Below are 576716 nucleotides of genomic sequence, written 5' to 3'. Positions count from 1 at the left end.
ACTGTCCAGTTTTCCCAGCACCACTTATTGAAGAGGTTGTTTTTTCTCCATTGTATATTCTTGCCCTCTTTGTCAAAGATAAGATGCCCATAGGTGCATGGGTTTATCACTGGGCTTTCTATCTTGTTCCATTGATCTATATTTCCATTTTTGTTCCAGTAACATACTGTCTTGATGACTGTAGCTTTGTAATATAGTCTGAAGTCAAGAACAGAGCTTTTTAAGTCCACATACTGAGGCTAGATTGATTTAAAAATGTAACCTGTATTACTATAAATTTGGCAATTAGTAGCCACAAGCATAATTTAACTACAATAGCCCAAATAGGCCAAACACAAGTTTCTGTTATGATGCTGTGGCTAAAAATATGGTGGCTGGGAAAAGAGAAACTCTAGCTAATTGGAGAAGCAGAGAAGTTAACCACAGAAAGACATATTAATACAAATTGTACCTGTGTAGCCAAGAACAAACCTGATTCTGTATATGATCTATTTCTTTAGCTCTGACCCTTGTGCTCTATTGCCTGTGCTTAGTCATGCTGACCCTACACTTTTTAAAAAGACATTGCCTATAGCCTGATATATACAATATAGCCCATTCTCAAGCCTCTGACCTTTAAAGGTCCATTCATATAGATATTGAAAGTTGATTTTTTTTAAGTTGCAGAGAAGAAAGTTAAAAAAAAAATTTTTGGAGGCTTTTTTTGTTGTAGGTTTTTGGTTTTGTTGCTGTTGTTTGTTTTTCTTGTTGGAGGTTTATAAGAACATTGTGACCTAACCTATGTAGAGAGCTAAAATAACAAAGGATTCTGATACCAAGAAGTATGCAACAACCAGCCATATCCCCTTCTTTTAGTATAAAAGAAGCCTGAGTTCTAACTCAGTTAAGATGGTTCTCTGAGACAGTAGTCTACCATCTTTTCTGTCAGTCGGCTTTCTGAATAAAGTTGCCTTTCCTTGCCTCAGAAATTCGTCTCTCTATCTGTTGGCCTGTGGTGCTGTGAGCAGTACAAGCTTGGATTCAGTAACACTGCCTGAGGCCCATTGTGAAACTAGCACCACCATTCTCCTCCCAACTTTACTTTTATTTTCCTCATGTAAAATGCATCAAGAGAAATCTTATTCAACGACTCAACTATATTAATAGAATAATATAAAATATATGTCAACATGGTTTATGTCTGGAAGATTACTATAATATTAAAATTAGTGTCAATCTATGATTTTCATATGTGTTAGAGACAGGAAACTAAGTAGGGAAAAAAGAAAAAGTGTTCTGATCCTGAGGTCAATGAATCTAATTTCAATTCTACATAGAAAACGGCCGTGACAGCAACTAACCCTCTTCCTCTAGGCTACACATAATGTCCTGTGACAGGAGATGGGGAAAAATCAATTAACATTTTATCATTTAAATGATGATTGATGATGTATTAAAATATTCATGAAGGAAGAGCATGCTTTGAAAACTGTTCAAAGCATCCAAAGTATGGGTGATGTAAGTCCATTAACTGCCTTTTGGAGAATGTATGCATTACAGATGCCATTTACCGAAAATAAGACACCATGTATATAGTGAACTTTGAAGTAATTTCTCCAACAGAATATATACCAGCTAGACACTTAAACAAATATGTGTGATGCACTGTGATGAAAGGATCTATCATTTTATCTATGCCACACCCCCACATCTTGCTTGATATCATCTTTAGGCTTTTTTAATTCCCTCAGGAAAACATACTCTGACCCTCACGTCTGCATGAAGCATCCCTACATGTCCTTCCATCATATAGAAACCCGCACTTATATCACAGCTCCTCTCTCCATGCATGCTAATTCCTGTTTACTATGTAGAAGCTCCACTGGCCAATGCACTTTGGAAGTTGGGGGCCATGCTAAGCTCACTTCCTTTTCTATCCTTAGCATCTCCCAAAATGCCTGGCACTCAGTAGGTACTGCATAAACACTTAAGTGAAATCTGTCTCAATGGGTCCAGAGTCACATTTTAATGATTAACCTATGATTATCAACTAAATAATTTTTGTTGGATCAAACTTGTTAAAAATTTAAGAGTCATTCATATATACCAGCATGTCTTTGGGTCATTTCTTTACAACATTTTTATTGCCATTAGGATAGCCATGGTGATTTTAAGACAAATAACAAATGGTAAGTAAGATAAAATCTACTGCCAAAAGAAAACTTGTAACTAGCCTCCATCCTACCTGAAACCTAGTTTTCTCATTGCTACAACTCAAGTCCCTCAGTTCCAGTCATGCATGACTCTCTGATATGCAATTCAGCCTAATTAGCTTCTACAACATCTTATGGGATAACACCACCACGACCAAAGGCCAGCATGATTACACCTCTCAGATTTCTCATAGTCTGAAACATAACTTATATCACTGAAATGCAATATGACATTATAAATGATATTTTTTAAAGGAGGCATAGTATTATGAAAGACAGAAATAGAGAGCCAGAAGTGATTACATCTGTCTATGGCAGTCTTGGAAGAAAAGTTATGACCAACCTAGATAGCATATTGAAAAGCAGAGACATTACTTTGCCAACAAAGGTCCGTCTAGTCAAAGCTATGGTTTTTCCTGTGGTCATGTATGGATGTGAGAGTTGGACTATGAAGAAGGCTGAGAGCTGAATAATTGATGCTTTTGAACTGTGGTGTTGGAGAAGACTCTTGAGAGTCCCTTGGACTACAAGGAGATCCAACCAGTCCATTCTGAAGGAGATCAGCCCTGGGATTTCTTTGGAAGGAATGATGCTAAAGCTGAAACTCCAGTACATTGGTCACCTCATGCGAAGAGTTGACTCATTGGAAAAGACTCTGATGCTGGGAGGGATTGGGGGCAGGAGGAGAAGGCAACAACAGAGGATAAGATGGCTGGATGGCATCACTGACTCGATGGACGTGAGTCTGAGTGAACTCCGGGAGTTGGTGATGGACAGGGAGGCCTGGCATGCTGCAATTCATGGGGTTGCAAAGAGTGGGACATGACTGAGCAACTGAACTGAACTGAACTGATGGCAGTCAGGAAGTCTTCTGAAAAGAAATAATACTTGAGCAGTGTTTTTATCTAGGGGAAAATAGTGTTGACATTAACATATATATACACACATATGTGTGTGTGTACATATATACATATATATACATTGAATATCTATATAGACACATTGAATTGAAATGTATGTGTGTATATAGATCCTTCTGAGATGGTGCAGTGGTAAAGAATCCCCTTGCCAATGCAGAAGGGATTCCCTTCAGTAGGAAATGGGAACCATGCCAGTATTCTTGCCTGGAAAAACCCATAGACAGAGGAGCCTGGTGGGCTACAGTCTATGGGGTTGCAAAGAGTTAGACACAACTGAGTGACTAAACATGACGATGACGTCAGACTCATTCACCTAGCTCCCCAGGTAGGTATTATCATCCCCAAGAAAAGGAAATGCAAAAAGGCAAAATAGTTGTCTGAGGAGGCCTTACAAATAGCTGAGTAAAGAAGAGAAGCAAAAGGCAAAGCAGAAAAGGAAAGATATTCCCATCTAAAGGCAGAGTTCCAAAGAATAGTAAGCAGAGCTAAGAAAGACTTCCTAAGTGAACAATGCAAAGAAATAAAGGAAAACAAGAGAAGGGGAAAGGCTAGAGATCTCGTCAAGAAAATTAGAGATACCAAGGGAACATTTTATGCAAAGATGGGCTCAATAAAGGACAGAAACAGTATGGACTTAACAGAAGCAGAAGATATTAAGAAGAGGTGGCAAGAATATTTGGCAAAACTAATACAATTATGTAAAGTTTAAAAAAATTTAAAAAATAATAATAAAATAAAATAAAGACTGTTACAAGAAGCAAAAAAAAAAAAAAGAACATACAGAACTGTATGAAAAAGGTCTTCATGACCCAGATAACCACAATGGTGTGATCACTCACCTAAAGTCAGACATCCTGGAATATGAAGTCAAGTGGGCCTTAGGAGACATCACGAACAAAGCTAGTGGACATGATGGAATTCCAGCTGAGCTATTTCAAATCCTAAAAGATGCTGCTGTGAAAGTGCTGTACTCAATATACCAGCAAATTTGGAAAACTCAGCAGTTGCCATAGGGCTGATAAGGTCAGTTTTCATTTCAGTCTCAAAGGACAATGCCAAAAATTGTTCAAACTACTGGACAATTGCACTCATCTCACACACTAGCAAAGTAATGCTCAAAATTCCCGAAGCTAGGCTTCAACAGTACATAAACCAAGAACTCCCAGATGTACAAGTTGGATTTAGTAAAGGCAGAGGGACCATAGATCAAATTGCCAACATCAATTCAATCATAGAGAAAGCGAGAGAATTCCAGAACATCTACTTCTGCTTCAATGGCTATGCCAAAGCCTTTGGATCACAACAAATTGTGGAAAATTCTTAAAGAGATGGGAATACCAGACCAACTTACCTGCCTCCTGAGAAACCTGTATGTAGAAACATACAGGAAGCAACAATTAGAACAGGACAGGGAACAACAGACTGGTTCCAAATTGGGAAAGGAGTACATCAAGGGCGTATGTTGTTACCCTGCTTTTTTAACTTATGCAGAGTACATCATGAGAAATGCTAGGCTGGAGGAAGCACAAGCTGGAATCAAGATTTCCAGGAGAAATATCAATAACCTCAGATATGCAGATGACACCACCCTTATGGCAGAAAGTGAAGAGGAACTAAAGAGCCTCTTCATGAAAGTGAAAGAGGAGAGTGAAAAAGTTGGCTTAAAACTCAACATTCAAAAAACTAAGACTATGGCATCCGGTCCCATCACTCCATGGCAAATAGAAGGGAAAACAATGGAAACGATGGCAGACTTTATTTTCTTGGGCTCCAAAATCACTGCAGATGGTGACTGCAGCCATGAAATTAAAGGACGCCTGATCCTTGAAAGAAAATCTATGACAAACCTAGACAGCACATTAAAAAGCAGAGACACTGCTTTGCTAACAAAAGTCCATCTAGTCAAAGCTATGGTTTTTCCAGTGGTTATGTATGGATGTGAGAGTTGGACTATAAAGAAAGCTGAGCACCAAAGAATTGACGCTTTTGAACTGTGGTGTTGGAGAAGACTCTTGAGAGTCCCTTGGACTACAAGGAGATCCAACCAGTCCATTCTACAGGAAATCAGTTCTGAATATTCATTGGAAGGACTGATCCCAAAGCTGAAACTCCAATACTTTGGTCACCTGATGCAAAGAACTGACTCATTAGAAAAGATCCTGATGCTGGGAAAGATTGTAGGCAGGAGGAGAAGGGGACGACAGAGTATGAGATCATTGGATGGCATCACTGACTCAATGGACATGAGTTTGAGCAAGCTCCAGGAGATGGTGAAGGACAGGGAAGACTGGCATGCTGCAGTCTATGGGGTTGCTAAGAGTCAGATACGACTGAGTGACTGAACAACAATATACATATTAAACAGGAAAAGGGGGAAATGCCAGAATATCCAGAGAAACAATAATATTCAAAAATAAAGTATGGGAGAGGATCCCAAGGGAGAGCCCAGGGAAGCAGCCAAGGCTTTGGATGCTGTCCTAAGTGCTGATACTTGTGTGTTGTAAGCAGAAAAGTAAAACCATTCCGCACTCTTTATCACCTTAGAAATAGCACTCTAGCTGACAGATCTATAGAATGGATTTGAGTGCTGTAAGGAGAGTCAGGGGGATCAATTAAGAAGCTGCTGCAAAAAAGCAGGCAGTGCTGATTGAACAGGATGGTACTTTTGTGTCATTGCTCTCCTCTAATCAGTAACAATTGTTAGAAGGGTCTCATATTCCATGCTTTTCTATGCCAAACTACAACTCCTAACCCTAGAAAGCTGCAGAAGTGGACTCCTCCCTCAAGGAACTGAAACCGGGTGGATTGCAAGGGAGGGCAGGACAGGACATTTTTTTTTCCTACAGAATTCTTTTTCCCCTGAGAGGTACCATTTGACATTATCTATAAGATGTCACTCTAAGGTACCAAATACTGTGTTCAAGGTAAGCTTATGAAATTCCCTCCATCTCCAAAACCTGCTTTCCTGGAGCACCTCTACATATGGCAAACCAAATAAGATGTTATTTTAATTAAATTGTTTCAATCAAAAGATCAAAACCTTGCTCAATCACTGAAGACAGTTCAACAAGGACTGATTTTAAAAGGGAGATCCAGTAAGGATTTTCATAATCTGCCTTGTACTGCCTGAGAATAAGAAGCCTGTTTTGGAAAAATCTGAAGTGACTTGTTCACATTTGTTGATTACGATGATGATAAATTAACATGAACTGTAACAGCTAATTCAGAACCGTCATATCTCACTCTTTAAGAAAAGCAACTGACTCACACAAATATAGTCACCTGATCATTGACAAAGGAATAAAGACAACATGGTGGAGAAAATATTGTCTTTTTAACAAATAGTTCTGAAACAACTGGACGTCTAGATGTAAGAGAAAGAGCTTAGACACAGACCGTACACCCCTCACAAAAATTAATTCAAAATGGATCATAAACCTAAATGTAAAAAAACAAAGATAAAACTCCTAGGAGAAAGCATAGCAAAAAACCTAAATGACCCTGGGTACGGCTGTAACTTTTTAGACGCAATACCAAAGTCATGATCCATAAAAGAAATGGTGGATAAATTGCATTTTATTTAAATTTAAAGTCCTGCTTGTCAAAAGACTATCTATTAAGACAATGAAAAGACAAGCCACAGAAAGGGAGAAAATATTTCAAAAGACATATCAATTAAAGGACTATTGTCTAAAATATGCAAAGAACTCTTTAAAACTCAGCAGTGAGAAAAGCAAGTGAAAGTGAAAGTCATTTAGTCATTGCTGACTCTTTGTGACCCCATGGACTGTATAGTCCATGTAATTCTCCAGACCAGAATACTGGAGTAGGTAGCCTTTCCCTTCTCCAGAGGATCTTCCTGACCCAGGAATCAAACCGGGGTCTCCTGCATTGCAGGCGAATTCTTTACCAACTGAGCTGAGGGAAGCTCAAACAACCAGATTAAAAGGTAGGCCAAAAACCTTAAACAGAAACCTCCCCAAAGAAGATATACAGATGACAAATAAACATATGAAAATACGCTCCACATCATATGTCATCAAGGAAATGCAAAGGGAAACAACAATGGGATACCACTACACACTTCTTAAAATGACCAAAATCCAGAACACTGACAACCAAATGCTGGTGAAGATGTGGAGCAACGAGAACTGAGACATTCATTGCTGATGGGAAGGTAGAATGGTTCAGTCACTTTTGAAGGCAGATTTGCGGTTTCTTATAAAACTAAACATACATTTAGCATACTATCCAGGGATCCCACTCCTTGGTTCCTACCCAAAGGAGTTGAAAACTTATGTTCACACAAAATCTGCATATGAATGTTTATAGCAACTTTATTCATTCATAACTACCAAAACTTGGAAGCAATCAAAATATCCTTAGGTAGGTGCATGGTTAAATCAATTGGACAGAGGAGTCTGGTGGGCTACAGTCCAGGGAGTTGCAAAGAGTCGGACATGACTGAGTGACTAACACATATTCACTATTTCCAGACAGTGGACAGTCATTCACTGCATAAAGGAAATGAGATATCAACCATGAAAAGACGTGGAAGAAACTTAAACGCACATTACTAAGTGAAAGGAAGCCAACATGGAAAGGTTACAGAGTGCATGCTTCCTACCATATGACATTCTGGAAAGTATAAAAACTGTGCAGATGGTAAAAAAGGTCACTGGTAGCCACGGACTGGGGAAAGTGAGTGAAGTGAAAGTTGCTCAGTCGTGTCTCACTCTTTGTGACCCCATGGACCATACAGTTCGTGGAATTCTCCAGGCCAGAATACTGGAATAGGTAGCCTTTCCCTTCTGCAGGGGATCTTCCCAACCCAAGAATCGAACCCAGGTCTCCCACACTGAAGGCAGATTCTTTACCAACTGAGCCACCAGGGAAGCCCAAGAATACTGGAGTGGGTAGCCTATCCCTTCTCCAAAGGATCCTCCCAAACCAGGAATTGAACCAAGGTCTTCTGCATTGCAGGCGGATTCTTTACCAACTGAGCTATCAGGGAAGCCCCACAGAAAGGGAGGGATAAACAGGTGAAGCAAAGAGGATTTTTAGGGCAACAAAATTAACACTGTGTGATACTACAGTGATGGATAAATGTCATAATATATTTGTCCAAACCCACAGAATATACAACACCAAGAATGAACCCTAATGTGAAACCCTAATGTCAAAAGAGCCAGCCTAAGACCTAAATATTAAAAAACTAAGGTCATGGCATCCAGCCCCATTCCTGCATGGCAAATAGAAGGAGGAAATGTGGAAGTAGTGACAGATTTCCTCTTCTTGGGCTCTAAAATCACTGCGGACAGTGACTGCAGTCATGAAATCAGAAGACGATTGCTTCTTGGCAGGAAAGCGATGACAATCCTAGACCATGTGTTGAAAAGCAGAGGCATTACTCTGCCATTTCAAAGGCTCGTATAGTTGAGGCTGTGGTCTTCCCAGTGGTCACATAGGGTTGCAAGAGCTGGACCGTAAAGAAGGCAGAATGCCAAAGAATTCATGCCTTCAAACTGTGGTGCTGGAGAAGACTCCTGCAAGTCCCTTGGACAGCAAGGAGATGAAACCAGTCAATGTTAAGGGAGGTCAACCCTGAACATTCACTGGAAGGACTGATGCTGAAGCTGAAGCTCCAGTATTTTGGTCATCTGATGTGAACAGATGACTCATTGGAAAAGTCCCTGATGCTGGGAAAGATTGAGGGCAGAAGGAGAAGAGGGTGTCAGAGGATGAGATGGTTGGATGGCATTACCGATGCAGTGAACGTGAACTTGGGCAAACTTTGGGAGGTGGTGAGAGACAAGGAGGCCTGGCGTGCTGCAGCCCATGGGGTCTCAAAGAGTTGGACACGACTGGGCGACTGAACAACAACAACAATGTTTATTCAATGGAATTATTATGCAATTAAAATATATTATACAATTAAAATATCATTATGTATTTTTTTAAATCCTACTGAAAACTTACATGTAATTTTATCAAATTGTTCATCATTTTAAAGTTGATTTGTTTGAAATTATTTTGCTTTTTTGTATTTGAGTAGCAGCTTTAAGGACACCCAAACTAACTTTCAATTAATCACCAATTATTAAGCACTATCGGGCACAGTGCTAAGAAATTTGAAGTCAATAAGACCTTTCTCTTTGCCTGGATAGCTTATGATATATTTGACAAACAAGGAAAGCAAACGTTAGAGTCAACCAATGTTGCTTAAATATTCATCTAAACCAAAAATGAGTTTAAAGACAACATATGATGAGCCACAATATATTGGATTGGCCAAAAAGACCATTCAGATTTTTACATAAGATGTTACAGAAATACTAAATGATTCATTTCCACAATGATAGAATTAGACAACAGTTGTGTTCAGAGAATGGGCAATAGGGACAGAGTGATTTATCCATAAGAACTGGTGTATAATAGGAAATTGAGTTGTCATTTCGATAACTCAAAATCATATGCCATGCTTCTTTAACACATGAAAATACAATTCTAATTTCCAGGTTCTGCCTAAAGGACCAGTAGCTGTTTTCAGTTTAGTGTTTGTGGCTCACAAGTAATATGTGTCCATCCCAGACCAAAGGAGGGTGAGCCTTCAACTAAATCCCATCATCCTGGCCACGTAAGGCCTCAGGCCACACTCGGGCCACATGCGCACTTTCTCTTTCCATCTTTGATTCCTCATACAGCAATTACAGCAACACATGGGCAAAAGCACTGATTGATCTTAATATCCCAATTCTAATCCCCAGAGCTAAAAACAATTTTAGTTAAAGCAATATGACCAAATGTCCCTACAAGAAGTAACAACCCAAAGGGACTGCATGCCTAGCAGAATCCTTTTCTAGCCCTGGTTGATGGATCACATCAATTAAGCAATGCTCCTCACAGTAAAATTAACGCACTTCATAAACACAGGAACTGCACACCAACTGCCATAGAATATTAGAGCCATGTTTTCATCTTGAGTTGTTTTCCCCGGTCTGTATTACCATATTGTTAACTCATATTTAGGCTCTCATAATTCTACTGCTTGCTATTTTCTTCCTCTTGGTCCTATTAGTTTTACAATTGTAATTACTTTATATGGCTTCTCTTTATTTCTTTCTTTCACTCTTCACTATGTAACTTCTATGCTTCAAAATGATAAAGAAATATCTTAATTCTCATGGGCATCCAACAATAAAAATATCACTTAAGCATCTATAATCTTTCTACCATTGGGTAATAGAAACTTCTATATACATTACTATCTTGCCTTCTGAAAATTTGCAACACAATTTTCAAAATTCTTGAATAAGCTCAACTATGATTGCTCCTGTATGTTCCCTAAATATACGGAAACCCTTTTTCCAAGGTGTCCCATATATCAAAACCAAAATCCATGGATCAGAGGTAACAATGATCTGTTCAAGCACTAAACTAGGAATTTTATATGCATTATCTCTTTTAATGTAGGTAACAACCCTGAAAGGTAGCTATTATTATTTCTATTTGTCAGTAATAAAATGGAGTATGAGGAAGCTAATGTTCCTCCTTCGTTCAAAGTGAAACTGAAAAGTGTTAGTCACTAAGTCGTGTTTGACTCTTTGTGACCCCAGGGGCTGTATCCTGCCAGGCTCCTCTGTCCATTGAACTCTCCAGGCAAGAATACTGGAGTGGGTAGCCGTTTCCTTCTCCAGGGGATCTTCCTGACCCAGGGATTGAACGCGAGTCTCCTACATTGCAGACAGATTCTTTACAATCTGAACCACTAGGGAAGCCCCAGGTCTCATGCAAAATTTTAATTGTTCTGCATCCATCACATGTCTCTCTGCTCCCAAATACACATTCTTCTTACACTACCACCACTAGGCTTCTCTCCCTCCTGCAAGGCGGCAGTGTGTCATCACACTGACATAGCAACTTGGCAATAAACTTTGCATTTTCCATGATATCTTAAAGTTTTTCCCTGAAAAATTTACTTAACAAATGCACATAATTGGGCAAGGAAGTCTAACAGAAAATCATGGAAAATGAAACAACCTCTCCAAATGAATATGTTTGAGAGTTTATGAAAATTCATTGATTTTGATCTTCTTAACTTTTGGTTCCTTTAGGATTTATGGAAGGCAGACTGCACAGTGTTCAGGGAAATCAAGTTACTGTCAGCTGTACCATCTTGGTCTCCATTCAAGTTCAGCCTCCCTCCCAACATGTGTACCCTAAGCAAGTAACAACAATTCAGAGCCTATTTTGTAGGCTATAAAATGACTAGTGCTGCCTTGAGGGCTGCATATAATAACAATCTCTGGGACATAGCAAGTGCACAATTGAAAAAAAAAAAATCCCTGATGATGCTTATCATGATTCCTGCAGCATGGAAATGCATCTTTATAAGTAGAAATATCACCATTGCCCTCACCTACCTAAATCTTTCAAGGTGAAGTTCTAATTTCGTAGTGCATCATGTAAGACCTGTCATGATGTAGCCACTGCTTCCTCATCAGCGCCATCGCTCAGCCTTCCAAACAGCGTCTTTTGCACCAATTTTGGGCCATGGACACAAGTTCCTTCTTATATTTGATCTCTTCTGCCCAGATCCCACACATCCTTCAGCCCCCGGGTCAAGCACTAACTCCTCCAGTATGGTTTTCTCAGCTCATGTTCTGGCTACACACCCCTCAATTCAGATTTGCTTTCCCTCCTCTTTTCCCATCATTCCCCTCGCAAGCCTGCAGCACAGCAATAGTTCTTCTGCTGGTGACTTGATTACTTCCTCTATTAAAATTAAGTTCAATGTTGAATGATTAAAAAGCACACTCTCCAGCATACAGGCAATTTCCCCCCAAAATTGAGACTGATATGACCAACTTTGCTTACACTTTGGCTACTAAGTAGACATTAGATTGTAAATACATTTAAAATGTAGTAATCCCTTGGCAATTCAGTTCAGTTCAGTTCAGTCGCTCAGTCATGTCTGACTCTTTGCAACCCCATGAATCATAGCACGCCAGGCCTCCCTGTCCATCACCAACTCCCGGAGTCTACTCAAACTCATGTCCATAGAGTTGGTGATGCCATCCAGCCATCTCATCCTCTGTCATCCCCTTCTCCTCCTGCCCTCAATCCCTCCCAGCATCAGGGTCTTTTCCAATGAGTCAACTCTTTGCATGAGGTGGCCAAAGTATTGGAATTTCAGCTTTAGCATCAGTCCTTCCAATGAACACCCAGGACTGATCTCCTTCAGAATGGACAGGTTGGATCTTGCAGTCCAAGGGACTCTCAAGAGTCTTCTCCAAACCACAGTTCAAAAGCATCAATTCTTCAGTGCTCAGCTTTCTTCACAGTTCAACTCTCACATCCATACATGACCACTGGAAAAACCATAGCCTTGACTAGACAGACCTTTGTTGGCAAAGTAATGTCTCTGCTTTTGAATATGTTATCTAGGTTGGTCATAACTTTCCTTCCAAGGAGTAAGCGTCTTTTAATTTCATGGCTGCAATCACCATTTGCAGTGATTTTGGAGCCCCCAAAAATAAAGTCTGACACTGTTTCCACTGTTTCCCCATCTATTTCCCATGAAGTGATGGGACCAGATGCCACCATCTTAGTTTTCTGAATGTTGAGCTTTAAGCCACCTTTTTCACTCTCCTCTTTCACTTTCATCAAGAGGCTTTTGAGTTCCTCTTCAGTTTCTGCCATAAGGGTGGGTGTCATCTGCATATCTGAGGTTATTCATATTTCTCCCAGAAATCTTGATTCCAGCTGGTGCTTCTTACAGCCCAGCGTTTCTCATGATGTACTCTGCATATAAGTTAAATAAGCAGGGTGACAATATACAGCCTTGACGTACTCCTTTTCCTATTTGGAACCAGTCTGTTCCATGTCCAGCTCTAACTGTTGCTTCCTGACCTGCATACAGGTTTCTCAAGAGGCAGGTCAGGTGGTCTGGTATTCCCATCCATGGCAATTACTGTATTTTAAATGCATTTACAATCTAATGTCTACTTAGTAGCCAAAGAGTAAGCAAAATTGGTGATATTAGTCTCAATTTCAGGGAGAAACTACCATGTGTAAAATAAATAGTTAGTGGGAAGCTGCTATAAGGCACAGGGAAATCAGTGCTGTGCTCTCTGATGACCTAGGGGGTGGAATAATGGGGAGTGGGAGAGAGGCTCACAAGGGAAGGGATATATATACATATAACTCATTTACTTTGTTTTATTGCAGAAACTAACGCAACACTGTAAAGCAATTATACTCCAATTTAAAAAAAAAGATAAACGTGTACTAAAATAACGCAGTAATTGCATTTATTCTTTAAAAATAAAATCTTCAGACATCAGATAGTAAGGAACCAATAAAAAAACAAATTTTGCATGACTATTATCAAGAAAGTTTTTTTACTGTTTTGTTTTCAACATAAAGTGTGAAAAAGTTCTAAAACTTTTTATTAATTGAAAGTGAGTTTGGGACACCAGAAGTAGCTCTAATTAAATAAATTCTAAGACATCTGTTTTGTCCTCTAAAGTACAGTTTCATGTTCATTTTTCCATTAACCACTGTGAATAAGAATACATTGTTCTTTCTAAAAATAGTTGCTGGCAATTTCCAAGGACATAATTTCTCGTAGGGTAATGAACTATGCATAGAGGTGGTATAATACTGGGCTCTAAGGTTTGTTCCTCAAGGACACTATTTTTTTTCAAGTCCTCTATCAGGTGAAATGGAAACTTTTAGAATATTTGATGAAATGGCTTAAATTCCACAGAAAGATCTATAATTGTTCCTTTTAATTACTTTCATTAATAACAAAAAAAGTTGACCACCAAAGTTTGGGGCAGTGAAAGGTACAAAGATTCATCAGTGAAGCAAGTCATTAAATTTGAGTGGAAAGGAAATTACATCTCTGCTAAATTTTAGCATTTTTCTCTTAAATACTCCAGGATATTTCTCTAGTGAGTAAGAGGTCTTCTTCTTGTGATGTGAATTTCTATGGAGCCTGTTGGATTTTTCCCAAGAAGTCTTTTCTCCACAAAGGAAATTAAATCTATTCCTTCTTATATTGAAAATGAGAATACATATCACAGCAGACAACTCTATATCAAAAAATCATTTAACAGTGATCATTCTGGTTAAATGTACATGGGTATTATATATGTATTTTATATAATTTTAGTCTATTAATATTACGAATATCAATACCACAGAGCAGATATAATATGTATTTTGAAATTTTACCTTCATTTAGGACAAGTCACACATGACTTATCAAAGCATTTCAAGTGAATCCTTAATTTTAAAAGCTACATATATTTTTTTCTTAATGTTTTGCCCAAGAGTGGCAAGGCTTGTGGGATCTTAGTTCCTGGACCAGGGATCAAACCCGTGCTCACTGCAGTGGAAGCAAGAAGTCTTAACCATTAAACCACTAGAGATGTCCCCAAGAGCTATATTTTCTTGAGCTTATCTTTTGTTTTAATTGGGGTATGTGAATGGATAGAGAGTATGTGTGAGAGAGATAGAAACAGAGACAGAGACATAGATATAATGGAATGTTATTCCATTATTATTCCATGAAAAAAGAAGGAAAAGAAGGGAATCCTGCCAATTGCAGCAACATGAATAGACATAAGGGCAATAGGCTAAGGGATATACATGAGACAAAGACAAATGCTGTATGTGATCTATTTAGACACATATCTGTGATCACAAATTCTGTATGTGATCTATTTAGACACATGTTTATGTGATCTAAAAAGGCCAAACTCATAGAAACAGAAAGTAGGGGCTTCCCTGGTGGCTCAATGGTAAAGAATCCACCTGCCAATGCAGGAGACACAGATTTGACCCCTGGTCTAGGAAGATCGCAAATGCCAAGGGACAACTACTGAGCCTGTGCTCTAGAGCCTAAGAACTGCTACTACTGAGTCCCATGCTGCAACTCCTGAGCCCACGTGCTAAAAACCCATGCTCCGCACCAAGAGAAGCCACCACAATGAGAAGTCCACGCATTGCATCCACAGAATAGCTTCTGCTTGCTGCAGCTAGAGAAAGCTGCAAAGAAGACCCAGCACAGCCAAAAATAAATACATAAGTAAAATCATAAAAACCGCTGATTGGGAAAAAAAACAAAAAGTAGTGGCCAGAGGCTGGAGATTGGGGAAACAGGAAGATTTTGGTTGAAGGGTAGAAACTTTCAGCTATAAGATTAATCCATTCTGAGGATCCAAGGTACAGTGTGCTGACTGTAATTAACAACAATGCTTTATATACTTGAAACATGTTTAGAGAGTAAATCTTAAATATCACATATGGGCTTCCCTGGTGGCTCTGATGGTAAAGAATCCGCCTGCAATGCAGGAGACCCAGGTTTGATCCCTGCATTGGAAAGATCCTCTGGAGAAGGGAACAGCAACCCACTCCAGTATTTTTACCTGGAGAATTCCATGGACAGAGGAGCCTGGCAGGCTACAATCCATGGGGTCACAAAGAGTTGGACACAAACAACCGAGGGAATAACATACACACACACATACATACATACAAAAATGTGACTGCATTAGGAGATGGAGGTGCTGCTGCTGCTGCTAAGGTGCTTCAGTCCTGTCCGACTCTGCGACCCCATAGACAGCAACCCACCAGACTCTGCCATCCCTGGGATTCCCCAGGCAAGAACACTGGAGTGGGTTGCCATTTCCTTCTCCAATGCATGAAAAGTGAAAATTGAACGTGAAGTCGCTCAGTCGTGTCCGACTCTATGCGACCCCGTAGACAGCAGCCTACCAGGCTCCTCCATCCATGGGATTTTCCAGGCAAGAGTACTGGAGTGGGTTGCCATTGCCTTCTCCGGATGGAGGTGCTAACTAACTTTATTGCCATAATCATTTTGCAACGTGTATATATGTGTGTGTGTGTGTGTATCAAATCATCACATTGTTATATGACATATAACTTACATATTGTATATCATTAATATCTCAATAAACCTGAGGGAGAAAATGTATTTTCTTGGGCATCACCTATCATGGCTTATAGTTTAGAAGTCAGAATGGAATCTAGAGCACATTGGCTCACTCTGCCCCATGAACCCTAATGCAACACAAGCATAGCAGGACCACTGTCAGAAAATAAGAAAACATGTCAGAAAGTCCCATGTAGAGCCAATACAACGATGGATGGCGCGAAAGAGTGCAGAGTGAACCTCAAACTGCGGAGAAAGTTATTGCATTTTCCAGGAGGGACACTTGGCGAATTTAATAGCAGATGCATTGGTGTCTGTGGTTCTAACCAAGAATGAAAAACGCTCAACACAGACCTAGCCCCGGATGTCACTCTTCCTGCCAAAAGGAACTGACTCCTGGGACTCCTTTCATCAAGACAGGAGGAGACAGCGGAGCTTGAAAGCAGAAAGTGGTTGGAGAGGAAGCCAAGGTGTGTTTCTAAGCAACTGCTTATCAACTGAGGCTTGATGTAAACCTGTCATTAAATCAATTTTGTAAGTTCAAACCATATTTCTTAATGAAATTGATGAGACTAGGATAGAAACATGAGTGAGTGCATTGCAGATCACAATGATGAAAATACTTTACCATGAAGTCACTTTTGTTTCATTAGTATATGTACACATGTTTGTGTAAGGAATAACAATGTAAAATGTGTTTCTTACTGTGAATCATAATGAAAACTGTTGCAAAAACACTGCCCTGGCAAACAAAGAAAGAACAAAAGCCATGAGTAATTACTGGCAGACATTTTAGAAAATGTTTCCTTACCAACAGCTCATATAATGACTTTAAAGTATTTAAAGTAAATTTGAATGCCTGAGTCCTGGTCAAAATTTAATTTACTATGTTAATTTTTTTTAAAAGCCATGTGTAAAACAGCAAGTGGCAAACTGCTATATAGCTCAAGGAGCTCTGATCAGTGGTGTGATGACCTAGAGAGGTGAGGTTGGGGGGAGGCTCACTAGCGAGAAGGTATATATATACATACAGCTGATTCATGTTGTTGTACAGCAGAAATTAACACAACATTATAAAGCACAACACTCCGGTTTTGTTTTTTTAAAGCACCTGGATTTTTAATACGGGTCTAAAAGCTGGTGTTATTACTATCATTGTGGTCTTGGCAATAATAATCATATCTGGGATCACTGCACTGTTTTTTCCAGAAAGAAGAGAATGGAAAAGTATGGGATGGCTGAGATAAAGGAGGTGTGAGGAATGCATACGGAACTCAGTGGATGACCACTGTAATTTTAGGAGTAACTACAGAAAGGAAACTTAGCACGTGGACTCAGATTACAAATGTGTCTGTGTGGGACAAAGCAAAGATCTTTGAGGATTACTATTTCATTAGTTAACATCATATATTTGTAATGGTGAACTTGTACTCAAAATAAAAATAGCTTTAAATTAGCTTTACCAACCTTTTTTCAAGATTTGTTTTTTGCAATTGAACATTGAGATCCAGTTTTAATGAGCTTTTAATTTCAAAAGCAATACATAAAAACACTGTAGTTTTTAAATGCCAATGAACACAACAAGTGTACAATATGAAAACAAAATCCTCCCTAAAATATACCAATCCCATCCCCCAAAATACACATCACACCTCCCTCCTCACTGGTAATAGCAGTTAACAAACCAAGAGTATTTTACAAATTTTTATCTATGCAACTACAAACATACATACACACACATGCGTAATGGAGGAGAGTGTTTTTTAAATAAATGTTTATTCTATATCTATTGTTCTATGGATGGTTTTTCTTCCTTTAACAGTTTGTCTCAGACATCATTCCAGGTCACTGTGTATAGACCAGAGGTTGCAAACTAGGAGCTCACAGTTTATAAATCTTTTTAAAAAATTTTATTTTTTTCATCATACAAAGTCATTATTTTCCTTTTTTTAGTGAAAATATCCAGCAACATTGTCCGATCATAAGCAGGAGGCCCTCTGATGCAATGCACACTCTCAGTACACCACAGACTCCTGCAGCCCCCAGCCCCACTTTCAGGCTGGCCCTTTAAATCTCCAAGTTTGCTACCCCTGTTTAGATATATTCATATTGCTCTTTCAAAATGTGCATTATATACAAGGATGTATGGTACAACACAGGGAATATAGCCAGTATTTTACAATAACTATAAATGGAATATTACCTCTAAAAATAGAATCACTGTGTCAGACACCTGTAACTCATGCAACATTGTGCAAAAACTATACTTCAATTTTTAAAATATCAAAAAATAAAATAAAAGTCTGCATTATATCCCATAAGAAATACCATATTATATCCCATAAATAAATACCATAATTTATTTAACCATTTCCTTATTTATATCACATTTTGAATGTTCTAGTTTCATGCTGTAGAGTAGAACTAAATCTCTCAGAATGAACTCCCCCCTTTTGGTTTTTATTTTTTCCTAGAGTTTGTAAAGATCCCAACTCCATAACTGGTAACGCCTTACAAAACTTTCCAAAATACAAAGGATTGTTGTAAAAAGCCTGTTGTCTATAACAGATAATGCCTTACAAAACTTTACAAAATACAAAAGGTTGTTCAATTTTTTCCCTTTGAAAAATGATAGTGTAACTGAAAAACCAGAGATCCAGGGATTCAGAGAGAACAAGGACATTCTAAAAGATAAAGAAAACTCAAGCAGAAGCTCATTAAGATGGGTTCTCTGTGCTATTTAGTTAAATCAAAGTTTTCCTCTTTTTGCAAAAATATGTCCCTGGCTGAAAAGTGACAAAGACCCACTGAATAATTAAGGTCTTCCTTAGTCTCTTTCGGCAGCTGTCTCTATTCTCATTCTCCTATTTCTTTTTTTATACCCCTGGCTCAAAAAAATCTCTAAGAGCATGTAAAGTTCCCATCACAGGGGTTTGCAATTGTGAAAATGGGACAGCAATCCTGAAGTTCAAAACTTCTTCCTCCAAACTGATGCTGTTCATATGAATAAAGCTGACAGCCTTCTAATAAGAGGCTCTAAATCACACCTACAGTTTAGTAACTATAGTATACACTGAGCCAAAAATCAAAGCTCTTTATTTGCAGGTTTGAGACTATCTATCTACTGAATCTCTTCTATGTGCGCATGTATAAAGAATAGTCATCTTTGATTATTTTTAACAGGAATAATTTTCAATAGAGAACAATCAGCATCTACAAGTCTTTATAGAATGCATCAAATATTGTTGAAACAAGCTATTTTAAATTAAAATTGCATGTCTGTTTTGAAACAACAAATCCATTTTTTTTTTTACTCCCTTTCTGCTTATGTGAGCTATTAATGGTATTGCCTAGGTAAAGTCAAAAGTTTAGGCTTTACATAAAAGGCGTCTTGCGCTCCTCACAGGAACTGAGAACAGACTGATCAGATGGCTCGGCCTCCACCACTGATTTAGAACATAGCAGGCTCGTCAAAAGAATTCCGGAAATGCTCACAGTTCCTTGCAATAGTCCCTTCCCCATCTTTTGAAGTTATACACAACCTAAAAGTCAGTACATCACGCCAGATTTAAAGAAATCCTCAAAACATCTGCTCCTTTCCTATGGTTAGTATCAAACAGGTATCAATAAGGATTGTTTTAAAACAACCACCCCTATGATTTCAATAATGGCAGAGAAAATTAGCCTCTAAAAATCAGTGTCTCAGAAGATGATGATGGGCTGCAGTCTACGGTGAAATACAGCAGAACTTGCAAAAATACTCAAGCCTTGCAGAACCTGTGCATCCTTGGTGCTCTGAGCTGACCTTCTGACCAATATCCAGAGAGGCTCAAGATTGATAACCTCATCACTGGAAGATCATGCAAATGCTGGTGCCTGTATGCACCAAGTACTGTGATAGAGACTTGAGGAAATTGGGTAATATTGTATATATACCTTGGGGGCAGACTGATGAAAATAGAATTCCACAGTATACATTGTAGCTAATACCAAAATGCAGTAATGCACAAGAGAGCATAAAGAAAGGACTAACTCTAATGAGGACCATTTTTTTAGTCTTCATTGAAGTTGTTAGAATACTGCTTCAGTTTTATGGTTTGGTTTGGTTTGGTTTGGTTTTTGTCTGTAAGACATGCCAGATCTTAGCCCCCCAACCAAGGATCAAACCCACACCTCTGCATTGGAAGGTGAAGTCCTAACCACTGAACTGCTGGGAAAGTCCTTGGCGTTACCGATCTTAACATTTGACTGCAAATGTCTTATATGTGCAGATTTAATATTTTTAAACCTGAACTTGGACTGCATCATTATAAATATTTATACATAATGTTGAAGAGTTTACATTAAATATGCTTCCGCAGGAAAGGTTGTTCCATCCACTTGTGATTGAAAACTGCCTACCTATTTACTTTGCATCCTATACACCTAAACTTTTTAGTGAACTATGAAATAAAACACTTTTAAATAAGAAGAAAAAAAGGAAAAGTGAAAGAGAAAAAGAAAGGACGGATGGAGGGAGGACAATAGAAAGAAAGAAAGAAACCATAAGCGGTTATAGACTAGGAACTGATTACTCGTCCCAACTTCCCTGAAAGTGCTCTAATACTAGGAAATGGCAACTTGGCTCAAAAATGGCACATGTCAGAAACTGTTTGGAACATAAGAAAAATTCAGAACAGGAAATAAAGAAATAATCGAAAACAGATTTGACTATATTGGCTAGAAGCTGGGGTACTGGGTTTAACATATTTTTAGGCATTGGGATTTAGAATCACACTGCAGTGGAAAAGGTGTGCTTAAATCAACTATATAAAGTTCTCATCCATTAATGAGCATCTGGGCATTCTCCACTAGACTTTTCTATCATCTCCATAAACTCCTCGGTTAAAAACATCCCTCATTCTACCACAAACTCCCCTCCCATCCAGGCTGCCACATATCATTGCGTATATTCATGGTTGAGTCCCTTCACCATTCTCCTGAAACTATCACAGCAGTGTTAATCAGCTCTACCCCAATACAAAATAAAAAGGTTTTTTAAATGTCCCTCCAAATATAGCCATAGTTAGAGAGCTAAAATAAAGAGATCCTTTCTAACTCTTGCAGTCAAAATTCAGATATCAGGGTAGACAAACAAGTGGTGAGCCCGTTACAGAAACTCTCCCTAGCCAGGCATATTTCTGCACAGATATGCTCCTCGAGTTACACATGCATGAAAACACAAGCAAATTTAATTTTCCACCTTTCGTAGGTCAGAAAATTCAACCAAAGTCAGGAAAATAAGTACTACACCTGTTTTATCACCATCATCTCAGAAGTCATGTTGATTCACACATCTTCAAAAGTGAAGTTTTGAAGTTCTAGAACTTTATGCTGTTCCCAAAACATTTCTTGATATCAGTCTGCCTTTATGTTCCATCTAACCACAATTTGAATGAATTGAGTTATCACTTTGCAGAACAGGCTTGAATTCTCACAGATAAGGCCCATAATACACCTTAGATTTTCACGTAGATTAGAACATCTACATGTACTGGCATCCTTCTAGGCAAGAAATTTTCTCTTAGCTGTGTTCTATACTTTCAAACTATTTAAAAATTAAGCCATAAATTTTGCCCTATCTTCTTATTTTCCAACAGATTTTGTGTGTCTACATGAAGCCAAAATGACTGTGAAATTCTGAGCGCTCAATCAAGACTTTACAAAGCTTTCATCTACAGATAACCCATAAACACACACATTTTTCAGAAGTGGGTCAGAGTTCTACACAATTAGAAAATTCAATTAAAAAAATGAGGATAAGGGGCAATTTAGCTTCATACAAAAAACTTAACTAAGCTAACTTTTTCAGCATGATTTTTATGGTATCTTACTGATAGAAGCTGTGTCTAACATTGATCATCCTCTTTGTATCTCACTGATAAAAGTACTTCTTTCTTTTTAATTTTATGTCATCCCTTGCTCAATAAATTTCACATTTCTAGAACTGCCTAGGTCACAAACAATTTTTACTTTTTCTTATTATCATTTTCCTTAACAGAACCTCTTCCTATACCATTTATACCTGGAAAACTAATAATGAACTGGAAATTTCCTGAGTAAAAGATTAGATTTATTTTTATATAGTCCATATAGCGCCCAATCCACTATCAGAAAATAGTGGATGCAAGAATAAATTAATTAATTGAAATGAACACTTTGAACTTAATAAATATAACTTCATTTTCCTGTAAACTCCTAAACACTCTGTAGAAAAATTTTCAGTTTTTTTCTCTCTAAAATCTATTGGATCTCTCGCATTGACTTTGGCTTACCAGACCACCAGTGATTCTGTCTCCCTTGCTCAGGATTGATGCTCATGATTTTAGTAAAGTTTCTATTATCTGTTCTGAGGAAGCAAAGCAAAGATATGACTATAACCAGAATACAAGTTCTGATTTTTAAAAGATTCACTTTTCTGAATTGCCTCCCTTGGGCTCATATTAAAATGTGTTTGCACTAACTTGAAAAAGAGTATTAAGGTAAGGTTCAAAGATGGATGGTGGCTTTTAGGGGAGAGGTCAATCCAGGATGGAAATTTACTTTCTATACTACTCAAAGTGAGAGAAAAAATTCACATAACTACATACTGAACGTCTAAATACCAAATATCACTTGCTTGCCCACCTTCAAAAACTCACCAGTTAATAGAGTCAGCAAGTTTGCATTTTTGCTGCAAATTAGCTGTCAGTAAATGTGGAAACACTGTTGGACACGTATTTTCACTGGGGCTACATGTCATAAACAGATTAGGTTCCTATCAGATGGTCCAGACTTCAAAAAGCCTTTGTTGCTTTTCTTTCTGTGTCCCTGTGGCATCACTATGATAAATGGTCTACATGATTATTCACGGTTAGGAGAATACTCTCGTTCAGTGAGGTCTGTAGATGAGGCAATGAAGCCAGTCTTTTACTAGACTTTCATGTGCCATCTCTTTCTCTTCATCAAAAGTTTACTTTATACTGTTATGTGCAAATTTATAGCCTCCATGAAGCAGCTTCTGTTTCAAAATCTTGGGTGAGAAATTTCAAAGCCTGTATAGTGAATATCACCTTTTGGTTGCAGAAAAGTAGCAAAGAAAGTTATTGTTAATTTTATTTATTACCTTGAAATTTTAAAAAATGTTAATGGACATTGAAAAAAATTTCATTATTTCAAAAAAAACCATTATGCTGCTGACAAGGAGAAAGCACAATAGATGTTTGTATTTACAAGTGAGTCAATAAAGCCCAGAAATTTTTGTGACCGTAAGCAATTTAGTAGCTAACTATAAAAATAGACCCAAAATGCAGAATAACCACTCTACTTCTTAATTTCCTTTTATAGAAAACTACTAGTAATAATTTTATTAAAAATATAATTTTATCTTAAAAATTTTTATCAAAGACTTTCCGTGTGTAAGAAACTTCTGAGATGCCACTTATTTATACCAAATGCAACTGAAAATTATGACTTTGCTTTAAAATTTTTATGTCTGGTCACAGACTATTTATAAACTATAGGTATGATTGACAATTATCATTATTCAGAATGCAGTACTAGTTAATGGCCACATTTTTTAAGGATTAAGTTAGGTAGTGTGCCTTTTGTTATTTGATCGCACTGAGCTCTGGGCAGATTTTCTATAATAAAAGAAAATTTGGCTTCAATAGTCTTCATTGTAATTAATTACTTAGTTAAGTAACTGATTCATTCATCCAGGTTTTGAAAATCCTTTGTATTACTGTTTTGTTTTGCATCATTGGAGCTAAGATTAAGCATTCGATTTGCCTTGAGTAAAGATTAGTATCTGATACACAAATAGTAAGTACCTAAACAATACGTGGTACTTAGAAAATGCTGTTGCTCTTTGTAGAATTTCTACAAATTCTAAGAATATTGTTACAATTATCTCAGCATGGGGAAAAGGAAAATGAGAGTCTTACCAAATATTCTGACTTTGAATAATTTGCTTTCAGCGTCTAATTTACTAAATATCGTCTCCCTTGACACAACGAAGCCACTGAGCCAATAGTATTTAGACGTCACTTCTCTGAACCAGTGCAAAGATACATCATTTTTATTTATGGTGGTAAATAATCAATTACTTCTAATAAATCAATCTTAGGGGAGATGAAACGACGAAGAGGAAATCTGCTTATGATGAACAGGAGGAAACACCCTCACAGGACAGAGCCCAGGAGGAAGAATGGCCTTACTGTTTTTGTAACACCAAAAACATTTTGTGATGAGGTATAGCTGATTAACAATGTTGTGGTAGTTTCAGGTGAACAGCAAAGGGACTCAGCCACACATATACGTGTATCCATTCTCCCCCAGACTCCCCTCCCATCCAGTCTGGCACGTAATATTGAGCAGAGCGCCATGCACTATACAACAGGTTTTGTTGGTTATCCATTTTAAACATAGCAGTGTGTACAAGAGCTACCCAAAGTCCCTAACTATACCTTCCCCTCAGCAACCATAAGTTCGTTTTCTAAGTCTGTGAATCTCTTTCTCTTTTGTAAGTTAATTTACATCATTTCTTTTTCAATTCCACATACAGAGGATGTCATATGGTATTTCTTCTGGCTTCCCTGGTGGCTCAGACAGTAAAGCATCTGCCTGCAATGTGGGAGACCTTGGTTTGATCCCTGGGTTAGAAGATCCCCTAGAGAAGGAATTGGCAACCCACTCCAGTATCTTGCCTGGAAAATCCCATGGACGGATGAGCCTGGTAGGCTATAGTCCACAGGGTCGCAAAGAGATAAAACTGAGTGACTTCGCTTTTCTGTCTGACTTATTTCACTTGGTGTGACACCCACTTGGTCTATGCATTTGCAGCAAATGGCATTATTTGATTCTTTTTAATGACTGAGTAATAAGAATGGCCTTATTTCATTGACGTGTCCTTCCTATTCAGACAATGGCCTGAGACCTGAGCCAGTTCTAGAGGCAACCCATGGCCAGGACCCTGGACAGAGACACTTCAGCCCAGGCATGCTTCGAGAGGAGCTACCTCCATCTCACCGAAATGCCATAAAACATGTGCTCAGCTGCTAAGTCATTTCTGACTCTTTACAACTGCAGCCCGCCAGGCTCCTCTGTCCATGGGATTTCCCAGGCAAGAACACTGGAGTGGGTTGCCGTTTCCTCCTCCAGGGGATTTTCCTGACCCAGGGATCAAACTTACGTCTCCTACATTGGCAGGCAGGTTCTTTACCACTGAGACACCAGAGAAGCCCATGGGTGTGTCTTGTCTTGAGGCAGGAGAGAAAGAAGAGAGAAACATGTTGGTTGATACCACTTATTTCTTTCCCCTTTCTACCCTATAATTTGGTTCTTAATCACCTTTATATTTATATATACATATATATATATATAAATAAATCTGAAAGGTCATTTCACATCCACCTGTAGGTGATTTTGGAGAAAAGTAAAATAAACCCCTTTCTTCTTTAGCTCATTGAAAAACCATCTAGAACTATCATCAAGATAAATGAATATTTTAAATGAGAAATCAAGTCAAATCCAGCATTATCATTATGAAAACAATGCAAAGTGGGTAACTCACAGATTCAGTTAATTATACAGTAAGAATTAAATGACTTAATTTGCATAGAGAAATAAATGCATAATAAGTGTGTGTAGTTAATATCAATAATACCGGTAAACATTTCTGTCACATATTATAGGAGATCCTCAAGCTTATCATCTCATTCACTCTTCATAGTAACTTTCAGAGATAGCTAGTACTTTCTACATTTTATGGATATAAAAAGCTTAGTTATCAGGTTAAATAACATAAATTCCATCATGTCACTCCCCATCACACACATTAAATTGCTTCATCTTTCATCTTTAGGATAAAGTTCAGTCTCTTTCCCTAGGGTAACTCCTGATGTGGTCCTACACACAAGCCACATCACTATCTTCCAATTCACCAACCCATTCATCTGGACAGGAATGAAGCACCTCCTCTCTAGGCTAACTCCTGGCCACCTGGCTGACTTTTACTTATTTATTAAGACTATGTTCAAGCCATGTTTTTCTCCGGATGGACCTAGAGATTGTCATACTGAGGGAAGGAAGTCAGGCAGAGAAGGAGAAATATCATATGACATCCCCTATATGCAGAATCTAAAAAGAAATGATGCAAATGAATTTATACATGAAGCAGAAACAGACTCACAGACTTAGAGAATGAACTTATGGTTCCCTGGGGGAAAAGATGGGAGGAAGGGATAAACAGAGAGTTTAAGATTGACATGTACACACTGCTATGTTTAAAATGGATAATCGGCAAGATCCTACTGTGTAGCACAGGGAACTCTGCTCAAGGTTATGTGGCAGCCTGGATGGGAGGGAAATTTGGGAGAGAATGGATCCATGTATGTGTATGGCTGGGTTCCTCTGCTGTGCACCTGAAATTATCACACTGTTAATCAGCTATATCCCAATGTAAAATAAAAAGTTAAATAAGATAGACTAGGTTTAAACATTGTACTGTACTTAGTCACTCAGTCATGTCTGACTCTTTGCGACCCCATGAGCTGTAGCCCACCAGGCTGCTCCGTCCAAGGGAATTTTCCAGGCAAGGACACTGGAGTGAACTGCCATGCCCTCCTCCAGGGGAAGGTCCCAACCCAGGGATCAAACCCAGGCATCCCACATTCCAGGTGCATTCTTTACCGTGTGAGCCACCAGGGAAGCAGGTTTATTTTAAGCATTATGCCTCCTAAAAGAAGTCAGCCTTGATTTTTCCTTTCCCACTTTCTCTAGATATAGGTTGCTTCCTGCTGTACTCACCTTTTCACAAATTTATCATATGACTTTAAACCTCGTCTGCCCCTACACCTCCATTTAGATGCTGAGGGAGCGCCCATAACCATTTCTTGCTTCTATATTCCTACCGTTTTGCACACTATCTGACATGGGACAGGTGCTCTATCTATGGAGATAGAATGAAAGGGAAAAAGGGAATGGGTAAATGAAATGTGCAGAGTGATAAACAGTAAACAGTACTTAAACCCAAGACTTCTCAATCTGAATTCTTTCATTAACGCATTGATAGAGTATCCCTACTGTCTTCTAAGTTTGCCACTAACACTGGAGACAGAGCTGAGAAGGGCATGATTAACACCCTGAAAGGCAAATATACATACCCTACTGTGCCTCCAGAAAGCCAATTATTATGAAACTAACAGTATTAGACATCTCATTTGAAATATTTTCTTCGTGGATATGTGAAATTGCTCAGAGTTCCAAACACACAGGAGGAGGAGGCAAAGGAGCGAGGCTTTGTTTTTCTTAGACGTTGAGCTGTACACCTGATGGTGATAACCTGAACTTTTCTTCACCTTAGCAAAACCATTAATGCCAAAAAAAAGTTGCAGTTTTCACAGAATACATAATTAGTCATCATTATTTCCAAGCTCTTTTGATATTGTAGAACTTGACTGCACAGGCAAAGACTTTGAGGTGATCCTGGATCTAAATTTTTAAGAAGTGCCATTTGGATAATCATCATAGAATAAAACAGTGTATGAAGTCACAGAAATTGATTGTGATTTCCAGCAACATTATTTATGTCGTTGGTCTAATCCAGCAACTGTTTAAATTTTTTGCATGACAAAAAAACATATTTTACATGAAGTCATTCACAAATTAAATGTAAAATACTGGAACCAAAAGCTGTTGAAAGAGAGCAAAACCGAACATACAAATTTTCCTCTTGCTGAACGTCAGTTTCAAAATTATGATTAATTCTGACAGAAACTCCACTCTGAGATTTGAAGCATGATTGAGTTCGAAGGGATCTTTTATGTCTAGGAGTGAAATATTTGCATATTCATAGGGAACATGCCTCCTCAGAGTAATGAGAAAGATGCCAGCAGGCCCGTCAGCTGAAAAATGCCTCTGTGCAAGTTGGCATGACAGTGCCTCCCTCCAGGTCTGAAATACTCACCACTGCAGTTTACCTTTCAAACAGGGAAACGAGCCCTTGGGAAGATGGTTGTCAAATGCACTTGGGTTAATTGAGGAGAGCTCTCTGGTGTTCTCTTATATAAAAGGGAATTAAAAGTCTGGAGAAATATAAGAAAGAAGGGGCTCACCAAGAAAGATTACAGAAAGAGAAGAAAAAGTATTTTCAATTTTATTAAAGGCTAGCCCTGCAACATAAAATAAATGCCATGTTTCTCCATCTTCTCTTGTAAGTGCCTTTAGAAATGGAGAATAATCTTCCATATGAGCTTATTTTTTTTCTTTTTTTTAATTTATTTTAATTGGAGGTTAATTTACTTTACAATATTGTATTGGTTTTGCCATACATCAACATGAATCCACCACAGGTGTACACGTGTTCCCCATCCTGAATCCCCCTCCCACTTCCCTCCCTGTACCATCTCTCTGGGTCATCCCAGTGCATATATAATATCGTATATGAAACAAATCACCAGTCCAGGTTCGATGCAGGATACAGGATGCTTGGGGCTGGTGCACTGGGATGAGCTTATTTTATATGCTTTTTTTTCTAGTTATAATAAATTTTACTTCTACTCAGTCTACACTACGTCATGAGAATATTGCATTTTTCCATATGTTGTCTTGCAAGTGTTTCAAGATCATGTTAATGATTTATATTAGTCCAGGGACCATGTCTAATTTTAATTGACATTAAGGGTCTGCAATGTATATAAGACACTGTCTGTTAGGAGCAGTGAAAAATATAAAGATCAACAATGGATAGGAGAGATTGAGGGAAGGAAGAAGATGAAAAAAGAACATTCACTTTGGGTTTGGGATGTGTATTAAGACTCTGTCCGACTCTTTGCAACCCCAAGTACTCTAGCCTGACAGGCTTCTCTGTCTATGGAATTCTCCAGGCAATTCTACTGGAGTGGGTAGCCATTCCCTTCCCACCCCAGGGATCAAACCCAGGTCTCCTATGTACTGCAGGAGGATTCTTTACCATCTGAGCCACCAGGGGCCTTTATGTGATACCCCACTTTATATATGTGATACTTCATTTTACATATATTTATACGATACCTCGCTTTATATATATATTTTATATGTGATACCCCACTTTATACCTCCTATCTGGTGAGACAAGTGCTATTATTATCCCATTTATATAAAGGAAAATTAATCTCAGAGAAATATGCTATTCACCCAACTTCTCACAGCTGGTCAATAGCTGAAGAGACTCTGAACCCAGGCAGAACCCATACATGCAAGCACTATATTACTCTCCCTTCAGAAAAACCATGTGTTATCTAATAATAATTTATATGTGCAGATTGGTTGACAATATTCAGGGCACCTTTACAAACATCATTGCCTTAGCCTTTTACAATGGCCTGAGAATTCTCACCATCATTTTCCAGTTGCGGTAACTGAGAGCCAAATGTTAAAGTTTCCAAAGCGAGAGAAGTTTGCATCAGTATGTATCCATCCAAACAGCAAACACATTCATTATTTCAACTGAAGGTGACTTGGAACGAGGAATTGCCTACCAAAGTGTCAAAAAGCCTAGAGGAGAGAAAAGGAGAAGATGATGAGTAATGGCACAGAACCACTATCATCATTAGAGCAGAATGAACAGAAAAGAAAGTGACGTTGTCCTGAGCCAATAGACTCTGCACTACTGAGAAATGCAGGACCCCAGGTGTCTCTTGACAGCTCTGCTGAAGCTTCTGACTGGTTGCTTTCACTGTTAATTTCCATAGTCACTTGCAACAGCTCCTGCAGCTGCTGAAGCCAGAAGCAGAAAAAAAAAAAAAAAAACAGCTGCTCTTTCTCTCATCTTAAGATCTTATACAAGGTGTTCCATTGAATAAGTCAAGAGCCTTTAGGAAATAATGTTTTTAGACTGCCAGGCATGTGCAATCCAGAGAATACAAAATGCCAAGTGTGATGCTAAGAGCCAGAAGACAGATAAGTGACACAGTGGCAGAAAGAGACCTGAACTCAGAGCTTCTGATTTAGAATCAGTCCTTTTCATTCAGTGTATATTTATGCAACTACTCAGGAGACCAGCACAGTGAGAGCTGCCAGAGGTTACCATTATGAACTAAGTCACAGCCTTGGGGGAATCACAGTGTTACAGAAATGAATATGGGAATTCTTTCCATAGTATCCCATCCTCTGGTCAGAGCTGAGTCCTCTTTTACAGGGGAAGACTTTGCTGAATTTTGCTATGTCGACTTGATTAATCTGGGAACACTGTGTTTAACAGTGTTTCCTAATACATGTATGTCTGAGTTAGAGTTGGATGAAAGAGGAACTTGCATGAGACTGGAAAACAGAAGCAAAACAAAACTATTAGAAGCCTTTGTGGTAAGCTACTATTAAGGACAGATGAGGTGCCTGGTGGGTCTCGACTCTCCTCCACTCTACCGCCATCCCAGGGGTTGGTTCTATCAGCCACCTAACATTTGGCTACACAGAAGCAGTAATTGCACAGCAGCTGCTTCTCATGGGTCATTCCCTGAACTGCCCCTTCACTCCAGTTCCACAGTTGGACGTGCTAGCTTTGCAGATTGCCCTATGATTCCTGTCTGTCCACGAATGCTGGTCCATCAGGCAGAATAATTAGTGATTCCTCCTCTAACCCCTAGGACTTTCACGTTCCATTTCCCCAATTGTGCATGGGCTAGTGTTAAAGAAATCTTTTATCTTGTAAACTCAAAGTGGCCCTACTCTCTTTTTTCCTAATTGGAGTGTAATTGCTTTGCAAAGTTGTGCTACTTTCTGGTATACAATGAAGTGAATCACCTATATGTATACAAATATCTCCTCTCTCTTTGATCTCCCTCCCACTCCCCCATCCCACCCCTCCCTATTATCTTAACTGATAAAGTTAGCATAGAGTCTCTCAGGTATTTTCAAAAACAAATTGTCTTTCAGAATCCTGGAAAGAATTGCTACATGTTATGTACAGTAAATCATTTCTTATGCCTGGTTCATGATGTTTTCTCACATGCCTAAGACCCATCCACCTCTCAATCAATTTCTCTCCCAACCATCATCATAGTATTCTGATATGGCTACAAAATATAAAGGCTAATTATATCTCTGACTTTAAATTAATAAATAATTCAGCAAGATGTTTCTGGTTGGTCTCCTAGGAGTACCAAGTGGCTAACCAAAAAGAGAACCAGAAGATGATTTGGCTTATTTCTTACCCTATGGCACCCCACTCCAGTACTCTTGCCTGGAAAATCCCATGGACGGAGGAGCCTGGTAGGCTGCAGCCCATCGGATCGCTAAGAGTCAGACACAACAGACCGACTTCACTTTCACTTTTCACTATCATGCATTGGAGAAGGAAATGGCAAGCCACTCCAGTGTTCTTGCCTGGAGAATCCCAGGGACGGGGGAGCCTGGTGGGCTGCCGTCTATAGAGTCACACAGAGTCAGACACAACTGAAGTGACTTAGCATAGCATAGCATAGCATAGCATTGCTACTGGTAGTTGAATTCTTTTAATTTTTTAATTGAGATTTATTTACATAGAGTGAAATGCATAGATCTTCAGTGTAAAATTTAATCATTTTTTACAAATACATGAACCTGTGTATAACCACCTCTACCAAGATCTAGAACATTCCTAATTTCCACCATCCCACCAAGTTAATCTGTCCCCCAGAAGCAACCCCAGACTAGTTCTAGAATGACATAAAAATGGAGTCATACAGTAGGTACTCTTTTGGACATTACTTATTTCACTCAGCATAATATTTTTGAGATTCAATTTTGTCTCCCTTCCCTGGTGTAATGTTTAATACCCTGCACTAAAATGCTAATATGATAAGTTTTCTCAACTTTCTTACAAGTAATTAATTGTTCTCTTGACTGTGTATTGGAAACAAAGAGTATCTACTACCTTTTCTTGGGGTGCCATGGTAACTGCCAAGGAAGATAACATAGATTTGGCAAAAGCCAACCAATCAATAAAAATCAGGGCATGACTTCCTGATCTTCAAGGAAAGGAAATAAGGGGTTTTGAAAAATAATCATAAGTTCTTTTTTGTGAGTCACTAAACCATTAACTGTAATGTTTTCTATGACTTCAGCAACATTGATAGAAAATATCATCATCCAAACTATTTGAAGTGCTGATCAATGAGGATAAAGCCAATACAACAGCACAGGAGAAGTTTTGAAATGCCACAAAAGCTTATACTCACGTTTAGTTAATTTCAGTGATGTACATTAACATAAAAGACAAATATTGGATGAACTAGGAGCTCTGGGGTGTTTGGATTGCCAGAAGCAAGGACTAAAGTCAGAATTCCAGAGAGTGAGGTGCAGCAGAGTACATCATGAGAAACGCTGGACTGGAAGAAACACAAGCTGGAATCAAGATTGCCGGGAGAAATATCAGTCACCTCAGATATGCAGATGACACCACCCTTATGGCAGAAAGTGAAGAGGAACTCAAAAGCCTCTTGATGAAAGTGAAAGTGGAGAGTGAAAAAGTTGGCTTAAAGCTCAACATTCAGAAAACTAAGATCATGGCATATGGTCCCACCACTTCACAGGAAATAGATGGGGAAACAGTGGAAACAGTGTCAGACTTTATTTTGGGGGGCTCCAAAATCACTGCAGATGGTGACTGCAGCCATGAAATTAAAAGACGCTTACTCCTTGGAAGGAAAGTCATGACCAACCTAGATAGCATATTGAAAAGCAGAGACATTACTTTGCCAACAAAGTTTCATCTAATCAAGGCTATGGTTTTTCCTGTGGTCATGTATGGATGTGAGAGTTGGACTGTGAAGAAGGCTGAGCGCCGAAGAATTGATGCTTTTGAAGTGTGGTGTTGGAGAAGACTCTTGAGAGTCCCTTGGACTGCAAGGAGATCCAACCAGTCCATTCTGAAGGAGATCAGCCCTGGGATTTCTTTGGAAGGAATGATGCTAAAGTTGAAACTCCAGTACTTTGGCCATGTCATGCAAAGAGTTGACTCATTGGAAAAGACTCTGATGCTGGGAGGTATTGGGGGCAGGAGGAGAAGGGGACGACAGAGGATGAGATGGCTGGATGGCATCACTGACTTGATGGACGTGAGTCTGAGTGAAGTCCGGGAGTTGGGTGATGTACAGGGAGGCCTGGCTTGCTATGATTCATGGAGTCCCAAAGAGTTGGACACAACTGAGCGACTGAACTGAACTGAACTGAATGGCTGTCTCATTGAAATCTCTATGCAACTGTTGGTCTGAAACCTCAAGAGCTTCCCAGGTGAAATCTAAAACTGGCCCTCATAAATGGAGGGCAAGGAAAATCCAAACAAAGAGGCAGCTCACTATAGATTGATATGCAGGAGGTTTAATAAGAAAGGGAACTTACATACAAGCCTTGTCTTGGGCAGCTGCATGACAAATAGATCACCACCCCTGCTTGTCAGAATCTTGAGAGTTTATCCAGAGACCTTAATAGGATTCAGTCACATATATACCCAGGTAAACTCAATAACACATTGTTCTCTCAAGGCTGTGTGGGACTGGCTCCCACTGTGGGAACAGTGTGTAGCATATACAGTTCAAGTCAGGGGCAGGGGTGAAGAGCCTCTGAGAGCCCCAGTCCAGCAAATGGGTCAACTGATGGTCACATCCTCTTCATGACCTCCTGCAACAATAACACTGGACAAATAAGACAGCATTTGGGGTTTACCATGGCAGAATGCGTTGGAGAGTAGGGGCAGAGAGGAAAAGAGATTCCACCCATGTTGCCAGAGTGCTCTTGTTCAAGGTGGCCTTGGTGTAGGATAGTTTGGAGAGAGGGGGACAGCCACAAACAAGAAGCAACAGCAGCAAGATGATGCCTTCAAGAGGCTCTAAAGAAAAACACGGAAAAGAAGCCAGAGAAGGAAAGGAAAAGAAGATGTAAGCACCTAAGAGCACATGAAAAGGGCAAGTGTTAGTCACTCAGTTGTGTCCGACTCTTTGCCACCCCTTGGACTGTAGGGGACTGTAGCCTGCCAGGCTCCTCTGTCCATGGAATTCTCCAGGCAAGGATACTAGAGTGAGTAGCCATTCCCTTCTCCAGGGGATCTAATCAACCCAGGGATCTGAACCCAGGTCTCCTGCATTGCAGGCAGATTCTTTACCATCTGAGCCACCAAGGAAGCCCATAAGAGCACATGCCCAGAAGCAATTATTGGACATGGTCTGCAGACCTTGAGATCTAAATGGAGAGATTTTTTTTGCAAGAAAGGAAAGCTTGAGGTGTCACAATAGTAGGGCGAGATGAAGTACATATTACATTTAATTCTCCCAAAATACTGTGAGGCAGTTCACAACAAAAGCAAAGATTATAAAAATCTTAAGTATTTAAAATACAACAAATGTCCTCTTGCTAAATTCTCCAACAACCCTTCCCCTACAAGCCTACCACTGTTCCTGGAACTTAGTAGGAACTCAAAAAATATTTGCTGAATTGAGTAATAAATAATGTAAATACCAAAATGTTTACCAAATCCAACATTTGAACTAGTCAGTTCAGTTCAGTTCAGTCACTCAGTCATGTCCGACTCTTTGCGACCCCATGAATTGCAGCACTCCAGGCCTCCCTGTCCATCACCAACTCTTGGAGTTCACCCAAACTCATGTCCATCGAGTAGGTGATGCCAACCAGCCCAACTCCAGAGGGTGACAGCCATCCTCTGTCATCCTTTCTCCTCCTGCCCCCAATCCCTCCCAGCATCAGAGTCTTTTCCAATGAGTCAACTCTTCACATGAGGTGGCCAAAGTATTGGAGTTTCAGCTTTAGTATCAGTCCTTCCAAAGAACACCCAGGACTGATCTCCTTTAGAATGGACTGGTTGGATCACCTTGCAGTCCAAGGGACTCTGAAGAGTCTTCTCCAACACCACAGTTCAAAAGCATCAATTCTTCAGTGCTCAGCTTTCTTCACAGTCCAACTCTCACATCCATACATGACCACAGGAAAAACCATAGCCTTGACTAGACGGACTGTTGTTGGCAAAGTAATGTCTCTGCTTTTTAATAGTAAATAACGTAAAAGCAAAAAGTAATGAATCAAAAAAAAATTAGAGAAATGCAAAAAGAAGGAAACAAAGAGGAGAGGGAAGGTTCAAGATGGCAACACGGGAAGATCTTGAACTCGTATCTTCCCAAGGATACAACAAATCTACAACAGCATGTGGCATAATTCCCTCTGAAGGAGACCTGAATACCAGATGAACAGAGTGTCCACATGAAGGGTAAAGGAACAGCACTGAGGATAGGAGAAGTAGATATCAGTCATGCCAAGGAAAAGATACACCCCATTCCCTAAAGAACCAAAATGATCTTGAGAAAGAACAAGCTGGAGTTACCATGCTCCCTGATCAAACTCTACTATAATCAAAAAGTTACAGTATTCAAAACAGCATGATACGGACAAAGACACACAGGTCAATGGAACTGAAGAGAGAAGAGAGCCCAGAAACAAACCTACAATTATTTTGTCAATTTACGACAAAGGAGGCAAAAAAAAAACAATGGGAAAAAAGGACAGCCTCTTTAATAAACAGTGTGGAAAAACTGGACACCCTCATGCAAAAGAGTGAAACTAGACCACTTTCTGACACTATACAAGCAATGAACTCTAAATGGATTAAAGACCCAAAACCATGAAATTCCTATGAGAAAACATACGTGGTGATTTCACTAACATCTGTCTTAGTGACACTTTAGTGGATCTAACTCCAAAGATAAGAAAAACAAAAGCAAAATTAATAAATGAGGCTACATCAAACTAAAGAGCTTCTGCACAGTAAAGGAAACCATCAAGAAATGAAAAGACAATCTACTGAGTGGGAGAAGATATTTACAAATCTTATATCCAATGAGGGGTTAATATCCAAAGTATATAAACAACACCTACAAGTCAGCAACAACAAAAACCTGAATCAATAATGGGCAGAGGCTCTGAATAAACACTTTTTTCCAGAGAAGACATACAGATGGCCAACAGGCACATGAAAAGATGCTCAATATCACTAATTATCAGGAAATGCAAATCAAAACCACAGTGACAAGACAAATTATAAAACTGATGCCAAAGTTAGAAAAAAAAGTGTTGTGAACATCTGAGAAGCTGTTCAGAATCCCAGTGCACGTGTAATGAAGGTGAGTGGTCAAGATTTGTAAAGACGAATGAGATCATACTTTGTATTCCTTCTATGGAGAGTGAATTAGAATAACTGATATAGCAAGAATTCACACTCATAGTAAGAACACAGTTTCAAGAGCACTTACATAAAATCTTCTCTGGACATGTTATTCATCTTTTTGTTAGCCAGCTACAGTTGAAAACCAGAAGAGTCTGTAAAGCTTTTCAATCTACAAATGGCCAGTTCCCCATCTCTAGAATGTGCCTGAATCCCAAGTCCCAAGCTAAGGAAGGCATCAGCCGCCAATCAGTCAGCTACTGTGGAGCAAGTAATAAGCTTCTAGAATGTCTATATGACATTCGGAAGTTACCTGGCACTGAACCATACACATGATTGAGGAATACCTGGTTAGAAGAAAAATAAAAGTTCAATTTTAGGAACTCTCTGACCCACAGGCTTCCTATCCTGCCTCAGAATATTTATCCTCAGCTGTTTATCCACAGACTTACCACCATCTAAGGTGTGTCAGCTGCCAGAGAAGGTTGTTAGACATTCTGCCTTAGTTGACAGAGCCATAGCTGATACAGACAACCCTACACAACATCATGTGTGTGCTAAGTTGCTTCAGTCATGTCCGACTCTTTGTGACCCCACAGACTGCAACCCATCAAGTTCCCTTGTCCGTGGCATTCTCCAGGGAAGAATACTGGAGTGGGTTGCCGTGCCCTCCTCCAGCGGATCTTCCCAACCCAGGGATCAAAGCCGTGTCTTTTATGTCTCCTACATGGGCAGGTGGGCGCTTTACCACTAGCACCTCCTGAGAAGCCCACACATCATCATATTCATCTCATTTTACAGTTTTTACTTTGCCTCATCCTTGACAGTCTAATCAGAGTGAGAGAGCTGCTTTAACATTCAGGCTCATCCCAACCTCGGCAGGCATCTGATCCAGGTTTAACAATACAAAGCAGCCTTTCTAGTCACCTAGCATGCACTGTCCCCCTACCAAAAACTTCATTAGAAAGCCCTATAATCTCTACTAGGAACCATATCATAAAACTCCAGGGATCACATTTGAGAACACACACATACACACACACACACACACACACACACACAGGCTTTTCGGATGTTAAGCTGTGCTTAATTGGGAGGGGCAAGTAAAAACTAATGAAGAAATGTCTTACAAAAAGCATCCATAGTGAATCAGGCTATCACCCCAGTGGTCCAGCTATACAGAATCTGCCTACAATGCAGGAAACGTGGCCATGGCTGAGCCTCAGGTTCAATCCCTGGATCAGGAAGATCCCCTGGAGAAGGAAACAACACCCCACTCCAGTATTCTTCCTTGGAAAATCCCATGGACAGAGGAGCCTGGCAGGCTACAGTCCATTGGGTCGCAAAGAATCAGACACAACTGAGTGAGCACTCACACAGCAAATCATAGTCTATTCCTTGGACTGTAAAAAGAATACTGACAACACAAAAGGCTTTTCTTCTCTCTGTACTTTCTGATTCTCCCTGTTACACCATTCTATTCTGAGAAGAGGAATTGGGGATCAAAGAAGCTATCACTTTTAGCCAGTGATCGGGAGCATCAATACAACAAATAATTAATAATACTGATCTCCTTGAGTTATTAACTTCATTATCTGATGAAAAAATCATGGAGAAGAAACCTAAGACCTAGAACATAAAATTAAGTTATTCTTCAGGTCAGTAGTAGGCAGAGCACATCAAGGACCCCCCAGGAAAGAAGCAAGGGGAACAGATTTGAGGAGGCAGCCAGTGTGTTTACTTCCCTGCCCTGTCAAATTTCAAGACAAAATTCTTTTTTATCGTTTCTGGAAACATTCAGAGCTGACAGGATCAGGGACTATGCAGCTGCTTGCCTTTTGTAACTTCACATAGAATGTGTCTCCAGTTCCTGATTTGCTAACTCTGACAGGGTTTGACAAGCCTGGTGAATACAACGCACCTGACCAATTTCCCGAAGTGGGAGAATTTAGAGACTATTTCAGTTAACATCTCAAGAAAAGGGGCTGCCGGGAGAAGTCAGCCAGCTCTGTGGGCCAAGAGCATACAGGAGTTGATGAGAATGAAATTGGATGGGCATGGGACTAAACACCAGGCTGCAGAAAGAGAAAATGAAAGAGATCACATTCAAGTTCTTTAAAAATGGGCAAATGGGAGGGGAGTCAACTGACTGAGTTTCTCAATTATGGGGAAAATCGGGTCGCTATGTATAAGAACTCAAATGAACGGCAAAAATGAATTCAAGCCAAGAAAGGTGGGAAATTAAGTCCAAGGAAAGACTGTTAGTAAAGTGATTTCCCACTGGGAAGTGAGTCCTGGCATTACACATTATGCTCTATGGGACCTCTAGCCTAACCCGAAAAGCTATTCAATTTTTCTCCAGATAAACAAGGGACGTTTGCAGTAGGACTTCTACTATTTTAAGGTTTTTTTGTTTTGTTTTGTTTCAATTAAAGCTGCATTTTTTTCTGGAGTGAGGGAATAAATGAGGTTCCCTGACCTTAAGGCATTGTGGATCCCAGGACTGGGGGTGCAAAGTTCCCTGCGCTGAAACGCCAGATGGAGATAACTCCAACCCTAACCAATTAGTTTCTTTTTATTAATTTACGTTTTCCAGGATATACCAAGCTAATGAAAAGCACTGGAGGGGACAGCAACAGAAAGAGAGGGAAATCGCCATTGGAAACTACAACCTCCCGTTCGTGGCTCAGGCGGTAAAGAATGTGCCTGCAATGCAGGAGACCTGGGTTCGATCCCACGTTGGGAAGATCCCCTGGAGGAGGGCATGGCAACCCACACCAGTATTCTTATCTGGAGAATCCCTATGGACAGAGGAGCCTGGAGGGTTACAGTCCACGGGGTTGCAAAGATTAGGACACAGCTGAGCGACTAAGTGCAGCACAGCACATTCCCAGAGCCATCTGCTAGCACTGTGTTCCCCTCAAATTCCCCACCCACGTGTCTGAGCAGCCCCAGCGGGAATCTGGAGAGAGGGCGGGGCATCCTCTCCTGCGATACACGCATTCTCCATTTCCTCTTAATCCGTGCTGCCTGCCCCAGAACGGTGTTGTTGGAGACATCTCTGCTACTCTGCTCACCAAAGTCAAGGTCACAACTGTGGATGCCCTCACACGCAAGCATACGCTACCCTCCCAGATGCTGGTGGTGCGAAGCTGCTAACCACGCTACCTCCTGGAGTCTTCATCCCTTCCAGGGCTAGCTGTGGTCACTGTAATGGTTCTATAAGTGGTGTCGATGCGGCAGATATTTTATTTCTGTTTCCTTTCCTTTTCACTGGAGCATAATTTGAGCTCTCTCACCCCAGATAGAGCTCAGCCCTAGGAGGCTGCAGACAGGGTGAAACCTGAATGATGGCATACACCATCATCAAAATCCTTCTTCCTCTCAGACACTAGTCCGCAGTCCTTTTGGCTAAATTTATGTCTTTATGTTGGGCTTCCCTGGTGGCTTAGCAGTAAAGAATCCTCCTGCAATGCAGGAAACCCAGGTTCGATCCCTAGGTGGGGAAGATTTCCTGGAGGAAGACATGGCATCCCACTCCAGTACTCTTGCCTGGAGAATCCCATGGACAGAAGAGCCTGGCGGGCTACAGTCCATAGGGTCACAAAGATTCTGTTGAGACAGCAGGCGCACATGTCTTGATGTTCCTCTTTCCTTTGCTTCATTTCTCTCCAAAGAGGTTTCTCTGTTCATATAGTGAGTGAGGCAGACATATCCCTCCAGTCCCGTAGACATGTGTCATCCTGTCTGAATCCAAGGCACTGCTGGGTCATCATAATTCATTCGTTTATTCGTTCAGCAAACATTTTTCAGTGCCTGTTTTTACCAGAGACTCTACTAAGTGTTAGACATGCAGTGGTGAAAGAGACCAATACAATCCCTGTCTTCATGAAGCTCTCATTGCATGAAGAAAGATGCAACAAAATAATCATAAAATAAACTGGGATACGAATTATATAATTGCAAGAGACTGACCATATAAACACATGAGGAAATTTTTGAATCTGTGCTTTGAAGAGAAGAAAATCAATTTGCCTGTTTATCCTGGAAGTAGGTCAACATAATAAAAGATTCCAATGATTTTGACCTTCTCAGAAAAGTTTTGGAGGAACAGTCAAAACTACCTGGATGTTGTCCAGCACAATCCTAGGAAATTGAATTATAGATCCCTCCCTAGGTAAAATTTTCACAATTATTTCCTTCTCTGTCTGTGATACAGGGCACTCAGGATAATTGGCCACAGTCAGCAGTCATAGATTTCAGAGCACAAATAGCCTACAGAGGTTCTGAACTGTCTTGGAAATAAGAAAACAGCATTGTCCCAACTCATTCGGAATCGCCTTTGAGGCTGGTCTTGCAGCTCTCTCCTAGAGTTAATTTGGCCAGGGGCTCTGCTAAATGTCCTGTGTAGAAAAAGCCCAAAGATAAAGGTATCTAAATATGCCCAAGAAACCATTGCAATTTTCACTTTTATTGCCACCACCATCACCATCTACCTGGTCATCCCCACTTTTATATTGGTATTCCAGGACAGGAGGCCTCTGGGAGATGGAAGACAGGGCTGTGGATGAGAAGGCAGTAGGTCCTCCTTGCTCCCTGGCCAGTGAGGTGGCAGGAATCTTGAAAAAAAAAAAATAATAAAGATTTTTAAAAGGAAAAAAAAAAATGAAGACCTAGTGCTTCTCAGACCCTAACAATTCCAACTGTCTGTGAGGGTGAAACAGAGCGGATCATAGCCCCAGGCCATGTTAGGCCAAAGCAGGTATTCATTCCCATCACCCTGGCTCACGTGCACAAAACCATTTGCAGCATCTTAGCTGCCATGGTCCAGGGCCCAGGCTGGTGAAAGGCCCAGAACCAGGCATGAAAGCAAGGGTGATGACCACAGAGATGGCAGCAGTGGCAGCCACAAGAGTGGAAATTGCTGTGAAAGCAGCATTGACCGTATGTCCCATGGGGAAAATGTTGGCAGGAGAGCAGCAGCACTCACGTTCGAGCAGCAGAGAGGCAGGGAGCAAAGGCAATGCATCACCTCCAAGAAGTCCTTGCACACTCTTCTTGGGAGCAGAAAACAGTGATGGGAACTGAGGCTTCCAGGAAGTTGACGTTGGCTGAGCGGGTCTTGTGACTCTATGAACCTGGTGCTGGAGAAACTCTTTTATGCTTGTAGAGATTAAGATGGTGATATTAGTGTCTGGAATCAGCAAGGAGTTCAGGGATGGATTAGTAGGAATAAAAACACCCACCACATGTCTGTTCTTTGAGACAAGCAAGATAATCCTCTCTATGTCTTCCACACTTCCATTTCTCATCCCCCATCCATAAATAACAGAGCCTCCCACCTTGTCCTCCCAAGATCCTCCTCCTGGGGTGATAGCTGATCGAAGTCCTCAGTCTCTATTCCTGAATCTCATCTCTCTCAGCCATCACCCCAGACACCTACCTGGCTTGTACCTTCTGCTCCTCCCCTGTCCTTTATCCCTCAGTTGGCGTGACTTCTTTCAGTCAAAAGCTTGTAATAGCTACTCAATATCTCCTACTGATTTTCTCTAGAAGCCCTGGCACATAGTGTGGAATTCAGATGATACTCAAGGTTATTGCACTCCCCCAACACACACACACACACAAATACTCATTTTTGTCTCATCATGTGAAAAATTGAACTTGCTATTAGAATGTCAGCATTGGGAACTTCTCTAGCTGTCCAGTGGTTAAGACTTCACTCTCCAACAAATGGATTCAAGTTATATCCCTGGTTGGGATGTCTCACAGCCAAAACAGCAAACAAAAAACCCATAAATGACAGAAACAATATTGTAACTAATTTTAAAAGACTTTAAAATGGTCCATATCAAAATAACTTTTTTTAAAAAGTCAAGATAATCAATTTGACCTTGCCTTTTATTATCTCTCACAATCACCTACAGAGTTCAAAATTCTCATATCACATGGTGTTTCAGTAGCTCAAGGTTATGGGTTTAGGAACTTACTAAAATAAATAAATTTACTATATGCATTGAGTTGGAACTTCTAACCATGCAATTCAATGCATATAGTAAATTTATTTATTTTAGACTGATGAGACATGAACTAGTCAAATATATTCCAATCTAAGAGGGGGGATATTTGTGGGCCTGTGACCAATGCAGTTCACAGTATCTCATGCTTACTTTAATCCTCTGTATCACTGTCTTGAAATTCTTAATAATTCTTGAACAAGGGGCCCCCATATTACCCTGGTCTCCACAAGTTAAGTGGTTGGTCCTACTTTTGTGGGTCATGATCACGTAGTCCTCACATTCACTCAAATCCCAATTCAGCAGAATTGGTGGGAAGCCTCCAAATAGAATTCAAATAAAACCAGAGAAGAAGATAGAAAACAGAGATCATCAGCTATAGAATTATCCTGAGAGAGTCTAAACAAGTAGAAGAATTAGGTAGCCAACCTATCTCACAAACAAGACAAAGTCTTCGCTGTTATAAACCCTTTCATCTGTTCTTACTTCATGCTTTCAACCTCTCGGATAATGAAGCTCTCAGAGTTTCCACAAAAGAAGGTCTATAGTAGTCAGGGAGAATGCCAAGGAAGAGTTAGGGTTTGACATCCTCTCTGTTTACATGGGTGAATGTGAAGTTTGTAGAGAGAATATGTTGATGTGGAGAATAAAGAAGTGTTTTCCAAGCCAGACAGTCAGAGTTGGGATTTCCCCAGTGCTCCAGTGGTTAAGAATCTGCTTGTCAATGCAGGGGACATGGGCTTGATCCCTGGTCAGGGAAGATTCCACGTGCTGCTGAGCAACCCAGCCCATGTGCCAAACTACTGAGTCCATGTGCCTGCAGCCCGTGCTCCAAATCAGGAGAAGCCACACAATGAGAAGCCCACGCACCACAACTCGAGCAGCCCCTGCTTGCCGCAACTAGAGAAAGCCTGCACACAGCAATGAAAATCAAGCATAACCAAAAAGAAACAAAAGAGACAGAGAGACAGAGAGCCAGAATTGGCACTGCATGTGCTAAAGTCAAGTGCAATACAAGGGTGTATATGAGGCCACAAGAAGAATGTGGTTGGATGGAGATTGAATGAAAGAGGCAAATTTGGGGGGACTTGAAAGCAGGACTTCAATGGATGAGTAATAAAAAAAAAATCTAGGCATATTTTTGAGCAAGAAAAACCTAACATGGTGACTTTCTCTGAAGGCTTGTTTGACCAATTTTTACCTTTTGGTCTTGGGCGAGAAAATATGAAGAAAAATAGCCAACTGGAAGAAGGCTGCAATCATCCACAACAGTGACAGTAAGCTTTGACATTAAAGGAAGAAAATTAAATGTGTTAAAAAAAAAAATAGTCTCCAGAATTTGGGGGATCAGTAGGGAATCCAAATTAAAACAGAAAGAGAAAAGAAGGGCTAATACAAAGCTCTGCACAAGACTTTCTCCTGCTGACAGTAAAGCAAAATTGCGGAGGTGATATTGGCAGTCTTCAGTTTCAAAGAAATAGCGACAGTTTTTTGTGATGGGCTACCTCTTGCAACAGATATATAAACAAGGAAGAGTTTCCTTGTTCATGATTTGTGAGACTTTCATTTTTTATGACAAACGTTGGGAATATTAAAAAAAAAAAAAACGTTGAAGAGTGAATGACGGTGATTCACTCTCTACATTATGAAGTCTGGATAGTCACCCATCCATGAATATCATTGGCATTGAATCTTGTTTGTTTAAAGCGTGAAAAGAAATGGATCTGTCTGTAAATTGGGCCACAGATACTGTGACTGCTAAAATCAGAATAGTGAAAGGGCAGAGCAAGAAGATAAAATAAAGCTAAAATTGTTGTTGTTGTTCAGTCATTAAGTTGTGTCTGACTCTTCGAGACTCCATGGAATATAGCAGGCCAGGTTTCCTGTCCTTCACTATCTCCTAAAGTTTGCTCAGATTCATGTCCATTGTGCATTGTGTTGGAGATGCTATTTAACCATCTCATCCTCTGCTGCTCCCTTCTCTTTTTGCCTTCAATCTTTCTCAGCATCAGGGTCTTTTCCAATAAGTCAGCTCTTCACATCACATGGCCAAACTATTAGAATGTCAGCTTCAGCATCAGTCCTTCCAATGAATATTCAGGACTGGTTTCCTTTGGGAGTGACTGGTTTGATCTCCTTGCAGTCCAAGGGACTCTCAAGAGTCTTCTCCAACACCACAGTTTAAAAGCATCAATTCTTTGGTGCTCAGCCTTCTTCTTGGTCCAACTCTCACATCCATACATGAGTACTGGAAAAACCTTAGCTTTGACTAGATGGACCTTTGTAGGCAAAGCCTTTTCTGTACTTTTTAATACAATCTCTAGGTTTGTCATGGGAGAAGGAAATGGCAACCTACTCCAGTATTCTTGCTGGGGGAATCCTGTGGGCAGAGGAGCCTGGTGGGCTGCCGTCTGTGGGGTCACACAGAGTCGGGCACGACTGAAGTAACTTAGCAGCAGCAGCAGGTTTGCCATAGCTTTTCTTCCAAGGAGCTAGCATCTTTTAATTTCATGACTGCAGTCACCATCTGCAGTGATTTTGGAACCCAAGAAAATAAAGTCTGTCACTGTTTCCATTTTTCCCCATCTATTTGCCATGAAGTGATGGGACTGGATGCCATACTCTTACTTTTACGAATGTTGAGTTTTAAGCCAGCTTTTTAACTCTGCTCTTTCGCTTTCATCAAGGGACTTTTTAGTTCCTCTTCACTTTCTGCCATTAAGATAGTATCATCTGAATACCTGAGGTTATTGATATTTCTCCCAGTGATCTTGATTCCAGCTTGTGAAGCTAAAGTTCAGTTCAGTTCAGTCGCTCAGTCATGTCTGACTCTTTGCTAAAGTATGTGCTTTGAATCTTTTTTAAAAAGTAACATTAAAAACATACTTTACAGGTGAGTTGAAAAATATGGGAAAGGCGAGAAAAATTAAGAATATGGGAGTGATTGAAGTTATTATGAGGAGGCAAAATATATTTTTAAAAAATGCTTTAGGGAAGGGATAATCTTCAGACGAAATAACAAAAAAAGAATAAAAGTGATCATCCAGAAAACTGCCACATTTTTCTTGTGTTTAATTTTCAAGATGTCACTACCAAAAATGTTAGTAGCTAAAAATTCAATTAGACAACACATCTGCAGCCATTGTGAGTGCTAGCTACACCAGCACAGTATGCAATGGTCATTGGAATACATGTAACACGGAAGTAAAGAGTACCTTGGGCAAAAAAAAAAAAAAAAAAAACAGGTGCAAAGTACAAAAGACTGAAGGACATCTCTCCAAGATACTATGAGGGGGGAAAACTCATAAAGTGTCCTGTAAATATTGGGGTGAATGCAATGAACTGTACATAGATGAGGATGAGATTTAAATTATGCTGGTGTCATGCTGGATAAACCGATTAAGGTACTTCATCTCTGTAACAAAAGCCCAAGGTTAACAGTGATAAACTTCCCCAACTGTTGCCCAGAAATCATGTGAAAAAAAGATGACTTTAGATAGAAACTGTACAGTGGTTACTCTCTGCACCTGGAGAAGTTCAGTAGAACCATATGAAAGAAATCAGATATAAACCTGTCCAAAGGAGAGGGAGGAAGCTTTTAGAAAGACAGATGGTATTTTTAAAATTATAATGAAACCAGCTTCAGGGAAAATCATTGACAGGGAAGTAAGGCAAGAAAATAAGCACCCATTAACATAATGGGTCTAAGAGTCCAGGTATCATGTAATGAGTGCAGAATGTACAGTAGATTTTAAAGTAATACTTTTAATACAGACTAATAATAGCCCCAATCCCCCAAGAAGTCTAGTCTCCCAGATTTGCCAAAAAAAAATAAGATTATCATTAATCTGCTTCCAAATGACTTCTTCAAGCCTACAAATTTCTCTGGAAAACTCTCAACCAGGAAATTAATCTCACTGCGCAAAGAGAACATTCCCTCCACCTAGACCTCAGCTTTAGGAAGAAATTGCCCCAGACAGATGCAGGTTGAGCAAAGAAAAAACACAGCATGCAATCAGCCTTTGACTCTCAAAGCACACTTACTTTAAGAGGAAAAAAAAAGTCTGATATTTATGCTATACCCACAAAGAAATGCATAGATATGGCAGAGAATAAGGAATATGCAGTGTCCCTTTCTGAGTCTGAGAGTTTTTTCATAAACTGTATAAACTGTAGAGACATCCTACTCTCACCAAGCATGGCCTCCTCCTAAAGCAACTCTAATCTCTGCATCTATTGTGTGTGGGTCTTATTGTGTGGGGTGGGGAGAGAGATAGAAAGAGAGACAAAGGGATAGGTCAACAGAGAGAGAGAGAGAGAGAAAGTCGAAGAGACAGGAAAGAGAAACAGCCAGCATACAGATGAAAGAAGGACGTACGGAGAGACAGCTCCTGAACATGAACTCTGTTCCCAAGGTCATGTCATTTCCTTCACATCCCAGATCAGCCTGTTCAATCACCTTGCCCACAGGAATTCTGGTTAATGGAGATCTGTGCTGGAATTCTAGGTCTGAGGAGAGATAGTCAAGCCAATTAGCTGCAAAGGTCAGAACAAACAGTAGCCTTTTTCAGGTGCCTGTTGTTGACAAAGAAAAATACACAATGTATGAGTTGTGAGTCTGTGTTATTCAGAGTCTTACTGAGGACTAGAGCCCAGGAGACAGCATCTCAGTTAGCACTGAGGAACTGCTCCCCAGGATATAGCTGCTGCTGCTGCTAACTCGCTTCAGTCATCTCCGACTCTGTGCGATCCCATAGACGGCAGCTCACCAGGCTCCCCCTTCCCTGGGATTCTCCAGACAAGAACACTGGAGTGGGTTGCCATTTCCTTCTCCAATGCATGAAAGTGAAAAGTGAAGTTGCTCAGTCGTGTCCGACTCTTAGAGGAGAGGCCAATTTCTATATGACATGTTTGTTTGGGGAAACATGGAGTCAAAAAGACACCTTGATAAACTGTTAATCACAAGGAACAATTAACAACAGTTAACAATTTTAATGCTTGTCTACGAATGGGAAGACACAATATTCTAGGGTCACTGAAATTCTTCTAGAGATTTGCATCTGACTATGTAAAAGCCTGTTTATCTAAAGCATAGAGTGACTCAGCGTATTTTTCATCCTGGATTCCTCCTGGTAGCACCGTGGGTGGGCAACTGCAGTGGATAATGACTTAATCCTTGTAGAATTGGTGGTGGGCAATGCTATCTTGTTCATCTTTGTTTATACTATCTTTCAATCTCGTTCTGATGTTTCCTATAGTAATAACAAAGAGAGCTAGTTTGAAAGATACTTCATTCTGAGTTCACTGCTAACTGTATTTATACTGCGAATAAAAAATAGTCTGTCATATCAGTAAACAAAGGATGTTGCAGCCACTGAGCCATCACATTACAGCTGTCCTGACGGTGAGCCCTGAAAGAAAGCAAGATGGAGTCAGAATGCCTCCCCACAGCTGGCAGTCAACTACTGTGGTCACCCACAAAGGTGCGCCTCAGGAGACTCAGGATGTGAAAATATGGGATACTGGCCCCAGAGAGCTGAAGTTCAGATCAAAGGAGCGATTTCTATGAACCCAGACTCTTGCATCTTCCCATGCACAGAAAAGTGCTAAATTTGTTAACTTGGGATATCTGGTTGTTCTTAATTAGCAGTAATCTTTTGATGTTCTGACTACCTGGTTTTTGTTGCAAAAACTCCTGCATATCCTGGCTCCCCTCCACCCCTTTGCCTCTTTGGAGCAGTCTCCCAGAGTTATCTGAGATACGGTGGCCTGGGCCTAAGTCCTCAGTTTTGTCCACTGAATGAAACATAATGCTCAACTTTTAGGTTGTGCGTTTTTTCAGTTGACACTACGTAGCTTGTATATAATTAATAAATCTTACACCCTGCCACTGTTCGCTTTCTTCTCCATCCAGCCACCTTTCATCTTCTTCTTCTTTGCACCTCAACAGTCCTTTCTTCCTTGCTTCTCTTTATCCCATGTTCTTTTTGCTCATTATTTTTTCTACTTTTCCTCTTCTCTCTCTTCACTTTTCTTTCTTTACTTTGAACTCCTTTTGCCAAATTCATTGGGCTTCCCTGGTGGTTCTGTTGGTAAAGAATCTGCCTGTAGTGCAGGAGACCCAGGTTCGACCCTTGGGTCAGGAAGCTTTCCTGGAGAAGGGCATGGCAACCTAGTCCAGTGTTCTTGCTTGGACAATTCCATGGACAGAGGAGCCTGGTGGGCTACAGTCCATGGGGTCACAAAGAGTCAGACACGACTAAGGGACTAAGCACATTCACTTCTTCGTTCAATCCTATCTTAACCTCCTTTCTACCTTCCCTCCAGCTCACCATATTGATTCCTGAAAGCTGTGATGTTTGAATTCAGGTTTTTTCATATAGTGAAATTTCTGTAATTCATCATAATCATGAGAGGGGAAAAAAAGATTATTTAACTTAGTGGAAACTTTGAGGAAGAGAACTTTTCCTAAAGGAACTAGGTTTCAAAACTTTCCAGGACAAAGCAATGAAACCACTGTCACAGAAAGGCGAGCTGTGAAAGCACTTCAACCGATAGTGTATTTATAATTAGCACATCCATTATTTGAATACAAATGCTTCAGCTGAAGATCTTCACTCTAAATCAGCATAAGATGTCCCTTGCTCACTCTATTAATTTACTTAGCGGCCCCTTGTTCATAGATGTAGGTTAAACAAAGATTCTGCCTAACAAATCTAGATGTCCTAGCAGATGGCCCATCGAAACAGCCTTGTTTGTCTAGTCAAAACAAATTTTGCACAGCAAACACTTGCTGTTCCATGGCCTTCTCATAATCACACTCCATGTCAGAGTCATTCTCCCCGGAGAAAAACGTGTAATTGGGTATTGTTTGCTATTTGTATTGTAAGCAGGCAGAGCTGGCCTTAGATATAAATATGAAAATAGTTCGTTTGTCTGCAAAGTCCTGCTTGCTCCTCTTCTCACCCTTCTCCCTGCTTCTATCCCATAATAAGCAAGTGATCTATTTCCCTGCCTTCTGCAAAACTGCCTTCCTTCTTCCAAGGATCAGTCCCCATTCCACTGGAAATGAGGAAAGGTGATGGGAGGTAAGAAAAGTTAGGTAAAAGGTGGTCTGGAAAAGCATAGCCACGCTACGTGGCTCTTTACAGGATGCATGTTCAGAAAATAGTGGTGTTAGGATGTTCTGAGGGTGGAGTTTTTGGCCCTCTGATGTCATATGGTCAGCCACTGGATGCTCATGCAAGTCCACTTGGAAAATGTATCACATTAATGAAGCTGTGAAAAAGAAAATCATTACCTGTCAAGAATCATTTCATTATTTTACCAATCAACACTGTTATTTGTAAAATTTAATGTATTTTTATTTTTAAGAAATTTATATCCTTTTTTGGATCAAAGACACATATTAGCTTTGAATCAGATCATGATGAGGTCTCAAAGCACTTACATTGTGAATGCTCCTTTCTATGAAATCTGCACTGCATCCACAACCCAGCCTGGACCCCCTTTTCAGAAGGTGCACCCTCCAGCTCCTGGTTGTGAAAGTGAGGATCAGCCTGATTAGGCTAACCAAAACTACCCTTGATGAGAAAAGACTCTGAGGCTGGGAAAGATTGAAGGCAGAAGGAGAAGCGGACGAGGGGACGACAGAGGACTAGATGGTTGGATGGCATCACCAACTCAATGGACATGAGTTTGAGCAAGCTCCAGGAGTTGGTGAAGGACAGGGAAGCCTGGTGTGCTGCAGTCCATGGAGTCACAAAGAGTTGGATACGACTGACAGACTGAACAATAACAAAACCTACCCTACCTCAACTAACTTCAACCAGCCTCCTAAGAGATATCACCTCTGATGCAGGGATGACTAGAGTAACTGTTGTTAAAATTGTTTTTCAGGAACTTGGAGCTAGTTCTTAGCCAGTTCAGACTGCTTGAGACCACCAACCTTTCAGCTGGATCTGCATGAGCATCCAATGGCTGACCATATGACATCACAGAGCCAACAACTCCATCCTCAGAACAGCCTAATGCCACCATTTTCTGAACACGCCTCCTAAAAAGTATCATGCAGCTTGGATATACTTTTCCAGACCACTTTTTATCCCACTTTTCTTACCTCAAATCACCTTTCCCCATGCCTCAGACCACCCTGCCTTTTAATCCCATTCAGTTCAGTTCAGTTCAGTTTAGTTGCTCACTCGTGTCTGACTCTTTGCGACCCCATGAATCGCAGCACGCCAGGCCTCCCTGTCCCTCACCAACTTCCGGAGTTCACTCAGACTCACGTCCATCAAGTCAGTGATGCCATCCAGCCATCTCATCCTCTGTTGTCCCCTTCTCCTCCTGCCCCCAATCCCTCCCAGCATCAGAGTCTTTTCCAATGAGTCAACTCTTCACATGAGGTGGCCAAAGTACTGGAGTTTCAGCTTTAGCATCATTCCTTCCAAAGAAATCCCAGGGCTGATCTCCTTCAGAATGGACTGGTTGGATCTCCTTGCAGTCCAAGGGACTCTCAAGAGTCTTCTCCAACACCACACTTCAAAAGCATCAATTCTTCGGTGCTCAGCTTTCTTCACAGTCCAACTCTCACATCCATACATGACCACAGGAAAAACTATAGCCTTGACTAGAAGGACCTTTGTTGGCAAAGTAATGTCTCTGCTTTTGAATATGCTATCTAGGTTGGTCATAACTTTCCTTCCAAGGAGTAAGCGTCTTTTAATTTCATGGCTGCAGTCACCATTTGCAGTGAATTTGGAGCCCAAAAAAATAAAGTCTGACACTGTTTCCACTGTTTCCCCTAACTATCCCTAAACCCATCTTAAAGAGATAGGAATACCAGACCACCTGATCTGCCTCTTGAGAAACCTGTATGCAGGTCAGGAAGCAACAGTTAGAACTGGACATGGAACAACAGACTGGTTCCAAATAGGAAAAGGAGTACATCAAGGCTGTATATTGTTACCCTACTTATTTAACTTGTATGCAGAGTACATCATGAGAAACGCTGGGCTGGATGAAGCACAAGCTGGAACCAAGACTGCCAGGAGAAATATCAATAACCTCAGATACGCAGATGACACGACCCTTATGGCAGAAAACAAAGAAGAACTAGAGAGCCTCTTGAAGAAAGTGAAAGAAGAGAGTGAAAAAGTTGGCTTAAAGCTCAACATTCAGAAAATGAAGATCATGGCATCCGGGCCCATCATTTCACGGCAAATAGATAGGGAAACAGTGGAAACAGTGGCTGACTTTATTTTTCTGGGCTCCAAAATCACTGCAGATGGTGACTGCAGCCATGAAATTAAAAGACACTTACTCCTTGGAAGGAAAGTTATGACCAACCTAGATAGCATATTAAAAAGCAGAGACATTACTTTGCCAACAAAGGTCCATCTAGTCAAGGCTATGTTTTTCCAGTAGTCATGTATGGATGTGAGAGTTGGACTGTGAAGAAAGCTGAGCACCAAAAAATTGATGCTTTTGAACTGTGGTGTTGGAGAAGACTCTTGAGAGTCCCTTGGACTGCAGGGAGATCCAACCAGTCCATCCTAAAGGAGATCAGTCCTGGGTGTTCATTGGAGCTGAAACTCCAGTACTTTGGCCACCTGATGCGAAGAGCTGATTCATTTGAAAAGACCCTGATGCTGGGAAAGATTGAGAGCAGGAGGAGAAGGGAATGACAGAGGATGAGATGGTTGGATGGCATCACTGACTCAATGGACATAGTTTTGGGTGGACTCCAGGAGTTGGTGATGCACAGGGAGGCCTGGCGTGCTGCAGTTCATGGGGTCGCAAAGAGTCAGACACGACTGAGTGACTGAACTAAACTGATCCATAAACCCTAAACTTGGGGAAGGCAGATCTGAAACTTGTTCTTCCATCTCCTCTCTTGACTGCCTGATGAATAAACCTTTTCTGTGCTGCAGACCTCAGTGCTCAGCATTTGCCTCGCTGTACATCAGTCAAACAAACCTAGTTCAGTAACAGTTGGGCAAGGACAACTTAACCAAAATGAGCCAATTTGTTCTCTTTCCAGAGGAACTGGAAATGGAACTGAGAGATTCCAGTCATCTGGAATCTAAGAGCCTATATGCTTGTTTTGGAATAATGATGATGTGTCTTCATTGCAAACAGATCTCGAATAAGTTGGCCATTTATATATTTACTGAAGGCAGAGACAAGGACATTTTAACAACATTTAGGTGAGTTAAATTTCTCACCACAGCTTGACAACAGAATCCAGAAACAGAATGGAACTGAGTCCTAGGACAAGAAATGCCTCTTCAAAAAATGTAACTTTATACCTGCTCATATAAAGACTTATAATACTTCTGACCAATCTCTATATCTTGAGTATCACACATTTCACTCATGCAAAGTCATTTCTATTGCCCTGTGTGCTAATTTCAAAACTGTCTAGGGCTTCCCTGGTAGCTCAGATGGTAAAGAATCTACCTACAATGCAGGAGGCCTGGGTTCAATCCCTGGGTTGGGAAGATCCCCTGGGGATGGAAATGGCTACCCACTCCAGTATTTTTGCCTGGAGAATTCCATGGACAGAGGAGCCTAGCGGGCTACAGTCCATAGAGTCACAAAGAGTCGGACACAACTGAGCAACTAACACACACAGAGCTAAGATGAAGTAAATATATTTGAAACTTGTAACTGTCTTCAGATTTCCATTTAAGTTCTTTCAAATGTTAACTAACTTGTGTAGGTAGTCAAATACTCCTGAAGAAGTACTTGACTTAGTATTTCAAAATTTAACTGGTCCCTGAAGAACAGATTAAGTATGTATGTACAAATGTGTGTATATACATACATACATACATATATGAGTGCATGTGTAATACATGAGTGTAGATAGATACACATAGATAAATACACAGACTATCTTCATTCAAGTGTGGCATTTGCTGGCAGAGCCTAAGTATCCAGCCTACAGGGAACTGGGTAAAACTTGTTCCCACAAGAAAGCAGATAGGGGACATCTGATGCTGCAAGGTGAGCACTCAAGACAGCTGCCTTCATATTTGGTCAATTTTGTCCTTCTGCTTTCAATATTGTATGAGACGTAGCTGTGCTTCCTGATTTGGGCTTGTACAAGATACCAATATCATTATATTCAATTTTCCCTTTTCCTTAAGTAATCTGAGTGGTACAAGTAAGTCCCCTATATACGAACCTTCAAGTTTCAAACTTTCAAAGACAGGACTGTACATTGGTATATCCAAGCAGGTAAATTAGTACATGTGTCTGGTGGATATTATCACATGTGCAACCTTGGCAAGTGGTTGTGCTTTTGTGTACTTTATAGTACAGTACTGTATAGAGTACAGTAGTCCAGGATCTTTATTTCAAGCCCAGGAAGCAAGCATAAAAGCAGCAGTGATGTAGCTAGTACTGCTGAGAAGTGCCTAGCAATAATGATGGAAACAATAGTGAAAATAATTGAGAGAGTGAAGTGAAGCAAAAAAAAAAGTGTGCTAAGTCACTTCAGTTGTGTCCAGGAGGGTTGTAACACACTCTGCCTCAGTCGACAGAGCCATAGGTAATACAGGCAATCCTAGACATCATCATGCGTATGCTAAGTCACTTATTCATGTCCAATTCTTTGTGACCCTATGGACTGTAGCCCTCCAGGCTCCTCTGTCCATGGGATTCACCAGACAAGAATACTGAAGTGGGTTGCCATGCCTTCCTCCACTATGAATGGGTTTGGAAGAATCTTTGCCCACAGTTTGTCCACAATTCTTGTGAATTTGAGATGGTGGGGAAAGAATCTAAAGAGGTCTTCAGCAACTAAGTGACCCTCAGTGAGAAGCTGAGCTAAATCTACAAGAATACATTATTGAACTCGTTGCTGTGCATCACAAGGGGCTTACTAATGAAGACCTGATGGAATTGGAGGTCCAGAGAAAGGACAGAGACAAGAGGAAGAAGTAACAGAAGAACTGAAGGGATTCATGATATAGGAACTGACAAGGGGACTTTCTTTCTTTAAGGAGGCTGTTAGTTTTGAAGCACAAGACCTGGATGTAGAACAGTACACGAAGGTCGCAGCAGCTATTCAGAATGCAATCCAGTGTTACCGTGTCATCCGGGACAAGAAAAAAAAAAGCCACTGGCCGAACATCACGGGATTGTTTTTTCAAGAGGGCAGACAGAATTGAGTCTAGCAAGGAACCAGAACCTGTGCTTTATTTTACGGTGGGAGTGAAACTGCAGCTCGCCCTCCATCTTCCATTGCTGACAATCCTTCAGCTCTGCCACCTCCCACCTCCTCTCCCTCCTCCAGTCGGTAACTCTTCTTGCCTGTTCACTCGAGGCCAGCCCCTGTGTGCAGCTGTTATACTGTACTACTGTAATTTTCAAGGTACTGTACTGTAAGATTAAAAATGTTTTCTTTATTTTTGTGTTTGTTTTATGCATATTATTTATGTGAAAAGTATTATAAACCTATTACAGTAGTACAGTACTATTTAGCCAATCATGCTACTTGGGTACCTAGACTAACTATGTTGGACTTATGACCAAATTGGACTTAGGAACACACTCTCTGAATAGGACTTGTTTGTATGCAGTGGATTTACTATATCCTGTTACTTTCTACAGAACAATACTAGACTAAGATTAATATTCTTCCTACAGAGTTATTTGCAAACAAAAACAAGAAAATTTGACATTTTAGTTAGTCTCATTATAGATAAATGTGTGATTTCCATTACGCCTCCTAAAATACTAGAAGTAGCTCAAGGACCCACATATGATCTTCATGGTCAAGAACCACTAAACAAAGGCGTAAATGCTCAAGTGTTTTCCTCTAAGTATTTCTAAATGTATGCTCATTTTAAAAGAAGATGACTCAGATGGTAAAGAATCCACCTGGCAATTCAGGAGACCAGGGTTCAATCCCTGGATTGGAAGGAGCCCCTGGAGAAGGGAATAGCAACCCACTCCAGTATTCCTGGAGAGAATTCTATAGAGGAGCCTGGTGGGCTACAGTCCATGGGGTTACAAACAGTCAACATTTATTGACTACCTGATATATATTTAGAAAACTGTCTTAAGTTTTACCATGTCTAAAAGTAGAGGGCAGCATTCTTAAGGAGGATAGAAATTCTTATTTGCATTCCAAAGGAGGATAGAAAAGCACACAACTGACTACAATGAAGGGTCGGAGAAGGTGGTAAATGTCATGAAAAGTATAAACTCTGAGGGGCGTGAAGGCAGGGGATGGATTTCTCAGCTCAAGTTCTCGAAGTCTTGGGTAGATACTGGGAGACTGGTGTAGTCTGCACAGACAGAGATGTAAGAAAGAAGGAAGGCCTCTCAGGCAAGAGAGACTGTAGGAAAGTATAGAGCCTGGAAGCCAGAGGACTTGTTCTGGAAACAGCAAGACTGTGATTTGGATGTTGTATAAAGTGCCTGAAGACATGATATGAAAGACTGAAAAGGCAAGTTGGAACCTGATTGGTGAAGACCCTGAATTACACACTGAGGTTTCTGAAAATGTATTCTATAGTCAGTGTGTGTATAGAGGGGAAGGAGGAGAGGTTAGAGAAGTAAAATGACATGACAAATTTGTACTGGAGAAAAGTACCTGTGGCCACAGGAGGTAGAGAGAGTGAGAAGATGGAGAGACTAGAGCTGTGAAGCCCGTTAGGAAGCTGTTCAAACCTCCAGCTGAGAGCTAATAGATGCTATTCTAGGGCAGGTGCAGTGAGAATGGAAATGAGGGATAAAGTAAAGAATCACTATAGACTTAAAGATGACAGGATACAAGGATGAACCATATAGGAAATCTGAGGGCTACAAAAAATGACTTTAAAAAGTTTCTTAACCATGGCAATTTGGTTTCATCTTCTTTAAAGGGGAGTTTGATATCTTCTCCCTCACAATATTTTGTGAGAATGAAGGGTATAGTGCATAGAAAAGTGAACACCTATCAAAAAGGGATTTATCAAGAGTGTAAAGAAAGGAGTTTTCTAAAAGCAATCTAGGAAGTCATTGCTAATAGGAAGTAACTTAGAGCCACAGACTTTGGCTGCCTCAACAAGACTTTTCGAAGTAAGGCCCACCCTAGGTCAGAGCCACACCTGATATGAGTTCTCAATTTTAGTATATTGTTGCTGCTGTTAAGTCACTTCAGTCATATCCAACTCTATGAGAGCCCATAGACAGCAGCCTACCAGGCTCTGCCATCCCTGGGATTCTCCAGGCAAGAACACCAGAATGGGTTGCCATTTCCTTCTCCAATGCATGAAAGTGAAAAGTGAAAGCGAAGTCGCTCAGTCTGTCCGACTCTTTGCGACTCCGTGTACTGCAGCCTACCAGGCTCCTCTATCCATGGGATTTTCCAGGCAAGAGTACTGTAGTGGGTTGCCATTGCCTTCTCCATAGTACATTGTTAGAAGGGAACAAAGATATGCCAAAGATGATCAACACTCACTGTTAGCCTCAAAGAGGTTGACTGGCAATAAAAAAAAAGAAGCAAGAAATTAACTAAAAATGACATCAAAGTACCGACTTGGCAGGTAACATGCTCCATTCCAGCCTTCAGGAGACTTAGAGATGAAGTGATGTTCAGATGTGCCCACTGGTGCAGTTCAAAAACGGATTCCATAACCATGTTGTAGCCACGTGGCAACATTCAAAATAGCTGTTCAGTGGGCATCACTGGTCCAGGGTGGACTTTTATAGCTGCCCCCAGCAAGTTCCATGAGATTATTAAATCCTACTGCTCTCCTAAGCCATTTATTGTATTTAATAAGTGAATGTCTCCATTTTGTATCTAACGTGTTGTCAATATGCTATCCTGGGGAGAATTAAGAATAAGCCGACATACTAAGTAGATCTGCTAACCTGAGAATATATTGCATGGAAAACACAAGGCATATGAAGGAAGTAAACCTGCAGAAGTTCCTGCTTTATTCCAATCTGTGTAATACCAGCATGCATTCTCAGTCACTCAGTTGTGTCTGACTCTTTGCAACCCCATGCACTGTAGCCCACCAGGCTCCTCTGTCCATGTGATTTCCCAGGCAAGAGCACTGGAGGGGGTTATCATGCCCTGCTCCAGGAGATCTTTCTGATCCAGGGACTGAATCTGAGTCTCCTGAGTCTCTTGCATTGGCAGGTGGATTCTTTACCACTGAGCCACCTGGGAACCTAGAGCTGTAGAAATTCAGTTAACAAAAATCTACAGTTAGTCTGAACTTTTAAACACTGTCGAGTTGCAGGCAGAAGCAAGGCAAAGGCAATCTCAGACAGGGCTGGCATGAGACCCAGACTTGTGAGGGACACTGCAGAGGATCAAGGGGTGAACCAAACAGGACTCCCAGTAAAACTAGGACCAAAATGGTTCCTGCAGATGCTGCTAGTGAACAGCTGGGAATAAATTTGTTTCCATAGTTAACACTTTAAGTATCAGTTCAGTTCAGTTCAGTCGCTCAGTCGTGTCCGACTCTTTGCGACCACATGAATCACAGCACACCAGGCCTCCCTGTCCATCACCAACTCCCGGAGTTCACTCAAACTCACATCCATCAAGTCGGTGTTGCCATCCAGCCATCTCATCCTCTATTATCCCCTTCTCCTTCTGCCCCCAATCCCTCCCAGCATCAGAATCTTTTCCAATGAGTCAACTCTTCGCATGAGGTGGCCAAAGTACTGGAGTTTCAGCTTTAGCATCATTCCTTCCAAAGAAATCCCAGGGCTGATCTCCTTCAGAATGGACTGGTTGGATCTCCTTGCAGTCCAAGGGACTCTCAAGAGTCTTCTCCAACACCACACTTCAAAAGCATCAATTCTTCGGCATTCAGCTTTCTTCACAGTCCAACTCTCACATCCATACATGACCACAGGAAAAACCATAGCCTTGACTAGATGGACCTTTGTTGGCAAAGTAATGTCTCTGCTTTTGAATATGCTATCTAGGTTGGTCATAACTTTCCTTCCAAGGAGTAAGCGTCTTTTAATTTCATGGCTGCAGTCACCATCTGCAGTGATTTTGGAGTATATGGCTCTTTATATAATATAAATTCTGGCAATTCATTTAAATTTTTCTGTTAAAAAAGCACTCCCCTTCCACCCCACCTCCTTTCAAGTAGTGTCAAGATGGATATTTGATACTTAACAACTGAATATAAAGTTCTGTGATCCTGAGTGGGTGAAGGAAGCAACTTCCATATGAAATCCTTCTTGTTAAGGCCCCCTGTCCATATATGTCCACTTCACAAAAACTAGTCTAGTCCCTTGTGTAGTACAGATGCCCAAACATTGTCCTGCTTTCTTTCTTAACTTTGAGATTCTTCCATCATTGTGTTCTTCACTACCCTGGAAAGTACTTCATTCACTCACTCAACAAATATTTATCAAGCCCCTCCAGGAAGCTAGTATGTGCTTTCTTGGCACACTACCACCAGCTCAGATTACCTGTTCTCTAAAAAGCACAACTTGCAAATCCATTTTCCCTTTAAACCTATCATCAGTATATTTTCTGCCAATATGCTTGACTTTCCTTCCTTTGTGCTCAGTAAATTAGGCTTCAAAAGAAAAGCAACTAAATGCCATGGTTCACAGAATAGACTTTACAGGCTCATCACCAGGTTTGATCTCCAACTCTGGCACTTATTAACTATGTGATCTTTGGTAAATTACTTCACTTCTCCCCATCTTATAAATGTCTCCTTGTTTATTTTTTTTAAAGAAGGACTGTATATTTTTAAAATGCTTTCAAGGAAAATACATCAAGGAAAGAATTATTTGCTTAATAAATTCAAAAATGACAGGCAATAGCATAAAATGCACATGAACATTATAATGTGCCCAATCATTACTAATTAAGGGTCTAATTATACCTATTTCATAGCTAATTTGCATTTTTTCTGGATTTTTAAAATTAATTTATTTTAATTGGAGGCTAATTACTTTACAATGCTGTGATGGTTTTTCCCATACATTGACATGAATCAGCCATGGGTGTACATGTGTCCCCATCCTGAAACCCCCTCCCACCTCCCCTCATCCCATTCCTCTGGGTTGTAACAGTGCACCAGCTTTGAGTGCCCTGTTTTATTCATCAAACTTGGACTGGTCATCTATTTTACATATGGTAATATACATGTTTCAGTGCTATTTTCTCAAATCATCCCACCCTCACCTTCTCCCACAGAGTCCAAAAAACTATTCTTTACATCTGTGTCTTTTTTGCTGTCTTGCATAGAGGGTCATCGTTACTGTCTTTCTAAATTCCATATGTATGCATTAATACACTATATTGGTGTTTTTCTTTCTGACTTATTTCATTCTGTATCATAGGTTCCAGTTTCATCCACCTCATTAGAACTGACTCAAATGCATTCTTTTTTATAGCTGAGTAATATTCCATCGTGTATATGTACAATTACTTTCTTATCCATTCATCTGCTGATGGACATCTAAGTTGCTTCATGTCCTAGCTATTGTAAACAGTACTGCAATGAACATTGGGGTGCATGTGTCTCTTTCAATTCTGATTTCCTTGGTGTGTATGCCCTGCAATGGGATTGTTGGGTCATATGGCAGTTCTATTTCCAGGTTTTCAAGGAATCTCCATCCTGTTCTCCATAGTGGCTGTACTAGTTTGCATTCCCACCAACAATGTAAGAGGGTTCCCTTTTCTCCACACCCTCTCCAGCTTTATTTATTTGTAGAATTTTTAAATTAATTTATTTATTTTAATTGGAGGCTAATTACTTTATAATATTGTAGTGGTTTTTACCATACATTGACATGAATCCGCCATGGGTGTACATGTGTTCCCCATCCTGAACCCCCCTCCCATTTCCCTCCCCATCCCATCCCTCAGGGCCATCCCAGTGCACCAGCCCTGAGCACCCTGTAGACTTTTTTTTTTTTAGTATGTAATAACAGAACACACATTCTGTCTATTTATTTTTTATTTTTTAATTTAAATTTATTTATTTTAATTGGAGGCTAATTACTTTACAATATTGTATTGGTTTTTGATGGAAGCCATTCTGACCGGTGTGAAATAGTACCTCATTGTGGTTTTGATTTGCATTTCTCTGACAATGAGTGATGTTGAGTATGTTTTCATATGTTTGTTAGCCATCTGTTTGTCTTCTTTGGAGAAATGTCTGTTTAGTTCTTTGGCCCATTTTTTGATTGGGTCATTTATTTTTCTGGTATTGAGCTGCATGAGATGCTTGCATATCTTGGAGATTAATTCTTTGTCAGTTGTTTCATTTGCTATTATTTTCTTCCATTCTGAAGGCTGCCTTTTCACCTTACTTACAGTTTCCTTCATCGTGCAAAAGCTTTTAAGTTTAATTAAGTCCAATTTGTTTATTTTTTGCTTTTATTTCCATTAGTCTAGGAGGTGGATCACAGAGGATCTTGCTGTGATTTATGTCAGAGAGTGGACTTCAGACTATACTACAAAGCTACAGTCATCAAGACAATATGGTACTGGCACAAAGACAGAAATATAGATCAATGAAACAAAATAGAAAGCCCAGAGATGAATCCACACACCTATGGACACCTTATTTTTGACAAAGGCAGCAAAAATATACAATGGAAAAAAGACAATCTCTTTAACAAGTGGTGCTGGGAAAACTGGTCAACCACCTGTAAAAGAATTAAACTAGAACACTTTCTAACACCATACACAAAAATAAACTCAAAATGGATTAAATGTCTTCTTGTTTACAAGATGGGGAGAATGATAGCTCCTATTGACCTGCTGGGGCTGTTGTGAAAATCAAAGAAGTTGATTTAGGTAAAGCACTTAGAAAGAAGTGTTCCAAACATATTAAGCAAGCACTACATAAAGTATCAGCTTTTATTATGTAAACTCCACTTTTTAAATATTTCACATGTTCAAGGATCCCTGACTGGTCAGTGCAACCTGGACTCTTCCTACCCCAGGTTACATCTGTGGGGCTCAAGCCCTTCAGACACAATACCCCATTTAATACAAATGTCTCATGGTCCTGAAATTAGCATCCATTGGTAATATAACCTACCTAAGAACATAATCTCAAAGTAATTCATATAATGCCCCAACTATAATAAATAGGAGATATAAAAAAAACCTTGGAAATAGTGAGAAGAGGGCAACAGAGGATGAGATGGTTGGATAGCACCACCAATTCAATGAACATGAACTTGGGCAAACTCCAGGAGATAGTGAGGGACAGGGATGCCTGGTGTGCTGAAGTCCATGGGGTCACAAAGAGTTATACATGATTTAACAACAACAAATAAAAAATTATAATAAAATACTATTAATTCCAGGACATAAATTCTTGGGCAAACTACAATAACATCCTCACATTAACGTTCGGGAGGAACTACACTGAATGAGAAAACAAAGTAGTCATCGTGTGCTTGTACTTAGGCTGCAAGGACCCCTGGTGTGCTGCAGTCCATGGGGTCTCAAAGAGTGGGACATGACGGAGTGACTGAACAAAAACAACAAACTGTACTTAGAGGTAGCCTTGTGAAGGCAAAGGCCAAAGAGCACATTAATGAGAGTGTGTTGTGTTGATGAATTAAATACTGTAGGTAGCAATTCTACTAGTAGTTTCCTGAAATGGAAAGAGCCAAACAAAACAGCTTTCCATCTTCCTCCAAATTATCCAGTAATTGTTTTTATAGAAAATTCAATGAATAGTGAAAACTATGGAAAAATTACTTTGTGGTTATAAGAAAACAGAACTAAGGTCCAGTCTCAGATAAGTAGAGACAGTTTTTTACCTATATGAATTTGGCGTTAACATTCAAAAGCAATGAAATACATGGGACAGTTCTTCACTGTGAAGGACAAAGTGCAAGATACTTACCTCCCCGACCCTGCCTGCTGAACCCGTTAGCTCCCAACTCTCTCAAACATCTGACAATCGAAGCAAACCCAGAAATTTCTGAAACAGCCCTTGGGGAGAATACTATCCAACCAAGAACCATTGGATTAAAGAATGACAGAGGGATAGAAGGAGGGGAGATACTTGTTAGGACACAGTTTCATTCCTAAGAGACCACAAGGCATTAACCCAATTGAAAAAGATCTAGTGGTAAGACTATCCTAACAATGGAGAGGATAGTCTCCTAAAATATTTAAAAGAAAGATTAAAATATTTCTTTCTAGATTTCTCTATATTTAAAAATAATCGGCAACATGAAACGCAATGAGCATACACTGAAATATAATGAAAATATTAAGAAATTAAAGGGAATTCTCAGAATCGAATATAATTTAACAAAGCTCAGATTATTGGAAAACTCCCCAAAATATAAAAGTCTCTTCACTTAGAAAATTGCAAGAAAGAGAGAGAAAAAAGGAAAGGATTTATAGATTCATAGGTTAAAGGAGACTAAAACAACATATCAATCCATTGCAATGTGTGGATCTTATAACATAATAAGAATTATAAACACTGGATATTTGATGATACTACAGAGGACAAGGGGACGACAGAGGATGAGATGGTTGGATGGCATCACTGACTAAATGGACATGAGTTTGAGCAAACTTCCGGAGATAGTGAAGTCAGGGAAGCTTGGCATGCTGCTGTCCATGGGGTTGCAAAGAGTTGGACATGACTGAGCATCTGAACAACAACAACAAGACTTATTGTTAATTTGGGGTTATATTTGAATTATGATTATTTTTATTTTCTTTTTTTTTAATTTTATTTTATTTTTAAACTTTACAATATTGTATTAGTTTTGCCAAATATCAAAATGAATCCGCCACAGGTATACCTGTGTCCCCCATCCTGAACCCTCCTCCCTCCTCCCTCCCCATACCCTCCCTCTGGGTCGTCCCAGTGCACCAGCCCCAAGCATCCAGTATCGTGCATTGAACCTGGACTGGCGACTCGTTTCATACATGATATTATACATGTTTCAATGCCATTCTCCCAAATCTCCCCACCCTCTCCCTCTCCCACAGAGTCCAAAAGACTGATCTATACATCAGTGTCTCTTTTGCTGTCTCGTACACAGGGTTATTGTTACCATCTTTCTAAATTCCATATATATGTGTTAGTATACTGTATTGGTGTTTTTCTTTCTGGCTTACTTCACTCTGTATAATAGGTTCCAGTTTCATCCATCTCATTTGAACTGATTCAAATGTATTCTTCTTAATGGCTGAGTAATACTCCATTGTGTATATGTACCACAGCTTTCTTATCCATTCATCTGCTGATGGACATCTAGGTTGCTTCCATGTCCTGGCTATTATAAACAGTGCTGTGATGAACATTGGGGTACACGTGTCTCTTCCCCTTCTGGTTTCCTCAGTGTGTATGCCCAGCAGTGGGATTGCTGGATCATAAGGCATTTCTATTTCCAGTTTTTTAAGGAATCTCCACACTGTTCTCCATAGTGGCTGTACTAGTTTGCATTCCCACCAACAGTGTAAGAGAGTTCCCTTTTCTCCACACCCTCTCCAGCATTTATTGCTTGTAGACTTTTGGAAGGCAGCCATTTCTGACTGGTGTGAAATGGTACCTCATAGTGGTTTTGATTTGCATTTCTCTGATAATGAGTGATGTTGAGCATCTTTTCATGTGTTTGTTAGCCATCTGTATGTCTTCTTTGGAGAAATGTCTATTTAGTTCTTTGGCCCATTTTTTGATTGGGTCATTTATTTTTCTGGAGTTGAGCTGTAGGAGTTGCTTGTATATTTTTGAGATTAGTTGTTTGTCAGTTGCTTCATTTGCTATTATTTTCTCCCATTCTGAAGGCTGTCTTTTCACCTTGCTAATAGTTTCCTTTGTTGTGCAGAAGCTTTTAAGTTTATTTAGGTCCCATTTGTTTATTTTTGCTTTTATTTCCAATATTCTGGGAGGTGGGTCATAGAGGATCCTGCTGTGATGTATGACAGAGAGTGTTTTGCCTATGTTCTCCTCTAGGAGTTTTATAGGTTCTGGTCTTACGTTTAGATCTTTAATCCATTTTGAGTTTATTTTTGTGTATGGTGTTAGAAAGTGTTCTAGTTTCATTCTTTTACAAGTGGTTGACCAGATTTCCCAGCACCACTTGTTAAAGAGATTGTCTTTAATCCATTGTATATTCTTGCCTTCTTTGTCAAAGATAAGGTGTCCATATGTGTGTGGATTTATCTCTGGGCTTTCTATTTTGTTCCATTGATCAATATTTCTGTCTTTGTGCCAGTACCATACTGTCTTGATAACTGTGGCTTTGTAATAGAGCCTGAAGTCAGGTAGGTTGATTCCTCCAGTTCCATTCTTCTTTCTCAAGATAGCTTTGGCTATTCGAGGTTTTTTGTATTTCCATACAAATTGTGAAATTATTTGTTCTAGCTCTGTGAAGAATACCGTTGGTAGCTTGATAGGGATTGCATTGAATCTATAAATTGCTTTGGGTAGTATACTCATTTTCACTATATTGATTCATCTAATCCATGAACATGGTATATTTCTCCATCTATTAGTGTCCTCTTTGATTTCTTTCACCAGTGTTTTATAGTTTTCTATATATAGGTCTTTAGTTTCTTTAGGTAGATATATTCCTAAGTATTTTATTCTTTCCGTTGCAATGGTGAATGGAATTGTTTCCTTAATTTCTCTTTCTGTTTTCTCATTATTAGTGTATAGGAATGCAAGGGATTTCTGTGTGTTGATTTTATATCCTGCAACTTTAATCATTGATTAGTTCTAGAAATTTTCTGGTGGAGTCTTTAGGGTTTTCTATGTAGAGGATCATGTCCTCTGCAAATAGTGAGAGTTTTACTTCTTCTTTTCCAATTTGGATTCCTTTTATTTCTTTTTCTGCTCTGATTGCTGTGGCCAAAACTTCCAAAACTATGTTGAATAGTAATGGTGAAAGTGGGCACCCTTGTCTTGTTCCTGACTTTGGAGGGAATTGCTTTCAATTTTTCACCATTGAGGATAATGTTTGCTGTGGGTTTGTCATATATAGCTTTTATTATGTTGAGGTATGTTCCTTCTATTCCTGCTTTCTGGAGAGTTCTTATCATAAATGGATGTTGAATTTTGTCAAAGGCTTTCTCTGCATCTATTGAGATAATCATATGATTTTTATTTTTGAATTATGATTATTTTTAAATGAGTTTATATGTTCTAGGAAAAAAGCTAAAATATTTATAAGTGAAAAACATGAGATTTTCTTGAAAATAATATTGGGAGCAGAGCAAGGCTGTGGAGACATAGCTGAAATGAGATTAGATAAAGTTATTCTCTTTTTGGATATGTTTCACATATTCCATAATTTTTTTTAATAAATAAGTTGTAAAAATGTGGTTATAGAAAAAGGAAGAATTGAGAAGTATCACAGTCTGATAATGTTCTAATTAATGCCGTGCTGAAAATGTGTTGTTGTTTTCCATTCACTCAGTCATGTCCCACTCTTTGTGACCCCATGGACTGCAACATGCCAGGCTTCCCCTGTCCTTCACTATCTCCCTCCCAGAGCTTACTCAAACTCATGTTAATTGAATCAGTGATGCCATCCAACCATTTCATCCTCTCTTGTCCCCTTCTCCGCCTGCCTTTAATCTTTCCCAGCATCAGGAGATGCTTTTCCAATGAGTCAGTTCTTCACATCAGGTGGCCAAAGTGTTGGAGTTTCAGCTTCAGTATCAGTTCTTCCAATAAATATTCAGTACTGATTTCCTTTAGGATTGATTGGTTTGATCTTCTTGCAGTCCAAAGGACTCTCAAGAGTCTTCTCCAACACCATAGCTCAAAAGCATCAATTCTTCAGTGCTCAGCTTTCTTTATAGTCCAACTGTCACATCCATACATGACCACTGGAAAAACCATAGCTTTGACTAGACAGATCTTTGTTGGCAAAATAATATCTCTGCTTTTTAATATGCTATCTAGGTTGGTCATAGCTTTTCTTCCAAGGAGCAAGTGTCTTTTAATTTCATGTCTCCAGTCACCATCTATAGTGATTTTGGAGCCCAAGAAAAATAGTCTGTCACTGTTTCCATTGTTTCCCCATCTATTTGCCATGAAGTGATGTGACAGGATGCCATGATTTTAGTTTTTTGAATGTTGAGTTTTAAGCCAACCTTTTCATCCTCCTCTTTCATCTGCACCGAGGCTTAAAACTTAAAAACACAAGAAGGGATACAGAAACATCCACAATTCCATCACAAAGTTTTATTTATTTTTTATTATCAGTTTTATTGTGATTTGGGATATAGCAGTAATACTTTTATTTATTATTTTCATCTATGGTCTCTTTTCCACTTTACAAAGCTTTTAAAAATAAATTTTCCCCAAATCTCAGCAGTGTTTCAGGGTCAGGAAAGGAGAGGAAAGGTATAAAGATGGATACAAAGTAAAGCCTCTGTAATGTCAACATTAATCCACTTGATGTTTACTCCATTGGTTACAGTCTTGTAGGACCCAAAAGTGTCCTACAGTGACACCAGAGTCAGGCAATGTCCTCTGGCTGAAGCCACTAAGACCAAGCACCATACATAAAACCAGGGCACAAGATGTGGATAAAACTTCCCCTGTCCCCACACAGGAGGGACTGGTGCTCTGGAACACTGCAGAGGGAGAGCACAAAGATGGCATTCACTGGGAAATTTTTTTTAAAGAGGAAAGAGGAAAAAAAGAAGGGGGGATTAGAGTTTTGGGGCTTTTAAATGGCATTTGCCCAATGATGGACTTCCCTGGTGGCTCAGTGGTAAAGAATCCTTTTGCAGTGTAGGAGAAACAGAAAATATGGAATCAGTCCTTGGGTTGGGAAGATCCCCTGGAGCAGATCATGGCAACCCACTCCAGTATTCTTGACTGGAGAATCCCATGGACGCAGGAGCCTGGTGGGCTACTGTCCCTAGGGTTGCAAAGAGTAGGACACGACTAAGCGACTTGGCACACAGGCATGATGGGCATAAAAGAAAGATGCAAAGATGGTGCCCACCAGTCTTAGTCCTGGGGAGCACCCAGCAGGAGTCACATGCATGACCTTCAGTCAAGGCTTTGGTGTTTATACATCGCAAAATCTGATGTGAGACTTGCTTTGCCTGTAACCTGCCTATCAGACATGGAGGTATGGTTAGGGGACACCTATAGCTGTCACCTATGTGAAAATAGATAACAGCTCTACCAATTAAGACTTATCCATTGATTGTATACAGCCCATTTGGCTTAGATCATTTTGCAACCCATGTGTCTCTGACATCTATCAGAATAGATCAGTCGCTCAGTTGTGTCCGACTCTTTGCAACCCCATAAATCGCAGCACGCCAGGCCTCCCTGTCCGTCACAAACTCCCGGAGTTCACTCAGACTCACATCCATTGAGTCAGTGATGCCATCCAGACATCTCATCCTCTGTCTTCCCCTTCTCCTCTTGCCCCCAATCCCTCCCAGCATCACAGTCTTTTCCAATGAGTCAACTCTTTGCATGAGGTGGCCAAAGTACTGGAGTTTCAGCTTTAGCATCATTCCTTCCAAAGAAATCCCAGGGCTGATCTCCTTCAGAATGGACTGGTTGGATCTCCTCGCAGTCCAAGGGACTCTCAAGAGTCTTCTCCAACACCACAGTTTAAAAGCATCAATTCTTCAGCGTTCAGCCTTCTTCACAGTCCAACTCTCACATCCATACATGACCACAGGAAAAACCATAGCCTTGACTAGCCGGACCTTTGTTGGCAAAGTAATGTCTCTGCTTTTGAATATGCTATCTAGGTTGGTCATAACTTTCCTTCCAAGGAGTAAGTGTCTTTTAATTTCATGGCTGCCATCACCATCTGTAGTGATTTTGGAGCCCAGAAAAATAAAGTCTGACACTGTTTCCACTGTTTCCCCATCTATTTCCCATGAAGTGATGGGACCGGATGCCATGATCTTCCTTTTCTGAATGTTGAGTTTTAAGCCAACTTTTTCACTCTCCACTTTCACTTTCATCAAGAGGCTTTTTAGTTCCTCTTCACTTTCTGCCATAAGGGTGGTGTCATCTGCATATCTGAGGCTATTGATATTTCTCCCGGCAATCTTGATTCCAGCTTGTATTTCTTCCAGTCCAGCGTTTCTCATGATGTACTCTGTATATAAGTTAAATAAACAGGGTGACAATACACGGCCTTGACGTACTCCTTTTCCTATTTGGAACCAGTCTGTTGTTCCATGTCCAGTTCTAACTGTTGCTTCCTGACCTACGTACAAATTTCTCAAGAGGCAGATCAGGTGGTCTGGTATTCCCATCTCTTTCAGAATTTTCCAGTTTATTGTGATCCACACAGTCAAAGGCTTTGGCATAGTCAATAAAGCAGAAATAGATGCTTTTCTGGAATTCTCTTACTTTTTCCATGATCCAGCGGATGTTGGCAATTTGATCTCTGGTTCCTCTGCCTTTTCTAAAACCAGCTTGAACATCTGGAAGTTCACGGTTCACATATTGCTGAAGCCTGGCTTGGAGAATTTTGAGCATTACTTTACTAGCGTGTGAGATGAGTGCAATTGTGTGCTAGTTTGAGCATTCTTTGGCATTGCCTTTCTTTGGGATTGGAATAAAAACTGACCTTTTCCAGTCCTGTGGCCACTGCTGAGTTTTCCAAATTTGCTGGCATATTGAGTGCAGCACTTTCACAGCATCATCTTTCAGGCTTTGGAATAGCTCAACTGGAATTCCATCACCTCCATAGCTTTGTTCGTAGTGATGCTATAATTATATACAAAATGTTTTTTCCTACAGCAACCTCGTTTCACAAGTATTTTAATATACATATGGCTATGTTCTTTACTGCTGCAATTAAACACATTTCTGTGCACATCATGACCCTGCAAACTGCTTCTCAAGGGTCAACTATGGCCTGCCACATTTTCTATGGCCTGTGAGCTCAAAATGGATTTTACAGTTTTAAACAGTTGGAAAAACTAGAAGAAAAATAATATTTATGACATGCAAAAATTACATGAGATTTCAACCTCAGTATCCCTAAATAAAGTTTTATTTGGTGGTGTGCCCAAGGTGCCAGAGTATGAAGACACTGAGCTCACTTCCCAAGGGAACGCCAGTTTTAGAGCTACTGACAACCATCTGTGACAAACCCCTGAAGACTAACAGAAAAGGTTTTCCACAACTAAATACATAAAGAAGAAACCACAAGAGGGGTAGGAAGGGCAGAGACATGATACAGTCGAGACCCACACTCCTGTAACCTACAAACAGGAGGATAATCACAATTACAAAGGTTCTCCCCAAAGAGCTAGGGTTCCAAGCCCCCACACTGGGCTCCCCAGCCCAGGGGTCCTTCACTGGGCAGATGAGCCTTCTAGAACATCTGGCTTTGAAGGCCAGCAGGGCCTATATACAGGAGGAGAGCTGGAGGGCTGTAGAAAACAGTGACTGTGCTCTTAAAGAGTACATACAAAATTTCACATGATCCAAGCTCCAGTGTAGAGAAAGTAATTTGAAAAGTACCTGATTTGGATCCACTTATTGACCTTGGAAAATCTCCCAGACAGGCAGAAGACAACTTGGAGTCCCCTTGACAACATTTACACTGATATGACAAACCTAGACAGCATATTAAAAAGCAGAGACATCATTTTGCCGACAAAGGTCCAGATAGTCAAAGCTATGGTTTTTCCAGTAGTCATGTATGGACTACTGAGAGTTGGACCATAAAGAAGGCTGAGTACCAAACAATTGATGCTTTTAAACTGTCGTGCTGGAGAAGACTCTTGATAGTCCCTTGGACAGCAAGGCTATCAAACCAGTCAATCATAAAGGAAATCAATCCTGAATATTCATTGGAAGGACTGATACTGAAGCTCCGATAACTTAGGCCACCTAATGCAAAGAACTGACTCATTGGAAAAGACCCTGATGCTGGCAAAGATTGAAGGCAGGAGGAGAAGGGGGCAACAAAGGATGAGACGGTTGGGTGGCATCATCAATTCAATGGACATGAGTTTAAGCAAACTCCAGGAGATAGTGAAGGTCAGGGGAGCCTGGCGTGTGGCAGTCCATGAGGTCACAGAGAACCAGATATGACTTAGCGACTGAATGGCAACAAGAGCACACTGGCAGCAGTCATTTTGGGGAGCACGTTCTACCATGAAGACACAGTGCTAGGAAGCATTACTGTGGAGTCCTTCCTATAGCCCAGTAGGATGAAGGGTTTATCTGCCCACCATCAAAATGGCACCAGTTCTGGGAACAACAGGGATCCACAGCCAACCACATGGGGACCCAGCCTCACCCACCAGCAGGTTCAGTTCAGTAGCTCAGTCGTGTCTGACTCTTCGTGACCAACCAAACTATTCCAAACTATTGAAGAGGAAGGAATGTTTCTGAACTCATTCTAAGAAGTCAGCATCACTCCCATACAAAAACCAGACAGAGATACCACAAAAAAAAAAAAAAAAAGAGAGAGAGAGAAAGAAAATTACTGACCAATATCACTGATGAACTGGTCAAGAATCTGCTTGCAATACAGGAGACTGCCAATGCAGGAGATGCGGGTTCAACCCCTAGGTCCAGAAGACCCCCCCAAAGAAGGAAATGGCAAACCACTTCTGTGGGAATGTATTCTTGCCTATATAATACTCCTGTATTCTTGCCTGGGAAATCCCATGGACAGAGGAGCATGGCAGACCACAGTCCATGGTGTCACAGAAGAGTCGGACACGACTTAGTGACGAAACAACAATTGCTGATGAACATAAATTCAAAAATCCTCAAAAAAATTAGCAAATCAGATTCATGGCTTCTAATATGCCTGCAAAGTCAAGTGCATTAATCAAATGCTGGGCTTAGAGCAATGAGTCAATGAAGTTTTTGATCAAGTTTTGAGGGTAAAAACAGCCAATTAAGGTGTGTATGCTGCTGCCTCTTAAGTCATTCTGGAGTGATTTGTCAACAAATTGGCCAAGCACTGAATTCAGCAGTTATTTTAAAACAGAAGAGGCAGATACATTTTAATATCCTAATCTACAGGTTTCTCTTGATTCTGTACCTCTTCTATTTAAGCTCAATAAGAATCTCGTCAAGCTAGACACAAACAACCTGTCAAAACAGTGGCTGAGAAAGAAGGTTCCAGCTCATTAGAACTGTGCTCATTACCACCTTAAGAGGCTCCTGGAAAAAAATGGAAAGTTAAGCAGGGCAATTGAGGTTCACGCACAATAAATCCAGTCAGGCAGATTCTTCTAATCTACTGCTCCTAATCTTCACAGACAAAGGCCACTCTGAGCATTTTGAACCACTGTTTAAAAAAAAAAAAAAAAAAAGTGGTAGAAGTGTGCATATTCACACATGAAGACAGCTCTTGATTTTCAAATTCAAAATCAGTTTTAAATCAAAGGGAAATTTCCAACCAAAGAGAGAAAGTTCAGAATATTGACATTAACATATGGAAAAAATCTGTGGATAAACTCAGATTGAGAAAAAGAAATCAAGGTTGTTTGATGGCCTGATTTTTAAATGTTTGCTTAAGAAAGTGTGAGAGAAGTGGGTGATAGTTTTTCTTAACCTCTCTGGAGTCTAGCAAAGGACTATGGTACATGCTGTTACTAATCTCATTAATGAAATCCCATTTTCAACATTTATTATCTAACTAATAATCCACTGACTTCACCAATGAATACCCATCTCCATCTTTCATTATGATACTATTTTAAAATCTGGTATTAATTGGAATTAAAGACTATTGAAGATTGCTGTATTTATCTCTGGACTGTGGCCTTTTAATTAAATGTTGACCATCCCCTTCTCCTTCTAGAGTATGTACTGAGACCAGGCAATTGGCCATAAATAGAGTGCAGCTCAAACTCACACAGGCAAACACACATACAAATACGTGTGCACACATATGGACCTATGCCCAAGTATTTTAAAGTAAGGTGCATTATCCTACGTAAAGTAAGATACAGACATTATTAAATTTTCACTAGAGAGTTGAAGTCACAAGCTTCACTCAGGACTTCTACTGACTAGGTGAGAGCCCAGCTTGTGATCAGAGGCTGGATTTAAATCATTGACTAGCTATGACTAACATTGATTACTTAAGGACTTCCTTGGCCTATAGCCTGCCTAAACCTCAGTTTCCTCATTTGCAAAATGATAACAGTACGAACATGACATGGATACTAGGTAAATATACTGAACAAAGTCATGCAATGTTTTTTCTTCTGGTTAGAGTGTTCTGGCTAAAATCTTCTGGCTGGTATCATTTTGAAAGCTGCTGAACCGGTAAGTCCATTTCGTTATCTCTATGTGCTTTGTGTCACTCTTTGCCAGCCCCTCTAGGACAAACGTCTATGTGTTTCATGCTCTGAACCCTTTGAGTCCTACAACAATTAAGCAGTCTTGTAAACTTCCTTTTTTGGTAATTGCTTATCAAGCTGACTGAGCACCTACCTGCTCCTGGAAAGTTTTGCTAACCAGTGCCTCTCTCTGTCTCCCTCTACCACCCTGAACTCTGTTATGAACACATATCTTTCCCACCCCTTCTGCTGGGCTTATAAACAATCTTTTTAAAAAATTGCACTTTGAAGGATGGGGAGTTTGGAATTAACAGTTGCAAACTATTACACATAGAATGGATAAACAACAAGATCCTACTTTATAGCACAGGGTTCTATATTCAATATCCTGTGATAAACCATAGTGGAAAAGAATATGAAAAAAGAATATATATATATATACATATACACATATATGTGTGTGTGTGTCTGTCATTTTGCTGTACATAAGAAATTAAATACACCATTGTAAATCAACTTCAATAAAATTTTCAAAAAATTATACTTTGACCCAGCTCACTGGATGAACTAATTCTCTCCCATATTTCACTGCTACAAAGAGAAGTCTCACTCACTGTCCCTTTTTTGCTACCCCATTACTGTATAACGCACTATAAGTGGATTCTGTCTCCACTGTGCTACTGACATGCTCCCGGGGTGGTGGCTTCCTCCCTATCACAGATCTCAGCACTTCCTCAGCCTCATAGTCTCTGTTCTCTTTGCATCTCCTGACCTTGCTGACCACCCACTCCATCTTGCTCTGTGTCAGGCCATGAGGGCTAGAGGAATTCAGCCATGGAAGATCTTTCAACAGCATCATTTAAACTGGTTTTAATGTCTATAAAATTCAAGTCACTGATGAAAACGCTATAGCTCTCAGAATGTGCATCATGGCTTCATATTGAAAGGAATATATGAAGCTTGCTGACATCAAATCATACCTTATTGCTTCTCTTAGTAGACATGACTGGTAATTATTTTGAAAATGATGTATTTTAAAATGCATGCAGGTCCCTTTTTCCACCAGAGGCCAAGGGAGCCCTGTAAAGTGGGAGGACGGTGCTGGAGGTCCTGGTGCTGCTGTCAGGGGATGCTACTGGGGAATAAGCCTAATACAACTGCTCCTCCCAGGAGCCCACCAACATTTCCATCCCAGACTTCACCATCAGGGCCGGAATGGAAATGACCTCAAGGCTGTCACACCATTACAAAACTGAGATGGGACCAGCCTGATGCCCCCTCACCTCCAGCTGCTCCCTGCACTCTGAGTCCAGCCTGTCCCTACGCCCCTGTTCTCGCAACCCAAGGACAGGGATGAGCAGAGCCACTGGCATTTGTGGGCAGCCTCAGTGAAGCTCTGTTGGCAGCTCTGCCCCAGTGTGGCAGTCAAAGATGTGCCTTGAGGTCAGAGAAGTATCCCAAGGATGATCCCAACCTGATGTGGTGGGCATGCCCAGAGCTCTTCATCCACTGCAGTACAGCTGTCAGGCACTGGGGGACAAGGGGCAGAGCCCAGGGTCTTTCTGGAAGACCCCTGAGGGTGCCCCTTCACCATCAAGTTCTGCAGCTGGCAGGATCAGGAAGGCAGCTGCAACTTCAGGGCCCCTATGGGGCCCCAACAACCCCAGCTGTTCTTGCCTCCTGGAGATGAACCTGGAGTTCCATCTCTAACAGTGTGAACAAGTCAGGTCTCCCCACTTCCAGTACAGGTAGGTGCACATTTATAGAGGAGCAGTATACACATGAGGCACATCTGGCCAGGAGCCACTATTATTATTGTGATTTAGTTGCTCAGTCATGTCCAACTCTTTGTGACCCCGTGGACTGTAGACTGCCAGGCTCCGCTGTCCATGGGATTCTCCAGGCAAGAGTACTGAAGTGGGGTGCCATTTCCTAAGGGGACCTGAAAGAGTTCCTGCCTGTAGCAGATGGCCAAGAACTTCCACAAGATTTACAACTTCCCAAGTGGCGCTCGTGGTAAAGAATCCTTCTGCAAATGCCGGAGACGTGAGAAACACAGGTTTGATCCCTGGGTCAGGAAGCTCCCCTGGAGGAGGCCATGGCCACCCACTCAAGTATTCTTGCCTGGAGAATCTGTAGGGTCGCAAAAGAGTCAGACACAACTGAAGCGACTTAGCACAGAGGCACTCATGGCCGAAAAGGACCAGGAGATGGCTTTCTTGTCCTCCTCAATGGGCAAGCACTCGGAGAAGGTTGACCAACTGGAAAAGAACCTAAACTTAGGTTTGATTGTCCTGGAGTGAAGCCAGAGGCAAACTCAGCGAGGACCTCAAGGAGTTCTGGAGGGAACTCTTCAATAGGCATATCCTGCATCAGTGTATCACTGAACATAGACATCCAAGGCTCCTGTGACCTTCAGCAGATCCTTAAGTGCAAAGGAAACTGCAGAGTCATCAGGGCGCTGTCTGGTGCCCCTATGTCTACTCCATGGGTGACCTCCTATAACAAGACACTTGTACCATGAGCAAGTGTCAGAAGATGCTGGGCTCTGACGGAATTGTGCCTGCACCCTGCATCAGGATGCAAGCTTGCATGGTAAGCAATGGTATGGTATGGCAGCTCAGTAGACTGTGCTATCACCTGAGGGACATCCAGAGCCTGTAGGAGAATACCTCCTGGGCCCAGACAAGCATTGTGCACACTGGCCTCATCACTCAGCATTCTCTTTAGCAGATCCATGAAGGCCATCGGGTCTGGGACATCATGGATGGGCACTGAGATGACCTTGAAGAAGCCATACGTGGGCCTCAATCACTAGGTGCAGGCCCTGGTGGCCACCCAGAACCATCTGTACCTGGAAGGCCACTCCTAACCAAATAGCCAAGATCTGGGATGTCTGGACACTCAACTGCATCCATGACCTGCAGACATTGGCAGAGGGGTCACCATGATGGATCACCAGTGACTGCCACACCAGAAGAACCTTATCCACATGTGTGACATCAAGTCCAAGCAGCAGGTGCAGATCTTGGAGGGCCACGTGAGCAGCGTGCCAGCTGAGGCATCTTGTCACCAGACCAGATCAGTCTCCAGCACATTCTATGGTCTCTCAAGGATAACACAATCAGTGCTGGGAAAGTTTGGACTTGCTCACAGAGAATCCAGGCCAGCTCTTGACTTCCTCTGGCCCCTTCCTAGGCCTGTCTGAACTGGACTGACCACACACGTGATCTCGGAGTCTCTGCTTACCCTGTGAGACAAGACAGCAGGCTAAACAGAGAAGCTCAGCCAGCTGGGCAGTTCCCTCCCACCCTATTCCCCACAAGCCTCTCTCTGCTTGGCCCTGCCATTGTTTGCCTCCAGGACAAAGCTTAGCACCCTCTCTCTGGGTACCAAGAAAAATGCTGGTCCAGCCCACCTTCTGTCCCCATTCCAGACAGACAGCAGGTCTCTTCACTTACTTTTTCTAGACCTTTTTAGATTGTATATAGTTTTAATCATTTCCTGATTGAAATAAAAGCTCACAGACTGTGAAAAAAATTAACTAAAACACATGCAGATTGAAATCTTTAGTTCAGTTCAGTAACTCAGTCGTGTCTGACTCCTTGCAACCGCATGAATCGCAGCCCGCCAGGCCTCCCTGTCCATCACCAACCCCTGGAGTTCACTCAGACTCACGTCCATTGAGTCAGTGATGCCATCCAGACATCTCATCCTCTGTCATCCCCTTCTCCTCCTGCCCCCAATCCCTCCCAGCATCAGAGTCTTTTCCAATGAGTCAACTCTTTGCATGAGGTGGCCAAAGTACTGGAGTTTCAGCTTTAGCATCATTCCTTCCAAAGAAATCCCAGGGCTGATCTCCTTCAGAATGGACTGGTTGGATCTCCTTGAAGTCCAAGGGACTCTCAAGAGTCTTCTCCAACACCACAGTTCAAAAGCATCAATTCTTCAGCGCTCAGCTTTCTTCACAGTACAACTTTCACATCCATACATGACCACAGGAAAAACCATAGCCTTGACTAGACGGACCTTTGTTGGCAAAGTAATGTCTCTGCTTTTGAATATGCTATCTAGGTTGGTCATAACTTTCCTTCCAAGGAGTAAGCGTCTTTTAATTTCATGGCTGCAGTCACCTACTGCAGTGACTTTGGAGCCCTCAAAAATGAACTCTGACACTGTTTCCACTGTTTCCCCATCTATTTCCCATGAAGTGATGGGACCAGATGCCATGATCTTCATTTTCTGAATGTTGAGCTTTAAGCCAACTTTTTCACTCTCCACTTTCACTTTCATCAAGAGGCTTTTAGTTCCTCTTCACTTTCTGCCATAAGGGTGATGTCATCTGCATATCTGAAGTTATTGATATTTCTCCCGGCAATCTTGATTCCAGCTTGTGCTTCTTCCAGCCCAGTGTTTCTCATGATGTACTCTGCATATAAGTTAAATAAACAGGGTGACAATATACAGCCTTGACGTACTCCTTTTCCTATTTGGAACTAGTCTGTTGTTCCATGTCCAGTTCTAACTGTTGCTTCCTGACCTGCATATAGGTTTCTCAAGAGGCAGGTCAGGTGGTCTGGTATTCCCATCTCTTTCAGAATTTCCCACAGTTTATTGTGATCCACACATTCAAAGGCTTTGGCATAGTCAATAAAGCAGAAATAGATGTTTTTTCTGGAATTCTCTTGCTTTTTCCATGATCCAGCAGATGTTGGCAATTTGATCTCTGGTTCCTCTGCCTTTTCTAAAACCAGCTTGAACATCTGGAAGTTCATGGTTCACGTATTGCTGAAACCTGGCTTGGAAAATTTTGAGCATTACTTTACTAGCGTGTGAGATGAGTGCAATTGTGCAGTAGTTTGAGCATTCTTTGGCATTGCCTTTCTTTGGGATTGGAATGGAAACTGACCTTTTCCAGTCCTGTGGCCACTGCTGAGTTTTCCAAATGTGCTGGCATATTGAGTGCAGCACTTTCACAGCATCATCTTTCAGGATTTGAAACAGCTCAACTGGAATTCTATCACCTCTGCTAGCTTTGTTTGTAGTGACGCTTTCTAAGGCCCACTTGACTTCACATTCCAGGATGTCTGGCTCTAGGTGAGTGATCACACCCTTGTGATTATCTGGGTCGTGAAGATCTTTTTTGTATAGTTCTTCTGTGTATTCTTGCCACCTCTTCTTAATATCTTTTGCCTCTGTTAGGTCCATACCATTTCTGTTCTTCATTGAGCCCATCTTCGCATGAAATGTTCCCTTGGTATCTCTAATTTTCTTGAAGAGATCTCTGCTGCTACTGCTAAGTCACTTCAGTCGTGTCCAACCCTGGGTGATCCCATAGACGGCAGCCCACAAGGCTCCCCTGTCCCTGGGATTCTTCAGTCAAGAGTACTGGAGTGGGGTGCCATTGCCTTCTCTGGAAGAGATCTCTAGTCTTTCCCATTCTGTTGTTTTCCTCTATTTCTTTGCATTGATCGTTGAAGAAGACTTTCTTAATTTGCCTTGCTATTCTTTGGAACTCTGCATTCAGATGCTTATATCTTTCCTTTTCTCCTTTGCTTTTCACTTCTCTTCTTTTGACAGCTATTTGTAAGGCCTCCTCAGACAGCCATTTTGCTTTTTTGCATTTCTTTTCCATGGGGATGGTCTTGATCCCTGTCTCCTGTACAATGTCATGAACCTCATTCCATAGTTCATCAGGCACTCTATCTATCAGATCTAGTCCCCTAAATCTATTTCTCACTTCTGCTGTATAATCATAAGGGATTTGATTTAGGTTATACCTGAATGGTCTAGTGGTTTTCCCTACTTTCTTCAATTTCAGTCTGAATTTGGCAATAAGGAGTTCATGATCTGAGCCACAGTCAGCTCCTGGTCTTGTTTTTGTTGACTGCATAGAGCTTCTCCATCTTTGGCTGCAAAGAATATAATCAATCTGATTTCAGTGTTGATCATCTGGTGATGTTCATGTGTAGAGTCTTCTCTTGTGTTGTTGGAAGAGGGTGTTTGCTATGACCAGAGCATTTTCCTGGCAAAACTCTATTAGTCTTTGCCCTGCTTCATTCCGTATTCCAAGGCCAAATTTGCCTATTACTCCAGGTGTTTCTTGACTTCCTACTTTTGCACTCCAGTCCCCTATAATGAAAAGTACCCCCTAAAATGAAAGTGGGCGGCTGCAACGGCACATAGAGCGCAGCGGAGAGGAGCTACCCCACGTCCGAGGTCAGGGGCAGAAGCCGGGAGGACCCCATGCCCAATGGGCGGTGGCCAAGAGGATCTACCCCACAGCCAAGGTCAGGGGCGGCAGCCAGGAGGAGCTACCCCATGCCCGAGGCCAGGGGCAGCGGCCAGGAGGAGCAACCCCAGGTCCAAGGAGCAGTGGCTTCACGGGCACAGGAGGGCCTAGAGGAGCTATTCCACATCAAGGTCAGGAGGGGCTGCGATGAGGAGATACCCTTCATCCAAGGTAAGGAGCAGCAGCTGCACTTTGCTAGAGCAGCCGTGAAGAGATACCCCACGTCCAAGGTAAGAGAAACCCAAGTAAGATGGTAGGTGTTGCAAGAGGGCATCAGAGGGCAGACACACTGAAACCATAATCACAGAAAACTAGTCAATCTAATCACACTAGAACCACAGCCTTGTCTAACTCAATGAAACTAAGCCATGCCCGTGGGGCAACCCAAGACGGGCGGGTCATGGTGGAGAGGTCTGACAGAATGTGGTCCACTGGAGAAGGGAATGGCAAACCACTTCAGTATTCTTGCCTTGAGAACCCCATGAACAGTATGAAAAGGCAAAATGATAGGATACTGAAAGAGGAACTCCCCAGGTCAGTAGGTACCCAATATGCTACTGGAGATCAGTGGAGAAATAACTCCAGAAAGAATGAAGGGATGGAGCCAAAGCAAAAACAATACCCAGTTGTAGATGCGACTGGTGATAGAAGCAAGGTCCGATGCTGTAAAGAGCTATATTGCATAGGAATCTGGAATGTTAGGTCCATGAATCAAGGCAAATTGGAAGTGGTCAAACAGGAGATGGCAAGAGTAAACGTTGACATTCTAGGAATCAGCAAACTAAAATGGACTGGAATGAGTGAATTTAACTCAGATGACCATTATATCTACTACTGAGGGCAGAAATCCCTCAGAAGAAATGGAGTAGCCATTATGGTCAACAGAAGAGTCTGAAATGCAGTACTTGGATGCAATCTCAAAAACGACAGAATGATCTCTGTTCATTTCCAAGGCAAACCATTCAATATCACAGTAATCCAAGTCTATGCTCCAACCAGTAACGCTGATGAAGCTGAAGTTCAACAATTCTATGAAGACCTACAAGACCTTTTAGAACTAACACCCGAAAAAGATGTCTTTTTCATTCACACCTTTAAAATACTTTAAAAGTCACCTGCTTTTCTAGTGTTCAGCTTAGAACTGTTTTTCCCAAGAAGAGACTAGTTCCATTTTCTGCCTTACTCTGTTTGTTACCAAGGACTTGCAGGGGGTAAGAAGGAGAGACAGGGAGCCCTGGGGAAAAGACTAGGCTGCTTGGTGTTCACAAGAGCACAGGGCCATCCGAGTCCTTCCACACCAGGATTCTTTGTCAGATCTCTGAGAAGATAACTAAGGTTGATGAGGATTCAAGGCAGACATCCCTGGAATATTGCTATCATTCACATCCTCTCTCAGCCTTACGATTCCCTCCCTCCATCCCTGTTCTGATGCAGCTTTTGTCAGATTCCATCTCCTGCTCCTCCCCTCACTATGTCCAAGGCAGCCCTTTTGGTTTAATCCTGACAGTCAACAGGAGCTGATCTGGGGGGATAAACCCAAAAGATAGGCACCCCCCTTAGATGACATTGCCATCTGTGCTCCCCTTGTGTTTCTGGATGTTTTATCCATCCTCCCTAATGTATACAAGGGAAGCTCTCTAAGCTACACAGTGTGACTCTTCTATTAACAAGAAAGGCACTTACTCAAGATGCCCAAAGGGCAGAGGAGGACACTGCATTTTTATCAGAGGTCACAGAACCTCTTCACCCCAGATCATGGATTTAATACCCATGGCGCTGTCTACCTGCCCCTCCTACTGATACAGGAAACGCTTTATCAGAAGTCCAGGCTATTGTCCAACTCATCTAAAAGAATTTGGGTGAGGAACACAAAGCACAAAGGAAAACACAAACGCACACAGAGGGGCAATGAGAACAAAGAAGCAAATTATTTAATCACTTTCACAGAAGCGAAAGTTACATACTCCGAGAAGAAGAGTGTGAGTGTCCTCAGAAGTGAGGGGCACACTGTAGGGTTGTTGATCTCCTCTCACTTTATTTTTACCCCTTTGAATGGGTGGAGGTCTTTTGATTAAAGGTGCGATATTCATTGAGTTGAGGCGGGGCCTGTATTGCACCAGTTTCCATCAGCCCCCGGTCTTGCCCATTTGTCTCCTGAAGTCATTGGACATTGGCTGTAAGAGTTGTTCTGCCTTAAATGTTCCCTTACTAGTCCAGCACCACATGTGGAAGGTCGTACAGCGATCATCAGCTTCCTATGCATTTTTTATCGCACAAGCTCCATAAAAACTCTTTCAGGGTCAGAGTTTCTTGCTCAGATGTTACAAAGTTTCTGTTTTAGATACCATTCCTCTGTTGTGTCATGGCCTCCCTAAGTGCAAAACAAGGAGGTGGCTTTGCTTTTCTGCCTAATGCCTGACCCTGTCCTTCCTGCTTCAGTAGGACTAGTCCCGTCTAGGAGTGGTTCAGCCACTCCTGGGTAGTCACTCATCCTGATGGTGATGGAAATACCTCAAGAATCCCCTTTGTCTGACCAAATTGAAGAGGCAAAGCAACCACATGAGCAAAAGGAAACCTAGAATCCTAAGTGGACAGTCATTCCTCTACCAAAGAAAAGAGGTGCAAGTTTCCTTCCAGAGATGGGAACTGCCCAGATTCCTATGATGCCACTCTATCCATGATGTCCAAATTAGTAGATGCAATGTGAAGGAAAAGACCAAGGCCAACAGTGGGCTTCAGATGTGACCCTATGTTTTCATCATCTTCTCTTTTTATTCAATATTGCTGTGACTTTGTGATTTATAAGAAAATGTACTTGATCTTCTTCCCTGTTTATGGCACAGAGCTCCCCCTTTAGAATTTCTTAAGTGTGCATAGTGAGAAGGGTGTCTTTGATTTTGTTAATGAGATGGCTTAGGACCCCATGTTAGGATGGAGGCTGATTGCCAGGGAGCCAACCATGAGATCATAGGGTGAGAATTCTCAGTCCCACTTCCCCTCTGGGGAGGGGATATGGGCTGGAAACTGAATTCAGTCACCAACGGTCAATGACTTAATCAACTGTGCCCACATAATGAAGCCTCCATTTGGTTTTTCAAGTCCAGAATAACAAGGTTCAAAGAGCTTCTGGGTTATCGAACATATAGAGATTTGGGGAGAGTGGTGTGTTCAGGGTATGGAGGCTCTGCATCCTTTCCCCAGACCTTGCCCTTCACATCTCTTCCATCTGACTGTTCCTGAGTTATATCCTATCATATGAAACCAGTAGTCTAGTGAGTAAAATACTTCTGAGCTGTGTGAGCCACTCAGCAAATTTGTGAAACCCAAGAAGGAGATCACTGTAGCCTTCAATCTATAGCCAGTTGGTCAGAAGCCCAGGTGACAACCTGGACTTGCAATTGGTAGAGCAGGACAGAACTGAACTTGTGGGTCAGACACTATCTCCAGATAAACAGGGACAGAGTTGAGATGAGTTATAGGACACCCATTGAGAAGGAAATGGCAACACACTCCAGTATTCCTGCCTGGAGAAACCCATGGACACAGGAGCCTAGCAGGCTACAGTCCATGGAGTCACAAAGAGTCAGACATGACTGACTGACTAAGCATAAATATGACACCCAGCTGGTAGCTATCCAAGAGTTGCTTGTTAGTGTGGGAGAAAATACCCCTACATGTACACATTCTGAAATGGGTGATCAGAATCCATTAGTTCTTAATTTTTCTGATGAGTATCAAGAGTGGCAGGAGAAAAATCAACAACCTCAGATATGCATATGATACCACTCTGATGGCAGAAAATGAAGAGGAATTAAAGAATCTCTTAAGGAGGGTGAAAGAGGAGACTGAAAAAAGCTGGCTTAAAGTTCAACGTGAAAAAAACAAAAATCATAGCATCTGGTCCCATCATGGCAAATAAAAAGGAAAAAGTGGAAGCAGGGACAGATTTTCTTCTCTTGGGCTCCAAAATCACTGAAGATGGTAACTACAGCCATGAAATTAAAAGATGCTTGCTCCTTGAAAGGAAAGCAATGGCAAATCTAGACAGCATATTAAAAAGCAGAGTCATTACTTTGCCAACAAAGGTCCATCTAGTCAAAACTATGGTTTTCCAGTAGTCATGTACAGATGTGAGAGTTGGACCATAAAGAAGGCTGAGTGCCAAAGAATTGATGCTTTTGAATTGTAGTGCTGGAGAAGACTCTTGAGAGTCCCTTGGACTGCAAGATCAAACCAGTCAATCCTAAAGGAAATCAACCTTGAGTATTCATTGGAAGAACTGATGCTGAAGCTGAAGCTCCAATACTTTGGCCACCTGATGCGAAGAGCTGACTCACTGTGAAAGATTGAAAGCAAAAGGGAAAGAGGGCAACAGAGGATGAGATGGTTAGATAGCATCACTGACTCAATGGACCTGAATTTGAGCAAACTCTGGGAGACAGTGAAGGACAGAGGAGCCTAGCATGTGACCTCCATGAGGTCCCAAAGAGTCAGACATGACTTACCAACTGAACAACAATAAAAAATCACTTACATGCTTAACACCTGCTTTCCTTCTAGAGGGAAACTAGTGAGGACCCAAGAAAAGAACATAGGCTTTGGAATTTAGATGCAGGATGAAAACCCTGCTTTACCTCTACTATTAATAGTATTCTTTCTGAGCTTCAATTTCCTCATCTATAAAGCAGAAATAAAAGTATCAATAGCATTTACCTCATAGAGGTGCTGAGAAGATGTCATCCATGAATATATAGCACCTAACAGACGGACCTAACAGAACCAGAAGATATTAAGAAGAGGTGGCAAGAATACACAGAAGAATTGTACAAAAAAGATCTTCACGACCAAGATAATCACAATGGTGTGATCAGTGACCTAGAGCCAGACATCCTGGAATGTGAAGTCAAGTGGGCCTTAGAAAGCATCACTATGAACAAAGCTAGTGGAGATGATGGAATTCCAGTGGAGCTATTTCAAATACTGAAAGATGGTGCTGTGAAAGTGCTGCATTCAATATGCCAGCACATTTTGAAAACTCAGCAGTGGCCACAGGACTGGAAAAGGTCAGTTTTCATTCCAATCCCTAAGAAAGGCAATGCCAAAGAATGCTCAAACTACCACACAATTGCACTCATCTCACACACTAGTAAAGTAATGTTCAAAATTCTCCAAGCCAGGCTTCAGCAATATGTGAACTATGAACTTCCAGATGTTCAAGCTGGTTTTAGAAAAGGCAGAGGAACCAGAGATCAAATTGCCAACATCCGCTAGATGATTGAAAAAGCAAGAGAGTTCCAGAAAAACATCTATTTCTGCTTTATTGAAAATGCCAAAGCCTTTGACTGTGTGGATCACAATAAACTGTGGGAAATTCTGAAAGAGATGGAAATACCAGACCACCTGACCTGCCTCTTGAGAAACCTATTTGCAGGTCAGGAAGCAACAGTTAGAGCTGGACATGGAACAACAGACTGGTTCCAAATAGGAAAAGGAGTACATCAAGGCTGTATATTGTCACCCTGTTTATTTAACTTATATGCAGAGTACATCATGAGAAACACTGGGCTGGAAGAAGCAGAAGCTGGAATCAAGATTGCCAGGAGAAATATCAATAACCTCAGATATGCAGATGACACCACCCTTATGGCAGAAAGTGAAGAACTAAAAAGCCTCTTGATGAAAGTGAAAGAGAAGAGTGGAAAAGTTGGCTTAAAGCTCAACAGTCAGAAAACGAAGATCATTATATCTGGTCCCATCACTTCATGGGAAATAGATGGGGAAACAGTGGAAACAGTGGCTGACTTTATTTTGGGGGGCTCCAAAATTACTGCAGATGGTGATTGCAGCCATGAAGTTAAAAGACACTTACTCCTTGGAAGGAAAGTTATGACCAACCTAGATAGCATATTGAAAAGCAGAGACATTACTTTGCCAACAAAGGTCCGTCTAGTCAAGGCTATGGTTTTTCCAGTGGTCATGTATGGATATGAAAGTTGTACTGTGAAGAAAGCTGAGCACCGTAGAATTGATGGTTTTGAACTGTGGTGTTGGAGAAGACTCTTGAGAGTCCCTTGGACTGCAAGATGATCCAACCAGTCCTGGTGGATCTCTCTCTAAAGGAAATCAGTCCTGGGATTTCTTTGGAAGGACTGATGCTAAAGCTGAAACTCCAATACTTTGGCCACCTCATGTGAAGAGTTGACTCATTGGAAAAGACTCTGATGCTGGGAGAGATTGGGGGCAGGAGAAGGGGACAACAGAGGATGAGATGGCTAGATGGCATCACCGACTCGATGGACATGAGTTTGGGTGAACTCCGGGAGTTGGTGATGGACAGGGAGGCCTGGCATGCTGCAATTCATGGGGTCGCAGAATCGGACACGACTGAGTGACTGAACTGAACTGAACTGAATGGAAAGCTTGACATGTAGTGCTCACAAACAATTATGTTGGTTGATTGATTAACAAATGGAAAAAGTTCTTTATAATACTGAATGATTCATTTTGGCAACCATTTCTCATTTCTACTGATTTCAGGTGAAGGAATATATACTGCCCTTTTCAGCCTACCTTGTACATTTTAAATACACCTCTGAAATTCTGCCAGCAAATAAAGGGGAACATTAATTTATTTAAGAATATATAATTATTATTGATGTTTAACCACCTTGAAGAAGTACTTCTGAATTAACAGTAACCCACAATTAAGAACAACAGTACTTATAGAAAGACCTGATGGTCTCAGAAAGCAATAATAATAATAATGAGTGTTCATCATTATTGTTTGCTTCCCAAATAGCAGATATCAATGTTAAGTTACCAATGTGAAAAAATTAATAAGGTACTACTGTCAAAAGAAACTTTTAAATATTTGTCATTGTAGTATAAATTCTATGCCTTCGTGATCGTATTTATTGCAACTGAGCAGGACCCAGTGAAGAATTCCCCAGGGACAGATCACACACACACACACACACACACACACACACTGTGTCCCTTGCCTCTTGTTTATAGAAAAGCTTTACCTTCCCAGGCCATCTCCGAGTTTCAAAGAGCAAATTTAATCAGAGAAGTAAAAATGCAAAAACAGAGGAAAACAGTCAAGTAAGACAAAATAATAATAGTTTAGCTATGGAACCAAGTCAAGGACTTTGAGTTCCTCTTCAAAGACTACAGATAATATTCTGAGTTATATCCTTGAGCTGTTTTGTAGATGTTGATACCTCTACCATGGGAAGAAGTTAACTGCATGTTAATCACCAGCACAAAGACCCTAGATAGGTTGGAGCTAGAAAATGGATAACTGAGATTCCCAAAACTTTATCCTTTACCTCACCATCAATCAATCAAAGATGTATGCAGAAGCTGATTAGCACCCTGCAACCCACACCCCTAACCAGACCTTCAAAAATCCCTTCCCTGAAAGCCATTGAAACTTTGGGTCATTTGAGCATGAGCTGCCACTTCTCTTTGCTTGTCCCCATGTTGTAATAAAGGCTGTACTTTCCTTCACTACAACCTATTTCAATAGATTGGTTTTACTGCAGGTGGGAAAGCAGACTCAAATTTGGTTCAGTAACAATATCATATAGGATATTTTTAAGAATGCAAAGTAGTCTATACCACATTTTCCTTTAACCAACATGTTTTATAAAGCAGGCTATTAAGTAGAATTTATTTTCAAAACTTAAAATTATTGCTTTTTATCCTAGAGAAAGAATACTGATGTTTCACAACAGGGTTAAAAACTAAGTATAACACAGGGATATACAGCAAACGAAGAAAGTATTTTGTTATCACCCATCAGCTTTCCAGCCCATAAAAATATACATTAGAAATACTTATATATGTAACTATTCAGAAGTAAGGGCTTCCCAGGTGGCACTAGTGGTAAAGAATCCCCGCCTCCCAATGCAGGAGATGCAAGAGACTTGGGTTAGATCCCTAGGTCAGGAAGATCCCTTGGAGAAGGAAATGGCACCCCACTCCAATATTCTTGCCTGGAAATTTCCATGGGCAGAGGATCCTGGCAGGCTGCAGTCCATGGGGTTACAAAGAGTCAGATATGACTGAGCAACTGAGCACACACACCCACATGTAAGTATGTTTCCATTCTAAGTCCTCAGATCATTTTTCCTGGATATGGTTATTTAAAGGCAGATTCATCTTTCATTGAGTTCATTTCTCATTTTCAGATGCACAATTTTGAGTAATATTCTACACTAATTTGATGATTCTAATTTTCTTTAGCTACCACCAAAATAATCTGTAGTTGAAGAGGAGAGCTGAAAACTTATTACCCTATTCTACCCTCTAGATACTCCCTCAAAATAAAATTAAAGGCATTTTTAAAGTATAAAGCCACAATAAACAGAATTAGAAAGGAGACAATAGTCATAAAACTTAAAAATTTTTGCAGTAGGTAAAGCAATTAGGTCATTTGAGCCAATTCTCCAGCTGAAGAAATATAGAAAAGCTGGATGCAATATAATAGCATCTGATGGAAGGGAACAGAGAACTAACAAATAATGAAGCAGAACAGAGATTTACAAGAGGTCAGAATCAAAACAAGTGAGCCTAGCTCTGGGGGCTGCTTTTGCCCCAAAGCATTTGCGATCTGTAAGAAACACAGAGGCTGAACGGGGCTTTGAAAATCTCTTGGTAGAAGCAGACAAAACTTGGAGTCCAGGTCATAGCAGAGCCCTGGTAAATTCTGAAGAGCTGCCTTCTAGAAACAAAGGTGAAACTAGGTGATCCATGCCTCCACCAATTACAGCCCAGCTCCTGTGTAGCCTAGAAAATCTCTAATTCAGAAATTTCATTACACTGATCTTGGATTGCTAGTAATTCCCAGTGCTGAGAAGAAGCAAAGGAAAATTCTCTCTGGAAGGAAATATCCTAGACTTCAAATTCTTTCTATAAAATTATTTTTTATATTTTAATAAACTTTTCATATTAGAATAAATTAGACTTACAGAAAACTTGTGAAAATATTAGAGTTCCCCTATACCCCTATATTATATACCCCTAATATTAATACCTTCTTTTACTACGGTACATTTGGTACGTTTAATGAACCAATATTGATACCTGAAACCCATTAACTGAAGCCCATACTTTTTTAAAATTTTCCTAGGGTTTGTTTTTCATTTTAATATCCGTTTTCTGTTCCAGGAACAGAAGACGTGTTCTGCTGTTCTGCTCCAGGACACCACATTGCATTCAGTCTCCATGTCTCCTTAGGCAAGTCCTGGCTGTGACAGTTTCTCAGACTTTTCCTATCTTTGATGATCGTGACAGTTGTTAAGGAGAAACTGTCAGGCACTTTGTAGAATGTCCTTCAACTGGGATTTGTCTAATTTTTTTTTCTCATGATAGGAGCAGGATTACAAGTTTTTTTGGAGGAAGACCACAGAGGTAAAGTCCATTCCCATCACACTGTATGAAGGTGGGTACTGTCAACATGCCATCAGTGTGACTATGCTGTCAACATGACTCTCTTGTTGAAACTGACCTTAATCAAACGAGATGTGCGTCAGGGTTCCCCACTGTTAAAGTTACTCTTTTCTTCCTCCTTTCCATATTGAACTCTTTGGAAGGAAGTCACAAGTCACACTTAAGGAGTGGGAATTATGCAGCACTTACTAAAGGGATGTTACCTACACAAATTATTTGGAACTGTTCCACATGGGATATTTGTCTATTCTCTCCTGTTCGTTTATTCCATAATTTATGTGTCACCATGGACTTGTGGGTATTTATTTTACACTTTATGTTATAATCCAAACTGCTTTATTCCTCAGATTGCTTCAGTCTGGGTCGTGGGGACCTCTCTTGGTTGGCTCCCGTGTCCCTTTGACATACGCCACCAGTGTTCAGCTTTTTGGCTCTTTTTTGTTTTGTTTGAGCACTTCCTTACTTTCTGGCACTACAAGATGCTCTAGGTTATCAAACTTCCTGCCCCGGTTTTAACATCAACCATTTTTCCAGGAGTCCTGATTTATTTCACTGAAAAACAGGAAGAACCAAGATCTGGGTGCTAAGTCTGCTCACTCCCGGGGTATCATAGCTTCTAGGCTCTTTCAGCTGTTGGAGAAAGAAAATATGTGTATACTAGCCAGTATGTATGCACAAGTCCATAAATGTTTAAATATATACAACAAACTAATTAATATTTGTATGGTATAAATTAATACAGCCATCTCCATTTACGTATAACTAAGCATGTGTTTATACTGATATCTCCAATTCTACTCTATTACCATATATGTTATTTTTGCCTCTTCCACTTGCTTGTCTCCAACCTCCACTCCAACAGTGAGAAATCTGACTCGCATCATTCATTTACTTAACTGTTCAGTTCCAGCATGCACACAGTTGTTTCAGAATTGTTAACTCATACCCTTCTGGGAAACAATTTTTTTCAACTAGAGTACACTGCCTAGGTACAGTTCCTTTTGCCTGTTGTCTGACAGACATTTCCAAAGTTATATAGGTCAGCTTTTCCCCCACCCTCTTCAGTGACGGTTTCAGACATTTTTAATAAAGTTGTTTAGTCACAGCCTGCACTGTCACAATTAGCATAGTTAGGTACTACCTGAAGGATTTGTTTTTAATTTACATGCTTTCAGATTCATTCCTCTGCTATAAAGTTCTATGGGTTTTGAAAAATGTATAATGTCATGCATTACAGTATTATACAGTAGTTTCATGCTCTAAAATCTATGTTCATCTATTCAAAGTAGTTTCATGCTCTAAAATCTATGTTCATCTATTCAAAGTACACATACCCCAAAATGCCTACAAATGTTTCACCTGTTTGTCCCATCCCAAGTGTCATAAAATGGGATGACATGGTATGCGTCTTTTCAGAATGGTTTCCTTAATGTAGCAATGTGAATTTAGGATTCATCTGTGTCTTTGCATGGCCCAGTTCATACCTATTACTAATAATATTCTCTTGTATGGGTAGGCACAGTTTGTTTATTACTCCATCTTCCAAAGAACATCTTGTTGCTTCTGGGTTTTGGTGATTATGAACAAAGCTTCTATAAATATTAAAGTGCAGGGTTTTGCATGGACCAACATTCTCAGTTCAATTGGGTGAATACCTAGGAGTGTGATTGTTGGGTTGTACGGTGAGACTGTTTAGCTTTTTTAAAAAATTGCCAAACTGTCTTCTAAACTGTGCTAACTTGCATTCCCACCAGTAATGAATGAGAATTCATCGTTGTTCCACATCTTTGCCAGCAATTGTAGCATTAATTTGTATTAAGTTACCCTAATAGGTATGTCAACATCCGCTGGATCATCCAAAAAGCAAGAGAGTTCCAGAAAAACATCTAATTCTGCTTTATTGACTATGCCAAAGCCTTTGACTTCATGGATCACAATAAACTGTGGGAAATTCTGAAAGAGATGGGAATACCAGACCACCTGACCTGCCTCTTGAGAAACCTATATGCAGGTCAGGAAGCAACAGTTAGAACTGGACATGGAACAACAGACTGGTTCCAAATAGGAGAAGGAGTATGTCAAGGCTGTATATTGTCACCCTGCTTATTTAACTTATATGCAGAGTACATCATGAGAAACGCTGGGCTGAAAGAAACACAAGCTGGAATCAAGATTGCCGGGAGAAATATCAATAACCTCAGATATGCAGATGACACCACCCTTATGGCAGAAAGTGAAGAGAAACTAAAAAGTCTCTTGATGAAAGCGAAAGAGGAGAGTGAAAAAACTGGCTTAAAGCTCAACATTCAGAAACCAAGATCATGGCATCTGGTCCCATCATTTCATGGGAAATAGATGGGGAAACAGTGGAAACAGTGTCAGACTTTATTTTGGGGGGCTCCAAAATCACTGCAGATGGTGATTGCAGCCATAAAATTAAAAGACACTTACTCCCTGGAAGGAAAGTTATGACCAACCTAGATAGCATATTCAAAAGCAGAGACATTACTTTGCCAACAAAGGTCTATCTAGTCAAGGCTATGGTTTTTCCATTGGTCATGTGTGGATGTGAGAGTTGGACTGTGAAGAAAGCTGAGCGCCGAAGAATTGATGCTTTTGAACTGTGGTGTTGGAGAAGACTCTTGAGAGTCCCTTGGACTGCAAGGAGATCCAACCAGTCCATCCTAAAGGAGATCAGTCCTGGGTGTTCATTGGAAGGACTGATGCTGAAGCTGAAACTCCAGTACTTTGGCTACCTCATGCGAAGAGTTGACTCATTGGAAAAGACTGTGATGCTGGGAGGGATTGGGGGCAGGAGGAGAAGGGGACGACAAAGGATGAGATGGCTGGATGGCATCACTGACTCAATGGACTTGAGTTTGGGTAAACTCCAGGAGTTGGTGATAGAGAGGGAGGCCTGGCGTGCTGCGATTCATGGGGTTGCAAAGAGTCGGACATGACTGAGCAACTGAACTGAACTGAACTGAATAGCTATGTAGTGATATTTCATTGATGTTTCAATTTGCATTTCTTAATGACAAATGACACTGAGCATCTTTTCATTTGATTATTTGACATCTGTACATCTTCTTTGGTGAAGTGTCTTGTTAAGACCTTTGGCTTATTTTTAATTGACTTGTTGTGTTTTCTTATTTTTGCTTATTTAAGCTTATTTAAGCTTTCTTCATATATTTTGGATACATGTCTTTTATCAGAAATGTGTTTTACATATATTATCTCCCCATTTGTGACAACTTTTAATTTTGTTTACAGTCTCTTTAGAAGGCCAGAAGTTTTTCACTTTAATAAAATCTAACTTACTCTTTTCTTTCATGGTTCATGCTTTCATATTCTGTTTAAGAATCTCATCATTAAGCCTGAGCTCAAGAAGATTTTCTTCTATATTTTTATAGAATTTTATATACATTTCTCACTTATGTGCATGATTCATTTTTACTTCATTTCTGGATAAAGTGTAATGTTTGTGTGTAGGTTCATTTTTTGTTTGTCTTTTATAGGATTTTTTGGTGATGAGGAGGATTCATATGGAAACATTTGTTGAAAAGACAATCCTTTTATCCGCTGAATTGTTTTTGTACCTTTGTCCAAAATCAGTCAACTGTATTCGTGTGAGCCCTTCTTGGCTCTTTATTCCGTTTCATTAATCTTTATGTCTTTTCTTTCACCAATACAATGCTATGTCTTGCTTATTGTACTATAACTCTTAAAATATAATTTTCATCATACAATAATAAAAGATAACCACTTGTACAAGGAGATGAGGTAATAATGAATCAGAAGAAGACAACAAACACAACACCCTGAGCCCCATAATTTGAAGTTATCAAACTATTCTTTCTATGTTCAATGAGATAAAGCACAAAATTAAAGATTTTAACACAGAGGCATAAACTATTTTTAACAAATAATGAAGCAGACTTGAAAAAGAAGTAACTTATCTTTCAATAAAAAGTAAATAAATTAAAAAAAAAAACTAAATGGATATCCAGAACAGAAAAATGCAGTAACTAAAATTAAAAACAGTAACTTATACCCAGCTGAAGAGATAACAGTGAAATAAAAGATGAGTCAATATAGTGAAAGTTAGAGGGAGGAAAAGGGTAGGGAAAACATGAGTACATGATATACACAGATTTTATGACAAAGGTGGAACTTCAAAACAATATGGAAAATGATTCTTTCAACAGAGGGTGGTGGGATAAGCAAAAGTACGCAGTGGTGCTTACAGATGTGTAGTTAAGCAGCAAAAACAAATAAGAAAAGCAAATAAGTGATCACCATAGAAATCAGAATTAGTGATTATAATTCATAGAGAATAAAGGTCTTTCTTTGTGAATAGGACCATGTATCCCTCTGGAGGGCTATTAATATTCCCTGGTTTTACTTGTATGTTACCAGGGTGTTCACTTCATAAAAATTTTATTGAGCTGAACATGTAGGTTGAAGCCAAGTTTTAAAATATGGATAAATGGCAGCAGACCTAGAAAGACTAATCTTAAACTGGCAGGAGAGAAAGCTCAGAAACAATCAAATTCACATATATATATATATATTTATATACAAATATTTGTATAAATTGTATATATTTGTATATATTACATATTTATATATATACAAATATATATATTTAGATATTTGGATATATCTAAATTTACATAATATATATAATATATATATATTCTTCCTAGTAGCTCAGCAGGTAAAGAATCTGCCAGTAAACAATCAGCAGGTAAACAATCAAATTTACATATATATATTTACATATATATATTTGTAAGTATATATATATTTGTATATATGTATACAAATATTTGTATACATATATATTATATATATAAATTGTATATATGTATACAAATATTTGTATACATATATATTATATATATATTGCATATATTTATATACAAATATATATTGCAAGTTTATATATGTAAAAATATATATACACAAAATATATATATTTGGATATTTGTATATATCCAAATTTACATATATATATATTCTTCCCTAGTACCTCAGCACATAAAGAATCTGCCTGAAATGCAGGAGACATGGTTTGATTCCTGAATCATAAAGATGCCTTGGAGGAGGGTGCAGCAACCCACTCCAGTATTCTTGCCAGGAGAATCCCATGGATAGAGGAGCCTGGTGGACCACAGTCCAAGGGGCTGCAAAGAGTTGGACATCACTGAGCCGCTAAGCACACATGCACTCATTAAATATAAATATATATACATACACATATATATATTTAAAGACATGCAGAGTACTTCTAGATATGTAGGTAACTTAACGGAAGATGACATTAAAAATAGAAGAATAAATTGAAGTAGCTAATAATCACCTAGATTTCCAACTCCCCTCCCCCATTCCATTATTTATATAACTGTCTTTTTGCCATCCAACAGAAGGATGAATGTTTATTTTCTGAACAGGGTAAAGCATTCTCTGGACTATTAAATATTTGGCAGATTTGAGAATAAAGGTACTTCTCTGAAAGCAAGAAGATTAAATTAAAATATATATTAAGACCCAAGTCCCAGACCTATTTCTTCACTCAGGTACTGATATATTGGGAGTTAGGCTATCTCCTAAAATCAAGAGATGAGTATAGTCTTTTCAGGAAGATCTGACCCCCTGGGGAGGAAATATTTAAAGATACTGACTTCAGATATTCTGGGAAAAGATTTGCCAAATGCAGCATAAAAATGTAGAATTCTCAGTTAAATTTGGATCTTAGACAAATAATTTCATAGTATGTCACATGTAATGCTTGTGACAAATTTATACTACTGCACTGAAGACCACAGTTCCCAGGTTCCAATATTATTCACAAAACTTTCAGTCAACTATATATAGACTTTAAAATAGGTGAGTGGTCAGCCAAGAATTATCAGATATTTGTGAAAAGCTTTGAATATGAGATCAAAAAAATTTAAATTCAGCTTGGATGAAACAGGCAACAAAAGAAAGTAATTTTTGAAAATGTTATTAATATCATTAAAGACGTAAAAGAATTTTTATCCTTGAAATCCTGAAACAGTATCTTATTAAAATTTTTTAAAAAGAAAAGAATTTAAGACAAAAACCACCAAAAACAATTCCCCAGAAATTATAAATGACATAAAAATTTAAGGTTAAAAGATTAAGTTAGAAAATGTTCTAGAAATGAGAGTAGAAAGAGTATGGGGGAAATAGAAGAAAGTGTGAATTTTAAAAGTCAGAGAATCAGTTCAAGAATGCCACCATCCGAATTATACGGGTGGGGAATCTACAGAAATCTCTAAGAACAATGTTGATCACAACACATGAGTTCAATACCTGTTAGTAATTATAGTATATTGCAGGCTCAGAGATAAGTAGCATGTATACAGTCACAATAACGTAAGACTGAATTTTCAATACACTGAAAATACAATAAGATTGAGGCAGGTGGAAGGATAGGACTAGAGTTTGTTTATGAGGGTGGGGAAGGATTGGGTGGGGTCAGGGGAGAAGGCGTTCTCAACATTCGTGATTTGACAATGCCTGAAAGTGAAAAACAAAAAGATTAGCAACAGAAGCCTACTATTTAGAGGTACTAATGAGACTACTAGAAGAACTAGCTTAAAGAATTAAAAGTGGTTGCTGTCCACGACAACATTGGCAGATGCCCGTGGGCACTTGCCATCTATCTCTACCACGATTAAATCATGTGCTGCTGCAGCTGCTGATCGTCAAAACTCTCTGCGAGGAGTTCAGGGTGGAGAGCCCCGGGGAGGCATGCTGTGCTGGGCGCAGGGGGACTGGCAGGACAGGTCTTCATAGTTAGGTGTTTTCAGGAGCCAAATTTATGAGCCAAATTCTTGTATCTTCTCAAATCTAGAAAAGCCCTAAAATCCTTCATGGTGATGACTGTCCCTCATGACCAGCAGAAAGCTTCCCCAGGCTAGCAGAAACCTTCTGGAAAAATATGTGCTTGGTGACATGTAGCCCCCCTTTCCTAAAATCTCAAATATATTGCCATTTCCCCCTGCTTCTTTGGAACAGTTTCTCAGAACTGTTTGAAGTGCTATCTCCTGGGTTGCAGTCCTCATTTTGCTGCAAATAAAACTAGCAACTCTCATGTGGGGTATTTTTTTAAGTCAACATTACCTTTGAATGCAGGTAGGTATGGTACCATTACTTTGCACAAATCTTGTAGAACTATTTGACTGTATACATTCTGCGAAAAAAAAAAAAAATTTAATTTAGATTGGACTTTAAAAGGTCATCTGTGTACTCACAGATGCCAGAAAGAACGCAGTAGTCAAAGCAGTTCAATTCTATGAGAATGGAGACAGTTTTGCTACCTCTGGAGACGAACATATCAAATAACCACATACTTCCATGGGCTCACAATTAAGTTCCTTCAATGGCTGATCCCGCACATGTCATTTTGGAAAACATTTGACCCTAACTGTCAGCCTTCTTCTGCGTTTGTCAGGACTTCCCTAGCTCTCTGTGTCCCTGTAATAGGTGAATAACTAAGGGAAAAAGCATTCCTTCTGTCTGTGGACACTTGTTTTTAATGGCATTTGGGGTCCTGGAGCTGGGCTGACAGATGCTCTTCCAGAAGGTTAATGAGATAAAGGTTCTCCAGCTGGTCCTTAAGCAGAGATTACACCTGAGGGGAAGATAAGGAGATTATTCCAGAAGCAGGCACTGCCTCCTGTTCTTCATAAATTGGCACCCTCACAAAGATAAGCCGAGAAGGTTATCCTCACTCAGTCAATTCAATATTTCATTATTTTTCGTATTTCTGTCATATTTTTTAATGTGAGTGTGGGCTGTTCTGTGACTATTATCAGAAGTATCAATGCACAAAAGCCAGAATGCATTTGGAAGCTGCAAGAGTTATTTTTTTCCTTTGGATTTTTCTTCAAGTTCAAGGAATCAAAGGTAAGTTAAATACTTCTTTATTTTTTTAACTGCTTATATATAAAATCTATTTACAAAGGTGAACAGTCAAAATCAAGAAAGTCACCACTGTATTTCTGAGGGCTCGTATACAGTAGGCCCTGAATTAATCATGACTGAATGATTGTCAGAAATGATTTTCACTTGATTTTTTTGAAATATTTATTTTATATTTACATTATATGTTTTTTATAGTTTCATGCCAAGTGAAACTTACATAAACAAGAGAGATGAATGCATCCTATTTGCTCTTTAAAAAAATGAACAATATTCATAATACTAATGTTAATAGCATTAGTAGGTCCACAAAAAACATGAAATTAATACTTTGTCACTTATGATCAGACAAAAAAAATATTCGTTACTTTCTCATAGTTAAATCATGAGCTGCTTTCCCTTAGAAAATAGCAAATGTGCTTCATCTTCAGAGTCCATGATGAAGACCAACTCAGAAACTTGGCTGCTTGTTAGGCTATACGCATAAAAGAACTAGGCCCTGAAAGTTTTTATGGCAAATCTTAAAGTGAATCTAAAGAAAGTCACAAAAATAGGTATATTTCAGAAAAATAGTGTACTAAAAAATAACCTGTTGAAGAAAACTTCACTTTTTTAAGTATAAGACTGATCATTATAACATACTTGATCTTCTTAAGACATCTGAAATCAGTAATGTTCAGTTCTGTAAGAATGACATAACTTTACACAATCAACCTTTTAACTGAAGCACTGATTTTAAAATGCCTGTGGAAAAGTAAAACACATACTTGATTGCATTTCTTAAGTCACAAAAAAAACAGATTCCAACAGTTATTTTATATGTAACGTCTTAGTCATTGCATTTGGAGGGAAGAGAAAATTTATGGAAAAATCATATAAAAACTCCCTTTATGTTTTGCTACCTATAAATGATAAAGGATGGAGACAAAGTTTACTTACCTTTCAGTTGTCAATTTTATATAAATGTTTACATTTATAAAAACATTTTAATTAGAAACAAATGATGAGATTTCAGTATATTCTGAGCTTACTCTGCTGAAGCAAACTAATTTGTCACTTTCCAAAACCTGACCCATCAAATCAGCTTTGGTTTTATTTGTTTAATTAATTGCTAACTAATGTAGCTATTTTTTCTATTTTCATATATTATATATCAGATACTACAATTTCAAATAGCATAATTACATATAGAAAGTTAAGTGAAAGAAGCTTACCAAAAGAACTGCTATTTGTTATATGCCGATGTCTAGGAAATAAAGTACTATAACTGCATAATAAAAGATCTTACATGGTTACTTGTTTGGGGCTTTTTATTCCGTAAGAGTCTCCGATCTGTGAATTTCTGTTTATCTTCATTAGCGAGGTTTACCTTAATTAGAGTTTATATACTTTAGCCAGATTGGTTTCTCATTTATGGCTAATTAGGCATTATGACTGGTTTCCCATTTATGGCTAATTAACCATTTACATAGAAAATGCTTCTGGTAGACAGAGGAGTTCAACTCAATAAAACTAGCTTTTGAGTTTAAAAGCTGGGAATTTAAAGTCAATCAGTAAGCCACTTTAGTCCTTACTCATGTCTGACTTCTGACTCTTTGTGACCCCATGGACTGCAGCACACCAGGGTTCCCCGTCCTTCACCAACTCCCAGAGCTTGCTCAAACTCATGTCCATCGAGTCAGTGATGCCATCCAACCATCTCATCCTCTGTCGTCCCCTTCTTCTGCCTTCATTCTTTCCCAGTTTCAGGGTCTTTTCCAATGAGCCAGTTCTTCGCATCAGGTGGCCAAAGTATTGCAGTTTCAGCTTCAGTATTAGTCCTTCCAATGAGTATTCAGGAATGATTTCCTTAACCACAGAATGGTTTGATCTCCTCACAGTCCAAGGGACTTACAAGAATCTTCTCCAACACCGCAGTTTTGGCACTCAGCTTTCTTTAGGGTCCAACTCTCACATCCATACATGACTACTGGAAAATCCATAACTTTGACTACACAGACCTTTGTCAGCAAAGTAATGTCTCTGTTTTTTGATACGCTGTCTAGGTTGGTCATAGGTTTTCTTCCAAGGAGCAAGCATCTTTTAATTTCATGGCTGCAGCCACCATCTGCAGTGATTTTGGAGCCCAAAAAAATAAAGTCTGTCACTGTTTCCATTGTTTCCCCATCTATTTGCCAGAAAGTGATGGGACCAGAAGCCATGATCTTAGTTTTCTGAATGTTGAGCTTTAAGCCAACTTTTTCACTCTCCTCTTTCACTTTCATCAAGAGGCTCTTTAATTCTTCTTCACTTTCTGCCATAAAGGTGGTGTCATCTGCATATCTGGGGTTATTTCTATTTCTCCCAGAAATCTTGATTCCAGCTTAAGCATCATCTAGCCTGGCATTTTGCATGATGTACTCTGCATTTAAGCTAAATAAGCACGGTGCCAATATATAACCTTGATGTACTCCTTTTCCTATTTGGAACCAGTCCATTGTTCCATGTTGGGTTCTAACTGTTGCTTCCTGACCAGCATACATATTTCTCAGGAGACAGGTAAGGTGGTCTGGTATTCCCATTTCTTGAAGAATTTTCAACAGTTTGTTATGATCCACACACTCACAGGCTTTGGCACAGTCAATAAAGCAGAAGTAAATATTTTCCTGGAACTCTCTTGCTTTTTCTATGATCCATAGATGTTGGCTATTTGATCTCTAGTTCTTCTGCCTTTTTTAAATCCAGCTTGAATAGTTGTAAAAAGTTATAGATTATTTTTTAAAAGGTATGGAAAATTACCCATAGTACACCTATCCAAACACAACCTATGCTGGCATCTTCATATGTTTCCTCAGTCTTTTTTCTATGCTTATTTAATATTTAAATGGTTGCAGTTCTACCATGCACACAATTTTACATAGAGCTTTTTACACAAGTTTTCTGTTAGATCTACATTGGTCTCCATTGTTATCTTGCTTTGACAATCATCATTCTATTGGCTGCATATTGTTCCTTTCAGTTGTTACACCATAATTTGCTTTATCTAAATACACAACAAAAAGAAAGAACTGTTTCTAATTGTTTTGTTATGATGAGTAACGTTACAATAAATATCTTTGTGCATAAGCCTCTCTCAGTATTTAAGATTCCTAGCATAAATTCACTAAAGTAAAATTATTGGGTCAAAGCAATATCAACAGTTTCATGGTATTTTATTCATATTGCCAAATTGCTCCTCAAAAGTTTTCCTATACTCTTAGGTAATTTTTCCCAATTTGAGTCCACAAGTAGAGTATTTCCTATTCATTAGAGTATATGTACCCAGCACAGATTATTAAGAGATTCAGAGACACGGCAACATTTCAAAAAGTTTCCTTTAAGCTTTGCAGATTCCAAATGTAGTTTTTCCATTGATACATGAAAATGAAATGGTTTTGATTAAATAAAACTGTTTAGGGCAACAAGACCGTTCAATAGTTTCAAAGAACAATTACTTCATCAAGATACAAAGGGGCCTGTCTTCAATTTTCAAATGAGGATGCTAGTTACATCTGGTGTGTACAGCACAGCTTTATGCTCTTAGCTTTCCAGTTCACATAAGTAATTTCATCTAATTGCTTGTAACATTCCTATGTGTGGAAGAAAGAGAAGAGAGATAACCCAGCCTTAGCAAGCCCTAAAATGGAAATGGTGTTTATCAGAGTCTGTGCTTTTTGTATTATATTTGGTTATACTAAATGAAACCTTTAGCTAAGTTATTATTAGTTCCCCAAGGTAAAGTAACTATTTTAGCAACTGTGAAATGTGAGGAAATTTGCATTTGAAGACTCTCCAGTTCTTGCTAATCCTTTACTACTGGGATATGTTCTCATTTCATAAAATTACCCAGGAAGGTATTTTCCTTTATTGTGGCTCCAAGAACAGAGAACAAAGCTTCATTTATATCCCTAAGATACCTGCCCAATGACAATCACATTAACTTTGTGACTCCTCTATTTTTTCATCTCGGCTACAGTTTCAGAACAGTGTAATTCAAAAGGCTGAAGGCAGATATCCTGAAACTATACCTGAAAAGATGTCCTTAAAATCGAAGTCATATGAATTGAAGACACTTTGTGTCCAACTTAACAAACCATGGCAGCACACCTCAGACCATTTATTAGATTATATACTTTAAAAAGAAAAAGTGACTGCTGCCTTGTGACCCTCCCACACTTATTTTGAGGATCACTGCTGCTGATGCTGCTGCTGCTGAGTCGCTTCAGTCGTGTCCGACTCTGTGCGACCCTATAGAAGGCAGCCCACCAGGCTCCCCGTCCCTGGGATTCTCCAGGCAAGAACACTAGAGTGGGTTGCCATTTCCTTCTCCAATGCATGAAAGTGAAAAGTGAAAATGAAGTCGCTCAGTCGTGTCCGACTCTTAGCGACCTCATGGACTGCAGCCTACCAGGCTCCTCCGTCCATGGGATTTTCCAGGCAAGAGTACTGGAGTGGGGTGCCATTGCCTTCTCCTTTGAGGATCACACTTAAGGACTATTGTATGTGTGAACTAATTAGACAGCATTGGCATGATCTATTACTTTCTTGGCCACTTCCCTCATTCGTGAGCAAACCACTACCTTAAATACCAGCTGTATTTGCACACTAAGCCTGTCTGCCAATTCAGATCCTATAAACTTTTGGTGCCTCAGTCACATTAACATGTTTTATGCTATTTTAAAATAATCCATCTAAGGCAATCAAGTTCGTTTTTCACAATCATCTATAAGTTTATAATTAAGTAGATATGTGGAAGTGACCATAATAAAAGTCTGGTTTTCAGCAACCACGGTGTCTGAGTTCCCTGAGAGTGAGAGACAGTGTCACTGGGAGTCAACCTCACAAATGAAGAGCACCAGTCAGATGAAATTATTTTAATAAGGGAAATGGATGTACTTTTTGTTCTGAGTCCAAAGCAAGCTGCATGCCACAGCTTATCCTATACTGAGTTGATGTGGTTGACTGGCAAAGCTGTGGTAATGAGAATTCATATATGGAAATGCCACTGTAAAGTCTGAACGGCAGCGTGCATTACTATGATTTTTTATTGAGAATGTACTCCCATTGCAGCCCCTTTCCTCTGGCCATAGTGAATGTGGAAAGAATATGAAAGAGCTACGAAACAGTGATAAACACTTCTAAGCATGTGGCTGTATTCAGTAGATAAATATTCTCCCATTTACATTCAGGCATTCTTGAGGAGGGCTTCCCTGGTGACTCAGACAGTAAAAAACTGCCTGTCAACACAGAAGACCCATGTTCAATCGCTGGGTTGGGAAGATTCCCTGGAGGAAGAAATGGCAATCCCCTCTAACATTCTTTTATTTTTTTAATTGAAAAATAATTGCTTTACAGAATTTGTTATTTTCTGTCAAACCTCAACATGAATCAGCCATAGGTATACACATATCCCCTCTCTTTTGAACTTCCCTCCCACCTCCCTCCCCATCCCACCCCTCTAGATTGATGCAGAGCCCCTGTTTGAGTTCCTTGAGCCATACAGCAAATTCCTGTTGGCTATCTATTTTACACATGATAATGTAAGTTTCCATGTTACCCTTTCCATACATCTCACCCTCTCCTCCCCTCTCCCCACGTCCATATGTTTATTCTCTGTTTCTCCACCGTTGCCCTGTAAATTCTTCAGTACCATTTTTCTAGATTCTGTATATATGTGTTGTTTTCAATATTTATCTTTCTCTTTCTGACTTACTTCACTCTGTATAATAGGTTCTAGGTTCATCCACCTCATTAGAACTGACTCAAAGGCATTCCTTTTTATGGCTGAGTAATATTCCATTGTGTATATGTACCACAACTTCTTTATCCATTCATCTGCTGATGGACATCTAGGTTGCTTCCATGTTCTAGCTATTATAAATAGTGCTTCAATGAACAATAGGATACATGTGTCTTTTTCAATATTGCTTTCCTCAGTGAACATGCCTAGGAAAGGGATTGCTGGGTCATACGGTAGTTTTACTCATATTTTTTAAGAAATCTCCATACCATCTTCCATAGTGGCTGTATTAATTTACATTCCACCAACAGTGTGAGAATGTTCCCTTTTCTCCACACCCTCTCCAGCATTTATTGTTTGTAGACCTTTTGATGATGGCCATTCTGACTGGTATGAGGTGATCTCTCATTGTGGCTTTGATTTGCATTTCTCTAATAATGAGTGATGTTGAGCATCTTTTCACATGTTTCTTAGCCATCTATATGTCTTCTTTGGAGAAATGTCTGTTTGGGTATTTTCCCCACTTTTTGATTGGGTTGTTTGTTTTTCTGGCATTGAGTTATATGAGCTGCTTGTATATTTTAGAAATTAATCCTTTGTCAGTTGTTTCATTTGCTATTATTTTCTCCCATTCTGAGGGTTGTCTTTTCACCTTACTTATAGTTTCCTTTGCTGTGCAAAAACTTTTAAGTTTAGTCAGGTCCCACTTGTTTACTTTTGTTTTTTATTTCCATTACTCTAGGAGGTGGGTCATAGAGGATCTTGCTTTATGTCATTAAATGTTCTGCCTATGTTTTCCTCTAAGAGTTTTATAGTTTCTGGTCTTACATTTAGGTCTTTAGTCCATTTTGAGTTTATCTTTGTGTATGGTGTTAGGCAGTGTTCTAATTTCATTTTTTTATGTGTAGCTGTCCAGTTTTCCCAGTATCATTTATTGAAGAGGCTGTCTTTTCCCCATTGTATATTCTTGCCTCTTCTGTCAAAAATAAGGTACCCATAGGTGCATAGGTTTATTTCTTGGCTTTCTATCTTGTTCCATTGGTCTATATTCCTGTTTTTGTGCCAGTACCATGCTGTCTTTATGACTGTAGCTTTGTAGTATAATCTGAAGTCAGGAAGGTTGATTCCTCCAATTCCATTCTTCTTTCTCAAGGCTGCTTTGGCTCTTCAGGGTCTTTTGTGTTTCCATGAGGAAATCAGTCCTGAATTTTTGTTGGAAGGACTGATGTTGAAGCTGAAACTCCAATACTTTGGCCACCTGATGCAAAGAGCTGACTCATTTGAAAAGACCTTGATGCTGGGAAAGATTGAAAGCAAGAGGAGAAGGGGACAACAAAGGATGAGATGATTGGATGGCATCACTGACTCAGTGGACATGAGTTTGAGTAAACTCTGGAAGTTGGTAATGGACAGGGAGGCCTGGCATGCTATAGTCCATGGGGTCACAAAGAGCTGGACATGACTGAGCAACTGAACTGACTGACTGATGAATTGTGAAACTTTTTTCTTCTAGTTCTGTGAAAAATGTCATTGGTAATTTGATAGGGATCACATTGAATCTGTAGATTATATTTGGTAGTATAGTCATTTTCACAATATTGATTCTTCCTACCCAGGACCATGGAATATCTCTCCATCTGTTTATGTCATCTTTGATTTCTTTCATCAGTGTCTTATAATTTTCTCTGTACAGTTCTTCTGTCTCCTTAGGTAAGTTTATTCCTAGATATTTAATTATTTTTGTTGCAATGATTAATGGCATTGATTCCTTAATTTCCCTTTCTGATTTTTCATTGTTACTATATAGAAATGCAAGTGATTTCTGTGTATTAATTTTGTATCCTGCAACTTTTCTAAATTCACTGATTAGCTCTAGTAATTTTCTGAAACTATCTTTAGGGTTCTCTATGTACAGTACCATGTCATCTACAAACAGTAAAAGCTTTACTTTTTCTTTTCCAATTTGGATTTCTTTTCTTTTTTTTTTTTCTTCTCTGACTTCTGTACCTAGGACTTCCAGAGCTATGTTGAATAATAGTGGTGAAAGTGGACACCCTTGTCTTGTTCCTGATCTTAGGGGGAATGCTTTCAGTTTTTCACCATTGAGAACAATGTTTGCTCTAGGCTTATCATATATGGCCTTTACTATGTTGAGGTAGATTCCTTCTATGTCGATTTTTTGAAGAGTTTTAATTATAAATGGGTGCTGAATTTTGTCAAATGCTTTTTCTGCATCTATTGAGATTTTCATATGATATTTATCTTTCAATTTTTTAATATGGTGTGTCCCATTGATTGATTTGCATATATTGAAGAATCCTTGCATCCCTGGAATAAACCCAACTTTATCATGGTGTATGAGCTTTTTGATGTGTTGCTGAATTCTGTTTGATAAAATTTTGTTGAGGACTTTTGCATCTATGGTCATTGTGTTGTCTTTGTCTGATTTGGGTATCAGGGTGATGGTGGCCTCATAGAACGAGTTTGAAAGTGTTCCTTCCTCTGAAATTTTTGGAAAGAGTTTTAGAAAGATAGGCATTAGCTCTTCTCTAAATGTTTGATAGAATTCTCCTTTGAAGCCATCTGGTCCTGGGCTTTTGTTCTTTGGGAGATTTTTGGTCACAGCTTCAATTTCAGTGCTTGTAATTGGGTTGTTCATAATTTCTACTTCTTCCTGGTTCAGTCTTGGAAGATTGAACTTTTTCTAAGAACCTGTCCATTTCTCCCAGGTTATCCATTTTATTGCCATATAGTTGTTCATAATAGTTTCCTGCATTGTCTGTTGTAACCTCTCCTTTTTCATTTCTAATCTTGTTGATTTTATTCTTCTCTCTTTTTTTCTTGATGAGTCTTGTGAAAGTTTTGTCAATTTTTTTAATCTTGTCAAAGAACCAGCTTTTAGTTTTATTAACCTTTATTATTGTTTCTTTCATTTCTTTTTCATTTATTTTTGCTCAGATCTTTATGATTTTTTCCTTCTATTAATTCTGGGGGTTTTTTGGTTCTTCTTTTTCCAGTTGTTTTAGGTATAAAGTTAGGTTGTCTATTTGATGTTTTTATTGTTTCTTGGGTAGGATTGTATTGCTATAAACTTCCCTCTTAGAATGGCTTTTGCTGCATCCCATGGGTTTTGAGTTGTCATGTTTTCATTGTCATTTGTTTCTAGAAATTTTTTGATTTTCCTTTTGATTTCTTCAGTAACCTGTTGGTTATTTAGAAACGTGTTGTTTAATCTCCATGTGTTTGTGTTTCTTACAGTTTTTTTCTTGTAATTTATACCTAGTCTCATAGTGTTGTGGTCGGAGAAGATGCTTGATATGATTTCAATTTTCTTACATTTACTGAGGTTTGGTTTGTGACAAGATGTGGTCTATCTTGGAGAATGTTCCATGTGTACTTGAGAAGAAGGTGTGTTCTTCTGCATTCGGATGGAATGTCCTGAAGATATGAGATCCATGTCATCTAATGTATCATTTAAGACTTGTGTTTCCTTATTAACTTTCTGTTTTGATGATCTGTCCATTGGTGTGAGTGGGGTGTTAAAATCTCCTACTATTATTGTGCTACTGTAAATTTATCTTTTTATGTCTGTTAGTGTTTGTCTTATGTACTGAGGTGCTCCTATGTTGGGTGCATAGATATGTCCAATTGTTATGTCTTCCTCTTGGATTGATCCCTTGATCATTATGTAGTGTCTTTCCTTACCTCTTATAATCTTCTTTATTTTAAGGTCAATTCTGTCTGATATGAAGATTGCTACTCCAGCTTTCTTTTGCTTCCCATTTGCATGGAATATACTTTTCCATCTTCTCACTTTCAGTCTATATGTGCCTTTAGGTCTGAAGTAGATTTCTTGTAGACAGCATATATATGGGTCTTGTTTTTTGTATCCATTCAGCCAGTCTGTGGCTTTTGGTTGGAGCATATAATCCACTTACATTTAAAGTAATTATTAATGTATATGTTCCTGTTGCCATTTTCTTAGTTGTTTAGGGTTGATTTTGTAGATCTTTTTTCTTCTCTTAAATGTCTTGACTATATAAGACCCTTTAACGTTTGTTTTAAAGCTGTTTTGGTGGTACTGAAGTCTCTTAACTTTTGCTTGTCTGAAAAGCTTTTTATTTCTTCATCAGTTTTGAATGAGATCCTTGTTTGGTACAGTAATCTTGGTTGTAGATTTTTCCCTTTCAGTACTTTAAATATATCCTGCCATTCCCTTCTGGCTTGCAGAGTTTCTGCTGAAAGATCAGCTGTTAAGTGTATGGGGTTTCCCTTGTATGTTAATTGTTGCTTCTTCTTTGCTGCTTTTAATATTCTTTCTTTGTGTTTAGTCTTTGTCAGTTTCATTAGTGTGTGTCCTGGCGTATTTCTCCTTGGGTTTATCCTTTCTGGGATTCTATATGCCTCTTGGATTTGATTGATTATTTCCTTTTTCATGTTGGGGAAGTTTTCAACTATAATCTCCAGAAATTTTCTCATACCCTCTCTTTTTCTCTGATTCTTCTGGGACCCCTTTAATTCAAATGTTGGTGCATTTGATATTGTCCTAGAGGTCTCTGAGACTATCCTCAGTTCTTTTCATTCTTTTTACTTTATTCTGCTCTTCAGAAGTTATTTCCACCATTTTATTTTCCAGCTCACTGATTTGTTCTTCTGCTTCAGACATTCTGCTATTATTCCTTCTAAAGTATTTTTAATTTCAGTATTTGTGTTGTTTGTCTCTGCATGTTTATTCTTTAATTCTTCTAGGTCTTCATTAATTGATTCTTGCATTTTCTCCATCTTGTTTTCAAGGTTTTTGATCATCTTTACTATCATTATTCTGAATTCTTTTTCAGGTAGTTTGCCTTTTCCTCTTCATTTATTTGGACTTCTCTGTTTCTAGTTTGTTCCTTCATTTGTGTAGTATTTCTCTGCCTTTTCATTATTTTTTTTTAACTTATTGTGTTTGAGGTCTCCTTTTCCCAGGCTTCAAATCTGAATTCTTTCTTCCTTTTGCTTTCTTCCCTCCTAAGGTTGGTCCAGTGGTTTGTATAAGTTTCTTATAGGGTGAGATTTGTGCTGAGTTTTTGTTTGTTTTTCCTCTGATAGGTAAGGCTGAGTGACATGGTAATCCTGTCTACTGATGGCTGGATTTGTATTTTTGTTTTGTTTGTTACTTAGATGAGGCGTCCTGCACAGGCTGCTACCTGGGTGGTACCAGGTCCTTTATTCAAGTGGTTTTCTTGGTGTGAGTTCTCAAAATTTCATACCCCTAGGGTTGGTTCTTTGGTAGTCTAGGGTAGTCTTGGGACTTCCCTTGTAGCTCAGCTGGCAAAGAATCTGCCTGCAATTGGGACACCTGGGTTTGATCCCTGGGTTGGGAAGATTCCCTGGAGAAGGAAATGGCAACCCACTCCAGTATTCTGACCTGGAGAATTCCATGGACTGTATAATCCATGGGGTTGCAAAGAGCTGGACACGACTGAGCTACTTTCACTTTCATTTCTAGGGTCTTAGAGCCGGTGCTCCCACTCCAAAGGCTCGGGGCTTGATTTCTCAATAGTTGCCAGTCCAACAAGCAAAACTAACCAGTTGCTCCAAAACAGGGGCCAGAAGGACTCCAGAGAACTTGGCATCTCAATCAGGACTTATATCCCCTCCTTCTCGTTCTCACACAGAGCAACAGGGTAGCCGAGAAGGACCAAACTTAAGATGCACAGTAGCGTGTCTGACGTCTGACATAGGCCTTCCTGCCACAGAGCATTTTGGGAGGAGCAGCAAAACACGAAGCGGGCACTCCTCTGAAGAAGAAACAAAGTCCAAGGACGACTAGAGGTGACTGCCCAGTGCCTGTTGCAAGTAGGGTTACCCAGGTTTTGTGGAAACAGCATTGCCCACGTGGAGCAGGAACCACCCCCAGTCCTCTGGAGTCCCAGTGAGATGCACAGTGACCCTCTCTAGTATTCTTGCCTGGAGAATTCCATGGACAGAGGAGCCTGGCAGGCTACAGTCCATAGGATCACAACAAGTTGGACAGGACTGAAGCAACTGAGCACACACACAGCACATTCTTGGGGAAAGTGTCTTTCTGGGTGCCTTTGTAAAGGCATCTTCTTTCATCCCAACTTGGGTTCCTTCATCCAACCATCTTTCATCCCCTCACACACCACTGCTGGAGGAGGAAATTGCAACCAACTCCAGTATCCTTACCTGGAGAATCCCATAGACAAAGGAGCCTGACAGGCTACAGTCCATAGGGTTGCAAAGAGTTGGACGTGACTGAAGCGACTTAGCAGGCATGCATGAAACCCAGGGGCACTATTTTTAAACAACCGTAGTCAATTCAGAGTTGATCACAATGCTTTGTAGCTAGCAATCATATTAACAATAAAAATATTATATTTTTATTGTAAAAGCTCAACCAAATTTTAATTAACTCATTTCTTAAGATTTCACTGCTTGGTAGACAAAGTGCTCATTTCTGGTCAGGAATCTATGGCAGAGAAGGCTAAGTAATGTTCCTAAAATCATTTGAGGTTGGAAGGTTAGGACCAAACCTGAGATTTCAGCTGTATCCAGTCCCATTTTACATCTACTTGGTCTAGTAATCAATTCAGTATAATATAATGAGTACAATTAATATGATTTTTATTAGTCATTCAAAAGCCAACTTTCCTCTGGTAGCAGCACCAGATGATGGCTAGTTCTGGACCATCTCCAACATTTATTTGCATGACTGATCTCAGGGTGGCTGGCCACACCCTTCAGCTCTACCTTAAAAATGGAAGCATCAATTTTAAAAGTTCTATTACTCATTAAGAAAGTGTGACACTCTGAACTCTTCAAAGAAATAGAGTTGTTTTTTCACGGTGTTGTTTCAAATGCCCAATATTATGGTCTAAGTTTAGTGGCAACACCCTGATGCTGGGAAAGATTGAAGGCAAAAGGAGAGGGGATGGCAGAGGATGAGATGGTTGGACAGCATCACCAACTCAATGGACTTGGGCAAACTTTGGGAGATAGTGAGGAACAGGGAGGCCTGGCATGCTGCAGTCCATGAGGTCGCAAGGAGTCAGATACAACTGAGCGACTGAACAACAACATTAGTGGCAAGTGACTTATTAAGAGAACTGTGGTTTTGGAGAAGACTCTTGAGAGTCCCTTGGACTGCAAGGAGATCCAACCAGTCCATTCTGAAGGAGATCAGCCCTGGGGTTTCTTTGGAAGGAATGATGCTAAAGCTGAAACTCCAGTACTTTGGCTACCTCATGCGAAGAGTTGACTCATTGGAAAAGACTCTGATGCTGGGAGGGATCAGGGGCAGGAGGAGAAGGGGATGACAGAGGATGAGATGGCTGGATGGCATCACTGACTCCATGGACGTGAGTCTGAGTGAAGTCCGGGAGTTGGTGATGGACAGGGAGGCCTGGCATGCTGCGATTCATGGGGTCGCAAAGAGTCGGACAGGACTGAGCGACTGAACTGAACTGAACTGATGTATCTAAAGGTAGTACCTGACCAAATGGGTGAAGTCAGACACAGCAGGAAAGCCTCTCCTGAACCAAAAATACCCCTCTATCAAAATGCTGAAACTTCACCTACAGGTCTGTAATATTTCCAGATTCGAGATACACAATTCTGAAACACCTCTTTCTAATAATCTCTCCTTCTTGCCTTTGTGGAATATAATTTTCACTATCAGCAAAACACCCCAATCCCTCTGTGTGTTGTGTGCCAAGTCACCTCAATCATGTCCAACCCTTTGCAACCCCATGGACCGTAGCCCACCAGGCTCCTTTGTCCATGGGATTCTTCCCGCAAGAATATTGAAGTGGATTGTCATGCCCTTCTTCAGGGGAACTTCCCAACCCAGGGATCCAACGTGCATCTCTTATGTCTCCTGAATCGGCAGGCGAGTTCTTTACCACTAGCACTGTCTGGGAGGCCTCTCTCAATTTCTCCAGTTCTTCAACCTATCCAGCCCTCAGAATCCTTCATATTAACCCTTGGTACTGGGATCCACTTCTGAACCTCTCTCAAAAGTCTTCTTATTAGTACATTAGAAACCTTAGACCTTGACCTTCTGCTCCATTTGCTTTGATTAACCCCATTTTGGGTAACTAGCTTTAGAGAATCTCTTTAGAAAATGTCAGACAAAATGCTTGATCAACAAATTCATGCCCCAAACCCTTAATTGGGCCCTCCACAGTCAAACTTATCTCTGATTCCCTGATCTAGTCCAAAGCTGATTTTCAAAGCTTCTCTTTCTCTTTGAACCTACAGTCTGATTCTTCCTCATTTCCATGATGGCACAGTTAAAAGCCAAGGCTTTCAGGTTTGCACAGCAGTGCATTCAACACAGCTCAGTGGTGTCTGACTCTCTGTGGTCCCATGGACTGTAGCCTGCCAGGCTTGTTTATCCATGAAATTTTCCAAGTAAGAATACTGGAATGGTTTGCCACCTCCCACTCCCAGGGATCTTCCCGACCCAGGAATCGAACCTGAGTCTTTTGCATCTCCTGCATTGGCAGGCAGATTCTTTACCACTAGCACCACGTGAGAAGTCCCCAATACAGCACACAGATACATAAAGAATTCTGTCACTTATGAACTGTGTGACCTTAGCAAATTTCTGGGTCCCACACATCTCTCCATCTTATGGCTTCTAATCAATAAAATGGGAAAAAATAATAGCAGAATCTGCTTCATAGGGCTGTAATGAAGATTAGTGAAGCATTTAATACTATTGTAGAAACTTTTGCTCAATAAACACCAGCTCCTAAATGACAATGATGATCATCACGGTTACTATTACCACCTCCTACACTGGACTGGAAGAAGCACAAGCTGGAATCAAGATTGCCGGGAGAAATATAGATAACCTCAGATATGCAGATGACACCACCCTTATGGCAGAAAGTGAAGAGGAACTCAAAAGCCTCTTGATGAAAGTGAAAGTGGAGAGTGACAAAGTTGGCTTAAAGCTCAACATTCAGAAAACAAAGATCATGGCATCGGGTCCCACCACTTCATGGGAAATAGATGGGGAAACAGTAGAAACAGTGTCAGACTTTATTTTTCTGGGCTCCAAAATCACTGCAGATGGTGACTGCAGCCATGAAATTAAAAGATGCTTACTCCTTGGAAGGGAGGTTATGACCAATCTAGATAGCATATTCAAAAGCAGAGACATTACTTTGCCAACAAAGGTCCGTCTAGTCAAGGCTATGGTTTTTCCTGTGGTCATGTATGGATGTGAGAGTTGGACTGTGAAGAAGGCTGAGTGCTGAAGAATTGATGCTTTTGAACTGTGGTGTTGGAGAAGACTCTTGAGAGTCCCTTGGACTGCAAGGAGATCCAACCAGTCCATTCTGAAGGAGATCAGCCCTGGGATTTCTTTGGAAGGACTGATGCTAAAGCTGAAACTCCAGTACTTTGGCTACCTCATGCGAAGAGTTGACTCATTGGAAAAGACTCTGATGCTGGGAGGGATTGGGGGCAGGAGGAGAAGGGGATGACAGAGGATGAGATGGCTGGATGGCATCACTGACTCGATGGACGTGAGTCTGAGTGAACTCCAGGAGTTGGTGATGGACAGGGAGGCCTGGCGTGCTGCGATTCATGGGGTCGCAAAGAGTCGGACACGACTGAGTGACTGATCTGATCTGATCTGATGTGTGTGAAGCAGGAAAATGGTTTCTTTAAAAATATATATATATATGGATCATCAATTGTTTCAGCACTATTCAATGGATAGTTTCTTCTTCTCTCTCTGGTCTGTGATGCCTTTTCTGTCATGAACATGGGTTTGTTTGTTTGCTTGTTTTAATTTATTTATTTTTAAATTGAAGGATAATTGTTTTACAGAATTTTGTTGTTTTCTATCAAGCCTCGACATGAATCAGCCATAGGTATACATATATCCCCTCCCTCTTGAAACTCTCTCCCATCTCCCTCCCCATCCCACCCCTCTAAGTTGATACAGAGCCGCTGTTTGAATTCCCTGAGACATACAGCAAATTCCCATTGGCTGTCTATTTTACATATGGTAATGTAAGTTTCCATGTTACTCTCTCCATACATCTCAGCTTCACCTCCTCTCTCCCCATGTTCTGAACATGGGTTTGTTAATTTTATTACACCTGAGCTGGTACCACATTGCTTTAGTTATTACAAATTTATAATAATCTTGAAATCTTGTAACCATGCTTGCCTGGCATTGTTCTCTTTCTACAGGAATGTCTAAGCTATTCTTGATCCTCCACTCTTCTATAATATGTCTAAAATTAGATCACTAAGTACCACTGAGATTGGATTGGAGTTGTGTTGAATATGTAGATCAATTTGGGGAAAAATTGACACCCTTATAATGTTAAGTCTTTCTATCCAGAAACATGGACTATCTCTCCTGTTATTAGTACTTTATAATAAAGTTGCATAATTATATTGTAAAGGGCTTCCACACCGTGGACTTATCCCTAGTTACTTGGTATTAACTGTAATCTTGTAAATAGCTCTCTTATTGAAGTTTTTGTGTAGAAAAGTAATTGGCTTTATATCCCTTAGCTTTGCTGAACAATCTTAATTCTGAAAATTCACTAGCAATTCTTTGGAGTTTTCTGCTTAAAAATTATACCATTTTTGAATAACAAAAACTAAAGATCTCCCTTTTCAGTTTTTGTATCTTCTTCTTTATATTTTCTTACTGCCTTCCATAGGCCATCCACTATTGCCTATGTTTATTTCCTTTATATTCTATATAAAGAGAGATGGTGATTGCATACACCATATACTTTGATATCGCATATAACCTTGATACTGATCTGGAAGGGGATGCTTTCATAGTTCACCATTAAGAATGGTGTTTGTTTTAGATTCTGTGCTTGTTTTGTTTTTGAAAATCTGCTACATCAAGTTTTAAAAAGTTCCTTTCTAGTCCTAAGAGTTTTAATCATGGATAAATAGATATATATCATGAACTTCTTTTGTACCTACTGAGATTATCAAGTGGTTTTTCCTTTTAATTCATTGTGAAAAACTACTTTAATCAATTTCAAATATTAAACCCACCTGATATTCCTGAGATAACTTGGTCGTCATCTTTTTTCACACTCTGCTGGATTCCATTTGCTAATATTTTATTTCACATTATTACATTCATATTCATAAGTGAGATTGGACCATGATATTTTTCTCATACTTTCCTCATCAGGTTTTTAAGAGTTTGTATGAAAATAAAGTTATTCTTTCCATGAATGTTTGATAGAACTCTTAGGTGAAGAGTTATATTTATGAAAAGATATTTGGCTACTGACTCAGTTTTTTAAAGATTATAATAACTCTTCTGTCTCTGCTTACATTCGTTTTGTATAATAAATTTGTAATTTACATATTTCTAGAATTTATCCATTTCATCAAAATTTCAAATTTATCAACAAAACATTGTTAAGTTTCTCATGCCATTAGGAAGTATAGTGATGTCTTCCTTTTCAATCTTGATAGTAATTAATTGTACCTTCTCTTTCTCATGTTTTTTGTTTTTGTTATTAGTATTTTCAAAGGAAAAATGTTTTGCTTTTATATGGCTTTTTCTTCTCTGTTTTGTTATCTTTTCTTTTATATTTTATTAATCTCTACTTATCTTTATTCTTGCACTTTTTTGAATTTATTTTGTTTTCTTTTATTAAATTCTTGAGATAGATGCTTAGATCATTAATATTTAGCTTTTTTCTTTTTCTAAAAATAAGCATTTTAATGAGCTAAATTTACCTTTCAAGTGGTGATTTAGCTATATCCCACAAGTTTTATTATGTAAAGTTTTAATCATTTGATAAAGATATTTTTAATATCCAGCATGATTTCTTCATTAACTCATAGGTTAATTTTTTTACTTATATGTTATTTATAAGAATTTTTTTTTCAGTTTTCAAACATAGGGATTTTCTATTTGTTTTTTAAAACTGATTTTTAACTCATCCAAAAAGGAGGGTTTATATGTATGCATATAGCTGATTCACTAAGATGTACAGCAGAAACTAACACAACATTGTAACATTGAGAACATAACGTACATGCATTACAGTCCAATATATAGTCAGTATTCATATAGTTGCATATGTTCTCCCTAAGCTTGAAAAGAAGGTTTATTTTTATAATGTTCCATATATGTCCATTGGTTAAGTTTACTTATGTTCTCAATCCTCTATCTTTATTGATTTTTAATCTGCCAGCTCTATTAATTACCATGGAGAAGGCAATGGCACCCCACTCCAGTACTCTTGCCTGGAAAATCCTATGGGCAGAGGAGCCTGATAGGCTTCAGTCCATGAGGTCACTAAGAGTCAGACACAAGTGAGCGACTTCACTTTCACTTTTCACTTTCATGCATTGGAGAAGGAAATGGCAACCCACTCTAGTGTTCTTGCCTGGAGAATCCCAGGGATGGGGGAGCCTGGTGGGCTGCCATCTATGGGGTCGCACAGAGTCGGACACAACTGAAGTGACTTAGCAGCAGCAGCATCAATTACCAAGAAAGATCTCTTAAAATCCACCTATTATTATTGTTGATTTTACATTCTTTATTGTTCTTTAAACTTTTGCTTTATATATTTCAAGGTTATATTATTTAGTATATAAAATTATAATTTGCTACATCTTTCTGACGACTTTTAAACTTTTATCTTTATGTTGTAACCATCTTCATCTTTGTAATGCTTTCTGCCAAGGAAGGAACTTTGTCCATGGGTGTGCTGGAACTGGCCCACAATGATTTACAGGCACTAATTGTTCACATCTCTCTGGGTTCTGTGACTTGAAATCAGTCATGGAGGAGTACATGTATCTTATAACACATAAAAACTGGCAAATGCTACAAATCAGGCCTTCTCAACCAGCCCCAAGGCCTGAGGGGTTACCAACAGGCCTCTGATCTAATATGATATTAACATAGCTAAACCAAGTTTCCTTTGATTACTGTTTGCATAATGTAACTTTTTTCATCCTTTTAATTTCAACTTCCCTGTATCTTTTTTTTAAGTGTGTCTGTTAAAAGTATATAGTGGGGTTTTTTTTAAATGTAGTCTGACCATCTTTGTCTTTTAACAGAATCTTTTTTGTCCTTTTATACTTAATGTGTCCCAAATATACAAATGTGTCCTAAAAAATAATAATAATAATTACATAGTTGTTTATTGGAAATTCAAGTTTGACTGGTGTCTTATATTTTATTTGCTAAATCAGGCTATCCTATTCCTAGCCTTAAACTTCAAAATAGAATAACAGCCAACACTAGGTCAGGCCTTCTGCAAAATCCTAACATCTAGTTTCTCATTTGATCTTCAAAACAAAACAGAACTATATAATATGCAAACATTAAACGATGGGTTTTTTTTAGGCTGGACCCATGATTTAACTTACACTGATCAATTTCAACATGGACTGTTTTGGGGGTTTTTTGTTTGTTTGTTTTTTGTTTTTTTCAGTTTTGCGTTTTTAAATAAAGCATCATTAATGTATATCGCAGGGTTTTGCCAAACAGCCCAAGCTGTATACATTACAATCATTAAAAGCTCTTATTTAAAAAAAAAAATGCAAACATTAATACAAAACTATGGTGGGATTATAGTTATACCTTTTGTTGGTTAGAAAGTTAAAGCATGTAGAGATTATTTGCCCAAGTTCGGGAAACAACTTAGGAAAGCAGAGCTATCTTACTGCAACTTCAGCCCCCCAGGTACTCAAACTGCAATTGACCTTTCTTCTCTACAAGAACTGTGATAGGTTCTTAAGCACAAGAAAGGTAGAGATGGATGGGATGGGGTGGTTGGAGGCAGATCCGAAAAGGAGGTTTGCATATAGCTGATTCACTTCATTGTACAGCAGAAACTAACACAACATTGTAAAGCAATTATATTCCAATTGAAAATTTTTAAAAAATAAAAAAAAATGGATTACACAACACAAATTTTTTTAAAAAAAGAAAGGCACAGATTTATAGCTGTTTAAACTGTTTAATTTGTCTCCAACTCTCCTTAAGTAGCTACAGTATCACTCTTTTATGGCAATATATGCAAGAACACTTTACATGCAAGACTATTTACTCAGAACTCCCAATATACTCTAAGATCAGGCTTACATGAGAGCACTAAAATTTAAGAGGAATTGTTTCATAGTTTGCAATATTAGAATCACAAGTAACAAAAAGATTCAGAAAACAAAGATGCTAGGCTAAATTAGGGATATTTCCGTTATGAGTACTTCAGGCATGGTTAGACTCTACTGAGATAAATATGCCCCAATAGATAGCAGCCCTAGGGATCACGGGGAGAAACACACCAATACAGCTGGAACCAGAAGAAAGTGGGTATTTTGCACATGTCATTAATGTGTCCCCTAAGCAAATCTGTATTCCTGCCTGTGATATATTTCCTCAGTGCACTCCCAGCTTCTGAAATTAGCTTCTTCCTAATTTGGGGGGATTTTTTTTATAGACTCTTGGTAGGTCTTCATGATTTGCTACTTGTCTTGTGAATGACCTTGTATAGTTTCAGCAAAATCCTTTGGTCTCTGTATCATTCAAACTTCTGTCCAGCCAGGCTAGAAAAATGCTCCGAATACTGTCACATCCCATAAACATTTGTGAGATACAATTGCAACTCATCATGCACAGATCTCAGATTAACTTGTAAAATTCCATTCTGATTCTCTTATTCATAACCTATGTGTTTGTTTAACCTCCACATTCCGAAACCTATGGAGATGGTGCCCTAAAAGTTTTCGTGATGGGTCAGTGCCTGGGAAGAAGTAAGAGTTTGTGATGGTGGTTTAGCTGCTAAATCGTGTTCAACTATTGCGACCCCATGGATTGTAGCCCGCTAGGCTCCTCTACCCACAGGATTTTCCAAACATGAATCCAGGCAAAAATCCAGCCATTTCCTTCTCCAGGGGAATCTTCCTGACCCAGGGATCAACCCCAGTCTCCTGCATTGCAGGCAGATTCTTTACCAACTAACATACCAGGGAAGCCAGGAGAAGTTAATGTAAGAAAAAGATGATCGTTGTTCAGTCGCATCCAACTCTTTGTGACCCCATGGACTGCAGCACATCAGGCTTCCCTGTCCTTCACCATATCCCAGAGCTTGCTCAAATTCATGCCCATTGAATCAGTGATGCCATCCAACCATCAGGTGACCAGAACAACATCCTCTATAATCCCTTTCTCGAGGGGCTTAACAGGGTTAGTCCTATATGGATACGCAGAAGGTACCTGTCTACCCAGGGTGATTTGAGGGGTTGTTAAACATCTAGCTGGGGAAAACACTGGTTTCTTTTTGTCAGCACCTGAAAAGAAGCCTTAACCAGGCGGACCAGCAACTTCAACATAATCGTTCTCACCTCAGTTTCACATCCCGTTTACTTCAATCTGACCTCAGCACTAATCCAACTTCACTCAACATTTTCCAAGGAAATACACTTTACAGTTAATCACGGCTTATAGAAATACCCAACTTGTCTGAGGGAGAAAGAATTTTGCTGACTTCGCTTGTGTATTCATGTGAAAATCGTTTACAGTTCTTAACATTTTCAACTTTTCTCCTAAAATGCTCAAGTAAATTTAGTACCACAGGAAGAAGCTAAGTGTTGATCCCGTGGCTTCTCACGACCTCTGACACACTACTGCAACCCTTGAGGGCACTTGAGAGTTAAGGGCACCCCGTGGTCCTGAACTGCAGCAGAAACAGTGCCTCTGGACCTGGCAGGTGGCTGGGAATGGGCCTTGGTCAAGAGGCTCCGTTGTGAAGCTTAGATGAAGGCAGCATGAGCGATCTCCAAGCTACGCAGTGACGAGCACCTCAGCTGTGTCGCTCGACTATCTCAGGACACACAAGGCCAGTCCTTTCTGAGAATGCTCCTTCCCCTCGAAACATCATCCTCGAAGGAAGTGGGGAGCAAGCACTCGTTTCTGTTCAGGGTACAGTGAAGGACGCTGCCCTCCTGGACTCCTGTGTCTTCACTCCCTGAAAAAGGCGAAAGTTACTCATTTAGTCGCGTCTGACTCTTGTTGACCCCATGGATATTAGCCCACCAGGCTCCTCTGTCCATGGGATACCCTAGGCAAGACTACTGGAGTGGGTTGCCATTTCCTTCTCCAGGGGATCTTCCCCACCCAGGGATCAAACTCGGGTCTCCCACATTGCAGGCAAATTCTTTACTGTCTGAGCTACCTACCAGACATGAAGAGCTCAGGACCCCAGCTGGTCACAGGGCATCCCCCTCCCAGGACACAAAAGACACTACTCCATTCCTCTTTTCTTATTTTTTTAATCCGTAATTAACATTTTTACAGATCTTTTCCGATTCTTCCAAGTATATGAATACATAATTATTTTGTAAAAATCGGATCAGCAAAATATATTTTCAAACCATCATTTTTAATGTTTGCCCAGAAGTCAAATGAACTCTCCTTTTTTTAACTTGGTAGGCATTTTTATTTTATTTATTTAGCTTATTTTTTTACTGAAGTAGAGTTGATTTGAAATATTGTGTTATTTTCTGCTGTACAGTAAAGTGATTCAGTTATACATATATACATACTTTTACAAATTCTTTTTCATTATGATTTATAACAGATTATTGAATATAGTTCCCTGAACTATCCAGCAGGGATTCTGTTGTTCACCCCTCTCTTTTCTACTTCTCCCTTCAATTTCAGTTCTGTTTCTGCCCTGTTACCAAGCTGTATATGTCCTCAGCAAAATTTCCCAGCATCTCACTTATAGATCCTGTCCTTTCTCTTTTTTTTTTTTTCCTCAGTTCAGTGAGATGGAAGAGGAGCTCAATACAGATGTATCCATATGAATATACAAGAGAATAGAAGATAGCAACTGTTGTTTCTTGTAATGGTTTTCCCAGGTCCTAATCCGTTCCTCCTGATGTAGCAAAAGCAGTGGCCAAACCTGGTTTTTGCATTGTGAAGAAAAATAATGCATCTGCTCTGATTCTTTGAGAGAAGCAAGCATTGGCTTTCACCCTCAGCAGGGAAAAGTGGAGCTGAACAAGGCTAGTGCTGGAGGCAAGGAAGGCTGCGATAGCATCCAGCTTCCAAAGCTTCTGAGAGGACAATGGTGTGGCACCCACCAGCTGCATCACCGATAATCACCGTGCATGCGGACTCTCAAGGGCTTCCCCTGTGGCTCAGTCGGTAAAGAATATGCCTGCAATACAGGAAACTTGGGTTAGATCGCTGGGTCGGGAAGATCCCCTAGAGTAGGAAATGGCAACCCACTCCAGTGTTCTTGCCTGGAAAATTTCATTGACAGAGGATCCTGGTGGGCTACAGTCCCTGGAGTCGCAAAGAGTCACATACAACTGAGCGACTGAGCACATGTTTATTCCCTTCATTTTCCCCTAAAAAAAAAATCACTGGAATTGCCCTTAATCCCTATGGTTCTTTTTTCTATCACTTATTCCAACACACTCGCACTGGGGCTGTCACGGTGGAAGTTCAGTAGGAACTACGCATAAGATGGGAAAGCAGAAGTAGGAGCTTTTGCGATCTCTGCTTGATCATACAGAAGACAGTGTGCTTAAAATCCATGCCACTTTCTGGAACAGCATTGAAGGTGTTCAGTACCTCTGCGTAATTTTTGAGGCGTGTTCAGGTATGTTAAGCATGATGTACATTTAGTTGCCCTTAATCTTTGAAGAAAAACAATTTCAAGTGGGTAACTGAGCATTTCCTCTAATGGAGTGGGGAGGACTGGGATATAACAGATCACAAGCAAGCTGAGCGTTTGCAGAAAGGCCACAGCTGCTTATTCTTTTTTGTTAAGGTCTGTCTGGAAAGCACATGTGAAATTAAATTATTATTTTTTAAGACTTCCAGTCATTGATTTGGTCCTGGAGTGTTATCTACTTTCTCTCTGTGGAGTCCTGTTCTTCAAATGGAGATTTTTATTCTGTAGGATTCCAGTAACTTCCATCTCCACTCCTGTTAATTCATTCATTAGCCACTGAAACGCTTTCCCTTAGGAAAACATAATGGGTTCACTAAGTGCTTTTACCAGCCCAGCCACTGCTACTCTCATAACAATAACGCCACAAAAACCCCATTCTCCTCTTCCTATAGTCTATTACTGTCACTATACACGTACGGTAATCCTGGATTATAAACCTGCAATGTTAGATGGTGAGAAAATATTTCTCTAGAAAAGAGTGTCTGGTCTGAACAGGTTAGTAAAGATCCACGTGAATACATAACCTAGAAAGAAGCAGATTCAAGGGCAAGGCTGAGCCCTGAAATGGAAAACTTGTAAGCAATCTGTGTGTGTGTGTGTGTGTGTGTGTCTACTAAATTGTGCCCAACTCTTTGTGACCGCCCCCCCATGGACTCTACCCTGCCAGGCTCTTCTGTCCATGGGGACTCTCCAGGCAAGAATACTGGAATGGGTTGCCATGCCTTCCTCCAAGGGATCTTCCCGACCCGGGATCGAACCCACATCTGCGGCATGTCCTGCATTGACAGGCAGATTCTTTACCTCTGAGTCACCTGGGAATCCCAAGTAATCTATGACTAGCAGCCAACTTTAGTACATGAAGGAAAAAAATAAACTCTTCAGTAATATGATAGGGAGATGGTTTCCAGGATGCCAGTCAGTATCAAAGAACCAACCTAGAGCCTAGAATGGAAAAGATACTTTTGACTGAAGGGCTAACATTCACAAGAACTAGAGGGCATGTTTAGGCGGTGCCCAGACAATATAATTTTGACACGATAAATGAAGGGTCAAAAGCCCAGTATTTCAGAGCAGCCTCTCTACCCCAGCCAGATTTGACTTTTCCTTTGGGTAATATAATGTTGGGATTCAGTGTTTGAATCTAATGGTTGTTTCATTGATTTCCCTTTCTGTACATTTAGACATTTCCAAACTTGTCATTGCTACCCTGGGTGGCACAATCTGGGTCAGCCCCAGGATTGAGTGTTGCAGTTCAGTTCAGTTCACTCACTCAGTTGTGTCTGACTCTTTGTGACCCCATGGACTGCAGCACGCCAGGCCCCCCTGTCCATCACCAACTCCCAGAGTCTACCCAAACTCATGTCCATTGAGTCGGTGATGCCATCAAACCATCTCATCCTCTGTCATCCCCTTCTCCTCCTGCCCTCAATCTTTCCCAGCATCAGAGTCTTTTCCAATGAGTCAGCTCTTTGCATGAGGTGGCCAAATTACTGGAGTTTCAGCTTCAACATCAGTCCCTCCAATGAACACCCAGGACTGATCTCCTTTATGATGGATTGGTTGGATCTCCTTGCAGTCCAAGGGACTCTCAAGAGTCTTCTCCAGGACCACAGTTCAAAAGCATCAATTCTTCGGTGCTCAGCTTTCTTCACAGTCCAACCCTCACATCCATACATGATTACTGGAAAAACCATAGCTTTGACTACACAGACCTTTGTTGGCAAAGTAATGTCTCTGCTTTTTAATATGCTGCTTAGGTGGTCATAACTTTCCTTCCAAGGAGTAAGTGTCTTTTAATTTCACGGCTGCAGTCACCATGTGCAATGATTTTGGAGCCAAAAAAAATAAAGTCAGCCACTGTTCCACCATTTCCCCATCTATTTGGCATGAAGTGATGGGACTGGATGTCATGATCTTAGTTTTCTGAATGTTGAGCTTTAAGCCAACTTTTTCGCTCTCCTCTTTCACTTTCATCAAGAGGCTCTTTAGTTCTTCTTTGCTTTCTGCCATAAGGGTGGTGATATTTGCATATCTGAGGTTATTGATATTTCTCCTGGCAATCTTGATTCCAGCTTGTGCTTCATCCAGCCTAGCATTTTTCATGATGTATTCTGCATAAAAGTTAAATAAGCAGGGTAACAATATACAGCCTTGATGTACTCCTGTTCCTATTTGGAACCAGTCTGTTGTTCCATGTCCAGTTCTAACTGTTGCTTCCTGAACTGCATACAGATTTCTCAAGAGGTAGGTCAGATGGTCTGGTATTCCCTTCTCTTTCAGAATTTTCCACAGTTTATTGTGATCCACACAGTCAAAGGCTTTGGCATAGTCAATAAAGCAGAAATAGATGTTTTTCTGGAACTCTCTTGCTTTTTCCATGATGTTGGCAATTTGATCTCTGGTTCCTCTGCCTTTTCTGAAACCAGCTTAAACATCAGGAAGTTCAAGGTTCACATATCGCTGAAGCCTGGCTTGGAGAATTTCGAGGATTACTTTGCTATCATGTGAGATGAATGCAATTGTGTGGCAGTTTGAGCATTCTTTGGCATTGCCTTTATTAGGGATTGGAATGAAAACTGACCTTTTCCAGTCCTGTGGCCACTGCTGAGTTTTCCAAATGTGCTGGCATATTGAGTGCAGCACTTTCACAGCATCATCTTTTATGATTTGAAATAGCTCAACTGGAATTCCATCACCTCCACTAGCTTTGTTTGTAGTAATGCTTCCTACGGCCCACTTGACTTCACATTCCAGGATGTCTGGCTCTAAAACATAATTTAATCCCCAACTTAAAACATCGGTGTCATGTCAACCACCGTCTTCAGTCTGCTGAAAGATGCCTCCTGTGGACTTGTGGTCCTCCTTCCCACCACCTAAATATTTCACATCTGGCAGGCCTTTCAGGAGTACCTCCCAGCTCAGTGGGAGTCCATTTCAGCATATTAAGTCTCAGCCCTTCCTCAAATAGTCTGCTTTTCTGCAAAATCACAACCCTCACCATCACCTCCATCAACACATGTCAGTGTTCAACAGGTACAATCCCAAAGTCAAAGAACTGATTATTTCATTATCCAGTGGGCAGCTTTCATTATATTATGTGTTGCATAGCGACACCTACTGGTGAAGTAACGCAATAACATGTTGAATACAACGGGCTCTATGAGCATGCTAGGGCTTCTTCCCTGATAGTTCAGCTGGTAAAGAATCCGTCAGCAATGCAGGAGACCCCAGTTCGATCCCTGGGTCCGGAAGATCCCCTGGAGAAGGGATAGGCTACCCACTCCAGTATTCTTGGGCTTCCCTGCTATCTCAGACAGTAAAGAATACACCTGCAATGTGGGAGACCTGGGTTCCATCCCTGGGTTGGGAAGATCCCCTGGAAAAGGGAATGGCTACCCACTCCAGTATTCTTGCCTGGAGAATTCCATGGACCGAGGAGCCTGGCAGGCTACAGCTCATGGGGTCACAAAGAGTCAGACACAACTGAGCAATTTTTGCCTTCCCTTTTTCACTTATGAGCACATTGCAAACAAAAATTTTTTAAATAAAAAAGTAAAAAGAAGGAAAGGGAAAAGAGGAGGGAAATGTCGATAGCTTTGCACATGATGTCACAGAAATCCTCCCTTACTCATGTGAACCTTGCTTTTGTCAGGAAAGGAAGTAAAAACAGATCTTTCCAAGAGTTTTGCTGAAAGCGCAAATAGAAAAATGTAGGGAAAGTGATATTAAGAAAGAATCTTTTAAGTAGAAGGAGAAAATAATAGAATGTCTACAGGCTAAAAAGAATGATCCAGTAGAAAGAGAAAAAAAATGATCCAGTAGGTGAACAAGGAGCATTTCTGGAAGAATATCCTTGAGAGGTGAAAAGTCTGGGATCCAGAGCGTAAGTAAAGGAACTGGCCTTAGACAGGAGCACAGATCAGTCATCAGACACAGAAGAGAAAGTGTGAGTATTTGAGGTCAGATACAGCCAGTGAGGTGATGCAGTGCTAGAAATCCAAGGAGTTATCTTCTGGCTCCTTCTGCTCTCAAAAAAAAAAAAAAAAAAATGTGAAGCAAGGTCATCAGCTGAGACTGAGAATTGGCAAGAAGTGCAGGAAATTTGAGATAAGTTGTGCATAGTTGTCCAAGAGAGAGAAACTCAATGGACCAGAGAAATGTAGTGTGATATTATTTAAGGATCATAAATTTAAAGTGAGTCCTAATGGTTGTTTTTCTCCAGCCGAGTTCAGCTACAAGGGTGCAAGTGAGGAGAAGGCAAAGAGCAGGGTTTAACCCTGGCTATGGTTTTGCCTATCAAGTACAATAATTGGGGGGGTAAGAGAGTGGAGGGCTTGTCCTCCTAAAGAGCCAGGCAATATTAATTTCCTTTCCTATTACACTCATGTTTTTAATGACTCAGTTTCCTGTTCGTTTGTTTACTCTTGGATAAATTGAAAGATTGTGGGGATGATGATTTTACTAAATTATAATTTGTGTATAAGCCATTTCTTTTCTGTTCTTTTGGTTTTCTTTCACAAAGGATTTTTTATTTGTCTTTTCACTTAGGATATTATCTTTAATAAGATGACTGTATCCAAAACCTCTGATATTCAACACTGTGGAAAGGAGTAGATGTTTCAAAGGAAGATTGCAATAGTGTAGGTTGACAGGACATATGAAGCTATTTTTCATAGTCTAATGGCTTATAAAACAAATTAACTCATGCCCATATATAAAAGACTCACTTCTCTTAATGGCTATGTATTGCATATCTGTTGTGTACAAAACACTGTACTAGGCAAGCACTGAGGTGACTTGGGGAGAGGGTAGGATTATAACACACAGGAATTCGCTGTCTAAAAGTTCTAGGTATTTGCAAACCCAAAGGTATTTGCAGTCTAAAATCATATATTTACAACAAATTATTGTGCAAGGCAGGACAAAGCAAGCACTACACACAAGGTCCATGACAGTCGTTCACCTAATTTACCTTTACCTACCACAGTGGGCCTGAAACAGTAGAAACCTAGTGAATACAGTAAATCAGTAAATGTAAAAAAGATCTGAGCCAGGCTAGAGGGGCTGGAGGAACCCACACGTGAATTCTGCACGTGAGATCTGAGAAAACTTAAGAGAGAAGGAGAGCCGGACCTTGAAGTAAAAAGAGGAGCCCAACAAAAAAAGGGGGAAGAAAAGAGCCCTTCTCTACGAAGACACAAGCCTGAGATATACAAGCAGCATGGAAGCGCAGGGATGCATGGGGCATGCGCAGTCTAGTCCGTGGACCGCGATGCAGTACCGTGCAAGAGAGTCAGCAAGGAAGGGCGATGCGGTACGCGAAATCTGTGATCAATCAGATGAGTTTTTATCGAGCACTTACCACTGTGCCCAACACCGTAGCTCTTCTAATATCACAGAAACCCTGTAAGATAGCCACCAAGTCTCCATTTTACAGTGGAGAAATTTAGACAGAGAGGTCAATTTTATACCTCTTATACAGCTGGTCAGTCACAGAGCCAGGGCCGCGGGCACCGCTGGTACTATTAATTAAAACACTTTGAATAGTGGAGTGACATGTGGTTTGCGTTGCTGCTACATTTTTCTTTCACAAATAACGGACATATTCAAGTTAAATTTAAAAGTTAAGCGCCATAAATATTAGCTGTTACTCCTCCCTGGCCGCTCAGCGGTAAAGAATCCACTTGGGACGCAGGAGACACAGGTCTGATCCCTGTGTTGGGAAGATCCCCTGGAGAAGGGAATGGCAACCCACTCCAGTATCCTTGCCTGGAAAATCCCATGCACAGAGGAGCCTGGTGGGCTACAGTCCATGGTTGCAAGAGTCCCACACCGCTTGGCAACTAAATCACCACCACCACCTCTGTACTTAGAAGTTCTGAATAGACAAATGTATTAATTTCCTCTTTCCTTCATCCAATGATATGACTATTTCCCAAAACTACTGGCTTATGGATTGTTTTCTTTATGATTAATCTACAATATAATATAACTCAACTGCACTGTTATCCAAATGCATATTTAACTAAATTTTTCTAATACTATGAAAAATATAGTTTCTTTTTTAATGAAATCACTTTGTCTTTCTCTTTGTAACTTTGAACTTCATCCAGAGACAGTTGTTGATGACACCCAATTCATCATCATACAGGTTATACTTATGTTTTATCACTATCTTACAGAAATATTTTCTGCCTCAAAAAATTTTCCAATCTATTAAATGCACTCCTTTTTTATAGCAAGTCTTTCAACTCTCAACTCATTCTCATTAAACTTTTACCCCATACCTTCCAAATACTTATATAAACTAAAACTATCAGCTCATAAAAATGTATCCTGAGAATCGGAGTTCAGTTCAACATCAACATTACAATTTATGCAACACTGAAGGACAGTATCTAATGTGATCTAATTATTTTACCCAAGAGTGCTTTCATTAGCTCTAATAAATATCAGCTCTTTTTACCTCCTCTAAATTTGTAACATTACATGTTTCAATTCTTTACATTACATATATTTTGTTTTTACTTGAAATCCTTGGGAAAGAGACAGATTTCATCAATGTAGCCTGTCTTGTAAATATTCTTGAGCCCAGGTAACCTTAAGCCTCTCTTCTCAAAAATCTTGCCCACATTTTCTCTAGAGATGACAGGGGATGGGGGCACCCTGCTCAAATGAAAGTATTATCAGAGTGGGTCCCCTGTGGTTGGCTTCATATGATCTGAAGAAACACAGAAGGCTGGGGAATCTGATACTTAGGTCATGCAAGAAACCAAAGAAAGGTAGAGGATGTTTATCCTAAAGTAAAAAAGTGCCTAATATAAAGAAAATACAAGGAACTGCTTGTAGAAGCATATGTAACTTGGTCTTTGCTAGACCAGAGGGCAGAAGTAGAACTAATGTGTGGAAGCTACTGGAAAATAATTTTCAGCTCAAAGGAAAGAATTATCTAGGTAGACATTCAAAAATGGAACTCGGTGTTTCCTTGAGGAGGGAGGCAGCCGTTTGCAGAGTACCTGCATTAGGTCTCCTTCCACAGGAGATCTGAAAAACTGGTGACTGTATTATTTATTTTCCAAGTAGGGACACATTGAGAATGAAAGGACAGAAGCAAGAAATCAGGAGACCCAAAGCCCACCAAGTCCCACACCCTCCTAGTTCACCTCCTTGTTGACCACTAGCGACGTGGACTTATGGACACGTGGAGGTTTGTGAAATATCAGCCCTGGTAGGGAAAGGGAATAGCTCAGATCCCATGAGAATGCAGGGAAACAGGGAAATCTGTGACCTTCTCATCTCTCCTTCTGTTCCCACTCTGATAAGATGAAGTCCAAAGTCATAGATCTAGCAGGATCTCTGTGAGCGAGCCTGGGTATCAGCAAAGTGTTAAGATCCAAAGGGATCTGATTGGGAAAAATTCCAGGATGGGGGCTTTGTTCCCAGAGCCAGGGTGGAAATACTATTCCCAAACCAAGCCATTCAGAGAGTTCTACCAGAGCATAACAAGCAAGTAAGAACAGACCAACCCCAAAGGACCAAATACTCTGGAGGTGGCTCAGGCGAGAGCAAGACCAGCCTAAGAGCAGGGCCCCACCCTGCAGCCAGGTGCCATGGCAAGGACGGAGAGTGCAGGAGTGTGGAAACACGAGCTCCCCCAGTGGGGTCTGTGCTCACCAAACCAGAGAGGCTTAGAATTATCCGATGACGCACATTTTTTCTCTTCCGTTCTTCATGGCGATTGAAATACGATTACAAAACTTTGTGAATGTTGCAAAGAGTTTATTAGAAATTAACATTCCTAAACTAAAATTCCCGTCTTACCAACTGCAGTGGCCACTCATGGCTGTGGATTCAGCTTCTAGACTCCCCCTTGGGCAGCTTTGGCCCTGACGTGGAATGGGCACCTTCCACTCTGCCGTGCAGCCCACCTGACAGAGGGAAGGCTGACCCCCACCTCCAGTTAGAATGAGCCACTCAGGATCATCCCAATTCCCTGCCCAGGACCACTCAGCTCAAGCTAATAGCGCCAGCGTATCCCCATTGGCAGCTGGTATTCATCTAAGCACGTGGCGTGGATCAGCCAGACTGTAGGGAAAGGCTATTTTTCAACACGAACAGGGCAAGCGCATTTAATTTGGTGGAAGCTGGCCTACAAATAAAGTCCCACGTGAGGGGATGGAGCAGAGAAAATGAGAGTAGTAGAAAGGCAAGCAGGGTTTCATTGCAGCAGGCAGTTCTTACCTTTTAGCTTTCTTTCATATGCAGTAATAACTCCCTTATTGTTTAAGCCAATGAGAAGAGGGTTCTCCTGACTCTTCAGCTGAAGGTCTCCTTACAGATCCACAAAACAGTGGTTCCCAAACCTGTCCACATCTTGGAATCACCTGGAGACCTTCAGAAGCTGCTGACCCCTGTGTTCCAATCAGAGATTTCACGTTATTGCTCTGTTGCATGCCTGACGAGTCTCTAAGAATGGGTCACTCCCCAAGACTGGCAGTGTCCTTTGAGCCTCCTCAATGTGACAGAGAATGTGTTCCTACCCAGACTCCATCAGCCCACTCACCCCACCCCCAGTGAAGGAGGGGTTTATATGCTTTGTGGCAAGGTTTGAATTGCTCTGCAGCTGCTGCTGCTGCTGCTAAGTCACTTCAGTCGTGTCCGACTCTGTGCGACCCCATAGACGGCAGCCCACCAGGTTCCGCCGTCCCTGGGATTCTCCAGGCAAGAACACTGGAGTGGGTTGCCATTTCCTTCTCCAATGCATGAAAGTGAAAAGTGAAAGTGAAGTCGCTCAGTCATGTCTGACTCTTAGCGACCCCATGGACTGCAGCCTGCCAGGCTCCTCCATCCATGGGATTTTCCAGGCAAGAGTACTGGAGTGGGGTGCCATTGCCTTCTCCGGGCTCTGCAGCTACATGCTTACATTTCTGCTTGATCCCCTCATCTGGACAGTATTTCAGAAGCTAAAGGGTGGAGTGCCTTCTTTAGTAAAGTGACAGCATCAGTCTTTGTAATCCACATGCTGGTGGTCTCCAGGGGCCAGAGTAAGTGGTCCCAGGTCATCAGTAATTCATCCCTTAAACAGTAGACTGGCTAAAAGGAAGGAGGTGGAATGGGAGGGGAGGAATGGAGATGTGACCACACTGTTAACATGCTCTGACAGCTCTGGACCCCAGTACCCAACTGGGTGGTAAATGGAGATATAAAATAGTATCTGTTTCATCTATATAGTGGAGTTTCCCCAGTGGCTCAGTGCTAAAGAATCTGCCTGCAGTGCAGGAGGTACGGGAGACATGGGTTCAGTCCCTAGGTTGGGAAGATCCCCTGGAGAAGGGCATGGCAACCCACTCCAGTATTCTTGCCTGGAGAATCCCATGGACAGAGGAGCCCGGTGGACTGTTGTCCATAGGATCGCAAAGAGCCTGACAGACTGAAGTGACTTAGCATGCATACGCATCTATATAGTACAGCTTTTGTGACAATGATAGGAAATAATATATATAGAAGAAAACTCAAAATAAAATAGTGCTCTGTGAATGTAAGGTATTTTTATGAAAGGTCCACAAAGTTACAAATGAAATCCAGACCTCACCCTACCAGACACCACGGTGGCGGCCAGATGAATGGCTCCAGGAGTTTAATCCTCTGCCAACACCCTCTCTTTGGCCTGTCTTCCACTCCTTCTCTCATCATCCTTCATAAAATATCAAGCATGCTCTGTAAATGAAATTCTAACTCCTCAAATCACTTTCAAGCACACTGCCACCCCCAGAGCCCTGCCCACACAGAAATCCTAGGGCTGCGACTAATGGGCAGGGAGGTTGTTTGGCTGCATTTTTTTCCCCTTGGTTTTTAGAAGCACTCCACTTCCTCATCAAGAGCACACCTCTGGGTACCACAGTGCTATATCATTCCCTACTTGAATTATAATGTCTATCAAAAGAGGCATCTCTCGGGAGGCTTGAGTGCTAAGTGGGGAGTGATTTTTAGAGAGATGTGTGGGAAATCGTTTCAATATTTGGCAGTTCCTAAAGGCAAGATGATTCGAGACTTTTTTTAAAAATACACTTGATCGGCTCATTCTGCTATTCCCTGATTTCTGAAAATGCTTTATCATTGGAATTTGACATTTGCATTAAAATAAAACTTCCATAAGCCACAGGACCAGTTTTTCATTTTCTCTAATCATTTATCGTATGCTTCACCTATAACACACAAATGTATATGTTCACCAGGAAATCAATCTTTTTTTAAATCGAAATATAGTTGATTTACAGTGCTTCAGGTATACAGCAAAGTGATTCTGTTATGCACATATATATATTCTTTTTCAGATTTTTTTCCATTATAGGTTATTCAGTTCAGTTCAGTCGCTCAGTCGTGTCTGATTCTTTGCGACCCCATGGATCGCAGCACGCCAGGCCTCCCTGTCCCTCACCAACTCCCAGAGTTCACTCAGACTCACGTCCATCGAGTCAGTGATGCCATCCAGCCATCTCATCCTCTGTTGTCCCCTTCTCCTTCTGCCCCTAATCCCTCCCAGCATCAGAGTCTTTTCCAATGAGTCAACTCTTTGCATGAGGTGGCCAAAATACTGGAGTTTCAGCTTTAGCATCATTCCTTCCAAAGAACACCCAGGGCTGATCTCCTTCAGAATGGACTGGTTGGATCTCCTTGCAGTCCAAGGGACTCTCAAGGGTCTTCTCCAACACCACAGTTCAAAAGCATCAATTCTATGGCACTCAGCTTTCTTCACAGTCCAACTCTCACATCCATACATGACTACTGGAAAAACCATAGCCTTGACTAGACAGACCTTTGTTGGCAAAGTAATGTCTCTGCTTTTCAATAGGTTATTATAAGATATTAAATATAGCTCCCTATGTTATATAGCGGGCTTCCCTGGTGGCTCAGATGGTAAAGAATCCACCTACAATGCAGGAGACCTGAGTTTGATCCCTGAGTTGGGAAGATCCCCTGGAGGAAGGCATGACAACCCACTCTGGTGTTCCTGCCTAGAGAATTCCCATGGACAAAGGAGCCTGGCAGGCAACAGTCCATGGGGTCGTGAAGAGTCACACATGACTGAGTGACTAAGCACATGTTATATAGGAGACCTTGTTGTTTATCTATTTTATATGTAGTAGTGTGTATCTGTTAATCCCAGGTTTCCTATTTATTCCTCCTCCCTCCTTTCCCCTTTGGTAACCATAAATTTGTTTTCTCTGTCTGTGAGTATGTTTCTGTTTTGTAAATAAATTCATCTGTATCATTTTCTTTAGATTCCACATACAAGCAATATCATATGATGTTTGTCTCCGTCTGACTTACTTCACTTAGTGTGATAATTTCTAGGTCCATCCATGTTGGTGCAAATAGCACTATTTTTTTTTTTTTTTTTTTATGGCTGAGTACTATCACCAGGAAATCAATCTTTCTTTTACAGATCTCTCCATTAAAATATACGGTTCTGAAATTAAAGACATAGATAATGCCCCAAGAATTGAAGCAACCAAAAATACCGCAAAAACGTACAAAGTGTCAACCATGAGACGAATATTCGATTTGGCAAAGCATCGAACCAAAAGATCAGCATTTTTCCCAACTGGGGTTAAAGTCTGTCCACAGGAATCCATGGAACAGATTTTAGCCAGTCTCCAAGCTTATTATAGATTGAGAGGTAAGGAAAGAGATGTAGCCTGTTCAGACTTCCCCTCTTTTTGTCTCTTCTCTTTCTTCCATACCTAGATTGTCTTCAGCCCAGGACTTCCAGTTTCTGCTTCAGTCACAAGAGTTATACAAAATAGCCAACTGAACTGAGAGTTGTGAATAATAAACCTTTGAAACTATGGTAGATCTGTGTTTGTCTGTCTTAAAGCCATGTCCTCTGCAACACAGAACCATTAGGGCATTTAACAAGCCACCCACCCTGTGGCGGATTCATGTTGATGTATGGCAAAACCAATACAATATTGTAAAGTAATTAGCCTTTAATTAAAATAAATAAATTTAAATTAAAAAAAAAAAAAAAGCCACCAGAAAGCCTTCGCCTATGGGTTTCACCTCTTTGTTTTATTTCTGCCAAAGCCCAGTACTGAATTTGAATATTGTTATTATGAAGAAGCACAAGAATGATTGCGACATCAGGGAACTAAGCAAATTGATTTATGACTTAAGATCTCACTTTTCAAAAACCACGTTACAATCCTGATCCTCCCTTCCTTCTTGGTAAGTTTGCTGATTCAGCAAAAAGGCCTGACGCTGGAAAACCTAGAGGCACAAATTAGCAGTGGTTACCAAGATAAATGCATAGGTGTTAAGGGGATTTACAACACAATTACCGTGGCTTCCAGCAGAGTTACAGCACAGGTTTTACCCCGAGCCAGCATCACAGGACTCTTACAGCATTCCCGGAAGTCATGACGGAGTTCAATCACACCACAGCTGTCAGCGGCTGTCCTTGCCATTCACTTACAATGGATGAAAAAAATTCCCATGGCTTACTTAAACAGAAGAAAGAATCTTTGGTAGCTTCTGTTACATCCCCAGGACCTCCCTGCTGGCTCAGTGGTAAAGAATCTGCCTGCCAATGCAGGAGACTCAAGTTGGATCCCTAGGTCAGGAAGATTCCCTGGAGAAGGAAATGGCAACCCACCCCAGTATTCTTGTCTGGGACATCCCATGGACTGAGGAGCCTGGCGGTCTAAAGTGCCCAGAGTCACAGAGTCAGACACAACTTAGGGACTGTTAACAATTACATCCCCAGGTAGTCCCATATTATGCAAAGAGTCTTGCTGGCTGAATTCTAAACTCAGCTCACCTTCCCTGTGAGTGCTGAGGAGGGTTACTGATTACAGCCTTGATCATAATAGACATTTGCTTCTATTCCAAACAGCGCAGTCACCTGGCTCCAGACTTACTGACCAGAGCAAGCTGGTGCAATTCCAGCCTTGATGTGTTACACGTTATGACCACTGAACAGTATGTCTTCACACTAACATCTCACCAAATTCTTAAGTATTTACATCTATAAGATGTGCAAGGATTGAAATTAATGTGGGGCATTCTTATGGACTTGGAAAGCATCATTAACTAACAGTATCAAAAATACCAAGCCTTGTGTTCCTTGTATGCCTCATTTTATGTGGAAGTAAAGAGAGAACTTGCTTTTTGACAGAAGCCACACCTGCAGAGAAATGACAGGTACTGGATCAGAGTCAGAAGGAGGACTCTAATGATAGAAAATCAAGTGCACTATATTAATATTCTTTATTAATATAATATTTAGCCCAGCACCTCTGTGTAGCGGTTTCTCAGTAAATGCTTGTTGATAGATGCAGGAAGTCATTGGAAGTACAAAGAAAAGACAGTGCTGCTTATAAAGCATTCATTTGAATGTGACGACACAGTGGTCAGCTAATGACACTGGTAAATTTCATGTTATTATTTAATAGATAGAAAAATAAATGCATAATATATGCATCGCACTGACCATGAACACAGCTATTGCTGACTATTTTCATGTAGCTTCTAATCTTTTATGACATTCACAAACAGGATTCATCACAGGAATTTGCAGACTAGACTACTCATTGCTGCAACCGAATTCTTTGCTCTGAATTTTATTCATAGCTCTTTATCCTTGATTAGGTTTGCCTCTTTCATTCTTGCTTCCCTGGATGAAACAAGCCACTGTTTTCTCCCCACAGCAATGACAGCCCATTATCTTTATGGCTGCCCCTGGGTGATATGAAATTTTACTATTCATCAGCATAATGTTTTTAAGTCTAACAAATTGGTTCACAAAGAAACTAGAACTAAGACCCAGCTATAAAGTGGCATTTCTCAGACAGAGTAACCCACTTATTGTTCTCATAGCTGCTTTTACAAAATTATCTTTCTAATTTAGGAGAGACAGCATCCACACTCCTCAAATCAAATGGAATATTGAGCTATTTCTTTTCCCAGTCCTAAAACAACACAAGGGAAAATGTTCTGTGCTTCCTGATGGAATCACAGGCATGCTCATCAGAAAGCACAGACACAGGAGCCAAGGTCATTTCTGGTAGCTTCCCAGGTAGGACCCTGTGCGCCCACCTAGATGACTGCTGGGGCTGCATCCCTTCAACATCCTCTGTGAGTCCTTTGAGAAGCCACTCTCCCCATGTCTTCCCCCTTCTCTCCCTTCCTCTGTCTTCACTCTCTCTCCCAACCCCAATATTAAAAGTTAGATAGAAGTTAGATCTTTGTTTCATGTTACTGTGTGACCCAGAGAAAGCTAAGATGGAGGGAACCCTGGTTCTTGCTGCTCAAAATGCTGTCCACAAACAGGCGGTATCATCATCAGCTGGAAACCACCTAGAGATGCTGGTACTCAGACTCCACAACAGACCTACTTCATAACCTGCATTTTAATAATTTGCCCAGATAATCCTGCTCTTTGGCCTGCCACCCTTTCTTACACCTTGGGGACACAGAAAGCCCTTGTCCCCATTAAAACTTTTCACCAATGTTCTGAGAGAACATTCTCCCTGAAGCACAAATGGCTGAAGCTGCTTGAAGAATTATTTCCCTAAAGCATTGTAGTTTCTAGAGATCAAAATGTTAGGATGTATCTAGGAGCCAGTGTCTTTTCTTTAGACTAATTTGAGGGACAAAAAAAATTTTTTTTTGGTGACTCCTCTGATGTCATTTTTTTGCCCTCCTGGAAGCTCAGCACAAACCAGGAGAAAGAATCCTTTTGTGATCAGGAAAACAGGGGCACCAGCCCATGACTCACCGGGATAGTCATCCATCCTTATTGAAGGCATAACAAATAAAAACCTTGTAAGCCGAGGTATCAAAAGATCTCAGGGGCTGGGAGGCATCTGGAATTTTCTAACACTTTGTTATACCACTCTGCACCATCCTTGTCTGAACTGGTTGTGAAGGATTGTCACAAGAATTTTGGAGAAATCAGAGCCTTGAGTCCCCAGTCTCCTCACCGTTACTTGAGATCTGACCACAGGACCTCAGCCTTCCTGCTGAATGTCTCAACCTAGGCTGTTTGGTGATGTAGGAAGAACTCCAGGGAACACACACTTCATAGGTGGACAACTTAAATGGCTCATTCCAAGTGGTGGGAGCTGCACCCACCCCCAGCTCTATGGCTTCTGGTCACATTGCTGATGATAAATGACCTGAGCTTCTGTTGGTCTGGAATTCTCTTTGTTTCTCAAAACAGAAAGCTAAGAGAAACCCAGATGCGGACCAGATGGGGAGTGTGGGAGGGTAAATCATAGGAATAAAAGTCTCCTAACTAGGTTTCTCATACCTCATTCCTCCCCACGACTCACAATCCTTTTTCTCTGCCTGGCAGTCAGAGGGTTTCTTTAGAAAGTCAGATGACGTCAACTTCTGTTCCAAAGCCTCCACTTGCTCCCCATCCCTCCAGAGGGCAAAATCAATATATTGCAATTGCTTATGACTGAAATCATCTAACTTTTTAAAAAATCTAACTTAATCCCCTAAAATAATTTGTAAATTCAATGCCCCCTTGCATGCCATCACTTCATGGCATGTAGTTGTAGAGGTGACTGCAGCCATGAAATTAAAAGACGTTTGCTCCTTGGAAGAAAAGCTATGACCAACCTAGACAGAATATTAAAAAGCAGAGACATTATTTTGCCAACAAATGTCCATCTAGTCAAAGCTATGGTTTTTCCAGTGGTCATGTATGGATGTGAGAGCTGGACCATAAAGAGAGCTGAACGCCGAAGAATTGATGCTTCTGAACTCTGGTGTTGGAGAAGACCCTTGAGAGTCCCTTGGACTGCAAGGAGATCCAACCAGTCCATCCTAAAGGAGATCAGTCCTAAATATTCATTGGAAAGATTGATGCTGAAGCTGAAGCTCCAATACTTTGGTACTTTCACATCAATATCTGATTCAAAGAACTGACTCATTGGAAAAGACCCTGATCCTGGGGAAGATGGAAGACAGGAGAAGAAGGGGACAACAAAGGATGAGATGGTTTGATGGCATCACTGACTCCATGGACATGAGTTTGAGCAAACTCCAGAAGCTGGTGATGGACAGGGAAGCCTGGTGTGCTGCAGTCCATGGGGCTGCAAAGAGTCAGACACGACTGAGTGACTGAACTGACTGACTGCATTCTTCTTCTAAAGTTTTCATTATAAGCTTAAATAATTGGATACGGTGTAAGTTTGGTGAGCTGTAAATATCGATATTGAAAATAAAACAGGAGTTAGATCATTCTCCCGTATACAGTGGAATCTACCACAGGCTCAATACTTATCATCAAACACTCTTTACAAATGCATGAACACCTCTTCCTAACAGCAGGCAATGTCACATGGTCCCTCTCTCTCCACACACCCACATTTCCATCCCACTTCTCGCTGCAGAGTCTTATCTTAATGTGATTTATATCATACTTTAAAGTCTGTTATGGGGTGCTTGAAGATATTCCTCAGTAACAAAATATACATAAATTGAAGTTAATTATTTTAACTTATTTCCTAAGTAAATAACTTATTTTACTTATTTTCAGAAATCTCTTCTGGATTCAGTTACAATTATTTTTAATATAGGATTGATTACAGTAAGTAGATGTAAATTTGACAAAAGTTTTTATTTTTTGTACTGACAGATGCATGTAAGCTCAGATGTTCGGTTTTGGGTAACTAATGTTTATGAATACAAAGTTAGGAACAAGGCTTTGAAAAGAGCCAATTTAAATGAAGAGCCTGTAGCTTAAGCTCTCCTAACCTCTGCCCTGGAGACATGGGATTGCTTTGGTGCTGTTCCTTTCCTCTGTTAATTCATGTGCCATTATTTGTTATTTCTATTATGCGTTGCGAACATTAGACAGAACTTAACATCAATTTGATCTCTATTCTTTTCCTTAGTTTCGCTTAACTGCTAGGAAAACGTGAAACATAAATAAGTAGACAGGAACAGATGGAGTTTTGTTATAGTGATATTCTTATTCTTTAAGTTCCTCTGGCATGTTAGGCTAACAATCACACCATGATCTGATCATTATTTTTAATGATGTATCAGCTGTTGACTCCATTAGGACTTCTAACGCAAAGAATCACAAACTGCCCTACTTGCAAAAACTGTGTGCTATCCGTCAACCAAGTTCCCTCCCTGTCTTAACCTCAAACACAATTATTTCAAACACCCTTTGTGTGGCAGCCCAGGGGCACCATGCCACAGAAAGATCAGGGATGGGGGAGTCGGGCAAGGATGCTGGCCAAGGGGGAGATGAGGAAGGAAAAGTCGTGTCCTTAGGGAAATTTAGGAAAGCATGCTAGGAAAGCTGAGATCTAGACACTGAGTGTTTAAATATATGTGTGACTGTTTACCCCTTGGAAAATCTGCAGATCCAGCCAGGTACCCGAGGCCCAGCAGAAGACGACTGGGCTACAAGTCCTGTACCCTCTGTGTGCCTCTCACCACAGCCTTCTATGTTCCACCTCTGTGACTCTCAGCCTTGCTCTGGCCACAGCTGACCTGCTTGCTAGTCTTTCAATGCACTCCCTGTTCTTCAGCCTTGGGGCCTCTTTCCAAGCTGTTCAAAAGTCACCTTGATCATGAGGACTTCTTCAACCACCTTATTATAAATAGCAGTCACCCACACATACACATTCCTATCTCCCTTCTTTTATTTTTCTCCCTGGTGATATATATACACCTGGGAGTATTTCTCCCAGGTATATATTTCTCCCTGCTCCATATATACTTGTTGAATGCGTTAATCTCTATGGGCTGTAAGCTAGTGTGTCAACATCAGCCATGACAGAGCTCTCCATGTTTAGGACTGTGTTTGGGTTGGGAGAAGGGCATCTTCTAAGGATGTGGCATCTTCTAAGGCATGCTGCCTTCCAGTGTGCCAGGAGGCGGTGTGGGAAGCCTACCGGATCTTTCTGGATCGCCTCCCTGAGCCGGGGGAATACCAGGACTGGGTCAGCGTCTGCCAGCAGGAGACCTTCTGCCTCTTTGACATCGGGAAAAATTTCAGCAACTCCCAGGAGCACCTGGATCTTCTTCAGCAGGTCAGTTCAAAGACGGTATGTAAGTTAGTCCAAAGTAGCTCCCAGGCCTCCAGCCCTGTCCCCTTTAGAATTAGTTTCCCCAGGGTATGGGTTGGTTGAAGAAATGCTTGGAAAGATCTGAGAAGGCCAACGGTAAATTCATTTCTGCAAAATAACATTGCACAGGCAGGTTGAAGTAAAGTTAAAGAGAAAGAGGAATGAAAATAGACTCTGGCTCTTCGGTTGGCATTATCTCTTGGTAAAATGACTTTTTATCTTTCTGCAGAGAATGAAACAGAGAAACTTCCTTGAGAGGTAAGTACCCAAAATAGAGTGCAGCATGCTCTTGACTTTTGAAGGATCACACGATGGAGCTATTATGCCTTTATATTATTTCAGCTACTGAGATCTGAGTAGGTGATTCTGACAGACAATTTGTGCATGTATTTTGCTGAAGATAAATGAGTATATAAAAGGGAAAATGGATAGACCTTATAGACTGAGATAGATGTTTGCACTACATTTGCAGATGAAAATGAATGCAATACCAGGTGACAATTACCTAATATGGTTTTTTTACTTATAAGACATAGAGCAATTAAAATAGTTGTTTTTAGAACTGTTGAAAAATATTAGTTACATCGGAAACATATTTAATGCAATCAGAGAGCAACCTGAATTTTGAACTCTCATTTGGTATTCTATAAAGTGTTAGTATTTCTCAAACTAAATTACTGAAGCACTGAGCTATGCCTTCAACAAGAACTGAATATCAAATAAGAAAATCGAAATGCAAAAAAAAAAGCAAAGGAAAAGTACATTCGATAAAATGATTAAAGAAGAGACATGCTGTTACCAAACTCTAAACTCACAAATCACACACATTATATAACATTTAGAAATCTAAATCTGAAGATAATAATGCTGCAGAGAGAGACACAAATTGGGCTATAGAGATTACTGACAATGCTTTTCACATTTGTTCCTTCATTTCTGCTCCCTTTGCCGCCACCTGGTCCAGGACCTTTTTAATTTACATGGTGAAAAAAGTCAAATCTGGTCTCCCTAACAGGTTTTTCTGCCTCTAACCTCTTCCCCTGCTTACCTGGCATAACTTCCGCTGGATTTATATGTCTGAGATAGGCCCTTTTTTGCACTGAACTTTGTTCAAAGGCTTTTGAAAATATTCCCGCATCTTCCTCTGGCTCTTGGGATTTTCCCCTCCCCACCCATCTCCACCTGCTCTGTGCCAAGGGTTGAGCGGGAATGATTGCCTCACTCACCTCCCCTGGCCTCTGACTTCTGAGAAGGACCAGCCAGTGGGGGGCAGGAGACCAGAGGGCAGAGCAGAGTGAGGTGAACGAATGCATCACCTCCTGCACCCGCCGCCTGCAAAGTCTTCCGGACGGCTGGCCTCCTTCAGCCTCCGCCCAGCCCCTGTCAGGCAGCCCTCTCTTCCCACGGAGCCTCCAGGTCTCTGGTTGACATCACCGCTCCATCTCCTCAACCCTCCTGGATGAAGGGAGCTTTCAGCCCCTCGCTGTTACCAGCCGTGGGTTCTGCACTCACCCTTGTGGTTGCTCTCACACTTGTCCCATGACTTAGCAAGGCCTTTATTACACTCTGAGTGAGCTATCTGTTCCCTGTTAGGACCTCCACTGAGGGAGAGACCAAATTAATTAATCAAAGCTTTCACCCCCGGACCTTTCCAGCCTTGTCTCCACAAACCGTGACCCCACCACAGTCACCATGACACTTCCCCACCGTGTCCAGCCCACACCCTGCTCATCCTGGGCTCTGACTGCGGTCTTCCTCTCTGTCTGGAGAACCTGCCTTCTCCTCTCCACACATCCAAATCCTGCTCTCCTTTCAAGCCCCCTGGAGAGTCCCACCTCTCCATGACCCTACAACAGAGGACCTCGCTGTGACTTCTGGTCTGCCGTCAGCATGAGCTACTGTTTGGATCAAACAGTCCATCATGGCTATGTTGCACAAACTCAGACACCATCCTTTGAGACCTGATAGCTTACAGTAAGAAATCATTCAGTACGCTTCAATAGATATCACTACTGCTACCCCTTTCTAAATAAAGCTTGCTAGAATGGGCTAACATTATATGCAGACAGCCCTATAACCATGACCTTGGGTTTGCCCTTGGATATCATCCACACTCACAGTCCCTGGCACTGCAAGCCTACCCACAAGTCCCCAGCAGGTCACCATGGTGGGCAATGATTATGTCCAGAATAGGGATTTAATACACCTGCATTATCCAAAAATCTATCCCTCTCTCATTATCGTAACCACAAGAGTTACTTTATCAGATAAACTTAATGACTCTCTGAGTTTGCAGGTTTGAGGGTCTGAGATTTTAGAAAAACTGTTTCAGTCATAGTTCATGTGACCAATTGTCTTTGATGTCAAGGACACAGTTGCAGCATAGTGGAACTATAAAGTTTCAAGCCCCCCAAACATTTGTCTACCATGAAAATGCTCCCCAGGACTACAAAAAGCCAAGGTGCTCAGGAAAAACCCTGGAGTCAAAAATAATTTTTTTGGAAGTTGTTTGAATTTTTCTTCAATGAAAATGTATTACAAGATTACTTTTGTGATTAAAAGAATAGGTAAACCTAGTTTTAAAGTATACTTTCTCTCTAATTTTTAGGTCTAAATACAAGAAAATGTGTTAAATGTGTTTCTTCTGTTGTCATCAAGCTCCTTTTCACCACCTGTTTTTTATTTTCTATTGTGCTAATAGAAAAGATGAAGTAGTCACAAAGGAGACCTTAGGAGAGCTTGGTCAAACCCCTGTGTCTTCAACAGGTAAGCTTGGATGTCCTCATTTCATCTGCTTCTGAACCTTAATTCACATCATCATGAAAGCCTGTTATTTGAAAAGCAATCCTTAATTGATGTTGACACAGTTTATAATGCACTGCTTCAAAACTGACTATATTTCTAACTTTATAATTTAAACTCATAGCATGAATCTTAGAAAATATAGGAAAAAATAAATGGAAAACCAAATCACCCATTATCCTACCACTTGGAGGCAATCATTACCAATATTTTCCAACAAACAAATTCAAGATAAGATATCTTTGTGACCTTAATATAATCACAAAAAGAAAAATTAACCAGACCTCATTCGGCAAAAACCACTTAACTAACACGTCTAGGGAAGCACCAAGCTTGGGTCTTGGAAAGGATAATGAGGAATTTAAGTGGGATCAAGAGTATGAGTTATATTTTGCCCAAGAACACATATATGTGATCTTGAAAGAAAATGAGTTCTGATATCTGTAATTTTCAGAGTGACAGGAAAAGCATGTGACATCGTGACCTTGTTCTACTTTAAACTCCTCCAGTCTCAACGTTGTTCTTTTTAAAATTTCCACAGACGTTGCCAGTGTCTCACCCGGGCCCTTGCCTCTCCCTACCGACGACACACTGCTCAACAAAATCCTCAACTACACCCTCCCGGACACCAGAGTGCCTACAAGAGTAAGACGTTCTCAGACTCAATCTAGCTCTTCACATGTCTGTTTGGTTTTATTAGTAAAACAGGGATGGGCTGGCCATTCGCTGTCATCAGTGCTACCCCTTTCTAATTATTAAAGCTTACTAGAATGGGCCAACATTATATGCAGACAGCCCTTTAAACATGACCTTGACTAACAGGACTTTCACTTAGCGTTAGAGTGAATAAATGATGGGTGAATGAATGAATGCGTCTCTCAACTCATCAACAAAGTCCTTTCCCCACCAAAGTGTGATCCCACCCTGACAGCAAGGACAGAGGCTTTTTTCTCAGTCATGTCCAGCTCAAATAGTCCAGAAAAATATCCAAATGGCTGAAATCCTGCATGTCAAGATGGGGAAAAATTAAAACAGTGTTTTCTGGCAAAAAGCAACTCTGGCCACCACCCTGTTTGAGTGAAAAGGCATTCAGGATGAGAGGATTGTTAGGGAATTGAATGTTGGTTATCACTAAAGGGGGACTTTTTAATTGACTACCTGATTTGGGCTTCTCAAGTGGCTCCGTGGTTAAAGAATTCACCTGCAATGCAGGAGATGCAGGAGACACAGGTTCAACCCCTGGGTCAAGAAGATCCCCTGGAGGAGAGCATGGCAACCCACTCCAGTATTCTTGCCTGGAGAATCCCACGGACAGAGGAGCCTGGCAGGCTATGGTCCATGGGGTTGCAACGTGTCAGACACGACAGAGGTGACTGAGCACGCACGCACAGTCGATTTGCATTGTTGTGTTAGTTTCAGGTTTACAATATAGTGGTTCAATATTTTTATACACTCCATTTAAAGGTACTACAAAATAATGGCTATATTCCCTGTGCTGTATGATAAATCCTTGTTACTTATTTATTTGATACATAGCAGTTTGCATCTCCTAATCCAAAGGAGGAGGAGGGCATGGCAACCCACTCTAGTATTCTTGCCTGGAGAATCCCCTGGACAGAGAAGCCTGGTGGACTACAGTCCACGGGATCACAATGAGTTAGATGTGACTGAGCAACTAAACAACAGCAATCAAAGGAGGATATTTTCAACCCCTCCAAAAGGCTTTGGGCCCAGACAGTGCAGAAGCAGGCAAATCTCGCTCCCTTTGTTCCAGTGGTAGAGTTGTGGAAGCGCCAGGCAGGCAGCAGACCCAGAAGAAGGCAGTAATATAAGGCTCTTGTGCCCTTTGTCCAACTCAGCCGAGTCCAACTCCTGGTGACCCCATGGACTGTAGCCCACCAGGCTCTTCTGTACATGGAATTTTCCAGACAAGAATACTGGAGTGGGTCACCATTTCCTACTCTGGGGGGATCTTCCCAACCCAAGGAGCAAACATGCATCTCTGGAGTCTCCAGCATTTTTGGGCAGATTCTTTACCCCTGGGCTGTCTGGGAAGCCTCAGTAACGTAAGGTTGTTGTTGTTCTGTCACTCACTTGTGTCCAACCCTTCATGGTCCTCAGGCTTCTCTGTCCCTCACTATCTCCTACAGTTTGCTCAAACTCATGTCCATTGAGTCAGTGATGCCAACCAACCATCTCGCCATCTGCCACCTCCTTCTCCTCCTGTCTTCAATCTTTCCCAGCATCTGGGTCTTTTCCAATGAGTCAGTTCTTCACATCAGGTGGCCAAAATATTGGAGCTTCAGCTTCAGTATCAGTCCTTCCAATGAATATTCAGGACTGATTTCCTTTAGGATTGACCAGTTGGATCTCCCTGCAGTCCAAGGGACTCTCAAGAGGTTTCTCCAACACCACAGTTTAAAAGCATCAATTCTTCAGCAATCAGCCTTCTTTATGGTCCAACTCTCACATCTATACATGACTACTGGAAAAACCATAGCTTTGACTATATGGAATTCTGTTGGAAAAGCGATGTCTCTACTTTTTAATACGCTCTCTAGGTTGGTCATAGCTTTCCTCCAAGGAGGAAGTGTCTTTTAATTTCATGGCTGCAGTCACCATCTACAGTGATTTTGAAGTGAAGTGAAGTGAAATCACTTAGTTGTGTCCAACTCTTTGCAACCCCATGGACTGTAGCCTATCAGGCTCCTCCATCCATGAGATTTTTCAGGCAAGAGTGCTGGAGTGGATTGCCCTTTCCTTCTCCAGGGGATCTTCCCAACCCAGGAATCGAACCCAGGTCTCTCGGATTCCAGGCAGACGCTTTACCGTCTGAGCCACCAGGGAAGCTGTAGTGATTTTGGAGCCCAAGAAAATAAAGTCTCTCAGCGTTTCCATTTTCTTCTCCATCTGTTTGCCATGAAGTGATGGGACTGGATGCTATGATCTTTAGTTTTTGAAAGTTAAGTTTTAAGCCAACTTTTTCACTCTCCTCTTTCATCTTCATCAAGAGGTTCTTTAGTTTCTCTTCACTTTCTGCCATTAGAGTGGTATTATCTGCATATCTAAGGTTATTGATATTTCTCCCAGCAATCTTGATTCCTTCTTGAGCTTCATCCAGCCTGGCATTTTGCGTGATGTACTCTGCATATGGGCTTTCCCAATAGCTCAGCTGGTAAAGAATCTGCCTGCAATGCAGGAAACCCCGGTTCGATCCCTGGGTTGGGACAGTCCCCTGGAAAAGGGAAAGGCTACCCACCCCAGTATAGTTCATGGGGTCACAAAGAGTCGGACATGACTGAGCAACTTTCACTTTCACTCTGCATATAAGTTAAATAAGCAGGATGACGTAAGTAATGTAAGGAAAGGGCCCCAAATCAGAACCTGGATTTTATCCTTATGCTGCCACTGTGATAGGTCTACCATTCTCTGCAGTCTGTGAGGCTTCTCGGGCCCTTTCCTTTTCCTCTGACCCTCCCTCCAAAGCACAGGTCAAAGTCAGGAGGTAAGGACAGGAAGTTCAGTCTCATCAGTTCCACATGGAAACAGAGATAAGAACCCTGCAGACCATTCTTTCTGGGTTTTAGGCTGGACGACTGTAGACCTGATGGAACTATTGCCATGAACAACAAATTTCAATGCTTTGTTTTTCTCAGAAATACTGGTTTACCAACAGTGAAATCTGCCATTGGAAAAAATTAATGAGATTAAGGATATTCACTACAAAATTTCTGAAAACTCCAGTTTGCCTTCTCTTTTCTCATATTAACAGTGTTTCATCTCCTTCAGAGTCTGATATAGGTCCCTCCTTCTGCAGTAAATATGCTCCGAAGGTTTTATTCCACATTCATCACATCCTCCTCTTAACATCCTTTTTCCCACCTACATCTAATTCTTTCATTCAGCAAACATTGGGCTGTACATAAAGATACTAAGATGAGCAAGACTTAGTCCCTGCCTTCAAAGAATTTATAGTGCGCATAAGGACAAAAAATAAGTACTGTGACTGAAGATGAAATCAATAAGCCAAGACAGGTTACTGAGGATGTGACCTGCCCCGTCATATATATTTCCCAAGAGTTTTGTACAGAAATGGTCTCACGTTTTTTGCTGTGGGGGACTCAGTGAAGTGTGAGAATCACACTGGATTCAAGGGGATTATTTGTGGGATGACAAGATTACCATTAAACAAAACCTCTATATAAGTATATCAAAGGTACCAAATGAGCGATTCAGATGTTATTCACCAGTACAAAGGTTCAGAGAAGGCGAAGATTTCCACCCTAGATGATAGAGGAGATATTATTTTAAATGAACCAAAGGATATAAAAAGTAAAAAGTAAACAAGTGTGTGTGTGTATGTTTGTAAATGCTTCCACAAGAGCATGCAGTCATAAAATGACAATGTTCTTGAAGACTCTACGTAATTAACTCATTACAGCTCTGATACTTTGTCTCTCAGTGAAATTCAGAGGCCAATTCTAGTTAATAGGACTTACTCTAAAAGCACTTAATGCTTCATAACCCTCTTCTTGAGACAATAGCAATGCATACATATTATATGATGTAACCATTTGCTTATGCTTTACAGTAATAGAACCACTTCTCTTTTTTCTAACTCTAACACAGGAAAGAAAAATAGAATTCACTGATGCTGCTGAGGATGCACTGGAGCAGAAAGTAGAGCTAAGTATCTCTCTGGCAAACCAGAAGTTCAAGTCAGAGCTGGATAACTCCCAGTCCCCGTATTACCAGGAGGTCGCAGCCAAGTCTCAGCTTCAGGTGAGCAAACCCACCCCACACAACCAGAGCCCAAGGTGTGACTTAGATCTGGGAGCCCATAAATCCCTTCTACTCTTCTTCTGGCGATCAAGCATTCTTTTTACTCTTATTTATTTATTTTACTTTTTGACCGCTTTCACCCATTTCTGCTCCCCTCCACCCAGCTCTGCCTCTGACAGTCACCAGTCTGTTTTTTGTATCTATGAGCCTGGTTTGGGTTTTTTTTAGGTTCCACATATGCGTGGGTTCACTCAGTATTTGTCTTTCTCTAATTTATCTCACTTAGCATAATGCCTTCAAGATCCGTCCATGTTGTTGGAAATAGCAAGATTTCATTCTTTTCATAGCTGAATAATATTCCATTGTGTGTGATATATTCCATCTTCTTTATTCATTCATACATTGGTGGCACTCAGGTTATCTCCATATCTTGGTTATCATAAATAATACTACAGTGAATATGAAGGTGCATATATCTTTTCAAATTAGTGTCTTAATTTTCTTCAGATAAACCCCAGAACTGGAATGAAGTGGAATTGCTAGATCATATGGTAGTTCAATTTTTTAATTTTTTGATGAATCTCCATACTGCTTCCATAGTGGCTGCACCATTTACACTCCCACCAACTGGGCACAAAGGTTCCCTTTTCTCGACATCCTCTCCAACACTTGTTATTTTTAAAAGGCATTTTCCAGGGTGATAAGGGGAAGAAGTGATACGGTCCCCATCAAGGTGCTCTCCCGAGATGTCTCTTCTATCTCTGACCATCATCATAGCTGCCTGTTTCTGATTAAATTAAAAGCTCTTCAAACGTCAGTGCTAAACTTGGCATCTATGTACTATGATAAGCCTCCTGCCTTCCTTTCCAGCCTCCTCTTAACACCAGTTCCTCACATCCCCCTTTAGACTCCACAGAAATGAAACTGCTTGCAAATCTTTTATCACCATTAGTCTTTACACGCACTGCATCCTCTCTCTAGAATGCCCTTCCCTGAGTCGCATTGTACAGACTTCATCATGAAGTGTTCTCAATGCCTCTTCTCTGGGCTAACACCCAGGGCTCCCTGTCGTCACAGCACTGATCACCCTGTCTTGAGATTGTCTACTTACACATCTGTGGCTTTCGTGGTCTCCACTCCTCTCTGCTTCTCAGACGCCCTCACCAGCACCAGAGCATAAGCTTCCCCTTGAGGTCAGGAACTGCTTCTTTCATCTCTGCCACTTACCTCCAAATACAGAGCTTTGCAGGCAGTTAACTACTCAGTAATTGTCTGCAGAAATGCAACTGAAAATAGAAGCACCTGTGAGATTAGGTAACCATGAATTACATTTCTGAACCACCTGGGTGTACAAGCATCTTACTCAACATAGTCAGGGAACCACCGGTATCCACTTCTCATACTTGGAGAATTCAGTGCTCCCCTCCTCTCAGCTGGTGAGGAGATAAATAACGAAATACATTCTTAGCCTCCAATCTCTTACTGCATCAGCATTCAGTCAACAAAATGGTAAAGAATCCTTTCTACAGATTTCAAAGAGAAAGCATCAGTGTATTTATGGACCAGAGAAGTACTGAGGCATGGATTAGTAGATAGCATGAATTAAAGAATAGTCTGTGAACTTTTCCATTTGCTCTTTGAAATATTCTTTTCAGCAAATCCTCAGGAGAGTCAGAATATTTTAAAATTGGATAATTGGCCATAGACTGTCTTCATCGACCTGTTGTTAATTCTCTAAGCACCTAAAACCACCTGATGTAGAATAATGCAGATAAATTATAGTTTTTTCAAGTCTTAGTTTTAATCTTTGTTTCTGCCCACAAGGTAGTCATGAGAATTTGGGGATCACTTCCCTGACCTTGGATCCCTCATTTAGAAACTAAAGATGACCTTGAAGTCCCTTTCCAAGTCTAAAATGCTCTGTATCAAAATAGTAGCACTGTTCTTAGTGTTTTATATATATATATAAACGCATTTCATTTCTCACATGATTCTATACTTAAAGTAAAATCATTTCTCTTTTTGACAAGTGAAGATACTGAGGTGCAGGAGGATTAATTAATTCACCCAACTGACAGAGTCAAGTTTCAGACCCAGACAGCCTGACTCCAGAACTCCTGCTCTTAACCACTATGCTATACTCTCTATTTTTCCCAAATAACTAAGTGTGGGAAAGGATTTTGCATCATCAGCAAATGCACATGCCTCTTCTAGCCTCTGAAAAATTTGTCCACCAAAGAAGAGTATGTATTGCTGAGTCTTGTCCCAAAGACCATCGCACCAGTCCTCTGGTTCCACTTCCACGGTCAGGGGACTGCTTCTGCTCAGCCTTCTGTTCCCCTTCCAGGCACCCCAGCAGTTTGACCTCCCAGCAGCTACCCTGAGAGAACCAGCCAGCCTCACCACAGCCCAGCACTCACATTAGCGCAGCCATCCAGGCCTAATCAGGAATTAATGGCCAGTCCTCTGCAGTAATTTAATTTCCACAATAAACTTAATGACCAGTTTAATACAAATGTCAGAAGGATCGCTTAGTTGTTGTCTGCATGCTTTCTCTCGTGCAAACATTCGGGAGAACTCCACACAGCTGCCTTTTTACAGCCCCGTTAACATACATCCCAGCAGAATCAGGAAGGCCCCTGTGCATTTCATATTATTAATAAGGTTAACTGGGCACTTAATTAGCAATTTAGTGGTTAGCGCTCCATGATCAGAAGGTCCCCAGAAGATAATTTAGCAGAATTAACTGAAGGCCTTTGTCATCGCCTCCCTGGATGCCTTCTGCACCCTCCTAAGCAACGTTGATTCTTAATCCATTACAGGCAGGTTCACAAAGAGGACAGGGACACGAGCAATCAATCCAGTCCCCCAGAGCCAGGGCTGCAGGGATGCTCTCCCCACAAGGCTCACTGCTGCCCACATTGCAGCCAGGGCTTCTCCAGAAATGATTCTGTGTGTGATACATTGTTTTCAGATGCGTAACAGCGTCCCTGGTATCCCGAACCAGAAAGAAGGATGAGTCAGGGTCCGAGTCTTTAGCTACAGATTCTGTAGCTCACACTTGAACCTTCCCTGGACTGTAACCCACCAGGCTCTTCTGTCCATGGGACTTCCCAGGCAAGCATACTGGAGTGGGTTGCCATTCCCTTCTCCAGGAGATCTTCCTAACCCAGGGATCGAACCCGAGTCTCCTGAGTTGCAGCCAGATTCTTTACCATCTGAGCCACCAGGCTGTCACTGGACTGGCATGACAATTGCTTTGTGGCCCCAAAGCCATTTGTTGTAGGGCTTTTGTCACTGAGCTTTCCCACCTGCCCCCAAATAAAGACGGGCCCTTCAAAACCTTGCCTCCTTGCTCGCCTCTATCAAGCTCATGGTGAGGCACATGAGTGGAGGCATGGAAACTTATTCCCCAGGCCTCCTGCCCTCGGCTCTATGGGGACTGTCATCCTGTCCTTCCTCCCCCCACGGTGGTGGTTTAGTCACCAAGTCGTGTCCAACTCTTGCGACCCCATGGACTGTAGTCTGCCAGGCTCCTCTGTCCAGGGGATTCTCCAGGCAAGAATACTGGAGTGAGTTGCCATTTCCTGCTCCATCCTCCCCCCATCAGTTCAGTTCAGTTCAGTCGCTCAGTCCTGTCCGACTCTTTGCGACCCCATGAATCGCAGCACGCCAGGCCTCCCTGTCCATCACCAACTCCCGGAGTTCACTTAAACTCATGTCCATCGAGTCAGTGATGCCATCCAGCCGTCTCATCCTCTGCCATCCCCTTCTCCTCCTGCCCCCAATCCCTCCCACCATCAGTCTTTTCCAATGAGTCAACTCTTCGCATGAGGTGGCCAAAGTACTGGAGTTTCAGCTTTAGCATCATTCCTTCCAAAGACATCCCAGGGCTGATCTCCTTCAGAATGGACTGGTTGGATCTCCTTGCATAAGTCTGTCTAAAACAACTGACTGAAGGCTTGCCCTGCCCTCCCCAGACTCTGTGCTATGTGGACACTGAAGAAATAACAGGAAATTGGGCTTTTAAGGTGCTAGGAATCCAGTAGGAGAGGCAGAGATTAAGTAAATAAATAATATAGCATCACCAACTCTCTTCCCAGGTGGCACTAGTAATAAAGAAGCCGCCTGCCAAAGCAGGTAGATGAATGAGACGCAGGCTTGATCCCTGGGGTCGGAAGATCCCCTGGAGGAGGGCATGGCAACCCACTCCAGTATTCTTGGCTGGAGAATCCCATGGAGAGAGGAGCCTGGAGGGCTAAGGTCCATGGAGTTGCAAGAGTTGGACACAACTGAAGTGATTTAGCACACACACACAGCAACCTTACGCTATATGAATTGTTATCTTATGCCGGCTAAGAAGACAGAGGTCCAGAGAGATTAAGCAATAAACTCAAGGGCTTGCAGCTAGAAAGTAGCAGAACCAAGGTTTAAACTCAGGTGTACACAGCTATCTCCTCCTCACCCAAAAGCTGAGCTACCTTCATCACTGCAGTTGTCACACACTCGGGGTGGGGGGTGGGGAGGGACTATTTATAACACTGGTACAATAAAATATAATTTAGATGGTAAATCAGTCTGCTGGAAAAAAGAAAATCCACGATGCACTCCAAAGCCCAGTGTAAGTGACTTGGGGTTATCTGTGCATGACTGCTCTAGTCCTTGGTGTAGATAGCATAGCATCAGCAGTAATTTTAGATACCGTGACAAGGCAGGCATGAGGATGAATTTAGAGAATGAAAAGATGCACTCAACTCGATTAAGCAAAATTTGCTGAGTTCCTACTATAAGTCCCTACTATAAGACTGGGAGGGAGGGAGAGAGATAAAGTAGAATAAATTTGACCTAAGCCCGAAGTCCAAGAAGCACAGTTTCAGTGAGGGAGGCAGCATTCCCCTCATGGACTATCTTGTGGGATATATGGCAATAAGTTCTAGAACAGTAGAGAGAAGATATAATGGAGCCTGACTTTGGGGAGTTACAAATGCTTTTCAATAGAGAAGATGTTTGAGCTGCCTTTGAATGATGGGGGGTGGGGAAGACAGTCAATGAACAGAAGGTAGAAGTTGCCTCTTAGGCCAAAGGGAAGAACAGTCACAGAAGTCGGGAAAAAGGACAAGTTGTATTTAGGGAGACACAGGGGTTAGTTTAGTGTGACTTGAGGACAGGATATTTGCCAAGGGAATAAGGATGGCAGGAAGAGCAATGGAAAGATACTGGGGGGTGGACAGGGTAAATAAATTGTGGAGGGTCTTAAATGCCATTCTAAAGAATTGGACTCTTTTTTCTCTTTTTCCTTTCTCTTTTTTTTTTCCTTTTTCCTTTTTTCTTTCAACCTCAGCCAGGATGATTTTATTTTTTCTTGGAGTATAGCTCTTTTACAATGTTGTGTTAGTTTCTACTGTACAGCAAAGTGACTCAGCTATCCATATGCATATACCCCCTCTTTTGGGGGCTTTTTTTCCCATTTAGGTCACCACAGAGCACTACACTGAGTTCCCTGCGCGATACAGTGGGTTCTCCTCAGTTATCTATTTATACAGTATCGACAGTGTATATATGGACCTTATTCGATACACAGTGCCGCCTATCACAGGATTTTTATCGAAGAGCCACAGATATGAAACAATAAACTTAGTTAAAAAAAAAAAGAAGTGTAGTTAGGAGATGTCTTCCTTCTCCCCACCCCAACACACCCCCAAAACCCTTCCTTTCCCCTACACATCATCCAGAAAAGCCATTTCAGCAGACAGGGAGGGTGTGCCTGCCATGGGAATAAGGAAAACTTGGTGGCATCGAAAGGCATGGGGGATTTGGATGAGCATGTGTTGGTGACTGGACGGGAGGGAAGGTGTGCAGGGACCGCTGGGCTCTCTGGATGGAAGCTGGTGAGTATCCGTGACTCTGACTGATACAGGGTGCCTGGGGAAGGCAGGCAGATCGGGAAGGATGAGGCTGACTCTGGTTCAGACATATTTAGTTAGTGGCAAAGTTGGGATCTGCAGGTGAAGGACTCGAAGCTGTTTCTTAAGTGATCATAGAAGCCGTGGGAGCAAACCAGATCCCCCATGAGAGGTAGAGGGGAGTGGGCACGGAGGATGGCAGACAGGGCAGGTCCCGCTCACCTCTCCAGCCCTCCTTTGGCCCTCCTCTCCCTCCCACGCCTGGATACAAACTGTTATCACTTCCTCGTGGTCTCTGTTGCCTCCCTGCTTTCCCACTAGTGAGCTGCCCAGGGCACATCTGCACGGTGATGCGTCCCAAGAGCCTAGCACAGAGCGCAGGGCGAACTTTCTGCCTAAATGGGAACATGAGTGCAACGCGAGGCTGAGGATGCGGACCTGCAGAATCCTAGTAGTTAAAGGAGTGGGTGAAGCCAGAAATATTAATAGGATGGAGCAAAGGCGACTGAGAAAGTGGCCAGAGGAGTGGAAAAAGAACCCAAGAAAAGCAGGGACTCAGTGGAGAAGGGATGGAGAATGCTGCTGAGTTTGGCGAGGACCATCTCATGGCGACCCACTCCAGTACTCTTGCCTGGAAAATCCCATGGACGGAGAAGCCTGGTAGGCTGCAGTGCATAGGGTCGCTAAGAGTCAGACACAACTGAGCGACTTCATTTTCACTTCTCACTTTCATGCATTGAAGAAGGAAATGGCAACCCACTCCCGTGTTCTTGCCTGGAGAATCCCAGGGACAGGGGAGCCTGATAGGCTGCCGTCTATGGGGTCGAACAGGGTCAGACACGACTGAAGCGACTTAGCAGCAGCAGCATCCCTCCTGGGGGAACCCAGAGACAGAAGGCTGCCGTGGGTCAGGGAGTCACTGAGTACTGCAATTGTAAAACATTCTGATCATATGCCTCATTAACAAGGTCAAATGAAGAAAATGTAAAGTCCGTGTAAATCTAAGAGTGAATCTAATAAGATTAGAAGCTGCTGTTACCGTTTTTCTACTCATTCTTTTTTATTCTTTCAATTGAAGTATAGTTGCTATACACTATTATTTGTTACAGGTGGACAGTATAGTGATCCACAATTTTTAAAGGTGCCATTCCATTTATCATTATTATAAAACATTGGCTATATTCCCTGCATTGTACAGTGTATCCTTGTAACTTATGTTATAGACAATATTTTATACTTAACCCCATCCTCCTATCTTGCCCCTCCTCCTTTCTTCTCCCCACTGGTAATCTCTAGTTTGCTGTCTCTAGCCATCTGTGTCTTTTTTGTTATATTCACTAATCTACTATATGCTTCTACTATTTTATTTAGGTACAGCAGCCAGTCTGACTTTAACAATCCTTTAAGCATCACAGAATCTTCCCAATCATATGATACAATGGACTTGAGTTGGGGCAAACCCTGGGAGATGGTGACAGACAGGGAGGCCTGGCCTGATGCAGTTCATGGGGTCACAGAGGGTCAGACATAACTTGGCGACTGAACAACACCAACAGTAATGTGTGCGTTAGTTGCTCAGTCGTGTCTGACTCTTTGCAACCGCATGAACTGTAGCCCACCAGGCTCCTCTGTCCATGGAACTCTCCAGGCAAGAATATTGGAGTGGGTTGCCATTTCCTTCTCCCACACTGTGGGTAGATTCTTTACCATCTGAGCCACCGCCAGAGAAGACCAAGTGAAAGTAATTCAGTCATCCCAACTCTTTGCGACCCATGGACTATACAGTCCATGGAGTTCTCCAGGCCAGAATACTGGAGTGGCTAGCCATTCCCTTCTCCAGGGGATTTTCCCAACCCAGGGATCAAACCCAGGTCTCCTGCATTGCAGGCAGGTTCCTTACCAGCTGAGGGAAGCCCTGGGTGCTAGTTGCTCAGAAAATATGATCATTACTCAGTGTGTGGGATTCCCTCATAACTCAGTCAGTAATGACACTGCATGCAATGCAGGAGACCTGGGTTCGATTTCTGGGTGGGAAAAATCCCCTGGAGGAGGAAATAGCAACCCACTCCAATATTCTCACCTGGAGAATCCTATGGACAGAGAAGCCTGGCGGGCTATGGGGTTGGAAGAGTTGAACACGACTTAGAGACTAAACCACCACCCAGTGCGTATAACTAAAAGTACTGTAGCCTTCTTCCATATAATACTACCTTAAATTATTTCATATTTTATATAAGGTAACCAGTAAAGCAGCTCAGAACTACCCCCCAATTATTAGCTTTTCAATGAATAGCAAAGCACTTTCCTCTGGGTTTCAGAAATAACTGAGAACAAAGAGTTTGGCCTCAATCGTTCGTTCAATTTTCATTTTTTTTCCATTAATTCATCAAAAGTGTTTAGGCTTTTTCAGTTAGGTAAGATCTGACCCAGTAGAACCAAAGAGGGTTTCATAACTGTTTTTCTCTCTGCAGATGCAAAAGATATTTAAGAAACTTCCAGGATTCAAAGAGATCCATGTGTCAGGATTTAGGTAAGAAAATGGGACTCTTTGCAATTTTTAAATTTACTATCTCTTTATCCTCTTTTAAAAGCGATGTCATGAGGATTTTAAGGTCCCTTATGCCCCAGTTGTTTAACTCTACCAAATCCTGAAATCTAAATACATTTCAGATAAAGGACTTGTCTAATTAGAACATGACTCTAGGTGATTTTTAAGGCATAACAGAGGAGCTGCTCCTTCCTCCCTCTGGAGTCAGAAACATGGCTTCCTGCAAAGAGTTTGTCCTCTGTCCTTGGCAATGTCACTACAGAACCTTTTAGGAAAATCCCTCAGCAAAGACAGACCCAAAAAAGTAGCAGTTAGTTACCTTGTTCTCTGATTGACTGTTCTCCTATCCAGTGCTAAATACCATCATTGTTTAAGCAAATCAGTTTGACCCTGGGGAGACCGGGGAAACTAATAGAGTGGTACCCAAGGGGTAAGAGAATTGGGTGGACAGGGGTGGGGAGGCAAGTACCTTTTTATCATTCTGATGTCTGACCGTACTTTTACATCTTTCAGATGTCTGAACCATAGTAATGTATTACCATGCAAAATTTAAAAAATTGAAATTTTAAATAGAAGACATGAAATAAAATAGTGCCACACTGAAGCAGAATTCCATCATGTTCGTAGGGTTTGCTGTCAAGCAGGCATCTCAACAGTCTGATGTGGGTTCAGGATTTGGGGCAAGAATTTTTTTGCATCTTTAAGTTCTCGTCATTCAAAACATTTACAAGTGGAATCATAATATGGTATTTTTTTTTAAAACCATGCCACAGGGCATACAACAGCCCTGGTGTGAGCAGAATGAGATCCCTTGCATGGAGGGGGATGTATAAAATGGGAGGACAGACCTCACTCAAAGTCCTTCCCAGCCCGTCATCATCTGATGTCTTAAAGCAAGAAGGTCCGTAGGGCGGGTCCCACACTCACAGAGAAGAGCTTCAGTGGCGGATGAGGTGTGGGGCTGTCCATCCATTTATTTCTCGCGAGCTATCAGGCACCTCTGGTTTGTGTAATTCCAAAGGAAGGAACTGTTGATGTGAACCAACATTTACCAAAGCAAACTGGTTTTTTCCCTTAATTTTAAGATGCTGCTCCACAGTACTCCATGTGAAATCAGATGGATTGGAGGGGAATAAAAGGTGATAGGAGGGTACTAGTGTAGACGCAAGGTCTTCTGGATAGATCACTGCAGTGAAAGAACAAATTTTTAATTTAAACCTGACGGAAATGATAGGAATTCTCTTGATGAATGCTCACATACTCATTATCCCCACCCTTCAAATAAACTGAAAAACTAATAATAAAAAAAAATAACTGTTTACGAAGAAGACCAAAATGTCAGGTGATGAAATTTTGCACGGTAAAAATTGTAAAGACATATCCCTTGAAAATGCATCTTTCCCATGTGTTTTTCTCTGTAAGAATTTATTCTTATTTCTGTCGAGGATGCTTATAATGTAAATTTGATCACATTTTGTCAATGATTTCCATTATGTTGCATAGAATTAGGCTCCCAGAAAATATTTTGAACTCTGAATACAATAAATAATATGCTTATGAGTGTGGCAAACTTTTAACCATGAAAACAATGCTCAGAATATTGTAAAGCAAACTTATTAGGAAGGAAATTGCTTTCCATGGAGCCAGATCCTCCTACAGAAGACCTAAAACTGCAGGAGCCTCAAAGTACCCTCTTTTTGTGAGCTCAATTGTAGAAAACCTGATCTACAATTGAACAAGTACATTTAGATCAGTGACCTCATTTGATTCTTTCAACACAACTGGGAAGTAATTAGAACACCTATTATTACCATAATTATAAGGAGGAGCAGTAAAAGTTCCACTTTAAATATTGCTGTAACAATCATTCAGTCTAGTTAGAAAATGCTGTACCTAGTCGCTCGGTCGTGTCCAACTCTTTGCGACCCCATGGACTGCAGCCCACTAGGCTCCTCTTTCCATGGGGATCCTCCAGGCAAGAACATTGGAGGGGGCTGCCATGCCCCTCTCCAGGGGATCTTCCCAACACAGAGATCAAACCCAGGTCTACACGCATTGCAGGCAGATTCTTTACTGTCTGAGCCACTAGGGAAGCCCAAGATCACTCTGAGTGGGTAGCCTACCCCTTCTCCAGGGGATCTTCCCAACCCAGGAATTGAACCGGCGTCTCCTGCATTATAAGTGGATCCTTTACCAGCTGAGCTACCAGGGAAGCCCAGTTAGAGGGTATACTCCTTCAAAAACTTACTCCTTCAAAAACTTACACACAAATACCCACAGCAGCTTAATTGTATTAGCCAAGAACTGGAAACAACCCCAATGTCCTTCAACAGAGCCGTAGATAAACAAACTGTGATATATTCTTATCACAGACTTCTACTTAGCAAAGGAACAAACTATTGGAATGTACAACATGGATTTATTTCAAAATAATTGTGTTGAGTGAAAGATGCCAGAAAAAAAAAAAAAAGGGAGTGTGGTATACTTCCATTTGCATTTAACTCTAGATAATGAAAAGCAGGGCTTCCCAGGTGGCACTAGTGGTAAAGAGCTTGCCTGCCAGAGCAGGAGACTGAAGAGACTCGGATTCCATCCCTGAGTTGAGGAGAGCCCCTGAAGGAGGGCCTGGCAACCCACTCCAGTATTCTTGCCTGGAGAATCCCACAGAGAGAGGAGCCTGGCCAGCTACAGTCCATAGGGTCGCACAGAGTTGGACGTGACAGGATTGACTTAGCATGCAAGCACACACAATGCAAACTAGTCTACAGTGAGAGAAAGCAGCTCAGTTATTCCTTAAGGAGGGGGAGACAGACAGGGATTATAAACAGGGGAAGAAGGGGAAGATTATAAACAGCCATCAGTAAACTTTTGGGGTATGAATTTGATTGTAGTGATGGTTTCATGGGTGTATATATGAAATTTATCAGACTGTACATGTGCAACATGTGTAGTTTGTTTTATGACAATTGCGTCTCAACAAAACAATTCTGTGAAGTTAATAGGATTAGGGTCTTGGCCCAGGAAGCTCGGTCTTTCTCCAGAGCTTCACGGATTGAAAACTATTGCTGAAAACAAGCAAGAGACAAGCCCTGAATAAATGTCTAGCAGTAGAAGCAGAGGCCGTTTCAGTCATGTTACATCAAAGAATGACAGTGAATGACTTTGTGATCCAGGCAGAAAGAGCAGCAATGCAAATCCCATCACGTGTGTAGAGTGTCTTTGTCAGCAACTAGCGAGTGAGACTGGAGAAGGCGATGGACCCCACTCCAGTACTCTTGCCTGGAAAATCCCATGGACGGAGGAGCCTGGTGGGCTGCAGTCCATGGGATCGCAAAGAGTCAGACACGACTGAGCAACTTCACTTTCACTTTTCACTTTCATGCATTGGAGAAGGAAATGGCAACCCACTCCAGTATTCTTGCCTGGAGAATCCCAGGGACGGGGGAGCCTGGTGGGCTGCCATCTATAGGGTCGCACAGAGTCGGACATTACTGAAGTGACTTAGCAGCAGCAGCAGGGACTTGAGACATAAAGTGGGAAAACTGAATGTAGCTTCTGAACTAAATTCACATATATGCCCAGAGAAGTCCAGAATGTTTTTTTCAATCTGGTGACCAAATGACCTTTCTGGCACAAACATTGCAAAATGAACCCAGATTTATGGCCAGGGTTTGAATACCAGTTCTGCCACTTTCCAAATGATAGCTTTCCCTCTCTCTGCATCTTCCCTTACTTATGAAATAGGAGTTGCTGTTGCAAAGATTAAATGAGGATGCTCCTAAACTGCCTCCAACAAACCACCCTCTCTGTAAACAGGTATTTGTTTTTCCTGCACCCTGTTGCATGGTAGATTGTACCATCCCCCTTAAGTCTTACTGATGAAACCAATTCAAAAAACAATCAGTCAACAAAACTCCAGTTCCAGTGTCAAGTCTCAAATAAATTATCTTCGGGAATAAACTAACAATATAATGCCATACAGAGGATGAGAAATCCATTTACAAAATATTTTTTAAAAAAAAACTTCCTGGTACTAGTAGCCCTGAAAACCTCAGAGCTATAGAATATATTTGCAACCTCTATAAAAGGAATATAAGGAAATCAAAGAGTTTAAGGATGCATAATCTTTGAATTAGGGCTCAAATTCTAATAAGAGGCATCATAGAATAATGTTTACTTCCTGAGATTCATATGATTCTCAAAATTTCCATCCAGATTCTGACGGCAGTTTATATATTTCCTTCAAAGCTCTGAACCAACATGAGAGACAATGTAATATGTATATGAATTGATTCATTGAATGCCTCAGTAAATTTCTCGAAAATTCTTTCTCCTTTCCATGTTTCCATTGTGCATGATGAAATGAAGACCAAAGAAAGAAAGAGACGGGTAATTTGAACTTTTTTTCCTACTGTTTTGAAATATAGTACATCCCCCACATAGACACATTTATATGTTAATCTCTTAGAGATCACTTTACATATAAAATCTGGATAAGTCATTGACTATTGGTGACTTAGTCTAATGGGAGTAACTGATCAATTGGTCAGTAGTAAAAAAGAATTCTTGAATCAAGATCACTACATGAGATACACAGGTAAAAGGTGACTTTATCAGTGGAAGTGTCTTCTATAAAACTCAAAAGCTTTTCAAAAGAAAAACATAAAAACACCTATCTGCAATGCAAGTATGTCTCAACAATTTCCTAAATGTCATTTGTGATGGGAAGTTGTCAGTCTGGTTGCACACTCATGCATGCAACATATTTAGGTCTGGAATAAAGCAGAGAAACTGATTTGCCCCTTGGCTCCAAGGTCAGCGTGACTGGGCAAAGGGCCCACTATACCTTAGAGAGCTCAGTAATAGGCATCCAGCTTGGCTCCTGTAATTGGTGAAATAACCAAATGTAGACTTTGACTAATCATGTGGCCTGAAGAACTGCTGAGAATACACATTATTGGCTCCTGTGGCCTTTAAAACATTTTTGTATCCCTCTGTGTGAATTTATGGCATAAACAAAGAGATGAAATCTGGTCCTAGACAACAGAGGTAGAGAGAATCCTATTTCATTTATAAATGCATAAGGGCATTGAATCAATAAATATGAGAATAAATACAGTTAATCATGAACTACTTCCCTTTCTCTTTTCTCACATCTTCCTTCCAAGATGTTATTTTAAAAGCAACTTGAGGGAAGACAAAATTATGTTTAATATAGAGTTGTATTTTTTTAATTAAAAAATGCTTCTTGAAAAAAACAGGAAGGAAATAGCCTTGAGAACCGAAGCTTTGACTTGGTTACAACACTTAAACATTATTGCCCTATTGCTCTATCCTACTTCTATTTCACAGACCTTCCTAAAGGAGGCTACTTGTAGAGAAAAAAGACAATTCATCCTTCCTACTGACTGGCCATGAAAAACACTGATCAACACCAGCAACTCTTGGCAGTTAACACTTTTTCACAAAGACCTGACATGAAAATCTATGGCCCCTTGATCCAGTTAGCAGTCCCTCTTCAAGCTGGATTTAAGTCTTATCATAACAATCTATTTCAGAGCTAAAATACACATTAATTCTTTCCTACCTTTCAAATACGGTAGGATAAACACTTATCAGTGTTCCTGATAAACACTGAAATTAGTTTCAAGTGTGATATTCATTAAGAGCCCATCAGGAAAGAGGTTGAATCTGTCCTGAAGCTTTGTAGCAGCATAGTGATTCTCTTTACAAGGCATGTAACAATGGCTTTGGATGCAATGTGTCCCCTGCTGTCTACAGGACAAGCTCCACAGAGATGCAACTTACAGCCATCTTTAAGAAAGGCAAGGCAGAAGCAAAAAGCCCTGCCAGTGACCCTCTGTCACTTGATTCCAACAAAATTGAAAGTGAAGGAGACCCTCGTGGAACGACGGAGGAAGAGAAGCAAAGAGAACTCTATCCCACAGCTTCAGAGCTCAGGAAGCTGATCAGCAGAGCCCTGGAGGAAGACCAGTCCTTGGATGTGGGGACAATTCAGTTCACTGACGGTCAGTGGGTGATTTCATAGCTCTGGGATTATCCTCATTCTGATAGAGATAAGGAGGCATGAATGTCTCCTGGTCACTGATATTTTAATGGGTCCTGTAGAGTCGATCATTTCTGTGACTTTCATTGCTTTTTTGTTTTGTTGTTTTGCTATTTTCAGTTGCTAAGTCATGCCCAACTCTTTGCGACCCCATGGATAACAGCACACCAGGCCTCCCTGTCCCCCACTATTTCCCAGAGTCTTCCCAAGTTTGTGTCCATTGCGTCAGTGATGCCATCCCACCATCTCATCCTCTGTCATCCTCTTCTCCTTTTGCCTTCAATCTTTCCCAGCATCAGGGTCTTTTCCAATGAGTCAGCTGTTCGCATCAGGTAGCCAAAGTATTGGAGCTTCAGCATCAGTCCTTCCAATGAGTATTCAGGGTTGATTTCCTTTAGGATTCACTGGTTTGATCTCCTTGCTGTCCAAGGGACTCTGAAGAGTCTTCTCCCACACCATAGTTTGAAGGCATCAATTCTGCGCTCTGCCTTCCTTACGGTCCAACTGTGACTCTGGAAGGTATCATTTCTGTCTTTCCTCACTGTCCCCAGGGTCTCAATTGATAAAGCTTTCGTGACCACTTCATGCCATAAATAGCTCTAGGGAAGCCGACAGCTGTAGCTCCATCCAGCTCAACATGTCACCCACCAAGTCCAGGTGGAGAGAAGAACCTGGGTTGTATTCCCCTGGCACAACCCAGATTCCCTCATCTAGTAAATTGGTCAGGGTCCAGGAGGAAACAGATGGCACATTCAAATTAGAATAATTTGAGAAGGGTTTGATAAAGGGACTATTTATAAAGGTTTCCCTAATGCCCAGAGGTAGAAAAGGAAATGGCAACCCTCTCCAGTATTCTTGCCTGGAAAATTCCATGGACAAGAGGAGCCTGATGGGTTACAGTCCACAGGGTCACAAAGAGTCAGACACGACTGGACATGCACTCTATGCCCAGAGGACTAGAACAGTTCCCTGGGGCTGGAAGCAGTAAGGCCCCGCCACTACCTCTAGGCCTGATCTAACCAGCAGTCCCCAACCTTTTGGGCACCAGGGACCAGTTTTATGGAAGACAGATGAAGGGGAAAGGGAATGATTCAGCAGTAATGCAGCGGTGGGGAGCCATGCGAGAATGGCAAATGAAGCTTTGCTCCTTCACCCACCATTCACCTTCTGCTGTGCGGCCCAGTCCCTATCAGGCCTTGGACTGGTATGGGCCTGAGGATTGAGGACCCCTCATCTAAGCCATCCCAAAGACAGGGAGCAAGGAACCACTGATATGGTTCATATAAGTCAACTTCCCAGGGCGGAGAGTTGTGGAGAGAGAAGAGTGTATAAATCTAAAGAATTCAGCAGAGAAGCAGGACCCTCAGAGGGTGCCTGGAGGGACCCAGGAGCCTGCAACTCTTCACAATTCCCAGTGCTCCAGGCATAATAGATGAGCACTGGAAATGTCATTTTAGTGTGACCTGGCGCGAAACTGGCATTCTCTGTCAGTTCTGTTTCTGTAATTTAGATAGTCAAACTCAACTCTGGAAAACTTTACAAAGATCTCTTGGGATTAGATAGAGGGCATGTCAGTAAAGATGTCAGCAAGCATTAAAGTCCTCTTGGTTCACTTTTGAATTTCTAGTTCAGTGAAAAACTTCAGGTTCATCTCCAAGGCCACCTGATACTCTGGGTTGGTCTCTTGGTTAAATCCTTCGGGATAATCTGAAAATCCAGCTTCAGGGTGGAAGCAAGCAAGGACTCACAAATGGTCCTTGGTTCCAGTATTTTTTCTAGACATTCCTGTCTTTGTCAGCTTAGCAATATTTTTGTTCCCACTGGCCTAGCCAGTGAGCCTGCCTGCTTGGTCCAAATGTGTACAACTAAAGACCTTAAAAACCACCTTAATAACTGTTCTATCACATAGACTTGCACAGTGCACTTCCTGCAACCGTCCTTCGGTAGCTCCTAAAGGATCAATGACCACCAATGCATCTGATGCTGATTTCTTGATCACTTGTTGTACCCTCCTTAAGCTCTGACTTTTGCCACATTTTACAACCCTCACTGTTTTACTGCCCCAACGACAAAAAAAAAAAAAAAAAAAAAAATGGGCAGGGGGGACGTTGAACCCTTGTGATATTTTTTTCACCCACAGAAATTGTTGGGTCATTGCCAAGCCTGGATCCTGACACCCAGTTGGTGCTGCCCACTCTCCTCACTGATATCACAAAGGTGAGTTTGTTATCCTTTGTCCTTCAAATAGGAACAAAGCCTCCAAACTTCCATCAGAAAAAAACAGCCTAAGGACTAAACAGAGCAAGATCCCCTCTGCAGTGCCAATTGAATCTAAAAAAGAATGAATACATGTATATATATAACTGAGTCATTTAGTACACCTGAAACTAACACAACATTTTAAATCGCTATACTCCAATAAAAATAATCCAATAAATATAATTATTTTCTGTGTTTTACAGGTAGTACTTGCTTACCCACTTTCAGTGTCTGTATTAATAAGACGTAATACAACTTGCATTTCAAATATCGTTAAATTCAAAGTTTTCTTCAACGTAGTTAGAGCTTTGTTCCAATTAGAATCAGAATTTGCCTTTTTTGATAAAACAAATTATGTGTTCGTGAAGTGAAAAAGAATACTTACAGTAGAATGTATATTTGACTTTGACTTTCTGACACAAATACAAGCATAAAAATGCATTTGTTCTTAAGTCTTAAGGTCTCTATATATTTATGGGGGGGTTGCAAGCATAAATTAATGTCTTTGGAAGTACAAAGTTATGAATTCAGTAATAATTTTTGTATTTCATTTAAAGGTGTGTTCATTTAATTTACGCTAAAAGTTGTCACTGGGGGTGCATAACTCAAAGTGCTGACTAAGCTCTATTCCCTTTTTTAATGAAAGAATTCATAAGTTGAAACGTGATTGACGCATGTTTCAAAGTATTTCAGTTATAAGTCAACCCTACACAGGCAGACTCAGTTAGCCGAGAGATTGTATTTTGCTACTGTATCAATGCATCTTTTCCTTTCAGGACTTGTTTCTGTATCAGAACCTATATCAGAATCCACAGTAGATTCAAGTCAACTACAAAATGATTTGTTTAAATTTAATTGAAAAGAAAAAATACAGAGCATAGCCCTTCTCAGATACAGAGCAATGTCCCTTGTCAACAGCTGTCTCTAAATCCTTCTTCAGGATGCTACTCTGAGTCCAGAACTTCCTCTTGGTCAACCGAGGCTGGAGACAGTGGACAGAGCAGGACACAGTCCACCTGGTGAGTAGAGTCTATGTTCTGGAGTCATAGACCCTTCCCGTAGGGTCTACGTTAGAGGACAACATCCTCTCCGAGGAATATATCTACGGCACTGCTTCAAAGTCCAGTGATTAAAGTCCTCCTCAGCCCAGGAGAGGGTTAGGTCCCCACAGCATTTCCAAGAGGAGAGCCATCCACTGAACTCCTTCTTCTGATGAGGCGATCACCCTCAGCCTCCTTTCCTCAGCTCTCGGCCCCAGTCCCACAGAGAACACTGAAAGCCCTTTCCCGACGGATCTGGTGAAAGAAGCTGAAACCAAAGCAGCACCAACTGCCCACACAGAACAGCTGTCTCTGCTGGGCTTCAAAGCTGAGAGCTTGTCAGGACAAGGTAGGTCCTAAAGCCCGCATCCACGGCAAAGCGCTGTGGCGGCAGAGGACGGGGCCCTTACAATCAGTGTTTATATTCCTGTTCACCATATGCAGGTTGCCATGGATACTGTCTGTTCCTCCATGTGTGTTTCTTCGCTGCCAGTTACCACATGTGTAACTGGTCTATAAGGATGTCAGTAAATACTGAAATCCTCCTGGTTCACTTTTTTTAATATTTTTTACTTTTTCAGTAATTTTTCTTAAATTGAAGTACAGTTGATTTGCCATGTTGTGTTAATTTCTGCTATATAAGAAAGTGATTCAGTCATACATATGTACACATGTTTTTCAGATTTTTTCCATTATGGTTTCTCACAGGATATTGAATATAGTTCCCTGTGCTATACAGTAGGGATCTTATTGTTTATTCATCCTGTATATAAGGGTTTGCATGTGCTAAACTCGAGTTCCCAACCCTCCCTGAACACCCACCCTCTTGGCAACCATGAGTCTGTTCTCTATATTTGTGGGTCTATTTCTGTTTTATAGGTGTTTCATTTGTGTCTTATTTTAGAGTCCACATATAAGTGATATCATATGGTACTTGTCTTTCTCTTTCTGACTAACTTCAATTAGTATGATAATCTCTAGTTCCATTCATGCTGCTGAAAGTGGTATTGTTTCATTCTGTTCTATAGCTGAGTAGTGTTCCATCGTTTATCTATACCACGTCTTTATCCATTCATCTGTCAACACGTTTAGGTTGTTTCCATGTCTTGGCTATTGTGAACAGTGATGCTATGAACATTGAGATGCCCGTATCTTTTTGAATTACAGTTTTGTCTGGACATATGCCCAGGATTAGGATTGCTAGATCATATAGTAATTCTATCTTTAGTTTTTTGAAGCTTCGAGTTCACGTCTGAATTTTCAAGAATGTTTAATTTTGAGGCAATGGGGTCAGGTTTTCTCATAATTTAAGAGGAAATCTTTATCAATATATGAAGACCTTAGGAAAACAAAAACCAATATTCTGCAGAAGAGTCCTTTTTTAGTGCAAAAAATAGTGGATATAATGGCTTTGAAAGTGAAACTTAGTCACTCAGTCTTGTCTGATTCTTTGTGACCCCATGGACTGTAGCCCAAGAGTCTCCTCTGTCCATGGGATTCTCCAGGCAAGAATACTGGAGTGGGTTGCCATTCCTTCTCCAGGGGATCTTCCCGACCCGGGACCGAACCCAGGTCTCCTGCATTGCAGGCAGACTCTTTTACCAACTGAGCCCCCAGGGAAGCCTCTTAGGAATCTCTATGCTTCCCACTTTATACAGCTCTCTGGTGAAGCTCTAAATAAAAATGCCTTTAAGGAAACATGGAACCTCAGAATATGAGGCTGATAAGTATGATCTGTGATTCTAAGTGAAAATGCCAGGGAAGATTGTCATTGTTGATATGTTTACAGGAGTTTTACTGTTGTAGTTAGGGCTCTTTACAAACTTCTACAGGTTTGAGTGGTCTATCTCATTTCTATTTTCCTCATAAACCTTGTGTGAAATTAGTATGTAATTTTATTGTATACAAAGTTTTACCCAAAAACATATATACCATGATTGCAGAACCACCTATACAGATCATATTTGGTTTACATGATTACCAGTGAATGCATGTTAACCACATGATACAGTTATCTATTTCTGCATTATAAATCACCCCTGAAGTTAGTGTCTTAAATTAACAACCATTTATTTTGCCCATAACTCTGAAATTTGGGCAGGAATCAGTAGGGACAGCTCTTCTCTGCCCCATGTTGTATCAGCTAGACTATCTCAACTGGTGTTGAAGATCTCTTTTCAAGAGGGCTCACTCCCATGGCTAGCAAGTCGGTGCTCAGCCAGAGCTACTGGCTGGAGTCCTCGTTTCTTCTCTGTGTACCCTCTTCGAGGGGCTGCTTGAGCTTCCTCCCAGCATGACATCTGGTTTCAAAGAGTCATTACCACAAGAGAAAAAAAGTTGAAGGTGCCAATCTCCTCAGGGCCCAGAAACAGTGTCACTTCCTCACATACCGATGGTTAGGCAGCCATTTTGTTTAAAGAGGAGGGAACATAGATCTTGTCTCTTGATGGAAAAAGTAACAAAGCATTTATGGCTATTGATAATCAGCCACAATCCACATCAACCACTACTTTGACTTTTGAATTACTTAAAAGTTGGTTGGATAAAACAAACCAAATTTTGATGACATGAGGGATATAAAGTTCTCACTGAATCCCTTTCCTTCATTATGATATAAAAAAAGCTTTATTATAAGATCAGCATTTCAGATATATTAACTAAAATGATAGTATATCTATGAGGAAAGTATTATTGTATTTTCAGAATTGCATTACCGTTTTCATTTTATTATACATTCCTTCCATTCATAAATATATCATAGAACACTAAAGCTGGAAGGACTCTTAGACATAGTCCAGTTAAACTTTATGTTTCACAGTAAGAAAACCAAAGCTAGAGATGGGAAGTGCCTTGCTCAAGGTCATATCATGCTGCTGCTGCTGCTGCTGCTAAGTCGCTTCAGTCACATCATAGCTGGTCACAAAGCCAGGACCATCCATATGCTTGGCTTAAGTAGCCCCATCATTTAAAATACTATGTCCTTTCAATCTTGTTTGCCCTCCACTCATAGCCTTTTCTTTTTCTATTTCACTACACTGTCATTGTTTTAGTAGTCTAGGCTTGTAAGTCTTCACCTCCTAATCTTACCTCCTAATCACCACAGTTTTCACAAGGTTTCACACATTACAGGGACACAATTTTCACAAAAATCACAGATTTTGTTTTCAATTTAGCAGCTTCATTTCCATCTTCATTTTACTTGACGCTGCTGGCTTGAGTTCCTGCTGATGCTGCCTTCTTGAAACTCCTTCATTCGTCTTCCACAAATGAGTCATTCTTGTTTCTTAGGTTTTATCAATAATCTTTTAATTAAAATGCTGCATCATTCCCCAAAAAAGATAATGATTGTTTACAGACATATATGAAACACAGTAAGGTTTTGTTTTTAAAGAATTGAAAGAAAATGGAAGAAAAGATGAAACAATGCTAGGTCAGATGATACTTTTACAGTAGTAAAATGTTTGAGAACAAGACAGAGGTGATGGTTACACTATATTGTGAATTTTCCTCACAATTACTGAATCATTTATTTTTTTAAGTCATAAGATATTTATAACTAACGAATAATTTTAGAATAACAGAATTAAGACAATATTTAGCTGAATAGCATCATCCAGCCTTTTGTATATTTGACATTTTACAATTTGAACCATTTTTTTTAATTTTATTTTATTGAAGTATAGTTGATTTACAGGACTGTGTTAATTTCTGCTGTATAGCAAAATGGTCAGTTATACACATATTTGCATTCTTTTCCATACTCTTTTCCATTATGATGTATCATAGAATATTGAATACAGTTCCCTGTGCTATACAGTACAACCTTACAGTTTATCCACTCTGTATATAATAGTTTGCACCTGCCAATCTCAATACTTCCCTCCCCCACCCCTTCCCCCTTGACAAACACAAGTCTGTCGTCTGTGTTTGTGAATCTGTTTCTGTTTTTTAGATGATCTCATTTGTTGAAACATCCACTTTAAAATGTCAAGCTTCATGCTGTTTCACCTCAATAATATTTTTTTTTAAGTCACATGATTCTGTAGGGAAAATTGTATGCAAAATAAACATCAGAAAGGTCTTTGTGTGCTTTAGGTGGTTCATGAATTTGGCTTTGAGATTCTTGGCAGACTGTACAGTGAGGACAATGCAATTACACACAATTTGGAATCTGTGTGCTTACAGCATGGTAATTGCTTAGCAGAAAAACTTTCTCCTACAGGTCCTTTTAAGGAGGAGCGTCTGGGTTACAGTGAACCGTGTCCTGTCTGCATCAGCTTCCCTACAGCATAAACTTGCTGTCAGATATTTCCTAGAAAGTGCTCACTTTCTAGGAGAGGCGTAGCCAATTCCCGAGCCCAGTTCACGACAGCAGTTCCATGAGAGGTCAGGTGCTGACCGACTGCCCTAACTCAAGGATTGATTTTAGAATATCCATAGGAATGACTATACTACATAACCTTCAGCCAATGTTCTATAAAATAAAATAAAATAAATTATGCTCAAAACTGAGCTTTTGATTAGTATTGACCAAGAAGCACTATATTTGCTGGCCTGGGCTTAGACAACAAATATGCTGTGTTGCCAATGAATGGGAGATCCATACACTTTCAAAATGAGCCCAACCAGGGATAGAAAAGACATATTTCAATGACCAATGAAGACCCCAATTAGAAAACCTCCCTGATAAAAAAGGACATTTATGTAGAACAGAGCTGGTCGTGGAACAAAGAGCACCTCTAGGCAGGATCAAGGCTTCCCTTCCTCATAAAATTCTGGCTCTTTCCCCAGCACAGGTAGCTGACAGCCAGACTCCACAGCCCTGCACATTGGCATCACTAAGATAAATCCAGCCTGGAAAATGTTTAAGGTCAGTGTCACCAAACACCCACTAAGCTATTAAAATTTCAGTCAAGTACTCATAGAAAGCTCTCAACTGAAGTAGTTTAATATAATGGTTAATCCTTTGAGATAAAGTACTTGCAAAATGTGCCTCTGGAGCTCTAAATAAATTGGTATCTATTTGCCTGAAATTCTGCGGTCTTCTATTTTTACTTTTTTAGGGTATCCCTTTCTTTCTTGCAGGGCCAGTTGTCTGTTAAGATCACACCTACTTCATAAATATAAGTCATACACCTATAGAATAAACTCAACATACTCTTCTCCATATAACATACATCTAACACATTCAAAAGTAGTATCAAATCATTAGGATAAAAATTGTGTGTGTTTTGCTTTGGTTTGGGTTTGGTTTGGTGTAGGGGTGTGTAGGCAGCAATACATTTTCCTTTTCACTCATTAGAATGATGACCTCAACTATCAGAAAAGAAGCTCTTTAGTGTTCTCCCAAATACCAGAGTTTTTCACTTGCTAGAATGACTTTTAAGATGAAAGCCAAATCTCTCAATAATTTGCAATATTTTAAAGGTGAAAAAGAAAACTTTAGGCAGAGCTATTTTATATTGGACATTGTTTTGCCTTTTATTGCCTTATATTAGACTGGATTCTCCAGAGAAACAGAACCAATAGGGGATTGAGTGAGTGAAGTTGCTCAGTTCAGTTCAGTTCAGTCGCTCAGTCGTGTCCGACTCTTTCTGACCCCATGAATCACAGCATGCCAGGCCTCCCTGTCCATCACCCAACTCCCAGAGTTCACCCAGACTCACGGCCATCGAGTCAGTGTTGCCATCCAGCCATCTCATCCTTTGTCGTCCCCTTGTCCTCCTGCCCCAATCCCTCCCCAAATCAGAGTCTTTTCCAATGAGTCAACTCTTCACATGAAGTGGCCAAAGTACTGGAGTTTCAGCTTCAGCATCATTCCTTCCAAAGAAATACCAGGGCTAATCTCCTTCAGAATGGACTGGTTGGATCTCCTTGCAATCCAAGGGACTCTCAAGAGTCTTCTCCAACACCACAGTTCAAAAGCATCAATTCTACGGTGCTCAGCTTTCTTCACAGTCCAACTCTCACATCCATATATGACCACAGGAAAAACCATAGCCTTGACTAGACGAACCTTTGTTGGAAAAGTAATGTCTCTGCTTTCGAATATGCTATCTAGGTTGGTCATAACTTTCCTTCCAAAGAGTAAGCATCTTTTAATTTCATGGCTGCAGTCACCATCTGCAGTGATTTTGGAGCCCAGAAAAATAAAGTCTGACACTGTTTCCCCATCTATTTCCCATCAAGTGCTGGGACCGGATGCCATGATCTTCGTTTTCTGAATGTTGTGCTTTAAGCCAACTTTTTCACTCTCCACTTTCACTTTCATCAGGAGGCTTTTTAGTTCCTCTTCACTTTCTGCCATAAGGGTGGTGTCATCTGCATATCTGAGGTTATTGATATTTCTCCCGGCAATCTTGATTCCAGCTTGTGCTTCATCCAGCCCAGCGTTTCTCATGATGTGCTCTGCATATAAGTTAAATAAGCAGGGTGACAATATACAGCCTTGACGTACTCCTTTTCCTATTTGGAACCAGTCTGTTGTTCCATGTCCAGTTCTAACTGTTGCTTCCTGACCTGCATATAGGTTTCTCAAAGGCAGGTCAGGTGGTCTGGTATTCCCATCTCTTTCAGAATTGTCCACAGTTTATTGTGATCCACACAGTCAAAGGCTTTGGCATAGTCAATAAAGCAGAAATAGATGTTTTTCTGGAACTCTCTTGCTTTTTCCATGATCCAGTGGATGTTGGCAATTTGATCTCTGGTTCCTCTGCCTTTTCTAAAACCAGCTTGAACATCAGGAAGTTCACGGTTCACATATTGCTGAAGCCTGGCTTGGAGAATTTTGAGCATTACTTTACTAGCGTGTGAGATGAGTGCAATTGTGTGGTAGTTTGAGCATTCTTTGCTATTGCCTTTCTTTGGGATTGGAATGAAAACTGACCTTTTCCAGTCCTGTGGCCACTGCTGACTTTTCCAAATTTGCTGGCATATTGAGTGCAGCACTTTCACAGCATCATCTTTCAGGATTTGAAAGAGCTCAACTGGAATTCCATCACCTCCACTAGCTTTGTTCATAGTGATGCTTTCTAAGGCCCACTTGACTTCACATTACAGGATGTCTGGCTCTAGGTCAGTGATCACACCATCATGATTATCTGTGACGTGAAGATCTTTTTTGTACAGTTCTTCTGTGTGTTCTTGCCATCTCTTCTTAATATCTTCTGCTTCTGTTAGGTCCATACCATTTCTGTCCTTTATTGAGCCCATCTTTGCATGAAATGTTCCCTTGGTATCTCTAATTTTCTTGAAGACATCTCTAGTCTTTCCCATTCTATTGTTTTCCTCTATTTCTTTGCATTGATCACTGAAGAAGGCTTTCTTATCTCTTCTCACTATTCTTGGGAACTCTGCATTCAGATGCTTATATCTTTCCTTTTCTCCTTTGCTTTTCACTTCTCTTCTTTTCACAGCTATTTGTCAGCTCCCCAGACAGCCATTTTGCTTTTTTGCATTTCTTTTCCATGGGGATAGTCTTGATCCCTGTCTCCTGTACAATGTCACGAACCTCATTCCATAGTTCATCAGGCACTCTATCTATCAGATCTAGGCCCTTAAATCTATTTCTCACTGTAAGAGGAACTCCCCAGGTCAGTAGGTGCCCAATATGCTACTGGAAATCAGTGGAGAAATAACTCCAGAAAGAATGAAGGGATGGAGCCAAAGCAAAAACAATACCCAGCTGTGGATGTGACTGGTGATAGAAGCAAGATCTGATGCTGTAAAGAGCAATATTGCATAGGACCCTGGAATGTCAGGTCCATGAATCAAGGCAAATTGGAAGTGGTCAAACAAGAGATGGCAAGAGTGAATGTCGACATTCTAGGAATCAGCAAACTCAAATGGACTGGAATGGGTGAATTTAACTCAGATGACCATTATATCTACTACTGTGGGCAGAAATCCCTCAGAAGAAATGCAGTAGCCATCATGGTCAACAAAAGAGTCCGAAATGCAGTACTTGGATGCAATCTCAAAAACGATGTTCGTTTCCAAGGCAAACCATTCAATATCACAGTAATCCAAGTCTATGCCCCAACCAGTAACCCTGAAGAAGCTGAAGTTGAACGGTTCTATGAAGACCTGCAAGACCTTTTAGAACTAACACCCAAAAAAGATGTCCTTTTCATTATAGGGGACTGGAATGCAAAAGTAGGAAGTCAAGAAACACCTGGAGTAAGAGGCAAATTTGGCCTTGGAATACGGAATGAAGCAGGGCAAAGACTAGTAGAGTTTTGCCAAGAAAATGTACTGATCATAACAAACACCCTCTTCCAACAACACAAGAGAAGACTCTACACATGGACATCACCAGATGGTCAACACTGAAATCAGATTGATTATATTCTTTGCAACCAAAGATGGAGAAGCTCTATACAGTCAGCAAAAACAAGACCAGGAGCTGACTGTGGCTCAGATCATGAACTCCTTATTGCCAAATTCAGACTTAAATTGAATAAAGTAGGGAAAACCACTAGACCATTCAGGTATGACCTAAATCAAATCCCTTATGATTATACAGTGGAAGTGAGAAATAGATTTAAGGGCCTAGATCTGATAGATAGAGTGCCTGATGAACTATGGAATGAGTTGCTCAGTTGTGTCCAACTCTTTGTGACCTCATGAACTGTAGCCTGCCAGGCTCCTCTGTCCATGGGATTTTCCAGGCAAGAACACTGGACTGGGTTGCCATTTCCTTCTCCAGGGGATCTTCCAAACCCAGGTCTCCCACACTGTAGGCAAACTCTTTACCATCTGAGTTACCAGGGAAGCCCAATAGGGGATTCGATATAGAGAAAGAGATAGAGAAAGATAGAGATGATAGTGACAGAGGGAGAGATAGAGAGATGATTGAGATACAGACAGAGATAGAGAAAGAGCCCACCTGAGCTTCCCAGGTGGTGCTAGTGATAAAGAATCCACTTGCCAAAGCAGGAGATATAAGAGACGTGGGTTTGATCCCTAGGTCAGGAAGATCCCCTGGGGGAGGGCACAGCAATCCACTCCAGTATGCTTTCCTGGAGAATCCCACGAACAGAGGAGTGTGGCAGGCTGTCCACAGGGTAGCACAGAGTTGGATATGACTGAAGCAACTTAGCACACAGAGAGATGATAGAAACAGGGAAAGAGAGAAGGAGAAAGAAATAGAGATAGGTTTACTATAAGGAATTAGTTCATATGGTTATAGAGGCTGGTGACATCCCAGATTTAAAGTCAGTAAGCTGGAGACCCAGGAGCATCAGTGGTGTAAGTCCCAGGATGAGTCCAAGTCCAAAAGCAAAACAAGACCAGGATTCCGGCTCAAAGACAGGGAGAGAGAGTGAACTCTACCTTACTTCACCTTTTGTCCTATTCAGGCCTCCAACAGACTGGGTGAGGCCCACCCACATTAGGGAATAAGCTGCTTTACTCAGCCTGCTAATTCACATCTTAATTCCACCCTGAAACACCCTCACAGACATGCCCAATGCCAATAGTGTTTATCCAAATATATGGACATCCCATGGCCCAGTCAAATTAGCCATCACAGCCCTTATCTGGGTAATAGGTCAAAACACCATGGGTTTCTGGTTTTTCTTAATCTTGCCTCAGCCTTTGACTCCAGTGAAAGGAATCACTGAGATGAGCTAAACTGAACGAACCCGTTAGAGAACTGGCTGCTCATGTTCCATGAGGTCAAGGACTTGGTCTGTCTCTATTTATTGCAGGATCTTCAATGTGAAGCCAGATGCTTAGAAAATCTAAACAGGTAATTAACCCACGTTAAATGAGTTGAAGGAGTTAATGGACAAATTTATAGCATAATACCTCCGTGAAATTCAGAATTGAGGGGTTAATTTGATTATTTCCCTTTTTGAAAGAGGAAGTGAAGTGAAAGTGTTAGTCGCTCAGTCTCTTTGCGATCCCATGGTCTGTCCACAGGATTCTCCAGGCAAGAATACTGGAGTGGATTGCCATACCCTTCTCCAGGGGATCTTCCCAACCCAGGGATCAAACCCAGGTCTCCTGCATTGCAGGCAGATGCTTTACCATCTGAGAAGCTCAGAGAGAGCCAATTAAGTGGTCCAGAATGAGGTGTCTTCTGGTTGGATTGCACACCATTCCCACAATATGCCATCCATATTCACACTTTTGTGGGTCTGCACAAATTATTTTCTGATGTGCTTATAATACCCATCCATCCTTCTAGCCTGAAGACCTCCTACTGACACTTTAAGTTCCAGCTTATGTGCCATCTCCTCTGTGAAGCTTTTCCCCAAGTGCTACCTGAAAAGACTCAGTTCAGTTCAGTCGCTCAGTTGTGTCCGACTCTTTGCGACCCCATGAATTGCATCACGCCAGGCCTCCCTGTCCATCACCAACTCCCAGAGTTCACCCAAACTCACGCCCATCGAGTCGGTGATGCCATCCAGCCATCTCATCCTCTGTCGTCCCCTTCTCCTCCTGCCCCCAATCCCTCCCAGCATCAGAATCTTTTCCAATGAGTCAACTCTTCACATGAGGTGGCCAAAGTACTGGAGTTTCAGCTTCAGCATCATTCCTTCCAAAGAACACACCCAGGACCGATCCCCTTTAGAATGGACTGGTTGGATCTCCTTGCAGTCCAAGGGACTCTCAAGAGTCTTCTCCAACACCACAGTTCAAAATCATCAATTCTTTGGTTCTCAGCTTTCTTCACAGTCCAACTCTCACATCCATACATGACCACTGGGAAAAACCATAGCCTTGACTAGACGAAACTTTGTTGGCAAAGTAATGTCTCTGCTTTCGAATATGCTATCTAGGTTGGTCATAACTTTCCTTCCAAGGAGTAAGCGTCATTTAATTTCATGGCTGCAGTCACCATCTGAAGTGATTTTGGAGCCCAGAAATATAAAGTCTGACACTGTTTCCACTGTTTCCCCATCTATTTCCCATGAAGTGATGGGACCAGACACCATGATCTTTGTTTTCTGAATGTTGAGCTTTAAGCCAACTTTTTCACTCTCCTCTTTCACTTTCATCAAGAGGCTTTTTACTTCCTCTTCACTTTCTGCCATAAGGGTGGTGTCATCTGCACATCTGAGGTTATTGATATTTCTCCCGGCAATCTTGATTCCAGCTTGTGCTTCATCCAGCCCAGCGTTTCTCATGATGTGCTCTGCATATAAGTTAAATAAGCAGGGTGACAATATACAGCCTTGACGTACTCCTTTTCCTATTTGGAACCAGTCTGTTGTTCCATGTCCAGTTCTAACTGTTGCTTCCTGACCTGCATATAGGTTTCTCAAGAGGAAGGTCAGGTGGTCTGGTATTCCCATCTCTTTCAGAATTTTCCAGTTTATTGTGATCCACACAGTCAAAGGCTTTGGCATAGTCAATAAAGCAGAAATAGATGTTTTTCTGGAACTCTCTTGCTTTTTCCATGATCCAGAGGATGTTGGCAATTTGATCTCTGGTTCCTCTGCCTTTTCTAAAACCAGCTTGAACATCTGGAAGTTCAAGGTTCATGTATTGCTGAAGCCTGGTTTGGAGAATTTTGAGCATCAACGGCAACCCACTCCAGTATTCATGCCTGGAAAATCCTATGGACCGAGGAGCCTGGTGGGCTACAATCCAGGGGGTCGCAAAGAGTCAGACACGACTGAGCGACTTCTGTGTGTGTTCTGTGTTACTAGCGTGTGAGATGAGTGCAATTGTGCAGTAGTGTGAGCATTCTTTGGCATTGCCTTGAAAAGACTCATAATTGCCTAACTCTAAAAAGTACATATACCTTCATCAAGTATTTACCACTCGGTACTAACATGATTGCTATGCATATCTGGGGTCCCTCCAAGAGTGACTTGCTGAAGTAAAAAAATGTTATTCACTTATTCCTTTAAAAAAAAAAAAAAATCCTGTACTGAGCACAGTCTCTGACACATGCTTGGGGTTTCATAATTCTTTGTTACCATTGTCCACTTCATTGACATCAGTGTTTCTGGAGGATACATCTTCTCCTGTTTCAGTCCTCTTGCATCTCCAGAGATAGCCTCATATGAAAGGTGATATTCTACATTGGCAAATACTTTTGTCAAAATGAGCTTACTGAACAACTTTAATCATTGCCCTCACATGGGATGCATTAATATCACACTGACTCATGTGTAGGCCTGAAGTGGAGGAAATAGGCAATAAGCCCCTCTCCCAGCCAAAACATTTTATATCCTAACTCTCAACCAGAAGGGCCTGGTCAAGATGTTATTTAAATTGCTCCACTTCAAGATGAAAAGATAATGATTAAGACTTGGAAAAGTCTGTAAGAAAACCTCAATTGAACATAATGACTACTGTGGTCAATATGTTTGCCTTTTCTTCCTTGTCCTTCTAAATCAAGGACCAAACAGTAACTTTTCCCAGACAGAATATGGCATTTACAAATATAGTTCAGTGAAGTCCATGGGGAAAATCTCATCTCAAAGAAGGAAGGGATGGCCACTTAGCAGAAGCTTGCAATTGCACTCCATCCCTAGATAATGTCTTCTCAATGCCTGGAGAAAGTAGAAACATAAAGGCTCTCCAACTCTTCAATTGAGTCAAAGCTGAGACTGTACTGTTACCAAATTTTATATTTGGGAAATTCAATGCCTTGCCCCAAATTGTGGCATTTCCCAAGAAAACGTGCGTTCTGACTTTCTGCCCCCAACTGAACGGATCTGACACCTTCTCCCTGATGCAGGGCTGTTCAGTCCTCATTTTCTCAAATCTCCCTTCAATGTCCACCCTTTTTCTAGGCTCTTCCCAATTCCGTCCTCAAGTTATGACCCATTTTTTTTAATGCAGAGTAGCTATCCCTTTAATCTCTTTTCAGCATTGTAGTGAACAGAGACCATATGTTTCTAAGATAAATTCTGCCGCTTCTGCAAGAGCAAAAGCAAGTAGAAGTGATCATCATTAGAGATTGCCTCTCTCTCTCCCTTCCGTGCTCACAGTCCTTCTCGTGAATACGCTCACAAACACAGCAGATGGCGCCTTGTAGACGGTGGTTTCCAGTAACTTTGGCCACTTCATCTCACCTTAGGGCCCCATTTCTCCTTTCCTGCTTTCTCAGGCGAGCTCTCTTTTTCCTCCACTGTATCATGTATAATCTCCTGGTTTTACCCCATATGGCACTAGTATATATGGATTTCCCCAGTGGTTCCCTGTAACTTCTCCACACATCTTCAGATACGAGACCAGTTGCCATCTTGGTGAATTCCAGGGACACGATAGACTACAGAGTCAAGCAAACTCTTCGTGTGCCAGTAAGCCACAGAGTAAAAAGGATTTCAACTAGCTCACTTAACTGGTAGTGGGATGCTGGGAGGCTATGCTCATTTATTTACTTATTCAACAAATATTTATGTTATGCTTGTTAGATAATGGAGATGAAATAGTGGACAAACTAAGGACACTCCATGACTATTGTGGTTTGAGTTTCCCTAAAAACGGGCCCTGAGACCAGGATTTGCTTAAAAGGAGTTTGTTTCAGAGATGAACCCAGGAAACCCAGTAAAGGAACAGGCAACAGAAACACGGAAGGGAAGGAAACTGATCCAGCCAGCTAACCCAGTTACCCTGTGACCACCAGAACTCATTGGTGATGATAAATATTTAACAACCAATCTCAAAAAAATCTGGGATATATATGCATATAGCCGTTTATCATAAAAAGTTTCTGATGCAAAGGATATGTAGCAAATAATAATAATCTATAAATAATAAAATATACATATCCTTTATTATTGATTCTGTATAGCCAGTTAAATCTCCTGAGGAAGTTATTCAAACTGAAATCAGAATGACAAGAGCAAAAGTAGCAATGGTGGGGGGAGAGTTTTGCGCAGAGAGGAGTAGGTGAAGCTGGAAGTAGATGGCGCATTGAAGGAGAGAGCCAGTGTCACGGGAGCACAAAGGAGTTAGAAAGCAATGGAACTCCAGAAACATCTAGCTTTATGAGCCCTGTTAAGAACATCGAAAGAGTCTTGAGCATGGGAATGACACATCAAATTTGAGTTTAAATAGATCTTTTGGCTGCATTGTGGAAAATTGACTGGAGGTGGGCAGATGCAAGCAATCAATTAGAAAAGTGTTAACAGCAATCCAAGCTGAAAATGTTGCTGGCCTGGACTTGGGCTACTACTGCCCAAGGGGAAATGGACAAAAATGAACTGATCTGAGTGATCTTTAAGAGGTGAAATCGTTATGCAGAATTTTGAAGCTGTGAATGGCCTGGCCTGATTAATATGTGAGTGAGCTGGTCAGAGCCATGCTCACAGATGTCCAAATATTCCATTCCGGTTACCGCTTTATGGTCACATGACCAGTGAGCACAACCTAGGAGGTGCTAGCCTTCCCTGGTTCTCAGATGCTTGGCATGGTTGCTTTTCATCACTCTCATCCATTTTTTCTGGTTCATATTTACGTAAGGAGGAAGATTGATAAGTGTCCATTATTAGCAATGCTTTCGATTAATCTGTCAAGTATTTTACAGAGAGGAGAAAAGGAGAGGTCGATGGGTACAGAAAACTGTGCCACATAAATGCGTCAAGATAATTATTTCCAGTGACTCAGGATGTCTCTTTAGGGCCCACTTTAGGAAACTGTCTCCAAGATCACTTCACATCTGTAGAGCTCACAGCCCCTGTGAGCACTTGATCCTCCAACACAGACTGACTTAGAGGTTCCATTCTAACCACCCAGGGGCTTTCATTTGGTTTGGTTTTTTATTTCAATTTTTGGCATCTATCATATTTTTCACTTTGGGTTTAGCATCTGCATCCTATCCTCTTGCTTCTTGGAGTGGCTGCTGACACACCCCAGGAGTTGTTTTTGTATCTTCCTCACTGTAGCTACAGGGCCAGCATCTCAGCAGCACTGGAGAACCAGCTCTGTGGGACATGTGCCCCACACCACAGGCTCTGTGGTCCCTCCTGGGGCATCGGGCATCAGCTCAGTTCTGTCTCCTTTCACACATGGTGGCACTGAGGCAATTAGAATAAACCTGGTGAACTCAAGTCCCAGAATCAAACCTCAGTGCAAAGCAGCTCTAACGACCAGGCCAGTGTCTCTGCGTGCATTCACCTTTAAATGCATCCCAAAAGCAAGCTTTTATGAGAATCTTAACAGAACTCTTATCACATGTAGAGAATTGAGAACATTTTCAGGAAAAATATAAAAAGGTAAGACAAAAGGAAGAAACTAATGTGACATTGAACAGGAAAAATACTGAAGGAAATCTATCTTTAAGATATGAATGCACTGTCACATATGTCTGTGATGTTTTCAAGGCCTAGATTTAGAGGAAAATTAAAATTTCATGTTGAAGGGGCCACCCTGGTGGCTCAGATAGTAAGGAATCTGCCTACAATGCAGGAGACCCAGGTTCAGTCCCTGGGTTGAGATCCCCTGGGGAACGAAATGGCTACCCACTCCAGTACTCTTGTTTCATGTTAGAGATCTCAATTATGATAATGCTACAAATTTGGCTCTGGAAAGGGAGGTGAGTTCATATCGGACCACAGTGTGCTTCCCCTCTGCTCCCTTTATTCAAGACCTATACACAAGAAATAGAACAATGTAAGATTTTTATGTATAAAGACTAAAAATTTTTTTCTGGACTAAACATATGTATGTATACAATTGTTTTAGGTTACAGGGACGTGTATTAGTGAAAAGCAGAAGCACCAAAGAAGGCATATGTGAGATGTAAGTGGCCCCAAGGAGGCACAGAGGCAGAGGTTGGGGATTCAGGATAGAAGACAGAAAAATAAGTAGGAAGAGGGCAAATATCAAGCAAGACTTTGAAAATCAGGAAAAAAAAGTTTGTTCCAACTTTTCAGGAAATCAAGGGGAATGGTGAAGATGGGACTTGGGAAAGTTGGTCTGGCCACAGCTTGATGGATGAAAAGTAGGACAGTGAGATTTTGTCACACATGTAGTATGAAGCTTTAGGGGCAAGGGAAAGGGTAGGAGCAGAGGAAGAGGGGAGGAAGAAGAAACACAAAAGATTTTATTTAAAACTAGAATAGAATTAAAATAAAAAATAAAACAGGGCTAGTGGTAAGTGGAGGAGAAGTATGAGCATGATCACAAGGTTGAACAGTTCCGTGGTCAACCATATTATACATGAGACATCAAATTTCTTCTTACCCTGAAACATAATGGAGTATAATGATCAACATATTCCCTCTTTCTCTTTCTTTCCCTCCTCAGCCTCTCTCTCTTTCTTTGAAAAACCAGTACAGGTCAGAGAATAGGGATTTGAATATGTATGAGAAAGGCCCCCTTAAGTAGTTAGAATTTCACCCAGAGGTGAGTTGAATGTTCAATGCATGTATTAGTCGGGCTTCCCTGTGGCTCAGGTGGTAAAGAATCTGACTGCAAATGTATTAGTCAGGGTTCTCCAAAGAAGAACTAGTAGGGTGTGTGTGTGTGTGTGTCTGGAGAGAAACTGATTGACTTTAAGGACTTGACTCTCTGGCAGACCAGAGACCCAGGGAAAGAATCTGCTGACAGAATTTCCAACTCCTATGGGGAGGTCAGGTTCATTTCTTTTTTTTAACTGAGGCCTTCAACTGATTGAATAAGGACCTTCCACACTATAGAGGTCATTTGTTTCACACAAAGTTAACAATTTGAATCTTAACCTCATCTAAAAATACTTTCACAGAACCGGCTATCTGGTTGACCAAATATCTGGGTACCATGGCCTAGCCAACGTGACACATAAAATTAACCATACTCAGTTCAGTTTGGTCGCTCAGTTGTGTCTGACTCTTTGCGACCCCATGAACCGCAGCACTCCAGGCTTCCCTGTCCATCACCAACTCCCGGAGTCCACCCAAACGCATGTCCATTGAGTTAGTGATACCATCCAACCATCTCATCCTCTGTCATCCCCTTCTCCTCCTGCCCTCAATCTTTCCCAGCATCAGGGCCTTTTCCAGTGAGTCAGTTCTTCACGTCAGGTGGCCAAAGGATTGGAGTTTCAGCTTCAACATCAGTCCTTCCAATGAACACCCAGGACTGATCTCCTTTAAGATGGACTGGTTGGATCTCGTTGCAGTCCAAGGGACTCTCAAGAGTCTTCTCCAACACCACAGTTCAAAAGCATCAATTCTTCAGTGCTCAGCTTACTTTATAGTCCAACTCTCACATCCATACATGACTACTGGAAAAACCATAGCCTTGAGTAGATGGACCTTTGTTGACAAAGTAATGTCTCTACTTTTTAATATGCTGTCTAGGTTGGTCATGACTTTCCTTCCATGGATCAAGTGTCTTTTAATTTCATGGCTGCAGTCACCATCTGCCAGTGATTTTGGAGCCCCAAAAAATAAAGTCAGTGACTGTTTCCACTGTTTCCCCATCTGTCTGCCATGAAGTGATGGGACCAGATGCCATGATCTTCGTTTTCTGAATGTTGAGCTTTAAGCCAACTTTTTCACTCTCCTCTTTCACTTTCATCAAGAGGCTCTTTAGTTCTTCTTCACTTTCTGCCATAAGGGTGGTATCATCTGCATATCTGAGGTTATTGATATTTCTCCAGCGAATCTTAATTCCAGCTTGTGCTTCCTCCAGCCCAGTGTTTCTCATGATGTACTCTGAATATAAGTTAAATAAGCAGGGTGACAATATACAGCCTTGACGTACTCCTTTTCCTATTTGGAACCAGTCTGTTGATCCATGTCCAGTTCTAACTGTTGCTGGTATGTCTTTAATGAGCTCAAAATAGTAGGTTAAAAAAAAAAAAAAAAACAACAGGTGCTTTATACCTTATTTCAGCAGGAAAAGAGGCAAAGTCAGGACTAGAATAAACAGAATCAGGTAGTAATTTGACAATTCATCTGATGCAAACAGAAAGCAGGGTGGCCTGATGGAATGCCCTTAATCTTCGTGTGCATATGTTTGTCATCAGTGATAATAGGAGGTCAGTATTTGTGCCATTTGGAAGAGGAACCCATGGTAGAAAGAGGGGCAGGAAACACACAGTAGAAAGAGCATTGCCCAGAAGAGAGCCATGGAGAGAGAGGCACCAGCGTGACAGAGGCCAGACAGATGTCCAAGAGACATCTAACCAATTCTCTAGTCATGCATTCCCACCTGAGTCACTTCTCGAGGGACTGGGCATATCCATAGGTACAGGACTGCTGTCTCGTGTGTTATCTTGACCCATATGTGGTAACATCAGAATTACGGTGGAAAGGAAAATGTTTCTGACCCTCTTTTTCCCATTTTTACAGAGTGTGAGCCTCTGGTTGTACAAATGGTTTGAGGCCAGAGAGTAGTAACCTGGAGCAGGCAAGGTCACCTTTGAGACTGGGGAATGATTGTCCCCTGGGTCCTGCTGTGGAGAACTGCAGGTTTACAACAGGATCAGCACTGTAATCAAAGAAGCAACTCTTCCATTGAGGGACAGTGACATTTTAGCAATCTTCAGATAGAAATAGCAAGAGGATCTACAATGGAATTCTATCCATTTACATGGACAGAAATTCCCATGAATGTTTCCTTTAATTTTTTAGTTATAAGATGAAACTGCATTTCTAAAGGCATCAAGAGACTACAAGTTGCATGCTGTGGTCAGTTTCTAGAAGGAAGTCTACACAGGCGACTGAGCAAATGGGTCATTGACATGCCCTTCTGCTCGAAGAGATAGGTCACATCATCCATCTGACCTTAAAAATGTAAGTGTCAGAAAACAGGACCTTCATCTTTAGATTCTATCATCACAGAGAGAATTTAATCTCTTTTGACCACTGAATAAGCCAAAAGATAAGAGGATTTTTCAATTTCGTCCACCTCTCTTATTTTTTCTTTTCTGCTTGGCAATGAATGAGATAGAAGAATAACAACTCTCCCATGCTACTTGGCAAGTTCTCTGTACTCTCAGATTAGGTAAAATCCTTGCCAGAGCATGTGTATTAGCTTTATGCTATTTGAAATGTTAATACAAGTGCTAATTCACAGAATTTTAATAAAACGCTCACAAAATAGCATCCAAAGGCAGTACTGACAAAACTTACCAAGCTATATTTATGGAGAGGACAATTGAAAGCATTGACAAGAGGTAAATGAATACTTCTATTTGCATCTATTTGTTTGTTTGCTTTGAATGAGCATGTCTGAAATTTAAGAAAGTGTCTCTCTTAAGGTTTTCAATCCAGGCCTTCATTCTGTAGGATGACAAACTGCCCATTGATTTGAGTCTTTCCAGGAGAGTTTGCCATCACTTTAGTCGAGCCCTCAGTTGTATATTTGACACTCTTCATTTTTTTTAATTTATTTTTAATTGGAGGATAATTGCTTTACAATGTTGTGTTGGTTTCTGCCATGCATCAACATGAATCTACCATAGGTATACACACGTCCCCTCCCTCTGGAACCTCCCTCCCACCTCCCACCCCATCCCACCCCTCTAGGTTGTGTGACATTCTTGTAAATTTCTTCAACTTTGAAAGCTAGAGTGACTTGAGGGTAGTAAGCAAATGAGGTGTACCACTGTCTGCTTTAAGTATTTTTTGTATGATAATTTTAAGTAGAGATAGTTGGACATGAAACTGAGAAGAAATATTCAAGAAACAGAACAGGAAATATTACAGCTGAGAGAACTGGGCAGTGGAGAGAAAGAGGAAAGATGGAAGAAGGGAAATAAGACAGAATACAAACCACAATAGCTTAAGGGCCTTTTAATTGTGGAAAATGGACTTCCGTGGTGGTTCATCAGTAAAGAATCTGCCTGCAATGCAAAGGGACTGTGGTTCCATCCCTGGCTTGGGAAGATTCCCTGAAGAAAATGGCAACCCACTCCAGTATGCTTAGCTGAAAATCCCTGAAATGGATTTTCATTTCATTTCATTTCAGCTGAAAATGGACAGAGGAGCCTGCCTGGTGGGCTACAGTCTATGGGGTCACAAGAGTGAGACACAACTTGGTGACTAAACCACCACCAATTGTGGGAAATACTCGTTTTAATCATGGGATCTAGAGGGCTGCCAGTGATAGAGACCTTGGGAACAGAACAGCGGCGGTGGCGAGAGGTACCATGCAAGAGGGGGGTCTTATCAGCTGGGGGGAAAGAGGCTTCTGGAAAGGGAGCTGGGGATGGAACTGGAGCTGATTAAGTCCCTGGAGAGCCAGTTCAAAGGAGTAAAGGTTGATCAAGAACCAGGGAAAGGAGAAAAGCTGAACTGATTTGAGGGGGCAGTTCAGTTCAGCTCAGTCGCTCAGTCTTATCTGATTCTTTGTGACCTCGTGGACTGCAGCACGCCAGGCCTCCCTGTCCATCACGAACTCCTGGAGTTTACTCAAACTCATGTCCAATGAATCAGTGATGCCATCCAGCCATCTCATCCTCTGTCATCCCCTTCTCCTCCTTCTTTCAATCTTTCCCAGCATCAGAGTCTTTTCAAATGAGTCAGCTCTTCACCATCAGGTGGCCAAAGTATTGGAGTTTCAGCTTCAGCATCAGTCCTTCCAGTGAACACCCAGGACTGATCTCCTTTAGGATGGGTCAGAGTCGCCCTTTGAGTGGACAAAGCCACACCACTACGGGGTTGGGTACCTGCAATTAGCTAACTCACAAACTTTACACAGGATTTTCACAGGGCTCTAAGGAACTGGATATTTTGAATAACTGTCATGCACATAAGGGTGAGAATATGCGGCAAGACATTAGTGTCTGACAGAAATTGAGCAAGAGGACCTCCCCATCTTCCTGCAAAGAGGGCTGGGGGAAGACCCTTTTCCACTTCACCCCAGGTGAATCCCTCTGCTGAGGTTCTTCCCAGTGAGGCTGCTGCTTCTGAGGCTCAGAGGATGCTAAGCAGAAGCAAAGAAATTGGAGAAGGAAATGGCAACCCACTCCAGTGTTTTTGCCTGGAGAGTCCCAGGGACGGGGAAGCCTGGTGAGCGGCAATCCATGGGGTCACACAGCGTCGGACACGACTGAAGCGACTTGGCAGCAGCAGCAGCAGTGCTGCCGTACCAGGCCCCAACTGCCTTAAGACTCCCTTCGGAAAATGGAGCCTGCCAGCTGGCATCGCTGATCACTATGCTGTGCTCAGTCACTTCCGTCGCGTCAGACTCTGCAACTCTATGGACTGTATTCCTCAGGCTCCTCTGTCCATGGAATTCTCCAGGCAAGAACCCTGGAGTGGGTAGCCATTTCCATCTCCAGGGGATCTTCCTGACTAAGTAATGGAACCCGAATCTCCTGTGTCTGCTGCATTGCAGGCAGATTCTTTATCCCTGAGCCACCAGGAAGGCCCATTCACTGATTCATGGGTGCCCTTAATTCCTGCATGAAAAAGAAAACCAAAAAAATACTGTGAAACTTTCCTGAGATTGCATACTACAGTAGAAGGCTCATTTCTGGGGACTTCCCTGGCCAGCCAACAGTGAGGACTCCACCCTTCCACTGTAGGAGCCTAGAACTCCATCTCTGGTTGGGGAACTAAGATCCCACATATCTGCACAGAACAACGCTCCCCACCCTACCCCACCCCCCCCCAAAAAAAAAAGAAAATATCAGAAGGCTCATTTCTGGAGCAATTTTATCTGTTGTTTCATCATATATGAGAGATATGAAACTCTCCTGTTTTCATGAAACTGATCTGAGGGGGTTTGTTGGTTTGTAGGCTTGTTTTGTGTTTGTTTTTCAAGTTTGCAACCTCCACACACAAATTAGTGAATTTCTCAGTTCATTTTTCCCCGGGAAATTCTCATTTTCTCTCCTGTTAGGAAGCACAGGCTGGACTAGAGATCCAATCTGACATATCATATTTATTGCTGATAGCAATAAATCTGCAATGAAATCCTCTAGTCCTCTCAAGGCAGGTTCTATTACAGATGTCATTCTCTTCTGTTGTAAGGCCATTTTCCCAATTTCAAGTTTTCTTGGGAAACCTATGATAAACAATAAAGTATCTTTATCCTGATCCCCATCCAGATCTGTGTCTTCAGGGTGCCCACCACCTGGCAAATATAAAGTCAATTTGCCCAGGACTCAGTGGACCTGGTTTTTCTTCCTCAGACTTTATTATAGGAATTCTTAGGACCTCGAATTCACACTGGAATATTTTTTCTTGGTTCCTTCATGAACTCCTGAACAGACATTCGGCCCTTTCTCTTGCTTCTCTCAACCTAATCTTAGCATGCCTTCAGTGCAGGTGTGACAAGTAGCACCCCAGCAGAACCGGGTTTAGTGAGGCACAGATTTAAGGGCGATCCAACAGACTCAGTCATCAAGATAATACTGAAATGTAAGATTTCAAAAAAAATCAAGATTAATGCAGGGAGATTAGGATTGACTTATATACACTCAGTTCAGTTCAGTTGCTCAGTCGTGTCTGATTCTGCGACCCTATGGACTGCAGCACGCCAGGCCTCTCTGTCCATCACCAACTTCTGGAGTTTACGCACTCATATACACTACCATGTGTAAAATAGCTAGCTAGTGGGAAGCTGCTGTAGAGTACAGAGAACTCAACTCTGTGCTCTGTGATGACCTAGAAGGGTGGGATGTGTGGAGTGGAAGGGAGGCTCAAGAAAGAAGGGATGTATGTATAAATATAGCTGACTCACTTTGTTGTACAAGAGAAAGTAACACAACATTGTAAAACAATTATACTCCAATTAAAAAATAATGCAAAAACTCATGAGGAACAAAATATCAAAATTTTAAACAAAGATAGCTGTTGTTGGTTCTACAATCCTGTATTACCATATGAAAGTGACAGGCATTTCCAATGTGTGCAGCTTTTGTGCCCCTTCAGACAGATTTCTGGGGGTTGACATTGGTGCAAATGACTGAATAACATAGTGTTTCACAGAGAGTTATGGTTTGACTTGGTTTGGGGGGTTTTTTGGTAGTGCTTTTGCTAATTTTTCCTAACTGTATACAGGGGCACACATTTTTCCTTTTGCCTCAGGACCCAGGAGGCCCAGGGTACATAGAACTAAGTCTTGCTAACTTTGTGTTCTATGAGCAGTACTCCCCTCCAAGCTTTGTACAGCAACCCGGTGCCAGGTCACGGAATAGCAGGGTTGCAATAGACCAGATAACAATGTAAACAGTACAGACGGGGGTATTTACAAGGATGGCAAAAAGGTTTGTTGTAAGTCACTAAAGCATTCTTTGGGATGAGGAAATGTATTCATTTTTCTAGGCAGTCACTGAAATATGCTTTTCAGAAGGGTTCAGAATTAATTTTTAAATTTTTCTTCCCTAATGACCCACCCCATCAGTGTAAGATTATCACCTTGGATCTGGTCCACCTGGAAAATGTTGGCTGCCTTAACATGTTCCCTGGACTGGCCAGCCAAATCTTCTGCCCTCTGCCTCCTCCCGATCCCAACACTGTGTACTGGGCCCCTGTGCTCTCTGCGCTCTGAGTTCCCCTCTGCCAGGGCCAGCATTTTTTTTTTAATTGGAGTAGAGTTGATTTACAATGTGGTGTCAGGATCAGCATTTTAAAGTCCCTTTTTGGTGGAAAGAATTCCTTCCTTAGTTGACCTGTAAGAGTCAGAATTTAACCAGGAAAAAAAAAAAAACAGAAACTCTTTCAGGCATGAGGTTGCCCTTTTTTTAGGTCAAAAGTCAAACATGAGCAATTTTATAATGATTTAAAGTATTATTTACAAGAAAGTGAATTTAATGCAAGGAATCTGTTAGTTAACAGAGGAACTGAGAAGCCAGACAGGAGAGAGGCTGCCCATAGATGCAGAAGACCAGTGCTTCTACCCCACTCCCACCCCAGGCTAGAGAAACAAAGGTTGGAGGGGGCATTCCTGCAATTCATTGCTCATCCACACCCAACACAGAGCTCTGCTATCCAGCCATTTCATTTCCAGTATTGTAGGAACACACAGGCCATTGCACTTCGAAACTGTCCCCTTATTATTTGCACTTAATTAAAAACAGGTGACTGTCTCCCAATGTATCAAGTAATTTTTTAATATGTTTTATTTTATGTTGGGGTTATAGTTAATTTACAATGCTGTGTTAGTTTCAGATGCTTAGTAAAGTGGTTTGGTTATAGACTATATATATATATATATATATATATATATATATATCCATTATTTTTTTCAGATTCTTTTCCCATACAGGTTTTTGCAGAATTATGTACAGTTTCCTATGCTGTACAGTAGGTCCTGGTTAATGATTGGACCAGAACCTGGTGGTCCAGAGTTGACAATAAGAAAGTAAAGGAGAGAGAAAGAGGCTGATATTCCTTGGTTTATGCAGAAAACCAATAAAATCCCTGACACAGGGGTTGCTCTGTTCACGAAGGCCTCAGGCGCCCTCTTGATGGGGTGAAGGCGCAGAGCGCCTTCTTGAGAGGGTCTTAGAAGTCTGGCAGGAAAGTGAACTCAGAGAGCCTCTGCGATCCAGGGGATCAGCCTGAAAAAGAGAGACAGAGAAAGAGAGAGGGAAAGAGAGAGAGACACAGGGACCAAAGCTCTGATGGAGCAAAGGTGTTTTATTCAACACTGTGTGAGTATTTATACTGTCTTGCTGCTGCGGCTAAGTCACTTTAGTCGTGTCTGACTCTGTGCAACCCCATAGACGGCAGCCCACCAGGCTCCTCCATCCCAGGGATTCTCCAGGCAAGAAAACTGGAGTGAGTTGCCATTTCCTTCTCCAGTGCATGAAAGTGAAAAGTGAAAGTGAAGTCGTTCAGTCATGCCCGACTCTTAGCGACCCCATGGACTGCAGCCTACCAGGCTCCTCTGTCCATGGGATTTTCCAGGCAAGAGTACTGGTGTGGGTTGCCATTGCCTTCTCCGTTATACTGTCTTACAAGGTAGCTATTTTCAGTAGAGATAAAATTAAAACTTACAAGTTATCAAGGAAACATGAAGTCATCCATATGAAAGAGAGAGGGTTGTAAATAATCACTTTTACCCTATGGTTCATAAAAAGGAAGAGCGTCGTAAATAGCTGCTTATCACTGTATGGAAATGCATGCATACTTCAGCCCCCAGGAGTAGCTTGCTGCTCCACTTAATTCCTGAATATTCAGGAATTAATAAGGGACAGAGGATTCATGACAGATCCAAAACAACACACAGGAAGCCTCCTGTTACATGCTTCCTGACAAATGATCTAGTATACATATTGTAGTATGTATATGTTAGTCTCAAACTCCTAATTTATCCCTCCCCTCTCTGGGCTTCCCTCCCCTCTCTGGGCTTCCCTCATAGCTCAGTTGGTAAAGAATCCACCTGCAGTGTGGGAGACCCCGGTTCAATTCCTGGATCGGGAAGATCCCCTGGAGAAGGGACAGGCTACCCACTCCAGTACTCTTGGGCTTCCCTTGTGGCTCAGCTGGTAAAGAATCTGCCTGCAATGCGGGAGACCTGGGTTCAACCCCTGGGTTGGGGGGATCCCCTGGAGAAGGGAAAAGCTACCCACTCCAGTATTCTGACCTGGAGAATTCCATGAACTGTATAGTCCTTGGGCTCCAAAGGGTCGGACACAACTGAGCGACTTTCACTTCTTCCACCTTTCCCCTTTGGTAACTGTAAGTTTGTTTCCAAAGTCTGTGAGTCTGTTTCTGTTTGTGCTAAATAATTTTAAAATTGCAACAGAACTGCTTATTTTCCCAGGTAAATAGCTCCTTGTGTACCCAAACCTATCAGGTTCTACAAAGTAGTACACATCATGATCACCTGGTGTAGTCCTCATTGTTACTGACATCTTCCTGATGTAGTTATCCACCTTAGTTGTACTTGAATTGAAGCAATTTCACTCCATCTTTGGACACCGGCTCTTACCATTATCTTGTTTGCCTCTCTAGACACACTCTAGGTGAATAGATGGATGAAGGGGTGGAGGAGTGGGTGATGGAAAATGGATGGATGTTAATGACAATGATGATGTCCCTGGATTTTAAATAAGGGGATAGTCTCAGCCTTTCTTTTGGGGGCTGCAGGTTGATACACACAAGTGCCACAGTTGATTCAAGGTCATAGATGTAAAATGTGAACCTCATCAGTGTAACACTTTATTTTCTGTCCGTAGTTAAAATGTTAAATTAAAAGTAGAAAGAGATGATTTTCTCTGAAAGATATTAATGATGCAAGAATTCCTCCCAGCAGATGTGGAGCATTTGAATGTATTTTCTTAATTCAGGTAATAAATAAACTGTTGCCTGAGTTATTCAGATTCTCTTCTTAATGTTCACATTCTCTGTACATTCAGCCTTTGCAGAATGCTGTAAATCTTCCCTGCACCCCACCACCTACAATGTCCTATGGAGCTGAATTTTTATTACTTAATGCTAATATATGATTAGGCTATTATTTCTTCAAATACTGTTTATTACTTTTAATAAATCTTGCAAATTATTCAAAATCCATTATAAAATAAAAGCAGATGAAATATATTTTAGGTATGACTGTCAATACCAAGAGCATGAAATTAGCCAGGTATCTGAAAGACTAAAGGCAATTTAAGTGATCTTTATAGATCACTTGAGGCTGAGTGGTGCCTCGAGTTTGAAATTAAGACTATTAAGATAACCCCCTCGGAGAAGGCAATGGCACCCCACTCCAGTACTTTTGCCTAGAAAATCCCATGGACGAGGGAGCCTGGTAGGCTGCAGTCCATGGGGTCGCGAAGAGTGGGAACACGACTGAGCGACTTCACTTTCACTTTTCACTTTCATGCATTGGAGAAGGAAATGGCAACCCACTCCAGTGTTCTTGCCTGGAGAATCCCAGGGACGGGGAAGCCTGATGGGCTGCCGTCTATGGGGTTGCACAGAGTTGGACACGACTGAAGCGACTTAGCAGCAGCAGCAGCAGCAGCAAGATATCCCCCCAGAAGTTCTTGCTTCTAAACTATCTTTGAAAAACAGAAATTTAGAGCCAGTCTCTTGCATTCTTCCCTCCTTTGCACATAAGGATTCCCTCAAGCTGATAAAATGTGGTGTACTCTAGTAATATCTTCAAAATATGTATTTACAAAACCAACTTACAAAATGCATTGAGGCAAGATGTTATGGTTTTAATCAGCTGATATACAAATGTCTTCTGCAACTGTAACTTGACAAAAACCACTAAAAACTGTCATACCAGCTCTCTTTCCCAGGAGGATTTATATTCCATTAAGAAGTAAGCAAAGAAAGATCCTACCCAGCTTGTATTGACAACATCCTGGGAATTCAAACATACTTTTAACATATATTTGCTTTTTAGCAAGTTCTATAGATATATGGCAGGAAACATTAATTTTTTTCCCAAAATGACTTTCACGGATATAAAAAGCATTTTATATGTCAAATGGAAGAATGTTTCTGAAAGAACTTCAATGTGATCTTATTATAGCTTTCTTACTTTTAGAGTACAAAGCTGCTGTCTAAAGTTGAATTTTCTTGTCTTTAATAAATTAATTCTAAAGAAGAGTTCCCTCACAGATTTTGGTATTTAACATAAATGTTCATGTAACCCTTCTGGACCCAAGTATTTACCAGTAAACTATAATAAAGGGGCACTGGTGGACGAAACAGGGATTCCAAGGATTGAGGGCTGAAGAACAATGTTGCTTTACATCCCCCTCAGGGGCAGATCGGCTGGGATGCCTGCATCGCTGTGATCTCGGAGAGGCAGCAGTGAGCAGTAGTGTGTTTCTAGATGTTAGTTCCCTGCCCAGGAATTGAACCTGGGTAGCCTGGATGAATCCCTGGTGGCTCAGCTGGTAAAGAATCTGCCTGCAATGTGGGAGACCTGGGTTCAATCCCTGGGTTGGGAAGATCCCATGGAGGAGGGCATGGCAATCTACCTCCGTATTTTGGCCTGGAGAATCCCCACGGACAGAGGAGCCTGGAGAGTTACAGTCCATGCGGTTGCAAAGAGTTGAACACGACTGAGTGACTAAGCACACACACACGGTCTGGATGAAAACCAGGAATCCTGAGCACCAGACCAGCAGAGGCTAGAGGCTAAAAGCTATCTTTCCCTGGCTCTTGACTCCAGTGACAAATGCATTTTTCTCATGGAGGAAAAAAACTTTATCGTTTAGTATAGTATACAGCAGGTACAGAGTTTATCATTAGAGGCGTAGCACAACAACTGGGAGAGCACACAGAGAAACCTTTTGTTTAGTTAAGACAGAAGCAAGGCAGAGATGCACACCCAGAGAGAAAGGGTGTGGGCCTCCTCCCTCAGGAGGAGGAGCACAGTAAAGAGGCAGTTAAATGTAGGACAGTTCTTCTGGGTCTTTGTTTACCTTTGGCCAGTTATTTGGTTTCTTTTTCTACACCTGACCTGCCCTAGGACCCTCCCCAACGTGAGTGTGCAAGTTTTTTCAAGATAGATTCCGATGCAAAGGTGTCTGGGAGGAGCAAGACTCATAATGGCTTGGCATCCCCTGAATTCTGAACCCCAAGAAGCCTTTCTAGACATATGTAGTGTCTCCCTTGTCCCATGGAGGAGAAATATGTGATCTCTTGATCCTTTACTCAACCAAAGTTTAGCCCCTCTCTGTGCCTGCGAGGACTGTTTTCTTAAGGTGTCCACAGGAGGCAAAGCCTGGCTATTTACCCTGTTCCTGTTGTTACTTCCATTTCAGAAAGGAAACAGGAGGCTGATTATAAATGCCTAACCTGGAGCCCATCTATCTCCGGTTTCAGGAAATGCAAACAAGAGGCTAGTTGTAAATGCCTAGCATGGAGCCCACCTATCTCCTGCCTCAACTGTACTTTAACCACTGTACATTTTCCCATAATAAATTGTAGACATCTCTTCTACAGTGTTCATAAACTTTTCCATGAATCAGAATCCCTGGAGATCTTGTTAAGACACAGATTGCTGGGCCCTTCCCCTGGAGTTTCTGATTCAGTAGGTGTGAAGTGGGGCAAATTAGCATTTCTAACAAATTCCCAGGGGCTCAGGTGCTGCTGGGGGCCTGGAGCACATTTAGAGAAACTCCACTCCATAGGAATAGCTATTGGGCTTTATTTGACATCTTCAAAGCTCTCCCATGCCTTTGCATTGAATTAATTAATTTCTAAACTTTGCCATAAGATGCACAGAGTAGCTCTTCTCCTTTCCATTTTAGATTATAAATGAAAAACACTGAAGTTTCCCTCCCACTTCCCACCCCCCAACCCCTACCCCACCCCACCCCCATACCCCTCCCTCCCACTCCAAGTATTTCCTGTCTCAGTGACTACGCTCAGAATGTAAAGAATCTGTCTGCAGTACGAAGAGCTGGGTTCCATCCCTGGGTTGGGAAGACCCCCCGGAGAAGCAAATGGCAACTCACTCCACTATTCTTGCCTGGGAAATCCCACGGACAGAGGAACCTGGAGGGCCCCAGTCCTTGGGGTCACAAGAGTTGGACACGACTTAGTATCTAAACCAGTGACTACAACCACCATCAGTGAAAGTGCCCGAGCGGGAAACCTAGCAGTGCCCCAGGCCCTCTGCTCTCCGCGCCCGCACGTGCAGCACCACAGTGCCTCCACGTCACGCTGCCCTCAGTCCCGCCTGCTGAGCGTCCTGCTCCCTTCCGTGTCTGTGCCTTTGTACATACTGTTTCTCTTCCTGATAAACCATCAACAGAAAAAAATACACAACCTAAAAGTTGAGATTTATGTTTTATTCAGCAGACCACATGGAGGACTGAAGCTCGGGGCCAAGCCTCTCAGATAACTCTGAGAGACTGCTCTAAAGAGGCAAGGGGGTGGGGAGGAGCCAGGATATACAGGCGTTTTTGCAACGAAGACCAGGTAGTTGGACTATCAAAAGATTACTGTTAATTAAAGAAAATCGTATATCTCAAGTTTAAAAATTTGGTACTTTTCTATGTATAGGATAATGCAGGGGGCTGGGCTCACTGAAACTATTCCTTTTATATGAACCTCAATTCTCTGGGGCCAGTATCCTGCGTTTTCTCATCCTGAGTCTGCTCTGGGTGCACCACCGGGGGTGACTGCAGTGCTGGGCGGTGGGGTGGGGGGCTTGGGAGGCAGCATCCGCCCTCCATCCTGAGTTCCCTCAGGGCTCAGGGTGGCTGTAATGTGATGGCTTCACAGCTGCTACATGCTTTTACTGTTATGGCATTTTTTATTCACAATACCTTGATACTTTTAAGTTTTTCTGCAAAATGTTTCTTAATATTTGATATATAATATTGAAACAGTATGAGTTAACCTTTGATACAGATCTAGTACATTTTGTCCCCTTCTTAGCATTCATGAACCCAGTTTCTCCGTCATGCTGGTTAATTTTGTGGTACATTTTGTTTTTAAAATTCAGCATTCCCCAAGTGTGTGACTGGGTCTGAAACAATCTTGCTTGAAACACATGAGGCATGCGTGGCGAGACCTCTTCAGTTGGGAACTGGAGTAGCTAATCGCATAATTCCCTATGGAATCTGAGTCCCATTTCTCCAGCTTCATTCAACCTGCTTCTTCGCCCTCACAAGTGTTCTGACTCAGAAGTCTTCCCCTTCTTCTCCTGGGCTCATTAATTTCAGCGGAGCCTCATCAAGACCTGAGGTTGAATGGGGAGAGCTGCTCTCCTGAGAAAAAGTGTACACTAATATTGATAAATACAATTACCCTTTTATTGTGAAACTTTATGAGGAATATAAACAACCATGTTGCTAAACTGTCAGACTCAAAATCATTAAAAAATATAGCTGCTGTAATTTTCCTTAACTTGAAATTTCTGAAGTCTGTATTTTCATTGAAAGAAAGTCTCTCTAGACTCCTTGTTTAATGCTCCCTCAAATCTCAGCTCCTGGACCCTCCCCCCTAAACAAAATGGGGAGGAGGTGGTGAATACTGTTCTCAGTAGACCTGCCTGTCCCAGTTCCCGAAGACAGTTGAACTACCTGGAAAATAGGACTTAAGCAGTTTAGAGATTCATTATTGAAAAGTAAAAAACTAACCTTTTGTTTTACATCATGCGACCCACCCACTCTAGTATTCTTACCTGGGAAAATCCTATGGACGGAGGAACCTGGCAGGCTATAGTCCATGGGGTCGCAGAGAGTCTGACACGACTGAGCGACTTCAATCAATCAATCACGTGTTAGTAAACCCACATGCCCCCTGATTGTCATGCCCCTGATTGTTCTCTGTTGTAAGTAGCTTGTAATTCACAAAGATTCACCAGAGCCACTTCTTTGGGTGTCCCCACATCCACCCACCCGCCTACCCACCTCTTTTTCTTCCAGTTCTTCATAACGTATATTAGATCCAGCACCTCGTTAAACTACTGGTTGTTCCTGGAGACGATGGGTCTCCCATGTACTTAACACCAGCCTTATTAAGTACACACTGCTGATTCTATTAAGAGTTTATTTATCTGTCTAATTGTCTATATCTCAATTTCTTTATCTGCACCTTATAACTTAGATGTGACTTTTAGATACATACATAAATACATAGAAGGTGCTCAATAAATAGAGTCATTGCCATATTTTGGCCACTATAAGCATTGACAGAGAAGGCAATGGCACCCCACTCCAGTACTCTTGCCTGGAAAATCCCATGGACAGAGGAACCTGGTGCGCTGCAGTCCATGGGGTCGTGAAGAGTCAGACACGACTGAGAGACTTCACTTTCACTTTTCACTTTCATGCACTGGAGAAGGAAATGGCAACCCGCTCCAATGTTCTTGCCTGGAGAATCCCAGGGACGGGGGAGCCTGATGGGCTGCCGTCTATGGGGTCGCACAGAGTCGGACACGACTAAAGCGACTTAGCAGCAGCAGTGAATGAATTTATCTTGTTCATTGCTACTGCCCCTGTGCCTTGTAAGTAGCCAGCACCTGGTAGATACTGCATAGTTTTCTTGAATTCAATGCAAGCATGCATACACGAATGAGTGAAAGAAGCCCTGGCAGAGAAGCAACAACTTAGGGGTAGGGGGGTCTTGGTGGAAGTAAAATGGATAAGTTAGGAAAACTGAATTTTAGGGAGGAGCCAAAGTAAATTTTGAGTAGGACTTCTAAGTTTTCTCAGTCTTTCTCTGTAAATGGGACAGCAATGCCTACCTTGCCTTTCTCAAAGAGGGGTTAATAGACATAAATGAAATAAAGAATGGGTATAGAGAATAGAAAGCAAGTAAAACATATGTCAGCAACATAAGACTACACTGGGTCTCACCAACAGGAAAGATGGAGAAAGCACAAAAATGCGTAATTTTCACTGCAGTCTGTGAGGTGCACTGCCTGTGAATGGCAGAGAGTCAGGGCAGAAGGGACTGAACTCTGAAGACCCCCAAAGAGGAGCAGAGAGGACCAAGACAAAAGGTCAAAGACAGCTTGTATTTAGTGAGTATTTGAGTAGGGCTTCCGGGGTAGCTCAGTCAGTAAAGAATCTGCCTGCAATGCAGGAGACATGGGTTCTATTCCTGGAGTTGGAAAGATCCCCTAGAGAAGGAAATGGCAACCTACTCCAGTATCCTTGCCTGGGAAATCCCATGGATAGAAGAGCCTGGTGGGCTACAGTTCATGGGGTCACAAGAGTCAAAAACTGAGAAGAGTTTTGATTTCATATGGAAAATAAATTACAAATTTTATGCAATGTAACTAACTCTTATAATACCTATTAAAATCTTCAAAGCTAATTTTACACAAAATACATAAAAATACTTTGTGAGGTATAAAAAGTCAGGGAAGTATATAGCTACTTGGTATTTCAGAGCTCAGTTCAGTTCAGTTCAGTCGTTCAGTCATGTCCGACTCTTTGTGACCCCATGGATCGCAGCACGCCAGGCCTCCCTGTCCATCACCAACTCCCAGAGTTCACTCAGACTCACGTCCATCGAGTCGGTGATGCCATCCAGCCATCTCATCCTCTGTCATCCCCTTCTCCTCCCGGCATCAGAGTCTTTTCCAATGAGTCAACTCTTTGCATGAGGTAGCCAAAGTACTGGAGTTTCAGCTTTAGCATCATTCCTTCCAAAGAACACCCAGGACTGATTTCCTTTAGAATGGACTGGTTGGATCTCCTTGCAGTCCCATCACAATTAGTGAGTTCTCAAAGTTACTCAAAACTTTGAAATCTGGAAAATTTACAGGTCCTGCTTAAAAAAGACTCTAAGTTTTCCTTTTCAAAAAACTAAGAACACTATAAGATGGAGTGGAAAATCACACTTACCAGGTTGTTATTATGTTTTCAGTCCATCTTGAATTCTTTATGCAATGAAGTAAGGGTCCAATAATGAAAATTAATGTTTGAGTTTTGCAATAACCTTAACTTGCCAATTTCCAAACAATTAGAAAAAGTTTAGGAAAAGATTAAATATGTTCATAATCTTATAATCGTCTGTTTCGTGTAATTGGATCTTTCTATTATGCTTTAAACTAAAAGAATATTCAGTCAGTTCAGTTCAGTTCAGTTCAGTCACTCAGTCCTGTCCAACTCTTTGCGACCCCATGGACTGTAGCACGCCAGGCCTCCCTGTCCATCGCCAACTCCCGGAGGTGACTTAAACTCATGTCCATTGAGTCAGTGATGCCATCCAACCATCTCATCCTCTATCATTCTCTTCTCCTCCTGCCTTCAATATTTCCCAGCATCAGGGCCTTTTCAAATGAATCAGCCTTTCGGATCAGGTGGCCAAAGTATTGGAGTTTAAGCTTCAACATTAGTCCTTCCAATGAACACCCAAGATTGATCTCCTTTAGGATGGACTGGTTGGATCTCCTTGCAGTCCAAGGGACTCTCAAGAGTCTTCTCCAACACCACAGTTCAAAAGCATCTTTGACACTCAGCTTTCTTCACAGTCCAACTCTCACATCCATACATGACCACTGGAAAAACCACAGCCTTGACTAGATGGACCTTTGTTGACAAAGCAATATCTCTGCTTTTTAATATGCTATCTAGGTTGGTCATAACTTTCCTGCCAAGGAGTAAGCATCTTTTAATTTCATGGCTGCAGTCACCATCTGCAGTGATTTTGGAGCCCAGAAACATAAAGTCTGTCACTGTTTCCCCATCTATTCACTATGAAGTGATGGGACCAGATGCCATGATCTTCGTTTTCTGAATGTTGAGCTTTAAGCCAGCTTTTTCACTCTCCTCTTTCACTTTCATCAAGAGGCTTTTGAGTTCCTCTTCACTTTCTGTCATAGGGTGGTGTCATCTGCATATCTGAGGTTATTGATATTTCTCCCAGCAGTCTTGATTCCAGTTTGTGCTTTATGCAGCCCAGCGTTTCTCATGATGTACTCTGAATATAAGTTAAATAAGCAGGGTGACAATATACAGCCTGATGTACTCCTTTCCCTATTTGGAACCATTCTGTTGTTCCATGTCCAGTTCTATTGCTTCCTGACTTGCGTACGCAATTCTCAAGAGGCAAGTCAGGTGGTCTGGTATGCCCATCTCTTTAAGAATTTTCCAATGTTTGTTGTGGTCCCCACAGTCAAAGGCTTTGGCATAGTCAATAAAGCAGAAGTAGATGTTTTTCTGGAACTCTCGCTTTTTCCATGATCCATCCGATGTTGGCAATTTGATCTCTGGTTCCTCTCCTTTTCTAAAACCAGCTTGAACATCTGGAAATTCACGGTTCATGTATTGCTGAAGCCTGGCTTGGAGAATTTTGAGCATTACTTTACTAGTGTGTGAGTGCAACTGTGGTAGTTGAGCATTCTTTGGCATTGCCTTTCTTAGAGATTGAGATGAAAACACCTTTTCCAGTCCTGTGGCCACTGCTGAGTTTTCCAAATTTGCTGGCATATTGAGTGCAGCACTTTCACAGCATCATCTTTTAGGATTTGAAAGAGTTCAACTGGAATTCCATCACCTCCACTAGCTTTGTTCGTAGTGATGCTTCCTAAGGCCCACTTGACTTCACATTCCAGGATGTCTGGCTCTAGGTGAGTGATCACACCATCAGGATTATCTGGGTTGTGAAGATCCCTTTTGTATAGTTCTGTGTATTCTTGTCACCTCTTCTTAATATCTTCTGCTTCTGTTAGGGCCATACCATTTCTGTGCTTTATTGTGCTCATATTTGCATGAAATGTTCCTTTGGTATCTCTAATTTTCTTGAAGAGATCTCTAGACTTTCCCTATTGTTTTCCTCTGTTTCTTTGTAAAAAATATTATATATTGTTAATGTCACAGGAGTTCTATCCATTATTTATTAAATGCTGTCTATCTCAAAGAAACAACTTATCATTGCTATATCGAGTAATATTTTTAAATGCCACTTCCTCAAATGTACTGATTCTCCATCCAGACTGCATGTTGGAATGACCCGGAAAGCTTTTCTAACAGTGCAGGGGCCGTCTCTGAGGATCTAATTGTGCAGTTCAGTTCCTTTGCAGAAGAGCGTAGATATAGATACAGTTCTGAAAATTTGCCAAGATTTTAATATTCACTCAGGACATAGAGTCTTTCAGCCTGTGGTCATGGTCTCCAAATACCTCAGTTGAATTTCATTCCAACTGCCTTTGACAAACAGTAAAGAATAATTCTCTAAAGGGGTAAAATCATGACTCTCATTCAAATATAAAATGAACACACGTCAAAGATTTTATCCAACTCATTAGTTAACAATGGGACAGATAAGATGTTACAACTGGTTCAGATGAGAATTCAAAGACAGGCAAAATGTAAGTCAGGGATTGACAATAGCCCAGTGGGCCAAACCTAGCCCACCAAGGGTTTCCAAACAGCCTGCATTAAGTATGGCTTTTACATCTCTAAATGGCTGAAAAAAAAAAATCAAAAGAATCTTTTGTGACATGTGAAAAGAACATGAAATTCAATTTCAACCCCCCATAAATAAGTTTTACTGGAACACAGCCAAGCCCCTTGGTCTACTGACTGTTTTAGAGCTACAGTAGCATAGCTGGGTGGTTGTAAAAGAGAACAGATGAGCCATACAACCTAAAACATTTATTATTGGGCCCTTCTCAGGAAAAGTTTGCCAACCCCTGATATAAGCAATTAGGGATGCTGACATGAATTTGCAAATTAATGCAAAACTGGGTCAAAAATCTACCCGGCAGTAAAATGTAATGCTTGAAATCATTTCTTCCAGAGGAGGGAAATCAATGACCCCCCATCAGACAAACTTCACTTGCATCTCTATGGACTAGAATTATTGCATTACCTTTAGTTTCTCATAGCTCATGGAGTTGTGAAATAGCCCGAAGACAATGAAAACCACAGAACTCTCTAGAATTAGAAAACCTCTCAAAATCTGCTCACTGATGCTCAGAATTCCTTTGAAAAGACACCCAGTAATCTTTTACATCCATATCACAATCTTTCATAATTTTTCCTGACAAAAAACTAAACTGCATTCACTTTTTTAAAAATTTTATTGGAGTATAGTTGATTAACAATGTTGTGGTTGTTTCATGTGTAGAGCAAAGTGAATTTGTTACATATATTCATATATCCACTCTTTTTACAATTCTTTTCCCATTTAGGCCATTACAGAGTGTTGAATGGAGTTTGCTGTGCTATATAGTAGCTGTCTATTTTATGTATGTGTATGTTAATCCCAATTTCCCAATTTATGCCTTCCCCAGCCCTTACCCCTGATAACCATAAGTTTGCTTTCTACATCTGGAACTCTGTTTCTGTCTGTGGATAAGTTCTTTTGCATCACTCTTTTAGATTCTACATATAAGCAGTATCATATAATTTATGTCTTTCTCTGTCTCACTGACGTCACCTGGTATGACAATTGCTAGGTTGATCCGCATTGCTGCAGATGGCATTTGTTGTTCTTGTTCAGTCACTCAGTCGTGTCCAACTTTTTGCAACCCCGTGTACTGAAGCATGACAGGCTTCCCTGTCCTTCACCATCTCTTAGAGCTTGCTCAAACTCATGTCCCCTGAGTCGGTGATCCATCCAACCATTTCATCCTCTGTCATCCCCTTTTCCTCCCATCTTCCTTCAATCTTTCCCAGCATCAGAGTCTTTTCGAATGAGTCAGCTCTTCACATCAGGTGGCCAAAGGATCAGAGCTTCAGCTTCAGCATCAGTCCTTCCAATGAATATTCAGGAAATAGCATTACTTTGTTTTATCCACTGAGTAATATTGCATCATACATATATACCACATCTTCTTTATCCATTCCTCTATTGAGGGATATTTAGGTTGCTTCCATATCTTGGCTATTGTAAATAGCACTGCAATGAAGACTGGAGTACATGCATCCTGATTAACCATGTTTTTTTATATGCCTAGGAGTGGGAGGGCTGGATCATATGGAAGTTCTATGTTTAGTTCTTCAAGGAGCTTCCATACTGTTCTCCATAGTGGCTGCATCAATTTACATTCCCACCAACAGTGTAGGAAGGCTCCCTTTTCTCTACATCCTCTCCAGCATTTATTGCTTGTAGATTTTTTGATGGTGGCTATTCTGACCAGCGTGAGGTGATAACTCATTGTAGTTTTGATTTACATTTCTCTAGTAATTAGTGGTGAGCATTTTCTTATGTGCTTTTTCTAGGCATCAGAAACATACTTTAAACAGAACTTCTTGTATTTCAGATGTGCTTAGGACATCGCCAGACTCTGTTTTAGAACCCATATTCTCAGCCTGCTCTAGGAGCTGGGTACGTACCAGTGACTGACCACCACTAACTGACCCCTGAATGTCAGCTTCTCATTCACAGGCCAAGCATGAGTCTTTATTTGGCTTGTGCCTTGTCCCTGGGCAAGGAGCTCCTTTAAACAAAGGCCCAGGTTCTACCCTGAGAGAGCATGTGTTGCTAGCACACACATTCCCAAACCAGTGTTGTTGTTCAGTCACCAAGTCGTGTCTGACTCTTTGCAACCCCAGGAACTGCAACATTCCAGGCTTCCCTGTCCCTCAACATCTCCCAGAATTTAGCCAGGTTCATGTCCATTGAATCAGTGATGCCACCCAACCGTTATATCCATTGTCACCCTCTTCTCCTTCTACCTTCAGTCTTTCCCAGCATTAGGGTCTTTTCCAAAGAGTCAGCTGTTGACATCAGGTGGCCAAAGCATTGGAGCTTCAGCTTCAGCACCAATCCTTCCAAAGTGTATTCAAGGTTGATTTCCTTTAAGACCAACTGGTTTATAGACATTCTCCATTTTAGATCTGATTCCCCTGTGATTTTATAGCTTCGTACTTCCCCCTAAAGAAGAGGCAGCATCCTTCTAAAATTCTTATCTAGACTGCATTTCTTCCATGTACTGGTAGAAAAACAAGTCTGCATAAAAATCAGTTTCCTCTGATATCCTCTGATCATCCCTTAAAATACATGTTTGACTTTTCAATCAATGTTGAATACTTACTGCAATTAACAAAATTCTCATTAAATACACCTTCAGTGTTTTCATGACATTCTTATGGAAAACTCTGTGAGGTAAACAGTCTTCTTCCAAACCTGCACTAAAATGTTTGCATTATTCTTAAAAAATGACTCGCTTTGATCTTAGTAGTTCACAATGAAAATTGCTTAAGGCTGTTCTCTGAAGAGACTCTCTCCTAAAGCCAGACATGTGTCTCCAGGGTACACTAGTTTGGTTTCTATAAATGATCACAGTTTGTGGTTCAAAGAATTGCACTTGCTAAGTTTTGCTTTCTCGTGTTTGGCTTTGTTTCTCACCACACCCCTAAAGCCAGCAGGGCAGGTCGTATCAGCCTCCTTTCACAAACACAGACACACCAGGTAGTGAGAGTCAGGCCTCCCTTTATGTCTTCCAAAGCACCTCGCGTGAACCCTTTGGTGGCACTTGGCACACGTCTGACTGTACAGTTACTGCCTGAAGATGAAAAGTTCCCTGGAAACAAGGGCTAGGCCTGCCATTTTCATCACTCTAGTGTCAGCAGTGAAGTGAGGAGTGTTCTGGAGTGTGGCTGTGTGCATTTAAACTCCAGTTAACCACTAACTGACTCATTTGAAAAGACCCTGATGCTGGAAAAGATTGAAGTCAGGAAGAGAAGGGGACGACAGAGGATGAGATGGTTGGATGGCATCACTGACTCAATGGATATGAGTTTGGGTGAACTCCAGGAGTTGGTGATGGACAGACAGGGAAGCCTGGAGTGCTGCAGTCCATGGGGTCACAAAGAGGCGGACACAGTGAACCACTGAACTGAACTAACCACTAGCAACCTTGGGTAAGTTCTTTAACTGATCTCTGTGCCTCAGTTTTCCATCTGTGAAATGGCCACAACAGTGCTTATTTCATGGGGTTCTTACGAAGATTTCATTAGTAATGTAGAATACTTACAATTGTGCCTAGAGGGAGAAATGGACTGGGAATTGGGGGTTAGTAAATGAAACTCCAGTACTTTGGCCACCTCATGCGAATAGTTGACTCATTAGAAAAGACACTGATGCTGGGAATGATTGAAGTCAGGAGGAGAAGGGGACGACAGAGGATGAGATGCCTAGATGGCATCACTGACTCGATGGACGTGAGTTTGAGTGAACTCTGGGAGTTAGTGATGGACAGGGAGGCCTGGCGTGCTGCAATTCATGGGGTCGCAAAGAGTCGGACACAACTGAGCAACTGAACTGAACTGAGATGTAAACTATTATATATAGAATGGATAAATGACAAGGTCCTACTCTATAGCACAGGGAATTATATTCAGGATCCTGGGATAAGCCACACTGAAAAGGAGTATAAAAATAATGTGTGTGTGTGTGTGTATATATATATGTATATATATACACATAAAACTGAGTCATTTTGCTGTACAGCAGAAATTAGCACAGCATTGTATAGCAATTATACTTCAATGGAAAAAATGAGTTTAAAACTCTAAAAAATAAAAGATCTGTGTCTGGTACATACCATGTAACCAAAAATTAAGAGCATGTCTGGCCACAACTCAGTATGCAATAAATATTTATTAAACAAATGATTGATTGGAATAAAAGCAGAATTGAATCAAATATTCAAATATTCCATCTCCAGATATTCATATATATGAAGGGGAAAAACTATAAATTTCTAAGCATATACCTTGACTCCTGTTAAAGTTGTTGTTATTATTGTTTCGTTGTTGTGTCCAACTCTTTATGACCCTATGGACTGTAGTCCACCAGACTCCTCTGCCCATGGGATTTCCCAGTCAAGAATACTAGAGTGGGTTGTCATTTCCTCTACAGGAGATCTTCCCGACCCAAGAATCGAACCAACATCTCCTGCATTAGCAGGCAGATTCTTTTCCACTAAGCTACCAGGGAAGCCCCATGTTAATGTAAAACTTTATTAAAACCTTCCATTAATCATTACTCTCATATATAAAATAAATAAGTCAAAGATTTTGTATGTTACAAATTAACTATTAATAATGAGGCAACAAGTAAGATGAGCAGTTTGAAGGAGAATTCAAACAACGCACAATCAGCAATTTAAGAATGAGGAAATACATTTACAAGTATATGCAAAATTGGTCAATATCCACATGGAAACAGTCAATTATATTCCCCCTGACAAAAACCCTTTGTCTTTCATAAGCAAGAGTAATTTGCATTACTCTAGTTCAGTTCAATTCAGTTCAGTCGCTCAGTCGTGTCTGACTCTTTTCGACCCCATGAATCACAGCACACGAGGCCTCCCTGTCCATCACCAACTCCTGGAGTTCACCCAAACTCACGTGCATCGAGTCGGTGATGCCATCCAGCCATCTCATTCTCTGTCGTCCCCTTCTCTTCCTGCCCCTAATCCCTCCCAGCATCAGGGTCTTTTCCAATGAGTCAACTCTTCACATGAGGTGGCCAAAGTATTGGAGTTACAGCCTCAGCATCAGTCCTTCCAATGAACACCCAGGACTGGTCTCCTTCAGAATGGACTGGTTGGATCTCCTTGCAGTCCAAGGGACTCTCAAGAGTCTTCGCCAACACCACAGTTCAAAAGCATCAATTCTTCGGCACTCAGCTTTCTTCACAGTCCAACTCTCACATCCATACATGACCACTGGAAAAACCATAGCCTTGACTAGACGGACCTTTGTTGGCAAAGTAATGTCTCTGCTCTTTAATGTGCTATCTAGGTTGGTCATAACTTTCCTTCCAAGGAGTAAGCGTCTTTTAATTTCATGGCTGCAATCACTATCTGCAGTGATCTAGGTATACTACAACTAAAAGATTGCATAAATAATAAATGGCATGGACTCCTATAGATCAGAAAACCCAGAAAGTTCTCTAGATAAGACACTAAAGTCCTTCACACTTTTTCCTGACACTTTTTAAATATAATTTGCAAAATACATTTTGCAAAATTTAACTTAACCTGAAGTTCTGCAAATTCAACTAATACGTATAGGGAACTTTATGAAGTGTTAGCCACCTATTCAGAAAACCATGTACTACTCTTACCATAGTGGTGATCACTGTGTTTGTGTCCAATACAACATCTGAATCTGCCACTATAGCTGTAGAATTTATAGTGATGTTTAGGAAAACGATAACTCTCAGATGCTCAGTCATGTCCAACTCTTTGCGACCCCATGAACAGTAGCCTACCAGGCTCCTCTGTCCATGGAATTCTCCAGGCAAGAATACTGGAGTGGGTTGCCATTGCCTTCTGCAGGGGAATCTTCCTGACCCAGGGATCAAACCCAGGTTTCCTGCATTGCAGACAGATTCTTCACTGTCTGAGCCACCAGGGAAGATCCTGGTGATTATAGATGTTTATAGAAGTGATGTTTATAGATGTTTACATGTAAGTACATACTGAATCTGACTAGTTTATTATGTCTTGTGGTGCTGTAATGCTTTTTGAATTACATATTATACTATTGTAAATTATTTTTTATCTTTTATATTACATTTTGAACTTTTCATTTTATATTGGAGTATAGTTGATTAACAATGTTGTACTATTTTCAGGTGTACAGCAAAGTGATTCAGTTAAACACATGTATCTGTTCTTTTATAAATTGTTTCCTATTTAGATAGTTCCATAATATTAAGCAGAGTTCCCTGTGCTATACAGTAGGTCCTTTTGGTTATCTGTTTTAAATATATCAATGTGTACATGCCCATCCCAAACTCCCTGACTATCCCCCCGCCTCCTTGTTCATATTACAGTTTCAACCATGCATTGATTTTTTTGAAAGTGTGTGTGTGCTCGATTATATTCTTGATGAAGCTCATTTCAGGATCATGTGGTGAGCATTACAAAATATTTTCAGGAAAAGGGGTACTGAGTTGGTTGGCTTGGGGGCACCTGGCATGGAGGTTGTCTGTGGTAACCTAGATTAGATAAATTAGGTCAGAGCAGCAACACTGAGGATAGAAACCACATTCCTGAACACACAAGATATGTCTGTCTATCTGTCCTTCCTTCTGCTCAGTCCTCCCCTTCTTCCCACCATAAACACAAACACACACCATGTTCTAAAAGCTTCCTGTAAAGAGGTTGTCATCTAATGTCCCCATTGCAGGTTAGAATACTGATAAAGCCTTTCAGCATATATTATGTAGATTATGACATATTTCTGTAAAAGAAGATGACATACATACATACATACATATGTATACGTATGTCATCTTCTTTTACAGAAATATGTCATATATAATGACATATTACTCAGCCATAAAAATGAATGAAATAATGCCATTTGTAGAAATATGGATGGACCTAGAGATTGTCATACTAAGTGAAGTAAGTCAGACAGAGAAGACAAATACCATATGATGTCACTTATATATGATATCTTAAAAAATAATTCACATGAATGTATTTATAAAACAGAAATAGGTCCAAAGAAATAGAAAACAAATATATGGTTACCAAAGGAGAAGGCAGGGGGAGGGATAAGTTAGCAATTTGGGATTAAGATACACACACTATTATATATAAAACATACCAACAAGGACCTACTGTATAGCAGAGGGAACTCTATTCAATATTTTATAATAACCTATAAGAAAAAAGAGTCTGAAAAGAATATATATATAAGAATTTACATGTTTATGTGTATGTGTGTGTGTGTGCTTAGTTGCTCAATTGTGTCCAACTCTTTGTGACCACATGGACTGTAGCCCACCAGGCTCCTCTGTCCATGGGATTCTCCAGGCAAGAATACTGGAGTGGGTTGCCACGCCCTCCTCCAGGGGATCTTTCCAACACAGGAGAGGAACCCAGATCTCCCACACTGCAGGCAGATTCTTTACCATCTGAGCCACCAGGGAAGCCCATATATATATTATATATATATATATATAAAACTGGATTATTTGCTCTACATCTGAAAAATTAACACAGCATTGTAAATCAACCATACTTCAATTAAAAATTAAAGTTTTTTTAAATTTCATAAAAAAAAAGAAAGGGAATATCTTAAACCAAAGCCAGATCCTTTGTGGTATTATAAAAGCTAGCGTAAGAGACTGAGAGACATAAATTCCTACAATGCCAGGTCCTTAAGGGGTTCTGTGTGGATTGTTGCTGCAATAAAAAATGATTGTACAATCTGGTGGCCGAAAGCAACAATGAGCATTTATTGTCACTCCCAGTTTCTGTAGGTTCGAAATCTATGTAATAATTTAGCAGAGTGGTTCAGGCTCAGAGCTGCTCATGAGGTTGCAGCCAAGATGTCAGCTGAGGCGATAATCTTAAGGCTTGACTGATGGGGCTAATGGATCTGCTTCCAAGATGACATACTCAGAACCTTGCAAATTGCCCACAAGAAGGTTTCAGTTGTTCCTCATTCAAGCCTCTCCACATGGCTGCTTGAGTGTTCTCACAACGTGACAACTGATTTCCCTCAAAGCAATTCATCCAAGAGAGCAAAGTGGAAAAAGTCATATCTTTTGTGACCTAACCTCAGGGTCTTGCGTCATCATTTCCATAGCATTCAATGGAAGTCAGCCCTCTGCTGTGTGAAGGGGGAATCTATAGGGATCCTAATAACAGGAGGTAGTTTCATCAGTAACCCCATGAGAGGCTACCATATCAGGTAATGTGCTGTGGGCTTTCCACAGTCCCAAATGCACATTTTATGTAATTGTAATCTTTACTATTCCCTCAGGCACATGTGAAATTATTAGTAGAGAGAAAATATATTGATTAGTTCACTTTGCAAGTCAAAGCTGGAAAAACACCTTTTCAATAATCTTGGGATAAATGATTCAGAAGCCATTCAGAACCAAACTATGACCATGTTATTAAAACTAATAAATATTAGTTTCCTCCCATTTCATCCTCAATCACTACCACAATACTGTCACAATTACTTCATTTAGCCCAAAATATTCACTTCTTCGGTGAAATTTTATTGTCATCAACAAACCAAGGATTGTTGTTCTTTTTATCCAAGTCATACTCATAATTTCTTCCTAAAGGGCTGATTCTAAGCTTCTAAATTGACAGCTATTAGAAATTATGCTACAAGGAAGAGAGGAAGTAGTCAGGTGTGACTCAGAGCTCTGTACTATTTATATTATATGAGGCAGGGTTTAGGTGTAATAAGATATCATAGATTAGGCATTTTTGTTTAATGAGGGAAAACTGTAACAAACTAAACTTGAAAAAACTGTGCCTTGCTTGATTTGTTAAAATACACTGACAGCCATAGTTCATTCTGATGATGACCTCTGGTCAGAGGACCTTCATCTTCATAGCCTTGAATCACTTCTCTTAATTACTCACTTTAATCACTTAAGACATAATTAGATATTTCAAAGACATCAAGTAGTGAGTGCAAAGTGTTAAATCCTGTGGAAATGTATAAAATGCCTTAAAGTAAATGAAGTTTATTTTTAATATTCCAGTACCTAGAACATAACAGGTGTCAAATAAATATTAGTTTTCTTCCATTTCATCTTCAGTCCTGTCTCTCAATATTCTTTTTTTTTTTTTATTTTATTGAAGTATAGTTAATTTACAATGTAGGGTTAATTTCTGCTGTGCAGCAAAGTGATTCAGTTATATATATATATATATATAATGTGTATATATATATTCTTTTTATATTATTTTCCATTATGGTTTATTAAAGATATTGAATATAATTCTCTGTGCTTAGGACCTTATTGTTTATCCTTTCTATATATAATAATTTGCATCTGCTAACCCCAAACCCCCAATCTATCCCTCCCCCTGCCTCTCAAGAGTTTAAGACTAGATTCTGAGGCCATAACCCCGTAGAAACATCTAATTAAAATAGTAATAAGGCACAATGAGGTCCTCCAAGGTGTAGGAATTAAATTGCTTAACAATTTCAGTTTTAATTGAAGTGTTAGTTTAATGTTAACAGTAATGAAGATTTGGTAGTAAAATATTTTTACTTCTGTGGTGACTCTCTGCATAAGATTTTTACATAATAAGTAGGCACATGTGAAATTTACATTTACCTCAGTTAACCAAGGAGCTATATTTTTTATCTGGTTTATAAAATCTAAAATAACATCCACAGGAAACACTTTTAAAACTGTATATTTCTGTAAATGTTTATTTATGTAATGTGTATTTATATATTTCACAGTGCACAAAAAGATAATATTGGAGATTTCAGTGACCTCAAGTTTCACCAAGAAAAAAATTACATATATTTATGTTGAGACTAAATAATAGACTTATAAAAATATTTTTAAATGATACATGCTCATTATTTAAAGTGTTAGAGAATGAAGAAAATTACCAAAAAGAGAAAATAAAATAATATTAAAACTGTGCTGCTCACAAATATTTAAATGCTAAATCTGTCTTTCCAGCTATCTCTCAATACATTTTAAAAGATAGGCTAGATGAAGTGCTTTTACAAATATGAAATGTTTCTGGAATGCTATTCAAATAAAATGGACTGCATTTTATTTTACTTGACTTTAACATAAGAAAGTGAAACTGAGATAAAACCTAAGAAATTGCTGAATTTCAGATAAATATTTCCTTACTTTATGAGATACTCATTATTAAAAGATCCCTAAAGGCTAAAAAAGATTACCTAAAATATTAATTTGAGACATTATCACATTTACTGTCTATGTACCAACATTAAGCAGCATTTTGATGTATTGTTATAAAAGGCAGGATTATCAGAACACTCACAGTCCAGCCGTCTTCACTCCCTGTATCCCAAGTATTGATAATTAGGTGAGTTATTATACTTTGTCAAGGTTTATAAATTTAAAACTGATTCTGCTGCTACAACTCCTATGGCTTCTTGGACAAATTTCCACGTTTAAATGAATTTAAGGCTCAATCTCAAACCTGCTATCACAGCTTCTCCATTCCTGAGTTCTCTGTTTTGATTTATCTTTCAGTTGGCTGGAATGCATCATCAAGTAACTGCTTCGAGGAGGGCTCTGGGTATCAAAGTTCCTGAGGGTTTGGCTACTAAACGAACTAGTTTTCTATTCACAGCACTTCTAAAATCAAATGTGTAGGGGATTTTCCTACATCAACCAACGCTTAGCTTTCCAGACATCAACTGGGTGTCCTCCAACTCATTTATGACACTAAACACCTGCAGTTGGTACAGAGCCCCCAGATAAAGAACTCAGATCCTCAAGACTGCCCCCTACCATAGATACCAAAGTGCCAAGGTGCCTCTTGTACTTCTGATCAACAAGTTATAAACTGAGCTTTCCCAATTTTTAGGGCTGCCATAGGAGGAACTGGCTCCCAAGTCACCCAGCTCTGGCAGCCAATGGCATTCATCATTCACAAGTCCCCCAGAGCCACAGAAAAGGAAAGAAGAAGTTTTAAACGAACACCAAGCCCTTCCTGTGATCATCACCCTGGATTTAGCACAGGGGAAGCAAGCAAACATGCACGGCTCCCACTTCCTCCCTGAAACAGGTTTGACTACAGACTTTTCCAGCTGCTGCTGCCCAAGGTTCAGAAATTTAGGAGCTCTGTGTCAGGAACTGGAGGCTGAGATAAATATGTGTTTCTTATTGTATCACAATTACTTGCTACCTGTAACTTTCAAACGTGAAGGACAACTTCACTTTTGGAGTTTCTTCCTCTGCCATTTTCACTGATGCCCCTCTCTACTGTTCTTAGAACTGCATTTGAATATTCAGTCGCCTCCAAATAAAAAGTGTAATTTTTTTAAAGCCAAATCGTATTAAAGTATTCTGACAAATATGGCATTTTGCTACCTCACACTTCCCTTCTGTGCAGGCCCTCTTACCAAAAGTACTCCCTTTTAACTCCGCTCTTTCTTCCGGTATTTATTCTTGCCTTATTTCTAAATGATATATATCCTTTGAGCCGTCTGTTTCATATATTATTTACTGACTTCCTATTACTGCAATTAGAAATCTGAGGTTCTACAACACCCTTCCCTCTCAGTATGGTAACAACTATTACTGAATCAATATTCAGTGTTTACATTATGTATTCACAGCAGACCTATTTGCCCGAAATATGTTTACTTTCTGTTTTCCTGGAATTTAACGTCTTCTTTGTTTTTGTTTTTCTTTTTTTTAACTTGCATAATGTTCTTTGACATAATACCTAAAAAGTCAAGTTGTTTTAGATCTGTTTTGCATCCCTCATGATGAAATAAATGGCCTTGGCTCTTTGTGCTTGCCATCTCCAATGCAGAGTAAAAACTTCAAGATCAGAATGGCTTTTACTGTTGCCATGTGTTTTACATAAGAATCTGATGAAAACATAATTATTTAAAATACATTTATAAGTGGTGGTAAGGTTTCTAAGAAAGTTTTATTTTGAAAGAATTGACTATAGCCTTCAGTCAGTCAGTTCAATCACTCAGTCGTGTCCGACTCTTTGCGACCCCATGGAGTGCAGCATGCCAGGCCTCCGTGTCCATCACCAACTCCTGGAGCTTACTCAAACGCATGTCCATTGAGTCGATGATGCCATCCAACCATCTCATCCTCTGTCGTCCCCTTCTCCTGCCTTCAATCTCTCCCAGCATTGGGGTCTTTTCAATTGAGTCAGTTCTTCACATCAGGTGGAGATTGGATGGACTGGAGTTTCAGCTTCAACTTCAGTCCTTCCAATGAATATTCAGGACTGATTTCCTTTAGGATGGACTGGTTGGATCTCCTTGCAGTCCAAGGGACTCTCAAGAGTCTTCTCCCAACACCACAGTTCAAAAGCATCAATTCTTCAGTGCTCAGCTTTCTTTACAGTCCAACTCTCACATCCATACATGACTACTGGAAAAACCATAGCTTTGAGTAGATGGACCTTTGTTGGCAAAGTAATGTCTCTGCTTTTGAATATGCTGTTTAAGTTGGTCATAGCTTTTCTTCCAAGGAGTAAGCGTCTTTTAATTTCATGGCTGCAATCACCATCTGCAGTGATTTTGGAGCCCATTATTTCCATTGTTTCCCCATCTATTTGCCATGAAGTGATGGGACCAGATGCCATGATCTTCATTTTCTGAATGTTGAGTTTTAAGCCAACTTTTTCACTCTCCTCTTACACTTTCTTCAAGAGGCTCTTTAGTTCCTCTTCACTTTCTGCCATAAGGATGGTGTCATCTGCATATCTGAGGTTATTGATATTTCTCCCGGCAATCATGATTCCAGCTTGTGCTTCACCCAGTCCAGCGTTTCTCATGATGTACTCTGCATTTAAGTTAAATAAGCAGGGTGACAATATACAGCCTTGACGTACTCCTTTCCCTATTTGGAACCAGTCTGTTGTTCCATGTCCAGTTCTAGCTGTTGCTTCCTGACATGCATACAGATTTCTCAGGAGGCAGGTCAGGTGGTCTGGTGTTCCCATCTCTTTCAGAATTTTCCACAGTTTGTGGTGATAGTTTGGCATAGTCAATAAAGCAGAAGTAGATGTTTTTCTGGGACTGTCTTGTTTTTTCAATAACCCAGTGGATGTTGGCAATTTGATCTCCGATTCCTCTGCCTCTTCTAGAACCAGTTTGAACATCTGGAAGTTCATGGTTCACATACTGCTGAAGCCTGTCTTGGAGAATTTTGAGCATTACTGTACTAGCGTGTCAGTGCAATTGTGTAGTAGTTTGAACATTCTTTGTCATTGCCTTTCTTTGGGATTGGAATGAAAATTGACCTTTTCCAGTCCTGTGGCCACTGCTGAGTTTTCCAAATTTGCTGGCATATTGAGTGCAGCACTTTCACAGCATCATCTTTTAGGATTTGAAATAACTCAACTGGAATTCCATCACCTCCACTAGCTTTGTTCATAGTAATGCTTCCCAAGGACCCCTTGGCTTCACGCTCTAGGATGTCTAGCTCTAGGTGAGTGATCACACCATTGTGATTATCTGGGTGGTGAAGATCTTTTTTGTACAGTTCTTCTGTATATTTTTGCCACCTCTTCTTCATATCTTCTGCTTCTGTTAGGTCCATACCATTTCTGTCCTTTATTGTGCTCATCTTTGCATGAAATGTTCCCTTGGTATCTCTAATTTTCTTGAAGAGATCTCTAGTCTTTCCCATTCTGTTGTTTTCCTCTATTTCTTTGCACTGATCACTGAGGAAGGCTTTCTTATCTCTCCTTGCTATTCCTTGGAACTCTGCATTCAAATGAGTATATCTTTCCTTTTCTCCTTTGCTTTTCGCTTTGCTTCTTTTCACAGCTTTTTGTGAGGCCTCCTCAGACAGCCATTTTGCTTTTTTGCATTTCTTTTTCTTGGGGCTAGTCTTGATCCCTGTCTCCTGTACAATGTCACAAACCTCCATCCATGGTTCCTCAGGCACTCTATCAGATCTAATCCCTCAAATCTCTTTGTCACTTCCACTGTATAATCATAGGGATTTCATTTAGGTCATACCTGAATGGTCTAGTGGTTTTCCCTACTTTCTTAAGTCTGAATTTGGCAATAAGGAGTTCATGATACAAGTCAGCTCCTCGTGTTGTTTTTGCTGACTGTATAGAGCTTCTCCATCTTTGGCTACAAAGAATATAATCAATCAGATTTCAGTGTTGACCATCCAGTGATGTCCCTGTGTAGAGTCTTCTCTTGTGTTACTGGAAGAGGGTGTTTGCTATGACCAGTGAGTTCTCTTGGCAAAACACTATTAGTCTTTGCCCTGCTTCATTCTGTACTCCAAGGCCAAATATGCCTGTTACTCCAGGTGTTTCTTGACTTCCTACTTTTGCATTCCAGTCCCCTATAACGAAAAGGACATCTTTTTGGGGTGTTAGTTCTAGCAGGTCTTGTAGGTCTTCATAGAACCGTTCAACTCCAGCTTCTTCAGCATTACTGGTCGGAGCATAGACTTAGATTACCATGATATTGATTGGTTTGCCTTGGAAACTTGGATTGTATCCAAGTACTGCATTTCAGACACTTTCATTGACTATGATGGCTACTCCATTTCTTCTAAGGGATTCCTGCCCACAGTAGTAGATATCATGGTCATCTGAGTTAAATTCTTCCATTCCAGTCCATTTTAGTTCGCTGATTCCTAAAATGTCAGTGTTCACTCTTGCCATCTCCTGTTTGACAACTTCCAATTTGCCTTGATTCATGGATCTAATGTTCCAGGTTCCTATGCAATATTGCTCTTAATAGCATCAGACTTTGATTCTATCACCAGTTACATCCACAACTGGGTGTTGTTTTTGCTTTGGCTCTGTCTCTTCATTCTTTCTGGAGTTACCTCTCCACTGATCTCCAGAAGCATACTGGGTACCTACCAACCTGGGGAATTCATCTTTAAGTGTCCTATCTTTTTGCCTTTTCATACTGTTCATGGGGTTCTCAAGGCAAGAATACTGAAATGGTTTACCATTCCCTTCTCCAGTGGACCACATTCTGTCAGACCTCTCCACCATGACCCATCCATCTTGGGTGGCCCTACACAGCATGGCTCATAGTTTCATTGAGTTAGACAAGGCTGTGGTCCATGTGCTCAGATTGGTTAGTTTTCTGTGATTGTGGTTTTCAGTCTGTTTGCCCTCTGATGGAGAAGGATAAGAGGCTTATAGAGCTTCCTGATGGGAGAGACTGACTGAGGGGAAAACTGGGTCTTGTTATGATGGGTGGGGCCAGGCTCAGTAAATCTTTAATCCAGTTTTCTGTTGATGAGTGGAGCTGTGTTCCCTCCCTGCTATTTATGTGGTGCCAGTCTATGGTGGAGGTAATGAAGATAATGGGGATCTCCTTCAAAAGATCCCATGCATGTACTGCTACACTCACTGCCCCGAACCCTGCAGCTGGCCACCACCGACCCATGCCTCTGCTGGAGACTCCTGGACACTCACGGGCAAGTCTGGGTCAGTCTCTTGTGGGGTCACTGCTCCTTTCTCCTGGGTCCTGGTGCACACAAAGTTCTGTTTGTGTCCTCCAAGAGTCTATTTCCCAGTCCTGTGTAAGTGCTGGCAGCTCTATGGTGGGGTTAATGGAGACCTCCTCCAAAAGGGCTAATGCCATACCCAGGTCTGCTGCACCCAGAGCCCCTGCCCCTGTGGCAGTCCACTGCTGACCTGTACCTCCACAGGAGACGCTCAGACACAGTTCTGCCTCAGTCTCTGTCAGTCTCTGACTATAGCCTTACTGGTTTCCATATCAAGCTGAGAGAATATAAGGAGTCTTTTAAAATCACACTTAGATAGGGATACTAAATTCAGCAAAGAGAAATACAACCAACTTAGTTTAAATTTCAGATAAAGAAATGATGATTTAGTGTAAGTATATTCCAGTGGGGACCCTGTCTTTCACCTACCAATGTACATTTAAATAGCCAACTGTTCTATCAGTGAAACCAACTTGGTTGGGTTTATTGTGAATGTGAATGATTAATGTTAAGAGGCTACAAAGGGGAAAAGAAAGTCATTTTTGTTGGCTGATAACATAATGCTGTAGGGCTTCCCTGGTGGCTCAGAGGATAAAGAGTCTGCCTGCAATGCAGGAGACCCGGGTTCGATCCTTGGGTTGGGAAGATCCCCTGGAGAAGGAAATGGCAATCCACTCCAGTATTCTGGGCTGGAGAATCCCATAGACAGAGGAGCCTGGCGGGCTACAGTCCATGGGGTCGCAAAGAGTCTGACACGACTGAGTGACTTCACTCACTCACTCAACGTAATGCTGCAGACTGTTTTAATCTGACTCAAGTCTGTATAGTAGAAAAGGTGTGAGTGAGTAGTGCAATGCTGACCCAGAGAAGAATGAAGACATATATCATTGGTCTTCTTCCCTGGCCCTGGTCACCTGGAGGGGTGCTGAGATCGCATGCCAGGAGCATGAATTCAAATGTGTTTCTCCATAACACCAAGAGGCCACTGATAGTACTCAAAGGGTTCAATTCACTCATCCCAGATCCCTCCACAGGTATTCTAGACAGCTCGGGCTGCTATATAGCAAAACATCATAGACTGGGTAACTTAAACAACAGAAATTTATTCCTCACAGTTCTGTAGGCTACAATGTCCAAAATCAAATTGTTGACTGATCTAGTTCCTGGTGAGGGTCTTTTTTCCAGTTAACACACAGACGCCTTCTTGCTGTATCTGCACATGGCAGAGAGAGATCATCTCTCATGTCTCTTCTTATTTATAAGGGCACTAATTCCATTCATGAGGGCTCCATCCTCATGACTTAATTACCTCCCAAAGACTGTTCCTTCAGATACTGTCACACTGGAGATGAGGGCTGTAACACATAAATTTTGGGAGGAGGCAAACATTCTGTCCATAGCAATGGAGATGTGAATAAAACTACAAGTGTATATCCAGAAAGATCTTAGATGTTAGGAAACTTCATTCTGATAGTAGACAAACCTAGGCATCCTCCAAGGGGGAAAGAAAGGGAGGAACTTCTTTGAAATCTGTTTACAATTCACCATAGACAGTTTTTATTTTAAGAAACTAATAAAAGTAATATGATTCCACCTTTCCGAGCTGTTTATCACTTGGAATTTCAGTTTGGGTGATTGCACTCTTGTAAATTAGCTGACTGAGAGTCCAAAGATTATATCTGCCTCCAGACAGTCCATTCATCATGCTTAGTGTTTGAATTTGAGCACAGCTTTCCCACATATTTGCCAAAACACCACCAAAGTAATCACAGAAAGCTCCCCGTTTTGATCTACCTAATGCCTTAAATATTGCCAGTGGCTGTGAAATTTAGGTTTAGTGGAATATTTTAATAACCCACCAATCTCTTTATCTGAAAGCTTCATATAACCACTCTCTTAGTTCATAAATACTTATTGATTTTAATTTTTCACCAAAAAGGGAGTGGACTTCAGTAGTTCTATATGTACTTACTCAAGAAAGCAATGCAAAGTCGTAGTATTATCAAGATATAATCATGTAGGAATGAAAAAACCTTTAAATAGTATCAAATATTTACTTGCATGGCCAACACAAAGTTCAAATTATTTGTGTGTAACCCACACCTTCACACTTTCAATATTATTTTGCAAACAGGGAAAGTGTTCATTTAGATTATCCAATTTTGGAAAAACATGATTTAAATTTTGATTGGTAAAACTACCAAAATGTGATCATTGTGATCCCAAAAAAGCCAATTGCATAAAATTCAGGCTTGCATGATTGGAAAGTGAACAAAATTTCCAGGCCAAAAGTGCCCAACTAATTGGCTGAGAGTTCCAGATGGGTATGTGGGATCCAAGTCTATGCCAAAGCCATCTGTGGTGTGTACCACCTGCTGACCTAGTCATTTTTTTACCACCTGGTCCCTGTGTGTGCTGTGTCTCACTGGGCAGTAATTCCTAAAATTCTAGGCAATTGGTGCTCTTTTAGATGCACATATCCACAAGTTTTGGACCTGAATAAAATGGTTACAGAGACCTAGCCTCTGTATCCCTAAGTGTGGATATAGGGCTGCCTGCCCTTTCTGTACCAATTTGTTTTTTGAAATATGATATGAAACATGGTAATTACTTCATTGTATATGTAAGTCAAACCATTATGCTATACATCTTAAATTTATACAGTGAGGTATGTCAATTATATCTCAATAAAACTTGGAAAAAATCTAGAAATTAAAAAATAAGTAAAACCAAATATGATATTAAAATAATTAATTCAAATGCTATCTTTTCCAAGATTAATTTTAACTTTGGATTTTCTCTTTTGCCTTCTATTCTTTGTGGGGATGCTTGGACATAATGAACTGGTCTCAGGAGCTTCACCCATGGATGGTTGGTCTCCACCTGCTATGACCTCTACCTCCCTATCAGAAACTCTACCTTTTTTTACTGCATCAAGCGTCTTTCCTCAGACTGATCAAAGTGCCACAGACATAATGTCCATTGACCAGACAGTACTAATCCCACGGCTTACTGTCCCCACTGATGATTATTCTGCCATCAGCCCATTGGTTCCGGAAATTTCACACTTGCCTACATCTTCAGAAGACTGGTTGAGTACCAGCAGCCAAGATACAATGGAATACTTAGATGGAGTGGATCTCACTAAGACTCCTACCTCCTCTGAGGTCCCAGGATTCAGTGGGTATGTTTCCAGCCTGGATTATTTCCTGGAGAACATCACTCCTGACCCAGGTTTGCGCTACATCACCACCAGCGCCATGACTGTCGCTGCCAGGGGCCGAGAGTTGGTGGTGTTCTTCAGTTTGCGTGTGGCCAATGTGCCCTTCTCCACTGACCTGTTTAACAAGAGCTCGCTTGAATATCAAGCTCTGGAGCAGCGATTCACACAACTGGTGAGTGGACACTGCTTACAACTCTGTGTGTCTCCTTTCTTTTTTGTTGTTACTTTATAATGTAATCACTGCTGTCTTGAGCAATGCAATTAGGAAGAGACAAGCTTCTGAGCTATCTGTTGCTGATAGCATTCAACTGGAGTGTTGAGATGGATTTGGATCCAACAGGCAAGAATTCTATGGTAGATGCACGAGGCGGCCACTCAGCTATCTGGGAACAAACTTATTTCTAAGACCTTTTCATCATAGTTCTTCTAGATTTCGTTTTCCTGGGAATAATACATAACCACTCAAGAACTGAACTTGGAATTTATAAATAATATGAGCAGACTTTTCCTAAGTTCATTCTGTTTTCCAGCCATCTGACAAAAGGGTTCAAGGCTAGAAAAGTCCAGAAGAGATGAGGTCAAGTGTTCAGGTATAAGAAATCTTTTTTTTTTTTTAGTTCCTTTATGTTCTTATAAAACAAACCAACAAAAAAATAAAATGACAAAATGGCTCAGCATTCCAACCACTAACAAAGAAAGTGAGATCATCATCAAAAAGCATATAACTCTGATTACAAAACATCCCCCCAAATCACATATTTATTTTGTTTCTTCATGTACTTTTGTAGAAATACATACGATATGAAAACTGCTAACCTATGAACCTCTCACAGGCATGGATAATTAAATTCAAGTACACAATGCCCATCACAAAGATTATAGAATTTCTGAAAATAAGAAAAAAATATTTGTAAGCTCCATGTAAGTTAAATCACTATGCAAATTAAAACCACATTAAAACCAATTTTTCAAGTGAACTTTAAATAAGACTTTGTGCTATACCCACCTCCCCCAAGTGAGGTGAGTTGATGTTGGGACAATCTCAAGGAACAGAGTCCCAGGGTACCAAGTCCAGGTGTATTAACTAGGATACATCTAGGCTGCCATAATGAAGAAATCAAGAATACAGTAACTTAAATAGAATATGAGTTTATTTTCTTTTACTGGGTGGGTGGGACAACTCTGCTCTACAGAGTCATCCACAGACTCACATTCCCTCCATCTTATAACTCTGCCAACCCCAGGGGTGTTTCCTCACTCTCACATCCAAAGCTGGATCACTGGTACATCATTTTATTTATTTATTTAATTGGAGGACATTTATTTTACAATATTGTGATGGTTTCTCCCATATATCAACATGAATCAGCCATAGGTACACATGTGTCCCCCCGATCCTGAACCCTCCTCCCACACCCCTCCCCATACCACCCCTCCAGGCTTTTCCAGAGCACCAGCTTTGGGTGCCCTGCTTCATGCACTGAACTGGCCCTGGTCATCTATTTACATATGGCAATGTACATGTTTTGATGCGATTCTCTCAAATCATCCTACATTGTCCTCCCACTGAGTCTGAAAGTCTGTTCTTCATGTTCGTGTCTCCTTTGATGTGCTGCATGCAGAATCATTGTAACTGATACATCTCTGTTTCTATTTCCCTTCTCTGTGAGAAGAGGAAAGTGAGGAACCCCAGGGCAAGCAATATCCTAAGCAAGTGATGCCAAAGTTGCCCACACCTCTTTCACTCATATCCAATTGGTGGGAATTGGTCGTGTGGCCACACCGTGCTGCAAAGGAGGGTGGGAAATGTCGGCTGTAGCAAGGCAGCCTCTTAGCCATGAAGAAGAGGAGAATGGATTTGGGGAAAGGGAGCAACTAGTTGTCTGCACATGAAGTGAGGACAGGGAATTCTCACTAGAGGGCAAAGCAATGTTAAGACACAAAGAATGAGTCTAGTTAAAGTACATGGGAGAAAATAGGAGAGAGTAATTCCACACTCTGTATACAATTTCATTTTATTTTCATAATAACCTGGAGGAGGCGGTTAACTGGAGGTGGTACCAACATGTGGGTTTGGGTCAGAATCTGGTGGGGTGGAGATGGGGACAAAGGGAAAGTAGGTCTGGGCCAAGCCTGGGAGATAATAGGTTGTATCTGTGTCCTCTCTGGGTTTGTGGGTGTCAGTTCATGAAGGAGAGGTCCCACTTTCAGAGCCAGGAACAAAGCAGACATCACTGTTTCAGACATTCCTGAAAAGTGATCTGCAGGATGGCTGTGGGGAATTCCCTGGCAGTTCAGTGTTTAAGGCTCTGTGCTTCCAGGGTTCAGATCCCTAGTCAGCAAACTAAGTTCCCATGTGTCATGGGGCATGGCCAAAAAAAAAGGCTGGTTGTGGGTCTCAAGAGGCAGATGGAGGAATGTGAAGCACAACTCCCTGAAGCATCCTTTCAAGATACTTAAATTCTAGCTTGAAAAAGGTCCTTAGGGAGCCATTTTTTTTCTCCCTCACAATTCAAATAAGAGCACTGAGGTACAACTTAGTAGGTTATGTGGATTGATGAAGTCACATGTCTGGTTAGCAGCAATCTGAGGACTGACACCTAGTTTCCTGAGGACCAAGTTCTTCACAGTTTCCACTGCAGGGAATTTGTGTTGACATGAAACCCCCTGAACAGACCAATGAGCCCATGTTTATGCTGTTGTTTATTTCAATAGGTCATTTCAAATTGGTTGCTTCCAAACAGATGTTCCATTTACCAGGCATAGGTCAATCTGCTACTGCTCAGTTTGGAACATGTTTTTATTTACTTGGATTTTTTTTTTTTTTAATAACTGAACCTGGCATCCCTGCTTGGCTCACAGTGTTGACCAGGATTTCTTTTTCAATCCTCTGTTCTCGCAATTCATCATGAAGAAAATCACTGCCCATCCATCTCAATACACATAAAAGTGGAAATATGGGACATAATCACTGCAAACAGATCATTAAGTAGTGGTGTTCTGGTTTCACATTAAGTCCAAACACAAATATAAAAAAGGAACTGAAATTTATGCCTCAGATAATGAAATGTGAGTATAAATGGAATTAGCAGCAGCTGAGCACTTGCAACACCATTAAGGGTAAACCGTCTTTTGTTTTTGCAGCTGGTTCCATATCTGCGATCCAATCTTACGGGTTTTAAGCAACTTGAGATACTTAACTTCAGAAATGGGAGCGTGATTGTGAATAGCAAAGTGAGGTTTGCTAAATCAGTGCCATATAACCTCACCAAGGCTGTGCGAGGTGTCTTGGAGGATTTTCGTTCCACAGCAGCCCAACAACTTGATCTGGAAATAGATAGCTACTCTCTCGACGTTGAACCAGGTAAAAGAATCCAACCCAGAAAATTGTGGGAGTGTTTTTGGTTTTGCTTGTTTGTTTAAGCATGCAGCTCAAGTTTGAGGCAACGAAAATCAACTTATAATGGCATTTAGCAAAATAATTTTTTGGAAGCTATGAATCAATATAGAAGAAAGGTAGGGCCCTAAGACATGCAAGTTAAGGTTTTCCTTCATTAAAAACCAAAGAGCAAGCATATCTCTTGCTTCACAATCTGGCACTTTAGTTTCGTCACAGAACAAAACTTTTGCTATGCCTAAGAGATTTTTCTTTTTTTAATGTAACCCACACCTAAGCTAACTTACATCCTTCCAGAAGTCAAAAGCACTTTATCAGTCAGCAGCAACCACCTAAGAAACCTCCCAGTCCTGGTTAACTATGGTCATCACCTCTTCATAGCATAATTCAGGATGAAACTGAGACAATGTCCCAGGGAAAGAAAAATAATCATTAGACCAAAACTCCAACTTCGAAAAAACCCACTTCACCATCACCCAATAGGAGAATCATGTCCCTTTCTATATGTATACCCTAGATCAGCTTCTGTGTGTGCTGCTGCTGCTGCTGAGTCGCTTCAGTCGTGTCGGACTCTGTGCGACCCCACAGACAGCAGCCTACCAGGTTTCCCGTCCCTGGGATTCTCCAGGCAAGAACACTGGAGTGGGTTGCCATTTCCTTCACCAATGCATGAAAGTGAAAAGTGAAAGTGAAGTCGCTCAGTTGTGTCTGACTCTAGCGACCCCATGGACTGCAGCCCAACAGGCTCCTCCATCCATGGGATTTTCCAGGCAAGAGTACTGGACTTGGGTGCCATTGCCTTCTCCATCTATGTGTGCAGGTTAAAACAAAGTAGAGTTAGATGTGAAAAAAAAAAAAATTAAAGATACAGGGGCTTAGCCTGAAGCTACATAATAGAAAGCGAACATTTGTTCTGATAATAAAGCACAGTGTACTGTACCAGTGTAAGAAGCTATGCCCAAATTGGGAACTGTTTCCACCATTAGCTTCAAAATTCTGTTTCCTAACCAACCGAAGGAAATTTTTAAATTCCCCAGACTGCAAGTGGGCAAGGCTCCAAATCCACTGGCAAAGCGACCTTCGAGGCAGGTTCAAAACAAAGCTTCCTAATTGGCCATGAATTAGTGAAGTGGATCTGTAACATCCTCCCTAGATTTTCCCAGACTAACAAAGAAGGCAGAGAGAAAGGCCTTGGGCAAAATGCAAACAAAAAGCCTCTGTTGGGAGACACTTATCTTTGACAGAGCAGAACTTTGAGCAACTTTAAGAAAATTGCCTCCTACCTTAGTAAATAGGATTATTAAAAAGACAGAAAGCCCTGAAGGTGCTGAGCCCTGAAGCACTTACCTTTGAACACAAGCAGCTAAGCAAACCCTCTGGACCCCCTAGGAAATCAAAGACCTCCTAAACACTAGTAAGATACCTCCTCTTCCCCTGAAAACTTCCAGGGGGTCCTTGCCGGTTGAAATCAGGAAGACCAATTTTTTCCAGTCAATTGAAAACAGAAACATATATAGAGAGAACTTGGCATAAGAGAGGCAAGGGCCCAATCCTCTCCCTTCCTTTCTCCCCTGCGGAGCTGACAGACAACAGAGAGACTCATCCAACATTAGGAGAAGATCAAACGAGGAGCCCAGTTGAGGCAGGGGAAAACTGGGCACCTCTTAGAAAGAGGGCAGGAAGCTGGTGATGCATTTGCCAGTGATGCTCAAGAGACCCTAGTGATGCTGGAAGGAAGCATTGCACAAAGTCACGACTCTGTAAGACCATGGTCCTGAATCTGTATGCTGCTGATGCTGAAAACTCAGTCTTTGTGCATGCGTGCCGAATGAAATCTCGGAGACAGAACTTTGGGGAAAGTAGAAAAGAATAATGTTACTGCAAAGGGGGCCAGCAGTCGCATGCCTCTCAAAACTGTGTCCCAATCCAGAGTTGGGGGCAGGATTTGGTGAGGAGTTTTATAGCAATCGTTCAAGGGCAGGGTTGCTGATAAGGATTGGGTTGTACCAGGCCTACATTCCTTTATTCTGGCTTTAAGAGGTCCCCTGATAAGCTTCTGGAGTTTCTTTCATCTGTCCTCAGGTGCTCTCTAGATGAGCTTCTTGAGGTTATCATTCTCTGATCTTCTCTGGAAGGAAGAATGCTGACATCTTCCATTTATTTTGGGTTTTAGTTCTGCAGAAGAGCTCAAAGACACAGTTCTGTGTATCCCTTGAGGCAGAACCAGGACCCTGCCCCAAGGCTGCACCCTTGCTTCCTGACTGCTCCTCCCTTGTCTCAGCACCCTCTGCCTCCCCTGATTAGGACTGTTTAAACCTGCCCTTTGAAACTCAGGGCACGTCATGCTGGCTGGAGTCTGTTCCCTACAAACGAGAAACAGCGGACACAGAAATGCTTCCATAGCCAGGAGCTCCACAGTGTCCTGCTTGGTTTCACTAACAGCAACACTCCATCTCCACAACTGGAAAAATGGATATAGTGACAGTTGCGAGGATCAATCAAAATTATATTTACAACACTTAGCGTAACATTTGATACACAGTAGTTGACTAACAAATGTTAGTGGTTAATATGATAGCATCGTCATTAGTAAATGAGCTAATACTTTGTGATATGAACAGGGTACCAGTGGGAACAATGAAAAGTACCAGGACAAGGTATTTGCGTGGAGGGTCCACTGAAATTATTTCACTAATTTCTCATGACCAGTTCTGCTGTGTAGCCTTTCCTCTAAGAAGCCAAGAGCAAGAGAAATGAGACAGTGCTAACATGGGTTTCAGTCCCTGCATGCTTGCTATGTCACTTCAGTCATGTCCGATTCTTTTGCAACCCTATGGTTGCATGGAATTCTCCAGGCAAGAATACTGGAGTAGGTTGCCATGCCCTCCTCCAGGGGATCTTCCTGACCCAGGCACTGAACCCGCATCTCTTATGTCTTCTGCACTGGCAGGCAGGTTCTTTACTGCTAGTGCCACCTGGTCCTTACTGAAGCCAAATTTATACTGATTACTTAATTAGAACAGTAGCGGAAGCTAGAGAGCATTGGGCAGCCTGGGACATTATCTTACTCTACGCCTGGCTAGACAGTTGGAAAGTTCAGAAGCTCTGAATTTTTGATACATTGGAGACTCATTGAATAATTGAATGAATGGACAGATGGATAGATGGACAAGGTCTGCCAAGAATGACTACTGTGAGCCAGCCAGGACATAAGTACTGCCTAAACCAGTGGGTTGGAAGACAGCAGATTTAGAAAGCCAAAAATTATTTTATAAAAGTTAAAAATAAATAACAAAGAACTTTATGAACTACATAAATCAAAGTGGATAAATCCAGTATTCAGAAGGGATCTTATTTATAGTGAGAAGCCACTGTGCCATCTACCCCCAGAAATGCTCCTTCCATTCGACAGGGAGCTGGACAAGGTGGGAGAAGCCTGGGCTTCCTCCTACCTCGCTGGTTTAGTCATTTCACAGAAAGCAAAGTGAAGAGTCACCCATGTAACCAGCAACTGGCTGAGATTCATTAAACCGTGACCATCTTCTACACACATGTAATCCAAAACAATCACCGTTCATTCACCACAGTTATAAACTGTTAAAATGTGAAAGTCCCTGCCCAAAGGAACATGCCCAATGGCCAAGGATGATCACCTTACAACAATGCTGGGATCAAAGCTATTCCTTTTTCCTTCAAAGACCTTCTAATGAGCACCTTCTGATATGCTTTATTTTATGGTTCATTCATTCAGTCTTGTCTGACACTTTGTGACCCCATGAACTGCAGCAGGCCAGGCTTCACCATCTCCCAGAGTCTGTTCAAACTCATGTCTATTGAGTTGATGATGCCATCCAACCATCTCATCCTCTGTTGTCCCCTTCTCCTCCTGCCTTCAATCTTTCCCAGCATCAGGGTCTTTTCAAATGAGTCAGTTCTTCCAATCAGGTGGCCAAAGAATTGGAGTTTCAACTTCAGCATCAGTCCTTCCAATGAATATTAAGGACTGATCTCCTTTAGGATGGACTGATTGGATCTCCTTGCAGTCCAAGGGACTCTCAAGAGTCTTTTCCAACACCACAAGACGGACGGGTCATGGTGGAGAGGTCTGACAGAATGTGGTCCACTGGAGAATGGAATGGCAAACCACTTCAGTATTCTTGCCTTGAGAACGCCATGGACAGTATGAAAAATGCTTCTGCAGAGTTCATTAATTTCATACTTCTATGAATTTATTCATTTTATAAAACTTCTTGAACTTGAAATGTAAAATGTTGTTCTTAAAAAGAACACCTGTATACTTATTGTACAGTAAAGTGTACTATAAATAGTGTCAGTTCTCCTATACAATTTTAGTTTGGAGAAATATGCACAAAATTAGTATTTTGATTATAGAAGAAATGGGCTTCTGGGTTTTAAAACAAATTAAGGGAAAATATGCACATGATTTTCAATAGTTTTCTTCCTATTTTTTTTTTTTTAATCTAGAAGATCACAGGTATTTTGCTCCCAGTTTTTCAGCATGACTAGCTGATCCAGATTTCCTGCTTGTGGTGGTGTATTTGAGTGTAAGCTGTCATGGTGATTGACAGGCAAGCTGATTAAAATGTCTTCCTCGTAGAGTAAACCAATGCAACCACCTGATTGTGCTGCCTCTCAGCTCCCTGGACCTGTAGTGAAGATAATTACTTCAGCTTCCTGGACAACAAGGACTCAAATTCTAATTTACACAGCCTCTGGCTGTGTAGCTGGTATGGTCTCTTCCAGTGTCTAAGGCTTGGCTGATTCTCAGCAGTGCCCATCCCCCAGCACATAGTAAGGGAGATCACAGATCAGGACACTGCTAATCAAAATCCCAAGTAATACCTAAAGGTCATTTTAGCCAATACATGAAGCCTCCCTGATTCAGACTGGATCTTGCAAGTATTTCCTTGAACTCATTGATGAAAACTCTCCTTGAAAGAGAGTTAAAAGGGGAAATCTTGAGGGAGATAAAGGACAGCTGCTGGAAATACCAAACACCAGGAATACATACCTAGCTTTGTCTCTGGGAAAGAATCTCAAGAATCTTCCCTTGGAAAATGGAGACGGTATCCTACCATTTCAAAGTTTTTCCAACCAGGATGGCCAAATATAGCAAAACTGAGTTACTGGATGTCTTACCCCTTTGCCCTTTTCTCATCACTTTCTTGGGAGAAACAGGCGATTTGAACTAGGTCTCCAAAACACTGGAGGATCTCCCACCTCAAATCCAGTGTTCCGCAGCCCGGGAGCTGCTGGCTTTACCACCCATGCCTCCCACAGCCCTTATCAAAGAATAGCCTCCATGTGTGAAAAACATACCAGTCAATCAGGTAGATAGTGGTCGTAGTCACTAAGTCATGTCTGACGCTTGCATCCAATGGACCGTAGCCCGTCAGACTCCTCTGTCCATAGAATTCCCCAGGCAAGAAAACTGGAGTGGGTTTCCATTTCCCTCTCCAGCAGATCTTCCCAATGTAGGAATCAAATTTAACATCTCCTGCATTGCAGATAGATTTTTACCACTGAGCATTAGACGACAAATACAGTTTAAAGAGGATATGGAAACAGGTTTTAAACAGAGAACAAAAGCAAATGCTGAAATCTAAATAAAAAACAGAAAATACAATCACTGTATCATATCCATTATCTATACAGTAACTTCTGACTTTATAGAGATCTGAAATGCCATTATCAATAGTAAATGGTAAATCAGTCCAAGTTACTGTCTTTTAGGTGTCAGCAAAGTGTTTCTTAAAATGCCAGATGGTTAATATTTTAGGCTTTGCAAGTCAATAAAGCAGAAGTAGATGTTTTTCTGGAATTCTCCTGCTTTTTCGATGGTCCAAAAGATGTTGGCAATTTGATCTCTGGATCCTCTGCCTTTTCTAAATCCAGCTTGAACATCTGAAAGATCTCAGTTCACTTACTGTTGAAGCCTCACTTAGAGAATTTGGAGCATTACTTTGCTAGCATGCGAGATGAGTGCAATTGTGTAGTAGTTGGAACATTTTTGGCATTGCCTTTCTTTGGGATTGGAATGAAGACTAACATTCTCCAGTCCTGTGGCCACTGCTGAGTTTTCCAAATTTGCTGGCATATTGAGTGCAGCACTTTCACAGCATCATCTTTTAGGATTTAGCTCAACTGGAATTCCATCACCTCCACTAGCTTTGTTCATAATGATGCTTCCTAAGGCCCACTTGACTTCGCATTCCAGGATGTCTGGGTCTAGGTGAGTGATCACACCATCGTGGTTATCTGGGTCATGAAGATCCTTTTTGTACAGCTCTCCTGTCTACTTCTGCGTTATTGACTACACAAAAGCCTTTGACTGCATGGACCACAACAAACTGTGGAAACTTTTTAAAGAGATGGAAATACCAGACCACCTGACCTGCCTCCTGAGAAATCTGAATGTAGGTCAAGAAGCAACAGTTAGAACCAGATATGGAACAATGGACTGGTTCCAAATTGGGAAAGGAGTATGTCAAGGCTGTATGTTGTCACTCTGCTTATTTAACTTATATGCAGAGTACATCATGTGAAATGCTAGGCTGGATGAAGCACAAGCTGGAATCAAGATTCCAGGGGAAATACCAGCAACCTCAGATATGCAGATGACACCACCCTTATGGCAGAAAGCAAAGAACTGAAGAGCCTCTTGATGAAAGTGAAAGAGAAGAGTGAAAAAGTTGCCTTAAAACTCAACATTCAAAAAACTAAGATCATGGCATCCAGTCCCATTACTGTATGGCAAATAGATGGGGAAACAGTGGAAACAGTGTCAGACTTTACTTTTCTGGGCTCCAAAATCACTGCAGATGGTGATTGCAGCCATGAATTTGAAAGACGCTTACTCCTTGGAAGGAAAGTTATGACCAGCCTAGACAGTATATTAAAAAGCAGAGACATTACTTTGCCAACAAAGGTCCATCTAGTCAAAGCCATGATTTTTCCGGTAGTCATGTATGGATGTGAGAGTTGGACAATAAAGAAAGCTGAGCGTCAAAGAATTGATGCTTTTGAACTGTGGTGTTGGAGAAGATGCTTGAGAGTCCCTTGGACTGCAAGGAGAAACAACCAGTCCATCCTAAAGGAAATCAATCCTGAATATTCATTGGAAGGACTGATGCTGAAGCTGAAACTCCAATCTTTTGGCCACCTGATGGGAAGAACTGACTCCTCAGAAAAGACCCTAATGCTGGGAAAGATTGAAGGCAGGAGGAGAAGGGGACAACAGAGGATGAGATGATTGTATGGCATCACCAACTGTATGGACATGAATTTAAGTAAGCTCCAGGAGTTAGTGATGGACAGGGAAGCCTGGCATGCTGCAGTCTGTGGGGTTGTAGAGTCGGACCCGAAGGATCGACTGAACTGACTGAATCTGCCCTTTGGAGTTCAGGCAAAGTCATGGGGACTAGAATCTGTTTCCAATAAAAAAGAAACGGGGAACACTGAGAGGCTTCCACGTCCAGGAACCTCACAGTGTCCAGTTCAGTTTCAGGGTGGGGCTAGTCTAGAAAGGGCAGGAGGAAAATAAAGAGAGTCCTAGGAATGGCAGGGTACTTCTCCTGCTGTGAAAGCAGCTTTGGATACAAAGTAAAGATGCTCAGCAGAGAAGGAAGGGAAGGCAAGAATGAGGCAGTGTTACCCCAAACACAAGGTTTCCCTCTTGGTAGGTGTCTAGCTAAATAACACAACCAAGCCAAAGAGCAGGAGAAGGATGTATCACTTGCAACAAGTAAGGAAAACCCCATGGATCCTTCCCAAAGCAGTGTCTCCCCAACCACCAAATTGGCGAAGTTTTAAGCTAAAGGTACATGCATATTCATGAGGGGCTTGAGAAGAGGAGAATTAAGGACAAAATTAGGACAAAGGTTGAGTCAGAACTTTAGCTGATGGAAGTCAGCAGGGTCAGAAAAGGTCAACATCATCTTCCCTCAGGTTCCAGGTGACCTGGAGGTTGAACCTTCAGGGTAATCTTTCCCACTGAAACAGAACTGGGAGTCTTTACAACTGATATGTTATCTTTGTTATTTCTCTGGTTGTTTGTTTCTGCATTCTTTTGTTCCCTTAAGATTAATTACTGAAAACTGTTCAAGGGCAAACATTATAGCCAGGCTTAGATCACAAAATAGCTTAGGCCAAAGTGGCTTCTCTTATGTCAATAAAGCCAAGCCTGGTTCTATCTCCCAGGAACCCCATCCTATCTGCTTACAGCAGCTCAGTTAAAGTCAGGTTGTCTAACAGACCCTGTTCAATCTATTTGCATCTTCTCTGGGGCCCATTTTTCTGTTCTTTCTTCTTCCCTCCCCGCCATGATTTATGGATTTTTGAAGTTAAACTTTTAAAAAAATGTGTGAAAGTCTTCAGACTAGGTGTTTAAAGCATTCCCAAGATTATAAAGTAAAAACACATAGAGTTTATCATTCATAAAATGCTGAAAATTTAGAAAATATTTGTTAAAAATCTATAAATAGTTACAAAGGACACATAAAGTAACTCATTTTTAAAAGATGAAGGGCAAAATTAATAAAATGCCTGGGTTGAGATGATACTGAAAGGATGCATTTGGGTGAGTGAAGAGTAGATGAAGTTCCTTTAAGCTGACAGTGCATAGGTCGTTAGAATCCTCTGCAAAAGCAATCTGGTGGAGCAGCAGGAGCAGAGGCCACATTTCTGTGAGATTGCAACGATACGGAAAATGAGAAAGTCAACACGCCCTGTCCACCTCCTGTCTTACAACTTGGAGCAAGGCTCCAACCCTTCCACAGATACTGGAAGGAGGGGGTGCTATCTTCCTTGATGATTACATTTCATAGGGATGGCTCCCAGGTCCTGCAGAAAGTCAGGAGTCCAAATTCTGGCAGGAAGCTTTAAAGAGATTTCCATCTCAAACAGAGGAAGAAGTTACAAGTTTTCTAAAGTCTTACTCTTGATGCCAAAAATTTGGCCTCTGTGCGCTGGTGCCAAATCAAATCTGAGAGACAAGAGTTTCGTGTGAAGCAGAGAAGGATTGCTTTATTGCTTTGCCAGGCAAAGGGGGACACAGTGGATTCATGGCCCTCGAAACTGCGTGTACCAACCTGGTGGGATTTGGTAAGGAGCTTTATAGCAGTGGTTCAAGTATTCGGTTGCTGATAAGACTAGGATGTGTGCAGGGCATGCACTCCTTTAATCTAGTCTCAGGTGGTCTCTTGAAGAGCTGGTCTCAGGTGGCCTTCCCTGAAATGAAGAAAGCTAATATCTGCTATTTATTCGGGGTTTTAGTTCTATTGTTGTTGTTCAGTCACTCAGTCATAACCGACTCTTTGCGACCCCATGGACTGCAGCACGCCAGGCTTCCCTGTCCATCACCAACTCCCAGAGCTTGCTCAAACTCATGTCCATTGAGTTCTAGAAAGACCTCAAAAGATAGTGTTCTGTGTATCCCTTGAGCGGAACCCGGACCCTGCCTGAAGGCTATGTTATTGATTCTTGGCTGCTCCTCCCAAGACTGTATCCCTTCCCTTCCGTGATTAGCAACTGTTCGAATCTGCCCTTGGGAACTCAGGGAAGGTCATGGAGGCTGGAGTCTGTTCCATACAAGAAGTGGAGGACACAGAAAAGTTTCTGTGGCCAGGAGCCCCACAGGGTCCTTCTTGGTTTCACAGTAAGGAAAGAGAGGTCAAGGAAAGAAGTCTGGGTAAAGATGAGTTGAGCTTAACAGTCCCAGACAGCTTAACAGTTAGAGGATGTAGCATTTCTTTTCTTTGCCCCAGTTTTAATATATTTATAGGCAATGCCCAGACAGACCAATTATTTAGGTACATCTGCAAAATTTGAAACAAAATCCAATCAGATCTTTTTCTTTTCTTCTGGCCTAATGTCAGGGTGGAAAGTGGACTGGGGTAGCAGTGCTGGGAGGGTGGAGTATTTTACTACTTGGGGACTAGAGAGAAGAAAGAGAGAATTTGAAAACCCTCCGGAGATTTCCAGGTGAGTCTCATTCCACATTCAGATCAGCACCAGGATGTGGGGCTGCGTCCTCTAAAGGAGGATCGGCAGTGGTTAGGGCAGAGAGCATCTCAGAGGCGCAGGCAGGTAGGAGGAGCCACATGCTGTTGGTACAGCGTGCGGTTTGCCTTTCACCTTTTGAAACTCCCTGAATAAATGAATCTGTGATATAAAAAGTATAAACCAATGTTAGAACCACCTGATTCATCAACTGAGAAGCTGAATACATCACGGCTTGCTCAGTATTCTGCTGGCATCCCCGGCCACTAGGGTCGTCTTTCATTTGAGCTGCTATGAAAATTCTTCAGAAGCATGTAGGGCTTTTATGCCAGTTAGCTGTGCAGGGTGGAGATTTCAAAAATGCAAAACTCCATATAACTTATTCTAACTTCTTCTCTTCTTGAATTCCTAAAAATCTTCCTTAAAAACAGGCAGACCTCAAGGCTGGTAAGTGGTAAACATTGAAATTAATTACAGTCTGGCATCCACGACACTTTCAGCCAGAATGTGGGTCAACGCTCACTTTCTCTGGAAAGTGCATAATGTATAAGACTCGCACTTAGTCACCAGCTCTGCGAAGGTGGTAGGTGTCACTCATCACAATGGCAATAAAAATGGTAATCGCTGTTAATTAACACTATTTTTTAAATCTTAATAAATAACTACACAAAGTTATTTCCCCCCATTCCATAGTTGAAGAAACTGTGTTTCCTAAAAGTGTAAATACCTTATGTTTTACTGTTAAACAGTCACCAAGGGCTGGAACTGAATTCAAAGGCAGTTTTATGTGCTTCCCTCAACTCTACCTACTGCCTCTTTGTGAAAAAGAATCTTATTAACCCTCCTCCTACTGGTATACTGGAGAAGGAAATGGCAACTCACTCCAGCAGTCTTGCCTGGGAAATCCCATGGACAGAGGAGCCTGGCGGGCTACAGTCCATAGGGTCGCAAAGAGTCGGGTTATGCCTTAGCAACTAAACAGCAACCACTGGGTATACGCCAAGTGTTTAATCTACTTAGAAAAGGTGACAACACACTTCAGTCTAATGAGAATGAACTATTAGATTCATTCTAATGAACCTAATGAACTATTAGGTTCATTCAACCTAAATGAACTATTAGGTTCTACATCTTACCAAGAGAAATTTCCTACAATATTTTATCGTATTCTAGAATACAAAAAAAAAAAAACTTATTCTCAGAAACAAAAGTCCTAAACTTCCCTTTCTATGTTCTGTCGTCCCTGCTAGGAGTGTCCCCTCCCAGCTGGGGCAGCCTCAGGGACTCTCTCCAGGAGGCTGTCCCCAGCCTCCCCCATCTCTGTCTCTGGCTGTGCCTCCTGCTGCCCTGTGTTCCCTGTGCTGCCATCGTAGGAGTTTTTCTGTTAACGCCTGCTTCCACTAGGGAACCACAGTGCCGGCTGGACTGCCAGATGGCTTTTGCCCGCTCCAGAGTTTCAGCCTGTCCCCTCAGCCCACCCCCAACCACCCCATGGAGCTTCCTTAAGAAGCTCCCAGGGTCCGTCATCCAACCCTTAATGCAAACCCTCCACGCGAGCCTGGGCTTCCGCCCAGCTGCAGGGCCACCTCCCACGCTGCTGTTGGGGTCCCCATCTATCCTGGGACACTCAGGCCCTAAGATCAGTGCACCCAGAATCCCTCGGTTTGGCAAATATAAAAAATGACTGAGAGCGGAGTTCATTCTTCAGCTTCTAGTCCAGGGTAAGCTACGTGTGTTTGCCTTGGAAGTGTTCCTGAAAGCCTACTATAAACAGGTTGTGGTAGTTGTTCTTGAGAATGGTAGAAAATTGAGCTGAAACCCAAGCTTCTTATCGCATGCCCCTTCAAGCCAGAAAAATGTCCCATGGATAACTGATTCAATTCCACAAACTTAAAGTGTATGCTCCAACAGCCATGTGCATGGTCCTGCTGCTGCTACGCTTCAGTCGTGTCCGACTCTATGCGACCCCATAGACGGCAGCCCACCAGGCTCCGCCGTCCCTGGGATTCTCCAGGCAAGAACACTGGAGTGGGTTGCCATTGCCTTCTCCATTGTGTGCAAGTGAAAAGTGAAAGTGAAGTCCCTCAGTCGCATCCGACTTGTAGCGACCCCATGGACTGCAGCCTACCAGGCTCCTCCATCCATGGGATTTTCTAGGCAAGAGTACTGGAGTGGGGTGCCATTGCCTTCTCCAGTGCATGGTCCTATGTATCATCAAATAATTATTCTTAATCCTACCCTTCAGCAATAAGTCATAAGCAAAACATTTCTGGCCAATAATAAAATAATAATAAAATGATAAATATGAACTTAAGTGTAGTTGTTTTTTTCTTTAAGTTCTTTTAGTCACTGACCTGCACAACAATTCTGGAGCCTGGCTATATCTCCTGCTAGCTTTGTTCCAGTAGGACACCTCAAATAGAAGATTTATTATATTTGATCTGGAGCAATATTAGTGATCACCTTCTTTAAATTTCTCTTTTTAGAGAGGGAAGAAATGGGTCTCAAAGATGCTAACCCACGTTCCAAGGCCACAGACAATTGCTAGCAGCCAGTTCTTCTCTCCCAGGGTGCTTGGGTGTGCACAGCAAGGATGAGCAGGTTAACTCTACGGCAAGTGAAGCCAAGCCCACAAAGTCCTCAGAATTTAGGAAAATAAGCCAGATGCACATGTGTGGAAGGTGAGGCATCTGCATTATATCTCAGATGAAACCCCAGAAGGGCACCATAGTTATTCAAATGACTAAGCACTCAGCACCAAGCACTGAATCGATACTCATGCCTTAAGAAGGAGCAGTCAGAAGACCAGGCTGCCTAAGGATTCCCTGGGCTCCAGACCCTTTGCTTCATGCATATTAATTTTAAACATTAATATTAATTAGTGTTTAAAATTATATATCCTATCTGCAGTGGTATAGAGACAAATATAATCCAGGCTGCATTATATTAATTTTTGTTTCTGATTTCAAAGAATTTAAAACATGTTCTTAAGTTCCTAAAAGTATGGTGGTCAAAACTGTGTCCAGTGCCCCTGCAGATTATATGGATTGGTATGTGTGAGTTTGTCATTCTTTGATGCCCCAAGCAAAGGAATGACACCCCCTCCTCCCCACCAACAAAACCAGGACTGCAAAGCCTCCGTGGTTGGGGAATGAAGGGGCCCCTGCTTTCCGCTCCTTTCAGACTTGGTCTCAGCCTCCTGGGAACTCCAGGGCTCTGGCTCTGCCTTTCTGAAATGGGAAAAGATGAGCCAGGAGTTTGCAATATAACCTCCAGCCGGCCAGGCCAGATCTGCTGTGGTGATCAGAGTCCTAACGGCTCCACCACTGGTCCTCTGGAGCTGCTCTTCCCACCGCCCGATAGCTGACAGACCTCGCCTCCCTGCACCAGTGCGCTCAGCATCGCAGTTTTCCAGCTCAGTTCAGTCTCTCAGTCATGTCCGACTCTTTGCGACCCCATGGACTGAAGCACGCCAGGCCTCCCTGTCCATCACCAACTCCCGGAGCTTACTCAAACTCATGTCCATACAGTCGGTGATGCCATCCAACCATCTCATCCTCTGTCGTCCTCTTCTCTTCCTGCCTTCAATCTTTCCCAGCATCAGGGTCTTCTCCAAGGAGTCAGTTCGCATCATGTGGCCAAAGGATTGGAGTTTCAGCTTCAGCATCAGTACTTCCAATGAATATTCAGGACTGATCTACTTTAGGATGGACTGGTTGGATCTCCTTGCAGTCCAAGGGATTCTCAAGAGTCTTCTCCAACACCACCGTTCAAAAGCATCAATTCTTCGCTGCTCAGCTTTCTTTATAGTCCAACTCTCGCATCCATACTTGACTACTGGAAAAACCCATAGCTTTGAGTAGACAGACCTTTGTTGGCAAAGAAATGTCTCTGCTTTTTTTTAATATGCTATCTAGGTTGGTCATAGCCTTTCTTCCAAGGAGCCAGCATCTTTTAATTTCATGGCTGCAGTCACCATCTGCAGTGATTTTGGAGCCCAGGAAAATAAAGTTTGTCACTGCTTTCATTGTTTCCCCATCTATTTGCCATGAAGTGATAGGACCGGATGCCGTGATCTTAGTTTTCTGAATGTTGAGTTTTAAGCCAACTTTTTCACCCTTCTCTTTCACTTTCATCAAGAGTCTCCTTAGTTCTTCTCCGCAGTTTTTAAGGAGACAGAAATCAGTTCGGACCTTATATTAACAGTATAATTTCATTCCGAGTCTATTTCTACTTCTTTTGCTATTGAGCGCCACCTAGCGATCACTAGGTTTCATCGCATCAAAAAAAAAAGTCCACCGTAAAGGCCTAACAGGCCCTCAGCCGGGACCAACCCTAAGAAGCCAGGGTTTCAGCCACACTGAGCTGAAATCCTGCCCTAGGATGGAACCCTATCAAAGCAGATGCCTCACGTCCTGTCCAATATTTGAGTGTTAGGGCAGCGCAAGGCAAGGGGATGACAAAATGGTAAAGAATGATGAAGTACAGGATAGAAAGGGAATAATACACAGAACCAAGGATTCGGGACAAGTGACAGGATGTTCTAGGGGAGGCATGTGAGCGCAATGATCCAGAGTTAGTGACACGTGGGCCTGAGACTCTCAGGGGCCGGCAGGAAGGGAGAGTCTGTGTTTAAGCCTGAGCAGATGAGTAGAGTACCTTTGGGATCGGTAACAGAGGGTTTGAAAAAGACAGTCTTGGACCATCAAGGACCTATGAATTTATAAACTGCTTGATGACCTGGATCATAATCTTTTTAGCTTTAACTGTAAAGTGCTTCCAAGTGTCGCCTGCAGGCAGCAAGGACTGTTCACTAAATGCATTTTGATTACATGGTGTAGAGTTGAGAGACAACCTTCCTCAGTCAGCGCTTGGGAATGCTTTTCAAGACCTTTAAAATGCAAACCTACTGCTCTGCATGCATGCATGCACGCTAAGTCACTCCAGTCATGTTCGACTCTGTGTGACCCTACGGACTGTAGCCTGCCAGGTTCCGTCTGTCCATGGGATTCTCCAGGCAAGAATACTGGAGTGGGTTGCCATGCCCTCCTCCAGGGGATCTTCGCAGCTCAGGGATCCAACCCGCATCTCTTACGTCTACCTGCATTGGCAGGTGGGCTCTTCACCACTAGCACCACCTGGGAAACCCTATAAAACATTAAATCAGGCTGAATTCAAGCTCTGCAAATGTTCCTGCATGGGAAATACTAGCTCAGATGATCACTGAAACGATCCCAACTCTGAAACTTCTGAGATCTATGTACATGTTTTCTAAAGCACAAGTCTGTAATATTACAGCCCTCCCCTACCCGCAGATCCTTCATGGCCCTCACCTCCTGTCAAGTCCAAAGTCCTTAGCACGGCATTCAAGCCCTACCAGAGCTTGGCCTGAATGTACCTCTCCAGGCTCAATTCCCTTCCTTCCCATCCACGAGTCTCTGCTCCCCCCTTGCTGAACTTGCCCTGCTCCCTCTTCACATGCCTGTTTCTCTCCCACCTCCGTGCCTCTGCTTATGGTGGGTCCGGTCGGAATTCCTTTCCCAGTCTCTGCAGATCCAAATGCAATCCACCTTAGACACAGGGTTCAGCAATCTCCCTGGCCCCTGTATCTCTAATGTAACCTTGTGGTTAGAGTTCTTACACTAGACGAGACCCTTGGCTTCTTGTAGAGGAGCATCTGTGTGTGTATCTTACTGTCCCCCCTCAGCTTCTTGAAAGAGTGGCTTCATACCGGATTCCTGTCCCCTAGTCCCTAACTGGCTTCCCTGGTAGCTCAGCTGGTAAAGAATCTGCCTACAATGCAGGAGACCCCGCTTCAATTCCTGGGTTGGGAAGACCCACCAGAGAAGGTATAGGCTACCCACTCCAGTATTCTTGTGTTCCCTGGTGGCTCAGATGGTAAAAAATCCACCTGCAATGCGGGAGACCTGGGTTCGCTCCCTGGGTTGGGAAGATCCCCTGGAGAAGGGAACGGGCTACCCACTCCAGTATTCTGGTGGACAGAGGAGCCTGGCAGACTACACTCCATGGGGTCGCGAAGAGTCTGACGTGACTGAGAACCTTTCACTTTCACTCCACTAGTTCCTAGCACATGATAGGTGCTTGTTGAAATAATCTGAAGGGTAAATAGCTGATGCGATTCAATGGGAAACCCTTCTAGGCAGAAAGAACCGTGGTCTGGGGACCAGTGGCCTGTTGTGATTGTGCCATCAGCATGTGATGATACCGACCTTTTGCTTCTCCCCTGGAGAGCAAGGTGTGCTCAACTCCAAAAGACAAGGAAGGGGCTGGAAGGGGCCATGATTCTCCCAGAGCTAACAGTCTGAGATTTATAATTATCTGTTGATTTTTAATCTACTTGATGAAGATTTTGAGACAATCCTACAGAATTAAGAATAGAGTGAAAAAGAACAATTGATGACTAAAAACAAAACAGAGAAAAACCTGAGGTCTATTTGAATTTTCAAAGAAAAGAACCTCTAGGGATCAGCAAGAGACTGAAAGAGATTTTCAAACCAGGAAGGTCTTGAAACTACTGACTACTGCTTTAAAATGTAACCCTGATCTTACATATGTGTTTACCAACTAATCGCTGCAGAAAATGTTTGCCTTAAAAAAAAAAATTCTAACAAAGAAAAAGAATTTTATTGAAATATAATCGATTTCTAGTGTTTCGTGTGTACAGCAAAATGATTCAGTTATACATACATAAAATATACATGTATTTTTTCAGATTTTTTCCATAATAGGTTATTACAATGTATTGCATACAGTTCCCTGTGCCATACAATATCTTGTTGTTAATCTATTTTATATGTATTAGTGTGTATCTGTTGGAGAAGGCAGTGGCACCCCACTCCAGTACTCTTGCCTGGAAAATCCCATGGACAGAGGAGCCTGGAAGCCTGCAGTCCATGGGGTCGCTGAGGGTTGGACACGACTGAGCGACTTCACTCTCACTTTTCACTTTCATGCATTGGAGAAGGAAATGGCAATCCACTCCAGTGTTCTTGCCTGGAGAATCCCAGGGATGGGGGAGCCTGGTGGGCTGCCGTCTATGGGGTCGCACAGAGTCGGACACGACAGAAGCAACTTAGCAGCAGCAGCAGCAGCAGTGTGTATTTGTTAATTTCAAATTCCCAATTCATTCTTCCCCACTCCCTTCCCTTTTGGTAACCATAGTTTGTTGTGGCTGTGAATCTATTTCTGTTTTGTAAATAAGTTCACTGGTATCATTTTTTTTTTTAAGATTCCACATATAAGTGATACTCTATGATATTTGTCTCTCTCTCTGATTACTTCACTTAGTGTGATAATCTCCATGTTGCTGATGTGTATATATATGTACCACATCTTCTTTATCCATTCCTCTGTTGATGGACATTTAGGTTGCTTCCATGTCTTGGCTACTGAACATAGTGCTGCTATGAACACTGGGGTGGGTGTATCTTTTTGAATTTAGAGTTTCTGTCTTTTCCAGATATATGTCCAGGGGAAAAAAAAATTAATTCTCTAATGAGGTGGTTGTCAAAATGTGCTCCCCAGATCAGATACATTAACATCATCTACATTAGAGGATTTTTTAAATGTTCTGCTTGGTTTTTTCTTAAGTTTTTTTTTAATGTGGACCATTTTTAAAATCCTTATTGACTTTGTTACATTATTGCCTTTGTTTTTTGTGCGTCCTTTGGGGTTTTTTGTTTGTTTGGTTGCTTGTTTTGGCCATGAGGCATGTGGGGATCTTAGTTCTCTGACCAGGGATGGAACTTGTATCGCCTTAATTGGAAAGCAGTCTTAGCCAGTGGACTGCCAGGGAAGTCTCCCTCTTCTGTTTGTTAGCGCCTTAGAGATACAGATTCTTGATCTCTAAACCTCCTGCATCAGAAGTTGTGATGGTGGGGCTCAGGAGTCTGACATTCAACAAGGCCTCTAGCTGATTCTGATGCACACCAGTTTGTGCATAATTAAATATGTCATCACCTATGTCTGTAAACTCATTCATTAAAGATATAGAAATGCTTGGTTCTCTTTACTCCACTCTGTTCTCACTCCTGTACAACTCACGTCACAGTGGGGCGATGGCAAACCTTTTCGATCTTCTGTCTTGACTTCTGCTGGTCCCACTGCTCAGGCATCCACGCATCAGTAAAATATACCCTGTTTTCTACAGCGGATCAAGCAGATCCCTGCAAATTCCTGGCCTGCGGCGAATTCGCCCAGTGTGTGAGGAATGAGTGGACCGAGGAAGCCGAGTGTCGCTGTCGATCGGGGAACCCAGGCCCTTGTGCTCCCATAGAGGACTGTGAAGACATCCCGGGGAAGGGAACACCGTGCAGGTGAGGCCAGCATCCCAGCGCTGAGACCCGAGAATCCGTTCCTTAGGCTTCTGAGACACCCATCATTAGAATGTCTTCACACGGTCCCTTAAACCCATGATTCTTAAACTTCAGCGAGCATCTGTCAGAGAAGTACTTGTGGAAACACACGTGGCCGGGCCATGCGAGGCTGTTTCTGATTCACTCAGTCTGGGTAGGGCCCACGCCTGGCTGCTGCTGCTGGGCCAAGGACCACACTTTGAGTACCACTTGTCCTCAGCCTTTCCAGTGTTTCATTAAGACCAGTAAGGGAAGAAAAATGAGCCTGTATCAGTTTCTAATGATATCTAATGGCCACTTACCTCAGTTTCCCACTGGGGGCTCATGGCTAGCTGCTTACACAATCAACAAGAAAGGAGAGAAATTTAGCCCTTTTCCTGATGAAACATACCCTGTGACTTTCAAGTATCTTAAAGACCATTATCCAGTAGGGGTTAAGAAGCAATTGGCTCAGCAATTTACTAAGCAAGTAGCAAGACACATTTCCTAACTTCTCTAAACCTCAATTTTTCCCCAGATAATGAGACTAATAAAACCCCCCTGCTGGCTTGCTGCAGGGGGTATATGAAATGACATTTATTAAACATCTTTACAAAGAACACAAAACACAGAGTATCTATTCAAATAAGGGGGGATTATAATGATGCTGTCAATTTTCCCTGAGTTAATCCTGATTAAAACCCTGACGGGATTTGTTATGGAACTTGACGTTCTGGAAATAAAAATGTACAAGAGAAAATCTTGAAGTACAGTGGTGGGGAGGCCGCTCTATAGGAATACATAACATAATAATCTTTAAAGCATTAAGATACACACAGACCTAGACAGTAGATCAATAAAACATACATAAGCCCCAAACAAAGCCTTATACAGCAGGAAATTTATTGTAACAAGCATTTCAAATCAGTCAGGTAAGTATAGAGTTAACAGCAATAGTTAGTATAAAACTGGCCCTCCATTTAGAAAAATAAAATTAGTTTATTACCACACACAAATCAACATCAAAGATTCAAACCTAAAATTGGAAGTATGAAAATATGAGATTTTTTTTCTACATTTCTACAAATTGGGCTTTGAAAAAATTTTTTCCTGAATAAAATCCAAGAAGACATTAAGAAGAGGATTTCCACAGGGCCAAGGACACCAAAAATAAAATAAACAGATAAGCAATGAGGTGGGAGAAAAATATTTACAACTTATAGATAAAGGATGAATATCCCTACTAATAGGAGCTCCTACACATCAATAAAAGGTAAACGTACTAATATTAAAATGAGCAAAAAATACAGAGGCTCAGTTCATAGAAGATATCCAAATGACCCAGGAAGCATAGGAAAAGATAATCAATCTCACTACAAGTAGGGAAATCTAAAAGCAATATGGAGATATCATTCGTTACTCATGAGTTTAGCAAAAGAAGGTTAATAGCATCCAGTGCAGATACTATCAGGGAAAAACAAGTTCTATCAGGCATTACCAGTAGAAAAAATGGTAAGACGTTATTGCAAGAGAAAGTTGTCAATATTTTAAATTTGACTAAGATACTCTACTTTTAGACAATTATCCCTACAAAAATAGTTGCACTTTGCAATGTTCACAGCATCATTGCTTTGAGTCATGAAACAATTGTGCAGCCTATCGGTAGGGGATCAGTTAACTCCATAGTGTGGTGTTATATTCATTGTGAAACATGGCAGTTAAGAGCGGTAAGATGGTCTACTAGAACTGCTGTAGAAAAAGAGCAAGACATTTCATTAAATGAGAAAAGTAAATTGCAGGATAATAAATGCCATTTATGCAATGTATTAATAACAGGAATATGTACGTCTAAGTATTTTAGGTTCAACCATATGGCATTGCCGTTTTGTCAGTCACAAATCATACAACGTTATACGATTCATTCTAGTGATAGTCGCTCAGTCCTGTCCAACTCTTTGCGACCCCATGGACTGTCGGCTGCCAGGCTCCTTTGTCTATGGGATTCTCCAGGCAAGAACACCGGAGTGAGTTGCCATTTCCTTCTCCAGGGGATCTTCCCAACCCAGGGATCGAACACATGTCTCCTGCATTGCAGGCAGATTCTTTACCATCTGAGCCATGAGGGAAGCCTACTATTAAGAGACAATGCTAAGTATAGAGACAGGTCAACTTAAAAAGTATCAGCTTGACTTTATCTTGTAATCTGTAGACAATACATTAGAATACGTAATGAATCCATACACCTTTTCCAAAGGAATACCAGAGACAGACAATCATCAATCAGATGAAATAATATAGATGAAGCTTATCTCTCTCAGAGAGATGGGGACTGGGCGAGTGGTCAGGAAGGAAATACAATGTGCTTTTAAAATCATAGCAAATATGTGGACTAATAGGTTCACTTAACTACCATTCCACTTAACAATGGAGAGGAGCAGATTTGTGGTCCACAGTTTTTAGTTATGTGAATATGTTCCTGCTTCACCTGTATAACATAAATGAAAGGGGAGGAAAGGAAGAAAGAGTAACAAGCAAGGCCCCAGTAAGATGTGGAAGAGAAAGGGGTTGCACATGCCCTTTACAAACAATGAATATAATTTCTATTTTAGTCAACCTTATTTCCTGTTTCAGATGGCTATACAATTTGTCATTTTAGACACCCTTCTTCTAGAGGAAGAAAGACCACTTTCTGGTGGTTATAAATGAGGTCAGCAGAACAAAGCTTTCAGTGATCTGGAAAGCTGTCACGAGGGTTTGCTGTATCTACTGCCTCCACTTGTGCCTGCCTCTGGGGCTGACATGGACCCCAAAATGCAGTTACACAGGAATAAGGTGCCCCTTCAGTTCAGTTCAGTTCAGTCGCTCAGTCATGTCTGACTCTTTGCAACCCCATGAATCGCAGCATGCCAGGCCTCCCTGTCCAACACCAACTCCCAGAGTTCACTCAGACTCACGTCCATCGAGTCAGTGATGCCATCCAGCCATCTCATCCTCTGTCGTCCCCTTCTCCTCCTGCCCCCAATCCCTCCCAGCATCAGAGTCTTTTCCAATGAGTCAGCTCTTCGCATGAGGTGGCCAAAGTACTGCAGTTTCAGCTTTAGCATCATTCCTTCCAAAGAACACCCAGGGCTGATCTCCTTTAGAATGGACTGGTTGGATCTCCTTGCAGTCCAAGGGACTCTCAAGAGTCTTCGCCCACACCACAGTTCAAAAGCATCAATTCTTCAGCACTCAGCTTTCTTCACAGTCCAACTCTTACATCCATACATGACCACTGGAGAAACCATAGCCTTGACTGCTGCTGCTGCTGCTAAGTCACCTCAGTCATGTCCGACTCTGTGTGACCCCAGAGACGGCAGCCCACCAGGCTCCTCCGTCCATGGGATTTTCCAGGCAAGAGTACTGGAGTGGGGTGCCATTAGCCTTGACTAGATGGACCTTTGTTGGAAAAGTAATGTCTCTGCTTTTCAATATGCTATCTAGGTTGGCTCCCCTTACACCAATTCAATTCAACAAACATGTTTGAATACCCATGTGCTCATTGCCATGTTAGATGCTGGGTAATAGCTAGGAAGGGAGGGAGGGAGAAAGGGCCCCATGGACTGTAGCCCGCCAGGCTCCTCTGTCCATGGAATTCTCCAGGCAAGAATACTGGAGTAGGTGGCCATTTCCTTCTCCAGGGGATTTTTTCCATCCAGGGATCAAACCCAGTTCTCCCATATTTCAGGCAGATTCTTTACTGTCTGAGCCATCGGGGAAGCCCAATAAATAGGAAAGGAGGGAGAGAGAAGAAGAGTAGGAAGAAAGGACACAAGAAGAATGAAGAGAAACTCAATTTCTTTGGGTGGTAGAGAAGAGAAATCTGCCACATCCCCTCAGTTCTACTCTTTCCAACTCCTTGATTAAAGATCCCTTTTCAAATGTGAAGTATTAAGCCCTAAGAGTATTATATCCTCTGGAGAAGGAAATGGCAACCTACTCCAGTATTCTTGCCTAGAGGATTCCATGGACAGAGGAATCTGGTGGGCTGCTCTCCATGGGGTTGCACAGAGTCGGACATGACTGAAGAGACTTAGCATGCATGTATGCATTGGAGAAGGAAATGGCAACCCACTCCTGTAGTCTTGCCTGGAGAATCCCAGGGAAAGAGGAGCCTGGTGGGCTGCCATCTGCGGGGTTGCACAGGGTTGGACATGACTGAAGCAACTTAGCAGCAGCAGCAGCAACATTATATCCTCAGCATGAAGATAAACCCCACTGCCCCCATGAGGTGCTTCAGACAGATTCTCACTGGAGAAAAATCGGAGCCCAGGGGTGCTCTGAGCATCTCTCCTGGACCCCTACCACCTGTTCTTTGTCTCATCAGTTATTTCTGTCCCTCACAGGATGCCATCATTTGTGTGACTCTGGCAATTTACTTATTTGAGGATCAGATGACAAATGAAGTGTAGATAGGTGGGGGCACAGCCACACCCAGCTGCAGACTGGCTGCCTAGGAACTCCTGAGCCCCTAGCCATTCTGAAATGGCTAGGCTCCACCACAGGGCAAAGCTCCACCCACCAGTGGACTAACAACTCCAGGATCCCCAGAGCCCTTAGTCAGAGACCCTGGAACCTGGATTCACCCCTCAGAGGGTAGGCACCAGCCCCAAGATCCCCCTGGGCCACAGGCCCCCCTATCAGCAAGCTGTCTCCAGGTCTGAGACACCTTGGAGCCCTCAGTCAGCTGCCCCACTCATGATGGGCCAACACCTCTTTTAGAACATCCTAGATCCCCAGGCCAGCCACATTAGGAACTGGCTCTGCCTACCAACAGGCTAACACTAGATCCTGGACCACTGGCTCTGTAACAACCCACCCTGGAGCCAGGTTTCACCCACCAGTGACCTGGTGCTAATCTTGGCACCCACCGGGGCCATGTAGTCAGCCACCTTATGACCTGGTCCCACCCACAAGTGACCAGTAGCCGCCACACAAGTCAGGGTTTGGCAACCAAATAGACCAGGACCAGGCACATCTACCAGACCATCCGCAGTAGTCAGCCTGGCACAACAGAAGAGCCAATTCTGCGCACACAAAGCATGTGTCTAGAGCATGTAGCTCCGGTGACCAGAGGGGAGTGTACCGCTTGGATGCACAGGATATCTCCTACAAAGGCCACTTCTTCAAGGTTAGGAACTGTAACCAACATATCAAATACATAGAAATGAAAATAGCAAATTAAGCAGAAGAATATGCTCCAAAGGTACAAGATAAGATCCTGAAAGAACTAAGTGAAGTGGGGATAAACAATTTACCCAATAAGGAGTTCAAGGTAATGATTGCAAAGATGTTCAAAGAATTTGGAAGACAAGTGGATGAATAAAGTGAGAAGTTAAAAGCTTTTAACAAAGTGAGAAATATAAACAAGCACCAGAGATGAAGAATACAATAACTGAAATTAAAAAAAAATACACTAGAAAGAATAGTAGATTAGATGATACAGAGTGAATTGGAAGACAGAGATGTAGAAATCCCTGAAGCTGAGCCAAGAAAAAGAAAAAAAAATGATGACAGATTTAGAGACCTCCGAGACAACATCAAGCATATAAGGGTCCCAGAAGGAGAAGAGAGATGAAGAGGAAGAGGACATATTTGAATACATGAGAGTTGAAAACTTCCTCAGCCTGGGAAAGGAAACAGACACCCAGGTCCAGGAAGCACAGGGAGTCACAAACAGGCACAATCCATAGAGGACCACACTAAGATACGCTGTAATTAAAACGGCAAAAATTGAAGAGAAAAAGAACACTAAAAGCACCAACGGAAAAGCGACAAGAAGGTAAGGCTGTCAGTTGACTTTTCACCAGAAACTGCAGGCCAGAAGGGAGGGGCATGACATATTTAAAGTGATGAAAGGCAAAAACATACAACCCAGAGTACCCTACCCAGCAAGGCTTTCATTCAGATTTTATGGAGAGATCAAAATTTTACAGACAAAAAAAAGCCAAAAGAATTCAGCACCACCAAACCAGTTTTACAAGAAATGTTAAAAGGATGCACCAAGCACAAATTCCCATAACTAGAAATATGAAAATTATGAGAGAAAAGAATCTCTTTGTTAAAAGCAAATATTAATGTATATAAAGTTAATAAATCAACCACATATAAAGCTAACAGGGAGGTTCAAAACAAAAGCAGTAAAATCATCTATATCCACAGTAAATAGTTTAGAAATATACAAAAGTATGTAAAACAAAAACAATAAACATGATCTAGGGAATTAAAAATGCTGGGTTGTTAAAATGCATATAAATTTAAGAGATCAGCAACTTAAAACAATTATATGTATGGCTATTTTATATAAATCATATTTATTTATGTATTGTCTTTATATGAATGATATCTCATGGTATGCACAAACCAAAAATCTCTAATAGATACATAAAAAAGGAGAAAATAAATTCAAACATAACACTAAAGATAATAAATCAGAAAGGAAGAGAATAAAAGAATAAAAAAGAAAAAAAAGAACTACAAAAACAAACCCCCAAAATAATTAACAAAATGGCAATATGCACATAGCTATCAATAATTACTTTATATAAGATGGTGGGGTAGGAGGACATGAGCCATGAACAAATCCCCCCGTGAACACATCAAAAATATATCTACACATGGAACAATTCTCCCTGAAAAATAACTGGAAACTGGCAGAAAGATGACTGTACAACCAAGGCTGTAAGAAAGATCCACATGGCATCAGGTAGGAAATGAAGAAAAGTGATCAGGTCTGGACCTGTGTCCCTGGAAGGGGGCTCAGCGGAAAAGGGAGATTACACAGGCGAACACCTTCCCTGGGGAGTGAACAATGAGGGCTCCAGATTTGACGCCCCAGTCCTAGGGTCCTACATGGGGGAGACAAGACCCCCTGGCTGGTTGGAAGATGGCTGGGACTAACAGGAGGGCTGTGGGAAGCCTGGACTCAAGCACACAGGTAAGGTACAAACTTCCTGTTGCAAAATAAATGTCACAGGTACGAAATGTGGAGTGTGAGGAATATCGTCGATAACTGTAATAAATGTGTAGAGTGACACGCTGTAGCTAGACACACCGTGTTGATCATTTAGAAATGTACAGGAATCTTGAATCACTGTGTTGTGTAACAGGAAATAACGATAGTATTACAGGTCAGTTTTACTTCAAAAACAAACAAACTCACAGAAAGATGAGATTTGGGGTTACCAGAGGCAGGATCTGGCTAGGGGGAATTTGATGAAGGTGGTCAAAAGTTACAAACTTCCAGTTATGAAATAGATAAGTACTATGACAGTATGGTAAGTATAATTACCACTGCTGTGACATTATAAATTAAAGTTGAGAATACTGAGTTCTCATGACAAGGAAAAATATTTTTTTTCTCTATTTCTTTGTCTTCTACCCAAGATGATGCATGTACATTAAACTTATCATAGTCATCATTTCATGATGTATGTAAGTCAAAACATTATCTCTACACCTTAAACTTTTACAGTGCTGATGTCAATTATATCTCAATTAAGCTGGAAGAAAAAGAGATTGGAGGCTTTAAAGTTAATCCCAAGTTCCAAGTTTAAGCTCTACCCAAACTAGTTGCAGTCCATGGGGTCACTAAGAGTCAGACACGACTGAGCGACTTCACTTTCACTTTTCACTTTCATGCATTGGAGAAGGAAATGGCAACCCACTCCAGTGTTCTTGCCTGGAGAATCCCATGGACGGAGAAGCCTGGTGGGCTGAAGTCCATGGGGTCGCACAGAGTCGGACACAACTGAAGCAACTTAGCAGCAGCAGCAGCAAACTAGTTGCGACCTTAAGCTACATTTCCCCACTTTAAGCCTCAATGTCTCATCTTAAAATGAGGACAAGAAGAATAAATTTGTGGATTTGGTAAGCAATACCTTAGATGCTCCTGGGTGTCAACTGCTCTGTGCTGGCATTATTAGAGCTGTGTGACCGTTATCAACAAAGGGCAGCCCTGTAAGGAAAAATCGATTCCCTACCTGGAACTTACAAGTAGTCTCAGAGGGAAATCAGCTGAGGACACTGAGTGTTACAGCTTTGAAAGCAGCATTCTCTAAAGAACCGAACACTTGGCTGCATTTTTGTTATTCCACCTGAAAGTGAAGAGAGAGATGAGGGTGTCCTGAGGGCGTGGGCCCTGCTGGGAAGATGAGGCCCCTGACACACAGCACGTTTGCACCTGGTTCAGGGCTTCATTCTAGCGCCGAGTCACTGCCGTTCGCTGTATTTCACCTTTTTCTTCCAGTTCCTTTCCTCCGTTCAATATTTATGAACAGAGACCATACATTTTTCATTTCCTTCAGGTTTCGATTTTTATACATAGAATCAGTTGTACTAGCAACATGGCAAACTGCTCCCCAGAATAAACAAAATTTCCACTTTCCAAGGTCTCTTTTTTTGGCCTGATGAGCTTGACTTATATTAATCATAATTACCATTATAAGTGCACTGAACATGCAAATCTACATCTAACAGAGTAAATTATACATGATTTTTCCTCTTCAGAATTAAGCTTTTTCACTTTGTCCTTCAGTAGGGCCTAACATGTTCTCTATGACATTATTTATAACAATGAAAACCATTTCCAAATATAGGGGCCAGATTAAGTACATGATGGTAAAAAGTGAAATTTATGAGGAGGTTTTAATAATATGGAAGTAATGTTTTAATTACAGCAAGATCATAGGTTTACTCACATGCTATACCTCAAATAGGGTAGGGTGGGAGAAGGCCCATTTTTTTTTTTTCCCTTTAGAAGCTATTCCTAACTCCCTTTTGAACCCTTTCTCCACTGGATAATGGAGGTATGGGGGGAAATATGAGAGGGAGAGCTTGGAGTTTAATATACTCCAATCTAGTTTATAAAACTTCATTTGATTAATAGTTCAAATAATCATTTGAGGCAACTCAGCTCCCTTGGGATATACAGCCCAGTTCACAGGTCGTCCCCAACTCCCCTGTCTCCCCCCAGGTGGTATCTGGATGTAAGGCAGAGCGAGGTGGCTCTCCTTGTCTTACAAGATCCTTTGAGAAGTTTCTATTGCCATGGTCCCCTCACCGGTGACCTCTTAGTCCTGACGCCAGTGTCTGCCTGATCCTTGGTACTCTCGGAGCCTCCAATTTGCCCAACTAGGGCAAATACGAACCAAAAATGCTACCTTAGCTAGAGGCAGGAGGAGCCAGGAACTTGATACTCATCCTCTTCAAACCCATCTCAGTTTTCCGCCTTCTTCCACTCAAACACAAGGACAGGAACAGGGTTTCCCTCCTTCCCCCTTTCCCTGAAATTATACTGGACAGAATATTCACAGAAGGGAAAGAGTTTACTGATAAGGAAATATACATCAGAAAACATCTCACAAATATCATACTCATTTTGCAATTTAAAGAGGGAAAAAAAGCAAGGTGCAAAATGTGTGTACAGTATTGTCAGAGGTTATATTACATGTATATATGAGAGTCTGGAACTATATACATACAAATTTTAAATACATTATATTTTTAAATTAACAAAATGTTATTACAGAGTTGTTTTTCAGCAACCATAAGTCAGAATTTGAGTTCAAAAATAACCCCACTTCTTGCAAGATAAACATCACTCTTTCCCATGAGCTTTGTGCAATCCTTCTGAGACCATTGCCAATGGAACAGTAAGCCAACTGGAAGGCAGAACTCAGTGGGGGTGGGGGAATGCAGGAGCATGTTTCCCCCAACTCCAATGGAAGACACCTGCAAAAATATGCTATTTTCACGTGTCACAATCATTTTAAAACATTATATGAGAAAACTGTAGCTGCTCTTAATATTGGTAAGTCCAGGAAACAGGATATGTTGTTTTCGCTTTCTTTTGCAGATCACTAGACCAATCTAAAAATCAAGTGTATGAACCTGGTGTTAAAAAGTTCCAACGTCAGCAAGATAACAAGGTAAGACTGTATTTTTATATGTTGGTTTTAATTGTTGAATTAGAATTCTGAAGGAAATTAAAAATATTTCTGGGCCTGACTCATATTTTAAATAGAGATAAGAAAAATCACTTTTCCTTTATTTGCCAGGCTTTTTAATTTTGTGTTTTAAGAGGGAAAAAGGCAATTCCTGGTACAAAAAGGATAGAGACAGAGGCTGGCACTAATTGAAATATGTAGACAAAACAGTAAGATTTCAGGAAAAAAAAAAGCATATTATAATATTTCTAACCTTTTCTTATAAAAATACACATGCAGTTTATCAAATGCATTTCAACAAGGTTGAATTTTTCATAATCATTATTTATATACCTGGAGTTGAGTAATTATATATATATATATATATATATACACACACACACACACATATAAAATCTTGTGACATGTCTTTTTATTTCAAATAATCAGCTAAAACAAAAATATGTAGGAGAAACATGATTTGTGAACAATGAGCAGCATCAAAAATTCCTAAAAGTTCATCCTCAGATAAAGGTTTCTTCCAGTGTTCAAGATGTCTCTTTGAAAATACTCATCCATTCCATCTTTTTTTTTTGACTAAAATTTTATTCTGCAAAGGGAAATAACTTATCTAATAACCAAGTTAGCATAAGAACTTTTAAAATAACTTTTTGAAAAATACCTTGGACAATTTATAGCCTAAAATAACCTAGTTTCAAAAATTATACCTAATCTTTATGGTAAAAAATGAGTGTTAATCAGCCAGTGTCCTGTCCAGTCTACCTGAGATCTCTCTCTCTCTCTCTCTCTCTATATATATATATATATACACACACACACACATATATACGGTGCTAAATGGAAACACACACAACAAAGCTTGCAACTGAAACTCAGCATACAGTCAATATACAGTCAAGAGGGATGCTGAGGCCACCACACACACACATATATCCAAGGGGGCACAAAGAATAATGTGTGCCACTTTTATTTCCTAAAACAAAGAACATTGAAAAGACAGGAAAGGGTCAGACTTGGGCCATAAAATGACAGCAGGACACAGGAGCTGATCATGAAATCTCCAGGATGAAGTGTACACCAACTGAATCCAGAAGGACCAGGGAGAATCAAAAACCACATTTCAAATGAAGCAGCAGTCTGGAATAATAATGCTTGGAAGGGCACATGGTGACTGATTCACAAACTATTTGCCACCCCTGCTTCAAGATACTGGTTCAGTCTGAGAAGGTTTAGGAAGAAATTGACTACATTCTCAGTAGGTTGTAAAGTTAGAGATATCTGGGGGGAGGACATCTCCCACCTTTCAAAGAATATATCCTAAATGACAAGCATATTATCTCATCTACCAGCAGAGCTAATATTGGAATGAATCACTGGTTTTGACCTTGGATGGCATTTCTTAATCTCTTAAAAATATTTCTCTTCCAGGTAACTATGAAAAGAAATTTGAATTACTGACTATAGGATATGAAGAATTTAACTATCAAGATTGGGAAGGAAATTAAAAACTGGAAGTGTACAAATTACCATCTAATCTATCTCAAGAGAAATGACTTGCTTTCTCAAGGAAAACTGGATTCACTCTCTCAAAATTCTGAAAACCTAGGCAGGCATATCCACTGGTCATCAAAATCCAGGCATATAATCAACACAGAACCAGGACACATCACATTTCAAATAGAGAAGACTTAGATACTTGAAGACCAATAAATTCTGAAGAAAAAGCAGCTTATTATCAAAACCCAAAACACAATCAGTGAAACAGAGTAAATATTTTGGTTATTTCTCAGTGACAGTCAAGGTGATAGCAAACCAGGTTTTTGTCTAGCCACCCTTAAAATATTGCTCACAGATCATTTACAAGTGCAACTTATTATTTGGGGGCAGGGGGGTGGGATTGACCATATACCGGGAAATAAAGCTCTTCACATGTTAGGATGTACATAAAAGATTACGCATGCAAGGAGGTGCAGAATGAATGCATAAGGGACATGAACTGTGGTGAGCACATAGGTGCTCCACACTTCAGTGTCTGTAACTCACATACCTCTTCAGTGCTTAGGCATACTAGTTGTATAAGAAATTACTGCTTACACAGTAGATAATTTTGCTGCCAATAATTCCTAGGTTGTTCCTTTGAAGAACTGGGATATACATATCATGGAAAAAATCTTACTTTTCTTGTAACTGCATAGACCTATTTTAGAGGAAGATATTATATAGGGGAAAAAAGTGAGGTTGTACTTTGTGAATAACCAATTCCTCTTTCCCAACATGGATGAACTGTATGTTTCTACAATTTGGTAACCTCACTGGGTAATCCTGGACACTAACTGTGGTGTGTGCAGAGGTAGACTGGCATCAAAGTGTTCCAGTTCAGCCAGTTTGCAATGTGCATTGAATGAAAAATGAATTCCTCCATATCTCTTTCAAATGTTCAACTATCAATTATATTTGATGCAAAACTTTAATTTCAATAAAATATGATATGTACTATATCTCCATAGATTTATAATGTGTGTTTACTAGGTATCTCCTGGATTTGCTTTACAGATTATGGTCAATGATTTTAAGCATGCAAACCCTTGGGAAAAAACCACTGATATTTGTCTCCCAAAGGCATAACTTTGACCCCTATTCTCGTCCCAATTCTCCCCAAAGTGAGGAGTGATGATATAGGATGGAGACTGTGTCCTGATAAAGTGCTGCAAAGCCAAGAATGGTGGCAAGACGTGTACCTGCTCATTTCCACGGCCTTGGAACTCCCCAGAGGAAAACGTGCTTGTCAGAAGCATGACAGGCCAACCAGAAGCATGCAAGAACAATTCCATCAAGACAGAAAATGAAAATCTGACGCCATTACCTCCCCCATAACGTGCCCTCCACATGTGAGTTGTGCTGTGACTACTACAGAGAATGCTGCTTTGGGTAAGGAAAGAGAAGTGGGCAGGCACTCCAGCTTCTGTGGGGAAGGGCTCCTGTGGAAGCAAGTGTCCCCCACCCTTTGGATCACCCACTTTATGGATTGGTCTTTTCCAACCCCCCAGAGAAGAGCTGCTGAGGTAAGCCGGCCCGCCCCCCTGCCGTCAGAAGACCCTTCTGGATCACGGTAGGCTTCACACGAGTCAGCCTACAGAGACCAGCTGTCTCTCAGGGAGGAACCTTCTTTGGGTCCCCGGTTTTTACATCCTGTGTCACCTCACAAACAGATTGATGAGGGTCTGGGGAAATGCAGCCAAGATTTGGTTTCTCTTTAACCTAGGCAAAGTGGCTCACATATGATCCTGCTTTTCCCTGGAGGGAGAACCCAGAAGTTTGGGGTCAGAGCTCAAAGACCTTCCAATCACCCAGGTTCCTTGCCTGTTTCTCCACCTCCTGGCACAGAGTTTCCAGTGACTGGACCAACTTCAAGATCCCAGCTTCTCCAATTTATTCCAGGCAACACATGCAACATTTACAACTTTGCAACACTTTGCAACTCTATTAAAAGCACAAGAAGCAAGAGGAAGTTCTACATAGAAAGCATTTATTATTTGTATTTCCAGTACATCAGTATTTTAGGACAGTGTCAGATACACATCTTTAGGAAATAAGGAAAAATTAAGTAACAGATATAATTCACTGAATTTTCAAAATGAAAAGAAAACAGCCAAGTAATACACCTACTTGGATCTGAAGGTGAGTCTGGTACAGGTAAAAATTAGCATTGAAGATTTTCTTTTTGATGTGAACTTTTTCCTGGTTATCTCCTGTTGAAGACTATGACATACATTAGGCTAGTCATGGGCAAGGAAGACTACACTGATTTGACTTGAACTTCACTGTCCTCCAGATCTGGTCCAGGAATGGGTAGGCTTGACCTCTCAAAGGATTTCTATTTCATCCTTCCACAAGGCTTATGCACAGAATGTCTACTGGCCTTCCCCAGCATGCCATTTCTATATGCTAAGAATGTATACACCAGGCCTGTCTCGGTCCAGGCTCAATAGGTCCGTGGGTTCTGCTCTTATATTGCATACAATTCATTCTAAAACTTGGGGAGGATCTAGGAGCACCCAGCCCCCTACACCACATCAGTGCTTTCCGCCTGGCAAGCAGCTCTTCAGGATGCATCTCTATTCTTTCTCTCCATCCACTCTTCTCTCTCCTTACTGTTACCGCTGCCCCTGACCCCTGCCCCTGCTTGTCGTTACTGTAATTTTTAGGTATCCTCTGCCCTCCCCTCCCTTGTTAGTTTATCTTCTAGGAGAAATAAAAACACTCAGTAATTGTTACTGCTGGCTATGCTACAAAGGTAAAAGCTGCCACCCCTTCTGAATATTGGGGGTGACAGAGGAGCAATCCTCTGTAAACCCCCAGGGGTTACTCGAAGAAGTCTGCTTGCTTTGATCCCATGCTCCATGAGTGGAGTGAAGGCATTTCTCTCTCTTTCACGGTCTAGAACTCAATTACTCAAGCTGTCTGGATCCCTGTTAACCTCTTACATAAAAGCAGTCAAGTCTACCACTAACACTGTAATAATTCACTGACTGATTCATCCAATACTATTTATTCTATTGATCCAGTACTCTCAAGGTGGTTCAGGTGAAGAAACCAAAGATCTACCTATTTGGATCCCCTGAGAACCATTGCAATAACCTGTGAATGAAAATAGCTTTTTAAAAATCCAATTAATAAAACTACAATATCCTCATTATTCTTTGAGCCTGTGAGTTTCTATTCTCTAAGTTTTCACAAATACCACTTGCGTTCCGCGTAAGATGCTATATTCTTTTGTGATCTGATATGATCTTTTGTTTCGCTGTCTACAAAAGGGTTCACTATGTTACTGGAAAGAATGACCTACAAAAAGTCACTAGAGGAAGCAGAAAGTAAGTTACAGTAGAATGTTTTTTGTGTACTCTTTTACTTCTTCCTCATGTTATCCTTCGAGATGGTGCCATCTACTCAACCTTACAACCAAGAAAACTCACTTGTCTCTTAACATCTGAGTATTAGAGAAACTTTTTCTTGGAACCTACCCATAGCTCACAATATGTATCTTAAATGTGTTAATGAATTAGGAATTCCATTATAGTAGAATGTGAAAACTTTCTGTTTTCTCAGTTTTAATATTTTATGGACGTCTACCCTTACAAAGCATATGCTAAGGAAGGAACTGGTATTGAGCAAGTAATACAATATTGTAAAGTTTAAAAATAAAATAAAATTTAAAAAAAAAAGAAGAAGAATTGGCTCTTAATGTAGAGTATGCTGGTTTAAACTTCCAATTTTATATCCCAATTAAAATGACTGATTAAAATTTAAATTTGCATTTGATTCATCCGGTTTTCATCTGGCATTCCTGGGTGTGACTGAGAACACTGTAAGACGCTGCACCCACATTTTTCAGAACACCACCTCCACTACTTCCCTCAAAGGGTGAAGGGTCCGAGGCTTCTCCAGCAAAGGGGCTTCTGTGTGTGTGGAGCTGTCCTATGGAGGTGACTGGAAGCTATCCGAACTAGGGCAGGTCTCCTGGAGTCAGAACTAACTCAGGAGACTACTTAAAATAGATGTGTTCCAGGACAGCTGTGTAACACAATTAGCAATAAAATGAGTTCAGGCTTAAGACTGCCGATAATTTTATCAGCTATTAAAGTAAAACACTATGAAGATCTGTAACAATGCTTTGCTGTGATATATTTCTTTTAAAAAAAATACTCTTAATTATTATTTCTTAGCTAAACTTTTTTCTGTACCCTTCAGTGATTCAAAGAGCATAAAGGTCAGGCCCATTTCATAAACCCTTAGAGCAACTAAAGATTTCCAATGCCTAGATAATGATGTGTGGCATCATTCCAAAGAAACTTGATCCGGACAGGATTTGAGCTGTAAAAACAGAACTAAACTGCACTCAGAGCACTAGGTTCAGGCCTGTGCTTGATATGGACACGGACCGTGATACATTTCCCACAAATTCTTCACAGCTTTAAGTTCTCTGTTTCCATAATTTAACCTGTGTGACTAGCTTTCCATCAAGTGCCTGCATGGATCTCGGACGCACATAAAACTGTTTCTGGAAACAGTACTAAAGGCACAAGGCATTAAAAATCTATTTGGTTACTAAATTTTCTTCCAGCACTCTACTTGCTACCAGTTAAGAAAAAAAGCTTTCTATTCACTATCCTGTACAAATAAAAACACCAGTTAAAGCCAAGTGATAAGAAGAGGAAGAAGAGGACATTTATTTTCAGTAACCAGACCGCCTGTCACCAAATCACAGAGGGACCGCAGGACCCAGGGGTGGGTGAGTCTATGCGGTAATACAGCTTTCAAAGGATGATCACATCGACGTTCTCAACAGGACAGACAGGACCACTTAATTTCTTTAACAGAAGACCATCATTTGCACAGTGTCGTAATAAATAAATATCTCTACACTAAGACATATTATGAGAGAAGCAATTCTGAAAACAGTGTCTGGCTCACAAGCTCTAATCTAGTCAGCTGGGAAATACCTTCCTAACTGAGATGGCTCTCTCTAAGAGAAAAAAAAAATTACTGGAAATTCATTTCAAAGGTTTAGAGTCTTTGAACATCAGGGAAAAAAGGTACAGAGAATAATTTTATTTTCTAATTTTATTCTAAAATACAAACAAGACTCCTTAGAACTATATCAACATAACTCCTTGATGTATTTCTGTTTCCAAATTCCTAATACGAAAGTTAGAAATATTAGGCTTGAAACTGCTGACATTTGATCAAAACTAAACAGCACACAAACAAAAACATTTTTTTAAATTATCAGTTACATGAAACAAGCAATTTCTAAGTATAGGGTTTTTGAATTACAAAGCTTATAAAAGAGCTCTACAATTACCAGAATCTCAAAGGCCAAAAAAGACAATAGGAATTTTTTTAAAAAACAGGAGTGTTTTGAAGTAGAACACTAGATTAAAATCACATGAAACACCTTGGACAAGATTCTGATATAAAATTGCAACTGAGATGAAACTGAAATATCTGAATTCAGTCAGTTAAGCCAAACTGCCACCTAAAACTTTCTTTTTCTAAGTGAAACAAAAGTTATCTCAAAACTTTCAAGCATTTAAATGATCCAAATTTCCTTTATTTGTTCATGGAGTATAAGAACATATTCTTATAGCAACACAATGTGATAGAAAAGCAAAACAATCTGTGCAGAATACTATGTACCTTCTCTATCAAAGATCGTATCAGACACATCAAGGCTCTCTCCAGAATTCTAGAACTTCAGGTAAATTGCTTTACTCAAACTAAGACGTTGCAGAACAGGGGGGAAAAATATTTCCACCTTTGATGGAAATTTCCATGAATTTCTGAAAAAGTGAGTACAGGAAGGATACAGCTTTCAGAGAAAAAACACCAGTGCCTTGATCATTCTAAGTGCCTTGATTTTCGTAAGAAAATTGAAGTTAAGTTTTCTTTATTCCAGTTTTACGGTACTGCGGCCTCCTTAAAAAGCAAGAATTCTGCATTTTTTAAAAAAAAACTTCTTTTCCTAGCGAACAATTAAAATGGATATAAGGTAGTCTGTTGGCAAAGAAAGAGAGACGTCAGAGTCTGTCCAAGTGTAACAAGTATCACACTGACGAGAGGTCTAACAGTTATAGCTGGATACAGGAAAACAATTTTTTGGTCCCAAAGTCACTACCATAATTAACCTTAAATTAACAAAAACCCATGATTAGTAAAATCTGTTCACTTGTGTAAGTAATCCTAACTTGATCGTGGAAGGGTTTAATCTCTGGGGCACACTCCCTACATGGCAAGGCCTCCCAGCTGCAAGGTTAGTGCACCTTCTACTTTAACAGATTCTGCAGCATGGCCGTGGCATACGTGGGTCTGGCCTGCCTGCTCTCGATTGCACTCTGGAGATACTGGATGCCTCCACAGCGCTCCCAGATTTCTTCAAACTGTCTTGGCAGAATCTCAGCACCGCGCTTTCGAGTCAGGCCTGTCTCTTCAAGATTCAGCTCACACATCTCCATGTCATCCTTCCCTGCACGGATAGAGACATCAGAGAATTAACCATACCTCCTTTCAGATGTTTACTGTAAACTTTATTCCTGAAATGTCTACCAGCTGTCATAGATTTGAGAACTTTTAAAACTTTATTTCCTTCCTTGAAGGTTGAAATTTGCTTCATAAATTCACCAGTAAGAAATGTGTCCTCCACCAAGTATACCATTTCAAATATACTAAGGATGCAGTTGATCCAACAAGTTGCCAGGGTTAAGAGAAATGCTACATCTCCTTAAACCACTACAAGGCAACCTATATAATTAAATAGGAAAGGACACAGACAAGTTTCTGTGTGTTCCACGAGGACACAATCCAAGCGATTGATTCCACGCTGTAAATAAGTAATCCTCACCTGATGTGATTTAACTGCAAAACTCCATGCCTCAACCTTGAACTTTACTGCATTATTACATTACCCCATTTCATTCAGAGGGTATACACTACTTTTCTGCTTTACAAATTTTTGTTCATAGGAATCGTACACACCAGCCACGAGGAGAATGGGTGGCTTGTCAGGATGAAGCTCCATCTGCCGGGCAATCCACGGTCCATCAAAATGAGCATACCACCAGCCTTTCTTCTTATTCTGCGGGTCTTTGTACTGGTCAGCGGGGCGGATAAATGGGATGCGGAAGAAACGCTGCTGTCGGTTCATCTCGATCTCCTGCTGCCTGGCAGGAAGCTGGGCTGCCGGGTTCTGCTGAGCTGTCACAGGGAACAAGGACAGTCACCCAAGGGAGAAGGTAAACAGTCTTTAATCCTAGAATGCACCACCAATTTTTTTTTAAAGCCGAGACAGGGGGTCCTAATAGTGAATTTAAAACAAAATGTAAATATGAATTATCTACAAATGAATACAATTCAAAGTGTGATTTTTTTTTTAGAATTTTCTCTCCCCCCGCACACACCCCAACCACCAGCACCACACCACCAGCACCATCGGCAGCAGCAGTAACAACAGCAGCCCCCAGAGAATCCCACAAATGCTTGCATCCCTACCTAAAATGAACTCATGCAACTCACACGGCAGGAAAGCAAACTAGTTCTGTTTACTAGATTTATAGTTTTCCTCCAAGGAGTTCATATGAACGCTGCAGAATGATTTTTATGGGACTATTTATGATGAAACAAACAGCAATTCTACAAATCTAAGGGATTCTAGATATTAGACAATTTAACCACAATTTCCTCAAAGAAGTGAAAGACATAAAAGTTTTCTCCTTGCCAACTGATCTGGGGATGTAAAATGGCCCAGATAACACAGATATTTTATGAATAAGATTTAAACAACTTTATGACAACAAAACTGTAACAGGAAGCATGAACCTTCACTCAGATTTACTTACTCTGAAACTAGACTTCTCTTGGAATAAAATCCATTGTAGTAAGTGGAACATGTATAATATTTGGTTCTCTTTGCCAATAGAAAAGAAAAATCCTTGCTCTTCTGTTAACACTGAGTATTGAGCTCACAGTAACCTCTTTTCCCTTGCTCAATTTTCATTATGGTTGGTTTTTTCATTTTTTTTTTTTTTCCTGAAAACACACAGTTCTCTGGGGCAATGACTTTACATCTTCAGGAGCATAATTATGGCAAATCTGTTTCATATTCTCTATACTCACAACTTTAAAGGTAGACCAATCATTTACTGCAGCTCAGTTAAGAATCTCTCTGAAACTAAGTATGTCAATGAAAACTTGTATGTCTAAGTCAGGACAGTCACATGGCTTTTGTAAGACTTTCCAAGTACTGAAAGGATGAAATTACTCTTATTCTACCTCTTGCACCAATAGCAAAAGCTACAGAGCAGCTGAATTTATTTCTGTGCAAACAACAGAAAGCAAAAAGCAGTTAGCAAAGTTGTATATGCCTATGAAAAGAGAGTCCCAGCTTTATTAGTGATTTAAAAAAGCTGTATCACCTTCAGCATGTTACCAGAGATGAGCTTATTTATCCTCTCATTCCTATTCCCTCAAAACAACTTACAGCTCAGTGTTTCCACTTCGAGTTTTAAAAACTACCTACTCTTCAGGATATACACTAACTCAAAACTAAAACATTTTATAAAAAGGATTAAAAGGAAAAAACCCTGCCTTCCATCTTAAACAGTGAATTAGAACTCAAGGTCCTACTGATCGAAACATACTAGATACCAATGGCCACCCATTAGTACAATCTACTTTTTTTCTTTCAAAATAACAATCTCCTGTTGGATAAAATTAAGAAACCCAACAGAAAGCCTTGGATGGCTTTGTCTACTAATGTGAGAAAGGAAACTGTATTTGGGAAGCCTGGAAATGAACAGTCATCTGGAAAAGTACAAAGATACAGATGTGGAAAGCCTGAAACTAATCTTCTAAACAACTATTTCTTTCACATTCAATTGTTCTTCTAAAGTGTATGAAAACGTTTCAAATCTGTAAGTTTGTAAGTTACTAGAAGCAGTAAAAAATAATTATGTGCAACCATTTGGCAAATAAATATGGCATTATATTCAAATCATTACTGTTCAACTGATTCTAGAAGAAATTTACTGTACACTAAGATGACTCAAAGGTTTTGACATTATCAAAAAAACATGTATCATAGGAAGCTATAGAAGTAACAGAATAATCTCTTCCTATTAAGAGGTATTCTATTAAGCTGTGTACATTATCACATGAAAGTCAGATCTCTTCAGACAGAAATCCTTAGACCATTACAGCATTTGAAACCAGCACCTAAAGTTAGTCTTTATTCTAAAAGACTAGCTGCTTATTAAGATAGAGTTTTGCTACAATAAGAATTGTATATACTCAACTTAAAATGCTAGGTTTTTTAAAAAGGAAGTAATTTGATAAAATAGGGACTTCCCAGGTGGAGCACTGGTAAAGAATCCGCCTGCTAGAGTTCAATCCCTGGGTTGGGAAGATCCCCTGGAGTAGGAAATGGTGAGCTGTTCCAGTATTCTTGCTTGGAAAATTCCATGGACAGAGAAGCCTGGCTAGAGTCCATGGGGTCCCAAAGAGTCAAACATGACTGAGCGACTGAGCACTTTTATAAAATAACAGATTAATTAAATTTTTTTCTGCAAATATATTTTGGAGTGATCCAAATGAAAGTACTCTCAAATTAAGTATCTTAGTACATATAAACCGAAATTAATGTACCACAATTCACCTTAAAATTGTAGCAAAACAATGTTTAGAATAAGTTAGTACTTTATAAAGTATTTTTAACCCATCTTCCAGTTAGCTCATGAGTAACCACCCATTGACTTACGTGAATTGTTCAAAAATGGTGCAAAATCTGTGAACAAATATTTTATGTTGAAGAAAAGATAAAAATGCCAAAAATGTTATATAAGCATTCTTCTAATTCATAACGATTTCCCATCAATGGAGGTGGTGACTAACAGATAAATTCCCTATCCATAGCCAAGTACTTCTATAATAACCTACAAGTAGATGCTGCTTTCCAACTTTTAAAAATCTATTTTGATGTTTGGGGGACATCCTGCTTGATAGACATAGAAAGAGGACCAAAATTTAATTTTTAAACACAGCAATATCCAAACAAAAATCCAAAACAGCAACTTAATAATCAACATGAGAGTACCATCAAAGCATTACTAGAATTTTTGTAGGGGAGGGAGGGAAGAGAATAATTCACAAATTCATTAAAAATGCTTTTTATATAGAGAAAAAGCATTACCACACTTACATATACTCAGCAGGTTTTAATTTCTTCACACTGTCTTAAATCTTAAGCTGACAACATTTTTAGTTAGGGATGATGAAATAAAACTACTCTCCAAAGTCACTGTTTCAAGCAAGTAAATATAAATCTTTACTGGGTAATTTGCTACTACCCCCCAAAATTATTTCTGAAAGCCTCTTTCCAGGGTAAATGTGATGAGGGGTGTGCTCCCCTACTACAGCAAAAGGAAAAGGGTTTCTGAGCCTCCCAATTCCTAACTCTTAACACTAATCATGATTTGTCAATGTCTTACTCTTTAAGGCTATATTTTTGTTAATTGCTACGTTGTCATAATTTTGCTTTCTCAAATTAAGGACTTCTAATCCTTCTAAATATTAAACTGCATAGCCATTCCTTTTATAAGTCAAGCAGCTGCACCATTAGGAAACCTTCTGGAGAACAGAATTTTCTCAAATAAGCTGTTAAGCATCTTGGTGCTCGTCACCTTTCAACTGTACTCCTGTGTCAGAATAAATTTTACATGAGAGAAAAATAAAAATGTACTTTTCAGAGCAGAAGTTACCTTCTACCCTGAAAATACACCATGTTCAATTAAAATTCTCTGAAGACTACATATATGTGGAGTATGTTCATACACAAGTCCTAGTTTTCTTCACATACCTGGATGGGACCCTTGGGAAATTTTCTTAATCTACTCTGTTGTTCTTCCCAGTGGTACATTATGAATGGAAACAGTATGGGAACCAGTAAGGCAAGCCACATTTTATTTGCTCCTTTTGGGGCAAAGTTGGCTGAGTAAGGTGCCAAAGTTTGGTTTGGTACAATAATACAATAAATACTTATATATTCATTAAAAATGTGAATGTCAAATATGAGAACATTTATTTCTTTAAAGAAGTGCAATCATTCAGATGCATAAATTTTAAAATAGAATATAATGAAAGTCAATCAGTTGAAGGTCATGATTAGAACATTACAGCTAAAGATTATCGCTAAAAAAAATACTCCTTTGTCATTTTCACAAAACAGAGCAACTGTGGTAGGAACTTGGTACAGACAGTGAACAGAGAATGGAATCATTGCGTCATCTTCAATTCCTAGAGACAAAGTTTTAAACCAGAGAAGAGAGAGGTAGTTACAAAAGAGCAATGTTTAGAGGGCTTTCCACCTGCCATCTCTTAGTTGCAAGGCAAGCTTACTGCTCTTTCAAGAGTCTTACATTCTGATTGATGACACCCATAAGCAGTTACTAGCACTACTAATAACACTTCCCTTCCTCAATCTAATCTTTGCAACAGCTTAGAAACACTTAAATTTTACCACCTAATTGCCTTTCATCAAACACTGTTTTATTTGCTAGGAAGGTAGTAAGGAGACAAAATATAACCGTGAGCTCATTTCCTAAGTCAGCTTGGGTCATGCATGGCTAAACTATACTATCAAGAATTGGGAATATACCTCTTTAAAAAAAAAAGATATTAATATGCTGTCACCTTGACATTAACCAGAATTAACCTAATAAACTACTCCTATGGTAAGTTGAATAAATGAAATTCTAACTGTTGTTTTTAAGACTGAAATTACAACTCACAGTTATTCTTACTAAATGTTAAAGCTAGTATGTGCTTTGACTAGGTTATGACTCTTCTGCTGTATTCCCCAATTGCACATACACAGCTTTGCCGTTTGAACAGCAAAGTAGCAAAATTCATTTTTAGGATCTCAGTCAAAAAATCAAATTCTGGTTGAGGGAAAATTCTTCTAACCAAGGTACTATTTCTCACTCTTATATTTTCACTGTATTATAAAGTGTTATTTGCAATAAATATTCTTTTTTCATAGTAATCTTTATATTTCCACACTTAATCTTTACATATGTCTGTATATGCATATGTGGAAAGAATACGTATTTACAGCATTATCATACAACTTCCTCAGTAGAGATAATTTTTACCCCTAGACTTTATCTTAACAAGTAAATTCAATACTTATAAACAAATATGACTTTAAAGATGTATCTAACAGAAATAATACTTTGAAAGACAAGCTATCATGGTTGTGTCAGGATCAGTGGACCCACAGTTCTAAAGTAAGAGGAAACTTGGACAGTTTTACCCAAATGCCTTATGCATAATTACATGTAATTATACACATATACTTTGGAACATTCAGAAGTACAGATGTGTTTTTACCATAATCAGTAACAGACTTTGGAGCACGCTGTTCTGTTTCGGTATTTCTCTTCTTGTTCTTGGATTTCCAAGCATGATACACTTTTAGTCGCCTATGAAATTCTTCTCTGCAAGCTGCCAGGAGCTCAATATCTATCAGTTACATAGAAAGATTTAAAAAAAAAAAGCAATTAACATCCTAATTTAGTTCTCTAGCATAATTATTCTTTGGCATAAACATATTTTTAAATGAAGGTTTCATTTTTAAATTAACAGTACAAAATCAAAAGTAAACCAATTATTGACAAAGATGAGTACTTTCATGGTAATACTATTTTTTAATACAGAGCATTTTCTTATGCATAACTACTATCTTATATCTTTACTCCACACAAGAACTCTGGACCAAATAGGTCTTTTATAGATAAGGAACCTGGATCAGAGAGGTTAAGTCACTTGTCCAAGGTCACAGACCAGAATAATAGAATAAGAAGTCACTGTGCTCAAATATAAGCTAGATTTACAAGCACCGCATGTTTTACATTTGTAATTATGCAGATAAACTCAGTGACAAGGGAAAGAACAATAGTGAGGCGTCCTGTACGATTATGACATCTGAGGTCCTAGTTACAGGGTCCCAAATTCAAATACTGTGACTGACATGTGAACACAACTGTGTGGGAGCCCCTGGATACAGTATTTTACTCTGTTCTGTTGGAAGATAAACAGCTTTAAAAAGGAAAAACTCCACTGCCATTTTTCACTCTGCATTTATGGGCCAAAATTCTTGCTGGAATAATCCCATGGACAGAGGAGCCTGAAGGGGTACAGTTCATGGAGTTGCAAAGAGTCGGCCACAGCTGAAGCAAGTGAGCTCACGGACCAAAAGGGTCTGATACATAGGCATTTAGCTATTACGAATTGCCGGGAGCCAGGGTGAGGAACGCCGCCCGTGGCAAAGCTCATGAGGCATACGCAAAGGCAGGATCGAGCCTCAGGAGTCCCCCTGGAAATTCTCGAGCATCTACCCCCAAAACCAGAGTCTGCCTTCTTTACTGCTTTGTGCTCTCACCTACACCTCTGACTTTATGGAGGGCTGTCCCCCATCACCATCTCTCTCTCTGAAGAAGAGTTAACTTAGAGCTCCAGTTAATAAAGTTCCTGGGCGTGACAAGAGTGTTTTAGTTCACAAACTCCTTTGGAAGTTCTCTAGCCTGCCTGAACAGGTTCTTCCGGCCACATGTGATTGTTCACAGCCTCCCAACCGTGAGAGGCATGAGATGTTCTAAACTTTCTAAATACAGATTCCTTTGAGCAGTTAGAAGATTATTAGTATAGTATAGTGGGTTGATTAGAAATTGTATCGGTGAAGGGTTTTCATTTATTGGGCCAATGTTTGCTGCTAAGTTTCCATATCCCTTACCTACTGTGTCCCTGGGAGTGTACTGATTAATATAGTTGGTGTATAGGAATGTAAGTAGTAGCTTTAATGTTTGTAACCTTGGACCCTTGAGTTAATTCTTTTCTTGTTATAGCTGACCACATCTTTGCCCTATAGGAATGCAACTTTATCTAATGCTTTCAGAGGGTGGCGCCTCACTTTAGAATAATCACCTTTAGAGAAAAATAAATTTTCTGAAGAAAGGGTCATAAAATGTTAATAGGCCTCCTGGCCAGAAGATGATGTAAATCACCTAAATTTTTGCATATGGTAAGTTTGCAGGAAGAAAGCCTGGCTTCAATAAGGATCAAGGACTGCTGACCTTGCCTGACTCTACCCCTTCCCCCATTATCCTCTATGCACAACTTAAGGTACAAAAACTACTTTGGAAAATAAAGTGCGGGCCTTGCTCACTGAAGCTTGGTCTCCCCATGTCGCTCTTTCTCTCACCTTCTTGCTGAATTCCCATCTGGAGCGTGGAGGCTCGTCAAGCCTACTAATTTTGCCTGGGCTTCTAAGGTCTGACCGGGGAGGCCTTAGTGTCTCCTCTCCTTCGGGAGAATGGGAGGACGCCTGCGGCCTATGTAGGTGACGCAAACTCCTTGTCTTGGAGTTTTATTGGCTTTCCAGGTAAACCAAGTTATTCAGGCTCTTTTCTTCACTGAATTTCTTCGCTGAGCTATCCCTATTTAACCACTCTTTATATCTTTAATTCTATCGTATCCTGATCGCCGAAGCCGTCTCCCCTTTGAATTTCCTGGATCCACCGGGGCTGGACCCCAGCAACGAATAATGACAGGAATGCTGTGTGCTGTGCTTAGTCACTCAGTCAGGTGCAACTCTTTGTGACCCCATGGACTGTAGCCCGCCAGGCTCCTCTGTCCGTAGGGATTCTCCAGGCAAGAATACTGGAGTGGGTTGCCATGCCCTCCTCCAAGGGATCTTTCCAACCCAGGGATCGAACCCAGGTCTCCAGCACTGCAGGAGGATTCTTTACTGTCTGAGCCACCAGGAAGCACATGTTAGGACAGTCAGTCACTGATACAGCCCCAACTGTAACTTCTCTGCGCTCTTCCTCTCTGGCCTGCAAAATCAATTTAACTTAATATCTGTCTTTTAGCTTTGTGAAGAAACTAGGTCTTCATTGCAAGGTGTGAGTAAAAAGAGAATGGTTTCAACTAATTTATATGAATAAAATTCCCACCCCAATCTAGGTATTTACTTGCCAGCTACGGAACTTTCCCACTTTTCATCCTCCCTGTACACTTACCACAAGAAGTATTGATGGTATCACGGAGTTCTGCGTATTTCCACTTACTAAGATCGTGTTTCTTGGTACCAGCAGCCGCCTTCGTGGCTTGTACAGCAGGGCCTCTGTAATTATTACACATTTTTACATATTGAAACTAGAAACACAAAATGTTGACTAAATAGACAAGAAAATGAACCTAAGTTTGCAAACTGGAAACAACTCCTGGAAAATATAATTTTTTTATCTTTAATAGATGAGATTAAGAATGGTATTCTATGGAATGCCCAGGCAAATTAAAATTTTCCACTGCATCATTTTTGTATTAGATTTTAAATCAGAACTTCTGATTCCAATATTCTAGTACCATGGAGTCAGAAGTTCTGATTTAAATATTTTTTAATTTAAAAATTTAAAATATCTGTTTAAATATTTTACCCACACCTGTTTAAATATTTTAACTCATGGATATATGATCATCAAGACTTAATACATTTATATATATATAGTGTGTATATACATATATTCCTCAAAATCAAAACTACAATGAGGTATTACCTTACACTAGTCAGAACAGCAATCATCAAAAAGTCTACAAATAATAAATGCTGGAGAGAATATGCAGAAAAGAGAACCTTCCTATGCTGCTGGTGGGAATGTACATTGGTACAGCCACTATGGAGAACACTATGGAGGCTCCTTAAGAAACTAAAAATAGAACTACCATATGACCCTGCAATCCCACTCCTGGGCATATATTCAGAAAAAAACTATAACTGGAAAAGATACATGCACCCTGATGTTCATAGCAGAATTATTTACAACAGCCAGACATAGAAGCAACCCAAATGTCCAGCAATAAACAAATGGATAAAGAAGATGTAGGTATAATTAATATATACAATGGAATATTATTCAGCTATAAAAATGAATAAAATAATGCCATTTGCAGCAACATGAATGGACCTAGAGATTATCGTACTAAGTCAGTCAGACAGATAAAGACAAATATCAAGTGATATCTCTTATATATGGATTCTAAAAGAAAAAAAAAGACACAAATGAACTTATTCTCAAGACAGAAAAAGATCACAGACACAGAAAACAAATTTATGGTTGCCAAAGGGGAAAAGGTAGTGGGGAAGGGATAAATTGAGAAACTGGAATTAACATATACACACTATTATGTATAGAATTAATAGCCAACAATGACCTGTTGTATAGCCCTGGAACTAAGCTCAGTATTATGTGATTATGTGAAGTGAAAGTTGCTCAGTTGTATCTGACTCTTTGCGACCCCAGGGACCATACAGTCCATGGAATTCTTCAGGCCAGAATACTGGAATGGGTAGATGTTCCCTTCTCCAGGGGATCTTCCCAACCCAGGAATCGAACCCAGGTTTCCCTTATTGCAGGCAGATTTTTTGCCAACTGAGCCACCAGGGAAGCCCAGGAATACTGGAGTGGATAGCCCATCCATGTAGTAAGGGAAAAGAATCTAAAAAAGTATATACATATAGATAGATAGGTACTTGTGTGTGTGTGTGTGTGTGTGTGTGTATAACTGAACTGCTGTGCTATACACTTAAACGATATTGTAAATCTACTATACTTTAATTGAAAATTGTTAAAAAAATCACATACTTTAAGATCATGAGAAGCACATGATGGGTTAAGGGCCAGTCACCTGCAGACTGCTGGAAGCTGCAGATGACCAAGCCCCAACCATTCCTACTGGCTGACTCTCCCTGGACGTCTGGATATTTACAAGTCCCCAGGGGAGTAGCCAAACTGCCACCCTTTGCAGAAGTCTCCAGATATAAGCTAGAAGAGCTGCTTGGAGCCTGGAAACTCCTGTGACTTTTGAGTTCAGGTCAAAAGTTTGAAAAGTTCTATAAGCAGATAAAAAAATCACACCTTGGTATTCAGTGAGTAATAATATGACAACTAGTAAATTAAAGGAAAATGGTTGTAGGTCACGAGACAGATAACGGAGATTCCAAAGGGTACAGGTACTATAATATGCCCCAACTGGTAGGAACGTTTGAGCGGGAAAATAGAATGAAATAAAAAATAAAATACATATATTTACAATATAAAAAGTAAAATAATAAATAGTTTAAAAATTAAATGGGATAAGCTGTTTCACAGTAATGCTCCTGAGGGACGATCATGGTACAATGTTCAAAATGAGCTCGTATTTTCTCAGCATTTTACATTTTGAAAGACAACAGCAATCATGGCAAACAACCGAGACATAAGACACTTAATGAGACTTATGTTATTTAAAAACGATGCTTGAAAATATGAATCGTCCTTCCTGAAATAAAATTACTCCTTCAGTACTAAGCTTAAAATTGAAACAAGGTACTTATGACTCTTCGAAAGGGGTAGTTATGCATTTTTAGAGAATAAAAAGTAGCATACTTCACCCTACATTCTTAAAAATTGTTAGACATGATGATTTTTAGTCACTTATATGCCAAGTTAAAGAATAATGTGTGCCCGTTTAGTCCTTCCTGAATTTTCATGGTTACAATCTGTGTCAAGTTCACTGTAGAATTTCTTCATAAGCTGTGTAACTGGCATTCTTCATGGAGCTTTTTCTTCTTAAATGTTTTGCTCAAAAAGTGCCAGCTGTGTGTCAGCAAGCTCTCCCTATTACCCTTAACAATAAATTATGCTTTTAACATTATTCAAATATCTGTTTTTTCTTTTCTGCATCCTGAAACCACCATTCAATAAGCTTAACCAAAAAATTCTCTTGTCTTCCTAGCTCTTCTACTAGTCTTTTCTAAAGGTAGCTCAAATTATGGGTTTTTGCCGTTGTTTTCTTTCCTTTTGAAAGAGAAAGTGATTCTACATTATACAGCTTTATAGACTGTCGAATATATATGAGATGTTGATATACATAAGATGTATTTTGATACTTCTAAAAATCACACTGAATTCAAATTATTACTGCTTGAAATATGGTTTTACTGTTACCAACTTTTAATTCATAGTACCTCAAAGAAAAATACACCTGCTAAAAAGCATATTCAGCATCCTAAGAAGTACATAAATCAAATTCACTTAAATGCCCCCCACCCTCATCTTTGGAAGTATTAAGATAGAAAATGAAGCTTCACTTTCAACGACTGATTATTTAGACTTGTTATAAAGACAATCATGTGAACAACAGAGTAAGGCAGTGGCAAAATTGACTTTGATTTAAAAAAAAATTAATTTGAACACTTTCAATTAGCTCTGTAAGTTCAGAATTGAAAGTTAAAAGGTTCTTGATTCATATCCAGGTGGTAACGGACCAGATCCTGCCGGGAAGTTCCATTCCTTGGTGGCTCAGCTTTTACACCTGGTTTTCCCTCCCTGTGCTATGGTGGGCAGGGGCCTTGGGGCCACACGCTTCCTCACTTCTCTTCCGTTCCCCAGGCAGAGTGGGTCTCAGTCAGGGGGCAGCACCACCCTCAGGGGGCATTTCAAAGTGTCCCTTCCGTCACAAGGACAGGAAGGGTTCCCCCACTGAGACCGAACTGGTGGGGTCCCTGGCAAGTGCGACAGCACCAGCAACAAGGGACAGTCCCCTCTGAACACCAGCTGTATCCCCACTGAAAAAGGCCAATTTACAGGCACTCTGGTTGTTGTTTTTTTTTTAACCTTTTTCTACGTTAGTGTGGCAAGAGAGCAGAGTGACATTTCTTGTACAGAAAATTTACATGGAAAGAACAGGCTACTCTATATAACAGGTTCTGGTCCAAGTGATGAAAATATGATTTTGATGTGACACTTATCTCCCCAAATTACACTGCACTAACCTACTCAAAATTTCTGACATCTCTTTCGCCATTTGTTCCCTATAAGAAAAATAATAATCCAAGTTATATAAGACAACTATATAAAAGTATAATAAAAATTTCAATAAGAGTATTGCTTTAGTAACCATACACTATTATTTTACTTTGCAAAAGTTGGTAATACACTTTTTGATATATAGCCATAAAATACAATAAAATTTTTGTTTGACTCCAGTTAAAGTTATTTGAACTTCATTTTTGCAGTAGCAACTTTTGGATAAAGTCTCATGAGAGAGAGCCATGCTCCTGTGATATTTTCACATATAGAATATAATCAGCATGTTCTAAATGCACACAGGGAACTTGGTGGAATTCAGAATATGTACAAGGATTTTTGCACTGGGGTTGCTTGGTAAATATTAATTAGGGCATAATGGTGGTACACCAAATGATCTATTTTATGGTGTCAGAGTTTAAATAAGAGTCTGAGGTGTTCAAAACTCTAAAATTCAAAATCAAAGCATGCCTAAAAATATTCAAATCAAGTACTTGTTAAATTAAAGATCAGAAGTGTTCTGACCTTTCAAGGATAAACATTTCCCAAAGGCAAAAACGTACTTTTTTTTATTAACCAGAAGACTGTAATTTTTCTCAAAATCTGCTTAATTCTGTGTAATGGAATGTTCATGTAATCATGTTCATCGGCTTCCTTAATATTTTATTTTCCTGTTTTGCTCTCTTCCTTCATAATCAATCATTCATTCATTCTATTCATCAGACTCTGGTAACCCCAAAAATCTTATAAGTCAGCAAAAATCAAGAGAAAAGAAGATGGCCATGTTTGCTTCAGGACTCAGAGCTGGGCCCTGACCATAAAGGAGAAGATTCATGGCATTTAACTGACTGAAACAAATTTCTTACATCAACTTGCATTGGTAGCTGTTGCATTCATGGTGATTCTTTGTATATGTGAAAACATCTGAGTACCTACTATCATTTTCTTATAGTTGAGAGTCAGCACTTTCATATTAAAATAAATAAAATATAATAAAAATAAATAAAATATAATAAAATAATTATAGACTGCTGTCTTTTTATTTCTCTTTTATGTGTATTATTTAGAGAAAACTATTAAAGGAGGTTGCATCATTTATGAAACATTTGTTATTGGTACTGGGATCTGATACAGTTAAGAACCTTCAGTACAAAGGATACAGCTGGAAAAATAAAAGCTGTTAAACTTCCAAATTTTATATATATAGCACATATACAAAAATATATGCAAAAAGTATATTTTATGCATATAATGTATATGTATATCCCAAAATGTTATTTAGATTCTCTCTGTGGGGAGATTTTCATAACAAAATGATACACAAACACCACAATTAACAATACATATATATAACTTCAAATTATGAGCTGTTTTAGGTGTTAGCAGAATAAACTATTACACATACTGAAAGACAGCTATCTGCCATGATTCAAATACTTTAAATATTTTGCTTATTCTTATTTATATCTCTACATCTACTTCTATAAAGACATCAGTAAGGGAAATTAAAAACACATAAAATGGGTGTTAAAGTTGAAACAAAGTTAGCAAACACAAGGAAAGAAACCAAATCATGAACTACTGTGACTGAACACCAAAAAGGAGCATAAACATCTTTCCTGGGCAAAATAACAATGATGATGATAGTAACAAGGACGTAAAATTTACTTCAATGAGGAAAATATTTCTCCTAAAAAGTATCCACAACCTATTAAAAAAGAGAAAAAAAAGGTTACACGATTAAGTCAACTTTAAAAGGGAAATGACATACGGTGTCATTGTGCGTCTTGTTCCGTTAATTCTGTGAAAAGAATACACATATTTTAGTCAATACCATAACCAATTCTGAACTGTGGAAATCTGGATTGTGCCAAATTTGTGTTTCAGTGACTTTGCAAATTGATTTTCAAAACTCCATTATCTCTATTTAACCTATGTATGAGAACACTCAGAATTTTAATGTTTTTAAATCTTCATTACAAATGATTAGAAAAGAATAAACTAAAGGCATTCCATGAAAATTAAAGAGTGAATATATTATATCTGGATTTGAAAAAATTACTCATGTGGGGTTTGTGTTTGGTTTTAGTAGAATCTAGAAATGATAATATTAGATAATGTGAAATCATTACTTTGCATCAAGGATCATTAGTGTTATTAAATGAGATCATAATTTGAAATACATTACATATGTAGGAAATAATTCTTACTTAGAAGTTACTGGATGGAAATCCAAGCTGGAAAAGTAACTTAAAATTGTTTACTGCAGCAGAATCTATCTACATATATATTTTTAAATGTATCACACACCCCAAGAACACTTTCATGCCATATATTGAGAACAGAGTTACTTAGGTTCTTACTCATAAACATGTTAGAAAGAGTTCAGTGCTAACTAACGTAACATAAACACTCAAAAACACTTAGTTGTAGCCCATGGAGTAAGATAAAATAATCAAACATGGGAAAATACATAGAGAACATCATCCACAATAAAGTGTTAATGCTTGTAGTACAGCGTATAAAATAACCAGGCACTTCAGAAGTGAAGGAGTTCACAGGGAACCGAGGGTCAGGAAAAGCTTCCTGGAAGACAGCTGGCAGAAAGGACCTGAAGGGACAGTCCAAGGAGGGGACATCATCCCTACAGCTACCCCACAGGAGAACTAAAACTCTTCTGCGGTTCAAGTCATAACTACTTATGTATCTCCTAATTACTTCATAGTGATCCCATCACCCAGTTAATGCTGTTTAATTTAAATCATGGTAGCTCATACCTTATGCTAAAGTTCCTAAATGCTCCACTCTATCCAAGACCACTCACACTGGATGAACTGCATCTTTCTGAGGATGGGAAGGAATCCACATATGAGCTAGTATTTTATTCACAGTACACGGAATGACACTGGATACAGCTAAATATTTCAAATGCTTAAACACAGAGTTAAGCCATAAATACCAAAAAGGGCTCCACCTAAGAGTTTTTCACTAAAGAGCGTCAGCCTTTATAATGTCAGCTGTGTCAAGTGCGGAACTGCCTCACACACATCATGGCCAGCCTTGGCTCACTGGGAACCCGGCCTAGCCCACTAGCTGGTTATCCACAAAGGCTCCAGACACATCACCAAGAGGCACGTGGAAGGAACTGAATAGCAGCTGGGCTGAACCTGCAGTTAAAAAGCCAGTATCAAGCAAACTCACTTTAACTATAGTAAGAATGTTAGTTAATTAAGAGCCCAAAGAGTGGCTCCAAACCAATGAGCTCAAAAATTATTATAACACATAGGCCTATTCAATTTAAATATAACTTTCATGTACAATTCAAGCTCCAGAGTTCCCCAATATAATCATTCACTACAAAACGTGCAAAGGCAACTTAACATACCCTTTTCCTTACCTGTCTTTGTTTTCAGCTAAATAAAATCTAATTGCCACGTTCCAATGTGGACCAAATTTTCTACCTTTCACAAGGAAATAGCAACATCTAGTGGTTGTGTTTTACTTATTTTGTTATAAACAGCACTTGGACATTCTGAAAAGTATGGTTACACACAGGCCCCCATATATATACAACATAGGTACTTATGCATAAAGGAATTCCACATCTGAGTTTTGTTTTTACAAATAAATAATAATAACTAATGTCTGTACATTCTATATTTTTAAAAATGAATCTGTTATAGTAAAACCTTCCTTCAACTTTTACCAAGAACTTCTGTAGTCCTCTGTTCAGTAGGAAGTTAGACATGAGCAGCAAGGGGAGGCCTGGCTGAAAAGAATGCAATCTGATTTCTAAACTCCATCCCAGACACACCTAGGAGAGCTCACAGATGCTACAAGATAACCACAGACTTTGCACCTCCTGCACAGGCACCCTACTAACATAGTGGATACAAAGAGGCTTCTCCAAGTAACCTTTGGCCATGAGGAGCCCAGTAAGGGCTGATGAATATTCTACATCTAATCTAATTATAACAGACTGAATTATACGAAGACATAAGCAACACAGTCTGCTGTTATATAACTTGAGATTGTCAATCGGCCTTGAGGGTATGCCTATTTGCATTCCCTTTCATTGACTGGTGGAGGGTACAAGCCCTACTTTGAACCAGGCATAACAGAAAGGAGACTGGAAGAATAAAAGAGGGAAGCCAAGAGGAGTGGATAGGAAGGGTGAGGAGCCCTCCTTTGGGAGTGTCCGACTAATAAAAGATATGTCTGCTTAAGCTGAAATGAGCTGTAACTTGTCTATTGTTTAACGCTTTTTGGTCCATTGCTCCAAAATTTTGTTGCAAGGAGACAAGAACCAAGGAAGAGAAATAAACTGACCTGACACCTCCACACTCCATACTATTTAGAGATAATTCAGACCTGAGGAGCAAAGTTATTTCCATGTGATTAATCTGCCTTCTTGGAAAGGTAAATCTTATTTATTCTAAATCACAATGGGGAAAGGTATGTGTATGTGTAAAATTTCTCAGGGGTTAGGGTACATGATACATTTGAAAAATTTGCAATACATTCCAGCCTCAAATATATTAAGCTGGATTATAACATATTCACCATTTTTATGCCAGTATCTAGTGGCAGATATTTAAAAACTGTCTACCCTTTATACAATATTTTTTTGATAGTTTCAGAGTAAACCAAGATGTTTCCTTTAAGTAGTTATGAACTGAAATAGCAGTTTTAATTTTCAACACAGCTTGATGAAATCAACAGTTTCACTGACTTAAGGGTAAAAGTAAATACAAATAAATTTTTAAGTGGCAAATATACCAGGACCTAAGCAACGTGATTTTCCCCCTACTTCCCTCTCCGTGGAAGGAGAGGCAAGGCAACAGGTGAGTAAAAGCAGCAGCGCCCTTGCCCAGGCGGCATCGCCCCGCCCATCCGAGCGCCCCACCCCGCCCATCTGTGCCCCGCCCACCTGTGCCCCCGCCCACCTGCGTGCCCCGCCCCGCCCCCGGCCCACACGCCGTACCTGCGCAGCGCCGCAGGGTCGGCCTGTGCCTCGTCGCTGATGAGCTCGGCCTCGCTCCGGGCGATACGTAGCGCCAGCTCTCGGTCCCGGCGCTCCTGCTCCAGAACCGCCTGCTGCTGGGACTCCTCCTCCCGCTGCCGGGCCAGCTGCGCCTCCACCTCTGCCTGCCGGCACAGAAGGCCTTGACGCCGGGCATCTCCGCTTGTTTACCTGCTCATCCCCCTCACTTTGCACACTTGCTCCATACACGTTTTTCTTTTCATTTTTTTTTTAAACTAAGAAATACATACTCTTTAACCAGAAAAATCCCATCTTCTCCCCTTCTATATTATGATTAATGTTTCCTCATGCCCAAACCAAGAATCCGCCATTCTATCACTAGAATATGAGTCTCCCAAACATTACATCAGTAGCCTTGGTGTGACCTGAATACTAACACCTACACTGCAGATTTCAGGAATTTAAAGTCTTGGTTGTGTTCAGGATAAATCAGAAAGCCAAGACAGACAGATACTCAAAATAGGATTAATTATTCTCAGACATGGATTAAAAAAAAAAAAAAAAAAAGATGGTGGAGGTAGAGAGAAAATCTTAATCCTACTAATATTAGCATCTACAAAGTTATAAAATAACATTTTAAAATATGAGATAATTATGTTGTGACTGAATGCTGATCTGACTTTCCCCCTCTGAATAATAACAAACTAATATTTACTAAACAAGGCACTGTTCTAAATGCTTTAATAGGTATTACCTCATTTAATGCTCACAATTATTATTTATCTCCATCCCAGAAAGAAAACTGTGGCCCACAGTCACTCACTGTAACTCCTGCAATATCACAATTGCTGTCAGAGAGGCTGGATTTGAACTCACTTCCCTAGCTCCAAAGTCCCTTCCCATAACCACTTCTGAAACTGCCTTTGCTCTCTAGATAAATCAAAGACAATTTATCTAGTAAATGAAGATCTTGTTTTACAGTTTTGCAGATTCTATTTAATAAGAATTCAGTCTGACTGCCTAGAGAGTACAGACCTGAATACGTTTTTCATCATCTTCCCTTTTCTTTCTTTCTTCTTCTTCTTGTTTTCTCTTTGCTTCCATCTCAAGTTTCCTAAAAAAAAAAAAAAAAAAAAAAAAAAAAACTCTTCAAAAATTAACAGAAAATAAGGAACTCTTCAGAAGAAAGTTTAACTGTTAATAAATAAATGTTACAAAATGGGAAATCAAATTAACCTCCTGGCTATTACATTATTAACTTATTTTTTGAAAAATAAAATATAACTTTGATAGCAGCTCTTTAGAAACAAAAGAAATATAATTATATTCCATAACCTTTAACATCTCTGGATTAACTTGGTTACCAAGCCTATTTGTAAGGTCTTGAACACACTGCCTCTCCAATCAGACAACTCATATTCCTTCTGTCTGTCCTACTATGGCAAACTTCCAAAATTTTATCAGTTTTAAAACTGCTGAGAAGTACTTTCTTCCTAGATCATAAAATAATATGAAAGTCTGTTTCAAAAAGAAGTTAAGAAACCCTCAGGTGTGAGTTTAACCAAAATTCAGATTATAGTTAAAATCATTTTATGTTATTGTAAAGTGAGCTTACTTTCTCCATTTTCAAACTTCTTCTAAAATCAGTATTTAAATATAGGAATATCACTTTTACAGATAAGAATATTCATTAACCACCATCAACACTTCAGAGTTCAGTATGGTGTCAGTTTCTAATCCAAGGCAACAACATAAATGCCTTACATCCGCCTTTCCTCCTCCTCCTTTCTTCGACGTTGCTCATCTTCTTCACGTCTTTTTCTTTCTTTTTCCATTTCTTCTTGAATGCGCCTCAGCCTTTCTGCTTCTTCTTCCTGCTGCTTTTTTTTCTGTAATGCGCTGAGAAGGACCTCTGAGCTTTTAACTAGAGCATCATATTCTTTCTGTATTTGTTCCCTTGTCATCATCGTGGACTTAAAGAAACAATACAATGGACGTGCACTTAAAAAGTTATATCTTCTGTTGTACAACAATTTGAACACACTAAACACCACTGAACTGTACATTTAAAAAATGGTTAAGGTGGTAAGTTTAATGGTATGTGTTTTACCACAATTAAAAAAAACAAACCAACATACACATACACAGCAAAACTGAAAAAGCTGCTTAGCAGTAGGCCCATTATCTTTTTATATTGCTTAAATATTAAATAATATTAAAAAATTTAAGTTATCTCTATGAACAAAATTTGAGTCTACTTCCTATCAATCAAGTATCTTAAGAGTGTACTGTGGACAAACTAATATACTGTAGTTAAGAGTTTATTTTTTAAGAAATGATTAATTTTGTCAGAATTTACTACCCTTTAATATTAATGATCAAATAATACCTCGGGAATATTTAAGGAATTATCATTATACCCAAAATTGTTGGATGATATTCTTAAATGTGGCTGGGTTGATTTTAATTGATTAATACTGCATAAACAGGGGTGGCTCTGGACAGATCTGTAAAATCAGATCTATCTGATTTTAAGGCTACCCAAATAGCTATCCAAAGCATTTTCAGTTTTCTCTTGACTTTTCTCCATTCTTACTCCAATATTTATCATTATCTGTAGAAAGTATCTAAAAGCCTCACTTTAAGATATTATATCTCACATAACTGCAATGAATTATGAAAGTCAATGAGAAAAACATTGAGGCCCTAAAATATAATAGAAAAAGATATGACTAAACAGAACATAATCAACAAACAAGCACAAAGAAAAAATTTTCAATCCCACTAGTAATCAAACAAAAATCAAAACCAAAGAGGCCCTCTTGTTTTTTCTTACAAAATATGGGAGAAAATTGTTATTTCAATTAATAGTTAAGTAATTTATGATATAACCTATATGAAAATAATTTAATAATAGGGATGAGGCAATAACATAATGATAGGAATGTGAAATAAAATGTACCTTATAAGAACGATGCAAAAATATGTGCATATAAAATAAGATTGAGAGGAATATGTAATAGTATATAGCTGAATGTGTTAGTGTGAGGGGTAAAGATGTGGAGGAGATTTTCTCCAAATTTTTGAAAATATTACATTACTTTTGAAATTTAAAAATTAGTTTCTGAAAGTAGAAAAACATGAAACAAAATAATTTGCATTAATTTTCTCTCAGTAATGATTTTGCAAAAGCTTACCAAAAGAGTATAATATTTTAGTTAATATTTTGGAAAAATCTTTCCTAGCAACAAATGAATTGCACAAAAATTGTCTTCATTTTAATTTTTTTGCTATGAAAAATTTCAAACACAGAGTAGAGAAATTAATATGACTATCACTTATCACTGAGACTCAACACATATAACAGTCTGTATTTTTTTTAAAAAAGGACATTTTTCTATAAAATTTCAATATAGTAACAAAAAAACTTAAACTGTTTTCAAAAGTCAAAAGTCATTTGGGTTAAAACTACATACCTTAATTTTGGCCATTAAAGCATCAATAGAAATTTCAAGGTCCTTGACCTGTTTATTCATCTCTGCTTTTCCATCTTTCAATGCACTTACTACTTCATTAAATTTATCGAGCCGTTTTTTCAGTGTGCCCACCTTAACCAGGCCATCAATGCTGCAAAGATAATACTTTATCAGTTTAATTCTACCATTTAATCATAGAAATAGATTTTTCATTTTAATTAAATGCTAAAAATATGACTAAATAGAATACTTCTGTTTTCATGTTATGCAATATTGTTCTTTTTTTTAAGGTCTCTTGTTGAGGGTAAAAGAAATCATCAAATATGGATGTGAATGACATTAATATCTGTCAGTAAGATTTAAGACTTCTATACTTACACTGAAGAATTTGAGAATTAAAATTCTTTAAATTTTAAAAATTTAAAGAAAAACTTTGAAGACTAATTGCTTTGAAAATGTGTTATAAATGAACAGTTATTCAGACCTCCACGTTTAAAATTTCTAATAATAAAAGAATCAAATAAGAAATAAAGGCTAAATTTACAGTGACACAGTATAATTCCTACAGAAAATCTTGAAAATTATGGTCAAAACATTAATGAGATGTTTTTAAAAACAATGTCAATTTGACATTTACTAATAAACTCAAGTCACTAAAATAATCAGTATAAAACAGCTCCTTTCAATCTCTTATACTGTTTACATTTCTCTAATCTAACCCATATGGCAGAAAGTGAAGAACTAAAAAGCCTCTTGATGAAAGTGAAAGAGGAGAGTGAAAAGTTGGCTTAAAGCTCAACATTGAGAAAACTAAGATCATGGCATCTGGTCCCATCACTTCATGACAAGTAGATGGGGAAACAGTGGAAACAGTGGCTGACTTTATTTTTGGGGGCTCCAAAATCACTGCAGATGGTGATTGCAGCCATGAAATTAAAAGATATTTACTCCTTGGAAGGAAAGTTATGACCAACCTAGACAGCATATTAAAAAGCAGAGACATCGCTTTGCCAACAAAGGTCCATCTAGTCAAGGCTATGATTTTTCCAGTAATCATGTATGGATATAAGAGTTGGACTATAGAGAAAGCTGAGCGTTGAAGAATTGATGCTTTTGAACTGTGGTGTTGGAGAAGACTCTTGAGAGTCCCTTGGACTGCAAGGATATCCAACCAGTCCATCCTAAAGATCAGTCCTGGGTGTTCACTGGAAGGACTGATGTTGAAGCTGAAACTCCAATATTTTGGCCACCTGATGCTAAGAGCTGACTCCTTGGAAAAGACCCTGATGCTGGGAAAGATTGAGGGCAGGAGGAGAAGGGGATGACAGAGAATGAGATAGTTGAATGGCATCACTGACTCAATGGACATGAGTTTGGATAAACGCAGGGAGTTGGTGATGGACAGGGAGGCCTGGCGTGCTGCGGTTCTTGGGGTCACAGAGTCAGACACAACTGAGCAACTGAACTGAATTGAACTGAATCTATGCTATTTCAAATCCTTTTACAGAATGAGGCAAGTAATGAATGAATGAAGAAATTAATTAACATCCAAATAAGTAACAGACTAACATCTTTTTACAAAGAACACGAGGAAAAAGAAAACTCTGAGTATGCAAACTGCTCTTCATTTTGACCTTATAGCCATTTTATATTAGGATAAACAGGTATCTTGGATTCTTTAGACTCTATTCATCTTACCGAGGTTTGTGTCTCCTTTTGCAAAGCCACATTCGAATAGTTTTCTGCATTTTAATGCAGGCTTCAGCTCGATATTTTATTTTGTTTTTCACTATGTGTAAGAGGAAAATATAATGATAGAAAATTATTTAGCTTAAATTAGATTTACAGTATTTCTAAAAACCACTCATTTCCACAAAGCAATCCTCAAGAAACATAAAAATCTTGATGAACGTATTATACCAAATATCAAAATTGGCACATTCCTTTAGTTCCTTAAACTTCTTAAAACAAAAAGTGTATCAACTATATGACTAAGTGTACAGTTTAAATATGCTATTTCCTTGTTACACTACACTAATGTGTCCCAAACTGCCCTATGCAATACTGGCTTAGGAAATGTTAAAACGTGTGTCTTTTTTCTTTTTTATCAGGTGCACTTTTTTTTCATTGCTGCATGTGAGCTCTCTAGTTGCAGCAAGCTGGGGCTACTCTTCACTGTAGTGGCTTCTCAACAGGGTAGTGGAGCACAGGATCTAGCTGCATGGGCTTCAGTAGCTGCAGGGGACTCCGGAGTGCAGACTCAGTAGTTCTGGCACACAGGCTGAGTTGCTCCATGCATGTGGGATCTTCCCAGACCAGGGACTGAACCCATGTCCCCTGCATTGGCAGGCAGATTCTTAACCACTGTATCACCACAGAAGTCCAACAGGTGTGTCTTGAAAAAAGGATTCACCTGTCAAATGTAAGTCAGGAAAAGCTATCTGCTACACCTCCTTCTGAAGATTCACAATGAACATACTGAGTGTGGCCTCTAAGGATCCTACCACAAAGGACTCTACTTAACTTCAGTCAGTCAGAATATCCTAGACTAATCTGACCTGGAGACATTCCCCATTAACATCCTGCAACGATTCTGTCTACTTACTGACTTGACCACTGCACAATATAGTCCACAAACAAATAGTATAGTAGAAATAATGTTAATAAAATACGTTTTCCATCATAATACAATGTTTAAAGCTGAAAGCATTTAACTATAGTGAAAAGTATGATCATATTTCAGTCGGAAAGTCATGGGGAAAGAGCTTCTGTTATCTTGTTTTATTATAGTTTTATTTATATTACAGTTGACTAACAAGACCTCATGGTTGTATGCTGCTTACATGGTTCCTTCTCATTAGGTCAAAGGAATTTTTTTTTTATTAGTAAGCGGAAATGTACTGAATCCTTTTCCTGTGCCTCTAGCACTGTTCCAGGTAAGGTGGAAAGTTGGGCGGGGGTTTAAAATTTTAATCAAGTTACTGACAGTACTCCCTATGACTAAAGGTTTTGCATAGACCACCACCATCAGGTAACCCACAATTATTCTGTCCCTCATCCTTGTTTTAGGTCAGAGATAAGTAGTTGCTATAACATTCTAAGACTTTAGACTTTGCCCTGTATTACAGAAAAGATATAATCAAAGCCTTTTAATTAGAGACTCTGGGAAGATAAGCCTGGGAAGCCAGGAAAACCAGTTTGGGAGCTGCTGAAGTCACTATGCAAGCCGGGGAGAGGGGTTCCATGAAGAGAGTGGCAACAAGGAGAAAGATGTGCAGTGTTTGGAGGGGGAATCAAATGAGTTTGGTGACTGGCATAATTTCAGGGACAAGAAAGAAGAGACAATACAACTGTGAAATTTTCAATGTGTGTTCTGGTGACGCCATGTGGGTGGAAAGAAAAGTTCTGGTTTAAGTCCCAGAGACTGGGGTATGGTGAGGGGAAAGGGGAGCAAGGGAGAGAGAGTTGGGGAGAGAGGGAAGGAGTCAAGATAGTGAGATAGAATTTTTAGAACAAGATGAAATTAATTTGAATACATATGATTAAAGAAGCTAAGTATCATACACTCAAGAAGCTGAGGAAGTCCACAAGTACTAATTTATCACATACTACATGTAAGGTGTTACGTGAGGAACCAGGGACATAGTGTGAGTAAGTGACACAGTCCCTGTGGCCTAGCTCTCACCACTGAGACAAATTAATAACATTCCACAAACCAACATGTTTCCAATATAATTCCAGGTCTGAGAGTGGAAGAAAACACCTACGTTTGATGACGGACAGCGAGCACCACTGGACCTTCTTCCAGCGACTGCAGATTAGCCAGTGGTTGACCCTCTTCACCAGCTGTGCTAAGTGGTCAGGGTCAGACTTCATAATCTGATCAAATTCTGCAAACTGGGAAATCAAATAATTGACTAATAATATCAAAAGACAGACGTGCTTAAACACACAGTGAGATACAAAATAACCAGAACACAAATCAAAATCTAGCTTTCTGTATGGGGTCACAAGCCCGTTACACAGACATGTCTCAGTGGAGTTTCACAGCAAACCCAGACACACGTGACTGAATTTTGCTGCCTTTCTCTTCCTTCCTCCAGGACTCGTTTTGTAGAGGTTACGGGGAGGGTGAGTTACTCATTGCTAGTTAGAAGACTCAATAATAAAAAGTAGGAAAAAAAAAATCTTAAATGACCATTATAGATGATAGGTAAAAAGGTTTTATGGCGAGAAGAATGAAAAAAAGTCTAGCATATCTCTGAACTGGCAAATCCATATTCCCAGATAACTGTACAAGCAAAGGTCAGCTCTATAAAATTGGGTACCACCAAAACTACCATGTCTCTCCCAACCCCATCCTTCTTTTGATCAGAAAGAAGAAACTGCTACTAAGAGACAGACAACACAAATAAAACATCTATTAGGTTATTAAATCACAAAATGCATTATTTCCACAATTTACCACCAAACTACATATTGATTTCTATCCTTTACCGAATATCCCACTACAATATATTGAGGATGTCACACACCTATCAAAATAACAGCTTCTTATAATCAAAATTAAAGGTAACAGAGATTAAAGATCTTTGAAAATTTGCCCTGTGCCTGCACTGTGTCCTTCTGAATGATTAATTTTTCTGGAGGCAGATAAAACCAAGTGCTTTCTCTATCAAGCCATAAATCCCTAAAATAGTTATTATAGATCCGAAATAAGAAATGTTGAGTTTCTGATAAATATGCATGACTACAGCTAAGCCAACTATGAATACTTATATATTCATTTTCTTTTAGCTTGCTTCCATTTATGATAAGAGATGATACAGGTTTTCTGCAGTAAAAATATTCATAGGAAAGGGCATACATTGGTAATGCATTACACAGATTTCATCTCATGCCTCAAAATGTGAAGTCAGATTTATTTATCTGATTAATTTAGCCTTCAAGGCACTAGAGATATTTACGAATAATTTTGCTAAGTCAAACAAGTATAGTTGTCTATTACATAATAATAATTGTGTTTAAAATTATGAGAAAGCAACATTTATGAATGATTTTGCTAAGTCAAACAAGTATAGTTGTCTATTACATAATAATACTTGTGTTTAAAATTATGAGAAAGCAATATTCAATCAATATTAAAGAAGTCAAGAGTGGTGAAAATACTATGAACAGACTGTGAATGGGAAGTAAGTATTTCTGCCTCATATGTATTTAGTCATGAAATCTTCCATAACTCAATTTTGTATCATAGTATAAGACCAGTGCAAGAATCTATAAATACTAAAACTATGGGTAGCCTAAGAAAACTGTATTAGTACAAAAGTATGCATACAGCCATCCCTTCTATGATTTGACAGACGTCAGCACAGACTCCAGTCTAATTTTCTACATGCAATACATCTATCATGCTCTAACAGATCTCGTTCTCACAATGAACACTCAAAAGTACTGTGAAACTTTTAATTACTGAAGACCAAATCAATGTTTTAGAAAATCTTTCAACTTGTTTAAAATAGAAGTATTCCTGGTTAACCCTTATTTTAAGTAAAAATTCAACTAAACAATCGTCTGATTCCAATACCTCTAAAGCTAGAGGGAAAAAACAAAAAACTCTATAGAGTGCTATACATTGGAAACTTCTCACCAGTGGGAAAATTTTGTGTATGTGTGTCCCATATATATATGCATGCTCTAAGTGATTATCTAATTTAAGAATAATATACATCACTAAACACTTAAAAATATTCACTGACTCCAACTGTCCATACTAATTATGTTACAGTTTAAAATAAAAATGTATTTACCTTGCCAGGTCTAAAAAATACTTTAGTTAACCCAAACTTGTAGTCAATTTCATTTAAGCCCAAAGCTTTAAAAAGAGCCTGAAAAATAAAAGTTAAGTGCCAATTAGGGATTAATAAGAATGAGTTTATAGCTAATAAATCTCAATTTAGGTAGTATGTGTACCTTACAAAATAGTCTTGGATCTAATCTTGCAAGTTTATCTGGCATATACTTTTTATACATGTTGTAGAGTTCGTGAAATGAAGCTCGTGATGGGAAACCACCTTGCATCAAGTCCAAGACAGACACCATACCTAGATTCATAAACAAACACAAGTTTTACTGCCAATCACCATACAGAAGTCCAAACATAATCTGCAAATGATCAAAGAATTTTAGAAATTAAAAGTGGTAATTTACAGAAATTATCCGCAATGAAATATTACATAGAAAATATCATACTTACATCATGCTTATGTTCCCAACTTATCCACCACCTAAAAACTACTGCAACCAAATTTCATCTTTAGCTTTTTTTAATATATTCAATGTTGATAATATTTAGTGCTGCTAAGACTGTGGGGAAAATTACTTTTTAATACACTATTTCTGGAAATAAAAGATGCTTCGGGATTTTGAGAGCAGTGCTATAGAATCTGTCAAACTTAAACACATGCATATTTTCTATTTTAGTGAAGACACAGATTTCTCCAACAGAAATAAATGAAGATATCTACAAGTGATGTTCATTGTGTCCCTGTGTGAAAGGCATAATATTAGAAATAAAATAAGTTGCAAGAAAATGAAAATAAAGCAAAACTAGCTTGACTATATTTTCTAGAGATAAACTACTGGTCTCTTGAAAATTCAAATGTAGTTTGTATCTATTTTTTCTGCTGGAAACCTCTGTGTCACAGTATACAAGGCAAAGACCTGCATTTGGCTATTTTCCAAGTTCTGAGATTACTTCTGGAGTAAGATTAAGAGTTTCCAAGACAAAGTCAAACATATTTCCTGGTTCTCACCAGCGCTTAAAGCAAATGGAGAAGACAGAAGACTATGGCACTCTAAAGACCCCCATTTCATTCACCTCTCAAAGGAGCTAGTCTAGTCTACCGGGGTAAAGAGTCTACAGGATGACTATTGACATTCAGTATAACTTTAGTAAATGACTAATTTGAGCCTTGAGTCAGTGTGAGCTTTTCATGGCAGGAACAGCATAAGAAAAGGGTCAACTATTGATAATACCAGGACTTTTGTTTATAAAAAGACCTGGATTTCAGTCTACAGGACTATTTACATCGATGAAGAAAATAAGATTATTCAATTAAAAAGTGTTAGGACAAATGGTTAGACATAAGGAAAACAAAAATAACATAAGATCTGTACCTCACTCCTTATAACCAAAATAAATTTCTGCTGGTCAAAAATTTAATTAGCAAAATAAAATTATAAAGTATTCTTAAATGGGTAGGTTTTTATTTTAAAATAATCTACTGGAAAGAGAGTCTCTCTAGGCAATCAGATTGAATTTTAATCTGAGTGGCAAAGGGGTAAAACCCCAATAATACTCAGGGATGATGACAATGTAGGAAAACACACATGTACATTCTTAGTGGGAGAGTAAACCAGTGTAACAGTTTCAGATGGCAATTTGGAACAAGTATTTATATTATTAATATTAAATGCTAGTAAGTTATCCCTTTGACGATTTTTCACTTCTATGAATCTATCCTACAACTTGCCACATATGTGGGCAAAGATACACATAGAGAAGGTCTATAAATTCACTGGGTCATTGCTAGTAAAACAAAACACAGAAATAACTTAAATACTAATCAAATTATACCACAATCATATGACAGAATATAATGTATTAATTAAAAATAATAGGGCAGAGCTCTAGCAAGTATAAAAAATATGTTGAAGGCACAGAGTTAAATGGTCACCTTTTTGAAGTGAGACTTCTTTTTAAGTATATTATTCTGTACCATTTAATTTTTTTTACAGTGAACATATATAACTATTATAATTTTCAATATAATTATATATGTAATATATAATTTATATATACTACTATAATATATAACATGTTATATATTACCATAAAATAAAGTTTAATACTGAATTAAATATAATATTACATTTAATATAATGGAACACAAAGGCAGTTGTTCTTATGGAAAGAAATTTCCAGAACTAGATCAAGGCTCTGGCTCTGTCTGGAGAAATAAAAGTAAGGTTTAATTGGTACTGTCAGAATTGTTGTCCATGTATATCAAATAAACAAGCACCCTTAGAAGTGTGAGCGTTGTCTGAGTCCCCTGGCTTGCCCTACCACTGCATACAACGTAGGAAGTGGCTCACAGGAGTTCATTAAGAATTTCATGGAGCTTAACAAATTACTAAGTCTGTGGTTGCTTTCTCCACACTTGAAGTTAATTTACTCTAAAGATATTCTGAGGCTTAAAAATGTAAAAATCACCCAACCAGGCACCCTTCCTTCTAGAGATTCCCATGCCCGGCTTTTCCTCAGGGGAGTCTGGTGAGGAACCTCCTGGCGCAGTCCCGGCTGGCCATCCTCAGAACCCTCTCTGTTACCATGCAGGGAGCACAGCCTCCAAGTTAAAGGAAGACCTGCCTTCTCTTACTTTCCCCTACTTTCCCTGGGGTTGGCTGATCAGAAGACAGTCCCTTTAGTAAAAGCTGTCCTAAATTAATTATTCTCCTTAAATTGGAAAAAAAAATAGAAATGGAAAGGCAAAGGAGCATTCCAATCTTAGATGTCTTTATTTTAGAAAGCGTCACAACTATTTTTATTTCTACCAGTTATTGGTAAATGTTTTTGCTTTTTCTCATTACCTAGTCATACAATTACCAATTCTAAGCCATTTTACTGCAATTAGTATTATAAAAAAATCAAACCGTTATGAATTGGTGGCATCTATTAAACTGCCAACATATCTTGTTAAAATGAACTGCTTACTGAAAGAGGAATCCCAGCTAAAGCATTAGTGAGCCCACACTGTGCTAATCTCATAGTGCACAGAGCTAAATCTAAACACACTTGACTGGCCAGGACACTGGATGCTCAGTAGGAAGTAAATGATATTATGTTAGGCTAACCAAATCCTAAAGAGAAATTTAAATGAGGAAAATCAGCAGACTCCAAGCAAAAATGATCTGAAGAAAACATTACAAAAATACAACTATACATATGTAGGAATAAAACAGACATCATTTATTTAACTTTCTGGTGGTGGTGGTTTGGTCACTAAGTTGTGTCCAACTCTCGCGACCCCATGGGCTGCAGCCCATCAGGCTCCTCAGTCCATGGGATTTCTCTGGCAAGAATACTAGAGTGGGTTGCCATATTTAACTTTCTAGTATTTGCTAAAATCAGTCAAGAATAAATCTTTATTTCCTAGTCTGTGTATTTAGTGTATGCTTTGCATTGCCAGGAAGCAGGAATGTGCATACAAGTCAGAACGATTTCTGCCCTCAAGAGTTTACAGATTAGAGAAAGGAGAAATTAAATAACATCTGTGACTTTGAAATGAAAGTGCCTGGCGCCCTTTACTCGGGCCCCCTTCCTTGTTGGGGGCATCAAGAAAGTCTTTCACGAGGAAAGGACCACCAAGCTCAGATGTGAACAATGAAGACAAAGGGGAGAGGAGAGTTTATCAAACAGAGGAAGCAGCAGATGCAGAGGCCCCGAGACCGGAGGGAACACAGGGCATTTAAGAAACTAAAACAAAGGCCAGAGTGACTGGAGAGCAGAGGGGAGAGAGAGAAAACAGAGGCAAACGGGCCCATGGGCCAGATCACAGGGGGTTTCATAAGCTGCCGAGAATTCTGCTCTTTACCCCAACCAGAGTCAGAAGCACTGCAGCATGTCAAGCAATAAAAAGGCATGCTCAGGTTTGAGTTGTAAGGCAGCAATTCTGGACCTGTGTGAAGAACAGACCAAGCAGATGCAAGGAGGATAGTTAAGAAACTTCAGCAAAGAGCCAGGTGAAAGATGGTGACAGCTTGAATTAGGGAGTCCTAAGGCTCACCGTTTGCTAGGAGAGTAGATCTTCAATGTTCTCACCACAAGCAAGCAGTGGTAATTATGTGGCCCAACAGGACTCTGAGCTAATGCTATGGTGGTAACCATTTTGCAATACATAAGTGTATCAAATCAACACATTGCACAACTTGAACTTATACAGTGTTACATGTCAGTTATATCTCAGCAAATCTGAAGGAGTAAAAGATACACTCCAAAGGTCACATGGAAAGGGGCTTGGGGAGCCTTAGACTGAGAACATACGCCTAGGCTGTCCAGCGTGGCAGCTGTTGGACACATGCTCTGTAGCTGCACTAGCCACATGTGACTTGGTCTTGTTTAGACGCCCAGTCGTGTCCGACTCATGGACTGCAGCATGCCAGGCCTCTCTGTCCCTCAACCTCTCCCAAAGTTTGCCCAAGTTCATGTCCATTGCATCGGTGATGCCATCCAGCCGTCTCATCCTCTGACACCCTCATCTCCTTCTGCCCTCAATCTTTCCCAGCATCAGAGACTTTTCCAGTGAGTCAGCTGTTTGCATCAGATGACCAAAATACTGAAGTGTCGACTTCAGCATCAATCCTTCCAGGGAGTACCCAGGGTTGCTTTCTCTTAAGATTGACTGGTTTGATCCCCTTGCTGTACAAGAGATTCTCAGGAGTCTTCTCCAGCACCACAGTTCCAAGGCATCAGTTCCTCAGTGTTCTGCCTTCTTTACGGTCCAGCTCTGACAACCATACGTGACCAATGGGAAGACCATATAGCCTTGACTATATGGACCTTAGTTGGCAGAATAACATCTCTGCTTTTCAATACACTGTCTAGGTTTGTCACGTGTGACTATTTAATTTTTTTAATTAAGCACAATTAAAAATTCAGTATCTAACTCATACTAGTCACATTTCAAGGGCTCAAGAGCCACAAGTACCTAGTGGCTGCCATACTGCACAACATGGGTACAGATTATTTCCACCTCCACAGAAAGTCATATCAAATAGCACTGATGGAAGTGAGAAGAGATACAAGTCCAACAAGAGATACCCAGGTGGAAGACGACGACCCTGCACAGCAGGCAGGAATGGCCAAGCATTCAGGAGAAGCAGGGACACACGCTGTTTTAGCAGCCAAGGAAAGGCGATGTTACAGGGACAGAGCGGAGCCTGACGCTGCTGCAGTCCACTGAGATGAGGTCTGCAAAGAAACGCCTAATTCAGGATCAGGAGAGTCACCAGAGATCCTACCCAGAATCATCCTGGTGAAAGCTGATTTCTCCTGGGCTCAAGAGTGAGTGGAAGGCAGGAAACTGAGAAAGCGAGAAGAGAATATTCTTGGAGAGAAAAGCAAAACCTGGAGAACAGAAAGTAAGGCCAGAGATGGGACGGGAGTGGGAAGGAAATGCTGGTGAGAGGGAAAGAAGAGGTTCAGAGGGAGAGGCCGTCTCAGAGCTTCAGTACAGGTCGTCAGTACTCAAGGTTCCTGAGAAGGCAGGGAGGGATGAATCCAAAACACTACAGTCTCAATGAGGAAGAGAGGCACTTTCTACTTTCCATCAGGAGGGAAGGTATGCAGGCAAAGATATTTGGCGGCACACAGGTAAGGCGTTCAGCTTTTGAGTAAAAACAGGTGAGGCTGCTTGTTGGCAGAGGCTCGGGGCAGGGTGAGTCAGACTGGCCTCTGGGGAGAAACAAAACCTGCTGGCCAGGGAAACTCGGTGGGTGGCTATGAGAACCCTTTGAAGGTTAGCGATCATGAGTTTACAACAGCGCCAATCTGCCTTGCCCACCTTCTCCATGCAGATGAGGAGAAAACCATTCATCGACAGCTAAGGTTTTATGAGAGGGGTCGGGGTAGACGCAGCTGAAAGCCGAAGAACTGATGCTTTTGAACTGTGGTGTTGGAGAGTCCCTTGGACTGAAAGGAGATCCAACCAGTCCATCCTAAAGGAATTCAGTCCTGAATATTCATTGGAAGGACTGATGCTGAAGCTGAAACTCCAATATTTTGGCCACCTGATGCGAAGAACTGACTCGTTTGAAAAGACCCTGATGCTAGGAAAGACTGAAGGCAGGAGAAGGGGACGACAAAGGATGAGATTTGGACAGCATCACCGACTCAATGGACATGAGTTTCAGTAAACTCCGGGAGTTGGCAGTGAACACAGAGGCCTGGTGTGCTGCAGTCAACGGGGTCGCAGAGAGTCGGATACGACTGAGTGACTGAACTGAACTGAACTGAACTGAAGCTTATATAATTGGGGGAGGGCTCTTTAAGAAATAACTACGAAATTATAAATTACAAAGAATATAATATCAGGTACAGGGTTCTGAAAGGAGCCCATATAAACAAGGCACTCCATAGCTAAAGCGACCTCAGCTTTCTAATACATCTGCCGCCAAGAGGAGCAAGAAATGGAGTCCGGTTGGCAAGAGAGTTTCAGGAAGTGTCCCAAGCCTGAATCTATAGGAAGGAAAAGGCTGTGCCCTGGAAGAGGCAGGGGTGGTATGAGAAGGACAGAGGATGGGCACAGGATAAAGAAAACAGTCCCGGGCCCCTGACCTACATGACTGGGTCAGGTTTTGGTGTCCTTGCTTCTCACTCTACTACTTGTAAAAAAAAAAAAAAAAGTTGAAAGCACACGTCCCTTGGCTCCCGTGGGACTTTTCTGCACTTAGTTAAACCATCACTCTCTACCCCTCACCTGGCTGTGTCTGTCCTTTCTCAAGGGCACTGTGTTGTTTGTTTTTAATAAGTAGTAGAGTGAGAAGCGAGGACAACAAAACCTGACCCAGTTACATGGGGAATGAACTGCTGTGGGACTGAGAAGGCCATGGAAAGAAAGCCACAGAGAGCACCCACAGAGGAGATCTGGGTTCGCAGCTTAAGAGTTTTTTTGGTTTTCTGAATTATTTTTTATTTTTTAATTGGAGGAAAATTGCTTCACTATGTCCTGTTGGTTCCTGCCATACAATAATGCAAATCAGCCATAATTATACATATATCCCCTTCAGACATGAAACAACAGACTGGTTCAAAATTGGGAAAGGAGTACGTCAAGGCTGTATATTGTCAGCCTGCTTGTTTAACTTACACACAGAGTACATCATTCAAAATGCCAGGCCGGATGAAGCTCAAGCTGGAAGCAAGGTTGCCGAGGGATATATCAATAACCTCAGATATGCAGACGACACCACCCTTATGGCAGAAAGTGTAAAAGAACTAAAGAGCCTCTTGATGAAAGTGAAAGAGGAGAGTGAAAAAGCTGGCTTAAAACTCAACATTCAGAAAACTAAGATCATGGCATCTGGTCGCATCACTTCATGGCAAAAAATGGGGAAACAATGGAAACAGTGACAAAGTTTATTTTCTTGGACTGCAAAATCACTGCAGATGGTGACTGCAGCCATGAAATTTAAAGATGCTTGTTCCTTGGAAGAAAACCTATGACAAAACTAGACAGCATATTAAAAAGCAGACATCAGTTTGCTGACAAAGGTCCATATAGTCAAAGCTATGGTTTTTCCAGTAGTCATGTACAGATGTGAGAACTGGACCATAAAGAAGGTTGAGCACTTAAGAATTGATGCTTTCAAATTGTGGTGCTGGAGAAAACTCTTGAGAGTCCTTTGGACAGCAAGGTGATCAAACCAATTCATTCTAAGGAAATCAACCGTGAATATTCATTGGAAGGACTGATTCTGTAGTTCCAATACTTTGGCCACCTGATGTGAAGAGCCGACTCATTAGAAAAGACCCTGATGCTGGGAAAGACTGAAGGCAGGAAGAGAAGAGGGCAACAGAGGATGAGATGGCTGGATGGCATCACCAACTCAATGGACATGAGTTTGAGCAAACTCTGGGAGATAGGTAAGAACAGGGAAGCCTGGTGTGCTGCAGTCCACGGGGTAACAAAAAGTCAGACATGACTGAGCAAGTGAACAACAACCCCTTCTTCTCCCTCTTGAGCCTCCCACCTCTCTAGGTCATCACAGAGCGCCAGGATGGGCTCCCTGTGTTAAACAGTAACTTTACACCAGCTATGTATTTTATACATGGTGGTGTATATATGTGAATGCTACTTTCTCCATTCATCTCAATTTTTCCTTTCCCTGCTGTGTCCACAAGCTTGTTCTCTGTATCTGTGTCTCCATTCCTTCCCTGCAAATAGGTTCATTAATACCATTTTTCTAGATTCCGTATGTATGTGTTAACATATATTTGTTTTTCTCTTTTTGACTTACTCCACTCTGTATAACAGGTTCTAGGTTCATCCAACTCACTAGAACTGACTCAAATGCATTCTTTTTTTTATGGCTGAATTGTATTCCATTCCGTGTATGCACCACATCTTCTTTATCTATTCATCTGTCAATGGACATCTAGGTTGCTTCCATGTCCTTGCTATGGTAAAGAGTACTGCTATGAACAGTGTGGGGAGCGGGGTGGCCAGGGGGTGGAATTCTCAGGTGGCACAGTGGTAAAGAACTCACTTGCTAATGAAAGAGACATGTGTTCAATCCCCAGGTCAGGAAGATCCCCTGGAATAGAAAATGGCAACCCACTCCAGTATTCTTGCCAGGACAATTCCAGGGACAGAGGAGGCTGGTGGGCTACCATCCATGGGGTTGCAAGGAGTGTGCCACAAGTGAGCACACACACATGTAACTACTATGAACACTGGAATACGAATATTTTTTCAATTATGGTTTTCTCAGGGTATACTCCCAGTAGTGGGAATGCTGGGTCATATAATAATTTGTCCACCTTTCTTTTCTTATAAATAAAGGAATATAAAAGTCTTATTGTGCTTAAAAATAATCAAGATAGTTGTGAATTATTTGAATACACTGGATGTATTAAATTGTATTTGAACTAAATAAGACTCTTGATACACTCCAACACAGATTATAAAATAGAGAAATACCTGAACACTGAAGCTGCGACAGAATTTGAGCTCCTTCAAAGTCATGGCTTGTCATCTTTAAATTAGGCTTGATACAGCGAATAAAGCTTGCTCCCTAGAAGAATAAAGGTACTTTAAAACATAATACATGCAGCATTCTTCTTTTTCTAAGAATTCTAGCAACTTTCAGAGCATATTATCATTAAGTTATGAGCTTCTCTTAAAATAATCACTAAGGAACTTAAAACAACTAGCATACTTTTACAATGTAAAGCATTTATATAGTAATAATGTTAGAAAAATACTGTTTTATATTTGAGTGCCAAAAACTGTGTTATTGTAAAAAGAAAAGTCTTTCATAATAAAATATGTCAATATATTTAAACAATATATTTCATAGGATGGCATACATGTGATTATACTCCACATTTAAATGTATTTATGTGCTATGCTGCTGTGATAAGAAAACTGCCCTATGACAAGATGAGCAAATAAAATTATGCCTCTTAAAATTTAGGGCAAAGTAATAAAAAAAAAAAATCAACTTTTCTCATCGTTCTACTTTAGAAACATACAGTAGGTCCCTGAGCTGCACTACTGTACATCTTAAAGTTTTGTTAAATGGTATGTATTTTAAAAAGCTTAAAAGCATTCGTTTGGAGTCAGTGACCAGATCATGCTGAACGAGGCAGAGAGAACACTGCCACGGACACAGTGAGACTGCTGGGGACTGAAGCTGATACACTGAACATCCAAGTAACGGCTTCTCTTCCAAGCAGTCACACCTGCAAAGCTCAACAGTTACATCAACAATGATGCTCACTGCAAATGCTTTTAGATACTTTTTAGAAAAGCCTTTAAAAAAAAACACACAACTATAATATAATCGTTTAACAGTAGCATCACATTTGGATGATAAAAATAAAATACCTCATCAGGTTTAGTTTTCAAAGAAGTTTTGTCCTTAAGAGATAAATATTTGCAAACAATGAAGATATTTAAGAGAATTTCTTAATGGTTTCAAAAGCAAGTCTAACAATAAATTAAGCAATAATAGCACAGAGAATAAATATTTGGCTTTTCAAAATGACTACTTGAAAATGAAGAGTATTTAGTTAAGTTCTGTGGATTTGTTTAAAAAATAATCTTCTCCTGAAGTCATGCTTCATTAACATAAGCCACATATCAAATTTCTTTCTATGGTGAACTTTCTTTAAACAAACAGAGGGAATTAAAATATCCAGTTTTTAAAAAAGTCTCTGGGGAACTACTGCCTCTATTATATGGCATAAAAATACTACGTCCATTTTTTCCATATCAACACTGTCACGTCATGCTGTCCTGTAACACTGAATGTTACCACCAGAGAAGTACAATGAAAATGAATTACATGCACTGCCTTTAATCCTAAAAAATACATCTTCCTTCTCTATAATAACTAATTGTTTTCACTCTCCTGAAGTTACAGGATAATCTTAGTAACATTCAGAGAATTCTTTATGTTTATAGCAATTTAACTGCACACATACATTTGACTTGTCTTCAGAACAAACCTAACCAAAATGATAACCATTTTAAAAACTGATTTTCTTTCAATGAGAAAATTTTTTTAATAAATTTTTAATTATTCCAAGTTTACTGTGCTTATTTTAATAATTACTAATAATAGTTTAAGAAGATCATTTAAAAACCCTTTTCTTTTTAAGTATACTCACTGTACTTCGAAGTTTATCCAGAAGCAAATTTAACTGTGTCTGTAGAAGAAATCATTTCATTATTTCAGAAAGCAAAAGTACACAACACCATAAGTAAAAATTAGCTCTTCAACATGCAATAATGCTCATCTACAACATGTTACAATTTAACAGCTCTACACAATCTCTTTAACAGATAGTAACATGCAAAAATGTATGGCTAATACATAACACCAAGGACAATAACTTCAATATACAGAACTTGTGTAATTAAAAGACTGAAAATTAGCAATACTAGAAAACATACATGCATGCTTGGAGGTGGGGTGAATGAGGAAAAAGGATACAAGCAATGAAAGAAGTAAATGAAAATGCAGGTGTGATGCATTCAAAAAGGAATCGATGCAGCAGTATGTGAATACGTGGCCAGCTGGGTGTAGCTTGTGTCACACTCCATTAAGGAGGAGGGTGTGTTTAAAATATCCACTCATGCTATATATTAGAACTGTTTTATGTAACACCTATCATAAATGAAACCAACCTGCCTATCTGTTGAAAGCCTCTTTACTGTTTTAAAATCTCTCATTTCAATTATTTTTAAAGGCTAGGACAATTTTCTCAAAGCAAAATTCACAACAGACACTATAAGTAGTTACTGTGCTTTACTTTTTAAAATAATATTAAGTGATTATAATTTACTCTGGCTCAGTACGTTAAAATCATATATTCCCTTTACTTCTCTGCAAAGTAAATTGTGTAAAATTGTTATATTGATTTTATACTGGGATGCTTACTGTACTACTTAACAAAAGATAAATTAACATATCTACTTATAGCTATATTTAGTAATAATAATAGGTATACTTTACTGAATGCTTTCTATGAGTCAAACACTGCTCAAAGCTTTTCACAGGTACTGTCTAGTTTAATCTGCACAACTCTAATTAGGGATATATTAGTCTCATTTTACAGGTGAAAGCATTGAGGCCCAGAGAGATAAATTATTTGCCAAGATCATGGAGCTAGTAAAGGCAAAACCAAGATTCTAACAAAGGCCTAACACCAAGGTTCATTCTCTTAAGCACGATACTCCAGCACACTTCACACATTATAGGCTTAAGTTATAAAAACACAATGAATTTAGATTAAAAGAATACACCCATTTATCTGGTTGCCACAGTTTTGACAACCTTAACCAGTCTGGACCAGCACACAAATGAAAACCAAGTGTAAGAGCCGCTAATTTGGAAAGAAAATGACTGCCACAAAGCCCATGGTTCCTAATCCATAGCACAGTACTCTCCCCAAAAATGGAGATAAAGTGAGAATGAAGAATAGAAGCAGCAAAAATGAACTACAGTATCTGAGAGAAGTGGGAAGAACGTCCATTACCAAAGACTAGTGGTCAAAGACCACAAGGCATAACAGCCTTATGCAACTCATGCTTTATTTGTATTTTATTTTAAAACATACAATTGCTCCTGTATATAATAAAAGAATAAGATTTTCATTAAAAAGAAAAACTTTTTCTAAAACACTAATAGTAAAAGAGTTCTGTTTCGATAACCTGAAAACGTCACATTTCATTGGAAAGCCTCTGGTTCTCAGTGATGCTCAGTAGTGTAAATGCTAGTCTGTTTTGTTTTATTGCCACACATAACTTGAATTTAATAAACTATTCTACTATACTTAAAAACAAGAATTACTATTATTTCATTTCAAAGCATCACAACAGAACACTTTGAAATTTTATTATTAATGTTACAGCTTTTAGTTACAGTTTTCAAGTAGTCTGAAGTGCAAAATGCATCCTATTGCATTTAAGCAATTTTAAGCACTTAAAGTCTTAACATAAACTACCTTAGTCCAAAGAATTTTAAGAATGTTTTTTATTGTATTTATATAAACTGTCTAAAATTTCAAGTGTGTTCTTGCCAGCAATACTAATATATCATGTAGGAAAATACTTAATAAATGATCTCTATTTCATACAGACTACTGTACTATTTTAAACCAATCTGTCAGCACATGTTTATGTAAGAATTTAAGAATATCCAAATAAGAGAAAGAATACTCAAGAGAAGAAGCTCATAATTAATTAATAAGAGTTTAAGACCTTTTATTCAGTTACCTGAAAAATATGTGACAAGCTTTCTCTTATATCTATGCTTCAGCTTTTGTTTTATAACCATGATTTTATCAAGTTAGTTATTTAGAGCCCATTTCAGCCCACAGTGGATTTCAGGAAGCTTACATTATCAGTATCCTAGTATTCTGAGTCTTAATTAAATACTGTTCCTAATTAAATCATTTTTTAATATTTGAAGTACACAAAATGAAAGGCATATGTGGTTTTCTTATAAATGGAACAAGACTGTGGAAATGTATAAGAGAGAAATTAATTATATTTATTTTTTTCTATTCATTATCATTTATTCATTAAAAGTGATACAAAGTTTTTAAATTATCTTTTTATACACAAAATACTCAACAGTTAGAAACAAACAGGAGTGTTCCATTTCTTAGATGCATCATGTGACAATTCCCTGTCAGACCTCAAGGAATAAATAAATTCCTGATCCAAAATCAGTGAAACAAATGAAGTGTTCTTCAGCGTTAAACAATACGAAGGGTTTGCCACAGCAAGTATTTATCTTTTATGGAAGTTATTAAAAGCTTTAATCAAATTTTAGTGTAATATGCACACCCAAAATGCACTATGAGAGAGAACACATTAAAAATGAACTACAAACTGAACCATTAACTGAGCCAGGCTTTAACACGGCAGCCGCTCTATTAAGGAGGAGTCCACGAAGGTGATCATTTACCTGAAGCCCCTGGCAGTGCCTGCTTTTCCTCTCTCAACTCAACTAGGCCTCTCTAGCCATCTCGAGCTGGACTACTCCAGCTAAAACAAAACTGCTGAATGAGGAAGGAAACAGAAAACACGTGGGAAAGAGAAGGTTTGAAGGTCAACCAGACAGTAAGCAGAAGCAAGAACATTAGGAGAAGCAATCAGACATGTGAAGCACCAAGAAGGAACACGTTCATAAAATTACAAGATTTCTGTATGTTCCGTTACTATGCCAACTTTATGTTCTTTTGTATACAAACATCAACAATTCAGCGTCTGCTCTTTGAATCTCACTCATGGGATTTCTCCGAGTGAACTACATTATCCACTGGATAGTGTAAAACACAATTTTTTAATACAGTAAGAGTAAAAAGAAAAAATTCTAGCAATACATTTGCCATAAATACCTTAAACTTGTTTCCCACACTGATGAAGCTAAGTTTTCCTGCTTTTTGTTTAGTGTCTTTGTTGTTATTTGTGGATGACTCAAATAATTCCCGGATAAATTTATCCCTGGATTCACATATTAAGGACTCAAGAGACATATGTAAGGCGTCATTATTTTTTTCCACAAACTGCGTCTGAAAAACAAAGCAGACAGGAATGGTTCAGTCCATCTTGTGGTGATATTCCTTAACACGGTGCTGTCCAACAGAACACTCAGGTAACAGAAATGCTCTGTATCTGTGCTGTCCAATACAGCCACCACCAGCCACGGGAACAGCGAGCACGTGAGATGTGGCCAGGGTCCTGAGGGACTGAATTTTAAATTTTGCTTAACTTTAAAAAGCCAGATGTGGCTAGACATTATGGTATTGTACAGCGCAGCTTTAACATCGAATGGTTTTCTCCCTGTAAATGTTCTACTCACTGTTTCATAGCACACTGCCCCGGCAAAATGCCTGACGATGAAGCCTTCGTCATCTCGGATGTTCCTGTGAACTGCCAGCTTAGACTTTCTAGGAATCTGAAAATCAACACATACATCAGTCATTAAATTATCAAAAATATACAGTGTTAATAACTCCCTTTAGAAAACATCTGGGATGTGAAATACTTAAAATCAAAAAGGGAGTTTTCATACTTTATACAATCATATTGCTCCTTAAGTAAGCCTTCATGTACCAATAAAATCTAGCAAATATTTTTGGTCATAATCTCTTAGGAAGAAAAAAAAAAAGGAATAAGACACAAAACAAAACAAAACCACATTATTTAGAAGCACATGCAAAACACAGCAGGCATTTTATAAAGTTAACTGTTTATGTCTAAAGTAGTAGCTGCTGAATGGTCATCTGGAGCACTTTTAAACCACCAGACCATTTACATGAGGTGATTCCTAGGTGTGACCAAGGTTGAGAAGCATTGTTCTACAGAAACACCTGAAATCAGCACAGGGACTCACCAACTGATTTTAGCCATGCCTCCTAACACTTTTACACAATGAGCCCAAATCTATTTGAAGAAAACAAAATCACTTTCTGGTTGTACTATCACTATAATATCTCATATTGGTATCATTTCTAAAAGTTTCCAAAATAAAAGATCACCTCTGACCCACAAAATAGCCTAAGGTTAAGAAAGACGATCTCATTTAAAAATGAAAAAGCTAAGACCCCATAACCTCACCAGGCTTCTCCTGGGTGAGAGAGCTGGCAGACAACAGAGCCTCCCCTCTGCGTGGCAGCAAACAGCACGAGTCAGAGGGTGGCCCTGGGATCAAGATGCCAGCCTGATGCCCAAATCCAACACTTTTTCTCTATTCTAGGAAAGGAGGTCGCTTGCCCTCTCCATGCCCGTCCCCTCATCTCTAGCATGGGGAAGCAAGCAGGAGCAAGGGCAAAGGATTACTGTGAGCTTAGTCACTCAGTCGTGTCCGACTCTTTGTGACCCTACAGACTGTAGCCTGCCAGGGTCCTCTGTCCATGGGGATTCTCCAGGCAAGAACACTGGAATGGGCTGCCATGCCCTCCTCCAGGGGATCTTTGCAACCCAGGGACTGAACCCAGGTCTCCCACATTGCAGGCAGATTCTTTACCATCTGAGCCACCCGTGAAGCCCATTATGAGGATTAAATAAAGTAATTCAAACAAAATGCTTAGAATGCACTTGGCACATGGCAAGCAATTCAATAAATGATTATCATTATTTATATTTTCAAAGAAACACAACAAAAGTAGTGAATCGTACAAATTAGAATTTACTGCTGTGCTCTTGTTCTGTTTTGAGGAAAGTGACCAAAGCCCATTCCTGATGCTTTTGTTGGCTGTCCTTGGAGCACTATGTCTCAGAAACCTTGGTCACAATTTGTTGACCAGCAGTCAGTTCTCTTGGCAAAAGTGACTGTGCATCCAGACTGGTTCTCATAGAGAGCAGTGAATAAACAGGACGGGATACACGTCTTCAATCTTAGCGGAAGTTTTCCTGGGGACCCACGCTGTTTTATTTCTATCTCCACTGAAGTGAAGAGAGGCAGCCTTCACATCCCAAGATTTATTTAAGGACACAGAAGAACTGCAAGTCAATGAAACAGGTGGCTATGGGATGCAGTCTCCAGAGAAGGTTAGCATAATTACATCAGCTTTTTCAGTAAATGCCTTCAACCTGCTTATGTTATGATGTATGGAAACAAGAATATCTGCTTTCATTCACTTCAACTCCTGGACCCATCAAAGCAATGACTGTTATACTATGCCCCAGTCTCAAAACTGTAACAGTATAGGAGGCAACTGCAACTCTGAACAGCTTTTCTTTTCTCTTCCATCTTCCTTCCTTCCTGTCTTTGTTGTTCTAAGATGAGGTAGCAACTATCTACAAGGGTGAAATTAACATCCACATTTCTCTGTGCTACTCTGCTCATTCTGGGTCCAAGGACAGAGTTGTGTTTGGATTACGTCAGAGGATGTAGGTTGAGTGTAATGATGAACACAGAGCTACCTAAACAAAGAAAACTCCTTGAGATGCAAACTCCAGCCTTATGGAGAATGGCCCTACTGATCACCACCACTGGCGGGGATTCAAGCACAGCTCTATGACACAACAGCAGTCTAGAGAATCAGGTCTTCTGACACTTTTTGGAAGAGTACTTCTCATTTATTTCTCTCTGTGTCTCTTTTTGTCTCTCTCTGTGTCTGTTTTACCCTTCAGCTAATTCTTCTGTTGCTTCAGCTTCTGTGACCCTTTCTGAGCACTATTTCCATTCAAAATTCATAAGGAAAGAGCATCAAATGAAATTACTGATCATTAAATGAATTGCTTCTACCAGTCAGACTCTTAGCCACAAGCTTTGCTGGTTTTACAAACGTGCAGACAGGTGGCTGCATGTGACTCTAGGTCCTAACACCCCTGGGAAGTGATCCACTTCACACAATACCTAACAGAGCAACTGATGGCCACTTCATCCAGAAGGGAGAACATAAAAACAGTACATAAATGTACAAAAAAATGTACATAAATCTTTTGTACATCTTATATAGGAGAAATGTATTTTATATCCAGCCAAAAAGGCCTTGATTGGATAGATCAGCAGCAGCAAAGATATACAGATATAAATTAATGGTCATCTATAGAAGACACAGTGCTGGATTAATTATAGAAGATGTATATAGTTGTTCAAAGCCTTACATAACTTAAGAGTCTAATTATCTAATATCTAACATCTAGCACATCTTTCTGAAAGTTTCTCTTCCAACCAGAGCCTCAATTTTGAAATGACAAACTCACAGAGAGTCGGAAATGGTCTTTGTGCTTCTGGTGAACTGCAGATGTGAAGTGTTGATCACTTGGCTGGGGAAGGCGATTTTCTTCATCCAAAATATCTAATATTCCCATTAATTTTGCTTCAATTAAATCTATTTCAAAAAATTCAAATATGACAGGGTAAAAACACAACACTTTAAACTTACTGATCACAAATTTTGAGGGCTGGTCAGAAACAAAGTAACATGATTTCACTGTTTTCTCTCAAAAGCTACAGAGAGTAAATGAATTTTATTTTACATCTGACAATTTATTAGAAAGCAACATCATATACTCAACACAGTTTAGAGAACAACTCTATAAAGAAAATGACTAACGTAATAACCATCCTGGCTGTAAGCTAGGACAGAGGCCAAAGAGCCAGCAACCTTCCTCTCCCAGATGACCTCTATATTCAAAATGAAGTAAAACTACAGAAGCTTTTGTAAGTGTAGGTTTTCAAAACTACTTATAGATATGGATTCAAAAGCTTTCCAGCAAAACTTCACCAACAACACGTATTTATGTTCCTTACATTCATATGTTTTGAATTTACTGCCTGCCCAAAACAACTATAAAATGTAAGCTGCTTAAATGCAGTAGATAGAACTGTTAAATGGGACAGACTCTAAAAGACAGGAATTAGGAACAAGATGGCAGAGGAGTAGGTGGACATCGAGTACATCTCTCTCTACGGATACATCAGGAACATAGTTTCAGACACAGAAGTGCATGCAGAACACCAGCTGAGAGTGGCCTGGAGTACCTGACCAGAAGAAAACAATATACAGAACCACGCAAAACCCGGTAGGAAAAAGGAACTAGGGGGAAACACAGGAGTGTTAGTACGGCTGTACCTGCCCTCGGCGGGTGGGGGACTGAAGCAGGGGTCCAATCCCCACATCTGGGCAATTGTCTGAGTCAGAGGAGAAACATTTAAGGCTGAGAGTGAAACAGCTGATCTGTGGCAGCCTAAATGGAATGAGAATCAGACAGTCCTTGCCACAGCCATACATACCCTGGATAGGGATGCAGGTCCCCTGGAAGGGGCAGCAGCTGGAAGCTGGAGTTTAGGGATTGTGGAGCAATCCCAGGGCAAGAGCTGCTGTTGACTGCAGAGAGACAGGCCAAGGGGATGTGAGGGAGGAGAATATGGTGGGAAATGCCTGTGGAGGAAAGCCAGGCAGCCATGGAAGCAAGGCGATACTGCTGAGTCACACATAGGGGATGGAGCCATCACCACAGCCTCTCTCTCCACACGCCAGCATTAGCAGGTGAACAACAGAGAGGCTGGCCCATCAAATACCTGAGGCACTACAGAGTAGGACCCCAGCCAGGAACCCCTTTAAGTGCCCGACACAAGTATATACTGAGTAGGATCCCAGTCAGGGGGGCCCCTCTATGTGCTTGACACCCCGAACAACAGAGAAGGACCCCAGGCAAGGGAGCCCTCTAAGTGCATGAATGGGCGGAGCTACAGACAAAGGCTGGCCAGAGGCCTTCTGATCACCAGCTACAAGAGGCTCGAAAAAAGATTCTGAGAGGGCCATAACTCCTGCCAGGGAGGCAGTCCATGTCCCTGCACACTTGGTGCCACCAGGGTCCCCACAAGCCAAGCAGCTGCACCTCACCTCTCACTGGTGAGCTGCCACAGCCAAAAAAAGTCTTGCATCTATGCGCACAGGGTCACTTCAGTCATGTCTGGACTCTGTAACCCTGTACACTGTGGCCTGCCAGGCTTCTCTGTCAGGGAGCGGGGCTCTCCAGGCAAGAATACTGGAGCATATTGGCCAATACCGGTTGCCATACTCTTTTAGAGCACTGTATTTCCTGCTGCCCTAGCTTCTAACTCCCCTGAGTACCTGGTGCTGCCAGAACCCCTGAGACCCAAGCAGCTGCACCAACTCCACACCTGGCCCTCACGGGGAAAACCCAAGTCCTCCAGGGCAGCCTCAGGAGCAAACCCCAGTGGATGACCCACATGCAGAGGTGGAAATAAAACCACAATTGAAACCCGGGTGTAGTGTGGCTGAGGAAGAAGACCTAAAACCTTCCCACCAGCTGTACAAGCTGCAGATTAAATCCGTACAATCATCTAGGCAGACTCTGTGTCTATGGAATATATAAAAGGCCACTGAGAGCTCCCACAAAAGAAAATGCACTAGTCCTGACAGCTGCAGACATTGGAAGCAAGAATGCACAGGAGTAGGACCAGATTAGAATCTGAGCTGCCCCCACAGCAGGTCCAGAGATCAGCACAGTGTTGGAGGGCATCCTAGAGAGGTGAGGGGGACTGTGACTTCCAGCGAGGGAGAGGACTCTGACAGCAGGGACCCAAGAAAAACATTTATTCTTCTTATGTTTGACTTATTCTGTAGATTCTTTTGGATTTTTTTTCTTTTTTCCCCCTTGCCCCCCCTCTGTTGCAGTTGTCGATTTTACTGGCACTATGAAACCTAATTAAGCTTTTGAGCTTTTCTTTTTTTCCTCAGTTACATTTTTTATTATTGTTATAAACCTCTGCCTCTACACTGGGCTTTTTCAGTTTTGTGGAGTTTTCCTTTTTTTTTTTTCTAATTTTTTAGTATTACTTTTTAATTTTTTAAACCTATTTTTTTCCTACATTTATCTCTTTGTTTCTCCTACTGTTCTTTTCCCCTTTCAATTAATCCTTAATGTACATAAATCTTCTTTATTTACCTTTATTTAACTTTGTATATCTATTCTTTCTTTCCTTACATCTCAACATATTTGTTAATGTTATTTTCATTGTTTTATTCCGCAGTTGGCACCTTGCTTTAGTTTTGTTTTCCAGTTTGTGCTTCAGTTAGTTTTGTTCTGGTAGATACAATTTTTGGTTTCCTTTGCTCACCGGGTCAGTCTATTATACTTTATTTTTGTTGGAATGCTTTGATTTTGTTTATGGGTGGATATGTATATGTGTTTATTCAGTCACACTTTTTATTGTTGTTATAAACCTCTGCCTCTACACTGGATTTCTGCGGTTCTGTGGAGCTTTCCTTTTTTTTTTTCTTTTTCTTCGCTTTTTTTCTTTTCTCTTTTATAATTTTTAATTTTTTTAAACCTATTATATATTTTCTACATTTATTCCTTTGTTTGCCTTTCCTACTGTTCTTTCCCCCTTGCAGTTAATGTTTAATGTATATAAATCTTCTTCATCTACCTCTATTTAACTTTGCATATCTATTCTTTCTTTCTTTTCTTTCCTTCCTTTCCTCTCAACACATTTGTTGGTTTTGTTTTCATAGCTTTATTCCCCACTTGAAACCTTGTGTTAGTTTTGTTTTCCAGTTTCTGCTTTAGTTAGTTTTGTTCTTAACTGGTAAATATAATTTTTGATTTCCTTTGTTCACCGGGTCAATCTACTGTACTTTATTTTTCCTGGACTGTTCTGTCTTTGCTCATGGGTGTATATGTATATGTGTATGTTCTATTTTTTAAAATTATTATTTGCCTGATTTTGTAACTGCCATTTGTCTGGGGTTCATCTTTGGTTTCTCATTTTTGGATATTTGTTTTAATCTCACTTAATGTCATAACAAACCACTTGTGGAATCTTCATTCCTGACCAGAGATCAAGCCCTGAGCCTTTGGAGTGGGAACACTGACTCCGAGACCCTAAACTACCAGAGAACTAATCCTGCTATTGCTGCTGCTAAGTCACTTCAGTTGTGCCCAACTCTGTGCGACCCCATAGACGGCAGCCCACCAGGCTCCCCGTCCCTGGGATTCTCCAGGCAAGAACACTGGAGTGGGTTGCGTTTCCTTCTCCAATGCATGAAATTGAAAAGTGAAAGTGAAGTTGCTCAGTCGTGTCCGACTCCTAGAGACCCCATGGACTGCAGCCCACCAGGCTCCTCCATCCACGGGAGTATCAAACAGAGAGAACTCACACAAAGGAAACCCCTTGACTGCAAGGCCCAGCATCACCCAACCACGAGTGGTGCCCTGTGCAGGACGCCCCATCTGAACAACAAACAGAACAAAAATACAAACCCAATCATCAGCAGACAGCATTACCATATCACTTAGCCTTGTCCATCAGAGGAGAAACAAACAAACAAACAAGACCTCAGCATAAATCTCACCCTATAGGAAGCTTACACAAACCCCTGGACCAAACTTAGGAGGGCAGAAACCAAAAGGAAGAAAGAATTCAAACTTGAAGCCTGGAAAAAGCAGACCTCAAATACAATAAGTTAAAAAAAAAATAATGAAAAAGCAGAGAAATACTACACAAATGAAAGAACAAATGAGAAATGCAGCAGTCCAAACAAATGAAGAGGAAACAGCCAAACTACTTAAAAAAGAATTCAGAATAATGATAGTAAAGATGATCAAAAACCTTCAAAACAAAATGGAGAAAATGCAGGAATCAATTAACAAACATCTAGAAGAACTGAAGAATAAACACACAGAAACAAACAACACATTTACTGAAATTAAAAATACTCTAGGAATAATCAATAGCAGAATATCTGAAGCAGAAGGAATCAGTGAGCTAGAAGGGAAAATGGTGGCAATAACTTCTGAAGAGCAGATTAAAGTAAAAAGAATGAAAAGAACTGAGGATAGTCTCAGAGACCTTGGAGACAGTATCAAAAGCACCAACATTTGAATTAAACATTCAAAGAAGAAGAGAAAAAAGGGGTATGAGAAAAATTTTAAGAGATTATAGTTGAAAATTTCCCCAACATGGAAAAAGAAATAGTGAATCAACTCCAAAAGGCACAGAGTCCATACCGGATAAAACCAAGGAGAAACACACCAAGACACATACTAATGAAACTAACAAAGACTAAACACAAAGAAAGAATATTAAAAGCAGCAAGGGAGAAGCAGTAAGTGACATACAAGGGAAACCCCATATGCGTAACAGCTGATCTTTCAGCAGAAACTCTGCAGGCCAGAAGGGAATGGCAGGATATATTAAAGTTCTGAAAGGGAAAAATCTACCACCAAGATTACTGTAGCTGGCAAGGATCTCATTCAAAACTGCTGGAAAATTCAAAAGCTTTTTCAGCCAAGCAAAAGTTAAGAGAATTCAGTACCACCAAACTGGCTTTACAACAAATGTTAAAGGGATTTATATAGTCAAGAAATAGAAGAGAAGAAAAAGATTTACAAAGTCAACCCCAAACAATTAAGAGAATGGCAACAGGAATATATACATCAAAAACTACTTAAAATGTAAATAGATTAAATGCTCGAACCAAAAGACACAGACTAACTGAATGGATACAAAAACAAGACCCATATATGCTGTCTACAGGAAACCCACTTCAGACCTCAAGACACATATGCACTGAAAGTGAGAGGATGGAAAAATATATTCTACCCAAATAGGAAGCAAAAGAAAGCTGGAATAGAAATCTTCATATAAGATAAAATAGACCTTAAAATAAAGAAGATTACAAGCGCGGGCAGCTGCAACGGCGCACAAGAGCAGCAGAAAGGAGCTACACCACATCCAAGGTCAGGGGCGGAGCCCGGGAGAAGCTACCCCGTGCTGAAGGTAAGGAGCAGCAGCTGCACTTTGCTGGGGCAGCCGTGAAGAGATACCCCACGTCCAAGGTAAGAGAAAACCAAGTAAGAGGCAGGCACTTAGAGAGGGCATCAGAGGGCAGACGCACTGAAACCACAATCACAGACAACTAGCCAATCTGACCACATGGACCACAGCCTGGTCTAACTCAGTGAAACTAAGCTATGCCCTGTGGGGCCACCCAAGACGGGCGGGTCATGGTGGAGATGTCTAATAGAATGTGGTCCACTGGAGAAGGGAATAGCAAACCACTTCAGTATTCTTGCCTTGAGAACCCCATGAACAGTATGAAAAGGCAAAATGATAGGATACTTAAAGATGAACTCCCCAGGTCAGTAGGAGCCCAATATGCTACTGGAGATCAGTGGAGAAATAACTCCAGAAAGAATGAAGGGATGGAGCCAAAGCAAAAACAATACCCAGCTGTGGATGGTACTGGTGATAGAAGCAAGGTTTGATGCTATAAAGAGCAGTACTGCATAGGAACCTGGAATGTTAGGTCCATGAATCAAGGCAAATTGGAAGTGGTCAAACAGGAGATGACAAGAGTGAACATCGGCATTCTAGGAATCAGCAAACTAAGATGGACGGGAACGGGTGAATTTAACTCAGATGACCATTATATCTACTACTGTGGGCAGGACTCCCTTAGAAGAAATGGAGTAGCCATCACAGTCAACAAAAGAGTCCAAAATGCAGTACTTGGATGCAATCTCAAAAATGACAGAATGATCTCTGTTTGTTTCCAAGGCAAACCATTCAATATCACAGTAATCCAACCCTATGCCTCAACCAGTAATGCTGAAGAAGCTGAAGTTGAACGGTTCTTTAAAGACCTACAAGACCTTCTAGAACTAACACCCAAAAAAGATGTCCTTTTCATTATAGGGAACTAGAATGCAAAAGTAGGAAGTCAAGAAACACCTAAAGTAACGGGCAAATTTGGCCTTGGAGTACAGAATTAAGCAGGGCAAAGGCTAATAGACTTCTGCCAAGAGAACGTACTGGTCATAGCAAACACCCTCTTCCAACAACACAAGAGAAGACTCTACATGTGGACATCACCAGATGGTCGACACTGAAATCAGATTGATTATATTTCTAATAAAAAATTGATTATATTATATTTCTTTGCATCCAAAGATGGAGAAGCTCTATACAGTCAACAAAAACAAGACCAGGAGCTGACTGTGGCTCAGATCATGAACTCCTTATTGCCAAATTCAGACTGAAATTGAAGTAAGTTGGGAAAACCACTAGACAATTCAGGTATGACCTAAATCAAATCCCTTATGATTATAGAGTGGAAGTGAGAAATAGATTTAAGGGACTAGATCTGATAGACAGAGTGCCTGATGAACTATGGACGGAGGTTCGTGACATTGTACAGGAGACAGGGATCAAGACCATCCTCATGGAAAAGAAATGCAAAAAGCAAAATGGCTGTCTGGGGAGGTCTTACAAATAGCTGTGAAAAGAAGAGAAGCAAAAAGCAAATGAGAAAAGGAAAGATATAAGCATCTGAATACAGAGTTCGAAAGAATAGCAAGAAGAGATAAGAAAGCCTTCCTCAGCTATCAATGCAAAGAAATAGAGGAAAACAACAGAATGGGAAAGACTAGAGATGTCTTCAAGAAAATTAGAGATACCAAGGGAACATTTCATGCAAAGATGGGCTCGATAAAGGAGAGAAATGGTAGGGACCTAACAGAAGCAGAAGATATTAAGAAGAGATGGCAAGAATACACAGAAGAACTGTACAAAAAAGATCTTCATGACCCAGATAATCACGATGGTGTGATCACTGACCTAGAGCCAGACATCCTGGAATGTGAAGTCAAGTGGGCCTTAGAAAGGATCACTACGAACAAAGCTAGTGGAGGTGATGGTATTCCAGTGGAGCTATTTCAAATCCTGGAAGATGATGCTGTGAAAGTGCTGCACTCAATATGCCAGCAAATTTGGAAAACTCAGCAGTGGCCACAGGACTGGAAAAGGTCAGTTTTCATTCCAATCCCAAAGAAAGGCAATGCCAAAGAATGCTCAAACTACCACACAATTGCACTCATCTCACATGCTAGTAAAGTTATGCTCAAAATTCTCCAAGCCAGGCTTCAGCAATACGTGAACCGTGAACTTCCTGATGTTCAAGCTGGTTTTAGAAAAGGCAGAGGAACCAGAGATCAAATTGCCAACATCCACAGGATCATCGAAAAAGAAAGAGAGCTCCAGAAAAACATCTATTTCTGCTTTATTGACTATGCCAAAGCCTTTGACTGTGTAGATCACAATAAACTGGAAAATTCTGAAAGAGATGGGAATACCAGACCACTGGACCTGCCTCTTGAGAAATCTGTATGCAGGTCAGGAAGCAACAGTTAGAACTGGACATGCAACAACAGACTGGTTCCAAATAGGAAAAGGAGTATGTTAAGGCTGTATATTGTCACCCTGCTTATTTAACTTATATGCAGAGTACATCATGAGAAATGCTGGGCTGGAAGAAGCACAAGCTGGAATCAAGATTGCCGGGAGAAATATCAATAACCTCAGATATGCAGATGACACCACCCTTATGGCAGAAAGTGAAGAGGAACTAAAAAGCCTCTTGATGAAGGTGAAAGAGGATAGTGAAAAAGCTGGCTTAAAACTCAACATTCAGAAAACGAAGATGGCATCTGGTCCCATCATTTCATGGGAAATAGATGTGGAAACAGTGGCAGACTTTATTTTTTGGGGCTCCAAAATCACGGCAGATGGTGACTGCAGCCATGAAATTAAAAGACGCTTACTTCTTGGAAGAAAAGTTATGATCAACATAGATAGTATATTCAAAAGCAGAGACATTACTTTGCCAACAAAGGTCCTTCTAGTCAAGGCTATGTGTTTCCCAGTGGTCATGTATGGATGTGAGAGTTGGACTGTGAAGAAAGCTGAGCACCGAAGAATTGATGCTTTTGAACTGTGGTGTTGGAAAAGACTCTTGAGAGTCCCTTGGACTGCAAGGAAATCCAGCCAGTCCATTCTGAAGGAGATCAGCCCTGGGATTTCTTTGGAAGGAATGATGCTGAAGCTGAAACTCCAGTACTTTGGCCACCTCATGCGAAGTCTTGACTCATTGGAAGGGACTCTGATGCTTGGAGGGATTGGGGGCAGGAGGAGAAGGAGACAACAGAGGATGAGATGGCTGGATGGCATCACTGACTCAATGGATGTTGAGTCTGAGTGAACTCCGGGGGTTGGTGATGGACAGGAAGGCCTGGCGTGCTGTGATTCATGGGGTCGCAAAGAGTCAGACACAACTGAGCGACTGAACTGAATGAAAGAAAGAAATCAAAGATGACATAAACAGATGGAGAGCTATTGTATATTCCTGGGTAGGAAGAATCAATATTGTGAAAATGACTATACTACTAAATGCAATCTACAGATTCAGTGTGATCCCTATCCAATTACCAATGGCATTTTTCACAGAACTAGAACAAAAAATTTCACAGTTCATATGGAAACACAGAAGATCCCAAATAGCCAAAGCAGTCTTGAGAAAGAAGAATTCAGCTGAAGGATTCAACCTTCCTGACTTCAAATTATACTACAAAGCTACAGTCATCAAGACAGTGTGGTACTGGCACAAAAACAGAAATACAGACAAATGGAACAAGACAGAAAGCCCAGAAATAAACCCATGCACCTATGGGTACCTTATTTTTGACAAAGGAGTCAAGAATATACAGTGGAGCAAAGACAGCCTCTTCGATAAATGGTGCTGGGAAAACTGGACAGCTACATGAAAAGAATGAAGTCAGAACACTTCCTAACATCACACACAAAGATAAACTCAAAATGGATTAAAGACCTAAATGTAAGACCACAAACTATAAAACTCTTAGAGGAAAACACAGGCAGAACACTCGACGGCATAAATCAAAGCAAGATCCTCTATGACCCACCTCTTAGAGTAACAGAAATAAAAACAAAAGTAAACAAGTGGGACCTGATTAAACTTAAAAGCTTTTCCACAGCAAAGGAAACTAGAAGCAAGGTGAAAAGACAACTGTCAGAATGGGAGAAACTAACAGCAAATGAAACAACACACAAAGGATTAATTTCCAAAATATACAAGCAGCTCATACAACTCAATATCAAAAAAACAAACAACCCAATCAAAAAGTGGGAAAAGACCTAAACACACATTTGTCCAAGGAAGACATACAGATGACTAATAAACAAATGAAAAGATGCTCAACATCGCTCATTATTAGAGAAATGCAAATCAAAACCACCATGAGATTATCGCCTCACACCAGTCAGAATGGCCACCATCAAAAAGTCTAGAAACAATAAATGCTGGAGAGGGTGTGGAACGTTCTTGCTCTGTTGGTGGGAATGTAATTTGATACAGACACTATGGAAGAAGGTATGGAGATTCCTTAAAAAACTAGGAATAAAACCACCATATGACCTTGCAATCCCACTTCGAGGCATATACCCTGAGGAAACCAAAACTGAAAAAGACACATGTATCCCATTGTTCACTGCAGCACTATTTACAATAGCTAGAACACGGAAGCAACCTCGATTTCCTTCAACAGATGAGTAGACAAAGAAGTTGTAGTACATATACACAATGGAATATTACTCAGCCATAAAAAGGAATGCCTCTGAGTCAGTTCTAATGAAGTAGATGAACCTAGAACCTATTATACAGAGTGAAGTAAGTCAGAAAGAGAAAGATAAATATTGCATTCTAATGCACATATACGGAATCTAGAAAAATGGCTGAAGAATTTATTTACAGGGCAGCAATGGAGAAACAGACAGAGAATAGACTTACGGACATGGGGAGAGGGTAGGAGAGGGTGAGATGTATGGAAAGAGTAACCTGGAAACTTACACTACCATATGTAAAATAGACAGCCATGGGGAATTTGCTGTATGGCTCAAGAAACTCAAACAGGGGCTATGTATCAACCTAGAGGGGTGGGATAGGGAGGGAGATGGGAGGGAAGCTCAGAAGGGAGGGGATATGTGTGTACCTATGGCTGATTCGTGTTGAGGTTTGACAGAAAACAACAAAATTCTGTAAAGCAATTATCCTTCAATTAAAAAATTAATTAATTAATTATAAATAACGGCTACAGGTCACAGGAAGAGAAATGAAGACTCTAACTGCACTGGTCAGAGAAAGATGCATCTTGGGCAGCTAGTGGGGGTGAAGGGGGCACACTGACTGAGCTGTAAACGAGAGTATTCTGACAGATGCAGGACATGGACGTGGGCAGAAAGGTAAACAGAAGGGGAGGCATTCCAGCCAAGACATCCAATGACACCATCAGAGGCACGAAGATCTGAGAAAGGACAAGGTATGTGGAGGGATATGCTAAGTGGACCAGGCAGGATATGAGTCCTTTGAGAAGTTATATAAAGTATTATCATTGTGACTGTGTTGTTGTTTTTACCACTGTTGTTCTCTCTTGTCCAAATCTAGCAAGAGTTACTGGCTCAATTGCCAAATTCCACTTTCACAGCAAGGTTTACCCAACAGCTGATTTTAGAGATCGGCTGGAAGGAAAAGACAGCCTGAGCACCAGCTGGGTGACAACAGGGCAAGGTCTCTCTACCAACAACAGACCAGGAAAGGGACTGTTCTCCTGCTGCGTGGCATTATCTGATGGGACCCACTGAACTTGTGAGGCCTACTTGCCACCAGCTGGAGTGTAGAGCCAACGTCCAGAGAACAGAGACGAAGAACGGCAGACGCTGAGCGAAGCCCCTGCAGACCCCGCGGGGACCTTGCTATACCACGGGCTTCCTCACGCCAAGTAAGGAATCCCTTCACTGCTTGAACAGTTTTGTTTCCTCCTTAACTTAGCCACGTGTTAACTGTTTAACAAAGAAAATGCCCATCACAGTAAACAGAAGAAATTTTCAGAATACTTCCAGTATAGCTGAATTTGGTGCCTTCATGTGAAAAAACAACTTCCTAGCAGTGCTAGAGAAGTAAAACCTCTCTTGAATACCACAGTTTCAAGTCCCATAATCAGAAGTATCAATCACAGAGCATAGAAGAATGACTAGTAAAAACATTCACTATATCTTCCCGTAATTCCCCAAAATGGAGTAAAAACAATACATACCTATACAGTCCTGATTATCCACATAATGCACTTCATTCACACCTAAACCTTCCTTTTGATAGAGTTCTTGTTCCTAGAAAAAAATAATCACAATCACAGATATGGAGATGCCATGTGAGAGGAAAGACTCAGTTTGGTGCCAGATATAATCATAACATTTATTGATTAGTCAGCGTACAAAAGGTTCATACCAATTGACTGGGTAACTGAGAAGTCTTACAAAACGTTAGGGAAGAAAAATCCTTGCCCCTAAGGCAAGGCGAAATCACAACTTCAATGGCCAACATAACACACGATTTACATATGTGGAAACGTTCCCTCACAGATAAGCACGCTTTCCCTGAAATACGCTGGGCAGCCAGGCACAGACACAGGGATCTGTTAATAATCACTCAAACCCAAGACAAGACCAGGGCAGGCAGGCAGGAATTTTATCACAGATGAGTGAGCAACGCAATGAACTCAGGGTTATGTATATTTCTTATTTTTCCCCCTGAATGTTTAAATATTTCCTCCTAAGAGACATACTAGCAGAAGGTTCTGTCATTCTAGGAGGCAGTGTCCACTTGAACTCAATCTGAATCTGAAATTCACTTTTATTTTAAAGAACTGTTATAAACATAAATCAAGACTGTCTCCTCTTCATGCAGTTTCTAGATAAAGCTTGCTGGGCTGGTAGGAAGGGAAGAATTAAGGCAGGTTATGTGAGAAGCATACATGCCAAACTTCACACAGTAATGGAAGGACTAAGGCAGCCGGAGGAAACATTTTCAGAGAAACCCTCTTAACTGCTAAGTACTTGTTTTCACCTGTTTGTTTATGCCAGAACTGGCTTAACTATAATATATAAGGAGAGGTGTAAAAGTTGGAATGTGCTGGGAAACCCAAAAGGACAAAAACATAGTAAGAAAGGAGGAAAAGATGAATGGGATGGGAGCAGGAAAGAAAGGATTTCACATTTCAAGTCCAGATTCAGAGGGGAGCTGAGAAAACAGCGGTGCTCATATGAAGGGAACAGCACTATGAACCAGCAGCCAGGAAGGTGGGTGTAGACCTGCAGAAGTCACTGAACCGCTGTGGTTTCTTCATCTGTAAAACAAAGGGCTGGACTAGACTAACGGGGTAATTTTGAGTTCCCTTTAACTCTATTTGCTTCACCCAGGAAAATACATCTCAAACAGCTCAAAGGAAGGAAAGGGAAGAGTATTAGTAGGAAACAGCAGAAAATTCAAAATACAAGGTAAAAAATGGTGAGACTAATCACAAATCTACTGATTCAAAGTTACCTATACTTACTGTGCACTCTCAAGTGTTACAAAGAACTTTCCTAAGACCTGAGACTGTAAGTGCAGGACAGGTCCACAGTTACCTACTATGAGTATGAGCGGGAAGTTCCTTACCCGACCAGAGACGGCGTCCGGCCAAAAACACGCCACCAACAGGCCACTGGCAGCGCACAGTGTAACCTGGCAGGGCTAGGGAGGCAGGCCAGGCCAGTGCCCGTGGACTCTCCCAACCTGGGGGCTCCGCTGCCATATACAGAGAGAGGGTGAGCAGGTAACGAGTGGGCAGAAGCAGAGACCCAGGGGAAGAGAGGGGTGCCCAGGACTGGGTGAGAGACTGCTGACTGGCAGTGGAGGAGGAGAGAGCCCAATCAGGAAAAGAAACAAGAAAAATTTCAAGTCTAGTAAAAGTCACTAGTAAAAGGCAAGATTCCCTCACTTCTGAGGAGGCACCTATTTTAGAGTTTTTACTTGGCTTGGTCCCTAAGCTCAGCTCACATCGACACTTAGGATGTGCCCCCACAGCCCACACAGGGCCTCTCTGCTTCCCTGGGCCACCTTACACCACACCCCATCCATCCGGGTAACTACAGTCTATCTCTGTACCCTGAAATTTAAAATAGAGGGCCGTTCTTAAATCTAAATTGTACGCCAATTACCTCCTTCAGAATCCTTTCATTAAAAAATTGTTGAAGCTTCTCATTGCAATAGTTGATACAAAATTGTTCAAAACTGTTATGTTCAAAGTACTCTGAAAATAAAACCAGAATCAAGAGTCATCATCAGATCAACTTCACATTAATAAATTTAACTTAGGATAAAATTTTATTATATCAATGCTTAATTTAACAGTATGTTAAAATGTATGTATAACTGTTTCATAATCCTCAAATGCTCTTATTTCAAGACTTAAATTTTGATAGGCACTAAAATTAAGTATTAGAAACACCTCAGCTTGACAAAAAGTTGTTTGTTAAATAAATATAATATAGTAAAAGATATAAAATATAAGTCACTTGAGACATATTTTTAAGGCACAGGAGTTAAGGCAATCTAAATTGAAGAAAATGACTTAAAATGTAAGCACTTCATATTTTTCTGTATAATCTGTGAGATTGTAGTTAGCAAAAATATTATAGATACTGATGCATTTCTAAAATTAAGGAGTTGTATTACATTATTTCTAAGATCCTTGCAGCTTTAAAATGTTATGACTTTGTGTATTCATGTGCTGGCACAAACTGGTGCAGACCAAGAAACCCATGTCTGAAGACTATGAAATTCTCAAGTCAGTGATGAGTGTTTCTCTAGCTCTGAACAAAAGGTAATGCTTTATTGTAAATTTCAAAATATATATCACATCAAAAACAAAACTCTGCCCTTCCCAAAAATGTAAACACTCATATCTTCTCATGGCAACTGCAAACAAATTACAAAGGACACCACTTGTGCACAGACAGAAGGAACGCCCGCACTGATAAAGCTCAATAAAAAAATGGTCAGACTTACTGCGAGATTTTTACAACATGGTCATTCCGAACAAAGCATTCAGACATGAGTGACTCATTTCATTTCTGGTCATACACACCCACAATTCCTCTCAAATATTTATCTGAATAGTTTACGCATTCGGCAGAAATTAATTGGACATAGCTCTCTGTTAACAACTATCGGTAAGGATGGAGTTTTATATATAGTCATGAGTTTGGCCTCTGTGCTGGGTTAACCTGTACCCAGCTCTACACTGGAGTCAATGGTCTTAATGAGTCAATTCTCTTTATCAGCAACACTGAGGACTTTATTCAGCTCTACTCATTTAAGAGTACTGAGACATGCCTACCCACAGTAGTTTCAATCAATATTTTAAGCATTAGTGTGACCAAAATCCACAAGTCTTTCCTTTTTTCCTGAAACATTTAAATCATATTATGAAGTGAAATGATAGTATGGACACATAACTGGAAATACATTAAGTAAAAGGTACTACAGGGAAAAAAGGCTTTTAAAATTGTAATCATGTGTGGAAAAACTCAGTGTAAAAATATCAAACAGATACAAACTCACAAACAAAACTATATTTACCAAACCCAGCAATATCCAGGACTCCAATAAAATAGGATGATGTTTCAAAAGGAAAACACTGGTTCACTCTGTTGACCACATGATCAAAAAGATGGCTATAGACGGTCTTTGCCAGGGCATCCCGGGCATTGTTTGCCTGTTCCACTTTCAGGGGTACCCTGTAAAAGAAGACCGAGTCAACAGAAATTCTTCCTAGTAATACGTTATGGAAACAACACCAGGTTCCCAAGAGCTGAGCACAGTCAACGCGAAGGAGAAAATAAACAGCTACAAAATGTCAGTTGTGAATGAAAACAAACAAATAGGGCCAAGTAAAATACTACAGGAGAATTATCTATAATTAAAGACCTATTATTGAGTAAAAGAATATTAGGCTCAAAACATCTTTTTAACCTTAATTTTATACCTCACGGTACATGCTGAATACACAAGAAATTTATTCAGAGGAATAATCTTCCAGGTGACTTTCTTAAATGCAAAAGAAACTGTGTTTAATTCCAGACAACTTTAAAGTTCAGTAATTTGTTAACACTGCTTAAGGAAAAAAAGTTGATCTTAAAATCCAAACTGTCCAACTGTACTCTTTCATCTAAGTATTAATTAACTACACGGCATAACAGCATCAGACGCTGTAGATACATACACGGTCCAATGAAGAGAGTGCCACACAAAAGAACTTCCAGACACTGTGCCAAATGCTGTTGTAAAGCATGAGGCACCTTGGGAACACCAGAAAAATGATAAAACTTGAAAGACATCTTGAAAGTCATTCAGGTCAGACTAATACTTCAATCTCTTCTGAACAGTGGTTTCCCAACGTATATTTCTTGCAGAAGAACCCTTTCCTAAAGGGACTCTTATGTGGACACTCCATCCATAAAACATAGAACTGCTTTAGCACACAGGGGAAATGGAGCAGAGGACCACAGCCGGGGCTTCTACCAGCCTTCCTGTGGCCTCCAGAAATGTCTCTGAAGGACCATGCTACTGCAGGCACAGATTTTCTTCATCATAGCAATAATTGGGAATTAGCTTAGCAGAGAACCAGGCTAAACATACCTTGCTAATATTTCTGAAAGTAAGTTACAGGATTTTCTGTGTAGCTAAAAGGGCTTTTTTTATCCTTACTTTTTAAATTTATTGAAATGGTTTGACACACTCCTTTGCCTTACTCAGCAAGGAACAGAGACAGGATCTGGCTTTTCCCTCACAAGGCAGGACTTGCAAGGAGCAGTGAGCAGGGAACTTACTTTATCACTGTTCCTTTGGTGCCCCCTGCTGTTGTCAGCATGACTCTTGTAGTTAAACTTACACGAAGATCATCTTGATCCAGACCCAGTAATTCAGCACAATATTCCAATGACTGAGTAGATTTATTCTTCAGATTACAACCACCTAACGAAAACACATTTTAATTTGCAATTAATAAACATTACATGAGATTTTCAAGAGGCATTTCTTAGGAAATACACTTCACTGACACAGCTATGAATAAGACAAGGCTTATTTGTGACTTTTAATTTCACCTCCCTCGTTCCCCACCCTTGTCAGACACTCATACTGCCAAGGTCACTGGGCAACTCATTCAGGGCAGCCCATGACACAATCCTTTCAGCCCGCCAAAATTTTAACCTGTCAGGGTTTCATTTTCCATGACCCTGCAAGGGAAATATTACTAATGATAGATTACAAACCTTGTTAATATATTAAATCTCTGGAGTAACAGAATGCCTTATCACTAAAACTCTCATGACTGCAGAAAACGTTAAGGAGTAATTTCAGTGGTAAACGTCTTGATGTCAGTGTGGGTGTGGATGTTTGTCTAGGGGCAGGTGTGAGTGTGCACACGTGCATGTGCTGGTGACACTCGGGGACAAAGGAGGAGGGTAAGGCGGCCACGGCTATTTTTTCTGAACATCATATCTACAGGTTCCTATTTATTGAGGCTGTTTCAAAATGCTTCTTATAGAAAGACAGCATACAATAGTGCTTTAGACTCCGGGCTGTTATGGCTCTAGAATTTACTAGTTGTGTGACCTTGAATGAGTTACTTATTATGCTTAGTTTCCTCACCCATATAATAAGGATAGTAACTGTATCAATCTAATAAGGTTGTTATGAAGACTAGTAAGGGTGGATACGTGAATTGCTCGGAAGAGCGTCTGGTGCATAATAAGCACATATAATTATCGTCTTATTAATAATAATAAAATAATTAATATTTTAGGACTGTATAAATGATTCATTTAAGACTATCTAATTTCAAAATTACAAAGAATGCATGTAATCATATGAGAATTATATCATGACAAATAGATAAACTATTTAACAGACTGGTCTCAGGGGAAATAGACTATGAGATCTCATATGAATAAGGGGTTGTCAAGACAATTCATTGAGGAAAGAATTGCATTTCAAACAAATGGCATTGGACAACTGGACGTCCACAGGCAAAAGAACGTAGCTGGATTCCTACTTCATACCATACAAAGAAATAAACTCAAAGACTTCAAGGTAAGAGTTAACACAATTCTCTTAGAAGAATTCAGACATAAATCCATATGATCTTGGACTAGGCTGGTTTCCTAGATATGGCACCATAAGCAACAAAAGAAAATAATGTGCAAACTGAATTTCATCAAAGTGAAAACCTTTTACGTTTCAAAGAACATTATCAAAAATTTAAAAGACAAATCACAGAATATGAGAAAATATTTGCAAATTATATATCTGATAAGGAACTTATATTCAGAATATACTTAAAAATTTTTACAAGTGAATTTTTAAAAGGCAATCAAATAAATGAGTAAAGAATACAAGCAGTCATTTCTCAAAAAAAAGATACACAAATGGCCAATAAAATCATGAAAAAATGCTCAGCAGCTTGATCCATCAGGAAAATGCAAATAAAAACCACAATGAGGCAGCACTTTGCATGCACTAGAGTGGTGAGAATGTACAACGATTCAGTTACTTTGAAAATCAATAATTCCTCTAAAGGTTAAATATAGAATTACCATATGACTCTGCAATTCCACTCCTAGGCATACACACAGAGAAATGAAAATATATACGCACACAAAAACCTGCACATGAATGTTTACAGTAGCAATATTCATAACAGCCAAAGGTCGAAGCAACCTAAAAGTTCCTCAAATGACAAATGGATAAAATGTGGTATATATCCGTGCAATGAAGTACTAGTCAGCAAAAAAAGAAATGATGTACTGACAGATGTTTAAACATGAATGAACCTTGAAAACACTATGTTAAGTGAAAGAAACTAGTCACAAAAGAGCCCATATTGTTCGATTTCATTTATATGAAGCACCCAGTTGACAGAGACAATGTAGAACAGTGGCTGCCTAAAGGCTGGGTATTCGGGAGGGTTGGGGAGTAACTACTGAAGGCTATGGAGTTCCTTCTGGAGTGATGACAATGTTCTAAAACTGATTAGAGTGATTATTGTGCAACTCAATACAAATTGTTTAAATAAAGCGGGAAAAAACAATAAGGGAAGAGGAATACTTAGAAGACATATTAAACCTTTAATTCCAGGAAAATAAAATTACTACTAGTTTGTACACACATACACATGATCTAAAATTACATAACTCAAAAAATTTACCACCAATAACTGATCAATTCATTTCAATGCTTCTTTTTTTAACTGTTTTGCAAAGTTTGCCTGGAAAATCCCATGAATGGAGGAGCCTGGTAGGCTGCAGTCCATGAGGTCGCTAAGAGTCAGACACAACTGTGCGACTTCACTTTGACTTTTCACTTTCATGCACTGGAGAAGGAAATGACAACCCACTCTGGTATTCTTGCCTGAAGAATCCCAGGGACCTTGGGGGAGCCTGGTGGGCTACCATCTGTGGTGTCTCACAGAGTTGGGACACAACTGAAGCGACTTAGCAGAAGCAGCAGCAGCATAAAATATTTATGCTAGTAAATTAAAAGTTTTTTAAAACATTAAAAGTTTCAAAAATGCAAAAAAAAACCACTATAAAATAACGTAAGGCTTTCATGTCACACCTTCTAAAAATGAACTTCTTTGAACAATTTTTTACAATTGTTCTTATAATAACGTATATTTCGTTATGTGGAATTTTAAAAACATATGAAGTCCCAATAGGTATTTTTTGCATTTCCATCAAGTACAAACTTCTAAATAGCAATGGGAGCTGTCACCATATTTACTAAAGAATAAATTTTCTGATAAAATAATTACAAAATATCCAGAGCTTTTTCAAATTGCAAGGTCATGCCAAAATTGAGCTCTCTGAGACAGGAAAAAATAAATTCTAACTAGAAAGAAATCATCTGAATCTACAGGAAGGATTATAGGAACGATGAAGATTAATATAATAAAATCTTAGCTATTAAAATAAAAAAGACTTAGTTTATTAATTCTTTTGATTTATTCCCTCATTCCAATCTGCTCTGCTTTCTCCTCATTTTCCCTTCAACAGAAGGAAGTTAGAGAAGAAAAATAAAAGACAATGTAAATATCTACTAAGTGCCTTTTGACAATTAAATGCTTTTCAACTAACTAGACCCACATTCATGACTCTCTGTGTACACCTGCGCCACAGGGTAATAACACGAGGTGTGTGAACATGCCACCTATCACTTCAAACAAGCAATATTTCCAAAGTGTGCATTAACTAAACATTTTTGGATATTATTAATACTTGGAATTCCTGCATGCTCCCTTGGTATAATGATGCCACAGAGCAAACGAAAATGTACTCCAACATTCATTACATTTTCAAATCCCTCAAAAAAAAAACTAATACAAATTTTAATGCATACTAAGTATATACCTGATATTGCCTGGTTTTTCTTTTTGCTTGTTTCATTTTAAACTGGGATTAATCACTATTTTTATTTTACTTATGAATTAAAAACACAGTGATTACTACATGGCAGGCATAAGTATTTGCATCATTCTACAAATATTCAACTCATTTATTCCTCTTTACGACATGAGGTTGGACCTGGTATTTATTATTCCCACTTTACAGGTGAGGAAACCGAGACTCAGAGAGGTTAAGTTCCTGCCCCAGATCACATAGGCAGGTAACACACGGTGAACAGATTAGCCCTAGACAACGTACTCTTACATACCATACTCTGTCATCTGATGCTGCAGTCACAGACTCACAGACACTCAGTCTGAAAGCCATTAAGACTGTCGACTTTCATCTGCTCAGAAAGTTCAGTGACAGAGGGCAATGAGGGGCAGTTATCGCACACACCGGAGTTAGTCAAATGTGAGGAGAACCAGCTCTCATACCTACAACTTCACTAGTGACCATACTACTTAAACTTCTCAAAGGTCCTACTTCTGTAAAACAGAGATAATATCCTCTATCTCATTATCTTTATTAAGTTCAGATTATGACTATGATGTTTACAATGAAACACAATATATGAAGGGTCTTACACGTAGCAGACACATTCCTTTTTTAATGTTCTTCCTTCCTCTTGTGCCCCCTCCTACTACTGCTAAGGTAACTGTACTTTAAAAACACTTCCCTTGGGGATTATCTCTTCATTATTTTATGAGTGAAAAAGTCAAGGTTTACAAAGCTTCTGGGATCTGACCCTAAGGCCCACATTACTGATCACTGTGTTACATGGTGCTTTTGATGTTTTTAAAACAATGTATGTATGCAGGAATCAACAATCTTTTCCTCTAAAGTATGAGGTTTTAGGCTTTGCCGGCCAGGCAGTCTTTGTCACAACTACCCAACTCTGCCACTGCAGCATGAAAGCTGGCATGGATAAGACATAAATAAATGCCTTTGTGTATTCTAATAAAACTTTATTTACAAAACAAAAACAGGCAGCTAGTCAGATTTGATCATAAGCCAACCCCCGCATTCATGGATCAAACTTAAGATCATACAAAGAGTTAGTTGCTCAGTCATGTCCGACTCCTTGCAACCCCATGGACTGTAGCCCACCAGGCTCCTCTGTCCATGGAATTCTCCAGGCAAGAATACTGGAGTGAGCAGCCATTCCTTTCTCCAGGGGATCTGCCCAACCCAGGGGTTGAATCTGGGTCTCCTGCATTGCAGGCAGATTTCTTTACCATCTGAGCCACCAGGGAAGCCTTGGTATTTACATAGACACTGAAACAATATGGCTGAAAAGTTGTATCATGAAGGCATTTAAATGCTTTTTCAATGTGCATCAAGTTTAACTTGTTTTCATTTCCGATAATAATGTATATGGGCTTTTACATACTCAATTATCCTAACTAACTAATCTAAGTTTAGATCAGTGAACCAGAAAAAATATCAAAATACCTTAAAAGATAGTAGAGGATTATTCTGTTCACTTATTGGAAAAGACTATCATCAGTCCAAAAATTTATCCAAATATGACCCTAGTAGTCAGTTACTTATCCTTCATAAAATGAGTTTATTCCTCACCAGTATCACTGATTTATTCAAAAACAAATCTCACAATAACCAAAAATGCAGCACCCTTCAGTTGCAAGTTTCATCATGTGACACAATGTAGTCTGGAAATGCAGGGGATTAACAAACTAGCACAGAGTCAAGGTACATATACAATTAAATAACAGAACTTCGAATTTTACTTCTTTTTAAAACAAAACAAAAAGATCACACACAAAAGAAAAACAACCTGAAGTGCTGCCAGCTTCCTCAAAATCAATATTCCCAAGGTGCAGGACCCCAGCTACTACCCGGAACAGATCAAGCTTTTCTTCATCATCCAAGCCAATCTTTTTCATGGCTGTGCACATTCTAACAAAATCTCCATGGTCATCCAACAAAGGATCTTTCAAGGAACCTGCCTTAAGATGCTACAAAACAAGAAGACATCAATTAACTGTGGTCTACACTGCTTAAGTATCACCAACACAACTACACAAGGTCTACTAACGCTCTATGTAACATGCAAAAATAAAATGTGTCATTCAGAAAACTTTAGTGTTTCAACACATTCAAAAACTGAATGACTGGGCAAAGTGTACACAGGCTCTATATATTATTTCTTTCAATGATGTGTGAATCTACACCTGTCTCCATAAAAATTTCAGTCAAAAATGCAATGAGATGTTTTCCAATTTAATTACAGTTTTAACTCTAAAGATAAGATACTATATAAATATATAAATTGAGTGAAAATGAAGGAAATATCAGTGGTTGAATCAACATAAAACCAAAGATCAAAAAAAACTGAAGTTTTAAAAAACTGTCAAAAAAGTTTAAATCTGAGCTGTACCAGTATTCAAAAGCAGTGAACAGTGGAAAGTCTAACAACAATTTTCATGGCCTGGGAATTAATTTTTAAGCCTTTATCTATTAGTATATATGAGGTAAAGTATATTAGTAAGCATTATGCTTATGCTAAGAATTCACACAATGACTGAAAACATTTCAGAAAAAATGGAAGAGAAAATTTGCTTTCTTTCTTAAAAGAATGTTCATCTAATGTGTTCTTTACTAGAACCTATAATAAACTCAGAAAAAGGAAGAAAAGTCAGCCCTGCAGAAACTAGAAGGAGGAAAAACAAAAGTTACTGGACACAGAAAGACTGGACTAGCAATTTTCCAGAACTTGAGAATAAATAAGCAAAATTAAACATGAGGTAACAGTGTCGGAATTAACTGGCCATTCTAGACATCCCTAGGAGAGTCTTTTTTTCCTCCGGGTTGCCAACTGCTTCCCAGCTCAAGTTGTAGCTGCCTTTCCACAGTCTTTAAAATGTTGAATTATGCATGTGTAAAATTTCTGGAAAATGTCTAGACAAAGAAATTTAATTTTATTTTTCAAAGAAGCAAACAACAACATGCAGCCAAATTTAAAAGAAAACACATATCATGCAGAATTTTTAGTCTTGCAATTGATCAGTTACTTCACTTGCAAACTGTTTCTAATCAAATGTCTGTGAATATATTGCTATTATAGCAGACTAAAAATACTGCATTCTCCTAAAAATTACACACAGCTTAAAGACACGCCAATGGAACTAGGCAAAGAATTCTGAATAGTCAAAATGATCACCTCATCCTCCTGATACAGAAAACAATAAAAAGTAATTTAAACATATTAAATCCATTAGTCACTTACATATTTTTATATATAAACTCAATAATGTGAATAAGATTCTTAACAATGTATGGTGACTCTAGAATCAGAAAGTGAACATTTTCTTCTTAAGAGAGTACAAACAGTGCAATATTCTTTGGAAAGTAAAATAATAGTCTTCTTTCCTCTCCACTCAGTCTTTCCCACGCCAGAAGATTAAGTATATATATGTATGTGTTTTTAGCTTTGGGATAGCAGCAATATCCCACTAGGGAATGTCCCAATTATCTTAGTGAAAGTAATACAATTTCTGTATTTCAATGGTACCTTGTAAAAAGATAGATTACCATAACAAAAGAGAATACTGTAATAAGTAATAATGTCATTTCTTAAAGTCTCTACCATGGATGTTTACAATTTATAATTCAGACATCTGTATCTAAAATAATAAATAAAATATCAATTTAAACAAACATTAACTGCAGACTCATCTGTTTAGAATTCAAAATAATGGGGATTTTTATTTGTTTTCTATTCTTTTCTATGAATATATTAAAGATATAATCCTCACTATCTTGAAAGTAGTCAAAAACATCTAACTCACTCAAATGCATCTAACTCAAATGCAGAGACATTAAAAACTGAATATAATAAAATTTTGTTCAATTACACACTCAAATCTTTTTAAAAAATTAATAAAGACAATATTAACTAGTCCCTATAATTAATCCTGACTTAGTATTTCATAATTTAAGCTGCCTGAGTAGCTACACCTTCATACCACTTACCACTTAATAAAATTTATAAAGGTTGTAGATTTTTAGATTAAGGATTTTATGCTTTTAAAGTAATGCTTACATACCTGTGGCGGATTCATTTTGATATATGGCAAAAACCAATACAATATTGTAAAGTTGAAAAATAAAATAAAATTTAAAAAAATATAAAAAAAGAATAAAAAAAAGTAATGTTTAATGGTATAATTATATTTAATTAATCCTAGAAATACAATAATTTAGTAAAAGTTACACATAAAACTAAACTTTTCATAATAAATTACAGAAACATGCTGCTTTAAAGAGAAATATCACAATAACACATAAGAACTAGTTCACAACAATGCTCACTCTTTGTGTACATCAAAGCTCATTTCAGCCTTGACACAGATAATAAATTATAAAGAGCATATTTTATATTTAATCCTAATGGTTAATATGAGAGTAAGTTTCAAAGCTGTTAGCAAAGGATTTTTAGGCAATTTGATACACTCATGTTTGGAAAATAACAGGAAAAAAAGTGCACTGAGGTCCCACCAAGAAGACCCAGAACCTGCAGCTTCTAGAGATAGCAAAAGAGGAATAAAGTGTTTCAGGGCGAGAGAAGCGTGAGTGACTGTGAAGGTTTTTTATGCATAAGCCTAAAGTAAGAAATCTTACTTGGGCTTCAGAATAAAAACAGAATGTATCTTTCAGCACAATTTTTTTGCATTAAAGATTATAATTTGTTTTAACAGTCTACTTTACCTCAGGAGTTTTTCGGTTCTGTAAAATCTGTTTGTCAGTTTCTTTGTTAGCAAAGTATCTAGTGCAGCCTCGGTTTAAATACTATGACAAAGAAATTTAAAATATCATTAACAATATTATCCACAGGAAAACAACACAAAGGCAAACACAATCTATCCAAAAGTACTAACCATTTCTACACATAACCTGATTATCATTTAATCTCTCAATTAAAATCAGTACTTCTGTACATCATAAACACTTTACTTCTATTAATCAAACCAGGGATGGTAAAACTCTTAATCTGAAAGTTGAATTAAATGATTAACTGAAAAAAAACAGTACCACAAAGCTTTCCTACTTTTAAAAGGGAGCAATTTTAAATCTTTACAAGATTTGACCCACACTGTGGTTTAATATTTTGAATAATACTTTAAATTCTGAACAATTAACAAATAATATCCTTGAGTTTCTTAATTTCTGGTTTTTACAATCAGTCCTTCAAAACATGCCTTTCATCAGATCAGACTGACCAACAGTTAACACTAACTGTACATAAATTACATTTGCTTTATGAACCTTCACAGGTATTCAAATAACAATTTCAGCTTTTACCTCAATGATTTACTTCCCTGCCCAGAATTTAAGATTAAGTGCTTTGAAAACCCAGAACAAAGCAAACAAATGAAAAGAAAATAATGTACTGGTCTTCAGCAGAATCTATTACCCACAATTAACAGGTGGGGGTTGTTCAGGAAGGAAGAGCACAGGGAACAGGATGAGAAAATTGTTTAAACATCTCAGCTTTTCTTAAATCAGGTCACTAGGGAGAAGGCAATGGCACCCCACTCCAGTACTCTTGCCTGGAAAATCCCATGGACAGAGGAGCCTGGTGGGCTGCAGTCCATGGGGTCGAAAAGAGTCAGACATGACTGAGCGACCTCACTTTCACTTTTCACTTTCATGCATTGGAGAAGGAAATGGCAACCCACTCCAGTGTTCTTCCCTGGAGGATCCCAGGGATGGGGGAGCCTGGTGGGCTGCTGTCTACGGGGTCACACAGAGCCGGACACGACTGAAGTGACTTAGCAGCAGGATTCTACTCTCCCATGACATGAATTCCAAGATTAAATTATACAGATACCAAGAAAAAATTTACAGTAAATTGAATGATTTAGGGATAAATACTGAAGATAATCAACGCATTATCTCCCACCATTATAATGAAATATTAAAATACAGTTAAAACCAGAAAATAATATCCAATGAATTTTTCTTTGCAGACTAAAATCTTGAGGGAAAGAATAAAATAAAAGGGATAATACTGGTAAGCATTTTCAACTGACTTTCAAAAAAGAGCTCTTTTATTTAGTAGGATAATAGTAGCTTAACTATATGGACCCAAAACTAATGTTTTCTTTGCTAGCAAGAATTTTATCCACCTACTGCAACTGTTTTTATCAAGTACTAGGTTTCTGGACAGATGGACTTAATATTAAAATCTAAGAACAATACTTGTTTCTTCTAACTTTTCTGTAACTAGAAAGCTGTAACTATTCTAGTCACCCATTCTCATTCTATCCAAGCCTTACTTATATTCAAAGATCCCTGCATGACTATAATGAACGCTTCCATGGAACATGTGCAAAAATATTTCAAAATTTTGAATAATGCAAGCATTTTTAACCTTTTATTTTCTAAAATACATGTGTAGTTAATATGGATGTTTTTGAACAGATGTAATTCAACAATTCTTTGTATACTGATTTGGATAGAGTCACTAATTTGTATACAGCAGTGACGAAAAAATCTGGGGGGCGGGGGGAGTGTTCACCCTACTGCAGTTTCTCCTTTGTCTTTACAACTTTATCCCCGAGTTATAATTCGAGGCCTAAACTAAACCAGAGAAAAACCTGATGAAGTGACCAAGACTCGAAGTCACTCTAAGGCAGGATAATTTGGGGGAAGGAATATAGAGATGCATGTCCACCTGCCAGAGAGGAAGATCCAAGACGGCAGATGTTTTTAAGTAAGAGCTAATGCTGTTCCTCTAGTTTTCCTCTTACCACCAAAAGGACTCCCTTGTAAGAGGAAATCATGCCCCTAGGTCACGCCACAGGGACAGGAAACTCTGACCTGATAAAGTGTTTCAGAGGCCGCCCTCTTGGGGTGGCTTTCCTTGTGCCAGGAAAGACTACATTCTGAGACACAGAAACCACGTTCCCAAGCCCCCAAGTAGAAAGAAACACTGTGTTAAGACAACAGGCATGTCACTTTATCCTTAACTCCGTGTTGACAAAGCCACATCAACATTATTAAATTCCATGTGAGTCATATTAATTTATAGTCTTTTTCTAAAAGTCACTGTAGAGAAATGCCTCTTCTACTGTCATCAAGATACTGTGGGCAACTAACAAATTCCAATTAATTTGGTGAGTTCTAGAGAAGGTTAAAGGCTTCCCTCATAGCTCAGCTGGTAAAGAATCTGCCTGCAATGCAGGAGACCTGGGTTCAATTCCTGGGTTGGAAGATCCCCTAGGGAAGGAAACAGCAACCCACGCCAGTATTCTCGCCTGGAGAATCCGATGGTCAGAGAAGCCAGGAGGGCTACAGTCCGTGGGGTCACAGGAGTCGGACATGACTTAGCGACTACACCACCACCACCACCACCACCACCACTGGAGAAGATTAAACATTGCAGAACTACATACACAGATGCAGTTATACAGCATTTTAGAACAACAGAGTTTTTAAATGTCCAAATATACATTAAAAGAAATTGACTGAAGTAATAAAGAGAAGCCAGGTTGCAAACACACACACAGAACAATCATTAAATATAAATGTGTGTCATGATTCTCAAGTGGAGGACTACTGGCCAAAAAGGACTATGAGAATCACCTGGAGAACTTTACACCCACTGCACTTCCGACTTGCCCCCCACGATTCTCACGTCCCAAATAGGGATGCCATTTTCCAGCTGCGAACTTGTAAATTACACTAACCACTCCCAGTCACCACTTCCTGAAACTGAACACTGACTTGTGATCCTTGGCATTCCTGATTTCCTCATGCTTCTCTCACAACTCCACTTGGGCTTCCTTTCTTAGACAGCTCGTCTTACTCATCCTCTTTACCTCTAGAGTTTGGATCTTGGCACATGCTATTCTACATTATGCAATCTCTCTGCACAATCTCATCTCCTCACTCTCACAGTTCTAACTATCATCAGTGTACTGACATCTCACAAACCTATCCCCACAGCTCTGACCTGATCTTATCCCACCCAACAGTCTTCTGAACAGCTCCACTTGGATATTCCACAGACTCCAAAACTGGACGCATCCTACACACCACAAATCTTCCATCTGGCCCCAACATGGTATTTATAGCCACCCAGTTATCCTAATCAAATCCTGGAAAATAATTTCAGACTCCGCCTTCTCCTTACCTAATTCAGTCTCCAAGTCATGTCAATTTTACCTCCTGTTTCACATATCCTCTCCTCAGTAACCCTGCCATCGCTAAACCAAATTCAGGCACTGAGTAACTGCTATGTCACCGACAGGTTCCCAACTCACTTATCCATGGTTGCAATTTATCTCCATCCCCTCCTCTACCACCCCATCCCACCCCCCGCTTAAAGCTATCTTCCATACTAAACCTGAAGTTAAGTACAGATCTGATATCCAACTTTCTTCCTAACACCCTTTAACCACTCTTTACTAACTACAGAAAAAAGACCAAACTCTCTAGCTTCAACTCCCATTCTTCCTGTCCTTTGCTTTAAGCTATTTCTTGCCTTTCTTTGTTTATCTTTTCGCATCTACCAGGAATACCCTTTGCATGTTTCCTCCTCTAATTAATACCTGAAAATTCCTCAGGATTCTGATCAAGCATCAATCGTTCCAGTAAGGTTTTTTCCAAAATTATCAGTTTCCTATGCATCTCTCTCACTCATTTAACGTATCAGTCAAAATTGTGTGCATGTTTTCCACCAGTTTCTAAATTGCTCAGAAGCAGGAACTGTGTATCATTTATCTTTTTAACTATGTCACAATCCTGGTACCCAAAGGGTAAGCAATAAATATTTGTTGAAATGAATTAAGGAAGACAAGTAGGGATCTTTTATTAATATTAATTCAGTGGTCAAACTTTTTTTTTGTAAGTAAGTCAAAGGTAACTGTAAAGCTAGCATTACAGAACTATCATAAACTACTTACTGAAGATAAATTGATAACCAATTGATATAACTGGTTTAGCATCCTTCCTTTTATCTACTCCATTATGTATCTTCTCATATAGTGTTATAAACTGAGCAGTAAACCTCCATACAGATCCACTTATTACAGAAGTCACTCTATTCACAATACACTGAACTTAAGGTAAGTTATATGTAACTAGACATCAAAATCCACTGAATTAAGTTTTAGAATAGAAGACAATTCAATTTGCAAAAACTGTATGAAATTTCTTTTCATCCAACCTACCCGAAAATTATCTGGAGAGCTCAAATGAAGTCTTTCCCTAATATCTTCAGAAGCACCAGCACATAACCTATAAAAGATATGATAATTCCTTTCCTCTTTGCCTTGAACACAGATCCTAGATTTCTCTAGAAGATAATGTGAAACAAATCCTCCAACAACTGAACTCTAGAAAACAAAACAGAGAGAAATTATGGTTTTGCATCTGAAGTCTTAAAGTATAACCTACCAGTGTCAAACTATCTTTCCTAATAACCATTTGTCTATCAAAGAGGTTGCAATATTTATCAAATAAAGGGGAAAAACACGTAACTATTAAAAAAACATAAGCTTTAGAATTTACAGAGATCACAGTGAACATATATATTCTCCCAAATATCTAATAGTAAGAGAAAAATTTTAACATATTTGCCATGAGTTCAAGTACACTACCAATTCTATCAAGACCTTTTGCTTTTTCCAAAAACACTTCCCAAATATATTAACCCAAAACTCACTCTCACTTACCTTTTCATTGAAATGTATTTCTACAAATTTCCCAAATCGACTACTATTATTGTTGCGAACAGTCTTTGCATTTCCAAAAGCTTCTAAGAGTGGGTTAGCTATTAAAAAAGAAATGAAAATATGCCATAAAAATTAACATGAAGGAAAATTACAAAGTAATATACATAGTGTTTCCATTTATTAATAAATACATATAACTAGAAAAATATTCTCGAAAAACTAACATGAATGAATTCACTTGTAATGTCAAATCCCACAAATATTTCTTGACTCCCCTTATGTCAGGCCCTATTAAAGTACAAGAGATGGAAAATTTATTCAAAATTTATCAAAAGAAAATATAAGTGTTATGACAAAGATGAAATTTTCAAAAGTCATTAGATTACAAAATTTATAGCTCAACTTTAAAAATTACTCTCTAAATATTTTTATAGTTTCCACATCAGCCCTACATGAGCAGAAAACAGCAAACCTCCTATGATAAAATACAGGCAAAATGTTATTAGTTCACCTACTTTTAAATATATATATTAACATAACCTCCAGATTTAACATACATGCACATCCAACAAAACCTAACAAATTCAGTTTATAGAATTACCTACAAAAGGTTCTCAGAACAATAATTTTTGAAATACCAATGAACAAATGTAAAATTTTAATTGTCTTCATTTTAGAATGTCTCTCTCACACACACATACACTCTACACTACTGAGTTACTAGAGTCCATTCATGTACTCCCCATAGTCTCAACTATAATTATACCAGATTAGTGTCACTTTTACTCACACATTCCTTCAACAACCTCATAAACTGCTTCATATGTTTATTGCTCGAATATTTGTTATGAAATAGTCTAAAGTCCATCTCTCTTTGTCTGTCCACAGTAGAAAGCTTAACTAGTCTCCAAATCCAGTTAAAGATCACTCTAGGTTGCTTCACTTGCTAAAATAAGTAAGAAAGTACTAAAACTGAAAGAAATGTTAGCATGTATGTCACTTCAAGATGTCTATGGTCCTGCCAGTTAACATACACTATCCTCCAATAAGGGGCTGGAGGAAAATGTGGAATAACCCTTTCCACTGGTCCTCAACTACAGCCTGTTACACATCACACAGTGTGTTCTCATGACAGAAACTAGGCTTAGATCCAACTCACAAGTGAATCTGTGCCTCACATAATCAAGTCGGAATATTGATTAGTATTTCATTAAATTAATCCCTAATTTGTTTTTATTTACTCATTCAATTTTAAACGACAATTCTCTCACTAAAGGCACTTTACTGCGATTATACTTTGGTGTGTCACCATACCTCAGTGAGAACTGTACATAAAATTAGAAAATTATATCAAGAAATATGAAAAATCTTATTGATGTAAACTTTAAAAATGTTTATTAGAGTAGAATTTATATTCATGTACATGGATATTTTACATAATTGTGAAAAAGTGTATGTAACTTCTGCCTGCCATGATCTAGTAAAATGCATGAAGGCTCCTGACAAATCTTTGTTCAACTAAAAATTTTTTTTTTAAAATGTCAGGAGTATTAAAAAGAGCACTTAGTAGATTATGCAATTAAGATGTCTGTCTTTATGTCCCTTCTCCACAACTGATAAGCTATTTACTCTTCAGAAAGTCACTTAGACTCTTTTTACCTTAGTTTTTCATCTGTGGAGCAGGGATAAAACATTACCTACCTCGTATTCTGTGAAGATGTAAGTTAGGTAACCCATTTTAAGCAAATCAGACAACACCTAATGGACCCCACACATGTCAATATCATCATCATTATTAAATACTGAGTGTCTGGTAGGATGGGGGAGCCTGGTGAGCTGCCATCTGTGGGGTCGCACAGAGTCGGACACGACTGAAGCGACTTAGCAGCAGCAGCAGCAGCAGTCTGGTAGGAAAAAGTGAGGAAGTGGTGAGGGACGTGTCAAGGAGGCCTGAAACACCTCAAAGAACTACAAGGAGACCAATGTGACTAAAGCATGAGGATTCACAGGAAAAATGACTCAATTAGACCAGAAGAGGCAGGTACCTAGCCACAAAGAGCAAGGTTTAACCCTGAGAGACATATGAAGCCAATAAAGAGCTTAGAGCAAAACAGATCATTCTAACTTCCACACAGAGAATAGATTAGAGGAGGGGAGACCAGAGAGGAACCTGTGCTCCAGAGACTACTGCAGACTTGCCTGGACCAGCAGAGTCCAAACAGGGTATGGAACGACTGTCTAAGGGGTATACAGACACTGACTGCTTAAGGAAATCAACATACAGCCTCTTGCCTTCCAAGTGTACTCTTTTGTTAAAATGATTTCCCCCAGCACCTCAATTCCAAATAACCCTCTCCTTTTTTCCTTTACTAAAACAAGGTCAACAAAATGCACAGGAGGCCAGAAGGCTTCATGTATTCCTTTCACTCACTCACAGCTCCATAAATGATAATGCACATGCCATGTATCAGGTACTATTCCAGGGATTCTGAATCTATAAAATCTCTGCCCTCTTAGTGTGTACATGGAGTCAGGGGAAAAACGACATTAAGTAAATGACAAGATAAAAACGGAGCAAAGATTTGTAAGAGATTGGAGTTTTCTGATCTCTGTGAGAACATTCCAGACTACTTAGAGGATTCTTCTTAATTTCAGTACATATCTAACAATAAAAAATAAGAATTTAAAAAGTTCTATCACCTTCAACAATTCTATCATCAATGTCTTGACCGGATCCATAGGATTCAGTCAGATACCTGTTTAAAATACAGGATAAAAAAAAAAGTTAGATGACAGTGATATTGCATGCATTATATGGCTTTTTAAAAATATTTTTCTTTATACATTTTATTGAAGTACAGTTGATTTACAATGATTCCAGTGCATAGCAAGGTGATTCAGTTATACATATATACATATTATTTTTGAAATTATTTTCCATTATAGATTATTTTTTTATATTTTATTTTTAAACTTTACACTATTGTATTGGTTTTGCCAAATATCGAAATGAATCCACCACATGTATACATGTGTTCCCCATCCTGAACCCTCCTCCCTCCTCCCTCCCCATACCATCCCTCTGGGTCGTCCCAGTGCACCAGCCCCAAGCATCCAGTACTGTGCATTGAACCTGGACTGGTGACTCATTCCATATATGATATTATACGTATTTCAATGCCATTCTCCCAAATCATCCCACCCTCTCCCTCTCCCACAGAGTCCAAAAGACTGTTCTATACATCAGTGTCTCTTTTGCTGTCTTGTATACAGGGTTATTGTTACCATCTTTCTAAATTCCATATATATGCATTAGTATACTGTATTGGTGTTTTTCTTTCTGGCTTACTTCACTCTGTATAATAGGCTCCAGTTTCATCCACCTCATTAGAACTGATTCCAATGTATTCTTTTTAATGGCTGAGTAATACTCCATTGTGTATATGTACCATAGCTTTCTTAACCATTCATCTGCTGATGGACATCTAGGTTGCTTCCATGTCCTGGCTATTATAAACGGTGCTGCGATGAACAGTGGGGTACACGTGTCTCTTTCCCTTCTGGTTTCCTCAGTGTGTATTGACTAGAGTTCCCTTTGCTATAAAGTCAACCTTTGTTGTTTATTGCATATCTATTTTTTTAATTAGAAATCTAGCATTCTAGTCATACTAAGTGATACTAAGAGGGATCAAACTGTCATAAAATTTTTAGGCAAAAATTCATAAGTTTTCTGAAATATATATATTATTTACATATGCTGCTAAGTCACTTCAGTTGTGTCCGACTCTGTGCGACCCCATAGATGGCAGCCCACCAGGCTCCCCCGTCCCTGGGATTCTCCAGGCAAGAACACTGGAGTGGGTTGCCATTTCCTTCTCCAATGCATTAAAATGAAAAGTGAAAGTGAAGTCACTCAGTCGTGTCCGACTCTCAGTGATCCCATGGACTGCAGCCTACCAGGCTCCTCTGTCCATGGAATTTTCCAGGCAAGAGTACTGGAGTGGGGTGCCATTGCCTTCTCTATTATTTATATATATATATATATTTTATATAAAAGCTTTTCTACTACACTTGCTAAAGACTTGAGAAAGAACATCAAAAGAAAAACAAGATGTGGAAAAACTGGAAAACATAAACTAAATGAAATGGGAGCACTGAATATGAAACAGAAAAAGTGAAATGAACTAGATAAAAATAATATATCATCATATAATAGAGTTGTTTTTAAACATGGCTGCTTATTAGAAACATATCTGGGGCTCTGGAGAAAAAAGAGGCAATATCTAGGCATTTGTATTTTTCAACAAATTCCAAGATAATTCTGCTATGTATCTGGATTTTAAAGTGATTACAGGTTTTTCTATTAAACCATAGTTCTGGTGATATAGAGTTCTATTATTTTTCTGTTGACCAATCATAATACAAATAGTACTGAGTGAGTAATAGTTACATAGCAATAGTAAAAGATGTTTATCAGTTTTCACAATCAATAGCCAGACAAAAAATAAAAAATAATTGTAAGTCATAATGGAAACATGATTAACCTAACATTATAAAATAATTATATACAATTTGGGGGAGTCGAGCAGAATGATGCGTAAGTGGAAGTGTATACATGTATACATGTTTTCATCTGCCCAGCCAGTCTATGTCTTTCGGTTGGTGCATTTAATCTATTTACATTTAAGGTAATTATCAGTATCTATGATCCTATTACTGTTTTCTTAATTGTTTGTGGTTTATTTTCTGTAGGTCTTTTCCTTGCTTGTGTTTCCTGCCCAGAGAAGTTCCTTTAGCATTGTGGTAAAGCTCGTGTTAGTTAGTGTTAGTATTAGTGTTAATAGCTCAGTCGTGTTCGACTCTTTGCAACCCCATGGACTGTAGCCCACCAGGCTCCTCCATCCATGGGATTCTCCACGCAAGAATACTGGAGTGGGTTGCCATTTCCTTCTCCAGGGGATCTTCCCAACCCAGGGATCGAACCCAAGTCTCCCGCATTTAGGCAGATGCTTTAACCTCGGAGCCACCTTAAGGCCAAAGCTCATGTGGTGGTGCTAAGTTCTCTTAACTTTTGCTTATCTGGAAAGCTTTTGATTTCTCCATCAAATCTGAAGGAGAGTCTTGCTGGGTAGAGTATTCTTGGTTGTAGGTTCTTCCCTTCATCACTTTAAATGTATCGTGCCATTCCCTTCTGGCTTGCAGAGTTTCTGTTGAAAAATCAACTGATAGCCTGATGGGAATTCCCTTGTGTGCTATTTGTTATTTTTCCCTTTTAATATTTTATCTTTTCTTTAATTTTTGTCAGTGTGATTACTATGTGCTTATCCTACCTGGGACTCTTTGTGTTCCTGGACTTGGTTGACTATTTCCTTTCCCATGTTGGGGAAATTTTCAGCTATTATGTCTTCAAATATTTTCTCAGGTCCTTTCTCTCTTCTTCTTCTGGGACCCCTATAATGTGAATGGTGTTGTCTTTAAGGTTGTCCTAGAGGTCTCTTAGGCTGTCTTTATTTCTTTTCATTCTTTTTTCTATCTTCTGTTTTCTGGCAGTGACTTCCATCATTCTGTCTTCCAGGTCATTTATCCATTCTTCTGCCTCAGCTATTCTGTTACTGATTCCTTCTAGTGTATTATTTATCTGTTTGTTTGTTCTTCTAGATCTTTGGTAAACATTTCTTGCATCTTCTCCACTGTTTTCCCAATATCTTGGATCATCTTCACTATCATTATTCTGAATTCTTTTTCTGGAAGGTTGCCTATCTCCACTTCATTTAGTTGTTTTTCTGGGGTTTTATCCTGTCCCTTCATCCGGAACACAACTTTCTGCTTTTTCATCCTGTAATGTGGTCTTTGTTTTAGCTGCTGTGTCTTCTTGCTTCTTCTGTCTGCCCTCTGATGGAGGAAGCTAAGAGGCTTGTGTAAGCCGCCTGATTGGAGGGAATGGTGATGGGAAATGCTGGGTCTTGCTCTGATGGGCAGGGCCTTGCTCAGTAAAGCTTTAATCCAATTATCTGCTGATGGGTGGAGTTACATTCCCTCCCTGATAGTTGTTTGGCCTAAGAAGACCCAGCCCTGGTGTCCATGGACTTTAGAGCAGGGTTAATGGTAACCTCTAAGAGGGCTATGCCATGGGGGACCTTCCAGGACTGCAGCTGTCAGTGCTCCTGATTCTGTGATGAGCCCTTGCCGACTGACACCTCCACAGGAGACCCTCCAACACTAGCAGGTCGTTTTAGTTCGATCTCCCCTGGGGTCACTGCTCCTTTCCTCTGGGTCTTGGTGCATGCGAGACTTTGTGCCCTCGAAGACTGAAGTCTGTTTGCCCCAGTCCCATGGAAGTCCTATAATCAAATCCCCTGGCCTTCAAGGTCAGATTCTCTGGGGATTCCCAGTCTCTTTGGCAGGTCCCCAGGCTGGGTAGCCTGACGTGGTGTTGAGAACTTTCACAACAGTGGGAGAACTTCTTCAGTATTATTTTTCTCCAGTTTGTGGGTCACCTACCTGGCAGGAATGGGATTTTATTTTCTTGTGATTGTGCCCCTCCCACTGTCTCACTGTGGCTTCTTCTTTGTCTCTGGACATAGGGTATCTTTTTTGGTGGGTTCCAATGTCCTTCTGCCTGGTTTTTCCACAATTGCTGCAAGTTTGGTGCTCTTGCAGGAGGAGATGAGTGTATGTCCTTCTATACTGCCATCTTGAACTGGCAGCCTATATTTCCAATTTTAATATTATTTAACACATCTAACATTGAAACCTGAATCATGTATTGGAATGGCTCACTTAAATATTATAAATTTGTATTTAAATGTACCTACTATTCTATTATAGCTTTTCTGATATTTAAAATCCTATTTGGATGGTTTTTGACATCTAAATCAGCATTCTTTTTTTAGAACTCTTTGGGAACATTCTGATTTTAACCAACTATTGTATCTGAAATATGATATACATTACACATAGAAATATTTATCTTTGACACTGGGAGGAGGGCTGCGGGGAGGTAGAAACAAGGTCAGTCATCATAAACTTAAGGTAAAAAATTATTCTGACCACTCTAATAGCAGGAATATTGAAAACAGTATGTAATGGTTGGATTTTGAAGGAATGGTTGGAGATTTCCCTTTGCCTAACCAGCACTGGTCTCCTCTAGGATCCTCCTGAGAATACCATGTCAGAGCCAGATTTCAAAAATCTCCAGCTTAGCTTCCACATAAGGTGCCTGTTTTTGTAACAGAAACAGAGCCCACCATTTCAAACTATGTCATAAAGCATGCAAAATATGCAAGGTTAATCTGGTCAAATCTCAAGGAGATCTTTGTAACTCTTTGTTCATATCATGTTCAAGGCAACACTCTTCACAAGAATCAAGAGACGGAAGCAACCCCAGTGCCCACTGATGAGTGAATGGATAAACAGATGTGATATATAAACATGACAGAATATTACTCCTTAAAAATTAGGAAAATTCTAACACATGCCTCAACATGGATGAACTTTGAGGACATCATGCTAATGGGGGAAAACCAGTCACAGAAAAATAAAAAGTTGTACATTTCACCTACATGAGGTGTCCAGAGTAGTATCAAAAAGGCAGGAAGTAAGAACAGTGGTTGCCTGGCATTTGGATTGGTCAGGGGGAATGCAGAGTTGTTTAAAGGGTATAGGATTTTAGTTTTGCAAGATGAGAAGTTCTGGACATTGGCTGAACAACAATGTGAATGTACTCAGCACTACTGAACTGTACACTTAGAAATATTGAAAATGCTAAATTTTATGCTGTATATTTTTTACCACAACTAAAAATAGCCAACTTGTTCAAAACATTTTAGGTCAGCTAAATATTCCTCACCTTAGAACAAATTTTGTATTTTCCGTTTTGCCAGCTCCTGATTCTCCAGATACAATGATGGACTGACTCATCTTGAGCACCTTCATGTCTCGAAAAGCCTTATCAGCTGGAGACAAAAGAATACCACACTGTTAGTGAGGAACAAAGTATTAAATAAAAATTTCCAAATGATAGAAAGTCCATTTACTAACAAAAAGCACTTGCGCTCAAAGAAATTATAAATGTGTATTTACAGTTACCAAAATTTTTAAATAAAATCATTTGAAAGTACTCAAAACATCTCTATAAGTATATACTTTAAATATTCTCTACAATTATCCTGACAGCTAACTGATATGAAATCCAAATAAACAACTCTTGTATTTGCACTAGAATGTCTCCATATTATGAGCAGTGGCTCAGCTTTTCCTAATACCAGAACATATTTTCAGAGAGATGAAAAATGCTCACTATACATAACTAATGACATCCCCAGAGAATTAAACAAAAAGTAACAAGCTAACAATTAAGAAATCTGGCAGCTAAAATTTCTGCTGGAGAAAAAAAGAAAACACAACTGCACAACAGATCTGTGGTGCTTTTTTTTCCCTCCTGTAATTCTACCATTAAACATAAACATCTTGCAGAATTTACCAACATTTCAAAAACGGAAAAATTAACTGCTTTCAATTGTTTAGAGATGCCATTATTTATACATACAATTTTTAACTATCTTCATTATCCTCCAACAATTTAAGCTGTATCTTTTGGACTTTGCAGACAAGATGAGCACAATTTGATTCTGTTAAAGTGGACTAAATTAAAGTAAATTTAATTAAAAGTGAGGTCCTGATAAGTTGGGCCCTATAAGGCAGCTATTTCTCACCCCAGGCAGGTGCTACCCGTACCAGTGAAGAAGGCTCTACAGATGGCTTTTTCCCTAAGGACCCAATGCAAACTCATGCAAGACTGTTCACATCCCTTTGACCAATTCATCAGCAATCTGTTTCACTCAATTCTGTGGAATCGTTGTAAACACTTTTTAGTAGTAGTAAGCAACTACATTTTAAACACATAACTCTGTCTAGTGATGAACCTGCTCACCATTTCGCCAGCTGATAGAACACATGCAGATGCCCATCAGAGCATCATAGAACCAGCTGCACTGGACTTGGTGCACATATTCACTCTGCTTAGCAGCACCCAGAACATGTGCAGCCAAATCTGGAGGTGAAGCCCAGTTAAGCCAAAACACAGGTACGAAGAGAAACTAACTGCGCTAAAAACCTGAACCAAAACGTGTCACAATTTAACTGCTGGTTATGTCTGAATTTCAAGGCTTAGCTAACATCTCTGTACTTGTAGTCACCAGCTATGGGGGATGCCTCTCAAGCAACTCTATCTCTGCTTTTCAGAGCTAAAGTGCTTCGAGATGAGAGACAGTACCCAAGAAAGGCAAAGACAGATGCTGCTGCCCTTCCATGCAGATTCTCCAGAAATATGAAACATGTGTCACTGTCCATCCTTTACAATTTAAAATGCCCTGATGAGGGATAAGGCAGGGAAAGTGTTTGTTCTCACATCCCCCTTCTAGCCTAGGTAACACGCTCACAAGTAAGAGTAAGAGCAAATGGTCTAGGCCTCCTTCTTAGTTGTGGAAGGAGGACACTTTAAAGATGGAGTCAACGGCCATTAAAAAAAATACATTTGAATCAGTTCTAATGAGGTGGATGAAACTGGAGCCTATTATACAGAGTGAAGTAAGCCAGAAAGAAAAACACCAATACAGTATACTAACGCATATATATGGAATTTAGAAAGATGATAACAATAACCCTGTGTACGAGACAGCAAAAGAGACACTGATGTATAGAACAGTCTTATGGACTCTGTGGGAGAGGGAGAGGGTGGGAAGATTTGGGAGAATGGCATTGAAACACATATAATATCATGTATGAAACGAGCTGCCAGTCCAGGTTCGATGCACGATACTGGATGCTTGGGGCTGGTGCACTGGGACGACCCAGAGGGATGGTATGGGGAGGGAGGAGGGAGGAGGGTTCAGGATGGGGAACACATGTGTACCTGTGGCGGATTCATTTTGATATTTGGCAAAACTAATACAATTTGTAAAGCTTAAAAATAAAATAAAATTTTAAAAAAAAGAGAGAGAAAAAAAATAAAGATGGAGTCAAACGAAAACATTAGGTCACATTTTATTATGACCTACTTTCAACTGGATAGATGCACTTAAGAGAACACAGGCATTTAACAAAGGTAACGAGGTACAACCACCCCATGAGTCAGCAGCAAAAGTATTCCTCCCCACCCTGTATGAGCGACACGCTCCTAACACAGTGACGCAGTCAGGTGCACACAGGCCTTCATACATTCAATTCATGGTGTCTTTTACTAATCCAAAAGAAAAACTGAATGAGTATGTACAACTGAAATAAAAATTAAGATATAACGAAATTACTTACCGATTGCAAACACATGGGGTGGCATCGTCCCAAGAGATTTTCCTTGGTACGACTTTATTGAATCTGAAGAATAGATTTTAGGTATGTCAAAGTATGGGTTCACTGCAATCAGAATGTTGGCCACATAGGTCTAAGGGGGAAAAGCGTAAACATTAAATTTTCTAATTATTATTTTCATTTAAAATCAAACAAAGCTCATAAAAGAAAGAACATACAGCAAGTAGACACCCCCAATTCTCTCTGTAACTAGAACTCCCAAATCTGCATTTCTAGCCCTCAACATTCCCTGATCTCTGTTGGACCCATATTTCTTCAACACTTAATAAATATTTACATCTTCTTATCCCACAGGCATCTAAAACTTGCCACATCCAAAATCAAAATCGCCTCTCTTGACCTCCCTTTGCATCAAAGGAAACACACTCCTTCCACCCTCCCTCCCAGGTTCAAGACACCACCACCAGATCCACGTGCGCAGAGCTGAGCCTCTACTCCTCTGTCTCAGACACCTTCTGCTGACTCCACTTACAACATCTGCTCTATACCTACAGCCTGCATGTTGCTTATTTGTACTCCTTGTCTAGACTACTTTCTTCACTGAAGAGTGTAGCATAGATCACGGAACCCTCAAGGTCTATGCCCGTCACTGAAAACCTAGGATTGATTTAGCTCTGCAGTGACCACTTGGTCCCAGACCTTTGCAAAACACCATATGCTAACTATTGCCTAGAACACTAATGGGCCAAATGTTTGATGAGCAATGAAGCTTCCTTTCAAATGTGAAATTTCACCGTGGCTTCAAAAGACCAAAAAGAAAAACAAAATGCTACCAACAGGATTTATAAAATTCTTTGTGGGTAGAAAGAGAGTTGTGGTTTAGCAATTGGTTTTTGTTTGCAGACCAAACTAGGGCATACAGGACCATATTTTTTTCTCTTCTGTTCTAGCTATGGAAGGGAAATGATGTGGAAACCCCAAACTCTCAGCCTGCTAATCTAAAATTCAGTGAATGCTCTCAAACCTGCTTCCTGGGGTGGGGTGAAAAATAAATTCCAGTTAATAATCTTTCCATGGGAAACGAAAGGAAAGTAAGAGAGACTTTAGTAACCAAGGAAAATGTTAAATGTCTAAGGGAGAAAGGTGGCAATTCTGGTCAATGAGAAGTATAAAAATATCCAACTCAAACTATTCTGAACTGCTTCACTCTCTTACATATGTTACAGTAATAATCATTCTGCTTGTGTGTTGCTGATATTTAATGGTTTTATAACTAAAAGGCATAACTGGCTAGGCAAAAACCCACCAGTTAATGGCTTTCATTAACTTTGAAAACACTGGTTTTCCAAACAAGAGCTGTGATGCTAAACAGCCACTGTCTAACAGAGGTTGTACACCCAACTGCATGTACATCTTAGGAAAAGAATGCCAGAACAAATAGAAATAATTTTAAAATTCTCCAGAGTGATGCAGACTCATACATGAGGAACAAAAACCTAAAATTTCACAAATAAGTAATTATTTCTATCAGGTATGTGATTCGGCAGAGACTTGTTGATCAAATGCAGTGCTCATCTTTTTATGAAAGTACAATGAATTCTGCATGTAAACCTTCAGTTATCAGTGGCCACAGTCGGCCAATAGAACATCGCCGTTGCATAGGAAACATTAATGGATCAATGAAAATTCCAGGGTGAGAAGTTTATGCATAATCATTCCAAATAAAAACCAACCATCTCAATGTTGTGTTTTGTTGAGTAAGATGATTCTGTAAAGGTAGTTTAAAATGTATAAACTTTAAGAAAAAGATATTAAAACAATTAAAATTTGCTCAGGTAAGTAAAACTGATTCACTATCACCAAGTAATGTAGACATGTAAAGAAAAAATAGTGGCCAGTTCTACCTGAAAGATGGTTACAGCTATATCAACTTTTACTGACCTGTTACAAGTTAAACTGCTTTAACAAACAAACTTTAAAAACTTTATTATTTTAGTACCTAAAACATTTAGCACACATTAGACACTCAACATTAGTCTGCTGATTAAATGAATTTTGCTTCCAAATATATTTCTAAATAAGAATAGCCATATCTATATTAACTCAAATATACTATTTAGTTGACTTTGGGGGGGAAAAAAATAAAGAGAAAAGGAAAGACTTAATACTATGTATAAGCGAGGGTAAATTCTTTTGGAAAAGACTAACTAGATTAGTTCTATTTCCCAGCTGTCACTACTTGGACAGATGGCAAAGACTAAAGGTAATTTAGTCAGAATTAAGTAAGTACAATTAGGCAAACTGATAGTGATATAAAAAATTAAGAACGTCATTTGATCTAGGAAGTGTCAAAGAAGCCATGTGTTTTCTTCTTTCAAAAATAATGACGAGCCCCATCTTTATAACAGGAGAGCTACAGCAGGGTAATTTATCTCCAGCCAACAAAGGAACCTGTAACTAGAACAAAACCTCATACATGCCCAATGAATCATGATCATTAAAACACACCATTTAAGCATTCATCTGAATGCTATGGTGCAAACCCTATTTAATACATTAGAAGCACTGTCTTTCATTTTTAAATATCCTGGGCTTTTAGGAAAGTTCTCTCTTTGGAATCAAATATCACAACTATTCAGGCTCATGATCAGCATTTCAGTGTTCCTGAAATTTCCTCACATATTGCCTTCTATTCTAATTTACATTTTTTGCCATCCAAATTTTTAATTTCATTATGTATGCCTTAAGTCGGACTTAAATGTTTTGCAGAACAATGTGGAAAGTGCATTAATTAAACAGATCTATAGATGTATGCCATAAATTTAAAAATCAAAGTCCAAAATAATTAGTGCTTTTTTAAATAACCAAATTGGGTAGATTTAAGGCTGAAAAATATTAGATGATGCCCTGAATTCATTATTTCATTCCAAAAATATTTCTTAAGTACTATGTACCATGCCTGGTCTAAGCCCTGGAATTAAGAGGAGTAAATTACGAAAAAATCCTCATCCTCATGGAGCTCAGGCTCTATTCAACAGGCTCAGGTCAAGTGTGATCTCCTGGTAAGAAAATTTCAAGCTCAACAAAATCAAACAGCAGCATGTAAAATAATAACCCCCACAAAACTTAAACCACAGGTAAAATACTTACATAAATTCTGTCTTTACTGTATCGAACTTTGATATTATGGAGTAGTGTGGCTTCATTTAAATACATTAATGAACCTGAGATGGAAAGTTTGTAAATCATTAGATATCTGAAGAAAAAAAGCAAAATAAAACAATGCCATCTTAAGCTGAATCACTTGGACTCAAGCTAAAATTCACCTGTTAGGTTAAATTTAATTCCATCTTTTCCCTGGTAACTATAAACTCCAAAAGCCGATTTAAAATATATCTAGCTTACATACATGTTATAATGATATTTTTAAACAAATTTTCAGCAAGAGGAGTGTCTCCAGTGAGGATCAGGTGAATACACAGTTAGGAGGGCTTCCCTGGTTGCTCAGCTAGCAAAGAATCCACCTGCAATGCAGGAGACCCTGGTTCGATCCCTGGGTTGGGAAGATCCCCTGGAGAAGGGCTTTCCTGGTGGCTCAGTCGATAGGAACCTGCGGAAACCCAGTCCAGTATTCTTGCCTGGAGAACTCCCATGGACAGAGGAGCCTGGGAGGCTACAGTGCACGGGGGCGCAAAGAGTCGGGCACGACTGAGTGACTAAGCACACACACGAAGTAAGGAAGGTTGGCTAAAAAATCAGGCACCATTCAAGTGGAAAGACAGTACTACTTTAGACAGTGCTGATTTTTAACAATATTTACTGTTTGTTTACAGGGCGACACCAGGTCTTGGTTGCGGCCTGCTGGATCTCGTTCCCTGCCCAGGGGTAGAACCAGGCTTCCTGCACGGGCATGTGGACTCAGCCACGGACCACCAGGAAGTCACGGAGTGCTGACTTCACACATTTTTGACACAACAAAGATTAGTGGATGACACTAATCCAATCTGATGCTCAAAATTTCATAGAAAATAAAAAAGATGCAATTTTAGAATGTGAAAGGAACAGGTCATTCAGTCAGTGCATCACAGCTGACATGACAAAGTAAGAATCCTGGAGAAATTATTGTGTCTTAAACTAGAACAGCAGCATCGGGGTAGAAATCCTGTTTTTCTGACGTCTGTTCCACTAACACTCTGACACATTCAATTCTCCCAGCCTGATTTACTGCCCCAGCCCACAGTTGGCTGAGCTCCATTTTCACATTTCCACCACACGCTCAGGCAGACAAGCCCACTCTTACCCCACTCACTCCGTTTCCATCATCAGCACTACCACTCCCCACTCATCTGTTCTGCAAGCCAAGTGGATACGAGGACCCTCCTCTCCCTTCCTTGCTCTGAACTCACTTCCAAGTCCTTACACATGTAATAAAGTGCAGCACAGCACCCGCCGCAGGGCAGGCACTCACAACTAACACAGTCTGAGCCTCTGAAACGGCTCTCCTTTCTTTCCAATTCCACAGCCCCAAGCCCAGTGCAGGTCTCATCGCTGCTTCTGTAATCACAGGGGCCTCCCGCCTGTCTACTGCCCCGGTCTCTCTCCTCTCTAACCCTGACTGCTCATGGCTCTCATCTGACCACACTACTGGTGGCTTAGTCGCTAAGTCGAGTCCACCTCTTTGTGACCGCATGGACTGTAGCCTGCCAGGCTCCTCTGTCCATGGAATTTTCCAGGCCAGAGTACTGGAGTGGGTTGTCACTTCCTTCTCCAGGGGATCTTGGCAACCCAGGGCTCAAACCAGGGTCTCCTGCATCTCCTGCACTGCAGGCGGAATCTTTACTAAGCCACTGCTGCTGCTACTGCTGCTAAGTTGCTTCAGTCGTATTCGACTCTGTGCGACCCCATAGATGACTAAGCCACTAGGGAAGCTTATAACTATACTAGAGCCCTGACTAAATCTCTTTCTTCCTCAAAAATTATCAGTGGGTCTCCATCAACTACCAAAGTCCATATTCAAGTCCAGTATTCAAGGCCCTTAGTAAACCAGCACTCGACTGACCTTTTCATACAATTTTCCATAACTCTCTTTAATATGGTCTGACTTGCAGGCAGACTAAACCATTTATCAAACTCAAATATCATGCCTCTGCATCTCTATGTCAAAAATCTAGCTGTCCTTTATGGTCAGCTCAAAGACGATCCCTCAAATAACACCTCCCCATCCTCACTACCCCACCACCACTAGGACTACTTTCTCCTTTCTTTGTGGAGCTTACCACAGAATGCCAGAAAACACTGTCTCGATCCATGAAAAGGACTGCTACCAATTCTGAATACCCTAGCAAGTTAAAATAGAAAAAAATTTTCTCTCTCATTTTAGATGCAGCAGAATCTCATTCCTTTCTGTTGCTGTGGTTCTGACTGCTAATTGGAAAAACATTATCCCATCAGACAAATTCTCTAGCAATTCTGGAATGGAGGGGAGCTCCACATTTTTCTCCCCCAGTCTCTTACACCTAATAACAACAGATACCATTTACTGAGAGGCTATTAGAGGTCAGGCACTGCGCTAAGCATTTTATATGAATAATCTCTAAGTATGAAACAGAATCATTATTACTCCCATTCTATAGAGAAGCCCAAAGGAGAGAGAGAAACTGCCCATAGGCACCCAGCTTCCTAACTGCTTAGTCAGAATCTGGGCGCTGGACGCCCACCATTACTCTTGTATTCCGCATCTTAGATGGGAATCCTGCAGGCTTGCTCAAATGTGAGCATCCAGAGAAAACCAGCAAGGACAAAACACATTCCTTTATTTACCTCTCTTCTTTAAATGGTTTTTAAAGTCAGATACTTTTAATGAAACCCATGACAACTGGACATGGTTCTCAAATCTTGCCACATAAAAAATGAAACATGATTACTGCTTCATTTTGGTTACTGCTTTTCCACCAAAAATTCCAAGGCAGTTATAAGTCAAACTAATGCTGCACTTTAATATACTGTTCTGAAATCATTTTTTCAATTGGTATTTATTGAACAGTATTTTTTTAATGTTTTTTCTTTAAAACAGAGGCATTACATGGCTGTTTTAGACTCAAATTCCAAATTACTGAACCACATATACCAAAAAAAAAATCTGATTCCAGATGAGGTTCAAAAAACTCTTCCAAAAAACAAAAGCCCACGAGATCTTTAGTTCAGGCTTCACAGTAAATAAATTATTCCCATTCCCTGTATTTACACAACTGAGATAACAGCCTTTCAAGAGACTCCTTCACCAAAGTTTATGTGTGAGAGACCAATGCATCTATGACTGTGGGCTCCTCCATTCACAGAAACCTTCACATCAAAAGGCTACATTTCTTCTCAACCAGGATAGAGAGTACCCTGTAATATAATCACTCATACATTTTTGGAAGGAACAGTTTCATTTTCTATGATGAGAACTACTTTTCAAATGGATGCTTACAGTTATCTTCCACATCTTTTTTACTGTCCTCTTCTGCAGGAAACACTTGGTTTATGAGTGCCAAAAATGTCTAAAAAAAAAGACAAAACAAGAGCTTATTAAACTAGAAGCTTATAAATGGTAAAGAAGTCAAAGGAGCTTAATTGTCTGCATACATTGCAATAACAGCGATAATATGCTCTTCATTAAGATGTAATACCAGATCCTACTGTTCAACAAGTCTTTAACACAAAAGCAGGATAACTTTAGTCAAATATATTATCCATTATTATTATGAATGCAAAATCAATAATAGAAATCAATAAAAAAAATCCTGTGCTCTAACACCAAGAGTGGCACAAAACAAGAAGTATGTTAATACTAACATACTGCATAGTACATTACACAGGCATGCTTTTCAATAACTTTTCAAAAAATAAAAATTTTAATGTTTATATATACAGCAATTTTATTGTTTTAAAAAAGGAAAAAGTAACAGCCAATCAATCAAATATACCAACAGACTATAATTTAATTAATGTTATTGTCTGAGTAAAACACATTAGACACAAATTCCTATAGGAATGTGTCAAAAATATAAACAGTATCCAAAACTATTAGGTACATAAAATTACAGATATCTATGAATAAGTTTGGGTTTAAATAAATGCTATGGCAGAAACTTTAGAATTAAGATAGTATCTTGTAAGAGAGAAAGAATGATCTCAAATTACCTCTAAAGAGAATCAAATTTTCTCCATGCCATTCTAATAGCTGCTTATACATTTCTATTTCTCAAACAACTACAATTACTCCTATGGTTGAAGTTCCGAACCATCCATATCAAATAAATCTCTAAGGAAAAGCTGCTCAATGATTTTAGAATAATATATATAAATTCTATATATGAATATATATGCAACAGTATAAGACAAGGCTACTGCTATGGTTTACAGAGTAAACTTAAAATCCAGGTTGCTTGTACTACCACCATTCAAAGTCATATCCAAATTAGAAAACTGTTATACCCTGAAGAATCTAGAAGTTAATTATTCGAACCCACCACACATGTTCTTAACGTTATATGTGAGGGAAGGTTTAAAGGATAAATCACAAGTAGAGAACTAATCTATAATGCACGTTAAGTATATTAATGGTACTATAAAACAATCCACAACTTATAACAATGATTCTACAGGAAAAACACATTCAGAAATAGCTCCCGATGTCACAGGGCCACGTGCCACATTCACAGCCTTAGCCACCGGGCTAAGGCCTCCCCCAGGTGTTGGCTCTGTTATGTTTGGAGCCTCTAAGAGGTCAGAAAAGGGCTGCAGGACCAAGCGTTCCTGCAGTGAGAAGGGGAAGCCCGGCGCTGAAAGGGCTGCAGGGAAGCCCTTAAAGCTAGTTTCTCTCCATCTTGTTTCATCCCCAAATGACCACCAGCCGCTACCTTCTTCCCCGCTTTACCACTACTCAGGAGAAAGAGGAAATTAGTTTCATTAAGGCAGTTGTTTTCTCTTAGAGGAAGGAGGCTTCTTCTCCTCTCAAGAGACTGCAGTAAACATCTACCACCCAGCAAACACAGGGCATCCAGCCCCAGGACATGGACAAAGGAAACCGCCCCCGTACTTGAGAAGATTACAGTCGAGTAGGAGGGGAAAATGTAAACCACTGTCTCCAATAAAGTGTTACAGAGGTTAAGAATGTATACCACTCCTCAAAGCAAAGAGTAATCAATGCAGGGGAGGAGGAGGAAGAGACAGAGCATCTGTGGGAAAACTCCAGAAAGGAGGTGACTTCAGTCAGTCCTGAGAGATGGATTAGTGTTTGCTGAGCGCAGGGCTCTGGAGAGCGGCATTCCAGGCAAAAGTAGTACTGTGAGCAGAGACACACAGCACCACCCGGATCCCTGAGGACCGAGGGGGAAGGCTGCAAGAGGAAGAGAAACGCACACAAGACCAGGGGTATGGCAAGAGTGTGAGAGGGAGACTGCTGGCCGACAAAAGACAAGACTAGCAATGTAGACTGGGAAAAGGAAAGGTTGACCCTTAAATGCCGCGTGTTCAGGGCTTTAGTCTGAAGGCCAGCCAGCTGCAGATATGGAACATGAAGTCAACTGAGAGGTTCAAGACGGCGTTTTTAACAGAATAAAAGATATCAAAATATCAGAATCCATCACACATGAAAAAGATGTTTCATCTGAATACACACACATGTGTGTTGTTGACATGTAATATCTGTTATCAGTACACATATACACACACATGAATAATACACCTACCTAATGCGATTTAAAATCTATTTCTTACTATGTGCCACAACTGAAAAACTTTAAAAGGCACTGCTATCATCTAAAACATGTTCCCCATGAGAGCTAACCCCCTCTTCCACGCTTCTGTTGTATCAGAAAACAGATCTGTTTAACTTGTCCATTGCTTTCTGTACTTTCTTAATTTTCAAATGCTGATGATTATTACTCCACAAATCATCCACACAAGAGGCTCCTTCTCTTACAGATATTTTTAACCACATGGTTGTCATGACACTTTATAATTTATTAAGACTCTGACCAGGAAGTAGGAAGAGGGGGAATTAAAAGAAATCACTGAGAATTTGTGCACTTTCAAAAAAATCTGGTGAAAAGAAACTTCAACTTTAGTTATAAATAATCTATAATCCATAGGGTTTTTATGACTCCACAATTTAAATTTTAAGTGTCTGAATTGATTCTATGCGTGTACCTGATTGATACTAATAAGGCACAGGAGAAAGCACATAAAATATTTAAAATACAAAAAAGCATATACCCATAAAGCAAGCTTCTTCCATCCTTGAACTGAATACTTGTGGATACAACAGAATACATATTAGTATAACAGAATGTAACTAGGAAATTTACTTTTCATTTCATGGTTTTGATTTACTGGGCTGACAAATATATTAAAAATTAAAAAAAAAAGACTTTGAAGGACAAAGAAAGCCTCACTACATTTCTGTCACTTCCCCCCAAATACGCTACTTTGGCATACTGATAATCTTGAGTTAAAAGCACTTGAGAAACAGCAGCTGTAACAAGTGCACTCTGACCCTTTTTATTCCTGAAAGCAAGAGATAAAACTCCCACTTGAAAGGTCCCTCCCTCTACCAGGGGGAAAGAGACATGCTTATCACCAGGGGAGGGAATGGAGGCCAAGAGCAATCTGTGCAGAAAAACCCTGTCTTGTCAGACTAACCCCAGCCCTCCCTGCCACTTGTCCACAATTCACCACCCTTAGCCCAAAAGCCCCTGCCTTATCAATTCTTCTCAAATTTGTTGTTTCTTTGTCTAAAAGACATAAAAGCCTCCTGGTCTGGTTACTTCTTTAATTCTTCATTCCCTTGCGAAGGCTGCTATGTTCATGTAAAAATGTGACAGAAGTTGTATGCGTTCCTACTGTGAATCTGTCTTACGTCAATTTAATTTTCAGGCCCAGAGATCCAAAAAGGTAGAGGAAAATTTTTCCTCCCCTACAACTTCAAATATATACAAATAATTGAGCTCATTTTTAAAATTGTTTCTTTTTTAGAACATGTACTGCATTGTTAAGTACAAATAGGTACTTGTTAATAAAAGGAAAAACTAGAAACACTCTGTCTTTTCTTTCCTGAGGGTATCTTTAATTGGCCTCCTCTAACATGGCACATTATATATTATGCATTTAGGTTCCTGGGTTGTTTACAGTAACAGAATAGTTTTCTCTGTGAACAGACCTCATGAGAGATCTACCTTGTTTTTCTAAGGTTCCCAGAAGGATGGCAGTCATATGGCATTAGTTAACCATGTATCAGTAGAATATAAATTATTCATGAACACTGGCAGAGTCTAAAGTAAACAGAAATGATATCAACAAATTTAAGTTAGAAGTCCTACTTAACAGGAATATTTATTAAACTAAGAAGAGCGAAGCTCTCCCACAAAACAAGCCCTACAGTCTCCATGAAAAATGAAGACTCCAGGTCACTTTCCCCCCAGACTTTCATTTTGTTATGCAGTCTAGTCTGTGTCTAAGCCTAAAAGGAGACAGATACCATGTATACAAAGCAGAAATATGCTTTTAGGGTTTAAAAATGCCATTACAACAAAAAACAATAATAGATGGTTATGTTTAAGACTTAAATACAGTATCTTTCCTTAATAGAAATATTTTAATTCTAATCACACAGTAAATTAACTAAATAAAAAGTTTTTAAAAAGTAATTACAGAATGGATAAACAACAAGGTTCAATATCCTATGATAAACCATAATGGGAAAGAATATAAAAAACAATGTATATATATGTATCACTTAATCATTTCGCTGTACAGCAGAAATTAACATTGTAAATCAACTATATTTCAATTTAAAATTATTTTAAAAATTATTCAAAAGCTAAAGCAAACAGCAAAATTTCATATCATTCACTTTTCATATTTTTACTTGGTAACAGATTGAATATATCACTGATGCATATTCATAACTTTAGTTATATGGCATCAGGAATAAAAATGTTATTGTTTATATTTTATTATGCAGATATTTCTTAAGAATATGCTACTTACAGGCTCACTAAATTATTATCTGATTTTAGGAAGTGATATCATTTCCCTCCCTCCCACCCCTGGGGGTCTGTACCTCTAATTCAATCAAATGAAAACTATGATTCACTCCCCAGAAAACTGCTTCCCTTTATCTGAGCTAAAAAAAAAAAAAAACCCACCTACTTCATTAAAAAGGGAGATACCCAAGAAATGAGATTTTGAAATCATTCTGAGAAACTTCTTACCTTGCCTTTTTGGCCCAGGGGCTCAATGGTTAAGCTGTCGGGGCCAATATCCACGATGTTGCCCATCTGAAACCCCTCTGTGGGGTGCGGGGCCCACACTGGCCTTCCGTCCTCCATTTTCAAAGGGAGCTACCACAACCTCCTGTTTCAAAGGAACAAAGTAACATGAATCACTTTGGAGTTTGTTTTTTTTTTTAGTAACAATCTTTCTTTCAGTTAACATGTAAATCACAATTCACAGAAAGGCAGGAGTACCCCTGCACAGGTAATCCTCGCCCCACCCTTTACCAATTGCACAGAAGGACCCAGCAGAGGCTGCTCCACCCAAGGGGAACACCTACTCTGCCACCGCCTTCCTTCAACGGTGACTGCAGAGAACTCACTGCACTGCGAGCAGGACAAAACAGAGAGCAATGGTCACAGTGTTTACCTCCTGCCCACTCTCAGTTACACTAGCACCTCATTACTTATCGACACCTAAAGATGCTTGTGCCCACACTCTCCTTCCATGTGGCATTCTCAAATCTTCGATGTCCCCCATGGATTCTTCATCAGGCCTAGTCCCTCATGAAGGATAAGGAGGTCTGGTACATGGTTCAATCGAAAAGCTGCTAACTGTTGGCAAGTCGGCAAAGTGCTTGCTGGTTATTGTCTTCCAGGCCATGGTTACATGATGGGATCTGCTGTCCGAAAAGCAGTCAGTGTGATCATGGCGGTGGTGGTTTAGTTGCTAAGTCGTGTCTGACTCTTGTGACCCCATGGACTGGAACCCACCAGGCTCCTCTGTCCATGGGGTTTTCCAGGCAAGAATACTGGAGCGGATTGCCATTTCCTTCTCCAAACATGATCATATTTAAGTGCAATTCACAGTTAAGAAATGAACTGAGAATTCTTCATAGAAGTGAATGAACAACACTGCTTCAGATCTGGATGACCACACCTATACCTACACACCTTTCCTAAATTATTATATCCAGTTCCAGGGCTTTGAATAGAATTTATATGTAAGTGATGGGCTTCCTTGGTGCCTTAGTGGTAAAGAATCTGCCTGCCAATGCAGGAGACATGAGTGTGATCCCTGTCGGGAAAATCCCCTGGAAAAGAAAATGGCAATCCACTCCAGTATTCTTGCCTGGGAAATCCCATGGACGGAGGAGCCTGGCAAGCTATAGTCCATGGGGTCGCAAAAGAGTCAGATACGACTTAGCCGCTAAACAACAGTTATGTGTAAGTGATGCCCAAATTTACTCCTCCCGTCTGTAACACCACTGAATACCCAGGTATTTGCCTGCATACTGGACTCCTCCTTATGGAGATATATAACAGATGTAACATTGTTATTCGGAGAAAGCAATGGCACCCCACTCCAGTACTCTTGCCTGGAAAATTCCATGGACAGAGGAGCCTGGTGGGCTGCAGTGCATGGGATCACTAAGAGTCGGACACGACTGAGTGACTTCACTTTCACTTTTCACTTTCACGCATTGGAGAAGGAAATGGCAACCCACTCCAGTGTTCTTGCCTGGAGAATCCCAGGGACAGGGGAGCCTGGTGGGCTGCCGTCTATGGGGTCGCACAGAGTCCGACACGACTGAAGCGACTTAGCAGCAGCAGCAACATTGTTATTAGTATTGTGTTATTACTCTGTTCCACTACATTCCTTATGTCAGTAAAGGCACCAACAACGTTCAGTTCAACCTGGAGTCATTCTCAGTTTTTTCAGCTCCTTCCAAATCCTTAATACCCCCTAATCCTACAGGCTCTACCTCCAATAGGTATCTGAAATCCACCCACTTCTCTGTAGCTCCTCTGCCATCCTGGTTAAAACCAGCATGCCTTTTACCAGGACTTTTGTAATGAACTTAACTGCCTACTCCTACTCTTGCCAACACTCACAGACCACCAGAAATTCTATTGGAAGTTAAGTCTGATCATGATTTACTGGCTGCATCAGGGCACGGTCCTCTTGTGGCCCCAAGGCCCAGCACGAAGCAGGCAACTCAACATTCACTGAAAGAATGAAAGAACTGTTCACACAGTTTGGTAGCCTAGGAGGAACTGAAAGGTCTTAAAGTCTAGGTTTGAAATGAAGCTCCACCACTGTCTGACTAGCTCTTAAATAAGTGAGTTAATCTCTCTGATCATTATCTTCATCCTTACCCATAAGTGATAATATCACTTACCTTACAGAATTGCTATGAGGATTAAGTGACATAAGGTTGAGATCCCCATTCTAATGGCACCCAACTGTTGCTATCAACACTGTCTTCTTCCCTTACATTTCCCCACAGGCTTTTTAAAGCCACCAGTAAATTTCAAAAATGGTCTTGTTAAGTTCTACATACAAAGGGAAACTACAGGACAGTCATGAGGGATCATTTAGGAATCATTAAATATCTGGGGGAAAATCACAGTAAAGCAAAACCTGCACAGTTCAAAAAAGAACAGCAAATTTCCTGGAACTATACAAATTGTTTTCCCATTTTGAACCATTTGCTGCAGCTTCCCAGTTAAGACACTAGACTTGAAGGAGACTCAAATGCATACATCTACTGTTGTTCCTTCATCAAACCCCTAAATCTACTGCAAAAAGATTCTTTAAAAAGGTATCAGTCCACAAGGCGGGGAGAACCCAGGAGATGACAACGACAACATTCCGGAAGCTGGGAAGTGAGTGGCTGGAGGACAGCTAACTCAGCACACCCAAGAGCCAAACCCCAGATTGGAAGGAAGAAAGATGAAAGACAGCTCAAATTATACCACTGTCACTCAAAAGACTTAAAACTACAGTCTTCTAGGAGCAAGGGTGAAAAGAGGTCTAACATAAGGGAGACTACACAGAAGCTCTCTGAGAGAGACGTCCTAACGCTGGCCACATGCTCCATACACTGGGCAAACCCCTGCTGTCTCCCATCATCGCCCCAAGAGAAACCTAGAGGTTCTTCTCTGAAGGAGACAGAAAAATGTTAGTCACTCAGGCGTGCCCGACTCTTTGTGACCCCATGGACTGTAGCCTGCCAGGCTCCTCTGTCCACGGAACTCTCCAGGCAAGAATAATGGAGAGGGTTGCCATGCCCTCCTCCAGGGGCTCTTCCTGACCCAGGGGTTGAACCCAGTCTCCCACATTACAGTCAGGTTCTTTACCGTCTTAGCCACTCGGGAAGCCGACAGAGGGTCTCTGGAAAGAGAAACACAAGGAACAATGAAGGGTGTGCAGACCAAAACTTCTCTTCTTGACCAAACTTCACTGAGCCTCTGAGCCCTCTTCCTGCTGAGGCCTCAGATGGGCCTTCAGAGTCTATTCGGTCCTTGTTAGGCCTACAGAGGCCAGTTTAGCAAGAATGCTGCTAAGCCTGTTTAGGGAAATTCCCTCACCCTTGATATCTTATCAAGTTCCTCATCCCTCTGATATATAAATCCTTAACTTGCCTGCAACAAGAGCCCCTTTAGTTCAGTTTAGCAGAAATCCCCTACCCGTGCGGTTTCCACTTAGTTCTTTGCATCCCCTGACCCCTGCTCACTGGCTCCAAGTCCCCAGCTGTCTTTGCTGTATTCAGAGTGGAACCCAGCCTCTCTCCCTACTGTAAACCCCCTATTATAGACTGAATGTATGTGTCTGCTGTGGACTGGATTGTATTCTTCTGAATATTCATGTTGCAGCCGTAATCCCCCTGTGACTGTTTGGAGACAGGGCCTTCAGGAGGTAATCCTGGTTACAAGGCATCATAAAGTTAGGATCCAAATCCAACAGGACTGGTGGAGTGTGGAGTGTTAGTCACTCAGTCGTGTCCCAACTTTTTGCAACCCCATGGACTGCAGCTGCCAGGCTCCTCTGTCCCTGGAATTCTCCAGGCAAGAATAATGGAGTGGGTCTCCATTTCCTTCTCCAGGGGATCTTCCCAACCCCAGGATTGAACCCAGGTCTCTGCACTGTAGGCAGATTCTTTACCATCTGAGTCATCAGGGAAGCCCCAAAAGGACTGGCAGCCTTACAAAAAAAGGCAAGAGAGCCAACTCTCCGCCTCAGTGTACATATGTAGGGAAAGGCCATGTGAGCGTCCAGCAGAAACGTAGCTATCTGAAACCCAGAGAGAGTCCTCACCAGACTCCAACCATGCTGGCACCTGACCTCAGACTTCTGGCCCCCTAAGTGTGAGAAAATAAATGTTTGCTGTCTAAGCAACCCAGTCTATGGTATTTTATTATGCCAGCACAAGCAATCTAACACACTCTTATGGTCCTAAATAAAGCTGTATTTGTCATCTTAACAAGTGTCAAGATAATTTTTCTTTAAGAACATAATAGCAGAAACAAAATGCTTATTAGCAGGTACAAAAAATAAAGTTGAGGCAATTTTTTTTCTTCAGAAATCCAAGGAGGGGAGAAAAAGAGAAAGTGGGGGCAAAAAAGAAAAATAAAAGGAAAAAACAAAAAATGAGACAAAGATTTCAGCATCAAAATGCCAGGAAAAGCAGATATCCTGCATCCTTCAAAATAAAGAGGGGAGAAAGCTTTGAAATATCCAAAGAAAACTCACCAGAACTGAAAGGCCTGATTTTCCACAGTCTAACCAAAATGCCCATTAAATCCTCAACATAGTAACTGAAAACAGATTCAAAAAAATAAAAATAAAAACCACTGTCAAATTTCAGAACACTAGAAATAAAGAGATGTTGAACATTTCCAGAGAAATGAGAGGAAAAAGGAGGAAAAAACCTGAGTCATACCCAAAGGATTATGAATCAAAATGGCTTCAGCAGCACTGAAAGCAGGAAATTAATAAAGCAATGCCATTAAAATTCTGAGGGAAAATGATTTCCAACCTAGAACACTTAGGCAAATTACCAATTCAAACTGGAGCAGTATGACTCCAGAAGAGCTACTTTGAACACCGTTATCAAACACACCCACTGCCTTTGAACCAAGCCAGTCTGGCCCAGATTCTGATCTGAACTTATCTTACTCTGTGTCAATGCTGTAACTTGTATCTGGAGGGGTGCTAGACACTCAATCCCCCTTCTACTAAATTAAATATTATTTTATATCAAGGGGAAAGTAAAAAAGTGAAAGTTAGCTGCACAGTCGTGTCTGACTCTTTACTCTTTGTGATTCCATGGACTACAGCCTATCCCACTCCTCTGTCCATGGAATTTCCCAAAAGAGTACTAGAGTGGGTTTCCTTTTCCTTCTCCAGGGGATCTTCCTGACCTGGGGATCAAACCCTGGGTCTCAGGCACTGCAGGCAGATTCTTTACCAACTGAGCCACTAGGGAAGCCCATCAAGGGCAAAGTTTTCACTACAGCAAAACCTCTTTTAAAATAAAACTTTATTTAATTATTTCTGGAATCCTCATTATTTATGACATAAATTATCTCTCATCAATGAAGTTTAACTTATTCATTCCAGGAAAAAAACTTTTTTTTCTTTTAGACATACTACTATTTGGCCCCAGAAAACCATTTAGAACACCAATGCAATCAACACTCTTACATATTGAGATGCCTGCACAGGAAGAGCGCCTAAACAAGTGCTACTGCCCTAGAGACCATAAGCACATTAACAGCTGACTACGTATACACAAAATACGAAGGGAAAAAGATGAGCAGCACTGGGGCTGGCTAAGCAAATCTAAAACTCTTGAAATTCTTTTAAGTTATTCAGGAAGAGAGGGAATGCTCTATAGTGTACTATCATCAACTGAAAATTATTTCATTTTTAGTACTCACCTGATGGCAGCTTTTTATAAGTAAGCAGTTCAGTAATCAACAGAAAAAACCTACAGACAGTAATCTGTAGCCGTTGAGAGGTACTTTGCTAACTTTTCATTTAGGCTTTGTTGAAAAGTAAAAAGTGTTATCACCAAGAGACTCCTTAGCGAGCAAATACACTGGAGGCTAGGGTGACAAATACATTCACATCCATATTCTTTTTTTTTTTTCTGCAACTCCAGTGATGATCCCAATAGTGACCATGCACGCCAAGCAGAACGCGTAGACCCAAACCACCACACACAGGTCACTGCCTGCCACGTCACCATCACCTTCAAAGATTACCCTCTTAACGTTCTGTAACTGTGATATACAACAATGCCTTGTTTTAAGTAGCGAGGGTATCCGAAACTGAGCACTAGCGGAAGTTAATTTAGAATTGAGCTGAAAGAGTGGGCGCAAGATGCCCAAAAGGAAGAAGCATTAAACAGGGTAAGAAGAAGCCTTGTGTACAGACCGTCTCCCACAGTCATTCACTCTGTAAATTATTATTTATTTGACCACCTACTATATACCACACACTGCTAAGCGCTCAGGGCATAATGACAGGCCAAAAACAAGCAAACAAAAAAAGACGTGGTCTGGCTTCATGAAAGCCTTCCAACAGTAAAACAATCACTTGGAACAGAGCAGTAAACCAAACTGGCAAATATCCCTGCCCTCCAGGATCTTAAATTCTAGCTGGGGGTAAGGGAGCTGCACAGATATATCAAATTTGCCTTTTAAAAAGACTACTCTTTCATCTGGCCAGGCTCCAGCCCAGTTGATCAAAAGAATATTATGTGCACCTTTGGCACACAAGCTTTAAACTGGCAACTTCTCTCATGTGTATCAGTGTATCCTCAAGGCGATTAGCTTCCCTGGTGTCCAGACACTGAGAAACCTGGGCACCAGGGAACTGCTGGCCGTGGCTGGTGTGCTCTGTGTGTATCGAGCACAATCTTTCATTGAGCATTTCATTTCAGTTCCATAAGAACTTATCTGTACAGCAAATGTCTCAAAAACATTTCAGCAGGTTTCCCTTCTGTCACTAAATTATCTTTTAAAAGCCTTCCTAGAAAACATTTCCCTGTTAATCCTGTTCAGCTATTTATAAAGCATGGGAATTATTTAATTGCTCTAATACTATATTATGAATTCACTAAACATTTGTATTAAAAATTCATCGTGAATATCTTGGTTTTATCAGCAATAAACATTCATTAACAATGGGAAGAAAATACCCACCATTAAATACACACTCTTGACAAAGAAGTAAAATAAGAAAACATCTCAAGATCTACAAGTTGACTATCTCAATGAAGAAGTAACTTTGGTACTCACTCATTTATTTTTTCAGTGCGTACTTACTGAGTGCCTACCAAGTGCCAGCTACTGTTTTAGGCTTATATATTGGTAAGAAAATACAGAGGTCTAATGTTTTTTAGTCTAAGACATAAAAAAGGAGCAAGTAGGCCAGCTATGACACTTCTGATCTTAGTAGTGCTAGGTCCAGTCGATCACAGCCACGGTCCTAATGAGTGATGGTTTTTACAAAGGTTATACAATACTTCCAAATACAACCTCAGGAAGCCCAATGCGCCCACTGGTGTCTAAAGCTAAGTCCACTACCCCTTGATTCTTAGAAGTAGCCTCAGAACACCAAGGTTAACTTTAGCTTAACCGGTAAAGCTAAGATTAACTAGCTAACAAACAAGAGAGTAAAAACATAAAGGCAAATGTTTTATTAATAAGGTTATCATATGGTTATATTTAATATCTTAAATATTTAAGATATCTTATAAGGTTATTTGAAAACCAGTACAATCAGGCAAATTTCTCCAAATAAACATAATCTGAATTATGAGAACTGGTTATGTAACGTTCTTAAAGATTTTCCAAAAAGAATTATAATTACATTTAAGAAATGAACTTCTACATAAATTACTATCACAAAACTGATTTTAATTTAGACATCACTCAAATAATACATGTAGACAACCTACATTAAGATAAGCTGGTCACAATTTAGATCATTCTAAAGAAAGTTCTATATTCTTCAGAGATTAAAATCCCAGTTTATTTCAGAAGCTCAAATTCTCTTTTACAGATGTTAAAATATCAGAATAGAACAACAAGATATTCATTATGCCATGTGATTTAAATTTTCCATACCCTGAGACTAATAGTAAGATTTTATTTATTGTCCAATGATTACATCCTGACCGCTGGATAATTAGTGCTAGACTTAAAAGCTACTTCTGGGAAGTTTGTCGGTCTTTCAAAAGTGGAGTCTGTGAAAGACTGAAGACTTTTTCACTTTCTCCACCAACAGGAAATGTTAGCCTCCTAATAAATGGTTAATGAAAAGGACAATCATATTTCAAGAAGCCACACTGGTCTTCAAGTTAAAGAAATGCCTTTTCTCTAGGGTCATCCTGCTGCTGCTGCTGCTGCTAAGTCACTTCAGTCCTGTCCGACTCTGTGCAACCCCATAGACGGCAGCCCACCAGGCTCCCCGATCCCTGGGATTCTCCAGGCAAGAACACTGGAGTGAGTTGCCATCTCCTTCTCCAGTGCATGCAAGTGAAAAGTGAAAGTTAAGTCGCTCAGTTGTGTCTGACCATCAGCGACCCCATGGACTGCAGCCTTCCAGGCTCCTCCATCCATGGGATTTTCCAGGCAAGAGTACTGGAGTGGGGTGCCACTGCCTTCTCTGAGGTCACCCTACCTACGTAAAATGGCCCCACTCTGCTCAAAGTAAAACATTCTGCAGCTTAAATTGCAGGCCCTTGTTCCATGTGACTCAGATTTGTCAGGAAGTAAAAGTTTCTGTGTGAGCAAATCCACAGTCTAGACTGTACAATATCATTCATCAAGATAATAAGAAGTCTGAACATCCTTCAGGCCTTTAAACACATCTGTGACATCTCTGGCATTTGAACCCTCTGGGAAATCAACCCTGAATACTCACTGGAAGGATTGATGCTGAAGCTCTAACACTTTGGCCACCTGAGGCAAACAGCCAACTCATTGGAAAAGTCCCTGAAGCTGGAAAAGACAGATGACAAGAGAAGAAGGGAGCAACAGAGGGTGGAATGCTTGGATGCCATCACCGACCCAATGGACATGAGTTTGAGCAAGTACCGGGAGTTGGTGATGGACAGGGAGGCCTTACGTGCTGCAGTCCATAGGGTCACAAAGAGTCAGACACAACTTAGCAATTGAACAACGACAAAAAAATGTCCCAAAACAGGAGTTGAATATTTTCACTTATGAATAGCAGAGTTGTTTTAAGAGACGGCTGCAAGTCCAATCCAATTCAGGCCACCGTTCTCCTGAGACAGGAACTCATTAAACAAACAAAACGAATCAGGAGGAATAAACTCAGAGAAACACAAAAATTAGAAAGGAAGGGGAGATGGTGTTGTTTCACTGTCATTTCTATCACCCTCCCATAAATGAGCCAACATAATCCAGGATACTCAATGAAGTTCTCAGGCAATTCATAAGACTAAGAATTTGTTGGGTTTTTTTTTTTTTTTTTTTTTTTGCTGCACCAGGTCACAGCTGTGGCATGTGGGGTCTGGCTCCCTGACCAGGATTCGATCCTGGGCTCCCTGCATTGGGAATATGGAGTCCTACCCACTGGACCACCAGCGAAGTCCCAGGGTGTGTTTGTTTAATTGTACTAACTAGGGTTGCGTGTGTGCACGCATGACACATTTATCACACAAAACAGGGACTGACGACACACTGACTTTTCTTCTCACAGCTGGGATGGAGCTCAGCCTGTCAAAGGCAACCACAGAATCACAACGTTTCCCAGACCTTCACTATGCACAGACGTCACACTAAATCACTCCCATATGTTATCTCAGTTCATTTTTACAGCTCTGGGAGGCAGCTACCATCCCTGTTCCGGAAGTGAGGTTCGGAAGTTTGGGCAAGTTAGCCAAATAGAGGCAACTGAGAAACGAGTGTGGAGGATTAGAGTCCTGTGCAACTACGCCCAAATTCATAGTCACTGCACTACACAGCTCTGCCTCGGCAGGGGTGTCGGCACGTGGTGGTGTATGTTAGTCACTAGGCCCGCAGAAACACCTGGCTGGATAATCCTGTGCTGTCCTGATCTGTTTTTTAATGGCATAAGAAACGAATGAAAGTTAAAAGATATGTATGTAAAGGCTTTATGAAAACCTTCTTACTGCTGCTTTCATGAACATTAAAATGTTTATTATTTCTTATTCGTAAAGTCTTAACTTGGATTTAAATCCTTCAATGGGCAGACTACAGGGAAGCACAAACTAGAACTTCTTTTTGGCCTGGGTGCTCTGTGCTGAAAGACAAACATGATGATTGCTGCTGTTCCTGTTGCTCAGTCACTAAGTCGTGTCCGACTCCTTTCAACCCCATTTCAACCTGCAGCACGCCAGGTTTTCCTGCCCTTCACTAAAACATGATGATACGTGGAGTTAGTTCTGTCTGCCAGTTAATACTGCATTTAAATGACTAACAGAGAGTCAGAGAGATAATGAAAAGGACTGGAGTTTTTCACTGGACTTTTTCATTTTATTAATTCAGTTATATTTTTATATTATTCTTTCTGAACTGCTACATCAGTAAAAATAATGCAATAAGAATGTTCAGATATTCTACAACTACTTCCAACCCTACTTTACAATATGCTTTGAAGACAGTATCTACCAAAATATCTGTAAAAATTCAATTCTTTTCACTTTTTAAAATAATCAAACATGCCTCGAGTTTTCATCACCGCATTGACTTACCATCCTGTATCTGTGCCCATATATTCTGCTTTCTCGTCCATTACTGAGACCGAATGAGTCTTCCTCAGACCTAAGACAAATTCCTCTTTTTATCCACCAGATCCTACCCCCTCGGGCCACACAAAGACAGAGCTGCCATCTCTGCTTCCCACCCATCTCCCCCTCATCACAATCGACTACCCTCCCATTCACCGTCCACACTCAGTGCCTCCACTTCCACTCTTCTCCTCACCTCTTGAGCCCCTGCCTTAGCAGACTTCATCCCTACGCTGGAGGGTCACTAGAGACCCCATCACACTGCTAAGACACATGACCAGGGCTCAGTCTTCATCTTACTCAAATCAGCAGCTCCACCTGACAGACAGAGCTTAGGACTCGCCCCTGAAGCAGCTCCTCACAGCTTTCAGGATCCTGAGCTCGTCTGGTGTGCTCCCTGGATTGCCTCAACTTCTCTGGCTGGATTCTCCTTATCTCCTCAAGGTCAGAAACTCTTGGGGAATCAATCCTTGGGCCTTTTCTCTTATCTACTCTCATCCCTCATCAAGCCTTATTTCACCTAGTCCGAAGGCTTCATGCATTACCCCACCACATGCTGATAATGCCCAAGTTTCCACCTCAGCTGACTCCTCTCCCCTCACTCCAGGCACCCAACACCCACAGCCTGCTTCGCATAGGTTCAGTTCAGTTCAGTCGCTCAGTCGTGTCTAACTCTTTGCGACCCCATGAACCACAGCACGCCAGGCCTCTCTGTCCATCACCAACCCCCGGAGTCCACCCAAACCCATGTCCATGGAGTCAATGATGCCATCCAACCATCTCATCCTCTGTCGTCCCCTTCTCCTCCTGCCCTCAATCTTTCCCAGCATCAGTGTCTTCTCAAATGAGTCAGCTCTTCGCATCAGGTGGCCAAAGTATTGGAGTTTCAGCTTCAACATCAGTCCTTCCAATGAACACCCAGAACTGATCTCCTTTAGGATTGACTGGTTGGATCTCCCTGTAGTCCAAGGGACTCTCAAGAGTCCTCTCCAACACCACAGTTCAAAAGCATCCATTCTTCGGCGCTCAGCATCACTCTTTAGGAAAGGGCAGCCACCTCCACCTTCTATCCTAAAGTGGCCTCCGACCTCCCCTTTCGATGCATTCCTCTCTTGGTCCTCTTCTCATCACATGACAATGTCACCCTCACTCGTGTATGAGCCCCAAACTTTGAAGTCCTCCTCAGCTTTCCGCTTTCTCTCCATTCTCTGTCTAGTCCTTCAGCAAACCCTCTTGGCTCCATCTTCGAGTTCTATCCAGACCTGGAAGGGTCTCACCAGCGCAACGGGCCCCACCCCAGCCCGCATCTACACGGCCTCTCGCTAAGACTGCCGCCGCGGCGTCTGACTGGGCTCACCTTCTCTCTCCTTCGCCCACACAGATCAGGGCTGGCCTAGCCATCAGTCGGATCCTTTTATAACTCAGGCCAGTGCCTATCTCTGCTCCACTCTCTCCAAATGCCTCCCACCACTCACAGAACACCTAACTCTCCCCAGGGGCCCACAGGACCCTTCACAAAAGCCCTCCCTTACCCCACCCCTCTGATGCTACTCCACCTCCTACTCCACTCCCACTCTGTGCTGTTCCTTGAACACACTATTAGTGTTAGTCGCTCAGTCGTGTCCGACTCTTTCGCAATCCCATGGGGTGTAGCCCACCAGTCTCCTCTGTCCATGGAATTCTCCAGGCAAGAATACTGGAGTGGATTGCCACTGCCTTCTCCAGGGGATCTTTCCAACCTAGGGATCAAACTCGGGTCTCCTGCACTGCAGGCAGATTCTTTACCAGCTGAGCCATTAGGCATGCGTTTATTTCAGGCCTCTGGTCTTTACTGGTGCAACCCTCTGCGTGAACAACACTGCTTTCTCCAAACTTCTTCAGGACTTTGCTTCACTGTCACCTTCTCAGGGAGGCTTCCCTCATCATCTCACTAAAAGAGAAACCCCACCCATCCACCGAAACCAGCACCCCTTAACACTCCCCTCGACTTTGTAATTCATATAGCACTCACCATCTGACATACTAATTATATGTTTTGGTTATTTAGAATATCAGCTTCTTCAATCCAGGGGCTTTATTCACTGCTATAAATCAAGATGCTCAGAACAATGCTTGGCACAAGATAGGTAGGTATCTGTTAAACTGACAAATTAATTCTATAGTCTCACCAACTGTAAAATAGCTAGGGTCGCTGCAGTGAGATTCAAAATCAAAAACTGAGAAAGCTGACACTTTAGGGTGCCTACTCCAGTCCCACCAGAGCAAGTGTCAGGCTTGCTGGAATACTGAAAGCAGACTAAGGAGATCCACTTGGACCTGAGGGCCCTCGAGGTGGGCACTTCAGTACTTTCTCAGCAGCTCCCAGGTCCAGCTACTGATTCGTTAGGGAGCACACCTCATGGTGGGTGTTTCTGAATGGTATGTTAACCCATTCACATTTGTTCAGCCTCACAAAAAATTCTCTATTTTCCTGGGTTAAAGATAAGGGCTGATGTCACATGTCTCCTATGACTCCAATACAGAGCAAACAAGAATCCAAGAAGAAGGTGGTAAATGTCACTGTGACCCAGGCAGTCCTGCTCCACAGGATGTAGGACCGTGAAGCATTCTCTGATGCAGTGGAACTCATTGCCAATGGAGCTGGGACTCCCACAGAACACTCTTAATAACCACAAAGGCTCAGAGAAAGAAGTTTTTCAACAGAGCAGAAATTCTGTTTTAACTTTTAATTAAAGTCACAAAGTAAATATATCTCAGACACTTGAGTTTAAAAAAAAAAAAAAAAGCAAGTGTAAGAGAAACAATAAATCTTTTCCACAAAATCAGACTTCGACCAAATGTCCTAGGATTATGAGGTGGGAGCCTGAGTCAACCATATGCTGTTCAATAATATCTTCTAACAGGAACTGCACCAGGTTTGGAAGGACAAACTGAAACACATTTATGGACTTTAGGAGTCATTCTTCTTTCTCGACTACCAGCCATTAGTAGGACACGCAATCATTACAGCACCAAAATGTTAAATCTCTGACAAATCCATTCCAAAACAACTCGTATGGAGAATATTGAGTGATTCAGCTAATTTCATTTCTTCTCACTTTTATATCTGGCGTAACTATACTTATCTTGTTGGCTTCCCAGGTAGCTCAAATGGTAAAGAATCTGCCTGCAGTGCAAGAGACCTGGGTCGGATACCTGGCTCGGGAAGATCCTCTGGAGAAGGGCATGGCAACCCACTCCAGTATTCTTGCCAGGAGAAGTCTATGGACAGAGGAACCTGGTGGGCTACAGTCCATGGGGTCGCAAAGAGTCGGACACAACTAAGCAACTAATACCTTCACTTTTCATGCTTATCTTAAATATTAACCATTTGAAGTAGTCATAGGATGATGAGGCTGTGTAAGTATTTTAAAAACATGCTTTCCTACAAAATACAATTTTTTTCAGCAGATAACATCAAACAATTATGGACCAAACATAACACATCCTAAAAACTCCAAAAACTTACAAAGTTATCTCCCACTGCCATTTAAAGAATTCACACCAGTTATTTCACAGCAGGGTCAGGGGAGAATAACTAAGATGACAATATCCCAGGTGCCCAAACGCAGGGGTGAGGAGGGAGGTGGTCAGAAAACCAGCACTGCAACGCTGCCCCAAAGAGTTATAACGTGGGAAAAGTTAGTCTACACCGTCTTCTCTTTCCTCACCTTTCTCCACCTAAGCACACTAACTCAGGCATCCAAACAGGCAGAAAATCAAGACCCAGTGGCTATCTTAACTCTTTGAAGTAAAGATTCAAACTCCAACCTACACAAACCTTCCTTGTTAGCAAGTAAATTAGGAAGGGGGGAAAAAAAAAAAAACCAAAGGAAGTATTTTCCCGCTTTATAGACAAGTCTACATTTGCCTGCCTTATAAACTCCTAGGGCTTATACATTTTTTAAAACATTAATTTGAAAATTTCAAACACTGATGACATTCACAATGATCACAATGCTTCTGGATCTATCATCCTTGTTCCTCTCCCGCCTACAAACACCTGTGTTCTTCCCTGGCCCTGCTGTTCTACACAAATAAGAGACCAGAGACCAAAGTAAAATAGTCTCATATGTGAGCATTAAGACAGGGTGACTCTGGCTACCTGACTGGTCAACGCAGGGGTGTGACTTTAGGTAGAGTGATGTAAGCTGCGTTTCAAAAGTCCAAGGATTTCAACAAGTAGAGAATCGGGGATGGGCATTCCAGACAAATCAAAGAGCAAAAGGAAAAAATCAGAACTGTGGAACTGAAACTGGAGGGTACTGAGGAGAAAAAAAAGAAAGCTGGCAAGACAGATCCATGCCAAAGTATAAAGGGCCTTAACTCTTAATTCTTTATTCCACAGGCAATGGAGAGCCATCTGATTAGATCTGCATGAGAAAGATCACTGTGTTCTGGTAGAAGAGCCTGTACTTAAGAAACCAATATGATGAGGGGGAAAAAAAAAAAATCCAAATTCAAGCAGCGTCAGATAGAATGACAAAATAGGACGGAAACCAGATAGCAATAAATAATTAGTGAATGCATGAACAGACAAAAAAACAGAACAGGCTTAGTAACTGACTGGATGTTTCAGACAAAGTTAAAAGAACACTGTTACAATCTGTTGGACTGCATACACCCTCCAAGCAGATACATTCATTGCTGGCCATCCAACCAGGCAATTCCCACAAATGTGCTGGAAAAGTAAGTGACGGAAACAGGGTAACACAAGAGATTCTCAAAACATGGATAAAAACACAAAGATTTACCAGTCGACAAAGTTTAGGTGAAAATTAGATTTTTTTTTAAAGGTAGATTTTTATTAAAAAGTATAAGTAGCAAAATAAATCACTGTAATTGGGATTTCCCTGAGTGGAAAAATCTACTTGGATTTTTTATTTTTCTGAGCAAGACTTGAGACAAACACAATTTATACACTGCTATGATCCCTCATACAGTGTTTTATGAAACTACAATGCTTTTGTCAAAGCACTTAAAGAGTTAAACAGTTAACTTTTCACAAACAAAATCAATTAATCATTCTAAAACTGTAAAATAGTGACCACACAATCCAAACATTCCTACATCTTCCCAGCTCATAAAACATGACACCTCAAAGAAATGCTACTTCCAGGGTTAAAGGGCTTCAGTTTCCCTAAACAGTGAAAAGTAAGTGAGCTGTTTTGTTTTTTATTCAGCTCTCAGGGTGAAAACTCTCTCCTCCATTGCACTTTGGGCATTTTGCCTTTACTCCAACATAGCTATGAATGGTTTCCTTTAAAGCTGCTGCTTTCCACCTACACCAAAATTCAATCTTGAGTTTTTACAGTATCAACTTTATTTGTAAAGTTACTAGCTGTTAAGGTCAACTGAGTCCAAAGACTTTAAATCAGAGTAGTTCTTGTCCTCAGTTACTATTTTTATAATCATATGCATCTTGTGGACATAAAATTACACAGTAATTATTCAACAATTAAAATTCAACTCAGCTACAATTTAGTCTCAATTCACAAGAATTACTGTCCTGGAACAGAATCCGCTAGAACCACTGAGTACTCTTCATGAATTTCTTCTCACCCTGATTTTGGTCTTCTTTTCTGTCAGTTTAAGCTGCTCACTTCAAGTTGCATGAATTACAATCTTCCCAAGAGTCCTATGCAATACTGATAGCACTTCATGATGACGTACTTTATATTAACTTTTTTTTATTAAACTGATTTTAAATTAAGAACAGAGTATTTAAACCAAATATACTATTTTAGAAGGCTTATATAACCAACCCCAGGGCCCTGTCCTCCCCTCTCCCCTCCCAGCCAGCTGCTCTCTGGACCCGCAACCCAGCATCACCGAGGCGCCCTTCCCTCCTGGGTACACGCTGGAGCCCATTCACGTCCACCTTCGTATCAGTGATAGACTGAACACACACACACACACACACACACACACATTGAATTCCAGGATGAAAGTCGTTTCTCTTCAGGATTTCAAAGGTGTAACAATTAGCATCCAAGGACTGTTCTGCCTTTCAGATTTCCCATACTTAATACTCCTTTTCTTATCCCCTCGGAACTGCAAGCTTCAAGGATTGAAACTCCCCGAGGACACGTTAGGTGTGGGGTACTTGGATTCACTGAGCTATACACTCAGGAGAGGACGTTCATGCTGGGGGCACAAGTCACACAAAAGTGACAAATCCTCCAATGTTACTTCTTTAGAAAGCCTCACTGTTCTCTTTCTGAAAGTTCTATAACCTGATGCTGCTCCTCCGAGTCCTCTCCCTTTCTCCTCCTTTCTATCATGCATCCCTCACCTCTTTATTCCACCTAAATGCCCCCATTCAACTCTCTATTCCTGTCATCGAAATTTTTATTCTGTAATCACATTTCTAATTTCCCTCCACCGTCTTGGTTTCCTTGTTGCTGTGTGTTTTCCTACTGTTTCTGTTCTTTCTCTTTTCGTGAGAAGGCTTTTCCTCAACATGTTTGTTTTCCATTCATGTTTACAAGGCACGAGAAGGCTCTGACCAGAAGCTCTGTAATCGCCCGGAGGGCAGTATTCATTCTCAGTAACCCAGGCAGGACTCAGCCTCTCTGTGGGCACAAGCCGCTGGCAGTATCTGTTCACCTTACTCGGGTAAAGGTCCGTTTTCCAGACAACCAGGTCTCTGTCTCTGGCGAGACAGTTATGGAACTGGAGGCCTCAGCTCTTCACATGCAGACTTCTGGCCAAGCCCACCATCCTCTGCCCTGAGCCTCCAACCCTCACTTCTGCACTAACCAAAATCCCTGAGCCCGAGGCCTCGCAGGGATTCTTCAGTTTGATCTAATCTGCTCTTGTTGGGTTTTGTCTCTGCAAGATCTTAGAATATAGATTCCTCTGCTTAACTAAGTCAGTTTAATACTCCTTTATCCAAATTTGCTGAAATTCCTCATCTGCTGCTGCTGCTGCTGCTGCTAAGTCGCTTCAGTCGTGTTTGACTCTGTGCGACCCCATAGACGGCAGCCCACCAGCCTCCCCCGTCCCTGGGATTCTCCAGGCAAGAACACTGGAGTGGGTTGCCATTTCCTTCTCCAATGCATGAAGGTGAAAAGTGAAAGTGAAGTCGCTCAGTCGTGTCCGACTCTTCACGACCCCGTGGACTGCAGCCCACCAGGCTCCTCCATCCATGGGATTTTCCAGGCAAGAGTACTGGAGTGGGGTGCAATTGCCTTCTCCGGAAATTCCTCATCTACCACTGCCTTAATATTAACACATTAACAATTTTTAAAGAGTTTTTTCTTAACTTAATTTTTTAAAGTTTGCCATTAAATGGCTTCCCCAATGGCTCAACAGTAAAGAATTCACCTGCAATGCAGGAGATACAGGAGACATGAGTTCTATCCCTGGGTGGGGAAGGTTCCCTGGAGGAGGGCATGGCAACCCACTCCAGTATTCTTGCCTGGAGAATCCCATGGACAGAAGAACCTAGTGGGCTACAGTCCATAGAGCTGCAAAGAGTTGGCCACGACTGAAGTGACAGAGCACAATTAAATGCATTTCACGTAAGTAAATTCTGGTGAGCTCAGTGACTTGTATTCTACTTCTCATTATAAAACTGGGATTGTTTTCCCTAAGAGGAAAGAGGCTTAATCCCAGGGTAGAATAAAACCATTTAGTATCTTTTAAATTTTAAAGTCATGAAAAGAAAATTAGTTTCACAGAAATGTTAACTGAAATACTCAAATACATACAATAGATGAAAATGCACAATAAATGAAAAACACAAGCAGAAGCCAGCAGAACCACTGCTCCTGCCCATCACTCTTCACATGCTGTGCCCACCACATAGTACCAATCCCACAAAAGGCCTACAACTTTTACATTTTTGCTTTACTTCAGTATTCTCAAATACTACATTCTAAGATTCAACATCTGGATAAAAACAGATGTAGAAAGATGCAGGAAACTTCAGAGAAACTATGTGTGGGGTGGTGCTGTGTGTGCGCGTTCACGCAGAGTAAAGCGTGAGAGAAAACATTAACGTCATCTTTCAGCAAGACAAAAATACAGGTTTAGGATCTTGAATTCTTTGGCACAAATTCTCCCTTATTAACTCTGTAAAAATAATTATACAGTCCAACCTATCTTCTAGAGAATAATCTAATTTTACCTTGTTAACAAGACACTGACAGCCCATGGCATCATCCAGTGTACCCCATTAATATCAACAGAGCAAAACTGCCAGAACACGCTAGATCGGATCAAGCCGTTCAATAAATTCATCTTAACTCAAAACTTAAAAACCAAGAACCAAGTAACAGCAGAGACTGGTGGACCAACTCTTCAGCAGAATATCAGAATTAACTGTTTCTGCAATAATGAACAATCAATGACCTATGTTATTGTCTTCATTTCCAAAAACAAAGGCAGAGAAAAGTTAAGTGACTCATCCATAGCCATAGAAGACTGGACACTAGAACAAGGCTACTCTTTGTCCATCCATTTGCTTTTCCATTAAACTGTGCCAGCCCTTCAACTTCCTTTCAAAAATTGGTTTCTATCAGAGCCACAAGAAAATTCTGCATTTTAATATATATTACTTAACATTCAATTTTTGTTTGTTCCCCAAAAAGATTCAACTATGCACTTCTAAATAGATTGCTGACAGCCATTCAGAAACAGCAGATAGTGTGGCTCAAGGGAAAACTTTTTAAATGTTCAACCCAAATGCTTCATAATTAATCTAAGATTCTTATATTAAAATGAAAAATACTTTTTTCATTCTTATATCAGCTGAAAAATCAGACTCTTTGATGAAGTACTTTTAGTAATGGAATAAAATCAAGAGGAAAAGATTTTACAGTATCTCTCTATTATTAAGTGCCAAAATTATTTTTACCACCTAATGTAATATATATTATTATGTTTTAATCATATACCATTATAATTTAAATTTTTTTCAGAGATTCAGGTTTCACAGCAGATACAATTTTATCCTACCATTAATAGGATCATAAACATTATACATATTAAGTTCATTAATTCTTCAAAATATAAAATCTCATCTAAGGAAAAAAAAAACACACACACAAATTGAGCAACAGATCAAAATAAGAAATTCAATAGGACTCCAAAATTTTTCTAACTATAACGATTATTTTTTATAATTAAAAATTTGGCCATTATGCTACTGCAGAAGAAAAATAAATCTAGTAATTAAAAATGTCATAACAGTTGCATAATTGAATCTTCACTTTATAATTTACTTATTACCATTAAAAAAAATCCAGAAACTTAACATCAATGATAAGCTCCTATAAAAATTAATGTGAATAAGTCTTCAATCTAATAACCAGAAAAATGCAAATTAAAATGAGATGCCATTCTTGTCTACAGAATTAGAAAAAACCTTTACTGTAATAACTAATGTTAAAGAAGTTATGATGGAACTTATATCTTCAAGCATCATTGTGAAAAATATAAACTGGTATTACAGTTCTGAAAAGCAATACAACTGTATACATATATCAAGAGTCTTAAGGGACTTCCCTGCAGATCTGGTGGTTAGTACTCCCCGCTTCTACTGCAAGGGGCAAGGATTCAATTCTTGGTTGGGGAACTAAGATCCTGTATGCTGTTTTAAGAATGCTTAGACTTTTCTTATTTCTAGGCATCTATATTTAAGAAAATAATGAGAAGTTTAGCTAAATTCTGTAAAGTACTTACAAAAAAAAAAGACAATGAAGAGAAAAAGAAAACAGAAAAACAAAGAAAAATCTTAGAAATAAACTAAATGTTTAATGATAAAGGACAATTAAGTAAATTATAGTGTTGTGTAATTCAGCATTTGAGGAATCAAAACCACAGGTTTGAATATCCAATAAGAGCCACTCTGAAAAACCACAATACAGTGATTTACAAAGGAGTGACACCTACCAACACTGTTATTGTGAGGATTAAACGAAATACCACATATCTCAACAATCATAACATGTACTTTTTTCACATGCTAACATGTTTAGAACTAAGATCTATTTAGCAATCAATGGTGTGTCATGACTTAATTGGTAGTGTTTTTTTTTTCTCTTTCAACAGTACATAAAATAATTATGTACTTTAGAATTGATGGTTATTAGGATGGAATTTCGGAGAAGGCAATGGCACCCCACTCCAGTACTCTTGCCTGGCAAATCCCATGGACAGAGGAGCCTGGTGGGCTGCAGTCCATGGGGTCACTAGTAGTAGGACAAGACTGAGCGACTTCCCTTTCACTTTTCACTTTCATGCATTGGAGAAGGAAATGGCAACCCACTCCAGTGTTCTTGCCTGGAGAATCCCAGGGATGGGGGAACCTGGTGGGCTGCCGTCTCTGGGGTCACACAGACTCAGACACAACTGAAGTGACTTAGCAGCAGCAGCAGGATGGAATTTAGATTCAGTGAAACACAGCAATGGACTGCAGAGCCTGGCTCAAGTTTGAAAGGCGTAACACGCATTACAACTTGCGCCTTGATCCAGTCATCTGGATGGCAAGTGAGCCTGCAGAGCCTCCGGCCGCCTCCCTCAGCCCATCGGGTGAACCGGTGGTAACACACAGAGGACCTTCCATTACTGTCTTCAGTTAAAGTCTACGCTGCATATGAAGGAATATCACATTGCCTTAACTGTCTTCATTTCTTTAATAGCATGGCAAATGCTTATTTCTTTGGGTAACTACTTTTTCTCACCTCCTTCTCCAGCCATCCTCAACCCAAGCATAATACTCCCCAAGCCACTGCTTGATCAGCTTCCTCTGACAAGATCATTCCAGAACCAAAGCTCTGGCGTCAGCTCTCTCTGAAGCTTCTCCTGCCTCAGCCCAATCTCTTCCCCCCACTCTTCCTCATATTTGGTCCCACTTTATCCCACATAAAATCTTCCAATAAAGCATGAGAAAATGTTATTATACTAGTGTTTACTTAAGCTCGTCCCCCTAAACTGAAGCACCTAATGATGAGGACATTTGATTCATATATGTGTATCCTCAAGCCAAGGGCACAACAAACCTTCTATAAATGCTGCAATACACAGAGGGATTTAGAGAGCAACGTACAGAATTTGCAGAACTAACTATACCTTGTATACTCCAGAAATAAAATTGGCATCAGAAATAAATTTTTAGTCCTACATGTTTATCATAAAATATGAAAATAGTTCAACTTTTCTTATATACTTCATTTAGCCAGTATTTTCTCAAAAGAAAACAGTCAAGGAGTTAAACCAACACATATTTTACACAGCCCTCATGCAAAGAATTCCACAATTCATCCTGACGAAAGAGCAAACTTGATGATAAAATTCACAAACATAGATACAAAAATCCTAAACAAACATCAGCAAACCAAATCCAGTAATAAATAAAAGTACAATGTATCACAACCATATTTCATTTGTTCCAAGAATGCAACTTTGTTTCAATATTTAAAAATCAATGAAAAGATACTCAAAAGTATAATGGATGGCAAAAGCAGCACAGAAAATAATAATCAACACTGTAATCATAGGAGAAACACACCTTAAAACCCCAATGAAATACTACTATGCATCCGCTAAAAAGGTTAAAATTTTAAAAAATGATACTCCCAAATGTTAGCAAGGATGCAGAACAACTAGAACTCTCATATATTGTGTACCATACTATCTGAAATCCTACTTCTAGGAATTTACCCAAAAGAAATAGCCACACAAAGACTTATAACCAAATGTTTACAGCAATTTTTTTAATTGCCACAAACTGGAAACAATTCTAGAAACCATTGACAGATGAACAGATAAACAAAAATCTATACGATAGAAAACTACTTAGTAATAAATAAGACTGAAGTGCTGATAGCCAACAGGAATGAAACTCAAAAGCATTAAAAAAAAAATACACAGGACACCAGGAATATATAGTGTTGGATAGCATTTACAGGCAAAATGAATTTAAAATAACAGGAATCAGATTGTGGAGGGGATCATGAGCTGAGGATGGGGCACTTTGGGAGGAAAGGGAGCTATTCTAAATCTTAAACTATACTCCTTGAAAATTGAATTTTATTGTATGTAAACTATACCTCTGTAAACTTGAATTTTTTTTAATCAACTATTAGGATTCATTTACACTACAAACACCTGGTAAAATTCAACAGTCAATTGTGATTTTTTTTAAAAAAAAGAGACCCTCAGAAAACTAGGAAGAAAACATAAATTCCTTAATTTGATCTAACCAACTATGAAAAAAGAAAAATGATATGTATTGGTTAAACACAGAAAGTTTCTCCTTTAAAAACAGACACTGTGTAATAAGGGAGCCTGTTACCACCACCTCATCATTTTAGCTGAGGTCTTAGCAGATTCAGTAAGGCAAGGAAAAAGCAAAAGACATGGAGGGTGGAAAAGAAACAATAAAAATCTTATTTTCAGACCTGACTATATACAAAAAGATACTTTTCAAATCTACAGATAAATTATAGGAACAATAACTGAGTTAAGTAAATGTGTGAAATAAAGATCAATGTACTGAGTGGATGACATTTTTGCACATGAACAATAGTTTAAAAATTAAAAATTTCCAGGGACTTCCCTGGAGGTACAGTGGTTAAGACTTTGCCTTCCAATGCAAGGGGCATGGGTTCAGTCCCTGGTAAGGGAACTAAGATCCCACATGCCTCGTGATTACAAGAAGCAGTATTGTAACAGATTCAATAAAGACTCCTTAAAAAATGGTCCACAATAAAAAAAATCTTTAAAAAACAATTTCTGAGATACCATTTATAATAGCACCAAATACCAAGGAATAAATCTATTTTAGAATATGTCCATCCCCCCATAGATACCTAATTACAGAGCAGAAACAGTAACTTTCTATGTAAAGTGACAGATACCACCTTAATCAAATGATCAAAATTCTAGTCAGTACTTCATACCCCTTCTGAAAACATACAGCCTAAATCCCACCATGAGAAAACATTAGACAAACGTAAACTGAGAGACTTCATGCAAAAGAGCTAGCTTGAATTATGCAAAAATTTCAAGGTCATGAAATACAAAGAAAGATGACAGGAGACTAAAGCAACTTGATGACCAAATACAACTTAGGATCTGGGGTTTATTTTTGCTATGCATGAACTCTGATTATGATCTGAAAATTTTAGATAACATTTGGTTATTAGGAAATATATACAGAAGTGTTTAGGGGTAAAGGAACAGGGTTCTGCCTGTAAGCATTATGAGGGGAATAAAGAAAATGTGGTAAGGTGTTCATTTAGGGAATCTCGGTAAAGGATATTTTTGTAAAATACAGGAATTTTTGTAAAGAACACTGTTCTTAAAACTTTTCTATAAATTGCTTTGGGTAGTATACCCATTTTCACTATATTGATTCTTCCAATCCATGAACATGGTATATTTCTCCATCTATTAGTGTCCTCTTTGATTTCTTTCACCACTGTTTTATAGTTTTCTATATATAGGTCTTTAGTTTCTTTAGGTAGATATATTCCTAAGTATTTTATTCTTTCCGTTGCAATGGTGAATGGAATTGTTTCCTTAATTTCTCTTTCTGTTTTCTCATTATTAGTGTATAGCAATGCAAGGGATTTCTGTGTGTTGATTTCATATCCTGCAACTTTACTATAATCATTGATTAGTTCTAGTAAATTTTCTGGTGGAGCGATCCAAAAGTCTACAAGCAATAAATGCTGGAGAGGGTGTGGAGAAAAGGGAATCCCCTTACACTGCTGGTGGGAATGCAAACTAGTACAGCCACTATGGAGAACAGTGTGGAGATTCCTTAAAAAACTGGAAATAAAACTACCTTATGATCCAGCAATCCCACTGCTGGGCATACACAATGAGGAAACCAGAAGGGAAAGAGACACATGTACCCCAATGTTCATTGCAGCACTGTTTATAATAGCCAGGACATGGAAGCAACCTAGATGTCCATCAGCAGATGAATGGATAAGAAAGCTGTGGTACATATACACAATGGAGTATTACTCAGCCATTAAAAAGAATACATTTGAATCAGTTCTAATGAGGTGGATGAAACTGGAGCCTATTATACAGAGTGAAGTAAGCCAGAAAGAAAAACACCAATACAGTATACTAACGCATATATATGGAATTTAGAAAGATGATAACAATAACCCTGTGTACGAGACAGCAAAAGAGACACTGATGTATAGAACAGTCTTATGGACTCTGTGGGAGAGGGAGAGGGTGGGAAGATTTGGGAGAATGGCATTGAAGCATGTACAGTATCATGTAAGAAATGAGTCGCCAGTCCAGGTTCGATGCACGATACTGGATGCTTGGGGCTGGTGCACTGGGACGACCCAAGGGGATGGTATGGGGAGGGAGGAGGGAGGTGGGTTCAGGATGGGGAACACATGTATACCTGTGGCGGATTCATTTCAATATTTGGCAAAACTAACACAACACTGTAAAGTTTAAAAATAAAATTTAAAAAAGAAAAAGAAAAAAAAAACTTTTATGAAAGTCTGAGATTAAAGTTAAAAAAGAAAAACACACACAAGTAAGACTATTACAGAGCAAACTATAAAATACCATCATGAGGAATTAACAAAGGCCTAAATAAAGCAACACGTTATGATCCTAGACGAAAAGACTCAACACTAAAGACTCAACAGTGTAGATATCAGTTCTCTTCAGTGACCTCTACGTTCAATGCATCCCAACTAATATTCCAATAGGTCTTTTTTTTAGGACTTCACAACCTGATTCTAGAATTTATACAGAAATGTGAAGGCCAAGAATAGCCAAGACATCTTTGAGAAGAATGAGATGGGAAGGTAAGATTTATTATAAAGCTACAAGACAGTGTGAGAACAGAACATGGGCAAAGAGACCAATGGAACACCACAGATCCGAGCACCAGGAAGCATACGTGCACACCTGCTTAACAACAAAAGCAGCAACCCAGAGGAGTAAGCAACGCAGGGGGCAGGTTCCCCTTTCAACAAATGCTGCTAGAAAAACAGAAACACGTCTGGGAAAAAATGAAATTTCATACCTACTTTACACAAAACACAAAAATTACATACAGGTAAGCTACAAATCTATATGTGAAAAGCAAACAATAAAGCTTCTGGAAGTTTTACAGGAGATTATCTTTATGACCTCAGAACAGGGAAGAACTTTAAACGTGGCGGGGAGGGAGGAAGATGAAACACAAAGAAAAAGATGCACAAATCTGACAAGCTAAAAATTTGTGATCTTAATTACTACACAATTCTATTTTCCCCCAAAGAAGGCACTTTAGCAGAACTTCCAGTTACTGAGTTATGACTTTCTTCTTCATGATGAGAAAGATTGCTACTCTGTGTTTCAAATGATTAACTTGGGGAAAATCTCATGGTTAGCACTCAATGAAATAGTTACTGGGTAAGCCACTAGATAAATAAATGAAAATTTACATTTACTTGATGAAAAATACATATTTGGAGGACAGAAGAATGCACTGAGTATTAACACATAATGAGTTACAGACGGACCCCTACACTGTTAACTGTGGGTCTCTCCTCCCAGTTCCAAGGATTAACAAATTAAACAGCAGGTAGCTTTCACTTTCTCTATAATGGTTTCAAACCACAGAAATATGAGTACTCTTCCATCTCAAGTCAGCTGGTACTTTCTTTCCCAGCTCCATTCTCTTTTTCTTTGCCTCCTAAAGTAGGAACCTTTCTCCCTCTCTGGTCCGCTCCTTACTGTCACACCCTGTGGTCTGCTGGTTTTCCCCAGACTGATTTTATTACACTATGTCTGGCTTCAGCTTCACCTCCATTTCTCTGTGCCCAGCCCTAGTTATTTCAAACTTCCCTCCCAACCCCTCAAATAAATACATCCCTTCAGGATATCTTAACCACTTATGTAGACGGTCTTTCCTCCAGAGCCCTACTGAAGGCAAACTCTGATGAACAAGAATTGCATCCCAACTTTTTCCACCCGGTCCTTCACCTTACAGCAGAAATCTGATGCCACCCTTAAACACATCTGATGCCTGCCTTCTGCTGTCCCCGACTTAGGAGATTCACAAATATGAGTCAAGATCATGTAACTGTGTTCCAGTCTAGATGAGAAATTTCTAACTCTTTCAAAACAGCTAGTGAACACTAAATGATAATAAAAATGACCACAGATGGGTAGATCCTAGACTTGAGTAGGAGAGAATTACTGCTATTGTCAAAATAATCGATTTTATTGACCTCTTGACACAGCCCCAGGCCTTGTCTGATTATGGCATGTGTCCGCACCACTGACGCAGGGAGGACAGCTATGAGATGCCATCTTAGGGTGGAAATACCCCTCTGTAAGGGGCTTCCCAGGTGGTGCTAGTGGTAAAACCCACCTGCCAATGTGGGAAACTTAAAGAGACGTGGGTTCGATCCCTGGGTTGGGAAGATCCCCTGGAGGAGAGCATGGCAACCCACTCCAGTATCCTTGCCTGGAGAATCCCCAAGGACAGAGGAGCCTGGCGGGCTGCAGTCCATGGTGTCGTCGCAGAGAGTCAGACCTGACTGAAGTGAATGAGCACACACAGCACACCCCTCTGTAAAATATTCCACTAGCACAATAAAGGGCTCTACCAAAACGCAGGAGAGATGGAGGCGCGCTAAAACCAAGGCTGTTTCAATGTCCTAATTTCACAAGTGGGGTTCCCAGGTCAGTGCATCCAATCAGAAATTCTCATCTGAAATCAAAACAAGAACCTATGCCAGCAGGCAGTTTCCCAAAGGACAGAGAAAACTAAAGCTTTGGGAGAAAACCAGAGGCACTTTGAGGAAAGCAAGACTAAAAAGTAAAAAAACCCCAGAGGATATCTAAGACTATGGCTTGTTCTTTGGGAAAAGCTAGGTTTGCAGCAAATCCACTTCAGAGAGGTTCATGAAGACAGCCAGAACCCTTGGTCAGACAAACAGAGAATCTCTATTTTCAGCTTAAGAGATAGTTAGCACAGAAATAATAGACATGGGGCAAGGAAACAAGGACAGGTGGAAAACAGGCTGAAAAGGGGAAAGGGAAAGAAGAGAAGAGAAACATGAATCTCGGGATGGGCTATCAGCAAGGATGAAAGCTGAACAACCAGGGCAACACACACTGGCCAGGAAAACAGCAACTCACTCAGCACTGAAAACTGAATGACGGCGGGCAAGGGGAAATGAGAGCTCTGTAACCACCACCAGATTTAAATGATAAACCATAAGTCATCATCTTTCTACTTTTCTTTCTAACCAGCTATAGAGAAAAGTTTAAAAAAAAAAAAAACACACCAAGATTCTGCGGAAGAAGAGTGAGTACCGTCACCTTGAATATAAGGGTGAGGAAGAGACAGAAACCAAAATAAAACTACAACATAAAGCTATTTTAAACGGATACAAATTAAGGTAATTAATGAATATGAATTGTATTTCAACCTATCACTAACATCCAACAAAATGCCCAGCACAAATTCAGATCCAAATGCAAAGCAAATGCGTTTATGAAAATTCCATTAAAGCCAGAGAACTGGGAAACCCACCGCAAAGTGACCTCCGCCATCAGCCACCCTGCACTTTGTAATATTTGGAGTGAGGCTGCTCAGAATAATTAGTCTCACTGAACTACAGCACTGCTGCTCATTTGTTCCGGTGGTTTAGGTGACGCCTCACCCTCCCGTACCTCTGTCTTATCTTATCTTGCAAAGAAACAGTTTCTCCAAGTGACACTAGAAGAAACACATACAATCCTGCAAACCTGGGAAGCCTGGACGATCTCCCTTTCACCAGCCTGAACAGGTCAACTTCTGCTGGGGTCGCTTTGACACATCTCATGTATTCTGCTCCCCAAACACGTTGAAGAGTCGCCCATCCACACACACGCAATTCACACTCCCTTTTCCCTACAGTATTCATTTCATTCATGTGTCATTTACTTCTATTCACAGCTTCAAGAATCAAGTAAAGCACTCCTCCCTGATAATCCTCACAATCAGGTGTCCCTTCCTCTAGATCTGCTTTCAGCTTTACAGAACAGCGTCAGTTTCTGTTTTGTTTCGTGCTTTGTTAAATTTTAACCTCTTTACTTAGAGTTCTGTTTCCCTGTCCTGCCTATTCATATACTGCCAGCACTGAATGTATCGTATGTAGGGAATTATTATTTGTTGATCAAATAATGTAGCCAATGCCCTCTTCAATCCAAATGACTAAACAGCTGTATGTTAAGGTTAGAATCTGAACAAACGATAGTGTCAGATGCTAAAAGTTTTCAAGAAAGCAGGTATGTGTCATTACTAGTTCATCTCTACGGAACATATCTTGTCTCCGTAAAGAACAAAAAATTGGTAATATGCTTAAGTGGAGTTTTAACATCACACGTTCACAGTGTCCTAATTTAAAAATGAGTTTTACCATTACCCAGAAATGTTGACAAACATCACAAAATGGTTTCTGAAGTAAAACTGACACATTACAATAAAGTATTACAATGAAAGACAACTACTGGCTTTAAAAGTGCTTATCTTGAGGCTCACAAAACTTATAAAATTAACATATGGTTGCCAGGGGAAAGGGATAGTTAGGCAGTCTGGGATGGACATGTACACACTGCTGTATGTAAAATGGATAACCAGCAAGGACCTACGGTACAGCACAGGGAACCCTGCTCAATGTTCTGTGGCAGCCTGGATGGGAAAGCGGCTTGGGGGAGCACGGATATATTTTCATGTATGGCTGAATCCCTTTGCTGTTCACCTAAAACTATCACAACATTGTTAACTGGCTATACCCCAATACAAAATAAAAATTTAAAAAGAAATAAATAAAGGTGCTCATCTTTTTTAAAAAAGCATTTTTAATAAGAACTTAATTAACAAAGGTATTGTTGTATACCTGAAACTAACACAACTACATCAACTATACTCCAATATAAAATAAAAATCAAATTTTTAAAAATAATTCAAGAAAGTTAACTGGCAGTCAAAAACACAGGGGAAAGATTACCTTTTATTCTGGTTCTTTTTTAAAGCATTATTTTTTTCCACCAGGAAATAAGAAAAGTGTAGGCAGAGCTATTCCTATTATTTATATTCACTAAACCAATATCAGTCATATGAAACTAAACACCTTAAAAAGAAGTAAACAATTCATTTGCTGCTCAATTCTTAAGAAATCATAAAATACACTAGAAAATGTACTGTACAGTATGTGTAAGATGCTTTAGGCTTTGACTACCATAAATAATGGAGACAGAAAAACACTTAAAAAAAGTAAAATTCATGTCAGAGGGGACTATTTACACACTTAGCTGGGTATTTTATGATCTGCTGCCACTGCTGCTAAGTCGCTTTAGTCATGTCCGACTCTGTGCGACCCCATAGACGGCAGCCCACCAGGCTCCCCCTGTCCCTGGGATTCTCCAGGCAAGAATACTGGAGTGGGTTGCCATTTCCTTCTCCAATGCAGGAAAGTGAAAAGTGAAAGTCAAGTCGCTCAGTCATGTCCGACTCTTAGTGACCCCATGGACTGAAGCCTACCAGGCTCCTCCGCCCATGGGATTTTCCAGGCAAGAGTACTGGAGTGGGGTGCCATCACCTTCTTCGACTTTATGATCAGGTCCTTTTAATACCATACTCGTATCTGTTTCTGTTTGCTTATCATATAGATCATGCCAGTGCTAACCAAAAATCACTGATACATATACAAATGCTTAAACTTAACACTGCAAATGCTATACTCAATTACAGTATTTGAATTCTAATGTAAATTCATTACTTGTCTATTTGCCAAACTAAAATGTATTCTTATCTCTCCATTCCTCTACACAAAAATATATCTTTATTCCATATTTTATTAAACAAACTGCACCTTTTTAAGTTTGAGGACATTTCTCAAGGTCTTAAGACTTTAAAACATTTGATTCTAAAAACTGAAAGGCAAAAAATACTTTTGTCCCTGTGTTTTAGCTCAAGTCAAATGAAACCTAAACTAACTAAAATGAATTGGGGGTAGGGAGTTAAGTGTTTCTTTATACAAAATGATGAATTCAAAACAATTTTTTTTTTTACCTTTCAAACACCAAGTCTGTATTTCAAATAGCCAGACATGTCTCTGTAAAGAATTACACCAGAAATCCACATTTTATCCATCTTTATCAGTAAATTCTGATATTTCCCCTTAAGAAAGATATTATTACATAAAATTAAACAAGATACTTTTTTTCACCCATTACACTGATTAAAAATTAAAATCCAGTAACATCAAGTTCTTCTACAGAGTGGTAAATTCTCTGAATCAGCACTTCTTAGGATACACCAAGGCTATTCACTATAGCATTATAAGTAAGAGAGAAAAACTACAAACAGTCTAAGTATCTAGCAATAAGGAAAATAGCTGAGCAACTACATAATACCTGGACTACGGAAAACCATCAAATTAAAAGCAATAAAGTAGATCTAACCTTCCAACATGGCCACATAAGTCATGTGGTTACATGAAAAAACAAAACTGAAAAACATTTTGCAGAGTACTCATGTCAAAATACACAAAACACACACAAAATGACAAGCATAAAACTATAAATAACACTAAAAGAAACAGAAGTATACACACCAAACTGAAAACAAGGCTTGGTTTCTAGAGGGAGAAAAGGTGGTGTCCATGGGAACATCAGCTGGAAGTGTGCTGTTTTCTTGTGGCAAATCACTTGCTAGTTGATTAAAATGAATACACTGAAAAAGATATTACTCAAAAAAATTTTATGAGGCTTTACTAAAGAGCAGAGGAGGACTGCCCTGGTGGTCCAGTGGTTAGGAAACTGACTGCCAAAGCAGGGGACATGGGTTCCATCCCTGCTCCGGGAAGATTCCACATGCCGCGGAACAATTAAGCCCGTGCGCCACAACTACAGAGCCCAGGAGCCTGCAGTCCCTGCTCCACAAGAGCGGCCACCAAAATGTGACCCCCGAGCACCTCAGCCAAGAGGAGCCCCCACTTGCTGCAACTAGAGAGAGCCTGCATGCAGCAACGAAGACCCAGCACAGCCAAAAAATAATATTTTTTTAAAAAAGAGTAGTGGAAATGGGACTTCCCTGATGGTCTAATGGTTAACATTGCACTTCCACTGTGGGGGACATGGGTTCAATCCCTGGACAGGGAACTAAGATCCCACACGCTGTGTGGCATAGCCAAAAGGAAAAAAAAAACAAAGAGTATGGAGGAATTAAAAAATAAAATTTCCCTAATAACAATCCAAACTATCAGACTTTACTGTGTGATAAAAGGAAAATGATTAAATATTAGAGTTTTAAAATAACTGTTCAACCATGCTCCAAAATAAATGTAGGACAAATTACCATTAATTAGGAAAAGAGAAAGTGGAGCATAATACTTATCTGATTTTACAATAAGAGTTAATTAATAAAGCTTTAAAAATATGTATATTAAAGTATGAATACTTCTTCTTTCTAATTGGTGCCATTATAAATGAGTTTTCTTTTCTCCTTTACACATTTCATATTTTTCAAGTTTTCTGAAGGATAGTGACTGCTTTTATAATAGAAAGAAAAGAGTTATCTTTAAAGTAACTTTCATTTAAAAATATAATAAATTGTATGGAAACTCTAACTGGTTCTATACATGTATGTGTGTTTACAACAGTCTTTCTTACTTGGTAAACTTGTTCAGGGCAAGAAAAATAGTACACAAAACTTCAGGATGCAGGTCAAAAGGCGGAATATGCACAAATTACTACATTTAGCTTTCTAATTTTTCAAAATGATTGATCAAACCCTAACAGTTATGCAAACAAGCAGACCTGGTCTCCACCATGTATCCTGCACCACATCCTCCAAATTATTAAAGAAAGGGTTCTTTCAGCTGAAGTCTCACCTTCCTTAAACAGATCTTTCTTACCGTTGCCATTAGTTTCAAGGCTTTTCTTTTTTTTAAGCAATATTATAGGTACCTGGGTTCATTAAACCCTTGACTATCCCAATCTCACCTGCTTTAATAATCAGGAAATTTTTTTTAAAGTTATCTTTAAAGTAATTTTCTAAGAGGTTTTAGGTTAACAAGATGACCTAGAATTTCTACTTGGAGAAAAAACTTTTTCAAAGAAGCAGACAATATATCTACAGTTCAAATTTGTGATTCAATTATTCACTGGATAAACATTTACTGAGCATCTAATAAAACAGGGCCAAGTCTTAGGTCCTAAACACACAAAAATAAACCTAGTGTTCACAACTCACTGAAGGAGAAAGACCAGGTAAATAAACCAGGTAAATAAAAGTGTTGCAGAGAAACACTTAAAAGAAGTGCTGAGAGAATTCAAGGGGGAGGGACTGGGTGAGACTGGGGTGGGGGGACACAGCAAGGACAAGGACCAGGACAAAGGAGACCTATTTTAAACAGAGTAAAGACGAGCAGAACAAAACCTTAAAGCAGCGGCATGCTACACATTCTAGGAAAATAAAACAAAACTCCAATGTGCTCTGGAGAAGGAAATGGCAACCCACTCCATCCAGTATTCTTGCCTGGAGAATTCCACGGACAGAGGACGTCCATGGGGTCATAAAGAGGCGGACACGACTGAGCAGCTGACAGCCAACGTGCTCTGCAGGTCAGGACTGAAACTACTTGCGAATGTTACTGTTCCCACAAAGGCATGAGTAAAGGCCATTTAAAAGCCACCTTCACGGGTCTATAAAAGTTTGGAGCCTATTATACAGAGTGAAGTAAGCCAGAAGGAAAAACATAAATACAGTATACTAACGCATATATATGGAATTTAGAAAGATGGTAACAATAACTCAGTATACGAGACAGCAAAAGAGACACTGATGTATAGAACAGTCTTATGGACTCTGTGGGAGAGGGAGAGGGTGGGAAGATTTGGGAGAATGGCATTGAAACATGTAAAATATCATGTAGGAAACGAGTTGCCAGTCCAGGTTCGATGCACGATGCTGGATTCTTGGGGCTGGTGCACTGGACGGCCCAGAGGGTTGGTATGGGGAGGGAGGAGGGAGGAGGGTTCGGGATGGGGAACACATGTATACCTGTGGCGGATTCATTTTGATATTTGGCAAAACTAATACAATTATGTAAAGATTAAAAATAAAATAAAATTAGAAAAAAAAAAAAAGTAGTCCTAAGAATTTCTGACACAAGCCATAGTCCCTCAAACAAATGTATTGCTAAACAGCCTAACTGGAAAAGGAGAGGGTCCTTTTGACAGGTCACGTGCACCTCCTGACCTCCCAGAGGTCACAGCACTCCCAGAGGGGCCACAGATCAGCAGCAAGGCTCTCAGGGCAGGAAACGGGTCTCCTGCAGGGCCAGGCATCCACTGGGTGCTGCTCTCTGCATGCTGCCGGCAGACAAGCCAAGGTAGCCCTGGAACCCGAGAAGGTATATGTCTGATCTGGACAGTTGCCAATTTATCCCATTCGAAGCATCCAGGGACCAAGTCCAGCCCAGCCCCCACGTCCGGAGCCCAGGCAGCAGCACCTTCTGTTTGGACTCCCGACCCAGAGCTGACCTGCAGGCACTCTTCCCTACCTGCTGATAACCAGACAGGAATTTGCTCAGTCCAGCAGCTGTGCAGCCTCCAGCCTGACCACTGGCAACCCAGCAACCACAGCTTCAAGTCCTGCGAGGATCATATTTACTATAGAGAGCACATGGTCTCTTGGGACAGAAACTAAGGACTGCAAAACAGCACCTCCGTTACCATGTATAAATGATAATACTAAGCATCACTCTTGCACGGTTTAGAGCAAAATAATCCCCCAAGGTTTCAAGTAAGGGGGGATGTTAAAGGATAAAGGGAGAGAATTCCCTGACCATCCAGTGGTTAGGACTCCAAGGGTGCAGATTCAATTCCTGTCTGGGGAACTAAGATTCTACAAGCTGTAGGACTTAGCTCCCAAAAAAAGGCAAAGGGGAAAACTTGGTTTCTCTAAATTACACCACAAAATTCTAACCATTACTGAAGAAGCCATTTTTTGAAAGGTAAAAAATGAAACACCCATGATGCTTCAGTATATTTCAATATTTACAGATGTCAATAGCCACGTAAAATACTACTTACATTCATTCTCTAACACTGGTTTTAAAAAAAATCTAAAAGGGTATCAGCAATTTGGTGGCATAAAGTTACACAAATAAATAAAAAGAATGTCAAAAATAAAAGGCAAGTTTTTTCAAACTGTTGGATTATAAGAAGGAAATCTAACAATTCTTTAAATTTGCACAGGGCTATAATTCATATCTGGGCTTCCCTGGTGGCTCAGACAGTAAAGAATCTGCCTGCAATGCAGGAGACCCAGGTTCAATCCCTGGGTCAGGAAAACCCCCTGGAGAAGGAAATGGCAACCCACTCCAGTATTCTTGCCTGGAGAATCCCATGGACAGAGGAGCCTAATGGGCTATAGTTCATGGGGTTGCCAAGAGTGGGACATGACTAACTAACACACAAAATTAGTATAAATTCATTAATCCCAGTTGGTGCAAAAATACTGGGTTATCCTGCTTTTTAATATATCCTTAGAAAAATACACAATTCACAACCATTTTGTTATACGAAATTAAAAAACAATAAACATGTATTACATGATACCTATAATACCATAATAAGAACACATTTGCCTTGGGCTATAAATAAACATTCATCTACTTAAGTTATCAAGTAATTATTAAGTAGGGCTACAACACTTTGGTATCTAAAGGTAGTTATTTTTCTTTATACAGCAACAATACTCAGAGGACCCAATTCATAAATTCCAGGTGTAGAAATGAAATTTCCCAAATCATTGTACAAAAATGGAAATGCATGTAATTTTTAAGGCTTTTCAAAAAGGACATGGGGAAGGGGAGTTTAATTTCATTTTTGTGAAGAATATATAGGCACACACATATACACACACAAAAAATACTAGAAGATCACCCAACGATATGCCAACAATAGTGATTATCTCTATGTGATAGAAAGACAGAACAACCAGAGATCAAACTGCCAACATCTGCTGGATCACAGAAAAAGCAAGAGAGTTCCAGAAAAACATCTACTTCTGCTTTATTGACTATGCGAAAGCCTTTGACTGTGTGGATCACAACAAACTGTGGAAAATTCTTAAAAAAGATGGGTATACCAGACCACCTGACCTGCCTCCTGAGAAATCTGTATGCAAGTCAAAAAGCAACAGTTGGACATGGAACAAAAGACTGGTTCCAAATTGGAAAAGGAGTAGGTCAAGGCTGTATATTATCACCCTGCTTATTTAACTTATATGCAGAGTACATCATGTGAAATGCTGGGCTACATGAAGCACAAGCTGGAATCAAGATTGCCCGGAGAAATATCAATAACCTCAGATATGCAGATGACACCACCCTTATAGCAGAAAGTGAAGAGGAACTAAAAAGCTTCTTGATGAAAGTGAAAGAGGAGAGTGAAAAAGTTGGCTTAAAACTCAACATTCAAAAAACGAAGATCATGGCATCCGGTCCCATCACTTCATGGGAAATAGATGGGGAAACAGTGTCAGACTTTATTTCGGGGGGCTCCAAAATCACTGCAGATGGTGACTGCAGCCATGAAATTAAAAGACGCTTACTCTTTGGAAGGAAAGTTATGACCAACCTAGATAGCATATTCAAAAGCAGAGACATTACTTTACCAACAAAGGTCCGTCTAGTCAAGGCTATGGTTTCTCCAGTGGTCATGTATGGATGTGAGAGTTGGACTGTGAAGAAGGCTGAGCGCCAAAGAATTGATGCTTTTGAACTGTGGTGTTGGAAAAGACTCCTGAGAGTCCCTTGGACTGCAAGGAGATCCAACCAGTCCATTCTGAAGGAGATCAGCCCTGGAATTTCTTTGGAAGGAATGATGCTAAAGCTGAAACTCCAGTCCTTTGGCCACCTCATGCGAAGAGTTGACTCATTGGAAAAGACTCTGATGCTGGGAGGGATTGGGGGCAGGAGGAGAAGGGGACGACAGAGGATGAGATGGCTGGATGGCATCACTGACTCAGTGGACGTAAGTCTGAGTGAACTCCAGGAGTTGGTGATGGACAGGGAGGCCTGGCGTGCTGCGATTCATGGGGCTGAGCACCAAAGAATTGATGCTTTTGAACTATGGTGTTGGAGAAAACTCTTCAGAGTCCCTTGGACGGCAAGGAGGTCCAACCAGTCAATCCTAAAGGAGATCAGTCCTGAATATTCATTGGAAGGACTGATGCTGCAGCTTAAACTCCAGTACTGTGGTCACCTGATGCAAAGAACTAACTCATTCGAAAAGACCCTGATGTTAGGGAAGACTAAAGGCAGGAGGACAAGGGCATGACAGAGGACGAGATGGTTGGATGGCATCACTGACTCAATGGACATGAGTTTGAGGAAGCTCCAGGAGTTGGTGATGGACAGAGAGGCCTGGCATGTTGCAGTCCATGGGGTCACAAAGAGTTGGATATGACTGAGCAACTGAACTGAAACTTAACCTGAATAAACATACTGGTCTAAATCCCTCAGAATGCAACTCAAGCAAGATTTCCTCTGTTTCCACTAAAAAATGCTGTCTGATACGTGATCATTGTCTTCTGTATTTGAAAACATGTCTGAATCACATCATTATTCTTCTTTTTCAATTTAATCAATTTCAATCCCCTGAAATTTTCTCCAAATACGTGGCTCTTATTCTGAACCCTAGTTTCTTCAAAATGGTTCAGTTGCAAAGTTTAGGATTCATAAGCCAAACATTTGAATTCTTATTTACTATTTATTATAACTGGAGGAATATACATAATTTTATACAAAATTTGGGCCAATTCAATCAAGTGTTTATAATACCCTCCATATATAAACATCCTGCCCTCCCAGAATATGAAATTTCAAGTTTCTAAGACTTTCTTTCATCCTCCCCTTTCACTACCATCACTAGCATAGTATTTTCGCCAATGGTATTATGTTACTTTTTACACATTCTATGTCATAATCATGACTATTTCTTACTCTGTTTTTAAGAGACATATATAGATAAATGCAGAGAAGGCAATGGCATCCCACTCCAGTACTCTTGCCTGGAAAATCCCATGGATGGAGGAGCCTGGTAGGCTGCAGTCCATGAGGTCGCTAAGAGTCAGACACGACTGAGCGACTTTACTTTGACTTTTCATTTTCATGCATTGGAGAAGGAAACAGCAACCCATTCCAGTGTTCTTGCCTGGAGAATCCCAGGGAGGGGAGCCTGGTGGGCTGCCGTCTATGGGGTCGCACAGAGTCGGACACGACTGAAGTGACTTAGCAGCAACAGCATATAGATAAATGTATAGTTACTTCCTAACCTCATGGAATTAATTTAAATTTTTTTTGCAAAGTCAAGTAAATATAATTAAAATCCAAATCCTTGAACAAGGTAATTGGACAACTTGCTTTAATTATCTGTATGTTTCCTAAAATCACAAGACCCCTAACACAGTCCATATATTATCTCCCAACTCTGGAATTTCAGTAAGGGCCCAATATCACCTTTACCTTACAAAAACTTGTGATGACCTAATGTCTACCCGACAGGAAAAAAAAAAATGCAATAAGCTGTGAAACTTCTCAATACTCTGCCTCTCCAACCAAAAATACATCTGTAACTTCATCCACTTCTAAACAGAGCTGACTTCTCCACACACGGTTGTGACTCCATGAGTTCCCAGCCCTTCAGAATCCCAGTGCTCCAGGCTGTCTCTGAACTAATTTCAGTCATGTCCTCACCACTACCTTTTCTTCATCAGATATAATCTCTTTATCTTACACAATTTGGAGTTCCCTGATGGCTCAGATCGAGTCTGCCTGCAAGACAGGAAAGCCGGGTTTGATCCCTGGGTCAGGAAGCTTTCCTGGAGAAGAGAATCCCCCTACCCACTCCAGTATTCTTGCCTGAGAATTCCATGGACAGAGGAACCAGGTGGGCCACAGTCCATGGGGTCACAAACAGTCAGACACAACTCAGTGACTAACACTTTTGCTTTTACTTTAATGTTCAGGTTATAATTATGACTGATTTTTTTCCCTTTAAATTTTATTCACAGAGAAAACATTTAGCACCTGGTGTCCAAATATAAATACTGGAGCTCTGATGAGGAACAATTATAGATAAATGTATCTTGAGTTAAAACATACATTCATTCATTTCTTTCCCTTTTGTTCATTAATCAATTTCTTGGAATATATACACACTTTAGCAAAGGCCAGTAAAAAAGCATTTTGCAGAATCCTTTTCACAGAAAATTTTTGTAAGGAAAAGCATTGCTAACTTACATGGATATCTCCTAAGTCTACGTTTCTATATATTTCTCAGGCAAAGCTATCTACACTACCATTTTTTACAACACTTAGATTCTTTATATTGTTACCTGTCAAGGTTCAGCTAAACTGTCAATGTGGCATCAAAAAATCAGAAAAGTCAACTAAAAGATATCTTGCTTTCAATTACACATATAAGTCACTGGAAAATGTCTATAAAACTAAAGGTATATAAAAAAGAGTAGATTCCAAGGACTACAGCCTGCCAGGATTCTCTATCCACGGAATCTTCCAGGCAAGAATACTGGGGTGGATTGCCGTTTCCTACTCCAGCAGATACTAAATAGGGCACAACACATATTTAATGCTATAATAATAAACAACATGATAAAATTATTTCTGGCCATCTTTTCAACTATATACCTCTTTATGTATCTTCATGACAATCTCTCTCTAGTATATCTTTGTGGAAAACTAATTAACATATCTTACAGCAATAATTTACTTCTAACCTCTGTTCATTTTGATACTCACAATCTCCTTGAAGGTAAAAATTAGATTATCTCCATCTGGGGCAAATCTCTCATAAGATAAAGAAAAATTCTTGTATTTAAACTCATATTCAAAATAGAGCAGATTATTGGGATCTCAATATTCTAAAACTATAGATAAAAGGTTTATTTATGCATTTTGCAACACATATGGCCTTTAAAAAGCTAACAATATAACACCTGTGGAGACAAAATATGATTTCTGTAGCAAATTTGTTATCAGTTGCAATGAATTGCTATTAATTTGAGTGGAATCTGTGAACCATATGCTATTTTTAAAAGAACTACATATATTTACAACTATCACATTTGCAAATTTACATCAGAATAAATATTTTCGTTATTTCACTAATTATTTCTATTTTCTACTCAATTTAAGTTTCCGTATTTCACCTGAAAATAGTTACACATCACTCAATAATGAATTAAAGGTGATGATCCAATAAAATTAATGCAGCCAAAACAAAGGTATAGAAGGACAATGCAAACTGATATGACTCCTGTGGGAAGGGATATAAAGAGCATTTTACATTTTACTTCAAATTATTCTGATGCCATTAATGATACATAGAAGGCAAAATAAGTAGCAAACTTAGAGAAGACAGTAGAGACGAGAATCATATCTAAAATATTTTTGCACTGTTTTAACATTTACTGAGTTTTCCCGAAATAAAATATCATATAAATTGAGAGAAGACTGTCTTTCATCTGGATTCTCACCGAAGATGTTTTTTATTTTGGAGAATATTCTATTACAGAGCAATGCTGATCATGGTATTTGAGTCACCAATATGACACAGCTCTATGTTAGTCTAAACTGAAGTAGCTGCATTCATGACTGTTTTATATACAGATGTTAGCAATGGATTACTTTGTTCTGTATTATAGTATAAGAGTATCTAAGCCTTCACATACTGAAGTATGTGTAGTAATATGTAATTAATATAAATATATTTAATTTATATAATATATATTATTTAATATAAATATATTTGTGATACATAATAATTACTTCATTTATGTAACATCACTATATTTTTAATTATACATGCATATACATACGCATATACATGTATGTGTAGGTTAATTCAATGTAGTAAATGGAGTTTTACAATTGTTTTGAAAAGGGGGTCCCACGTCTGACAGAATAGAGAATCACTAGTATTAAGTAAAAGAGAATAGGACTGAGGCCAGAAACAAGGCATTTTAAAGGATGAATGAAAAAGAAAGGGACAGTTGGGAAGAGTAGACAGAAAGGGAGCACCCTGGGAGACAGTACATTACCAAAGGAGAAAGAAGCCTGAACAAGAAGACGCTGTCCTCATCATCAGCTGGTTCAGAAGAGGCTGACAACTGAAAGTAAGCGGGTGGATTTGCAAACGGGAAGGGCAATGGCGATCTGGGAGCAGTTGAAGCAGAAATAACACTGCAGTGAGTAAAAGGGTGAACAGAAGAAGAACAGAAAACAGCGTGCAGAGAATTTGCTCGTAAGGGAAAGAGAAAGCAAAAGAACACAGAGATGACAGGGTATAAAGAGGAGGGTTTGTTTCTGGCTTTGTTGGTTAGGCTAGGAAAAAGCCCCTGAGAGGTGAATTCAGACTTATTTTAGATATCAATTCCTCTAATTACGAAGTGTGAAGAAATATTCTCTCCTACAAACTGAAGTGCTTCTAGATGATACATCATTTTTTTTTTAAAAAAAGTAAAATAAGATTAACAATGAGCTGTTAATTGCTGAATCTGAGTGGTACAAAGTGGTGCACGAGCTCTTTTCTGAACACGCTTAAAACCTTCCACAATAAATTATTTTTAAAAGAAATACACTCCAAAAGATGCTCAATTATTTTTCGATTTTCTATATAATCATATCCTGCACCATCTCAAATGTTAAGCTGATGATACTCATTTTTACTAAGGTATATAGAGGTTTCTCTTAGTAGTAATTAGACATTAATTGCTGAATTATCTTAATTTTTCACCCAATCTTCCATCTGATCACAGCAAGCCATTTCATAGCGAACTAGCTGAAAAAAAGGGAGGAGGCAATGGCACCCCACTCCGGTACTCTTGCCTGGAAAACCCCATGGACGGATGAGCCTGGCAGGCTACAGTCCATGGGGTCGCTAAGAGTCGGCACAACTGAGCGACTTCACTTTCACTTTTCACTTTCCTGCATTGGAGAAGGAAATGGCAACCCACTCCAGTGTTCTTGCCTGGAGAATCACAGAGACGGGTGGGCTGCCGTCTCTGAGGTCACACGGAGTCGGACATGACTGAAGCGACTTAGCAGCAGCAGTGTATATATATAACTGAATCACTTTGCTGTGCAACAGTAATACAATATTGTAAATCAACTATATTTCAATAAAAAAATAATACCTCCAAAGTTGTTGCTGTTGTTGTCAAGTCACTCTGACTCTTTTGTGACCCTGTGGCCGGTAGCCTGCCAGACCCCTCTTCCATGGGATTCTCCAGGCAAGAATACTCGAGTGTGTTGCCATCTCCTTCTCCAGGGGAGCTTCCCCACCCAGGGATCAAACCTTCATCTCCTACATTGACAGGTAGATTCTTTACCACTGAGCCACCAGAGAAGCCCCAACTTTATGACATTTTGATCCTCAAATATAAATCTGTCATATACACGGGGATGGTGCACAAATTACTTCCACCCTAAAACAAAGTACAGTGTTGCCCCAAGGAAAACATTCACAAGAGTGTCTGAGTTAGCGTCTTCAGGAACTGACGTTTTTTCATGAAACGCTATTTTCACTGGAAAGAATGACTAACAAACCTTGACTAACAAACTCAAACTTGAGTTTTTGGTAAACAAGTTTTCTTTTTCTGAGTGAAGCCTGTCACATCAAGGAAAGCAACTGACAGTATTTCTTAACAATGATACAATTCAAATGAAAACAGAATCCGGGAAAACCCGTATGTGTCACCTTGAACATAAAACAACTTATCCTGGAGAAGTATAAACACTTGACTTTTTTGATGAGATTACATATATTTTGAAGGTCTGCATAACTCAGGGAAATAGTATGTTCCAAATGACCATTACATTATATTATGAAATCACATACAAGGAGAAGACCCATTTAAAGTGCAAAACTGAATAACAAATTTTAATGTCACAAGATACAAAAAATTTACTGATATGGTTTAGAATTTCACTTGGGACTTTAAGAAATTACCATTTAGGAGAAAAGGAAAGATATAAACATCTGAATGCAGAATTCCAAAGAATAGCAACAAGAGATAAGAAAGCCTTCTTCAGCAATCAATGCAAAAAAATAGAGGAAAACAACAGAATGGGAAAGACTAGAGATCTCTTCAAGAAAATCAGAGATACCAAAGGAACATTTCATGCAAAGATGGGCTCAATAAAGGACACAAACGATATGGACCTAACAGAAGCAGAAGATATTAAGAAGAGATGGCAAGAATACACAGAAGAACTGTACAAAAAAAGATCTTCATGACCCAGATAATCACAGTGGTGTGATCACTGACCTAGAGCCAGACATCCTGGAATGTGAAGTCAAGTGGGCCTTAGAAAGCATCACTATGAACAAAGCTAGTGGAGGTGATGGAATTCCAATTGAGCTATTCCAAATCCTGAAAGATGATGCTGTGAAAGTGCTGTACTCAATATGCCAGCAAATTTGGAAAACTCAGCAGTAGCCACAGGACTGGAAAAGGTCAATCCCAAAGAAAGGCAATGCCAAAGAATGCTCAAACTACCGCACAATTGCACTCATCTCACATGCTAGTAAACTAATGCTCAAAATTCTCCAAGCCAGGCTTCAGCAATATGTGAACCGTGAACTTCCTGATGTTCAAGCTGGTTTTAGAAAAGGCAGAGGAACCAGAGATCAAATTGCCAACATCTGCTGGATCATGGAAAAAGCAAGAGAGTTCCAGAAAAGCATCTATTTCTGCTTTATTGATTATGCCAAAGCCTTTGACTGTGTGGATCACAATGAACTGTGGAAAATTCTGAAAGAGATGGGAATACCAGACCACCTGATCTGCCTCTTGAGAAATCTGTATGCAGGTCAGGAAGCAACAGTTAGAACTGGACATGGAACAACAGACTGGTTCCAAATAGGAAAAGGAGTTCGTCAAGGCTGTATATTGTTACCCTGTTAATTTAACTTATATGCAGAGTACATCATGAGAAACGCTGGACTGGAAGAAACACAAGCTGGAATCAAGACTGCCGGGAGAAATATCAATAACCTCAGATATGCAGATGACACCACCCTTACGGCAGAAAATGAAGAGGAACTCAAAAGCCTCTTGATGAAAGTGAAAGTGGAGAGTGAAAAAGTTGGCTTAAAGCTCAACATTCAGAAAACAAAGATCATGGCATCTGGTCCCATCACTTCATAGGAAATAGATGGGGAAACAGTGGAAACAGTGTCAGACTTTATTTTTCTGGGCTCCAAAATCACTACAGATGGTGACTGCAGCCATGAAATCAAAAGACGCTTACTCTTTGGAAGGAAAGTTATGACCAACCTAGATAGCATATTCAAAAGCAGAGACATTACTTTGCCAACAAAGGTTCGTCTAGTCAAGGCTATGGTTTTTCCAGTGGTCGTGTATGGATGTGAGAGTTGGACTGTGAAGAAGGCTGAGCGCCGAAAAATTGATGTTTTTGAAGTGTGGTGTTGGAGAAGACTCTTGAGAGTCCCTTGGACTGCAAGGAGATCCAACCAGTCCATTCTGAAGGAGATCAGCCCTGGGATTTCTTTGGAAGGAATGACGCTGAAGCTGAAACTCCAGTCCTTTGGCCACCTCATGCGAAGAGTTGACTCATTGGAAAAGACTCTGATGCTGGGAGGGATTGGGGGCAAGAGGAGAAGTGGACGACACAGGCTGAGATGGCTGGATGGCATCACTGACTCGATGGACGTGAGTCTGAGTGAACTCCAGGAGTTGGTGATGGACAGGGAGGCCTGGGGTGCTGCGATTCATGGGGTCGCAAAGAGTCGGACACGACTGAGCGACTGATCTGATCTTAGTTGTGATGAATGACTGAAGCATATGTACACAATTTACTGACAAGGTCAAATTAATACTTCCTTCCCCAATAAGATATCTGTAGGATGCCAGATTTTCTTCATCCAAAGTTCAACCAAAAAAAAAAAGCAAAATACTGCAACAAACTGAATCATGAGCAGATATGACAATCGAGCTATCTTCTATTGTCAGACATTAAGGAGTTTTACAAAAGTGTAAAATAGTAGCACTCTTTCACTAATTGGTGTTTTGGAAAATAACTGTTTTTCATAAAACATGTCATTTCTGCTAAAATGCATAAATTTTTATTTTTAAACAGATTAAGTATTTTTAAAATTTCTAATACAGCAAACATCAGTAAATATAACTAAACAGATGAGCAAAATCTTTACAGAGTCCTCAATAATTAAAGAGTATAAAGGAGTCCTAAGACCCAAGATCTGCTGATCTAAATAAAACCTTGCCAAATCATTTGCTGGCAGTTCACACACTTGAGTCATTCACCATCTAGGAAGAGAAGTGGAGCATGAAAGAAGATACACATATATTATATCACCAGTGATGAATACTATAATACAGGCATGCTTCCAAAACACTAAACTGGGGAAAGCTACTTTCAAAGATTTAATTCAAGCAGGTTCTGAGAGATGGGTAAGCCTGACTAAAGGCAAGTATTCCAGACAAAGGCCTGTTTGAAGTGGAATAGGGAGATGCGAGAACCGGGATGTGTCTGGGGAGCAGGTCGATGGGGCCTGGGCACAGGACAATGGCCAAAGAGTGACGAATGCGCAGGTGAAAAGTGGGCCAAGAGATCAGTCCACAAAGAGTGTCAAATCCCACAATAAACGTCTGGACTTGCCAATGTATTAAAGCGGTAAACAGGGACTCTCACTGAGGAAGAGATCATTACAGTCAGATGTCTACTCTGAAAGAGAACTCTAAAGGCAATGCACAGGGCAGCCCATACGCCGAGGGTAAAGGCCAAATGCAGGGAGCCGTGCAGGAGAGCAGGCGTGAGGCTGCACCTGGTCCCGGGCAGGAAAGCGATGGCCGACCTTCACAGAGTGTGAGGAGTGACGTGAGCAAAGGTGAGTGAAGTTCTGAGCGTGAACCACTAGCTTAAGGAGGGGATCGTAAGGAAAACGGGGGAAAAGCAGCTTCTGCCTGGAGGCGGTCTGGGAGGAAATACGTGAAATGGGAAGGTGTCTGTGAAGACGATACGTTCAGGGATGATTTCTATAGTTCATGAAGATGTCTGTGGAGCATCAGTTTGGAAAGGTGCTCAAGATAACACAGAAAGCAATCTGAGAGGAAAGCGGCATGAAATGAGAGCTGATATAATTATCAAAAATAAGAACAGCGCAAGTAGAGCAAAGTGCCAAGCACAGGATTTTATGAGACATGAACAGTAAAGGCATGGGCGGAGAAAATCAAGCAGCAAAAACTAGACCAAAAACGTTGGAGATCTGGGAGAGTGCAAGAGCACAGGCGCTGAGAAGGAAGAGTTCAAGGAAGACTTAGCAGCAGCAGCAGCTGAAAGAGGTTGGAAAAGAAGAACGATCTAAATGAGGCCACTGGATCTATTAACTAGGAGGTTACAGAGCAGTCTCTGTTGAGTGTTCAGGGAGAGAACACAGATTACAATGGAACTGGGTTCACGGCCTCATTAACAAGGTATTAGGTACAGGAAATAAATATTTTACTAAGGACTGCATGAAACTGTGTATTCCAAACCAACAGTCTGTCCGCTTTTCAACCATAACAACTGTTTCATAAACTCTCACTCTAAACTTTATCTGTTATTTTTAGAGGATGTATTTCAGATTCATGCAAAACACTTACTTTGGCATTTAAACAGAACACTAACATTTACCTAATAAATTTTTATGACACAAAAAGAATTTACTGTTGTGCTATATATTTAACCTCAACCTACTGCTTAAAAGAACATTATTCTTCGTCTAGATAAGCCTACTAAAGTACATTTTAGTACAAATACAACAAACAGCACTTAATAAACCCATTTTTTCAATCCCTTTTTATTAACAGTATCAAGCACAGTATGAAGTCAAACTCAATTTAGGCATATTCATATGAAATGTGTGTTTAGCCGGGTCTGTGTTTATACAAAGGTCATATGTGAAAGACCCAGACTTATTAGTATAATCTAGAAAACAATCATTTGTTTTACAAAAGGATTCTTCCCTTTACAAAAGAAGTCACTTATTGGGATCCTTTAAACAAGCAGCTTTCCAAGGATAACAAAAAATTACAATTTAGTTATTTAACTTATACAAAACTTGACAGCAATACATTTGTTTAAAGCAGACTAATAAGGTAAGTGAAAGGGGTAGTGGTTAAGGAATTTAAAACGTCATCTAGAATGGTTTAGCCACTACATGCCCACAAGGTCTCCCCGGTCATCAGTCCGAGAGGCCGCGGCCCTGTGAACAACAGGAATTAGTGGGCAGGGACACCACAGCGCATCGCAGAGGACCTATCCGCCCTGGACGAGAAACCACGCCGCTGCTGCCTAAGGGTCAGGATGTTATCACCCTCGTTTAGACAGAGAAGGACACAGTGGCTTAATCCTCAAAGCTTCAAGTCTTTAAAAGAACACACAAAAGAGGAAACTAACATTATAAACGGGACAGAGGCTCGGATCCAGACCCCCTGAAGACGCCTTCAGCCCTGCCCCCACTACAGGGTCACCTAGGCAAGTTGCTAGACCTCGGTTTTCTCAGCTACAAAAGGAGGTGAGAAGAGCCACCTCACAGGGCCCACATTAGAATTAATGAGGAAAGGACTATAGGGCTCGCAAAGTGGGGGCACGTCACTGGCCCTCAGGAGCTACCAGAACTGTACTCTTGGAGAGTCATTCTGGGCCCACTCCTTCAATCATCATCATGAGACACTGCTGTCTTTGACTGCTCAAGCATGCGCAAGTACTCAGGTGTCTGTAGGGCCCGAAAATAGTCTAGGTCAATGTTGTTGCCAAACAGCGGGATGGCAGAGAATAGGACCAAAGTGCATGAGATTCTGGGCCAGTTCCAGAGGCACACTGTTAATAAACAGCCCACTTTCTGACACACTGACATTCCACGCAGCTGTCAAGCTATCTCCATTTATGCTAATAACTCGTGAAAATCATCATAGCAAACAACTGGTTTATAAATTCCTAATTTACGCTGCACACCCACCCCCCTTTCAAAAGCAAACTCATCAGTCAAACTCATCAGTAGAATCTATCTCTATAAAATACAAAATTCTGACTCAGATTTTATTCTCTGACTTACTGGGTTGGCCAAAAAACCATCTGAAGTGAATCTGGTCATATGCTCAAATTCATTCAATTCTCTTCCTCCCCTCCCCCTCGCCACCACATCCGATACAAAATCTTTCTTCTCTGTCCATGGAAATTTCCCAGGCAACAAAACTGGAACAAGTTGCCATTTCCTCCTCCAGGGGATCTTCCCGATCCAGGAACCAAACTGGAGTCTCCTGCCTCTCCTGCACTGACAGGCAGATTCTTCAGGACTAGCACCCCTGGAAATCTCCAAACTAATACAAACTTCCTCATTAGCAGGTGGATACAAAACAACTATTTTTACACTTTAAAATAGTTTTCTCCATCATCTGGACAGCCAACACAAGTCACAGTTCTGTTTGCAGCCTCAAGCACAACAGATACATAAATCATCTTGCTCTTCTCATCTTCAACTCAATAATGACAGCCCAGAAACACAGAGAAAGTAATTCATTCCCTCGCAACACACACACACATGCATACTTTGTTCTTCCCCAAAATACCAAAAGGATAACAGACAGCAAATCATGCCCACAAACCAAAACACAGCTGTTTCATCTAATTTTAGAAAAAAAATAACAAGGAAAGGGAGAAAAGTTCTCTCTGGAATAACTCAATCCTCAAATCAAGGAAATTCAAAGAGCATAACAAGGAAAAGCCAACAGCCTCGATCCTTTCCTGCGGGATACTAATTCTATCAGCATCAAATCAAAATAAACAATATGCTTTCAGAAGATTTCACAAAAGTTTGAACTCGTTCCTTTCAGAAAAAGGCTCACTTACAGGAAAAAAAAAATCTAAATATATGATTTTCAAGCACAGGTGTGATTTTGTTTACTCCAGACCTGTTTATTTTTTCCACCATACTCTTTTAAAGACAAGCTGAGAAACTTACTTGTTCCCTTTCCAAACCCCCCCTCCCAGTTTTAACATTTACATAGACGTATCATTTATTTGTATGTTAAAGTTTCATACCTAGGTGTTGGTTACTGCTTAATTTGGTCTTTTTTTGGAAGCTGTGAATAAGACCCAGTCTAGCTGCTGCTTAATCTGAATAAAATCTTGGACTCTTTCCCCTGGAACCCGTAAGAGGGGAAATGTAAATTATTCTAATTGCCTTGTCTCGAGTAATGCTCATAAACTAGCGATCTTCACGCCATCTCTTCAAGGCGAGAAATCTTTTTCTTTAGTAATCTTCAGGAATCTATCCAAAGTGAAGAACAGAGGTTTAAACTTTTAGCCACAATTCAGATTAACTAGGTAAAGTTGGCATTAGCAGAAGGCAGCTGTATAACAGTACACTGTGACAGATTCATACAGAAATTTAATGTGTCTTTAAAAGGACTTGGGGAAGAAGAACAATTATTTCATAATAGTCCTACTTCTATGAACTGTATTCTGGTGTTCCTGCTATCAGTCCAAGTGAATAAATTCCAGAAGGCAAAGGACTTATCTTACCAAAATATTTTAAGCTTAATCAGTAAAAGATTTTTTTTTTAATGAAAAACATTCATTCTATCAAACCAAGACTACCCAATGAAGAAAATTTCAGAAAGACTTACTAAGGCATAACAACACATGAATTAAAGTGCTATATGTTAACCTGCCTAGATTATGTTTTTCATCGGGCTATATGGATCATTAAATTTCCTAATTGTTTGATTAAATGAGAAGTATTTTCTAAAAGCACGTAAAAGACAGGTAGTCTCAAGTACTTTGCAGACGCATCACAAAACTAGAAATTATTTAAAATGCACCAAGGCAATGCAACAGAATCCCAGTTTCCAATTGATGCCTGAGTCATTCCACTGCACCCCCTTCCCTCTTCCGCTCCACTCCTGCCCAAGGCTCCCTACTCAGAGCCATGCTAACTGGTCTCCCCAGCTGCCTGATAACAGAAGCCACCAGCCAAGACCCAGAAGACAGAGGATGCCGAGAGCCCTGGGAACGTCCCTGCTCCCTGCCTTGAAGCCTGGGCTCCCACCCGCCCTTCTCCTCCTCCTCGAGGCCAGCTCTCTACTCCCAGGATCTCTGGAGAACTGAGGGCTTCTCACCACTGCTATCCCCTGGGTACCTCCCCACTCCATGTTTGCTTCTAAGCCCTGCAGTCTCTTCACTGGCACCATCCAGGATGGAATCTCTTCCTGCTGGGACCTCACCTGCTGTGGCTAACAAGCCCAAGAGTGGTTATTCAGAAACAGTGCATTATCTAAAGAAATCCAGCTAAAAAGTTTAAAAAGGTCTTAAGGTTTAAATGAGGATTATTTATATAATACTGCTGTGTGTGTGTGTGTACACACATGTGCGCTCAGTCGTGTCTGACTCTTTGTGGCCCCAAGGACTGTAGCCCACCAGCCTCCTCTGTCCATGGGATTCCCCAGGCAAGAAGACTGGAGTGGGTTGCCATTTCCTTCTCCAGGGGATCTTCCCGATCCAGGGACTGAACCTGAGTATTTTATGGCTCCTGCACTGGCAGGTGGATTCTCTACCACCAGCTCCATCTGGGAAGCTCCACTACTATTCGTATAGTCATTTAAAAATTAAACATGACCAGCTCCCTTCCAAATGAAACTGGTTAATAAGCTGAAATACTCTCTACAATTAACGTGTGAAATTTAACACTGCATTGTCCTCTCAAGATAAATGCTGTGAGCTCCAAATAAGCTTAAATGAAAAAAACAATCAATGGAGAGATTCTGGTAACCGATATTTCACTTCCTTCTACCACATGCTGCCTGGTTAATCCAAGCAATGTTTTGGTGTTATTGCCAACACCCTCCCAAAGCAGAGGATGAAGAAAAGGTGTCAACCAGTGGTTCTCAAATTTTGGTGCACAAATAAATCAACTGAAAAGCTTATTAAAATGCCATTGCTCACATCCCACCCACACCTCTCTGACGTGTTTTTACTAGTTCCCCAGATAATTGTGGTGTGCACCTGTTTTAAGTACTACTTAAAACAGGTCAACCCTTCAAGATTTCACCTGAATCTCCAATACATAGCTTGTTTTTCCTTTTGGATGAACATTCCACGTTAAACATGGGGAAAACCCCAACTCGGTAACAATAATACTGTACCCTAGCTATGTGCTTTCGCTGTGTTAATGTCTAATCCAGTTCTCATGAGAACCACACCAGCTAGGTAATACTGTAGCCTCCATCTGACAAACTGAAGCCCAGAGAAGTGAAGCCGTGTGACCCTGGTAACAAGAAACAAAACCGGGATGCCCTCCCCTCTGCCTGCCTTCCCACTTTGGGGCTGGATAAGCAAGCCCTTTTCACAAATGCAACTCTGGAGCCTGGGGGCTGGAATGAAGCGGGTCAGGGGTCAACAGTAAGGCAAACAACAACAACAACAAAAACCCACCTTGTCCCTGCTGCTGCTGCTGCTAAGTCGCTTCAGTCGTGTCTGACTGTGCGACCCCATAGACGGCAGCCCACCCTGCCTCCCCCAAGTCCCCCCACTCGCCCAACAAGCTCTCCTGACCCTCCGCGCCCACCCCTCACTCACCAAGCCCTTCCCCCTGCGCGCCGTGCCATGACTTGTGGGCGGCACGACGCAAGTCTGTCGACTCTCGCCATGTGAGCAGCTGCGACCACACACTGAGGACGGCAAGGGGTTCAGTCCCAGCTTCTCCCAGTACTGGCTGGGAGCTCGAGCCAGTTTAACACGCCTGTGTCTCTGTTTCCCAAGACACAAGTCACAATGCCAAGGGCACTGAAGCAACCCAGTGATTAACTGAGCTAAGGTACACACAGCACTCGTCTGACAGTACCTACACACGGCAAGCGCTCAATAAACAATAGCTGCCATTAAAATTATACTTTGCCAACCCACTCTTCTCCCTTTACTTTTCTCTCAGCCTTGTTTCCTGAAACTGTGAAAAAAGGTGGAACATATTAGTATTTATCAAAAGTCAACTGGTAACAGGGCTGTGACTCAGGGGACTGAAGGCCAGGAATAGAATATTTTAGAGCAAATGAGGCTTTCAGTAGCCCTCAAATTGCACCACTTTGACAAGTTATTTCCCAACTTTAGGGTCAGCCCTGTTAATCACATACTAGAATGAAGAGTCTATAATTAACTTAATTCAAAACAACAATAAAATGTCACTCAGTACGAGGACTTGGTTTTAATTTATCACCTTATCGACACTTAGAACCATGCCTCCACGTGATAGACACTCAAATATTTGTGGAATGAATGAAGGCATATACATACCAACACAGTCACACCTGACAGCTCATTAGTGAGTCTTTACAAAAGCAAGATAACCATCAGATCAATACCAATGTGCCAAGTCATAAAATTTATTTTCAAAATTTCCCCAAAATACTTTTCTCCTTTTTTAAAACTAATTGCAGTTTTCTCTTAAAAACTCTACAACTAGATAACTACCAACATGACTCCATTAATCTACTGAAAATGTTAAAATGTTAGAGTAGTTCCATAATAATGCATCATGCTCGTCTTCCACCTTACATTTTTAAAAAAAAAAAAGGAAGAAAAAGGAAAAACAATGTGTAAGTACATATTTAATAATTATCACTTTAGTGACCCTGATTATTCAGAATTTTCTGACCCATCTGACTTAAATCCATAAAATGAAATAAGTCACTGCTGAGAGGCTGATGAGAAGAACTGACTCATTGGAAAAGACCCTGATGCTGGGAAAGACTGAAGGCAGAGGGGAAGGGGACGACAGAGGATGAGATGGTTGGATGTTATCACAGACTTGATGGACATGAGTTTGAGTAAATTCACCAGGGAGTTGGCGATGGACAGGGAAGCCTGGAGTGCTGCAGTCCATGGGGTCGAAAGAGTCCGACACGACTGAGCGACTGAACTGACTGACTGAAAGGTTAACCCCAACTAACACCTAAGAGCTAAGAGACCTGGAGGAGGGCGGATCTATGGGAATATGAGGGCAGAAAGTCCAATTCTCAGGGGTGCTCCTAAGCAGCCTCCCATGCGGCCTTGAACAAAGCACTGCAGTGGCCATTAGGTTTGTTCAGGTTTTCCCATAAGATGCTAGGAAACACCAGAATGAACGTTTTGGCCAACCCAATACTTTTTTTTTTTTTTTGGTCTCCATTTTCTCATCTGCAGATTAGGAATAAACTTACCACATCTACTTAATCAAGTTTCTCTAGGACCAAATGTACATAAACGAATTCCAAAATGGGAAAGCACCCCACGTGTAAGGTGTTCACTTCTGACATAAGCGTCTTCAGGTTTTAAGTGGATGCTTCTGATTATCTTTCTTTTCACATCTGTGCCACGCTTTCTGTACCCTAAATCCAAAGATCTGCCAGGACAGGGAAGAACCAGTGCCCACTAACAACTGTATTTAGACACAATGGACCCTCAGTAAATACTGGTTGGAAAAGGTGCTGATCCATAAAGCACCTTTAGAATAGAAGTATTTTAAATCTGCGATATCGAATACCTTACCTGTACAGGTTAAGCGGCAGGTTACCTTCAAATAAAAGAACAAGTGACATAAGGTACATGAGCGATGCCTGTGGTTCTGCGGGAGCACCGCCTGGCTTTGTGCACATCACTCGGCAGGCATGTGAATATCACCTGAGGAATGTGCCTAGGTATTTTGGTTTCACTGGAGGCCTGCTTTGTGAATAGAAAAGGCCTTCCCCCTCTCTCTGACACTAGCAAGGTTTCTAGCCGGATCTGTTCTTCCGGTTTGACTTCCCACGCTTCAGTACTCACAAGGAGAACTCTTGCAGACTTGTGGTCATTTCTCAAACCACTGTATCATTCTTCAGTTCAGTTCAGTTCAGTTCAGTCGCTCAGTCGTGTCTGACTCTTTGTGACCCCATGAATCGCAGCACGCCAGGCCTCCCTGTCCATCACTGACTCCCAGAGTTCACTCAGACTCACGTCCATCGAGTCAGTGATGCCATCCAGCCATCTCATCCTCTGTCGTCCCCTTCTCCTCCTGCCCCCAATCCCTCCCAGCATCAGAGTCTTTTCCAGTGAGTCAACTCTTCGCATGAGGTGGCCAAAGGACTGGAGTTTCAGCTTTAGCATCATTCCTTCCAAAGAAATCCCAGGGCTGATCTCTTTCAGAATGGACTGGTTGGATGTCCTTGCAGTCCAAGGGACTCTCAAGAGTCTTCTCCAACACCACAGTTCAAAACCATTAATTCTTCAGCACTCAGGTTTCTTCACAGTCCAACTCTCACACCCATACATGACCACAGGAAAAACCATAGCCTTGACTAGTCAGACCTTTGTTGGCAAAGTAATGTCTCTGCTTTTGAATATGCTATCTAGGTTGGTCATAACTTTCCTTCCAAAGAGTAAGCGTCTTTTAATTTCATGGCTGCAGTCACCATCTGCAGTGATTTTGTATCATTCTTACACTACTCAATAAGAAAAAAAAAAAAATTCATCTTTGAACACCATAATTAGGAAGATATCCTAATAGTTATATTTTAAGATTATTAACAGTCTACTAAATGTGTCAAATAAAAGTGTAAATATTTTAAACGCAGACGGTCCTGGCTCCTCTTAACATTATATATGCCTCAAAAACAGAATTAAGCTTATTATCAAAAACAGAATTAAGCTTATTAAGCTTTAGTTAGTTCTTGATTATCCACACACACACACATACACACACAAAAGCAGATGTGTTACAGATCATCCATTAATAATTTACACTTAGCCCTTGGATGATGGTTTTGTATTTACAGTTGAATTTGAGTATCTTCCAGATGCGAAATTCCCCGCAGTTTAAAACAAATAAACACCTGTAACAGAAGTCACCCAACTCCGCCTTCCTACCATTTTTCTGCTCATTTACTCAACCACATTCTACTGCCGAAATGACTCATTTGCTACAGAAGGTGGACTTTGTGTGCTCATTTTTGTTCTTTATGTCTATTATAGCTCAAGGGACAGTCCTGAAATAAACACAGGCCGTTAAAAAAAACTGTTCTAATCGAACAGGTCACCATTTAATCATGATCTAAAAACCATTTCCCCCCTTAGTATTACACAGTTAATTATATATTACTTAAAAGGCAACTACTGTATTTATGGGCAATAGTCTACCTCATTTTTAAGTTCTAACCAAGAATATTATGCTATTCATTTTAGCTACAATGAAAACCAGTGCTACATTACAGTCTGATTCTAGTTCCTATAACCCACCAAAATTAAAAGTGCACAATACGTGTAATATTCTGAAATTTACCCCCAAAATGATAAAGCAACATCATATCATTGTTTAAGGCTGTCCACCTAAGAATGAAGAAACAGAATTCAAAATTAGTTCCACAGGCCATGTCCAGTCTTTCTCAACATCACGCCTCTATACTTCCTTCAAATCTGCAGTTACATTCTTTAGCACAATACCAGTTCTGCAGGTTTACCAGAACAGTCTACCAAATGCACCTGAGATCAAGGTAACCTGCTCTGGTGGAAAGGTCTGAGGTTTCACGGTCAGAGGACTAGAGTGTGAATCCAGAATCTCTCAGGAATTGACAGGACCTCATTATCTTGAGCAAATATTTAATCTCTGAGCCTAAATTTCCTCAAGGGACAATTTAGGACAGGTGGTGCTAGTGTAAAGAATCTGCCTGCCAATGCAGGAGACTCAAGAGATGCAGGTTCGATCCCTGGGTCAGGAAGATCCCCTCGGTAGGAAGTGGCAACCTGCTCCACTATTCTTGCCTGAAATATTCCATGGACAGAGGAGCCTGGTGGGCTACAGCCCATAGGATCACAAAGAGTCAGATACAACTGAGCACCCGAGCACACACAAGACCACCAACCTTGAAAATTATTTTGTAGATCAAGTTCCTCACTGTTCTGCTCATGACAGATGCCTAATAAATGACAATTTTATCCTACTAAAGGGCCAGTCACCAATTATACTAATACCAAATATCTCATAAGGATCACAGATAAACTGTATGGAATTTATTACAGTTATCATCCTTTTTTCCATCTTTTACTTAAAATGTTTTAATATATAGAAATAAAAAATTCACAAGGGTTAAATATCTTTGTAAAACTGACATTTGACGTAACAGACATGGTACTTCGATTATCAGCAGACTGTAAAATTTTCTTAAAAAAAAAAGTCTGGGCTGCTTATATTTATTCAAACTTCATGGTCATTTCTTTAAAATGTTATTTAAAAAGCTGCGTTTTATTGGGAGATTGGGACTGACGCATCTCCGCAATTGATACCATGTATAAAAGAGACAACTGATGGGAACATACTGTGCAGAACAGGGAACTCTCCTTAAAGCACCGTGATGTCCTAAATGGGAGGGAAAATCCACAAGAGAGGGGGTATATGTATATGTACGGCTGGTTCACTTTGCTGTACAGCTTAAGGTAACACAACACTGTGAGCAATTATACTGCAATAAAAATTAATTAATGAAAAAAAAAGAAAGTTGTATTTGAGAACCCGGAGACAGCCGGGTTATCTAAACAATGGACTACATAATCTACCACAGTCTCCAGGCAAAGTCACAACAGGATGAGAAAACGGCCTCAGCTTCTCTCAGATTTCCTGGTCACTGTTATTTTAAAACTTGATCACACAAACATAAACAGAGGAAAAAATCCATTTCAGATGAGCTCCACGGGTTACGACTTAGGATATTTTTAAGACTTTGCATGGATTTACATTAAATTCTGCAACAGCTTATTACATTTTTCTTGTCCATGTTTCCAGGCACTAATGAAAAATATATATATTATACATAGTTTAAAATATTATATAGAGAGTTTTTAATCATCATCTTTCCTTGAAGTTGCTCACCACTTCCATTACTCCCTCTTAAAGTCAGTTTTTGAACACTAAAATGTAACTTAAAAGCCAACAATAAATAGCATGTCACACAGAACATACAAGTGCGACTGGGCAAATGTGCATAAGACTAAAATAACTTTCGTTTACCACTATGCAAGTAATTAAGCTGGATATTTAAAAGTCAATGAGTTATTTTAAAAGGTTGCTTTGTTTCAAGCTCTGGCTATAGACCAAGTTGTGGTGTTACCAAAATTAATAATAAAAGACACCAAGGTAATTTTTTCAGTAAACAATTTCCAATGGCAAACCACAAGCCAAGGAATCTAAGAAGTTTAGTTAATTTGTAGAGAAACGTCCTTTTGCTGCCAACCTTTGTACCATGACCAAGTTCAAGATTCACATTTTATGGTGTGAACACTGTTCAGCTAAATCTTAAGAATAACACTTTTTAAAACTCTCAAACCCTGACGATACTTAGCTATTTTGCCTCTTCACGGTCAGAGCACACCAACCAGGAAAACTTACTTAGCATGAACAGGAGCCTATTAAATTGGGGCAGTGTTCCTAGCTCCTTAGATCTGTAGATTAGGATTTAAGCATTCCTCCACTACAAACTTCACTCCAGATAAAATGTAACACTTTTTCTAGAACTATATGGAAATATTTCTGATACGGATGCTCGGGTAACAATAACCCTCTCAAACTACTTCCTTATCCCAGAGCTTGAGCAATTTTAATCGTTTTTAAAGAGTTTTGGAAACTAACAAATATGAAAAGCTCTTGTTCAGTAGCAGATACATAAATTAACATACCCAAAACACTAGACTAACCGAAGACTAAAAATGCAACTTTAAATAGTCCCAATCCGGGCTCCTATATGATTAACAGTAATAGCAGCTGATTCTCACAGAACAAAAAGCACTCTTTATGCACTGAATTTTAAGCTCGTGGACGAAAGAGAAAACTGTCACGGAGCGTCCAGGTCTGAGTTGGACACCTGAGTGCTCTGTTTCAACCTGGGAGCCAGAGATGATACACAAAGGTATCTTAGTGATGATAAACCCATGAAAGGAGACTCTCATTGTCCTGTGGAAATGAGACCCAGCCCTGAGCTCCCGGGAACAGCCTCCGCCCGGGCCCACTCATCACCTGCTTCACCCTCGGCGTCCTCGGGAGAAGAACCGAGCCGGCTCTTCGACCCCGGGCGGCGGGCGGAGGCCTCGAAGCGAGGCCGGGCTCGGACAGCGAGGCAGCAGAGGGCGAGGCGCGGGCGCCCCGGACACTCACCGATGCGGACGCGAGGGCAGGTGCGCGGCGGCGGGGCTACCTGTCGCCGGTAAGGCTGGTGGGTGGGGTGCGGGGCTGACGAGGGCGAAGAGACAGCGACGGCGAGCGCCGGCACCAGGACGGGGCGGCGGCGGCGGCGGCGACCGGTCTCCGGCTCGCTTCCTGCTCGGACAGATCCCGGGTCCGTCTCCACCCGCCGGCCGGCGCCCTGCCGAGTCCCCGGCCCCGCCGCGCGCACGTCACGGCTACGGAGCGCCCGAGGGGGCGGGGAGGCCGCGGGCCCGGCGGGCGGAGCGGGCGCGCGCGCCGGGAGGGGGAACGCGCGCCAGGGAGGGGGACGCGCGCCGGGAGAGGGGGCACGCGCGGGGAAGGGCGCGCACACCGGGAGAAGGGGGCGCGCGCCGGGAGGAGGGGGCGCGCGCGGGGAAGGGGGCGCGCTCAGGGAGGAGGGGCGCGCGCGGGGAAGGGGGCGCACGCCAGGAGGAGGGGCGCGCGCGGGGTGGGCGCGCACCGGGAGAGGGGGTCGCGCACCGGGAGGAGGGCGCGCGCGCCAAAAGCGGGGGCGCGCCGGGAGGAGGTGCGCTCGGCGCAGGGCCGCCCCGCCCCTCAGCTCCAGCCCGTGGCGCCGAGCCTCCCGGACCTGGTGGGGGCTCTGCTGCTCCCGGAGGAGCCGCCCCTTGCCTGGCCCGGAGCCCTAGTTCCTGCCCCCGCGAAACCGCCTGGTTCACGGGGCTGTGGTTCCCGGCGACTGCAGAGCCCCCTGCGGACTGTGGGTGCAGGGACGGTGCAGTCCGGCTGCAGCAGGAATCAGTTCCCGGACGGAGAAAGTCGTTCGGGGACAGGGCGAAGACCCTGAGTTGTGGAGAGGACGGGGTGGGGAGGGGGGGGTGGGGGGGAACCGGGCCGCTTGGCGGAGGCGGGGGAGGCGGACTCCCCCGCAGCCCCGGGCTGAGCTGCCCAACGAGAGTGGTCACCTCCCCGTGCAACAGACTCGCTGTTCTGCTTTTGGGAACGGGGGTCTGAGATGGAAATTTTGCATTTCTTCTGCCCTTCTGCCACCGCCGTATACACTTAATAGAACCCAGATATAATGTTTGTTTTACTGTTTGTACAAGTGACATACCTGTGAGTCATATTCGAAAGTTTAATATGATGAAAATATGTTTTGCCTTTACGACAAAAAGCTTTTTTTTTTTTTTAAAGAAAATGATATGATGACTATAATGCTGTAAGTCTCCGCGGAAAAAAAAAAAAGCTAATCGTACTCACAACAGAGAATTACCCTGTGAACATTAACCCGGAAACATTCCAAGTAGCAAGGGAAACCTACAAGATTCTGATCAAGAACAAATTTGGGAAAGCTTTGGGAAATCTACAAGATTGTGATGGGGACAAGTTTCAGTTATTTAGATGTTCCACAGTTCTAGGGGGAAAGCTAAGTTATGATGAGGTATTTTAGCATAGAATTAAAACATAAGATATTAAGAATAAAATAGGGAAGTAAGAAAGAGGAAGAGAAACCAAGAAAGGAAATAATTGACAGCAATCTCAGAAATTTAATTCCAGATTGCCAGGAGGTAAAACTTAATTAGATTTCAAAACGAAAAGGAGTGGATGGTTTCAGTTCACTGCTTTGACTTCATTTTGGATTTAAGATTAAAAGGCTTTGACAGACCAATAGAAACCCATACACACGACTCACTATGAGTAGGGACTTGATTTTTCTCTCTCTCCCTCCCCCTCCCCTTCCTCCTCCACTTGCAATTCATTACTGTCTCTTTGCCCCTAGCTCCCTGCTTCTCTGGCTTCCCCGGTGCCTCAAAGGTAAAGAATCCTTCCGCCCAATACAGGAAAGGAGGGTTTGATCCCTGATGGGGAATATTCCCTGGGGAAGGAAATGGCAACCCACTCCAGTATTGACAGAGGAGTCTGGTGGGCTACGGTCGCAAAGAGTCTGACTCGACTTAGTGACTAAACAACAGCCCTGCCTCTCTGGTGTATCCAGTTCCTCTTCCTAACAACTGCTATCTTGTTTCAGGCCACCATCCGTTCACGTGTCTTATGCTGCTTTAGCCGCCAAACCAATTTCCCAGACTGCAATCTTGTCTGCTCCTAATCCAGTCTGTACAGTACCATCAGATTTACATTTTATAAAATGAAAGCCTGATTAGGTATTCCTCTCTGTAAACTCTTGTGGCGGCACTCCACTACCTCCTTGGTGGTTTAGTCGCTAAGTCGTGCCAATTCTTGCAGCCCCATGGATGGTAGCCTACCAGGCTCCCCTGTCCATGGGATTCTCCAGCCAAGAATACTGGAGTGGGTTGCCATTTCCTTCTCCAGGGGATCTTCCCGACCCAGGAATCAAACCCAGGTCTCCTACATTGCAGGCAGATTCTTTACCGACTGAGCTATGAGGGAAGCCCAAACTCCTTAAGATGTCTTATATGATCCTTCAACTGTTTTTGTTTGACTAGCATAGTGGGGATCTCCTTTGTCTTTTTTTTTTTTCATTGAATTTGCATGCCTCTTCATTGTTTCCTAGTTTATCACCGTGCTAAAATCCATAAAGCTGTCCTAACAGCTTCCTCACAGAGTTACCTTCCTTGAAAATTGCTGGCCTTTGAGACTACTGTCTTAGCCCTGCTTACTTGTCTAGTTTCATTTCCACCCACTGCCTTTTGCCATTTCTTGTACTTTACATTCAAGCCCTTCTGAAATGCTTGCAGTACAGAACAAACTGAAGTGTTGCCAGACTAAATACAGTTAATTCTTCAGAATACAGCCTATTGGTCCTCTCCAAGAAATTTTCCCTCAAAACCTTATTTTCAAAACTGAGGTGCAATATGATGCTGTCTCTTAGCACCTATTGCATGTACGTCTTCCAACACTCACTTCCCCATCCGTACTTTAGTTGTTTACAAGTACTGCCCACCTGGACTGTAAGCTCCTTGAGAGCAGGGTAGTGTCCTTAATTTGTCTTTGTGTCCCTGGTGCCAGACATGATGGCCTTCACATCTCATTTAACAGTGCCTACTGTTATTAAATAAATGGGACGTGCGGATAAACAAACAGCAAGAGAATAGGCAACTCTAGGAAACAACATATGTTGCTGAGCATAGTGGATATAACTGTATCTTACCTGCTGCCAGAACTCATCCTAACAATGTATTCCATACTTACGTTTGTAAACATTTCAACTTCGCTCTCACTCATTGAATATTTGTAAGACTCTTCCCCAAGTCTCTTTGTGCTATCCCATGGATTCCTAAACTGAGATCCACAGACTTCCTATCACAGATGGGGTCTCCAAGAACTACCTCTGAGATCACATGCAAAATCTTGTGATTTGGTTCTTTCATTTTGATAGGAATCAATATTATAGGTATCTACTGAGTCTTTCCACCTTCTCTGACTGATAGCCAATTTAATAGCTTCAGCTGCATTCTTTGATGCCAACTTTTAATGTGAGGCAAGCCAAAGACCACGCAGAAACTCATTCTCTTTCCTCTCCCAACTGCTTCAAATTATTCCCTTGCCTATCATTATAATGATAGCATGACCATCTGCTCATCATAAGAAGTTGTAGGGTTTTTTTAGTCACCCAGGATCCCTTCCATTCCTCACTCCTCATGCAGGAGGCACTGAATGTAGTTCATTCTATGTACTAAATTATTGGGTTGGCCAAAAAGTTCATTCAGGTTGTCCCATAATATCTTACAGAAAACCCTTAATGAACTTTCTGGTCGACCCAGTATCTCTAAGCTGCTGTCTTACTTTTCATCTTCCCTGAGAACAGGCCGTCATCTTCTCCCATCTGAACTCTTGACACTGCCTCTGCTCACTCTCATCCACTCTCTCACGACTCCTAAAGAGTCACCCCATCCCCCAGGTCTGATTAGGTCACCCCCTTTACCAAGTCCTGGTAATCAGTGAAATCACTCATTTCGGTGATACACAGAATCCTTCACAATCCTGAACCTGCCCCAGTCACAGGAATTCAGACATGCCAAGCCCTTTCATGATGCTGCTCTCAGGATTCAGAACTCAGTCTGTTTTATTCTTTGTTCTGACTGGGGCAGAATTGTTTTCCTTTCCCTTCTTTTCCAGTATAGGTATGAGTCACAGTATATGAGTCACAGTATATGACTTACAGTATAAGTCATACCTATACTGTAGCAATGGCACTCCACTCCAGTACTCTTGCCTGGAAAATCTCATGGATGGAGGAGCCTGGTAGGCTGCAGTCCATGGGGTCGCTCAGAATAGGACACGACTGAGCGACTTCACTTTCAATTTTCACCTTCATGCATTGGAGAAGGAAATGGCAACCCACTCCAGTATTCTTGCCTGGAGAATCCCAGGGTGGGGAAGCCTGGTGGGCTGCCGTCTATGGGGTCGCACAGAGTCGGACACGACTGAAGTGACTTAGCAGCAGTAGCAGCAGCAGCACTTATTTATTGGTATTATTACTATGTTTTTATATTTGTTTCTGCCTATAAAAGCTTTCCAAAATAATTGAGCCTTTTGGTTAGAAATGTGCCCTATTACAGTTTTATCCCTAGAGATGAGCGCATTGCCCGCCTCATTGAGTTGATAATGATAACAGTGCTGAAACTGATCACCTGCCTCCTTGTGCCAGCATTGTGCCAAGCACTTTACACGGATCCCCCCACTAGGTCTTCCCAGTCTTGTGAGGTCATACAGTGAGCCTTTTACCTGCCTAATTTCTAACCTCCCATTCTATTTGTGGAGAATCCGTAATTTTGAGTCATGGTGGGAACAGGGCCTGCTTCGCAGTTTGAAAGCTGAGTTTGGCTCACGTCCTCGTCACCACTCTCTGGTAACCAGGGAGCAGTCAGGGCATGGGACCCAGGTTCCGTCAATTGGATGCACTCACCTGGAACTTGGAATCTGACAGAGTGCCGCAAAGATACAGAGATAACCCCCAGTGGTGTGCGTCACTGTGGCGACCGGGGTCTGGCTGTGACAGTGCCAGTGGTCATGGCCCTGCCCATTGTACACAGCGGCTTCTCCACCATCCCGTTTTTCTTCCAATACAACCTTTTCCCAGATAAGTTAGCCAAGGTTTAGTCTCCTTTTAATATTTATTTATGTATCTGGCTGCATGCGGGATCTTTAGTTGTGGCATGCGGGGTCTAGTTCCTTGACCACAGATGGAACCTGGACCCTCTATACTGGAAGCACGAGTCTTAGCCACTGGACCATCAGGGAAGTTACAGCCAGAGTTCATTTATGTTGTCTTCCACAAAGAAACCTGATTGATACAGAAAGTTCAGCTGTTATCCTTACCCTACAAAGGAGGAATGAGTAGGTACTCAAGTATTATGTAAAGAATAAAAGAGATATTTACATAAAGCTTCTGAAAGAAATTTTGATTTGCTTTAGTTATTAACACGTTTGCATTAATGGTGATCATCGAGAATTTATAGGGAACTAAAATACAGGGAATGAGCAGATCCCTAAAGAGCTCATCTTATGATTTTTTTCCTGCAGGTATTATGTAGCCCATCCTCAGATACCATCAACACCTGTATCTCCCATACTTTATCAGGAAAAATATATGCTTGATGTAATCACTATAAAAGCACAATCTTTAAAAAATATTAAATCATGTTTTGAGCATCATTCCTGAACATATTCTCTAGAAAGAAAGTAGGTTAATATATGTTAGAAATAATTCCTATATAAAGGACAAAAATAAAGCTAAAACCTCATTTATTAATGCTGTTGTCATTCAGTCACTAAGGCATGTCTGACTGTGCGAACCCATGGACTGTAGCATGCCAGGCTCCTCTGTCCTCCACTGTCTCCCAGAGTCTGCTCAAATTCATGTCCACTGAGTCAGTGATGTTATCTAACCATCTCATCCTCTGCCGCCCCTCGCTCCTTTTGCCTTTAACCTTTCTCAACATCAGAGTCTTTTGTGAATCAGCTCTTTGTATCAGGTGGCCAAAGTATTGGAACTTCAGCTTCAGAATCTGTCCTTCCAATGAATATTCAGGATTGATTTTCCTTAGAATTGACTTTAGATTTGACATCGTTACAGTCCAAGGGAGTCTCAAGAGCCTTCTCCAGCACTACAATTCAAAAATATCAATTCCTTGGTACACAGCCTTCTTTATGGTCCAACTCTAACATCCATACATGACTGCTGGAAAAACCGTTTCTGTCATTAGAGTGGTATCATCTGCATATATGTTGATATTTCTCTTGGCAATCTTGATTCCAGCATGTGATTCATCCAGCCCAGCATTTCACATGATGTGCTCTACATATAAGTTAAATAAGCAGGGTAACAATATACAGCCTTGTCATACTACTTTCCAATTTTTGAACCAATCAGCTGTTCCACATCTGCTTCTAACTGTTGCTTCTTGACCCACATACAGGTTTCTCAGGAGGCAGGTAAGGTAGTCTGATATTCCCATCTCTAAGAATTTTCCACAGTTTGTTGTGATCCACACAGTCAAAGGCTTTAGCGTAGTCAATAAAGCAGAAGTAGATGTTTTTCTGGAATTCCCTTGCTTTCTCCATGATCCAACAAATGTTGGCAATTTGATCTCTGGTTCCTCTGCCTTTTCCAAATCCAGCTTATACATCTGGAAGTTCTTGGTTCACATACTGCTGAAGCCTAGCTTGAAGGATTTTGAGCATTACTTTGCTAGCATGTGAAATGAGTGCAATTGTGTGGTAAGTTTGTACATTCTTCTGCATTGCCCTTCTTTGGGATTGGAATGAAAACTGACCTTTTCCAGTCCTGTGGCCACTGCTGAGTTTTCCAAATTTGCTAACATACTGAGCCACACACAATGGTGTGGTCTCTTATTTATTAATAGATGCTTTAAAAGAAAATTCCTTAACCAGATCAACACACATCTCATCATTCTAGATCCTGGAAATTTCTATGCAGTGTTTTTCTTATTTAAACTTGCACCTAGTTTTTCCTGAATTGTTATAGTGGTCTTAAAATTAAAGCTGAGAGAACTCTTGGTTATCCACTCTCTTCTCAGTCCCTGCTCCTGATGGCCCTGAGGGTATGTGTGCAGGGGGCGGCCCCCAAGAGTAGGATGTGCTGGGGCTGGGGGGGTGACTAGGAGGGGAAGCGTCACTCTTGCAGCAAGGATGGGGAAGACCAGGAGACAGCAAGGATAGGCCCAGAAGCAGTGGCGTCCAAAGAGGAACAAGCAATAAAAAATCTCGGCATGGAAAATGCCAACGAGGAGACTGAAAACAAGAATGAAAGGGGGCAAGACGCTAACAAAGGAGAGCCTTGGGCCCTCCTTTTGGAAGCTGTGTGCCTAGAGGAAATCGTAGGTGCTGCCATGGTAGGCAGCCCTTTCTGCATTATAGATGGGACATGGCTCAGAGGCTTGCAGAGCCACAGGCAAGGGTGAGAGAGGAGAATATGGGAAGCACTGGGAAGGAGGTGAGGCAACTAATGGAAAAGCTTTGGGAGAAGCAGTTGAGTCATAATCTGCGGGCAGTTAGTGCTGACCGCCTCACCACGGCCATCATGATGAGTTACGCCTTATGCCTTGATGCCTGATGCTAATAGAGGGACATCTGCTTCCTAAACTTACATGTTCGTGACAGACCTTTGTTGTAAATCTTTTGGTGTTGGTTCTTGTGGGCTTCCTGTTACCAGCTTCTCACTGACTGTTGTGTTTTTGACCCAATCTGTTAAGTTTCTGTCAGCAGCAGCTTCACCTATGGTGTGGAGAGATGTTCATTATATATTGTGAAGTTAATAAAGCAGTTTAAAATAGCAAAAAACAACAGCAACAACAAATAAAACTGAAACAGTAGTCTAACCAAAGATCATCACCTCAGACACTTTCACTGAACTGTCAAATGCCTTAAAAATAATGTTTCACCTAATGTGCCATATTCTGTGATATCCAGCTCAAGTGGGATAATTTGAAGAAAAGCAGAGGAAAGATGATTATTTTTTCTTTCCAGATTTCAGTGGGTCAAATGTAATTAATCAAGTTGTAGAAATTTAAAAAAAAATGTGTGAAGGCCCCTCTAGAGGTGATATTATATTAAAACTTATTTAATTTGAGGGGAATAATGTGAAGAGAAACTAGGTTCCAGGCCTGTGACCTGTAAAGTCACTTAATCTCTCTGAGACTCAATTTGCTCATCAATAAAATAGCAATGATAATGATACCTCCTCCTCAGGGAAAGGACTAAATAAGATAATACAAAAATGAAAACGTTTTGCAAACTAAATGGAGGTTTGCAAACAGCGCATTACCAATCCCATGTGTGGATCATGTAAACAATAATAAATGCATTTGTAAGAATACATGCCCATATAATCTTGAACTTGTTACATGCTAGAAAAGTTTGAAATATATTTGAGAAAAAAAATATAAATCTTTAAAAATAAAACCAATGATAAAATTTATTTGAAGTTAACTTTGTTTTAAACTTAGAAATTAATTTGAGAAGTAAATTATAGAATGTCTTCTAAGGTGCTGAAATATGAATGTTTAAAAAATCCATAAAAATTTGTGTAAAACATATAATTTCTAAAAATTTTCCCAGTCTAGAGAAGTCTTCTGCTGTAGCAGAAGTTCTGCTGTACTTCTAGGAATATAGTGAGCAAAGCAGTTGATTATCTATTTTTGTTGCTTATTATGAATGAATGATTACAGTTGAATTTATGGATATTATTTAATGAAAAAACCAAAATGTCCAATTGAAGGAAGCCTTAAGAAGCTATCAAAACAAGCTTGAATTAAATAAAGGAAACTATGCATACGTATTTGCTTTAAATAAATAATCAGCTTAAAATATTCAGTGACACAATTTGGAAAGGTCGGTTCTGCACATCCTGCTTAAATAGTCCCAGAAAACACACCAAAACATTAGCGGTGTTTAAAATCTTCAAGATTGTATCTTTACAAATTAATCCCAGTTTGATTGCAAGTTAGTCCTTTTCAGTGCCTTACTGATCTTTATTTAGAAGTTAATATCATAAACAAGTTTCAACTCTCTGGCTGCATTTAATGGCCACTGACATACCCTGTGCAGGTCTCCACATTAGCACACTTCCTAATAATAAAGGATGTTTTATTTACAAGTCTGTGAGCTCACCGAGATCCTACTGGTCCAATGGGTTCATAAAAGGCATGCATTGAGGAAACTTTTGTGCGATGGACCTGAGCTGAATACACTTGAGATTTGCCATGTGTCCATAATCTTAACAGTCCTTCAGAAATGAATATTTTTAAAACATTTTAGAACTGTGTTATAGAAAGGCAGGGTTATAATCATTGAAATATAAACTACCATTTCACATATAATTCAGTATTTATTGAGCTGTCACTATACTTATTTTTATTTTTACCAATTCTTCAGTTTCATATGAGTTAAACATTATGATGCTGCTATCTTACAGGAAATATAAAAATGAAAATAAATTGTACCTTTTCTCAAGGTAAATAACATTCAAAGTTGATATTGCATAATGCAAAAAATTACTATGTATATAATATTAAAAAAAAAAGACTCGGTGTGGGGAGTACTATGTAGACAAATCAGTGATACACAGTATTATTCTGAAAGCAGTGTTTTTTAAACAAATGAAAATATTGGCATTGACTGATTTCCTTGCCTTAAAAATAGTAGTATCTTGAAATAGACCAAGGAAGTATCAAGTAATCTCTGACCAGGAAGTATCTAATTAAATATACGTCAGAGTTAAATATTATCCTTCAGTTAATAATAAACATGAGTTTGAAGTGAACAAAGCCTTAAATGGATTCACAGAGTAATAACCAGAGTTCATTCACTTATGCTTTATCGAGTATACCAAATGGTTGTTATATCAGTCAGCCGTTGCTATAACCAACAAAATCTCAGTGGCATATAGCAAAAAGCATTCATTTTTCTTTCTGTCACGTATGTAGGTTGCCGGGGACAACTCTAATTCAGGCTGCTAGTAAATTCAGGTCTGCTCTACGTGTCTCATTCTAGGGGTCAAAATGAAGGGCCAGTGGCTACCTGGGGGTACATTCTACAGGAGGTCAGAAACCTGCTGTGATTCCTAAAGCCTCGGCTCAGAACTGGCACCCTGGTACTTCTGCCACCATTCCATTAGGTGAAAAAGTTTAGATGACCAAGTCTAGCATCCGCAGGGCAAGAAGAGTGGTCCTAACGTGGATGCACAGGTGGTGAATGTTTGCTGAACAGTAATCAAATAATCTATTGCATTTATTAGTAATTCAAACTGATACATTAAGAAGGGTTGGTAGCTTAAGAAGAGGCATGTGGAAGGCTTCCGAGATGCTGGTAATGTTCTGTTTTTACCTGAGTGGGCGGCAGTGGTTCAGGTGGGTTCATTGGTGCCCATTCTTTGAGTTATACATTCATTCATTTACAGTCTTGTACTTTTTCTGTTATGTTTGTAATACTTAAAAATAGAAGCTTGTATCTTTTAAAAAGAAAAAATAATCCGAGACATTTTCAGCATTTTTTTTAGCTTTCTGAAGTTTTAGTTACTTTCTCTTAGAAGAGTCAGATTGAAATAAATGGCATGATTCTTGAAGTCTTTTGTTAAAAAAATTGCTGTGAGAAAACTTAGGTCTTTTCAAAGAAATATATCCCTAAGATGAAATAAATATTATATTTGCACATTTATTAATAATGTGAAGATAGGCTGGCTAAGTTAATTAACTCAAGAAAATTCTAAAAAATGTCTAAGGTAATTTCTGGGTACAAACAAAATTTTTAATTTTGCTTTTGGATATTTTAAAACAAATGTCTGTACATCGTGGGTCCCACTGCACTCACAACTTCAACTTTCCCCCGAAGAGGCATCTCCTAACCTGGATTTCTAGTTTAATAATTTTCTGACTTTTCTATGTTTTCTTATATATGAATTCCTATGCAATGTAATTTTAGCTTGAATGTTTTTTAACATGAAAGAAATGGTATCTTGCACTGTAAATTCTCCTGATACATGTTTTCAGCTCACAGTACCGTTTTTTATCTAACATCCATGTTGTTACATGTGGATGGAATTCATTTTCACTGTTGTGTGAATTAACGTTATATGCGTAAACCACAGTTTATCCATTCGACTGCCAATGAACATTTGGGCTTTTCCTTGTCTATGCTATTGTGAATAGTATTATTATAAGTATTATTCTTTACATGTTTCCAAGTCCATTTTTACACAAAAATATTTCCAGAGTATTAATCTGAGAGCAGAACTGTGGCTTCCTAGATTATAAATATTCAGGTTTTCTAGACAATACAAAATTGTTTACCCAAGTGACTGTTTCAGTATAAACTCCTACAACAAATTATTCTCTGATTACTAATAAGGTTGAAAGTCTTTTCATGTTTGTCATTCATATTTTATTAGATTCCTTGTATACTTTGCCCATTCTAAAATTTAAATAAAAGTCTGTAGAGAAATATATTGGTCATGCAATATAATCTTGCCAATAGCAATTATAATGAAAATAATCAGAAAACATCCTGCCTCAGCATATACCCCACACATTCCAAAGTTCAACGTCATCTTCGAATAAGTGATACATTTTTAAACAAAAGTTTGAGAATTCAAAAATAATTTTCATAATTTATGCAACATGAATATATCAATGTATCCAAGTTGTCACTAGATAAAAGTTTACTCTTTTGTATTTAAATCTTTTGAAGTGCATAAAGTTAAAACATTGGTGTTATTCAAACTGTGGATGATGATATCAAGGTAGTGGCTTTCAAGGAGCATTTTAAAAAAGAATAAAACAGAAATTATCATAATGCATCTCCGTAGAGTATATAAATTGTTTCCTCCTGAAACTTTCCAGTTCTGTTTGTGTGTTTGTGTGACAAATTCACGTCGCAGGCAAGGTGTGAGGGGAGGGGGCAGGGGCAGGGGGGCAATGTATAGAGAACTGGACTTTATACAGGGTCAGAATCTAAAACATTTGTCTGTGATGTCACTGTCAAAAAGCCTGCAAAGAAACATCTGACATCCACTGACTCTTCCAGAAGGAATATAATCTCTAGTCCATGAATCTAGTCTTGCCTGGGGCTTTGGTAGGTTACTTGGCAACTTGAAGAAATCGTGATGAGTGCTGTGTCTAGAGAATAATTTCTCCCCAGAGTTATTGTGGTTATCCTATTTATAGCCAGGTCTCTATTGAGTTAAGGATAAAAACAACTGAAGGACTGTTATTATAAAATGTTAATTAGTACTTCAGACACGGCTGATGACAGCAGCAGTTTATTCTAAAGCCTCCAGCCTAAATGAACAGCAGGTAGAGAAGTAGCAACAATGAACAATTGGATGACTGGTCACTTGGATATTTGCTATGTTGTTCTTTTCACCCTTTGTGTGTTGCTGGTGTCTCGCTCTCTTCTTTTTCACATTGTATAAGTTTAATGTGCACAGTGTGATGATTAAAAACCCACACATATTTACTTTTAAAAATTTTATTGGAGAATAGTTGATTTAAGATGATGTGCTAGATTCGAGTGTACAGTAAAGTAAATCAGGTATGCATATATCCACTCTTAGATTCGTTTCACATATAGGCTATTACTATACTGAGTGGAGTTCCTGGTACTACACAGTAGGTCCTTATTAGTTATCTATTTTGTATATATAGTAGGATATATATGTCAATCCAATCTCCCAATTTATCCTCCCCCTCCCCTCACCCCCTGGTAACCATAAGTTTGTCTCCTACCTCTGTGACTCTATTTCCATTTTGTAGGTAAATTCATGCTGCTAAGTCACTTCAGTCTGACTCTGTGAGACCCCATAGATGGCAGCCCACCAGGCTACCCCATCCCTGGGATTCTCCAGGCAAGAACACTGGAGCTGGTTGCCATTTCCTTCTCCAATGCATGAAAGTGAAAAGTGAAAGTGAAATGGCTCAGTTGTGTCCGACTCTTAGCGACCCCATGGACTGCAGCCTACCAGGCTCCTCCAACCATGGGATTTTCCAGGCAAGAGTGCTGGAGTGGGTTGCCATTGCCTTCTCCAGGTAAATTCATTTGTACCCTTTTTTTAGATTCCACATGTGTTGTTAAGTTACCCAGTCGTGTCCAACTCTTTGCGACCCCATGGACTGTAGCACACCAGGCTTCCCTGTCCCTCACCATTTCCTGAAGTTTGCCCAAGTTCAGGTCCATTGCATCGGTGATGCCATCCAGCCATCTCATCCTCTGACGTCCTGATATCCTTCTGCCCTCAATCTTTCCCAGCATCCGGGGACTTTTCCAATGAGTCAGCTGTTTGCATCAGATGACCAAAATACTGGAGTTTCAGCTTCAGCATCAGTCTTTCCAATGAGTATTCAGGGTTGATCCCTTAAGATTGACTGGTTTGATCCCCTTGCTGTCCAAGGGACTCTCAGGAGTCTTCCCCAGCACCATAGTTCGAAGGCATCGATTCTTTGATGCTCTGCCTTCTTTGTGGTCCAACTCTCACAATCATACGTGACCACTGGGAAGACCACACCTTGACTATATGCGCCTTTGTTGGCAGAGTGCTTTTCAAACACTGTCTAGGTTCGTCATGGCTTTCATGTCAAGAAGATGCCACATGTAAGCAATATCGTATCATGTTTGTCTTTCTGTATCTGACTTACTTCACTCACTATGACAATCTCTTTATCATGTGATCTCTCCTGTCTTCCTCTGCTTCAGTCTGTTTCTCTGAACACACCTCATTTTTATTCTATCTTCCTTCCCAAATTCAATATTGATTTTTCATAGTGACTTGTCATACATTCTGATACCTTTTTTCTAGGATTCTCTCAGGGATTTTTTTTTTTTTACTTTTATATAAGCTTTGAGATTTTAAATCTATCCAGAACAACACTACCAGTATTATATAAAATTGAATAATAGTTCAATTTTGAGAGAATTGACATTTTCACAGTGTAATACCTTCCCGTCTGAGAACACGATTATGTTTTCCATTCCTTTAGCTCTTATTCTGAGGCCATCGATGAAACTGTGTAGTTTTCTCATTCAGGTCATATGCTTTTTCTTGTTTAATTTACTCCTAAGTATTTTATATCTCTTGGTCATTACTGGAATATTTTCTTCCCACATTTCTTTTCTAGATTCTTATTGTGCATTTATCCAGGCAATGGACCAGTTCTTTTCTTAAATAAGTCAAAAAACATTCTTTATACTGAGTTTATACCAGATATCCCATATTCTTGTCTTTTTACATCTGTTTTGAGTGCAAAAACAATGTTTAAGAGTATGAGAGCCATCTAGTTCTCAGTATAAATTTTAGTTTTTTGTGTTTCATCATTTAATATATTATTATTAGGAATTTGTATTTTAACAGATTTCTCAATTCTCATTTAAATACTGTGTTGTGTTATGAATGGCTGAATTTTTATACAGTCCCATAAATTTCTCCCTTTAAATTTTGGCATAACAATTAAGTTGATATATTTTCTGATATTGAACATCCTTGAACTTGGTCATAGGATATCACTTGTTTGTTATTACTGGATTCTAATGATCAATATTTTATTTAAATTTTGTCAATCTTGAAGCACAAATTGCACTTCCTTAGTGTTGCTTTGTAATACAGTCTTCACTGGAACTTTTTAATTAAAGGTATGCTGGCCTTATAAATGAGTTGGGAGCTTTTCACCAATTTTTATGGCCTATATTGTTTAAATAACCTCAGATTTAACTGTTTAAAAATTCAAATCCAAGAATTGATAAGGTATTTGTGCAATGTAACAGTGGCTCTGTAATACCTTGCCAGTATCTTCTAACTGTACATAATATAATCAAGTTGTCTACTTCATGAATCCATTCTAGTATATTCTAACTCTCCAAGATTTCTGCCTGTTTCCTTCAAGATTTCAAATTTGTGGTCGGTCATAGAATGACACATTAAAATCCCTTTTTAAAGCCTTACTGTATCTGTGATATCTCTCCTTTTCCTTTTTTTTTTTTTTCATTTTACCTTGATCAGGCTCAGAGTTTATCTGAGATAAGAAAAGATAAATTATTATCTTTTCCCAAAATCCAGATTTGGGGAGGTTTTGTGCTTGAAACAACAGACTGGTTCCAAATCGGAAAAGGAGTATGTCAAGGCCGTATACTGTCACCCTGCTTATTTAACTTACATGCAGAGTACATCATGAGAAATGCGGGACTAGATGAAGCACAAGCTGGAATCAAGATTGCCAGGAGAACTATCAATAACTTCAGATATGCAGATGACACCACGCTTATGGCAGAAAGTGAAGAGGAACTAAAAAGCTCTTGATGAAAGTAAAAGTGGAGAGTGAAAAAGTTGGCTTAAAGCTCAACATTCAGAAGACGAAGATCATGGCATCTGGTCCCATCACTTCATGGCAAATAGACGGGGAAACAGTGGAAACAGTGTCAGACTTTATTTTCTGGGGCTCCAACATCACTGCAGATGGTGACTGCAGCCATGAAATTAAAAGACGCTTACTCCTTGGAAGGAAAGTTATGTCCAACCTAGATAGCATATTCAAAAGCAGAGACATTACTTTGCCAACAAAGGTCTGCCTAGTCAAGGCTATGGTTTTTCCTGTGGTCATGTATGGATGTGAGAGTTGGACTGTGAAGAAAGCTGAGTGCCAAAGAATTGATGCTTTTGAACTGTGGTGTTGGAGAAGACTCTTGAGAGTCCCTTGGACTGCAAGGAGATCCAACCAGTCCATCCTAAAGGAAATCAGTCCTGAGTGTTCATTGGAAGGACTGATGCTGAAGCTGAAACTCCAATACTTTGGCCACCTGCTGCAAAGAACTGACTCATTGGAAAAGACCCTCTTGCTGGGAAAGATTGAAGGCAGGAGGAGAAGGGGATGACAGAGGATGAGATGGTTGGATAGCATGACCGACTCAATGGACATGAATTTGAGTAAGATCCAGGAGTTGGTGATGGATAGGGAGGCCTAGTGTGCTGGAGTCCAAGGGGTCACAAAGAGTTAGACATGACTGAGCGACTGAACTGAACTGAACTGTGCCAGGGAATGGTAGTGTGATAGAGTTAGTTCTAGCTCATTAATTTTCATTTTCCTTAATTTCCTCTTCCATAGTTTTTTGAGAAAATGTTATTTTATTGTTCTGTTCCTATTTTCTAACGTGTTCTAAATACCTTTATTTTTCATTTTTCTGTGTAATAATGGAAGAGATTAAGTCTATAAACTTCCTTTGGGTACAGCTGTCACTGACTGTGCTTTATAGTTGTGTGTGTGTATGTGTGTTTAGTCATGTTTGATTTTTTACAACCCTATGGAATGTAGCCCACCAGGCTCCTTTGTCTATGGGATTTTCCAGGGACCAAACCCGAGTCTCTTGCATCTCCTTCATTGGCAGGCAGATTCTTTACACTAGCACCACTTGGGAAGCCCCAGATAGTTACTATAGTTATTAGATATATTAGGTCTTATAGTTATTAGGTATAAATGAAGTAATTGTGTGTGTGTGTGTGTGCGTGTGTGCACACATGTGCACACATGGGCTCAATTTCATCCAGCTCTTTGCAACTCCATGGACTGTAGCCCACCAGGCTCCTCTGTCCATGAGATTATCCAAACAAGAATACTGGAGTGGGTTGCCATTTCCTCCCCCAGGGGATCTTCCCAGCCCAGGGATTGAACCCACATCTCCTGCACCGACAAGTGAATTCTTTACCACTGAGCCACCTGGGAAGCCCCATAAATAGAGTAATGAGACCACTTAAAAAAATTGAAATTTCAGAAATAAATATTAATGTTATAGTAATTCTATGACAAAGATAGACATTCATTTTAATGCTAAAAAGTTTTTATAAATAATGCTGGCACAAATGGCTATTTGAAGAATATAAATTTAATAATACAACATCCATATCTTTTTGCCATATACAGAAATCAGTTCCCCAGTTTTATTACTTAAATTTTCTAAAAATCTTGAAAGATATGTGTGACCATGTGTACTGTCAGGATTCAAGAAGGAGCTTCCTAACTAAGATTTTAAACTCAGAAAATACATTAAAATGTTGGTATGAAGTACCTCCCTGGCAGTCCAGTGGTTGAGACTCCATGCTTCCAATGCAGGAGGTGCATGTTCAATCCCCATTTGGGGAACCAAGATACCACATGCCACAGGGCTCAGTCAACAAACAAACTGGTATGAAAAATATATAAACAAGGCTTACAAATAATAATTATGAAAGATACACTTATAAAACAGATGACAGTGTAATACGCAGAAAGCTTAAATGTTAATAGAAAAAAACCTACTAATACAATGGAAAAGTAAACAAATGAAAAGCACAGCTGTCATGAAAAAAAGTACTCAAATTTAAACTGGAGCTCAGGGAAACGCAAATCAAAATAATACTGAAAACGGCTTTATGTTCACAAGACTTGCAAAATAAAACAGCTAGAATACTTACTGCTGCTGGGGATGCAGAGAAAAATGTGTTTTAATAAACTTCTGGAGGAAACGTAGATTCTTACATTCTTTTAGGAAATAAGTAGAAAATATTTATAAAATTTAAAACTATCTGGGATCTTTGATCCTGCAATCCCTAGGAATCTACTCCAAAGAGCAAAAACTATCAGTGTACTAACAAACAAACAAACAGGGAAATATATTACATGCTCATGGAAATAAAGGGAAAGCCCATCAGTAGTGTGGTGGTCATGGAAGCAGCTAAAAATATTCCATTTTAGAATTATGGTAAGAGTGAACTTCTTTGTTCATGGTGAAATTAGGAGCGTCGCCTAGCACGTTTGGGCCAGGGCAGTGTGAGTGGAAGACCCCTCTGGGTAGAAGCTTTGGGTTCATGTGCTGCTCATCATTAGGCTTCCTTCCTACTCTGTTGTGGCTGTGAAAGCTTGTATCAGCCTAGAGCTTCCTCAGTCTGGGTAGCCAAGTAACTGGGACAGAACTCCCTTGCCTTCCTCTTTTGGACATGTAGCCTGACCAAAGGGAGAAAGCTTTTGGAAAGAGTAAGCCACTGAGATTTTGGAATTGTTACTACAGCATAATCAAGCCTATCCGGACTGCTAGAGCTAAGACAATGGCTAAATTACAGTCCACCACTGGTGGGTCAGATGGTAAAGAATCTGCCTTCAATACAGGAGACCCAGGTTTGATCCCTGGGTTTGGAAGACCCCCTAGAGAAGGAAATAGCAACCCACTCCAGTATTTTTCCCTGGAGAACTCCATGACAGAAGAGCCTGGCGGGCTACAGTTCACAGGGTTGCAAAGAGTTGGACAGAATTGAGTGACCAACACTTTCATTTTCTTTCTATAATTCACTTTGACCTTGATTATACTAGGTGGCTTGATTTTCACAAGTTATTGCTGACAGACAGAAGAAAGATGCTTTAAAAGTTTATATTGTTATCCCAGTTTTTATAAAAAACACATTTAATACATCTTTATACATATTCTATAGAGATTATATGAGTATGGAGAATATATGAAAAATACAAAGTTGTTAAATGAGGCTATAAAGGAAAGATAAATCTAGACTTAACCATTTTTAAAAAAAGCTAAGCTGTGTGGTGTGATCACATGCCTTGGAGATATTCACATTTAACTGTAATTACACATAAAGTATTATTGAGTAGATATCATCAAATAATTTCACATAGTATTTTTCTGAATCTAGGGTGCTTCGATGCTTGGTGCTCTCTTGGTCTTACCTGCTTCAAGAGGTTTTCACATATATGGCTGCAAATGCTAAATAAGAAACACCTCAGTGGTTCTTGAAGTGTGGTCTTCCATGGGTTGTTAGAAATGAGAATGTGCAGGCTCAACTGAAGACAATCCTGAATCAGAAATTGAGGATGAGGCCCAGTAATATGTGTTTTATCGAGCTTTGCAGGTGATTCCAACACAATGCAAACTCATTCCTTGTTCAGTAAGATGTAGCCTTAATTCAGAGGTTAAAATGAGAGAAAAAAAAAAAGTCCATCTTAGAAATAAGGTATCTTTTAAAAATAAGGACATTGCATTAATTTTCATCTTCTTTTATCTAGCCAAGTTGACCTAGCTTCTAGGGCAAGATGGTGCCTAGCTTTGCTGGAGAAACTATGTCTTTGGGCCTGCTGGTACTTCTGTAAAGTGGGAGTAGTAATAGCACATAGCTCATAGTCATTGTAAATAAATGAATTCACACATTTAAAGTTCGGAACAACGTTTGGCATATCGTGCACACCTGAACGAGGCCGTCATCATTTAGGACAGCTTACACATCTCCCTGCCTCACGGACTTTGCGGTCTGCAAGCACAATTTTTCTGCCCTCCCGTACTTCATGTCCACCAGTAGTTCAAATGTCACAACTTCAAGGACGATGTCCCCAACCTCCCCAGATTAGCCTTCATACAATGTATGCTTTTCCTGCATGGCACTTATTTAAAATTATTTATTCATGAGGCTGATTAACAGATGTGTTTCCATTATACTATAAGGAAGCTCCATGAGCGGAGAAGATGGTATCTGTTTGGCTCCCTGTTTTAAACCCTGAATACCTAGTACAAAAGTAGGTACTCAGAGCATTTCTTCTGTATTTAAGGATCAGTTTCATCTCTGGGCTTCCCTGATGGCTCAGACAGTAAAAAATCTGCCTGCAAAGCAGGAGACCCAGGTTTGATACCTGGTTGGGAAGACCACCTGGAGAAAGAAATGGCAACCCACTCCAGTATTCTTGCTTGGAGAACTCCATGGATAGAGGAGCCTGGCAGGCTACAGTCCATGGGGTGGCAAAGACTCAGACACGACTGGGTGACTAACACTTTCATCTAATTTGTTTTGGATCGAATCCTCTGCTGTCAACATGTATAAAGTTAATTATGATAAATGTAGTTAAGTTTTATAACAAGCTTTAAACAACTAATTTTCGGTTATTTCAGGGATTAAACATATGGAAAGTATATTAAATCAATAGAGTACTTCTTTGCAGATTTCTTCAGAAGGAAAAAAAATGTTCTAGCTATGGAGTTTGTGGGTTTCAATTTAATTCTAAACTAGAGGCTGATGGAGTGGAAATTAGGGGAGGCGTAAGCTTGCAGTTAAGTGATTCAGATGTAAACAGAAGGAAGAGCCTCCAGATAACCTTTCAGCTCACGTTCATCTTTTTACACAATCTCTACTTGTGTATGAATGAGTTTAGGAAGTTTGATGACTTATAAAAATTGGTATCATCAAATCTGTTTTCTCTAGAAGAACCCACTTTATATAGAGAGAGTTAGGTCTGTAATTTTTTAATTATAAAAGAATGATTCACATGAAACTTCATTTCCCCAAGACACTAGTCATTTATTTTCAAGTTTCCAAATCGTATACCCAAGTATTAATAAAATAAAATGTAAAAAAATAACCAGCCTCAGATAAGTCTCAAAAACATCTTCTCATAAAGTTCAGTTCACAAACACCCCAAATAGTTAATTCTGTCTTCTGATGGCTAGTATTTATAAGCAAGTTTAGAGAACCAGTGTGGGAGAAGAGAAAGAGGATATGGTCAAATTCTGAATTTAGTATACTGTGTTCTGTATATCCCTTGTTTAATCATTCTGAATATTGGCTCCAAGAAACCTGCCTAATTTGTTTTAAAATTTTTCTAAACTTATTCAACCACAGAACTTATATCTCTCAAAACTAGAGTCAGCAAAAACACTTTGAGAATTGTTAGTCTGGCTGCATTCTACGGATTGACAAGTTCAGAATCCTAGTTAAAATACTAAACAACCCTGGTTATAGTGCCCTGTTAACTCCTGGTGGACCATTAAGAGTTCGCAAATCATCCATTTAATAAATCCACTTTAGAATCTTATCAAGAGTTGATGTTAGTTTGCAGAATTTACTTTGTGCCTTTTGAAAAACAAGGTATCTGCTGGGCTCTAACCTTTGAGTACCTTAATTTCTTTATAATTCTGCAAAGTTTAGTAACAGGAATTTATTAACTTTACCTATCAAGTTCTTAATGAGAATTTGGGAGGTAGGTGTAAAATGGTATCTTAAAGCATTTTAGAGAAGAAAATGCAGACAAGCCTTTACCTTTGGGACCAGCAACTTGAAAGATACCAGGGACATATATCAATCCTTTTTACATCAGTGGAGGTGCCTACTAGAATTACTTGAGGAACTGTCTGAAAGAACATGGCACCACTGGGGTAAAGACCCTAGATATGAGAATTCTGAAAAGCTCCCCAGATAATTCTGATGCACGTTCCTAAAAACCCTTTTTTGGATAATATGTTCCTTGCTATAATCTACAGTAAGTATGGCATGACTTGTGATAAAAACAGTGAAGACCTCTAAGCTTTCCTCTAAGTACACTGCTCTCTGATTTCCTTAATAGTTCAGGGCATTCTACCATTATTTCTTCATCTGGCTTTTCAGAATTAAGATGGGAGGCTATTTCCCCCAAGGTATACATTTCTTCCACTTGATCAACCAATACTTCCTCTGTGGTTAAATTTAAGTTTTGAAGAACAGTTTTCGTAACTGTTTTACTTCTTCTTGGGAGTAGTGAAATGACAAACGTACCAGAAAGCCTTACTGGAGTATTTTAGAACATTGTTTAGTAGGTTACGTTTCCTCCTCTGGTCTACCTCTCTGCATTCAGTGGTCAGCTCTCCATTGATGGTCCCCTGGCTAGACAGTCTGTGGTCTCCTTCCCCAGTTCACCTTCCGCTTTGTTGTCAGAGCCACTTTGCTGTCTGCATCTCTTCTAGACACACAGTACCACACAGCCTCATCTCTGATGGCTTTTGTCTAACTAAATTACCCTTTCTATTACTACATCCCAGTAAGCTTTATGCCACCAACTCTTGATCATATATATTAAAATATATTCTTTATTATTCCTCTTCAGTCAATTTTCTGAGACTTTAATTATAATTTTTAACTTCTGGGAAATTAAAACATTATTTTTTTTATCTTACAGTTCTCAGAGATCATAGTTTTTTAAAGAGAAAAAATATGAAATTCATTTTGGTGACTTAAACAAGATATAATTTCATCCCTTCAAATAAAATCTCCTACATTTAATTAACTAATAATTTAAGCACAGGTTACTATGCTTAACTGATTTAGGTTTATATAAACCTGAAATAATACTATTAAGTTTTCAGCTGTCTTAGCAACATCAAAGGAAAAGGACTAATTGAATGCCAACTTTGCTCGTAAACTACCAAGAGCTAAGACACATACAAATTTTATGGCAAGTAATCTAAAACCCTTCTAAAAATGATTAAGTGTTATTCTATCCAACAAGAAAACAAATACAACAAATCTATCTAATTAGTTAAGACACCAGATACTGTCATGCAGTTTCAGCATCTAGTAACAAACCTCTAAGCTTTAAAATTCTGTTTCACAACTTCTGAGTACTAATAATACATTTTAAAAGGTTGATACCCACTATAAACTACATGTAGAAGTACCAGAGTACACAATTAGCAAGTAAATGTGCATACACACCAAAGATTCTCAACTCTAATTTTGGAGCTCAACCTGGCAGTCTCCAAAGATTTTTATCTCCAAAGCAAAGTCATTAGCATAACTTTTAAATATAGAATTTTATACAGGGTGGGAGAAATATGATCAAACAGCTGGATACTCTGCCTCTAGAAAGTTGACAGACATATCTGTATTTCTCATGTCAAAACATGATGGACTGAACTGGCCCAAGGGACAGGTTATTTTTTTATCTTTTTAAAAATTAAGAGTGCAAAATGTAACCATTAGAAACTGAAACACAAACAAGCATTTTAGAATAGTTCTTTCAGTACCTTAAATTCTAACACAGTACAGTGGAAAAAAATATGGCAGTTTTGCGTACTGCCATCAGGTTTTTTTTTTTTTTAATTTCTTTCTTGGTCCATATTCAGTAAATAATAAACTTGTCTTTTCATATCTGAGCTAAGAGCTCTAGGGTATTCCTTAAAAAGTAATAATATAATCACAAATAAAAATGTTAAGATAGTTCTAAGTAACAAGTCCATAATCAATACCACTAATGGTGATGTTCCTGAAACTTAACATTTTAATTTTTCCTTTAATGAGTGTGTATAAAGCCGATTTTTTCTTTTTTTTTTTTTTTGTTGTTGTTAACAACACCCCAAATCCACCCCAAACATATCCATGGTCTTTGTTAAATTCAATAAAGTAGCCTAAAATGTGGGTTGCAATGCCAGAAACGGCTAGATTAAAAATAAAGTAACTACTGATTAAAAATGGTCTTTCTTTTATTCTCAACTATGTTTGTTATATGTGCTTTTTAAATTATTTAACAAAAAAATGACTTTTCAAATATATAATTTCAAGTCTCAAAGTTAATTTGAAAGAATGTGTAACATTTCATTTGAAAATAATAGTTTCAGCAGATATATGCAAGATTCCTACATGAACTGTAAACATGTCAACACCACCACATTTTAGTGTTTTTAAAGGGCAATTCAAGATAGACTATTATTTTCTGCAGTATGCAACTGATTAAAGATAGTACTTTTACATGTAAAAATAATTTTCACTAAAAAACTCAGGTGCAAAAAGTCTGGTACTTTGTATATCAAAATAACAAGAACAAAATGAGCAGTGAAAAAATAGCAAAAGTCATTACAAAAAATAGTAAATTCCTATTTAAATTTCTGTGTTCACAGGTTAAAAATGTTTATCAATTAACTATATCACACAGATTGTAGATACTTTAATATAGGAAGGTAACATGGGATACTTGAAATTCAAGCTGTACTTACCAGAATAGTTTTAACCTGAGTTTTTGATATCTTCAGAAAGGTACTTCAGAATAACATATGACATAGTTATTATGTAGTAGTATAATTCCAAGTTATTTTTCTTTGACTTGCTTCTTCTTAAATAATTGAGTAAAATTATCAATATTTATTACACTTTTGGGGCCAAGTTCTCCAAACACAAGGAAGTATCTGGGTTAAAAAAACCTGTTATTTTTTCCTGCTATACAAGCATATGAAGATGTCTTCTTGTTCAAAATGCCTTCAATCTAATCTTATTTTTATGTTTTATTTTAAAACAAATGCAAAAGTGAAAAGATCATCATAGATACTCGAATATTCCCATGAAATATATCACACCCACTGAAGAATTTAATTTCACTAAAGAATATCAAATTAATCATTTCCTCCTATAAATATTTTTTTTATTTATTTGTGTTTAGAAGTTGCAGTTTTAAGTACTATTAACAGAAAATACATAACAAAAGCTTCCTAACAAGTGAAAAAAATAATTATAAATGCTGGAAAAATTGGCCTCATTAACATATTTACAGACTTTTACTTAATACATACTCCATTGGAAATTAATTATATGACATTTATACAATCATTAACATTTCCAAATCACTCTGAGTAGTGAGTATTTCAGTTCTTTACTGTCTATACCCAAAGTTGAAAGTCACTCAGTTTCTGAAGGCAATACGCAGAAGCATCAGAAATGGTCAATCTGAGATGCTATTGATATATTGTTCTGCTCCTTCACCTAAAGACGTTTCTGTTGAGTAAGTGTCCTTATGCTTCTTTTTCTCTTTGCTCTGATCTTCCTGTAGCTTCAGAATTATGTTTCGGATTTCTTCTCTTTTTGTTCTCATTCTTGGGGGAGGAAACCAGTTTGCCAGATTCATAGGTAATTCAAAATTGAGAATTGGATTCTGAAAATAAAAATATTAAATGCACATCAGAAAATTATAATAAGTAATATTTTAGTTTCAATGACAAAAGCATTCCAGAGTAGAAATGAAAAAAAATCAGTAACATGCCAGGCATTTTGCTAGGCACTAGAGATGTAAGAAAATTTCTGCTTACAGATCAAGGGTGAGCAAACTACAGCCAGTGGGTCAAATCCTGCCTATTGCCTGTTTTTGTAAACAAAGCCTAATTGGAACATCACCACAGAAACTCATCTACATGCTGTCTACGGATGCTTTTTCTTTCACACACAACAGCAAAATGGAGAGCACAGACCACAGAACCTAAAATATTTATGACCTGGCCCCTTATGAAAAGGATTGCTGACCCCAGTCTAGACAGATAACTCAACAATTAAAACAATGGATGTGACAGGTATTAAGACAGGAAAAGCAGAGAGTCCTATGAGAATACATACCTAAGGGTGTAGCACAGTATCAAAATGTGATATTTATGCTAAGGTCTAAAGAATGAGTAGGAATTAGTCAAATAAAGAATGATGGAAGCAACAGGGAAGAATATTCCAGGGAGGGAAATAGGTATCAATGTCTGGAGGCAAGAGAGAATATGAGAGCCTAAAATGACATTCAGGTAGATGGTACACAGAATGCTGGAGTGAGAAGGGTATAAAGGCTAGAAGCTTGGACAGGAGTTAGAGCATGCAGGTCATGTGAAGGATTCCAGTCTTTTAACTCAAGAGCAACAGGAAGCCATTATAAGATTTAAAGCAGAAAAGTAACATGATTAAATTTGAGTTTTGGGAAGACAACTGTGGAAAAAACACGGCAACAGGCCCAGCAAGCTACATGTAAAAGAATGAAATTACAACACTTTCTAACATCATACCCAAAAATAAACTCAAAATGGATTAAAGAACAAAATGTAAGGGCAAAAACTATAAAACTCTTAAGAGCAAAACATAGGCACCGTGCTCTTTGACATAAATCAAAGCAAATCAAACATAAATCTTTGACCCACCTCCCAGAGTAATGGAAATAAAAACAAACAAATGGGACTTAATTAAACTTAAAAGCATTTGCACAGCAAAGGAAATTATAAACAAAATGAAAAGACAGCCCTCAGAATGAGAGAAAACAACTGCAAACTGACAAAGGATTTACCCTCCACAATATACAAGCAACTCATGCATTTCAGTATCATAAAAACAAACAACCTAATTAAAAAATGGGCAGAAGACCTAAACGGACATTTCTCCAAAGAAGACATATAGATGGCCAACAAACACTTGAAAAGATGCTCAACATCACTCATTATTCGGGAAATGCAAATTAAAACTAAAATGAGATATCACCTCACACGAGTCAGAATGGCCATCATCAAAAAATCTACAAACAATAAATGCTGGAGAGGATGTAGAAAAAAGGGAACCCTCGTGCACTGTTGGTGGGAATGTAAACTGATACAAGCACTATGGAGAGCAGTACGGAGATTTCTTAAAAAAAATAAGGAGTAAAATGACCACATGACCCAGCAATCCCACTACTGGGCATATACCCTGAGAAAACCATAGTTCAAAAGGACACATGTACCCCAATGTTCACTGAAGCACTATTTACAACAGCCAGGACATGGAAGCAGCCTAGATGTCCATCGAGAGATGAATGGATAAACAAGTTGTGGTACATATACACAATGGAATATTAGCCATAAAAAGGAATACATTTTAGTCAGTTGAACTGAGGTGGATGAACCTAGAGCTTATCATACAGAGTGAAGGAAGGCAGAAGAAGAAAAACAAATACCATATATTTAACGCATGTATATGGAATCTGATGAAGCTGTCTGCAGGGGAAGACTAGAAACGCAGCTGTAGACAATGGACTTGTGGACATAGCAGGGGAAGGACAGGGTGAGAGGAACAGATCAAGTGGCACTGACGTATATACACTACCGTGTATAAAACAGGTAGCTAGTGGGAAGCTGCTGTACAACACAGGAGCTTGTGTAAAGCAATTATCCTCCAATTACAAATAAATAAATACATTAAAAAAATTTTAACAGTATACTAAATGCATATATATGGAATTTAAAAAGACGGTAACGATGACCCTATATGTGAGACAGCAAAAGAGACACAGATGTATAGAACAGTCTTTTGGACTCTGTGGGAAAAGGCAAGGGTGGGATGATTTGAGAGAATGGCACTGAAACATGCAAATTACCATATGTGAAACGAATCGCCAGTCCAGGTTCAATGCGTGATACAGGGTGCTCAGGGCTGGTGCACTGGGATGACCCAGAGGGATGGGATGGGGAGGGAGGTGGGAGGGGGTTTCAGGATGGGGAACACATGTATACCTGTGGCGGATTCATGTCAATGTATGGCAAAACCACTACAATACTGTAATTAGCCTCCAATTAAAATAAATAAATTAAAAAAAAAAAAAGGCGGCCAACTCAGAGGTTGGTACAGCACTGTGGAATAGTGATGCTATTGAACTGAGCTGCGAAAGTGCTCCCGGGGTTAAAGGACTCAGCATGTGTGACACTGAGTGATGGAATCCACAGAGCTTATGGCACAATGGCTGGCGGATGAAGAAGAGGAAGAAGTCAAGATAAACTGTAAAGAATATCCAAGACAGGTATGCATGGTAAAGTCAAACGAAGAGTGTGTTACAAGGAAGGAATGCTCGGCAGTGTCAATGGTGCCGGGAGGTCAGGAATAATCCCAGTGTAAGGGGGAGGGTCAAGCCAGATTACACAGATTTGAGAAGCAAGTAGGATTTGTGGAAATGAAGACAATGAGTATGTGTCCAAAAATACATCTGTGAAGGGAAGAAAAGAAGGTAAAAAGATAGAGCCTGAATCATGGCAGAGATTTCTTTAAGGCCAAAAGAGCCAGTGGAGAAGAGCTGATCAGTGATAGAAGTGAGTGGATTCGGATTACATGGAGTACAGCCTTTTTTATGTCTTAAATATTCTCTGATTTATGAGTTTTTGCTCCCTGGAATAATTTTTGAAACAGCAGTTTTCAATCTCTCCAAAATATTTGATTATTGTGTCTTTAACACTAACGTAAGATCAAAAACACCATTTCAGTATTTAAGTCAGATCCAACCAACTGAAACCCACCTCAAAAAAGCTCTCTACATACTGCAATACATATACGCCACAGTCACTAAAGTTGTTTTGCTGTGGTACTTTTGGATTAGAGCCTTTCATAACATCTTTGGAAAAACTTCTTTTGCTTCCTTTTTTAACTTCCCATTCCACCTCTAAATACCTGCAATGACATGTATATAGTAAGAACACATACATACATATAAATATACATACTTCCTCATCCCCACCAGAATACAAAGTACAGGTAGAGTTTTGAACTTACTCTCTTAGAATTTTGACAACATTTGATCGAGAAGGGCCTCTGAGTGAGTCCATCAGTAAGATACAAGGTCTGAAATAAAATGGCCAAATATTAATATTTTATTAATGTTTAAAAGGCATAAAAAGATGTACATTAACAATAACATGGAGGGGGTATAAACCTTTTAGGCAAAAACACCCTAGTAACACTTAACTACCCATGATTATATTAAATACTGAATTACAGAGTAATAATTTAGCCATACCTAAGTTATGAATATATTTCACCAAAATTCCATAGCTAGTTCCTAAAAATACTTCAAAATTTAGTACAAAATCAAAACAACTCTGAAAATTTGAACATTTCCTGTTCCAAAGTACCAAAAGTGAGACCACACAAAAGTAGAAGAAAGATAATCCCATTTTAAAAATCTACTGATATTTTAAATACCAAAACAGGTAATCTTCACATAGAAGAATTAGCTTAGAATCCACTGTTTGGGGCAAGATTCCACTTTAGAACACTTACTATAAAAAAACACTTAATTTTCAAAATTTTGTTCTTAAACCTAAGTATGTGAGCAAGTTTAATGTAGTACAGGAAGTCCTGAAATGATTTAAGACCTAGGTTCTTCCTGGCTAACATTTTATGGGATTTGGAGAAAATCTTTTAACTGCTGTAGGTCTCTATGTTTTCCTTTATACTGATGTTTGCTTTTCAAATGCTGTTACTAGAATTTCAGACAAGATTTCCTACAAAAAGTCAAGAAGAGATTAAGTGAAATAGGTACTTCATCCCTGAAGTCTGGAGACCCTGGAGAGATCTCAGAATATGTACTTCTGAGAACCAAAACAGACTCACTCTCAGTGTGAGGTTCCCTGGAACACGCCTCTTAGGATTGCCCTGAGTCACTCTACAGCCTTCACACAGTGGCTATGGAACGTGTAAACTCCAGTCCCCATGCTACCGACGTGAATCTGAATGAAAATTCTTTGCCCTTTCCTGCTTCAAATCACTACATATCCAAAAGGAATAGTGGCTTTCTATGCGCTTGCACAGAGACGGAAAGTGGGCAAATGGAGAACTGAAATGATTTCCATTCTCCCCAACTCAATCCTGACATTAGTAGGCATGACCCAGGTTTTCCTCACTGATTCTGAAAGCCTTTGCGATTTTTGCTTAAGTACTTGTTTCAGTTAAAACAGTATGGTTAATACTTTATTCTAAGAGAGTATGTGAATAAAAGTCACCAGGTGGTTTACAAGATGTACAGTGAGCGCTTACTGTTTACAGAGAGTAGGCTTTAAATGCCACTGTCCTATTTCTGAACTGCAGCTGTCATCAGCAAGGAGTCCATCATCACTGCTATCATCCTATAAAAGACAGCCTCTGTTAGTACTGAAACTATAAAATCTAACTACTAACAAAACAGCACTACTGAGGGTAAAAATCCTTGTGGCAAATATGTAAAAAACATATCTCTAATTAGGTGATTAGACTTTAGAAAATGCTGTATGTCACTCAATCCCGAAGGAACTGCATAGGAATCCAAAGAAAAACTTCTAATGATATAAAATATTGGAACTCCTTACTAAGCATTAAGTTTCACCTGGTTATCCTGATCTTCTGAGAAGTCGATGAGTTCATCTTCAAGCATTTTACTACCTTCCGCTGATTCATCACTGTAGTTTAGCCTTATTTTGCTTAAACCATCTGTATCAATAAGAAATATTACATAATTCTTAAAAAGAATATGCACATAACTTAAAAGTATATGATCTTAAAATTAATGCTAGCAATTATATAGTAATTACAAATATAAAATTTGTATTAGCATATAATATCACAAATACAAAATAAGTTACTTTTTTAAAAACCTGAACTGTCATACTATTTGCAGAGCTGTTTCTACTACTCAGACCCTAAAATTCATTAAATATTAAAAACTAGCTTCATCTTATTATTAAAATTTATGTATATTTAAATACATGTCTGTAAATAAAGGTTTTGTGCCAGGTATGCTTGATATCTTTAATAACAGAAACTACAATAGTTTGAAAATAACTGTTCAGTAACAGGAATACCCAGCAAATATAGAACATAAAATGAAATACTGTGTACATGTGAGAAATTAAAATTGTGAAAATACAGAAAATTGTACAAATTAAAAAACATGATTAAAACATAGTAAGATGGGCTTGCTTTTGCACAAATAATTTTTAAAAAACACAAAAGTGAAAATAATGATATTAGTAGTTATGGATAAGCTCTTCAACTTGGTACACTTTTCCTTCATGTTTGGTTATATTCATAAGATTTTTCAATAAAATAAAACAACACAAGCCAATGTAGATGCTGGTAGTATGAAAGAAAATGACTCACAGAAATATCTGAAATGAATTATTTTAAAAGTCTCTTTTAAGAATCCAAATTCTTAAAAATCAATGATTAAGCTTAAAAAAAGAGATGACTTAAAAAAATAATGAAAACTGAGTCAGGAACTTTGATGCCAAATATACAAATATTGTTTACTATAGAGAATACCATTTCCAAGTTTTTTAAAAGCATGACTTCAAGGTATTTTAAACAGGATTTAACTTATTTAGTACAAGTTATTAAAAGAGCATTAAGAATACTAATATTATTAAGCAAGACAAGATGGGAAGATAGCAGGATAAAAGTGCTCCTGAAAAGATATATATTTAACATATATTAAGTTTAAATGTAGTGATCAAAAAAATACTATTTAAAATAATAAAGCCCTATGATTAATCCTTTTATTATGCAAAAAATAACCTTTACAATTTATCTTTTTAAAAATTTGTATTTTAATGTTTTGAAGCTAAAATACCTATATTTAAGTAAAATTTGTCTAAATCCTTAGGTAATTCAGAATTAGTAATTACAATCAAGTTGTTTTAGTAGCAAAATATTCGTAACTATACCCTTTACCCAGAAATTGTATCATATAAACATGAACTTTATACAAAAGAAAACACATGTGCATTGTAAAAAAAGAGAGAAAAGTATATAGTATAGTCAATTTCTTCAGTTATTTCGTTCAGTAAACAAATGCTCTAGTATAAATTGAGTGGCAGTAACTCAATCAGCTATTCTCACAACCAGTCCCAGTTCCTGAGGTTCTCACATAGTGAGATCATCTGAAGATCCCGAACCAAGTGTGATTCTAGAATTTAAACATATTTTTCATGTATTGATACCATACATCGCAAGATAACTATTTCAAATGGTGCCCAACTGAAAAAGCAGCAAATCAAAGTAATAACAACACACATTATTACTTTCCTACAACTGATCTTAAAAACTTAATCCCTGTGTTAATATACAGTTCTATTTATTTGCTGTAGCATGTCAACCTACATTGAAGTCACTTGTGACTATATGTGTTCAGTGGTTAAATTATGTTTAAACTACCTAAAATGCTTCATTTAAATCCTGTCAACTATCAGACCAAACAGAAATAGATCAATAAGGTACAAATCATTATCACAAAAAATTTTTACAAGCTCTCCTCTTCTTAAATTTTGATGTCATAATTTTATATAGCATAGACTGCTTAAACCATCCTCTCTGAGGCTATTCAATGTTCTTTTGGGTGAGTGAGGCCTTGAAAACATCTGATGAAAAATGAGACTTCATTCCTTAAAAAAAATACAAACCCATTCTAGAGAACTGTGGGACAGTATCATCACTGGATTAAGAAAACATTAAAAAAGGATAGAAAAACACTAAAAAAAAAAAAACACAACAAAGCACAAACTATAATTTTTCAAAGAAGAATAAACAGATACTGAAAGGGCAAACTAAAGGAATCACTGGGACATATACTCATATTTAACCAGTTACTTCTCAACTAGAACACTAACTTGTAGGAAAGGGCCACTAGGAATTTCTGGGGTTTGTGTACAAGAAGGAAGCCCTAAGGCTTTGTCTCATTGCTCTAAGTCATGCATTTTAATTCATTTTTTAACTTGAATTCATATTAAACTATATGAAATTATTCATCTAAAAGGAACTTTAAAAATGTTCTCTAGAGATATAATTCACATGCCATACAATTCACCCCCTTAAAGTGTACAATTAAGTGGGTTTTGGTATATTTACACATACTGTGTGCAACCATCACCAGAATCAATTTTAAAACATTTTCAAAATGTTTCAAATCTCAAAACAAACAAGCAAAAACAAACCTCTAAACCCTTTAGCTATCAATCCATTTTCGCCATATTCCTCTCCAATCCCCAAGCAGCCTTAAGCAACCATTAATCTACTCTTATAGGCTTTCTGTTTGAGAGATTTAATACAAATAGACTCACATTAATATGTGGTCTTCTGTGACTACTTCAACTTGACATGTTCTCAGTTTCATCCATGTTGTAACATGTATCACTACTTCATTTCTTTTTATGGCCTAATAATATTCCATTAAATAGATATATCATGTTTTCATTATCCATCTATCAGTTGATGAACATCTGGGTTGTTTCTACCTTTTGGCTGTTGTGAATAATGCTGCTGTAATTGTTCATGCCCAAGTCTTTGTGTGGACATATGTTTTTATTTCTCTCGGGTATTTATCTAAGAGTGGAACTGCTGGATCATATTATAACTTTATGTCTAACTTCTTAAGAAACTGTCAAACTGTCTTCCAAAGCAAGCTGTAGCATTTTACCTTCCTACATTAATAATATATGAAGTTTTCAATTTCCCCACATCCTCACCAACACCTACTGGCATCTGACTTTCCAATTCTAGCAACGCTCTATAAAAAGGCTTAAGCAGACATTAATCCACTCTATAGGCTTGTGGTTTTGATTTATTTTTCCCTCATGACTAATGATATCCAGCATCTTCTCATGTACTAATTGGCAGGACTTTGTTCAAAGGCAGTGAAAAACAGTGCACACTGCCTTGAAGGCTTAATCTTCAGAGTGCCCATCTAAGCAATGCTTTCAGTGTAGCAAAATGGTAGTTAATGTAGCTATTCAATGCCTTTTATTACTTTTTTCTTCAAGTATTAAAATACTAAAACTGAAAAAAATTACAGTGACTTGGGGACTACCTATTTTGCCTTTCTTCATTCCATTTCCTCCCTGATAAAATATATTAGAAAGTCAGCAATAAAAATAAGTACTGTTGACCCTTGAACAGCACAGGTTTGAACTGCACTGTCCACTTACACATGGATTTTTTTTTTGCCCAAGAAAGAGGTTAGTACAGTACTGTACAATCCGAGGCTGGCTGAATCCAGGGATGTGAGTCTGTGGATGTGGAACAGTGGTATGACACAAATGGCTGATGATAAAGTCAGAGGTGGATTTTGACTGTCAGAGGGTCAGCACCCCTAAATCCCATGCTGTTCAAGGGTCAACTGCATTTATCTGCTTGGTTTTGATGCACTTTTTTGCTTTATCTGCTAAATTCCCCCCTTTTGCCTCTTATCTTATACCCGCTAAAAGGCACAAAGACCAATATCCATAGGCCTAATATCAGCTTTATGCAGCTGAGCATGTCAAACAAAAAATATTTTTGTAAGAACGCAGCAACAGCTTTCTGATTTACTAAAATAACATACACTTGTAGAAGTACCCAAAATATGCTCAGCATTCACAACTTTTGATAGGTTCTTTCTGAGGTCACATAATTTCTTCTATGTCTTATACTGAGTTTTTTCCTCCAAAGGGAATGTATTAAATCTATTCACAGTTTATTAAGTTTGCTATCTTATATATATAGTATACTATAGTTCATGAAATGGACTATTTTACTTTGAGGTTGAAGTGGAAATTCTGCAGTTGACTTGACTTGATAAAAAATTTAAGTATCTGAAGAGAAACCTTAGATTTCTAGAATAAGTGCTAGTAATATGGACCTGATTCAAGGAAAGAAACAATTTATTAGAATTGAAGGCAAATAAAAAAGCAAAGGTTGGACCAGTGCCCTTCTTTCCACTGAAAACCATGAAAGAGAGTGAGGAACAGGAACTAACCTTTAATTTGAATGTCAACAACTATTTGGAGGAAAAAGCTTTAATTTTTTGCCTCTTGATCTCAATTTGCCCATCTGTAAATTGAGAAGATCAAACTAATTTGCCTTTTAGATCTAAGATTGTACAACTACTGTTTATGCTGAATAAGTAAATTTCCTACGAAATAAAAACAAGTCCAAGTTCCTACAAATGAAAAATGCAGACCTTGTACTATAATTTTAAAACTGTACTCTTTGTAAGGATGAGGGGAGGAGACTCACTATAAAGGGGGCACAAGAGAATTGTTTTGAGTAATGGCAAGGTTCTAAATCTCAATTGCTATAATGATTACATGACTATATACATTTATCAAAGGTCACTGAGCTATGTTTATGAGCAACTGTTACTGTAAATAAACATTAAATATATTTATACAATAAACATTAATGTTTATACAATTAATGTTTATACAATAAACCTGACTTTAAGAAAAAGTGCACCCTGAAATTTTAATCCTATTTCTAAAAAATCCAACTTATTCTGAATTCTTTTTTTGAAATATTTAGTAACATACCTGTATGGTGCATAGAACTTAAATATTCATTCTGTAGGCCATTCTCACTTTCAGTCCTATCAACAAATTTCTGGCATGTGGGTTCTCCTTTATTCGATTCTTCATTTTCACTTGCAGTATGATTTATTTTTTTCAGACTACATTTCACACTGCTTATGTTTCTCCGGTAACGAGGGTCACTTTCTTCCTGTTCATTATTTGAATCAATTACAGCTATGCAATGCTTTCTGTTTAGCATCTTCTTAATTACAGGCTTGGCAGCAGAGTTTTGTGAACATCTGTCAATTTCACTGGCTGAAGGAGAAGAAATACAACTGTCCTCTACAGGTGAGCTTTTTTGCGTGACTGTATTTTCATGGTAATGAGGATTAGGTTCATACTTTGGTTTTTCCAAACCAGGGAAACAAACAACGGCCAAAAACCAGTGTGCACTGTAAAAAACAAATGAGACTACTGAATATATTACTAGAAAAGTTTATTATATTTGGCAATAAATATTAAAATATTTTTTCTAAAGCTTCTATAAACAAATTTATTAAGAATGCCCAATTTTTTCAATTCTTTTTTTTTAATGTGAAAATAAAAACATTTTTATTCAAATCACAAATTTACTGTCTAATATAAAATAACATTAACATATGCATTTCTGGAAAATCCCACCCAAAAGTTTCTTTATCTGTTCCTTGTTGTCACTGTCACTAGATCCACAGAGCAGCCACAAGGTTCAGACTCATCCCTGGTGTCAGGATGGCATTTAATGTGCTGAGGGCCTCCCAGTGACTCAGATGGTTAATCTACTTGTTTGAAGACTCACTGATTCATTAACAGAGTATAATGTCTATTTTAAAATAACATAATTTTTGTCAGAATTACCTAGCCTGCATTCACTTCTGCAAACAATCCTTTAAACATTTTCTTGCTTTTGGAATGAAAAATTCGTTTTCCAGGCATTTAACAAAATGTAAATTACATCACTGCAATTCATCATTCCCATTTACCTTTCCTTTGTTTTACTTATGCCAAGGGTAAAAAACCAGCAACATTAAAATATCTTCAGAAGTCTAACTAATTAGACTTTATAAGTTTGAACATTTTCTAAATATTGTACATAATAGTTTTTTAAAGACTTTTCATCTGTGTTTTTCTTATTAATAAGGTGAGTGAGTGAGTGAAAGTTGCTCAGTTGTGTCTGATTCTTTGCGACCGCATGGACTATACAGTCCATGGAATTATCCAAGCCAGAATACTGGAGTGGGTAGCCTTTCCCTTCTCCAAGGGATCTTCCCAACCCAGGGATCGAATCTAGGTCTCCTGCATTGCAGGTGGATTCTTTACTAGCTGAGCCACCAGGGAAGCCCAAGAATACTGGAGTGGGTAGCCTATCCCTTCTCCAGGGGATCTTCCTGACCCAGGAATTGAACCGGAGTCACCTGCACTGCAGGCAGATTCTTTACCAACGAATCTATCAGGGAAGCTTGGTTAATATTAACTAGGTATTATTAAGTATTAATATTAGGTATTAACAGATACTAATAACACTTATTAGGCATTAATAATATAGATTTATTAATACTGAAAATAATATTCTTGTCTCATACTCTACTGAAATAAAATACACTAAATTGAAATAGTGTATCTAGTCTAATTATCACTACAGAAGTATCAATAGAATTCCAGCTAGAGCTGAATTCAGGTATCATCATAGTTCCTGACAGTAGGATATAAGCTATGAATAAGAAGCTATACAGCTAAAAGTGGCTAATATTCATTAATCTAACTAATTTTATTAAGGGTATACTATTTGCTAGGCACAGTGTTATGTGAAAGGGTCTTCCCTGGTGGCTTAGACAGTAAACAATCTGCCTGTAATGCAGGAGACCCAAGTTTGATCCCTGGGTTGGGAAGATTCCCTGGAGAAGGGAATGGCAACCCACTCCAATGAACAGGCTAAAGATGTCAGATAATTTATTAGCTAAGCACAATATTTGTCATAGAGTATGGAGTTCAGTAGATATCTGCTGTATGAAAAATGAATGTTGACCCAGACAAAAGTTATTGCATATTCTATTTATGCAAAATATTAAATTTCCCCAAGGTAATACTAAGAAGCACTGTATGTCTCTTCATTAGACACAATAAATAGAAAAGTTCACAGAGGCTGCCTTCATCCTCAGTACTGAAAATCCAGATGGAGAAATGCTTCCCTCCTCAACTATTAATCCTCAGGACCCTATGGACTTAGGTCAGGCCAGGCTGGGAGAAGAGTGCACACCATCTTCCTCACTTCCTCAGCCCAAAGACACAGCTGACACTAAGTCACATCTCAACTTCAGAAAGGTTATAAAGTGAAAAAATGTGCTTTAAAAATTGATTAAACATGGTATAACACAGTGATTCTCAACCTACAGCTGAAACCGAAGTCTATCACAGTTATAAACATTTTTCAGCTATGATAATATGGATGAGCCATAGTTTTTCTGTTGTAATAACTTGGGGAAAAAAATCTTCCTTCACCTAGCTGTAAAGAGAAAGCTGAATCGGATACATCTCACCTTACTTTCAACCTCTAAGAGCCAGAGTTTTGCTTTTATGATCCCTTTTAATGGCAGATACCTTGACCTTAAGCCATTAGTGGGAGGCATGGCTAAAACAGGCAATTTCACTTAGTTTAATTTGATGTTTGGATTAGGTCCAAACATCAAATTTCTGTTCCTTGTCCATTACTACAACAATTTTTAACAAATAGCTTATCAACTTTTAGCTTAAAGAAATTACCACCACCAGGAAAATTAAAATAGATGACGAATACAGGGCAGCCTATCTAGTTAGTTTTACCTCTTTATAAAAAAGCCCTCCTGATCTGGAAGTTATTCTTCCATCTACGAACAGCACAGTTCTGCAGAACACAACTAATTCACTCGCTACCTTTCACCAAGACAACCAAGATGACACGAAGCACTAAACATAGCATCCACCCACATCAGTCACCACAACTAAGGATGTGCCTCTATTACTATATTATATATGCCTCAAATTATATTTTTATTTTAAATTTTTATAATTAATTTCTGACAAATGGCTTCCCATGTATACCCCTCCCTTTTACCAAGTGGGCAGCTCATTTGCTACTTGATATGACAAATTAATGTCAAGAAATCTAATTTTGAGGAAAATGAAGAAATTATAAAGATTAATTTTAAACTTAGTTTTAAATTTTATTGATACTATGATACTATGTTTAACTCAAATCATTTTGAAGAGGCTGGGCTTTACAGTCATAACCAATGTTTTAACCTAGTCTACTATCTTTGGCTGGGCTAATTAGAGATAATAATAGGTGTTATAATTAAAGCATGATTTTTTTTTTTAATTTTTTTTCTAATTTTATTTTATTTTTAAACTTTACATAATTGTATTAGTTTTGCCAAATATCAAAATGAATCCATCACAGGTATACATGTGTTCCCCATCCCGATGATGGGGAAAAGCATGATTTTAAATAAAAAGAATCTGACTATACTACATAGTAAATGTTTTTTATAGTGAGAAAGAGAGCACATTCAGAAGCTAGCTTGGCACAGACAGGCGTATTAGACATTAAAATCTTACAGAACACCAACCTCAAACAAAGTTACTCTGCAACCATGATAAAAATGAGACAAAGCAAGGTCATTTCATAATTTGTCTTAGCAGAGACAAATATAAGGTCACAATGCAACCCTTCAAAATACCAAATATCTTTTTGCTAAATGAGTGAATGCATGCCGCTGGAGCGGTTGTGAGGAGATACCCCATGTCCAAGGGCAAAGGAGAAGCCCCAGCAAGATGGTAGGTGAAATCGCCTTTAGAATCAAACTCCATACCCACCAGAGATGCTCAAAGGGCTCAAATATACCTTGTGTACAACAGGACCCAGAGACCCCACAGAGACTGAGACAGAACTGTGTGTGAGTGTCTCCTGCGGAGGTATGGGTAAGCAGTGGCCTGTCACAGGGGCAGGGGGCACTGAGTGTAGCAGTGTGGGCATGGGACCTTTTGAAGGAGGTCGCCATTATCATTGTTACCTCCACCAGAGTTTGGCTCCAGGTAAACAGCAGGGAGGGAACACAGCCCCACCCAGCAACAGAAAACTGGACTACAGATTTACTGAGCATGGCCCTGCCCATCAGAACAAGACCCTGTTTCCCCTTAGTCAGTCTCTCCAATCAGGAAGCTTCTGTAACCTTCTCCAAAAGAGGGAAGACAGACTGAAAACCACAATCACAGAAAACTAACCAATCTAATCACATGGATGCTTTACAGTATGAGCCACCAGGGAAGCCTCACATGGACCACAGCTTTGTCTAACTCAATGAAACTATGAACCATGCCAAGTAGGGCCACCCAGGACAGATGGGTCATGGTGGAGAGTTTTGACAAAACATGGTCCACTGGAGAAGGGAATGGCAAACCACTTCAGTATTCTTGCCTTGAGAACCCCAGGAACAGTATGAAAAGGCAAAAAGATAGGACACTGAAAGATGAACTCCCCAAGTCTGTAGGTGCCCAATATGCTACCGGAGATAAATGGAGAAATAACTCCAGAAAGAATAAAGAGACACAGCCAAAACAAAAACAACATCCAGTAGTGGATGTGATTGGTGATGAAGTAAACACCGAAGCTGTAACGAGTAATACTGCATAAGAACCTGCAATGCTAGGTCCATGAATCAAGGCAAATTGGAAGTGGTCAAATAAGAGATGGCAAGATGAACATTGACACTTTAGGAATCAACAAACAAATCAGATGGACTGGATTGGGTGAATTTAACTCAGATGACCATGATATCCACTACTGTGGGCAAGAATCCTGAGAAGAAATGGAGTAGCCATCATAGTCAATAAAAGAGTCTGAAATGCAGTACTTGGATACAATCTCAAAAACGACAGAATGATCTCTGTTCATTACCAAGGCAAACCATTCAATATCACAGTAATCCAAGTCTATGCCCCGAACAGTAATGCTGAAGAAGTTGAAGTTGAATGGTTCTATGAAGACCTATAAGACCTTATAGAACTAATACCCAAAAAAGATGTCCTTTTCATTATGGGGGACTGGAATGCAAAAGTAAGAAGTCAAGAAATACCTGGAGTAACAGGCAAATTTGGCCTTGGAGTACAGAATGAAGCAGCAAAGTCTAATAAGAGTTTTGCCAAGAGAATGATCTGGTCATAGCAAACACACTCTTCCAACAACACAATAGAAGACTCTACACATGGACATCACCAGATGGTCAATACTGAAATCAGACTGATTATATTCTTTGCAGCCAACGATGGAGAAGCTCTATACAGTTAGCAGAAACAACACCGGGAGCTGACTGTGACTCAGATCATGAACTCCTTACTGCCAAATTCAGACTTAAATTGAAGAAAGTGGGGAAGACCACTAGACCATTCAGGTATGACCTAAATCAAATCTCTTACAATTATACACTGGAAGAGACAAACAGATTCAAGGGATTAGATCTGATAGGCAGTGCGTGAAGACCTATGGATGGCAGTTCATGACATTGTACAGGTGACAGGGATCAAGACCATCCCCAAGGAAAAATGCAAAAAGGCAAAATGGTTGTCTGAGGAGGCCTTACAGATAGCTGTGAAAAAAAGAGAAGTGAAAGGCAATGGAGAAAAGGAAAGATATACCCATTTGAATGCAGAGTTCCAAAGAATAGCAAGGAGAGATAAGAAAGCCTTCCTCAGTGATCAATGCAAAAAAAAGAGCAAAACAATAGAATGGAAAAGACTAGAGATTTCTTGAAGAAAATCAGAGATACCAAGGCAACATTTTATGGAAAGATGGGCTCAATAAAGGACAGAAATGGTATGGACCTAACAGAAGCAGAAGATATTAAGAAAAGGTGGCAAGAATACACAGAAGAACTGTACAAAAAAGATATTCACAACCCAGATAATCACGATGGTGTGATCACTCACCTAGAGCCAGACATTCTGGAAGGCAAAGTCAAGTGTGCTTTGGGAATCATCATAATGAACAAAGCTAGTGGAGATGATGGAATTCCAGTTGAGCTATTACAAGTCTTAGAAGATGATGCTGTGAAAGTGCTGCACTCAGTATGCCAGCACATTTGGAAAACTCAGCAGTGGCCACAGGACTGGAAAAGGGCAGTTTTTATTCCAATCCCAAAGAAAGGCAATGCCAAAGAATGCTCAAACTACAGCACAATTGCACTTATCTCACACGCTAGTAAAGAAATGCTGAAAATTCTCCAAGCTAAGCTTCAATGGTACGTGAACTGTGAACTTCCAGATGTTCAAGCTAGATTTAGAAAAGGCAGAGGAACCAGAGATCAAATTGCCAACATCCGATGGATCATCAAAAAAGCAAGAGAGTTCCAGAAAAACATCTACTTCTGCTTTGTTGACTATACAAAGCCTTTAAATGTGTGGATCACAACAAACTGTGGAAAATTACCAGACCACCTGACCTGCCTCTTGAGAAATCTGTATGCAGATCAGAAAGCAACAGTTAGAACTGGACATAACAGACTGGTTCCAAACAGGGAAATGAGTACGTCAAGACTGTATATTGTCAGCCTGCTTATTTTAACTTATATGCAGAGTACATCATGAGAAACACTGGGCTGGAGGAAGCTCAAGCTGGAATCAAGATTGCCAGGAGAAATATCAATAACCTCAGATATGCAGATGACACCTCCCTTATGGCAGAAAGTAAAGAGGAACTAAAAAGCCTCTTGATGAAAGTGAAAGAGGAGAGTGAAAAAGTTGGCTTAAAACTCAACACTCAGAAAACTAAGATCATGGCATCTGGTCCCATCACTTCATGGCAAATAGATGGGGAAACAATTAAAACAGTGTCAGACTTTATTTTTGGGGGCTCCAAAATCACTGCAGATGGTGACTGCAGCCATGAAATAAAAAGACGCTTGTTCTTTGGAAGAAAAGTTATGACCAAGCTAGACAGCATATTCAAAAGCAGAGACATTACTTTGCCAACAAAGGTCCATCTAGTCAAGGCTATGGTTTTTCCAGTAGTCATGTAAGGATGTGAGAGTTGGACTACAAAGAAGGCTGAGCACCAAAGAATTGATGCTTTTGAACTGTGGTGTTGGAGAAGACTCTTGAGAGTCCCTTGGCCTGCAAGGAGATCCAACCAGTCCATCCTAAAAGAGATCAGTCCTGAATATTCATTGGAAGGACTGATGCTCAATCTGAAACTCCAATACTTTGGCTACCTGATGCAAAGAGCTGACTCACTGCAAAAGACCTGATGTTGGGAAGACTGAAGGTGAGAGGAGAATGGGACGACAGAGGATGAGACGGTTGGACATGAGATTGAGTAAACTCTGGGAGTTGGTGATTGACAGGAGGCCTGGTGTGCTTCAGTGCATGGGGTCGCAAAGAGTTGGACACGACTGGGCGACTGAACTGATCGACTGACTGAGTTCTTTATCCAAACAAACCACTGCTTCCTTAGACCTTCCCTCAAACCACCAAAACAAAGACCAAATTCTGCTACTGCCTCTTTCAAACACATTTTTATTTAGAGCAGTTATGGTCGGCCATGGTATATGTTCTCCCTGAATACAAGTACTAAACCCATGCTGCCCAATTACAAGAGTATTCCTGGAGGTCTTTGGCTGGAGGGCAGGACAGTTAGAAAATGAAATACAGAAACTCTCAAGTGCAAATTGTATAATAATACTAAGGTATACATCTATGCCTCTCTAGTCACTGGGTGAGAATAACATGAAATGTTTACCACCTCTATTTACTTAGGAAATAGCTTCAGGTAGTAAACATGGTTTTCAGTGAGCAAATGACATAAATCCAGCCACCTTCTCTTCATTTTGGTTGAGTCAAAGTGTGTTTTATAAACTAAAAATCCAAATTCTTCTGTGTGACCTAATCACCATTCTGTACAAGGTAGTGTTTTCTATAGGATGTCTCCTAGACCACAAGTACCATTTTTAAAAGATGACATTATTCTACACTGATGAATCAAATGAAATTAGGAAGATTTCTTATTACTTGTAAAATTCCATATCTTACATGATTCACTGAAAAAGTATATTAATATCCATAAAATAAGAAGTATAAGTATCAACATATACAAAAAATTTCAGAAAGAAGTTTAAAACTGGATGAATTATTCACCTCATAAACATATTTTCTAAAAATTGCCATCACATTTACATAAAGAAAACTGTTACTCACGCTTCATTAAGGGGTACAAAAATAAAATCCTTCTCAAAAATGTCTACATGCCGGGTCCATGTTTTTACTCTTCCATGTCGCTTCTGCTGTATTCTGTAAGACAAGAGGAGAACTATCAAGCTTCTGAAATGTTTCCAGTGTTGTCAGCCTATATGCAGCAATTTATACATTACAGTGATTAAGATGTCAACAGATCAAACAGCTGTGTAAGAGGATTTAACAAGATGTGAAAAGAAAGCAAAATATCTGAGATGGAGCTGGGAAGATGTGAAACTGACCATCACTGAATCTGGAAGAAAGAGATTCTTTAATTCCTACCATTTCTTACTAGGGTGCTTATTGTTGCAGAACTGGTTTTAGCAAAAATATTGAGTGTGTATCAGACTGTGACCCATAAGAACTAAGGTGAAGAGAGCAGGAAAAGTGAGCACTGTTTTACAGTAGGTAAAACAGGACAAATTATCAGGACTGGTCAAAACCAACCACTACCATCAACTCTGGGCTTCCCTGATAGCTCCGCTGGTAAAGAATTCACCTGCAATGCAGGAGACCTGGGTTTGATCCCTGGATTGGGAAGATCCCCTGGAGAAGGGAAAGACTACCCACTCCAGTATTCTGGCCTGGAGAATTCCATGGAGTGTATAGTCCATGGGGTTGCAAAGAGTAGGACACTACTGAGTGACTTTCACTTTCTTTCTTTCACCATAAACTCTAAGATACAAAATTAGATATCACTGAAACAGTGGAAAACTTATTTATATTGTACACAACAGCCATTGATTCAAGACATTTAATAGCACTGATAACAACAACGGACTCTCGTGTGTATCTTGTAACCAATTACCAGCAAGTATTAGAGCTGGATGCACTCGCTATATGGAAAGGCATTATAAATAACTCAGGGCTCATATGTAGAATACTGTTTCCTTGTCTGAGAATTATTATCCAAAGAACTTATTAATATTACAGATTCACAGGTTCCACTGTTAAAGATACTACAGATGCAACATGTAGGGTAAAACAGAGCAATTGGTATTTAATAACTTTCAAGATTTAATAAGATTCAAGTAATTTTCCTTTTTTAAACTTTCAGATATATTTGGAAAATATTGATCGACATATTAGACCTAAAACCTTTACGAATCCCAGGTATTCTTTGGGTTTTAAATATTATAAGCTATATAAATTTTGCTAATTGAGACTAGAAGGAAAAAAAGTTGCTTTAATATAAATAAGTGATTTTTTTCCTAAGTTAAACTTAAGTGACTTACTATGCTATGCTAAGTCACTTCAGTCATGTACGACTCTGTGCGACCCCATAGACGGCAGCCCACCAGGCTCCCCCGTCCCTGGGATTCTCCAGGCAAGAACACTGGAGTGGGTTGCCATTTTCTTCTCCAATGCATGAAAGTGAAAAGTGAAAGTGAAGTCGCTCAGTCGTGTCCGACTCTTAGCGACCCCGTGGACTGCAGCTTACCAATATCTATTAAATATTTTCAAAAAGCTTGACTTACGATAGATTAGTTGTTTCATGAAGATTTCTCCTCTCCCTTTGATTAAGGCGTTTATAGAAAAAAGAACTGAATATATGAATTCGGTCAGCTTCTTCTTTCTTCAATTTTTCAAGCACCAAATACCTGTTTTATACGAAGCAATTCCAAACAGAATGAATTTAAGTTTGTGTACTAAAAACAGAGTGATCAAATACCTATTCACCACCAATCTCCATTCCTTTAAACTGAAAGACTTTATAAACAAAATTTCACATTCTAGACAAAGATTACTATCAGATTATTTCTAAGTAATAAAACATGATATTTAAGAGTAAAACTAGAACTTGAAAGATCTAATCTTTTTAAACAAGGGCACATTTATGAACATTCACATAAACTTTATCAAAGCCAACAGAAATGCTAGAAATGCTCATCAATCAATGAATGGAAAATGTGGTATACCCATACAATGGAAAATTACACAGCAATAAAAAGAAATGAAGTTGATGCATGTAGTTTGATAAAAAGAACCTTGAAAATGTTATGCTAAGTGAAAGAAGCTAGCCACAGAAAAGCACATATTGTATGATTCCATGTATATGAAATGTTCAGAATATGCAAATCCATAGACATAGTGAGGAGACTGGTGGTTGCCAGAGCTGCGAGTAAGGTTCGAGGGAAATGGGGAGTCACTCCTAATGGGTACCGAATTCTGTGAGGGATGAAAATGTTCTAGTATTAATTATGGTGGTGGCTTCAAAATTGAACACACTAAAAACCACTGGAATTATACAGTTGAAATGTGTGATCTGTATGGTATATGCACTATATCTTAATAAAGCTATCTTTATGTATTATTTTGTTTTAAACACTTTAAATAAACCATGGATGACCTAGCCATAGACTACTTTTTATAAAAACAGAAATGAAACAGAAAGAACCTGTACAGTGGTGAGGCTGTAACAATGACTAGTCTTTAAAGTGATCTTATATCAGTTCTAATTTTTCCTTGCTTTAGTTGTTTTTTTCCTGAAGGTAGGTCTATATTAAAACAAATAGATATGGTCCTTTAAATTACAAAGATAAATTATGATACATTAAATTTAATTGTTTACGTCTTAAACTCCCTCAAAGGAGCTATGCAAAGTCAAGCTTATGGCCACATTCATCTTATTAAAATGAGGCTCATAAGAAAACCTTGTGAAATCTTGCACAGAAAAAGGAAGTACCCACAGGGCACACCTTTGAGGCCTGTCACTTTAATCATAATATTCAATAATTCTAAAGCTCAAAAAGGACATAACTTACAGATTTCTTGCTTTAGGGCAACTCAGTGTGCCCCCACAAAGGATATAAGACAGTGAATCAGCTCATGACACAGTTTAAATCAACTGCTGAATTCTACATCTTATATTCAAAACAGAGCATGTAGTGAATTAGACTTGAACTTACAGACTGTAACCATAATGGGTGAACCATGCTGCTTTACCAAAAAAAATGACAATGGCTCTTTTGTAAACTGAACTGAATGAACAATGGGATTTGGTGACTTAAGAAAACAGACTATACTTCATATACAAACAGACCCATGCTTTATTTTTGTAAATGTACGAAATTAATTTAAAGATGAAAGGATTTTCATACAGAAAACTTAAGAAAGATCTACAGACGTATTAGAAATAAGTTTTATCAAGATGGCTGGCTATAAGATCAGAAAATATTTTTACTGAAATACTCAAAAATATGAGTATCAGTCATGTCCAAATTGCATAAATTTAGTGGCAGGCTCCTCAAGCTTGGCACCACTGACATTTTAAGCCAGATAATTCTTTATTGCTGGGATTGTCCTGTGCAGTGCAGTGTGTTTAGCGTTATCTCTGGCCTCTACCCACTAGATGCTATTAGATTGTATCCTTTCCTTTTGTGAGAACCAAAAATGCCCACAGACATTGTCAAACAACCCCTGGGGCCAAAGCTGCCTCCAGTTGAGATTAACTGATTCAGTGCGATCACAATCAAAATCGCAAAAGAATTTTAAAAACTGTATTTGATAGGCTGATACTAAAATTTATCTGAAAGAATTAAAAAGGTCAAGCATATGCAAAACATTTGTGAAGAATATTGCCTTTTTAGATAACAAGAATAAAGAAATAGTAATCATGGCAGTGTGGTACTGATGCAGGGATAGGTACACGGCCGATGGAGCAGACTACAGAGTCCTGAAAACAAATCTGTGCCACTGTTATCTTAGTATATGACAGAGGCAGGATTTCACATTGGTAGGGAGAGAATGAACTGTTTCACAAATAATACCAGGGCAATTATTTGTCCACACTGAAAAACATGAAATTAAGTCTCTATCTGATACCATGCATAAAAACAAATCCTATAGGAATTAAGGACATAAAAGTGAAAAAACAAAACTTCAAAAAGCCTTTTAAAGTAACTAGTTCTGTCTCTCTAATCTGATATACATCCTTAAGTATTAACATTTCTGTGACTATATATAGTTCTGGGTTTTTCATGTACATGTATGAGAATTATTAATTTTAACTTGAATAGCTGTTTCTTATTCTGGAATTAAAGGTAAATCCAAGTTTATCACACACACACAAAAAAAACAGGAATTTCTTTCACTTTGAAATTTTTCTTTCCATGTATAAATCATTTAAATATCGAAAGTCATGCACCTGTTATAAGGTGGACAATCTAATAATTATGAAATTTATATTACAGGATGAAGTTAAAATATCTTTCCCTCTGTATTTTATTAACATTCTCTAGATACAATGCCCTTCTACCTCTTATAAGTATGGCAAACTGTTTAAAGGTTTGCTTCTAACTTGTAGAGTTAGAAATGGAAAAGAATGAGCAGCTCTGGTGGCAACTGAATTACTTATTTCAATAGTGAAATTTGAAAAAGTTTCCTCTTTGTAACTCACTTCTAAAAATCATGAGACAAATATAAACGCAGATTTTTTAAAAATCACGCATTTTGTTAGATTATTTGGAATAGTAATTTGCATGAGAAAAGGCAGAACTTGTAGATAATGTAAGTTCATTGTAAAAAATTTGCTTTAAAGTTTAACTATATGCTGTCAAGAGGCCTACTGAAAATAATTTCAAAAAAATAACTATAAAATCTCTACTCTAAAAAGTATAGATTAGTATGAAATACAATAAACTAAAATGTAAACAAAATATAGGAACTTATTTTGTAGATACATCTATATGCTTTCAGAAAGAATTTTTTTAAACATAAAGACTTAAATAGGTTAAAAGTAAAAGGATGAAGAAACATACATCATGCAAACATGAACCAAAAAAAAGCTGGAGTTGCTATATTAATTTTGAACAAAGTAGGATTAAAAACAAGGAGATTATCAAGAATAAAAAGGAATATTATATAATGACAAGGGGCTTGATTCTCCAAGAAGACATTAACATGCATGTACCTAACAGAAGAGCTTCGCAATACATTAAGGAGAAAGAGACAAGTCAGTAATTATGGCTGGAGATCAATGACTTTCTCAGGAGCTGAGAGAACAAGCAGGTATAAAATCACTAAGGACAAAGATGACATGAATGGTGCTGTCAAACTTGACCTAGCTGACATTCATACAACACTTTATCCAATAATGGCAGCACTGTCCTACACAATTGCTTAAGATTTTGCAGCTGCTTGGTTTCTTAAGGTAGTATACATAAAGACATAACGTCTCTTGAAAAATTATGGAAAAAATGCACAACAGTTTACAATCTTAACCATTTTTAAGTGTACAATTCAATAATGTTAAGTATATTCATACTGTGTGAAACAGATCTCCAAAACTTTATTTTGCAAAACGAAAACTCTATATCCATTAAACAGTAACTCCCTTTTCCCTTGCTCTGCAGCCCTGGGTCATCAGTTCTTTGCTTTTCTATGAATTTGACTACTTCAGTTCCTCATGTAAGTGGATTCATACAGTGTTTGTCTTTATGTGACGGTCTCATTTCACACTGTATAATGCGTTCAGGTTCATCCATGCTGAAGCATGCGAAGGATTTCCTTCCTTTTAAGGGTGAATAATACTCCATTATATATATCACATTTTGTTTATAACCTCATCCATCAATGAACATATGTGTTACTTCCACATTTTAGCTATTATGAATAGTGCTACTATGAACATGGGTATGCAAACATCTCTAAAATAGCTCTACCTTCAATTCTTTTGTATATCCAGAAGTAGGGCTGCTGGATCAAATGGCAGTTCTATTTTTAATTTCTTGAGGAACCACAACACTGTCTTCTGCAGAGGCTGTTCCATCTTATACTCCAACCAGCTGTGTACCAGGGCTAGAACTTGTTCACATTCTCTTGTATACTTGTTATTTTGGGGGATTTTTTTTTTTTTTTAATAAAGCAGCCATCCTACTTAATGGGTGTGAGGTGAGATCTCACTGTGGTTTTGACGTTCATTTCTCTGATGATTAATAACACTGAAGATCTTTCCATATGATTTGTTGGGTATTTTTATGAAATAATATCCTTTAATTTAGTTATCAAGAACTTTGAACTTGTCCTTGAATATGTGTGAGGTTTCAAAAGAATCTACATATGCAAAGTTAGGCATTTAAAATCTAGGACAGTTTCTCTTGCCAGCAAATCTTTATTTTAAAATTCTTACCTCTCAAATACCTTCAGAATCTATTGTCTCCTTACTCGCTCTCTCTTAAAATCTACTCTGCAGGGTTTGTCCTTATAGCCCTTTTTCTCATTCTGTATCCCTCACTGTGCAATTTCATCCATTCTCCCAATTAAACTACTATCTGTAAAGCCTTCTATCTCTATGTGTCTCTAGGTCAGAACTCAACTGACCTCTATAATCATATATACAATTGTTTACTGACACGGTCCCTTTTGTCATATCACAGTTCGGTGAGTGGCAACATCATTTGGACATCTTACTAGTAAGAAAACTAGGAGTTATTTGACACCTATTTATTTATCTTCTTAATATGCAGTTGATCAGTCCAGGACTTCTGCTAAACAACTCTACCTCTTAAAACATTTCATTATTTCTTCTTCACTGCAACTGAAATGCCTTAACTAGGCTTCTTATATCACCTTAATTGAATTTGCTTAAATCGTCTCTCATCTAGACATTCACAATAAACCTGCTTGTCAAAATGACCTTAAGGAAACAATTACACGTCACTTTTCTGATCAAAATCTTTCATTGTGAATAATAATGCTGTCTTTTCCCCAAGTGTGGGCTGCAATCATAGGCTATAAAAATCAATCCAGGGGCTTTTAACAACCAGTTTAAAAATATATATATTATACATTTGAATAAACAAAATATATTGGAGAGCACTAGACACACCGATGGTTTTGTTTCATACCCACATTCATCTTACATCACAAAGCAGTAAACACATACAGTTTATACATACATAAACACACTACACATACATGTTATGTATGTGTATTCCAGATCATGATGTAGGCCCTTCAAGGAAAGCTTCTTGATTCTTCATTTCTCAACCCCCAAAGAGAATGATGCTTTCTTTTCTGCTATATTTGTACCATGTTAATGCTTCTGTCAATACTTTAATCCCATATTTGTATTCCCTATAAAATCATAAACTTCTAACACAGCGTGTGTGTGTGCTCAATCATTCAGTCATCTCTGACTCTTTGAGACTACAGCCCACCAGGCTCCTTGGTCCATGGACTCTTCCAGGCAAGAATACTGGAGTGGGTTGCCATTTCCTTCTTCAGGGGATCTTGCTGACTCAGGGATAGTACCCGGGTCTCCCGCACTCAGGCAGATTCTTTACCATCTGAGCCATCAAGGAAGCCCCAAACACTCTAACAGTAACAATGTAATAAGCTACTATCTATGATCACTTTGCATGTGCTATTTTTTATAGCACCTGAAATGTGCATCTCAAGTACATTCTCATGATTCTTTTAGATATTATTCCCATTTAAAAAATTCATTTATTTTGAGGATAATTACAATATTGTGATGGTTTTTGCCACACATCAACATGAATTTGCCATAGGTATACATGTTTCCCCCACATCCTGAACCTCCCTCGCACAGTCCTCCCCACCCTATCCCTCTAGGTTGTCACAGAGCACCAGCTTTGGGTGCCCTGCTTCATGCATGGACATCAAACATGCTGGACATTTTTACACAGGGTAATGTATATATTTTAATGCTATTCTCTCAAATCATCCCACCCTCTCCTTTTTCCACTGAGTCCAAACGTCTGTTCTTTACATCTGTGTCTCCTTTGCCGCCCTGCATGTAGAATCATCCATTGGTACCATCTTTCTAAGTTCCATATATATGCATTAATATACAATATTCATCTTTCTGCCCTGCAGATAGATTCATCAGACTGCATATATATGCATTAAATATACAGTATTTGTTTTCCTCCTTCTGACTTACTTCACTCTGTATAATAGGTTCTAGGTTCATCCACTTCTTTAGAACTGACTCAAATGCATTCCTTCTTATAGCTGAGTAATATTCCATGGTGTATATGTACCACAACTTCTTTATCCATTCATCTGCTGATGGACATCTAGGTTGCTTCTGTGTTCTAGCTAATGTAAATAGTGCTGCAATGAACACTGGGTCTGACAATGAAAGCACAGTGTCTCTTTCAATTCTGGTTTCTTCAGGGTATATGCCCAGCACTGGGACCACTGGGCCATATGGCGGTTCTATACCCAGTTTTTTAAGGAATCTCCACCTTCTTCTCTATAGTGGCTGTTCCAGTTTGCAATCCCACAAACAGTGTAAGAGGGTTCCCTTTCTCCATACCATCTCCAGCACTACCATTCAACATAGTTTTGGAAGTCCTAGCCACAGCAATTAGGTAAGAAATAGAAATACAAGGAATCCAGATTGGAAAAGGAGAAGTAACACCCTCACTGCAGATGACATGATCCTTTACATAGAAAAGCCTAAAGATGCCATCAGAAATTACTAAAGCTAATCAATGAATACAGTAAAGTCACAGGATATAAAATTAATACACAGAAATCCCTTGCATTCCCATTATTCTCATTTTTAAAATGAAGAAATACATACAGAGACATTACTTTCGAAATGTCACACAGTAAGTGGCATTGATGGAATTCAAAATACAACTCTGACTCTAGAAAACAAACATATACATTATGATGTGTTAAAAATTTGCTGAAAGGCTAGGAGAAAATTAACTTACTTCAAATAAAAGTCTATAATAACATCATTTAAAAATTCTCCTTCACTTAGACAATGCAGGTCCTCATTAGTAACGGAGATGCCTCCCTTAGCTGGAGGTGGTGGATATACTATCAATCTGTAACAAAATTTTAAAATATAAGCAAACAAAACAAAAATAGGTCTGTATAACACTGAAATGTAATAAAACAGAAGAAATTTAAGTGTTGCAAATGTAAAGGAATTCTCTCACTTTTCTACAGGACCCATGAAGATGGTATGGCTCTCTCCAGTTTCTTCCTCATCATCAAAAAACTGGAATTCTTGTTTGTTTTTAAGTTGTATTTTAGATTCAAGGGCCACCTGGTAAGGAAAATTAAATTACCAGTTCACAAAATCAATTTGAAAAAATTTCAACAGAAAGATAAAGGCAAGAATGCTTTTCAATTAAAAAGGATTAAAAATAAGAAACAGGCAAAACTAGAGTCCACTTTCTTTTTATCTGTAGCTTCTAGAACAATGATACTTCCAATTTTTGTAACTGGTTTTCTGGTATCTTGTCTAAGATCTCTACCATCCATATTAAATTAGATTATGTTAGTAAAATCCAAAGAACAGATAGTGGATTTTTTCTTCTACAAGTGGAGGCCTACCTAAGTTCAGTGCCTAGGAAATCCATGGAATATGGGAGCAGAGGCTCAGGGAACACAGTCCATTGAGCTTCAGTTCTCCAGAATCAAGGAGTCCTTAAAGAAAGAGCCTTCCATTGAAATCTGAGTCCATCACAGCTGCCTTATGGCTCCAACTGCTCTTTTCTTCCTCTGGAATTATTTCCTGTAGCCAATTCTGCAAAAGAAGGGGAATGGTTCCCCTTCCTCCTCCTGTTCTTTTCTTCCACCCACTAACTGTGTGGATAGTTCTTTTCTGGTGAAGTCTTGCTCAACTTCACCAATATTATGCCTTGGATAGCCCTATTTCCAAATTTGTAGGCAGGCTGCAACATTTAAGTATTTCTAATAAATTGTCAGCAAACTCCAGTTGCTGTGGTAGGAGACAAATTTCGAGTATTTAAGTTATATTTTTATTGAATAACTTATATTGTATGTTATAATAGTATTGTGGCCTTTGATTCAGGTGGCTTCAGAATTACCTACTACATGATCAATTATTCTAGAATCAGTTATTCTAGAACTGGTGAGAGTCAGAATCAAACGGTTTATGTGCTTCCTTTCCAAGTTTTCAACCATGTATGCACATGTTACACATAAAAGTATAATACATCAGGGACCAAAATGCCTTTATTTGTATTGAAGCCAATGTCACCAATAGGAATCACTAGCAAAATGTAAGAACTAGAATACCAGTCACTTTGAATGTAGCACTGCATATATATGTATGCTGAGGGCGGGGAGCGGGCGGGGCGGTGAGGGGAAGAAAAAGGGACAAGAGAAAAAGAAAAGGAGACAAAAAGTAAAGACAAGAATGGAATGTGGAAAGAAACTAAAATACTTCCGAGACTTGTACCAAATACTATTTGTGTCACAAATCACCCACCACCATTAAATGTTTTGACACCATGTAGTTTACAAATTACACATAAAAGCAAATAATTCTGAAATGGAAATAAAAAGAGCTAACTCCAAATAAGCAATATGATAATGAAACACATTTCCCTTTAAAGTTACCATTTAAAAAATAATTACATTTTTAATTTTGTTTTCTTTTTGCACACAACTTCCTTTGATGCTCTCTTCATAGGTTCTTGTGCAGGCAACAAGTCTGCTATTGGCTTCATCAAATGGAATTTTCACAAAAAAATTTGACACATTATTCTTTATACCAATGTCAGTAATAATATTTTCAAATAGCATATTTGCCTGAGGATCAAGGCCATTTTGAAAAATTAGAATTATGTATTGTTCTTCCAAATCTGAAAAGAAACCAATATAATTATAAGTCTAAAAGAAAAAAATAAGTAAATAGATACTAAAATAAAAAGTAACTAGCTATTTCAAGAATATCACCAGAAATCCTGGTATAAATGTTCAAAACAGTGTTTGGCATACAGTGGATATATAATAAATACTAAAATAAGGACCAATAATACTGTCACCTAACAATGTCACTTCAGTCAATTAAGAGAAAGGAACCAGAACACATTACCCTAGCAGCAGCTCTAGAATGAATCTATTCATAGATGTAACTAATTTATTTCACCTAATAGGATCCAAGTATATTGAGTTTTAAACATATAATCCATCAATACTGCTGTCAATTGGCAGTAACTCCAGATTTAACTGTAAAAACCAATATTCACTAATGTGTCAACTCTTGCAGCTTTCATAGTTATCTATCACTTACTTATCATTAAGCTGAAGGAGCAATTAGTGAGGAGAAATATTTTACAACTAGTCACACTATGCCACAAATGTTAGGGGGAAGGGAAACAAACAAACTGGAGAACCACATTGATTTATTGTAGAAAATGAAGGCCTGTTACTGAACTTTCAAACTTTCTATTCGGGCTAAGTTTTAAAGATTCCAACTTGATGGCTGATTTACAGTTACAACGTCTATCAGTACATTAAAACAAAACAAAACACCTCATTTTACTCAGATTATACAGTGTTAAATAAAGACTATGTATGTTTTGGGGTTTCAACCCATTTTGAAAACTTTCCAAATGGCTAAACCTGGGCTTTAACTTCAGAACTTCCATTTTCTATGGACTTTTCCTCTTCTATAAAATGAGGGAAGTAATATCTTATAATGTCATTATCAAGATTGTAGGTAAGACGAATATATCTAAGGTATCTATCAATATCAACTCAGTCTGCTAACCAGTGTATTGTACCTTTGCTCTACATAACTTACTTGTTAACTTATTTACTCCTTTACAGTCATTCCAAACTTTATCCTCCATGTTCATCTGCAGTTGCATGCTCAGCTTCTGATAAACTGCCGGCTTAGTCTGAAGAAACACTACTGGTAATTTTCGGACACTACACCATTCACATTTTGTTAGATCAGAGGTATTTAAAGTAATCCCTACAGGATCATTTTCTGGTTCTGGAGAAAAAACAAATGGAAATGGAAAAGGAATCAATTCTTAAGAGGGCAAAATCATGAATGGAGGAAACTGTAGGGAATTACAATTTTAAAGTACATATTTATTATGAAAAACTGAAAGTGAGAGTGTTAGTTGCTCAGTTGTGTCCGACTCCAAAACACCATGGACTGTAGCCTGCCACACTAACCTGTCCAAGGATTTTCCAGGCAAGAATAGTGGAGTGGGTAGCCATTCCCTTCTCCAAGACATCTTCTTGACTCAGGGATAGAACCTGGGTCTCCTGCACTGCAGGCAGATTCTTTACTATCTGAGCCATCAGGGAAGCCCCCAAATATTTATTATATTTTGTACATGGTAACTTTAGTGGGAAAATGAAGAAAAATCTTTGATCTTAAAGAAGTATCTAAATACATTTTTTCCCAGATGCAAAGAGAATTTTAATGAAGAATACTTAAAAACTTAAACATAGCTTCTGTGATGTTATAGTATGAAATTTCCACTCTTAAGGTATAAGGCCCTTTGTTATGATGCATGTAATAACTAATTATCTTAGTGAATTCTAAAAATAACATTTTTTATTCCAGTAAAGTGTTTTACTGTAAACAAAGCTTTAGTGAGCAGTAGGACATACAACAGCTTACCTTCTAGCTGTATCTTGATAAAATCTAAACAAAACTAAAAAATAAGATAAATTAGTAACAATCATAGATTTTGGGGGAAGATTTTGCTACAGAGACCCTAAATGACATGCTTTTGGGACTTAGCCTATAGAAGGCAGAAAAAGCGATCCATGTACTGCATTTGTCCATCTGACCTTTACAATACTGAGAATGATGCCAGCCCCTATTCATTAAAAAAATAGTTGGAAACACAGAATTAAGGACACCCGAGTTAAGAAGCCTTATAAAATAAGTACAGTAATATTGGAAGATTAACAATGCATAGGATACATCAAAAAGAAAAAAAAAATATGACTTAGAAGGCAGATTAAAGAGATTATGTTATAATCTTAAATAGAAAATATACATTTGAATTGGACTGGTGGTAGCAGAATAAGAATGAGACAGGTATGAGAGGTAAGATAAAGGGACTAAAGAAAGTTCTTTGGCTTCTCTGGACACTGAACTAGTTCAAAAGCACAATGCCTCTTGGGCGGCCACCAAAGTCCAATAATCTATTTCTAGGAGTTACTATGTCATAAGACATTTTTCTGCAGACCCCAAAGCTTTTCAATTCTTCTTTCTCTCATAAAGTTCCTCAAAATACTGTTTTCATGCATTGGGCTTGCATGAGAATAAAACGGTAACACACAGGAGTGAATTCCAACTCAGTGAGAATAAACATTTTCCTATAATGATTATGCACTACTTTGAATATTATGTTATAATTAAAAAAATTTTTTTATCGGAATACATATGACCAAGTTTTTACCCACTAATTTTTATGGTGAGTAGCTATTTTTAATTGTCTATATTCCTAAAGCAAGTTGAAATCTTGAAATAATTGCAATGTTCTATTAAATATTTTAACTTATAAATTTTAACATATATTAGTCTTAGCCAAGAAATTCTGAATCTTATAATTGGTAGTAAAGAGCATAGTGTGTACTTACAATTACAGGTTCTATTAATAGTCGGAATAGTGTTCCTACTCGTATACTTCGACAGTTTAAAACTACGGTATCAGAGGAACTTTGGCAGCTTAAAGATACAGGATCAACTAAAGTTTCTTGAGAAATCACTTTGCGACGTTTTAGAGGTGTGGTGATAATAGAATTACCAAACTGAAAAAGGAAAAAATTTTTCACTTAGTAAGTTACTAAAACAAGACTGTAAACTAAGTAGACATAGCAAAGAAGACCCAACAGAAGAAATGTAATTATCAAAACATAAAATTGATTTTACTTCAACAGTGCTACATGAGTATTTATTGATTTTATAACAGTAACAGTAAACTCTTCCTGTTCCATCTTGCTACTTTACCTAGTTATTATGTGAAGCTCCAGTAACAGCCCAGCAGTGAGAAATGGTACTTTAGGAATCAGACAGTTCAAATCAGTTTGAATTGGGTTCAAAACACAGTTTTACTACCTTTCAATGATTTGATCTTGTAAAACTTATATAATAACTTCTAAACTAAAAATTTTGGTTTCCTAAACTAAAATGTTAACAGTATTTACTCAAATGAGCTAATGCATGTAAGTAGCTTAGCATGGTGCTTCATGCATGGTAAAATGCTGGATAAAAGTTATCTAGTAAGAGTGGTAGTAGTTGCTGTATTTGGATTAAATTAGCAGCTCTTTAGAAAACTGATAATTTAGGAAAATGGCTATTTACATTATAAAATGATGGTTCTTTATATATTAAAAACTATTAAATGACTTGATCTGTTAAATTAAGATTTCACAGTCATTCCCAAATGCAAATTAATCATAATATAAAAGTGTCTTTACAAGTATATATTTAAATTAAATGTAATTAAAAGTAAAGATGTCAAAATCCTTATCATTAAAAAAAAAAAGATCTTGATTAAAACGAATATTTTCCCAGGTTATTAACAGATATCTATTAGAGAGGTTTAAAACTTTAGCTTTAGAATTATTTCTTCAAATGAGATTTTACTTAGCTCAATAGTTAAGTTAGGTAATTTCCAGCAATCTAACACTTAAAAATATATTTTAATTTCTTTTTTTGTACCTTACTTAAAAAAAAAAAAAAAAACACCTCTTATTTATACCCTTTACTCATTTTTCTATAGTTGCTTCTATTTTTTGATTTTTAAGAAATCAAAACTATGTAAAGGACCAACTTATACTGTCACATATTTCACTATTTTTTCCCATTTGCATTACCTATTAAATTCTGTGGATGGTGTTTTGGTTCACTGTATTGTACTTTCCATTGAAACAAATATATTCATCTCTTCATTTATTACTTTGCTTGTGCTGAAATGTTTGGAAAGGCATTTCCTAAGATTACACTAAAACTATCAACCTATATTTTTTCTATTATTATAGTTACTTTTGGTTTTTTCATTTCTTACTGATCCCATCTTAACAATCAAATATGTATGTTTTCATATTTTAATCTACAACTTTCCAAATTCCTGACATATATACATACAACTTTTTAACGTACAAATTTATTTTTTAGGTTCTTTTTACAAAAATAAGAAAATATGCACATAATTTCTGCATCTTGGTATTCTCACTAAACAGTGCCATGTAGAAAATCCTAAGCCACTGATACAGCTCCAATTTTCATTGACAGTGGCTGAGTAATAGTCCATGGTACATATATACTAGAGTTTCTTCAGTAATTTCTATGAAAGTGAAAGTGAAAGTGAAGTCTCTGTCGTGTCCTACTCTTTGCGACCCTGTGGACTCTACCCTACCAGGCTCCTCTCTCCATGGGATTCTCCAGGCAAGAATACTGGAGTGGGTTGCCATTTCCTTCTCCAGGGGATATTCCCAACCCAGGGATCGAACCCAGGTCTCCCACATTGCAGGCAGACGCTTTAACCTCTGAGCCACCAGGGAAGTCCCAATGTAATTTCTGTATCAATCATTAAAATGATTGTTTGCTAATAATTATATTTATATATATAATCAAAGCACTGGAGGTTAAAGAGTCCTTTGAGTCTAGGGAATGAATTACTTGGTCATTCAGTATACATTTTAAATATTTTAGTAGATACTTTTACTCTTTTTCCAAAAGGCCACAACTTACCTTTTTTTCATCAACATATAAGGAAAGTACCCTTTACCTTGGATTTTTGCCAATATATGTGTTAAGTGATTTTGCATCAATTGTGAAAGTTTGTTAAGTATATGGTTATATTTCATTTTCTTTGATATGTACTTTTCCTATAAAAGGTTTATTATCTGAATTTCTCTTCTTTTGGTCTATTCCTATCTTTTTTTAAATTTTCTTTTTCCTTCTTTTAAAAGTTCTTGGTTTATTATAGACATCAGCGTAGTTTACCTGCATTACAAATATTCATTTCTAGACCTACTGTTGATTGACAGAATTTCTTTTGTCATCTAAATATTTTAAAAATTTTACTGTAAAACATAAATTATACTAAAACCATATTATGCTATTAATGAAATATACCCAAGTTAAAATGACCTTACTGTCTACTAGATTATATAAATATATGTTTTACACTTATATTTTGCTTACTAAAGGTTGATGTTGTTTCTTTTTGTTGAATTTTTACACTTTAAGCCTTTAATTAAAATATATTTTTGTGTATGCTTTAATGTTCTTTCAATAATCTTCCCAGTGTTATTTTAAGTTCTACTTAATGAATAATTCATTTTTTCCTATTGATACCACGAAATTATCCTTGCCCCCCAAATATTTACATATCAAAGCAGAAATCTGAATAAATGTTAATAAATGTGAAAAGTACCTGGTCTTTCATTCTTGCTTTTCTTGGCAATATAACTGTATTTAATTCTGAATCTGCTGGAATGCTTCTTAGTTCATGCTCTATTCTACAAGTGTTTTCATTTAGTGCTGCTTCTACTTTTCCCGTGGATGGTGCTGGGGAAGAACATGCTGAATCAGCAGGTTGAGGAGAGATGCTTTCTCTTCTGTTAGTCCTGTCATTGTCATCATCATCATCATCATCATCACTGGACAAAATGACTATAAAGAAAGTGTTAAGTACTTCAGGTATTTCATTCTTGTCAGTTAAAAATGTAAGTACATGACAAAAGTTGGAAATATACCAAATCTGCTTTGGATCTCCTCCTGATCTGAGATTAATAAAAATGAAGATACAATCCATTCTATCTGATGAAAAGTTAAATTTGTAGAGCAATTAGAACTGGCATTTTTTATATAACATACAAATGTAAAATTTATTCTACAATTCATCACAATCACCCACAGAGAAACATAGACAAGTTACAACAAAACTTGTATGTTTATCATTAGGTCTATTTCAGAGTTCCAGAAAGTCTTAGGTATGAAGACAATTTGCATACAAATTATTCATAAAATAGCATGCATTTAAAAAGTCTGTAAGACTGCATGTGATCAAACAATTTTTATCTCACACAAGAAATCACTAATATCATTACTAGTCTTTGGGAGAACTTGAACCAGTGCCTGGAAGTGAAAGTCACTCAGTAGTGTCTGATTCTTTGTGACCCCACGGACTATACAGTTCATGGAATTCTCTAGGCCAAAATATTGGAGTGGGTAGCCTTTCCCTTCTCCAGGGGATCGTCCCAACCCAGGGACCAAACCCAGGTCTCCTGCATTGCAGGTGAATTTTTTACCAGCTGATCCAAAATTATTGGACCAATGCCTAATATGCAATAAATCTTGCTGAGTAAATGAACATGGGTAAGATATTACATGAAGGTAATTTGCTCTTATACCATGTACTTATTACTGAATCTTTTCAAACTCATCTCTATATCAAATTCTGCAGGGCCAGCATACTGCACTTGCAAAATCCTAACTCCTTACTCTGGTTCATACATGTATGTAATTTGGACCCAGGCTACTTTCTCATACTACTTCATTTTTTCCTCTTTCTGTTTCACCAACACCAGCTTGTTTCTCTCTGACTGTAATTCTCCTAACACTTTTGCACTTTTGCCATCAAATAAGTGGTTTAAATACCACTTTTTGATTAACTACCCAATCTAAAGTAAGCACACAGGTACTTGCTTATTCACATTAACTAATTTAAATTTCTGTTGTCTTTTGCTGTGGATGTACATTACTCATTTGTTTCTCCCACTAAAATAAAGTATAAAGAACAAGAATATTGCCTTGTTTACTGCTATATTCCCAGTGTCCAAAATACTATCTGGTAAAGAAAGTCATGTGTTGAAGAATGTAAAAATTTGTAGGAGCAATTCTGTTTTCCCCTATCATACATCATAAACATAAATGCTTAGTTATTATTTCTGAGTCATATAACAAGTCCCAGAGAGGAAGCACCACCAGCATCACACCATTCATCTTTTTAATTCTGCTATCCAATCTCAAATGTTTTTCAGAAGTGATATTTTATTAACAGAAAATGTAACAGGCCAGATTAGAAGGCCCAAGACCCTAGTTTTCAAGTCAGTTTATACACACTTGAAAGTTAGGGTCTTGCCACTTACTAGTCATTTGCCTCAGTTTCTCCTCTGTGATATAGGGGACAACAAAGTCTTAGGAACAAATGATTTAATGTGCCAAAGATTTATTAGCATAGTACCTGACGTATAAAAGCTTTAGAAAAATTCTTATTTTTCTAAATAAAAAAACTGCTTATATTGTTTATCAAGAGCTACACAGAAGCACATATTAAACAGTAAGCCTAGTGTTCAATCTACAGTCATTTTTTTGTGCTTCGGGAACATTAAAACTTCTATATCTGCTCTATCAAAAACTTATTTTAAAGCTTCAATGCCACAACAGATAGACCTGTACTACATAGTTCTTGTTTTATTAAAGTAAATGAGGGTTGTGCTCAATGTCACCGTAATAACAAAGCAAACAGGGAGAGAGTATGCGAAGATGATAATAGTTAAAGAGCTGTTCTTATAACTGCTTTAATTCTCTACAAAATATGGAATATATTCTACATAAGTATATACCTAAAATTCTGCATCAGAGTCTGCTATGAACTAAATTCTGTCCCTTTAAAATCCACATACTGAAGTCCTAATCCCCAACATGGCTGTATGTGGAAATAGGGCCTATAGAGAGATAATAAAGGTTACATGGTCTTAAAGGTGAAGCCTTAATCTGATAGGACTGGTGTCACAGGAAAAAGAGATGCCAGAAATCTCTCTCCCTCTCTGTGCAAGCACAAAAGGAAGGGCATGTAAAGACACAGCAAGAAAGTGGCTGTCTGCAAGCCTGGAAGAGAGGCCTCCACCAGACACCAATCCTGATGGCACCTTAATCTTGGACTTCCAGCATCCAGAACTGTAAGACAATAAATTTAAGCCCACTCAGTCTGTGGTATTCTGTTATGGCAAGCTAAGCAGACTAATACTGGTCTCTGCATTTACATTCCAAACTTGTTCCCATAGAAATCAGGCTATCTTCTTTCTCACCTCATTCTAGGCAGTATTCAAGTTTCTTTATCAAGTAACTTTTCTACCTACCTATCTAAAATTCTATGATCTAAAACTGCAAGCTTCTTCATTGTGACACTTGTCACTATTTCCCAGAACTGCTTCACTTTTCTACCAGCATTTATCACTACTTGAGACACTGTACATTTTATTTACTATGTGACCACCAAAGACAGAACAAAAGCTTCATAATAATAAATCATTTTAATAGGAACACAAATTTAAGAATGATGAAGTATATAAACAAAAGAGACTTTGAAACCAGAAAAATCATTAAAAAAAAAATCTAAACTCCAACAGCCCATATGTATATAACAATGAGAAGCCTTAAGCATAGACTGCCTCATTTATAGAGTAGGGTTGCATTAGTAACTACCTCACAGGATTGTAAAAACCAAACTAAACTGGTTAGTATATAAACTTTTATAAGCAGGACCAATAAGCATGTAATAAATATCTTAAAACAGAAAATATTTTTTCTATATACGTTACTGAGAAATATGGTTTTTAGTTTTTCTGGAGGGGAGGGAAACAAAATTAGGCTTTATGGTTTTAATTCATAGTAAACTGCTTAAGGCACCTCAAAACCACATAGATTCACTTTGTTTTTTTTTTACTTACCAACTCAGTCTTACTAACTTCCAGTTCCCCTCATCCTGGAAATCTCAGCAAGCTGAGTTTCCAGCATAGAAGTCTGGCTCAGAATAATATTCAGTAATTGCATAATAAGTTTTAGAGTTCTATTGATATCTTACATTAAAATTTTACACAACAACCTCACCATTAGGAAATATTCAAATGATATTAACATATTTAATATTCCACTGGTATAACATTAAAATGTGTCATAAAATATTCATATTCAACATAGACATCCTCATAACATAACAGAGTGTTGGCTTGACAGCTATCATACAGAAATTCCTTTACAAATCAAGCTCTTTTGGAAAATAAGCTAATATACTGGTATAGGTTAAGGTTTCTCACATTGAATTAAAACAGGACTTGATATATTTTTGAGGTTGAAAAACTTGATTTTATCCCTTTTATAAGGTGGAGCTTTTCTGTGAGAGAGGAGGTGGATATCATTATGAACTAATTGTGACATATTTCACATATTTCAATGCATAGTAGTTATGGTTCCTTTTGTGGCCCAAGCAGATTCAGTCTTGGTCACTGAGAGGAGCCTTTTCATCTTAGCTATGTGCTTCTGACATACCCTTAGTTGTTTGTGACTGTTTCCACGCTTCCTGATACAACTCAATGACTGAGATTTATCTCCTACATTTGTGTTCCAGACCTAGAGTCAGCCATTTCTCTGAAGAGCTCTGATTCCTTTCAGTGGAAAATGGTATTCAGAAACACAGATATGGGATATGGGAACTAAAGTTGTTTTTATACAAGGTTTGCTTACTGTTTCCAGGCATATTTTATGGGTAAAGCTAAGAGATACTTTCTATTCAATAGAAAATATTGATTAAGTTTCAGTATTATCTCCAATTCAAATTCAAAGTTAGTTATTTTTACTTCTTTGGTTTTACTTTTGTATTCATTTTCTCCAATACTGAACATCTTGGGTTCTGGAGACAGTAATATAATTGCTGGCTTGTTTTATCAATATGTATTTAAAAACAGCAATATTATTATTAATAAAATTACTGAATCCAGTTAGGAATTTCTCTGGAGTTTTATTTAAACATTAAGGATGTACAGCCACAATATTATTTTAATTTAAATTAATTTGAGATAATTCTGTGCGTTCAAGCCACCAACAAGGTATATAAATTCTCCTATCCATCACAAATGGAGAAGGCAATGGCACCCCACTCCAGCACTCTTGCCTGGAAAATCCCATGGACGGAGGAGCCTGGTGGGCTGCAGTCCATGGGGTCGCTAGAGTCGGACACGACTGAGCGACTTCACTTTCACTTTTCACTTTCATGCACTGGAGAAGGCAATGGCAACCCACTCCAGTGTTCTTGCCTGGAGAATCCCAGGGACGGGGGAGCCTAGTGGGCTGCCGTCTATGGGGTTGCACAAAGTCGGACACGACTGAAATGACTTAGCAGCAGCAGCAGCATCCATCACAAATAAAGAGTAGCATACTATAAACTCTGATCTGCACCTTGCTTTAATTCATTTGATAAAACAGCTTAAAAATCATTCTATACAATATTAAGTTAGTTTCCCCCCCTTTCCAGCTACCTACACTGAAGTTTATTTAATCAGTCTATGACTGTTTCCAATCTTATGCTATTTATTACAAAAAGGACTGCATTTCATATACATACACATATGTACATGTGAATAAAGACAGGAAAAGGATTTAGAGGAGGAACAACAGTAGTAAGGGAGTGAATTTTCAGAGTCCTTTCTTTTGTCAAATGCTTTATTAAGCTATGCTAGGCACTTCATGTTATTTTTAAATTTACTCCCTCAATAACACTACCTAGGCAGGAAATATATCCACTTACAGATCAGAGAGATTAAAGTAACTGAGTCAAAGTTAGAAAGTTGGTTCTAACTGGCAGCTGACCTAAGACTAGGGCCAAGATCTATGCTCTTTTTTTCAAAAACTACTTAAAATGGATAGGGTAAGGACAAAGTCTAAGTCAGTTACTATTTTTCAATTACATGGGCAGTTTTAATAATCTACCCAAAAAGCATGTCATGTAACCAATACAAAAAGCCTTTTAAAACTATACTTCAGAAATATGCTCATGCTCACATTAAAAATATATGTGAAAAATATTAGACTCATATAAGCAATACTAAAGAGAGTAAAATACTTACTTGGATCATTTAGGTCTGACAGGCTTGTTTTCCTTTCTTTCAGGTTTGTGATTTTGGCTACTTTTGCCCTAGACAAAATGACTTTCCCATTAGTATGTAAATAATTCTGTCCACTCTCATCACAACTCACAATAATATCAATTGGAATCTTTCCCACACTGTTGCCATAAAACTTCTTGGCTGGTAATATTGTGTTTTGTGACTTCTGTCCTCCAGAATTCTGATGAATTGATGTTCTTAATGATAATCCAGCAGAGTCATTCAAAGTTATAGCTTGTCTGCAATTTCTCTGCAAATCCTTAGAAAAAGGAATACCACAACTTTGGCATTTGGTCTGATTTTCTTTTTCTTTCCCACATTTTGGACAAAATTCACACTGTTTAGAAACCTTAAAATGCAAAAGAAAGAAAAGGAAAAAAAAAAGACTTTGGCATTTTATTTCAACATCATGGAACAACAACAACAATAATCTCAAAATTATTCTCCTATTTCTCATCACCATCGCTATGGCTACCACAAAATCCTGAATGTTACTTGGGATTTAGCATCACAATGCTGGAAGGAATTTTTGAAACCATCTAGTCCAGCAGTCTTCAAATCAGACTATGTATATTCCTCAAGGGCTACATAAAGATTTTCTAAGGCATACAGGGCATAAATAATCTTAAGGTAATCAATATTTAGATGTTCAGGTCACACATATAACCGTTCTAAAAACTGCTCTGATTATGCTTATGTCAAAGTATCACCTGCCACAACTGTTCTTCTCATACTTTAAAAAAAAAAAAAGAATCCTAAATCCATCTTCCATTTGAAATATTAAAATGGCATATGGCCCTAGGGTATAAAAATCACCAAACAAAACAGAAAGATAATGTTACATGCTGGAAAAATGAATTGATTCTAAGTTCTGGTTAAGACAATCTTTTACAAGATAATTTATTTCTAAATTATCAGTGCTACAAAAATAGTTCAAGGAAGGCCCAATCTAGGCCTCTTACAATTATGATACCATTAAAGAAGTTTTTTTGACAGTAGAGTATCATACGATTTTGAAGCCTATAATGTAGAAGGAGTTGAAGGTATTTGGTGATATTACTGTAATAAAGCTCTTTCCATACTCATGTACCTATTTATGTGAACAAGGTTCTTCAGCACTTACATCTGTAAGAAGGAAAACATGAATAGATGCCGCATCCAGTTTCAATATGTAACATAATATTCATCCAGGGACATATAAAATAATTGAAAAAAATAGTCTGTCTCTAATTAAAAGATGCACTTCCAACCATTTTGCTTTTACATCAAACTATTCATCAAACTTTGTATAAAATATATGGTTTTAATCAATTATATACTATTAAGAAGTGTATATTATTAATTTGGATGTGCCCAGATCCATATATGAGGAGACTGATCTAAATATTCTATTTTAAAAGGTTAATTCCTTTTCACTGTGTCAACTATTACATCCTATGTGACCTTTTAAATTCAGGATGAAAAATGCTCAATGTCAACTTAAGAATACATAAGAGGATAATATAATCATTTAAAATTCTTTTAGGTGACAGAAGACATCAAGTAGTTGCAGGACCAACAGATATGTGGTAATTATATATGATTAAATGTGTAGGATTACATTTCAAAATTCACCAAACTGAATGCTTAAGTTCTATGTATTTTTATTTTATGTAAATTTATGACTCAAAAGTATGTACACAAGCAAAAACGGCCTATAAAGACCACTACTCTAGACTTACCTGTTTGCTGTAAAGAATGAAAAAAACTGACAGAGAAAGTGCTAACTTTGCCCAACTGACCATGACAAAGCTGTTCTATTATACCATGTTACCTATTTGAGGGTCTACCCCAGACAACAAAAAGGAATGAAATTTGTTACCCAGATAACACAAAGGAATGAAAACCAACCAGGGCAAAATTAAACTTAATAGGTACATCATCAGCTCGGCATATGTAGATTGTACTTTTTTTTCCCCCTCTGCCAAGACATAAAGAATTCAATTATGCTATTTTGAATGCATATAAGTTATGTGAACAACTGGTTAGATACAAAGGAGCAGTCCCTACCTACATACTACCCCGTGATGAAATATCTAAATCTCTTAAAAAAAAAAAAAAAATCTAAACCCCCTCATTTTCATGATGAACATAGATCTCCACATTTAGCTAGGCTTTAAACACATCCATTTATGTGAAAACTAGACCCTCATTTGTCACAGTGGGAGTCAGCTCTATGTAAGCTAATTCTGTCTTTTATTAAGAATCAAGGATATCATCAAGCTGGGTTCAGACTGGCTCCAATACTTTAGTGTCTATAATAAAGGGTAGATTTCAATAAAAAGAACCCTATGGAAAAACAATACTTTCACATATTTGCTTTTATAAAATTGATACTGAAACAGAAAAAGACTTCCCTACTATTAAAAATTTTAATCTTAAAATATAGAAGAACTATATCATGAGCTAGTATCATATGCCATCCACAGGCTAAGAAACACCTATCTTAGAACTACTTGCAGCAATTAGGAACAAAATGCAGATCAGCTTAACCAAACATGATATTACACTGTTCACGATAAAAACTAGAGATTAAGAATTTTATCAACCTGGTGATCAAAAGACTAGAATCTCAACATTATTCAATTATTTTTAGTAAAGTAGCAAATTTTCTTAACAGTTTTATGTTAAATATAAATTCCTTCAGAAAACAAAGATTAATTAAAGTGTCATTTCCCCCTTCTTTGGTCAATGGAACACTTTAAAATAAATCCAAATCTCATTATCACATATTATCTGCCAGCCTATACACATTAATAATAACCTGTATACTTAATAAGCATGTCTTTCATGAGACACCACTGAGACAATGTCATATTTTGTTAAATATTCTGAACACTGTTATAATCTCATTAAATACCAAAGACTTCATTTTCTTACAAGCAGTATGTAATGTGAAATTTCACAGACTATACATGGAAAGAAAAACCATTAATCTTGTTCAAAAATTTAAAATTACATACAGGATGGCTACAATCTATTCTTTATCTCCACTAAGAAAAGAATAAGTGGCACAGAAGTAAAGAGTAAAAAGAAAGAAAATATATTTTCGATGTTAAAAAAAAATGCTGAGGCTTTTAGCTGGCACGCCTAGGCAAGGAAGGACAGTGTGTGTGTGGGAAGAAGCTTTCTTCTTTCTTCCTCCTTTCCGGGGTCCAGCAAAGGGCTAAGCAGTGTGGGTGATGACAGCATAGCCCAAGCCAATCTTAGGCTTGCGTGCCAGAAGACTGGTCACAGAAAACCCAACTGAGCAAATACACTGGAGATAATGGAAGACAGGTTTCTCAGTCAGAGAAGGGAGTTACAAAAACATGCAAAGCACAAAAGGCTAAAATAAACACTGTGGTGTTGGACTAGAATTGGAGTTATCAATGTAAACTCATGAATTTTAATATATACTAAATATTAACACGTATATACACAAATATTCCTAGTTCAGTCTGCTGAGAGGGCCTACATTTGACACCCAGTAGCAACAAGCACAACTACTGCCCAAATATCTTCCGAAATCACTTATACAAACAATGATTCCTTGGAGAAATGCATGACTACAGAGCTGATACAGAGAAATACAAAGAAATCTAGACCACCTGGTTATACCAGAAGACAGGTACTCAAATAATGATGGGGATATGTCAAAAAGAAAACAGCCAGCTTGAAGAACTTTCCATGGGCCAAATCTAGGGCAATTTGAGCATCAAAATAAACAACGACACTTGTGGAGAATAACCTTTCTGAGAAAAATAAGAATCCATGTCTCCACGCTGATAAAAATAGAAACTATGGTAAATGTGGGATAAGCAAAAACTCTTATTAACAAGTAAGTATAGAAATACTAGAAACCTCCCAGGTGGCTCAGTGGTAAAGAATCCGCTTGCCAATGCAGGAGATGCAAGTTAGATCCCTGGGTCGGGAAGATTCCCTAGAGTAGGAAATGGCAACTTGCTCCAGTATTCTTGCCTGGAAAATTCCATGGACTGAGAAGCCTGGCGGGTTATAGTCCATAGAGTCACAGAGTCAGACATGAAATGAGTGACTGAGTACACAGAAATACCTATTAAAAACACCTACTAAAATACCTGGAAAAATCTAGAAGAGTACATCTTAAACAAGATAAAAGTGAGTATCAGCAATAATGTCAAAATCAACATTATATACTTCCTGATATGATGCAATAAGATCATAGCATCACCTCTGAGGAATCTTGAAAAATGTATAAATGATGAAGAACCTGCAGACCAATTCAACTTGAGGTACAAAATAAGTGGCCTGTATTTCTTACAAATATCAAGGTTAGGAATGACGAAGGAACATTAAGGAATTATTCCAGATTAAAGAAGACTGAAGATCGCCACAACTCAATGTAACATGATCCTGAACTGGATTCTGTTTCCATAAAGGACATGGTTAGAGAAAATGTGAATGGAGTTTGTGCATTAGATGATAATTCTGGATCCATATTAATTAAACATTTTTGACAGTTGTACTCTGGTTATATGAGAATTTTATTTTAAAAAAATTCTGATCGAGAGCAATTATGTGAAGTATGGTATAGGGAAGTGTTCATACGTCTTTTCAGAAAGATATATATTCTGGACTTGTGACAATTGAAAAATGACCTAATGAAGGCAGACAAGTTTTCCAAAGTAACCTTTTCCAGTTCTCTTCCAATCCTATTTGAAAAGATCACCAGAATTTAATAAGTACTAAAAATAGTATTAATAAAAATACCAACTGATTAGCAGCAAAGAATGATTTCTCTACCCACCTCTAAATCAGTTAAACATTTTTTGGAAGCAGGAGACAGAGAAGGTGGGGTAGACTGATATGTACTACTGTGACGTTTCTGTGCAACTTTCCTTTTAATTTCAGACTCCAGGTGTGATTCAGACTCTTCTGTTTTTTTCATTATACGATCTAAAAAACAAAATAGGGGGAAAGTACTAAAATTAAACTTTATAAATTTCTCATTTTTCACTATGAAAAAAATACTAACTCATATTATCAAATGATGTTTTAGCTAAAAGAAACTAATGTTTCAATATGTACAATAGAGAAAAATAGAACTTTAGGCCACAGCCAGTAGCCATCTCCTGGTTGCTCTTGTCTGTCCTTCACCAGGATCACTTTCCACCCGCTCTACCATGTACCATTTTCAAGTGTACCAATATTCTCTTCAGCTTGTTCTGTGCTACTAAGGCAACAGAGCACCTTCTGCACTGAATCACACACACGTTTCTTTTTCCTATGTTACTGTTCTTAGATCAGTAATGAGAAAAATATGAATTCAAATGTTGGGCACAACTGTTTCGATAAAGGAAAATAATTCTCAATTTAATGGTTTTTTAAATTCAAGACACACAAAAGAGAATTTTCGTCATTATTTTTCAATGTAAAGTCAATCATTTCATTTCTAATTAATTCATAATTAGAATTGTAAAACGATTTCACAAATTCCAAACAGAACAATTTAAAATTCATTACAATTTGACTTCATCAGCAAAGAAAACTGAACATGTATCTAAATCAAAAGTTAACGAACCTACGCTGATGACTAATTCATGTTGTTGTATGGCAGAAACCAACACAACATTGTAAAGCAATTATCCTCCAATTAAAAATAAAATGAAAAGGCATTAAAAGTTAATAAATCTAAAACAAAAGTGTTCTACCTGCATAATCCCAAGTATGTTAAATATTTCCATTTTCCTATCTTTTAACATCCTCTAAAACTGTCTTAAGAAACCCATGCAATTATTGTTGCTTGGTGCAATCACAGAGTTCCACCTCCTCGGCATCTGCTCGGTCAGAATACCTGTATTTTCCTGGACACCGAAGCTAGAAATCTAAGTAATCGCTGACTTGTCCCAGTGAGTCCTTCCTCACAGTCAAGGGAATTCTACTAGTCAAGAGTCTTAAACTCATTCCTTCCTCTCCAACTCCACTGCTGCTATATTTCAGATGCTTAACTCCTGCCTCAATCGATCTCCCTCATTCCAATTTTGTTTGCTTCGAATCATTCTCCACTACTGCCAAAGTGATCTTTCAAATGATCTAATCATTCTAATGTTTAAAGTGTTAGTCACGCAGTCATGTCTGACTCTTTGTGACCCCAAAGACTGTAGGTTTCTCTGTCTATGGGATTTTCCAGGCAAGAATGCTGGAGTGGGTTGGCATTTCATTCTCCCTAATGCTGAAAATCTTTCAATAATTTCAGTAGCTTAGGAAAAAAGTCTAAACCCCATATCTTAGCAAGGTGAAGTTTGTATTGATGTTCCAGTCTTAATTTAAACAAAAACAAAAACACTCTACCTCAAAGAAGTGCATTTCTCCAGGGTATTTTCTTTCTCACCCTCATATATATGTCATTCTCTTTGCAAGCAAAGTCCTCCCTATTTATCTAGTAAATTCAAACTATTCTTCATTAAGAAGCTCCTCTGGCCCACACTATGCATGATGAAGCACATCCTCAGAGCTTCCACAGCACTTTCTCCATACTTCTATTAGCACTCATTTTATTCTCTGCTAATTATTTACACTGATCTGTTTCCTCCATTATACTGTCGGCTCTGAAAAGGTAGAAATAATGTTTTACTCACATGTTTTCTCAGTGTTTAGAAACTGCACAAGGCAAGGGCTCAAAACATGTTTACTGGATTAATGAATCACATTACAAAACATCATATGTCACAAGTTTTAGTAACAGATCTAGATATGTCAGGACTCAGCCAGGGAGAGGAAGGAAAAGCTGTTCCCAAGAACACCTGAGGTTACGTAGCAGCTGCTCCAGCCAGAGCATCCAGGTGTTAGTTATATTCCTATGAAGGCTAACAATGGTATGGTGTTAAATGGATTGGATCAGATCTAAAAAGAAGTTTCCATACAAATGAGTATTAAAGAACTAGAATGTGGCACTAAGTTAAAAAAAAAAGGAGGCAGACAAGATATGGAATTCAGAAAATATAGAGTTATTTGGAATACATAACCGATTACTGACGTATTATAATTTACAGAGACAGCTGTCTTAAGACATGGGATTTTTTTTCTCCTCCAACTTTTTTTGGTCTCACTAATTAAATTTTTGTATGTATACAAAAGAGCTTTTTCCTTTTAAACATATTTTAGGAATCTCTGTAATCTCTAAAAAATCTTTGCAAATCATTTTGTTCAAGTATGTCTTTATATCATTTTCCTGCCAGACCCTACTTAGAGAATGACGTTTTAAAAACTATTATCATTTCAATCCATATCATATAATCACACTCATCTGTCCACTATAGCTATCTCATCATGTCTAAGTCACATTTTTCTCTACCACATAATTAACAAGGGAGAAACGAGTGGCCCAAGCCCTGAAAGAAACAGAAAATTGTTTATTGATAATAGAGAAAAACAGTGTTTGTATGTACCACATCTTTATCCATTTCTGCGTCAATGGGCATGTAGGTTGCTTCCTGGCTACTGCTGTTACAATGCTCTATCTATCGCTGCTCTGGCTGTTACAATGCTCTGGCTATTGCTGGTAGTGCTGCAAGGAACACTGGGGTACAAGAATCTTTTTGAATTTTGTGGTTTTCTCTGGGTTTATGCTCAGGAGTGAGATAGATAGATCTTATGGAAGCTCTGTTTTTGGTTTTTTAGGGAAGCTCCATACTGTTCTCCACAGTGGCTGTACCAATTTACATTCCCACCAACAAGGTAGAAGGGTTCCTTTTTCTTCTTGACAAATATACACTACTATACATAAATAACAGATAACTAAACACACACACACACATGCCAGAAGAAAAACCCAGAACCAATATACAAAGTACCAAAAGAGCTAATGTTAAATAATCCAGTACTATGAACTGGCTCACTAATTACTTTGAGAAAATTAATTCTGGAGAAACTAATTTTGGCCAATCAGATAAAAAAGAAACTGCTTTCCCAACTTTACACCCTAAGATTTACACCCTAAGATGGCATTTAAAATATTGCCTTCAATATTGTACTTAATCCTCATTTATGGCCTAACAAGCCCAATCCTGTAATCATTTCATAGGCCCAATTAAATAATGTGCTAGCAATCAGTAATTTCCTTGCCTGGAAATATAAGATGTTCATTCACATTGAACACCTAATGTTCATATGTTCCCTCAAAGCTTATTTTACAATAGCTTATATATATATTAGTATATCCTTTTTCAGCTGGATTATATCTGTAATGTGGAAACTTCTGTATCATTGTTATTATAAAATGATTTCAAAGATTTTATTAATTTTTAAGAAAACAAATTTTGGCACCCAAAAAAAGACAACAGAGGAAAACAATTTTAAAATCTGACCCCTCCCTCAATCAAGATTATAGGGTACCAAAAGAAAGAGACAGAAACAGAAAGAATGACATACTTAGAAGTTTTAAGATGAAGCTTTATCTTAAGGTAAACACAACTATGAAGATTATGATAATTCATGTGAAAATTAACTAATTTCAAGTTATAGCCAGAAATATAAAATGGCTAAATACTTAAAACTTGATGAGTATAAAAAAACAGCAAATCCCTAACAAGAGGCTCATGAAAGTTTTAGCAGCTGACTATGAAAGTTATTTTTGCTAAGCTATGTATGACACAGCCTCCAAACCCTCAAAGTACTCCAGGGAGGTACTTAAGATAAAACCTATCCCACCACCCCACCACCTTTTAGGGATGAGAAGGTGAACAGAGTATTAATCCAAGACCACACAAAACAAACACCAAGATTAAGATGGGGCACCATAAAACTCCTAAAAGAAAACATAAGCAGAACATTCTCTGACATAAATCATACCAATGTTTTCTTAGGTCAGTCTCCCAAAGCAACAGAAATAAAAGCAAAAAATAAAAATAAAAAATAAACCAATGAGACCTAATCCAACTAATAAGCTTTTGCACAGCTAAAGAAACCATCAGCCAAACAAAGACAATCTATGAACTGGGAGAAATTATTTGCAAATGATGTGACCAAAAAGGGCTTAATTTCCAAAATATACAAATAGCTCATACAAAACAAACAACCTAATCAAAAATTAGGCAGAAGACGAAAACAGACATTTCTCTAAAGAAGACATACAAATGGCCAACAGGTGCAGGAAAAGATGCTCAACATCACTAATTACTAGAGATTATTAGAGAAGTGCAAATCAAAAGCTACAATGAGGTATCACCTCACACCAGTCAGAATGACCACTATCAAAAAATATGCAATAAATGCTGGAGAGGATGTGGAGAAAAGGAAACCCCTCTACACTACTGGTGGGAATGTAAACTGATACAGCCATTATGAAGAACAGCATGGAGAGTGCTTTAAAAAAAAAAAAAAAACTAGGAATAAACCTACCATATGACCCAGCAATCCCACCACTGGGCATACACCCTGAGAAAGCTACAATTCTAAAAGACATATGCACCCCAATGTTCACTGCAACACTATTTACAACTGCCAGGACATGGAAGCAACCTAGATGTCCATCTACACATGAATGGATAAAGAAGATGTGATACATACATACAACAGAATATTACTCAGCCTTGAAAAAGAACAAATGTCAGTTCCAGTGAGGTAGATGAACCTACAGCCTGTTATACAGAGTGAAATAAGTCAAAAAGAGAAAAACAAATATATTTTAACATAGATATATGGAATCTAGAAAAATGCTACTGATGAACCTATTTGCAGGGAAGGAATGGAGATGCAGATGAAGAGAATGGACTTGTGGACACAGTGGGACGAATGGAAAAAGCAGCACTGACACACATACACTATCACGTGTAAAACAGATGGCTGGCGAGGAGCTGCTATATAACACAGGAGCCCAGTCTGCTGCTCTGTGATGATTAGAGAGGTGGCATGGGAAAAGCGGAGGGAGGTTCAGGAGGGAAGGGATATGCGTACAATTATGGCTGATTTGTGTTGTTGTATGGCAGAAACCAATAAAATGTTGCAAATCAAGTTTCCTAAAGTTAAAATTTTTTAAATAAAATATTCTTTACAATTAAAAAAAAAAAAAAAAAACTACAATGAGGTATCACCCTATACCAGTCAGACTGGCCATCATTAAAAGGTCCACCAACAATGAATGCTGGAGAGGGTGTGGAGAAAAGAAAACCCTCCTACACTGTTAGCAGTATGGAGTTCCTCAAAAAACTAAAACTACAACTACTATATGATCTACTACTATATGATCTAGCAATCCAGACAAAACTCTGGCTCAAAGAGACACATGCTGACTTCTGGTTAAAGACAACGGAGTAGGACGTACTCCTACAGCAACGACACCAAAATAACAACTAGCTGCTGAACAACCACTGACAGGAGAACGCTGGAACCCACCAAAAAAAAGATACCCCACATCCAAAGACCAAGAAGAAGCTGCAGCGAGACAGTAGGAGGGAGGCAACCATGATACAATCAAATCCCACACCTGCCAGTGGGTGATGTACAAACTGGAGAACAATAATACCAAACAAGTTCTCCCACTGTCGTGAAGGTTCTCAACTCCACGTCGGGCTTCGCAGCCTAGGGATCTGAAAAAGGACTGGGAATCCCCAGGGAATATGACCTTGAAGACCAGTGGGATTTGACTACAGGACTTCACAGGACTGGAGGAAACAGAGACTCCAGTCTTGGAGGGCACAAACAAAACCTTGCCCACACCAAGATCCAGAGAAAAAGAACAGTGACCCCACAGGAGATTGAACCAAAACTGCCTGGTAGTGCTGAAGGGTCTCCTGTGGAGGCATGGGTTGGCAGAGTCGGAGACTCTTTGCGACCCCATGGGCTGTAGCCCACCACGCTCCTCTGTCCATGGGATTCTCCAGGCAAGAACACTGGAGTGGGGGGCGATGCTCTTCTCCAGGGGATCTTCCTGACCCAGGGATCAAACCCATGACTCTTGCATCTCCTACACGGGCAGGTGAGTTTTTACGACTAGTGCCACCTTTGTTGGATCACACATATATAATTACCTTAAATGGATTAAATGCACCAATCAAAAGACACAGACCGGCTACGTGGATGAAAATAAGTACATGAATGCACTTCCACTTACCACATCACTCTGCTGGAACCCCCAAATTGCATGTCATTTTATAATGTTAGGTTAATCACGTTCCCATTATGACTTGCAATTATAATTATCTTTTATTTTTTGTCTGGCTATTTCTTGTGAAAACTGATAAACACCTATTACTACTGTGATTATGTAACTCTCACTCACTTAATACCACTGTATTATGATCGATCAACAGAAAAATAACAATTCTAAATTTTTGAACATGAGGGAATATTTTGAAGTGATGATATCATTTACACTATGTGTTCCCAGGGCCTTGGGTTAGAAAGGTGTGTATACCTGTCAAAATATATTCAACTGTACACTTATGACTTGTAAATTTCATTATATGTAAATTCTATTTCAAAAACCAAAACTAATGTTTAATAGAAAAGCCTAAAATCCAGATGCATATTAGAATTATCTTTGAATTAAAAAAAAAATACAAATGCTTGTTTTTTTCCTCCAAAGCTCCAGACACGTTTCTAATGAGCAGCCATGTTTGAAAACAACTGGACTATGTTATGTTTTCCTTTTACCTAGTTGGTTTCCCTGTTGCTATTTCATATCCCATGCTCCCATATCATTCACTTCATATTTTCCAATTTCTCCATCTCTTCCTTTGATATTCTTTCTTATCAAGTGTAGTAGAAAAGCTTCTGTATACATACATACAAATAGCATGTATAATATATATATTTTAGAAAACTTACCAACTTTTGCCTAACTAAAAACCTTGCAATATTTTGATTCCACTTGTTTGACTTAATATGAAAAGAATGTTAGATTTATAATTTAAAAAAAACAGGTATGCAACAAGAAACAAAGGTGTACTGTATAGCACAGGTAACTATAGTCAGTATCTTGTAATAATCTATAATGGAAAATAATCTCAAAAATAATATATATGTATAACTGAATCACCTTGCTTTGCACCTGAAACATTGTAAGTCAACTCTACTTCAATAAAATATATATATTACAGATAAGAATAAATAAATAACTTACATTAAGGCAAGTTAAAAAAAAAAATACATGCACTCTAATGTTCATAGCAACACTATTTAGAATAGTCAAGACATGGAAGCAAGCTAAATGTCCATCAACAGATGAACATATAACATAGACAGAGGAATACCACCCCACCGTAAAAAAAAGAATGAAATAATGCCATCTGCAGCAACATGGATGGACCTAGAGCTTCTCATACTAAACGAAGTCAGGCAGACAAATTATCATATGACAGCACTTATATCAATGTATGTGGAATCTAAAATATGATACGAATGAACTCAATTAAAAAAAAAAACAGAAACAAACTCACAGACACAGAAAACAAATCTACGATTAACAAAGGGGAGAGGGGTGAGACAAATAAATTAGGAGTTAGGGATTAGCAGATACAAACTACTATATATAAAATAGATAAATACCAAGATAAGGCCCTAGTATATAGCACAGAGAACTATATTCAATGTCTTGTATTAATAATGATCTAGTGGAAAAGAATATGAAAAAGAACACATACTATACATATAACTGAATCATTCTGCTGTATACCAGAAACTAAAACTGTAAATCAACTATACTTCGATTAAAAAAAGAAAAAGATTAGAGTATTTCCTGGTGGATTTTCTAGCTCAATGTCTTTTTAATATACCACCCTATGTCCAGGTATGCAGAAAAGGTAAATATGGAAGCTATTATGAGATAAGTAAAAGTGGTTGGCTCTTTAGAATAAATTTTAAAATCTATTCTATGCTTTAAAAAAGAATGGTCCTCCATAAAAAGAATGTTTATAGTGGCTTTCCTCATAAAAAACAAACAAACAAACAAACCTAGAAATAACTCAGGTATCCATCATAGGAGATTGATAAATAAACTGTTACAGCCCTACAATACAATACTAAAGAGGAAGAAATTGCTAATGCACGCAACAACACTGGTGAATGTCAAAAATTCATCCTGAGGGAAAAGAAGACTTACATAAAAGTGTACATACTGTATTATTCCACTTATGTGAAATGGTTACCTATGATGGGGCAGAGATGAGAAGTAACTGGTAGGAACATGAGGGAATATTCTGAAGTGATGGTATCATTTACACTATGTGTTCCCAGGGCCTTGGGTTAGAAAGGTATGTATACCTGTCAAAATGTATTCAACTGTACACTTATGGCTTTTAAATTTCATTATATGTAAATTCTATTTCAAAAGAAAACAAATATATATTGAACTCAAATCAGATGTCTGCTGAAGTATTTAGGAGTAAAACTATACTGGTGTTCGTAATTTTAAATGTACTGGAAAAAGAAGATGAATTTATAAAAATGATTAGATTTACAAATATATAATGCTGCTGCTGCTACTGCTGCTGCTAAGTCGCTTCAGTCGTGTCCGACTCTGTGAGACCCCATAGACGGCAGCCCACCAGGCTCCCCCGTCCCTGGGATTCTCCAGACAAGAACACCGGAGTGAGTTGCCATTGCCTTCTCCAATGCATGAAAGTGAAAAGTCAAAGTGAAGTCGCTCAATCATGTCCAACTCTGAGCGACCTCATGGACTATATACTAAACAATGGTAATTAGAATCCTTACCTTTGGGCTGCTGTTTTTACTATTGCTATCTGTGCATTAGCACGAGAAAAACGTCTTACACTTCCAGAGCATAATGATATATTTTGTGTATTTTCACTCAATTTCTTATTGTTTATTTATAAATACATAATGCAGTAGTGTTCATTACAGAATCTATATGGTACATGTAAATTCACTTTTAAAAGTCGGTTTTTTGGTATGTTTGAAAATTTTCATAATAGAAGTTGGAGGTTGGGTGGGGCAGGGATAGCCCTTTATTTTTGTTTGAAAATTTAGCTCTGCTGGAAAATATATACCTCAAGGATAGTTAGAATACAAACAGCTATCTTTATTATGGTACTGTGGTTATTTATTTGCTTTTAAGTTATTTTTATCACCTTTTAAAAGAGAAAGACAAATTAGAAAAATGGTTTTCTCCATCATGTCGCTGTTACTATGACCGATTTTCATTATAAAATAAAACTAAAGTCATATATTATATTCTCATTATAATCTCCTTAAAAATCACTTTGGGCTATGCTGAATATGTGTGATAAACAGAGAACACACTAGGCAAAGAACACAACAGGCAGACATGAATAAAAGAAGAAACTCAAATCCACTTAACATATAAAATGCCTGGTCATTAATGAGGAAATGTGAAAAAACAAATACTATTTCCCAATCAGTCTGGCAAAGCCTGAAAGAATGGTAAGATCTAATACTGCTGAGGAGCATATGAGAAAATAAACATAGATCATGCCTGTTGGGTGCTGATACCCTTTATAGAAAGCATTTTGGCAGAAACATATCAAAAGTCTTTAAAATGTACATAACCTTTGACCTTGTAATTTTATTTCTAAGGACGTGATCTAAGGAAATAATATAAAATACACAAAATGTGCTAAATTATTAATCATAATATATAATATCAAAACATTAAAATTTAATTATACTATATAAATATAGTGGGTCACCTCACATCTATTAAAAAATAAGAGACTTGGCTATAGTCCATTTGATTCTTGTAATTGTGTCTTTCATTGTGGTATTCCTCTGGAATTCCAGTATCTCTTAATGAGAGTACAGGAACCAGATATCATAACAGTCAAGATGCAAGTTATACAACAATACACACAGTATAAATGCATCAAAAAATAGCTATATATGCACAGAAGTCTGGCAAGTTATCAATATATGTTAAGATACTAAAAGAAGATACCTTGACTGATTAAGATGAGGGGATATATTTCTTCTGCAAATGAGTTAAAACACTGCTAAGTCAGATGATTTAAGTTAGAATCATAATGTAATTACATTAAGAATTTAATTAAATATTTACTCAGAGACAGCATATAACATCTATTCATTCTCTGATAAGAACACACAATCAGAATGGAAACCAAAAAGGAAGCTTAAGAAATCAGAAAGAAAAAGAGAGATCTTAAGACATTATTTTTCATGCTTAGAAAAACTGTAAAAAGAACACCAAACAAAAAATCAACAGGATATGTGACATGTCCAAAAATTACACCAATACTTAATTTTTACAAGTTTCAGTTTAACTGTACAGAACTGTTCATCAGTAATTACTAGCCTAGTGCTGATAAATAACTATAATTCATATTAAATGCCTCTTAAATGCAAAATAAAGGAGAAAAATAATAAAGGAAGTCCTCATAAGTGTTAAGAACTATAAAAAGATAGTGATACCTTTAAAGGAGAAAATTATTCCAGGTGCTATGCCACTAACTACTGATCCTGGGGTGTGAAAATTTTATTTTAAAAACTATCTCCAAGGGAATCCTAAAATAAAACGCAATCTTTATGAAACAATATACACATTATTATAGCCCTATCATTCATACTATATCCAAGTATATATGAACCTACCTAACACAAAACTGCGGAGAAGGCAATGGCACCCCACTCCAGTACTCTTGCCTAGAAAATCCCATGGACGGATGAGCCTGGTGGGCTGCAGTCCATGGGGTCGCTAAGAGTCGGACACGACTGAGCGACTTCACTTTCACATTTCACTTTCCTGCATTGGAGAAGGAAATGGCAACCCACTCCGGTGTTCTTGCCTGGAGAATCCCAGGGACAGGGGAGCCTGGTGGGCTGTCGTCTATGGGGTTGCACAGAGTCGGACACGACTGAAGTGACTTAGCAGCAGAGACACAAAACTGAACTGACCTAACACAAAAGAGCTATCAGTTCAGTTCAGTGCAGTCGCTTAGTCGTGTCCAACTCTTTGCAACCCCAAGGACTGTAGCACGTCAGGCTTCCCTGACCATTACCAACTCCCAGAGCTTGCTCAAACTCAGGCCCGTCTGGATGGTGATGCCATCCAACCATCTCATCCTCTGTCATCCCCTTCTCCTCCCGCCTTCAATCTTTCCCAGCATCAGGGTCTTTTCAAATGAGTCAGTTCTTCGCATCAGATGGTCAAAGTATTGGAGCTTTAGCTTCAGCATCAGTCCTTCCAATGAATATTCAGGACTGACTTCCTTTAGAATGGACTACTTGTACCTCCTTGCAGTCAAACAGACTCTCAAGAGTCTCCTCCAACACCACAGTTCAAAAGCATCAATTCTTCGGCGCTCAGCTCTCTTTATAGTGGAAAGACCATAGCTTTGACTAGATGGACCTTTTTGGCAAAGTGATTGATGTCTCTGCTTTTTAATACGCTGTCTAGGTTGATCATAGCTTTTCTTCCAAGGAGCAAGCATCTTTTAATTTCATGGCTGCAGCCACCATATGCAATGATTTAGATCCCAAGAAAATAAAGTCAGCCGTTGTTTCCACTGCTTCCCCATCTATTTGCCATGAAGTGATGGGACTGGATGCCATGATCCTAGTTTTCTGCATGTTGAGTTTTAAGCCAACTTTTTCACTCTCCTCTTTCACTCTCATCAAGAGGCTCTTTAGTCCTTCTTCACTTTCTGCCATAAGGGTGGTGTCATCTGTGTATCTGAGGTTATTGATATTTCTCCTGGCAATCTTGATTTCAGCCTGTGTTTCCTCCAGCCCAGTGTTTCTCATGATGTACTCTGCATAGAAGTTAAATAAGCAGGGTGACAATATACAGCCTTGACGTACTCCTTTTCCTATTTGGAACCAGTCTGTTGTTCCATGTCCAGTACTAACTGTTGCTTCCTGACCTGCATACAGGTTTCTCAAGAGCAGGTCAGGTGGTCTGGTTTTCCCATCTATTTCAGAATTTTGCAGTTTACTGTGATCCACACAGTCAAAGGCTTTGGCATAGTCAATAAAGCAGAAATAGATGTTTTTCTGGAACTCTCTTGCTTTTTTAATGATCCATCAGATGCTGGCAATTTGATCTCTGGTTCCTCTGCCTTTTCTAAAACCAGCTTGAACATCTGGAAGTTCATGGTTCACATATGCCAGCACACCAGGACTTATGTAGCTCCCAGGACTGGTGTATTCAGTGCCCCTGACTCTGCAGCAGGTCTCTGTTGACCCACAACTCAGCCGGAGACTCCTGGACACTCGCAGGCAAGTCTGGCTCAGTCTCTTGTGGGGTCACTACAGTAAAGAGTCTGCCTGTAATACACAAGTCCAGGGTTCAATCCCTGGGTCAGGAAGATCCCTTGGAGAAGGGACTAGCTACCCACTCCATTATTCTTGCCTGAGGAATTCCATTAACAGAGCAGCCTGGAGGTCTATAGGCTATGGGGGCGCAAAGAGTTGGACATGACTGAACAACTGCAACTAACACTGTCACTTTTTTACAAGCTAAATATACCAATATCCCTTTCCCAAAGCTAACATGTTTCATGTGGACAGGTAATATTTATACATATACATACATATATATATATTTACACACTTTATTATGAGTCCACAGGCACAAACTGAGTAAGTAAATAAAGCAGCAAGTACAGCTCTTCCCTATAAAAAATTTTCAATTAACACATGTAAAAGAAATAAAATAGAAGACTACCATTAATAAACACTGAGTAATAATTGTTGCCAGCAAGAGCTACCAAAAGATGCTAGTATCAGTGGACACAATTTTGAGGAAAAAGAGGGTATCTGCATAGTGTCAGAGTCCCAAGTTATTAATAAGGAGGGGAAAATAGCTGTATGGTGGAAGAACTCACCAGAAACTACCTAAGTAGGAGATCATGTTTAACAGTAATTAAGACAAACCAACATCATACAACCCTTGATATAATGTGTAGAAAAAGACACAACCTAACTTTCATGAAAGTTTTGCCAAAAATGAACAGCCTCAATCTAATCATAAGATGCAAAGAGCTGACTCATTGGAAAAGACTCTAATGCTGGCAAAGATGGAAGGCAGAAAGAGAAGGGGACATTAGAGGATGAGATGGTTGAATGGCATCACCAACTCAATGGACATGAGTTTGAGCAAACTCCAGGAGATGGTGAGGGACAGGGAAGCCTGTAACAGTGCAGTCCATGGGGTTGCAGAGTCAGACATGACTGAGCAACTTAACAACAACAAATCATAAGATAACATTATTCAAACTTCCAAACAGAAAGGCATTCTACTAGTATTCTTCAAATTAATCAAGGAAACTTAGGAGATGTAACCAGTATAAGATCCTCAAACTGGATCTTGGAACAGAAAAAAGTTATCAGTGAAAAACTGGTGAAATGAGACCAATGTCTATCTGCTTAGTTTAAATGTTATACCAGTGACAATCTCTTATTTGCAAATGTACTATGACTATAACATGACTATAACATGCTCTTAATGCTAACATTAAGAGCAACTGGGAAAAAGGTAAATGAGTTCTAGTTTTATAACTTTTCAGTATTCACTTAAAATGATTTTAAAATAAAAAGGTTTTTTAAAAAAGGTTATTCTTATCTATTTAGTGAATGTCACTGAATCAACAAAGTTTTTTTTTTTAATTTCGTTATTTTTGGCTCCCCTGGGTCTTCATTGCTACACAGACTTTCTCTAGTTTTGCGGGTGGGGGATGGGGGGTGGTACTCTGCAGCTGTGGTGCTTGGGCTTAGCACCATGGTGGCTTCTCTTATTGCAAAGCACGGCCTTATCTACACAGGTGGGCTCCGTAGCTGTAGCTCATGGGCTTAGTAGCCCAGTGGCATAGGGAATCCTTCCAAACCAGGGATCTAACCAGTGTCCCCTGCACTTGTAGGCAAATTCTTAACCACTGGACCACCAGGGAAGTCTCTGAATAAACAAAAAATGTTTGTAAAATGTCTGGGGCTCACTGATATCTAAAACCATATAACAGGCCAAATCACTTAACTTACTGAAATGCATCTGGGGAAAGGGAATGATAACCGTACCTATTGTGTAGTTCTTCCCTGAGGATCAGAAATAAGTTTCTTTTTGATCTAGGGAGAAAATAGTAAAGCACAGTGGTTAAGAGAACGTGTGGTCTTTATCATCATATAGACCTGGATTCCAGTACTAGTTTGTGTCCTTGAGCAAGTTATATAATCCCTGCAAACCTCAATTTCTTCCTCTGTACAAAACAGAGGTAAAGTTGGACTTAGCTTATTGAGATCCTGGGTAGGGAACTAGGATAAAAGCAGATAATCAATGTCAAGCATCTGACTCAGCTCAAGTGCGGGGTATGAGTTCAGTAAAGATTTAAGGTATGAATGTTAAAGAAGCTAGTCATTACTACCACATTTAATAAACCTAGTGAGCATAACTATGCATTACAAAGTATACTAATTCACATTCATAACAACTGCAAAATTATTAAGAAAGAATCTATGTCTCAAATATTCCCTTTATAAAATATGTTCTATATATACACAAAAGATTTTCATCCAAGTTATAGAAAAATACAGGTGCTTTAAAAAAAAAGAAAAGAAACTGTTGGCAACCAGGAAAAACTCAGCTGCTTAAAATCATTCAATTTTGGATAGTAAGAGACACTACTGCTATTTAAAACAAGCAAAAGGCCTATGGGATTAAGAGATACAAACTACTATACATAAAATAGATAAGCAACAAGAATATATTCCATAGAACAGGAATTATAGCCATTATCCTGTAACAACTTAATGGACAATAACCTGTAAAAATACTGAATCACAACACTGTACACCTAAAACTAATAATGTAAATCAAAGTATACTTCAATTTTTTAAAAAAAGCCGAAAAATACACAAGCAAAGGCCTGCGGAAAACAAGATGGACACACAGATTGAAAATCTCTAAATAATGAACATCAATTTGATGGTAGAAACAGCTTTCATAAATGCTAATTGCTCTTATTAGTAATTTTTAAAAAATTGTTTCGATGTAAATTAAATTTCTACTTACAATAATATTTCAACATCTACTATTAACACACTTTTATCAGGTATGGTCTCTTTTTAACTCAGTGATTTTCTTGTCTAGAATAATTTTGATCCTAAAATTTAGAATATATTAGGCAACCACTGAATTAACACTGTTGCACTATATTAAGATTATAACATAGTGCAACAAAACAGAATTCTGAAGCTATAACCCATCCAGAATTAATATTTGGATCCTGAATTTAACAACAATGCTAATATAATCAAAAAGACTTCCAACTATCATCACCTGAATGTGTACTCTCTGAATCATTCTCCAGTGATTTCAGATGAGAAATTCTCAAGTCAGTTATTAAAAATGGGTCTATGTATTTCTAGTCTAACTGGGAATATTCTAAAGCCAGTGCTACATCCCTAATTTACCTTTCATACAACAACTCAAAACCCTTCACAGGTGTTAACAAATAAAACTGCACACTTACCAACACCTTGGGGCCGACTTAACCTTACAGGGTTACTTTCAAATTTTTGGACATGAGGTGGGTATTCTTTCCTAAAAAGGAAATTCATATAGTTTTACTCTAAAAGAAAAAAAATATTTTTAAAATGAAAAAGTAGAGGGAATACTTACAATATGTTTATCAAAAGCAAATCATAGCTTGTTACATAAAAAGACGTAATATAAAATAACACTATATCACACAAACATACTAAACCTTAATGCACTACAAGATCCCTAAGGGCAGTGATTATATTTTATTTAAACTGTTAATCTATGCCAGCCAACAGTGGGCAGTCTTTCAAATAAACATTTAATAAATGAATCCAAATATTTATCTTTTCAAAGTAGTCACTTTGGGAAGATACATATATCTCCCCAATGCACAAAATTTTAGAATTTTTCTTTTGGAACTACCTTCATAATCCATTTATAAAAACTTTAAAAAAAAAAAAAAAAGGCTTGTAATATTTCATTGTCACATGCAGTTCTGAAATAAATTACTCAGCTTAGAATAAATATCTGCCCTATTTTGCTGTAAATGTTTCTAGCTATTTAAAAATCAATGAATAAAGGGAATAAAGACTGAATTTGATCTTGTTCTTCAGGATAATTACAAAAGCAGTAAAAAAAAAAAAAAAGCTATATACAAAACTAGAAATCATGAAACAAGTATTCATACTGTGTAGTCACAAGTATGAATATTTGTGACTATATAATGGGGTTATTAATACTTTAAAAAGTATATTAATTACATTGTCAGACTTCACACACAACCAATTCTCAGAATTCTGAACAGGAATCCTTAGTAAATAGGATCCTAAAATGTCAGAGAAGTCCAAATATACACCAGTTTGGGAGAAAAGCAAAAAACCTATAGCTAAATTATGGGATAAAACCATTAAAGAAGGAGATGTGCAACAGACGAGGGAGCTAAAAATAGCTACTTCCCCATCCAAATGAAAGGCTCCAAAAATATTTTCATATTATTTAATGGGGGAATTAAAAGAGGTTATTCTGTTCTTTATAAATCCATTTGCACAAGTGATCAAACCTATCACAAAGCAATACAATTCAACAAAAATTAAACAAAAATCCTAAAGGAGTTTTCCTTATAAGGATTTCATATTTTTATATTGCAAAAGTCAAAGCACCTGAATTGAAAGCAAAATAAGAAAATGACAAGAAGAACATAGTAAGAGTAGTGACAGTAGTGTACTTTTGATAGCAGCTAGCAAATAGTGAGCATAATGTGCCAGGTACTGTTCTAAGTGCTTTGCATCTATTAATTACTTTGGCCTTCATGATAACCGTATAAAGTATATACTACTGTTACCACTTTACAGATGAGGAAACTGAGGCACAATGAGGTTAATTAACTTGCCCATGGTCACAGAACTACTAAATAGCAACACCAGAATCTAAATCCTAGCAAACTGCATCAGTATTGGTAAGTAATGGTATTTTCATTATTATCATTGAGCAGTATGTGGTCCAACTGAGTCACTTCCACACTGTCAAAATTTTGTGAGGATACAAATTGTGAAGATGAGAATTTGCCTCAGAGACAGCAGTACCAGTGCTATGAAAAATAAGGTTTTCAGCTCCTAAAGTACATGTTTTTATATTCTACACATGTTCACACTAAAAATTATATAATATAGTCTTATCCATATACAATCAATTTTCAATCTGTTATAACTCTACACTGGAAAAATAAAAATATCAACTATAAAATACAACCGAGGCAATAAATTTGAAGCAAAATATGATACAACTATAGTAAACTCCAAAACCTCTATGTATTAAAACAGTGGACAATAGAAACAGTAGATATTCTTAAATACTAAGGATTATCAACAAGCAGAATGATTTGACAGAATGGCCACAAAATCTGGAAATACAGATAATTTGGATTTTTGTCTATTTAAACCTGCTTTACTTATTCTGGGGTATGCTATAAACACAAGTTCATTCGGTAATAACTGGTATAAATCATCTAAGACAACATATCACAGATATATAGAGATTACTAATTCACTCAGCTCTCTGCTATTTGACAGAGTGCACTGAACCATGCATTGCTGATGAGGAACAAAATGAATATATATGTCATATAATGTCCATGACCATCATGTATTGTCATGTTAAAAATTATGTACATGTGCCAACATTTCCAAACCTTATGGCCACTCTGTATTTGATATTTACTATACTTTGCCCTATACAGAGCAAATTTTGTTTTAAAAAATAAAATAAGCAAATTACTGAAGTAAAAGCATGCCTTAATTTTAATATAATTAAACAAGAATTTCAGAATAAAAGTATTTGTTTAATAAGAGAATTAAAAGAACTTTATAATCTTGTGTTAACTTTTGTTAGGTAATCAAAAATAAACTTTGTTAATTTCTCAGTATAAAGGTTCCAACACTCAACAGACATTAAAAATTTCAAACTTCAAACTAGTATGATGCTTAAGGCTAGGATTTAATTTCCCAGTGGATTTTCTTTCCTACCTTAAACCAAGCAGAAGCAGAGAAGTGTCCCTACTAACTGGGAGCATTTTTTCTTCTTTCTTTTGCTTCTGAGTAAGTGTTTTGTATGTAAGTTTTAGAGAACCTCATTTCATGGATCATGGATCCAATATTTCACAAGCTGCATAAAACTAGATACCTTTTCCCCCTTCTGTGCAAAACTGTTTAAATAACATCAGAATGTTCCATTTATTAAAGGTTAGATGGGCTTCAGCTTTGGAAGTCTTTTTTTTTTTAATAAATAAAATTTAGAACAAATTTAGATTTACTGAACGGTTGAAAAGATAGTTCAGAATTCTCTTATATCCCTTACCCAGTTTCTCCTAATGTTAATACCTTCATCACCCTCATATCTATGTCAAAAGACCCAAAAATCAACATTTGCACATGGCTATTAACTAAATGCTAGGCTTTGTTTGAATTTTACGAGCTCTTCCACTTTTTACTAATATCCTCTTTGTTCTAGAATACAATCTAGGATTCACTGTTTTTAGTGATCCTGTCTCCCTAGGTGTGCGTGCGTGCATGTGTGTGGCTCAGTCATGTCTGACTCTTTGCAACCCCATGTACTGTAGTCTGCCAGAATCCTCTGTCCATGGAACTCTTTAGGCACAGACACTAGCCTGCCAGGCTCCTCTGTCCATAGAATTCTCCAGGCAAGGATACTGGAGTGGGTTGCCATTTCCTTCTCCAGGGGATCTTCCCAACCCAGGGACTGAACCTGGGTCTTCTGTACTGCAGGCAGATTCTTTACCATCTGAGTCACTACAGAAGCAGCTTCTTTATTTCTCAGACTAAAATTCTTTTTCATGACCCTGGCACTTCGGAAGAGACTAGTTAGTTATTACATAGAATACCCCTCAAGGTGTGTCTGGTGTTTCACTCATGACTAGACCGAGCCTGTAGGTTTGGTGGATGTCTCATCACATCCTATCAGAGGTTACATGATATCAGTGATTTATAACACCAGTAAGATTAACTGTGATCATCTGGCTAAGGTAATGTCTGTCAGGTTTCTCCACTCCAAAGTTTATTTTCCAGTTCCAATGTTCTATTTGGAAGCAAATTCAATTAGTCCAGCCCACAAGAGAGGCAAGGGTACTTAAACTCTGAGGCTTCTTCCCTGGTGTCTCAATAGTAAAGAATCCACAATGCAGGAGACGCAGGTTTGATCCCTGGGTCAGACCCCCTGAAGAAGGAAATAGCAACCCACTCCAGTATTCTTACCTGGAAAATCTGGTAGACAGAGAAGCCTGGCGGGCTACAGTCCATGGAGTTGCAAAGGAGTTGGACACAACTTAGCAACTAAACAATGCTTCAATTCTATTTCTTCCTGAAGAGGGGAGTATCTACATATATTATTTATTTGGAATTCTTCTGCAGCTGTCAATTTCCCCCAATTCATTTTATGCAGCTTACAAAAATTTTAGGTTAGTTCAGTAAGTAAATCACTTATTCAATTATTTATACCAGTACCACCAATGGATATTTATTTTATACTTTATGTTATAATCCAATTGTTTTGGTTCTGGCCCTTGGGAGCTCTTTCAGTTGGCTCTTGTGTTCCTTTCCTGTCCTTTTTAATTCTGATAAAATATGCATAAAATTTACAGAAACATGGAATGCTTCACCAATCTGCATGTTATCCTTGTACAAGGGCCATGAACATCTTCTGTACTGCTCCAATTTTAGTGTATGTGTTGTTGAAGTAAGCGCCCTTTGGTTTTTTGAATTGGATTCTGATACTACAAGATACTCTAAGATTATTTTGTGTTTTCCCTAACCCATCCCTGCTGCTGCTAAGTCGCATCAGTCGTGTCCGACTCTGTGCGAACCCATAGACGGCAGCCCACCAGGTTCCCCCATCCCTGGGATTCTCCAGGCAAGAACACTGGAGTGGGTTGCCATTTCCTTCTTCAATGCATGAAAGTAAAAAGTGAAAGTGAAGTCGCTCAGTCGTGTCCAACTCTTAGCAATCCCAGGGACTGAAGCCTACCTGTGTCCATGGGATTTTCCAAGCAAAAGAGTACTGGAGTGGGGTGCCATTGCCTTCTTCTAACCCATCCCTAGAATCAGCCATTTCTCCAGGTTCCTTTTATTAGAATATTAGAAACCAGGATCTGAGTGCTGGTTTATTTTTAGTTGGTTTTAATAATTCACTTTATAAACTGTTCCACTGCTGTAACTGATTGCAAAAGATGTAAACTTCTATAACAAAAATTAAATGTGTCTATTTTCCATTAAAATCCATTATTCTAAACTTATGTTTAAACTTCAAATTTTTGCAGATTTATTAAAATTTCCCAAAGTTGTACTCTAACCAAAAACATTTTTGCATTTTAAATATTTTAGGGGAGCTTTATTCATTTCTCAGAGTATGTCCATTATGAAATGCACTCCTTTATCCTATTTAATGCTTCTCATCCTTAATTTGGTCTCATTTGTTGCTAAAATTCTACTCATGCTTTTCTTTTGTTTGCATCTTTAACTTATTTTTAATCGGAGGATAATTGTTTTCTAATAGTCTGTTGGTTTCTGCCATATTGTTTGTGTCTCTTTTGACTCTAAGAGTCAAGAGACCCTTTACTTACAAACCATTATTTTAGAAGTAGCTGATTCTTATAAATAGTATGATACAGCTGAGTTTAAACAACATATTTGTCTTTTAATAAACATATTCAACCTGATCACAATTATTGCAGCTGATAAACTTCACGTTTTCCTTTCATCTTACCTTATGAGTTAGTTGTTTTTTATATTTGTTTCATTCTTTCCTCTTTTTTCCTATTTTTACTGACTTACACAATTACTTTTCTTTCTTTTTAAATTTATTTATTTGGCTGCGATGTGTCTTAACTGAGGCATGTGGGATCTAGTTCCCTGACCAGGAATCGAACCCAGACTCCCTGCACTGGGATTGCGGAGTCTTGGTCACTGGCCCACCAGGGAAGTCCCCACAATTACTTTTCATTTATTTTTTTCTCCTCTGGTTAATGTAACAAATACAATAGTTACCTTCCCTGTCTCAACTCTTACTTCAATTGCATACTATGTTCATTAACATGGTATCAAGATTCCAACTATTTCCTCAAGCAAGATATTCTACACACCCCAAAGACATAAAGATCTTTAAAATCCTTTCACTTCCCCATCCTATCCCATTCAATCCCTCTCCCTTAAAAAGCCATAAGATTCCTTTTACCTATGTCTTTCTACCTCTCTAATTCCTAGACTTTGCTGAGCTATTAATAGTTTTGAACAGTCAAAGATTATTACTGCTATTCTATTTGGTAAGTGAAACAAGCTTAGCCTCAATTAAATAACCACATAAACCATACATAAAAGACTATTTTTTAAAAAATCTCAGATATTTATCAGGTAGTAACACTTCTCTACCTAAAAAGCACTGCACATTTTCAGTGAGTGCACCAATGTAAAACTCAAACTCTTGAGATCATCTTACAAAGCCTTTTATGATCTAGGGGTTCTAGCTGACCTTACTAAAGCAACCCTCTTAACATTTTCCCCTTTGCTCCCCAAGTTCCAGCCACAGTGGTCCTTCTTTCTTTCTCTGAACATACCATACTCATGCCAGCATTAATATCTTAGTACCACCTCTTTCCTATCTGAAGAAGCCATCTCTATGATCACTGTATCTGAGTCTACATTCAGTCAGTCCTCGCTTAAACGTTAGCTTTGTAGCTGAGTTTCTCTGAATATCTAAAGAAACCATATTGTCACACTATATCACATCATCCAATTGTACTTTTAAACACAGAACTTATTAGGTGCTTTACTTATTCATTATCAGTTGTTGTCCATCAAAATGTAAACTACAGGAAAACAGAGGTCTTGCCTGTTTTGTTTGTTCATCACTGTATTCTTATGCCTAGAACATAGCAGGCACTTGATAAATAGTTGGAAGGAATAAATGTATATAACTAAAAGGCAGTATGTAATTGGAAGTGTATTTATCAGGTCCAACAATTATCTAAATATTGCAGTACAAGGATGACAATGTCAAAACTGAACCATTGGCTACCATGCAGCCACCTTAAAGGAATTCAAAATATTAGCCTATGTGAAAACAATATAATTCAGGCATGGTAAACTAAACATTTATTGATTAGACAGGCTAGCCGGAAGTTCACCACACCTGGATTCTCTAGTCTGTTTACTGTCCTTCTTCCTTTTTAGACCTTTTCTAACGTTTCCATATTCAACCACTGTTTTCCTCACAGTATGCTTTATTATGTGGCAAGGCATGTCATTCTTCTCTTCCCTCATTTACTCTTTTTACAAAATTAAGACTGTTGCTCTTCTCCAATATTTACTCTTCGAAACAAACTTGAGTCAATTGGTCAAATTTCCTAAAGTAACAAAGTCAACAGGATTTCTAACTAAAACTCCATTAAATTTATCTTAAGGAGCAACTCTATCAAATAACCAACCAGGAACCAAATATATGCCTCAAATCAGGGTTCTTTAGGTATATTTATAAGGGAGCTATACATCATTAATTTTATTATTGAATATTTTAGTTTCTACTATGAATGAAATTTTGATCTTTTCAATATATACTTCAATTGATGAGTGAATTAAAAAAACTTAATTACTATTAGTCTTACAATCCAGTATCTTGCTATACTCATTTCTCAGATATCAAGATAGTATTTTATACGGCTAATATAAATTGGTACTACCTGTCTGCAAAACAGTTTGGAAGTACCTATCAAGAACATTAAAAATATTTATAAAGAATCCTTCCTAGAGATTTATCTTAAGAGACATATTTAGAAATTTATATACAAAGTTGTTCATCAATGTGTCATATGTAACGGTGAAAAACAACCAGACATGGGCTAATGGGTAAATAAATTATGTATATCTGCAGGACAAGCTATTCTGTGATCATTAAAAATCATTTTTAGAAGCCAAAATTCAGAATATGCAGCTGTATTTTTACTATGACCCCCCTGTTAGATATAAAGGACAGAGGAAAATACATTGTAAAAGAAATGTATAAAGATGCTAATGATGTATTATAAAATATTTCATTATAACAGTTGTCTTTTCAAACATACCCCATATTTAAGTAAACATGTCTAGTGTTTCACATATATTCTTTCACTACATTCTTTTCACCTTTGTACCTTTCTGTTATTTCAAAATTCTGTATAATATGAACATACTATTTATAATAAAATATTTTTAAAACTTTTGAAATTACTATGTGCTCATTTCATAATGGGTCACAGTCTATTTAAAGAGGGGGGAAAAAACAGTTCTAATACCAGATTAAGTATCCCAGGCTGCTGGTGCCAGCACGTACACTGTATTCATAACCCACTGTCCAAGAGTCAGAAAAGAAGTCACTTAAGTCATCAATGTCACTTACAACAAAGAAAAATGGGAGCAATTTTTTTAAGTTTGAAAGCTCTGGACCTTAAAATGATTGTTTATTATTTATTCCAGCTTGGTTTTAAACCTAAAATATACCTCATTGTGCCCAGTATATAGTTTAACCTTCCACAACTTCCTATCTTTCAATTTATTACATAAGCTATCCTCTTGTAAAGCAATCATTTAGTTCAGAGATTTTTAGTCCTTCATATGTTAAGGGATAAGGATAAAAAATTTTCTATTGCTCTTCAAAGGTCAGAAAAAAAGATGTGACTTTGCTTGTAAGAAGAGAGGGGAAAAGGCTTATGTCAAAAATAGTTCCAGAGTAAAATCTACTGACAGAAAATTTCTCAGCTTAACTCTGACAAAGATAAAATAATTTTAGGTAAGAATCCAAAGGATTAATGGACTAAATTGAAGCTAACAGTAACAAAGGTGCTAAATAAAGCACTCCAGTGTATTTACGTATTTTATAAATACCTGCTGCTTTATGCTAGTCCCTGACTGTAATGTTGGTACAAAAGACAAAGAATTTCAGTATCTATTACAGATATTTCAAACTTTACAGAATATATGTCACTTTCAAATTATTATCTCATTTGTTCTTCACAAATCTCCTTCAAAATTGGGCAAATATCATTATTCCCATTTTAGAGTAAGTTATATGGTAACACTGGTTACTTAATTCTATACCTTTTGATTCCTATTCCAGTTTTATTCCAATAAGACTACAAGCTCCAAGAGGGTAGGGATTTCTGTCTGCTCCTAGAAGAGTGCCTTGGCACATAGAGTCACTAAAACATTTGCTGAATGTATCAGTGAATAAATTTCCACAACAGAAATATGCCTAAGAAGCCAAAACAGTGGGGGAAAAAAATCAGTTTAACTCTCCAAGGCTATTGGGAGAAAGAGAATACTCTAAGCTCTATACTATTCTGATAATATAACAATACCTACATTTTATCTACTATAACACACAGGAAGGAATGTTTATTTCTATAAAACAACAGTCTGGTTCATGTGTGACTGTATAGTTATTTAATGTATATTCTTCAGCAATTTTATTAAAAAATCTTATTAATGGTCTTCTCTCCAAAATGAGTCATTTATGAGTTAAAAATTTAAAAGACATAAAATCTATATCTGACAAGAAATAATAATTTACTAAAAGAGAAACAGAAGAATAAATTTTCTTTTCCAGGATATAAGTAATAAAATATCTGCACAACCCATTCATTTAAAACATATAAGAACTGTGAGGTATTTCAGAATTATAAAATAATATGCCTAAATCTTTTGCTGACAGAATCACCTTATAGCTCAGAAACTTGGTGTTCATGAAGTAAGATGGAATATATAGCATTCTATAAAACACTGTAAGTTGTCCTCTTTGCTTCCTCTACACCTTTAAACAAAAGTATAGAGTCAAAGTCACACAATTAAATCAAAGTATAGAATGTCCCTTCTTTTGACTGTCACCAATGACACAAAAGTATTGTCTTAATACAAGCGTTGTTTACCTGTTTTGGGAGGGGAGAATTCATAAAAGGTTCCTGAGATTCAGGGAAGCAAGACAAAAAGATACGCACATGCACAAAAATTTCCACATATACACATTGAGGAGAGAGCTATTCTTAAGGGTATTTGCTTCAAAACAACTACAATCATTTCACTATTCAAAGAAATGTGTTCTTAAAGACTTGTTTCTATGTTATTTACGTTACATTATTCAACATTTCTGCTAAAGGATGATGTGTCTGCTAGAATTATTACAAAGGGAACAAAGAAGGATCATAAAATTCTGTCACAAAATTTTGGGTCAGAATAGAGTTTTAACTCCAAGCTTAAGGTATTCTATTCAATTTTTCACCTCACTCTAATAAAGTATTAAGCAAAAATATTATCAGTAAAATACAACAAGAAATATTTATATTATGTAACTGAAAATAATTTTACTACTAAGATCCTGAAATACTTTATTTAAAGTAGTTACACATCAGTATAAATAAATAATAATCATTCATGGGAAAATGTATGTTGAGAATTATGGTGAAATATTACTCACGTAAATCAAATATCACGTTGTGCTATGTTTCCTTTTATTAAAATAATTAATAAGCTTAATGATGAACTCGAATTCAGTGATTTTTCAAAGCATATAAATAATATGATATTTTATTGTTGTATCCATGCTCTAATTTCATCAATATTAAGCTTACCTTTCCTTTTGGTCCAGACTGCTTAAAACATGAAAAAGAAAAAAAACGTAAGAGGCAAGACCTCATTTTGATATATCACTATAGTTTTAGTAAGTGCAGTCAATAAGGCAAAACTATGATTTACTTGTTTTAAATACATCACATATGTTATATACTAGTGCTTTCAATCCTCTCAGATATGTAAATTGGTTTTCAATTTTTGTCAGTACAGAAACTAATTTATATCTAAACATATTTAAAGAAGAAAAAAGGATGTATAAAGGTCAAAAAATTCTTGAAAGAGCTTTATTTAACGATACAACATTTTAGGACATGTGTTATTTAGAGTGGTTACAGCAATAGTCTCCAAGGAACAATACAATTTTCTAAAAGCTATACAATTTTTAGAGGTCCCAATTCCGTTATCAGGAGCGATTACAGCAGTCCCTTGGTTATCTGTACTGGGATGGGTTCTAGGACCCCATGCAGATACCAAAACAGTGGGTACTCATGTCCCTTACATAAAAGGGTATGGTATTTCCTCCCATATACAGCAAATCATTTCTAAATTACTTATAGTGCCTAATACAATGTAAATGTTATATAAACAGTTGCAAGCACGAGCAAATTCAAGTTTTGGTTTCTGGAACTTTCTGGAATTTTTTCCTGGAATATTTTTTAATCTGTGGTTGGTTGTATCCACAGATGTGCAACCTCCAGATACAGAAGTCCAACTGTATTTGCTTCTGAGCCAAAAAAAATCAAAAATAAAAATTTAAGGTTGACACTTTTCCACAAAAGCTTTATATTAAATACAAATATACGGCTGGAGACACTAGAAAAAATCCTGGGACTTAAAATCATGGCCTCTATTCAAAAGTCCAAAGTATAAAAGGTCCACCCTTTTCCACAGTTCATGGAAAATTTAAAAAGCTATCAACATCAATTACTCAAGGGTTTTTATAAAACCCTCAATTTAGAATAAGAGTCACATTCTGCAATTATTCCTATTACAAAGAAAAATAAATATTCAGAACTGTAAGCAAAACATAGTTAATAAAAATCTCTGAGTCCCTATATTAACTCCTGAATTCCTATCATGTATTCAGTCCTGGCAAATTAAGAAAAAATAATATGGTAAGTTGGTTTTACATAAACAACATTGTAAAGAAACATTTATCTCTTTAAAAAAATTTTTTAATGATAAGGAAAAGAAGTATTACAAACTTATATGAATACCATATTTGAAATTTTACTTTTGTTATTTAAAAAATGTGATAATCTGTATAAGATAAATTTATATTGGACAAATGACAGAAAAATGAAGGAAAATTATCTATCATAAACCTATTAAAGTGAAACAAAATATAAACATAAAAGCTCAATCTGTCTGTCCTTATGTATTTATTTCTTATGGTGTTACATTTTTAAGAAAAGTAAAATGAAAACCAAAACTGAGGCATTAATACCTAATCTAGTCATTTCCTACTCTACACTGTTGTGCCCAGAGTTCTCACTGTTGTGAAAAGAGTTTAGTACCACAGACAGAAAGGTAGAAGACACAGTAGAAACGGGCTTGGTTCTTTCCAATAAACCAAAGGAGTTACGAAGAAAATAAAACCCCAAAATACATACATTCATGTTCACGTCTCTTACACTTGAAAAAAATGCATTTTCTATGATATTTAAGTATGAGTTATGGTAGTTTTCCAATACTCCTCACCTCAATATGTGTTTATTATCAAGCCCTGCCCTAGAAGAGCTTATATATTCAAAGAAAGAGAGAGAGAAAGAATAAAAGAAGGAATAAAGCTTTTAAAAAATGAGACAGGAAGCCATTATTGGTAATGTAAGACTTCAAAACTGTTGATTTAATGTTCCTTTTGAACTACTTCTGCTCTTAAAATTTAAAAAGAAAACAAGCTGATTGATTCTGGTATCTATGATTTGATTTTTGACTTCCTTTTGGTCAAAGTGGTACTTTTCATTAATAATGAAATCTTGCTTATTCCAGGAGCCCATTTTCCTATTTATGAATTATATATGCTTTTGTAAACATTCATGTTCCTCTAGAGTCCTTTTAAGTCTTTCTATCTAGCCTTAAATAAAAATTAAAAAAAGGCGAAAATGTAAATAAAACATTAATCAATAAATAAGTTCTTTTTCCAAGTCTAGTTAAAGTTAGGAGTGGAAATGGTACAGTTATAAAGATTTTTAATTTTCTGCATTTCATTTTTTTCTATACTATCTCCATCACTATTAGTATATAAACAACCTACCTTTTAAATATGAATTAACATTTGGAATAGCAGTAAGAAACCAGACTGTACCCATAATATCCTCCAAATAGTAGTTAATCTGATTTGATACTTTAACACTCCTTTCTTTTAGATTAAAAAGGTGTGATGTACTTATTTCAATATCTTACAAATTATACAAAATGCAGGTCTGATTTACTTAAAAGACAAGGTACACCACTCACCCCAGGAGGCATGGATTATGTGTGTGAATCACCAACTAGTAACACTGCCTTTAATTTCAAATGCAGAGGTGAGAAAATAAGAAAAATTAGGTGAAACCATAAAAGCCAGTGTGCTTTTACACATCTGAGGCCTGACAATTGTGCCAACACTACACTAATTAAAACCAAAAGTTTGCTAGCTATCATCTTGGGTGAAGGTTTTTTTCATGCTCATTGAAGATGTGGTTCCTACCCCATGGAGTGTTCTCTTAAGGCTAAAACACTCAAAAGCTTCTTTAATACTTCCTTTGTGAATTTTTCACTGCTTTGTACTACACATACTTTGCATACTGCTACTGTACTCACCAGGTAAACATTTGCTTACTTGTTACTCTGTCTTCTACCCTAACCAAACTTGAGTTTCAAGGAAAAAACTGTGATACTCATCTTTGACTACTCTGTACCTATGTATGTAGGTACATGTATGCAGCATTCTGCATGCTTAATCATGTTCCACTCTTTGCAACACTTTGGACACTAGCCCACCAGGCTCCTCTGTCCATGGGATTTTCCAGGCAAGAATACTGGAGTGGGTTGCCATTTCCTCCTCCAGGGGATCTTCCCAACCCAGGGAATGAACCTGCGCCTCCTGTGTCTCCTGCACTGCAGGTGGATTCTTTACCCACTGAGCCATAGGTATGTAGCATAAAATCACTCAAAACTTTTGAAGGAAGGAAATTGGGAAAACTCTCAATGACTAGTGTTTGCAAGTCATAATCTTTTTAATGACAGTCACACTGCAGTAGCACTAAGAAATATTTATTCTATGAGAGACAAACCTAACGAGAATCTGTCCTGTAGACATGACACTTCACGGTTTCCCTTAATGCCCCTACTTGTCCTTCACTTGTATTTTCACTCAGGATTGTTTTTTAAATACATTTGAAATCGTTTTTTATTTTTCTAAGAAACATTATTTTACTAATAAATACCACTCCTATTAACAGAAACTAATTTTTTATACAGAGGCGTAATGTATACCTTATACATGGCAAGGTATGAGGTGCCATGACACAGAATTTAAAAAAAAAAACAAGCCAATTCCCAAACTGAAATTAATTTTTAACATTACCAATGAAGAAAGGCGAAATGGGGAGAATAAGGCATAGTGTAAATAATTCTGAACTACTAGTTAACTTCTAAACCAGTAATAATCTTGGTTGTAGAATATATCACTTGATTATAAATTAGTATTTCAACTTACACCTCATTTTCAGAATAGAAAGTAGGTTTTTCTTAGTGATGAATTGTATCAATGTGATCAGTATATGAGAAACAGTGCGTCTATCCTTCTAAACTTCTTCCTTCCCCTTAATTACTTTGCTTTCATTGTTTCTTCTCATGTTGTGCTATGTGTAGGCCACAGAGCTTGATGTGTAAGGCAAGTCAATTTTTTGGTATGTATAGTAATTTGCCCATTTTTTTAGCTGAATTTCTAAAACATCTTACAGTAAAACTATGAAAAATATTTAAGCAAAGAAAAGATTTTCTTATTGTGCTAAAGTATGAGAAAAATTTAAGGTTTTTAAGTTGAAACTCTGTGTTATAGCAAATACAGCAAGGCTAAGAGTCAGGACACATTTTCTCAATGAAGAGCAGTCTAGATCAGCAGTCTAAAGACTGAAGAAAAACATCTAGTACATATTTTAAAATGAACATCTAGCACATATTAAAAAAAACCTTTAACTTTTACTAGCTATAAAAATGTAATGCAACTATTCAAAATGCAAGAAATAAAGAGATAAATTATTTTGTAATTGTTGGAGCCTAAAAAATTTTTTGTTGGCTGAAATTGACTAAGAACTGAAATTCAACTGAAACTTCATTACCATCCAAAAATGGTTATGAAAAACCTCAAAAGCATTTAAGAACATCAACTATCACACTATCCCTTGAACTATTTCAAGATTCAAGTAGGACTTTCATGATCAATGAGAACAGTCATATTTATGAAAACACAGAAATATCTCGTTTAAAACAATGTGATTTACTTTGATACTATGAAATCTTATAAACCTTACAAAGAAAGTAAAGTAATAACTATAGTTTTACTCATCAGAACTAAAGTACCAGCTGAAGACCTCTCTGTTAAATGTAAAAATCAGCTTAATTTAACAGGAATATAATCCAACAGAATGGCTTTTACTTAAAATGTCTGTTTACAGACTGCAATTTATTTAAAAGTAGGTATAAAATAAAAAAATTGTAGGGTATGAATTATATCAGAAACATGAGTATCTCTTTAGAGACAATGGAAACATAGTGAAATTCTAGAAAGTAAGAAAAAAGGTTCTTTTAAAAAAAAAAGGCAGTGACCAACTCTTATTAAAGAGGATGATAAGTATATACTGCTCCTGCTGCTAAGTTACTTCAGTCGTGTCCGACTCTGTGAGACCCCATAGACGGCAGCCCACCAGGCTCCCCTGTCCCTGGGATTCTCCAGGCAAGAACACTGGAGTGGGTTGCCATTGCCTTCTCCAATGCATGAAAGTGAAAAGTCAAAGTGAAGTCGCTCAGTCATGTCCGACTCTTAGCGACCTCATGGACTATATACTAAACAATGGTAATTAGAATCCTTACCTTTGGGCTGCTGTTTTTACTATTGCTATCTGTGCATTAGCATGAGGAAAACGTCTTACACTTCCAGAGCATAATGATGTATTTTGTGTATTTTCACTGCAGAGTCAAGAAACAAAGCATAAATTAAACAGGGAAAAATTATATATACATAAGAAAAATACATCCTTTAAAATCTGAGGACACACACAAAAAACTTAATCACTTATAAGAACTTTTTTATACATAAACCCACTGCCCATGTTAAGTTTTCCAATAGTTTCCACTTTCTGAATTTGTCTCCAAAATGTTTCCAATCCAGTTTATTAAAGAAGGTAAAGAGTAGAACATTAGAACAGAAATGAGGAATCCTAAACATATATTTCACACTGTAATATTTCTTGTAAATTAATCCAGATATATTTCTTCTTATTCTCTATTTAGGAATATCTATTGAGGAAAAAAAAGCTTTTAAACTATATACTATGAATATACAAAGCTTTCTTATGTGCCAAAATAATAATAAGTGTCAATTATTAAAAAAATTAAAAGTGCTAAATTCTACTTTTGACTCTCCACTGACTTGAAAATTAGTTAGCCTTTATGTTTCTCAAATGACTTATAAACTAAGAAAGTAAAAATAAAACAGTGATTTCAATCCTATTTCTGGGATATGCAATAGACCAATCATATCAGTAACAGTGGTTCACTATGACAACAACCAGGAAAGATGAATGATATCTAGAAGAAAAGCAGAATAAGAAATCTTAAGGAAAAAAAAGAAAGAAAATAAAAGGAGTGCCTCACTGAGAGTTTTGCCAAGAGAACTCACTGGTCATAGCAAACATACTCTTCAAACAACACAAAAGGAGACTCTACACATGGACATCACCAGATGGTCAACACCGAAATCAGACTGATTTTATTCTTTGTAGCCGAAGATCGAGAAACTCTACCTAACAGTCAGCAAAAACAAGATCTGGAGCTGACTGTGGCTCAGATCATGCGCTCCTTTATTGCAAAATTCAGACTTAAAGAAAGTAGATAGAGAAAACCACTAGGTCATTCATGTATGATCTAAGTCAAATCCCTTACGGTTACACAGTGGAAGTGACAAACAGATTCAACAGAATTAGATCTGATAGAGGACCTTAAGAACTATGGACAGAGGTTAATAACACTGTGGCAACCAGAACCATGCCCACAAAAGGGAAATACAAGAAGACAAGATGGTTTTCTGAGGAGGCCTTACAAATACATGAGAAAGGAGAAGAAAAAGGCAAAAAATGAAGGAAAAGATATACCCAACTGAATGCAGAGTTCCAAAGGATAGCAAGGAGAGATAAGAAAGCCTTCTTAAGTGAACAATGCAAAGAAACAGAGGAAAACAATAGAATGAGAAAGACTAGAGATGTTTTCAAGAAAATTAGAGATACCAAAGGAACAGTTCATGCAAAGATGGGCTCAATAAAGGACAGAAACGGAACAGAAGCAGAAGAGATTAAGACTAAGAAGAAGTGGCAACAATATAGGTCTTAATAACCAAGATAAGCATGATGGTGAGATCACTCACCTAGAGCCAGACATCCAGGAGTGTAAAAATCAAGTGAGCCTTAGGAAGCATTACTATGAACAAAGCTACTGGAGATGACAGAATTCCAGTTGAGCTATTTCAAATCCTTAAAGATGATGCTATGGAAGTGCTGCACTCAACATGCCAGCAAATTTGGAAAACTCAGCAGTGGCCACAGGACTGGAAAAGGTCAATTTTATTCCGATTCCAAAGAAGGGCAATACCAAAGAATGTTCAAACTACCATACAACTGCACTCGTTTCACACACTAGCAAGGTAAGGCTAAAAATCCTTCAAGCTAGGCTTCAACAGTACGTGAACCAAGAACTTCCAGATGTACAAGCTGGATGTAAAAAAGGCAGAGGAACCAGAGATCACAAACTGCCGACATCCGTTGGATCACAGAAAAAGCAAGAAAATTTTGGAGAAACACCTACTTCTGCTTCATTGACTACTCTAAAACTTTGACTGTGTGGATCACAACAAACTGTGGAAAATTTGTCAAGAGATAGGAATATCAGACCACCTTATCTACCTCCTGAGAAACCTGTATGCAGGTCAAGGAACAACAGATACAACCAGACATGGAACAATGGACTGGTTCAAAATTGGCAAAGGAATACGTCAAGGCTGTGTATTGTCACCCTGCTTATTTAACGTAAATGCAGAGTCCATCAAGCGAAATGCTGAGCTGGATGAAAGCACAAGTTGGAATCAACATTGTTGGGAGAAATATCAGTAACCTCAGACACCACCCTAATGGCAGAAAGCAAAGAGGAATGAAAGAGACTCTTGATGAAGGTGAAAGAGGAGGGTGAAAAGCTGGCTTAAAACTCAATGTTCAGAAAATTAAGATTATGGCATCTGCTCCCATCACTTCATGGCAAATAGATGGGGGAAGAAAGGGAAACAGCCCAGACTTTATTTTCTTGGGTTCCAAAATCACTGTGGATGGTGACACTAGCAATGAAATTAAAAGATGCTTGCTCCTTGGAAGAAAAGCTACGGCAAATTTAGACAGCATATTAAAAAGCAGAGATGTCACGTCACTGACAAAGGCTCATATAGTCAAAGCTATGGTTTTTCCAGTAGTCATGTATGGATGTGAGAGTTGGACCATAAAGAAGGCTGAGTGCTGAAGAACTGATGCTTTTGAACTGTGGTATTGGAGAAGACTCTTGAGAGTCCCTTGGACTGCAAGGAGATCCAATCAGTCAATCCTAAAACAAATCAGTCCTGAATATTCATTGGAAGGACTGATGCTGAAGCTGACACTCCAATACTTTGGCCACCTGATGCAAAGAATTAACTCACTGGAAAAGACCCTGATGTTGGGAAAGATTGAAGGCGGGAGGAGAAGGGGATGATAGAGGTTGAGATGGTTGGATGCCATCACCGACTCAATGGACATGAGTTTGAGTAAAGACAGGAGTTGGAGATGGACAGGGAGGCCTGGCATGCTGTACTCCATGGGGTCACAAAGAGTCGGACATGACTGAGCGACTGAACTGACTGACTGATCTTTATGTATACTTAAGTATCTTTATCGGAGAAGGAGATGGCACCCCACTCCAGTACTCTTGCCTGGAAAATCCCATGGATGGAGGAGCCTGGTAGGCTGCAGTCCATGGGATCACTGAGAGTTGGACACAACTGAGTGACTTCACTTTCACTTTTCACTTTCCACTTTCATGCATTGGAGAAGGAAATGGCAACCCACTCCAGTGTTCTTGCCTGAAGAATCCCAGGGGCGGCGGAGCCTGATGGGCTGTTGCCTATGGGGTCAAACAGAGTCGGACTGAAGCGACTTAGCAGCAGCAGCAGCAGCAGCAAGTATCTTTATGACTTAAGAGTGAGGAGTTATTTTTTTTAGAAGATCCAAATAGCATGAATCAGAAGGTAAAAGTTGATTTGTTCATATGAAGATGAAAGCTTTCAGGTCAATGAAGGACTGTACAAGCAAAATTAATAGATAACTATTTGGGAAAAAATATTTGCATTCTTCAAAACAAAAATGGAATTTATCTGTTTTATATATGGAATCCTTCCAAATACAAGGGAAAATAAGGAAGTATAAATAAGAGCCCCTCAGACAGCAAGGAGATCAAACCAGTCAATCCTAAAGGAAATCAACTCTGAAAATTCACTGGAAGGACTGATGCTGAAGCTCCAATACTTTGGCCACTTGACAAGAGGAGCCAACTCACTGGAAAAGACCTGATGCTAGGAAAGACTGAAGGCAGGAGGAGAAGGGGGCAACAGAGGATGAGAGGAATGGATGGGATCATTGACTCAATGGACATGAGTGTGAGCAAACTCCAGGAGATGGTGAAGGACAGGGAAGCGTGGCAATCTGTAGTCCACGGGGTGGCAAAGTGTTGGACATAACTTAGTGACTGACAACAACAACACTGAGATAATCCTGGTAAGTACTTTCCAATGAAGACTTGACTTTTAATTTTATGACCAAGATTTTGCTGTTTGAAAGCAAGTTCATTTCATGAAATCCTTGTGTACCAAAATTTTCCTTTCAATATTTTTATTCCAAACCAAGAAATCACTGCAATCCATCCTAGTCCCAAAATTCAAAGCAAAGAATTCACACATTAGGGCCATTCTAAAAACAAAAGGTACAGGTTGGGCCAATTGACCAAACGTGGCCAATTAGTTTCTGCTGTCAAACCGTTTATCTTTTCTGTAGGGATGTACAGTAAAGTGCCTATACCTCAATTTCTTATTGTTGCTCAACATGTTAAGTCCAATTGCGTTGCCTTTCAAAGGTTTTAAACTTTCGGTCTTGTTTCGTCTTGCACATGTCTTCCAGGGATCAACAGAACTAGTAGCAACAATTTCAGATTGACGATTTAACTGTAAAAAGATCCATAGATGTTAGAGTCAATAAGTGACAAAATAAGATAATTTATCAACAAGTATTTGAAAATCCATTTATTAAAAAAAGTAGTAAAAATATACCAGCTATTGGAAATGGGGGAAAGGGGTGGCAGTGGCACAGACTTAAGAGTATTTCAACTATAGTACTTTTTTTTCCCTTAAGCACAACACAAATATGTAGGAACATGGGTATTTATCATATCATTTCCTTTTCATTTCAGCATCACCAAAGTTATTTGAGAAAATTATGAGAAAAATAAAAGGGATGAGGGTGGAGCATCTTAAGATAGCTCTTTCCTGAGAGTAAAATATAAACATTTCCCCTGCGTAACAGGCCTCGATGCACCTGTAGGACAGGACAGCCAAATACAGCAGTAAGTTATCACTGTACAAGGACAATGGCTTTAGCCAATTACCTGGATGGTTTGTTAAAACAAACTTCTGTGTCCAACTCTTACAGTTTATTCTGATTCAGTAGATTTGGGATGAGCCAGAGAATGTGCATTTCTAACAAGTCCCCAGGTTTCACAGATAGTGCTGAAAAGGGGACTACACAGCTAACGAGCCTCTGAGCCACAAATGCTGAAGCCTGCAGGCCCTAGAGCAGTGGCAACTACTAAGCCTATGTGCTGCAACTACCGTATCTGTGTGCCTAGAGCCTGTGCTCCGCAACTAGAGAAGTCACCGCAATGACAAGCCTGTGCACCTCAATGAAGAGTGGCCTCACTCACTGCAACTAAAGAAAGGCCCTGTGCAGCAATGAAGACCCAGCACAGCCAAAAATAAATACAGCAGTGTGCACATGCCAAAAAAAATTCTGAGACATTTCCATTAGGACTAACCATTTAATTTCACCCCTCCATATATGGATAATTACAACAAATAAATGACTGCTTATGGCATTTGGCTTCCGAGGTGGTGGCTCAGTGGTAAATAATCTGCCTGCGAATGCAGGAGACTGAGGAGACATGGGTTCAATCCCTGGGTTCAGGAAGATCCCTTGGAGCGGGAAATGGTAACCCACTCCAGAATTCTTCCTGGGATAATCCCGTGGACAGAGGAACCTTCCGAGCTACAGCCCACAGGGTCTCAAAGAGTCAGACACAACTGAGCACACGCACACATAGACAGCATTATGATAATTACTATATACTCAATATCTCACTTCATCTGCATATTTTATACATTTCAGTAGTTCTTCAGACTGGGATTCAGAAGCTACACCTAAAACATATTACTTGACACTATGGAACTGAATGACAGGATTAATATGCTCAGATTTGATTTCCCACTTCAGTTCTCTTTCTCTTTCTCCAACAAAATCTCTTCACCACGTATCACTTAAACTTTATGGGAACTCTGTTCCTAGATTATGAAAGATTACTGAGCTTAGAAAGCAAAGTAACTTGTCTAAACTAGTTAAATGGATTTGAACAAAGTATTGACCTGACAACAAACCCTATGCTTTCCCATACTACACTGCATGTAAGGAATTTTTTATAGTGTTACTTGCAGAAATGTGGGCTTCCCTAGTGGCTCAGATGGTAAAGAATCTGCCTGCAATGCAGGAGACCTGGGTTTGATTCCTGGGTTGGAAGATCCCCTGGAGAAGGGAATGGCTACCCTCTCCAGTATTGTTGCCTGGAGAATCCCATGGACAGAGGAGCCTGGCAGGCTACAGTCCATGGGGTCACAAAGAGTCAGACACGACTAAGCAACTTTCACTTCACTTCATTTTGCAGAAATATAAATACTATAAATTATGGAAATATAATTATAGATATTAATTCTTCACCAGAAGAGATAAACCCAAACTATGTTATTCCAAGTTAACACTCAAAATCGTAAATCTCAAAATCAAAGGAATAAAAATTTCTTTATATGTTAATGAATGTAGAAAGCTAATCCTAAGATAAAAAATTATCTTACTCAATATACAGGCACTTAACTCAGCAAATTCAACCATATTTCCTGACTAAGTGCTAACACATTTTCAAATTTCCTTTTTAAGAAAATATTTAGGCATAGCAATAGACAACTCAAAGTTCATCATTAAAGCAAGATTTGCATAAGACAAATTCTTAAATTTCCCAATTCTGCTACCAATAGGTTACTATCAAAAGCTATATACAGTCAGCAGTAAGACAAATAGTACTTTCAGTTTTGCAGATAACTCATGAAAAACATCTAGTGCATTGTTAAATTGCCTTAGAAAAGGGCCCTTACTATCTGTTACACTTAGAAAGTAGCTTGCAGGGGGTGGGGGCAGGGGGAATGTCACCCCATAGGAGAATCACAGGCAGAGTACATCATGAGAAACACTGTGCTGGAAGAAGCACAAGCTGGATCAAGACTGGTGGGAGAAATACCAATAACCTCAGATATGCAGATGACACCACCCTTATGGCAGAAAGTGAAGAGGAACTAAAAAGCCTCTTGATGAAAGTAAAAGTGGAGAGTGAAAAAGTTGGCTTAAAGCTCAACATTCAGAAGACGAAGATCATGGCATCCGGTCCCATCACTTCATGGCAAATAGACAGGGCAACAGTGGAAACAGTGTCAGACTTTATTTTCTGGGGCTCCAAAATCACTGCAGATGGTGACTGCAGCCATGAAATTAAAAGACGCTTACTCCTTGGAAGGAAAGTTATGTCCAACCTAGATAGCATATTCAAAAGCAGAGACATTACTTTGCCAACAAAGGTCTGCCTAGTCAAGGCTATGGTTTTTCCTGTGGTCATGTATGGATGTGAGAGTTGGACTGTGAAGAAGGCTGAGTGCCGAAGAACTGATGCTTTTGAACTGTGGTGTTGGAGAAGATTCTTGAGAGTCCCTTGGACAGCAAGGAGATCCAACCAGTCCATTCTGAAGGAGATCAGCCCTGGGATTTCTTTGGAAGGAATGATGCTAAAGCTGAAACTCCAGTACTTTGGCCACCTCATGCAAAGAGTTGACTCATTGGAAAAGACTGATGCTGGGAGGGAATGGGGGCAGGAGGAGAAGGGGACAACAGAGGATGAGACGGCTGGATGGCATCACTGACTCGATGGACGTTGAGTCTGAGTGAACTCCGGGAGTTGGTGATGGACAGGGAGGCCTGGCGTGCTGCAATTTATGGGGTCGCAAAGAGTCAGACACGACTGAGCGACTGAACTGAATTGAACTGAAATTTGTAAAAGATTCTCTTCTCATGCAGTTACAAACCTACAGTATAGAATTAAAGCTGCCAGAAAATTTAGAGCTATCTGTTGAATTAAAATACAACATATAAATTATTTCCGATGCATGGCACATCTACTTTTCTTTATGTAATAAATAATTTTTATTTTCTTTCATTTTATTCGTATTTTTGGTAATCTACATCAAATTATTGGGAGAAAGTTGTAAACAAGTAAAGTTCGAGCCATTTATGACCATCTCATGGATTAGAGTGCTACTATTATTCAGTCTAAAAGTGAAAGTGAAAGTTGCTCAGTCCTGTGTGACTCTGCAACCCCACGGACTATACTATACAGTCCATGGAATTCTCCAGGCCAGAATACTGGAGTGGGTAGTCTAGCCCTTCTCCAGGGGATCTTCCCAAGCCAGGAATCGAACCAGGGTCTCGTGCATTGCAGGAGGATTCTTCACCAACTGAGCTATGAGGAAAGCCCCAATTCAGTCTAAAGGCCCCCCCAAAACTTTTAATCTTCCTTCCCCTCTAACTCTCAGTTTCCACGTGGCAGTAGTAGCAAAGAACCCACTTGCTAATGCAGAGATGGTAAGAGACATGGGTTTGATTCCTGGGTCTGTAAGATCCCCTGGAGGAGAGCATGGCAACCCACTTCAGTATTTTTGCCTGGAGAATCCCATGGACAGAGGAGGCTAGCGGGCTACAGTTCACAGGTCGCAAAGAGTCCACATGAAAAGCCCTAGGTGGATTACAAAGTCTCAGAATTCTCACAACCATCCGTCATACGCAGACCTAAAACCTGATATTCTAACTACTTTAATATGGGCTTCCCTGATGGCTCAGTGGTAAAGAATCTGTCTGCAATGTGGGAGACCCAGGTTTGACCCCTGGTTCAGGAAGATCCCCTAGAGGAGGAAATGGCAACCCACTCCAGTATTCTTGCGTGGGAAATTCCATGGACATTAGAGTCTGGCAAGTTACGGTCAACAGGGTTGCAAAGAGTGAGACACAACTGACCAACTGAACACACACACACGTACTCTAATTCATAGACCATAGGCTGTGGGCCAGATTTGGCCTGTGAGTCTTGGTCTGCTAATCCTTGTATTTTAACATTAATCATTAATAACTAATAAGCAGCCAGTTACCAGAATATAAGCTCCACCGGAATAAGAAACTTGTCTGCTTTGCTCTCTATTATCTAGAACACTGTTAACAATACTATTTTGTGACATGATTATTTCACTGGGACTGCTAAATGTGCAAATTACCAACATGTGTATCTTCCTCCCAAGCTTACCGCACATCACGACGACAATTAAAAACAAAAAAGTATTCAGGAAATTTAGCATCTAAGAGTATCAGAAAATAAGACAGTATAAAGGAATCTATTAAATGATTAAAGACATTAAAAATATATGTTAAAGGTTCTGAAATTCTTAAAATTGAAATGGAAACAAACAGTACAGAAAGAACAAGGCACTATGAAAAACATAAAATTTTAAAAGAGAACCAAAAGTTCTACAAATTATATTTAAATTGTTTTTAAAAAAAGAAAAAGAAATGAATGACTAAACAGCAGATTAGGTATAGCTGAAGATAAAAGTGAACTGGAGGACACAACTGAGGAAACTATATAGAATATGGTATAGGAATGATTTTTTTTTGGCCCTTTATCCTTTTTCTTTTACACATAAAATATACATTAAAGGGCATAAAAGAAAGATGGTCTAATAATACCTAATAAAATTAGTTCCAGAAAAAATGAGGAAAGGCAATATCTAGATAATGACCAAAATTTTTTCAGAATTAATAAAAAACATGCATCCTTTATATAAAGAGGCACAATGAAACTGCAGGAACGCAAAGGCAAAAAGATTATTCTGTGAAAGAGAAGGGGAAGAATACTAAAACACTTTGAGCCAAAATAAAGGCTTTCTCCTAATTCTACACTCATTTTCAAATACAGTAAAGGGGCTACATTAGTTTAAACTAATGACCCATAAGGACCTATATATTACCCACACTATTAAAGAGACTCTTTTACACAAAGACTTTCTAAGGGACCAACAGATATGGATCATTTTAAGACAATCAACTCCTACTGTACAACTGCGCTCATTTCACATACTAGCAAGGTAATGCTCAAATCCTTCAAGCAAGGCTTCAGCAGTACATGAACTGAGAAATTCTACAAGATGGGTTTACAAGAGCAGAGAAACCAGAAATTAAACTGCCAGCATCCATTGGTGTACAGAGAAAGAAAAACATCTACTTCTGCTTCACTGACTACACTAAAGCCTTTGACTCTGTGGATCAAACAAACTGGAAAATTCTCAAAGAGATGGGAGTACCAGACCACCTTATCTGTCTCCTGAGAAACCTGTATGTAGATCAAGAAGCAACAGTTAGAACTGGACATGGAATAATAATGGACTGGTTCCAAATTTGGAAAGGAGTATGACAAGGCTGTATGTTGTCACCTTGCTTATTTAATTTATATGCAGAGCATATCATGCGAAATGCCAGACTGGATGAAGCACAAGCTGGAATCAAGATTGCCAGAAGAAATATCAATAACCCTAGATATGCAGAGGACATCACCCTTATGGCAGAAAGAGAAGAAGAACTAAAGAGCCTCTTAATGAAAGAGCAGAGTGAAAAAGCTAGCTTAAAACTCAACATTCAAAAAACGAAGATCATGGCATCCAATCCCATCACTTCATGGAAAATAGAAGGAGAAAAAGTGGAAATAGTGACAGATTTTATTTTCATGGGCTCCAAAATAACTGTAAACGGTAACTGCAACTATGAAATTAAAAGATGCTTGCTCCTTGGAAGGAAAGCGATGCAAACCTAGACAGCATATTAAAAAGCAGAGACATCACTTTGCCAACAAAGGTCCGTATAGTCAAAGCTATGGTTTTTCCAGTAGTCATATACAGATGTGAGACCTGGACCATAAAGAAGGCTGAGCGCCAAACAACTGCTGCTTTTTAACTGTGGTACTGCAGAAGACTCTTGAGAATCCCCTGGACAGCAAGATCAAACCAGTCAATTCTAAAGGAAATCAGTCCTGAATATTCATTGAAACGATTGATGCTGAAGCTGAAGCTCCAATACTTCAGCAGCCTAATACAAAGAGCTGACACACTGAAAAAGACCCTGATGCTGGGTAAGATTGAAGGCAAAGGCAGCAACAGAGGATAAGATGGTCAGATGGCGTCACTCACTCAATGAATTTAAGCAAACTCCAGGAGATAGTGGAGGGCAGGGAAGCCTGGCATGCTCCAGTCCATAGGGTGGCAAAAAAGTTTGGATATGACTTACTGACTGAACAACAACCACTTTAACACTTTCTTAAAATTGATTTAAAACCCATCTGTAGAAAAGGCATCATGTAATATCTCCTTTCCCATCTTCACTTTCACAGTAAACTTCTTCCACTTTACCAAAGACATAATTCTTACTGTATTAAGAGTCTAAAAACCTCATGAAAAGAACATTTGTAAATACTGGTATCTGGAACCTCTTTTGGCACTTAGTAGAGTTTCCTATCTTTCCCTGTTTTATATATATTTCTGTTAAAATTGAACCTATAGTTAAAAACAGTATTCTGGACCAACTTAGGATTTTCTTAAAATAACTATTTAATATAACACAAAATGGAAAAGCAAAAGTGATGAAAACTTTCATTTAATGACTTTATATCTCTACTTTAGTTAGTATCAAGAAAAGCATTGCCCCAAGGAAAAAAATCATGTGAGAACAATGAAAAGAAAGCCCTCCTCCCCCGCAAAAAAATTTAAATTTGCACACATTTATTACAAGCAGTGATTTTGATTTGGGAGAAAAATTCAGGTCAAAATCAAGGCTGTATTTTGCTACTAGAATTCCATGGTAAAATGTCATCATAAGGAGGGAAATTAACATGTATATTTGAAATAAAAACATGCATATTTGAAAAAAAATCTACTTATTTATCAATAATATATCTGATTTAACTGATGGCCTTGTCAAGTAAGTGATGTGAAAGCATTTTCCACAGATCACATGAACTAAATATGCAGTTCCAAAATTTAAGAAAATATACAAAAACAAAATATTTTACAAACCATATGGGCAAAGGCCAATTAATAACGAGCAAGATTTCAGTATTTTCAGTTATTTCTGAGATCATCTGGTTAAAACAAAAGGAAGTAACAAGTATAACTACTGCTGCTGCTGCTAAGTCACTTCAGTCGTGTCCGACTCTGTGCGACCCCATAGACGGAAGCCTACCAGGCTCCCCCGTCCCTGGGATTCTCCAGGCAAGAACACTGGAGTGGGTTGCCATTTCCTTCTCCAATGCAGGAAAGTGAAAAGTGAAAGTGAAGTCACTCAGTCGTGTCCGACACATTAAGTACTGATAAAGTCTTTTTAATATATTTCCCCAAATTCAGAAAGACAACAAATCTAAAGACTGGATTACAAATTATGTTAAGCTTTCAAACTTACATTACATTGCTATGTGATTTCTTTTTTTTTTGGCTGCACTGGTTCTTCACTGCAGTGCACAGGATTCCAGTAGAATCCTGGAACTGGCAGCCTCTGGAGCACTAAGGCTCAGTAGTTATGACACAAGCTTTCTGTTGCATCACACAGGCTTAGTTAGCTGCCCCACATCATGTGGGGTCTTAGTTTCCCAACTGGGGACTGAACCGGAATCCCTGCATTGGAAGGACTGGACCACCAAGGAAGCTTCTACTATGTGATTTCTGCCATTTAAATCAAAAGGAAAGAACTGAGTGATAAATGCTATAGCAATTATCACTATATCCATCTATTATGTGACCAAGATTTCTCAGCACTCATATCTAAAAAAACTTAAAATTACTGTTGGAAGTTACAGCATAGCAATTAATATTTATGGATACATAAACTAAATGAATAAGGAAAGAAAATAGCAACGCCATCAATTTTAAGAAATATATTTCCAATATAACTCTACTCAATAGATTTAACAATTATAAATTACATGTTTATTAGTAATTATAAATCATTTAATTCAGTAAAAAAAATATTTAACAACTTTTAGTGGCAAGATCACTAAATATTAAATTTCAATAAATGTATATATCTTTTTATTCAGTAAACATATATCTATAAAGTATGATAGAGTAATTAAAATATTTTCAATTGCATAAAAATATATCATGTGAAGTTAAAATATATATATAGGGACTTCCCTGGTGGTCTAGTGGCTAAGACTCCACGCTCACAACTCAGGGAGCCCAGGTTTAACCCGTGGTCAGGGAACAAGATCCCCCACGCTGCAACCAAGAGTTCACACGCCACAACTAAAGATCCAGCATGCAGCACTGAAGACCAAAGATCCTATGGGCCTCAACTAAGACTGAGAGAAAAAAGCACAATATGAATTTTCCAACTGTTAAAAGAGGAGATGGCATACATATTTTTACAGTTTTTTAAAACTGAAATATAGTTGATTTGCAATGTTGTTGTACATGTATTTTTAAAACAGATGATGATGAATATCAGATCTGAACTATCTTTAGAGATCACAGGATACACAGTGTCGTGTAAGTTTTATTTTTAAAATATCAACATGTACATCCTCAAAAATGTGTAACAATGCAAATACTTTATTTAAAAAGGGGGGGGCAGGGTATCTGCAAGAAAAAAAAAAGTGAAAGTGGCTCAGTTGTGTCTGATTCTTTGCAACTCCATGGACTATAAAGCCCATGGAATTCTCCAGGCCAGAATGCTAGAGTGGGTAGCCTTTCCCTTCTTCAGGGGATCTTCCCAACTCGGGGATTGAACCCAGGTCTCCTGCATTGCAGGCGGATTCTTTACCAGCCAAGCCAAACCTCCCAAATCAAAAACCTAGACTGAGAAGAACCTCTGCTTATCAACTAATATCTGTATATCTATAGTACATCTATTCCCTGGACTACTACATAGCAATAAGTAGCAATACTATAGAGCCTATCCCTTCTCCAGCAGATCTCCTCGGGAAGATCTTCTCTGCGTCCGCCCAGGAATCAAACCAGGGTCTGCTGCATTGCCAACTGAGCTATGAGGGAAGCCCCTATCTAGCAATAAAACAGATAATAAAGATATCAAAATACTTTGCTATGGAGTGATCTTACAGACTACACTACCAAGTAAAAAACCAAGATACCAAACAATGTTGAGAGTTTCTTCAAGAAGGGTGGCATATTCTAATGTTAAAAAAAAAAAACAATGGAAGGCTAAGCCATATAATATTTAAAGCAGGTTACCCATGGGTAAAAGAGAAGGGAAAAGAGGGAATCAGGACAAAAGTTAGACTTTTCTGAATAAACTTCTTTTGCAGATTTGACTTTGGAACCATGAAAACATCTTCTGCATAATTATAAAATACATTAAATTCAAAACATTTTTAAAAAAGCATATCCTCAAAGCAACAAAAAAAAGTTTAAATAAATAAATTAGCATAACTCTCACCCAAATGGTGGAATTACAAACCAAGAAAAAATAATTTCAAGTGTCTTTAAAACACAGTAATTTATACAGGAGAAAAACTATTAAAAATTCCAACATATGGAGGCTGAACAACACGCTGCTGAATAACCAACAAATCACAGAAGAAATCAAATAAGAAATAAAAATTTGCATAGAAACGAATGAAAATGAAAACACAACAACCCAAAACCTGTGGGACACGGTAAAAGCAGTCCTAAGGGGAAAGTTCATAGCAATACAGGCACACCTCAAGAAACAAGAAAAAAGTCAAATAAATAACCTAACTCTACACCTAAAGCAACTAGAAAAGGAAGAAATGAAGAACCCCAGGGTTAGTAGAAGGAAAGAAATCTTAAAAATTAGAGCAGAAATAAATGCAAAAGAAACAAAAAAGACCATAGCAAAAATCAACAAAACCAAAAGCTGGTTCTTTGAAAGGATAAATAAAATTGGCAAACCATTAGCCAGACTCATCAAAAACAAAGGAGAAAAATCAAATCAATAAAATTAGAAACGAAAATGGAGAGATCACAACAGACAACACAGAAATACAAAGGATCATAAGAGACTATTATCAACAATTATATGCCAATAAAATGGACAACGAGGAAGAAATGGACAAATTCTTAGAAAAGTACAACTTTCCAAAACTCGACCAGGAAGAAACAGAAAATATTAACAGACCCATCACAAGCACGGAAATTGAAACTGTAATCAAAAATCTTCCAGCAAACAAAAGCCCAGGTCCAGACGGCTTCACAGCTGAATTCTACCAAAAATTTAGAGAAGAGCTAACACCTATCCTGCTCAAGCTCTTCCAGAAAATTGCAGAGGAAGGTAAACTTCCAAATTCATTCTATGAGGCCACCATCACCCTAATACCAAAACCTGACAAAGATGCCACACAAAAAAGAAAACTACAGGCCAGTATCACTGATGAACATAGATGCAAAAATCCTTAACAAAATTCTAGCAATCAGAATCCAACAACACATTAAAAAGATCATACACCATGACCAAGTGGGCTTTATCCCAGGGATGCAAGGATTCTTCAATATCTGCAAATCAATCAATGTAATACACCACATTAACAAATTGAAAAATAAAAACCATATGATTATCTCAATAGATGAAGAGAAAGCCTTTGACAAAATTCAACACCCATTTATGATAAAAACTCTCCAGAGAGCAGGAATAGAAGGAACATACCTCAACATAATAAAAGCTATATATGACAAACCCACAGCAAACATTATCCTCAATGGTGAAAAATTGAAAGCATTTCCTCTAAAGTCAGGAACAAGACAAGGGTGCCCACTTTCACCATTACTATTCAACACAGTTTTGGAAGTTTTGGCCACAGCAATCAGAGCAGAAAAAGAAATAAAAGGAATCCAAATTGGAAAAGAAGAAGTAAAACTCTCACTATTTGCAGATGACATGATCCTCTACATAGAAAACCCTAAAGACTCCACCAGAAAATTACTAGAACTAATCAATGATTATAGTAAAGTTGCAGGATATAAAATCAACACACAGAAATCCCTTGCATTCCTATACACTAATAATGAGAAAACAGAAAGAGAAATTAAGGAAACAATTCCATTCACCATTGCAATGGAAAGAATAAAATACTTAGGAATATAAATATATCTACCTAAAGAAACTAAAGACCTATATATAGAAAACTATAAAACACTGGTGAAAGAAATCAAAGAGGACACTAATAGATGGAGAAATTATCATGTTCATGGATTGGAAGAATCAATATAGTGAAAATGAGTATACTACCCAAAGCAATTTATAGATTCAATGCAATCCCTATCAAGCTACCAACAGTATTCTTCACAGAGCTAGAACAAATAATTTCACAATTTGTATGGAAATACAAAAAACCTCGAATAGCCAAAGCGATCTTAAGAAAGAAGAATGGAACTGGAGGAATCAACCTACCTGACTTCAGGCTCTACTACAAAGCCACAGTTATCAAGACAGTATGGTACTGGCACAAAGACAGAAATATAGATCAATGGAATAAAATAGAAAGCCCAGAGATAAATCCACGCACATATGGACACCTTATCTTTGACAAAGGAGGCAAGAATATACAATGGATTAAAGACAATCTCTTTAACAAGTGGTGCTGGGAAATCTGGTCAACCACTTGTAAAAGAATGAAACTAGAATACTTTCTAACACCATACACAAAAATAAACTCAAAGTGGATTAAAGATCTCAACGTAAGACCAGAAACTATAAAACTCCTAGAGGAGAACATAGGCAAAACACTCTCCGACATACATCACAGCAGGATCCTCTATGACCCACCTCCCAGAATATTGGAAATAAAAGCAAAAATAAACAAATGGGACCTAATTAACCTTAAAAGCTTCTGCACATCAAAGGAAACTATTAGCAAGGTGAAAAGACAGCCTTCAGAATGGGAGAAAATAATAGCAAATGAAGCAACTGACAAACAACTAATCTCAAAAATATACAAGCAACTCCTACAGCTCAACTCCAGAAAAATAAATGACCCAATCAAAAAATGGGCCAAAGAACTAAATAGACATTTCTCCAAAGAAGACATACAGATGGCTAACAAACACATGAAAAGATGCTCAACATCACTCATTATCAGAGAAATGCAAATCAAAACCACTATGAGGTACCATTTCACACCAGTCAGAATGGCTGTGATCCAAAAGTCTACAAATAATAAATGCTGGAGAGGGTGTGGAGAAAAGGGAACCCTCTTACACTGTTGGTGGGAATGCAAACTAGTACAGCCACTACGGAGAACAGTGTGGAGATTCCTTAAAAAACTGGAAATAGAACTGCCTTATGATCCAGCAATCCCACTGCTGGGCATACACACTGAGGAAACCAGAAGGGAAAGAGACACGTGTACCCCAATGTTCATCACAGCACTGTTTATAATAGCCAGGACATGGAAGCAACCTAGATGTCTATCAGCAGACAAATGGATAAGAAAGCTGTGGTACATATACACAATGGAGTATTACTCAGCCATTAAAAAGAATACATTTGAATCAGTTCTAATGAGGTGGATGAAACTGGAGCCTATTATACAGAGTGAAGTAAGCCAGAAGGAAAAACACCATTACAGTATACTAAGGCATATATATGGAATTTAGAAAGATGGTAACAATAACCCTTTGTACGAGACAGCAAAAGAGACACTGATGTATAGAACAGTCTTATGGACTCTGTGGGAGAGGGAGAGGGTGGGAAGATTTGGGAGAATGGCATTGAAACATGTAAAATATCATGTATGAAATGAGATACCAGTCCAGGTTCGATGCACGATACTGGATGCTTGGAGCTAGAGCACAGGGACGACCCAGAGGGATGGTATGGGGAGGGAGGAGGGAGGAGGGTTCAGGATGGGGAACACATGTATACCTGTGGTGGATTCATTTTGATATTTGGCAAAACTAATACAATTATGTAAAGTTTAAAAATAAAATAAAATTTAAAAAATAAATAAATAAAACACAATAATTTAAATACACATTTTTAGTGAGATAAACCTAGTGAGATATGCCACCAACAAGGAAATAAAAAGACTTTATTTTATTGGCAACTATATTTGTATTGATATTGTGAAACTATTTGTCTAAAAGAATAAAGCAAGTAAGTTACTAAATTAACATCATTAGGAACCAAGACACTCAACCCAAAAGCTATGAAAGAAAAATAGTGTTGTATTTGACAATGTAAGAAAATATCTTTTCTCCAAGGCAATAACCACCAAAAGTGAGGACAAAAAATTAGCAGGAAAAAAGTAGTTTAAATTACTAATAACTATTATTAGTATCACAGCAGTGGGCTCCTTTCTTTAAAATACCATTATTTTGTCAAATCTAAGAAACCATCATAAGATACATTATTACTGTCTATACTAATGTACAAAACATTTTTAACTCAACAAGAGGCATCCAGTTAGATTTTAGAGATGTCAAAAATGTGGGAAAATGTGTCTGAGACTCAATATGAAAAGAATTTCTACAAATCAATAGTATTCCAAAGACCAAATGGAAAAAAGGGCAAAAGATATCAAGTAACAATTATCAAAAGGGAAATAAATGGACTATATGTGTTATGAGTGAGGTATTCAAACTACATTCAAAAGAAATACAAAGTAAGACTACACTGAGATACTGTTTTTTATTGCAAAGATCAAAAGGATGATAATATTGCTAAAGTGTGAGGGAACAGGCATGCTCTGACACTGCTGGTGAAAGTCTAAATCAGGTATAACAAAATTAGAAATGTACCTGTCCTGATATAGCAGCTCTACTTCTAGAAATTTATCCTGCAGATATGCTGATAAATGTGCAAAATAACCCATATAGAGGCTAGTTTATGCAACATTATTTTAAGTGGGGGAAGAAAGCTGATAGATCCTTCAATATGTTGGTGTTGGATAACAGCAATATATCATACACTGGAACATTATGCACCTACTGAAAAGAATGCTGCTGCGGCTGCTAAGTCGCTTCAGTCATGTCTGACTCTGTGCGACCCCATAGATGGCAGCCCACCAGGCTCCCCCGTCCCTGGGATTCTCCAGGCAAGAACACTGGAGTGGGTTGCCATTTCCTTCTCCAATGCAGGAAAGTGAAAAGTGAGAGTGAAGTCGCTCAGTCGTGTCCAACTCTTAGCGACCCCATGGACTGCAGCCTACCAGGCTCCTCCATCCATGGGATTTTCCAGGCAAGAGTACTGAGTGGGGTGCCATTGCCTTCTCCGACTGAAAAGCATGAGGGTGATTTTAATGGACTCTTATGGTTGGTGTCTTAAGATATATTAATTTTACAAAATAAGATTACAAACAGTGTGTACAATATACTACTGGTGAAGAAAGAGTAAGAAAGTGGGATGAAAATACAGATTTTCTTTGTGATAAATAAAATATTTCTGATGAGATAAACAAGAAGCTACGAATACCATTTGCCTCTGGGATGGGAATGTGGGTGGCTTGGACTTACAATCACAAATACAAATCTTCTGATGTATTAGTTTTTAGTATATAACCTAAAAAAAAAATTAAAAAGCAACACTTGCCTTTTTTCCTTTTGAGGTTTCAGAATCCTCATCTTCATCTACACTGAGTAGATTTGCCTCACTACATAGAAAATAAGGGGGAAAAAAATCTTCAGTGACAATTACAACTCATACATTAAATTCAGAAGTTTTATTCTCCTTGTTCACCTAATACAGAGATCAGCAAACTTTCTGTAAAGGGCCAGAGACTAAATATTTTAGAATTTTGAAAGCCATATGGCCTCTGAAGCCACCACTCATCTTTGCTTTGCAACTAAAGTATGAAAGCAGCCACAGACTAAATGTGTGGCTGTGTTCCAATAAAACCATAACAAAGTCCAATGATGGGCCAGACTGGGCCCACTGGCTGTTTATTGACCTCTGCCATAAACGAACACGTAGTTTTTGTTTTCATCTTAACTACAGATTTCATCTACTTTCACTCATTTTTCCTTTCTGTCTTGGATTTTAAATTAGGGAGAAGGGACTCAAAAACAAAACAGAAGTAAAGAAACATACTGTTAAGAAAATCTTAGTTGATGGAAAAAAGTAATTTCAATGGTATTAACCCAATAAAATTGTTATACCTCTACCATTCTGAGAAATATCAAACCTTCACTGAGAATTATTGACCTCAGATTCTAAAAGACCAGAATTATGTATCTATTAACAGTTCATGTTAATCTGAACACAATGATAAACCAACTGTAATTTATAAATGAAGCATACAGAACAGGGAGCACCATAAAAGACACATTTTTATACATGACAAATATTCTATCAAATAAAGTAAAAATAAATCCTTCTGAAGACAACTCTGCTAAACTGTTTTTAGTTAAAATCTTAGCTATTAAAATAAAGATGTAAACTGTTTCAATATTGCTTGTATACAACTTTTTAAATGCTCTCCTACAAACATTTTACAAAAATGTTTAAAAAGTGGTACATTTTTAACTTAACATTTAACATCTTAACATTTAAAGGTGGTCTACTCAATTTCTGTAAATTTTTAACTTAACATTGAACATCTTAACATTCAAAGGTGGTCTAGTCAATTTCGGGTTTAATGCCAATTTGTCAAAACAACACCTAAGTAACAAACATCTGTAATAAAAAATAATCAGAAATAAAAAGAAAGAAGACCATAAAAATGCCAATTTTGAGTGAGAAACTTACTGGTTCAAAGTTCTCCTTCAAACAAAACTTAACTTCAAATTCAACATCTCACAGGTGAAGGCACCTAAAGTGGTAATGATGAACGGAGCTGCTGCCCAGACAGAAGGGAAGCGCCTACAATACTTAGCCAATATACTCTGAAAGACTTCTTGCATAAAATTTCTAAAAAGTACTTGCAGTTTTGGTAGAACTTAAGTGTATATATTTATGTATCTCTTAATTTGCTATTTGTTCTGGCCAGCAGAAACCAGATCAATAACCAAGAAACTAATAGCAATGCTAAATTTGTAATACAAATCTCATGACATGCAAAAGGTTGTATGAAAGCCATTTAAAAATCTACAGCAGTCACTCCAAGTACATTAACAGAGTATGATGAACGCTTCACTTAACTTCTGTCTGGGTCAACACCTGTGTTTAGCATTTATAGGGTTTCTGCTTTCTCTGGTAGCAATCTATGATGAACATGGTTGGGGATGGGGTTGGGGGTTGGGGAGAGTTTCAACTGCAAAGACAGACACTAAACTTTCTTACAAACTTCAGGAATTGTAATCTGCGTTCATTCACTCCTGGTAAATGGTGGCTTTTCTTATCACTACCTGAACAGAGTGCCATATTAAAAAAAAAAATAATGTCTTTAATAGGAAATCCACAATATGGTCAACTTTTAATCATAAGATTACATGTATAATATGTACATATTTATACATTGCAAAAGATTAAGAAATATAACCACATAATTATTTACCAATAACACAATTGCTTTTTCTTTCCTTAATGCTATTGTAAGTCAATGTTTTCTTAAGAATATCATACTCTTAAAAATATTTCCATGGAATATAAATTGTTTTTCTAATGAAAGTTTCATTCTTATAAAATATCTGAGGGGGTAAAAAGAATTCTTACTCTTTATCTGTATCTCCTTCACTTTCTTCTCCATGATCAAAGCTCCAATTATTTTTAAAACCTCCATCTCTTTTAGATTCTGATCTAGCCAAAGCTGAAATAAAAACAAACTCAGATAAGTATTCATTAATAGAGCTATTCAATATAAAATAAAATTGAGCATTTGCCAAATTCTTTGCTTAGTCAAGATTTTCTTTTGTTTGCTTTTTGCCTACTGCCTCTAAGAGAAAAAGAACACGTTAAAATCTGTTTATACACTTGTCCATATGTGTGAATGCGCTACAGAAAAAAGCTCAAATTCAGTAAAATATAATAAAAAATGTGGACAGGAAGACATGAATATGTATGAAATACATAAAAATCAACCCTGTATCTCCATATTTGATCACTGGTTCTAGAAATTAGTAACAATTTGCTTGCCTTATTAATGAGAACTAAATCCAGACCACCAGCCTTTTTACTACCTCAGCCAACCGTCTCTGCATTTTAACAGAAAAGAAACAAACCAAGGTTTTTTGGGTTAGCATCAGGGAGAGCTCAATGTTCAAAAAACCTCTCCAAATCAGAACACCAAACATGCTTAACTATGAGATTAAAATCATATAAATGCATGCCTGAAATATCCTGAAGCCATAAACAACTAGAAAGTGGGAACCTGAAAAATAAATGAAGTTCTGAAGGTGGCATTTATTTTGGAGCCACGTAACAAAAACCTGAGGCCTAGAGCTTAGGAAGATCACTTCTGGGGGGCCCAGCAAGATGAAAGGTCAGACTGAAGACCAGAAGGGCAACAATCCAACTGGCTGAACTAGTGCGGAAAAAAAACTTACTGAAGAAAGAGACGGCAGTGGGGGACGGGGGGGCATTGATAATTACAATATCATGCTGTTGGTTCTGGGTTCCGGGATTGAACTGAAGACAAACAGGGCTTCCCTGATGGCTCAGCACTTATAAAGAATCCACCAGCAATGCAGGCGACAAGTGTTTGATCCCTGGGTCGGGAAGATCCCCTAGAGGAAGAAAATGGCAACCCACTCCAGTATTCTTCCCTGGGAAAGCCCATGGACAGAGAAGCCTGGCGGGCTACAGTCCAAAGGGTCATAAAGAGTTGGACACGACTGAGAGACTATGCATTCATGCAAAGACAAATAAAGAATACCTCCGCTTCATGTTTAGGGAATACCTCAACATGAGCTCACAGTTACTCAGGTTTGGGACCAGAATTTTCATCACCTACATGGCCCAGAAGAGTCCATAATTAAAATGGAAAAGATGCACAATATCACAAAGATGTTAGGGAAGTGCAAAGCAAAAATATAATGAGATACTATTTCACATTTGTTAGGACAGCTATTTTTTTTAATGGAAAACAGTAACTGTTGGTCAGGATGTGGAGAAACTGGAACTCTTATGCATTACCTGTGGGAATAGAAAATGGTACAGCCATTGTGGAAAATGCTTGGCAGTTCTTCAGAAAGTTAAACATAGAACTACTCTATGATCAGTGATCCTACTTCTAGAAATATACCCAGAAACAACTGAGAGCATGGACTCTGAAACTTGTACACCAAAGTTCACAGCAGCATTATTCACAGAAGTCAGAAGGTGGAAACAACCCAAATGTCCATCAGCAGATGAACGGATAAACAAAATGTGCTGTGTTCACAAATACACATACAGAGGATTATTTTCTGCCTTATTTTTTGAATTATAAAGAAACGAACTCTAACATACTACAACATGGATGAACCTTGAAAACAGGAGTAAAATGCTTTACCCATTTTAACTCATGGGGCTTCCCGGTAGCTCAACTGGTAAAGAATACGCCTGCAATGCAGGAAACCTAGGTTCGATCCCTGGGTTGGGAAGATCCCCTGGAGAAGGGAACGGCTACCCACTCCAGTATTCGTGCCTGGAGAACTCCATGGACAGAGGAGCCTGGCAAGCTACAAGTCCATGGGGTCACAAAGACACACAACAGCAATTTTCACTTTCATTTTACTCATGCCAGACACAGAAGGACAATTACTGCATTATTCCATTTATATGATATATCTAAAAATAGGCAAATCCTGAGAGCAAGTAGAATAGAGGTTTCCAGGGGCTGAAGGGAGAGGAGAATGTAGAGTTATTTTTTAATGGGTACTGAGCTTTTGTCTGGGATGATGTGAAAGTTCTAGAAATCGATAGTGGTGATAGTTACATAACATTATGAATGTACTTAATGCCAATTTACATTTGTATATTTATAAACAGTTAAAACAATAAATTTTATGTTGTGTATATTTTCCCACAGTAAAAAACTGTAAAGGCTAAAACATAAGTACCAAAACCTCTAAATGACTAGCAGAATCAAATATAAATCTTCTCTAAAAAAACTAAAATGTCAATGTCTCAAAAAAATTCAAAAAATATGAGTTTACAACCAAAAATATTATGAAGTAGGTGGAAAGAAGTCATCATGAGCAAATCTGAAACCTCTTTACATGTATAATATACATAAATAAATAGCAGATAATAGGAGCAAGGTTTTTCTTTCAGAAAAAGAAGTTATAAATTAGCAAGAGAGGAGAGCTAGAATGAACTGTTCATTCTAGTGGTGCTAAGTTAGAGTAAGAAGTATCAGTATGAACTTATATTTATTTGATACACATACAGATGAATAGATACAGAAACAAATACAGACACCTACAAGTGATATCCTAGTAGCAACAAGCACGCTTACAACCAGATTTTATTTTCTGAATACCATTCTCCAATACAAGGAGCCAGAGCTCCCTAGAGAAATGACTGATTCTAGGATGAGGCAGGAAAAATACAAGGTAAGTCTGGAGTATTCTGTAGGGCCAGAAAGCAAGAAGGCGTTTAAAAAAAAAAAAAAAGGATGGTGTAAAGTAATTAGCCTCCAATTAAAATAAATAAATTAAACAAAAAAAAAAGGATGGGAAATTTCAAAAGGATTCAAGAACAACCTAAAAGAAATTCCCAATGACCAAAAGTGGAACAATTTTCACAAAAATAAATGATAACAGTACTGAATTATAATCCCCCTAATAAAATATTCATTATATAAATAACTGAATAAATAAATGGGGAGAAGGGACCCATCTTCCTTACAGAATTCCAAATAATACATATACAAACCCCTGCCTTTAAGAGACAGAACTTGTAATTGACTTCCAATGAGTCAACTACAGGAAAAGGTGACCAACAGTAAGAAATCTGATAATCACTACCTGCATCAAGTGAACATCAAAGTTAACATCAAAAGTGATGTTTTATTCATAGCATTCCCTTCATGGATCATAGCCTTGTCGTGGTGAAGGCACTTGCATAACTCAATGAAGCTATGAACCATGCTGTGCAGGGCCACCCAAGATGAACAGGTCACCATGGAGAGTTCTGAAAAAACGACTTCCACTGGAGGAGGGAATGACAAATCACTTCAATATTCTTGCCTTGAAAACTCCACGAACAGTATGAAAAGGCAAAAAAGATATGACACCTGGAGATAAGCCCCCCAGGTCAGAAAGTGCTCAATATGCTACTGGGAGATAGCACAGAAATAGCTCCAGAAAGAACAGAGGATGGGCCAAATGGAAATGACACACAGTTGTGCATATGCCTCGGGGTGAAAATAAAATCCGATGATGTAAAGAATACTGCATCGGAACCTGGAATCTTAGGACCATGAATCAAGGTAAATTGGACGTGGCCAAGCAGAGGCAGCAAGAGTGAACATCAACATTTTAGGTATCAGTGAACTAAAATGGACGGGAACAGGCATTTAATTCAGATGACCACTGTATCTACTACTGTGGACAAGAATGCCTTAGCAGAAAAGAGTCCAAGTGAACTCCTTATTGCAAAATTCAGGCTTAAATTGAAGAAAGTAAAGAAAACCACTAGGCCTTTCAGGTATAACTTAAATCAAATCCCTTATGATTATACAGTGGAGGTGATGAATAGATTCAAGTGATTAGATCTGGTGGAAAGAGTGTCTGAAGAACTATGGATGGAGGTTCATAACACTGTACAGGAGGCAGTGACCAAAACCATCCCCAAGAAAAGGAAAGCAAGAGGGCAAAGTGGTTGTCTGAGGAGACTTTACAAATAGCTGAGAAAAGAGAACAAGCAAAAGGCAAGGGAGAAAGGGAAAAATATATCCAACAACACGCATAGAGAATAGCAAGGAGAGAGAAGAAAGTCTTCTTAAATGAACAATGTAAAGAAATAGAGGGAAACAAAAGAATGGGAGACTAGAGATCTCTTCAAGAAAATTGGAGATACCAAGGAAACATTTCATGCAAAGATGGGCATGATAAAGGACAGAAACGGTAAGGACCTAATAGAAGGAGAAGAGACTAAGAAGAGGTGGCAAGTATACATTGAAGAATTGTACAAAAAAAGTCTTAATGATCCAGATTACTGTGATGGTGTGCTTACTTACCTAGAGCCAGACATCCTGGAATGCAAAGTCAAGTGGGCCTTAGGAAGCATCACTATGAACAAAGCTAGTGGAGGTGATGGAATTCCAACTGAGCTATTATAAATCCTTAAAAATGATGCTGTTAAAGTCCTCCACTCAACATGCCAGCAAATATGGAAAACTCAGCAATGTCCACAGTACTGGAAAAGGTCAGTTTTCATTCTAATCCCAAAGAAAGGCAATGCCAAAGAATGTTCAAACTACCATACAGCTGCACTCATTTCCGGAGAAGGCAATGGCACCCCACTCCAGTACTCTTGCCTAGAAAATCCCACGGACGGAGAAGCCTGGTAGGCGGCAGTCCATGGGGTCGCACAGAGTCGGACACGACTGAGTGACTTCACTTTCACTTTTCACTTTCATACATTGGAGAAGGAAATGGCAACCCACTCCAGTGTTCTTGCCTGGAGAATCCCAGGGACAGGGAAGCCTGGTGGGCTGCTGTCTATGGGGTCGCACAGAGTTGGACACAACGGAAGTGACTTAGCAGCAGCAGCAGCAGTCATTTCACATGCTAGCAAGGTAATGTTCAATATTCTTCAAGCTAGGCTTCAACAATACGTGAACTGAGAAATTTTCAGATATACAAGCTGAGCTTACAAAAAGCAGAGGAACCAGAAATCAAACTGGCAACATTTGTTGGATTATAGAGAAAGCAAGGGAATCCCACAGAAACACCTACTTCTGTTTCATTAAATATAAAGCTTTGACTGGGTGGATCACAACAAACTGTGAAAAATTCTTAAAAGAGATTGGAGTACCAGACCACCTTACCTGCCTTCTGAGAAACTTGCATGCAGGTCAAGAAGCAAGTCAAAACCAGACATGGAACAACAGACTGGTTCAAAATTGACAAAGGAGTATGTCAAGACTGTATATTGTTACCCTGCTTATTTAACTTATATACAGGATACATCATGCAAAATGCCAGGTGGGATGAATTACAAGCTGGAATCAACGTTGCTGAGTGAAGTATCAATAACCTCAGATATGCAGATAATACCATTCTAATGGTAAAAATCAAAGATAAACTAAAGAGCCTCTTGATTAGGGTGAAAGAGAGTGAAAAAGCTGGCTTAAAACTCAACATTCAGTCCCACCACTTCACGGCAACCAGAAGGGGAAAACGTGGAAACAGTGGCAGACTTTATCATCTTGGGCTCCAAAATCACTGCAGATGGTGACTGCACCCGTGAAATTAAAAGACGCTTGCTCCCTGGAAGGTAACCTATGACAAACCTAGACAACGGATTAAAAAGAAGAGACATCACTTTGCCAACAAAGGTCCGTATAGTCAAAGCCATGGTTTCTCCAGTAATCATGAATGGATGTAAGAGTTGGACCATAAAGAAGGCTGAGTGCCTAAGACTTTGGGCTTCTGAATTGTGTACTGGAAGACTTTTGAGAGCCCCTTGGACTGCCAGATCAAACCGGTCAACCCTAAAGGACACCAACCTGAATATTCACTGGAAGAACTGATGTTGAAACTGAAGCTCCAATATTTTGGCCACCTCAGGTGAAGGCCGACTCATTGAAAAAGACCTTTATGTTAGAAAAGATTGAAAGCAAAAGGAAAAAGGGGCAACAGAGGGTGAGATGGTTGGATAGCATCACAGACTCAATGTATGTGAGTTTGAGCAAACTTCGGGAGATGGTGAAGGACAGGGAAGCCTGGCGTGCTGCATTTCATGGGGTTGCAAAGAGTTGGACATGACTTAGGGACTCAACAACAACATTCATAGCACGTTTAATACGATGTGATGAAAATGTGACTTCAGCTCTCTGTTTTCTTCCCCAAAACCCATGTCAGTTTCGTCATGAGAACACATCAGATAAACCCAAACTGAGGAACATTTTAGGAAATCCTGACCAGGACAGTTTAAAACTGTTAAGGTTATGAAAAAAGAAGATTAAAGAAATCGACATGATCAGAAGAGACAAAGGTGACACGCCAACCAAATGCAATGTGGAGTCCTGGACTGGATCGTACAAAAGAAAAAAGACATTACTGAAATAACTAGTGAAATTCAAGTCAAGTCTGTAGTTTATGCCCTTGCTAATTTCCTAGTATTTACAAACATATGATTATCTAAGTCGGCAACATTAGGGGAAGATGGGTAAACAGTACAAAGCAACTGTAACATCTTTGAAACTTCTCTATAAATCTAAAATTATCCCTCCAAAATATTCAGAAACCAAATGTAAAATAAACCTGTGGTTTTTTTTAAAAAAAAGGGTTATGAAGAACAAAATAAACTCTGATGATTACTAGTCTATAAAGACTCCTAAATGCAGCAACCAGTATCTATCACTGAAAGCCACACAAGTTACCATAAAGGCCACTAAGTGAAAAACCAAGAGGTTTTTACATTGTGTACACCCTAAAGGAAACAGGGTTCTGTACACACAATTCTAACAAGTCTAATCATATCATTTCCTAATTGACAGCAGACTAGAACCTATAAATTAGTGAGAGAAAAATAACCTGATGAAAGTGATGATTGCCAATTAGAACAAAATTAATGATAAAAAACAAGCAAATTCTAAAAATATAAATTTTAGAGCAGCTTGCACTAAGGAAAAGAACTTTGAACCCTCAGAAATCCTTGAGAGTATCAGCACTTTTTGCTGTCCTGTTATGGTTGACACTCATAATGATCAGAGTGGAAAATTACATCCACTGTATTCTATTTATAAAGTTAAAGGAAATACAAAGGCTAAAGAGAGTTCTCCATTAAGCAACATAAATTAAATACTGCATTTTTCTCCATGCACCTCCACTAAAATGACAGTAATGAAACGAAAGGGGAAAATCAGAAACCTGTAAGAACAGAAAGAACCCAGAAAGAAGATAACAGCAGATGACTGATGTACCTAACTGATGAAAGATGAAAGTCTGATGGATGCATAGGAACTGATTTAGTTTGTCTACAGGAAAAAACAAACACCTGTGAGGGCACAAATATTACCAAACTGACAAAAGAAAAATTTTTGAATATTGCTATCAATAAAAGATAATTGAATTATTACAAATCTTTCTGAAAAGAAAAATTCAGACACAGAAGGCTTCTCCCATAATTTCTTTCAAGCTTTTAAAAAATACCAACAAATAGATCTAGACTTTTCCAGAAGAATAAGATTTTTAAAAAGGAACATTTTGCAGCTCATTTATTAAGTCAGAAGACTATCCCAAACCTGATAATAACATTTAAGGAAGGAAAATGCCATGAGAACATGCTCTCATGAAGATAGATATCTAACTCTAAATAAGATAACAGTAAATCAAATACAGCGATAATAATATATTACAACTAAGTACCATTTATTCTAAAAGCGAGTTCACATTTGAAAATCATGAATGTGATTCACAAAATAAAAACTCAGCAAACTAAGTACAGAAGGAATAAAAGAAAAGAGTAACTACTGCACAAAACCCTTTGGAAAGCACTGTACCTTCTCGCCTTAAGCAGCATGAACAGTTCTATAACTATATAGTGAAGGTCCTAGCTGGCACAGCATGGCGAGGGCAGAAAACGTCTGCAAGAGGTGAGGAAAGCAAACAAGAAGCAAACCCCTCATGTACACAGCCCCAGAGCTAAAAAACTGCAGGCACAAGGCATCTGAAGGTAAGAAGAAAATCTGATTTTTTTTTTTAAAGAACAAGTATTTAGTAGAATGTGAATTAACAAATATATAAGAAGGATACAACTGGAAAATCATAATTTGGGAACCATTATAATAAAAACTGATTAAAGCATACATCATCCAGGAATGCTGAAGCTAATAAATGGAAAGAAGCTAATTCTAAGGGTGAAATCTGGTAAGAAATATGTTGTTATATTGTCTCAAAGTAGTTCCCCACAGGATATTAATTACAAAGGAGAATATAGTACCTTTCAGTGGAGAAACCTGGCAAAAACCATCTTAACTAAGTCATCAAAGATAATTTCACCAGTAAATAGGACAGAAGCTCATTACTGTGAAATACTTATAAAAATGCATAACCTAAATCTAATCATTAGGAAGCATCAGACAAACTCAAAGTACAAAATAACTGTCAAGTTTATGGCTTCCCAGGTGGTGTAGTGGTAAAAAATCCTCCTGCCGATGCAGGATGCAAGTTCCATCCCTGGGTCAGGAAGATCCCCTGGAGCAGAAATGGCAAACTGTTCAGAAGAATCTGCCTGCAATGCAGGAGACCCGGGTTTGATCCCTGGGTTGGGAAAATTCCCTGGAGAAAGGAATGGCTACTCACTCCAGTAGTGTTGTCTGGAGAATCCCATGGAGAGAGGAGCCTGATGGGGGTTGCAAAGAGTGGGACATGACTGAGAGACTGAGTGCACACACACATCTGTTAAACATGTCAATGTACAGACAGACAAAGAAAGACTGGAATACTCTTCCAGATTAAAAAAGACAGAAGAAACATGACTAATAAATGCAGTAAGTGATCCTAAATTGGACCCAGAATCAGAATTTTTCTTTTTCCTAAAAGAACACTTTAGGTCAACTAGTAAAAATTGAAATAAAGTCTGTAGATTAGACAATAGTATTATAGTAATGTTAATTTTCTGATTTTGATAACTACACTGTAGTAATTTAAGAGGATCTATAGTTCAAAAAACATGAAGAAGAGGCAGGACAATGAAGTAAGTTGGGGTAATGAGCAGTATGCCTGAAATTTATTTTCAAATAGTTCAGGGGAAAAAAAGTAAGCATATATAAACATATACAGTTAGAGAGAGAATACAATAAAGCAATGATGGTAAATATCAATACTTGGAGAAATAAGTTAAGGGCAAATGAAAATTCTTTCTACTAATCTTACAACTACCACAGTACCTTGGTAGGAAAGTCTCAACTGTAAATTGACAAACTGATGGAGGTTCAGTATTTACATGTCTGAGGATTAAAACTCCAGAGGCACCCAGTCATAAGAGGGGGTCCCACTCTCGTGAGTCTCACCTTCAGGAGCGTGACCAGGTTCTCCCAGTAAACACTGGAGAAAAATCCAACCCCACCCAACCCTCCCCTTCCATCTGGGAAAGGGGAAAAGGAACCATTTTGAAACGCAAGAGAGGACTCTGTTCTTAACAAGGCCTCAGGAGTAAGAAAGAGCCTAACCTACAAAAGTTATATTAAACTGACACAACTCCTGCTGGGAGAAAGCAGATACCAAACACCAGCCCATTCTAGCCATCCCATCTCACCTAAAAGTAGAGAAAAACAAAGAAACACGTGTAAAGTTCACAGTTTAGAGGCCTAGGCTCATGGAACTTAAGATCAGACCCAATCCCAGGACTGTAGAATGCTTCCTCTTACCCGAAAACCTGTAGTTCCTTTTACCCAGAATATCATGTCCAGGTATCAGGAAAAAAAAATTATTAAGACATACTAAAAGGCAAAAAATACAATTTAATGTGATAAACAAGCATCAAGGCAGACATGGCATGGATGTTGGAATTATCAAGCTGGGAATTTAAACAACTGTGATTACTCTGCTAAGGGCTCTAAATGGTTAAAGCAGACAGTACAGCAGACAGTTAATTAACAAATTAACACCTCTGCAATGTAAGCAGAGGTGAAAATCCTAAGAACCAAAAATTAATGCTAGAAATAAAAATATGTAACCTCTGATGAGCTTAATAGTAGATTGGACACAGCTAAGGAAAGAATCTCTGAACTTGAGTATATCAGTGAAAGGGAAAGTGAAAGCTGCTCAGTCGTGTCCGACTCTTTGTGACCCCATGGACTACACAGTCCATGGAACTCTCCAGGCCAGAATACTGGAGTGGGTAGCCTTTCCCTTCTCCAGGGGATCTTCCCAACCCAGGGATCAAACCCAGGTCTCCCGCATTGCAGGCAGATTCTTTACCAGCTCAGCCACAAGGGAAGCCTAAGAATAATGGAGTGGGTTGCCATTTCCTTCTCCAGTGGATCTTCCCGACCCAGGAATCAAACCGGGGTCTCCTGCATTTGCAGGCGGATTCTTTACCAACTGAGCAATCAGGGAAACCAAAGAGAACTGACTGAAGCGGGGCAAAAAAAGAAACAACGCCCAAGGGTTGTGGGAGAAGTACAAAAGGTGTATCCTATGTTTAATAGAAATACTAGAAGGAGAATAAAGAAAGGAACAGGAAAAATATTTGAAACAACAAAAGAGTGAGAATTTCCCCAAATTAACATCAGACAACAAACCACAGATCCAGGAAGTTCTGAGGCAGAATAAATCTAAAAAACTACACCAAGGTGTCAGCTACATATTGGCACTTGCCAAGAACATCTGCCAGCAACTGAACAACAAGGGCCTTTGCCACCTGCCTCTGCAGAGACTGACCCCTGTGCTGCTGTGGCTGCTGACCTTCAGCACCACCGAGGAGAACCCAGGGTGGAGAGTGAGGAACTCTGTGCTCCAGGGAACCTGGTGTAACAGATCTTCAGACAATTAGGTATTTTCAGGAACTGACTTCACGATCCAAATCCTTGCATCTCTCCTCATATCTAGAAAAGCACTAAATCCCCTTCATGGTGACATCAGCTCCTTGTGACTAGCAGAAAACCTTTCGTAAAATAAGCACTTGATTGTGCTGAACTCCCTTTTCAGCAAAATCTTATACACTGACCATCCCCCATTACCGCTTTGGATCAGGCTCTCAGAGCTATCTGAGGTGCTGTCTCCCAGGCTGCAGTCGTCATTTAGCCTCAAACAAAACTTAACTCACAGCTCTCACATTGTGCATCTTTTTAGTCGACACAGGCGTATCATTTGCAAACCACAGGCAGAGATAGGATGGGGGAGGGGTGGGCGGGTGATGCTGAAAGACGCCCGGGGGTGGGGCGGGAACACCCCACACACACACCCCCCACACACACACCCCCACCAACCACACACACACACACACACACCAACCACCAACCACACACACACACCAACCACCAACCACACACACACACCAATACCAACCACACACACATACACACACACACACACCAGCCACACACACACACACTACCTAAAAAGGACCAAAGGTAAGAACTGTAACTGAATTCTCCTCAGAAATTATGCAAACAAGACAGGAGAGTGAAACAGTATAAAGTACGGGGCGGGGGGCCTCTGGGTCTCTGTACCCTGTGTTATTATTTTTCAGTGTGTTAAGTCGCTTCAGTCATGTCCGACTCTGTGCCAACCTAACCAGGCTCCTCTACCATGGGATTCTCCAGGCAAGAAAACAGAGTGGTTTGCCATTCCCTTCTACAGGTAGTAAAGGAAAAATAAGACTTAGACAAATATCCAGAGAACTTGCTGCTGTTTTGCAAATTTTTTTTTTAAGTTTTTCAAAGGGAAGAAAAATGATGTAGGTTAGAAATCTGAATGTATATAAAGAAAGACTATCGAGAAGGAATAAGTGAAGATAAAATTAAAACTTCAATTTTTCTTATTTCCAGTAGCAGGTAATAGTTTGCTGAAAATAATATAAACAAGGTATGTGATTATATATCTTCTGTGTTGTATTTACAGATACAGATTGGGAAGAAAGAAATAAAACTTTGTTTGTAGATGACATGATCATCTAGGTAGATAATCCGAATCACTCAAAAAAAAAAAAAAAAACACAACACCCTCTTGGAACTAAAAAGCAAATACAGTAAAGCCGCAGGATACAAGGTTAATACAAAAAATTACACTTTCCTATATACCAATAATGAGCAAGGTGAATGTGAAATTAAAAACACAGTAACACTGACATTAGCACCCCAAAAAATGAAATACTTAGCTATAAAGCTAACAAAATACATATAAAATCTACACAGGGGAAACTACAAACTCTGATGGATGAAATCAAAGAAAAACTAAATAAATGGAGAGATACTTTGAGTTCACAGATGGGAAGATTCAATACTGTCAAGATGTCAGTCCTTTCTAACTTTATAAATTCAATGCAACTGCAGTCCAAGTTTTAGCAAGTTATTTTATGAATGTTAAGGAACTGATTCTAAAGTTTATATGGAAAGGAAAAAGATTCAGAATAGCCATCACAATATTTGTTTAGTCTGACTCTTTTTGTGACTCCGACTGTAGCCCACCAGGCTCCTCTAACCATGGGATTTCCCAGCTAAGAATACCGGAGTGGGTTGCCATTTTCTTCTTCCGTGGATCTTCCCAACCCAGGGATCAAACCTGCATCTCCTGCATTACAGCTGAATTCTTTACCACTGAGTCACCAGGGAAGCCCAATCACAATGTTTAAGAACAAATCTGGAGCACAGACACCACCTGACTTCAAAGACTTATAAAGGCACAGTAATCAAGTCAGAGTAGTATCTGCAGAAGAACAAGTAAATGAGTGGAAAAGCATACAGAGCCCAGAACAGAGCCACATAAATATAGTCAACTGTTGCTTTTCAAGGCTAGAAAGGCAACACAATAGAGCAAAAGATAATCTTTTTGAAAAATGGTGCACGTTCACATGCAAAGTAATGAATCTCGACACAGACCTTACGCCACTCACAAAAATTAAAGCAAAAAAAACTAATTCAAAATGGATCACAGACCTAAGTGTAAAGTATACAACTATAAAACTCCTAGAAGATAACACAGGAGAAAAGCTAGCTGGTATGGAGATGACTCTTTAGCTAAAACACCAAAGGTATAATCCACGAAAGAAAGAATTGATAAACTGGACTTCATTACAGTTAAAAACTTTTGCTCTGTCAAGAAAACCAGAAAACAGGCCACAGAGTGGGAGAAAATATCTGCAAAAAAAAAAAATCTGATAAAGGACTTTATCCAAAATATACATAAAACTCAATGATTAAAAAAAAAACCTGATTAAAAAATAAGTCAAAGACCTTAACAGACATCTTACCAAAGAAGATACAGACATGGCAAATGAGCATATGAAAAGATTCTTCACATCATATGTCATAAAGGAAATGCAAACTAATGAGATACCACTACCCATCCATTAAAATCGACAAAATCGGGAACACTAACACCAAATGCGGTGAGGATGCGGCACAAGCACGCTCATTCACTGCTGGGGAGAATACAGAACAGTACAGGTTTAGTTTCTTACAAGGCAAAATGCACTGTTACCATATGGTTCACAACTACACTCCTCGATATTTACCCACAGGAGCAAAAAACTAATATCCACACTGAATCCGCACCCAGATATTTACAGCAGCTTCATCATAACTGGCAAAACTTGGAAGCAACCAAGATAGCCTTCAGTAGGTAGGTGGATGAACAAACTGTGGTGAATTCCACGAAATATTATTTGGGGGAAAAAAAAGAAGGAGTTGCCAAGTCATGAAACGACATGGAGGATGAAACAACCTTAAATGCCTATCACTCAGTGAAAACAAAACAAAACAAAACCCAGAAAAGTAGACCCACTGTATGACTTCACCTAGATGGCACTGTGAATAGGCAAAACTATGGAGACAGTAAAAAGCTCAGTAGTTGCCAGGGTGAGGTGGGTGTGGGGGATGGAGGGATGAACATACAGGTAGAACAATGAAGATTTTTACGGCAATGAAAATACTCTGGGATACAATAAAGATGGTACATGTCATTATACACTTGTCCCAACTCACAGACTACACCACACAATGTGCAGTCAATGGGTGAACCATAGTGTAAACTATGCACTCTTGAGAGGCTATGATGTGGCAACGGAGGGTTATCAATTGCAGCAGCCGTACCACTCTGGTAAGAGATGTTGATATTGGTGAAGGCTATGCATGTGTTGGGGTGGGAGGTATATGGCAAATCTCTGCACCTTCCTCTCTCAATTTGCTGAGAACCTAAAACTTCTCTTTAAAAAACGAGTAAAGAAAATTAAGTAAACCTTTTGCATAGTTAGGAAAAAAAAGTCCTCCCTGCCCAGTTTTATTTTTTATTGGAATATAATTGCTTTACAATGTTATGTCACCTTCTGCTGTACAAGGAAGTGAATCAACTGTATGTAAAATATATCCCCCCTCCCTCATAAAACCTCCCTTCCCCACCCCATCCCACCTCTCTAGGTCATCACAGAGCATTGAGCTGAGTTTCCCATGCTTTAAGCCAGGATTTTACGCATGGTAATGTATACATGCCAATCCTACTCTCCCAACTAATCACCCCCGTGTCCACCTCTGTTCACCATGTCCGCATCTCTACTCCTGCTCTGGAAATAAGCTCATCTGTACCATTTTTCCAGAGAAGGCAATGGCACCCCACTCCAGTACTCTTGCCTGGAAAATCCAATGGACGGAGGAGCCTGGTGGGCTGCAGTCCATGCGGTCACAAAGAGTCGGACACGACTGGACGACTTCACTTTCACCTTTCACTTTCACACAATGGAGAAGGAAATGGCAACCCACTCCAGTGTTCTTGCCTGGAGAATCCCAGGGACGGGGGAGCCTGGTGGGCTGCCGTCTATGGGGTCGCACAGAGTTGGACACGACTGAAGCCACTTAGCAGCAGCAGCAGCAGTACCATTTTTCCAGATTCTACATATATAAATATATGCGGAATGCATATATATTCCACATATATGCGTTTATATATGATATCTGTTTTGCTTTTTCTGACTTCCTTCCCTCTGCATGACAGACTCCAGGTTCATTCCTGTCCAGCTTCACTGAGTTATAACTGAACAACACTGTGTAAGTTCAAGGTGTACAGCATAATGACTTGACTTAAATATACTGTGAAATAACCTGTATGCCGGTCAATTACCATAATATGCTCAGTTAACAACTATCACCTCATACAGATGAAATAAAGAAAAGGAAGGGAAGGAAGAAAACAAAGAAAGTTTTTTTCCTTGTGATGAGAACTCTTAGGATTTACTTTAACTTCTAAATAAGTCAAACTACCACACAATTGCACTCATTCCACATGCTAGCAAGGTCATGCTCAAAATCCTTCAAGCCAGGCTTCAACAGTACATGAACCAAGAACATTCAGATGTACAAGCTGGATTTAGAAAAGGCAGAGGAACCAGAGATCAAATTGCTAACATCCACTGGATCATCGAAAAAGCAAGAGAGTTCCAGAAAAATATCTACTTCTGATTCACTGACTATGCTGAAGCCTTTGACTGTGTGGATCACAAATAACTGGAAAATTCTTCCAGACCACCTCACCTGCCTCTGGACAAACCTGTATGCAGGTCAAAAAGCAACAGTTTGAACCAGACATGGAACAACGGACTGGTTCCAAATTGGGAAAGGGGTACATCAAGGCTATATATTGTCACCCTGCTTATTTAACTTATATGCAGAGTACATCATGAGAAACACCAGGCTGGATGAAGCACAAGCTGGAATCAAGACTGCCAGGAGAAATATCAATAACCTCAGATATGTAGATGACACCACCTTTATGGTAGACTGTGAAGAGGAATTAAACAGCCTCTTGATGAAGGTAAAAGGAGAGAGAAAAAGCTTGCTTAAAACTCAATATTCAGAAAACAAAGATCATGGCATCTGATCCTATCACTTCATGGCAAATAGATGGGAAAACAATGGAAACAGTGACAGACTTTTTATTTTGGGGGGCTCCAAAATCACTGCAGATGGTGACTGCAGCCATGAAATTCAAAGACACCTGCTCCTTGGAAGAAAAGCTATGACAAATCTAGACAGTGTATTAAAAAGCAGAGACATTACTTTGCAAACAAAGGTCTATCTAGTCAAAGCTACGGTTTTTCCAGTAGTCATGTACGGATGGACTGGACAATAAAAAAGGCTGAGAGCCAAAGAACTGATACTTTTGAATTGTGGTGCTAGAGAAGACTCTTGAAAGCCCTTCGGACAGCAAGGAGATCAAACCAGGCAATCCTAAAGGAAATCAGTCCTGAATATTCATTTTAAGGACTGATGCTGAAGCTTCAATATTTTGGCCACCTGATGTGAAGAGCCGACTCATTGGAAAAGACCCTGAGGCTGGGAAAGACTGAAGGCGGGAGGAGGAGACGACAACAGAGGATGAGAGAGCTGGATGGCGTCACTGACTCAATGCATGTGAGTCTGAGCAAACTCCAGGATATACTGAAGGACAGGGAAGCCTGGTATGCTGCAGTCCATGGGGTCGCAGAGTCGGACACAGACTGAGCGACTGAACAACAATTATGTCATAGAGGACTATTAACTATAACCATCCATAATTTTTTACATTACAACCCCAGCACTTATCTACCCTAAAACTGGAAGTTTGGACCTTGGACCACCCTCATCCAAGTCCCCCTACCTCCCTTGCCCTACCTCTAGAATCGCACATCTGATCTTTTTTTTTTCTGAGTTTGGGATTTTTTGTTGTTTCATTTTAAACCTTTTTTTTTTTTTAAAGATTACACATATAAGTGGGATCACACAGTATTCTTATGATCTCAGGGTCCACCCACGTTGTCACATATGGTAGGATTTCTTTTCATGTCTAAATAATATTCCACTGTATATATATCCACATCTTTATCCACTGATGGACACTTAAGATTGTTTCCATGTCTTGGCTATTATAAATAACACTGCTATGAATTGGGGGCACAGATATCTCTTCAACATAGTGTTTTTGTTTCCTTTAAATATATTCCTATAAGTAGAATTACTAGATCATAAGATCGCTGTACTTTTAATCTCCTGAAGAACCTCCATACTGTTTTCTACAGGGGCTGTACCAGTTTTACAATCCCAACTCCAATGCATGGTTACCATGGTTTCATGATAATCATTCTACAAGGCATAAGATGATATGGTGGCTTCATTCACATTTTCCTAGTAATTAGTGATGCTAAGCACCTTTTCATGTATCTGTTGTCCATTTGTAGGCCTTCTTTGGAAAAAATGTCTATTCAAGTCCTCTGTCTATTTTTGGTTCAATTATTTGGAGGTTTTGCTACCGAGTTTTATGAGTTCTTTTTATATTCTGGATAACCCCACTATCAGATTCGGAAGTATTTAATAAAGTCTTTTTAAAAACCTTTTTTTTAAATGTAAAGAAAACGTAAGAAACAGATACACTAAAGTAGATTTTCAAATTCTGTTACCCCAGCCTGGATAACTTATCACTCTGCTAATAATAAAAACCAAAGAAATGAACAGTAATTAATAAAAAAAAAAAGGTAAAGTTACAAGGGACCAATAAGACCTAAATTTCACGTATCACAAAAACTGTAAGACATTAAGAAAAAAAAACCAAAACACTGTTTTTAAAATGTGCTCATAAAATTATTCTATGCATTAAAAAATAAGCAATAATTTTATAAGATGTATAAATTTATATACATCTTAAATATATATGTATATATGTGCATATGTATATATATATACACACACATACATATATCATATGTATATATGAGCATAAGATGTATGCTCAATACATGTAATTCAACCAAGGTTTACTACCCAGACTATATAAAGAACCCCAACATTCCAACAGAAAACAAAATGTGCAGAAGACATGAGCAATTAAGAATAGAGGAAATATACACAAATTAACCTAAAAACAAAAAGAAACTCATAGATTACCTTTTTAGTTTACTCAAGCACCACAAGTGAACAGAACAGGGATTAACTCTAGGTTGGCACTCAATATTTTAATACTGCATGAACAATGAGTGAATTTTTAAAATACAGCAATAAAGATACTCAACCTCACTATAAACAGGGCTATTACAAATTCAAATCACCATCCGATAAACCCCTTCAGACTGGCAAAAACTAAAATATCAGACATTCTTAAGTGGGTGATGATGTGTATAAACAGGAAGTCTTAAAAAGTGCTAGTGAAAGCACTTTGGAGATCAATTTGGCAGTATCTAGGGTGAAGCTGAAATAATACATGACCCAATAATTCCAATGCTAAGAAATACTCTAGATCAGCTGTAAACAAAGTATGGCCAGCCAACTCTGGCCAGCTGCTTGATTTTACAAGGCCCTTGAGTTAAGAATATGGCTTTTACATTTTTAAAACACTCTTCCCTGGTGGCTCATATAGGAAAGACTCCACCTGCAATACAGGAGACCCAGTTTCATTTCCTGGGTTAGGGAAGATCCCCTGGAGAAGGGAATGGCTACCCACTCCAGTATTCTTGCCTGGAGAATTCCATGGACAGAGGAGTCTGGCAGGCTACGTTCCATGGGGTTGCAAAAAGTCGGACGTTACTGACGACTAACACTTTCACTTCACTTTTCACTTCAGCGAGGAAAAACAACAAATCAAACAAGAAAGATGTTTCATGTTACAAGAAAATCATATAAAATTCAAATTTCAGTGTCTATAAAAGTTTTACTGGCACACAGCCACCCTCATTTGCTTATGCATTATCTATAACTACCTTCTTGCTAAACTGGCAGCACTGCTTGAAATGCAAAGTGTAAGATATTCACTATCTGGCCCTTTACAGAAAAACTTTGCTGACCTCTCCTCCAAAGAAACACACACATGTGCACACGGAAATGTACTTTAAAAAAGTTCATAGTAGCAATATGAGACATCCCAAGACATTCATACTAGCAATGTATGTAAAAGTACAAAAATCAGATACAACCTAATTTCCACAAGAAAAGGAAATGCATAAATATAATGCAGTATACATTCATACTATGAAAAAGAAATAGAGCTATTCTTATCAACATTATTTAATTTCTCAATGCGGTAAGAATGAAAAGTTACAGAAGAATATAGTATGGCATGATGTATAATATATTCTAACAATCTGTACGGGTACACAGGTTGAAAGACATATACATAAAGTACAAAGCAATGTATAGGAATAACTACCAAACAGAGGTTGGTGATTACACCTGGAGTGGAGGCAGGAAGATGCAAAAACCAAAGGGTTCAGCCCAGCTTCACTGTAGCTAACACTCTACTAACACTGGATTAGTAATGTTTTCTTTAGGCGAGGAATTAGAATATGAGTTTTTGCTCTATTATTCCTTATATTCCACACAGACATGAAGTATTTCCTAATAATTTTTTAAACTGTCACTGGTAACATTTTAAAATAATAAAAAATAGAATTTTAAAAAAAGTATCACTGACACAGAAGTTAACTTCTGCAAATTAGAAATATAAAAGCAATAACAGAAAACCTAAAGAGAGAATTAAATGCAAAGATCAGGAAATCTCCAGCTTCCCAGTGACTCAAACGGTAAAGAATCCACCTGCAAAGCAGGAGATACGGGTTTGAGCCCTGAGTCGGGAAGATCCCCGGGGGAGAAAATGGAAACCCACTCCAGTATCCTTGCCTGCAGAAACCCATGGACAGAGGAGCCTGGCAGGCTACAGTCCATTAGGTTGCAAAGAGTCGGACACGACTGAGCGACTTCACTTCACTTCATTTCACTTTGTAATGCTTTAGTCCCAAACTTTCTCAAGAACCCGTCAAGATTCTCCAAAGGCAGTGTCTTGGGAGCCCTAAGCCATCATGTTACAAGTCTGGGTACCCTGCTGCAGAAACCACATGAAGAGACCTTTATACTGCATGGAGAAATAAGGGCCCAACTTTCCAACCTGCCCATTAGACATCTGAAAAGAGCCACCTTGGAACGTTCAGGCCAGCCAAGCTACCACTGAATAACTCCCACAGATGCTACATAAAGCAGAAAAATCACCCAGCTAAGGTGATTTTCTCAAATTCCTAAACTAAAAAAAAAAAAAACTGTATTTTTTTGATACAGAAGACAGAGTACAGTCCAATATTATCTGAAAATGAAGCCTGAATATATTATATTCTTGGGAATAATATTAAATTAGACTTCTCTGTGAGCCACAGTCCATAATATTCTTTGCCTCAGGATGAAGCTACTGTTCACTGTTCTCTCCGTTTATCTACTTCTTCATCCCACTGAAGAAGTTTCTATGGGTTTCTATGCATCTTTCGCAGGATGCCGACATCCAGTTAGTTCTGTCCAAGGCCAGCATCAGGCAGCAGTTTGGTGCTGCTTGTATTGCTGGAAGCATAGTGATCTTCTATCGAATCAAAATATCAGTACCTTAAGCCAAAGTAATGTAGTTGGTAATATCTTTACACAGAATAACAACTCTAAAAATAGTTATCTTAAGCACACAAGGTCCAAAAAAATGAATAACTTAAGAAATGATCACAAGAGACAGGTGGTTCCAAAAGTTCCTTCTGCTTCAAGGAAAGGAGAGAAGACTGTCAAGATGGCAGGGGAGTTCAATAGTCTTGAGACAGACAAACGAAACACTGTTTAATTCTGAAAGTGCAAATACAAAATTCAACAAGGAGAAAAATGACAGGTTCATAGTAAACTTAAAAGAAGATAAACTTGAAAGCCAGGTATAAAGCCTATAAAGGGTGCAGACAAAGGAGACTCAGGAGTTGGTACTCAAAACTTGTGAGGGAAAGGTGGAGTAAGATTTGCAGAGTTAATTACTAGAATGACAAAATTAAATCATTCTTTTTTATTTCCTGTGATAATAGAGAATGAAGACCAATGTGAACTGAAGAAAGAACGTTTAAATGCCAAAACATGGAATCCCACCCCATCCAAACAGTGGCACAGGGGTTTCAGAGGCAAAGATAATACTGGTTTCCATGAAGATGGAGTCACCAGAAGTCATGGTGGTAAAGGGAGTACCTTCACCATATCGCAGATTTACTGGCAGATTCAAACAGAGGAGGTTGTGGAGGCAGAAAGTTTGCAGATCTTTTTTTCAATATAGGAAAGACAAGAAGGTTATTACATAGTCTACAAACAAGTCTCTGGAAATTTCTCGCTCTTCCTGTCCTTAAAACTGGCTTCAATCTTTCCAAAAACTAAAAAAGTACATTTGCTATACACTATAAACAAGCACTGTTTGCTTTCTTCTCCTTGCTATATTTCAATGATTATGAGGTTAATGTGGGAAGTAAAAACTCTCCTGTTAAAAACTAAGCATGAAATGTACTTGAAATAACAAAAAAACTCTCCCAAATCAAGACCAGAATATGGCTTGCTCTCTTACTTCTCAAGCCTGTCGTTTCAGATGGTCTCAAGGTAGTTGCTGGCTTGGGAGGAGGCACAGGGTCCACATGTCCCAACTTGCCTAGGGCTGCTCCAATTTTAGTACTCAAAGTTAGTATCCACAGGAGACAAGAGGTCCTAATTTTTGGTGATGAACACAGAAGGCTCTGAGAAGTACAAAACACTAAGGTAGCCCCCAAAAGGGGGCTAAAAGTAACACTGTTGTTAGTGTCAAATGGATACTGCACAGCTACTTTCTGTTTCTTAGGTGATGTAGGCAACCATAATCGGCAGTTCACAATAATGCATCATCCATTGTTGCATCACTCCAAGTAACATGACTTAAGTGCACAACTGAAGTGGGTTGTAATTGTGATCAATAGCCTGCCTTTGATTTTCTGGATTAACTGCTGTGTTCTGTACTGAAATAACATTTAATTTTTAGTACTGTAAACAGTGGTGACCATATTTTCTAAGAGATTAGATGATAAAAATGAGAAGAATTACAATAACTCCAGCATATCACTGAATGAAAGAAAAAAAGGAAGGAAAGGTTTCTAACACTCCTCTTTTCTTCCTTTTGCTTGCTTGTTCAGAAATTCTTGAATCAGTCCCTAATCAAAGAAAAATTAACCAATGACTATGTTGCAGTTTAAAAGACGCTTACTCCTTGGAAGAAAAGTTATGACCAACCTAGACAGCATATTGAAAAGCAGAGACATTACTTTGCCAACAAAGGTCTGTCTAGTCAAGGCTATGGTTTTTCCCGTGGTCATGTATGGATGTGACAGTTGGACTGTGAAGGAAGCTGAGCGCCGAAGAATTGATGCTTCTGAAGTGTGGTGTTGGAGAAGACTCTTGAGAGTCCCTTGGACCGCAAGGAGATCCAACCAGTCCATTCTGAAGGAGATCAGCCCTGGGATTTCTTTGGAAGGAATGATGCTAAGGCTGAAACTCCAAAACTTTGGCCACCTGATGTGAAGAGTTGACTCACTGGAAAAGACTCTGATGCTGGGAGGGACTAGGGCAGGAGCAGAAGGGAATGACAGAGGATGAGATGGCTGGATGGCATCACCAACTCGATGGAGGTGAGTCTGAGTGAACTCCAGAAGTTGGTGATGGACAGGGAGGCCTGGCATGCTGCGATTCATGGGGTCGCAAAGAGTCTGACACGACTGAGGGACTGGACTGAACTGATATTGCAGTTTTCATTCCAATCCCAAAGAAAGGCAATGCCAACGAATGTTCAAACTACTGCACAACTGCACTCATCTCACACACTACCGAAGTAATGTTCAAACTGCTCAAGCCAGGCTTCAACAGTATGTGAACCATGAACTTCCAGATGTTCACGCTGGATTTAGAAAAGGCAGAAGAACCAGAGATCAAATTGACAACATCCACTAGATCATAGAAAAGGCAAGAGAGTTCCAGAAAAACATCTAATTCTGATTCACTGACTACACTGAAGCCTTTGACTGTATGGATCACAACAAACTGGAAAATTCTTAGAGAGATGGGAATACCAGACCACCTTACCTGCCTGCTGAGAAATCTGTATGCAGGTCAAGAAGCAACCATTAGAACCAGACATGGAACAACAGACTGGTTCCAAACTGGGACAGGAGTACATCAAGGCTGTATATTGTCACCCTCCTTATTTAATCTATATGCAGAGCACATCATTCAAAATGCCAGGCTGGATGAAGCACAAGCTGGAATCAAGATTGCCAGAAGAAATACCAATAACCTCAGATATGCAGATGACACTACCCTTACAGCAGAAAGTGAAGAAGAACTAAACAGCCTCCTGATGAAAGTAAGAGAGGACAGTGAAAAAGTTGGCTTAAAACAACAGTCAAAAAATGAAGATCATGGCATCCAATCCCATTACTTCCTGGCAAACATATGGCGAAACAATGGAAACAGTGAAGACTTTATTTTCTTGGGCTCCAAAATCACTGCGGATGGTGATAGCAGCATGAAATTAAAACATACTTGCTCCTTGGAAGAAAAACAATGACCAACCTAGACAGCATATTAAAAAGCAGAGACATCACTTTGCCAACAAAGGTCCATCTAGTCAAAGCTGTGGTTTTTCCAGTAGTCATGTATGGATGTTAGAGTTGGACCATAAAGGTGAGTGCCGAAGAATTAATGCTTTTGAACTGTGATGTTGGAGAAGACTCGAGAGTCCCGTGGACTGTGAGGAAATCCAACCAGTCCATCCTAAAGGAAATCAGTCCTGAATATTCATTGGAAGGACTAATGCTGAAGCTGCAACTCCAATACTTTGGCCACCTGATGCGAAAAACTGACTCACTGGAAAAGACCCTGATGCTGGGGAAGATTGAAGACAGGAGGAGAAGGGGACAACAGAGGGTAATATGGTTGGATGGGATCACTGACTCGATGGACATGAGTTTGATCAAGCTTTGTGAGTTGGTGATGGACAGGAAAGCCTGGCGTGCTGCAGTCCATGGGGTCACAGAGTCGGATATGACCGAGTGACTGAACTGAACTGACTTATGTTGCTATTTACATCTTTGAGAAAAATTACAAATGTGTGCTCTATTTTTTTTCTGTCTTCCTTTAGCTTCCTAATCTGTCTAGAAATTAGAAACTTTTGGATCTCAAAAGAACTGTAGTTCTCAAGTTCAAGAAACAATATGACTCTGTTGAAAGTATTTAAACTACAACAAGAACAAAACACCAAAGAGGTATGTGAGAGGAAAAATGGCTGCAAATTCTTTTCCACCGTTCCTGATGATGTTCCCCTCCCCTTGAATCTGAGCTGGCTCTGTGGCTTTCTGGCCAATCAAATGTGACAGAAGTGACACTGTAATTTCTGAAGTTGGGCCTTAAGACATCTGTGGCTTCGGCTTTTGCCCTTGTAGAGAGATCAAATTGAATCAATGAATGTTAAGTCCCCATAATTCCCTATTATTTTTTCCTTCTCTTGTCCAGCCCCCATGCTCCTAAAGGTTAAATAGGTAAGAAGAAAGGGAAAGCAAAGAGATAAAGAAGGAAAGGAGGGAAGAAAGAAGGAAAGGAATGCTGAAGGAGGTTAAGGCTCTAGCACAGGTCCCAGGCTCCAGTTCTGCTGATGCCCTAACTTGCTCTAGGTCATATAAGCCCTCTAGACCTCCTGATCTCCTCAAATTGTCAACATACTTTTGTAATGGCAACATTACAATACAATACATTACAATATACAATGTTATTGTAGTAACATTACAGTAACATTACAGTACAATAACAACTAATTAATAGAAGTCTAGATGTAGAATACATAACTTCATTCTCTTTTCCTCTCTCACTAGTCACTCTAGAATATCAAGAACGATCAGCTAATATACCTAGGGAAAGAAAGGTAGTAAGTGAAAGAAAGTAAAAACTAGAATTCAAGTGAGAGAGAAGGCAAGCATTAAGAACAGAAAAGCAAGAAAAGTTTTTCTCTTTTCTACCTGCTAAGAAAATAAATATAATACCAACTTATACATAGTATTTGGAATTACATGCCTGGAATTGTTCTAAGTGTTTACTATATATTAACATGTTTAATCTTCAGGGCAACCTTATGAAGCAACTGCAGTTATTATCCTTGTTTTACAGATATGAAAACACAGAGGTTAAATTACCTATCCAAGATTGCAGTGCCCGTAAGTATAGAGCTATAGAAGATGAATCCTAGCATTCTGGCTTTTGACTTCATGTTCTCAATGCATCTCTTATGAAAACTGCTTCCATTTCATGTGAGGTTCTACTAGACTGTTTCATGTGAGTACATGAAATCAAGTGATAAGTAGAATTTATCAAGTCAACTGGAATGCAACTAGGAAATATACACAGCTAAAGCACTAAATAAGGAATGACACCATGGTACAGATTCTAACGGTACACAATCAAAAGAGGAAGGAGTGGGGCTAAAACGAAGAACTTTGCGGTGTGACCCCCTGAGCAGGCCAACATTGAAGACCTTGCTCACAACAATGCGAGCGTGCTAAGTCCCTTCAGTCATGTCCAACTCTCTGCAACCCCATGGGCTGTAGCCCGCCAGGCTCCTCTGTCCATAGGATTATCAAACAAGAATACTGGAGTGGGGAGCCATCTTCTCCAGGGGAACTTACTGACACAGGGACTAAATCAGTGTCTCTTATTTCTCCTGCACTGGCAGGCAGGTTCTTGACCACTATCACAATTTCAGTTCAATTCAGTTGCTCAGTCATGTCCGACTCTTTGCGACCCCATGAACCGCAGCACACAAGGCCTCCCCGTCCATCACCAACTCCCGGAGTCCACCTAAACTCATGTCCACTGAGTCGGTGATGCCATCCAGTCATCTCATCCTCTGTCGTCCCCTTCTCCTCCTGCCCTCAATCTTTCCCAGGATCAGGGTCTTTTCCAATGAGTCACTTCTTCGCATCAGGTGGCCAAAGTTTTGGAGTTTCAGCTTCAACATCAGTCCTTCCAATGAACACTCAGGACTGAGCTCCTTTAGGATGGACTGGTTGGATCTCCTTGCAGTCCAAGGGACTCTCAAGAGTCTTCTCCAGCACCACAGTTCAAAAGCATCAATTCTTCGGTGCTCAGCTTTCTTTATGGTCCAACTCTCACCTCCATACATACTAGAAAAACCATAGCTTTGACTAGACAGACCTTTGTCGGCAAAATAATGTCTCTGTTTTTTAATACGCTCTCTAGGTTGATCATAGCTTTTCTTCCAGGGAGCAAGCGTCTTTCAATTTCATATTGCAGTCACCATCTGCAGTGATTTTGGAGCCCAAGAAAATAAAGTCTCTCACTACTTCCATTGTTTCCCCATCTATTTGCCATGAAACAAGACTGGATGCCATGATCTTCATTTCTTGAATGTTGAGTTTTAAACCAGCTTTTTCACTCTCCTCATTCACTTTCATCAAGAGGCTCTTTTGTTTCTCTTCACTTTCTGCTACAAGAGTGCTGTCATCTGCATATTTGAGGTTACTGATATTTCTTCCAGCAATCTCGATTCCAGCTTGTGCTTCATCCAGCCTAGCATTCGCATGATATATTCTGCATATAGGTTAAATAATAATCAGGGTGATAATATATAGCTTGACGTACTCTTTTCCCAATTTGGAACCAGTCTGTTGTTTCATGTCTGGTTCTAATGATTGCTTCTTGACCTCCACACAGATTTCTCAGCAGGCAGGTTAAGGTGGTCTGGAATTCTCACCTCTTGAATTTTGCACAGTTTGTTGTGATCCACACAAAGGTTTTGGTATAGTCAATAAAGCAGAAGCAGACATTTTTTTTTTTCTGGAATTCTCTTGCTTTTTCAGTGATCCAACAAATTTGATCTCCTGTTCCTCTGTCTTTTCTAAATCCAGCTTGAACATCTGGAAGTTCTCGGTTCATGTACTATTGAAGCCTGGCTTGGAGAATTTGGAGCATTACTTTGCTACCATGTGAGATGAGTGTAATTGTGCGATAGTTTGAACATTTTTGGCGTTGCCCTTCTTTGGGACTGGAATGAAAACTCATCTTTTCCAGTCCTGTGGCTACTGTTGAGTTTTCCAAATTTGCTGGCATACTGAATACATCACTTTCACAGCATCATCTTCCAGGACTTGAAATAGCTCTACTTGAATTCCATCACCTCCACTAGCTTTGTTTGAAGTGATGCTTCCTAAGGCCCACTTGACTTCACACTCCAGGATGTCTAACTCTAGGTGAGTGATCACACCATCGTGGTTATCTGGATCACGAAGATCTTTTTTGTAGAGCTCTTCTGTGTATTCTTGCCACCTCTTAATATCTTCCTCTTCTGTCAGGTCCATACCGTGTAAGTCTTTTATTGTGCCCATCTGTGCATGAAATGTTCCCTTTTCTAATTTTCTTGAAAAGATCTCTTAGTCCTTCCCATTCTGTTGTTTTCCTTTATTTCTTTGCATTGATCATTGAGGAAGGCTTTTTTCTCTCTCCTTGCTATTTTTTGAACTCTGCATTCAAATGGGTGTATCTTTCCTTTTCTCCTTTGCTTTTTGCTTCTCTTCTTTTCTCAGCTATTTGTAAGGCCTTGTCAGACAACCATTTTGCCTTTTGGCATTTCTTTTTCTTGTAGATGGTTTTGATCACTGCCTCCTGTACAAGGTCATGAACCTCCATCCATAGTTTTTCAGGCACTTTGTCTATCAGATCTAACCCTTAGAATCTATTTGTCACCTTCACTGTATAATCATAAGGGATCTGATTTAGGTCATACCTGAATGGTCTAGTGGTTTTTCCCTACTGTCTTCAATTTAAGTCTGAATTTTGCAATAAGCACCACCTGGAAAGCCCCTATTCATATTCATGGAATGCCAATCATTTAGGAGAAATGGTACTTTAGTTCAGGAGATGTGGTGAAGTATTTACTATCCCCCGTAAAAATGACAAACGGATTGGATTCTGAACTTGACTTGTATGTAAAAATAAAGTATAATTAACGGAAAATGGAAAACACTTTTCATTTGGAAACATAAGCAGTTTTGCTGGATAGAGGACAACACTGCAGTAGTTCAGACCAATCTCTTCAACTAGTAGACAAAGTCCACAAAGGGAGAGGGGCCCAGAATGAAAACAAAGTAGTAAATACACACAGACACACACACATATGAAAGGGGAAGGATAAAAAAATGGGAAAAAATATTGGTTAGGCAGTTAGTTTGTAGAGGAAAAAAGATAGAGAGAAAGACAGTTATTATAGGATGAACAAGAGCACTATAAAAAAAAAAAAAAAAACAAATGAGAGGAGTTAGACTTGCCAGAGGTTCCACAGGTGAGAAAAGGAGAATATCAAAAGAGAAGGAGCTAACTAGCAGCACCTTTGCCCTATACCACAAGTCTCCTAACTGACCTCCCTGACCTTCTTCTGCCCCTCCCTAGAGCATTCTACAAGCGGTAGACTTCGAACTTTTTTGAAACAAACCTGAGGATGTTAACCCCAGTCTCCTCTTGTAACACTCTCCTTACCACCACCATATGGTCCTCTCAGTTCCCTAAACATATGATGTTTCCTCTATCGCATTCGCCCTGATTAGAAAGCGCTCTCTCCACCTTTCCCTCTCCTAGTCACCCTCCAAACTGTCCTCAGTTCACTTCAGTCCCTTAGTCGTGTCCGACTCTTTGCGACCCCATGAATGCAGCACCCCAGGCCTCCCTGTCCATCACCATCTCCCGGCGTTCACTGAGACTCAAGTCCATTGAGTCGGTGATGCCATCCAGCCATCTCATCCTCTGTCGTTCCCTTCTCCTCCTGCCCCCAATCCCTCCCAGCATCAGAGTCTTTTCCAATGAGTCAACTCTTCGCATGAGGTGGCCAAAGTACTGGAGTTTCAGCTTGAGCATCATTCCTTCCAAAGAAATCCCAGAGCTGATCTCCTTCAGAATGGACTGGTTGGATCTCCTTGCTGTCCAAGGGACTCTCAAGAGTCTTCTCCAACACCACACTTCAAAAGCATCAATTCTTCGGTGCTCAGCCTTCTTCACAGTCCAACTTTCACATCCATACATGACCACAGGAAAAACCATAGCCTTGACTAGACAGACCTTTGTTGGCATAGTAATGTCTCTGCTTTTGAATATGCTATCTAGGTTGGTCATTAACTTTCCTTCCAAGAAGTAAGCATCTTTTAATTTCATGGCTGCAATCACCATCTGCAGTGATTTTGGAGCCAAAAAAAATAAAGTCTGCCACTGTTTCCACATCTATTTCCCATGAAGTGATGGGACCAGATGCCATGATCTTTATTTTCTGAATGTTGAGTTTTAAGCCAGTTTTTCACTCTCCACTTTCACCTTCATCAAGAGGTTTTTTAGTTCCTCTTCACTTTCTGCCATAAGAGTGGTGTCATCTGCATCTCTGAGGTTATTGAGATTTCTCCCAGCAATCTTGATTCCAGCTTGTGCTTCCTCCAGCCCAGCGTTTCTTATGATGTACTCTGGATATAAGTTACATAAGCAGGGTGATAATATACAGCCTTTACGTACTCCTTTTCCTATTTGGAACTAGTCTGTTGTTCCATGTCTAGTTCTAACTATTGCTTCCTGACCCGCATATAGGTTTTTCAAGAGGCAGGTCAGGTGATCTGGTATTCCCATCTCTTTCAGAATTTTCCACAGTTTATTGTGATCCACACAGTCAAAGGCTTTGGCATAGTCAATAAAGCAGAAATAGATGCTTTTCTGGAACTCTCTTCCTTTTTCCATGATCCAGTGGATGTCGGCAATTTGATCTCTGGTTCCTCTGCCTTTTCTAAAACCAGCTTGAACATCTGGAAGTTCACGGTTCACGTACTGCTGAAGCCTGGCTTGGAGAATTTTGAGCATTACTTTACTAGCATGTGAGATGAGTGCAATTGTGCGGTAGTTTGAGCATTCTTTGGCATTGCCTTTCTTTGGGATTGGAATGAAAACTGACCTTTTCCAGTCCTCTGGCCACTGCTGAGTTTTCCAAATTTGCTGGCATACTGAGTGCAGCACTTTCACAGCATCATCTTCCAGGATTTGAAATAGCTCCACTGGAATTCCATCACCTCCACTAGCTTTGCTCGTAGTTAGATCAAATTCTCATTACTATAAATAATCCCCATTTGTTGTATTTGACGTCTGTAATTTTACACTTACAAGTATGATTATTTGATTACTGACTCTCTTCACCGGACTGGAAACTCCACCAGGAAATCCCCCCTGCCTCCACTCTGCCTCTCAGCACAGTACCTACAACATTATAGTTGCTCAGTAAGTATCTACTGAATGAATGAACAAAAGAAACCTCCCAAACTATCACAAGAGGGAAAGGGGCAGAAGACAACTTTAAGTGAACAGAAGAGAAAGGAACAAATCAAAGAGGGGGAAGAAAAAAATTCAGTACAAATGGCCTAATTCAATTCACACCATTTCAGTGTGATACTATACTGACAAAATAAAACACAATAGTAACCAGTAGCTCTCTTTTTCCCTAGTGAAGGTAGGAAAAGAATTGGAATTAGTATTTTACTTCACAGTTTATGAGAATGTAAAGCAGTATTTGGAACACGGACGACAAACCAGCACCTCAAACTTAAGATGATGAAAGCAGAGCTATGAGCTTCTCATTCCTCTATTCCATCTCAATAAATGGAGTCCCCCACCCCCACCAAAACCTCAAACCAAAACCCTAGGAGTCATCTCCGATTCCTGCTTTTCTCTGATCCTCAATATGCAATGCATTAAGAAGTTCTCAAACAGATCTTCCATCTATCCACTCCTCTTTCCTGATGGCCACTGCTACCATCCTAATCCAAGCCTGTGTGTTTTTCAGACTGCTACAATATTCTCCTAACTAATGGCTCTGCTTTTACTGTTACTCTGCTCTAATTTACTCCAGGTGCAAAGTGATTTTTTAAAAAAGATAAATTGTATCATTAACTCCATTGCCCCAAACTCTTCAATGATTTCCTACTTTTCAGAATCAAATAAAAATTCATGAACTTTCATGATCTGCTCTCATATCTGTGCTTGTTACTGTGTTCTGTACTTATTACATTTCAGCCATAATGATCTTTTTTTAAACAAATGAAATCCTATATCATCTTGGAACCTTTACAGGCATCGTTCTCTCTGCCATACTCTAGTCTCACAGTTATTACCTTAACACACGTGTGACCTCCTCAGGAAGGCCTTTCATGACCTTAACACTATGGAAAATGGCTTTTTCTATGTATTTCTTAAATAGCCTTTAGTACACTATCATCTTCTTGTTTATTTCATTAACAACAAATACAGATGCTCCAGGTGCAAGAAATATGATGGTGAAAAGAAAAAGTTATTGCTTTAATGGTGCTTGTATTTTTATAGGACTTAAAAACATGAAGACAAATTTATCATGTGAAAAGTGCTACCACGAAAAATAAAACAGAGGAATACCATGTTTGTACATGTGAGTGTGGCAGCATGACATTTTAAGTAGGCTGTCAGGTCTGAGCAGATCTAAATAAAGAGGGAAACTATGCAAAAAAAAAAAAAAAGCGGTAAGATTGTTCTAAATGGATTAATTTTTAATTATAAAAACTCCCTCCTACTAAAATATAAGTCCTATGAAGGAAAGGACCCTATCTATCTTATGCACTGCTGTCTTTACTTTGGTAAAGTGCCTAGCACAGAGTAGGCTGATATAAATATTTGATGAGTGAATATTTGGCAAGTTATATTGAAGTATCTCATCATTAAAAGCATAAAGAACCAAAAGAATTAAATATAAAAAAATACAAGTAGTCCTAAATATCATTCCACTTATTTAGTAGTACTAAATATCAGCCCCTTATGCTCATACTCTAAATAAGGCACCATTCACTTGCTTATGCAAACGCTGAAAAAGAAGTGATGAAACTCAGTTTTTTCCACTACAGGAATTCATAGACCCTTAAGTCAGAATAAGCTAAAACCAAAAGAAGGCAATGGGAGCCCACTTCAGTACTCTTGCCTGGAAAATCCCATGGTTGGAGGAGCCTGGTAGGCTGCAGTCCATGGGGTGGCTAAGAGTTGGAAATGACTGAGAGACTTCACTTTCACTTTTCACTTTCATGCACTGGAGAAGGCGATGGCAACCCACTCCAGTGTTCTTGCCTGGAGAATCCCAGGGACGGCGGAGCCTGGTGGGCTGCCATCTATGGGGTCGCACAGAGTGGAACACGACTGAAGTGACTTAGCAGCAACAGCTCTAAATTTACCTGAGCCCTGTATCTGTTGGCCTTATTTATGCTCCTTCCATCCTCCCAATGTTCATCACATAGCACCACCTGTAACACAAGCTGCACCACTCTCAGCCTCTGACAGGTAACTAATCAGCCCAAATGAGAATGGAGGTAGAATGGAAGAAATATGAAGTGAACCAAGAAAACTCACAAGCTTTCCACATCTTCTTACTACAAATCTCATATAAAACTCTCATCATTTTTAAATAAAGGCTGGTTTGCATAACAAGATAAAAAAAAATTTTTTTTTGTTCTGCTATACTTTAAGGAAGAAGAATTAAGAATATTAATATTTCTTTTCCCACTCACTTCTACTGGTCTCTATTTGTTCACTGGACTTGAGTACCTACTGTGTTCCAGGCACTGTTCCCAATGCAGTTAAGAAAACTGTAAACACGGCATAAGCATCTTTTGACGCCCTCTTACAGGACTTTGTACCATAGTGAAGTTGTACTATCTTAATTCAGAAATGTTTCCAATTAAGTACTGCCTATTTCCCATGTGAAATTCATCTTTGCAAAAGCATCCAGAGGAGTTAATCCTTTTTTTTAAACAATCACTGCACAGCAGACAGGCCTGCTCTCCCGAACTGATTAATAAACCCAATTACCAGCATAAACAGTGAATCCACAGTCAAATTAAGCAATGAACATTACAGTTCCTGATTCACAACTACAACGAATTTAGCTGTATTGGGGGATCTTTTTACTTGGCCAAAGAGCCAATACTGTTACCCATTAACACCACCCCCAACAATAATATGTAGCTTTTCTTAACATTGGCTTAGTCTACCTACAACAGATGTTTAACTTTTTCCTCACAAGTGAATAAAAATGGAATCACTCGAGCTTTGTCTGTTAGCTTGGGTGACGACCCCCAAATTGATATTGTGTATCTCGTTCTCTTTTCCCAGGTAACTTCCTAAAATATGTTCAGTCAAACACATTTCTTAGGGCCAGGCCTAATCTGAATGCTGGCTGCAAAAGGAAGCCTGAAGCTCTGCGAAACAGAAAGGCCTGCGGGGCGGGGGGGAGGCGGTGCGTTACAACAAGCTCCAGAAAACTACGTCTCCCCTCCCAAAGTGGTCTGGCCCCCGATTTCACCCAACCTTTTAGCAACTTGAAACTTTTCACAAACACCAAACAAGAGCCGAGCGCAGTCGGCTCTCATCCCTAGGCCAGCATGGAGAAAGCAAAAAAAAAAATGTCAAAAAAAAGACACGCGTGCAGTCTCAGAGGACGCCCAGAAACTCCGGCTCGCGGCCGGTCCACCGCCGCCCCCTCACAGCCTCCCGGCTCCCGGCCGAGCCCCTCGCCGGGGCGGACTCGAACCCGGCGCCCCCGCAGCACCTTCCCTCCCAGCCATCGCCCCGGAGCCCCCGCCCCCCCGGTCCTCCGCCGCCCCTCAAACCCACCCGGCGCCCGTCACCGAATATCCGGGAATCAGGGGCCCACATTTTCCTGTCTCTGCCCACCCCCAACCCCCAAAAGGGCAGGAATAGACGTACCTTCCAGAAAAGTAATCTCCCCGGCGCTGCCGTCGCTCTTGCCAGCCGCCATCTTCCTCCTCCCACGCCGCCGCCGCCGCCGCCTTAATCCATGGCCCACACCGCCGCCGCCGCCGCCGCCGCGTTCGCCAGGATGAGGGGCCGCGCCGCAAGAGGGTAGCCGCCGCAGGGTTGCGGGCCTAGGACTCGGCCGTGAGGCGGGCGACGCTGCCTCGTCCGGACGGGCCTACACAAAAGCAGCCGGCTCCCGGGGCCTATCCGCGGGCGGGCGGCGAGGCCCGCAGCCTGGGCTGGCTCAGGCCCCGCCGGGCGAACGCGAGCGGCGACGGCGGCGTCGGCGCTTCCCGGGCCCGGTGCCTCTCGGCCCGCGACTACCCATCCACCGCCCGCCTAGGCCGCCCCTGAAGCTTCCCCCAGCCGCGGGCCCGCAGGAAGAGGGGAGCAGAAGGCGAGCACACAAATAGGCTTCCCTCGGTCCCGGGCCGTAAAATGGCCGCGCCGGAGCGGCGAGGCCTCCGCGACCCACAGGCGCCCCCCGGGGCCCTCCGCTCCCTGTGCCGCCGCCGCCGCTACGGCCGTCCGCCCACCCCGCCCAGGCGCGAATGCATCAGCCGAGGCCTCTGCGACTGTCCATGTGGACAGGGGTGGGTCTCAGCTGCCACCGCCTCGCGTCCGTCGCCACAGCAGCTCCAGCCGCCGCCGCCGCCGCCGCTCCTCCCCCACGGACGCTGCTGCTGCTGCCGCCCGGCTCCCGCCCCCGCCCCGCCGCAGCCACCGCCGCCGCCGCCGCCGCCGCCCCAGCGCGGCTCCCCCTCAGGAGCCCGGGCTCTCGCGCGGGCGGAGAGGCTGCGGCGCCGCGCAGAGCCCCGCCGCGTGGCGCCGGCCGCCGGGCCCTCGGTGGCGAGGGCCCAGCGCGGCGCCGGCTCGGACCACACACGCCGGGGCCGGGTCGCTGGCGGGCCGGGCCGGCGCTGCATTCGGCCTCCGTGGCAGCACGGTGGCCTGAGAAAGGACTCTGAGTTCATTCCTTTGAGGAGGCCTTCGGGCTTAGACCATAGCCAACTGGAGAGAAAAGGTCGAGTGAGGTAGTGCGATCACACGTGTGGAGAGTGATTTGTGGCCTTCTTCATTGTTAAAAAAATGTTTTCAAGGTAATTCATCAGGGAAGTTGCTACAGTACCCTTTGGATGACAGTGTAAATTTTTTTTTTAAATCGTGTCTTTTTGTGTACCTGAAACTTTAAAAGCCGTCCCGCTGCCTTAACAGTCACTCAGGCCTTGTGACTACAGGTGACTGTGTCATGTTCGTTTTTCTTTTTTTTTTTTTAATTAAAGAAATGTCATGTTCACTAATGAATATTTGGAAAATACAGAAAAGGAAAGAAGTTAGGCATAGTCCCACCACGAAACTCATGACTCCATTTGGTGTGTAGTCTAACAATCGAACATTTTTCTTAAATCCCTCACTGTCTTCCCTGGAAAACACACACACACACACACAAATGTATGCTGTATATCCATGAAAATTCAACAGCAACTAAAATGATACAGGAAAACTATGAGTCAATTAAGGAATGAACTATTTTAATTGCCCTAAGGCCAAGGTATAAATAAAAAAACTTTGTTTAAAACTTCTTTTAAAGTCTTTTCCTAAGATGAACTAATAACCTTTCCTGACTTAGTAAGAGTGAGATAATGAATATGTTATCATTTGCTATTTTTGTTGCTTGAGGAGACTGAATGGTAGTTGTGATGGTCTATGGCAAAGAGTCTGTGCCAATGACAGTATCCTGCTCAGGCTGGTAGATCATAGCCACATGTGGGTGACTGGACTCATCTGTACAGATTCTAAAATGAACTTTTGGAAAGAATTTTTGAGTTTAAAATCCATACATGGCGTTGAAAATGGAAGAAGGTGCCAGAAGTCTAGGAATATGTATGGCCTCTGAAAGCAGGAAAAGGCAAGGAAACTAATTCTTCCCTAGAGCTTCCAGGGAGCAAAGCTGACATCTGGATTTCAGCCCAATGAGACAGATGTTGGACCTCTGCCCCTACAAAACTGTAAGATAATAAATTTCTAAATTGCCAAATTAATGGTAGTTTATTACAGCAGCTGTGGAAAACTAACACCCATGAAATGAGTAAGAAGGTGCAGTTACAGAAAAGATGTCTTTTAAGCAATCTAAGTTAGGATCTTTCAAAGTCCACTATTTTATTTTTAAGTAGTGTGAATTTCAGTTTATTTCTTTGGTATTCCTTGATTCCAGTTTTAAAAGAGAAATACCGATTAAACCAATGGGTCTCAAACTTCAGCATGCATCAAAATCACCTGAAAAGGCTTGTTAAAACATTGCTCTGCCCCTCCGCTGTAGTTTCTGATTCACTGGGTCTGGAGTGGGCCTTAGATTTGCATTTTTAACAAGTTCACTGGTGATGCAGGGGACCCACAATGTGAAACCCTCTAGATTAACTGTCTCTAGATTCCTTTCCAGTTCATTTATTCTTACTCTATGAGTCTGCAATTTACTAATACAAGTGAAGTTATCAGTTTCCATATTCAGGTATAAAATTAAAGATATTTTCAGAAATCACTGTTCTTCCATATAAATATGATCAACTAAGAATTGATGGTATCATGTATCCCTTTATCCAGGATTCGGGGCCTAGAAAACTTCAGATTTAGGATATATCCCTGAAACTTAGATGTATTTAGTATGTATGCAAATATATACTTCAAATATTTACAAATATTTAATTATTAACTCTTTTATATATACAATTTGAAGCTCAGAGATATTACTGAGGATGGCTTTGGATATTAGAAATATGACTAATTACAAAACCAATTCTCTGAGTTAGCCATTCAGTTTTTATTAAAAGGCCTAACGTGTCTTTATTGTTTAAATTTAGCAAATTCCATTCAGATGTCAACGAACTTGTTAGTTTCTGTATTAAACAGTTTAATTCTGGTACATAAGATAAAGAAAAATTAGACTATTTCAGATTTGAGTGAATGAGTAATTACAATGGATATATTAATCTACTTCATTTTTTCTAAATATTCCATTAAAGAAAATATAGAAAAAAAGGAAAATAAAAACAGGGTACTGCTGCCTAAAATGCTAACTCTAATCCATAGCTTTGCCAATCTCTTTTTACTCACTCTGGTCACCTGCTCTCAAGGTTAAACCCTGGACCTACCTATCTTCCAAACTCCCTGTAATGTGGCTGGAGACAGTAATTCAAAAATCCCTGTCTCCAATCACAACCACTGTGACCATTTGCAATCTCATCACAATCCCTAAACACACCCTAATGCCTTCTCAACATTCCCAGTCTCCTTAATCCACTAGAATTTGTCTTCTTTGCAGCAGAATGTGCTGATTCTACGATTTACAATCTTTGGGATGTTTTGACCACACCATACGGTTGAGAGCTTTGCAGGCAGTGAGGCCTACCGAAACTGTTTCAAAATCATGTATTCAGGGGTCTCCATATCATGAATGCCTTCAGTTTATGTGCAGTCTGAGCCCTTGAAGAAAGAATAATCAGTGGTAATGACCAGTGGACCAGCATTTTCGAGGCTACAATCCTGTGCAGGTAGAATTCAGAAGAAAACAGAACTGAAAGAGTTCACAGGATTCGTTGGAAGGATGGAAGAATGTGAGACCCTACCCAAAGCTACTGCTCTCCTGGGATTGTCTGTTCATTAATAGTGTTGCCATTCACTCAGCTTCACAAACCAGAAACCTAGAAATCATTCTTGACTCTTTTTTTTTAATTAAATACATCTTCAATCTATGGTACTTTTTCCCATCCCAGTGGCCCCACCCTAGTCCTAGGATCTATCACCTCTCAGCCACACTGCAGTAATAAGCACTTCAAACAGATCATTCCTTGTTCTCTCTGCCCCTCCTCTAATCCATTTCTCACACAAAAGCCACAGTAATCTTTTTTTTTCTTTAATATGAATCAGATCAAAGCACTTTCAGTTTAAAACCATTCAAAGGTTTCCCACTGCTCTTAGGATAAAATCCTAAACCTTTAATTGATCTACCAGACCCTCCCTTCCTACTTTACTGACCTCATCTTGCATCATTTTTACTTCTTAATTTTGCTCCAACCGCTTTGTACTTGGCTTCAGTTCCTCAAATACTTCTTTTGTACTTCAGGGCCTTTAAACATGTTTTACCTTTTATCTGTGTCTACAGAGTCTTACACCAGTAGGTTAATACATTTCTACATTCAGATGAATACAAGTATATATAAACAAGTGGATACAGTATATTTAAAATAATCATTGCCAAGGAAACTTCAGAGTTCTAGAACCCAGACTCCTTAAAGACTAACATAATCCTTTCAGAGGTCCAGAAAATATCTTTGCCCAAAGTTACATTGTGGTAGAAATTTAGGAAAGATACCCTAAAAGGGATCAATAGTCCAGGTATGAACCCAGGGTTTGGCTTTGAAGATTTTGCTGAAAAGACTTGACCTAGGAATTGACAAAAGGAAGTGTGGTATTGGTAATACATATACATATAGATACATAGTAACACAGCTTCCTCTCTGTCTATGGCTATAAATTCTTTGTATCACAGCTGGTGTTTCCTCTATTTTAGCCAGATTTAAAATGCTGTTTGTAAAACTATACTTGAATAAACTGACTCTTACATTATGCTGGTGGACCTTAATAGTTATTAATAGAATAGTGACCCAATTTTATTTTTTAAAATTTCTTAATGCAGATTTTGATACAGTAGGTCAGGGTAGAGCCTGGGATTTTCAGGTTTTTTGTTTGTTTACCAGGCCACACAGCAAGTAGGATCTTAGTTCCCTGACTAGGGATTGAAACCATGACCCCTTAACTAGAAGTGCAGAATCTTAACCACTGGACTGCCAGGGTAGTCCTGCAACCCACTTTTAATACATATATTTCCTTGAAAATGCACCTATAAATCTTATTCTTTTAAACACTACACTTAGAAGCATATGGTTAGTTCATGACTAAATACAAGTTTCAAAAGACAATTAGAGATTCTGCAAATTATGTCTGGTTGATGGTTTTTGAAGGGCAAAGTACATTTGTGTCAGATGCACAGTGTGGCCAAAAAATTTTGAAAAATAATAAAAGGAAATGAACCTTGAACGTTTTTAAGACATGAGAATCTTGTATATGTTTTTGTTATATGTTTATCTAATGTAATTTACTTTGCCAACAAAGGTCCGTCTAGTCAAGGCTATGGTTTTTCCAGTGGCCATGTACGGATGTGAGTTGGACTGTGAAGAAAGCTGAGTGCTGAAGAATTGATGCTTTGAACTGTGGTGCTGGAGAAGACTCTTGAGAGTCCCTTGGACTGCAAGGAGATCCAACCAGTACATTCTGAAGGAGATCAGCCCTGTGATTTCTTTGGAAGGAATGATGCTCAAGCTGAAACTCCAGTACTTTGGCCACCTCATGCGAAGAGTTGACTCATTGGAAAAGACTCTGATGCTGGGAGGGATTGGGGGCAGGAGGAGAAAGGGATGACAGAGGATGAGATGGCTGGATGGCATCACTGACTTGATGGACGTGAGTCTGAGTGAACTCCGGGAGTTGGTGATGGACAGGGAGGCCTGGCGTGCTGCGATCCATGGGGTCGCAAAGAGTCAGACACGACTGAGCGACTGAACTGAACTGAATGTAATTTCTGCCTTATAATATTCCACTTCACTTTCAACTTGTTGATTATTTTTGCTCTTGTTTAATCCTGCTATGCTTCATGTTCCTTCCAGTTCTTTTAGACAATGCTTTTCTGTCCCTCTTTCATGTTCCAGTCTTTTCCCTAGGACTTTATCATGCAGTTTAGTTGCTAAAATTTTAATGTTTAAAAATTTTAACTTTTGATTAAGTGAAAAACAAATTTTTTTAAATTATAAATGAATTTATCCTCAAAATAACACATTTCTTATAATAGTCAATTTCTACCACGTACCTTCAGTGTCAACAATTATAACTCTAGATTAATACCTTCAATGTCAACAATTTATATAAACTTATATAAATATTAGTTTTCAGGTGATCAGGGCTGACTTCTTACTTTCCTGGATCCTAGGCACTTTTGTCTGCATGGGCCCTTCCTCCACAAGAAATATATTATTTTTTTTTCACAGCCACCAGTATTTATTTTTTATAAGTTCACATTTATAACCATTTTCCCACTAGGAAATTAGCAAAAATTTTTAAGTATATTTAAAGTTGGTGAAGCTACTGTGAGCTGAACATTCTCATTCACTGATGCTATTAATTTAAAGAAGAGTAAACTTTCTGGAAAGCCATTTGACAAAAAATGTATCAAGGGTTTAAAAGTTCTATTCCATTTGTCTCTATTATATATGCATTTATGCCTGCATGTGTGATGTTCAGTCGTGTCCCACTCTTTGTGACCCCATGGACCATAGCCTGCCAGGCTCCTCTGTCCATGGGATTTCCCAGGTAAGAGTACTGGAGTGGGTTGCCATTTCCTTCTCCAGGAAATCTTCCTGACCTAGGGATCAAACCTGCATCTTTTGCACGTTTCCTGCATTGCAGGCAGATTCTTTACCACTGAGCCACTGGGGAAGCCCCTCCCCACTATATCTTGGGGATAATAGGTAGTTTTTAATTTGGAATTCTATGTATATATTTTTTATTTAATTTTTTAAAATGAGGTGTAGTTGATTTATATTAGTTTACAACATAATGATTCAAAATTTTTGTACATTATACTGTTTAAAGTTATTATAAAACATTGGCTATATGACCTGTGCTATACAATATATTCCTATAGCTTATTTACTTACACATAGGAGGTTTTAACCTCTTGATTCCCCACCCTTACCTTGCCCCTCCGCCTTTCCTCTCCCTACTGGTAAACACTAGCTTGTTCTCTGTATCTGTGATTCTATTTCTATTTTGTAATATTCATTCATGTATTTTTTAGATTCCACTTTAAGTAATACAATATTTGTCTTTTACTGTATGGCTTATCTCATTAAGCATAATCCCATCTGAGCCCATCTATGTTGTTGCAAATGCCAAAATTTCACTGTGTGTGTGTACATGGAGTACTATGTATATGAGATATATATTATACACACACACACTGTATGTGTGTTCCGTGTATGATTTACTAGGTATATTATCAAGATCTCATAACCAACATTTACTGAACATCTACTGTTATTTTTATTTGATGAGGAGAAACTGAGACCCGATAGGCTAAATAACTTTTCCAAGGTTTTTTTTGTTTTTCCCCCCTACCTAGAAGAGGATAGAACTGAGATTTGAGCCCACATCCATCTGGCCTCGAAGGTTCGCACTCTCCGATCATTTTCCTAGATAATGATCCCAGAGGTAGATATAATCAGTGGGCCTAGAAACCAGCTTTTAAACATGAAATAATGTGCTAAAAATGGTGAAGAAATGTATTTCCTAGATCATCATTGTATTTTTCCTGTTTATTGAACTCTGCTGATGGCTTTCTTCTTTTAGGCTCTTGATTCCTGAGTCCTTGCTTCCAGTTAATAGCAGCAAAAGAATGAAGTAATGGCTTGCAGCATAATTTTCTGAGAGCGCTGTTCTATAATGCTGACTCCCAACTCAAGCTGATTAGGGTTTTGCAACTTTCATTACTTTCACTTTTCAGTTTGAACTGCTTCCTCTCTTCTGCAAGCCAACACATTTAATCTTCAAAACACAAAACAAGTAAAGGTAACTTGCACTCAGGAGTTTTAGACTTTAAAAATCTTCACCTTGTGAGGTTAAAAGCCTCATTTTATAGCTAACTTTCTCATCCATTTTTCTTAATATTGTCTCATTATAAATATAAACACATAAGATAATTTCTCTTTCTCCATCCACGTGTGTGTATGTTCCTCATTCCTTTCTGTTCTCTGATTCTTTTATTCCTCAAGAACATGATGTAAATGTAGGCCATTTTATAAAGTTGTGTTTTTCAAGAAGATGCTTTGGTGACCTCTAAGTTTACAAAACTTTTTCCCCCACCCCAGTGTAAAGGGACTACAGTGTTTTCAGTAATCACAGACATAATAAACTAGCTACCAAAAATACTAATGTATTACAAGGATAGATAAATGATCAAAATGTTATGGAGTATCCACATAATGAAATGCTTTGCAGCTGTTTACCAGTGAAGTAGATCTATTTGTACTTTTCAGGAAAGCATCCATGATTGATAAGAAAAACCAAATTACAGACTAGTTCAATGTCATTTTTAAAGATAAATTTATAAGTCTATATAGCTAATCTGGGTAGTGTAGGCTATTTCCAATGAAAGAGATTAGAAGGTTGATATAGAGGACTTTGTCTTCTTTTTAATGGAAATTTAAGTAGTTTTTGGATTGTAGGTAACTAGTATTTTTCAGTATTTTCAAATAATTTTAAGCTAACAAAAGAGAAGGAAATGGCAACCCACTGCAGTATTCTTACCCGGAAATTCCACGGACAGAGGAGCCTGGCAGGCTATAGTCCATGGGGTCGCAAAAAGTCGGCCATGACTGAGCGACTGAGCACAACAGATAAATAAAACAAAAGACATTTACCTCAAAACTCAAAAGTTTAACAGTATTAGCTTACTGTTTTCATAAATATATATGTTTTCTTGAAACAAAAATATGGTCATTGTGCACTTGCCCAGTTGGTATATTTTTCTTCATCTGTCAGTCTTCATCTTTGAGGACTTAAAATTTTAGATGTGAAAATAAAAAAGTTCTATGATCTTATAAGTTGTAAAACTGTATATAAGTCAGAATTGAATTTGGACAACTGCAGTTGATTCCTCTGTTTTCTATTTCTTTATTATTATGAACTTGAAGAAAAGCTTGAATTATTAAAAATGTAGAACTTATATGGTGACTATTAAGCTTATAATACAGACATATACTATGACCTCAGTTTTAATTATTAGAAAAACAAAGAGTATAATATTATTAAGAATAGATACCAGCCTTTATCCATAATGTGACAAATTGGAGATTATATTCTTATGAAATTATGATAAAGATTAGAGGTTAGATAAAGAGGGAAGATATGTCAGGCCTTTAACCAGGAATTACTTAAAGAATGTTTATCATTATCTCCTTTTGAGAAAAAGTCATTATTTAGTTTGGAATGGAATGCATTATACAGTGAATCAGAGAACATTATATGCTTGTCATCACTCCCATGTCCATGAAAGTATTCTATTTTCTATATACTACTGAAATTTTGGTTTGGTTCTGTGAATGAATGTTCACTATGTGAAGGCCCCAGCCACTTATGTAACGAACTTGGCAGAGTAGGATGAGTTCCTGCTTCTGATCAACAGAAACAGGCTAGGGTGTACAATGTGAAATCTGAACTGTGACTACAAACACCAGTACTGAGACCCCCACCTTGCCTCTCTAGCCCCTTTCCCCAGTCAGGCTTTGTGGATGACTTATGGACAAGCCATGGTCCTGAAGAAGCCATTAACACCAAGGCATTAGACACTTCTCTCTACCCTGGGAAGGCGCTGTGGACTGTGAGTGCAGTCTGCCCTGAGGCCAGGCATAAAGGAATAGGGGGACAGGGAATTGTGCCATTTCCTTCATACCTGCTGTTGTCACTAAATCAGCCAACTTGAGAAAAATATAAGTACCTGATCTAATTCTTTCAAGTCATGTGGATAGGTCTGTCTTTGGTGTCTTCAATAGATTAAGAATCTGTCTGAAATATGTGGGTTTAGAAATGAACTAGAAATGTGTAGGCTTATCCCTAAGGGGCTTGCCTGGTGACTCAGATGGTAAAGAATTTGCCTGCAATGTAAGAGACCCAGGTTCAATCTCTGGGTCAGGAGGATCCCTGGAGAAGTGAATGGCTACCCAATCCAGTATTTTTGCCTGGAGAATTCCATGGAGAGAGGGGCCCGGAGAGCTACAGTCCATAGAGTTCAAAAGGAATTTTTTAAATTGCTATAATAATGTAAAATCTTCTACAGTAAAATCTCTCAGTAATAATGAGAGAAAAAAAATACTGGCCCACAGTTCAATCTGCTACCTGACGAAAACAATTACTCTAGTATTATTGATATAGTTGACACATTTAAATAATCTAGGAATCTCTACCTTCCCTCACAATGGCAGAAAAATCAAACCCAATGTAAAACTAGATATAACATTTAATAGATATTCAATAAACATTTGCTGAATTATGTTATAATTGCAGTCTTTTTGTTTTTGGAGCCTGGGCTTATTAAAGTTTCAGTAAGTTGTAGCCAAGCTACCTGGACTGGAATTTCAGTGGTACCCTGTGATGTGAACATTTTTTTCTCATATGGAAATAAGGTCAGGCCTTGAGCATTAACTTGGCCTCTTCTTAGTGACAGAATTAAGCATCAGGTAACCCCTTCCATTCATTTGTATCATTATATTTTGTTTAATCTTCACAGTTCGTTCTTTCTTTTTCCTGTTTTAATAGTAAAATGTAAAATCTTTAAGTCATCAATCTTCCAACCTAAGTGGCTTTGTGGTCATACACTACAAAACCTAGTATTCTTCTGAATACCTGTTTTAATCATTAGGAAATTTCTCTAACCTAATAACAGACTTAGGAGAAGGCAATGGCACCCCACTCCAGTACTCCTGCCTGAAAAATCCCATGGATGGAGGAGCCTGGAAGGCTGCAGTCCATGGGGTCACTGAGGGTCGGACACGACTGAGCGACTTCACTTTCACTTTTCACTTTCATGCATTGGAGAAGGAAATGGCAACCCACTCCAGTGTTCTTGCCTGGAGAATCCCAGGGGTCGCCTGGCGGGCTGCCATCTATGGGGTCACACAGAGTCAGACACGACTGAAGTGACTTAGCAGCAGCAGCAGCAATAACAGACTTAAAACACTAGATTGTAATATGAAATAATTTTATCAATTAAATGATTTTCTATTAAGTTTATAGAAGAACTTTGCCTAAGCCTGCATAAATAAATATACTCACTTTATCCTCACAATTTTAGGCCGGTCATGTATTTTGCTTTGCTTTTCTGAATTTAAAATCAAAGAAGTTGTGTCTTCTTCAATGTCTTTGTCAATGTCACAAATAGATTTAGGATCCTAGACCCTGAGGG

The 576716-nt window shown here is 39.3% G+C and overlaps 3 protein-coding genes, 1 non-coding gene and 1 pseudogene across 14 annotated transcripts; 2 read left to right on the top strand and 3 right to left on the bottom strand.

Moving 5' to 3' along the window:
• The first annotated feature begins 96156 nt into the window (after nt 1–96156).
• IMPG1 (interphotoreceptor matrix proteoglycan 1) lies at nt 96157–252264 on the top strand. Its single transcript, XM_070377102.1, is given in 20 exon segments — nt 96157–96223; nt 131160–131393; nt 137609–137775; nt 138041–138069; nt 140513–140564; nt 141155–141246; nt 143864–143876; nt 145243–145395; nt 153770–153828; nt 158215–158235; nt 159628–159875; nt 162054–162130; nt 163113–163191; nt 217206–217524; nt 217526–217554; nt 217557–217747; nt 220720–220939; nt 239163–239328; nt 249242–249338; nt 250775–252264. Coding segments are annotated over 20 exon segments (2376 nt in total). The 3' UTR covers nt 250838–252264.
• A 577-nt stretch (nt 252265–252841) lies between these two features.
• Nucleotides 252842–410578, bottom strand: MYO6 (myosin VI). Of its 4 annotated transcripts, none has more exons than XM_070376219.1 (33): nt 410339–410575; nt 352479–352620; nt 347693–347762; nt 344371–344444; nt 341224–341353; nt 338762–338867; nt 333613–333668; nt 330913–331010; nt 330409–330573; nt 325940–326020; nt 323007–323187; nt 317594–317738; nt 316344–316501; nt 314921–315012; nt 312979–313051; nt 301261–301388; nt 298409–298504; nt 297945–298118; nt 294705–294743; nt 293011–293104; nt 284222–284352; nt 284059–284136; nt 282016–282145; nt 279947–280037; nt 278249–278399; nt 276537–276745; nt 275808–275886; nt 274773–274936; nt 265961–266064; nt 263271–263402; nt 260641–260667; nt 257865–258083; nt 252842–257355 (listed from the first exon to the last, which is right to left on the bottom strand). In XM_070376219.1, exons 2-33 carry the CDS (start codon nt 352593–352595, stop codon nt 257156–257158), a joined length of 3792 nt encoding a protein of 1263 aa, XP_070232320.1. In that variant the 5' UTR covers nt 352596–352620; nt 410339–410575; the 3' UTR covers nt 252842–257155. The 4 variants fall into 4 exon arrangements, with proteins under 4 accessions (XP_070232320.1, XP_070232321.1, XP_070232322.1 ...); XM_070376220.1 differs by lacking the exon at nt 410339–410575 and adding an exon at nt 410201–410218; XM_070376221.1 differs by lacking the exon at nt 260641–260667 and having other exon boundaries at nt 410339–410574.
• Nucleotides 410579–415225: 4647 nt separating this feature from the next.
• Nucleotides 415226–418059, top strand: LOC106700924 (protein BEX2-like; annotated as a pseudogene).
• Nucleotides 418060–434625: 16566 nt separating this feature from the next.
• On the bottom strand, nt 434626–566278 carry SENP6 (SUMO specific peptidase 6). Of its 8 annotated transcripts, none has more exons than XM_070376211.1 (24): nt 565598–566278; nt 531874–531967; nt 529813–529873; nt 514876–515018; nt 510602–510697; nt 505522–505542; nt 495349–495419; nt 479703–479851; nt 474857–475244; nt 469384–469622; nt 466580–466750; nt 465609–465642; nt 464772–464966; nt 463601–463827; nt 462151–462260; nt 461920–462036; nt 454705–454827; nt 453191–453283; nt 444953–445383; nt 439999–440102; nt 439674–439762; nt 438411–438479; nt 438158–438308; nt 434626–435027 (listed from the first exon to the last, which is right to left on the bottom strand). In XM_070376211.1, the coding sequence occupies exons 1-24, from the start codon at nt 565647–565649 to the stop codon at nt 434818–434820; spliced, it is 3438 nt and encodes a 1145-aa protein (XP_070232312.1). In that variant the 5' UTR covers nt 565650–566278; the 3' UTR covers nt 434626–434817. The 8 variants fall into 8 exon arrangements, with proteins under 8 accessions (XP_070232312.1, XP_070232313.1, XP_070232315.1 ...); XM_070376212.1 differs by having other exon boundaries at nt 505522–505539; XM_070376214.1 differs by lacking the exon at nt 565598–566278 and adding an exon at nt 530968–531031 and having other exon boundaries at nt 514876–515020; nt 529814–529873.
• Nucleotides 499511–499615, bottom strand: LOC138989299 (U6 spliceosomal RNA). Its single transcript, XR_011465532.1, has one exon. It is a non-coding gene; the product is annotated as a U6 spliceosomal RNA (small nuclear RNA).
• Nucleotides 566279–576716: the final 10438 nt, after the last annotated feature.

The sequence above is a fragment of the Bos mutus genome, chromosome 9 (genome assembly GCF_027580195.1).
Source record: "Bos mutus isolate GX-2022 chromosome 9, NWIPB_WYAK_1.1, whole genome shotgun sequence".
Lineage (NCBI taxonomy): Eukaryota > Metazoa > Chordata > Mammalia > Artiodactyla > Bovidae > Bos > Bos mutus.
The sequence above is the reverse complement of the archived record's forward strand: the minus strand, read 5'-3'. Positions and strand labels throughout refer to the sequence as shown.

Bases quoted from the DNA above. Each gene is read 5' to 3' on its own strand.
- MYO6 (XM_070376219.1), bottom strand. From the start codon at position 352,595: ATGGAGGACGGAAGGCCAGTGTGGGCCCCGCACCCCACAGAGGGGTTT. The intron at 301,389-312,978 runs GTATGTATTGTT...TTTTTGAAATAG, and splicing joins GGATAATCAGGACTGTATAG to ATTTAATTGAAGCAAAATTA. The intron at 280,038-282,015 runs GTAGGTGTTTTC...TCTTACACATAG, and splicing joins CTCGCTGTCCGTCATCAAAC to TGAAAAACAAAATAAAATAT.
- SENP6 (XM_070376211.1), bottom strand. From the start codon at position 565,649: ATGGCGGCTGGCAAGAGCGACGGCAGCGCCGGGGAGATTACTTTTCTG. The intron at 462,037-462,150 runs GTGAGAGAATTC...ATTTTGTTACAG, and splicing joins TTCATGGGTCCTGTAGAAAA to ATTGATAGTATATCCACCAC. The intron at 435,028-438,157 runs GTGGGTTTCAGT...TTTTATTTTCAG, and splicing joins ATGTAGAGAGCTTTTTTGAG to AATCCAATTCTCAATTTTGA.